We start from the raw sequence: 576,716 nt of genomic DNA, 5'->3' as shown, positions 1-576,716 counted from the left end.
GGGTCTAGAGCCGAGGTGAGGGGGCACATTTTAGCCGGTATCTTGACAAGTTCGGTGTGACTGTTCACTAGTTAGACCAACCTTCTCTATAGTGCCACATGTCAAAGGATAAAGGATTTTTTTCCCGATGCTGGAAGTGAAATTGCAATGCATTGGTTCGTACCTCTATCCTGATCAAAACCTGGCCATATCGGCAGAGTCTCCAATTCTTAAAGCTAAGTAGCTATATGCTTTTTCTAAGAATGAAAAGTTAGATATTAAAAAAACTGGATCAATGACGAATGGGCAACGATTGCTAGAGAAAGTCCATATGCAGTTCGCTAGCCAGGTATCTGAAGATCCAAAAATAATTTAGAAACGGTGACATTTAAAACAAGAATTGCTTTTTACTTCTTGAACTGCTGGGAGAATGTTGTGTATTGATTGAGGGTCTCTGCACATTGATTTAATTTTATTTTATTTATTTGTTGCATTTGTATCCCACATTTTTTGATTACTGTCTTAAGTGGATTAACGTATAAAGGACGGCACTTATGATCTGTTTTGTCAACTCTTGAGATTAATTAAACTTTGGAATTCGTTGCCAGAGAATGTGGTAAAGGCGGTTAGCTTAGCGGGGTTTTAAAAAGGGCTGGACCGCTTCCTAAAGGAAAAGTCCATAGACCATTATTAAATTGACTTGGGGAAAATCCACTGCTTATTTCTGGGATAAGCAGCACAAAATGTATTGAACATTTTCAGGATCTTGCCAGGTATTTGTCTGTTCCAGTGTGGCAATACTTAAGTACTTATGTCCACGCAATAAATATAATCTGCCAGGTGAAAAAATCAAGCCATTGGGATGTAGGGGGGGGGGGGGGGCAGCATTTTTAGTAGACAAGTCTTGGATGTTTTCTTTTGGGGGGGGGGGGGGGGGGTTAAATGGAACAAAACGCCCAAAGAACAAAACCTTGTTAGAAACAGTATTTTTGAAAACAAAGAGAGACGTTTTTCTTTTTGGAAAATGACCTTCTTTCTTATTCAGATTTTGGACGTGTTTTTCAAAACGTCTAAAGTCAGACTTAGACGTGATATCGAAAAATGCCCCTCTATATAAACTAACTAGACATTATATTACTCGTAACTGAAAAATGTAAGATATTAGTTATTCATTACATGCAGTATTACTGATCGGCAACAGCCAAAAATGTAATCAAAAAAGAAACTGAAGTACAATTTTCAGTTTGATATGGCAGTTTCCTCTGTTTTTTGGGGACTTCAGCTCAATTGGATTCAGGGCTTAGATCCTGGTGCTGTGAGCTTTCATTCTCACTTACCTAGGAATTTTTTCACCCATCACAAACATACTCCGCCCGATATTTAAAAAACATTTAACCATCAAGGAGCCATCCCAGGCTGGTTAAATGTTACTTAACTGGCTATCCAGCAAAATTCAGCGGGAGATAGCCACGATATAACAGGTTTTCCACTAATACTCAGTGCAACACTAGCTAAGATTGGCAGGCCAAATTAGACTGTCAAAATAGCAGGCCTATCCTTGGTCAGTTTCAACTTAACCGTCCAACGCTGAATATTGACTTGGCCGTGGGAGGAGCCAGCATTTGTAGTGCACTGGTCCCCCTGACATGCCAGGACACCAACCAGGCACCCTAGGGGGCACTGCAGTGGACTTCACAAATTTCTCCCAGGTGCATGGCTCCCTTACCTTGGGTGCTGAGCCCCCCAACCCCCCCCAGGTCCGCCAGCCTGAAGTACACTGCACCCACTACAACTGCTCCAGGGACCTATATACTGCTGCAATGGACCTGAGTATGGCATTTGAGGCTGGCATAGAGGCTGGCAAAAAAGTATTTGTAACCTGTTTTTTTTTATGGTAGGAGGGGGTTAGTGACCACTGGGAAAGTAAGGGGAGGTCATCCCCGATTCCCTCCGGTGGTCATCTGCTCAGTTCGGGCATCTTTTCACGGCTTGGTCATGAAAAAAAATGGACCAAGTAAAGTCGGCCAAGTGCTCGTCAGGGACGCCCTTCTTTTTTCCATTATCAGCCGAGGACGCCCATCTCCTAATCACGCCCCAGTCCCGCCTTCACTACCCTGCTGACATGCCCCCATGAACTTTGGTTGTCCCCATGACGGAAAGCAGGCGAGGGTGTCAAAAAATCGGCTTTCGATTATGCCGATTTGGCCGCCCTTGAGAGAAGGACGCCCATCTCCCGATTTGTGTCGGAAGATGGACGCCCTTCTCCTTTGAAAATGAGCTGGTTAGGCACCTACAGGTCTTTATGAAATACTAGTGAAAATCCAGAAGCAAAAAAACATGCGTTGAAGGTGTAGACAGATTCAGCTTAATTGCTGGAGAACAAGGCCAGTGCCAGGCAGTCTGTGCCCTTAAAATGGCAAGAACAAATCAAGTATCACATCATACCTCACGCAATGAGTTTTATCATGTTGAGCAGACTGGATGGACTGTACAGGTCTTTATCTGCCGTCACCTACTATGTTACTGTCGTTGCACAAAAGTAATATATCACCGATCCATCTGGTCAAAAGCACTGGTGAAGCCTGTAGCAGTGAGCTAAACAGATTCCTGGCTATTTGAGCCTTGGTGCTTCATTTTGGGTCCAGAGGTGTTTTTAGATTTTGGCCTGTTCCACGGCTCTTTGCTTAGCACTTTACCAATTACAGCTCACCGAGGGCCATAGCCAGAGCAAATGCTTCACTTAGGAGGGTATCGGGTGATGGGAAAGTTGTGAATTGTGCAGTTATTAGTCATCTGGGAGACCAAATACTTTGCAGTGGAAAGAAAAATAATGTAATGTACACACTCACAGCTTGCCATAGCTAATGGGTTTCTCGAAGGAAGTTCTTTCTGCTGTCCTGGGGGAATGACCATTAGAAGTTGCTGATGGCTTATAGCACTCCTGATTGCTTGGGATGCCCCAGTGCCTACAGAAAAGTAATGTCCTAGACCTCTCCTGCCCATTACTAGCAACAGGAAGGGGAAGCAGAGGGCTGGATGCACATGATTTTAAAAGCCGGCCGCCTGGGCTTGGTTCAGCTTTTCTCATTACCACTCTGGTGGACTACGGGCTGGGAAAAGGTAGACGATAGCCAGCCAGGTCCTTTCTTTTCACTGAGACCCAGTGGAGAAGTCTTCTCTGCCGTCCGTTCTGCAGGGTCTGTTGGGACTTTGTCAAGTCTCACCCCTGAGATATCTCCTCTCCCCATTTTCTGTTCTGCAGTGACCTGCTCCCTGCCCTGCCAGGACTCCTCTGTCTGATGGTCCCGCGGCTGCTCTCTGCAGTTCTAGCTCTTCTCGCTGATCCCGTGGTGCGACATCTCGTCAGCCGATGTGCGGTCCTGCTGCCCCTTCTCACCGCCAAGTAAGTGGCCTGAATGTCCTGACCAGACGCTCAGAACGATAATGAAGCAGGGTCCACAGCAGCAGAAATGGACCTGCCTGTATCTGTTCTGGGTCGCCTTCCCTCACGTCTGCCTGATCCTCTCTTTAGTGCTGTATAGCATTTTGGGGGCGCTGATGTTTCACAAGCTCGAGGGCGCCCGGCGTGAGAGGAATAAGGAGCTGGACATGTTTCTGGAAAAAGTATGGAACAGCTCTCAGAACCTCTGCAACTCCACAGGTATGTGAGAATCTCTAAAGCCAGCAGCACGCGAGAAATGGATGTGAGGTAGTAGGATCCGCTTTAATGCATGCTTCTTCTCCTGGTTTCCCTTTCTGCCTCGCTACCTTTCTCAAGCTGTGCATGTCTCCCTTATTTTGACTCACTCGATAGTGCATTCAGGCCCAGGGTTGCTAAGTATTTCCAGATCCACCTGAAAGGGTTGATCCAGTCCAGGTTTTACCCCAGTGCATGCAGAGACTTGTAGTTTTGCTTTCCAAACTGGATTCCCTAAGGCTACAAGTTCCTAACTGGGCCCTGCTTGTGCATTTTGGTTTTGGTTTCCTTATAAACTCAGTATGGCTTCCTCATTCCCCTTGCCTGCCCCTCCCTTGTTCCAGCAGTATGGGGGTTCTCCTTCCCACTGCTGGAAGACATTTGGTATACTGGGTCTGCTGGGATTCGGACCTGAGCTGCACAAATGAATTGTGTGTTGTCCTCATGTCTCCCAAGGAGGAACGACTTTTATTTCCACCTCTAATTTCGATGTCTGCTTTTGCTCTTATTCAGCAAACTACGTTCTGTTCTGACCTAGAATATGTCATTTTTTGGTGGCGGGCGGAGTGGGGGGGATACCACCTGTAATACCTTCATAGTTATTGCCAAGGTTGCTCTTCAGTGGTCCGTGCTGGGTGTCAGTGTGATGTCTGCATGGGGTTTCTGACTGCTCCTTGGCTGCATTTAGTTTTTATATATCTGTGTGACACCTACATGCTGCTCTGATAAATAACGATGCACCTGTCATCTATTTGTAATTTCTTCTTGCTTTACATCTATCAATTATACATTGAATGAGGCTGTGATAGAGATGCACACTTCAGCTGTCTGTGCTGTATTCATGCTTTATCTGTATCAGTGTGATATCAGCATAAGGCTCTAAAAAAATCTGCTGTTCAGCTATCCATGTTGTGTTCATGTTTTACACCTATAAGTGTAATGCATTGGACCCTGCTGAAAGTATTCTTTTCAGCTGTCCGTGCTGTATTCATGCTTTGAGTATCAGTGTGATGAGAGCATAAGGCTCGGAGGAAAATCTGCTGTTCAACTGTCTGTGCTGTATTCAAGCTTTATGTATATCAGCATGAGATTTACATGGGGCTCAGAGGAAGTTCTGCTCTCAGCTGTCCGTGCTGTATATTAGTGTGATGCCTGCACGAATCTCTGATAAAAATCAGTGTAGCAATCTACCTGATTGCTTTTACAGTTATCACGGTGGGACCAGCTTCCAAGTTAGCTTCAGAACTTAGTACAAGAACAATACTGGGCAGACTTCTACGGTCTGTGCCCTGAGAAAGGCAAGGACAAATCAAACTCAGGTATAAAGTATCACATACCATGTAAAATGAGTTTATCTTGTTGGGCAGACTGGATGGACCGTTCAGGTCTTTATCTGCCGTCATTTACTATGAAAGAGCTTTCAAAAGCTTTAAAAGCAAAAACCTCCTTAGCAATAAAAGATTAATCAGAAGAAAAGGGAAAATGAATGATTTTGTGTCCTTGATAACTGAATAATTTAACGTATCATTTTTGTAAATATTAATTCCACTTATAATTCAGTAATGCTACTGATAGATTTTCTTTATGGGTGGCTATGTAGTAATTTAACAGTCTGCATTACTGTACACTTTTACCCCTCCTTGACAACGGCAGCACATCTTTTCTGTGCCCCAGCAGGGTTTAGCGGTACGCTGCTGAGCCAAATCGCTTTCGGTCTTTGGATTCCAGGAGCAAAAAAGCCGGCCCAAGTTTTCATCGCACAGCTGAGCTGACGTAGATCTTCAGCTGAGCCTGGCCTAGCGGCACCAGACTTATTCCTCTTACATAACTACATAAGTATTGCCACACTGGGACAGATCAAAGGTCCATCAAGCCCAGCATCCTGTTTCCAACAGTGGCCAATCCAGGTCACAAATACCTGGCAAGATCCCAAAAAAGTACAATACATTTTATGCTGCTTATGCCAGAAATAAGCAGTGGATTTTCCCCAAGTCAAATTAATAATGGCTTATGGACTTTTCCTTTAGGAAGCCGGCCAGCCCTTTTTTAAACCCCGCTAAGCTAATTGCCTTTACAATATTCTCTGGCAACGAATTCCAGAGTTTAATTACACTTTGAGTGAAGAAAATGTTTCTCCAATTCATATTAAATGTATTACTTAGATCCTTCATTGAGGTCTAGCGTCATCAGATACATTTAGGACTAAATTCTTTAAGTGGCATTGAAAAAAAAAATATCTGTTAGCCCTGTTTATAGAACAGTGCTTAGCGCTGGGAACTGCCACTACATTTAGACATGACCATTTACACCAACGAAACCCGAGTATAAATCCCCTTGCTTAAATTAGGCACAGATCCCCTTTATTCTATAACAAAGCGCATAAATTAAAGGAACGCCCTGATCTGCCCATAGCAACACCCACTGTGGACCCATGCATAAAATTTATGTTTGTAAATTTTAATTAAAACCAATTAGCACCAATAATTGCTCATTAATTGCATTTTCTCTCCTTCCTCCTCCTCCCACCCATCCTTGTAGCCTGACATTTCCCTGTCCCTTCCCCTTCACCCACCAGCATCTTCCTGTCCCATTTCTCTTCCCTCCTGCTGCCTTCCCTCTTCTAGCATCTCTCCTTCTCCCCCCCCCCCCCAGTGATCCAGCATTTCTCCCGCATTCCTAATGTCCTCTCCCAAATGATCCAGCATCTCTCCCTCGCTTTCTTCTACCCCCAGATCCAACATATCTCCCTCTTTCTTCTCTCCTGTTCGGCATCTCTCCCTCCCCTCCATCCCATTTTCCATCATCTTTCTCCCTCCCCTCTGTCCCCAGACCTGTCATCTCTGCTTCCAGTCTCCCCCTCTCCCCCTGTCTGGTACTCATCCCTCTCTCTCAATCTCCCCCTCCACCCCGTCTATCTTATTTTTCTTCACAGGGGTTGCATGTAGCAGCAACAATTCTGATACACTGCCTGCTCTTGGCTCTGGAGCTTTCCCTCTGCCATGTTCTACCCTAGCAAAACCGGAAATTGCTTCAGAGGGGGGCTGGATGTGGCAAAGGGAAAGCTCCAGGGCCAGCCGCAGCCAATATATTAGAATCACTGCCCCTGACCTCTGTGAAGAAAAAAATATGTTTTAAGGTAGACCTGTCAAGGGGGAGGAGAGGGGAAGAGATGCCAGATCATCCAGCTTCCTCTCATGTCTAAAAATAACATGCATAAGAATTCAAAAAAAGGGAGGAAAACGCCTCAAAAAGCTCAAAATCTAAACAGATGCTGACGAAGACTTAGAACATTTGCTATGATTACACCCCGCCGTCTAGGACCCTGAAGCAGTGAATTAAACAGCAGCTAAGCAAAACGCTGGTCATCGTTGGCCCGGGGGCGAGTGGACTGCCTGGCTCTGATCCTGCACATCATATAAGCCCTTTTAAGATAAGTGTATTTTTTTTTTGCTTGTGCATTACCAAAGTTCAATAATTAATTAGTAACATATGGACAATAAATAGCCAGGGAACAATGTATAAAAAGGTTTTTTTTGTTTGAGAAGGTTTTTGGCAATGATGAACTTATAAGATATCGTTTGGATCCTTTTGGCTCTTTAAATCTGTTTAGACTATGAGCTTTTTGAGGCTTTTCCTTCCTTTTTTTGAATTATTCTGCATAAGTTATTTTTCATTGAGTGGATTGTTGAGTGAGGTTATTTTACATTGACTTCCGATATCCAGACTAGTTTTGGAGTCACTAGAACGGGTTTAGGAAGCTCTGGGTTAACAGCTGTGTCCACCGGAACAGCAAGTGACAACGCTATAAATAGAATAATTTGCTCCTGCAAACGTTCCAATGTGTCTCACTGCGTTCGTAACCATCTCCTCACCAGGGGCGTATCTGAACTTCAACGGTAGGGGGGGCCAGAGCCGAGGTAAGGGGGCACATTTTAGCCCCCCCGGCGCCGCTGACCCCCCCCCCCCACTGAAGACAACGCCACCACCACCACCTCCAACTACTTGCGTGCAGGACGTCAGAATCCAAACCCAAACGAAGGAAGGAAGGAGACTTCGGCTGGCGGGGGTTGGGGTTCCCCGCCAGCAAAGGGAGGTGAGGCGCAATGGCGGAGTGATGGCGGGAGGAGGGGGGGTTGAGAGGGTCATCGGTAGGGGGATCCCGGGGGCAAATCTACGGGGGCCAGGCCCCTGTGGCCTCATAGCAGATACACCCCTGATGTCACTCTCCCACAGTAGAAGCCTGCTTGCCTGACGTCAGGAGATGTTACTATTCGAAGCAGGGAGGCGGAAAGCCCCTTCCTCCCTCTCAGTTCCAGGGTCGTCATCCCTCCCTTCCTTCCATTTCCAGGCCCCCTCGCTCCGAATTTTAAGATCCTGACTTACCTTGCGCAGTAAAAAGCGTGCAGGCTCGGCACTTACTTCAGTTTTCCCTTCTCTGTCTCTCAGCTCTGGTCCCGCCCTTGTGGAAACAGGAAATGAGGGCGGGACCAGAGCTGAGAGACAGAGAAGGGAAAACTGAAGTAAGTGCAGAGCCTGCACGCATTTTACCACTGCTGCCGGCCACTGTAACCCCGACAAGGTAAGTCAGGATGATTTTTAAAATTCAGAGGGAGGGGGCCTGGAACTGGAAGGGAGGGACCCTGGAACTGGGAGGGAGGGGACCCTGGAACTGGGAGGGAGGGGGGCCTGGAACTCTGAGGGAGGTGGAGGGGGGACGGGGAGGGGGGAATGCATCACCTGTAAAAAAAAAAAATCAGCACCCCCAATCAGGGGGAAGGAGGGAGGACGGAGGGGAAGGGAGGAGGAGGAGGGGGTGAGGGGGGAGGAGGAGGAGGAGGGGGTGAGAGGGAGGAGGAGGGGTGAGGGGGGGAGGAGGAGGGGGAGAGGGAGAGGGGGAGGGGGCCCTGGAACCTAGCTAGCGCCCATTTCCTTTCTGTTGGAAACGGGCGTTTTTTTTACTAGTAAATATATAAAGAGGTTTAACTGGACAGGAGAAGATCCTGCTTGGTTAAACCCTGCTGAGCTGAATGGCTACACATATTTAGTGACGCTTAACTAGGCAGCATTACTGAACATTGTTGCTAGGTTACGGGAGATCCGAGAGCGGAGTCTGGGTACAGTCCCAAATTAACCAGTTTAACAGTGATATTTGGTCTGCTATCTGCCTAAGTGAGCATATAAAGGGGCCTTTTACAGAAGTGGGCTTGCAGTATGGACATTTGGGGAGCCCGGTGGTAGTTCCTGCCCCCACCACGTACTATTTCCCGCATGGCAGAATTGTTGTTTTCTAAACGGCAGGGGTGCACTGCCCGATTACCGCCAGAGCCCTTGCCGTCTCCTGAGAAGGGCTGTCCCATTAAATGGTCGCACGCCGATGTCTTTGATTCCCTCCCTTTCAGGAAAAAAAGCCTTTTACTGGTGGTGGTAAAAGGTGGTCTTGGCGCGTAGCAAACCCGTGCACTGACGCCACCGCAGGGACATTTTACCACTGCTTGGTAAAAGGAACCCAAAGGACAACAGAAAGGCTCTTCCCTTACTGCACCAAGTTAACCAGGTACCGTTCTTGATATCAGCTAACTTCCGGGTCAGGGCACGTATCCAGATATTCAATGCTGGCATCTCTGTCTGGGGTTTGTTGAACCCGTGGCTGTGAGTGGCTTACAATGGGCTGAACATTCATATTAATTTTAGTATTTATATACTGCTTAGACCTAAGCTATTTACAATTTCATTTTACTGGTACTGGGTCTGTCCCTAGTGGGCTCACAGTCTAAGTAGTACATTGTACTACTGTTGTACCTGGGGCAACAGAGGGTTAAGTGACTTGCCCAGGGTCACAAGGAGCTGCAGAAGGAACTGAACCCGGTTCCCCAGGATCTCTGCCCACTGCACTAATCATTAGGCCACTCCTCCACTCCCCTGGACTGGTAGTCCCAGTAGCTCTGGGCGTGGCATTCCTTTTCCTCGATACCGGTACCTCTGAGCCAGGGAGATAACCCAGCTGGCCACAGGTATTACTACCCTACCATATTTCCAAGCGATGCCCCCAGCAGAGCCTGACAGGTGAAATATGTCTGTTATTGAGATGGATATGGGGGAAGCCACTGCTTGCCGTGGGACTGGTAGCATGGATTGTTTCTACTATTTGGGTTTCTGCCAGGTACTTGTGACCTGAACTGTCCACTGTTGGAAGCAGGATACTGGGCTAGATGGACCATAGGTCTGACCCAGTATGGCTATTATGTTTTTAGGTTCCTTTACCTCAGCTACTTGCAGAAAATCTCCTCCTTGGATCTGTCAACCTTCTCCACATTCCTTCTCCTTAGCTTAGCCTAACCTAAGCTCTTCCTGTTCTGTATGGCCAAGGGGGCCATCAGTTCCAACTACTGCTCCTGAGATATTCCTCCCCCCCCCCCCCCCCCCCCCCCCCCCGACTCAGGCAGCTCTGTTGCCACTAGGGCAACATTTATGCCTATTGTGGCTTCTAAGTTGTAACATTTAAGAGGCCACCATCAATTAAGTAGGAAGTAAATCATAGGTTTCATAGATAACAAATGAAAAAATAATAAATAAAACCAACAATAGTCAATAATAAATTAATTCATACAATTATTTCATATTATAGTTTTCATAATTTACAAATGTGTTGCATTTTTTTAAGTGACTTATGAGGCCCCTTGTAATGTGAGGCCTGAAGCTGTACCTTGCCTAGTTTAAACCTAAATCTGGCCCTGATGGAGTGTTGTCCACTCTCTAGTACAGAAACTATCCCCCCCACACACACACACACACCACCACCACCCCAAAGTCTCTAGAGATAGGGCCTTCAGGATTTCCCTTTAAAATGCAGGAGGAGGAACCTTCTAGCCATTGATCGACAGGCAGAACCAAGCTCCATTACATCAAGCTTCGAATTGGTCACTTTAGGATCAGGGGCTCCAGAACCTTTCTCTCTATAATGATGGAAGGGACATTATGTTGTCCTGTATCAATTAATAGAAATTGTTTCATACCAAAGAACTTTCTCTAGCATATTATGTTTTGCCATATATGCCAATATTCTTCTATCTTGACCAATTTGAAGCTTGATGTAATGGAGCTTGGGTGACTTTATAGAAAACCAAAATATCAAGAATCAGCCCCAAATTATGCACTTGGGGTGTTACCGTGGTCTGATGCTTCCTTGACTGGACAATGTTCAGGCACCCCAAGAGTTGCATCATGGTCCTCTTTAAGTTGATGTCGCCTTCGGCACCTAACCACCATACTTCTATTCAGGAAATCTAGACTGCTCCAACTTGACATTTTGCCCATTAGATTGTAAGCTCTTTTGAGCAGGGACTGTCCTTTTTTGTTAAACTGTACAGCGCTGCTTAACCCTAGTAGCGCTCTAGAAATGTTAAGTAGTAGTAGTAGTAGTTGCATCATGGTCCTCTTTAAGTTGATGGCCAGTCAATTTACATTCATCTATTCTTCGATAGATGTTAGACATTTGGCCATTTGCTTAACAGTGTTATCAACTAGACATGATAGGAACAGAAAACTGTATGTTGGCAAAAATTCTATAATACACCTCAAATTTTGCCAATAATTTACAGATCAGTGCTAGGTTACAAATTATACAAAGCATCTGAAAGTGCAGAACCTTGTACAACCATCGTGTTCTTTACTGTGGTTTTCGGATGAATCACTGTTGTTCTGTTTCCATTCTTCGTTTCAAAGATGCCATTACTGAGCATTGGGTTTGTGCTTGTCTGATTCAATGTGCTGGTTTAGACTTCCCTTTCCATGGCTGCTGACTTTGATATCACAGCAGAACAGGGTACCGAATGCACAATATTTGCGCCTTTTGAGTTGAAAGACATCTTTTGCTTTAACATATTGATTCCGGGGTGGTGTCAGGGTCTGTGAAGTTCATTCTGCAAACCATGCATTATTAGCATAGAGCAGCAGGGAAGCGACAGGTCCTGACGGCCACATAAACCCAAAGGATGGTTAAGAATTTACAGTCATAACCAAGTTCTGCTTTTCCCCATGGATTTATTTATTTTTGTGTTTTAGACTTTATAATTTTTATAAGCTGTTTGATTTGCTTTGTGGTTACACTTTTGAAGAACCCTGAGCTTCTGCCTTCCAGACAAGCATGACAAACAAACTTGTTAGCATGCATGGGTATGACATTACTTGAAGGATAAATATATCAACCAATGAAACTGTGGGTAGAAAGGTTGGATGAAAGAGAAACAGAAAACATCCAGGCACAGAGGACAGGGGTCTCTATAGAAGAGGAGGAATTGGCTACCCTTGTTACAGTAAGGACAGTCGCTGTATGAAATTTACACACCCATGCACACTCATCACGCAGTAGAGACACTTAATTCTGAACGGACACATTCTGGTTGAGTTCTGGAGAGGACCATGGTCAGTACATTTCAATCAGAGGCCTGTCACTGCGTGGAAGACAACAGAAATAAAAGTGGCATGGAACGTAGGTAGAAGTGAATAAGGTCCTTGGCACCTCAGCTTCGATCTTACCCCCTTTTGCCCCCATAATAAATAGCAGAGAATGGGGCTGGGGCAAGTTCTTATTGAGATAGAAGCCAAGAAGCAGGAGAAGACAAGGCCGCCAAGGGGGGGGGGGGGAATTCCCTGGGCCCGGTCTGCAAGGGGGTCCTGGTTCCAGGCTCTCTCTCTCTCTCTTGCTCCTGAGGGGACCTGGGTGATCTCGTCCTGACAGGAGCAGGAGAGAGCAGTGCTGGGTCCCCTTCCAGCACTGCTATTCACTCCGCCTCTACTGCCGTGCCAAGTGGTTGCTTTTCCCCTCAGGTGCATTCTCAGTTTTGAACCCGAGCATGTGCGACGAGAGAAAAAAGCAGCCGCAGGGGCAGGGCAGGCATGGAGTGAAGAGCAGCGCTGGATTCTTCCGCTTGTGGGGCCTCAGCATCACCGCCGGCCCCAAGGTATTTGAGTTGTGGCAGCGATCCTGGGGAGGCAGCAGCGACGATCCTGGGGGGGGGGGGGTGCGGCAGCAACCCTGCCCCGGGCCCGGCTCAGTCTCTCAGCAGCCTGGGAGAAGACAGCCTGGCCCTCCATCAGATATGGAGACAAATTATTTTCTAGATGTGAAATCTCTGTTGGTTACAATATGGAGGACAGACTGGCTCCTCAGCGCTGCCCAGAGGTCAGCTTCTTCTCTGCCAAAATCTGCTCCAGTGATCCTTCTTAACTTTGCCTTCATTTGAACACGACAGGTAACTTGTCCAGTTCTGAAGAGTTCGTGAACACAGCCAGGACACTTTTCTTGGCTGAGGTGAAAAGCGAATGGCTTCAGACCCCACAAACCCAGTGGAACTTCATGGGATCTCTGTTCTTCTGCTGCACCGTGTTCACCACCGTAGGTAAGAAAGAAGCATCTCATACACACAGCAGCAAAGGAAATAATGAGTTATTGTGCAAAAATGTGTACAGATTGGGTTTATGTTGAATCTCCCTTGGTTCAGTCCTTCAGGAATTAGAATCCAATCTGTTAGCATCAGGTTGTGTACAAAGTTGGATTGTGGGGGGATCACACCGTGAAATTTATTTGTAACACTTATACCCCGCGCTTTCCCACTTATTAGCAGGTTCAGTGCGGCTTAAATAATATAACAGGCATACAAGATAACATAGAATGGATAACAGCTGTAATATATATGTGGGTAAGTAAGATGGGTAAGGGAAGAGGGTGATAGAGGTAGGGAATGGGAGGGGGAGTATATTGGGACAGTGTGTTGTTAATTAAGGAAGAATGTATAATGAGGGTTGGACGGGGCATAAATTCAGAAAGGATTAAGTAGGGAAGCATATTTCAAGTTCTGCTTTATAGTCTGATCCGGGTAGCGCAGATGGACTCCTAATTTAAGTCAAGTCGTTTGTATAGGCTTGCTTGAAGAGGTAAGTTTTTAGCAGCTTCCGGAAGGGTAAGTGGTCATTAACTATACGAATAGATCTTGGTAAGGCATTCCCAGTGGCGTTCCTAGGGGGGCTGACACCCGGGGCGGATCGCCGATGCGCCCCACCCCCCAGGTGCAGCACAACCCCCCCCCCGGGTGCACGCCGCTGGGGGGGGGGTGCGCCACACGCCTGTCCGCACCCAGGGTGGACTGCACCCACCCCCCCCCTCTTGGTATGCCACTGGGCATTCCAGAGTTGGCTGCCTATGAAGGAGAAGTTGTAAATTAGAGGACCCAGGAGAGTTTTGTCAGGTAGAAGAGAGATGAGATGAGTAAGGTTAGTGAGAGCGGTGGGATCTAAGCCAGGACAGCCCCTGAGATTTGAGAGTTTTAATCCCCCGTGACTCAGTTCTAGTCCCAGCTCTGCCCTCAACTCTGTATGTACTACTACTACTACTACTTAACATTTCTAGCGCGCTACTAGGGTTACGCAGCGCTGTACTTGGGGAAGTTGGTCATCTGAAGCATAAATAGCTCACGCACACCCAGAATCTATATATGGCGCCTTGAGTTAGGCGTGCATGTAACTGAATTTGATAACGAACCAATCAGCGCTGGTAATTGGATGCTAACAAGCAATTATCAGCACTAATTGGCAATAATTAGAACTCACGCGCACTAGCTAAGCGTATTCTATAATTCTACTGCGCAGATCCTAAAAGAGGGTGTGGCTATGGAAGGAGATGGGCAGTAGGACATTGCCTCCTACCCCATGCCTGATACAAACTCAAGGATCTGATTGTGTTACGATTTAAACTGATTCTTATCACTTTTAGTACTAATGAACACTTGAGCCGGAATTTGACTTACCTGAGTTTTCTCCCACCTTGTGCCTATGTGAAAAATTCTAATTAATTAGATCCCAAATGACTTTAGAGCCAGCGCTTAGCAGAACTAGTCACCCGTCTCTTTCTTTCTGTTTAGTTGGAGTGCGGGGCTCTAAACATTGGTAGACTCTCTTTGGTCACACTGCTTTCTTTCTCCCCTTCCCGTGCACTTCACTCCATGGATAAATCCTTCTCCACTACTGCCAACTCCAGACTTCGCGCCTTCTGTCTCGCTGCACCCTACGCCTGGAATAAACTTCCTGAGCCCCCACGTCTTGCCCCATCCTTGACCACCTTTAAATCTAGACTGAAAGCCCACCTCTTTAACATTGCTTTTGACTCGTAACCACTTGTAACCACTCGCCTCCACCTACCCTCCTCTCCTCCTTCCTGTACACATTAATTGATTTGATTTGCTTACTTTATTTTTTGTCTATTAGATTGTAAGCTCTTTGAGCAGGGACTGTCTTTCTTCTATGTTTGTGCAGTGCTGTGTACGCCTTGCAGCGCTATAGAAATGCTAAATAGTAGTAGTAGTAGACTCCTGTGTGGTCCTTTTGAGGGAGAAGTTGGGAAAGAACCAGCCAAATGCCTTATATAGATCAAAACACCCAAGCCCCCCCCCCCCCCACACACACACGCAACTAGGCAAATCTCCCTTTTATGAGACTCCAAGCATTCTCATGTGCCCTGCAAATACACAGCTATGGCATATATTTATTTATTTATTAGGATTTATTTACCACTTTTTTGAAGGAATTCACTCAAGGCAGTTTACAGTGAGAATAAATCAAACATGAGCAATAGACAATTACAATAGTAAAAATATTCAAATAACAATACAAAGTATGGCGTGGAGTGGCATAATCGAATGGGGCGCCCAAGTTTTCCTGAGGGCGTCCTCGCAGGACGTCCCTGCGAAGAGGCGGGGAAAAACCCATATTATCGAAACAAGATGGGCATCCACCTTTCGTTTCGATAATACGGTCGGGGACGCCAAAATCTCAACATTTAGGTCGGCCTTTGAGATGGTCGTCCCCGGTTTTCGGCGATAATGGAAACCGAGGACGCCCATCTCAAAAATGACCAAATGCAACTCATTTGGTCGTGGGAGGAGTCAGCATTCGTAGTGCACTGGTCCCCCTGACATGCCAGGACACCAACCGGGCACCCTAGGGGGCACTGCAGTGGACTAACTGATGCACTAGCTGAACGGAAAAAGCCCTTCCCCTACCGATCCCTTAGCGATTTGGAAAGGAACGGGCATGCATGAAGGAAATCGCATGCAAATGAGCTGCTCACTGTTAGCTCATTTGCACACGATTTCCTTCCTAAGGAGGGGAAGCCAGTGCAGAGCAGCCACACATTATGCGTGGCTGCTCTGTGCATGCCAAAGACGGCTTCATACATGAAGACAAGCTGCGTGTATAATAGCCGTCTACAACCTTAGAAAAATACAAGTCCAGGTGAAGACATCCAAGTGCTCGTCAGGGACGTCTTTTTTTTTTTTTTTTAGAGTATGGGTGAAGGATGTCCTTCGCTATGCCTCTGTCCCTGCGATGGCAGTTTTGGAGATCCAAAATGTGGATGTTTCTGTGAGAAGGATGTCCATGCCTTTGCTATGCCTCCAACACGCCCCCCAGGAACTTTGGTCATCCTCACGATGGGAAGCAGTTGGGGACGCCCAAAATCGGCTTTCGATTATGCCGGTTTCGGCGACCCTGAGAGAAAGATGCCCATCTCCCGATTTGTGTTGAAAGATGGGCGCCCTTCTCTTTCAAAAATAAGCCTGCTAGTATACCACTTACAATGTCAACATAATACGTAATAGAACAGTTTAATTGACAGTGTAGGGTATAAGCAAAGATGGAACGTGTAGATAGGTAACAGAGTAAGAGGAGTTAGAAAATAAGGTGACTAATTTAAAGAAAGGTGCACTTGAGGTCAGAGAGATAGTTAAATATTATCTCAGCTAGGGTAGGAGCGGATAAACATGTCCTGTTGCAATATGTGCAGCCCGAGTCACTCTTTGTGTGTGTGAGTGAGACTAATAAGTTATTTACTTCTTCCATTAAAGGCTTGGTTGAAGAGCCAAGCTTTCACCTGCTTCCTGAAGTAGAGATAGTCTTGTGTTAAGCGGAGCCTTTCAGGCAGTGCATTCCAGAGCGTCGGGGCTACTCCGGAGATGGCTCGCTTGCAGGTATCACATCACGTAATGTCTTTTGGAGAGGGTGTGGTTAGTGATAGTCCTTGAGAGGACCTTAGTGTCCTTGGAGGGGTGTAGAGGATCATCCTATTCTTCAGGTACTCAGGGCCATTTCCTTTAAGGGCCTTGAAGATCAGACATAGAGTTTTAAATTTAGCCCTGTATTGTACTGGTAGCCTGTGAAGTTTCTGCAAAAATGGTGTGATGTGGTCACGTCGCTTGCAACCTTCTATGAGTCTTGCTGTAGCATTCTGGATCAATTGGAGCTGGTGCAGGCCCTTTGTAGTCAGAACATTCTAGAGTGCATTACAGTAATCCAGTCTTGATGTTATCATGGCATGCACAGCTGGGATAACATGTTGTATCTGTATCTCTGTATTACACTGCAAAGTCCATGAGAACTTCTCTCTTCCTTTTTCAGGATATGGCCACATCTCTCCTGCAACGGATGTTGGGAAATTCGCCTGTATCGTGTACGCAGCAGTGGGCATCCCCTTAATGCTGTTGGTGCTGGCGGATCTGGGAGACATCCTCGCAAGCACCTTAACGTACACGTACAACAGAGCCAGAAAGGCTGGCACCAGGGTCTTCTCCCAACTCTCCTCCACGCTCTCCTGCAGAGACTCTTCCCTCAGGACCAAACCGAAGAATGACGACTCAGCTTCACACGTGCTGACAATTAAGGAGCCGTTGAGCATCTTGGACGTGCTGAAGAGTCAGTCCACTGTGAAGAAGAAATCATTGCAGATGCAGAACACAAAGATCTTCGAAATGATCATTGCCAAAGAGAACCTGAAAAACTACCCGCAGCGCCTGAGCAAATATGAAAGGTCCATATCTTGTCCAGAGTTGAAGGCCCTGACGGGATCCCAACTTGTGTTGTCTAACTTGGACAAAATTGGAGAAGAGCTTGGAAAGTTGAATGTTCCTGTTGTACTCATCGTTTTTATTATGATTGCGTACATACTGTGTGGGGCTTTTATCCTTCCCATTTGGGAAAAGGAATGGAGCTACACTGATGCCTTTTATTTCTGCTTTATTACCTTGACAACTATTGGGTTTGGAGACATCATCCCTCAGCACCCCAATTTCTTTCTGCTCCTGTCACTCTATATCATTATAGGCATGGCGATTATGTGTATGGCTTTTAAACTGGGCCAGAACAGGTTGGTATATTTGTACAAACGCTGCATCTCCTGCATTAGTGGGGGTAAGGTAAAAGCTGAGCAGATTAGCTCAGATTTTCCTGAACTAAAAGACTTTTGATGGTCAAATTCTTTTATTCATGGGGAACTGGTACCATCCTCTGATAAAGCATGTTCAAATGGTGTTCACTTTCTGTCTTGCCTCGGAGACAGAAGTAACCTTCTGGAGATCTCCTGGCCTCAAGTAAATCTTTACTCTCCTTGCTCAAAGCCCACCTAACCACCATACCTCTACTCAGGAAATCTAGACTGCCCCAACTTGACATTTTGTCCTTTAGATTGTAAGCTCCTTTGAGCAGGGACCGTCCTTCTTTGTTAAATTCTACAGCGCTGCGTAACCCTAGTAGCGCTCTAGAAATGTTAAGTAGTAGTAGTAGTATTACATATAGCAGTGATTTAACCAGAGCTGAGATTGTGATGTCATAATGCCTCATTCCACCAATGCCTGAGCCAACCTCATCAGTGATGTCACAATGGCTCGACTGTCCTATACTTGGCCCACTTCCCCCCTTAGTGTGAAGAGTCTCTGGTATCCAGAGCTGAGATTGTGATGTCATAATGCCTCATTCCACCAATGCCTAAGAGCCAACCTCATCAGTGATGTCACAATGGCTTGATTGTCCTATATTTGTCTCACTCTTATCTATTAGATTGTAAGCTCTTTGAGCAGGGACTGTCTCTCTTTGTTAAATTGTACAGCGCTGCGTAACCCTAGTAGCGCTCTAGAAATGTTAAGTAGTAGTAGTAGTACTCCCCGAGGCAGAATTCCAGGCAAGAAAAACTCTGGCTACTAAATAAGTATTAGACATAATAAATGTTTATTCAAATTGTTAAAGAAGCCACTCAGTAATTATTAAAATATTAACAAATAACATCCCAATACAGTATAATATGTAGCAAATTAAAACAGAGTTTTCCCTGGGACCTGTCAATATGTCCACCTGCTAGTGGACACACTGAGGCTCGCCATCCTCAGTTCTTTTTCCTCTTAAATACTTTTTCTTCCTTTCTTCATTATCCTAATTATAATTACCCTTCCTACCTAATGAATATGCATCTTTCCAGAATATTCTATTCCTTTAATGGTAAGATCCCGTTCCAGCACATTCTATCATATTCCAACTTCTATTATTTATTTGACAGTTTAAAACCTGTCATATAAAGCATAAGTTTTCATTTGATATGGGTTGACTTATGTCCTTGGTATGCACAGTCATCATACTAGCCCCCTCCACCCTCTTGCTAAGGCTACAGTTTTACCCTCACCCACTTCTCCTTTTGATTGTTTATCTGGATACTGCACATGTCCTTAGTCACAGGAGCCTCTGAGGAGCATAAGGGCGTCTATCTCCAAGAACGGGTAAGTGAAGGGGCGGGACAAACCGTATTTTCGAAAAAAATGGGCGTCCATCTTTTTTCCGATAATACGGTTTGTGCCATCCAAATGCATCGGATTTGTGCGGATTTGAGCTGGGCGGTATCATTTTTCAGCGATAATAGAAACCAAAGGCGCCCAGCTCAAAAACGACCAAATCCAAGGCATTGGGTCTTGGGAGGGGCCAGGATTCGTAGTGCACTGGTCCCCCTCACATGCCAGGACACCAACCGGGCACCCTAGGGGCACTTGTAACAATTAAAAAAAAAGTTAATTACCTCTGAAGTCCATAGCTCCGTTCCCTTGGGTGCTGAGCCACCCAAATCCCCCCAAAACACACTCCCCACAACTCTACACCATTACCATAGCACTTATGGCTGAAGGGGGGCACCTAGATGTGGGTACAGTGGGTTTTGGGGGCGGTTTGGAGCGCTCCCATTTCCCACCACAAGTGTGACAGGTGGGGGGGGGGGATGGGCATGGGTCCACCTGGCTGAAGTCCACTGCACCCACTAACAACTGCTCCAGGGACCTGCATACTGCTGTGATGGAGCTGGGTATGACATTTGAGGCTGGCATACAGGCTGGGAAAAAAAAGGTTTTAAAGTTGTTTTTTTTTTGGGTGGGAGGGGTTTAGTGACCACTGGGGGAGTCAGGGGTGGTCATCCCCGATTCCCTCCGGTGGTCATCTGGTCATTTAGGGCACTTTTTTGGGACTTGTTTGTGAAAAAAAGGGTCCAAAAAAAGTGACCCAAATTCGCGCTAAAAACGCCTTTCTTTTTTTGATTATCGGCTGAGGACGCCCATCTCTCCTCGACCGATAAACACACCCCAGTCCCGCCTTCACCATGCCTCCGACACGCCCCCGTCAACTTTGGCCGTTTCCGCACAGATTGCAGTTGAAGACGCCCAAAATCGGCTTTCGATTATACCGATTTGGACGCCCACGGGAGAAAGATGCCCATCTCCCGATTTAGGTCGAAATATGGGCATCTTTCTCTTTTGAAAATAAGCTGATCTGGCTCTTAGTTGCTGACCAGCAACTTTTCACAAGTTAGCATAGGTCAAATGTCAAATCACAAATTTCTACAGCCTTAGAAAGGTAGTTACCAGAAACAAACGCTGTCTTGCAATTCCAGACCTGCTCCCAGATCAAGAAAAATCAAAATAGCAATATTAGAATAAAAACTAGAAATATGAATGGGTTGCACCTTTTCACGGCCTCTATGATACACAATGGTCATTATGGAACATTGGTCTGTCTCTTCTGTTGTATCCTTTGGGGAGCCAGAAATGAGTGACATTATGTTTTCTTCTCAATAACTGATCTGTGTCAATCAATCACATTGCTAGATTACTGGCCCTGTTGGACAGGAGCTGCTTTGTCAAAGACAGGTCCAAAGTACAGCAAAGAGCAGCACCAACGGTTTCCTAAAGGACAAGTCCATAAACCGCTACTAAACGGACTTGGAAAAATCCAAAATCCCAGGAATAACATGTATAGAATGTTTGTACGTTTGGGAAGCTCGCCAGGTGCCCTTGGCCTGGATTGGCCGCTGTCATGGACAGGATGCTGGGCTCGATGGACCCTTGGTCTTTTCCCAGTGTGGCATTACTTATGTACTTATGTAACAGCCTTCAGAAATGGGACACAGGTCTTTTAATATAAAAACGATTATCCAATATGGAGCCGACACGGGCTGTGTTTCGGCGCACAACGCCTGCGTCAGGGGTGAAATGTGATCTAATATGAAATGAATACTGTATGTACCAACACAAACTTCTTCCTCAAGAAATAAAGTAGAAAAATTCCGTCCACTCTAAGAAGTTGTTATTTCACGCAGAGAGAGCAAAGAGTCGTATTGGATAATCGTTTTTATATTAAAAGAACTGTGTTCCTTTTCTGAAGGCTCTTGGTACTTTTTGCTGTATTTCGGACTCTGTTCTGTACTTTGGACCTTCTCTGTGTTGTTGCAGTTGTCAAAGACTGGTAACATCCATTGAACCACAATGAGTAGACCAGCTGCTGATATTCATCAGAGCTTAACTGCTGACTGCCTCTGTCGTAGATATGGGACCTGCTGGACATGAACCCAAACGACAGGACTACGATGGTAGCCTGACAGTTATGAGTAAAGCTAGGCCTCACAGTTACAAGACGTATGAGGAGAGACTTGCTGAACTTAACATGTATACTCTGGAGGAAAGGAGAAACAGGGGTGATATGATACAGGCGTTCAAATATTTGAAAGGTATTAATCCGCAAACGAACCTTTTCAGGAGATGCGAAGGCGGTAGAACGAGAGGACATGAAATGAGATTGAAGGGGGGCAGACTCAAGAAAAATGTCAGGAAGTATTTTTTTCACGGAGAGAGTAGTGGATGCTTGGAATGCCTTCCCGCGGGAGGTGGTGGAAACGAAAACGGTAACAGAATTCATACATGTGTGGGATAAGCATAAAGGAATTCTGTGCAGAACGAATGGATCCTCAGGAGCTTAGTCGAGATTGGGAGGCAGGGCTGGTGGTTGGGAGGCGGGGATAGTGCTGGGCAGACTTATACGGTCTGTGCCAGAGCCGGTGGTGGGAGGCGGGACTGGTGGTTGGGAGGCAGGGATAGTGCTGGGCAGACTTATACGGTCTGTGCCAGAGCCGGTGGTGGGAGGCAGGGATAGTGCTGGGCAGACTTATACGGTCTGTGCCAGAGCCGGTGGTTGGGAGGCGGGGCTGGTGGTTGGGAGGCGGGGATAGTGCTGGGCAGACTTATACGGTCTGTGCCAGAGCCAGTGGTTGGGAGACGGGGCTGGTGGTTGGGAGGTGGGGATAGTGCTGGGCAGACTTATACGGTCTGTGCCAGAGCCAGTGGTTGGGAGGCGGGGATAGTGCTGGGCAGACTTATACGGTCTGTGCCCTGAAGAGCACAGGTACAAATCAAAGTAGGGTATACACAAAAAGTAGCACATATGAGTTGTCTTGTTGGGCAGACTGGATGGACCATGCAGGTCTTTTTCTGCCGTCATCTACTATGTTACTATGTTACAGGTCAAGAGGGCAAGTCACTGAGAAGCTAATTAACAAGGGTGACACAGAATCTCATGTCCTTTTTCTGTTTATGAAAGAGCAAAATGAGCTGACATGGAGAAATAATAGAAATATGGTTTATAACTTTGTTAATCTAAGGGGAATTTTCTGGTAACCTCTGGTAACCACGGAAGCAGGTGGGTGGAGAAAAAGAAATATGGTTGCCGGGAAGATGATTTTGCAAATCAGGATGACTTTGCTGATGTTAAGTAAGAATGCTATAATTTGATGAACCTGTAACCCCAATGAAATATGCTATGACATGATGATTTTGCATTTCCAATGATAAGTATATGGGAAATGAAGTTATAAAAGTTAGAGCCATGGACCAAAGTAGCCAGAGAACTAATGTCAGTGGTCAAGTTTGTGTCCCGGTTAGTCTCTCATATGAGAATTGATTGTATTGCTCAGCCTATCTGATTATATCCTGCATCCTTGCTTGGTAAGTGAAATAAATATTTATTCTAATATATCCGTAGCCTTCTGAATCTTTTTGTCTCCTCACTTAGTGGGTGATAAGTACATTATTGTCTGGAGTGGTGGACACTCTAGCCGATGGGTAATTAGTAGTTTATTACTTGGGGAGGGCAAAAAGATAATACAAAATTGTGACCCCGACGTGATTGGAATGTTAAATTTATCAGTGTGAAGGGGGGTTGTAATTATCCATTGTACCCCTTACCTGCTTTTGTACCCTGATCGTGAAGGAGGGGTTTTACTGCCCCATTGCACACCTTACACATTATTTGATGCGTGCAAGGGGGATTCCAGTGACCCATTGCACTCTTTACGTGAAGGTTTATTTGTGAAAAGTGATGTGAGTTTTAAGTTGTCCTGAGAGTCCCCAGGGAAGACGCTGAATTCAGGATGCCAGATTCAGTTACTTGGACTTTGGATTTCCTGGTCAACTGAACCCATTTATAGTGATAGTATTTTTATCCAGAGTTGGCTGCGAAACTCGTGGATAAGCCACTCTTACGCACCCTGATTTCAGGTATTGTGTTCAGAATCGTTTGCAGGATTTCCTGACACACCGACAGGCAGTTTTGCCCGAAGAGTGTTAAGTAATACTACTTTATTTTACTATTAAATAGCGATACCTTTTTGTTTAGGAATGGCTACGCCGCTAGGCCTTGTTTTTCAGTATTTCCCCAATGAGAAGAGAGATATTATTAAGTTTGTGCTAAGTGGTACAATAAATGGAATTTTAAAAAAAACTGTCTGACCTTTGTTGGCCTGTTTCGGGCTCCTTTGATCAGACTACCTTAAAAAAATTAATTGCATATAACCAGACCCACAAGAAGGGTAAGTCTCGTCAAAAATACATACAGGCAAACAATAAATGGATTCCGGTAGGAGCCAGAGAAGCAGATTCAAAGTCCTTGCCTGACTTAAATAAAGACCCCTCTCCACTTATTGCCACAGCCCCACTTGAACCGCACCTTACGAGAATTCTCTACCTTCAGATTCTACTAAATTATTGGCCTGTGGTACTGCTGTGGGATATGCTAAATTGCATCCTGATCCCCCTAAAGAAGTTCCAGTGGTCTCTGAACCAACCAGTCCACAGGTTTTACCTCCTGTGGTAGAAATAGTTGAGCCCACTACTGTACAAATTAGTGGTATGGTAAACTTAGCACCTGTTTCTTCCAATGATCAATACAAGTCCTAATACAGTAGTTAGGAGTTGTTATAAATGTTTCCTGAATACCCCTAAACATGGCAATTTTGTCCCACCAGGCCATTTGCCCGTTGTCCAAGGGCCTGGCCTACACTGGTACTCAGACTTTACTGACATGATTACCCCTGTAAAAGGAAAAAGGTTTCTACTTGTTTTTGTTGATGCTTTTTCTAAATGGATTGAAGCAATTCCCTGTACCTGGGAAACAGGTCAGGTGATGGCACATGTGTTATGTCATGATATTATTCCCCAATTTGGCATCCCTTGCAAAATTACCACCGATAACGGGACACATTTTGTTAATGAATTAATTCACACCTTGACAGCTAAATTGAGCATCACTCACGGGACGGTGAGCATTTACAAACCCACTAGCAATGGTTTAGTTGAACGGGATAATGGTCTTCTAAAGACCAAACTTCGCCAACTGATAGCGAATGGTATTAAATCTTGGTTGAATGCGTTACCTTTAGCGCTGCTCACCTTGCGTGCTACGCCATCTACTTCTTTGAAATTGTCACCTTTTCAGTTATGCACTGGGAGAAAAATGTGTCTCATTGCCAGTAACCCTAACCATCACCTACCTGATAGTTACTCGGTCTACTGGGATATGTTACAATCAGTTATAACTTCTTTGTCTTGCCTTTTTCAGAAAGAGCCAGATATAAAGGGGGGTAAGGACGAGAACACAGTGAATCCCAGATCCCTAAAAATAAGAGACCTAGTCCACAGAAAACATTACACCCACAAGACCTGGAAGGACCTCGTCTATGTTGGCCCTTTCTAGATCGAGGCTTTATCAGCTGCTGCAGTCAAACTGCAAGATCATACTTCATGGGTGCACCTTAAAGACATTCGTGTCTTTCACAACTTACATTCTAATGACAACCACCTCCCTGTGACCCACTCAATCCCTCAACCTGAGTCGGCAGAATCACTGGATACTTGAAATCTGTTAAGATCTGCCAGATTGGTTATTTGCTTGTTGCTGAACATTACTGTTGAACATTACGGTGTTACTGTTTAACCTTGTCCTATATTAATAACACTTCTTTTGGATCTGATCTTCTGTATTTGTATTTGTTTTAATGACTATACCTGACCAACGAACCCTATTGCAAGCTGCTGGTTATCCAGAACATCTGCTTCCACAGCCAGTTGAAATTGATGGTTGTGATATCGATGATTGGGGACTTACTGTTCTAGAACTTTTCCTCACCTTCTTTTTATTTACTTTGACTTTGTGTTTTGCTGTTATCCTTTTTTTGTTTGCAAGGCCTTACTTTTATGGCTTGCCTACTGTCTTTTAAATTATGCAGCCTCCATCCCTTCAACAACAGTGCCGTGACCATGATAATATAAATTTCATTGCTATTTACATACTGTTTATTCTAGTCTGCCTACTAGCTATATTTTTATGGATGCTGGAACAAAAAGAATTTATTTTTAACTGACTTTGTACTGCTTATCTGCCTACAGGAGTGGCCTAGTGGTTAGGGTGGTGGACTTTGGTCCTGGGGAACTGAGTTCAATTCCCGGCACAGGCAGCTCCTTGTGACTCTGGGCAAGTCACTTAACCCTCCATTGCCCCATGTAAGCCACATTGAGCCTGCCATGAGTGGGAAAACGCAGGGTACAAATGTAGCAAAACAAAAAAAAAATACATGCCCCAGACAGGATTACAACTTCAGGAAAATATACTACCTGATCGACAGTATTTAAGGTTTATTAGAATTTTGGGGTGTGTCGAACTTTCAATTTTTTTCTTCATTGTAATTGCGATTTTATCTATTTTAGAAAAATATCATTTAATCTCACAGACACTTAGCTTTGCTCTGATTATAGCTTTGAACTGATTATTGTTACAGATCATTATCAGAGGCCTTGTTTTTCTTTTGTATTTTTCTGTGTGCTATTACTGGTCGTTGCAGCTATTTTTATATTCATTGATTACTCATGCTTTATATTGCTGTTTAGATTGTATATTTACAGAACTTTTTATTAAGTCTTTCACTTTTTCTGTTACCTACTTATTAGCATTACCTTATAGTGTTTTATGCCTCATCTATATGAGATAGTTGTCTTGTTTTCGGACCCAGGCCCTGTTGATGATACTTCTTGGGATCCGATAAGATTTTGGAGGTTGTGTGAACCTTTTGCTTGATGTCTGCACCACTGGTCCAGGAACTGTGATTAATGCAGAAGGGGACGCATTCTATGGATACATAAGAGTCAGAGTTGAGCAAGGAAGTATTTTATTACCCCGGACTCAAATTAGTAGCATTTTGGCTCATTACATACAAGCTCCAAGACGGTCATTGGGAACCCTCATACGTTCTAAGGACAAGAGGGACCAGAACTATTGAACTATTTGAGCTTTTAGAGTACCGGGTAGACCATATTTCTCTGCCGTAGAGGCTAGAGCCATCCCACATTCTCACACCTAAACTTATCTTCTCCTAAGGTATAAACGGAAGAACTATACAAAACAAGAAAAATGACACTAGCTAAAGTTAATCCGCTACTGTGTATTTTTTTATAGGAAGAGAATCCCTCAGAAACCTATCGGACTAGAAGTCCTAGGTTAATGACGGGTATAATTAAAATTCAATGCGAAGAAATGCAAAGTGATGCACTCCAGGATCTCAGCACCACGTTACATACTGCAGTCATTAAACTGAAAAGAAAAGACTTTTCTTACCTTAAATGTGATGGTGTGTTGGACCTCATAGACCTACCAACAAGGAACACAAAAAGATCATCATTCTTGAACCTCCATTACCCCAACTGCAGAGGACTGAAATACAAATCAATATATGCATCCAGCCTCTCCTACACCTGCACACAGCTATGGAATGCATTGCCAAATGTCATAAAAACAAGGCACGATTTAGCAACCTTCCGGAAATTACTAAAGACTAACCTGTTCAGAGAGACTTATCATAAGGATCCTTCATAAATGAATTGACGTCAAAACCTTATTTGTTCACGTCAACCACAATGTCATTATTGAATGTTACACGTCACCACCTCATATGCCTGAAATGATTTGTATCTCTGTTTACTTCTAATTTATTTTATATTTTCTGTACTTTAAATGCAATAATACTCTGTATTTCTCCTTCCGGAAATGGCGATCGCCACTACGGCATACTGTAAGCCACATTGAGCCTGCAAAGAGGTGGGAAAACGTGGGATACAAATGCAGTAAGTAAATAATTAAGTGGTGTGTAGTATGAACATGGGCGAGGCATGCATTTATGCGTGTAAATTAGAGAACACTACGATTTATGTACATTTTTTAAACATTCTAGGCATATACTACTACTACTTATCATTTCTATAGCGCTACTAGACGTACGCAGCGCTGCATTTATACCTGCCCTATGTTTACACCTAAAATATAGGCAAATATATGCTACAAGCAAAAAAAAGTCCGTTTCTCCAAAAATGAAACAGGCCCTAGGAAGGCTGTCGTCTAAGCGAATTCTCGTCTCTCCCCTGCCCTCCCCTCCACGTCCAGCGATTCTCCCCTCCCCTCCATGTCCAGTGACTCGCCCCAGCCCCCACCTGCCCCCCTTTTAAGCACTCGAGTTCCAGTTCAACCCCAGCCCTCACCTGCCCGCCCTCTTCTCCCACAACAGCCCTCCTTTTCCTTCCTGCCGCCCTTCCTTTAAAACTTTTATTTTACCTGAAGTTGCAGCGGCGTCAGTGACAGCAGCAGGCTCGGCTCGCCTCCAGCCTTCCCTTTCCTTCTGTCTTAGTGTCCCGCCCTCCTCTGACATAATTTCCTCTTTCTGCGAGGGCGGGACACTGAGAGTTAAGGGAAAGCTGGAGGCAAGTCGATTACGTATACCTCATTTGCTTATGGTTACAAACCCAGCCATCCAGGGACGCAGATTGACGAATTATTATATAGGAGATGTTAGGGCTGCCATGAAACAGAGCCAGCCCCAGGGCAGGTCCACCGCCACCCTCTGTCCCCCTTACCTTCCTGCGTCTGCTTCTCCTTCGGGCTGTCACTCTCCTATTCCTGTGTGCTGGGACCCGGGCCATCGTGTTAATGCAATCACCCGGGTCCCGACACAGAGGAGCAGGAGACACACCGAGGGAGCAGAACCCCTCCAGCAGTAAAATATTTCAGTGTATTATCTACATTGACACCCAGATCTTTTTCTTGAGTGCTGACCCCGAAGGTGGACCCTAGCATCAGGTAACTATGATTCAGATTATTCTTTCCAATGTGCATCACCTTGCATTTGTCCACATTAAATTTCATTTGAATGCCCAGTCTTCCAATTTCCTAAGGTCTTCCTGCAATATTTCAGAGTCTGCACGTGTTTTAACAACCTTATGTTCTTATGTTCTCTTCTGCCTGGTTAAGTCACCACATATATCATCCCTAAATTATTTAAACACAGCACATTCTCACCCCATGGATTACTGAATTCCTTCATGTGATGACGCACTCAACGAGATTTGATGAAAAGAATGAATAGGATCCCTCTGAAGATAAGATGATGAAATATTTCCATACCCAATCTGACAGGATTTAACAAGGATCTGTTTGGGTTTTTTTTTTTTTAATCAGTTTATAAACCAATAAATTCTATTGCTTTGTCACCTTCTGATCACTGTCCACCTCTCCCTGTTTCTAACTCCTTCTCCCCCATCCCTACCTTTCCATCAAGACTGTCACTGCAGTGGCATAGCTACGTGGGGCCATGGGGGCCTGGGACAACCCAAAATTTTGCTCTGGGCCCCTGGTTTGGCTGGCAGGGGTCCCCAACCCCCGGCAGTTGAAGACTTCGTCCAGTGCTGGTCTCCGGCGTCGTCACATTGCCTGCTCTCTCTCTCTCTTCCCCTCACGGTCTGGCGCAGTGCCGTAGCGAGGGTGCCTGACACCGGTGGCGGGTCACCACTGCGCACCCCCCCCCCCGGGTGCAGGGCACGGTGCCCCCCCCCGAAACGCACCCTACCTTTCAGCGGGGGGCAGGCGGGAAGGCCGATCCGCCCCCAGTGCACGTCACTGGGAGCTGCGTCGGCTCTGCTGCTTCCCTGCTTTCTCTGCCCCGGAACAGGAAGTAACCTGTTCTGGGGCAGAAAGAGCAGGGAACCAATGAGCCGACACCCCCCCCCCAGCGCGTGCACCCGGGGCGGACCGCCCCACCGCCCCCCTTCCTACGCCACTGGTCTGGCGCACTTGTTTTAGTAAACTGAGCATGCATGCATGCTGAATTTCATTAAAACGAGCATGCTGGACGTGAGGGGGAGAGAGAGCAGGGCAGGCAATGGAGCAGTGCTGGAGACGAGTGCTAGATGAAGTCTTCAGCTGCCAGGGGTTGAGGACCCTTGCCAGCCAAGGTATGTGCTGTGGCAATGCTTCAGCTGGCAGGGGTTGGGGACCCTGGTCAGCCAAGATATGCACAGTGGCGGCAGTGGGTGGGGAGCAGCAGAGGAAGGGCCACTGGGAGGCAGTGGGGCGGAGGATCAAAATGTGCCCATCATCCTTGGGCTCTGGCCCCCTCCCACCTCGAGATCTGGCTATGCCTCTGTGGACTAGAATGAGATTCATATTTCATTTGCTCATACCTGACCTGAAAGTTCTGCTTTCGAAAGTTTGTGAAAATATGTATTAAGTTAGTCCTATAAAAAGGCATCACATTGTTTTTTTTTCTTTTGTGTTCACTGCCTTTAAAATGGATTAACATGGCGACCACACAGCGTTATCCACTATTAACATTGCACACGTGCTCACACTTCAATTTTAATCATATAATCTGAAAAACAAAAATCACCAGACACCCCCTCATCAGAAACAAATGGCATGTTTCAATCAGTATGAAGAGAAGATCAAAGACAAATCAGACATTCTGATCTTTTGAGAAAACAGAGTAGTTAAAGATTTAGTAAAGCTGCTGAAACCATAAACAGATGTTATTAATCAATGAGGATCTTTGATTCTTCCCTTTTGTATCCCCAGTGGAAATGTTGCATATACTTTAGGTCTTATTGCAGAATGGCCAGTAGGTGGCGCTGAAGGGACTGTGCACTTGGTAATAAAAGACACCACCAGGTGGCACTATTATACAAACGAAAGATGAGTGATGGCAAATTCGGAGTCAAGTCACAAAAATTGCTCTCTGGAGCACAAAAAAGAGATGCAGAGCAATGGCACTGATTAAAGACCCTCCCTGATAATTCTGTGCAATGAGTGGCCATGGCTACCTCAGAGATCATTTATTGTTTTTGAGATCTGTGCTCCCAGCAACAGTTCAACCAAACCCACAAGGACATGTCTCATTTGTTCCCCGAATTAAAAGCAGTATTAAAGTTCTTTTGGTTGGATCCAGCGGATTTTTCCTGCCCCTTTCAGCTTCTAGCTCAAACGAAGCCAGGGCTGGGATTTAACTTATAAACCACGTTGATGTTTTCCTACAAAAAAATGGTCACCAAAATGAATAAAAGTAAATTAGCCTGGACTCATCAGAGCCCTGGTCACTTCCAAACCTCTCCTGGGTACATCATAGATCCCCCAGCCACTCCTCCACACATCGAGCCTATCACCCCCCCCCCCATCCCATTATAATTGTCCATCTATTTATTCATTTATTTAAATGCATTCGTAGCCTACCAATTCACAAGGCAATATGTGTAATGAAATCCCCACTTAACAAACAGTAACATGAAAGGGCATTTGAAAGAATAAATCACATAGACTGTATTATCTGATGTAAAATTGGTCATGAGCTGCATAAAAAGTCAAAAATGTACACTGGTGTCTTATTGGAAAACTGCAGGAAAAATAGGTGTCAACTTTATTTATTTATTTATTTATTTATTTATTTGTTGCATTTGTATCCCACATTTTCCCACCTATTTGCAGGCTCAATGTGGCTTACAGTTTTTCCGTCATGACTTATGCCATTTCAGAATACAGATACAATTGGTAATACATATAGAACATGGATGATATAACGAACAGTCAGGTAACACATATTTAACATGGATTACATAATGAAATTAGACAATACGATATAGGGAGAAAATCATCCAATAATTAAATAAATGATGGTGAATTACAGTTCCAAATATGAGTCATTATGGTATGTCACGTTAAAGAGATATGTCTTCAGTGCCTTAGGGAAGTTAATTAGGTTGTGAATTATTTTCAGGTCAAGTGGTAGAGTGTTCCACATTTGCGAACTCAAGTATGAAAAGCTGGATGCATGTATTAATCTATATTTTAGACCTTTACAACTGGTGAAGTGAAGATTTTCAGTAGTAGGTCAAGGTGAGTTACATTCAGGTACTCTGGATATTTCTCTGTCCCAGGAGGGCTCACAATCTAAGTTTGTACCTGAGGCAGTGGAGGGTTAAGTGACTTGACCAAGATCACAAGGAGCAGCAGTGGGATTTGAACCAGCCACCTCTGGATGTTGAGACTGGTTCTCTAACCACTGGGCTACTTCTGCACTTGTTATTCTTTGGAGATCTACATGGAATGTTGCTACCCTTTGAGATTCTGCATGGAATCTTGTCACTCTTTAGGATTCCAGAATCTTGATATTCTTTGGGGTTCTGCATGGACTGTTGCTATTCTTTGAGATTCTGAATGGAATCTGTATTTATTTATTTATTTAGATTTTGCTCACACCTTTCAGTAGTAGCTCAAGGTGAGTTACATTCAGGTACTCTGGATGTTTCTCTGTCCCAGGAGGGCTCACAATCTAAGTTTGTACCTGAGGCAATGGAGGGTTAAGTGACTTACCCAAGATCACAAGGAGCAGCAGTGGGATTTGAACTGGCCACCTCTGGATTGCAAGACTGGTGTCCTAACCACTAGGCCACTCCGCCACATACCCATGAGGTCAGCACAGTACAAATGAAACACATTGTTTTACTCTAACCAAAGTTAGAAAAGATCCTGTAAACACAAACTCAGACATGAAATTTCAACAATGAAATCTGCATGCCATTTTGTGACGTTTATATAACATTCCATGATTTGGGAAATTTTTATGAGCCTTTGGTGTCTCTCTAAACATGCTACGATAAAATTACTGCTGCCCTTACTAGTCAGATGCCACTTGGCGTGCGTCCGCTACGCACATCCGAAAATAAAAATTTTCAGACGCTTGTAGCAGATGCGCACCAAAAATGAAGTTACCGTAAGAGCCACATGGTAGTCGGGAATTAAGTTCATTTTGGCCACGCAATGGGCCCGTGTATGTGCCTACGTAGCTTAGTAAAAGGGGCCCAAAGGTTTTTTTAATGACTGTGTAAAACAGTTCATGAAAAGCAGATTATTGGTTCTCTGCTACTGCGATTTCACTCTTCTGCCTCTCTAGCTTTAGGATTAAGCTTCCAACTGAATCCAGATTTGCAGGACTGGGTTGATCCAGTCCTGGGTTTACCCTGTTGCATGCAGGGACAGAATCCCCCTTGTAGTGACATACAATCCAGAGCTGGAAAAACTGAGGAAAATCATAAGAGATCTACAACCTATACTCCAGGAGGATGAATTACTGAAAGAGATATTCCCATCCCCACCAGTACTGGCCTTCCGACAGCCACCCAACTTAAAACACAAGCTAATCAGAAGTAAACTTCCATCACAGACTGAAAAGGAACAGAAGGGCACACGTCCCTGTAATTTATCCAGTTGCAAACTATGCCAAAATATTTCACAGGACCCCACAGTTATCCACACAGGCAAGATATTCAACATAAAGGGCAAGATATTCAACATAAAGGGATCTTTCATTGCTCATCTTCCAGTGTGGTATATATCATTCAGTATAAAAAATGTAATGAAGGATGCTATATTGGAGAAACAGGCCAGATGCTTAAGACAAGATTCAATTTACATAGACATCACATGAACAATACTGGTGCCAGTAGGGCTCCCACCCCTGTTGGTCAGCATTTTACAGGACCAGGACACTGTACCAGTGACTTCACAGTGAGAATCCTGAAAGGTAACTTTAAAACCATACAAGAACGTAAGACCTTTGAAGTCAGAATGATTGAATATTTTAACACCCAACAGAAAGGACTTAACAAGGACCTGGGGTTCCTAACCCATTATAAACCATAAAGCTGTATGTTTCTGTTGATCACCCCACCCCTCACCTATCCACACCCATCCTGTTAGAATATCAATGATATGCTTTGATGTCCCCATGCATACCTCTTACCCACCCCCATCCTCCCACCCTGTCAGACTGTCATAGTAATGCTTGAAGGTTTTCACTTATATACACTGTCAGCTAGCACATTTGCTTATTTCTGATCTGAGGAAGAAGGGCAACCTTCGAAAGCTAATCAAGAAATGTATTAAGTTATGTCCAATAAAAAAAGGTATCATCTTATTTTCTTTTCCATGTTTTATTTTGTTTGATTTCTATTGATAACCTTAAGAGTGGACCTAACATGGCTACCACACTCCTCTACTTATGCAGGGACTTGAAATTCTGAGTTCCCCATTGCATTCCCTAAGAAAAGCAAGACTACAAGTCCCAGCATGCACTGGGAGAAAACCAGAACTGGATCAACCCTGCCCTAAGAATCTGCATCCCATTGACAACCTTAAGTTTGGACAAAAGCAAAAACAATGAATTTTGAATATTTGAATTCCTTTTCAGTGTGACTTCTTGTGAATATAAACATATTACACAGTAAAATATCAGTAGAGTCGGAACGCTGAGAGTGTAGAAGTCCAAACCCCGCCTCCACCAGCAGTACAGCCCAATAGGGAGGAGGGCTTGGACATGGGCGTGGAAATTGGAGGAGGAGGGAGCAGGGAGGGAAGGAGGGGGCGGAACTGAGGGAAACAGACGCTGGGGGGAGGGCAGGGTTGAGGGGGGGGGGAAGAGGCCATAGGAAAACAAAAAACTAGCCCGTTCTTACCAGCTTAACGTCTAGTACATCATAAATGACAAAGACCAAAATGGGCAAAGCCAATCTGCTTTCGGTTGAAACCACCCTGTGCAGGTTAACTCCTTCCTGATTGGACTAGTAACAGGGAATTTTGGTTTTAGTCTGTCTGCTTTATGTGTTTGAAAGCAACAGACATATTACAAAAAGAAATACTATCTGAGATTAGTACTACAGATATGAAATTACATTTTCATGAGCTGAACTGGAATAAGATAGTTATATGGTCCTATGCTTAGGGCATAATTGATGGATTACTTAATTTTGCCCTGATAAATAATTTAAGTGCTCAGATGTGAAAGTTAAAAATAACATTCACATTATCCTTTTTCTTTCTTTATTTTTGAAACACAAACTGGGAACTTTTGTCCATATGAACACATAGATATTCAAAGCCTCTCCCGACCACTTAAATAGCTCCCCGGCGCCTAACCAGGGATATTCGCGGCTCTTAACCAGACAGTGCCTCTGAATATCCCCTGAGACTCCCCGAACAAAAAGCAAGCAGGTCGTGGAGGGGGTCTTAGCACCCTCAATAGTTTTGAAAAGTTGGCTCCTATGGTGCCAACAACATTCAACCCACATAGTTTTTTTTTGTTTCTTAAAAAAAAAAAAAAAAGCCCACAATTCTGAAAATCGGCTGGTGCCCTGTTACTTTCTGAGTAGTGTCTCTGACTACCCCCTTATCCTGATCCCCCTCCCAACTCTGAAATGTAAAATATCAATCCCTGGCCTGATTCCCCTCCCCCTCCGTGAAGATACAGTAAGGTAGGTCTGGGTTATCCACCCCCTTTGGCCCCTTGCTAAGCCTACCTTGAAGATTCCTTGGTGGTGATGCCCAGTTGCTCCTCCCCACATTGGAGGCCACTTCAAAATGACTGCTGGAACCTCTTACGGGCAGCCTTGCGGTACGGCCGGTAGAACCGTGATGCTGCCATGAGAGGTCACAGCAGTCACTTTGATGATGCAGCCACTAGGGACAGGAGCGAGTGGGGTTTGCTCCTACCTCCGTCACCTCCACTGGACCAGCAGGGATGTGAGGTACGCCATGGGGGGGGGGGGTATATTGAGACTAGGGGGTTGGGGGTGGGGTGGAAGGGGGTCTTGATGTGGGCTGGGGGAGGGGGATCACAAGGAGTGGAGCTGTTTCAAGGGGTTTGGGGTGGGATAGTAGGAGGCAGTGGCGTAGCTACTATGGGGCCACGGGGGCCTGGGCCCCCGTAGATTTGGCCCTGGACCCCCCCTGCCAACGACCATCTCAACCTCCCCTCTCACCGCCAACCCGCCATCGCTGTCAGCTACCTTTGCTGGCCGGGGACCCCAACCCCCGCCAGCCGAAGTCTTCTTCCTTCGTTTGGTTACCAAGTCTGACGTCCAAACGAAGGAAGAAGACCGGCTGGCGGGGGTTGGGGTCCCCCGCCAGCAAAGGTAGGCAACAGCGGACGAGGGTCGTTGGCAAGGGGGGGTCAAAGTTGTTCGTGGTGGTGCTGGCGGCGGTGGCAGGGGGTGTTGGCAATGGTGGTCAGGCGGGGGGTGTCGGCAGCGTGGGGGGGGGGCTAAAATGTGCTCCCTCACCTCAGGCTCTGGACCCCCCCTCCCGCCAAAGTCTGGCTACGCCCATGGTAGGAGGTCTTGATGTCATGAGCTGGGGAGGGGGATCAGAAGGAGGGGGTAAGAGGGGACTCGGCGGAGGGGCTAAAGCAACAATATTTAGCTTTTGAGCTGTCTTAAATTCACCCGGTTAACTATGAAGGCACTGAACATTGGCAGCTGCTCCCCAGCTCCAGCCCCTGTACTGTCCTTGACCTGCCCACTTTGAATAGGGGAGATATTCAGTGGCACCTGCCCTGTTAAATGCCAATGAATATTGGCAGCTGGGCAGCCCCAAGCAGTTTAATCAGGCAGGAGCCTCTGCCGACCACTTAAATCTCTTTGAAAATCAAGTGGTTCATGTTTTTCGGGTCATCAATACCAGTGCACGATCTTTTGAAAAAAGTACGCACTATATACAAAGAAGGCACACACTGTCGAAAAAACAACACGCTCTTTTCCTGAAAGTGCACCCACCGAAACCATCGTGCGTGCGAGAATAGTGCGCTACTGGGGGAAGAGTCCACACTTTTTCCAAAAGCGACTTTGCTCCCGTGATGACTAAATAGCCAAATCAAAATGAATAAAATAAACATTCACGGAAACAACACGGCAAACAGTACAAAACAAGCATTTTCTGGCTGCCCATCCCTAGTGCCCATGCGATGGACAGCAGCAGGATTGCAAAGACCTTAAGGTAGGGTAATGGTGTAACAAACACTACGATTCTCGCAGGCTTTGCTGATAATCAGTGCAGGCTGCAACACTCAGCCTCGCTGATTTACAAAGCTATGAGGTCCAGTATTGTGGCATCATGTAGTTCCGCGCAACATGCGTGGGAATTGGATCTAAATGATTCATTGTCTGATGTTCAATGGTCTCGTGTTTGGTCGACTGGCCCAAGGGCCTCCTTGTCGGCTGCAATAACACAATCACTTTCCTTTATGTATCACAGGGCCCTTTGGACGCCTAGAAAGAGTAAATTGTCTAGGTCCTCTGGGTGTGATTTGTGTTGGTCATGTAAAAACAATATTGGAACTCTTGTGCATCTATTGTCGGAATGTCCTCATCTTGTACTATTTTGGTCAGATGTCTGGGATAAATTGAAAGAGAGTTTTGGATTTCAAGAATCTTTTTCGCCTAAGTATGTCATACGGAAATCTGCTTGTATCTCATTTCTCTTTAAAGAAAATGATACATTGTTTGACTTTCTGGTCTCAGTTGCATTGAAATTGATCATCTCACACTGGAAAGACAACTCTCAAGTAAATGTGGTGGTATGGTGGAATTGGATCCATTTTTCAGTGCGCCTGTAAAAAAAGGCTCTATTTTCTTTTTGCCGAAAATGGCCGAGCAGCAAAATAAAAATCGGCGCGTGTCCATTTTGGGTCCGAGACCTTACCACCACCCATTCTCTTAGCGGTAAGGTCTCATGCGTTAAGAGGGCGGTAATCTTTAATGCACATACACTGCGGATTACTGCCCAGTTAGCGCCGCGCGTTCGAAAATAAAAATTATTTTTGGACGCATGTAAAAAAATGGAATTACCGCCTGGGCCATGCGGTAGTCGGGCGGTACTTCCAAATTAATGCAAGTTGTGCACGGGTAGGAACCTACGCAGCTTAGTAAAAGGGACCCTAAATCTGTTCCTTCCTATGACAACCACAGCAGATCTAACTCGCAGCTGAGGAGCCTTCCTTGAGCAGGAACAGGGATCTCGGATTTACTCTCCCATGACGTGAGGGGCATAATCGAACGCGAACGCCCATCTCCATGGGCGCCTATCTCCGAGGACGGATACACAAAGGGGCGGGACAGACAGTATTTTCGAAAAAGATGGGCGTCCATCTTTTGTTTCGATAATACGGTTTGTGCCGGGCAAATGCATCGCATTTGGGTGGATTTGAGCTGGGCAGTATTGGTTTTCAGCGATAATGGAAACCGAAGGCGCCCAGCTCAAAAACGAACAAATCCAAGGCATTTGGTCGTGGGAGGGGCCAGGATTCGTAGTGCACTCGTCCCCCTGACATGCCAGGACACCAACCGGGCACCCTAGGGGGCACTTGTAAAAAGTTTTTAAAAAAATTAAAATACCTCCCAGGTGCATAGCTCCCTTCCCTTGGGTGCTGAGCCCCCCAAATCCCTCCCCCAAAACCCACTGCCCACAACTCTACACCATTACCATAGCACTTATGGCTGAAGGGGGGCACCTACATGTGGGTACAGTGGGTTTTGGGGGCGGTTCGGAGCGCTCCCATTTAGCAGCACAAGTGTAACAGATAGGCGGGGGGATGGGCCTGGGTCCACCTGCCTGAAGTCCACTGCACCCACTAACAACTGCTCCAGAGACCTGCATACTGCTATGATGGAGCTGGGTATGACATTTGAGGCTGGCATAGAGGCTGGAGAAAAAACGTTTTTAAAGTTCTTTTTTTTTGGTGGGAGGGGGTTAGTGACCACTGGGGGAGTCAGGGGAGGTCATCCCCGATTCCCTCTGGTGGTCATCTGGGCAGTTGGGGCACTTTTTGGGGACTTGTTCGTGATAAAAAAGGGTCCAAAAAAGTGATCCAAATTCTCGCTTCTGGCGCCCTTTTTTTCTCCATTATCGGCCAAGCGCGCCCATCTCTCCTCGGCCAATAAACACGCCCCAGTCCCGCCTTCACCACGCCTCCGACATGCCCCCATCAACTTTGTTCGTTCCCGCGACAGACTGCAGTTGGAGGCACCCAAAATCGGCTTTCGATTATACCGATTTGGGCGCCCACGAGAGAAAGGTGCCCATCCCCCGATTTGGGTCGAAATATGGGCGTCTTTCTCTTTCAAAAAGAAGCTGGATAGTCTGCCATGAAACGCCTTGGATAATGGCACTTGAAAGCATCTACGTCTCACACAGGGCCTACGTGCGAGAGCTGGTGTTTCACAAAACATCCTGCCAGCTCTGAGACACTGAGCAGCACAGACACAGGAGACCTGTCACAGCTAATCAGAAAATCATATTTGTGCCTTTGATTTCCAGTCAGCTGGTTGCTGAACTGATGCGGGAAGACAGAGCCAGAAAACCAATCTAAGAAAGGAGTGTCCTAATTTAAAGTAACTAAGAACGCTTACCACTAACAATGTACAAAGGTGCAGCCGTGCGGTGGGGTAACACCTCCAGGAAAACTGCTGCTTCACAAATAATTTTTAAAAAGTCACTCAGCAGTTAAAATCAGGGGGGGGGGGGGGCTCTCTTTCCTCTTAACACCATTCCAGAGTAAGATAGATTTGCAAGTTTCACACCTAGGGATCAATATTCAAAGGGTTTTAACCAGGCGAGAGAGGCTCCTGCTCTGTTAACCCCTGCTGAGCTGGTCAGCCACTGATATTCAGCAGCATTTAACTGGGTAGTGCTAGCGAAAATCGGCTCTAACCGACTATTCCCTCACCAGCTAGGTTTGGGGCGGTCTATGGACAGAGTTTGGGCACCGTCATACTGGGAAAAGACCAAGGGTCCATCAAGCCCAGCATCCTGTCTCTGACAGCGGCCAATCTAGGCTTCAAGAACCCGGCAACCAGGGGCGTATCTGAGGTTCGGCGGTAGGGGGGGCAGGGCCTAGAGTGACGGGGCACATTATAACCCCCCCTACCGCTGCCCCCCCCCGCCGCCACCGCCGTCATCATCCCTCCCCCCCTACCGCCATTAACCCTCCCCCGCCTACCGCCAACCCTTTCCCCGCCTACCGCCGTCACCTACTCCCGAGGTCCGCTCCTGCCGTTTTTTTAAACTATTACTTCAGGTCTTCTTTAACTTCTTCATCCTCGTGCTGTTAAACCTGCATGATGCATCCTTCCAGTTGGACGGAGTTTGACATCGCAGCACGGGAAAGGGTTGGCGGTAGGCGGGGGAGGGTTAATGGCGGTAGGGGGGGTCCAGGGCAAAATCTGCGGGGGCCCAGGCCCCTGTGGCCCCACGCAGATACGCCCCTGCCGGCAACCCCCCCCCCCCCCCCAAAAAAAAAAAATTAATAATGTTCAATGAACGTTTCCCTCAGGAATCTGTCCAAAGCCCCCTTAAACTCCGTAAGGCCAGCCGCTGCCACCACATTCTCCGGCAACGAGTTCCAGAGTCCAACTACACGCTGAGTAAAGAAAAACTTTCTCCTGTTTGTTTTAAATCTACCATATTCTAGCTTCATCTTGTGTCCCCTGGTTCTATTATTGTTTGAAAGTGTAAACAAACGCGTCACATCTGTCCGCTCTACTCCGCTCATTATCTTGTAGACTTCTATCATATCACCCCTCAGCCGCCTTTTCTCCAAGCTGAAGAGCCCTAACCTTCTCAGCCTTTCCTCATAGGCCCTTCTCTGCACCTTTTCTAATTCCTTTATATCTTTTTTGAGATGCGGCGACCAGAATTGGACACAATACTCGAGGTGCGGTCGCACCATGGAGCGATACAACCAGCTAAGTTAGGAGCAGTCTGGAAGCAGAGTTTAAGCAGAGATAACCAGTTAGGTTAGGGGCGCTCTGGGGGTGGAGTTTGGGCAGAGCCGCTCTTAAGTAACCAGCTAAGCAGCATTAGACCACAGGCCTGAACTTAGAGATCCTGCACAGGGTTTACTCTTCTTGAAACTTGGGACCAGTGTGGGGCAGTGCAGCAGTGACAGGCCTGGTAGGGGGAAGGATCTCTCACAGCCGTGCTACTGCCCACCCTAGGCAGACCCCTAGTTAGCTTAGTGGCAGGGCCAGCCCTGGTATTCTTAAACACTACGGGCCCAATATTCAGCCTGTGGTGATAAATGGCTTGGAAGCCACTCATCCGTGGGCTCAGTTAACCCTGGATATTCAATACTAGGGCATGTCAGGCCTCCGGCATTGAGTATTTGGGATAGTGCGGAAACCTGGAAGCTGAGCAGGTACCAAATGATATTCAGTCCACCCTGGAGACAGGGAAGGGGGGATGAGATGCTGGCCAAGTGGGAGTGGGTTAGAGGGAAAGGAGAGATGCTGACAACCTGGGGAGGGTAGAAAGGGGAAGGAGAGATGCTGAACTACTGGGCAAGCATCTAGCGATGGAAAGGTGAAATGATGGCAACTGGGGGAGGGGGCATAGGGAGGGGAAGGAGAGATGCTGAACTACGGGGGGGGGGGGGGGGAGGGGTAATGACTGAAGATGTCTAGTACCCACGGGCCAGCCCTGCACCATTTCAGAGCTATAACTAAATCTTGGTGCCTCTGTGCTGTTTGTCACTGTAAACCTGTAGCAGTATCCTCCTAGCAAGTTGGACATGGGAGCGTGAGAAGCTCAGTAATAGGAAACTTACAGCCCAGACTCTTCCCAAAGACACAGAAATAAAAGGGAAACAAAATATCTGAGGACAAACCAGAGGCCAGTAGTTAGGGCAAGAAAACCAGAAATCGTCTGAAAACCCAGGCACCTGAGTGGACACATGAGTGAGCCCTACTGGAAAGAGCATCCAGGTGACTCCATGTCCAATCAAGCATAGTTAGGTTTTGCCCCACTGCATGCTGGTCTGACCCCTTTTCCACTTCAGGGCCAGGAGCAGCTAGTGCTGGGAGACCATTGGCAGTAATAACCCTCTCACTCCACGCTCCTCTGACACACAAAATCGGAGCCCGGACCAGGACTTTGTGGTCTGAGCTGGAGGATTTACTTAAAGTCTTTATGCAAAAAGGGACAATTTGTTAACAGTAATGATATATACAGGCAGAAGCAAAGTCAAAGTAGTTTCCTTAGCAGGGGTGTAGCCAGACACCCAATTTTGGGTGGGCCTGGGCCCAAGATGGGTGGGCAGAAGAACTCCACCTTGGCTAGGGTTACCATATTTTGTCCCCCCAAAAGGAGGACGCATACCCCGCCCCCACCACACACCCCGCTCCACCCCCCCTTCAGACCCTTGCTCCGTACCCTGTCACATTTTCCCCTCCCCCCTGTCACACACCCCGTCACTCTCCCTCCCCGTCACCCCCCTCCCCTTACCTTACTACTGCCCTGGTGGTCTAGTGACCTCTTCGGGGCAGGAAAAAGGCCCCTCTTTCCTGCCCGGAGCACTGCCCTGCATGCATCCTTCCTGTTCCTGATCTCGGCGCCGATTCAAAATGGGCCAGTGGCGTAGCCAAGGATGGGCCTCGGCGGGCCCAGGCCCACCTACTTTGGGCTCAGGCCCACCCAGTAGCAGCACACCTATGGAGTGTCTGGCAGGGATTCCCAAGCCCCACCAGCCGAAAATTCCTGTCCTTCCTGCATACCAGCCTTCCCTCTGATGTATTCCCGCCTATGCGGAAACAGGAAGTTGCATCAGAAGGAAGGCTGTGGAGCCAACATGAGCAGTGTGTATTATTTGCTGCTTGCTGTCAGTGAAAATCTGCTATTTAAAAGGTATGGGGGGAGGGGGATGTTTGAGAGACCATATGGCATGCAGGCGAGAGAGGGAGAGACCAAATCACTTATGGGACAGGGCGGAGTTCTTCTGCCCACCCATCTTGGGCCCAGGCCCACCCAAAATTGGGTGTCTGGCTACACCCCTGAAATGGCCACTGAGAGTTTGTCATCAAAGTCCCTCTCCAGGGGACCTTAGTTGAGAGAGAAAGCACTGATGAATAAAAAAAAACATTTTAAATTGACCTTCCATTTTTCAATAGATTGCTCCATCCTTAATTTAGTGGGAAGGGCATTCCACAAAGTGGGATTAATAACATTAAAGCGAACAAAATCGGAGCAGAGTTGTCTAAAAGAGAGAATAACCAAATTCTTTGATTGAGAAGACCGCAGGGTTCTGACTGGGCAGTATGGAATTAGTAGTCAGGAAAGGTAGGATGGAAATCTTCTCCCACTATTGGGCTCATTTTCAAAAGAGAAGGACGTCCATCTTTCAACATAATCAAAAGATGGATGTCCTTCTCCCAGGGACGTCCAAATTGGTATAATCGAAACCCGATTTAGGACGTCTCCAACCGCACTCCATTGCAAGCATTGCCAAAGTTCAAGGGGGCGTGTCGGAGGCATAGCAAAGGTGGGACTTGGGCGTACCTAACACTTGGACTTCTTTGACCCATAATCGAAAAAAACAAGGACGTCCCTGACGAACACTTGGACATTTTCACCCGGACCTGTTTTTCTTACGACTAAGGCACAAAAAGGTGCCCAAAATGACCAGATGATCACTGGAAAGAATCGGGGATGACCTCCCGTTACTCCCTCAGTGGTCACTAACCACCCCCCCCCCCACACCCTCAAAAAACATCTTTCAAGATATGTTGTGCCAGCCTCTATGCCAGCCTCAGATGTCATACTCAAGTCCATGACACAGCGCATGCAGGTCCCAGGAGCAGTTTTAGTGGGTACTGCAGTGCACTTCAGACAGGCGGACCCAGGCCCATTCCCCCCCCCCCCCCCCCACCTGTTACATTTTTGGATGGAACAGCGGGCTCTCCAAAACCCACCACAAACCCACTGTACCCATATATAGGTGCCCCTTTCACCCGTAAGGGCTATGGCAGTGGTGTACAGTTGTGGGTAGTGGGTTTTGGGGGGCTAAGCACACAAGTTAAGGGAGCTATGTTCCTGTGAGCAATTTATGAAGTCCACTGCAGTGCCCCCTAGGGTGCCAGGTTGCTGTCCTGGCATGTCAGGGGGACCAGTGCACTACAAATGCTGGCTCGTCCCATGACCAAATGGCTTGCATTTGGTCGTTTTTGACATGGACGTCTTTGGTTTCGAAAATCGCTGAAAGTCAGAAACGTCCATGAGTAGGGACGACCAAATCTAGGGACATCCAAATTTAAGGATTTGGACATCTCTGACGGTATTTTCGAAATGAAAGATGGATGTCTATTTCGCCATTTTGCAAGGACGTCTAAATCTAATTGGTTAACTAGCAATCAGTGCTGTTAATTCGATGTTAGCAAGCAATTATCAGCACTAATTGGCATTAATTGAGATTTACACACACAACTTGCTAACTGTATTCTATAACGGGGTGCTCCTAAATCCTAAATCGCATTGTTGAAAAGGGGGTGTGGCTATGCGCGGGGTGTGGGCATTTCTAAAATCTATGCACATTATTATAGAATACGCCCGCTCTGTGCATAATTTAGGTGTCGGGATAATAGCAGGTGAAATACTCGGAAGCACCACACACGGCCTGGTGTATCTCAAAACATCCCGCCAGCTCCTTTCTGAGCAGCTCTAAGCAGCAGAGTCACAGGGGGCCTGGAAGTAAAAGGGGAGCTCAGACCCCAATGATAAAAGGTAAATGCAGACGCAAGGGGTCACTAGCTCCGGACTAGCACCCGCGTTTCCCAGCACAGAATGATCAGAGAGATCTGGCACGGCAAACAACAAGCGTGCCAGGGAATACCGCAGTGCTCACTTAAATGATGTTTATATGAGCTCTGCCATATTCCACCCGTATGATCAGAGCGTGGAATACCGCCTTAACCCTGCACCAGTTTGCAGCTGGTATTAAGGTTAAGACTCCTTTCTTCCTCACCCCCCCCCCCCCCCCCAAAGCCAGGCAGCCCAGTCTGTCACTGTCAGCCTGGGCTGCCAACTTTGATCCTGGGGGTAGACCCCACACAGTCCAAATAGCTAAGGCTCCCCCAGGCTCCCCAACCAAACCCAGGCCCCCGGACACCAACACAGGGGGGCCAGAGGTTCAGTTGACCTCCAGACCATCTGATATCGGGGGCTGGAGGTCTGGTGGACCACCAGCCTCTCCAATACAAAAAACAAATACCTGGTGATCCAGCAGGACCGTAGCTGTAGCCCCCCAGTCAACCCTCCCCCCCCCCCGTACCTTAAGGCAGGAGGAGAGAGTAGCACTCCTCCTCCCGCGAGTACCACTTTCAAAATGGCGGTGCTCTGTTCTGCCTGTTGCATCCTGGGATATGCTGGGCAGATCTTCACTACCCCTTATACAGTAGATTGCACCGGGCAGGTCAGGTCTCCACCATTTTGAAGGTGGAGCTTGTGAGAGGAGGGAGTGCTACTCCTTCCTCATGCCTTTAGCTGTGGGTGTTGGGGTTTGGGTTGATTGGGGGGAGGGGTATAGCTAGGGTCCCACTGGATCACCACATATTTTTTTTGTATTGAGGGGCCGCAGGTCCACCGGACCTCCAACCCTCCTATGTCAATGTCCAGGGGGGTGTGGGGGCCTAGGGCTAGTTGGGGGGCTTGGGAGGGACTATAGCTAGGGTCCCACTGGATCACCACATATTTTTTTTGTATTGAGGGGCCGGAGGTCCACCGGACCTCCAACCATTGGAGCCGACTCTGTGGGTGCTGTGGGTGCTTGAGCACCCCCAATATTGAGAAAATTCTTTGTATGTGTCCAGGGAGGGGTTATTTTCATTGGGCTTAGCACCCCCAATAATTTTGAAAAGTTGGCTCCTATGCCTCCAACCCTCCTATGTCAGTGTCCAGGGGGGTGTGGGGGCCTAGGGCTAGTTGGGGGGCTTGGGAGGGACTATAGTTAGGGTCCCACTGGACCACCAAGTATTTTTTTGTTATGGGGGGTGCGTTGTAGCACAGGGGTCTGGAGGTCCACCAGACCTCCAGCCACTGTGTCATGTTAAAAGTTTGACAGATTTGGGCTTTTTATTTTTTGACAGCCCTGACTGTCAAACAATTTCTGCAGCCTGGGCACAATCCTTCTGCAGAAGTACCCCGATGATCAAAACTAATAGCGTACAAAAATTTGCACACTATTAGTTTTGATCATTGGGGCATTGTTTCCCCGTGCTGTTCTGGCGCTAATTTTACAGCGCTGTTTGGAACAGCGCGGGGAAACTGATCAACAGGGCTTCATAGAGGCAGAGATATTCTGGACAAAGCGAGAACTGCTCAGGATGGAGGCGAGATTCCAAACCAGACTGAGGGACACCTCCCTAAGATCAGGTCCTGTGAGACTCCAGATCAGTGGTTATTTTTAACCAGTGTTGTATAGTAATTTACTTGAGTTAAAGTTTTGTCACTTTTACTTATAAAGACATACAGGATAACATTTGTTACTCTTACTGAAGTAATAATTTTGCCTATCTTTACTGCTTTTACTCAGTTACCCTTTTATCTTTAACTGATGCTTGCAGTTAAAGATAAAAGCGGAAGTGAGATGTAAATGATGATTCCTGACTAAATCAAATGAAACAGCAAAACCGAGAACAGGATTTTGTTATTGCAAACCTTGTCATGCAAACAGTGGATCGTCTTATCTTAAATTTTGCTGTTCACTGAATATAGCCTATGAGAACAGTGGAGTTGCCTGTATTTGTTGAATTGTGAAGAGTTTAAAGGGATGAAGCTGAAGCTAGTTGCAATTCTTGGTGAACAGAGATACGTCTTTTCCACAACAGACTGCTGTTCATCCCATGGAAAAGCTTACATTGGGATTATATAAGTACATAAGTACATAAGTAATGCCATACTGGGAAAAGACCAAGGGTCCATCGAGCCCAGCATCCTGTCCACGACAGCGGCCAATCCAGGCCAAGGGCACCTGGCAAGCTTCCCAAACGTACAAACATTCTATACAATCAAGCCATTGTGACATCACTAATGAGGTTGGCTCTTATTGGTGGAATGAGCCACTATGACATCACAATAGGTTAAATCACTGCTCTATGTAATAAAAGTGAGCCAAGTAGAGGACATAAGTACATAAGTAATGCCACACTGGGAAAAGACCAAGGGTCCATCGAGCCCAGCATCCTGTCCACGACAGCGGCCAATCCAGGCCAAGGGCACCTGGCGAGCTTCCCAAACGTACAAACATTCTATACATGTTATTCCTGGAATTGTGGATTTTTCCCAAGTCCATTTAGTAGTGGTTTATGGACTTGTCCTTTAGGAAACCGTCCAACCCCTTTTTAAACTCTGCTAAGCTAACCGCCTTCACCACTTTCTCCGGCAACGAATTCCAGAGTCTAATTACACGTTGGGTGAAGAAAAATTTTCTCCGATTTGTTTTAAATTTACTACACTGTAGTTTCATCGCATGCCCCCTAGTCCTAGTATTTTTGGAAAGCGTGAACAGACGCTTCACATCCACCTGTTCCACTCCACTCATTATTTTATATACCTCTATCATGTCTCCCCTCAGCCGTCTCTTCTCCAAGCTGTATAGCCCTAGCCTCCTTAGTCTTTCTTCATAGGGAAGTCGTCCCATCCCCGCTATCATTTTAGTCGCCCTTCGCTGCACCTTTTCCAATTCTACTATATCTTTCTTGAGATGCGGCGACCAGAATTGAACACAATACTCAAGGTGCAGTCGCACCATGGAGCGATACAACGGCATTATAACATCCTCACACCTGTTTTCCATACCTTTCCTAATAATACCCAACATTCTATTCGCTTTCCTAGCCGCAGCAGCACACTGAGCAGAAGGTTTCAGTGTGTTATCGACGACGACACCCAGATCCCTTTCTTGGTCCGTAACTCCTAACGTGGAACCTTGCATGACGTAGCTATAATTCGGGTTCTTTTTTCCCACATGCATAGAGTATTTGGAAAGGAAGTCTGTTTGTCTGGCCTTAAGACTGAAGGATTCCCAACTACATTAACTGCTTTTACCACTTGCTACGGCTGTGAGTTGCAGAGCCTGACTGTATGTTGAGTGAAAAATGATTTTCTCCTATTTGTTTTAAATGCGTTACGATCGGGTATATCTACTAAAGTGCGTTAGTAAAAGCGCATGCTAACCTGGAACGTCTCCCGTGCGCATTTCTAGCAGACTCAGGAAATAGGGCCTCTTTCAGGTCATGCGCTCAGGGGCGGCCCGACCGTTAGGCCACCTGAGGCACTCTACAGGAGCAAGACAAGCAAAAAGGAGGAGCAAACCTCACGTGACCGTAAGAAACAAACAAAAGGGTGAGGCGGAGCCAAAGAGGATGTCAAATGTCTTTATTGGAAACAACTGGAAAACGACCCGACACGGCTGTGTTTCTGCACAAAGGCCTGCCTCAGGGATCAAGCAAATCTCTGTTGTTGTTTTGGAGATGTTTAACAACAAAGAAGGGTGTTGTCGAAATCCTAGTTAGAGCTTTCCGGCGATATCCTCAATGATTGAAAACGCTGGAACGCTGTTGTTTTCAAACTTTGCAAAAGTTTGTAGCGCAAAAAATGCTAAACCTACAGGAGCAGCATCTCGGGGAGTGGCTTCATCGCATTTTACCTCGTCAGAGTGACGTTCCAAATCCGGCAGCAGCAGCGATTCCCATACGCCTCACCGCTGCCGGCACCCACCCCTTTACTGCAGCCACCTGTCTGATGTAACTTCCTGTTTCGTCAAAGGCTCAGGCAGCCGCAGTAAAGGGAAGAGGCGGGTACCGGCAGTGGCAGGGCAGTGTATGGGAATAGCTGCCGCTGCTGGATTTGGAACATCACTGTGACAAGGTAAAATGCCTTGGGGGGGGGGGGGGGGGTGACATCTCAGCCCAGGGGGGAGGGGGCGGTATCTTATCTTGGGCTGGCCCTGCATGAGCTAATATTTGGATTTGCCTGTGTAACCTGAAAAAAATGGATAATCAGCACTGCCTGATTATCGCCGGTTAACTGCCACATAATAAAATTGATCCCTATTTTCCTCAGCAAGGGGAATGGCGTGCGTACAACGTGCAGGACATCAGATTCAGAAACAGAACGAAGGAAGAAGAGGACCTCGGCTGGCGGGGGTTGGGGTCCCCCGCCAGCAAAGGTAGGCGACGGCGTGCACTGGGGCTGGAACTACTGTCAGCGCATGCATGGTACCAGTGGTATCTCCAAACTGTCGCATGCTAAGCCCACGTTGGACTTACTGCCACTTTGTAAAAGGGCCACATAGCGCATATCTGAAAAGGGGGTGTGGCCTGAAAAGTTGCACACGGAATTACAGAATACGGTCTAAGCACGTCTAACTTGGGTGCTGGCATTTGCACCTGGTTTCAGCAGATGTAAGTCCATCGCCCAAAAGTTAGGCGTGAGATCCACACTTAAGCACTATTCTGAATAAACCATAAGTACATAAGTGCATAAGTATTGCCATACTGGGAAAGACCAAAGGTCCATCGAGCCCAGCATCCTGTTTCCAACAGTGGCCAATCCAGGTCACAAATACCTTGCAAGATCCCAAAAAAGTACAAAACATTTTATACTGCTTATCCCAGAAATAGTGGATTTTTCCTAAGTCCATTTAATAACGGTCTATGGACTTTTCCTTTAGGAAGCTGTCCAAACCTTTTTTAAACTCCACTAAGCTAACCGCCTTTACCACATTTGTGCAATAGAGCTTAGCGTCAACTTTTTTTCAGCAGCATTTATAGAATTTCTCAATTAAAGGGTAATCCTGTAAGTAGGTACCCGCATTTAGGTGCCCCAAAGCCATGCGTGCGAGTCTTTTATATAACAGCTTCAAGGTGTCTGGATTCCATTATAGAATGCCGGCATGACCCTTTATCAGCAAAATGATAAAGAGGATTGGACTCCTCCTCTCAAATGAGGAAAGGCTAAAGAGGTTAGGGCTCTTCAGCTTGGAAAAGAGGGGAGAAATGATTGAGGTCTACAAAATCCTGAGTGGTGTAGAGCAAGTAGAAGTAAATCGATTTTTTTACTCGTTCCAAAAGTACAACGACTAGGGGACACTCGAGGAAGTTACATGGAAATACCTTTAAAACAAATAGGAGGAAATATTTTTTCACTCAACGACTGTTAACCTCTGGAACTGTTTGCTGGAGGATGTGGTAACAGCGGTTAGCATACCTGGGTTTTTAAAAGGTTTGGACAAGTTCATAGGCTGCTATTGAGACAGATATGGGGGAAGCCACTGGGATTGGTAGCATGGAATGTTGCTACTCTTTGAGATTCTGGAATGTTGCTACTATTTGGGATTCTGGAATGTTGCTACTATTTGGGATTCCACAATGTTACTCCACTTTGGGATTTTTACCAGGTAATTGTGAACCTGGCTTGGCCACAGCTGGAAACAGGATACTGGAATAGATAGACCATTGGTCTGACCCAGTATGGCTATTCTTATGTTCTTATGGTACGGGCTACGTTTACACAGCCGCAGTTGTCATGTAAATGTGACCAGGGCATTCTTATTTATTTTACTTACTATTTTATTTGTATGGATTTTGCTCACACCTTTTTCAGTAGTAGCTCAAGGTGAGTTTCATTCAGGTACACTAGGACATGTGTAGCTTACAGTATTATAGACTTGCCCTATTGATGACCAAGTTCATTGCCCATCCAAAAGCCCAGAATCATCCCAAACATGAAGGAAACAGGCAGGCTGCTGTGTGAGCTTCTAATTCTGTCTGAACGGCACCTTTCTCTAGAGACTACCACATTCTGGGATTTGGGTGAGAAGTTTATCAATCATATAGCTAGCACTAAACTGGAGATGTTGCCTGATGGTTAATGCAGTGAGCTAAGAACCGGGGGAACTCACTGTGGCTCTTTGTAATCACTTAACCCTCCATGAATTGGAGAAAATTTTTATTCACTCAACATGTAATTAAACTCTGGAATTTGTTGCCAGAGAATGTGGTAAAGGTGGTTAGCTTAACAGGGTTTAAAAAAGGTCTGGCTAGCTTCCTAAAGGAAAAGTCCATAGACCATTATTAAATTGATGGGGGAAATCCACTGCTTATTTCTGGGATAAGCAGCATAAAACGTATTGAACCTTTTCCTGATCTTGCCAGGTATTTGTGACCTGGATTAGCCACTATTGGAAACAGGATGCTGGGCTTGAAGGACCTTTGGTCTGTCCTAGTGTGTCAATACTTATGTACTTATGCACTGCCCCAAGCACACAAAAAAAAGAACTTACATTGTGAGCCCACTAGGGAGAGAGCAAGTACCTCTGTATAATATATTAACCACTGTGGTTGTACCATACTGAACACCCATCTCTCTCCCTGTAATAGTAACAGCTGATAACCTAATAAATGTACATCTTATACAGCCCTGCTCAGATCTGTCCGAACCCTCTCTGATGCGTCTCTTTGACAATTCCAGCAAAAAATGTAAACAGTCAATAGAAACCCAATTTGGAGCAGAGGGACTGGATTCCTCTAACCTCCAGGGAGTCAGAGGCCTTTTAGTTACCGACAAGTTTCTGAACAAAATAATTTGATTTGTAACATGGCAGCTGCCGTTGCCCTGCCATCAATCACTGAGCTTAACAAGGCTGCCGCCCCGGGTGTCTCTATTAAAGGCGAATCATCAGCCACCAGGACATGAGCTGAGGAAGAGCAGCTTGGTAAGAAGCCAATCCACCCACTTATTATCTGCCTTTCACACTCTCTGGCAGCTGTAGCCCGGGCTGTCTTTCTTTGTCTTCCAGTTCTATGTTCTATACATTGGCCCCCATCTCCGCAGTCACCAGTCCTTCCAAGAGGTGACCGTGTCACACGTCTCTCTGGGAGCAGTACCCAGGGAAGGGCTCACACAGGACAGGTCTGATCTGGCCACAAGGGAAGTGCCAGGGAGAGGCTGAAAGGTCAATCAATGATTTCTGGGGGTTTCTGGGGCTGGAGACCCACCGATCCTCCAGCCCCCCCCCCCCCCCCCCCCGTTGGTGGGTGGGGGGGGGGGTGGGAGAGGGTTTGGCCGGCGGCGGCCACGACGTTTTCTGGGGGTTTGGGGGGGGCCTCGTTGTTCGGGCCTCGGGGCAGGCTGTTTGACAGGTTTGGGCTTTTGACAGCCCAGACCTGTCAAACAAGTGCGGGAGGATTGAGCTGAGCGCATGCTCGGCACAATTCTCCCGCACTTTAAACATGATAATCAAAGATAATAGCGCTGCTTAGATTTGCATGCATTATCTTTGATCATCGATGCAGAAAAGCCCTGCGCTGTCCCGGTGATATTTTTAGGGCGCTGTTTGGAACAGCGCAGGGCTTTTGATCATCTGCCCATCAGGGAGTAGAAATCCACGGGAGACGTATGTGTTAGACGGTGAGAGTCTGATAGGTACCGACAGAGAGCGGGATCTTGGGGTAATAGTATCTGAGGATCTGAAGGCGACGAAACAGTGTGACAAGGCGGTGGCCGTAAGTAGAAGGTTGCTAGGCTGTATAGAGAGGGGAGTGACCAGCAGAAGAAAAGAGGTTTTAATGCCCCTGTATAAGTCGTTAGTGAGGCCCCACCTGGAGTATTGTGTTCAGTTCTGGAGGCTGTATCTTGCTAAGGATGTAAAAAGAATTGAAGCGGTGCAAAGAAAAGGTACGAGAATGGTATGGGATTTGCGTTACAAGACGTATGAGAAGAGACTTGCTGACCTGAACATGTAAACCCTGAAGGAAAGGAGAAACAGGGGTGATATGATACAGACGTTCAATTATCTGAAAGGTATTAATCCGCAAACAACCCTTTTCTGGAGATGGGAAGGCGGTAGAACTAGAGGGCATGATATGAGTTTGAAGGGGGGCAGACTCAAGAAAAATGTCAGGAAGTATTTTTTCACGGAGAGAGTGATGGATGCTTGGAATGCTCTCCCACGGGAAGTGGTGGAGAGGAAACGGTAACGGAATTCAAACATGCATGGTATAAACATAAAGGAATCTTGTTCCGAAGGAATGGATCCGCAGAAGCTTAGCTGAGATTGGGTGGCAGAGCCGGTGGTTGGGAGGCGGGGCTGGTGGTTGGGAGGCGGGGATAGTGGTTAGGAGGCGGAGATAGTGCTGGGCAGACTTGTACAGTCTGTGCCCTGAAAATGACAGATACAAATCAAGGTAAGGTATACACAAAAAGTAGCACATATAAGTTTATCTTGTTGGGCAGACTGGATGGACCGTGCAGGTCTTTTTCTGCCGTCATCTACTATGTTACTATGTTACTATTGCACCAATTGTGACCTTCACCCCAATATCCTCCTTTCTCCCCTCTCCTCCTCATTTCTAGGATAGTTAGGGGCCCTTTTACTAAGCCATGTAGGCGCGAGTGTGTGTCTTATGCCTGCCAATTTGGAGTTACTGCCCGGCCCAGGCGGTAATTTCATTTTTTTTACACGTGTCCGCTACGCGTGCTGGAAAAGAACTTTTATTTTCCTGCGCGCGGCAGAAAACCGGGTGGTAATCATCATCCTACGAGTGTAGATTACCGCGTGAGACTTTACCATTGTCAGTGGGTGGTGGTAAGGACTCAGACCCAAAATGGATGAGCGCCAATTTTTATTTTGTCGCATGTCCATTTTTGGCAAAAATTTTTAAAAGAGGTCGTTTTTTACAGGCGCGCTGAAAAATGGATCTGCATGCGCCCAAAGCACGCGCTTACACTAGCACAGTCCATTTTTCAGCATACCTTAGTAAAAGGACCCCTTAATTCCTAAAGCAAGAACCATAATAACATGGGTCCTCTCTGTTCTCGACACGTGGTATCTTTGGGCACTGCAGTACCCTGTACAGCAAGCTCAAGAAAACAGCAGGGCAAACGATCTGCAAACTCTAAGATGGAAGGACAAAAAAGCAGATCAGTCAAAGAAAATAGTTTATTGAATGACAACCAAATAAACATATCAGCCCGAAACTGGCTGTGTTTCACCCAACAGGGCTGCGTCAGGGGCTATAAAACAAATAGCATCAAACATATAAACGGCGAGTGACCGACTCACTCGCAAATGTGCAGTAGAGACTTCCCTCTCTGTCCCGCCCCCGCGTCAATACGTGATGACGAGGGCGGGACAGAGAGGGAAACTGCGCCGCCGAGGTTGATACCGCTCCCCCCCCACCCGCCCACCCGAGGTCACCGCTACCGTTACCCCTCCCCCCCCCACACACACCCGGCCCGGGCCCTCTCTCCGCTACTAAACTTACACATCCATTCGCCGGAACGCAGCACGCACATCAGCTGAGCTGCCGTCGGCCTTCCTTCCCTGCCTGTGTCCCGCCCTCGCTGACGTTACATCACAGGAGGGCGGGACACAGGCAGAGAAGGAAGGGCCGACGGCAGCTCAGCTGATGTGCGTGCTGCGTTCCGGCGAATGGATGTCTAAGTTTAGTAGCGGAGAGAGAGAGGGCCCGGGCCGGGTGGAGGGATGGCGGTGGCGGCGGCGGCGACTCCGGGGGGGGGGGGGCGGTAGCGGTGGCAACCTCACGGGGGGGTGAGGGGGAAGGAAGGAAAACCCCAATACCAGCCCGTTTTTACGGGCTCAACGGCTAGTAACATATAAAAACCACAATTAAAATAATAATAAAGATTTTATATAGACTGACTAAATATGTAAAATAGTTTTTAAATGTTTTGTCAGTCTATATAAAATCTTTATTATTATTTTAATTGTGGTTTTTATATGTTATGCTATTTGTTTTATAGCCCCTGACGCAGCCCTGTTGGGTGAAACACAGCCAGTTTCGGGCTGATATGTTTATTTGGTTGTCATTCAATAAACTATTTTCTTTGATTGATCTGCTTTTTTTGTCCTTCTACCCTGTACAGCAAAGCACCATCATTTTTTTTATATTTTCGGTTTTCTTTATTATGCCGTCTGCTCCATCAGAACAAATTAGAAACTTATAACTTAACTCACTTGTGACAAAAGTCCACTCCAGGCCCATCGAAAAATTGAACTCTGGCTATGCTACTGCTGGCAGCCATTCATTGACCTAGCGGTAAGGTCTCATGCGTTAACTGGGCGGTAGTGGTCAACGCCGATTACCGCCCATGTGCCAAAAAAGACATTTCTGACGTGCGTATCGGATGCACGTGAGAAATGACATTACCGCTCAGGCCACGCTGGGCATGCGTAGGCGCTTACGTGGCTTAGTAAAAAAAAACCCTCAGGCGGCAGGGATAGTGCTGGGCAGACTTATACGGTCTGTGCCAGAGCCGGTGGTGGGAGGCGGGACTGGTAGTTGGGAGGCGAGGATAGTGCTGGGCAGACTTATACAGTCTGTGTCAGAGCTGGTGGTGGGAGGCGGGGTTGATGGTTGGGAGGTGGGGATAGGGCTGGACAGACTTATACAGTCTGTGCCAGAGCCGGTGGTGGAAGGCGGGACTGGTAGTTGGGAGGCGAGGATAGTGCTGGGCAGACTTATACAGTCTGTGTCAGAGCTGGTGGTGGGAGGCGGGGTTGGTGGTTGGGAGGCGGGGATAGGGCTGGCCAGTCTTATACGGTCTGTGCCGGGGCTGGTGGTTGGGCAGCGGGGATAGTGCTGGGCAGACTTATACGGTCTGTGCCAGAGCCAGTGGTGGGAGGCAGGGATAGTGCTGGGCAGACTTCTACGGTCTGTGCCAGAGCTGGTGGTGGGAGGCGGGGTTGATGGTTGGGAGGCGGGGATAGGGCTGGACAGACTTATATGGTCTGTGCTGGGGCTGGTGGTTGGGCAGCGGGGATAGTGCTGGGCAGACTTATACGGTCTGTGCCAGAGCTGGTGGTGGGAGGCGGGGTTGGTGGTTGGGAGGCGGGGATAGGGCTGGCCAGTCTTATATGGTCTGTGCTGGGGCTGGTGGTTGGGCAGCGGGGATAGTGCTGGGCAGACTTATACGGTCTGTGCCAGAGCCAGTGGTGGGAGGCAGGGATAGTGCTGGGCAGACTTATACGGTCTGTACCAGAGCCGGTGGTGGGAGGCAGGGATAGTGCTGGGCAGACTTATACAGTCTGTGTCAGAGCTGGTGGTGGGAGGCGGGGTTGATGGTTGGGAGGCGGGGATAGGGCTGGGCAGACTTATACGGTCTGTGCCCTGAAGAGGACAGTACAAATAAAAAAGTAGTACATATGAATTTATCTTCTTGGGCAGACTGGATGGACCGTGCAGGTCTTTTTTTGCCGTCATCTACTATGTTACTATGTTCTGTGAAAATTCCTAAAATCACGTTGAGACAGTATCAACATATTCTAATTAATAATAAAATCTGAAAGTTGAGAGGTCACTGAAAACTCAATAAGTTCCTAGGGCATCAGGATTAGATGCCTTCGGGATGGGAGTTAATACAATATCTCCCAGCAACGGAAAAAAACCCAGCCACAATTTAAAATCAAATTCACTACATCATTTAACCAAGTAATCAAATACTCAGGAGGTTCAGAGTACAGATATGCAGGACATTCATCTAACGGGCAGTGTGTTGTAGAAAGACGCTTCACTATTAAAACAATATCAGAAATAGAAACACCTGAAAGAGATGACCAGCGTCTATCAGCTAGGAATATCACATAATTCTATTTGGCAATTATTTCCTCCGCAATACTGAACGTTACTTGATATTTGATGAACAGACTGAAATATCGACTCAATTTTGTTAGAAAAATAAGAAGCAAGAGCAGCTGCTGATGGATGAACAAGACTGGAAATATTACAGAATGGACAAGTTTCCTCTTTCGTTGCATTTATGTTTATGCATTTTACTATTGTTATGTTTGATGTTAAACTGGTCGTGGTTGTATACGAGGGTGTTTTGAGAGATTAAAGAAGGCAGCCAGGAAAGAAAGCAAAGCAAAGCACAACCTGAGCTAAGTACTTCATTAAGTCCACAAAGAGCACAGTAGTAGTTAAAGTAGTAAAATACAATGAATTGAGAAATTAAAAAATAAGCTACCTTAGCAGAGGTTTTTGGGTCTATGATGATGAAGCCCAGCCCCCGAAGCTAATGCAGAAAAAAAGCTGAGGGCTTCTCGAGGCCTTTTTCCTCTGAATAAATTTAAAAGGTATGAGTTTGTATGGCTTTAACCCATTGAAGCGTATTCTTGATAAAGCATATTTGTAAAGATTCCCCTTTCATGTTTAGATATTGATGTTTATATACTGTATATATAAAAAAGGGAGATCACCTCTGGATTTATATTTAGTTAAACTGTATCTACTGTACACCACCTTGGGTGAATCTCTTCCTAAAGGCAGCTAATAAATCCAAATAAATAAATAAAACCTTAGGGTAGTGAGGAAGGGTAAATCATTTAGCTACTGCATCCCCATCGGATGCTGGCATGGATTTCTGTGTGAATGTTTTAGAACTTGCTGCGGAGAAACAATGAGCCCAATGTTCAAAATAAGCTGAGTAGCTATATTTAGACTCCTAATCTTGTCCCATTCTGCTGAGGCAGAAGACTTGGGGGGCCCTGTTTACAAAGCCGCATTATAAGCACATTAGCATTTTAACATGCGTTAACCATGTACGCACCTACAATATCCCTATAGGCGCCTACACGGTTAGAATATGCGCTAATTGTAGGCACATTAAAAATGATAACACACCTTAGTAAACAGGGTCCTAGGTCGTTACCAATTCTAGGGGCCCTGTTTACTAATATGTGTTGTTTTTATTTTCTTTCTCAGGTGCCCTTTAAGAATTATACTTAACGGGACCCTAACTGGGAAGTATTTTAGGGAGGAAGATATCAACGTGGGTTACCATTAAGATGTGTTATTTTACCACTAAATCATACTATTGTAGCACAGGTCACATTTTATGCAATGAGACCTGGTTGCTAATAATTGGAGTTAATGGTAAAATAACAGGTCTTAATAGCAGCCCACGTTGATAACTTCCCCCCTTAATTATAGAAAAAAGAAATGTCTCTTCAAATCAAAATCACTGCTATATGTAATAAAAGTGAGCTAAGTACAGGATAATCAAGCCATTGTGACATCACTGATGAGGTTGGCTCAGGCATTGGCGGAATAAGGCATTATGACATCACAATATGAGCTCTGGTTACCAGAGACCGAACCTCTTCTTCACACTAAGGGGGGAATGTGAGCCGAGTATAGTACAATTAAACCATTGTGACATCACTGATGAGGTTGGCTCTTAGGCATTGGTGGAATGAGGCATTATGACACCACAATATCAGTTCTGGTTACCAGAGACTGAAACTCTTCACACTAAGGGAGGAAGTGAGCCAAGTATAGGACAATTAAGCCATTGTGACATCACTGATGAGGTTGGCTCTTCTTATTGGTGGAAGGAGGCATTACGACATCACAATATCAGTTCTGGTTACCAGAGACTGAAACTCTTCACACTAAGGGAGGAAGTGAGCCAAGTATAGGACAATTAAGCCATTGTGACATCACTGATGAGGTTGGCTCTTATTGGTGGAAGGAGGCATTACAACATCACAATATTAGTTCTGGTTACCAGAGGCTGAAACTCTTCACACTAAGGGGGGGAAGTTATCAATGTGGGCTCCCGTTAAGATGGGTTATTTAACACTAATTTGTGCTATTGTAACACAGGTCCCACTTTATGCAGTGACACCTAGTTACTAATAACTGGAGTTAACAGTAAAATAACTCGCCTTAACAGTATCCCCTTAATTAAAGATAAAAGACATGTCTCTAGAAATCAAAATCACTGCCATATGTAATAAAAGCGAGCCAAGTATAGGACAATCAAGCCATTGTGACATCACTGATGAGGTTGGCTCTTATTGGTGGAATGAGGCATTATGACATCACAATATCAGCTTTGGTTACCAGAGACTGAAACTCTTCACACTAAGGGGGGAAACTAAGGTGGTGGAGAGGAAAACGGTAACGGTAACAGAATTCAAACATGCGTGGGATATAAATAAAGGAATCCTGTGCAGAAGGAATGGATCCTCAGAAGCTTAGCCGAAATTGGGTGGCGGAGCCGGTGGGGGGAAGAGGGGTTGGTGGTTGGGAGGCGAAGATAGTGGTGCGCAGACTTATAAGGTCTGTGCCAGATCCAGTGGTGGGAGGCGGGACTAGTGGTTGGGAGGCGGGGAATAGTGCTGGGCAGACTTATACGGTCTGTGCCAGAGCCGGTGGTGGGAGGCGGGGATAGTGCTGGGCAGACTTATACGGTCTGTGCCAGAGCCGGTGGTGGGAGGCGGGGATAGTGCTGGGCAGACTTATACGGTCTGTGCCAGAGCCGGTGGTGGGAGGCGGGGCTGGTGGTTGGGAGGAGGGGATAGTGCTGGGCAGACTTATACAGTCTGTGCCCTGAAAAAGACAGGTACAAATCAAGGTAAGGTATACACATGAGTTCATCTTGTTGGGCAGACTGGATGGACCGTGCAGATCTTTTTCTGCCGTCATCTACTATGTTACTATGTTATGTTACAAGGTAAGCCAAGAATAGGACACGAGCCATTGTGACATCACTGATGAGGTTGGCTCTTAGGCATTGGTGGAATAAGGCATTATGACATCTCAATATCAGCTCTGGTTGCCAGTAACTGAAACTCTTCACACTAAGGGGGGAAGTTATCAGCGTGGGCTACCATTATGAAGTGTTATTTACCACTAACCCATGCAATTTTAGCACAGTTCCCATTTTATATAATGAGACCTACTGGCCTATATTCAGTCTGTAAGAGGCAGGCCGGCTAAATGCCGTGATAGGCACTGAGCCCGGATATTCAATGCCAGCTGTTTCCAGTGACCAGCATTGAATATCTGGGGGGGGGGGGGGGGGGGGGGTTGTGTGTGTGGCTGGCTTAAGCTTAAATGGCCGAGTTAATATTCAGCACTGGCCAGTAAACTTTATAGTGGCCAAAGATAAGACTGCTATTTATGTGGACCAATTTGGCTGCTAAACTTATCTGACAATACGCTGAATATTCGCGGCTAGTCACGTAATATAGCTGGTTAGCCGCTATCCTCCAGATTCTATATAATGCAAATAGAGTTGGGATCTTGCCAGGTATTTGTGACCTGGATTGGCCACTGTTGGAAACAGGATGCTGGGCTCGATGGACGTTTGGTCTTTCCCAGTATGGCAATACTTATGTACTTATGAGTTGCACGTGCAACTCAGTTGGTTAACAAGCCAATCAGCACTGATAATTGGATGTTAACATGCAAATATTGGTAATTATTGGCACCACTTAGAAGTTACACGCACTACTCGCTAAGCATCAATCTATATAAATGAGACGTGACTGACTCACCTGCAAATGCGCAGTAGAGACCTAACGTTGATAGAGTCCAAGCCCCGCTTCCACCAGCAGTACAGCCCAATAGGGAGCACGTCTTGGACATGGGCGTGGAAATCGGAGGAGGAGGGAGGGAAGGAGGGGGTGGAACTGAGAGGGAAACGGACGGAGCGATGGAGGCGAACTGATGACAGGACTCAAGGGAAGTAACACGGCGACGGCGGAAAGAGGGGGGATCGACGCCGGGGGGGGGGTCAAAGGTGGTGGCGCAAGTGCATGCCACATCATGCCCGATGTTACTAGGTGGAGCCACTGCGGCGAGTTGGGCGACGCTAACCAATGGAGAGAAGAAGGCTCCTGGGAGGGAGGGAATTAGATGTGAAAATAGAACAGACCAATACTCGCCCATTTTAACGGGCTTAATGGCTAGTATTCTACAATGTAGTTTGTGTAACTTCTACCACATGGAAACCAAAATGGGGAGTAGCTATGGGATTAGAATGGGTGGGTCTTGGGCGTCCCTAAAATTTGTGCGCAGTGTCATAGAATAACCCGTGAGCAAAAGAGGAGTGGGAACAGAACCAGGCTCTTCAAAAAACAGATCGGAAACGGTCAAAGTTCAAAATACAATTTATTAATTGAAGACTCTACACGGTACCCTGTTTCGGCACTACAGGTGCCCTTCTTCGGGAGTCTATGTACAAAATAAAAGACAGTAAACAGCATATGAAGACACTTGGATAAAAACATATAACTAAGTATTAAACAATAAAAAGCAATTGAATAAAAAATATAATTAAATGATTATAAAACAGTAAAGTGTAAATCAATAATTGATTCAATGATGACGAAGGGCTAATGTAATCAAAACATATGAAATATGGAATGAAGTAGTTAATATGTACTAATGACATTCTAAATATAAACAGTCAAAGTAAAAAGCATATGAGTGGTTCTTCGAACAATGAATTATAGTTAATTGACATAAAGTGGCTAATGTATTTTTTATACCTTAAACATTAAAAAAATAGTCAATCATGATTGATAATGTAAAGCAATTGCGGTGCTTTCAAGTACATTATTTGATTTGTTGAGAAATGTGATGGAATAGCTGTTGTATAATTATAGCATTTAACATATGACCAAAGTTTCAAAATGTAATAGGTAGTTAGGTCTGGGCATTTACACCAGGTTTTCATTAGCATAATTTGCTGCACCTAAATTCTAGTCACTTGGATGGGCTTAGGCGTATTCGGTAAATTGCGTTTATAGAATACGCCTAAGCGTGTTTTCGATCGGCGCTGATTTTTTAGGTGCCATAAATAGAATTAGATTCTGTGTGCTAATGTTCAGCATAAATAACCGGCTATCTCACGCTCAATTCTAGCGCTTAGCCGGCTATGTGCTATTTAAGCAGCCAGGAGCCGTTCCTGGCCAGTTAAATTATATCAGCCGATTAGTTACTAATAACTGGGGTAAACAGTAAAATAACATGTCTTAACAGAAGCCCATATTTTTTTTTATTTGTACCCCGCGCTTTCCCACTCATGGCAGGCTCAATGCGGCTTACATGGGGCAATGGAGGGTTAAGTGACTTGCCCAGAGTCACAAGGAGCTGCCTGTACCTGAAGTGGGAATTGAACTCAGTTCCTCAGGACCAAAGTCCACTACCCTAACCACTAGGCCACTCCTCCACTGTTGCTACTATTGGAGATTCTAAATGGAATGTTGCTATTCCACTAGCAACATTCCATGTAGAAGTCGGCCCTTGCAGATCACCAATGTGGCCATGCAGGCTTCTGCTTCTGTGAGTCTGACGTCTTGCACAGAAACAGAAGCCTGCGCAGCCTTCTGCATGGAATGTTGCTAGTGGAATAGCAACATTCCATGTAGAATCTCCAATAGTAGCAACATTCCATGTAGAATCTCCAATAGTATCTATTTTATTTTTGTTACATTTGTACCCTGCGCTTTCCCACTCATGGCAGACTCAGTGCGGCTTACATGGGGCAATAGAGGGTTAAGTGACTTGCCCAGAGTCACAAGGAGTTGCCTGTGCCTGAAGTGGGAATCAAACTCAGCTCCTCAGGACCAAAGTCCACCACCCTAACCACTAGGCCACTCCTCCACTGTTGCTACTATTTGAGATTCTACATGGAATGTTGCTATTCCACCAATGTGGCCGCGCAGGCTTCTGCTTCTATGAGTCTGACGTCCTTGCAGGACGTCAGCCTCACAGAAACAGAAGCCTGCGCAGCCTTCTGCATGGAATGTTGCTAGTGGAATAGCAACATTCCATTCCATGTAGAATCTCCAATAGTAGCAACATTCCATGTAGAATCTCCAATAGTATCTATTTTATTTTTGTTACATTTGTACCCTGCGCTTTCCCAGTCATGGCAGGCTGAATGCGGCTTACATGGGGCAATGGAGGGTTAAGTGACTTGCCCAGAGTCACAAGGAGCTGCCTGTACCTGAAGTGGGAATGAAACTCAGTTCCCCAGGACCAAAGTCCACCACTCTAACCACTATGTTGATAACTTCCTTCCTTAGTCTACTATCTGAATAAAGTAAGGCCAGCTAAAAGTCTCACTATCAGCACTATCTGGATAGCGGCACAGGTCATGGCTGTATTCTGACTATTCAGAGCTCTCCGTTATCCAGAGAGCCAGTGGCGTAGCCAAGGGTGGGCTCGGATGGGCCCAGGCCCACCCAGTAGCAACACATCTATAATGTGGCTGGCAGGGATTCCCAAGCCCCACCAGCCGAAAACTCCCAACTGTCCCTCCTCCATACCTTTTAAATAGCAGATCTTTGCCTGCAGCGACTGATACATACTGTTCGCACCAGCCCCGCAGCCTTCCCTCTGATGTATTCCCGCCGATGCGGAAACAGGAAGTCGCATCAGAGGAAAGGCTGTGGGGCCAGCATGAGCAGTGTGTATTAGTTGCTGCTCGCTGACGGTGAAGATCTGCTATTTAAAAGGTATGCAGGGGAATGTTTGAGAGACCATATGGCATGCAGGCGAGAGAGGGAGAGACCAAATCACTTGTGGGACAAGGCGGAGTTCTTCTACCCACCCATCTTGGGCCCAGGCCCACCCAAATTTGGGTGTCTGGCTTCGCCCCTGAGCAGCTTTGAATATCTGGATTTAGTTTGGCTGTTGTGGCCAGCGTTTAAGCTGAATATTACAGTGGCTGAATATTGCATTGTAAAAATAAAATCTGTGCCAAAATGTTGAAAATACTGCACAGAATTCTTAAAAGGTCTGCGCTCTTTGTGCAGAATTTCCCTGATTCTAGACATTTAACTCCTGTCTCTTCCGTTCCTTTGCAGTAACTGCTCTTTTATCCTCACTGGGTGTGGGGGGGGGGGGGGGGGGGCTCACTTTTCTCTGTGAGGTAACTGAACGGTTTGCTTCCTATGTGGATCTTGGGTATGGTTTGTGCAGTTGGCATCAGTGTTCCTTTCTTTGGAGGGGTTGTTTTTTTAGTGGTTTACGTTTATTATACGTCCCTAGTGGGTTCACAATCCAAATTTTTGTACCTGGGGGCAGTGGAAGGTTGAGTGACTTGCCCAGGGTCACAAGGAGCCCCAGTTCCCCAGGTTTTCAGCCCACTCTGCTAACCATTAGGCTACTCCTCCATTCCAAGATAGCATGGTTGGTGTGTTAAGCATTTCTGATGCCCTTCTGAGCACAGGCTTCTTCCCCGCAGAGCTCCTCATGCAATATTGCCAGATTTTGGTGCTGGAGTGGATTGACAGCAGTTGTTGGAAAACCATCCCAAGGTCAAGAAAGGAGATTGCTCTCATTGACACCGGGAGGATTGAGAACATCACCTGCACACCTGTCTGCTTTACCCTGTCTCCCACACTTTTGATATGGTCAGCGGGATACTTAACAGTATGGTTTGCGCCAACATGGAGGAGCAGCATAGGGTAATAGTCAGTAGGTCTGAGTCTAAGATCTCAACACCCAACAGACAGCTTTCCTCTAATGATATCATGTCTGGCCAGTCGACGGATGATTTTTAGCACTGGACCACTTCCTCTGGCAACAAATGTATCAGCTTTTGAGATTTTTTTAGATTTGAATTTGGCTCACTCCTTTTCAGGGTATCTCAAGGCGAGTTAGATGGTCCCTTTTAACATGTTCTACCCTTCTCATGATTTTGTAAACCGCTATCATATCACCTCTACATAAGTACATAAGTATATACTGTAAGTATTGCCATACTGGGAAAGACCAAAGGTCCATCAAGCCCAACATCCTGTTTCCAACAGTGGCCAATCCAGGTCACAAATACCTGGCAAGATCTCAAAAAAGTACAAAACATTTTATGCTGCTTATCCCAGAAATAGTGGATTTTCCCCCAAGTCCAATTTAATAATGGTCTATGGACTTTTCCTTTAGGAAGCCGGCCAAACCTTTATTAAACTCTGCTAAGCTAACCGCCTTTAGCACATTCTCTGGCAACAATGTTCCAGAGTTTAATTACACGTTGAGTGAAGAAAAGGTTTCTCCAATTCATTTTAAATTTACTACATTGTAGCTTCATCGCATGCCCCCTAGTCCTAGTATTTTTGGAAAGCGTGAACAGATGCTTCACATCTACCCATTCAACTCCACTCATAATTTTATAGACCTCTATCATATCTCCACTCAGCTGCCTTTTCTCCAAGCTGAAGAGCCCTAGCCGCTTTAGCCTTTCCTCATAGGGAAGTCGTCCCATCCCCTTTATCATTTTTGTCGCCCTTCTCTGCACCTTTTCTAACTCCACTATATCTTTTTTGAGATACGGCGACCTCTCAATTGTCACTTGTCCAAGATGAAGAGCTGTAAATTGTTGAACTTTTCTTGATGAAGGAGTTGTTTCATCTACTCTGTGCTTTTTGATACCCTTTTTTAGAATTGTATCCACCATTCAATCTATTGATTACTGTAGATCTACAGAGGCATTCTGATATTCTCTGTTTTGTTCTCCATTCCTTTCCAAATAATTCCTTATAGTCTCCTACAATGCACTGAGTGAGCATTTCAATGTGTCTCCGAGGTCCTTTTCCTGGGTGGTGACTACTGTGTAGTCCGAAGTTCTAGGGCTGTCTTGATCATGTAACCTGAGACACTCAACGTATGAATACAGAGTGAGCAACTGAAGAGAGACCTCAGAGCAGATATATCACAGCCAGCACTGTGCCTTGGCCTGTCAGCAGGGACCGTGGGTAGGCCATGTGGCCACTCTGGAATGCAGTTGGGCTCTCTATGCCACACATTTCAGCATCAGTGTGCTCACGGGTTCCCCATGCCACGAGGAGCCATCTTTGCAGCTGAGCCTCAAGGCATGCACCTTTCCTAGGGTCCAGCTGCTCCTGGTGCATACTGATGATGTCAGTATTCCTACTATTTAAGGCAGCCAGCCCGTCCCCTTGTTGCTTTCGCAATGTTTGCAAGACTTGTCTAGACGTGTGTTGCTTGGCCTCCATGAGTCTTGTCTTTAGTTCCTGCTCCAGTTCTAGCCGCCTTTTCTCCAGTACATGACTCCTGCCCTGCCTAGTCTGTCTGCTCCACTGTACTGGTCTTCAGCTCAACCTTCCACCCTTCTCCTGTGTGACTCGTCTACCATCGGCGGGCCCCTGGCTTCTGGGTTGGGGACCCGATGATGGCCCAAGGGCTCACCCTCCAGTCCTGTAACAAGATAACATTAGCATTCTGATTCACCCAATGTAAGCACACATCATGAACAGCTAACGTACACCTGACCCTACGGTAGCTATTCATCAGCAAGAACTGAGGCCCCCTTTGAATGATCCTGGGACCTCTCACCTCTAGAGGAATTAGAAGGGTCTGTTTCAAGAGCAACTTCTGAGTCTCCACTTGTTGCTACCAAATGTTATAAATACTTATGAAATATTTAGGGGGTTTTGCTAATCTTGTTCCCATTAGCTAACATTCTAAAAGCCTCTAAATATTTATTCTCAATACCTGTAGACAGGACCAGTTGATCCAGTTCTGGTTTTACCACATTGCACGCATGGAGTTGTAGTTCTCGTATTCCATAGGAAACTCCAAACTGCAAACCCAAGAATGCAGTGGGGTTAAAGCATGACTGGATGAACCTGCCCTAACAATATAGAGCCATTTGGTCACTCTGCCTGCAGGTCAATTAAAAATGAGGTTGCTCAAGAGTATTGACCGAAATCTCACACTCGAAGATCATGCTAAAAATACAGCAAAGAAAATGTTCCACTCAATGTGGAAACTTAAAAGATTCAAACCTTTCTTCCCAAGGGAAGTATTCCGCAGCCTAGTACAATCAATGGTGCTAAGTCATCTAGACTACTGCAATGCCATTAAGCCGGATGCAAAGAACAAATCAATAAGAAGCTTCAAACCGCTCAAAACACAGCAGCCAGACTCATATTTGGGAAAGCGAAATACGAAAGCGCCAAACCCCTAAGAGAAAAACTACACTGGTTCCCACTAAAAGAACGTATTGCATTCAATGTTTGCACCCTGGTCCACAAAATCGTTCACGGAGAAGCTCCAACCTACATGTCAGACCTTATAGACTTGCCTATCAGGAGCGCAAACAGATCATCACGCACATTCATCAATCTCCATTATCCTAACTGTAAAGGGCTAAAATACAAATCCACATACGCGACCAGTTTCTCGTACATCTGCACGCAGCTATGGAATGCACTACTGAAGGCCATAAAAACAATGCAAGACCTAACCATCTTCCGAAGGCTACTGAAAACAGATCTTTTCAAGAAGGCATACCATAAACATCCATCTTAAATTCTAAATAATAGCACTATACACAATCTATACAAAACCAAAATCTTATCACAAGACTGATTAACCTCTCTGCTATTAATGATCAAGCACTACCACTTTAAACCTTATGTCGAATAGGGTCTCTATATAGTCGATGACCTAAAGTATGCTACAATCCAATGTATTACTCAGGAACTTTCATGCAATACCATAATGTTCTCTTCTTTACCATATATGATTTATTCCATATATGTTATGTTCCATGTATGTTACTATGTATGCATGCACCTTAACGCAATACCATTTGTAATTCTGTTTACCCAGAAATGGCAACCGCCATTACGGCAAATGTAAGCCACATTGAGCCTGCAAATTGGTGGGAAAATGTGGGATACAAATGTTACAAATAAATAAATAAATAAAATTATGGACTTCCTGGATTTGTTTTGTGGTGTCACTCGGCACCAGACTATCGTGTTTTGAAAGACTTCTCATGAACACTCATAGTTTACATGTGGTTATTCAGGAGTCCTGTCAGCCTTCTTTTTTTTGCGAGGCTAAATTAATGCCAACAGAACAGACATTTTTATGTCAACTGACTAATTGTCAGCCATCTTATGATGGACATCATGGTCTCTCATGACTCACATTTCTCTGGGCCTCTCACCAGCTGCTCCAGCATCATGCAGTAAGGGGAACACGCTGTACAGAGGTCATCACACACGCATAAATGAGTTACCAGTAATTATCAAGCTTTGTCTTTATCTAGGGTAGGGATGCAGGAAAAGATAATTATGAAATAAATGTGCAAAACTGATCCTGGGCCCTTTCTTTGCAGGTCACAAACGGAAATTAGTCTGTCTCCAAGCAATGGCTCCCGTCAACACAATGAAGACAAAAAGAAACCACAGCCATACAATCACATAAAGATAAGATAGAGAACTGTAGTAATAATTCCAGTGAAGTCAGGACTGGGGGGAGGGAGATTCATGTTTTCCCTTCACAAGTGTTAAGGTCCAGTCCCAAGAGAAGAGGCAGCAGGAGAAAAGTAACTTCCCATCTCCTTCCCTTCCTCTTACGTTGTTCTTGCAGAAAATCTGTACGCACTTGCACTGATAGCACTGGAAAGTGAAATCTTCCATTTCTCTACAGAACAGGTATAGCATAGGTTTAAGGTTCCCAATTTTTCCACAGACTATAACTGGACACACAGCAGAGGTGGACAGGATGTAAGGCATGTGCATAAGTACGTAAGTATTGCCATACTGGGAAAGACCAAAGGTCCATCGAGCCCAGCATCCTGTTTCCAACAGTGGCCAATCCAGGTCACAAATACCTGGCAAGATCCCAAAAAAGTACAAAACATTTTATACTGCTTATCCCAGAAATAGTGGATTTTCCCCAAGTCCATTTAATAACGATCTATGGACTTTTCCTTTAGGAAGCCGTCCAAACCTTTTTTAAACTCCGCTAAGCTAACCGCCTTTATCACATTCTCGGGCAACGAATTCCAGAGTTTAATTACACGTTGAGTGAAGAAACATTTTCTCCGATTCATTTTAAATTTACTACATTGTAACTTCATCGCATGCCCCCTAGTCCTAGTATTTTTGGAAAGCGCGAACAGACGCTTCACATCTACCCGTTCAACTCCACTCATTATTTTATAGACCTCTATCATATCTCCCCTCAGCCGCCTTTTCTCCAAGCTGAAGAGCCCTAGCCGCTTTAGTCTTTCCTCATGTGGGAGGCCTCTGAGCCAAGGATGAGGAAGGGCATATGACACTATTATAAATATCAATATCAGTAGAACCAAAACATTCATCAATGGAGAAGGTAATACATATACATTCAAGTCAACTGCCCAGCTCCCAGAAAGTTCATATATGCATAGAAACCAATATTAGTCTTTTCAAATAGCAGTATAGGATCTGTCAGAAACGCATGACTCCACCCTTATGGCCCAATGTTTCAAGCCAAACACAATTTTTAAGTGGGCATGTATTCGTCATTGATCCAGAGACTTTTTTCTTTTTTTTTTTTACTTTTTTATATATAGTGCTTATTGATCAGATATTACTTTTTATAAAAAAAATCAATAATTTTCAGAAAAAATCCAACTACTTAACTTAAAGAATTTCCTCTTCTTTAGTTATCAGCTTTAAGTCTTCCATAAGACAGCACACAATATAGCAAAGGAGACTTCTCACACCCACTTAAAATTGTGTTTGACTTGAAACATTCTAGCCCCTGCGCCAACAACAGTGATGTCAATCACAGCAGAACAGTGGGAGGTACATTCGGAGACAGTGGTCCAATAGGATTCAACTGGAAGTTCTTGGAGGGAAACATAAAATCTAAGGAGCTATGATTTTCCTCTTCTAAAGGGTGTCCAGCTGAGAAAGGTGTAGAGAAACCCCATCCTTGAGCCCACCAGAGCCTTAGCTCTCTGCTGAAGTCACTTCACTGGCTTCCTATCCGTTTCCGCATACAGTTCAAACTCCTCTTATTGACCTATAAGTGCATTCACTCTGCAGCTCCTCAGTACCTCTCCACTCTCATCTCTCCCTACACTCCTCCCCGGGAACTCTGTTCACTGGGTAAATCTCTCTTTTCTGCACCCTTCTCCTCCGCAGCTAACTCCATTCCTGTTATCTTGCTGCACCATATGCCTGGAATAGACTTCCTGAGCCGGTGCGTCAAGCTCCATCTCTGGCAGTCTTCAAATCTAAGCTAAAAGCCCACCTTTTTGATGCAGCTTTTAACTCCTAACCCTTATTCACTTGTTCATAACCCTTATTTTATCATCCTCACTTTAATATTCCCTTATCTCTTGTTTGTCCTGTTTGTCTGTCCTGATTAGATTGTAAGCTCTGTCGGGCAGGGACTGTCTCTTCATGTTCAAGTGTACAGCGCTGCGTACGTCTAGTAGCACTTTAGAAATGATAAGTAGTAGTAGTACTAAGTAGTAAGAGGCCCTTGTGCAAAGGCGCGTAAGGATGCGCGTGCAGCGTACGTCTAATCAGCATTACCGCTCGGCTAGCACGTGCGCCTGGTGGTAATTCCGAGTTTGATGTGCACCAAAAACATGCGGTAGAAAATCATTTTCTATTTTCTACTGCAGGGGCATTACCGGTGGTAATCGGCAGTTGGCGCATGCTGGACGGTCACCATGTGGGTATCGCCCTTACTGCTAAGTCAATGGGTGGTGTTAAGGGCTCAGGCCATAAGTAAACACGCACTGGTTTTTAATTCCTAACCCTTACTCACTTGTTCAGTACCCGTATTTTATCATTCCCACCTTAGTAATTCCCTTATCTCTATTTGTCCTGTTTGTCTGTCCTAATTAGATTGTAAGCTCTGTTGAGCAGGCACTGTCTCTTCATGTTCAAGTGTACAGCACTGCATACGTCTAGTAGCGCTATAGAAATGATAAGTAGCAATAGTAGTCTTTGGAATTCACGAATCTTGCAACTCTTTGGGATTCCGCACAGAATCTTGCTACTATGGGATTCCGGAATCTTGCTACTCTTTGAGATTCTGCATGGAATCTTGCTACTTTGTCCTTATCCATTATTTGTCCTGTTTGTCTGTCCTGATTAGATTGTGAGCTCTGTCGAGCAGGGACTGTCTCTTTATGTCCAGTGTATGTCTAGTAGTGCTATAGAAATGATAAGTAGTAGTAGTAGTTTTCACTTTGCCACACGGCCATTTCCTGGCCAACCCCCCCCCCCCCCCCCCCACCTTTTTTCCAGCGCACACCCAACACAAGTGCCCACAGTACCGCAGCCCACTTTTTGGTACACCTTAGTAAAAGAGTCCCTAAGGGAGCAGAAGGAGAAGTAAAAATACAGGAGCTGCCTGCTGTTATTCAGCTACACACTGGAGCCTTTAAGAGGCAGAACTGATTATTTCCACCCTGCAGTGAATGGTTCAGAAAAGCTCAGTCGGCCACAACCCACAGGACTCCGTTATCTTCTCAAGCAACAACGGAAGTCACCACCACCCTCTTACAGACTCTACCACTGAAGCATCAATTTGATTTCCAGTTCTTAACCCATACAGGGAGCCAAACATCAATTTATCCCAAAAGTAAAACCCCAAATTCAATTTACAATTCAGCATATCCAAAACAGTCCAGCGGAAATCAGCTTCTCAGAAAACAAACCTTATCAGCAAAATCATGAGCAGGTGGAATAGAAAAATAAGGAATTGTCCAAAAGCAATCCTTCTATCCTGTGTGTCGGGGGGGGGGGGGGGGCACAGCAGCGCCTCCTTCAGTTCCCTAGTTAAGACTCACTTCTGTTTACCTCCTCAGTCTTTATACTGCTGGACCCAGCCCCTTTTGGAAATCACCAGTGTTGTATAGTAACTAAGTAAATGTAATTAGTGCATGCAGTGGCGTAACAAGGGCGGGGCGGTGGGGGCAGTCCACCCCGGGTGTCAACGGGTGGGGGGTGCTCCGTCCACCCCCCCCCTGGCGTGGCACGGCATCCCCCCTGGTGTGGATTCCCCGGCGCAGCGCCTCTCATTCCTCCCCCCCCATCCAACAGTCCCCACCTGCCTATCAGCTGAGCTCCGTGCACCCGGCACCTCGAATCTGCAGCGCTGCTGACTGTAAAAGAAGAAAATTGTCTCGTCGTTGGCCCTTCCCTCGCACTGTGTCCCGCCCTCTGATGTAACTTCCTATTTCCTCGAGGGCGGGGCACAGTGAGGGAAGGGCCAACAACGAGACAATTTTCTTCTTTTACAGTCAGCAGCGCTGCAGATTCGAGGTGCCGGGTGCACGGAGCTCAGCTGGTAGGCAGGTGGGGACTGTCGGGGGGGGGGGACCGAGAGGCGCTGCGCCAGGGGGGTCCACGCCAGGGGGGGGCCGTGCCACACCGGGGGGGGGGCGCCGTGTTGCACTGCACCCGTGGGGGGGGTGCGAGCAGCCGCGATCCGCCCTGGGTGTCAGCCAACCACGGAACACCATTGAGTACATGCGCCAATTCCGAGTTACCGCCTGGCTACTACGTGCCCAATAATGCGTGAGATCTTACCACTAATTCAATGGCTGGCGGTAAGGTCTCAGACCCAAAATGGATGCACGCCAATTTTCATTTTGCCGCATATCCATTTTTTGCCCCCCCCCCCTCTCAAAATGCATTTTTTACCAGTGCTCTCAAAAATGATTCTGCGCATGGCCAAAACACGTGCCTACACTATCGTAGGCCATTTTTCAGTGCACCTTGAGGTTTCGTCACTTTTACTTGTAAAGAAGTATAGGATCACATTTGTTACTTTTCCTGAAGTAGTAACTTTGCACATTTTTAAGACTTTTACTCGGTTACATCTGATGCTACAGTTAAAAGCAAAAGCAGAAGTGAGATGTAAATGACGATTCCTCTGTAAACCAAATGAAACAGCAAAACAGAGGCCAGGATTTTGCTATTCCAAACCTCATCACGCAAACAGAGGATCGTCTCATCTTAAATTTCGCTGTTCACTGAATATAACCTATGAGAACAGTAGAGTTGCCTGTGTTTGAACTGGTTACCGGTCTTCGGTCAAACAGAACAGTGATGAGTTGGGTCACTTTAGGGCTCATTTTCAAAGCATTTAGTCTTACAAACTTCCATAGGTTACTATAATCTTTGTAAGTCTAAATGCTTTGAAAATACGACTCTTTGAAGCACAGATGAAGCTGAAGTTGGTTGCAATTGTTGGTGAACAGACTTGTCTCTATCACAACAGACTGCTGATCTTCCCTTGGAAGATTTTACGTTGTAGTGACTGTCCCCTGGATTGATAGTGTCTTTAGAGAGGATTTCTGCTTGTCTGGCGTTAAGACTGAAGGGATCCCACACATTTGACGTTCTTGCATCAGTTCTCGAAGATATTCAGAGTTTGTCATCAGACAAAAAATTGTTAGAAAAACAGATAATGATTCCAACTTTGTGAACGCTTTCTTTTGTAATCGGACAGCAAGACAATGATGATCAAGATACAAATGATGAATTAGATAGCACCGTTTTTAATACAGGTGATAGTGACAATAATGATGATAAAGTACTCTTTGCTATATAGAAGTCAGATACTACTACTACTACTTAGCATTTCTATAGCAGAGATTCCCTTGATCAATACCTGCAGACCAAGTCAGAAAACATCAGTAACACTGCAGACTAGCCTGATATGAAGGAATTTTTATCAGACTTCTGTTCACCACATCTCAAAAAAGATATAGTGGAATTAGAAAACGTACAGAGAAGGGCGACGAAAATGATAAAGGGGATGGGACGACTTCCCTATGAGGAAAGGCTAAAGCGGTAGGGCTCTTCAGCTTGGAGAAAAGGTGGCTGAGGGGAGATATGATAGAGGTCTATAAAATAATGAGTGGAGTGGAAATGGTAGACATGAATCGCTTGTTTACTCTTTCCAAAAATACTAGGACTAGGGGGCAAGCGATGAAGCTACAAAGTAGTAAATTTAAAACAAATCCTAGAAAATATTTCTTAACTCGTGCAAACAAACTCTAGAATTTGTTGCCAGAGAATATAGTAAAAGCAGTTAGCTTAGCGAGGTTTAAAAAAAGGTTTGCATAGCATCCTAAAGGAAAAGTCCATAGACAATTATTTAGGTGGACTTGAGGAAATTCCACTGCTTATTTCTAGGATAAGCAGCATAAAATGTATTGTACTGTTTCGGGATCTTGCCAGGTACTTGTAACCTGGATTGGCCACTGTTGAAAGCAGGATGCTGGGCTTCATGGACCCTCGGTCTGTCCCAGTATGGCAATACTTAGGTACTTATGAGCACTTCCATCTCTTTGTTGCTCTTCTCTATATGTGTTTGGAGTTAGCTCACACTTTTTTCATTTGTAGTTTGAGGCAAGTTACAGTCAGGTATAATAGGAATAGTCTAGCACACAAGAGATCTTACAATCAACATTTGTACCTGAGGCAACTGAGGGTTATGTGAGTTTTCCAAGGACACAAGGAGTGTCATCCTGGCTTTACTGATTTTCAACCATAGGCTCTAACCAATAGATTAGCTCCTTTGAGCAGGGACTGTCCTTCTTTGTTAAATTGTACAGCGCTGCGTAACCCTGGTAGCGCTTCAGAAATGTTAAGTAGTAGTAGATTACTCCTCCACTCCACTTTTCTGGTTCTGTTACCTTATTTTTGAGATGCAATGACCAGAATTGCACAGAATACACAAGGCGAGTCTCACCAAGGAGCACTACGGATGCATAACAATACTCCATTATTTTACTAATAATTCCTAACATTTGACTTGCTTCCTTGAATGCCATCTAACATTGAATTGAAGATTTCAATGTATGTTCCATAATGATGGGTTCATTTTCAAAAGAGAAAAATGTCCAAAAAATGGCATAAACCTGCTTTTGGACATCTTTCTCACAAAAACGTCCAAATGGGTATTTTCAAAACCAGTTTTTAGACGTTTTTCTATGACGTCCATCAGAAGTGCATCAGGGGCATATTAAGTGCAGGATCTGGCTCCCAATCAAAGAACGCATTGCTTTCAAAATCTGCACTCTGGTTCACAAAAGTATCTACGGTGAAGCCCCGGGATACATGACAGACTTGATCGACCTACCAACTAGAAACACATCCAAATCAACACGAACATATCTGAATTTGCACTACCCAAGCTGCAAAGGACTCAAATACAAATCAACTTACGCGTCCAGTTTCTCCTACATAAGCACACAACTGTGGAACGCATTACCAAAAGCCTTGAAAATGACGTACGACCACCTAAACTTCCGGAAAAAACTAAAAGCTAACCTGTTTAAAAAGGCATACCCTACTGATCCAACATAAATGCCTGATCTCTGCAACACAACAAAACTAAAGAACGTAATGGACATAACACAACTCTTCCGTTCTCCGGTTCCCTAATGTGGCTGTGCCATATGAACTTTATCTTACCACAACATCACCCTGCATTTGTTCGCACTGGAGCCTGCAAAGGCCTCTCCGGTACTATCCAGCTTATAATCGAACGAGAATAACGCCCAAGTTCCGACCTAAATCGGGAGATGGGCGTTCTTCTCACAAAAACAAATAAAGCGGCATAATCGAAAGCCGAACTTTGGACGCTTTCAACTGCACTCCGTCGCGGATGCGGACAAAGTTGACGGGGGAGTGTCGGAGGCGTGGTGAAGGCGGAACTGGGGCGTGGTTATCACCCGAACAGAGATGGGCGCCCTTCGCCGATAATGGATGCGTTTGTAGCTAGAATTTAGGGCACTTTTCCTGGACCCTGTTTTTTGACGAATAAGGCCCCAAAAAGTGCCCTAAATGACCAGATGACCCCCAGAGGGAGTCGGGGATGACCTCCCCTGACTCCCCCAGTGGTCACTAACCCCCTCCCACCACAACAAATGATGTTTCACAACTTTTTACTTTCACCCTCAAATGTCATACCCTCCTCCCAAGCAGCAGTATGCAGGTCCCTGGAACAGTTGTTAGGGGGTGCAGTGGACGTCAGGCAGGTGGACCCAGGCCCATCCCCCCCCTACCTGTTACAATTGTGCTGCTTAATGCTACTAGTCGTCCAACCCCCCCAAACCCCCTGTACCCACATGTAGGTGCCCCCCTTCACCGCTTAGGGCTATAGTACTGGTGTAGACTTGTGGGCAGTGGGTTTTGAGGGGGATTTGGGGGGCTCAACACCCAAGGGAAGGGTGCTATGCACCTGGGAGCTCTTTTACCTTTTTTTTTGTTTTTGTAAAAGTGCCCCCTAGGGTGCCCGGTTGGTGTCCTGGCATGTGAGGGGGACCAGTGCACTACGAATCCTGGCCCCTCCCACGAACAAATGCCTTGGATTTATTCGTTTTTGAGCCAGGCGCTTTCATTTTCCATTATCGCTGAAAAGCAAAAACGCCCAGCTCACACCTTGGCGAATAAAGCATGGGCGTCTATTTTTTTTTTAAAAATACGGTTCACTCCGCCCCTTCACGGACCCGTTCTCGGAGATTAACGCCCATGGAGATAGGCGTTTCTGGTCGATTATGCCCCTCCAAGTAAGCCACATTGAGCCTACAAATAGGTGGGAAAATGTGGGATATAAATGTAACAAATACATAAATAAATAAATATCAGGATATTTTATTGATGGTAAAACTTCAAAGTAGGAACCAAGAGGGAATAGAGGATGACATAATGCCGACCCAACGGGGAGATAAATTTCATAATAAAAGCAGGAAAAGAAGCCTCTTGGTTCCTGCTGGATTCACGTAGAGGCTTCTTTTCTTCGTCAAAACTTCAAAGTAGCCATCTCAGTGGCCAGTGCTGCACAGTGACATACAGAAAATCTGGAGTGGATTTCGGATTATGCATTCGGTTTCCCAGAGATATTTGCAGCACCTTGGCAGGGTTTAGGGTCTCTTTTACTAAGACGTGTAGGGCGCCTACGCGCGTACAACATCCATCAAATTAGAAATACCACCCTGGCGGTAATTCTAATTTCTACGTGCGTCCAATACACGCATCTACATATTTCACTGCACCTTAGTAGAAGGACCCCTTAGTACTGGTCATTACTCAACAGTGACCCCTACAGGATTCAAACATGCAGAGAAAGCCATGATTTTTTTGAGGGGGTAAGCAAACATGTGGACAATGGGGAGCCGGTTGATATTGTATATCTGGATTTTCAGAAGGCGTTTGACAAAGTGCCGCACGAAAGACTCCTGAAGAAATTGCAGAGTCATGGAATCGGAGGTAGGGTATTATTATGGATTAAGAACTGGTTGAAAGATAGGAAGCAGAGAGTAGGATTGCGTGGCCAGTATTCTCAGTGGAGGAGGGTAGTTAGTGGGGTCCCGCAGGGGTCTGTGCTGGGTCCGTTGCTTTTTAATGTATTTATAAATGACCTAGAGATGGGAATAACTAGTGAGGTAATTAAATTCGCCGATGACACAAAATTATTCAGGGTCGTCAAGTCGCAGGAGGAATGTGAACGATTACAGGAGGACCTTGCGAGACTGGGAGAATGGGCGTGCAAGTGGCAGATGAAGTTCAATGTTGACAAGTGCAAAGTGATGCATGTGGGTAAGAGGAACCCGAATTATAGCTACGTCTTGCAAGGTTCCGCGTTAGGAGTTACGGATCAAGAAAGGGATCTGGGTGTCGTCGTCGATGATACGCTGAAACCTTCTGCTCAGTGTGCTGCTGCGGCTAGGAAAGCGAATAGAATGTTGGGTGTTATTAGGAAGGGTATGGAGTCCAGGTGCGCGGATGTTATAATGCCGTTGTATCGCTCCATGGTGCGACCGCACCTGGAATATTGTGTTCAGTACTGGTCTCCGTATCTCAAAAAAGATATAGTAGAATTGGAAAAGGTACAGCGAAGGGCGACGAAAATGATAGTGGGGATGGGACGACTTTCCTATGAAGAGAGGCTGAGAAGGCTAGGGCTTTTCAGCTTGGAGAAGAGACGGCTGAGGGGAGATATGATAGAAGTGTATAAAATAATGAGTGGAATGGATCGGGTGGATGTGAAGCGACTGTTCACGCTATCCAAAAATACTAGGACTAGAGGGCATGAGTTGAAGCTACAGTGTGGTAAATTTAAAACGAATCGGAGAAAATTTTTCTTCACCCAACGTGTAATTAGACTCTGGAATTCGTTGCCGGAGAACGTGGTACGGGCGGTTAGCTTGACGGAGTTTAAAAAGGGGTTAGATAGATTCCTAAAGGACAAGTCCATAGACCGCTATTAAATGGACTTGGAAAAATTCCGCATTTTTAGGTATAACTTGTCTGGAATGTTTTTACGTTTGCGGAGCGTGCCAGGTGCCCTTGACCTGGATTGGCCACTGTCGGTGACAGGATGCTGGGCTAGATGGACCTTTGGTCTTTCCCAGTATGGCACTACTTATGTACTTATGTACTTATGTGACTGCTGGCTGAAGACTGCTACCGTGATGGCTGGGCTCAGGGAATGGAGAAAACTGAACATGATGAAGGAAGACTCATAGATAAAGGCTGAATCTGGAAACCCAAAGGGAGGGAACTGCCAGGCTACAGAAATATCTGAGTAAAACATTTTTTTTTTTTTGGGGGGGGGGGGGGGGGGGGAAGCGCTACCAAATTCCATGTTATTGGTAAGAAACTGCCATAGAAGGAAATGAATATCTGGGTAGAAACAAAAATGTCCTGATCTTTCTATAAATAAAGATTTCGAGAAAACAGATAATGGGCCGTACTGCAGGTTTCAGAAAGGAGGGTTTTAACCCAAAGTGGGACAACACTAGGGCCCCTCACCAGCTCCAGCTGATTCAGAACTCAGCAGCAAGACTCATAGAAGATTGCAAGCAACGTGATCACATTTTTGCAGAAACTTCACTGGCTACCAGTACAATACAGGGTTAAATTTAAGACTCTATGTCTGATCTTCAAGACCCTTAAAGGAAATGGCCCCAAATACCTGAAGAATGGGATGATCCTCTACACCCCTCCAAGGACACTAAGGTCCTCTCAAGGACTATCACTAACCACACCCTCTCCAAAAGACATTACACGATATGATACCCGCAAGCGAGCCTTCGCCGAAGTAGCCCCCACACTCTGGAACGCATTGCCTGAAAGGCTCCGCTTAACACAAGACTATCTCTACTTCAGGAAGCAGGTGAAAGCTTGGCTCTTCAACCAGGTCTTTAATGGAAAAAGTAACTAACTTGTTAGTCTCACTCACACACACAAGGAGTGACACAGGCTGCACATACTGCAGCGGGACATGTTTATCCACTCCTACCCTAGCTGAGATAATATTTTATCATCTCTTTGACCTCATGTGCAACTTTCTTTAAATTAGTCACCTTATTTTCTAACTCCTCTTACTCTCCTACCTATCCATATGTTTCACCTTTACTTTATAAAACAACCAAAAAGGAGGGAAAAAGGACCTCACGGAACCGTGAGACGCAAAAAAAAGGAGTGAGGACAACAATGTATTATCCTTATCAGCTCACAGCACGGCATTTGTTACTCGGCAATTTAACAAGAGAGGAGACAAACGAAGCATTTGATTTACAAGACTTATGTGTTTATTTTCTCCGGTGTAGAATATTACACTGCAACACCAGAGACTGATCAAGACCCCTGAGGCAGGCCTTAGGGCCGAAACACGGCCGTGTTGGGCCGTTTTTTAGTATTTTCAACAAAAAGACTTCTTTGTTATCCTCCTTGGATTGTCCTCACTCCTTTTTTGCATTCCATCTTTACTTTACCCTTCACTATCAATTAAAAGGTTCTATAACGTATTGTGTTGACATTGTAAGTAGTAACTATGCCATACTTTGTGCTGTTATTTGAATATTTTTACTGCTGTAATTGCCTATTGCTCATTTGATCTATTCTTACTGTACACCGCCTTGAGTGAATTCCTTCAAAAAGGTGGAAAATAAATTCTTCATGCATATTTACTAGTGATATCCTGAACACCTGGTGGCTCTCTGTCACGTTTACAAAGCTGGAACCTAGGTTAGTGAGCCCTTGGGCCACTGCTGAGGGGCAGCGGCCAAGACCACCCCACACCAGAAGCAAAGGCAGAACAAACGTACCGGCAAATCCAGGCAAGGTCTCTTAGGCGGGCAGCTAGAATAGTCCAATAACAATCCGGGTCTAGGCAGGCGGCAGGCAGAAGAAAAGTCCAAAAACAATCCGGGTCTAGGCAGGCGGCAGGCAGAAGAATAGTCCAATAGACAAGCAGAGTCAAAGCCAGAATCAGGAAATCAGACTAGGCAGAAGTGCAGCACAGCACCAACAAACCAGGGACCTTAGACGCAATGCCAAGGCAAAGCAGCAAGGTTTCAGAATGGCTAATAAGCCCAGCAGCACCTGGAGCTCAGCTGCAACCATCACCAGGAAACTATGGGTGCTGTGTAGGTTCAATCCAAGCAAGCAAGTCTGGCAGCCCAGAAGATCCGGACCAGACGGGTGACAGTCCATAGCAGCCACCGGTTCTGGCCACCAGAGGGCGAGGTGAGCACTGACGTGACACTCTCAAGATCGGAGAGTAAAGACCAAGGCTGTAGGGTATGAAGGCACACTGATAGAGGTACAGGGGCATGCGGGAGGCAGGGATGCCAGGCCCCTCTGATGGGCTCTCGCACTCATTACACAGTATCAGGGCATTGGGAACAGTCTTAAATGCAGATACTGTACATCCCAGCCTTCAGAAATATGTTGCCAAAGAACCCAAATATGGGTAACCACTAACTCCTCCTTTTCCTAAGGGATCTCACGTCTGTCCCATGCTTCCTTAAATTCTGATACAGTCTTCGTCTCCACGACCTCCACCGGGAGGCCATTCCATGCATCTACCACCCTTTCCGTGAAGAAGTGTTTTCTTAGATCCCTCCTAAGCGTATTTCCTCTCATCTTCTTCCTATGCCCTCTCATTTCAGGGGTTTCCTTCATTTGAAAAAGGCTCCTTTCCTGCACATTGATGCCACTGAGGTATTTAAACGTCTCTATCATATCCCCTGTCTCCCACCTCTCTTCCAGCGTATATGTTGAGGTTTATAAGCCTGTCCCCATATGTTTTATGACGGAGGCCGCTTACCAATTTTGTAGCCACCCTCTGGACCAACTGTTTGGCTACCTTAAGGTAATCAGACACAATCACCCCCAAGTCCCGCTTTTTTTCATCCACAGAAGCGCTTTGGATTCTTGTAACCCAAGAAGTGCCTGACCCTGCATTTCTTAGCATTAAATTTTAGTTGCCAATTATCGCTCCATTCTTCAAGTTTTGCTAGATCTTTCCTCATGTCATCCACACTCTCCAGTGTGTCCACCCTATTGCAGACAAACCTTTCCAGTCAGTCCTTCTGCAATGTCACTCACAAGGATGTTAAAAAGAGCCGTCCGGAGGACCGATCCCTGCGGTGCACCACTGATGACATCCCTTTCCTCAGAGCAAGCTCCATTTACCACTACCCTCTGTCTTCTTCCACTTAACCAGTTTTTAACCCAGTCACTTTAGGTCCCACACTGAGGACACTCAGTTTATTTATCAGTCGCCTGTGCGGAACCGTGTCAAAGGCTTTGCTAAAATCCAAGTACACCACATCTAGAGCCCCTCCCACATCTGGTTTGGTCACCCAGTCCAAGAAATCAATCAGATTCGTCTGACCCAGTATGGCTACTCTTATGTATCTCCCCGAAGGGTAAAACGAAAAGAGAGGTCTCATACCAAAGTGAAAAAAAAACCCGTTTTAGTTCGCGCTCTTCGCCTGATGCACCTTCTGAGTCTCTTTGAATTTAAGAACCGTATGAAACGTGCTAAATAGAGTTAATGTCTGGGCTTGGCTCCTGCTTCTATAACTGACTGGGAATTAAACTTGTATTGGTAATCATTGTGTCTGCCTTTCTTGAAATAACATCAGTTGGGCTGTTTTATTTATTTATTTGTTGCAATTGTATCCCACATTTTCCCACCTATTTGCAGGCTCAATGTGGCTTTCATTTGCCGTAATGGCGGTTGCCATTTCCGGACTACAAATATGCACATGGTTTTGCAATCAAGTGCGTACATACATGGTGGAAGAATGCATTGTGATCTTGCGTACATATTAGCACATGGTTTTGCAAACCAAGTGCGTACATACATGGTAGAAGAATACATTGTGATCTTGTGTAGGTGTCAGCTTTCTGTAGTTGCTCAGGTGATGACATTAGGGTGAGAGTAATAGTGTTTGGCAGTGAAGTTAGTCGGCATTGTGTGGTTGCATAGTAGTCGATTTTAGATTATAAGTGGTATTGTTTGTTCATTAAGGTCATTGAGTTTGCTCGGTCGCATGATTAGGGTCGGTCCAATCTTATTCTTCATTCTTATTGTTTAGTAATTAGGACGGTTGTTTGTTGTATGCCTTCTTGAATAAGTCAGTTTTCAGTAGTCATAAGAACATAAGCACCACCATACTGGGAAAAGACCAAGGGTCCATCAAGCCCAAGTATAGAGAATTCTTTATCGGGATAAGAAATAGAGTGGTGTGGCATTAAAGTTCATTCGTGACAAGTTGATGAGGCAATCAGGTATAGAGAGTTCGGTTATGTTCAGATGCAAGGGCACAGTGAGGAACTGGAGGAGATCTGGCAATAGCTGGAGTAGGTGGGTCTATATTACAGGGCCCAACACTGCTCCTTGGAGTAGGCAGGGGTGCAGGAGTAGCTCACATCTGATCGGGAGGGGCAGTCTACATGTCTTTTGAGGTGACTGGTTGTCCTTTTTTAAGGAATCTCTGGTCCTGGATCTGAACCACTCGGATCCTGCTCTGGCTGAATTCGGATTTGAGGGAAGGGCTGGACATCTGCTTCCCCTTGGCTGCCCTGGGCTTCTTTTCTTCCACAGCCCCAGGAGCAGTTGCTGGGCTACAGTGCAGGACATCAACCTCTTGGGGCTTCCACAGGAAGGTGTAGGGGGAGGAGATGACGCCCGGGGTTTCTCCTCTCCCCCTGCACCCCTTGGCAAAGTGGCCAGCTGAGTTTCCCCAGCTTTATGATTCGTCTGCTATCATCTTGATTGAAACCATAGCAAGTACTCAGTAACCCCTCTGCCTAGTGCCTCCCCCTCCCCTCAGTTTAACATCAGTTCTATTGGCTCAATGGGATGAGTCTTCCTGCTCTTAGTGTATTTCTCCATTTTATATATATGTTTTTGTTACTTTACTTAAAAAAAATTAATAAAAAAGATTTGAACTAAAAAACAAAAAAAATGAAGGGAGTTTGCTCTTGGCTGCCTTGCAGGTCCATGGAGAGCGATTAGGAAGAAGAGGCTGGGCTGGGGGGGGGGGGGGGGGACAGCAGCAGCCCCCCTCCCTTCCCCATTTCCTCTTACTTGCAGGCTGGGCAGAGGAAGATAAAGATCGGGCGTGACGTCAGAGAGCAAGTGGGGAGCGTGGGGGTGGGGCGGGGAGGGTGGCGGCAGAGGCGCAGCAGCAGCCCAGCGGTGCGCATCTGGAGCAGCGGCTGAGCTCCTCTCTTTCCGTCTCCCGGAGTGGGGTCAGTGGCTGGGGGGTGAGGCTTTAGGGCACTGCTTTTCTTGCCAGGATTTGAGATGCTCATGTCCTCCTGCCCTCTCTTTTTCCTCTCTGCAGATTGAGCCTGGACCATGTCCCTGACAGACTTCAGCCTCCTCCGATGGCTCAGGGACGGCAGACAGTCCCGCAAATTCATCCTGCTCATCGTCTTCATCGCTCTGCTGCTGGACAACATGCTTCTCACTGTAGTAGGTGAGTGACCCCCTTGTCTTTTGCCCGCTTCCTTCAGCCACTGACTGACCCAGGGGACCAGCAGCCCCTAAAGGGTTCAGCCCGAGATCCGGTCTGATACTCACTGCTTTAAGTTTTCCTTAAGACTAGGGGAGTAAACCAGAGCCGCAGAAACTCAGTCGGACCAACACCCCATCTGGTTGGAAAAGACGCGCATTTTTATTCATAACTAAAATTCCTCTCTCCGGCGTGGGCTCCTTTCTAGGATTAGCTCAAGAAATATGAGGCACTAGACGGGAAAGCACTGAGCGGTTAAAAATATGGATGGACGTGTATCTGCTGTGTTTGTACTCACTTTACATCAAATATTAGCTAAGGAAGGAGCCTCGCGGTAATATTAGCAACAGACCCGAGTATCCGCATTCAATCTCCGCTTAAAGTTCAGATTTAGACGTATTTACAAAGAGTAAGGTAGCCGTGCTAAAAGTGGCTCGGTATAATGATTCTCCAGCGAAAGATCATCCCTTGGGTCAAGGGCTCCATCCCCCGGTTTCCTTCCATTGCTCAGATTAAATTGAAGCTACCACAGATAAAGGGGGAATCTAATCTCCGAAAACGTGTTCTGTACAATATTTGGTCATAGCCACTGGGTTCAGCTGGACGAATCAAAGCAAATTTGTGGAAAGAGTTGACAAATAATCTGATGCCTAGGCTGATAGGATGCTCCAGAAATCATCATATTTCTGTGCTAGCATCATTTTATGTGACATAGTACTACTGCGTGAGTGGTCCCTATCCTTAAGAGCTTACAATGGAAATGGGAACAGAGAAAGGGGATGGGATTAGATAGACTGATTTTCTGTGGTTACAATCAAAGCACTTTCCATATTCTTTACAGGTACTTGGGGGGAAATAGAGGGTTAAGTGACTTGCCCAGACCTTCAGTGGGCATCAAACTGATTTCAGGGGCAGAATAAAGCCAGCTTCTATACTTCACCCACCTTTTGGATCTTGTCAGACGGTGTGGGGCAGGGATGACCTCCGCCTTGGTTCCCTTCTGGCAAATCTTAATTTATACAGCTGGCCAAACTGTGTTTTCTCGTCCCAGTGAAAGTGCAATGGGAAGCAGCTGCATGTGTACTTCAAGCTGTGTGATCACACAAGGTGTATAAATATTTATTCATGCTGCAGGTTACAAAGCTGCAGTTTCATTGGGATAAACCAACAAGGCTGATGTGTACAGATGGCTAATAAGCATTTGAAGACACTGAATGTATGGGTTAGGACAGGTCCTTCTGCAAGCAGTGTGTTGTGGTGTTATTTCACTAAGAAATAAGTGTGTGGGGGGGGGAGGGGGGGAGGAACCAGCCTTGATTTATTCTAGCACAGATGGAGTAAATAGATCAGTTTGCAGTGTTTACCAGTTTGTCACAGGGATTTTATTGTTATTTATATGTTTGGGGATTACCTGATTTTAAGGAAACTCCAGCTGATTTAACAATAATAAGGGTGGAGATTGCCAGTCACAAATGTTTTTTAAGTTAATAAATATAAGAATAAGGTACAACACAAAACATCTAAGCTTGAAAAAGTGATTTTTGTAAATTTTGCTAGGTGGTCCTTCCTAAAACTCTCTTTACAAAGACTAAAGTGCACGTCCTGGGACATATGGAAGAGTAGCCTAGTGGTTAGTGCAGTAGACTTTGATCCTGGGGAACTGGGTTTGATTCCCGCTGCAGCTCCTTGTGACTCTGGGCAAGTCACTTAACCCTCCATTGCCCCTGGTACAAAATAAGTACCTGAATATATGTAAACCGCTTTCAATGTAGTTGCAAAAACCTCAGAAAGGTGGTATATCAAGTCCCATTTCCCTTCCCTTCCCTATTTTCTGAATAACACAGTTCTAAACCATTCACTGCTTCAAAGGTCAAAGCAACAGTATTAAATTTAGCCAGCACCTCTATGGGAAGTCACTGGAAAGGTTGTAATATGGGTGACACCTGCTCTCTGGCTCCCAAGCCAACCACTAATTTGGCAGCTGTGTTTTGAATAAGTTGCAACCTTTTCAGCTGTTTCTGTGGGAGGCCAGTGGGGACGACCTTCAGCTTAGAAACCGCAAGAACTTGGGTCACTGTTCCAAAATCAGTTTCTAATAGGAACAGTAAGTTATCACTAAATCCTCGGCTGCCCAAAGGTAGACTAGACTACATGTTAATAATCTGCACGATTAGAATCAGTTTTTGAAAATAACATGATGCTATGAACACACTATTTTCCGTCCCATCCTTTTTGAGAGTTTTAAATTTTTCTTTTAATCATTTTTTTTTTTGTGACTGAGGGGTTGTACTTCAATTGAGTTTAGGATCAAGCTAGACTCCTAAATCCCAGATAATCTTGTTTGGAGGTAAATTTTCCCATATGGTATCACTTCAAAACCAGTTGGATGACCCCCTGTTTCCAAGCCAGATAAACCACTGAGAGCTTTAATCTCAGAGCAATTACCAGTCAGATCTTTTGCAAAGAAAGGTTTCTACTTGCTCTCACTTCCAATCAATTTCCTTTGATTGGGCAAAGCAAAGCCTAATGCAAAAAAACCTGCCTCCTGATAAACATTCCATTAAGGATATATAAACTCTCTCTGTATGTATGTATGTATAGATAGAATAGATTTATTTATTTGTGACATTTATATCCCACATTATCCCAAACAAGTTTGAGTTCAATGTGGCTTACAATAAACAGTATAGGATACATAACCAAGATTAATGCATAAGAAAGTAATTTGTTGTAAGAATCCAGTTTTACAATACAGTATCACAAACGTACCAAGAATAGTTATGGATGTTTAACATTTAGGCAATCTATTATGAATTAGAAATTGTACATGAAGCAAAGAGAAGGTTAATGGTAAATACAGTAGTAACCAATTCAGGTAATAATTATTTGAGATATGGTCGTTCTTTGTAAGGGTTTATTTGAATAGGAACGATTTGAGGATTTTGTGGAATCTAGTATATTCCTGTATATTTCTTATTTAGGTGGTAAGGAATTCCACCATTTGGTTCCTAGGTAAGTGAAGTCTGCAGAGTGGACAGTTTTGTAGATCACTTTTTTTGCAATTTGGGGGGGGGGGGATGTAGTCTGAGATAGTTTCTTGCCTCGTTATTTAGTGTTTCTTTGAGGTAAGTTTATTAATGGTATCATATAGTCTGGAGCTCTGCCATTTAGGATTTGAAAGATAAAGGTACAGAATTGAAGGTGATTCTCACTTTGATGGGAAGCCAGTGCAATTTGATTAGTAAAGGGGAGGCACTTTCAGAACGAGAGATTTTGTATATGAACCTGGATGTAGTGTTTTGAGCTGTTTGGAGTTTTAACAACAGGTATTTCTTACAGCCAGAATATATGACATTACAATAATCAAACTGGGATAATTTTTATTTATTTATTTATTGCATTTGTATCCCACATTTTCCCACCTCTTTGCAGGCTCAATGTGGCTTACAATACATCATGAATGGTGGACATATATTAGAAAATAGACATTTAGTGTAACAGAAGGATCTTGGGCAGCATGATGAAGAAAAAAACATGATAATAGTTTAACAAGCAAGTATTATAAGACAATTCAGAATATTTTTTTTATTACATTTGTACCCCGCGCGTTCCCACTCATGGCAGGCTCAATGCGACAGGCAATGGAGGGTTAAGTGACTTGCCCAGAGTCACAAGGAGCTGCCTGTGCCGGGAATCGAACTCAGTTCCTCAGTTCCCTAGGACCAAAGTCCACCACCCTAACCACTATGTGGAGGAGTAGAGTATATTCACATTGGTTGATCTTTGTGATAAGCCTTGTTAAAGAGATGTGTCTTCAGTAGTTTGCTGAAGTTCATTAGTTCGTAAATCGTTTTTAAGTTGCGGGGCAATGCGTTCCATAGCTGTGTGCTCAAGTAGGTAAAATTTGACACGTGCTTTACTTTGTATTTTAGACCTTTGCAGTTAGGGAAGTGTAGATTAAGGAATGTGCGGGATGATCTTTTGGCATTCCTGGGTGGTAAGTCTTCCAGGTCTGACATGTAGGCTGGTGCGTCTCCGTGAATGATTTTATGAACTATTTAATGATTGTACCAATAGTCTGAATGTTTGTGATAAGAAATAGGGTCTGATCCTTTTTAGTTTCTTTTTAATAATATTAATTTATTTACTTTATTTTATTTGTTTATGCATTCTGGTTATCCCATTGTTATCCAAAAACAGGTTTTGGTTCAAAGTGGCTTACAATTTACATTCAAGTTGAAAGTTACAGTAATGATTTACAATTTGGAAGCAGAAAGGAGGTTGATAGCTTATTTTCAGTTCTTTTCTGAACTGAAGATAGTTTGTGTTAATTGATAAAGGTTTATCATTTTTTAAAGATGAAATTAGTCCACACCCGAGGCTGAAATTTTGCAGGATTATGCAGTTGATATCCCGCTATTTTGTGGTATAAATAAGTCACATACCCCACTTTCGGTACCTTTTCGCTCAGTGAGTCACATGTTTTATTTATTGGGATTAATTAACCACATTTCTGAATAGATTCACCCAAGGCGGGGGGGGGGGGGGGGGGGGGAGGGGGTACAGCAGGAATAGTTTGACATGATACAATGCCAGAAATATACACATTTAACAGCACTGCAGAACAATCGTATAACTCAACGTGTAATTAAACTCTGGAATTCGTTGCCAGAGAATGTGGTAAAGGTAGTTAGCTTAGCGGAGTTTTAAAAAGGTTTGGATGGCTTCCTAAAGGAAAAGTCCATAGACCATTATTAAATGGACTTAGGGAAAATCCACTATTTCTGGGATAAGCAGTATAAAATGTTTTGTGCTTTTTTGGGATCTTGCCAGGTATTTGTGACCCGGATTGGCCACTGTTGGAAACAGGATGCTGGGCTTGATGGGCTTTTGGTCTTTCCCAGTATGGCAATACTTATATAAAAATAAACATAAATGTCAGCAGAATACGAATGACACAATAGATAGCATGGAACAATATGGAATTAGAAAAGGTACAGAGAAAGACGACGGAAATGATAAAGGGGATGGGATGACTTCCCTTTGAGGAAAGGCTGAAGTGACTAGGGATCTTCAGCTTGGAGAAAAGAAGGCTAAGGGGAGATATGATAGAAGTCTATAAAATAATGAGTGGAGTGGAATGAGTAGGCGTGAATCGCTTGTTTATCCAAAAATACTAGGACTAGGGGGCATGCGATGAAACTACAAAGTAGTAAATTTAAAATGAATCGGAGAACATTTTTCTTCACTCAGTGTGTAATTAAACTCTGTTGCCAGAGAATGTAGTAAAAGCAGTTAGCTTAGCGGGGTTTTAAAAAGGTTTGGATGACTTCCTAAAAGAAAAGTCCATAGACCATTATTAAAATGGACTTGGGGAAAATCCACTGCTTATTTGTAGGATAAGCAGCATAAAATGTATTGTACTGATTTGGGATCTTGCCAGGTACTTGTGACCTGTATTGGCCACTGTTGGAAACAGGATGCTGGACTTGATGGACCTTTGTTCTGTCCCAGTATGGCAATACTTATGCACTTATAACAGATATGATACTCATGATGTCACCACAATAAAAATGAAAAACCTTAATATACATTTACTCAAATACAATGATCTTACTGTTCGTACCAGGGCTGTGGATTTGGTACACCAAACTTTCGACTCCAACTCCTACACTGATATTAGGCTTTAAATTTGCTTATATTTACTAGTATCTTAGATCTAAGACAAAAAGATAGATATCTAAGTATAAAATTATAAATTTACCATATATTATAATGTAAGTTTTTATTTTGAAGCTGGTGTTGGAACTGGGCACATTTTTACGGACTCTGATTCCAACAAAAATTACTTCTGACTCCAACTCCACAGCCCTGATTCGTACAGTGCAATGAAACAGGAAACAGAGGGGACAAGCGCAATTGAAACCTATAGACAAAACAAGATGGATAGTGTAGTCATTAGGATAAATAGATGTGTAGCTAATTGAAGACCATATAGAATACATAGGGGATCATTTTCAAACCAAAAAAAATCATAACGTGGTAGATGGATGTTTTCCCCTCAAATACATCCAAGTTGTGATTTTTGACGCTCCAATTTTCAATGTTTTTCTCCACAGCTCATCCAGATTTCAAGGGGGCAGGTTTTGGGTGGGACCTGGACAGAACATAAGTAGGCAACAAAAGATAGATGTTTTTCTGTAGTAATGAAACAAAATGAAAATGTCTAGGGCCAAAATTAAGATATTTTTGGCTAGACCTGTTTCAAATCAATCACGAATCATCAACCAAAAGCTGCCCTAAATGACCACTAGAGGGATTAAGGCATAACCTTCGCAGACCCCCTCCCAGTCCCCTAAGATGTGACAGTGATAGTAGATACCAGGCTGTATGACAGCTTCAGATATGCTGGCCATTCTTGTTAGAGCAGCGGCAGATCCCAGGAGTAGCCTGGTGGTCAATACAGTGGACCGTAAAGAAGGGGACCCAGATCCATATTCTACTCTAACTGGCACACTTGTGGTGGAACGAGTGAGCTCTCCAAAAACTACTAAATACATACTGTATTATATATAGGTAACACCTGCAAGCTTGAGGACTATTGTGGTGTACAGTTATAAGTACATAAGTATTGCCATACTGGGAAAGACCAAAGGTCCATCGAGCTCAGCGTCCTGTTTCCAACAGTGGCCAATCCAGGTCACAAATACCTGGCAAGATCCCAGAGAAGCACAATACATTTTATACTGTTTATCCCAGAAACAGTGGATTTTCCCCAAGTCTATTTAATAACGGTCTATGGACTTTTCCTTTAGGAAGCCGTCCAAACCTTTTTTAAACTCCGCTAAGCTAACTGCCTTTACCACATTCTCTGGTACAGTAGGTTTTTCCTCTGCTCCTGGAGGGATCACCATATAATATAAGGGGGTTATTTGAGATGTGTACCTGGGACCTATTATGTGAAGTCTACTGCAGCGTGCACTAGGCTGCCCCACTGCTCTGCTGGGATGTCTGTGTGGCCCAGGGGTGTAGCCAGACCTCGGCGGGAGGGGGCACAGTTTAGTCTGCCGCCGACCCCCTGCCACTTTTGACCCCCCCCCCCCCCCGTCAGCTGTCGACCCTCCCCTGCCACTTTCGACTTCCCCTCCCGCTGCTGCCAGGTACCTTTGCTGGCGGGGGTCCCCAACCCCTGTCAATCAAAGTCTTCTTCAGTGCCGCTCTCTTAGGACGTCAGGAATCAGGACTCACAGAAACAGATCAGCAAATGTGTTGGAGCCCGGCGCTGAAGAAGACTTCGGCTGGCAGGGGTTGGGGACCCCCGCCAGCAAAGGTACCTGGTGGCAGTGGGGGAGGGTCGGCGGTGACAGGGGGTGTCCTAGGACATCAGGAGTCAGGACTCACAGAAACAGATCAGCGAACGCGCCGGAGAGCGGCACTGAAGAAGACTTCGGCTGCGGGGGTTGGGGACCCCTGCCAGGAAAAGTACCTGGCGGGGGAGGGTCAGCAGCGGCAGGGGGAGTCGAAAGTGGTGGGGGAGGGTCAGCAGTGGGGGGGGGGTTCGAAAGTAGAGGGGGCCAGGGCTAAATCTGTGGGGGCCATGCCCCCGTTGTCCCACCTAGCTACGTCCCTGGTGTGGCCAGTCTACTACAAATTCTGGCTCCCAGACCTCCGAACGGCTTATTTTTGTGTATTTTTCCATAGGACTTCTTTTTTTTTTTTTTTTTTTTAAATGGTACCAAGAAATAGATGCACTGAGCACAAAAAGCTAGATGTTTTTCAGCTTTGAAAATGGCTATGTTTTCCACTTGATGTTTGGCCGTTTTTAGCAAACTAGACATTTTATCGAAAATGCCCCTCGTAGTGTCTTTCAAAGTCTTCTATACTACGTTCACATTCTGATGTCTAAATTATAAGGGATGGGATTTGATATACCACCTTTCTGTGATTACGAAAGTGGTTTATATATTATACAGGTCCTTTTTTGTACCTGGGGCAATGGAGGGTTAAGCGAGTTGCCCAGGGTCACAAGGAGCTGCAGTGGGGAATTGAACCCACTTCCCCAGGTCACTGCACTAACCATTAGGTTACTCCTCCACAAACAATTAAAAAATAATTAAGGTAGAAATTTTTAGGTGATTAAAATACTTCCATCCTGCCAAGAATCTTTAATCCAACTCAGGGCTCAATTTAAGCTTTAGATGAAAGTCTTTGCAGCCCTTCCTGCTAGAATGAAGTTCTTTCCTTTTTCACTATTTTTTCTCCTACGGACAATATATGAGGTCCCTCCCCTACCCCCCCCCCCCTAAATTGCACAAACAGACGTGGACTTGTTTTGTGGACATATCTAGAAGTCATTGACAAGATCATCCTTAAAATGAATCCTATATCTTTGGAAGCAGATATCTTATTTGTGACCTGACCCCGGTGGCAAAAGAATTTGCATTTACTACTACTTAACATTTATAAAGCGCTACCTGGGTTATGCAGCGCTGTACGATTTAACATAGAAGGACAGTCTACTACTACTACTACTATTTAGCATTTCTATAGCGCTACAAGGCGTACGCAGCGCTGCACAAATATAGAAGAAAGACAGTCCCTGCTCAAAGAGCTTACAATCTAATAGACAAAAAATAAAGTAAGCAAATCAAGTCAATTAATGTGAACGGGAAGGAAGAGAGAGGGTAGGTGGAGGCGAGTGGTTACAAGTGGTTACGAGTCAAAAGCAATGTTAAAGAGGTGGGCTTTCAGTCTAGATTTAAAGGTGGCCAAGGATGGGGCAAGACGTAGGGGCTCAGGAAGTTTATTCCAGACGTAGGGTGCAGCGAGACAGAAGGCGCGAAGTCTGGAGTTGGCAGTAGTGGAGAAGGGAACAGATAAGAAGGATTTATCCATGGAGCGGAGTGCACGGGAAGGGGTGTAGGGAAGGACGAGTGTGGAGAGATACTGGGGAGCAGCAGAGTGAGTACATTTATAGGTTAGTAGAAGAAGTTTGAACAGGATGCGAAAACGGATAGGGAGCCAGTGAGGGGTCTTGAGGAGAGGGGTAGTATGAGTAAAGTGACCCTGGCGGAAGATGAGACGGGCAGCAGAGTTTTGAACCGACTGGAGAGGGGAGAGGTGACTAAGTGGGAGGCCAGCAAAAAGCAGAAGGAGCTTACAATCTAAAGGACAAAAAAGTGCAGTCAATCAAATTGGGGGCAGTCTAGATTTCCTGGATAGAGGTACAATGGTTAGGTGCCGAAGGCGACATTGAAGAGGTGGGCTTTGAGCAAGGATTTGAAGATGGGCAGGGAGGGGGCTTGGCGTATGGGCTCAGGGAGTTTCTGAAAAGACAAATCAATTTGACAGATAATAAAGGCACAATTGGGCTTTTTCCCCCTCCTTTCCGAGACATGATTTCAACCTAACAATCCCTTAGAAGCAATGAGACGGACCGTTAGCCGTACATCATTGATTTCACAATGAGTTCTGTCAGTTTTTGAAAAGCATTTCAACACTAATTTCAAAACGAATGTTCATTTCAGACAGTTCAGAGGTTTCAGCATGGTTTAGCTCCTGCCAGATTCTTTCCTCCTTGCACTTTTCATTTTGATTTCTTAAACTAATATATTTTGATTATGTTTATATTTAGTGGGTAATAGTCATTTGGGGGTGGGGGGGTGGGAGGAAGAAATACATTTGAGTGCCCTTCAATGTTTAACACCTCCTTTCTTAGGTTTGGGTTTTCTCCATTCTTACCGAAGTGGGGGTGGAGGAAGGGAGGTTCCGAGGATGACGCGGCCAGCAGCACCCCGATTTGCTGAGATAGTCCAACGTGTTCATGTTCACCACTAGCCATCTTTTGGAAATGAAATTAAACTCAGTACAAGAAAAGGAAAAGAAAAGCAAATGTCGGGAGCAGCCTAATGGTTATAGCGGCAGACTGAGAACCAAAGGACCCTTTCGTAAAGGTGCGCTGAAAAATGGCCTGCAGGTAGTGGAGAAGCGTAGAGTCGTTTTTCAGTGCACCTGTAAAAAAATGCCTTTTTAAAATTTTCGACGAAAATGGACGTGCGGCAGAACGAAAATTGCCGCACGTCCATTTTGGGTCTGAAAACCTTAACACCAGCCATTGACCTAGCGGTAAGGTCTCACTCAGTAACCGGGCGGCAATGGTCTACACGCGTAGAATGACGATTACCGCCTGCACACCAGAAAATAAAAATATTTTCCAGCGCGTCTAGCAGACACACGTCAAAAATGAAATTACCGCAAGGGCCACACGGTAGCCAAGTGGTAACTCAAAATTGACCTACGTGGCTTAGCAAAAGGGTCCCCAAGAGAGGAAGGGGCCAATTCCCAAGTCTGTAGCTCCTTACAGAGCTACCAAGCTATGCTGTTCCATGAGGAAGCTTTTGAGCCAGTCCTGGATTTTTAACATCCCCATCCCACACTGCTTTGGGAAGAAAGTTTAGAACCAGGACTAGCCAGAACCAGTGACGATCCTAGGTCAGCTGCCACCCGGGGCAGATCGCTGATGCGCCCCCCCCCCCCCCCCCCGGGTGCAGCACGACCCCCTCCCGGCACAATGACACCCCCCCGGGTGGACGCCGCTGAAGGGGTGCACAGAGCAGCCGCGCGCCTGTCGGCTCCGCTGGCTCCCTCTGCCCCGGAACAGGAAGTAACCTGTTCCAGGACAGAGGTAGCAGGGAACCAGTGAAGCCGACAGGCACGCTGCCACTCTCTGCACCCCTCCAGCGGCATGCACCCGGGGCGGACCACCCCCACCGCCCCACCCTTGGTACGCCACTGGCCAAAACGTCTCCCTCTTGGAACTGAGTAATTTGGCAGCTCTATTCTTGTGACCTTGAGCATGTCACTTAACCCTCTATTGCCTCAGATACAAACAGAGATTGTAAGTCCTCAGGAGACATAAAAACACCTATTGCACATGAACATAACTTCCTTTGAGCTATCACAGCAGTGGCGTAGCCACAGGTGGGCCTGGGTGGGCCGAGGCCCACCCAACAGTAGCACATGTTTAGTGGTAGCTGTTGGGGATCCCAAGCTCTGCCAACTGAAGACTTCCCCCTGAGGGTAACAAAAACGCTGCTCTCCATGATCCTGGCACCTGCGCATGTTCTGTTTTCAGCGCAAGCCTGCTGCAGACTGCCAAGGTGGAGAGAAGCATTTTCCCGCCAGCTTAGATATTTTTTTGGTGGTGGGGGAGAATACTTGGTGCCCACCTACTTCTTGCCTAGGCCCACCCAAAATCTGCTGTCTGGCTACGCCCCTCTATCACAGCAAAAGACGTGAGCTAGATTCAAAATCCCTCCCCCTACAATGTATCAGTTCCATAGGAAAACCACGTGTGCAGCACCATTGATAGAAAAGCAAAGACACATCTTTCTGTAGGTGTTTTTGGAAGTGCTATTTTACCCTGTTGTATCTACATGTACTAGAGTTGCATAGCAGAGATGCCAAGTTACCCAGCTCCAGTCTGGAGAGTTTTGTTGTCCAGGCCTGGTTTTGAACTTCCATTCCAAAGCAGTGTGGGATTTGTAGTGCCTGATCCTGCCTATTGAAATCAGTGCTGCAAGTTCCATAATGTACCAGAATGGGCTGGTTAGAAATCCAGGACTGGCCCAATAAATTTCAACCTGGAACTGAGTAACTTGGCATCTGTGGCATAGATTTTATTTATTTATTTATTGCATTTGTACCCCACATTATCCCAGGCTCAATGTGGCTTACAGGGTGTTAATATGAAAAAGTCATTACATAATCTTAGATACAGTCGGTAATAATCTGGAGTTAGAAGAGGAATAAGTTGGAAGGTGTTTGGTAAGGTCGTGTGAGGGGTGTTTTAAAGCATTTGGGTGGTATAAGGAATGATGTGTTTCATTAAGGATTATTTTTGTAGGCCTTCTTGAAGAGATGTGTCTTCATAGATTTGCAAAAGCTGGTTAAGTTGTCCGTGGTTTTCAGTAGCGTATGTCTGTTTGTATTTAATTCCTTTACAGCTGGGGAAGTTCAAATGGAGGAACTTGCGGGCTGATATTCTGGCATTTCTGGGTGGTAAGTCTATTAGGTTTAACATGTAGATTGGGGCCTCTGCGTGAATGATTTTGTATACGGTCGTGCAGATCTTGAACTCAATTCGTTCCTTGAGCGGGAGCCAGTGCAGTTTCTCTCTTAGTGGCCTTGCGTTTTCGTATTTGGTTTTTCCAAAAATGAGTCGGGCTGCGGTGGTTCTGGGCTGTTTGGAGTTTTTTAATGGTCTGTTCTTCGCATCCTACGTACAGAGCGTTGCAATAGTCCAGGTGACTAATCACTAGTGACTGTACTAGGGTTCATTCACCAAGGTGTTGTTTAAGTACATACTTTGTAGCTTCATCGCATGCCCCCTAGTCCTAGTATTTTGGGAAAGCGTGAACAGACGCTTCACATCTACCCGTTCAACTCCACTCATTATTTTATAGACCTCTATCTTATCTCCCCTCAGCCGCCTTTTCTCCATGCTGAAGAGCCCTAGATGCTTCAGGCTTTCTCCAAATGATTCCTGAGGCAGGCATTTACTCACTGAAAGAAAGATCTGTGTCGAGTCTGGCTACATTTTCACACCTTTTACCATCTATTTCCTGGTGGGACTTGCTGTAATAAACTTTTTTATACATAATTCTAACTTTTCTTGTTTTTGGAACCCATGGGTCCACCCCTACTCCCTCCCCGTCTCCCTGTTTTTGTTTCACCACTGTTGACACACATACGAGACAGTCATCCCATTCATGGCTACGATCCCCACCAGTTAGAGTCTGACCGAATTTCGGTTTTGGTTTCAGCTACTGCACTGAAACTGGCCCCAAATCCTTTCCTGCTCAGTTTCGGTTTCAGCCAAACTGTTATTTTAATTTTCGGACATATTTTCAGTTTGGGGTGAAAATGATCATGTGTTTTCAGTAGAAACTGAAAATTTGTGTTTTGTCCTGTTTTATTTATTTGTTTATTTATTTATTGCATTTGTATACCACAATTTCCCACCTATTTGCAGGCACAATGCGGCTTACATAGTGCAGCAGTGGCAGTCGCCAATACCGGCAAGAACAGATACAAAGTGAGGTTAAGACAGGCTAATGATCAGATTTGATAGACATATTGGGGGTCAAGGGGAAGAGTACATTAGGTTATGTCCAACATGAACATTTATATTGATGTGATTGGCCGCTGTCGGAGACAGGATTCTGAGTTTGATGGACCCTTGGTCTTTTCCCAGTATGGCGGTGCTTATGTACTTATGTATTGCGGAGTTAGGCATTTAGGTTGAGTCGTTGGAGTATGCCTTTTTGAACAAGTAAGTCTTCAGGAGTTTCCGGAAGGATAGGTGGTCATATGTTGTTTTCACAGTAATCGAGAGTGCGTTCCATAGTTGCGTGCTTATATAAGAGAAGCTGGACGCATAGGTTGACTTATATTTAAGTCCTCTGCAGCTTGGGTAGTGGAGATTTAGGTATGATCGAGTTGATTTGGTTGTGTTTCTGGTTGGTAACATAGTAACATAGTAGATGACGGCAGAAAAAGACCTGCACGGTCCATCCAGTCTGCCCAACAAGATAACTCATATTTGCTGCTTTTTGTGTATACCCTACTTTGATTTGTACCTGTGCTCTTCAGGGCACAGACCATATAAGTCTGCTCAGCACTATCCCCGCCTCCCAACCACCAGCCCCGCCTCCCAACCACCAGCTCTGGCACAGACTGTATAAGTCTGCCCAGCACTATCCTCACCTCCCAACCATCAGCCCTGCCTCTCAACCACCGGCTCTGGCACAGACCGTACAAGTCTGTCCAGCACTATCCCTGCCTCCCAACCACCAGCCCTGCCTCCCGGTCTATAAGGTCTATCATGTATCCCGGGGCATTGCTGTAGGTGATCTTGTGAACCAGAGTGCATATTTTGAACGCAATACATTCTTTGATTGGGAGCCAGTGCAGTTTTTCTCGTAAAAACTCGTTGGCGCCTTTTTTTTTGTCTCTCTTCCTCCCTCCCCCACAAACAGGAGTTGGCCCTCCTCCCAGATCCCCTGAATGCCTCTCCCCTCTCACCTGTAGGATCTCCTGAGCCTATTTTGCAATCCGTGACGTAGCTGGGGCAGGAGTAATCCCCAGTTACTCCCGCTCATTCCAGCTCTGGTCTCAAAATGGCTGCCATGACTGGGGCATTGATCTTGCCCTGACTACGCCACTTGACCACCAGGGATTGCAAGGTAGTGCTCGGGGGAGGGGGGTCCTGGTTTTGAAATTACATCCCAAAGCAGTGTGGGATTTATAGTGCCTGATCCTGCCCGCTGAAATCAGTACTACAAGTCCCACTATGCACCAGGATGGGGGTGGTCAGAAATCCAGGACTGTCCCAAGATCTCTAACTTGGAACTGAGTAACTTGGCCTCTTTATTTAAATGGTAATTACAGTGTTCCAAATAAATGCTTTTGTTAGAAAATTTTCGTCTGTAATTTTGGGATGATAAACTCCTTAGGAATTACCCTCTCTGTGGACTTAAGTTGTCAGCTGTCACTCCGAGCGTGGGGCAAAGTCAGCCAAGTACCCTTGCTTTTAGTTTCAGTTTTCGTTAGTTGCGATCCATGTGTATGGAGGTAAAATATAGTCTTTCATTATTTAAATTTTTATATTGTGATGGATACTGGGGGATTAGCAGAGGGATGTAGACTGCAAACTCTGATAATCCCCAGTGGCCCTCAATGGTTCACATTCACACAGCCAAACTTGAGTTTTATTTCTTTATTTGTTACATTTGTACCCCGCGCTTTCCCACTCGAGGCAGATTCAATGCGGCTTACGTAGTAATAGGGGTTACAAGGTATAGCAGAGAGAGTACAAGCTGTGGTATAACAGAATAATGATGACGATATGCAGATAGGTGGGATGCAGTGGCATTCCTAGGGGGGGCTGACACCCGGGGCGGATCGCCGATGCGCCCCACCCCCGGGTGCAGCGTGACCCCCCTGGCGAAAGGACACCCCCCGCGAAAGAACCCCCCGCCCGGGTGCATGCCGCTGGGGGGGGGTGCTGCATGCGCCTGTCCATCGTTCGTTCCATGCTCCCTCTGCCCCGGAACAGGAAGTAACCTGTTCCGGGGCAGAGGGAGCACTGGGGGGGGTGCCACGCGTGCCTGTCCATCGTTCGTTCCATGCTCCCTCTGCCCCGGAACAGGAAGTAACCTGTTCCGGGGGAAAGAGGGAGCACTGGGGGGGGGGGGTGCCGCGCGCGCATGTCCGTCATTCGTTCCATGCTCCCTCTGCCCCGGAACAGGAAGTAACCTGTTCCAGGGCAGAGGGAGCACTGGGGGGGGGGGGGGGTGCCGCGCGCGCCTGTCCATCGTTTGTTCCATGCTCCCTCTGCCCCGGAACAGGAAGTAACCTGTTCCAGGGCAGAGGGAGCATGGAATGAACAACGGACATGCGCGCGCGGCACCCCCCCCCCCCTAGCGGAGTGCACCCGGGGTGGACCGCCCCCACTAGGAACGCCACTGGTGGGATGGGCAAGTAAGAAAGGGGTAGGAGAGGCAGGAGGGGGAAGGTTGAAATGAGCAAGGGATAAGGGGGTGGGAGTGACCGGAGGAGGGAATAGTTTGAGGGATAGCATAAGGGGAGTTGATGGAAGATGTGGTCTAAGTCGTAGTCAAAAAAACTCCCAAAAGAAACTTATACTTTAATTCAACAGCACAACTTAGCTGTATAGTCTCTTTCTCCCAGCAAAACCAGAAACCAGACCGTCAGTACTGAACGGAGTTTAACCTAAATTTTTGACCAACTGACCCTGACGCAGCTTAATGAAATGCTGGCCATCATCGGTCATGGTCTGGTTTCTGGCTTTGCCGGGAGAAAGAAACTATACAGCTAAGTATTTTAAGGGCGCTCACACTGTTTTCGGCTGAAACTGAAAAAACCCCCAGTTTGGGTTAGCCTCTATCACCGACAGGGTCATCATATTGACCCAAGCTGCCATCTCTCCCCCCCCCCCCCCCCCCTCTCTGCATTGCCTCTGCTCTACACTCAAGCCCTGATAGAGTGGAGAACTGAAAGGTGAGGCTTCAGAGCCAAAAATGTTACAAAGCTTTCCTCAGCCTTTCAGGCGGCTCAGCTTTGTCATTCATTTCCCTTTCATCTACCTTTCAAAAAGAATGCCTTGTAAATAAATTTTCTGAATACAGAGGGAATGCTGGAGACCAAAGCAGACCAGCTTTCTAGAGCCCTATTCAAATCACTGCTTGCATTTTCTCTTTTACACTACAAGGTCTTCAATATGCATAACATTAATATAATTAAGCTTTCTTTGGCAAAGCCACTTACCAAAATGTAGTAACATGTATTTATTTAGGTTTTCTCCATGCATTGCGGTAAACCAGAGCTTATAAGTGTAAGAATTCCTGGAATGACCTCCCGGTGGAGATGAAAACAGTATCTGAAGTCAAGAGAGCTTGGGACAAGTCCATTGGATCTCTAAGGGAGTGATAGGGCGAGCAGATGGCATGGATGGGCAGACTGGATAGGCCATATGGTCTTTATCTGCCTACAATTTTTCTCTGTTTCTGTAGTGAAAATTGTTAGTAACCTGCCAGGGGAGGAAAGTCACTCCTTTTGGGTCCAAATTGTTTTGTGTATTATAGTTAACATGCAGTAAGGAAGCTTCATGGCTCTAATTACATCATTTCTAGAATAAGCAGCATAAAATGTTTTGTACTTTTTTGGGATCTTGCTGGGTATTTGTGACCTGGATTGGCCACTGTTGGAAACAGGATGCTGGGCTTGATGGACCTTTGGTCTGTCCCAGTGTGGCAATACTTACGTACTTATGGTTCTCATAGAATGGTACACTATGAACGTAGAGCAGAGGTTTTCTACCCAGTCCTCAGGGCACACCCAGCCAGTTGGATTTTCAGGATATCCCCACTGAATCTAATGGGAACATCCTGAAAACCCCAACTGGCTGGGTATGCCCCGAGGACTGGGTTGAAAACTCCTGAAGTTGAGGTTTCAATTTTTATTATTAAAACTAGTAAAAAAAGGCCCGTTTCTAACACAAATGAAACGGGCGCTAGCAAGGTTTTCCTTGGCTCCCCTGCAGCCACCCATGTCCAGCGACTCTCCTCTCCCCCTGCACCCACTGCAGCCACCCATGTCCAGCGAACCTCCTCTCTCCCCTGCCCCCCCCTCCTGCCACCCATGTCCAGCGACCCTCCTCTCTACCCTGCCCCCCCCTCCAGCCACCCATGTCCAGCAACCCTCCTCTGGACATGGATCAGCTGTGAGGCATGTCCCGTCCCCCCCGGATCTGAAGTTGACATCATAATGGCTACGGTGATGTCAGCCTGATCTACGGAGCCTAGCAGACCAACTCAGAATGAGCCACGGTCCCAGGCAAGTCAGAATGTTGGAGGTGAGAATTATGACGTCACTGATCTACAGCCAGATGCAGACCACGGAGCCATGGTCCCAGGGAGGGACAGAATGTTGGAGGTGAGAATTATTATATAGGATAATCAACACTAAGAAAATACCCTAAAGCAACATAGAAAAAAAAATAACATAAAAGAATATTTGAGGAACTGTGGACTGATGATTTGAAATACTCAGGTGCTAGGATTTATGAACTTTAGATTGTTGTCTTTTGATATTTGAATTTCACTAGCGTCGTATTGGCCACTTGCTTGAACATCACCCTACCATTTGTTTGTGACATTTATATCCCACATTATCCCACACAAGTTTGAGCTGAGTGTGGCTTACAATAAACAGTATAGGATACATAACAAAGAATAATGCATAAGAAAGTAATCTGTTGTAAGAATCCAATTTTACAATACAGTATCATAAACATACTGGGATAACTATGGATGTTCAACATTTAGAAAATCTATTGTGGATGAGAAATTGTACATGAGGCAAAGAGAAAGTTAATGGTAAATAGAGTAATAACCAATTCAGGTAATAATTAGTTGTTTGAGATATGGTTGGTATTTGTGAGGGTTTGTTTGAATAGGAATGATTGAAGTGAGCAATTTGTTTCGGAGACTTCTGGTGATATTTTGTGATTATTGACATGCATTAAAGCTCCTGGACTCATTTTGTTACTTACAGATAAGCATTTTGCTTTACGATAGGCTTGAACTCTTTCATGCTAGGATTTGGTGCAATGATTGAATGTGGCATCTACCAAATTGCCTGGATGATCATGCTATATTATTTCTGAGCATGTGGAGGGGCATAATCGAGAGGGGCGCCCAAGTTTTCCTGAAGGGGCGGGGAAATCTGTATTATCGAAACAAGATGGGTGTCCATCTTTCGTTTCAATAATAAGGTCGGGGACGCCAAAATTGCAAAATTTAGGTTGACCTTAGAGATGGTCGTCCCCAATTTTCGGCAATAATGGAAACCGAGGACGCCCATCTCAGAAACGACTAAATCCAAGCCATTTGGTCATGGGAGGAGCCAGCATTTGTAGTGTACTGGTCCCCCTGACATGCCAAGACACCAACCGGGCACCCTAGGGGGCACTGCAGTGGACTTCAGAAATTGCTCCCAGGTGCATAGCTCCCTTACCTTGTGTGCTGAGCCCCCAAATCCCCCCAAACCCACTCCCCACAACTGTACACCACTACCATAGCCCTAAGGGGTGAAGGGGGGCACCTAGATGTGGGTACAGTGGGTTTCTGGTGGGTTTTGAAGGGCTCACATTTACCACCACAAGTGTAACAGGTAGGGGGGGATGGGCCTGGGTCCGCTTGCCTGAAGTACACTGCAGCCACTAAAACTGCTCCAGGGACGTGCATACTGCTGTCATGGAGCTGGGCATGATATTTGAGGCTGGCATAGAGGCTGGAAAAAATATTTTTTAAAAGGTTTTGAGGGTGGGAGGGGGTTAGTGACCACTGGGGGAGTAAGGGGAAGTCATCCCCATTTCCCTCCGGTGGTCATCTGGTCATTTAGGGCACATTTTTGTGGTTTGGTCATAAGAAAAAAAGGACCAGGTAAAGTCGTCCAAGTGTTCATCAGGGACGCCCTTCTTTTTTCCATTATCTGTCGAGGATGCCCATGTGTTAGGCACGCCCCAGTCCCGCCTTCGCTACGCCTCCGACATGCCTCCATGAACTTTGGTCGTCCTCCTGACGGAAAGCAGTTGAGGACGCCCAAAATCAGCTTTCGATTATGCCGATTTGGGCGACCCTGTGAGAAGGACGCCCATCTTGCGATTTGTGTTGAAAAATGGGCGTCCTTCTCTTTCGAAAATAAGCCTGTAAGTTCACCTTTTAATTTGGTGTATATATTTTTTATGTTATTTTTTTCTGTGTTGCTTTAGGGTATTTTGTTAGTGTTGACTATTTTAATGATAAAAATTGAAACCTCTATTTTCATAGTGTTTGATGAATTTTTGGAGGTTTTTGTTAAGATTTTGTGATTCCCAGTCTTGCCTGCCCGCTGCCAGCGCTGACTCTCCCCCGCTGGCACTGCCTGTTTGTGCTTCAAAATGGCCGCCGAGACTTCAGCAGAAGTCTCACGAGGCCGCCTCTGGAAGTCTCGGCGGCCATTTTTAAAGCACGAACCGGCAGCGCCAGCGGGGGAGAGTCAGCGCTGGCAGCGGGCAGACAAGACTGCCTGCCCCGAAGAATTCGAAGAATCAGGTCGGTGACGTGAGGGACCAGATCCGGAGGGAGGGAGGAGAGCCGGCTCACGCGTTTCAACAACCGGCTTGCAAGAGCCGAGCAAAGTTAACAACTGGCTCTTGCGAGCCGGCGCGAGCTGGCTCCAGCACACCACTGACTTTAATAAAAGACCCCTTAGTAATATCAAAAGTCTGAGACTTTAGACGAGAGCATTCACCTCTTGTTCATCTTCCATGGGCTCCCGATTTTAATTTGGGGAAAAAAAAGTGGTATTGGAAAGTTTGTAAGTTGATCTGCTCTGCTTCCTTCTCCAGTTCCCATCATTCCCAGTTACTTGTACAGCATGAAGCATCAGGAAAACAGAACAGCGCATCAGACTTCCAAGCCGGACACAAGTCCAATGACTGCCAACACTTTCCAAAACATATACTCCTTTTTCGACAACAGCATTCTGCATGCTGGAAACCTCACTGAAGGGTTACGACAAGGAGATCTGTACGAGACCTTTACAGAGCCCATGGCAGTTAATGTAACTAGCAAACCATCTGACTGCCCCAAGGAAGACACGGACCTGCTGAATGAGAACATTCAAGTTGGTTTACTGTTTGCCTCAAAAGCCACAGTCCAGTTAATCACCAATCCCTTCATTGGACCAATGACCAACAGGTATGTTGAATCTCTTTATTTATTTGCATTTATTTACTTTCTTTCAATGGCGTAGCCAAGGGTGGGCCCGGGTGGGCCCAGGCCCACCCATTTTGGGCTCAGGCCCATCCAGTAGCAGCACACTGTGTGGCTGGCAGGGATCCCCAAGCCCCACCAGCTGAAAACTCCCAACGACTGTCCCTCCTGCATACCTTGTAAATAGCCTGCAGCGAGCAGCGACTGATACATACTGCTCGCACCGGCTCCACAGCCTTCCCTCTGACATATTCCTGCCTATGTGGAAATAGGAAGTTGCATCAGTGGGAAGGCTGTGGGGCCAACATGAGCAGTGTGTATTAGTTGCTGCTCGCTGCCAGTGAAAATCTGCTATTTAAAAGATATGCGGGAGAGGGGGGATGTTTGAGGGACCATGTGGCATGCAGGTGAGAGAAGGAGAGACCAAATCTCCTGTAGAATGGGGCGGGATTCTTCTGCCCACCCATCTTGGGCCCAGGCCCACCCAAAATTGGGTGTCTGGCTACGCCCCTGCTTTCTTTTTGAAAGGCGGTGTACAGCAGCAAGAAAAAGTCAAACATAAGCAACAGACAATTGCAGCAGTAAAAATATTCAAATAACAATACAAAGTATGGCATAATACACTACTTACTATGTCAACACAATACACAATAAAACATTTTAATAGACAGTGTTGGGTATAAGCAAAGACGGAAGATATAGAAAGGTACAAGGGTAAGCTTTGCATGACCAGTGTGTAGTATGTCATTTTAATATTTCCCACTTACCGAGATGGGGCCCTGGCCAAACTTTTATGGATAGCCCCCCCCTCCCCCCCCCTGCACTGCAGCTTACTTCTCCACCAGTCAAGCTGCTTCCTGGAAGGGGGGGGGAAGCAAGAAAAAGGCTGATGGCCCTGCAAGTCCAGTCCTTTCTGATTTCCTCTTTCTGAGGTACAGGACCAGCAGAGCCATCGGCAGCAGCATAGACTGGCGGAAGCTCCGAGTCCACACTATTTTGCTGCTGCTTTCCTCCAGGAAGCCTCTGGACTGGGGAGATGAAGGGAGGGAAGGAAGAACCTGGATCGGAGCGGGCCTTGAGCTCTCAGCTGCTTTTACTATAGCCTCCTGTTAAGCTGGGGCTGGGGTAGCTTCGGCTTCTCCTTTGCCCATAGCAGGGGCGTAGCTAGACCTCGGCGGGAGGGGGGTTCCAGAGCCCAAGGTGGGGGGGGCACATTTTAGCCCGCCACCCCGCCACGTTTGACCCCCCACGCCGCCCCCGCCACTTTCGACTCAGTCGCCGCCACCGTCGCAATGTACGAACGTGCAGGATGTGCAGGACATCAGGACTCGTAGGACAGATCAGCCAACGTGCCGGAGACCTGGTGCTGAAGAAGACTAAGGCTGGCAGGGGTTGGGAACCCCCGCCAGAAAAGGTACCTTGTGGCGGTGGCGATGGCGGGGGGGGGGGTCAAAGTAGAGGGGGCCAGGAATAAATCTGTGGGGGCCCATGCCCCCGTGGTCCCACCTAGCTATGCCCCTGGTAAAAGCAGCTGTTCTGTCAGTGTGCTCGAAGAGTGTAGCAGAGACAGCCTTCCCCAAACACCACTCAGTCTGGTTCTGAGCACAGCAAAAGCAAATGGCTTACTGAAGGTCTCTTAGGACCCTTTACCCCTAGTGCGCCATCATAGCCGTCAGATCTGGAGTATACCCAGCAGTAATTGGGCAGTGCCATGTGCTGGCCAGTTACCGCCGGGTTACCCCCTCTGCAATGGCCGCTTGGCAAGTGTTTTGTTTGCCACGCGGCCATATCCTGCAGGACAGAGAGACTTCCCTTTTACCCGCTGAGGTAAAAAGGTGCCTGAGCACGTCTGAAAAAAACGCATTGACACAAGCGCCGGCCCCCTTTTTGCCGCAGCTTGGTAAAGGACTCTGAGTGAGAAATGAAGGTAGGATTGGAACCCGGCTCTTCTGTTACAAACTATAAGTGGCAGCCCAGTAATATTTCCTGTGTTCCTAGCATCCAATGATCAGTGAAAAGATAAATGAATAAACACCGTCGGGTCCATTTTAAATGGCAGCGGATGTTCTGTTTTTACGAACGTTGAACGTGGAGTTTAAAAATTAGGCATATTCAGTGCCATCATGTGGAGGGGCTGATGGTGCTGACTATAAGACAGTTACCATTACCGGTCGTACATATTGCGAAGAAACTCAGCCGCTGACCGTATACCTACTGGTTTTCTGCTTAGAGAAGTGGGATTCCTTGCTCCAGGCTCTTATTGAGGCCACAAAACGCTTCTCTAATTTATTTGTTTTAGGTGACTTTAATGCATATGTCGATGATGTCCTTAACAGAAAAGCCAAACTCTTTTCAGATCTTCTGACTGATCTTTGCTTGAGATAATGGATTCCCTTCCCAACCCATATCGTTGGTCATACTTTACACTTACGAAAGGGGGTGGTACATAAGTACATAAGCATTGCCATACTGGGACAGACCAAAGGTCCATCAAGCCCAGCATCCTGTTTCCAACAGTGGCCAATCCAGGTTACAAGTACCTGGCAAGATCCCAAAACAGTACCATACATTTTATGCTGCTTATCCTAGAAATTCTGGATTTTCCCCAAGTCCATTTTAATAATGGTTTATGGACTTTTCCTTTAGGAAGCCGCCAAAACCTTTTTTAAACTCCGCTAAGCTAACCGCCTTTACCACATTCTCTGGTAATGAATTCCAGAGTTTAATTACACATTGAGTGAAGAAACATTTTCTCCGATTCATTTTAAATTTACTACATTGTAGCTTCATCGCATGCCCCCTAGTCCTAGTATTTTTGGAAAGCGTAAACAGACGCTTCACTTCTACCCGTTCAACTCCACTCATTATTTTATAGACCTCTATCATATCTCCCCTCAGTCGCCTTTTCTCCAAGCTGAAGAGCCCTAGCCGCTTTAGCCTTTCCTCATAGGGAAGTCGTCCCATCCCCTTTATCATTTTTGTCACCCTTCTCTGCACCTTTTCTAATTCCACTATATCTTTTTTGAGATGCGGCGACACAATATTCGAGGTGCAGTTGACCATGGAGTGATACAAAGGAATTGTAACGTCCTCATTTTTGTTTTCCATTCCTTTCCTAATAATACCTGACATTCTATTTGCTTTCTTAGCCGCAGAAGCTCACTGAGCAGAAGGTTTCTAAATATCGTCAACGATTACACCTAGATACTTTTCCTGGTCGGTGACTCCTAATGTGGATCCTTGCATCACGTAGCTATAGTTTGGGTTCCTCTTTCCCACATACATTACTTTGCAGTTGCTCACATTAAACATTATCTGCCATTTGGATGCCCAGTCTCCCAAGGTCATCTTGCAATTTTTCACAAACCTCTTGTGATTTAACAACTTTAACAACTTTGTGTCGTCAGCAAATTTAATTACTTCACTAGTTATTCCCATATCTAGATCATTTATAAATATGTTAAAAAGCAGTGGTCCCAACACAGACCCCTGGGGAACCCCACTAACTACCCTTCTCCATCGAGAATACTGACCATTTAACCCTACTCTCTGTTTTCTATCTTTTAACCAGTTTTTAATCCACAATAGAACACTACCTCCTATCCCATGACTCTCCAATTTCCTCTGGAGTCTTTCACGAGGTACTCTGTCAAACACCTTCTGAAAATCCAGATACACAATATCAACCAGCTCACCTTTATCCACATGTTTGTTCACCCCTTCAAAGAAATGTAGTAGATTGGTGCATAGGCGCTGACTCCGTGGGTGCTGTGGGTGCTCGAGCGCCCCCAATATTTTAACCCATAAACGATACCATAAACAAAATATCAAGTAACAGCAGAGTAGCACAAATAAGATACAAATAAGAACTAAATAATAAACCATTGATGGTCAGTTACAATGTATTGCACTCCATCAATGGGTAGTAACCTCTGAAAGAGGAAAGTTGTGGGCTGATTTAATGATTGTAAGATGTGTGTGGAGACAGTGGTTTCTGTGCCAGCTGGCCTTCTAGTGCAGTGTTTCCCAAGTCGGGCCTGGAGTACCCCCCCCCCCCCCCCCTTTGCTAGGCAGGTTTTCAGGATCTCTGCAAGGGATATGTATGAGATTGATTTGCATACAATGTGCAAATCAATCTCATGCATACTCAATGTGGATATCCTGAAAACCTGACTGGCAAGGGGGTACTCCAGGACTGTCTTGGGAAACACTGTTCTAGATTCACTAGCCCCTGCCTTGACTTTCAACCAGTCCTCGGGGACCACCTGGCCAGTCGGGTTTTCAGGATACTCACAATACTCCCACTGTCCATTATGCATGAGATAGATTTGCATAAAAAGGAGGTAGTGCATGCAAATCTATGTCATGCATATTCATTGTGGATATCCTGAAAACCCAACTGACCAGGTGGTTGCTGAGGACTGGGTTGAAAACCACTGGCTTACATCATCCAATATCTGCTATATGCCACCTTGAGTGAGTCTCTTCATGAAGGCAGTTAATAAATCCCAATTAATCAATACATAATAGATTCTGTGATACATATCCCCGGTCTGCCTCTAATTTACCTCATCCCACCTCCCACTACTCCCGTCTATTCCAGTTAATCCGAACCCTTTACCTTTTTCAATTATCTAGCGTAAATCGCTAAGTATTTAATTACATCTGCTCCTAACTCAAGTTTTACCGGTCTAACATTATAAGATGTATTTTACTTTCTGTTAATATATTTTGAACATGTTCGTGCTTTTCTAATTGTTATGTAAGCCACATTGAACCTGAGTTCTACTCAGGCTAATGTGGGATATAAATGTCATAAATAATAATAATATAAATGCAATGTGTGAATCAGCATGCATAAATCTGAATTGAAGCTGTAGTGACGTACTCTGGATTTGGAGATCTGGAGGGCCATAACCGAACGGGGCCGGCCATCTATAAGGGCGGCCATCTCTAACGCCGGCCCCGTCAAGCGGCATACCCGACTGTATTATCGAAACAAGATGGCCGGCCATCTTTCGTTTCGATAATACGGTCGGGGCCGGCCAAATCTCTTAGAGATCGCCGGCATTAGAGATGGCTGCCATTGGTTTTCGCCGATAATGGAAACTAATGGCAGCTATCTCAAACCCAATCAAATCCAAGGCATTTGGTCATGGGAGGAGCCAGCATTTGTAGTGCACTGGTCCCCCTGACATGCCAAGACACCAAATGGGCACCCTAGGGGGCACTGCAGTGGACTTCACAAAATGATCCCAGGTACATAGCTCCCTTACCTTGTGTGCTGAGCCCCCCAAATCCCCCCCCAAAACCCACTACCCACAACCGTACACCACTACCATAGCCCTTAGGGATGAAGAGGGGCACCTACATGTGGGTACAGTGGTTTTCGGGTTGGTTTTGAGGGCTCCCATTTACCACCACAAGTATAACAGGTGGGGGGGGGGGGGATGGCCCTGGGTCCGCCTGCCTGAAGTGCACTGCACCCACTAAAACTGCTCCATGGACCTGCATACTGCTGTGATGGAGCTGGGTATGACATTTGAGGCTGGCATAGAGGCTGGCAAAAACATGTTTTTTATACTTTCTTTTGCATGGGAGGGGGTTGGTGACCACTGGGGGAGTAAGGGGAGGTGATCCCCCCTTCCCTCCGGTGGTCATCTGGTCAGTTGGGGCACCTTTTTAAGACTTGGTCATGAACAAAAAGGGACCAAGTAAAGTCGGCCAAATGCTCGTCAGGGCCGACTTTCTTTTTTCCATCCCCCTTGAACTTTGGCCGGCCCTGCGACGGAAAGCCGATTTAGCCGGCCATCTCCCGATTTGTGTTGGAAGATGGCTGGCCTTCTCGTTCGAAAATAAGCAGGCTGGTCAGCTAATGCTTGTTTCAAGTTGTAATGGGAGAATTTATTATAGATCAGAAATTCTAAACAGCTCCAACTCCCCACTGCTATCCCTCATCCAACTAATCCCTCCTCATCTATCTACAGACGTGCAGTGCAGAGGAGGTTCACATTCATCTAAACCAGAAATTCTCAAACCAGTCATTGGAACACACCTAGCCAGTCAGATTTTCAGGATACCCAGTATTATTATTATTTGTTGCATTTGTATCCCACATTTTCCCACATCTTTGCAGATTCAATGTGGCTTACATGGTACCGTAATTGGCGCTGACCGATTCCGCTGTGCACAAATACAAGGTGTGAGTAATATCAAGGTGATATTATGGTACAGTGAGATTGTATGGTAAAGACAGTTGGGGAGAACATCGTTAGGGAAAGGAAGTATATGTCCGTTACGTTCTTTGGTTACGTTGTGTTGCAAATGTCCAGGTTTTTTATGTTGGGTCAGTGGGGTATGCCCTTCTGAACAGTTCTGTTTTTAGTACTTTCTGGAAATTCAAGTGGTCGAGTGTGATTTTTACTGCTTTTGGTAGTGCATTCCACAGTTGTGCGCTCAGGTAGGAAAAGCTGGATGCATAAGTGGATTTGTATTTGAGTCCTTTGCTGCTTGGGTAGTGGAGGTTTTAGGTATGATCGTGCTGATTTTATAGTGTTTCTGAGTGGTAGGTCGATGAGGTCTGTCATGTATCCCGGTGCCTCGCCGTAGATGATTTTATGCTCTGTCATGCAGATTTTGAAAACGATGCGTTCCTTAATTGGAAGCCAGTGCAATTTTTCTCGGAGTGGTTTGGCGCTGTCAAAACGTGTTTTTCCAAATATGCCTTGCTGCTGTGTTTTGGGTGGTTTGAAGTTTCTTTATGATTTGTTCTTTGCAACCCGCATAGATTCCGTTACAATAGTCTGCATGGCTTAGTACCATTGACTGTACCAGGTTGCGAAATATTGGGAAGAATGGTTTCACACGTTTTAGTTTCCACATTGACAGAAACATTTTCTTTATGGTGATTTTAGCTTGGGACTCTAGTTGGAGGTTTCGGTCGATTGTTACTCCGAGAATTTTCAGGCTGTCTGAAATAGGGAGGGTGTATCCTGGGGTGTTAATGTTTGTGGGTTTGTATGTGTTGTATTGGGATGAGATGATGAGACAGTGTGTTTTTTCTGTATTGAGTTTTAATTGGAATGCGTTTGCCCATGAGTTCATGATGTCTAAGCTGAGCTTGATTTTATTGGTGATTTCTGTTAAATCATGCTTGTAGGGGATGTATAGTGTGACATCATCAGCGTAAATGAATGGATTAAGGCCTTGTGTGGATAAGGCATTGGCTAGTGGGACCATCATGAGGTTGAAAAGGATCAGTGATAGTGGTGATCTTTGCGGTACTCCGCAGTCTGGTTTCCAGGGTGACGATATGTTATAGCTTGATTTCACTTAGTATGTTCTGGTGGTTAGAAAGCCCTTAATCCAATTGAGAGTGTTACCACCAATTCCAAAATAATCCAGGAGTCTTAACAATATGTTATGGTTAACCATGTCGAACGCACTGGACATTTCAAATTGAAGGAGGAGAATGCTTTTGCCTATGGCTATCTCCTGCTTGAATTTGGATAGGAGAGTGAATAGTACTGTTTCGGTGCTGTGTTGGGGTCGGAATCCTGATTGTGACTCATGTAGTATGTTGAATTTGTTTATGTAGTCATTGAGTTGTTTGGTCACCAGTCCTTCCACGAGTTTGACTACTAATGGGATAGATGCTACTGGGTGGTAGTTGGTGATATCATTTGTTTTTTTCTTGGGCGGGCCGCACGGGATGGGCAGAGAGAGTTCCAGTTCCAGCTTGAGCTTCCAGCCGCAGTCAGTCAGAGACAGAGTGACAGACAGAATCGGAGTCTTCTTGAGTCAGAGAGTTGTGGTATATATTTTAAAACAACTTTAATACCTTTGTGGGCTATATGTTTTTATATTGTACTGAGGCAGCCATGGGCAAAGAAAGTGTTAACTCTGAGAAATAATTATATATATATAAGAAATGATATTAAAAGCTTGAAGTTTGAATTCTTTTCACTCTGCCAGCAAAGTAGTGAAGGAATGCAGGCTGGAATTAATTAGAGTCTAGTTTGGCCGAGCTAAGGTTAGGAAAGGTCAGTGAGAAATGAAACTCTGTCCCTTGTGAATTGCCAATGCTAGCTGGCACATCTGTAAATTATTAGGCTTACTGAATAGTTTTGTAAGCAGGCACGAGCCAGACATATGACATATTGTAGTTTAAGAATAGGCTGAAATACTATTTAGAGAGAGGCAATAGATTAGTATTTAGAAGTTCTGTTTATATTTAGGATATGTCTTATAAGAATGCTTACTTTAGAATATGTTGTATTCTGTGTAAATTAATAATTCTGTGTAGAATGTTTGTTCAACTCTGTGTTACTTTTAAAATGATCCTTTGTCTGCTGTTTAAGGCTGCAGTGAGGAGATCAACATGTGTTTTGAATTAACTATGGTCTTAGCTAGTTCTGTGTATGGAGCTGAGAGGTGAAAAAGGTCAGAACTAGTCAGCTCTCTTCTCTTTGATTAATTATAGGTAAAATGCAGGAATGGTCTTGGAAGTAATAACCTGATATGTATGCTATTAATTAAGATTGGCTTTTGACCTCTTTAATGAATGCCAGAGTTTAGTTAGCAGTTAGTATGAACCAGACTAGGAATATGAGAATAACCAATGTTAGATGGGGCCTCTTAGTCTCTAAGGGAATCCAGTCTAAGCCATAGATGAGACATCAATCATAATGAGAAATGTAAGAGTTCTGGAGACCAAATGTCTGGCTTGAGGGGCCCCAGGTCACAGGTCAGTTTAGGATGTCTGGAACCTATGTAACTGATATTTCAAAAGTAATGATTGGTTGAGGCAAGGTAGCCAATCAGTTTCTTAACCAATTGGGAGTAAAGGGGGCTAGGCTAGGAGGAGGGCTTAGGACCCTATTTAAGTGGGAGCAGAAGCAGTTTACGTCAGAAGGAGCTCAGAAGAAAGAGAAGGACAGAAGGAACAGACAGAAGAAGGAGAAGACAGCATAAGAAGAGAAGCAGCTGAGAGAAAGACACAGAGAGCTGAGAGAAAGACACAAAGAGCTGAGAGAAAGAGAAGAGAGCTAGAACTGATGTCTTGCTTTGTTTGCTGGCAAATAAAGAAGATTTCTCTCTCATACTGGTGTGTGCTGTCTGACTCCTGAAGTATCACAAATTCCTATCTCAATTCCTGCAACAATTCTTGGTGGCAGCGGTGGGATCATGAATCCTGCATTAATCCCAGCACCCAACTGACTGGAGAACATTCGCCGGGTATGTATTTTGTATTCTGTATTTTGTATTGTAATCCTAGCTAGGAAATTGTAAACCAGCCCCTCAAGAAAATTGAGGAAGGAGAATCTGATCAATTCTCAGCAAAGGCCCTAGTACCTTCTAGTCGCGGGGACTAGAAGCGAAAACGCTTGAGCTTATCTGTATTTGAGAAATCTGAAATTGTTGGGTGGGATTTTCTGTATGGAATGTGTGATGAGTGAATGATTAAATGAGTGCGGACTTCTTATAGCTGCATTTCCAATTAACGCGAGTTCAATTGGTCAGCAACGGAAGGAAGCGATTGTTGTCTGTCTACCTAGTGTCTCGAGAGTGCGGACCCCTTACTGCACTTTCAAAAATTCCCTCCCTTTTGTGTGTTGTAACTGTAAGCATTATGGGTGGGACATCATCTAGACAAATTGTTACCCCCCTAGATTGTATGCTTAGAAATTTCAAGAAAGGTTTTTTAATTAATGACTATGGACAGACTTTAAGCTCAGGTACTTTAAGAACCTTGTGTGAAGTTGAGTGGCCATCTATGGGAGTGGGGTGGCCCCCTAGTGGCAGCTTAGATATTGAAGTAATCCGGAAGGTATACAGCATAGTTGTAGGAGAACCAGAATATTCTGAACAACTCCCTTATATAGATTCCTGGGACAGCCTTGTGACTGACCCTCCCTCGTGGTTGAAAACTTATATGGGATCCCCAGTAAAATTCATGTTAGGTCGTGTTCAAAGAAAGATTAGAAAATCTAAACTAGAAGAGGGAAAGAGCCCCAGGAAGCTTACCACCCAATCGGTGGCTTCCGCCCCTACCCTGTCCGAGAAACCCATACTCTCTGATGACCCCTCAGACCTTGAGCCACCACCTTATGGCCCATTGTTGGGGTTCCGTGCCACCCCCAGAGATCCACGCCGCCCAGCCCAAGCCTCTCCAGCACAGGCTTCTCCGGATAGTTCTTCCCCTCCTGTGCCAAACCTGCCACACCCTAGGTTGGACTTTTCACCTGGCCTCTACCCTTCTGTGCCACATCCTCCCCTGTTAACCTCTGTAGACCCACTTTGGGCTCCACTCCCTGACTCCTCAACTCCTGACAGCCCAGCCTCTCCCTCTAGTACCCCTACCCACTCATTAGGGGCCCGGCATCCCTTTCAATGGACTGACTCACCTGTGACCACCTCTCAGTCTATGAGTACCCCTCCCCATCCCTCAGGGGTTCAACACACCTCCACTGAATGGGTTAGACCCGCTGCAATTACCTTTGAGCATGATAGGAGGGTAGCTCCTAGCTCTACCTCAGGTTCCATTCCCACCTCCTCGAGGGTTCTGCCACTCCGACAGGTAACTACCACTCGACCGGATCCTAATAATCAGGGTCAGGTTATACAGGCACAGGCCTATCAGTATGTACCCTTCACAACCACTGATCTCCTGAATTGGAAGACGCATTACCCCTCTTATACTGAAAAGCCTCAGGCAGTGGTGGACCTAGTGACTAGCATTATGGCCACCCATAACCCAACCTGGACTGATTGTCAACAACTTCTCCTGACCCTCTTCACAACTGAGGAGAGGCGGAAGATTTTGCAAAATGCTGAGGCCATCACGCGAGAGCGTGTTCCCGACGGGACACAGGATCCAGAGGGATGGGTTAGAGCTCGGTTTCCTCGCGCAGCTCCAGCTTGGGATCCAAATGATGGGCAGCACTATGAACTGTTGTCTGGCTATTGCCGGGACTTACTGGAAGGTATGAGGAAAGGCATAAAGAGGCCCATTAATCTGGCAAAGGTCTCTGAAATTCTCCAAGGGGCAACTGAATCCCCTGGGGCCTTTTTAGAGCGACTAATTGAAGCCTACAGAACATACACCCCATTTGACCCTGAAGCCCAAGAAAACCAGAGAATGGTGAATAGCGCATTGGTGGCCCAGAGTATGCCAGATATCCGGAAGAAGTTGCAGCGTCAGGAGGGATTCGCAGGGATGAATACCACCCAGCTAATTGAGATCGCAACCAAGGTTTTCATTAATAGAGATCAGGAGGTGCGCCGAGAGGCTGACCGGAAGATGCAGAAGAAGGCCGACCTTTTAGCGGCAGCCATTACTAATTCCACCCTTAACCGAGGTCGACTTCTAGCTAATGGGAAGCCAAAGTGGGACCCCGGACCACCAGCCAGGCCCCGAGATTCCTTCAATCAATCCCGGCCAAGGGGGGAGAATCCCAGACCAAGATTGGAGAGGGATCAGTGTGCCTATTGTAAGGAAAGAGGGCACTGGAAAGATGAATGCCCCCAGAGGCGCCAGGGACTGAGAAGGGGACCAGGAGATCGAGGAAGCCGAGGCCGAGTTCGAGAGGGAAGATATGAGCCTCCTGAATCTGACATCATCGGGATAGCCGAGATGGCAGAATGGGACGAATAGGACAGACCGGGTTCCTACAAACTGGGCTCCCAGGAACCTATGGTCAAGCTAACTATAGGGAGCCGCTCAATTCCATTCATGATTGATACAGGAGCTGAACATTCTGTTGTGACAGAGCGATTAGCGCCTGTGTCTGGAAAAACTGTCCGAGTGGTGGGAGCCACGGGGGTGCAGAACCGGAGGCCCTTTCTGACAACCCGTAGATGCCAATTAGGCTCACACATAGTCACTCATGAATTCTTGTATATGCCAGACTGTCCAATCCCTTTGTTAGGTCGAGACCTGCTGTCCAAGCTTAGGGCCCAAATTTCTTTTGACTCTGATGGCCAGACTTCAGTCTCCTTTCGGCCCCCGACATCCAGCCCTAAGGGTATATTGAGTTTCTGTTGCCCTCTTGAAGAAGAATGGCGGCTGCATCAGTCACATGGCCAAGTTGACCTACCCCTGGCAGACAGCTTTCAGGTCAGTGGGGTATGGGCAGAAGATAATCCCCCAGGGTTGGCCCGAAATATTCCTCCTGTACATGTAGACTTACTTCCAAGTGCCCGGCCAATCCATCTTCGCCAATACCCAATTCCCAGAAAGGCTCTGGAAGGGATTCAAGCACATTTGAATCGTCTGTTATCCCATGGAATTATTCGTCCTTGCCAGTCTCCATGGAATACGCCACTATTGCCAGTTCAGAAGCCAGGGACTGAGGACTACCGGCCAGTCCAAGACTTACGAGTGGTCAACAAATCCACTATCTCATTACATCCTGTAGTGCCTAATCCATATGTCCTGTTAGGATTGATACCTTCTGGAGCTACCCATTTCACAACACTAGATCTAAAAGATGCCTTCTTTTGTATTCGGGTGGCCCCAGCCAGTCAATTGCTTTTTGCCTTTCAATGGGAAAACCCAGTAACAGGAAGGAAGCTTCAGTATACATGGACCCGCCTGCCACAGGGGTTCAAGAATTCCCCCACTATTTTTGGGACTGCCCTAGGACAAGACCTTAAGACTTTTAAATCTGAGCCTTCCAGGCGAGTTTTACTCCAGTATGTAGATGACCTCCTGATTGCAGCAGTGACCCAGGAAGAGTGTTTTGAGGCTACCAGAGAATTGCTGGAGCTACTCTTGGATGCAGGCTATAAGGTCTCACGCTCAAAGGCCCAACTCTGTCAGTCAGAAGTGAAGTATCTGGGTTTTTGCATTTCCCAGGGAAGTCGGAGACTGGATGCTAGTAGGAAGCAAGCGGTAGCTGCAATTCCCCAACCCAAGTCCAGAAGAGAAGTTAGGGAATTTCTGGGAGCAGCTGGATTTTGCAGAATTTGGATTCCAAATTTTGCATTGATGGCGAAACCCCTTTACCAAGCCACAAAGGGGGGTGAAAAGGAACCATTTGAATGGGGACCTACTGCTCAACAATCCTTCATTGCCATAAAGAAAGCCCTACTCCAAGCCCCTGCGTTAGGCCTTCCTGATGTGGAGAAACCTTTCTCACTGTATGTCCATGAGCGACAGGGGGTTGCTCTGGGTGTGCTGACCCAGATGATGGGATCCTGGCAGAGGCCTGTTGCATACCTGTCTAAACAGCTGGATGGAGTGGCTAAAGGATGGCCAGCCTGTATGAGGGCCATTGCAGCAACAGCCTTACTGGTCCAGGAAGCTGATAAGTTGACTTTGGGGCAAGAACTGGTTGTTAAAGTCCCCCATGCAGTTCTTACCCTCATGGAGTATAAGGGCAATCACTGGTTTACAAATAACCGCATGGTTAAGTACCAAGCTAGCTTGTGTGAGAATCCACGGATACACCTGGAAACAGTGGCTACATTCAATCCCGCCACTCTTTTGCCAGCATCTGAGGGACCACCGGATCATGACTGTATCCAAACCATGGATGAAGTGTACTCCAGTCGACCAGATCTTAAAGATGTTCCATGGAGGGACCCAGATGTAATTTATTTCACAGATGGAAGCAGTTATGTGGAGAACTCCAAGCGATTGGCAGGCTATGCTGTGGTGACAGAGGACAAGGTGATAGAAGCAAGAGCCCTGCCCCAAGGAACTTCAGCTCAGAAAGCAGAACTTGTGGCCCTCATACGAGCTCTGGAGCTAGCAGCAGGACTGGTGACTAACATTTATACTGATTCCAAGTATGCCTTCACAACTCTACATGCTCATGGAGCTTTGTATAAGGAAAAGGGACTCATAAATGCTGCAGGCCAACCTGTTAAGTATGGACCTGAAATACTTCAGCTGCTAGAGGCTGTGTGGGCCCCTAAGAAGGTAGCTGTTATTCATTGCAGGGGACACCAAAGAATAGATACTCCAGTGGCCCGAGGGAATCGCCATGCTGATCGGGTGGCCAAGGAAGCTGCTCGAGGACCCCCAGCAAGTACTGTGACCCCCCTGTTCCAAATCCGATTGCAAGAATGGACACCTATGTATACCCAAATGGAAGAGAAATGGGCTCAAGAAGAAGGTGCAGTAAGGAGACCTGATGGCTGGTTACATCTCCCTGATACCAGAGTTCTGGTGCCACGCCACCTAGCTTGGCCTGTAGTGTCTCAAGCTCATGACCTATCACACTTAGGGAAAACAGCACTAGCCCGTCTACTCAGTCGAGTAGTGGTGCTGGAAGGATTGGATAGTCTGGTTGCCACTGCCTCTGCCCGATGTACTCTCTGTGCCCAGAATAATGCTCGTCAGGGACCCCGTATTCCACCAGGAGTTCAGTCTAGAGGACTAACACCCTTTGAGTCCCTAGTTATAGACTTCACAGAAATGCCCAGGAGCGGTAGGTTCCGATACCTCTTAGTCATGGTCTGTACCTTTTCTGGGTGGGTGGAAGCATATCCTACAGTCACTGAGAAAGCCACAGAAGTAGCTCGAGCCCTCCTTAGGGATGTCATCCCCAGGTATGGACTGCCCCTTGCCATAGGTTCAGATAATGGTCCCGCCTTTGTTGAAGCTACACTTCAGGCCCTGTCCCGCGCATTGCGCATTACCTGGAAATTGCATTGTGCCTATCGTCCCCAGAGTTCAGGGCAGGTTGAGCGAGCAAACAGAACCTTGAAAAATAGCCTAGCAAAGATTTGTCAGGAAACCCAATTGAAATGGCCACAGGCATTGCCACTAGCCCTCTTTCGCCTCCGATGCACCCCAACTAAAGGAACAGCCCTTTCTCCCTTTGAAATTGTGTATGGGAAGCCCCCAGCCATTTTACAGGGAATTAAGGGAGACATAGGGATTTTAGGGTCTACCCAGGTGCAGGAGCAGGTAGCCCTCTTGGGAAAGATAATTTCTGAGCTTCAGTCTTATGTGAGAGAAATAAACCCTGTCCCCTTCCAGGCTCAGGTACATTCCTTCCTGCCAGGGGATAGAGTTTGGGTGAAAGACTGGAAGCTTCAGCCTTTGGGGCCCCGGTGGAAAGGACCTTTTACTGTTTTGCTTTCTACCCCTGCAGCTGTGAAGGTCGCAGGGATAACTCCATGGGTCCATTGGTCTCGAATTAAGTCTGCTGACCAGACTGAGCCCAGCACGGATCAGACGGAGCCTAAACAGTGGAGAGCAGAAAGTGATCCAGCGGAGCCATTGAAGTTGCGCCTGACCCGAACCAAAGAATCTACTAGCTGAAAAGAAGGGTCAACTGCATACTGCAGGAGCGGCTGAACTTCGGCTTCACACTGAGACTCTTTCTTGCCCTGATTCTGGCTTTCTTGGAATTTGAGAGCTTGATCCTTGTCAGTTGAGGGTCTATCCCAACTGGTATAAGAACTCAAAGACTGAGAACATTATATGAGAGTAATCTGTGATTAGCACAGACTGTTGAAATATTACTGCTTAATTAGTTTGCTGTATTTGTTTTAGATTAGGAAGAAAGAAAATGTTAGTAGTTTGGATGCTTTTGTTGTTTTCTACTCCTTGCCTCCTTGTTCCTAATACCCCAACTCGCTCCAACCTTTGGTTACACTCAGTCCAGGAACTAATTAGCCAAGCAAAGATTACTTCCCCTTGTATTGTGTGTTCCCGATTTTCTCCTTATACTACAGATGTCCCAGCTGTTCCTGTTCCTGTGCAACTCCCAGCTCTTATACCTCCCTACTTTTCGAGTTCAGGTCCTTGGAGCCAGGATTATACTTGGTGGTCCTTTTATAATGCTACTTCCCCCTCTGACTCTTCTCTAAGGCCAGTTTTTACGTCTCCCTATCCAGCTTCTGGAGTGTTTTGTTTAACAAGAAGCATCTCAACTGTTCTTCCCATTCCCTGTAACTATACTAATGTTCTCCCAGAAAAAGGAGAATCTGTGTGGGTAGTTTCTCCAGGTACTCCTATGTGCCCTGCTACCATACCTGTAGATTATGACCCAGGTGATTATCTGGCTCCTAAGCGTACCACTGAGAAGACTATAGTGTCCAAGCTTATTTTCTACTTTCATAAGTCCCCGGGGTATGAAGAGTTACTAACAAATGAGCAGCCTGTCACAATTGGGGATTGGCGCCTATGGTGTGCAAAGTCTCCATTTCGTCTTCGTTCCCCCTGGGATAGGGGCTCGCATTATGGGCACCCTAAGTACCCTGTCCAGCCTGAGCCAACATTTATTGGGAACTTTCCTCACCCTCTCCTTGGTCATTACTGGCTTTGTGATAATGTCCTCCACATGATTCTTCCCTCCACATATGATTTTTGTGTATTGGTAACCTTGAATTATTTTCCTAAAGTTATTCCTCTTAAGCCGCTATCCCCGCACCGCTCTAAGCGAGAGGCTTTGTCCTTACCTTCCTCCGTTGCCACAGAGGATGAGGCGATTGAATTAGCCCTCCAGTATATTAATTCTACTTATCCTCTGACTAAAAAGAGACTTGTAGCCCTTTCTGCCACGGCCTGGATTCCAATTGGGGGCCCGGTAGCGGGTATTACTGAACTAGGTATGGCTACCCGGAGACTTCAATCTCTACTCCATGTTTTAGTTCATGAGCTGAACGTGGTAGTCAATGCATTGCAGGATCAAATTAATGAATTAAGTATAGTTTCTAGGTATAATCGTATGGGCCTTGACTATCTCTTTGCAGCCCAGGGTGGTCTCTGCACAGTGCTAAATTCTTCAGAGTGCTGTACTATTGTCATAAATAGGACGCATGTAGTTAGGCATGCTATGGATAAAGTCCTACAGTTGGCTAGCCTTAATGTGGAGGATTACCGAGGAGGATTAGATCTTACCTCCTGGTGGTGGTCATTGACCTCCTGGATACGTCCCTTGTTCATTTCCCTAATAGTCTTAGTTTTAGCAGGGTTTTTGTTTTGTTTCTTGGCCTCATGTGCTTCGGCAGTATGCCGTCGGACCTTAACAAGTAGGGTAATGGTGATTCACAAGTCTATTCCTAATTAGGATCACTATAATCTCCAGAGTTTGAGTTGTGAGACTTATCTCTGCATAAGCTGATTTTAGTCTCAAAGGGGGGAATGAGGCAGCCATGGGCAAAGAAAGTGTTAACTCTGAGAAATAATTATATATATATAAGAAATGATATTAAAAGCTTGAAGTTTGAATTCTTTTCACTCTGCCAGCAAAGTAGTGAAGGAATGCAGGCTGGAATTAATTAGAGTCTAGTTTGGCCGAGCTAAGGTTAGGAAAGGTCAGTGAGAAATGAAACTCTGTCCCTTGTGAATTGCCAATGCTAGCTGGCACATCTGTAAATTATTAGGCTTACTGAATAGTTTTGTAAGCAGGCACGAGCCAGACATATGACATATTGTAGTTTAAGAATAGGCTGAAATACTATTTAGAGAGAGGCAATAGATTAGTATTTAGAAGTTCTGTTTATATTTAGGATATGTCTTATAAGAATGCTTACTTTAGAATATGTTGTATTCTGTGTAAATTAATAATTCTGTGTAGGATGTTTGTTCAACTCTGTGTTACTTTTAAAATGATCCTTTGTCTGCTGTTTAAGGCTGCAGTGAGGAGATCAACATGTGTTTTGAATTAACTATGGTCTTAGCTAGTTCTGTGTATGGAGCTGAGAGGTGAAAAAGGTCAGAACTAGTCAGCTCTCTTCTCTTTGATTAATTATAGGTAAAATGCAGGAATGGTCTTGGAAGTAATAACCTGATATGTATGCTATTAATTAAGATTGGCTTTTGACCTCTTTAATGAATGCCAGAGTTTAGTTAGCAGTTAGTATGAACCAGACTAGGAATATGAGAATAACCAATGTTAGATGGGGCCTCTTAGTCTCTAAGGGAATCCAGTCTAAGCCATAGATGAGACATCAATCATAATGAGAAATGTAAGAGTTCTGGAGACCAAATGTCTGGCTTGAGGGGCCCCAGGTCACAGGTCAGTTTAGGATGTCTGGAACCTATGTAACTGATATTTCAAAAGTAATGATTGGTTGAGGCAAGGTAGCCAATCAGTTTCTTAACCAATTGGGAGTAAAGGGGGCTAGGCTAGGAGGAGGGCTTAGGACCCTATTTAAGTGGGAGCAGAAGCAGTTTACGTCAGAAGGAGCTCAGAAGAAAGAGAAGGACAGAAGGAACAGACAGAAGAAGGAGAAGACAGCATAAGAAGAGAAGCAGCTGAGAGAAAGACACAGAGAGCTGAGAGAAAGACACAAAGAGCTGAGAGAAAGAGAAGAGAGCTAGAACTGATGTCTTGCTTTGTTTGCTGGCAAATAAAGAAGATTTCTCTCTCATACTGGTGTGTGCTGTCTGACTCCTGAAGTATCACAAATTCCTATCTCAATTCCTGCAACAGTACATTATATTTTACACATCACTTTATTTTATTGTATATCTTTTCATTTCATTTTTATTTTATTGCTTATATCTATATTATTTTTGCTTATCAATAGGGTGGAGCTAGGGCAGGGGCAGGGCTAAGGCGGGGCGGTGGCTAGGGTGGGGGTGAGGCTAGGATGGGGCCCCACCAAATTGGTCTGCACAGGGCCCCGCACTTGCTAAGACCGGCCCTGACAAGTGTAACCCTGGGTTAGCTATGAGCATCAGATGGGTTAGTGAAACACTTTTATGGACTGGGTTGAAATCTATTGATGTAAACAACTTACACTGTTTAACAGCACAACAACAGAAAAATGACCAAAAGAGGCTAATTTACAGAAAGGCAAATTAAATCTTAATAATAGCAATGACATGATATAGTTTCAGAAATGTATATATTAAAACAGTATAGTAGAACATTTATATAACACCAGTGGCGTACCAAGGGGGGGGGGGGCGGTGTGGGCAGTCCACCCCGGGTGCACGCCGCTGGGGGGGTGCTGCGCACCTGTCGGCTCTTCGTTTTCATGCTCCCTTTGCCCCGGAACAGGAAGTAACCTGTTCCGGGGCAGAGGGAGCATGAAAACGAAGAGCCGGCAGGCACGCGGCACCCCCCCCCCACCCAGCGGCGTGCACCTTAATAGACAGCACATTAGAACAATTAAATTACACAGATATAGTAACATAGTAGATGACGGCAGAAAAAGACCTGCACGGTCCATCCAGTCTGCCCAACAAGATAAACTCATATGTGCTACTTTTTGTGTATACCCTACTTTGATTTGTACCGTATAAGTCTGCCCAGCACTATCCCCACCTCCCAACCACCAGCCCCTCCTCCCACCACCGGCTCTGGCACAGACCGTATAAGTCTGCCCAGCACTATCCCTGCCTCCCAACCACATATAATGGTCATAATGTCATTGCAACACAATGAGACATCTTAACAGGCAGCAGAGGGGGACAAGTACAGTGGGGACATAAAGACTGACAAGATGGGTAAGACAAAGTTAATTGGAATAAGTAAGTGGGTGGCTAAAGTGAAGACAAATTATCCCCCCCCCCCCCCTGTTTACTAAGCCACATGGCAACACCGACACAGCCCCCCACTCAAAGTGAATGGGCTGTGTCGGCATTAGCGAAGCTTAGTAAACAGGAGGGTATATGTACAGTTGAATAAGGTATGAGGAACTGCTCTTAGTTACAAGCAGAGCGAGTAGGTAGTCATTCCTCACATGTACACACTGCTGCTACAAGTGGTGAACAGCACGTACTGCACTGATAACCCCGAAAAGGCATGCGTTTACAAAAAGAGCGAATACTACACTGATAATGTTGAGAGGGGCTGGTTCCCCACAGTAATGCAAACTTCGCAGAAGTATGCAAAAGACAATGGACTAGGAAGAAAAAGCCATTCAGTAGCAGTGATACCTCTTTTCTCTTCTTCCTTTGCAGGATAGGATACCAGCTCCCGTTGTTTGCAGGATTCTGTATCATGTTCATATCCACAATCAGTAAGTAAAAGACTTCCTGCCTTTATTTTGATGTGAACAGACACAGGCTTTGTAGTTCATGGACTGTTAGCATGTGTAGGTGGGATGAGGGAACATGACTTAACATTTCTCTGAAAGGCGTTGGACTGAGTGAAGTACTATGGGTTTAAGTGGAAAGCAGTGATCGCTTTAAATTCAAAAATGTATCTTTCATCCAGATGTAAACAGCAGATGATCATAGGTTGCATTTCATATAAATTATCCTTAATTATTCTATAACAGAATCACAGCAGAACTGCTAATTGCATCTTAATGAGTTTTGAATGAACATACATAAGAATAGTCATTCTGGCTCAGATCGATTCCATCTAATCCAGTATCCTGCTTCAACCAGTGTCCGATCCAGGTCACAAGTACCTGTCTGAATCCCAAAGAGTAGCAAGATTCTGGAATCCCAAACAGTAGCAAAATTCTGGAATCCCAAACAGTAGCAAAATTCTGGAATCCCAAACAGTAGCAAGATTCCGGAATCCCAAACAGTAGCAAGATTCCATGCTACTGATCCCAGGGCAAGCAGTGGCTTTCCTCATGTCTGCTTTAATTGCAGATTATGGACTTGCTTGTGGATCGAAGTTTTGCTTTTTTTTTTTTTTTTAATTATTATTTTATTTTTTTATTACCAGATTTGCCGGGGAACCTCTACCTTGGGGCGTCCCAAACCTATCCAGGCAACTCTACAATCTGTCAGGTTTTCAGGGTACTCACAATGAATATGATTAATTTTTATACAATGGAAGTCTAACATAAACAAAATAATCTTGTGTTCCAGTGACATTTACCTCGGTACCTAAAGATGGTTTTCAGGTTTAAAGATGTGTCAACTTTCTGATCAAACTTAAGCTTATTGTACAAATGAAACAACTGTTACAAATATGTGGAAAAAAAGTTAGAATGTTAAAAGTTCAAATAAAAATAAAGTAAAAAAAAAAAAAAAAAAAGATGTTTCTGGGAAGCAAAATTTTATATTTCTTGAAATTTCTAGGGTTTTGCAGATGTAGCCAGTCCTCCAATTAGTGGGGTTGAGGGTGACCCTTGAAGCAGGTACAAAGCTCTTTGTAGCTTATCTGTGACCAGATGCCCTACAGTCTCTTCTGCCACTCACTTCCCATGAAACACAGGGTCCCAGGCAGTTGGGTTAAAATTCTGTGGGCAGGCCCAAGCCGCCCACACCTGGAAATATGACAATGGAAGATGGCAAAGGTTTATATAAAAATACCTCTTTACTGGACACTCCCCAGAAGAACAAAGTACAGTAATAACCAAAGGTTTCAGACCCATTCTGGTGTCATTTGAAGTCCTTTGTTGTATGTTTTCATTCTTGTTGCCTTGCATCCCTCCTCTTCTTTCTTCCGTCAGATGGATCCTGCACCCTCCTTCATCTCTTTCTTCCTTACAAGTTCTGCCTTCTACTCAATAGGGACCTCCGACATCCCCACTCCTTCTCACTCTCTCAAAATACTCCAGTATACAGGGTCTGGGAGGGACCCTGTCCACCTCTCCTGCTTCTTCTCACTCCTTTCTGTGCAGTCACGTCACACACTGGCAAGTCCTTGGCCTGGATCCAGGTGCCCTTGGCCTGGATTGGCCACTGTCGTGGACAGGATGCTGGGCTCGATGGACCTTTGGTCTTTTCCCGGTGTGGCATTACTTATGTACTTATGTAATTTCATAAAAACAAGCTTGGAGTGGAGGAGCGGCCTAGTGGCTAGAGCACCGGTCTTGCAATCCAGAGGTGGCCAGTTCAAATCCCACTGCTGCTCCTTGTGATCTTGGGCATCACTTAACCCTCCATTGCCTCAGGTACATTGCCTCCATTGCCTCAGCCCTCCTGGGACAGAGAAATATCCAGTGTACCTGAATGTAACTCACCTTGAGCTACTACTGAAAAAGTTGTGAGCAAAATCTAAATAAAGATTCTAGAATTCTAAAGAATAACAAGATTCCATGCAGAATTTCAAAGTGTAGCAACATTCCATGTAGAACCCCAAAGAGTAACAAGATTCTTTGGGGTGGAGGAGTGGCCCAGTGGTTAGAGCACTGGTCTTGATATCCAGCGGTGGCCAGTTCAAATCCCGCTGCTGCTCCTTGTGATCTTGGGCAAGTCACTTAACCCTCCATTGCCTCAGATTGTGAGCCCTCCTGGGACAGAGAAATATCCAGTGTACCTGAATGTAACTCACCTTGAGCTGCTACTGAAGAAGGTGTGAGCAAAATCTAAATAAATAAATATTAATAATAATAATGCCAGACTTGACGTGAGGAGAAGAGAGACCAGTGCTGGAAAATGCGCTTCAGCTGGCGGGGGTTGGGGATCCCCATCAGCCAAGGTGCATGCAGTAGCAGCAGCAGGAACAGCGGCAATGGTGGGTGGGGGCAGCAAGGCAGTGCGGTGGTGGGGAGGGCAACTAAAATGTGTGGCCTCTGGCCCCCTCCCTTCTGAGGTCTGGCTACACCCCCTGGCTGGCCCACCCTCTCTGAGTAACTTCCTGTTTCCGCTGGGGCGGGCTGCAGTAGAGAGAGAGAGGGGGGGTGTTGAGCTGGTAGTAGGGCAGCACCTGTAAATCGCTGCAACCTCTCGACAAGTTTTGAAACAAATTAAAGTTAGACTCAGGGGAAGAATGTTGAGGGAGGAAGAGGGGAGATTCTGGCCTACTGGGTGGGAGTGGAGGAGAATGGGTAGAGAGCGTGTGAGAGATGGGCTTGGTGTACTAGAATGAAGGGAGGGGGAGAAATGTCAGACTTGGGGAGCGAGGGGGAAGGGAGAGAGGAAGAGATGTTGGAATCAGGGATGGAAGGGGGGAGTGGAGAGAAGATGAAAGACGAAGATGGGGAATGGAAGGGAGGGAGGGAGAGATGTCAAATTCATGGGAGGGGGTGGGAGAGGGATGGATGGGGCAGGATAGGGAGAGATGGACTTGGGGGAAGGTAGAGAGGTGGGAAGGGAGGATGGAGGAGCAGGGAGAGATGGGGAGGGAGAGAGAGAGATGGGCTCAGGAGAGGGCAAAGAGGGCTGATATCTCACCTTGCATCCAAACCAAAGTTTCAGCGTGCTTGTCTGACATTGCTGCCTGGATGTCTCAACGCCACCTGAAATTAAATATGACCAAAACCGAGCTTCTTATTTTCCCCCCCAAACCCACCTCCCCGCTCCCCCCGTTTTCTATTTCTGTTGATGGCTCTCTCATTCTCCCTGTCTCCTCAGCTCGAAACCTTGGGGTCATCTTTGACTCTTCTCTCTCCTTCTCTGCTCATATCCAGCAGACCGCCAAGACCTGTCGTTTCTTTCTTTACAACATCCGTAAAATCCGCCCCTTTCTTTCCGAGCACTCTACCAAAACCCTCATCCACACCCTTGTCACCTCTCGTTTAGACTACTGCAATCTGCTTCTTGCTGGCCTCCCACTTAGTCACCTCTCCCCTCTCCAGTCGGTTCAAAACTCTGCTGCCCGTCTCATCTTCCGCCAGGGTCGCTTTACTCATACTACCCCTCTCCTCAAGACCCTTCACTGGCTCCCTATCCGTTTTCGCATCCTGTTCAAACTTCTTCTACTAACCTATAAATGTATTCACTCTGCTGCTCCCCAGTATCTCTCCACACTCGTCCTTCCCTACACCCCTTCCCGTGCACTCTGCTCCATGGATAAATCCTTCTTATCTGTTCCCTTCTCCACTACTGCCAACTCCAGACTTCACGCCTTCTGTCTCGCTGCACCCTACGCCTGGAATAAACTTCCTGAGCCCCTACGTCTTGCCCCATCCTTGGCCACCTTTAAATCTAGACTGAAAGCCCACCTCTTTAACATTGCCTTTGACTCGTAACCACTTGTAACCACTCGCCTCCACCTACCCTCCTCTCTTCCTTCCCGTTCACATTAATTGATTTGATTTGCTTATTTTTTATTTTTTGTCTATTAGATTGTAAGCTCTTTGAGCAGGGACTGTCTTTCTTCTATGTTTGTGCAGCGCTGCGTATGCCTTGTAGCGCTATAGAAATGCTAAATAGTAGTAGTAGTAGTAGTAGGGCTGAAGGGGGAGAGGAAGAAATGGACGATACAGGGTAGAAGGGGGCAAAAGGAGAGATGGACTCAGGGAGGGGGGAGGTGGGAGATGGACTTGTGAAAGGTGGAGGGGGAAATGGGGAGAATAGGAGATGGACTCTGGGAAGGAGGATTGAGAGATGTCTCATGAGGTAGAAGGGAGGGAACGAGAGCTGTCAGGCGGTGGAAAGGTTACAAGCGTGGAGTGAGGGAGAAGGCGGGGGGATGCTAGGAATGGTGGATCCATGTGGGAGAGGCCATAAGTACATAAGTATTGCCATACTGGGAAAGACCAAAGGCCCATCAAGCCCAGCATCCTGTTTCCAACAGTGGCCAATCCAGGTCACAAATACCTGGCAAGATCCCAAAAAAGTACAAAACATTTTATACTGCTTAACCCAGAAATAGTGGATTTTCCACAAGTCCATTTAATAATGGTCTATGGACTTTTCCTTTAGGAAGCCATCCAAACCTTTTTTAAACTCTGCTAAGCTAACCGCCTTTACCACATTCTCTGGCAACGAATTCCAGAGTTTAATTACACATTGAGTGAAGAAACATTTTCTCTGATTCGTTTTAAATTTACTACATTGTAGCTTCATCGCATTCCCCCTAGCCCTAGTATTTTTGGAAAGCGGAAACAGATGCTTCACATCTACCCGTTCAACTCCACTCATTATTTTATAGACCTCTGTCATATCTTCCCTCAGCCGCCTTTTCTCCAAGCTAAAGAGCCCTAGCCACTTTAGACTTTCCTCATAGGGAAGTCATCCCACCCCCCTTATCATTTTCACCGCCCTTCTCTGCACCTTTTCTAATTCCACTATATCTTTTTTTGAGATGCGGCGACCAGAATTGAACACAATATTCGAGGTGCGGTCACACCATGGAGCAACACAAAGGCATTATAGCATCCACATTTTTGTTTGCCATTCCTTTCCTAATAATACCTAACATTCTATTTGCTTTCTTAGCCACCGCAGCACACTGAGCAGAAGGTTTCAACGTATCATCAACGATGACACCTATATCCCTTTCTTGGTCCATGACTCCTAACGTGGAACCTTGCATGACATAGCTATAATTTGGGTTCCTCTTTTCCACATGCATCACTTTGCACTTGCTCAAATTAAAAGTCATCTGTCATTTAGACGCCCAGTCTCCCAGTCTCGTAAGGTCCTCTTGTAATTTTCACAATCCTCCCGCGATTTAACGACTTTGAATAACTTTTTGTCATCAGCAAATTTAATTTCCTCACTAGTTACTCCCATCTTTAGGTCATTTATACATATGTTAAAAAGCAGTGGTCCCAGTACAGACCCCAGGGAACCCCACTAACTACCCTTCATCATCGAGAATACTGACCATTTAACCCTACTCTCTGTTTTCTATCTTTTAATCAGTTTTTAATCCACAATTTTTTATTTTTGTTACATTTGTACCCCGCACTTTCCCACTCATGGCAGGCTCAATGCGGCTTACATGGGGCAATGGAGGGTTAAGTGACTTGCCCAGAGTCACGAGGAGCTGCCTGTGCCTGAAGTGGGAATCAAACTCAGTTCCTCAGGACCAAAGTCCACCACCCTAACCACTAGGCCACTCCACAATAGAACACCACATCCTATCCCATGACTCTCCAATTTCCTCTGGAGTCTTTCATGAGGTACTTTGTTAAACGCCTTCTGAAAATCCAGATACACAATATCAACCGGCTCACATTTATCCACATGTTTGTTCACCCCTTCAAAGAAATGTAGTAGATTGGTGAAGCAAGATTTGCCTTCACTAAATCCATGTTGACTTTGTCTCATTAATCCATGCTTTTGAATATGCTATGTAATTTTGTTCTTTATAATAGTCTCTACCATTTTGCCTGGCACTGATGTCAGACTCACCGGTCTATAATTTCCCAGATCTCCTCTCGAACCTTTTTTAAAAAATTGGCGTTACATTGGCCACCCTCCAATCTTTCGTTACCAAGCTCGATTTTAAGGATAAATTACATATTACTAACAATAGCTCCACAAGTTCATTTTTCAGTACTCTGGGATGAATACCATCCGGTCCAGGAGATTTGCTACTCTTCAGTTTGTAGAACTGCCCCATTACATCCTCCAGGTTTACAGAGAATTCATTAATTTTCTCCAACTCATCAGCTTTGAATACCATTTGTGGTACTGATATCCCAACCAAATCTTCCTCGGTGAAGACTGAAGCAAAGAATTCATTTAATCTCTCCGCTACAGCTTTGTCTTCCCTGATCGCCCCTTTTACTCCTCACTAATCTAGCAGTCCAACCGATTCTTTTGCCGGCTTCCTGCTTTTAATATACCTAAAAAAAAGTTTTACTATGTGTTTTTGCCTCCAACGCAATCTTTATTTCGAAGTCTCTCTTAGCCTTCCTTATCAGCGCTTTGCATTTGACTTGACATTCCTTATGCCGTTTCTTATTATTTTCAGTCGGTTCCTTCTTCCATTTTCTGAAGGATTTTATTTTAGCTCTAATAGCTTCCTTCACCTCACTTTTTAACCACGCCAGCTGTCATTTGGTCTTCCATCCTCCTTTTTTAATACACGGAATATATTTGGCTTGGGCTTCCAGGATGGTGTTTTTGAACAGCATCCACGCCTGATGTAAATTTTTGACCCTCGCAGTCGCTCCTCTGAGTTTTTTTTTCACCATTCTTCTCATTTTATCATAGTCTCCTTTTTTAAAGTTAAACACTAACGTATTTGATTTCCTATGTATACTTACTTCAAAGCTAATATAAAATCCGATCATATTATGATCAGTGTTATCAAGCGGACCCAGCACCATTATCTCCTGCACTAGATCACGTGCTCCACCAAAGACTAGGTTTAGAATTTTTCCTTCTCTCGTCGGCTCCTGTACCAGCTGCTCCATAAAGCTGTCCTTGATTTCATCAAGGAATTTTACCTCCCTAGCGTGCCCCGATGTTACATTTACCCAGTCAATATCAGGGTAATTGAAATCACCCATTATTATTGTGTTGCCCAGTTTGTTTGCGTCCCTAATTTCCTTTAACATGGGAGGGGTGTGAAGGACATGAGTGAGAAGAGGATAGTGAGCACAGAGGGTAGAATGTGGTAACTGAGAGCACATAAAAGGGAATAAGAGGATGGAAAATGTGAGAGCTAGGGAAAGATAGAAGGAGATAGAAGGTTGATAAGTAGATGAAAAGTGAAAAGGAATAGAAGGTGATTTCTGATCTGACGAAGAAGGGCTACCTTTGAAAGCTAATCAAAAAACGTATTGTTAGTCCAATAAAAACGGTAACATCTTATTTTCTTTTCTATGTTTTATTTTATTCTATTTCCATTGATTACCTTTGGAAGTGGACTAACACAGCGACCACATCTCTCTATTTTGAATTTATTAACTGGAATATGTTAAGCTTTGGCAGATGTGCATCGCAGATGACACTGAATTGTTTTCTATGACTCCCAACCCCCTTACTCCCTGATTGTAGTTTTGAGGAGGAGCTGGGGAGGGTGGGCGGTGGGCTCCATCTCAACCTTCACCTCCTGGGGCAGCAGATTGCCAAATACAGAGTGGATGCAGGGACAACCCAAGGAAAAGGTAGCTGTCAGTACAGAGAAAGAGACAGCTGAAGGGGGATATGATTGAGGGCTACAAAATCCTACATGGAATAGAATTTGTAAACATAAATCGATTTTGTACACTGGAAAAGTACAAAGACTAGGGCACGCTTAATGAAGTTACACGATAATACTTTTAAAACAAACAGGAGAAAATATTTTTTTTTTCACTCAACAAAGAGTTAAGCGCTGGAACTCGTTGCTGGAGGATGTGGTAACAGCAGTTAGGGTATCTGGGTTTAAAAAACAGGTTTGGGCAAGTTCCTGGAGGAAAAGTCCATAATTTGTTACTGACATAGACATGGGGAAAGCCACTGCTTATCCCTGGGATCAGTGGCATGGAATGTTGCTACTCTTTGGGATTTCGGATTGTTGCTACTCTTTGGGATTCTTTCAGATACTTGTGACCCAAATTGGCCACAGTTGGAAGCAGGATACTGGGTTAGATGGACCTTCGGTCTGACCCACCATTTTGGCTATTCTTGTGTTCTAAATGCTGCATAAATGAAGTAGACAAAGGTTTAAAAAATATGGTTTTGGTCTCTCTGCAGTGTTCGCATTTGCAGGAAGTTACGCTGTGCTCTTCATCGCAAGGTCCCTGCAAGGAATCGGCTCCTCCTGTTCATCGGTGGCAGGTACAGTATGGGAAAAACATGGCAATCATTTAGTACCACCCCAGCTACAGCAGCTGGCAAGAAGGACTGTGCTATGAAAGTCTTTGGGGGTTTTTTGCAGAAAACCTCAGGGGAACTGACCATCTTTCCTCTCTTTTCACAAACATTTTCACCAAATCAAATTCTGCTGTTTTTCACAAGAAAAAATGTTGCCAGTTTTCATGAAACTGAAATGAAATTGACAGATTTTTGCAATAATTCCATGAAACAGATGTTTAGGTCAGCAACAGGCTCATTTTCGAAAGAGAAGGACGCCCATCTTTCCACACAAATCGGAAGATGGGCGTCCTTCTCACAGGGTCGCCCAAATCGGTATAATCAAAAGCCGATTTTGGGCATCCCCAACTGCTTTCCGTCGCAGGGACGACCAAAGTTCACGGGGCATGTTAGAGGCATAGCGAAGGCGGGACTTGGGCGTGCCTAACACATGGATGTCCTCGACCCATAATGGAAAAAAAAGGGATTCCCTGACGAGCACTTAGACGACTTTACCTGGTCCTGTTTGTCTTATGACCAAGGCACAAAATGATGCCCAAACTGACCAGATGACCACCGGAGAGAATCAGGGATGACTTCCCCTTACTCTCCCAGTGGTCACTAACCCCTCCGACCCTCAAAAAAATCTTTCAAAATATTTTGTGCCAGCCTCAAATGTCATACTAAGGTCCATAACAGCAGTATGCAGGTCCCTGGAGCAGTTTTAGTGGGTGCAGTGCACTTCAGGCAGGCGGACCCAGACCCATCCCCCCTCTACCTGTTACACTTATGGTGGTAAATGTGAGCCCTCCAAAACCCACCAGAAACCCACTGTACCCACATCTAGGTGCCCCCTTCACCCATAAGGGCTATGGTAGTGGTGTACAGTTGTGGGTAGTGGGTTTGGGGGGGATTTGGGGGGCTCAGCACACAAGGTAAGGGAGCTATGTACTTGGGAGCAATGTCTGAAGTCCACTGCAGTGCCCCCTAGGGTGCCCGGTTGATGTCCTGGCATGTCAGGGGGACCAGTGCACTATGAATGCTGGCTCCTTCCACGACCAAAGGGCTTGCATTTGGTCGTTTCTGAGATGGGCATCCGTGGTTTCCATTATCGTCAAAAATCAGAAATGACCAAGTCTAGGGACGACCATCTCTAAGGATGACCTAAATTTCAGGATTTGGGTGTCCCCGACCGTATTATCGAAACGAAAGATGGACGTCCATCTTGTTTTGATAATACGGGTTTCCCCGCCCCTCCACCAGGACATTTTGCAAGGACGTCCTCAGCAAAACTTGGGCGTCCCTTTCGATTATGCCCCTCCATGTCTCTCCATGTACATCTTGCTAGGTAAACTGCCTACTATTTTCGTCACTTTTCTCGGAATCACTTCAAGTCTTTTTACATCCTTAGCAAGATAAGACCTCCAAAACTGAACACAATACTCCAAATGGGGCCTCAGCAACAACTTGTTCAGGGGCATCAACACCTCTTTTCTTCTGCTGGTTATACCCTTCTCTATACAGCCTAGCATCCTTCTGACCACAGCCACTGCCTTGTCACCTTGAAATCTTCGGACACCATCACCCCAAGGTCCCTCTCCTGAAAACCCAGCCATGAAGATCTCGTCTCATGGTTTTCAGTATCATCTTTATGCTGATGACACCCAGCTATACCTCTCCACACCTGACATCACTGCGGAGACTCAGGCCAAGTTATCGGCCTGTTTATCCGACATTGCGGCATGGATGTCCAACCGCCACCTGAAGCTGAACATGTCCAAGACCGAGCTCCTTGTCTTTCCTCCTAAACCCACTTTTCCTCTTCCTCCACTCTCTATCTCTGTTGATAACACCCTCATCCTCCCCGTCCCATCTGCCCGCAACCTCGGAGTCATCTTCGACTCCTCCCTCTCCTTCTCTGCGCATATCCAACAGACTGCCAAGACCTGTGGCTTCTTCCTCCTCAACATCAGCAAAATTCGCCCTTTCCTCTCTGAGCATACCACCAGAACTCTCGTCCATGCTCTCATTACCTCTCGCCTTGATTACTGCAACTTACTCCTCACCGGCCTCCCACTCGGCCATCTATCCCCCCTTCAATCCGTTCAGAACGCTGCTGCACGTCTTATATTCCGCCAAAACCGATATACTCATATCACCCCTCTCCTTAAATCACTTCATTGGCTTCCGATCAGATATCGCATACAATTCAAGCTCCTCCTCCTTACCTACAAATGCACTCAGTCTGCGGCTCCTCACTACCTCTCCACCCTCATCTCCCCCTATGTTCCCGCCCGCAACCTCCGCTCACAGGACAAAGCCCTTCTCTCAGTACCCTTCTCCACCACTACCAACTCCAGGCTCCGCTCATTCTGCCTTGCCTCACCCTATGCCTGGAATAATCTTCCTTTACCCATACGCCATGCCCCCTCCCTACCCATCTTCAAATCTCTGCTTAAAACTCACCTCTTCAATGCTGCCTTCGGCGCCTAACCGCTCAAGAAATATAAAATACCCCAATCTATCCACCCTATCAGATTAACTGTTCACTCGTCCTCTAGATTGTTAATTTGTCTTTAGATTGTTCTCTTATCTTTTAGATTGTAAGCTCTTTGAGCAGGGACTGTCCTTCTATGTTTGAATTGTACAGCGCTGCGTAACCCTAGTAGCGCTTTAGAAATGGTTGTTGTTGTTGTATGAAGAGAGAGAGAGAGAAACTGGAACATTTCTGATGACACTGTAGCTCATTTGGATATTCAAAAACCGATAGGGATACAAAAATCCTATTATGTCAGCAGAAGTGCTGGGACGGTTGTGGACCAGTGTCTGGCGATGCTCTTGATCAGTTATTGTTCATAATTAAATCAGGATTTCACAGTTCTTTAAGGATATACAGGGAAAGTGAATGAAAAACGAAACAACTGTTAGTTTTCTAGCAAACAGAGCCTTTCTTACATTTTTATAGTACAAGTGAATTTGCCACAACCTCCCTTCCTCATAGGTCTTTCTGCTCTTCAGGGGTTCCTTCAAGTTGGTGTTATGAGTTTTAAAGGTCAGCGGTGTGTACAGTCTGAAGTTACCCAGGTCTCTGCTCTTTGCATTCACCACCTGCAATTTCTAGGTTTAGCGAGCTGGCCAGGAAGGATTTCAAAACACAGGATCCTATTCACTAAACGACATATAGATGCAACCTCAAACAAAACAGTGAATACTATGGACCTTGAAAGGTATTTGAATGATGTAAATTTTTACAAAAAAAGGAGGAAAAGACCTCGTAAAACTGCTTACCATGAACCTCTGTTGAAATCGTTCATAACTGGTCAGAAAAACCTCCTTTAACAAAGTGTCCAAAACAATCCAGATACATCTGTCCATGTTTCAAAGTCATTGAATTAAATACTTAAATCAGTCACAAACATCAAAAGCATACTTAACTTTAGAGTAACGTAATCTCTAACTACTGTTAAATGTAAGCCACTCTGAACCAAAACTTGTTTTTGGATAATTGTGGGATACAAACGTAAATAAATAAATGAAATAGTGATTCTTCAACAAAGAGGGTCCCTGTCCTCGAAGACTTTTACGCAGTACTTCGGATCTACAAATAGCGAAGCAAATCCCATTTCATGGCTTTTCAAGCAGCGCCCCTTTATTCAGGGCAGAGGAGCAGAACAGTGTTGATCCCAATTGGGACCCGTTTTGCTAATGGCTTCTACTGGAGACCTCACCATGCTGGTACTCATGCCACGCCAACTGGCTCACAAGAGCACTTCAAATGTACACATACAGCACCCTCTGGAGTGGATGATAAAGCACCTTTCTCAGGGTTACTTCCAGCAGGAGGAATGATGAAAGGCTAAAGCGGCTAGGGCTTTTCAGCTTGGAGAAAAGACGGCTGAGGGGAGATATGATAGAGGTCTATAAAATAATGAGTGGTGTAGAGCGGGTAGACGTGAATCGCTCGTTTACTCTTTCCAAAAATACTAGGACTAGGGGGCATTCAGTGAAGCTATAAAGTAGTAAATTTAAAACGAATCAGACAAAATTTTTCTTCACTCAACGTGTAATTAAACTCTGGAATTCGTTTCCAGAGAATGTGGTAAAGGTAATTAGCTTAGCGGGATTTTAAAAAGGTTTGGACAGCTTCTTAATGGAAAAGTCCACAGACCATTATTAAAATGGACTTCGGGGAAAATCCACTGCTTATTTCTGGGATAAGCAGCATAAAATGTACTGAACTTTTGGGGGATCTTGTTAGGTATTTGTGATCTGGATTGGCCACTGTTGGAAACAGGATGCTGAGCTTGATGGACCTTTGGTCTGTCCCAGTGTGGCAACACTTATGTACTAACAATAGGTAAGAGAAAGGCAAAGTTTTCGCTGTTGCTGCAGCATAAATCGGTGATTCAAGGTTCTATTGATCGGCAATCGGCCCCTTTTATGTCTGCTACTACCAAGAAAGGGAGAAGAAAAGTGTGCGCTTCAGTGAAGCCCCCCCTTCACAATCTACATCCTGATGAGAAGTCCCCAGGTTGGAGGTCAACCAACGAGCTGCGAAAAGGAGGTTCTTTGTAGCCCTGATCTAATCTGAATAATTCTAACCTGTTTGATCCCTTAATATGGTTCAAAGTGCCTTACAAGAACGAGGATGATACATTGATAAAAAAAAAAGAAAAAAATACATTAGTGCAAATATTTTTGAAATAAATGTTTTCAATTCCCTTCTAAATGAGGGATAAGAACTTTGCAGTTTTATTGACAATGGGAGACCATTCCAGACCTGAGTATCTTGAAATATGAAGGAGGTTTCTAATGTCTTTTTTTTTCTATGTACATATTTAAATAAAAGATAATTCAGTAAAAATCAATCTACAGATCTCAATATGCATTTTGTAGGGGGAAAAATAACCATGTTAGAAACAACAAATCCGTACAGAACCTTGAAGACAAGACATGCCAAGTCCACCCAAGCTCAAACAGGCAACCAGTGGAGAGAGATGAAAAGTGGCGTACCATGAGTAAATCTCGTTTTTTAAAAATATCAACCTAGCAGCCACATTCTCTAGTAGTTGCAGCTTCTTCCAGGTTCTAGTGGATAATCCAGAATATAAAACATTGTGTAATAGTCCAGTTGCGATAACACCAACTGTTGAACTAGTCATGCAAAATGATCTTCATAGAAATAAACCCGGATTATTCGAAGATGCTCAAGAGTCAGAAACACTTTTCTGCAAATGTTATTTACTTGAAGATCAAAAGATAAAGACTGATCCAGAGTTACTTCCAAGATTTCACCTGAATCTCGAAAAACCATCTTTGGCAGTCATTCAACAGCTTTGCCAAAGCATTTTATATTGGTTTTTAGTTATACAGTTAGTGTCTTCCGGTGAATACGGTTATAATCCAAAAGGGTTGTTCTAATCAGTAAGAATATGTTTTCGGCATAGGAAAATAGGTGTTTATTTTGTTCCAGGGTAATCGTACTCAAGAAGCACATTAAAAACATTAAGTACTAGTGGTGAAAATGGTGAACCCTGGAGTACTCCACAAAGTTTTTCACTTAGGTGAGAATTCTTCATCTTTGCTTATGCAGTAAGATCTATTAACAAGGAATTGATGAAACCGTTCTGAAATTCCTAATTCATTTAACTTATATAGCAGAATGTCATGGTCAACAGTATGAAATGCTGCGGAAATATCAAATTGTAATAGAACTGTTTGATTACATATATTTGTGGACTTTTTTGCTTTAAAGACCAAAATCAGCCTGTGAAGGCTTCTGAAGCCAGAGATGTGTAATATTTCAAATTTCTCCAGAAATTTAGATAACAGCTGTCCCAATAATTTAGTGAAAAGGGAATATTTGCTAGAGGGGTCTGAAACTATTAGGCTCTGGCATAATCAGTTTAGCTGATTTGGGGATTGGGGTTAACATTATCTCAGTGGCGTTCCGAGGGGCGCTGACACCCAGGGCGGATTGCCGATGCGCCCCGCCCCCCTATGCAGCGCGTCCCCCCCCCTGGCGAAGGGACACCCCCCACCTTGACGAAAGAACCCTCCCCCGGGTGTACGCCGCTGTGGGGTGCCGCACGCCAGTCAGCGTCATTGGTTTCCATGCTCCCTCTGCCCCGGAACAGGTTACTTCTTGTTCCGGGGCAGAAGGAGCATGGAAACCAACGACGCTGACGGGCGCGTGGCACCCCCCCCAGCGGCGTGCACCCGGGACGGACTGCCCCCACCGCCCCCCCTTGGTACGCCACTGCATTATCTCACCCACCAGAGAAGAAAAATATCCAATTGACAAGACGCAGTTCAGAAAATAGATACCCCCAAACTGTGAATAAAATGTGGATGGTTTTCAAAACAAAAGTGGGGCAACAGTCCAGAAGGGAAATTAAGTACAGGTCTTATCTCATTTGTAGTGACTAAAAAACCCCCCAAAAAACAGTTCTATTGACTGGCATAGCCGGCAAGCGGCGAGGGCAACATTCCCTGGGCCTGGGCCTCCAGGGGGGGGCCAGCGCAGGGGTCCCTCTCTCTCTCCTGCTCCTGACGGGACACGGGTGATCGCGTCCCATCTTCCCGACAGGAGCAGGAGAGAGAAATCTCCGTCACTGCATTGCCTGCCTAGCAGCTGCTGGGGCCCTCAGGCCACACATTCTCAGTTTTGAGACTGAGCATGTGTGACCTGAGGAAAGCAGTCGCAGGGGCAGGCAATGCTGAGCAGAGGAAGGAGCTGCACTGCCTGCAGCTGGCAGGGCCAGCCAAGGTACTTCGGGCTGCGGCAGTGGTGATGACGATTTGGGGGGGGGGGGGCAGTGGCGGCGATGAGAATTCTGCCTTGGGCCCAGCGGCGGCAGCCCTGCCCTGGGCCCAGCTCAGTCTCTTGGTAGCCCTGTTGACTGGTAATCCTGCTTCAGAGTAAAAGATAAGTACATAAGCATCTCCATGCTGGGATAGACCAAGGGTCCATCGAGCCCAGCACCCTGTCACTGACAGCGGCCAAAAGAACAAGCAATTTGTCCCGCCCATCCTAGAAATACTGTATTATTCCCTCATCCATTCAATAACATTCTATGGCTTTTTCCTCCAGGAAGCCATCCAACCCTCTTTTGAAGTCTGCTAAGTTAACCGCCTTAACCACCTTTTCCGGCAGTGAATTCCAGAGTTTAACTACGCGTTGAGTGAACAAAAATTTCCTCAGATTCGTTTTAAATTTACCACACTGCAGCTTCATCGCATGCCCCCTTGTCCTAGTATTTTTGGAAAGCGTAAACAGATGTTCCACATCGACCCGTTCCACTCCACTCATTATCTTATAGACCTCTATCATATCTCCCCTCAGCCACCTTTTCTCCAAGCTGAATAACCCCAGCCTCTTCAGCCTTTTCCTGATAGGGAAGTCATCCCATCCTCTGTATCATCTTTGTCGCCCTTCTCTGCACCTTTTCCAATTCCACTGTGTCTTTTTTGAGGTGCGGCGACCAGAATTGAACGCAATACTTGGGTAGTTGTTGAGATTTAAAAGGAAAATACTGTCGTACAGAGGAAATGTTCTCTCCCAAAAAAGTAGCACATCTAGTCATATTAGTCTGTTCCATATGTTGACATGAGTCTCTAATGCTTGTTTTCAAATGTTTTAGGGCCCTGTTTACTAAGCAGCGTTATAGGTGCGTTAACATTTTTAATGCACGCTAACTATGTACATGCCTACAATATCCCTATAGCCTGTATGGTTAGCCCCTCTTTTCTTATCTTTTCTGTATGAGAAATGTTATTTTGAAAACTGTATCAATAAAAAAACAATCAAAAAGAAAATAATTGCTACCAAAGTTTCTGCTCATAGAAGTAGCAAAATATGGATTATGAAATGTATAAATCTGTACAACACTTCCAATGAAGGGAGATCACTTGTTTCCTGGGGAAACACCCAATTTTGGTACTCAGGGTCACTCTTAATATAATCTAGTGGTACTCACAGATCCGTAAGTAGCTGATTCTCATGACACGAGGATTCCAGTTCCACAACTGAAAGTTTTACAAGTGAAGAGAGAGAGAGAGAGAGAAGTTTTAAAGTCAGTGAATCCAAATTCAGATACAGAGAAGTTTTGCGTTTGGCTCAGACATTGACCCAGAAAAGTAAAACCTTAGTAAAATTCATGCAAAGGCACGGACTCCTTCCTACCCTGCAGTCACCTGTCATTCAACTGACGTATTGAGTGGAAATCACATGACTCTCCCCACAAGATCAGGAAGGAACATTCTGGTTACTTGATTTCCAGGCAGTGTTCACAGCTATGTATTTGTCAATGACCAGGGGACTGTCTTTGAAAAGCAAAATATTTGTCCGTCCCTCCCAGGAGGAAGCCTTCCGAGGATCTAATCATGTGTTTTTTCTGCAGGAATGGGACTGCTGGCCAGCGTTTACACCAATGACCAGGAGAGAGGCAACGCCATGGGGATCGCTCTCGGAGGTCTCGCCCTGGGAGTCTTAGGTTAGTGTTGGGGGTCACTCCTACAGCTGTAAAGGACTAATAATCACTCGATGCAGTGGCGTACCAAGGGGGAGCGGTGGGGGCGGTCCGCCCCGGGTGAACGCCGCTGGAGGGGTGCCGCGCGCCGGTCAGCTTCCTTCGTTTCCATGCTCCCTATGCCCTGGAACAGGAAGTAACCTGTTCTGGGGCAGAGGGAGCATGGAAACGAAGGAAGCTGACCAGTGCGCAGCACCCCCCAGCGGCGTGCACCAGGGGGGGTCTTTCGCTGGGTGGGGGTGTCCTTTCACCGGGGGGGGTCGCGCTGCACTGGGGGGGCGCTGCACCCAGGGGGCGGGGCGCATCGGTGATCCGCCCCGGGTGTCAGCCCCCCTAGGAACGCCACTGACTCGATGTGAGAGAAAAAAGAACACAAGAAGTATTTAGAAATCATTCCTTATAATTTCCTTTGGAGCCTTTTATTAAATCTTTGCATGCGTCAAATGCTGTACATCCTATTTTGTAGATGAACTAAAAAAGCAGAATGGTAAAACAATGAAGTTTAATAGAAGACCCAAAAGGTCTAAAAGCAAACAACAATACCCAATCTTTTAGAAGAGGACATATCTTTTTGGACTTAATAATGTTTGCTATGGGTCATTGCAGTTGAGTATTTTGCATTTTATGTGGGTCAATAATTCTTAATTCAATAAGTTTTTATCATTTTTTCATTTTTAGGTTTTTTATCACAAATTTTGCATGGGGTGCATTTTTAACACCACCTTTTTTTTTAGGTATGTGTGTTCTGGAATTCACTGTCCAATGAATTAAGCAAAATCGAGCAAATGCTATACTATCATAGTTTTGTATATCACTAGTTTTCCAAAAGGATTCACAGCAATTTATAGTAAATAACAAAAGCTCCAACAATGAGGAGGAATTCACAATCTAAAGCCAACATAACAATACTTACAAAAACATAATACAACAAAAAAAAAAACCAAAATTAAATTTAAAAACAAAAATTCTTAAAAGTAAGTCAGAGTTGTTGCTCAAACAAGTAAGCTTTTAGTCCTTTCCTAAATCAAAAATAAGAAGGCACGAACTTCAAATTAAGAGGCAATTTATTCCTTACTCTAGCCCCATAAAAAGGAAAGGAAACCTCAAAAATAGATTTAAATCTTTTTTTTTTAGAGAAGAAAATCCTAGTTTCAAAGTTCTCAAGAAACCTACCGTATTTTTCGGACTATAAGACGCACTTTTTTCCCCCAAAATTTGGGAGGAAAATGGGGGGTGCGTCTTATAGTCCGAAGGTAGCGAGTTTTGGATCGCCGTCCCCTACTTACGCGATGCCGTGTTCCCTGGTGGTCTAGTGACGTCGGGGCAGGAAAGAGCCCCCTCTTTCCTGCCCATCGCGCTGCTCTCCGTGCTCCTGACTGCTTCCTGACGGTCTCGGGAACATGGCATCGCGTAAGTAGGGGACGGCGATCCAAAACTCGGACAAGACGCACCGGAGCACCTAGGTTTTAGAGGAGGGAAAAAGGAAAAATTTTTTTTTCCTATTTCCCTCCTCTAAAACCTAGGTGCGTCTTATGGTCCAGTGCGTCTTATAGTCCGAAAAATACGGTAATTTTCTGCCCATAGATGGAAACACCAGCAAATCACTCAAACCCTCGGAATTTAAACCAAATATTGATTTGAATATTAAGCAAAGTATTTTAAAATCAATACATTTACATATTGTCAACCAATTCAAATCTTGAAAAATAGGAGATGAAACATCTAATACCACTTATTAGCCTAATAGCAGTGGTTCTGCATCAGCTGTAAATGATTTAACAACTTAATTGAAATCTGAGAATAAAGAGAATTGCAGTAATCTAATTGTGATAACAAAACCATTTGTGCTATAGTTCAGGAGTGTGGTAGCCGTGTTAGTCCACTCTTAAGGTTATCAATAGAAATCAAACAAAATAAAACATGGAAAAGAAAATAAGATGATACCTTTTTTATTGGACATAACTTAATACATTTCTTGATTAGCTTTCGAAGGTTGCCCTTCTTCGTCAGATCGGAAATAAGCAAATGTGCTAGCTGACAGTGTATATAAGTGAAAACATTCAAGCATTACTATGACAGTCTGACAGGGTGGGAGGATGGGGGTGGGTCGGAGGAATGCATGGGGACATCAAAGCATATCATTGATATTCTAACAGGGTGGGTGTGGATAGGTGAGGGGTGGGGTGATCAACAGAGATATACAGCTTTATGGTTTACTAGTAAAAAAGGCCCGTTTCTGTAGGCAAGGAAACGGGCCTTAGGCAGGCAATTCCCCCCCCCCCCCCCCCCCCCGTGCTACGGCCCCCTCGAACCCCCCCTTCCGCGAACCTGTCGTTCCCACCGCCACCGCCGCCGCCGCTGCCGTTGTTGTGCTACCTTCCCTTCCCGTAGGTTCCTCAATCATCTTCTTAGAAAGTTTAACTCCGTGCGTCTGCACGGAGTTAAACTTTCTAAGAAGATGATTGAGGAACCCACCCGAAGGTAGTGCACAACAGCGGCGGGAGGGGGGGTGCGGTTTTCGGCGTTCCGGGGGGGGGGATCGACAGGTTCGTGGGAGGGGGTGGGTTTCGAGGGGGCCATAGCGTGGGGGGGTGACAGCTGATTCCGAGGCAGTAGGAGGAGTAGGGAAACACGTGCTCTTGCCTTGGAATCAGCTGTGTTGACGTCAATGACGTCCGTGCGTGTCTGCCTCGCAGACCACTTGCAGCCAGGGAGCCACGGTCCCAAGCATAGAACGTTGGAGGTGAGAATTATTATATAGGATAATGGGCCAGGAACCCCAGATCCTTGTTAAGTCCTTTCTGTTGGGTGTTAAAATATTCAATCATTCTGACTTCAAAGGTCTTACGTTCTTGTATGGTTTTAAAGTTACCTTTCAGTATTTTCACTGTGAAATCACTGGTACAGTGTCCTGGTTCTGTGAAGTGCTGTCCCACCGGGGTGGGGGCCCTACCGGCTATAGTTCAAAAATCCCTTTCACAAATGAAGATCTTATTAGTTTATGATTTATTCAATTTTGTATACCACTTAAACTGGCTAGCATGATAAAGCGGTGTACAGGCTAATTAACAAAAAAAAAGGAAACGGAACTACAATAACCATAGGACAGCATACGTTTATACAGAGAGGACAGAAAAGAAGCACAGGGCAAAGAAGAGTAAACAACTAATCAGGAGAGCTTCATTTCGAAGGGCATCAAATGCCATCTCCATATGCCTGACCACACAACCAGGATTTTAATTCACACTTCAACTTTTTGAAGATCGGATTTCTAAGTAGAGTGAGCGGAAGACTATTCCAAACAGAAAGAGCAAGAAAAAAAGAAGGCAGACCGTCATGTAGATTCCAGTTTTGCTAATCTAGGCCCAGGAAGAACCAAGTGGGAGTTGTTAATTGAACAAAGAAGTCTTGGCAGTGCATATGGAATGGGGAGAGATGATAGGTAATGAGGAAAACCGATGTGGTAAGCTTTGAAAGTGAGGGTGATACGTTGCGGGACAGGTAACCAGTGATGAGCTTTCATAGAAGGAGAAACAGGTTCATTAGGTTTGACGACAAAGAAGATGGATAGCTGTGTTTTATAATGATTGAAGTTTTTTCATAGCGGAGCGAAGTCAGCATAAATGACATTACAATAATCAAGGCCTGTAACTGTTGGAGCTTAAAGAAGGGCATTAATCTGTTTGTCAAATGATAATGTGGAGTCTAGAATTACTCCTAACACTCTGGGATGGTCTTCAATTTTTAAATCTTCCCCTGAAGACAGTGTGACTGTTGTACTCGGGATTTTAGCTATATTGCCAAACCAAAGTATTTTTGTTTTCTGCTTGTTTAATTTTTTAAAAAATGGTTTGTAGTCCAATTATCTACTGAAGAGATGTAGTAGTTAGAGTTTAAAGTTCTGTCAAAACTCTGTAAAACTGGACCCAAAAGAAATATATCATCTTCTGAATAAGATATTTAGAGATCTCTTCACCTACAAAACAGTCATCCAGGGAGCTCAAGTACAGATTAAACAAGGAGGGGGAGAGTGGAGAACCCTGTGGAACCCTGTGGAACCCCATAACTAGGATTCCAACTAGAAGAACTACCTCTCCTCCCCTTAACACTGTAAGACCTGTTCTTTAGAAATTGTTCGAACCAACCAAGTACTCTTTCAGTGATGCCAAACTCATTTATCTTGAAAAGAAGAACTGTACGATCAATAGCGTCAAACGCCGCTGATATATCGAACTGTAGCAAAAAGGCTTGTTTGACCTCTACTAAGAATATGTTGACCTTCATAAACAGTTAAAATCATATGTGTTTAAGATGGTCTTCCCTGACGATTTTAACATCTAGGCAAAACATTAACTCCTCTTGAATTAATTGGTATCGACTACCTGGAAATTGAAGTAAGGCACCACTGCAAGGTTAAACGCGTCAATAGTAATAAGATTTGTCTTAGACCAAGGTTTTATTTTGATTGTTTTAGTTTACTTTGTATGTTTTATGTATTTTGGACTAGACATGAGCACTAAGTGCTATTCTATAAATGATGCTGTGAGTTGGGCCAGATAAGCAGATCAGAGGGAAACAACAAAACAATAAAATGTGAAGCAGAAGTATTTAGGGCCACAAGGTGGAGCCCAAGACAAAAGAAGCAACTTTATTGAATGACCCGACACGGCCTGCGTTTCAGCAAATGCCTGCATCATGGGTCAGACAACTGTCAAAGCAAAAATATGGCTTCCTTTGAAAGTCTTCAATTCACAACACATGAGGACACCAGACACAAACAAGCTGCATGTCAGTAGCAAACAGAGCAGAGCTTCCTGCGTCATTCTCCAAGTGGTCATGGTCTATTACTATCGGCTGCGATCTGGAATGATATCCTCCAAGCAATCATGCTTGCTGGGATAAGGTCTGATATCTTCCATGCAGTCATGGTCTACTACTGGCAGCCGGAATATATCTGTACAATGTGGACAGGAATACATGGGCAGACTGAACGAGTCAGTTGGTCTACTTCTGGCCATGATGTCACTACAGTAAGTGAAAACGAGAAGGTGTGCTAGAATCGGTCATGGTCAGTGGCGTTCCTAGGGTGGGGGGTGGTAGGTGCGGTATGCCCCGGGTGCACGCCACTGGGGGGGGGGGGGGTGCCGCGCACGCCTGTCCTCGGTTGTTCCATGTTCCGGGGCAGAGAAGAAGCATGGAACAATGGAGGACAAGCATGCACCTGGGGGGGGGGTTCCTTCGCGGGGGGGGGGGTATCCTTTCGCCGGGGGGGGGGGGGTCCGCGCTCGGTGATCCGCCCCGGGTGTCAGCCCCCCCAGGAACGCCACTGGTCATGGTTGAGTCCCACAGATGGAGAACATGAAAATAAGAAGGAAAGACAAGGACAAATGAGCAGTTGGAGAGTTTAAAAGTGTCCAATAGAGAAAAGGCTACTCAAGACTGACAGTGGAAGCAAAGAGGTTAAGGAGGACATGTTTGCTACATAGAATTTGGAGAAATAAATGCATAACTTGAGTTGTGAGCTTAAATTTCTTTGTTCCATAGTGGGTCCTCCATTTGGAAGTGTGATGTACGAGTTCGTAGGGAAAACTGCACCATTCATAGCACTGGCCGCCTTGACTCTACTAGATGGAGGTGAGTAATCTTACAGCAGTCATGGCTGGTGCTGGATGTCAAGAACATGTGTTACAGCTTCCTGTGGCCTGTCTGAAACGAGCCAATCTCAGCCCAGCATGTCATCCATTTCTTCTCTTTTCAGCCCTTCAACTCTTCGTTCTGCAACCATCGAAGATCCAGCCTGAAGTAAGTGTTGCCATAAACTCCTCTCTGTGCAGTGTGAAGTCCTGTTACCCCTAATGCACAGCTGTCTCTCTCGTCTACAGAGTCAAACTGGGACCTCATTGTTCACGCTCCTGAAAGACCCCTACATCATTATTGCTGCAGGTTTGGGTGCTTCTTAATAACATTTTTGAAGGTGTGCATATAATTTTGTATTAAAGTCCTTAAGCGGAGGTGCAGTCTAGTGGTTAGTGCAGTGGACTTCGATGCTGGGGAACTGGGTGTTGATTCCCACTGTAGCTCCTTACAGCAAGTCACTTAATCCTCCATTGCCCCAGGTACAAATAAGTACCTGTATATATTATGTAAACTGCTTTTGAATGTAGTTGCAAAAACCACAGAAAGGCGGTATATTAAGTCCCATTCCCTTCCCTCCTGAGATGAGCCCTTTAGGGGAAATATATTATTTCTTGCCATTAATCTGCAATCAACAGGTCTCTTCTGTCCTCTGCTTTCTGTAAGCCTAGAGATGTCTTAGTAATTTTCCTCCTGTGTGTGACAGGATATATAGTTCTTTCTAGAAGGCTTGTTTTAAACCTTTCACACAAGTTATTTTGCTGCATGTTTAATTTATAGATAGCTGGGAAAATAACTTTACAATCTATTCCATCTTAAATTGTTCAGAGATTACAACTGTTTATTTACAGGCTACTATTGTGAGTCTATATGTAGAAGGAATCAGTAAATGTGATGAACCCAGAATCCTTCGTCCCAAATAAGAATTGCCACCAGAAGTTTATTGTAAAATTGTCTTTTCTTAATGACTGCACTCCATGATCATTACTACTACTACTTAGCATTTCTATAGCGCTGCCAGGGTTACGCAGCGCTGTACAAGTTTCACATGGGGAAGGACAGTCCCTGCTCAGGAGAGCTTACAATCTAAAGGTTACAAACTATGTAGTCAGTGTAGGTAACATGAATGGGGAAGGTGGTTAGGCGCCAAAGGCAAGGGAGAAGAGATGGGCCTTAAGTAAGGACTTGAAGATAGGCAGGGAGGGCGCTTGGCATATGGGCTCGGGAAGTCTGTTCCAGGCATAAGGTGATGCGAGGCAGAAGGGGTGGAGTCTGGAGTTAGCAGTGGTAGAGAAGGGTACGGATAGGAGTGATTTGTCCTGAGAGCGGAGGTACTGGGGGGCTGCAGATTGAGTGCACTTGAAGGTCAATAGGAGAAGCTTGAACTGTATACGGTAGCAGATTGGGAGCCAGTGAAGCAACTTGAGGAGAGGGGTGATGTGAGAGTATCGGTTCACGCGGTAGATAAGACGTGCGGTGGAATTTTGGACAGATTGAAGGGGGGATAGATGGCTGAGCGGGAGGCCAGCGAGAAGAAGGTTGCAGTAGTCAAGGCGAGAGGTAACGAGCGAGTGGACGAGGGTTCGGGTGGTCTGTTGAGAGAGGAAAGGGCGGATTTTGCTAATATTATAGAGGAAGAAGCGACAGGTCTTAGCTGTCTGCTGGATATGGGCAGAAAAGGAAAGGGAGGAGTCGAAGATGACTCCGAGATTGCGGGCTGAAGAGACAGGGAGGATGAGGGCGTTGTCCACAGAGACAGAAAGTGGGGGAAGAGGAGAAGAGGGTTTGGGTGGAAAGACAAGGAGTTCAGTCTTTGCCATGTTCAGTTTCAGATGCTGGTTGGACATCCAGGCAGCGATGTCTGAGAGGCAGGCCAAAACTTTGGCCTGGGTTTCGACTGTGATGTCGGGAGTGGAGAAATAAAGCTGGGTGTCATCAGCATAGAGGTGGTACTGGAACTGTCTCTATTTTCTGTCCTGCTTGGACAGTTACATTACATTAAATCCCGCTAATACCATGAACAGTTACATGTTCATAGCCGCCAAGGGAGGGGGGCAGGGGGGACAAAATTCCCCGGGCCCGGCGCCGCCCTCCATCGTCGACCATCTGCCCCCTGCATTGAAATCGCAGTCTCACCTCTGTGAAAGCAGCGCTGCAAGCAGCAGAACGCCTTCCCTTGGGGCCTCCTTCCCTCCCTGTGTCCCGCCCTCGTCTGACGTAACTTCTGTGAGGGCGGGACACAAGGAGGGAAGGAGGGCTGAAGGGAGGCGTTCTGCTGCCTGCAGCGCTGCTTTCACGGAGGTGAGACTGCGATTTCAATGCAAGGGGCCCGGCCCGATGGCGGACGGAGGGGGGGAGCGGCAGTGGCGGCAACCTCGGGGGGCGGGGGCGGCAGGGGCGGGGTTGGCCTTGCCCCGGGCCTGGCCCAGTCTCTCGGTGGCCCTGTACATGTTAAGAGTGAATCACATGTTCAGATGTTCCATCTCACTCAGTTAATAAGTGCAGTAAAAATGAAAGAACATCAACTAGGGACCAGTTTCTATACATAGAAATTCTTCTGAAATTAAAAAAAAAAAAAAAGACTTAAGTGTCTTCCTAAAATATAAGCAATTCCCTATCAATCTAAGTTCTAATGCTACTACTACTACTACTATTTAGCATTTCTATAGCGCTACAAGGCGTACGCAGCGCTGCACAAACATAGAAGAAAGACAGTCCCTGCTCAAAGAGCTATGTAATAAAACTGAGCCAAGTATAGGACAATCAAGCCATTGTGACATCACTGATGAGGTTGGCTCTTATTGGTGGCCTGAGGCATTATGACATCACAATATTAGCTCTGGTTACAAGAGACTACTAACCTACTATTTATCACTTCTATAGCACTACAAGGCGTACGCAGCGCTGCACAAACATAGAAGAAAGACAGTCCCTGCTCAAAGAGCTTACAATCTAATAGACAAAAAATAAAGTAAGCAAATCAATTAATGTGGACAGGAAGGAGGAGAGGAGGGTAGGTGGAGGCGAGTGGTTACAAGTTACAAAATGCTAAGGAGTTACAAAATGATATTACCTTATAAGAAATAGAAGTAGAGAATAATACTTTAAATCTAACATTATGGACCAATGGGAAATACAACTGCTACTAATCATTTCTATAGCACTATTAGATGTACACAGCACTGTACACATTATATGCAGGTACTTTCTCTGTCCCTAGAGGGCAGCACTGTACACATTATATGCAGGTACTTTCTTTGTCCCTAGAGGGCTCACAATCTAAGTCTTTGTACCTGGGGCAATGGAGGGTTAAGTGACTTGCCCAAGGTCACAAGGAGCTGCAGTGGGAATTGAATCCAGGTTGCCAGGATCAAAGTCCACTGCACGAACCATTAGGCTACTCCTCCACAACAGACACTTGCCTCTTAAATGATCAAATTTATAACCAGCGGAAATATTAACCATTTTTACAAGATAGGAGCCTCACCAGTGTGACAGTGTTGGCTGACCTTCCACTTCCCTCTCCCCTGAAGCATGTCACCTGACACTTTTCGCTTTGCAAAATTAGACTGCGAGCCCACTAGGGACAGAAAAAGAACCTGCATATAACATGTAAACTGCTTTGATTGTCACACAGAAAGGTGGTATATCAAAATCCTTTCCCTGATTCTCTGTTTAAAACTCTGGGGAAAATTAGTTTTGCTGCGTAATGAAAGCATTTCAGATTAGGCCACCCCAAGTTGAGCCATGACTATTCATTTATTGTTCCTCAGGGCTATCAGGCAAGATATCATTAGTTTTGTCTGTCCTTTTCAGTTCTTAAACATCTGTAACTCAAGGATGAGTTCTGGAGTCCACAGGGGCCTGGGCCCCTAGTTTTGCTGGCAGGGGTCCCCAACCCCCACCATCGCCGCTGTGTTGCCTGCACTGCTCTTTCTCCCCCCTCATGTCCTGCACTAAAAGGAGCATACAGGACGTGAGGGGGAAGAGAGAGCAGGGCAGGCAAGGCGGCGGCGCTAGAGACCAGCGCTGGAGAAGGCTTCAGCTGGCGGTGGTTGGGGACCCACGCCAGCCAAGGTATTTGCTACAGCAGTGGGTGGAGAGTGGCAGGGTGGCGGGGGGCAATGGCAGGGCAGTGAGGTGGAGGGGGGGTGGGGCGGCAGACCAAAATTGCCACCCACCTCGGGCTCTGGCCCTCTCCCACTGTGAGGTCTGGCTACGCCCCTGGTTCACACCAGTGTTCAGACAGTGCCGGTGCTCTTTGGTGTGCAGAGAGAGGCCCCGTTCTCCAGGGCGCAAAATCCTGTTCCAGTTCTATCTTCAGGGCTGCCGAGATGGGGGGGGGGGCAGGGGGGCAAAATTCCCCAGGCCCGGGATTCCAAGGAGGGCCCGGTGCCGGGGTCTCTCGCCCTCTCCTGCATCCAAGCCACCGACGCTGTAGTCCCCAGTCTCCACCTACCTACCCTCAGCTCCCTTCTGTCTGCCATCCGACCACCTTCATTTAAAAAAATAAAAACTCGAAATCGGCAGCACAGCGCCTTCTGTGTGAAAGCAGAAGATCGCCTCGGGTGGGCCTTCCCTCACTGTGTCCCACCCTCCTCTGATGTAACTTCCTATATCCGCGAGGGCTGGGACACAGTGAGGGAAGGTCTGCCCCAGGTGATCTGCCGCTTTCACACAGAAGGCACTGCGCTGCCGAATTCGAGATTTTGTTTTTTAAAATGAAGGTGGTCAGATGGCAGACAGAAGGGAGCTGAGGGTAAGTAGGTGGAGACTGGGGACTGCAGTGCCGGCGGCCTGGGAACAGGAGACAGAGGCGACAGTAGTAGCGGGGGCGGGATGGTGGCGATCCTTGAAGGGGGGGACGGCCTTGCCCCAGGTCCGGCTCAGGCTCTTGGCGGCCCTGTCTGCCTTGATTGGTTTGACAATCTCAGACTTTTGAAATGGCTATTAACTTTTCTAGAATAATTCTAACCAAATATTTGTGCCTGTGTTCTTCTCATTGAATCCTCTGGGTTTCATCTGTGTCTTGTTAACCTCATTTCCTGGTCATAAGATGAATTTATTCCTGCTAAATTTTATGTTTGCACAGCAGCCAAACTCCTTAATGACCAATTGACACATGCAGGGAGACAGACCTGGCTGCTTTACGACCAGAATATCATCTGTATTTAATGTGATTTTCACTTCCACTTTTCCCTCTTTAAAGCTCTTAACAGTCTGGTCTGTTTGTATTTGATCCATTAATGACTTAAGAGCACAGCAAACGGATGGCTGCATCTGGTTATCATATTCTCAGCTGAACTGCATGAATGTGTTACAGTTTAGAAGTATAAAAACTGAAGACATGACAGTAGATAAACATTACAAAGAGCAGACAATCGGGACCTCGTGGTATGTTGCACTGGAATATTACATCATATATTGGTACAACCCAAGTTACAGTTAAATGTACAAAAAATCCTTGTCTACCGCATGTACCTTTTATAGATCAAAGGGATTAATGATAAGAAGCCAAACATTCCTGGAAGTTACAAAATAAATCAATTTCAGAACTAATGCGTGGGATAGGACTAGGGGGCATGCGATGAAGTTACAAAGTAGTAAATTTAATATGAATTTGAGAAAACTTTTCTTTACTCAGCGTGTAATTAAACTCTGGAATTCGTTGCCAGAGAATGTGGTAAAGGTGGTTAGCTTAGTGGGGTTTAAAAAAGGTCTGGACGGCTTCCTAAAGGAAAAGTCCATAAACCATTATTAAACTGACTTGGGGAAAATCCACTGCTATTTCTGGGATAAGCAATATAAAATATTTTGTACTTTTGGGGGATCTTGCCAGGTATTTGTGACCTGGCTTGGCCACTGTTGGAAACAGAATGCTGGGCTTAATGGACCTTTCGTCTGTCTCAGTGTGGCAATACTTATGTACTTATGAAAATTGTCTATAATCTTGTATTGCTCTTAAATCCAGTAGAAGGGAGTTCCAGATCTTTGCTGAAGTCTGTGAGCAATAACTTTTATATCTAGCTCCTTACATTACTAAACAGAAGACCACCTCTGTTGGTTTTTAAAGCACCTGATGCAGCCCTTGAAAGGGCGAAGCATGGCCGTGTCAAGCTTTTACTTCTGCTGTGGTGAATACATTTTGATTTTGGACAGTTTTCATTGAGTTGCTGGTTTGCTGTCTACAGAGATCATGCAGATGGTAATTGCTGTGCTTGAAGCAGTCTAATCAGTGAGATTAATTAATAAGTGAAGGTACTTCCACTCAGCTGAGCTAGACACATCCCATCAGGCAGCTGACATGGGTATTCGTTGTCCTTTTCTACATGTAAGAGAGAATATGGCCTATCGTGACTGCCTGCGTATGCTGATAATTAGGGAGCCGGGAGGAATGAAGCCTAACTGATCTGACCGAATGGGTTCCTCAGTCATTTTTAATAATCACTGACTAATCTGCATGTGGAGCTGGAATACCGTGGTGATTCTGCTGCGGAATGTCACAGTTTGACAGTCTTTTCTTCCAGTTTTAACAACATTAATATCGTCATTTACTGTCTATTAAAAGCTGGCTATGGGAGCAGAATTCTTAAAATTTTAGGTATAAGTTTGCCATAGCTTTCCCTGGGGTCCATCCAGCCCAAGTATTACCCCATTTGGACATTTAAAAACTACAGCTTTGAAAATGAGCCCTTTTGTGTATTAGCCAGGTTAGACAAAACCACCTTTTGCAAAATGTCATATATTCACTCTAAATTGTGTTATTGTCACCCATCTTAACACTATGGGTCAGATGCACTAAACTTAACGAGCCATTAACGTGGTTTTAAACTGGCTTGGAAGGAAATCCCATGCAAATGAGTTGGCAGCGCCCAGCTCATTTGCATGCGATTTCCTTGATGCATTCGCTAAGGAATGGGTAAGGGAAGGGCTTTAACGATTGTTTTAGTGCATCTTCCCCTATTTGTGATCGGTTTTTGGCAGCCATGCCACCCCTTTTCACATGCCCTACTCAGGAGCCTGCATTGCTGCCAAGTACTTGAGTACTATTCTACCAACAGATCTTATAAAATGAGGAGGAGCGGAGGGGGGAGCTTCAAGGTATGCAATAGCAATAACGTGCATTATATTACTGTAATACACAGGATACAGAGTAATGAGATGCAAAGCATGCAAATACAGGCAAACAGCTCATTACTATGTAAATTAAATAATGCAGCTTGCAATGAATTCTGCAAGTCATGTTATTCATGAAAAAATACCTCCAACAAAAAGCTGACACTGTACTTTTTCAACCCGGGAGCTTCAGGCTGCAAAGTTGTGGTCTGATGCTCTCTGGCTGTTTCTTAAAGGGGCCTGACTGAATTATTTCCACCCCACCTGAAGACGCCTGCTTTGCTACAATGGCCTCCCAGATAGGACCTTAGCTCAGGTCCTCCCCCTCCAGATGGATCCCCATGACAGATTCCCCTGAATGTCCCTCTCCCATCTTTTCACCCCCTCACCTATGCGGAAAATCCCTGGGGGGGGGGGGAATCTAGTGGAATCAGGGCTGGAGCAATCACCACTCTGTCCTGCCTGTGGCATTTCCAGATCCAATATAACACTGGTGACCCCTAGTGGTATTCTTACTGAACTACCGCTAACGGTCAGGCTACCTTAAAAAAGCCTTTTAGCCGTCTCAGCAGGGCCGGTCTTAGCAAGTGCGGGGCCCTGTGCAGACCAATTTGGTGGGGCCCCATCCTAGCCCCGCCCTACCCTAGCTCCGCCCCACCCTAGCTCCACCCCATTGATAAGATTATTCCATTTTTAGAAATTTTTTTTATTTATGAAATTTCAACTAAAGACAAATGAAGCTAAACTTGTACAAAAAAATGATTGAAATAATAAGCACAATGAAACCTCCCCTCCCCAGAAATTATTCAGTTCAAGTCCACTACAATTAGTAGTTCCAATTCTCATAACAAAGGAGAAAATAAGGAAAAATATTAAGAAAAGATCCAGCACAGTGCTACAGTGTACAAGGTATGCCAGGAATGCTTTATCTGCCTATGGCTGGAGAGAGGTTGAGTGACTCGATGCGGTCCTGGGTCGGAGTGGAGGCACGAGCCAGAGTTGAGGCACACTGAGCGGGGCCCCATTAGGCACGGGGCCCTATGCGGCCGCCTTGGTCGCCTCTGCCTAAGACCGGCCCTGCGTCTCAGAACAGTAATACTGCAAGACTACTGCTAGGAAACACTGGTGCCATTTTGGACCTAGCACCAGCTAGGGCAGGAACAACTAGGGACTGCTCCTGCCCCAACTCCACTAAATCCTCAGGGGATGGGGGTGATGTGGAGCAGCTTGGGAACATTGGGCCATGGATTTGCAGCCTGATGCTCCTAGAATGGGAAAATAATGCTACCTGTGAGGTTGATCTCACAGAGTGTTATTCTTGTACAGTGGGACTGACTAGTCTGTGGGACTAAGATAACCCAGGCTAGTCCTTCTGTTCCAGGAAATTAAGATGTACTAAAAGCCTGCACCTTAATAATTACCCCTTAATTCTCAAAGGGAAATTTCCCAGGATGTAGAAATATGCTTTGCAGCTGTTATTCCTGCAGGCAGTGGAATGTCAACAAAACGCCACATGTACCTTTCATAAAATGCAAGTCTACATTTACCTCATGCAACCTGAACACGCCTCTAGGAATACCAAGCTTGAATAGCATACATTGCAAAAAGCCATATAAGTACATAAGTAATGCCACACTGGGAAAAGACCAAGGGTCCATCAAGCCCAGCATCCTGTCCATGACAGCGGCCAATCCAGGCCAAGGGCACCTGGCAAGCTTCCCAAACGTACAAACATTCTATACATGTTATTCCTGGGATTTGGTATTTTTCCAAGTCCGTTTAGTAGCGGTTTATGGACTTGTCCTTTAGGAAACCGTCTAACCCCTTTTTAAATTCTGCCAAGCTAACCACCTTCACCATGTTCTCAGGCAATGAATTCCAGAGTTTAATTATGCATTGGGTGAAGAAAACCTTTCTCCTATTTGTTTTAAATTTACTACACTGTAGTTTCATCGCATGCCCCCTAGTCCTAGTATTTTTGGAAAGCGTGAACAGACGCTTCACATCTACCTGTTCCACTCCACTCATTATTTTATATACCTCTATCATGTCTCCCCTTAGCCATCTCTTCTCCAAGCTGAAAAGCCCTAGCCTCCTTAGTCTTTCTTCATAGGGAAGTCATCCCATCACCACTATCATTTTAGTCTCCCTTCGCTGCATCTTTTCCAATTCTACTATATCTTTCTTGAGATGCAGCGACCAGAATTGAACACAATACTCAAGGTGCGGTCAACCCATGGAGCGATACAATGGCATTATTACATCCTCACACCTGTTTTCCATACCTTTCCTAATAATACCCAACATTCTATTCGCTTTCTTAGCCGCAGCAGCACACTGAGCAGAAGGTTTCAGTTTATTATCGACGACGACACCCAGATCCCTTTCTTGGTCCGTAACTCCTAACCTCTCTGAGCTCCCTCAATATCCCGGGGTGGATCCCATCCGGTCCCATGGCTTTATCCACCTTTAGCTTTTCAAGCTGTTCATACACACTCTCTTCCGTGAACGGTGCTCTATCCACTTCAATCTCATTTACACTTTTTGCAGTCCATCGTGGAGAAGGACCGCGATGGACTGCAAAAAGTATAAATGAGATTGAAGTGGATAGAGCACCGTTCACGGAAGAGAGTGTGTATGAACAGCTTGAAAAGCTAAAGGTGGATAAAGCCATGAGACCGGATGGGATCCACCCCAGGATATTGAGGGAGCTCAGAGAGGTTCTGGCGGGTCCTCTTAAAGATTTGTTTAACATATCCTTGCAGACGGGAGAGGTTCTGAAGGATTGGAGAACGGCGGAGGTGGTCCCTCTTCACAAGAGTGGTGATAGGGAAGAAGCTGGAAACTACAGGCCGGTAAGCCTCACTTCGATTATTGGAAAAATAATGGAAGCCATGCTGAAGGAAAGGATAGTGAATTTCCTGGAAGCCAATAAGTTGCAAGATCCGAGACAACATGGTTTTACCAAAGGGAAATCATGCCAAACGAATCTCATTGAGTTCTTTGATTGGGTGACAGGAGAATTGAATCAAGGACGCGCTATGGATATAATCTACTTAGATTTCAGCAAAGCTTTTGACACGGTTCCCCACAGGAGGCTCTTAAATAAAATGGATTGGCTGAAGATAGGACCCGAAGTGGTGAACTGGATTAGGAACTGGTTGACGGACAAAAGCCAGAGGGTGGTGGTGAATGAAATTCACTCAGAGGAGGGAAAGGTGAGTAGTGGTGTGCCTCAGGGATCGGTGCTGGGACCGATTCTGTTCAATATATTTGTGAGTGACATTGCCGAAGGGTTAGAAGGTAAAGTTTGCCTATTTGCGGATGATACTAAGATCTGTAACAGAGTGGACACCCGGGAGGGAGTGGAAAACATGAAAAAGGATCTGAGGAAGCTAGAAGAATGGTCTAAGGTTTGGCAATTAAAATTCAATGCGAAGAAATGCAAAGTGATGCACTTAGGGAATAGAAACCCTCGGGAGATGTATGTGTTAGGCGGGGAGAATCTGATAGGTACGGGCGGAGAGAGGGATCTTGGGGTGATAGTATCTGAGGATCTGAAGGCGACGAAACAGTGTGTCAAGGCGGTGGCCGTAGCTAGAAGGTTGTTAGGCTGTATAGAGAGAGGTGTGACCAGCAGAAGAAAGGAGGTGTTGATGCCCCTGTATAAGTCGTTGGTGAGGCCTGTCTTAATACTCCTTTCTTATAGACCTCTTTCTGACTCTTTCCCACGGGGGACTAAAGGTACTTATTTCATATATCGGGTTCTGTATAGTTTCTCTAACCTCCATTGTCACCCACTCATAAGGGGGTGGCATTAGGAGCTGTAATTGAAAACTAATTCCCATAACTACTGCTTTCTGTCCAAAACTGAGTGTCACTTGTATGTGATCTACCTTGTAGGCTAAATGTTAGGTAAAGAAAAGATAGAATCAATAAAAATAGAGACAGAGATAGGTTTAGATAGATAAGTACATTTTATTCCTTACCCAAACACAAGTCTTCAAGTTGATACAAATACAGACATCAGATTCTGGGTTTATCTGCACAGCGCCCTGCCGTCTGAGAGAAGCGTTGGGGAGGAGTCCAAAACTAAGGCAAAATCTCCCCTCTTTTATACACAAACCTCTCCATAGAAGTGAATGATGAGAAACCTTGCTCCTAATCTTTCTCACTTTCTGAGATCATACTTTCCCACGCGGTCTTATCAGCATGTTTTGGGAAGCGTTGAGATAACAGTTTCACATCTCCCTGTTGCAATACTTTTCACACCATCTTAAGAACTCTGTATGACCTCTGTATCATTTTATACAAAATTAATAAGCCCCATTTTATTCATCTGATCCATCATTCTTTCATTACAGGTGCTGTATTTGAATTAAAAGTTGTACCAGTTTGTGTCAGGACTCATTGTTCAGACCTGCTTTTTGCAGATTCTCAAATATTAAATCATTTACTTGTTGTTTGGCCTAGTCAGTACTTTTTCAGTTGTTTTAGGCTGCATAGCTTTGGCCATCACCATTCCAGTGGTAGCCTTAAAGCCAGGCCATATATTAACAGGCCCCACCTAGAGTATTGTGTTCAGTTTTGGAGGCCGTACCTTGCGAAGGATGTAAAAAGAATTGAAGCGGTGCAAAGAAAAGCTACGAGAATGGTAAGGGATTTGCGTTACAATACGTATGAGGAGAGACTTGATGACCTGAACACGTATACTCTGGAAGAAAGGAGAAACAGGGGTGATATGATACAGACGTTCAAATATTTGAAAGGTATTAATCCGCAAACGAACCTTTTCCGGAGGTGCGAAGGCGGTAAAACGAGAGGACATGAAATGAGATTGAAGGGGGGCAGACTCAAGAAAAATGTCAGGAAGTATTTTTTCACGGAGAGAGTAGTGGATGCTTGGAATGCCCTCCCGCGGGAGGTGGTGGAAATGAAAACGGTAACAGAATTCAAACACGTGTGGGATAAACATAAAGGAATCCTATTCAGAAGGAATGGATCCTAAGGAGCTTAGCCGAGATTGGGTGGCAGAACCAGCCAGTGGTGGGAGGCGAGGATAGTGCTGGGCAGACTTATACGGTCTGTGCCAGTGCCAGTGGTGGGAGGCGGGGCTGGTGGTTAGGAGGCGGGGATAGTGCTGGACAGACTTATATGGTCTGTGCCCTGAAGAGGACAGGTACAAATCAAAGTAGGGTATACACAAAAAGTGGCACATATGAGTTTGTCTTGTTGGGCAGACTGGATGGACCATGCAGGTCTTTTTCTGCCGTCATTTACTAGGTTACTATGTTACTATGCATGATGTAGCTATAATTCGGGTTCTTTTTTCCCACATGCTTCACCTTGCACTTGCTCACATTAAACGTCATCTGCCATTTAGACGCCCAGTCTCCCGGTCTCGGAAGGTCCTTCTGTAATTTTTCACAATCCTGTCGCAAGTTAACAACTTTGAATAACTTTGTGTCATCAGCAAATGTAATTACCTCGCTAGTTACTCCCATCTCTAAATCATTTATAAATATATTAAAAAGCAGCGGTTCTAGCACAGACCCCTGAGGAACCCCACTAGCTAACTACCCTTCTCCATTGTGAATACTGCCCATTTAATCCCACTCTCTGTTTCCTATCCTTCAGCCAGTTTTTAATCCACAATAGGACATTTCCTCCTATCCCATGACCCTCCAATTTCCTCTGTAGCCTTTCATGAGGTACCTTGTCAAACGCCTTTTGAAAATCCAGATACACAATATCAACCGGCTCCCCTTTGTCCACATGTTTGTTTACTCCTTCAAAGAATTGAAGAAACTTGGTCAGGGAAGATTTCCCCACACAAAAGCCATGCTGACTTGGTCTCAGTAATCCATGTCCTTGGATGTGCTCTGTAATTTTGTTTTTAACATAGTAACATAGTAGATGACGGCAGAAAAAGACCTGCACGGTCCATCCACTCTGCCCAACAAGATAAACTCATATGTGCTGCTTTTTGTGTATACCCTACCTTGATTTGTACCTGTCTTTTTCAGGGCACAGACTGTATAAGTCTGCCCAGCACTATCCCCGCCTCCCAACCACCAGCCCCGCCTCCCACCACCAGCTCTGGCACAGACCGTATAAGTCTGCCCAGCATTATCCCCACCTCCCAACCACCAACCCCGGCACAGACCGTATAAGTCTGCCCAGCACTTTCCCCGCCTCCCAACCACTGGCTCTGCCACCCAATCTCAGCTAAGTGCCTCAAAAAAAAAAAAGGTATTCATGCATGTTAAGAACACTTTGGGTTCTTAACATGCATGTTTTTTAATTTAAATATCAAAGAAGTATTTCCATTGCCAATGTGTCCTATCACACGATTCTCACATTTTCTGCCTGTTTATAGCACCCACAGTTTTGAAGGAGGAGTTCTGGCTGGCCTGCAGTGCAGTGGGACTAAGAATTAAATGGTTAACAAGGTCTTTTTGTGTGCAAACTTCACATGCTTCTGGAAAGGGAGCCGGGCTTTGGGAGAGCAGCTTGATAACATTTAGACAAAAAAAAGGCTTTGCACACTCAGAGGCTGATTCTCAAAACTTACTGTGGTAAAAGCAGTTAGCTTAGCGGGGTTTAAAAAAGGTTTGGCTATCTTCCTAAAAGAAAAGTCTATATGCCATTATTAAGATGGACTTGGGGAAAATCCACTGCTTATTTCTATGATAAGCAGCAAAAAATATGTTGTACTGTTTTGGGATCTTGCCAGGTAGTTGTAACCTGGATTGGCCACTGTTGGAAACAGGATGCTGGGCTTGATGGACCTTCGGTCTGACCCAGTATGGCAACACTTATGTATTTATGCACTGCTGGCATTAAGGCCAGTTACCACCGGAATACTGCACATATTAATCTGCGCAGAATGCTCAGAGGGCTTCAACACAGGCAACAATGTGTGTTGCTGGAAACCTACCACCAGCTCTGAGAGGAGTTCTTTTGATTTTCAATTTAAAATTTGCCAGTTTTGGTTTCATTTGGAAGCGCCAGTACTGGAGAAAGAAATGTGTGCGATTCCGAGTAAACACAAAAACAAAAGCACACGTGCCAAGCACGTTCCCCCTTGCACTCGCTTTTACAGCACGCATGTAATTTGAATACCATTTCCATTGAGCACTGGCGACCTATTTTTCTGCGCTGTTGGCTTTAGCGTGGGAATTTATTTATTTGTTACATTTATACCCCACATTTTACCACCTATTTACAGGTTCAATGTGGCTTACAAAGTATCATAATGGCGATTGCCATTACGGTTGATAACAAATACAAGGTTGTGTTAAGGTCCGCATTTTTAGGTATAACTTGTCTGGAATGTTGTTACGTTTGGGGAGCGTGCCAGGTGCCCTTGACCTGGATTGGCCACTGTCGGTGACAGGATGCTGGGCTAGATGGACCTTTGGTCTTTCCCAGTATGGCACTACTTATGTACTTATGTACTTATGTCGCAGGTAGAGGTGTTTCAGGTGTCATGGGGTCGAGGATAATAAATTGCCCAGTACGATCATAGATTATCTTGTGTTGCTGGGTGTGGGGATTTATGTTGGATTGGTGGGATAAGCTTTTTTTGAAGAGGTGGGTTTTTAATAATTTCCTGAAGTTTAGGTGGTCATGTATTGTTTTCACTGCATGCGGGAGTCCATTCCATAGTTATGCGCTCATGTAGTGGAAGCTGGATGCGTGAGTTGTTTTGTATTTTAGCCCTTTACAGTTTGGGTAATGTAGGTTTAGGTAAGATTGTGCTGATCCGAGTCTGTTTCTAGTTGGTAGATCAATGAGGTCTGTCGTGTATCCTGGGACTAGACCGTAGATGATTTTGTGGACTAAAGTGCAGATTTTGAAGATGATCCGTTCTTTGATTGGGAGCCAATGTAACTTTTCTCGAAGGGGTTTAGCGCTGTCGAATCGTGTTTTACACTGCTGTGTTTTGGAGTTGTGAGCATCGACCCCTCAGTGTGGAACACATGCATCTCAGGCGTGGGCCTCACCGGAGGAATTACATTTGTTCTAACTGCAACTTTTTGAAATGCATTTTTTGGGAATCCTTCCACTTTTTGATTGATGGGCTGATGTAATTAATTGGTTGGTTACTTCATTAGTACTGATCCCATTTCTTTTCCTCTGTCCTAATTGTCTCTTATAACAATCAGTGACCTGTTCCTCCCTGAAGCAAGGATGGTGGTTGTCTGACCTGTCAACAGCAGATGCACAGTGTTTAATAAGGGGGGTAATTTTATAAGGGCCTGTGTGGCTTTATAAAATAGATTCCTACAATGATCCACAGTAATACACAAATGTTGTAGCACCACAGAAGGAGCCTCTTCGTGTAAATTATATAAAACTAGTAAAAAAAGCCCCGTTTCTGATGCAAATGAAACGGGGGCTAGCAATGTTTTCTTCTGTGTGCATGTGGGAGTGTGTGTGTCCCTGCCCTCTGGCCTCTCTCCCCTCCCCCCTCTGGGGCTAGCAATGTTTTCTTCTGTGTGCATGTGGGAGTGTGTGTGTCCCTGCCCTCTGGCCTCTCTCCCCTCCCCCCTCTGGGGCTAGCAATGTTTTCTTCTGTGTGCATGTGGGAGTGTGTGTGTCCCTGCCCTCTGGCCTCTCTCCCCTCCCCCCTCTGGGGCTAGCAATGTTTTCTTCTGTGTGCATGTGGGAGTGTGTGTGTCCCTGCCCTCTGGCCTCTCTCCCCTCCCCCCTCTGGGGCTAGCAATGTTTTCTTCTGTGTGCATGTGGGAGTGTGTGTGTCCCTGCCCTCTGGCCTCTCTCCCCTCCCCCCTCTGAGTCCTTCACTGTTACAGAGCCAGCGATTTGATTTCGTGCTCTGCTGTTTTCCTTCACTGACTGTGTTACAGAGAAGGCGGAGCAGACACTCATAGGGAAACCGGATATCTTGCCCCCTTCACACTTCCGGCTGGAGGCTTCATAGAACGTTGGTGTTGCCTTTTATATAGAGAGATATGCACACGTTGCAATTCCAGTGCCTGAAGAACAAGGAAAGATCCAGGGCCGCCAAGAGACTGAACCGGGCTCTGGGTAGGGCCGCCAACGCCCCCCAAATCATTTTCCGCTGCCGCCCCCTCCGATTGCTGCTCCTGCCGCCCCCCCCCCCAATCGCTGCCGCTGCTGAAATACCTTGACTAGCGGGGATCCCAGGCCCCGCCAGCAGATGATGTCTTCTTTCTCCAGCGCTGACTGCCTGCCTCTGCTTTTTCTCTCAGGGCATGCTGGGTTTCAAAACCGAGCATGCGCGCCTGAGAGGAAAAGCAGCCGCTCAGTAAAGGGCAGAAGAGCAGCGCTAGAGGAAGCTCCGGGTCCTCCCCAGCCTCCAAGGAGGGCCCAGTCCCGGACTTTTCTCTCTCCTGCTCCTGTCGGGACGCAATCACTCGGGTTCCATCAGGAGAGAGAGACCCCGGCGCCGGGCCTCCCTTGGAGGCCTGGGCCCGGGGAATTTTGTCTCCCCCCCCCCCCCTCTCGGTGGCCCTGGAAAGATCCCCTATGGAGAAAGGTACAGTCCACGGAACTAGGGAAGGGACGTAAGTCAACCAAAAACAAGTAGGACTCCAGAGGTAGTGTTACCGAAACACGGGACCATGTCTACTACTACTACTTATCACTTCTATAGCGCTACAAGGCATATGCAGCGCTGTACACCATACACAAAAAGACAGTCCCTGCTCAAAGAGCTCACAATCTAAATAAGACAGGTAACAGACAGAACAACTAGAGGTAAGGGAATTAAAGAGGAGGGGGAGAAAAGGTACAGGGCAAGTGAGCAGTGGTTAGGAGTCAAAAGCAGCGTCAAAGAGGTGGGCTTTTAGCTTGGACTTGAAAACGGCCAAAGACGGGGCTAGACGTACATGCTCGGGAAGTCTATTCCAGGCGTGAGGTGCAGCGAGAAAAAAAGGAATGGAGTCTGGAATTAGCAGTAGAGGAGAAGGGGACAGATAAGAGAGAATTGTCAACAGAACGGAGTGCTCGGGGGGGGGGGGGGAGACACAAGAATGGAGAGGTACTGGGGAGCAGTAGAGTGAATACACTCATAGGTCAGTCTACTTGTTTTTTGGCAACAAAGACTTTTTATCTACCTACCTCTTGAGTCCTACTTGTTTTTGGTTGACCTACATCCCTTCCCTACTTCGTTGGACTGCACTTTGCAATTCCACCAACTGTCTTGCGATAGAAGAGGTAAGACGAGAAGCCAGATAGAAAGTAAAGGAGTAAATGACATCAATCATTCCAAAAACAGGCGATGGGTCAAGGAGGACAAGAGTAGAGTACACGCGCTTATGACTTGGCCAAGAGCTGCCTCTAGCATTTATCACTTTAATTTATTCTTTTATGTTGGATTTAGCTCAAGAGTAGTGCTGTGCAGCTTGAAATATTTTTGTGTGTTCTACCATTTATGGGAATATTTGTTTTGTTCAGGGGTTTTGTGGCACTTTTTTGTTATAGAAGCTATGTCCGAAAGAGTGCACACATTTTGAAAAGAGTGTACAAGATTTGTAGAAGGTACACTTTCCCGTAGGGCTCACATAGGTGTATTATTGACACATGCACACATCGTTGGAAAAGAATACACCCTCTTTCGAAAGGCTTCCCACTAATATTGACACGTAAAAAAACGTGAGCTTTTGTGAGGGGTTTTCCCCTGTCGTTTTCCTTAAAGAACAACATGGGGAATATTACTGTTTCCCCATGTTATTTCAAACAAATGTACATCCTTAATAAAGAGAGTGAAAGCCAAGCTGGAGAGGTTGGAGAGTAGCTTAAAAGCCATGGAAGTCAAGGCGGTGGCAGTGAAGAGCACGTGAAGGGACGGGAGGAGATGGGATAACAGGGCAGGTAGGAACTACGAAGGGTTTTTGAAATGTAGGTATGAGCAGAGCATGTTTGAAGGCAACAAGAACAACTGTGGTGGGTCGGATCATCAAACTTTTAAAAAACTGCTAAAAACTTATTTGTTTAACAAAGCCTACCCCGAAGTCAACAGTGCTGTTTAACCCCCTTATTCTTTTCCCGCTTTGTTAGCGTATCCGCTCTTTCCCCTCTGTCAGCTTCTCTTATCTTTGCTACTCTGTACTTAATTTGCAAGCTCTTTTACTGGATTTTTTTTTTTTTTTTGCTGTTGTATTTTGTATTTTCTTGTAACTTTGTTAGCCACATTGAGCCTGCATAAACGGGGAAAATGTGGGATACAAGTGGACCAAAAAGTGATAGAATGAGAATGTGACAGATTTTTGCAGGAGAAAAGGAACAAAGGAACTGAGTGATAAAGATGCAGGAAACAAAAGTGCATTTGGAAGTGAGAAGATGGGCAGTTTCCTGATTTTAGAAAGGAAGTGTGGTGGGGGGGGGGGGGGGGGGTAAAGGAAAAAGTGAAGGAAGTGACAGGGGATCCCTTGCAGTCAGGCATCTGTACAGGAGTTGGTGTTATCTGATACCTGAAAATAGATTTTTTTTTTCTTTTCAGTTCAGCGACTTTTAAAAAAATGTATTTAGTTTTTTGTCATGTGCAAATAAGGCTTCTCCCTCAGTCATTTCTTACATGCAAATACTCCATTTTTTCAGGGGCACAGAGAGAAACCTTAACATTCACTTGTATCTGGATTAATTCATCCTTTGAACTGGAGAGCCAGAAGCCACATTTAGAAACAATTTTTATGCACCAGCAGTTCCTGGTAAATCAATGGTTGATACCTCAGCTACTGAGTAGCAATTCAGAGTTAACGTTGCACAATGAGAAGTTAAAACAATATACAGTATTAAGGGGTCATTTACGTGTGCCCAACACGTGGCAAAATGGAGTTACTGCCCGACTATCGTGTGGCTTTTGCGGTAATTTCATTTTTGGCGCAGCTCCGATACGCCCGTCTGAAAAATATTTTTTATTTTCGGGCGTGTGTATTTGGCGCGCATAGGTCATTACTGCCCGGTTACCGAGTAAGTCTTTACCGTTAGGTCAATGGCTGGTGGTAAGATCTCAGCCCCAAAATGGATGCGCAGCAATTTTCATTTTGCCGCATGTCCGTTTTTGGCTAAAAATTTTTTTAAAAGGCCTTTTTTACAGGTGCGGTAAAAAATGGATTGGCATGCGCCCCAAACCCGCGAGCCATTTTTCAGCGCACCTTTGTAAAAGGACTCAATTGTCTTCTATATTAATACACTGTTTAATCTTCCTGCTTTTGGGAATAGTGATAGTACAGGGATCAGGTAGTAGGGGAGATTATCTAGTCTCTGCAGTGAAAACCAACTTTCTAAGAGAAAGGGTCATAAATTTCATATACCACCTTGCTGTAATACAACCAAAGCGATTTACTTTCCCTTTAAAAATTATTCCAAGGAAAATACCTGCTATTTAGAATGTAGAGAAAGTTAACCCCTGTTCAATCTTGCCCCGAGAATACCCTGTGCTCAGTGAAGGGAAGGTGGGAGGCCATATTTATAAAAGGTTATTTCTGTGCATGAAATGCATTTTACAGTTACTCGCATAATGTAAGGCTGTCCGTCTTCAGCTCATGACTACCATCTTATGTTTGACTTTAGCCAAGAGACCAAGAAGCAATCAGGAGGCACCAAGCCACATTTCAGGTGGTCGGAGCGCTTGCGAGTTTGATCATGTGTCCTCCTAACAACTCTTTCCTCATATGCAGGGGCCATCTGCTTCGCCAACATGGCTATTGCCATGCTCGAGCCAGCCCTGCCAATCTGGATGATGGAGACCATGTGTTCAAGTAAATGGCAGCTAGGTAAAGAGTTTCGTTTGTTTACATTCTGGCTTTATTTACTGTGCTTAATTTCTTAACTTACCTTGATTGCCTCAGACATTTGTTCTCAGTCCTGTATTTTCTAAGTTGCTAACTGGCTACGTACAGATTTTCTCATTCATTTTCTCAAGGTTATGTTTGAATGAATGTGTAATGCTCAGCCTTCAAACAAAAAAGAGCAACACTGGGCCTTCAAGACTGAGACAACGGGAGTATTTTATTGATAAATGACCCGACACAGGCCGTGTTTCGGCATTAAACAACGCCTGCCTCAGGGGTCAAGGTTTGGGTGTAAGTTGTGTGACGTTTGTATGTCTCCAATGTCTCCAAAAAATGGGGATAGAAAAAACTTTTAAAACCAGGCGATGCTGTAATATAGAACAGCCGCGATGTAAAAAAAACTCCTGTATTAGCCTTATCCTTTGCAAAAGCAAATTCTATATTACAGCATCGCCTGGTTTTAAAAGTTTTTTCTATCCCCATTTTTTTGAGACATTGGAGACATACAAACTTCACACAACTTACACCCAAACCTTGACCCCTGAGGCAGGCGTTAACGCCGAAACACGGCCCTTGTCGGGTTATTTATCAATAAAATACTCCCGTTGTCTCAGTCTTGAAGGCCCAGTGTTGCTGTTTTCTGTTTGTGTATTTTCTATGTATACTGGTTACCCTCTCTGTTTGGCTAATGCTCAGCCTTGCCATTAATATGGTTTGTTCTGATCTTGTTTTAATTACCATAACTAATGACATTTTATTAAGTTTTCCATGCAAATTCTCATCTTATTGCATTCCGTTAAGCATGCATCAGGGAGCCATCGTTCATTTAATCCTTCTCTCCTTCCCTGACATTCCATCAGCAGGGATACAGCATGCAGAGCGTCAGTCCTTATTCATTCCCACACTGATCTCATCAGGAACTCATTTTTATCAGTTTTATATACCACCTACAAAGTGGTTTACAATAAATAAAAGTCACCAATAGTTTTAAGGTAATATATTAGATACTAGGGATGGATAGCAAAAAAAAAAAGTGTTTCTGTATTGTTTCCCATGTCATTTAGGGAAACGTTCATTTTGTTTCGGGGGGGGGGGGGGTCCCCATCTGGTCAGAGAAGATGACACAAAATGGAAAATTTCTGGCTGAGATCCCGCCACCCCCCCCCCCCCCCACCAAGAGCAAACAACCCCCCAACCTTCCTCACAGCCTATCCCCCTATGCCCCTCCCCACTACCTGTAGGGTCCCCAGGCCTACCTACATCCCCGGTGGTCCGTCAGGGAAGGGCGATGTCCATTTGTTCCTACTCTGGCTGTGGCCTGCATCCACAGGTATGGCAAGACTAGGGTGAAAGGTCATGGCTGCCACAATGGAGGAGGCCAAAGGATTTAGGTAGGCCCAGAGACCTGAACTGGAGGAGGAGGGGGGGGGGGTGTCAGGGGCATCAGGGAGTGGGAGTCATGGTGCCACAGGGAGGGGGGCCAGAAAGGGAAGGCTGCCATTTGCCAAACTTGTCATTGAGAAATGAAACCCTGTCCGTTTTCATTTGCCAACAACAGGAAACAGCAGAGGGAATGTTTTTGGCGTTAACGACTGCCCCTCCCTATTTGATATACCACTCAGAAATGTAACTTATTTGAGCAGTCTACAAAAAAAATAATATGATGAGTGGAACAATAAACAAAATATAATATTCAGACTGCAGCAAAAACAACCTCGAGTGATAAAATGCGAATCAATCATCAATCAACTTCAGCTTGTATTATCTACAGGAAAGAGCTCTGTAAGTAGCCGACTTCAGTTCTGACGTCTCCTGGGATCTGCAACAAAGCCTTACTAGCAAATTATAAATTTATGTGGGGGTTTACCCAACAACCTGAGTTTTTGAACAATTATAGTCATTGGTATGCTGGCAACCTACTGAACGCCTTAGTGGTTTCATATGTTCATATATTTAATTCTTGGGATTACATGAGGTGCTCTGTTCTGCTGATTTTGGAAACGCTGTAATTGAGTTGTAGGTAAACCAGGGCTTTTTTTGAGGGGGCAGTGGCGTTCCTAGGGGCGCTGACACCCCGGGCGGATCGCCGATGCGCCCCGCCCCCCAGGTGCAGCGACCCCCCCCTAGCGAAATAACCCCCCAGGTGCAGCGCGACTCCCCAGTGAAAGAACCCCCCCGGGTGCACGCCGTTGGGGGGGAGGTGCCGCGCGCCTGTCGGCTGTTCGTTTCCATGCTCCTTCTGGAAGTAACCTGTTCCGGGGCAGAAGGAGCATGAAAACGAAGAGCCGACAGGCGTGCGACACCCCCCCCCCCCCCAGCGGCGTGCACCCGGGGTGGACCGCCCCCACCGGCCCCCCCCCCCTTGGTACGCCACTGTGAGGGGGTACTGAGTACCGGCACCTTTTCCATTGTCTGTTAAAATTGACCCATGATCCCCAAGTTTTAATGAAAGAGCTCAGGCTCTACACACCAATTCTGCCTTGTCATAGATTCTGTGACTGGTTGCATGAGGCCTGGCTATTGTGGGATGGGTCCCTCAGTGATTACCCCACCCCTGAAGGGCGGCCTGGCATTTGAGTACCGACACCTTTTCCATTGTCTGTTAAAATTGACCCATGATCCCCAAGTTTTAATGAAAGAGCTCAGGCTCTACACACCAATTCTCCAATTCTGCCTTGTCATAGATTCTGTGACTGGTTGCATGAGGCCTGGCTATTGTGGGATGGGTCCCTCAGTGATTACCCCACCCCTGAAGGGCGGCCTGGCATTTGAGTACCGACACCTTTTCCATTGTCTGTTAAAATTGACCCATGATCCCCAAGTTTTAATGAAAGAGCTCAGGCTCTACACACCAATTCTCCAATTCTGCCTTGTCATAGATTCTGTGACTGGTTGCATGAGGCCTGGCTATGGTGGGATGGGTCCCTCAGTGATTACCCCACCCCTGAAGGGCGGCCTGGCATTTGAGTACCGACACCTTTTCCATTGTCTGTTAAAATTGACCCATGATCCCCAAGTTTTAAAGAAAGAGCTCAGGCTCTACACACCAATTCTCCAATTCTGCCTTGTCATAGATTCTGTGACTGGTTGCATGAGGCCTGGCTATTGTGGGATGGGTCCCTCAGTGATTACCCCACCCCTGAAGGGTGGCCTGGCATTTGAGTACCGACACCTTTTCCATTGTCTGTTAAAATTGACCCATGATCCCAAGTTTTAATGAAAGAGCTCAGGCTCTACACACCAATTCTCCAATTCTGCCTTGTCATAGATTCTGTGACTGGTTGCATGAGGCCTGGCTATTGTGAGATGGGTCCCTCAGTGATTACCCCACCCCTGAAGGGCGGCCTGGCATTTGAGTACCGACACCTTTTCCATTGTCTGTTAAAATTGACCCATGATCCCCAAGTTTTAATGAAAGAGCTCAGGCTCTACACACCAATTCTCCAATTCTGCCTTGTCATAGATTCTGTGACTGGTTGCATGAGGCCTGGCTATTGTGGGATGGGTCCCTCAGTGATTACCCCACCCCTGAAGGGTGGCCTGGCATTTGAGTACCGACACCTTTTCCATTGTCTGTTAAAATTGACCCATGATCCCCAAGTTTTAATGAAAGAGCTCAGGCTCTACACACCAATTCTGCGTTGTCATAGATTCTGTGACTGGTTGCATGAGGCCTGGCTATTGTGGGATGGGTCCCTCAGTGATTACCCCACCCCTGAAGGGCGGCCTGGCATTTGAGTACCGACACCTTTTCCATTGTCTGTTAAAATTGACCCATGATCCCCAAGTTTTAATGAAAGAGCTCAGGCTCTACACACCAATTCTCCAATTCTGCCTTGTCATAGATTCTGTGACTGGTTGCATGAGGCCTGGCTATTGTGGGATGGGTCCCTCAGTGATTACCCCACCCCTGAAGGGCGGCCTGGCATTTGAGTACCGACACCTTTTCCATTGTCTGTTAAAATTGACCCATGATCCCCAAGTTTTAATGAAAGAGCTCAGGCTCTACACACCAATTCTCCAATTCTGCCTTGTCATAGATTCTGTGACTGGTTGCATGAGGCCTGGCTATGGTGGGATGGGTCCCTCAGTGATTACCCCACCCCTGAAGGGCGGCCTGGCATTTGAGTACCGACACCTTTTCCATTGTCTGTTAAAATTGACCCATGATCCCCAAGTTTTAATGAAAGAGCTCAGGCTCTACACACCAATTCTCCAATTCTGCCTTGTCATAGATTCTGTGACTGGTTGCATGAGGCCTGGCTATTGTGGGATGGGTCCCTCAGTGATTACCCCACCCCTGAAGGGCGGCCTGGCATTTGAGTACCGACACCTTTTCCATTGTCTGTTAAAATTGACCCATGATCCCCAAGTTTTAATGAAAGAGCTCAGGCTCTACACACCAATTCTCCAATTCTGCCTTGTCATAGATTCTGTGACTGGTTGCATGAGGCCTGGCTATTGTGGGATGGGTCCCTCAGTGATTACCCCACCCCTGAAGGGCGGCCTGGCATTTGAGTACCGACACCTTTTCCATTGTCTGTTAAAATTGACCCATGATCCCCAAGTTTTAATGAAAGAGCTCAGGCTCTACACACCAATTCTCCAATTCTGCCTTGTCATAGATTCTGTGACTGGTTGCATGAGGCCTGGCTATGGTGGGATGGGTCCCTCAGTGATTACCCCACCCCTGAAGGGCGGCCTGGCATTTGAGTACCGACACCTTTTCCATTGTCTGTTAAAATTGACCCATGATCCCCAAGTTTTAATGAAAGAGCTCAGGCTCTACACACCAATTCTCCAATTCTGCCTTGTCATAGATTCTGTGACTGGTTGCATGAGGCCTGGCTATTGTGGGATGGGTCCCTCAGTGATTACCCCACCCCTGAAGGGTGGCCTGGCATTTGAGTACCGACACCTTTTCCATTGTCTGTTAAAATTGACCCATGATCCCCAAGTTTTAATGAAAGAGCTCAGGCTCTACACACCAATTCTCCAATTCTGCCTTGTCATAGATTCTGTGACTGGTTGCATGAGGCCTGGCTATTGTGAGATGGGTCCCTCAGTGATTACCCCACCCCTGAAGGGCGGCCTGGCATTTGAGTACCGACTCCTTTTCCATTGTCTGTTAAAATTGACCCATGATCCCCAAGTTTTAATGAAAGAGCTCAGGCTCTACACACCAATTCTCCAATTCTGCCTTGTCATAGATTCTGTGACTGGTTGCATGAGGCCTGGCTATTGTGGGATGGGTCCCTCAGTGATTACCCCACCCCTGAAGGGTGGCCTGGCATTTGAGTACCGACACCTTTTCCATTGTCTGTTAAAATTGACCCATGATCCCCAAGTTTTAATGAAAGAGCTCAGGCTCTACACACCAATTCTGCCTTGTCATAGATTCTGTGACTGGTTGCATGAGGCCTGGCTATTGTGGGATGGGTCCCTCAGTGATTACCCCACCCCTGAAGGGCGGCCTGGCATTTGAGTACCGACACCTTTTCCATTGTCTGTTAAAATTGACCCATGATCCCCAAGTTTTAATGAAAGAGCTCAGGCTCTACACACCAATTCTCCAATTCTGCCTTGTCATAGATTCTGTGACTGGTTGCATGAGGCCTGGCTATTGTGGGATGGGTCCCTCAGTGATTACCCCACCCCTGAAGGGCGGCCTGGCATTTGAGTACCGACACCTTTTCCATTGTCTGTTAAAATTGACCCATGATCCCCAAGTTTTAATGAAAGAGCTCAGGCTCTACACACCAATTCTCCAATTCTGCCTTGTCATAGATTCTGTGACTGGTTGCATGAGGCCTGGCTATGGTGGGATGGGTCCCTCAGTGATTACCCCACCCCTGAAGGGCGGCCTGGCATTTGAGTACCGACACCTTTTCCATTGTCTGTTAAAATTGACCCATGATCCCCAAGTTTTAATGAAAGAGCTCAGGCTCTACACACCAATTCTCCAATTCTGCCTTGTCATAGATTCTGTGACTGGTTGCATGAGGCCTGGCTATTGTGGGATGGGTCCCTCAGTGATTACCCCACCCCTGAAGGGCGGCCTGGCATTTGAGTACCGACACCTTTTCCATTGTCTGTTAAAATTGACCCATGATCCCCAAGTTTTAATGAAAGAGCTCAGGCTCTACACACCAATTCTCCAATTCTGCCTTGTCATAGATTCTGTGACTGGTTGCATGAGGCCTGGCTATTGTGAGATGGGTCCCTCAGTGATTACCCCACCCCTGAAGGGCGGCCTGGCATTTGAGTACCGACACCTTTTCCATTGTCTGTTAAAATTGACCCATGATCCCCAAGTTTTAATGAAAGAGCTCAGGCTCTACACACCAATTCTCCAATTCTGCCTTGTCATAGATTCTGTGACTGGTTGCATGAGGCCTGGCTATGGTGGGATGGGTCCCTCAGTGATTACCCCACCCCTGAAGGGCGGCCTGGCATTTGAGTACCGACACCTTTTCCATTGTCTGTTAAAATTGACCCATGATCCCCAAGTTTTAATGAAAGAGCTCAGGCTCTACACACCAATTCTCCAATTCTGCCTTGTCATAGATTCTGTGACTGGTTGCATGAGGCCTGGCTATTGTGGGATGGGTCCCTCAGTGATTACCCCACCCCTGAAGGGTGGCCTGGCATTTGAGTACCGACACCTTTTCCATTGTCTGTTAAAATTGACCCATGATCCCCAAGTTTTAATGAAAGAGCTCAGGCTCTACACACCAATTCTCCAATTCTGCCTTGTCATAGATTCTGTGACTGGTTGCATGAGGCCTGGCTATTGTGAGATGGGTCCCTCAGTGATTACCCCACCCCTGAAGGGCGGCCTGGCATTTGAGTACCGACACCTTTTCCATTGTCTGTTAAAATTGACCCATGATCCCCAAGTTTTAATGAAAGAGCTCAGGCTCTACACACCAATTCTCCAATTCTGCCTTGTCATAGATTCTGTGACTGGTTGCATGAGGCCTGGCTATTGTGGGATGGGTCCCTCAGTGATTACCCCACCCCTGAAGGGTGGCCTGGCATTTGAGTACCGACACCTTTTCCATTGTCTGTTAAAATTGACCCATGATCCCCAAGTTTTAATGAAAGAGCTCAGGCTCTACACACCAATTCTGCCTTGTCATAGATTCTGTGACTGGTTGCATGAGGCCTGGCTATTGTGGGATGGGTCCCTCAGTGATTACCCCACCCCTGAAGGGCGGCCTGGCATTTGAGTACCGACACCTTTTCCATTGTCTGTTAAAATTGACCCATGATCCCCAAGTTTTAATGAAAGAGCTCAGGCTCTACACACCAATTCTCCAATTCTGCCTTGTCATAGACTCTGTGACTGGTTGCCTGAGGCCTGGCTATGGTGGGATGGGTCCCTCAGTGATTACCCCACCCCTGAAGGGCGGCCTGGCATTTGAGTACCGACACCTTTTCCATTGTCTGTTAAAATTGACCCATGATCCCCAAGTTTTAATGAAAGAGCTCAGGCTCTACACACCAATTCTCCAATTCTGCCTTGTCATAGATTCTGTGACTGGTTGCATGAGGCCTGGCTATGGTGGGATGGGTCCCTCAGTGATTACCCCACCCCTGAAGGGCGGCCTGGCATTTGAGTACCGACACCTTTTCCATTGTCTGTTAAAATTGACCCATGATCCCCAAGTTTTAATGAAAGAGCTCAGGCTCTACACACCAATTCTCCAATTCTGCCTTGTCATAGATTCTGTGACTGGTTGCATGAGGCCTGGCTATTGTGAGATGGGTCCCTCAGTGATTACCCCACCCCTGAAGGGCGGCCTGGCATTTGAGTACCGACACCTTTTCCATTGTCTGTTAAAATTGACCCATGATCCCCAAGTTTTAATGAAAGAGCTCAGGCTCTACACACCAATTCTCCAATTCTGCCTTGTCATAGATTCTGTGACTGGTTGCATGAGGCCTGGCTATTGTGAGATGGGTCCCTCAGTGATTACCCCACCCCTGAAGGGTGGCCTGGCATTTGAGTACCGACACCTTTTCCATTGTCTGTTAAAATTGACCCATGATCCCCAAGTTTTAATGAAAGAGCTCAGGCTCTACACACCAATTCTGCCTTGTCATAGATTCTGTGACTGGTTGCATGAGGCCTGGCTATTGTGGGATGGGTCCCTCAGTGATTACCCCACCCCTGAAGGGCGGCCTGGCATTTGAGTACCGACACCTTTTCCATTGTCTGTTAAAATTGACCCATGATCCCCAAGTTTTAATGAAAGAGCTCAGGCTCTACACACCAATTCTCCAATTCTGCCTTGTCATAGATTCTGTGACTGGTTGCATGAGGCCTGGCTATTGTGGGATGGGTCCCTCAGTGATTACCCCACCCCTGAAGGGCGGCCTGGCATTTGAGTACCGACACCTTTTCCATTGTCTGTTAAAATTGACCCATGATCCCCAAGTTTTAATGAAAGAGCTCAGGCTCTACACACCAATTCTCCAATTCTGCCTTGTCATAGATTCTGTGACTGGTTGCATGAGGCCTGGCTATGGTGGGATGGGTCCCTCAGTGATTACCCCACCCCTGAAGGGCGGCCTGGCATTTGAGTACCGACACCTTTTCCATTGTCTGTTAAAATTGACCCATGATCCCCAAGTTTTAATGAAAGAGCTCAGGCTCTACACACCAATTCTGCCTTGTCATAGATTCTGTGACTGGTTGCATGAGGCCTGGCTATTGTGGGATGGGTCCCTCAGTGATTACCCCACCCCTGAAGGGCGGCCTGGCATTTGAGTACCGACACCTTTTTTGCTAGAAAAAAACGCACTGAGGTAAACCAACATACAGAGTTACAAAAATCCACTTATTTTGTTACTACAATGTGGCTTATGAAAAGCGATTCTTTTCCAGCTAAATATAGATGTAAATTCCTAATATTCCAAAGGTAGAACAGTGGAAGAGATTCATTTCTTCTTGATTAAAAATGAGCCTCACTGAGTTCCTAGTATCCTAACTGGGAACTCATATTTTATCACCAAGACAGATGCTGAAAACACACCTGAGGTCTCCTTACCCACAATATCTGTTTTGCTTGGATTTAAGGTAAACTTCTTTTGACTAGTCTCTCTACCCTTCATCATGGGGCCCTTTTACAAAGGCGCATTGAAAAATGGCCTGCGGTAGTGTAGACGCGTGTTTTGGCCGCGCTCAGAATCATTTTTCAGCATACCTGGAAAAAATGCCATTTTTTATTTTTACCGAAAATGGGCACGTGGCAAAGTGGAAATTGCCGTGCATCCATTTCGGATCTGAGACCTTACCATCAGCCATTGACCTAGCGGTAAGGTCTCAAGCGGTAACCAGGTGGTAATTGGTCTATGCGTGTAAAATGCCGATTACCGCCCACGCACCAGAAAGAAAAATATTTTCTGGGGCGCGTAGCGAGCGTGCTTCAAAAATGAAATTACCGCAAGTACCACGTGGTATCCGGGCGGTAACTGAAAATTGACATACGTTAGGCGCATGTCGGCACCTACGCGCCTTAGTAAAAAGGCGAGAGGAAAATGCCACCAAGAAATATATTTCTCTTTTAAATACGTTTATAAATGTGTTTATACATTTTTAATTTTAAATGACAAAAATTAATTACAACACCAGAATGTGGTAAAGGCGGTTAGCTTAGCGGAGTTTTAAAAAAGTTCAGGCGGCTTCCTAAAGGAAAAACCCATAGACCATTATTAAATTGACTTGGGGAATATTCACTATTTCTGGGATAAGCAGTATAAGATGTTTTGTACTTTTTTGGGATCTTGCCAGGTATTGTGACCTGGATTGGCCACTGTTGGAAACAGGATGCTGGGCTTGATGGACCTTTGGTCTTTCCCAGTATGGCAATACTTATGTACCATTTTATGAAATAGTTTTTATACCTGTTCAATGGTTTATTTATTTTGTATACATTCTTAATAGCTTTGCTTATGTGTCTAAAGTATATATTATTTTAAAGAGTTTATTTGTATACTTTATATTAAGATGCGAAGCATATTTGATGCTTATTTCTCCTTTTTTATATCTGTAATATTTCTTTGTGAAAATTTTTTTTAATAGTAATACTTATTTTGTAGACTCCTGAGGAAGGCGCTTTTTAGTGCCGAAATACAGCTGTGTCAAGTTGAGTTTTTCACTGTGTAACTTGGAATAAAGGTTTGATTTACAATATACATCTTCCCCGGTTTCTTGGAGGAACCTGCCCTTCCTACTCCCTGATGTGCACCTTAGTAAAAAGTCCCCATATGCGTTCTTTTTCCTTACTTTATCTGGCCACATTCTTATCTCGGAGTGCTGCTCTTGATAATCTTTCCCCCATTCTGCTCTCATGAGTGTTGCATCATTGATCACCTCTTTGGTTCTTCCCTCCCTCCCCCCTTGCTCTGTAAAGGGACATACTGCGCTCACGTTTTGTGATGGAAAGCTCTTTCTAGTTCTTCTCATTCACAAACTCAGCACTAGGCTGTCCCTTCCGGACAGGCTGTAAAGGGTTACTTCAGCAACACTCCATCGCCCACTATGCTGCTGTTCCTGTTGACCCATGGTATTTTTACAGGCTGGCTGGCGTTTCACAGTATCCTCAAAGGGGGTTAGAGTCTGAATCTGTAACATTTACATGAGCATCAGCCAGAATTACAGCAACTGCTCCGCAGATCAGCTTCAGTTAGTGTTTTTTTTAAGTCTTTCCCACCATTGCCATTATGTGGTCTCTGCTCCTTTAACTCTTTCCCAGATGCTCATACTAAGAGACCCAGGTCCTCTTGCTGGGCAAAGACATGAAATTGAGAATGATGAAATTTACTGTGAAATATTTATTTATGTATTAGGATTTATTTACTGCCTTTTTGAAAGAATTCATTCAAGGCCGTGTACAATAAGAATAAATCAAACATGAGCAATAGACAATTACAGCAGTAAAAATATTGAAATAACAATACAAAGTATGGCATAGTAGACTACTTACAATGTCAACACAATACGTAATAGAACATTTTAATTGACAGTGTAGGCAAAGATAGAACATGTTTAGATATGTAAGAGAATAAGAGGAGTTAGAAAATAAGGTGACTAATTTAAAGAAAGTTGCACATGAGGTCAGAGAGATGATTAAATGTTATCTCAGCTAGGGTAGGAGTGGATAAACATGTCCTGTTGCAGAAGGTGCAGACTGTGTCACTTCTTGTGTGGGAGTGAGACTAACAAGTTAGTTACTTCTTCCATTAAAAGCCTGGTTGAAGAGTCAAGCTTTCACCTGCTTCCTGAAGTAGAGATAGTCTTGCGTTAAGTGGAGCCTTTCAGGAAGTGCATTCCAGAGTGTGGGGGCTACTCCGGAGAACGTTCGCTGGTGGGTATCACATCATGTGATGTCCTTTGGAGAGAGTATGGTTAGGGATATCCCTTGGGAGGACCTTAGTGTCCTTGGAGGAGTGTAGAGGATGATCCTATTCTTCAGGTACTCAGGGCTGTTCCCTTTCAGGACCTTGAAGATCAGACATAGAGTTTTAAATTTAGCTCTGTATTGTACTGGTAGCCAATGAAGTTTTTGCAAAAATGGTGTGATATGGTTATGTCGCGTGCAACCTTCTGTTAGTCTTGCTGCTGCATTCTGAAACAATTGGAGCTGGTGCAGGTCCTTTGTAGTCAGACCATTGTAGAATGCATTAGAATAATCCAGTCTTGGTGCTAATGCACAACTGGGTTAAGATTTACCTTCTCGATGTAAGGAGAGAGGCAGCGCAGTTGTCGCAAATAGTAGAAGCAGCTCTTGAAGGTTGCTTGGATTTGGGGAATCAGAGTAAGTGTTGAATGTAACTGTATTCCAAGGTTCCTGACTTGTGATTTGAGGGGGAGTTCGTACTTCCCAAAAGAGATTTTGATGTCAGGTAGGTATCCGCTTGTGTAAGGGACCCATAGAAGCTCGGTTTTACTTGGGTTCATGCAAAGTTGGTTGTGCTTATCCCATTCTTGAATTCATGTTAGATAATCAGTTTATTCAGAGCTGTAGGTAAGTCAATAATAGTGAAGGTGGCTCAGTTCCTACTTAACTGAAGAGGCACAACACCTTCCACCCACATGCCCCCTAGGAGACTGCCAGGATTCAGCACCAAACCAAAGGACCATCATAGGCAGATGATCATAGAGAGCGCAAGTGAGAATGCAACTTCAGTATTAATGTCTAATGTAAAATAGCAATTATAAAAACCAGAGTGTAAAATAAAGGAGACTAAGCAGTGGTAGGATTGAAAAGTTCTAAGAAATATGGAGGTAGTTCTTATATATTAATATATGAACATCATAAGGAAGTTCTCAGAGTATAAACTCATCCAAGCGAGGCTACACCAAAGTGAATTACGTCTCTAAGGATGGACAAGCTTCTCGATCATAGAACTTCTCTTTGAGTTTTTTCAATTTTTTTTTAACAAATGCACACCCGTACTCTTGTTGAATTTAAATAATAAAGATTGAAGAACTAATGAGTCATTCCTATCACTTGCTCAAGCAAACCTCGTACACACAAAAGTAAAATAAAAATATGCTATAATCAATCACTCTTAGTCACTTTTGTGTACTATTTCTATAAACAGTAGACCTTAGCTTTCACTATTTTCTATAATAACCAAGTGTGATAAATCTAGGTCAGAAGTACCACCTCCTCTCTGGATTCGGTCTGTGTCCGCGTGTTGTTACCATATCAGTCAGCCCTCCGGTTCAACATTTCTCACAGTGAGACGAGTTCTGTTAATTCCGTCAAACGGCTTTACAAACAGCTCTCCAATTCTCTTGGCTCACTGTGGAACGAATCCTGTTGGAACTGTGGCTTGTCTGTCCGACGTTTCCGCTCTTTTTTAAAATATCAAAATAACCTTCAGGATGAAATCATAACGAGTTCGACTCTGCAGGGTTTCGAAAAACTTCTTCAGGAACTCTGAATATGATACATTTTCACTATCAAAAGGGATAAGAAAGTACCCTCTGTCTGCCCTCTGTAAAACACCAGAAGAGGAAGGGAAATGACCAGAGCTAGCAAGAAATTCAAACTGCAACAACTCAGTGCTCCTGTTCACAAATGTTCCGTAATCCATGTCAATTTTTATTTGTAGACCACTTTGACTATATGTACAGGAATCCAATAGCGAAAATGTGTTAAATAAGTTGTAAAAACCTGAAAAACAACTGCTTTTACAGGCCACTTGAGTCTACAACATAGATGCAGGAGAGGTAGGTTTGTTTGAGATTTATTTGGACCACCCTAGGGCTCTTCACTCTTTACACATTCTTTTTGAAACAGTGCATGCTCCTTTCTTGATAATATAATGCCTGTGTTCACTCACATGGTCAGGGGTGGTGTGTCCTTTTTCCAAATAGTGTGCCCTCTTTCCAAAAAGCACACACAATTATCGTCAAACAAAAAACACAAAATGTTCATGTTTTTTGTACCCAGAATGCCTGTATTTTGTGTGTGTCATATTTTAAAGATTTTGAATTCTGACTAGTTCAGAACAGCTGTTTCCTACCACTACTGCTCATGTGAATTTCTATCACTCCTAGGCTCTGTCAGGCAGTGTTAGAGCTCCATACTCTGATTTCCCATCATTCCTAGGCTTCTATCAGGGTCTGTCAGATCTCCTCCTGTGAATTCCTGTCCCTCCTTGGTTCCATCAGTGTTGGAGCTCAATGCTGTGAATTCCTGTCACTCCTAGGTTTCGTCACTATCAGAACTCCTTCTGCAAATTCCCATCACTCCTAGGCTCCATCAGGCAAGTCAGAGCTCCATGCTGCCAGTTGCCATCACTCCTAGGGTCTGTCAGGCAGTGCCAGAACCCCATGTCTTGAGTTCCCGTCATTCCTAGAATTGCCAGATAGTGCAAGAGCTCAAATAAACTTTCACCCACTGCCTTTGACCTCTCAGGGCATAGGAGCTAACTTTTCAAAATTATTGGGGGTGCTAAGCCCAATGGAAATAATCCCTCCCTGGACACATACAAGGAATTTTTCCAATATTGGGGGTGCTCAAGCACCCACAGCACCCACAGAGTCGGCTCCAATGTCTCAGGGAAATGACTACTGCTAACCTTTAGTGTCTTCTGTAGGAAGAAATTAATTTTGTAGCTGAGATTGTGTCATCATCTTTGTCAACTCATGTCTAGGAGAGTGCCCCAGGGCAGCAACTCTGCATGAACCTTGTTGAATATTCTTTGAACAGTAGGGAAGGGAAGAGAGAAGACAGTGCTAAGTAGAATTCCTTCACCCCTCTAGGGCTTGCAAGGTGTGAGCAACCACAATTAATTTAAATAACTCTTGGCAGCCCATAAAGCCTACGTCCCCATAGAAGTAACTAGGACAGATTTTCTGCTGAGCATCCCTGCCATTATTCCTCATCCTGTTCCTCCTCCAGCTCTTTCCGTGCTTCATAACTCTGTTCATACTGCAGGACATGCCAAGAGACCTTCTGTCTCTCCAGCTCTCTCCTTCCCCAGACCAGACATCTCTTCAAAGTGGTCTCAAGCAAGAAGCAGGCAATCAGGAGAAGGAAGCTCTTAGTGTTAATCATGTGTCTGTGTAATAGAGACAAGTGATGTGTGAAAGGAATGCGTGATCACTCAACATGACATTGAAAACACCTACAGTGCTTCATTTCATGCTATTTCTCAACTGAAACTGGTGGTTGGGAGGCAGGGATAGTGCTGGGCAGACTTATACGGTCTGTGCCAGAGCCGGTAGTGGGAGGCGGGGCTGGAGGTTGGGAGGCGGGGATAGTGCTGGGCAGACTTATACGGTTTGTGCCAGAGCCGGTGGTGGGAGGCGGGACTGGAGGTTGGGAGGCAGGGATAGTGCTGGGCAGACTTATAAGGTCTGTGCCCTGAAGAGCACAGGTACAAATCAAGGTAAGGTATACACAAAAAGTAGCACATGTGAGTTTATCTTGTTGGGCAGACTGGATGGACCGTGCAGGTCTTTTTCTGCCGTCATCTACTATGTTACTATGTTTTTGGTTTTGAATTCCATTATAGCGTTTTGAGTAGAGTGATGTGGTAGCTGTGTTAATCCACTTTTTAAAGGTAATAAATAGAAATAAAACAGAGAAAAGAAAATAAGATGGTACCTTTTTTTTATTGGACTAACACTGCATTTTTGATTAGCTTTCAAAGGTAACCCGTCTTCTTCAGATCAGAAATAAGCAAATGTTGATAAATAACAGCATATACAAGTAAAACACCAAAGCCCCCCTCCCCCCTCACCGAACCTTGAAATGACAGAGGAGGAAGTAGCATTCCCTCCTCCTTCCAGTGCCGCTTCCAAAATGGTGATGCCCTGCCCTACCCAGTGCATCCTGGGACATGCTGGGCAGAGCATGTCCACCACTGCCAACTCCAGGCTCCGCCCTTTCTGCCTCGCCTCACTCCATGCGTGGAACAAACTCTCCGAGCCCATACGCCAGGCCCCCTCCCTGCCCATCTTCAAATCACTGCTTAAAGCCCACCTCTTCAATGTCGCCTTCGGCACCTAACCACTACACCTCTACTCAGGAAATCCAGACTGCCCCAACTTGACATTTCGTCCTTTAGATTGTAAGCTCCTTCGAGCAGGGACTGTCATTCTTTGTTAATTTGTACAGCGCTGCGTAACCTTAGTAGCGCTCTAGAAATGTTAAGTAGTAGTAGTAGAGCTTCCCTACCATATAAAGGAGAAACTCCCTTATATGGTAGGGAAGCCCCACCCAGCGTATCTGAGAATGCACTGGGCAGAGTGCCACCATGTTGGAGGCAGTGCTGGAAGGAGGATGGCATGCTACTCCCTCTTCCATCATTTCAAGTTACTGGTGGGAGGGATTCAGGGGGGGGGGGGTGCTAGAATACTTGGGGGCTGGAGGTCTCTCTTCTGTCGGGGAGGTGTAGTTCTATCAGGGGTCAGGGGTCAGGGGGTGCTAGACCACTAGAGTGGAGGGCTGGGGTTCCAATGGACCTCCAGCCCTCTGTTCGGGGGGAGCAGGTTTAGGGGTCTGGAGGTTCACTGGACCTCCGGCCCCTTACATTGGTAATGTTTGACAGGGGTGGGGGTGTTGACAGCCTGGACCTGTCAAACAACCTCTGTAGGAGGATTGTGCCTTGGGTACATGCTCAAGCACAATCCGCCTGCAGACGTACCCCTATGATTTAAGCTAATAGCAGACATAAATTTGCATGCTATTAGGTTTGATCATAGAGGCGTTATTTCCCTGCGCTAATTTTACAGTGTTGTTTGGAACAGCGCAGGGAAATTGATCATCAGGGCCCTAAGTGCATGCCTCCCAGCATGGGTGTGACATGCACACTGACTGCATCAAAACACATCCAATGAATTGGACAATGGCAAGAAGCTGTCAAAATAATTTAATTATGCTCCTGATCCTAGCTTTGGACTAGATCAGTGGATGTAGTGGAGGCAGTGCATACAAATCTCTCTCATGAATATTCATTGTGGATATCCTGAAAACCTGACTGGCTGGGGTGCCTCCAGGACCAGGATTGGGAACCACTGTAGTGCCTAGATCAAACTTAAAATTATGCAGAAAGGTATCTGGTTACTGCCAGTCTTTCAAGTCTCTTTCTGAAAGGGGGAAGTTGCTTGTCCTGTAATGTCTTTTTTTGCAGAATCTTTCACATTCAGTTCACCAGACTTCAAAATCCAAAGGGTGCAGGAAATAAGGATTCATGCTTATTACCTACCTGCTACACACCACCTTGGTGACTCTCTTAATAAATTTGGCTACTAAATGTACTTAAATAAATACAATTTAGGTAAATTGGGTAATTGGAAGTGAAAGTGACCTGTCAGAGTACAGACAGTTAGAGACAGTCATGGGGAAACAACCAATGGGTCTCGTCCTCTGTTCCCTGGCAAATACAGACTGCAGCAGGACATGTTTATCCACTCCTATCCTAGCTGGGATAATATTTACTCACCTCTCTGACCTCATGCGCAACTTTCTTTAAATTAGTCCCTTTATTTTCTAACTCCTCTTACCTATCTATCTGTTCCATCTTTGTTTATACCCTACACTATTAAAATGTTTTACTACATATTGTGTTGACATCGTAAGTAATATATGCCATTCTTTGTATTGTTATTTGAATATTTTTACCTGCTGTAATTGTCTATTGCTTATGTTTGGTTTATTCCTTCAAAAAGGTGGTAAATAAATCCTAACAAATAAATAAATCTGTAAACCCCATCTCAGTTGCGTTCCGTGGTTGGCTGACACCTGGGGCGGATCGCCGCTGCACGCACCTCCCCCCCCCCCCCCCCCCCCCCCCGGCGTGGCACGGCACTCCCCCTGGCGTGGACCCCCCCGGCGCAGCGCCTCTCACTCCCCCCCCCATCCGACAGTCCCCACCTGCCTATCAGCTGAGCTCCGTGCACCCGGCAGCTCGAATCTGCAGCGCTGCTGACTGTAAAAGAAGAAAATTGTCTCGTCGTTGGCCCTTCCCTCACACTGTGTCCCGCCCTCTGATGTAACTTCCTATTTCCTCGAGGACTTATCTCTATTGCACAAGTTGAATTCAACGTTGAAACCCTTTCTGCATCATGCAGCCAGTAACAAGTGTGTCGATTATTTGTTAACCGTGTGCTTCTGCCCGCCAGGGTAGCTTTCTGCATCAGACCCCACTGTGGGGATGACTGCGATATCAGAGCAGCTTACTGAAATGTGATTGGTGCAAGTATCCTATATAATAATTCTCACCTCCAACGTTCTATGCTTGGGACCGTGGCTCCCTGGCTGCAAATGGTCTGTGAGGCAGACACGCACGGACGTCACTGACGTCAACACAGCTGATTCCAAGGCAAGGGGAGGAGTATTTCCCTACTCCTACTGCCTCGGAATCAGCTGTCACCCCCCCCCCCCGCGCGCTATGGCCCCATCGAAACCCACCCCCTCCCGCGAACTTGTCGATCCCCCCCACCCGGAACGCCAAAAACTGCCACCGCCGTTGTTGTGCTACCTTCCCTTCCCGTAGGTTGTTCAATCATCTTCTTAGAAAGTTTAACTCCGTGCGTAGTTAAACTTTCTAAGAAGATGATTGAACAACCTACGGGAAGGGAAGGTAGCACAACAACGGCAGCGGCGATAGTTTTTGGCATTCCGGGGTGGGGATCGACAGGTTCGCGGGAGGGGGTGGGTTCGATGGGGCCGTAGCGTGGGGGGGGGGGGAATTGCCTGCCTAAGGCCCGTTTCCTTGCCTACAGAAACGGGCCTTTTTTACTAGTATAATTATAATGCAAGAAATGTCCGTGGCTTGAAACTCAGAATTAGAAATTGCCCAAGTATCAACCATTCTCTGAAAATATGATGTGGTTTTGTTCTGACTTGAGGAATGAGATTTAATCAACTTCCTCTTCCTGCTATGATAAATTCAGAAAGATCATTAGCAGCCAGTAACATCTTGCTCTGCACATCACCCAAAGTTCAGCTTGATGCTTTGTGAAGGCAGAAAATCTTCAGCAGAGAGCAGTGGCAAAGCGATCTGACTTCTCAGCGGGGCGGGGGGGGGGGGGGGCACACACATAACAGTGCTATAGAGCTTCCTCCTTTACTTATTCCTGTTGTTTCTTTCTATTTTCCCTACATCTCCTTCTCACCCAGACCTTAGTGGTCTACAATCATGTCTTAGTGCTGTTTCTGGTTGACTTTCCGATAATCCTCTGATTTTGAATTATTCAAAGACTGTTGGATTTTGGATCCTTTTACTCCTCCTTCTTTGGTCTCAGTGCTTTTTAATTCTCCTGTACCTACTACTAATTCATTTAAATACCTTGATGTTTTCTTCAGTGGCGTAGCAAGGGTGGCTGCCACCCGGGGCAGTTCGCCGTTGCACCCCCCCCCCCCCGAGTGCATTTTAACTGTTGGGAGGCTCCACACCCCTTCTGCCATCTGTTCCCCCTTCTCCCATCTGAGTCTCCCGACCCCCGACCCAGTGCCTACCCTCAGCTCCGTCCAAAGTCCTCTTCTTCCTGCATCCTACTACCTTTACAAAAGAAATCTCGGAAGCCGAGGCGCAGCGCCTCGCGTCTGCATGTAAAAGCAGTGTGGATCGTCTCTTCGGGCCTTCCCTCACTCTGTCTGTCCCACCTTTGCGGAAATAGGAAGTTGCGTCAGCGGAGGGCGGGACAGACAGTGAGGGAAGGCTCAAAGAGATGATCCACACTGCTTTTACATGCAGACGCGAGGCGCTGCGCTTCGGCTTCCGAGATTTCTTTTGTAAAGGTAGTAGGGTGCGGGAGCTGGCAGGAAGAAGAGGACTTTGGGAGCACCCCCCTTGAGGTGACACCCGGGGTGGACCGCCCCGCCCTTGCTACACCACTGGTTTTCTTTGATTAAGCTCTGTCCTTTTTCCCTCAGTTTTGCTTTTTCTCTCCGGTCTTGAATATTCTGACACTTACATACCTTGGTTCATGCTTTTGTAATTTCTCATCTTGACTATGCCAATGTGGTTTATGCTGGTTTACCATCACTACACCTTCGTCGACTACAAACGTTGCAGAATGCTGCTGCCCGCCACCTTTGCAAAGCTCACAGGTCTGATTCTCTCACTCCTCTCCTGTCATCCCTTCACTGGCTTCCAATCAGATTTCAGCCCTGGTTCAAAATTCTTTGTCTCATTCATAAAACTCTTCATTGTGGTTCACCAGCCTGTCTTCTCTTATTATTCCTTATCCAACTTCACATGCTCTCTGATTACTTGATTCTCATCGACTGGTTTTGCCGTCACCAAAACACGCTCACTATGAATCTACTCATCACACTGCATTCTAATTTTTGGAACCAAAACTTTGGAATGATCTTTTTCAGGTTCTTTTGGAAACCCACTTTTTTACTCTTGTGTTTGGATTTTCACCCCCAGCATCCTAGTGCTGGGTACTGGCCATCTGCTCGTTTAGCTGGTATATCTGTTTGTCTGCTCTTGTGTGAATGATTCTGATATATCAAATTCTGACATTCCTTTCTGTTTTAACTGTGTTCTTTTTTTAATTGTGAACCACTGCGACCTTCTTATAGATGTGACGGTATATTAAGAATTTTAACAAATAATCCTACTATAAAGCATGTATCAAAATAAATTGAAACTTGAAACATTTATGCACTTGAGTGGTTAGCATATTTCGCTTTAAAAAAGGTTTGGACACATTCCTGGAGGAAAAATCCATAGTCTGTTATTGAGATGGAAATGGGGGAAGCCACTGCTTGTCCTGGGATTGGTAGCATGGAATGTTGCTGCTCTTTGAGATTCTGAATGGAACGTTGCTACTCTTTGGGATTCTGCCAGGTACTTGTGACCTGGATTGGCCACTGTTTGAAGCAGGATACTGGGCTAGATGGACCATTGGTCTGACCCATTATGGCTACTTTTATTGTATTATGTAAATGATAATATCTATGCTCTATTCTACAAATACCTGATTAATTTCCATAGTTCATATTTGCATGGGGGTATTTACAGGGGAAAAAAATGAGAGGGCTCCCATTTCTGCACGTAACATTCAGAATACTGTAAGTTCCTGTCACTCTTAGGATGGCATAAGTGCGAGTGCATAAATTTTAGGCATGTTGATAGAGGGTTACAGGAACCTAACTGGAGGCACCCTTAGGGGGCAAGTTTAGGTATCCTGAGATCACACGGTAGGAGCTTCTATATTGGAACTTGGACACCCAAATTCTGTTATAGAATTCTAGTGCACTCCGGTATCAGCGCCCTTAACATGGCACCCACAAGGCGGCCGTGGTCAGAAGGATGCTAGGCTGCATAGAGAGGGTTATAACCAGTAGAAGAAAGGAGGTATTAATGCCTCTGTACAAGTCGTTGGTGAGGCCCCACCTGGAGTATTGTGTTCAGTTTTGGAGGCCTTATGTTGCTAAGAACATAAAAAGACAAAGAAAAGCAATGAAAATGGTATGGGATTTGCATTACAAGATGTATGAGGAGAGACTTGCTGTCATGAACATGTATACCCTGGAGGAAAGGAGAAACAGGGGCGATATGATAGACGTTCAAATATTTGAAAGATATTAATCCGCAAACAAACATTTTCCAGAGACGGGAAGGCAGTAGAACTAGAGGACATCAATTGAGGTTGATGGGAGGCAGATCAGGAACAGGGCTGCCGAGAGACTGGGCCGGGCGCTGCGCCACAGTCCCCACCCTTGGAGGCCCGGGCCCAGGGAATTTTGTCCCCCCTGCCCCCCCTCTCAGCGGCCCTGCTCAGGAATGATGTCAGGAAGTATTTTTTCATGGCGAAGGTGATAGATACTTGGAATGCCGTCCCGCGGGAGGTGGTAGAGATGAAAACAGTAATGACATTCAAAAATGATTAGGATAAACATAAAGGAATCCTGTTTAGAAGGAATGGATCCAAACAAGCTTAGCATAGATTAGGAGACAACACTGGTAATTGGGAAGCAAAGCCAGTACTGGGAAGACTTCTACGGTCTGTGTCCCAATAGTGGTCAAACTACTAAATGCCTTTTTCCCTGTGGTGGAGAGTGGGAAGGTTCCAATGCTACATAGCACCTGTGAGGGACAGCATGGAATGCACAAAGAGAGGAGGGCAGGGGGGGGGGGGGTTGTCCCCCATGTTATTGCTGACCTGTCATCTGCTAAATGATTCATTAGTCCTCAATATCCCAACCTAAATTTTAATACTGATGAATCTAACTGAAGTTAATATAACCATGACAAGCAAAACTGGAAATCTCTGCTCCTTTTCATACTGTAGGTCCTCTGCAATGTGCAGATACCATGTGTGTTTGGCAAAGGGGAGAAAAAATACAGAGCAAGGCAGAGGCTGAGAGATTCCATGGCTGAAACTCTGTAAATATTAATTTATATAGTGTATCCATTAAATGCAATAATACTGTTAATCTTTCAGATTCAGCTCTAGATTAGATGTCCACCGGATATTAATTGCTCAGTCCGCTTTCCAAGGCTCCTATTATCTGGCCTGTAATCAGAGAACTCATTGTGTGTTATATGAGTTCTCGTGGACCTCACTGCCAGCAGTGCTGATAAAACTGTCTGTTTTATTTTGCAGGCGTTGCCTTCATCCCAGCCAGCGTGTCTTATCTCATAGGAACCAATATTTTTGGGGTGCTGGCGCATAAAATGGGACGGTAAGATGAATCAAAGCAATAAGTGACCGGTCTGCCGATGTACAATTTCCTGCATTGCTGTTATTTTTCCATCCTCTCTCCTATTCACTAATAGTCTTAGGTCTGCCGATAGCCTGGTCTTACATTGCCCTTATTTTCTTGAATTTCCCAGCACAATTCACTCCAAAGGGCATTTGGTCATGTGATGAAATCCTTAACCCTAGCTCTTTCCAGACGCCCATGTTAAAGGCTCTCTGATCTTTGTTTCTTAACAGGTGGTTTTGCTCCCTGCTGGGAATGATAATTGTGGGAATCAGCGTGATATCTGTGAGTATACCCTGATGTTTTAGCACAGGTTTGTCCAAATTCAGTCCTTGAGGGCTGCAACCAGACCAGGTTTTCAGGATACCACTAATGAATATGCATGAGAAACATTTGCATGCCCACTACATCAATTGTATGCAGATCTCTCATATGCATATTCATTATATTAATAAACATAACTATGAACAATTTATCATTACTTTATTACATCAAATGATCCATCAATAATTTTTTAAAACATTTCTTAAAAATGTAACTACATACACTGCAGCACTACCTGAAAAGCACAATGTGGAATTAATTTATATGTCTTGATAGTCATCAAGGCTCTAGAGAAGTCAGTCACAGTCAGTTGCTAAATTCCTAACACCCAACAGAAAGGACTTAACAAGGATCTGGGGTTCCTAACCCATTATAAACCATAAAGCTGTATGTCTCTGTTGATCACCCCACCCCTCACCTATCCACACCCATCGTGTTAGAATATCAATGATATGCTTTGATGTCCCCATGCATACCTCCGACCCACCCCCATCCTCCCACCCTGTCAGACTGTCATAGTAATGCTTGAATGTTTTCACTTATATACCGTATTTTTCAGACTATAAGACGCACCGGACCATAAGACGCACCTAGGTTTTAGAGGAGGGAAATAGGAAAAATTTTTTTTTCCTTTTTCCCTCCTCTAAAACCTAGGTGCTCCGGTGCGTCTTGTCCGAGTTCGGGATCGCCCTCCCCCCGGCCCTGTCACCACTTCTCCCCTACTCACGTCACGCGATGTTCCCTGGTGGTCTAGTGACGTCGGGGCAGGAAAGAGCCCCCTCTTTCCTGCCCAGCGCGCTGCTCTCCGTCCTCCTGTATGCTGCCTGACGGTCTCGGCGAGATTCAAAATGGCCGCCGAGAATTGAAGGCTCTTTCCTGCCCCGACGTCACTAGACCACCAGGGAACATCGCGTGATGTGAGTAGGGGAGAAGTGGTGACAGGGCCGGGGGGAGGGCGATCCCGAACTCGGGGGGAGGGAGGGAACTCGCTACCTTTGGAATATAAGACGCACCCCCCATTTTCCTCCCAAATTTGGGGGGAAAAAGTGCGTCTTAGTCCGAAAAATACGGTACACTGTCAGCTAGCACATTTGCTTATTTCCGATCTGACGAAGAAGGGCAACCTTCGAAAGCTAATCAAGAAATGTATTAAGTTATGTCCAATAAAAAAGGTATCATCTTATTTTCTTTTCCATGTTTTATTTTGTTTGATTTCTATTGATAAGTCATTCAGTGAAACTTGGTGATTCCAATGTCTCAATATTCAAGTAATTCTCTATATTGAAGCTGTTCAGTGAAACTTAAATAAATCCAAATCACCAGCACACGTGGGAGATTGATGCAATCTGTGAAATTTTGATGAATTCTTCCACACCTTGCATCAAAAGAATTCAATGGATCAGTTGAACCTGGAGAGCATATAACATCCACATCTTTAATCCATGTGTCAAAGAAATGACATCTTGTGTAAGAGACTCTGGATATTTGCTTCAAATGTTGAGTGAAGTGAATATTCCCTGATACTCAAATGGTTATGTTAGTAACGTTAGATGGAAGTGCCTTGTACACAAATATAGGAAATGGACAGCTTTGGAGGTGATACGTAGACACTTACAGAACAGAAAACCGTCAGAAAATGTAATTCAATTTTTGGACACCATGGCAGAATTAGTCATCACAAAGAATTATTTTTTGTTCAAGAACATCTTTTCTTTCTTCTTCAGACTAAGGGAGTTGCCATGGGCATCACTGTGGCCCCCATGGTGGCATGTCTTTACACGTCTTGAGTATGAAGAGAACTATGAATATACATCAAATTTTACCGAGCATATATTGTATTGGAAACTCTATATAGACGATATTCTGTTGATTTGTGGAGGTGATCAGAATACATTGCAGTTGTTTTGGGGTTATTTGAATACATGATAGCAATATACAATTTATATCATATATATAAGAGAGTCATTCAGTACATTTTTTGGATGTATTAATACAATTTGTGGATAATAGTTTTATTACTCAGTCAAACAGGAAATATAATGACCGGAATGTTCTCCTACATTATGACAGTCATCATCCAAAATGATTAAAGGACAGCATTCCAGGGGGACAATTTCTGTGCATATGTAAGATGTACATGTAGAAAGGAACATTTGGCTATCAAGCTAAAGATATGAAATCTCGGTTCAGACAGTGAGTATCTCTTTCTAGAATCTATAATATAATAAAACGCACCGTGAACATTCTGAAGACAACGTTCTGAAGTCACTCAAACACTCCCTGGCTGTAGGGTTCGTGGATTCATGGTGTGAAGCCAGCCAGCCAGCCGTCTCTGCCCCGCCCTCGCGTCAAACGTCATGACGTCGAGGGCGGAAAAAAAAAACAAATGGATCGCACCCACGCACGGTGCATTTTATTATATTAGATTTACCTCCGTGGTGGCGGTTGCGGAAGCGCAGCGTCAGGGAAGGAGGCGGCGCTCCTGACGTCTAGCCTTCCCTTCGCTGTGTTCCGCCTTCTTCTGATGTCAAGGATGACGTCAGAAGAAGGCGGAACACACGAAGGGAAGGCTAGACGTCGGGAGCGCCGCCTCCTTCCCTGACGCTGCGCTGCCAGAACCGCCACTGAGGTAAATTTAAAAAGAAAAAAAAAAAAGGGATGTTGGGGGGAGAGAAGAGGGTGGCCAGTAAAGTTGAACAATGGGAGCGGGAGGGGCAGGGGAGAAACGACAGCATGGATGCGAAGGGGGGGGGGGGGGAGAAGAGGGCGGGCCAGGCTGGGACATGGGAGAGAGAGGAGCATGGATGCGAGGGGGGGTCATGGAAGGGAGAGAGGGGACTTGCTGGAAAAGGATGAATGGAGGCGGCAGGGGACAGAGGAGCATGGATGGGCATGGATTGGGAGGGCAGGGCTCAGGGAGAGAGGGGAATTGCTGGAAAGGGATGAATGGAGGGGGCAGGTGACAGAGGAGCATGGATGGGCATGGATTGGAAGGGCAGGACTCAGGGAGAGGGGAATTGCTGGATAGGGATGAATGGAGGGGACAGATGGGCATGGATGGATATGGATTGCAGGGCAGGCCTCAGGTAGAGAGGGGAATTGCTGGATAGGGATGAATGGAGGGGCCAGGTGACAGAGGAGCATGGATGGGCATGGATTGGAAGGGCAGGACTCAGGGAGAGGGGAATTGCTGGATAGGGATGAATGGAGGGGACAGATGGGCATGGATGGATATGGATTGCAGGGCAGGCCTCAGGCAGAGAGGGGAAATGCTGGAAAGGGATGAATGGAGGGGGCAGGGGACAGAGGAGCATGGATGGGCATGGATTGAGAGGGCAGGGCTCAGGGAGAGAGGGGAATTGCTGGATAGGGATGAATGGAGGGGGCAGGTGACAGAGGAGCATGGATGGGCATGGATTGGGAGGGCAGGGCTCAGGGAGAGAGGGGAATTGCTGGAAAAGGATGAATGGAGGGGGCAGGGGACAGATGGGCATGGATTGGGAGGGCAAGGCTCACACTCTCTCTCTCATATACAATGTCTTTCTGACTCTCACTCTAACACACTCTGTCTCACACTGTATCACATTCACTCTCTATGTGCCAAACAGTCACTCACACACTCGCTTGGTCTCATACACTCACTCTCACAGAGAATCTGTGTCTCACAGAGAATCTGTGTCTCGCACACACACACTCTCACACTGTCTCACATACACACTTGCACACACTCTCATTCTCACACACACACTCTCTCACAAACACACTCACACCCAGACTCACTCTCTCTCTCACACACACACACTCACACTTTCACTCTGACTCTCACACAGTCACTCTCACATACACTCTCCCAAACATACACACTCCGAGGAAAACCTTGCTAGCGCCCGTTTCATTTGTGTCAGAAACGGGCCTTTTTTACTAGTCATACATAAAGCATATAAGAGAGTGGTGGATGCTTGGAATGCTCTCCCACAGGAGGTGGTGGAGAGGAAAACGGTAACGGAATTCAAACATGCGTGGGATAAACATAAAGGAATCCTGTTCCGAGGGAATGGATCCTCAGAAGCTTAGCCGAGATTGGGTGGCAGAGCCGGTGGTGGGAGGCGGGGCTGGTTGGGAGGCGGGAATAGTGCTGGGCAGACTTATATGGTCTGTGCCCTGAAAAGGACAGGTACAAATCAAGGTAAGGTATACACAAAAAGTAGCACATATGAGTTTATCTTGTTGGGCAGACTGGATGCACCGTGCAGGTCTTTTTCTGCCGTCATCTACTATGTTACTATCCAGCTTATAATCGAAAGTGATCGCCGGCCATCTTCCGACACAAATCGGGAGATGGCCGGCGATTTCTGAAAAGTGGCAAAATCAGTATAATCAAAAGCGGCATTTTTGACAGCATCGCCGCTTTCCCGTCGCTTCGCCGGTGAAAGTTCAAGGGGGCGTGTCGGTAGATTAGCGAAGGCGGGACATGGGCGGGCATGGGCGTGGCTACCAGAAAGCCGGCTTTCGCCGATAATGAAAAAAAAAAGCGGCGTTAAGCAGTATTTCACTGGCTTTACTTGGTCCTTTTATTTTCACGACCAAGCCTCAAAAAGGTGCCCCAACTGACCAGATGACCACTGGAGGGAATGGGGTATAACCTCCCTATACTCCCCCAGTGGTCACCAATCCCCTGCCAAACTAAAAAAATAAAATTAAAAACCTTTTTTGCCAGCCTGTATGCCAGCCTCAAATGCTGTAACCACCTCCATGACAGCAGAACGTGTTGTATACTCTGACAGCCTTTACCTGGTTGCAATGTGGCTCTCGGGTGAGTGTGACACCTTTTCTGTTAGGTGCCCTGCAGAGTCACATTAGCAATGCATTGTGATGGGTGTAGGGTACTGGGCTCTACTCCCATGGTGCTTTTCCCCCCTGCTAACTGGGTCAGAGTGTGCCCTGTTTTGTTTCCTGTTGTAGTCCATGCGGTAGTGGCCATTTTTGTAAGCCAGTTTTAGTTCCCTTTTCTGTGTTACCCACGTTAGAGAACGTAGTTCTTACCTTGAATGGTGCTGAAAGAGGGCATTGTACACCATTGTGCCAGCTCTGACCTACTGCTAATCTTAGTACCAGGGGACTCTTTGCCAGTGGGGCACAACCTCTGATCTGCAGTTAACTGTGAGTAAACATAGTTATTTCAAGAAAGGACTTTTTCAGAGAGATTAGTCTTCAGGTGTGAACTGGTGTGCCAAAGTTATACAGCAGCAATAAGTCCTAGAGGCTGTGTGCAGGTCCCTGGAGCAATTTTAGTGGGTGCAGTACATTTGTGGGTAGTGGGTTTGGGGGGGGGGGGGTTGGGGTGCTCAGCTCCCAAAGTAAGGGAGCTATGCACGTGGGAGCTTTTCTGAAGTCCACCGCAGTGACCCCTAGAGTGGCTGGTTGGTGTACTAGCATGTCAGGGGGGCCAGTGCACTAAAAATGCTGGCTCCTCCCACAGCCAAATGCCTTGAATTTGGCCGGGGTTTGAGATGGCCAACATAACTTTCCATTATCGCTGAAAAACAAAGCCGGCCATCTCAAACCCGGCGAACTCCACGGCATTTGGCCGGGCTAAACCGTATTATCGAAAAAAAAGATGGCCAGCCATCTTTTTCAATAATACGGTTCCGGCCAGCTGTAGCGCCGCCGCCAACATAGATCGCTGGCGATCTATTTGGCCGGCGACATTCGATTATGACCCTCTATGTTACTAAGTTAAGAGGGCTTATAACACTCAGACAGAATGACTGAATGACCCCACTGGTAAAACAGATGAAAATCATTTGACATGTGAATTCCCTTATACCAATGGTAGTGTTGATGTGCAGAAGATAATTTGTACAGTATACATATGGTCCCAAACAATGATCTTTAAAGTGATATTTTCAACTTCTATATGATAATATTTCAAAACTTCTTCATATCGATATCAATGAGTGCAATCAATACATTCTTTTTAATTAAAAATTGCATAAATAAAAAGAATGTATTGATTGCACTCATTGATATCGATATGAAGAAGTTTGGAAATGTTATCATATAGAAGTTGAAAATATCACTTTAAAGATTAGTTAGGGACCATATATATACTGTATTGATTTTGGGTCCCCACATATTAAATATACGGTCTGATAAATTAAAGATAATTTGTAAGCATTGGCCAATGCTTTTGCTCCATTCAGTGTTTAAACAAGTTCCTGTTTGCCTACACTGGAGGTCAGAACATAGATGAACGATTAGCTGGTTAAAAGATGGATAAGACTAATAAGAATGATCTAGGGCACCATAAATGTAATGGGTGTACTTATTGTAAATATGCATTGGAAGTACAATTCGTGGTGATCCTGAATAGCAGGGGCGTAGCCAGACTTCAGCGGGAGGGGGGTCCAGAGCCCGAGGTGAGGGGGCACATTTTAGCCCCCCCCCCCGGCACCGCCGCCCCCCCCCCCCCCCGCCGCCAACTTTGACGACCCCTGCCAGCAACCCGCTCGACCCCCCTCCTACGCCGTCGCCGTGGGCTACCTTTGCTGGTGGGGGACCCCAATCCCCGCCAGCCGAGGTCCTCTTCTTCCCGCGCAAGGCTTCATTTTGTTTCTGACGTCCTGCACGTACAACGTGCAGGATGTCAGACTCGCAGAAACAGAACGAAGCCTTGGAGATCAGCCAGCAACGGATGTCAGACAGAACGAAGCCTTGCAGATCAGCCAGTAACGCATGTCAGACTCATAGAAACAGAACGAAGCGTTGCTGGCTGATCTGCAAGGCTTCATTCTGTTTCTGTGAGTCTGAAGTCCTGCACGTGGACGTCAGAAACAGAATGAAGCCTTGCGTGGGAAGAAGAGGACCTCGGCTGGTGGGGATTGGGGTCCCCCACCAGCAAAGGTAGCCCACGGCGACTACGGGTGAGGGTTGGCGGCGGGAGGGGGTCGAGAGGGTCGTCAGCAGCAGGGTCCAGGGCCAAATCTACAGGGTCCCAGGCCCCCATGGCCCCACATAGCTATGCCACTGCTGAATAGTACAGGAAACAGTTATTTTAAATTTAAGGGACAGCATGGATTGAGAGTCCCAGCGGTTAATATATGACAGTTGTTGCCCTTGTGCTGTTTGGTAGATTAGGCAAACCATACATAAAATAAAACAATGTATTGCACAACACTTTAGTAACCTGCTGATTAACAGAGTGGAAGCCCCTTTGGTGGACTACTGGGGCTCAGTTGGTCATGATATAAATAATAAACGGTTTGTAGTGTTGTATCACTTTGAGAAAATAAGAGATGGTAACCCCACAGTAATTTTGGAGCATAAAGAACAGTGGTTTATTTATAATTGATAGATGGTCAGTCCACTGGGATTAAATAAAGAAGTGGACTAGAATATTATTTAAATGGCAAGGCATTTTTTTATCCAATCAGTGACGTCCTGCTCGTGTGTTGGCATCCTCTTTAGTTGACTCCATCGTTGATAGTGTGAAAGCGCAGTCTTGGAATTATCCAGCATGCTTGTGGACGCTAATAGGTTTTGAATTTTGTTGCAAGGTAAGATGTAGGATTGTGTACATTAATATATGCGCTGTATGCACATAGTATATTACGTTTGGTATTCAGCTACAACCCCTGACCATGCTGAGTAGTGAAACTTGGTCCCATGTCGGGTCATTGCTACATTTTGGAGTAAATACGCATAGACTCTTAATGTTGTGGATGTTATATGCTATGTGGGTTCAACTGAGCCGTTAAATTCCTTTGATGCAAAGCGTGGAAGAATTCATCAAGATTTCACAGATTACATCAACCTCCCACGTATGCTGGTGATTTCGATTTATGTAAGTTTCAGTGAATAGCTTGAATGAAGAGAATCACTTGACTATTGAGACATTGGAATCACCAAGTTTCACTGAATGATTGGGAGTTTAGCTACTGCCGGTGACCAGGGGCGTAGGTAGGTGGGGCCATGGGGGCATGGGCCCCAGAAGATTTAGCCCTGGCCACCCTGCTTTCACCCTCCTCCTGCCACCACCAGGTACCTTTGCTGGCAGAGGTCTCCAACCCCCGCCAGCTGAAGTCCTCTCCAGCGCGTTGCTGATCTGGATTCTATTTCTGTTGAGTCCTGACATCGCTGAAGGGGACTTCGGCTGGCGGGGGTTGGGGACCCCTGGAGGGGGTGAAAGGGAGGGGGAGGGGTGGCAGCGCTAGAGCTAAAATGTGCCCCCTCACCTCGGGCTCTGGACCCCCCCCCCCCCCCTCCTGCCGAAGTCTGACTACGCCCCTGACTGTGACTGACATCTCCAGAGCCTTGAGGACTTTCATGACATATAAATTAATTCCACATTGTGTTTTTCAGGTAGTACTCCAGTGTATGTACTTACATTTTTAATTAATCTTTAAAAAAAACTGATAGATAATTTGATATAATAAAGATAAATTGTTCATTTTAATAGAAAGCTTCTTTTACGAAGTACACCACCGCTTCCCAGTGCGGCAAATGAGAGGAAGCTCATTCAATTCCTATGGGCTTTGTAAAAGAATCCCATAGTGATACATTGTAACTACAGCACAATATAATTTACCCAAGAGAGTACGTGTGATGCATATTCATTAGGGAGATCCTGAAAAGATGGTCTACTTGCAGCCTCAAGGACTGAACTTGGACCAGCCTGTTTTAGCCGAACAAAAGCAAAGTAGGCACCAGTGGCATTGGCTAGTCGGGAGGGAATAAATCAGTGTGCATTCAGGCTGGAATGGCCTATACCCTAATTAATTAACAAGCCTGATTTGTCTGGTCATCTGCTCAGTTTTCATCGATACAATCTGCATAGAACCGCAATATAAATGGCAGAATATAAGATATATTGTTATGTTATAGTAAACCACTCTCTCTTCTAGCTTGTAATCATTGCACTTTTTTTAATATGATAAATGTTCAAAAAAGTTCTAATCAAAAACATGCGCTGGATTGCATTATTGATCACTGACAGACATTTTTGGTTAAAAACATTTTGGGCATTATATTAAAAAGTGCAGTAATTACAAGCTGCAAGAGATGGTGGTTTGCTGACATAATTTCCTCTGTTATGAGCACTATAAAAATGTTTTCTTCAGTTAATGAGTCAATTATATGTAAAAATGTGTTTGAAGTAATGTCTATGGAGTTATTTGATAATAAGCTAAGTATTCATCTGTTTGGTTTGATTTCTTACTGCCACTTCTCAGGGCAAGCCACAAGAGCAGAGGTATAGCCAAGACGGGGGGGGGGGGGGGGGGGGGGGGCCTGGGCCGCCACCATTATAGGTTCAGGCCCCTTCAAATCTGTAGCACCGTCTGCTGTTTTGGCTAGTGGCCTAGTGGTTAGGGTGGTGGACTTTGGTCCTGAGGAACTGAGTTCGATTCCCACTTCAGGCAGCTCCTTGTGACTCTGGACAAGTCACTTAACCCTCCATTGCCCCATGTAAGCCGCATTGAGGCTGCCATGAGTGGGAAAGCGCAGGGTACAAATGTAACAAAAATAAAATAGATACTATTGGACATTCTACATGGAATGTTGAGATTCTGTTGCTACTATTGGAGATTCTACATGGAACATTGCTATTCCACTAGCAACATTCCATGTAGAAGGCTGCACAGGCTTCTGTTTCTGTGAGTCTGACGTCCTGCACGTACGTGCAGGATGTCAGACTCACAGAAGCAGAAGCCTGCGCGGCCACATTGGTGATCTGCAAGGGCCGACTTCTACATGGAATGTTGGTAGTGGAATAGCAACATTCCATGTAGAATCTCAAATAGTAGCAACAGTGGAGGAGTGGCCTAGTGGTTAGGGTGGTGGACTTTGGTCCTGAGGAACTGAGTTCAATTTCCTCTTCAGGCACAGGCAGCTCCTTGTGACTCTGGGCAAGTCACTTAACCCTCCATTGCCCCATGTAAGCCGCATTGAGCCTGCCATGAGTGGGAAAGCGCGGGGTACAAATGTAACAAAAATAAAATAGATACTATTGGAGATTCTACATGGAATGTTGCTATTCCACTACCAACATTCCATGTAGAAGGCTGCGCAGGCGTCTGACGTCCTGCACGTACATGCAGGACGTCAGACTCTCAGAAGCAGAAGCCTGCACGGCCACATTGGTGATCTGCAAGGGCCGACTTCTACATGGAATGTTGCTAGTGGAATAGGAACATTCCATGTAGAATCTCAAATAGTAGCAACAGTGGAGGAGTGGCCTAGTGGTTAGGATCATGGACCTTGGTCCTGGGGAACTGAGGTCGATTCCTACTTCAAGCACAGTCAGCTCCTTTTGACTCTGGGCAAGTCACTTAACACTCCATTGCCCCATGTAAGCCGCATTGAGCCTGCCATGAGTGGGAAAGCGCGGGGTACAAATGTAACAAAAATAAAAGAGATACTATTGGAGATTCTACATGGAATGTTGCTACTATGGGCGATTCTACATGGAATGTTGCTGCTATTGGAGATTCTACATGGAATGTTGCTATTCCACTAGCAACATTCCATGTAGAAGGCTGCGCAGGCTTCTGTTTCTGTGAGTCTGACGTCCTGCACGTACGTGCAGGACGTCAGACTCACAGAAGCAGAAGCCTGCACGGCCACATTGGTGATCTGCAAGGGCCGACTTCTACATGGAATGTTGCTAGTGGAATAGCAACATTCCATGTAGAATCTCAAATAGTAGCAACAGTGGAGGAGTGGCCTAGTGGTTAGGGTGGTGGACTTTGGTCCTGGGGAACTGAGGAACTGAGCTCGATTCCCACTTCAGGCACAGGCAGCTCCTTGTGACTCTGGGCAAGTCACTTAACCCTCCATTGCCTGCCGCATTGAGCCTGCCATGAGTGGGAAAGCGCGGGGTACAAATGTAACAAAAATAAATTCCAGTGGAAACGCTCCTCCACCGGTGGCCTGTACGTTCCATGTTGTCACCATTACAGCGCTGATCCTCTGCCCCCTGCCGTGCACGTTTCATTTTTGCAAAACTGAACCTGCGCAGGGTGAGCCTCTCTGTGCATACCCAGTTTCACAAAATAAGCATGTGTGTCGTGGGGTAGGGAAGCCTGGTGTAGTGACAGCAGCCCAGGGAAACAGCAGGCCACGGGTAAAGAAACACTTCCACTGGTGGGAACTCAGGTGTGTGTGTAGGGGGGGGGGGGGGCTGGATTTTGAGGCTCCCCTCCCCAGACCTAAAGTCTGGCTATACGGCTGCACACAAGAACCACCACTGTGATATTAAAACTATATTAACCTATGGACATGTTTCATGTGCCCTGCACAGTATGAAAAGGAAAAGTTCAACAACATAATTGCTAGGGTTACCATATGGCACATTGATCCAGTCCGAGTTTTGCTTCCACTGAAAGCAATGGAAGTAAAACCCAGACTGGCTCAATCTATTCTCGTTTTTCTGGAGCCATATGGTAACCCTAATAATTGCACATATATATAAGCAGTGGCGTTCCTAGGGGGGGCGGACACCAGGGTGCAGCACCCCCCCCCCCCCCGATGCAGCGCGGACCCCCCCCCCCCCCGCCAAAGAACACCCCCCCCCCCGGGTGCATGCCGCTGTGGGGGGGGTGCCGCAGCGCGAGCCTGCTCAGAGTTGGCTGAGTTTGTGCGTTCGCTGCAGCCTGCAGCTCCCTCTGACCCGGAACAGGAAGTAACCTGTTCCAGGGCAGAGAGGGAGCTGCAGGCTGCAGCGAACGCGCGAACTCAGCCAACTCTGAGCAGGCGCGTGCTGCAGCACCCCCCCCAGCGGTGTACACCCGGGGCGGACCGCCCCCACTTGGTACGCCACTGTATATAAGCTAAGCATGTAACTCAAATAGGAGAAGGAGGAATCAGAGCGGTACTTCTGGGATTACTCTGCTTTTCAAGTAAGTGCACAGTTGTAGAGGATCATAGAAAACTGAGCAGGCCTCTTGATGTTTATTTAAGCACTTAAATGGGAATTGAAGAAAATAATTCCATATCCAGAGAACGTTCTAGACCATTATCAAACATTATCTCCTTTTGCCCCAAGTTACTCTACAAACAGTTGGGAACAACCAGAGAAGGGAAAGGGAATGGGACTTGAGACAGCTACTTATTTTACACCTGAGGCAATGGAGGGTTAAATGACTTGTCCAGGAGTGAAGCCTGTGAAAACTGGGATTGCTTTAATCAGTGGGATTTGAATTAGAGACTTGGGTATATGTATTGTTGAATGATTTCTGGTTTTTAAAAGAGAGAGAATGTAATCAGATGTATTATTTCTAACTAAAATCTGGACAATAAGTATGTTCTCAATGAAATGAATTGACTATACACCGTATTGGTCTTGAAGAAGCCAACCACATTGAGCCTGCAAATAGGTGGGGAAATGTGGGATACAAATGCAATAAATAAACCAGATGATCAATGTGGAATAATGAATTAGATGACTAATATCTGGGGATTATCAGGTTAATACCATGTTTCCTTTTTTTCTGTTTACTGTTTAATTGATCTCCTTGTCTTATTTCACTCTCCCTATTTTTCTTCACTTTGTGGTCTAAGAAAGAGAAAGATTGTATATAATCCATATATCTAGTTGGGATTGTTTTCTTCTTATCTTGTATTAATGTGCAGTCATCTCTGCATTACTTTTTGCAAGTGACCCTTGTAAAATGAAAAATTATAAATAAATGACTTGCCCAGAATCACAAGGAGCTGCAATGGGAGTCAAACCCAGTTCCTCGGGCCGTTGCACTTACCCCTAGACCACTCCTCCACTTCTAGTGCCTTATCATCTGTTATATTCATGCACTGGCTTTTCTTTCGATCCACTTTTGTTCTGTTTTCCCCCCTATCCTCTCATGGTTTTCTGAGGTCTGCATGCCTCTCAGTACTGTGGATGCTGTTGCCACTGTTTCAGATACCAACAAATTTTAAGTTAAACGTGTTTATAAATGAATGGAAAAATCCACTGTTAAAAGTGAAAAATTGCACTTTTGACCAACTGATCTGCATAATTTTGGTCAAAGAGAGGATTTTAAAAAACTGTCTCCTCGGGGATGGGGTCGTAGAAGTAAAAAGTAAAGTACTGGATTCAAAACTAGGGGTCCTTTTACTAAGGCATGCTGAAAAATGGCCTGCGGTAGTGTAGATGCGTGTTTTGAGCATGCGCAGAATCATTTTTCTGCGCAGCTGTAAAAAAAATGCCTTTTTAAAATGTTTGCCGAAAATGGATGGGCGGCAAAATGAAAATTGCTGCGCATCCATTTTGGGTTTGAGATCTTACCACCAGCCATTGACTTAACGATAAGGTCTCACGCAGTAATCATGTGATGAACATCTACGCGCATAGAATGACTACTACCACCTGGTTTTTGCCATGCGCCAGAAAATAAAACTTATTTTCTGGCATGCATAGCAGACGCACGTCACAAATGAAATTGCCACAAGGGCCATGCAGTAGCCAGGCGGTAACTCAAAATTGATGCGCGGTGGGCGCGTAGGCGCCTACACGGCTTAGTAAAACGGCCTCTTAGTAAACTAAAGTAGAAAATCTTACCCCCCCCCCCCAAAAAAAAATGGAAGTAAAAGTAATGAAGTACAGCTCTTGAAACTACTTTCTTACTACAAAGTAAAAAGTATTCTTAACAAGCAAACTTCCAGGGGGTTACATACGTTCCTTCCCAGAAAAAAACAACACACTGAGCTTTGCAGTGGGCAGAACAACATTAAATAAACCTACTGGGAAAACAAAACAAGCTGGATTAGTACGGATCATTCCTACACAGACATTTGATGCTAACAGAATACTCAGCCCCACATGAAGTACAGAATAAGTAACCACAAACTAATAATAGAAATAAGTAGACAAAAATAAACTGAACCCTCAAGACGACATACTTTCCATAAAGTGTAAAACCAAAGAAACAGAACCAGTGACACGTCCCTTTGTACCATGCAAAATATAAAAAGAGCAGATGTAAATTTCAAAAACTTACGCATTCCAATTGCTACATTAAAAATTAACAAAAATATAACAAAAACCAAAAATGTGATACATTTTTATTGGACTAACTTATTACATCTTTTGATTAGTTTTTGGAGGTGAAAACCTCCTTCCTTAAATCAGGACAAGGATTTTATTACAGCAGTACACTGTCCCAATCTGAATAAATAGGTTTTGGTCAAAAACCATATATAGTCTAATATAAAGTTGTCACCTTATTTTTTGTTTTTTTTTCTTTTATTTATATTTATTAACTTTTAAAGTGGACTAACACAGCTACCGCATTACTTCATCCTACATTTAAAATAAAATTATTTTTTCTACCTTTGCTGTCTGGCCATTTAATTTTTCTAATTGTGAGGGTCCCAGTCTCTGGATACTGCTTTCCTGTTTTCTTTCAACTCTCTTTCCAAGGATTTCCCTGTCCATGTGTCATTTCTTTTTCTCTTCTTCTTCACCTCTTCTACTATAATCAACTCCAACACTGATCTGTTCCAGCTCTGTGGGTGCTTGAGCACCCCCAATATTGAGGAAACTCTTTGACTGTGTCCAGGGAGCGTTTAGCATCAATCATTTTGGCTGCTACATCCCCAGCTATCCAGTCTTGCCCAATTTCTCTCTCCCCCTCTTTTAGTTTTGTAGCTTTCATGTTTATTGCAATTTTAACAAAGAACATCCAGCATCAAGGTTCACTGACAAGTACAAGTATTATAACAAAGGAGAAACAGGGGTGATATGATACAGACGTTCAAATATTTGAAAGGTATTAATCCGCAAATGAACCTTTTCCAGAGATGGGAAGGTGGTAGAACGAGAGGACATGAAATGAGATTAAAGGGGGGCAGACTCAAGAAAAATGTCAGGAAGTATTTTTTCACGGAGAGAGTAGTGGATGCTTGGAATGCCCTCCCGCGGGAGGTGGTGGAAATGAAAACGGTAATGGAATTCAAACATGCGTGGGATAAGCATAAAGGAATCCTGTGCCAAAGGAATGGATCCTCAGGAGCTTAGTCAAGATCGGGAGGCGGGGCTGGTGGTTGGGAGGCGGGGATAGTGCTGGGCAGACTTATACGGTCTGTGCCAGAGCCGGTGGTGGGCAGCGGGGACTGGTGGTTGGGAGGCAGGGATAGTGCTGGGCAGACTTATACGGTCTGTGCCAGAGCCGGTGGTTGGGAGGAGGGGCTGGTGGTTGGGAGGTGAGGATACTGCTGGGCAGACTTATACGGTCTGTGCCCTGAAGAGCACAGGTACAAATCAAAGTAGGGTATACACAAAAAGCAGCAAATATGAGTTATCTTGTTGGGCAGACTGGATGGACCGTGCAGGTCTTTTTCTGCCATCATCTACTATGTTACTATGTTACTATAGATCAACAGTCTAATGCTCGATAATCTCTGATATACCACAATTTTCCGCATCAAACCAAACAGAACTTCACATCTAAGTTGCAGCAATAAAGTCATCCAATCCAGAAAAAAAACACTTACAATGTTATTAGTCTTGGCTCCCATAAAATCATACCCTTTGGAGGGCTTTCCTCTTCTCCTGGGACAGTCAGTAAAGCCCCTCTCAAACTACAAAAGACTTCCAGTTCTTCAGAAGTTGCCTCTTATAACTCTGTTCTATCCATGTCTAGTATATTAATGGTTCAAGCCATTTATCTGGATTGCTTTTCCAGTTGCCAGTAGCACCAGGGAAATGTTTTTTTTTTCTGATATGCTTTGATAATTTCTGTGGATAACACTCTCATCCTTCCTGTCTCATCAGCTCGTAACCTTGGGATCATCTTCGACTCCTCCCTCTCTTTCTCTGCACATATTCAGCAGACTGCGAAAACCTGTCGTTCCTTTCTCTATAATAATATCAAAATTTGCCCTTTCCTTTCTGAGCACACTACCAGAACCCTCATCCACACTCTTATCACCTCTCGCTTAGACTATTGCAACTTGCTTCTCACAGGTCTCCCACTTAGCCATCTCTCTACTCTTCAATCTGTTCGAAATTCTACTGCATGACTTACATTCCGCCAGTGTCGTTATGCTCATATTAGCCCTCTCCTCAAGTCACTTCACTGGCTCCCTATCCATTTTCGCATACAGTTTAAACTACTCTTATTGACATATAAGTGCATTCACTCTGCAGCTCCTCAGTACCTCTCCACTCTCATATCTCCCTACACTCCTCCCCGGGAACTCCATTCACTGGGTAAATCTCTCTCATTTGCACCCTTCTCCTCCACTGCTAACTCCAGACTCTGTTCCTTTTATGTTGCTGCACTATATGCCTGGAATAGACTTCCTGAGCCGGTACATCAAGCTCCATCTCTGGCCGTCTTCAAATCTAAGCTAAAAGCCCGCCTTATTGATGCTGCTTTTAACTCCTAACCCTTATTCACTTGTTCAACTTGAGGGCGCGAAACGGCGGCAAAACACGACCGTCCCGAGCGCGGACAAAAGAAGACTGACGAACACGAGCCGGTTCGGGCGGGAAGATGGCCGTGCATGCGCGGTGCGCGAGGACTAGCAAAGGCCTTTGCTAGTGAAGTTCCGATTGGAGGGGCTGCCGTGGACGTCACCCATCAGTGAGAACAAGCAGCCTGCTTGTCCTCGGAGAACCTTATTTTATCATCCTCACTTTAATATTCCCTTATCTCTTATTTGTCCTGTTTGTCTGTCCTAATTAGATTGTAAGCTCTGTTGAGCAGGGACTGTCTCTTCATGTTCAAGTGTACAACGCTGCGTACATCTACTAGCGCTATAGAAATAAGTAGTAGTAGTAGTAGTGATAATGTTCCTTCTTTTCCTAACACTAATATTGTATTCTATACTCCCACCCAGTATGTGGTGGCACCCAAAAAAGCAAACAAAGTTAAAAATTATTAGGAAAGGGATAGAAAATAAGACAAAGAATATAATAATGCCTCTGTATCACTCCATAGTACGACCATACCTTGAGTATTGTGTGCAAGAGTCTGGTTGCCATATCTTAAAAAAAAAGGATACAGTGGAATTTGAAAAGGTTCAAAGAAGGGCGACCAAAAGGATAAAGGGGATGGAACTCATTTCAAATGAGGAAAGGCTTAAGAGGTTAGGATCCTTCAGCTTGGAAAAGAGACAGCTTGGGGGTGGGGGGGCAATATGATAGTGGTGTAGAACAGGTAAACAAACGTAAATTCATTTTTTACTCTTTCAAAACATACAACACTAGGGGCACACTCAAGGAAGTTACATGATACCTCTTTTAAAATGAACTGAGGAAACATTTTTTCACTCATAATCTTGTACAATCAATGGTGCTCAGTCATCTAGATTACTGCAACGCACTCTATGCCAGCTGTAAAGAGCAAATAATCAAGAAACTTCAGACAGCCCAGAACACTGCAGCTAGACTCATATTCGGCAAAACAAAATATGAAAGTGCCAAGCCCCTTCGATAAAAACTACACTGCCACTCAAAGTACGCATCACGTTCAAAATTTGTTCCCTAGTTCACAAAATCATTCATGGAGATTCACCAGCCTACATGTCAAACCTGATAGACTTACCACCCAGGAATGCCAAAAGATCATCCCGCACATTCCTTGATCTGCACTTCCCTAACTGCAAAGGTCTAAAATACAAAGTAATGCACGCATCAAACTTCACCTACTTAAGCACACAGTTATGGAACGCACTGCCGCGCAACTTAAAAATGACCTACGAACTAATGAACTTCCGCAAACTACTGAAGACCCATCTCTTCAGCAAGGCTTACCACAAAGATCAACCAATGTGAATATACATAAATCCTCCACACATAGTTAGAAATGTCTTACAATATCTGCTTATCATACTACTATCATGTCTTATCATTATCATGTTACCAAAATTTTTCTGTAACACTAAATGCCTATTTTTCTATTATATTTCCACTATCCATGATGTATTGTAAGCCACATTGAGCCTGCAAAGAGGTGGGAAAATGTGGGATACAAATGCATATTTGAGTTAGTAACAGAAGTGAAAAAAAAAACTAAGTAAATCTGCTGTGATAGCATTTAAACACTTGAAAGGGCAACTAAGATAACATTAGTAAAATGTTTTCTAAAAAAAAAAGGCCAAAAGGAGTAGCTTAAAAATGCCATCTTGGAAGTCCAGAACAGATATATTCCATGTATTAGAAAAAGGTGGAAAGAATGGCAGACAACAGCTGGCATGGTCAAAAGGTGAGGTAGAAGAAGCTATTAGAGCTGAAAGAACATATTTCAAAACATTGAAAAAGGATCCAAAGAAGACAGGAAACAGCATAAAAACTGGCAAGTTTGATGCAAAGCGTTGACAGGGAAGGCTAAAAAAGAATTTGAAAAGAAGCTTGCAGTAGAGGCAACAACTCATCATAAAATCTTTTTCAGGTATATTAGAAGCAGAAAGCCTGTGAAGGAGGCCGTGGGACTGTTACATCATTAAGGAGTAAAAGGGGCCAAATGAGTTCTTTGCATTGAGCTTTAATGAGGTCCTGCCCCTGGCCCCCTTCCCCCCCCCCCTTCCTTCTCTGTCCTGTATTATTGTTTGTAATTGTCTATGGTACTTGAAGACAAGGTGGCCAATGTAATGCCATATTTTTATAAAGGGCTATGGGGTGATCTGGGAAACTCCAGACCAGTGACCTGATGTCAGTGCCAGGTAACGCAGTAACATAGAAAGTGATGGCAGATAAAGACCTGATCGGTCCATCCAGGTAAAATTGTTGAAACTATTATTAAGAACTAAATTACTGAACATATATACGAATATGGTTTAATGGGGCAGAGACAACATGCATTCAGCCTTGGGAAGTCTTACCTCACCAATTTGCTACTTCCTTGTCCTTATTGGTACTGTCTGTCTGTCCTGATTTAGATTGTAAGCTCTTTTGAGCAGGGACTGTCTTTTCTTCATGTTCAATTGTGAAGCGTTGCGTACGACTGGTAGCGGTGTAGAAATGATTTATAGTAGTAGTAGTACTTTTTTGAAGGTGGGAATAAGTATCTATCTACTTATCATTTCTATAGTGCTACAAGGCATACGCAGTGCTGTACACCATACACAGAAGACAGTCCCTGCTCAAAGAGCTTACATTCTAGAAGACAGGTAAACAGACAGGACAATTAAGGGTAAGGGAATAAAGAGGTGAGGATAAAGGACAGGGTAAGTGAGTTAGGAGTCAAAAGCAGTGGTAAAGAGGTGGGTTTTGAGTTTGGGCTTGAAAAAGGCTAAAGACGGGGCTAGACATACAGGTTCGGGAAGTCTATTCCAGGCGTGAGGTGCAGCGAGATAAAAGGAACGGAGTCTTGAATTAGCAGTAGAGGAGAAAGGGATGGATCAGAGAGATTTATCAACAGAACGGAGTACTTGAGAGGGAACGTAGGGGGAGACAAGAGTGGAGAGGTACTGGGGACCAGCAGAGTGAATGTATATGGATAAAGGAGAGCCAGTTGATGTAGTATACCTTGATTTCAGAAAGCTTTTGCAAAGTCCCTGAGAGACTCCTGAGAAAATTAAAAAGCCATGGGATAGGAAGCAATATTCTGTTGTGGATTGGGAACTGGATAAAAGATAGAAGACAGTGAGTGGGGTTAAATGGACAAGTCTTTCAGTGGAGGAATGAGAATAGTTGAATGCCACAAGGATATGTACTGGGACCAGTGCTTTTCAGCATATTTATAAATGATCTGGAAATGGGAACGATGAGTGAGATGATTAAATTTGCAGATTACACAAAACTATTCCAAGTGGTTAAGGACCTTAGGAAATTGGATGACTGGGCATCAAAATGACAGATGAAATTTAATGTGGACAAGTACAAAGTCATGCACAATGGGAAGAATAATCCAAATTATAGCTACTTGATACTAGGCTCCTCATTAGGAGTCACCACCCCAAAAAAAAAAAAAAAATAAAGGATCTAGGTGTCATTGTGGATAATAGGTTGAAATCTTCTGCTCAGTGTGTGGCGGCAGCCAAACAAACAAAATGTCAGGAATTACTAGGAAAGAAATAGAAAATAAAGCAAAAACTACTATAATGCCCCCATATCATTCCATGATGTAACTTCACCTTGAGTATTGCGTGCAATTCTGGTCACCACGTCTCAAAAAAGATATAGCTGAATTAGAAAAGATACAAAGAAGGGCAACCATAATGATTAAGGGGATGGAACAACTCTCTCATATGAGGAAAGGATTAAGAGGTTAGGGCTCTACAGCTTGGAGAAGATACAGCTGAGGGGGGTTATGATAGGGTCTACAAAATCCTGAGTGGAACAGAATGGGTAAATATGAATCGATTGTTTACTCTTTCAAAAAGTACAAAGGCTGGAGGACACTCCATGATGGAGTTACATGACAAAGGACATAGGAAAAAATATAGTTAACCACTGAAATTTGTTGCTAGAGGTTGTAGTAAAAGAAATTAGCTTATTTGGGGGTTTAAAAATGGTTTGGACAAGTTCCTGGAGAAAAATCCATAAACTGTTACTAATATAGACAGAGGAAGGCTACTGCTTATCCCTGGGGCAGGTAGCATGGAATCCTACTTTCTGGATTTTGCCAAGTACTTGTATCCTGGACTGGCTTCTATTGGAAGCAGGTTACTGGGATTGATGAACCTTTGGTCTGACCCAGTATGGCAATTCTTATGTCATGTTTTTATAAGAGGCCCAGCTACTAAATATCCAGTCCTTTGCGAATGTTGCACAACTTATATTAAATGGAAAAAATATATAACAAATGCCATCCTGTAACAGACCAGATCACCAATTTTTCAGCCACTATAAACACTGTGTACCTAGCCTCTCCCAGAGCTGCTACTCCACAAACCACCTCGACCATCTCCTCTGTGGACAAAGGAGTCAACTTTTTAACATGATTAGAGGTGTTACAGCTTAGCGGAGATTGGGTGGCAGAGCCGGTGGTGGGAGGCGGGGCTAGTGGTTGGGAGGCAGGACTAGTGCTGGGCAGACTTCTGTGGTCTGTGCCCTGAAAATAGCAGATACAAACCAAGGTCAGGTATACACATAAAGTAGCACATATGAGTGTATCTTGATGGGCAGACTGGATGGACCGTTCAGGTCTTTCTCTGCCGTCATCTATTATGAATACAAAGAAGAATCTATTGAGACACACACTAATTAAGGCCTGCAAAACTTTCCTGTTCTGCCAAATAAAATGGAAGAATGACTAAGGTAGGCCTGCAGCTTCTTGTAAAAGCCAGAATTAAGTAATTTATTACACAATTTCCATGTTCATTCTTCATGCTCAGGTAAAACAATCGTTTGAGTGAAAGAAAAATCTCTTATGATTTGTGAAGTTCATTTAAGATACACATTTGTAGCATTTCCTAATATGATATTCTTTTAATGTCACTGTAGGTACCATTTGCAAGAAATATTTATGGTCTCATAGCACCAAATTTTGGAGTTGGATTTGCCATTGGTAAGTAATGAATTGGATTCAGTAGAAGGTGGCCCAGTTCTACGAGTCTTGTGAAATTTTGGCATTGGAATCTATTGGAGATTTTCATTGTGATTTCTGCCTTAATGACACTATGAGGCATATTTTCAAAGCACTTTGGGAGGCTAAGTTCCATAGGTTTCTATGGAACTTTGGGAGGCTAAGTGCTTTGAAAATATGCCTCTATGTATATGGGTCCTGTACTAAACTGACATCATTGGGTTCTGCTAATGCTAGCTTAGGAACATAACAACCCAAGACACCAATACAAGCTTGCATGACCAGAGCAAGCAGGGTCTTGTTCTTTATGAAATGGAGGCATGCTAAAGAGGCAGCAGAGAGCAGGACCTCAGATTTGATCACTTAGCGGGTCTTTTACTAAGGTGCCTGCGCTGTTGTAGATGCATGTACTGGACTCGTAAAGGTCCATTTTTCAGAGCGCCTGCAAAAAAAGGCATTTTTTTTAGGGGGGGGGGGGGTTGGCTGAAAATGAATGTGTGGCAAAATGAAAATTGGCACACGTCCATTTTGGGCCTGAGACCTTACCGCCACCCATTCACTTAGTGGTAAGGTCTCACGCATTAATCGGGCGGTAACCATCAGCACATGTACAATGCCGATTACTTCCCGGTTAGCCCCGTGCGCCAGAAAATAAAATATTTTCCAGCATGTGTACTGGCCATGCCTAAAAAATGAAATTACTGTCCGGGCGGTAGTTTTGAATTGGCGCACGTATGTCTACGCGGCTTAGTAATTTGGCCCCTTAATTCCCATTTCCTGTCAGTTGTTCTCCAATTCCGTTCCTGCCCCATGAACATCTTGACGTTTCCTCCTCATCACCTTCAAGCATGTTCTATTATTATAGGTTATCTAAGTCCTATATTCCACCATACCCCTTTCCAGTTCAGAGCAGATTATAGTGTAAGAAACCAGTCATATCTAGGATTGACATAATCTCCTACAAAATTTACTAATTATAATATAAAAACTAGTTCAAACAATGAGTTTCACTATATAACAAACCCAGTTATCAACCTTCAATCTGTTCCTACAAATTTCATAAAATGATATGTTTTGAATGCTTTTTGGAAGGAACTATCATTTGACAGACACCTTGGTTCAATAGGCAAATGATTCCTTTCCACCACTGTTGCATAACCAAATGATCCCTTAAAACTTTTTTTTTTAATTGAATGTCTTTGATAGGTGGAAAATAAATACATGCATTGTTCTAGGACCATATTACTCTGTTATTAAAAAAAAACAATAACACAGGATCAACCAACAGACGTGTAAGCTGGAACAAGTCTTAAAGATGAAGCAAAAAAGCTTAAATCTAATTTGAGCCCACATTAGAAATCTGTGAAAAGTACACAGAATTGGAGAAACATAGCAGGACTCAGTTGCACTGTGAACAGAAGTTAGGAAATGCTCATAGGTCTCGCCTCTCAAAGGGAAGCCCAGATGGGGCAAGGCCACAGTGGTGCCTAAGATTACGGGCTGATCAGGCCATTGGAAACCCACGGGCAGGGGAAAAGAAGGAGTAGAATAGAATCAGAGGTCTGGAAGCAAAAACTTTGCCACCCTAGATCTATTCATAAATCCAGGCTTCACCATGACACGGATGGTAGATTAGTGTATTTACTAAATAACACTGGTGGATCATAGCAATCACCAAGGGCAAGTAACAGTAACCACTGGATGGCATGGTAGGATGTTTTCTTTGACCATGCTTTGATGCAGGCAGGTCAGTGTAACCACTGTTAAGTACCAGAAGCTTGAGATTAAAGTGTGTTGACAAAGGAAGGTTGGTATCTGAGAGTGAATTCTCTTTTTCAACAGGTATGGTAGATTCGTCCATGATGCCAATCATGGGTTACCTGGTGGACCTGCGGCACGTTTCGGTCTATGGCAGTGTCTATGCAATCGCAGATGTGGCCTTTTGTTTGGGCTACGCAATAGGTAAAAAACGATTCCTGTCTCATCACTTGTCCTTCATCTAAAGAAATACAGTTACTATTGTTGTGAAATTTCATCAGTGAAGGATATCATTGATATATCTACCAATACATAATTGTAAAATTCTGTAAAATGTTATTTATATATCTCTTCAACAAAGCCTACCACGAAAATCCATAACTAACTACAACTTTTCAACACTCCACCCTTATTCTGTCTTTCTATATAACTGCTGATTATATCGACTTGTAATCCTTAATATCTTTGTAACACCAATTGTATCTTTTGTACCCTGAAATGGCGATGCCATAACAGGTCTTTGTAAGCCACACTGAGCCTGCAAATAGGTGGGAAAATGTGGGATACAAGTGCAATAAATAATAATAAAAATAATAATAATTTAAGTTGAAATTTTAATATGTCACCTTTCCATAGATAAGATCATTTTCTATGCAGTGCACATGCAAAGCAATAAAACTTAATAAAGATAGCACATAAAATCTTAATACAAAGCAAATGGGGCACCTACAAAAATCCTAAAAGAGGACTTAGTTGTGCCTATTTTATAAACACACCAATTAACCCCCCTTTACAAGATTATGGGGTCCTTTCACTAGGCTGCAGTATAGAGTCCTTAGCACACCCTTATGCGGGTTTTCCCCCACTTGCTAAGGCCATCGTTTACTGCTTGCATATTTTCCATTTTTTTTTTTACAGTAATAGCCATGCGCTAATGTCACCATTAGTGAGCAGACATTTAAAGTTACCGCATTAGCAGTTACCAACATCTATTTGGTAGGTGGTAATGGCTCATGCAGTAATCCTACACTAATAAGTTAGTACATAGTAGTGTAGCTGTGCTGATTAGTGCACAAATGACCACTCTGTCCCCAGATACATTCCCTTGGCACACACACAAAATATATATATATTTTTAGCGCGCAGTCAGCTGATTAACATAATAGCAGCTATACTGGATCAGACCAATGGTCCATCTAGCCCAGTATCCTGTTTCCAACAGTGGCCAATCCAGGTCACAAATGCCTGGCAAAACCCAATTAGTAGCATGGTTCCAGAATCCCAATCCCAGGGCAAGCAGTGGCTTCCCCATGCCTGCCTCAATAGCAGACTATGGACTTTTCCTCCAGGAACTTGTCCAAACCTTTTTTAAACCCAGAAACGCTAACCGCTGTTACCAGATTCTCTGGCGAAGAGCTCCGCAGCTTAACTATTCATTGAGAAAGAGTTACCACAAACACCTACAGTGGAAATCAAAATCACAGCTATTATAGGCAGGTATCACAGCCCTAACCCCTACACCAAGCACAGATCTGACAAAGGAGTGATCAAGGAGGACAGTACACTGACCACAGAGGGCCCTCACAGTAGCCCTGGCTCCAAATGAATATTCTCTCATGCCCATTAACCCACACTCATTGGATTGTTTAATTATTTTGCCCTTCCCAACCTAGAGGAATGTTCCACACATTCACATGGTTAGGAAGAGAACAATTGGATACCACACAATGATGAGAAAATACTGATTTTATTCACTTACCAGGTTAGAAAAACAGACTGTGTATAATAGTAGGGTCTATAATGCTTTTCTCATGGGAGATACACAGGATGCATACAGGTTCAATCTCTAAGCACATCTCCGACTAAGACCAGCTGACTCTCTGGTTATATACTTTTCTATCCAGATAAAGTTCTAACAGTTTTGCTAGCATTAGTCCGGCCCCAATATTGCTAAACAATGGTTTCAACATCTGATCAACATTATTAGGGAGGTCCAAAGCAACATCCTACCGATTAGAATTTTCCACTTGCTTCACCAGAGTCCATTTCGCCAGCAAACTTTTATCTTACCAGACATCGAAACAGCAAAACGCTAACCATATAACTTCAGTAAACATCTTCCACGGAAAATTGCCTCATGTTCCTATATCTGCAAAGCTTGTCATAAGAGCTTATGTGCCTCAGGGTCACACAGAGGCTATGCTTTTTAGACTAAACTGTCAGCTTCAGGACTTTGGTTCAGAGAAGGCCCAGACAGATCCATTATTATCAGGATAGATGTCACGTTTCAGGATGAGTGAGCCCTTGAACCGTGGTGGAACAGTCCTGCCTGCCCAGGGGACAGACTGTGGTATGCAGTGGGTGAGTCCCTGCAGAAGAGGAGGATGGGACTTGATAATCTGCCTGTGTTTAAGCGGTTTACATATTATTTATAGGTACTTATTTTGTACCTGGGGAAATGGAGGGTTAATTGAGTTGCCCAGAGTCACAAGGAGCTGCAGTGGGAACTGAACCCAGTTCACCAAGATCAAAGCTCGCTGCACTAACCACCAGGCTACTCCTCCACTTAAATGATACTACCTTATAAGAACTAGAAGTGGACAATAATCCTTTAAATCTAACAATACGTACTGATGAGAAATAGAACTACTACTAATCAATTATACATCTACTAGATGGACACAGCCCTGTACACATTATAGGTACTTTCTCTATCACAATAGGGCACACAATCTAAGTTTTTGTACCTAGGGCAATGGAGGGTTAAGTGATTTGCCCAGTCACAAACAGTTGCAATGGGAATTGAACCCGCTGCACTAACCATTAGGCTACTCCTCCACAACCAACAAAGATTGGGCATTTACTGCAGGCCATCCGAGTGCATCCCAAGATACACCATTTTAAGCAGCAGTAAGTGTGGCCTAGTGCTTACCACAACTTAATAAAAGGACCTCTATTAGACTCATTTTATGATGTTTGAATAAACTTTACTTTAGAATGGACCGCTGTTTGAAAAACTGGAGCTCTCTGTCATAGATTACAGTTGAAACTATCTGGAACCGTTATAACCTTGCCTGTGCACATGCCTAGATTTTGCCCATCTCTAGTAGTTGATCTGGCTGTTGTGTTGCATTTTTAATCACTTACTGAACATCCAGCAATCTGTGTATTCTTTGGTCTGTAGGTCCTTCAATTGGTGGTGCAATAGCAAAAGCCATTGGGTTTCCCTGGCTAATGACAATTATCGGAATCATAAATATCCTTTTTGCTCCTTTGTGCTTGTTCCTTCGGAGTCCCCCAGCCAAAGAAGAAAAAATGGTAAGCAAGTTTTAAATTATTGAAAAACTCAAAAACACTAAGATGGAGTCAGCAGTCCAGCAGCGAGAGGGGTGCTAACAGTCTTTTGCATTGAGTGTCACATGTAGGATTATCTCCCAGTTGGTGAGATGTCATATCGGCAGCATAGTAGATCAGGTGTCCTTAAAAAAAAAATCAGACAAGAGACTACAAATTAATACTGTCAAGTACTGAGCATGATAATGTAAATAGGAACAACATAGTTTGAAATGCCTACATGTGCATGCCAGAAGCCTAAGAAATAAGATGGGAGAGCTGGAATATATTGCACTAAATGAAAATGTTGGGCAGACTAGCTGGACCGTACAGGTCTTTTTCTGCCGTCACCTACTATGTTATGTGTGTGCCTGATACAAAGAACTCCTAGCTCTCAGAGAACGTGTCCGTTCTCTTGAGATCAGAGTAGCAGACTTGGTGGAGCTGATGGAGACAGAGAGGTACATAGAGGAGACCTACAGGAATGTTGTAGAGAAGTCCCACCTCCAGTCTGGTAGCCCCTGTGCTATCTTGGAGGAGGGAGGTCTCCTAGAAGGAGAGCATCACCCTGGTGAAGTAGGAAGTACTCCTGTAGCCAGGACCTGTCCACCAGGGGATGTACTATCCTCTCACACAAAAGGATATGTCTCCAAGTACTGCCCGGGAGGAAAAGGTTAGGGCAGCTGCTGTAGTTGGTAATTTGATCATTAGGCAAATAGATAGCTGGGTGGACCTGAGGATCACCTGATGACATGCCTGCCTGGTGCGAAGGTGGCGGACCTCACACGTCACCTAGATAGGATTTTAGATAGTGCTGGGGAGGAGCTGGCTGTCGTGGTACATAGGAAAGTGTGAGAGAGAGGTTCTGGAAGCCAAATTTAGGCTCTTAGGTAGAAAGCTCAAATCCAGATCCTCTAGGGTAGCATTTTCTGAAATGCTACCCATTCCATGCGCAGGGCCCAAATGACAGGCAGAGCTCCAAAGTCTCAATGCGTGAATGAGACGATGGTGCAGGGAGAGCCTATTCCAAAAGGATGGGCTCCACCTTAACCAGGGTGGGACCAGGCTGCTGGCATCGGCATTTAAAAAGGAGATACAGCAGCTTTTAAACTAGAAACAGGGGGAAGGCTGACAGTCGCTCAAAAGCGCATGGTTCGGGATAAGGTATCTTTCAAAGATATCACCAAAACAGAGAAGATAGGGTATCCTGATAGTGAGGTTGCAAAAGAGACCTTAGTAGATCAGGTGTCCTTAAATAAAAATCAGACAAAAGATTGCAAATTAATACTGTCAAGTACTAAGCATGATGTAAATAGGAACAAAAAACATACTTTGAAATGTCTATATGCGAATGCCAGGAGCCTAAGAAATAAGATGAGAGAGTTAGAATATATTGCACTAAATGAAAAATTAGACATAATAGGCATCTCTGAGAGCTGGTGGAAGGAGGATAACCAGTGGGACACTGTCATACTGGGGTACAAATTACTGTATATTGTAGTGATAGGGTGGATCGAATTGGTGGAGGGGTAGCATTGTATATTAATGAGAGCCTTGAATCAAACAGATTGAAAATGCTGCAGGAAACAAAACACTTCTTGGAATCACTGTTGATTGAAATTCCATGTGTAAAGGGGAAAAGAATAGTGATAGGAGTGTACTGGATGAACAGACAGATGCAGAAATGTTAAAGGAAATTAGGGACGCAAACTGGGCAACACAATAATAATGGGTGATTTCAATTACCCCAATATTGACTGGGTAAATGTAACATCGGGGCACGCTAGGGAGGTAAAATTCCTTGATGAAATCAAGAACAGCTTGATGGAGCAGCTGGTACAGGAGCCGATGAGAGAAGGAAAAATTCTAGACCTAGTCCTTAGTGGAGCACATGATCTGGTGCGTGAGGTAATGGTGCTGGGGCCGCTTGATAACAGTGATCATAATATGATCGGATTTGATATTAGCTTTGAAGTATATACAGGAAATCAAATACATTAGCGTTTAACTTTAAAAAAGGAGACTATGATAAAATGAAAAGAATGGTGAAAAAAAAACTTAGAGGAGCGACTGAGAGGGTCAAAAATTTACATCAGGCATGGATGCTGTTCAAAAACACCATCTTGGAAGCCTAGGCCAAATATATTCCGCATATTAAAAAAGGACGGAAGACCAAACGACAGCCGGCATGGTTAAAAAGTGAGGTGAAGACAGCTATTAGAGCTAAAAGAAATTCCTTCAGAAAATGGAAGGAGGAACCAACTGAAAATAATAAGAAACAGCATAAGGAATGTCAAGTCAAATGCAAAGCGCTGATAAGGAAGGCTAAGAGGGACTTTGAAAAAAAGATTGCGTTGGAGCCAAAAACACAGTAATTTTTTTTTTTTTTAGCTATATTAAAAAGCAGGAAGCCGGCAAAAGAATCGGTTGGACCGCTAGATGACCGAGGAGTAAAAGGGGCAATCAGGGAAGACAAAGCCGTAGCGGAGAGATTAAATTAATTTTTTGCTTCGGTCTTCACCAAGGAAGATTTGGGTGGGATACCAGTGTCAGAAATGGTATTCGAAGCTGACGAGTTGGAGAAGCTTAATGAATTTTCTGTAAACCTGGAGGATGTAATGGGGCAGCTCTACAAACTGAAGAGTAGCAAATCTCCTGGACCGGATGGTATTTATCCCAGAGTACTGATAGAACTGAAAAATGAGCTTGTGGAGCTATTGTTAACAAATATGTAATTTATCCTTAAAATCGAGCTTGGTACCGAAAGATTGGAGGGTGGCCAATGTAACGCCGATTTTTAAAAAAGGTTCCAGAGGAGATCCGGGAAATTATAGACAGGTGAGTCTGACGTTGGTGCCAGGCAAAATGGTAGAGACTATTATTAAGAACAAAATTACAGAGCATATTCAAAAGCATGGATTACTGAGACAAAGTCAACATGGATTTAGTGAAGGGAAATCTTGCCTCACCAATCTACTACATTTCTTTGAAGGGGTGAACAAACATGTGGATAAAGGTGAGCCGGTTGATATTGTTTACCTGGATTTTCAGAAGGCGTTTGACAGAGTACCTCATGAAAGACTCCAGAGGAAATTGGAAAGTCATGGGATAGGAGGTAGTGTTCTATTGTGGATTAAAAACTGGTTAAAAGCTAGAAAACAGAGAGTAGGGTTAAATGGTCAGTATTCTCAATGGAATAGGGTAGTTAGTGGGGTTCCCCAGGGGTCTGTGCTGGGGCCACTGCTTTTTAACATATTTATAAATGACCTAGAGATGGGAGTAACTAGTGAGGTAATTAAATTTGCTGATAACACAAAGTTATTCAAAGTCATTAAATCGTGGGAGGATTGTGAAAAATTACAAGAGGACCTTATGAGACTGGGAAACTGGGCATCTAAACGGCAGATGACGTTTAATGTGAGCAAGTGCAAAGTGATACATGTGGCAAAGAGGAACCCGAATTATAGCTACATCATGCAAGGTTCCACGTTAGGAGACACAGACCAAGAAAGGGATCTAGGTGTCGTCGTTGATGATACGTTGAAACCTTCTGCTCAGTGGGCTGCTGCGGCTAAGAAAGCAAATAGAATGTTAAGTATTATTAGGAAAGGAATGGAAAACAAAAATGAGGATGTTATAATGCCTTTGTATTGCTCCACGGTGTGACCGCACCTCGAATATTGTGTTCAATTCTGGTTGCCGCATCTCAAAAAAAGATATAGTGGAATTAGAAAAGGTGCAGAGAAGGGCGACGAAAATGATAAAGGGGATGGGACGACTTCCCTATGAGGAAATGCTAAAGCGGCTAGGGCTCTTCAGCTTGGAGAAAAGGCAGCTGAGGGGAGATATGATAGAGATCTATAAAATAATGAGTGTAGTTGAACGGGTAGATGTGAAGTGTCTGTTTACACTTTCCAAAAATACTAGGACTAGGGGGCATGCGATGAAGCTACAATGTAGTAAATTTAAAACTAATTGGAGAAAATGCTTCTTCACTCAACGTGTAATTAAACTCTGGAATTTGTTGCTAGAGAATGTGGTAAAGGCGGTTAGCTTAGCGGAGTTTTAAAAAGTGTGGACGGCTTCCTAAAGGAAAAGTCCATAGATCATTATTAAATGGATTTGGAGAAAATCCACTATTTCTGGGATAAGCAGTATAAAATGTTTTGTACTTTTTGGGGATCTTGCCAGGTATTTGTGACCTGGATTGGCCACTGTTGGAAACAGAATGCTGGGCTTGATGGACCTTTGGTCTTTCCCAGTATGGCAATACTTATGTACTTATGTAAGCCAAATTCAAAAGCTAAATTGCTTCATCTTTTCTGTTCTTGAAGGAGGAACCAGCAGAAGCTGGGACATAACCTTCTAGTACTCCAAACATGGAAATAATAGAAAGTAAGTTTCTTTCAGTGGAAAGGAGGCTCTAGTGCAAGGGTTAGCAACAACGGTCCTCGAGGGCCACAACCCAGTCAGGTTTTCAAGACTTCTACAATGACAATGCATGAGATTGATTTTCACTGCATGTACTGCTTCCGTTGTATACAAATAGATCTCATGCATATTCATCTTGGAAATCTTGAAAATCCAATTGGTTTGTGGCCCTCAAGGACAACAGCTGCCCACCTCTGCTCTAGAGCAGTGTTTTCCAAGTCCGGTCCTAGAGTACACCCATTACCAGTCAGGTTTTTCAGAATATCCACAATGAATATGCATGAAAGAGATTTGCATATAATGGAGGCAATGTATGCAAATCAAGTTCATGCATATTCAGTTTGGAGCTCCTGAAAATCTGACTGGCAAGGGGTACTCCAGGACTGGACTTGGGGAAACGCCGCTCTAGAGCAAAGGATCACAGGAGAAGATTCAGAATATCTATATATATAAAAGGCACTTTGAAGTCTCAAGCCGGAAACTTGAGGCGCCCGAGATATCCGGTTTGGCCTGCAGGCTCCAGTCACTGTAGCTCCGCCCTCGCGTCAAAACACGATGATGTTGAGGGCGGGGCGGCCCTCGCGTCAAAACGCGATGACGTTGAGGGCGGGGCGGCCCTCGCAACCATGTCACTGAGGGACGAAGAGGAGAGGTGTGCAACTCAGAACGGAGGCATGGAGGGGGTATCTGCAACTTGGGAGGGAGGGAGGACGGGGGGGGGGGGGGGGGGATTACCCTGCTAGCGCCCGTTTCATTTTTGCCAGAAACGGGCATTTCTTACTAGTTAGAAAATATTTCTCTGCAGATATGGTGGTGAATGTATGGAACAGCCTCCCAGGTGAGGTGAGGGCGACAAAAACAGTGAAGTAATTCAAAGCAGTCTGAGATTAATGTATAACATCTATACATGAGAATAAGAGACTAGTTAAATTTGAAAATCTTCAACCTGCCATTGTTGTGTGTTGCTATTAAAGGACAGGTCACACTACAGGCATTCATAAAGTGGTCAAAGAACTTTTGGGAGGTTTGGTTTTTTTTTTTTTTTGGGGGGGGGGGGGGGGGGGGGGAGAGACAGACAAACTTTCATACTGTATCCTAACCCAGAAACAAATACATACATAACACCTGTACATAATCTGAAAAGTCTAGATTGTTTATTTCAACTTTCCAAAGTAGCTAGCTATTCATGTTGAAGGATGGCTTTTGATTTAAGCACAAGTAGCCAGCCCATGATTCTAGTTTAAGATGAATTCTAAATCCAGTTGCTGGCTTCTCTTTAGGCCATTCTCATGGATCACAGCTGCCCAGTCAAAACGAAAATGTATACACAGAACAGCATGCAGTCTTATCCCATGGAAGACGATGGGCTAGAAAGCTATGAATAGTACCAGAAGACACAGCACCTGCTCCTAACGCCAAACTAAGTCTCTTATTGTATAAACCAGTGTCTCCTGTGAAACATCTCATCAAAAACAGAAAAATAGTTGTGTTGTCCTAATTATATGGTGAAATACATAAGAGAGACCAAAGGTATGTTTTTTTTTGTTTCCCATGTGTTAAAGAAAAACAAAATAAGTCAATACACACCTTGCCAATGGCCTTATTAATAACACAGAAGTGTTGAAAAACTTTATTTTGTTGTATTTAATTTTATTAAATATTATACAATATATTTTTTGATTACATGTGTAATGTAAATGTGTACATAGATCAGCATTTATTACTTTGTTTTAAAAATATATATCCTATTCATAGTTCTTTATATAGTTTTTGTTATAGGTTTTCTGGTGCACTCGTTTGCCATGAGGGGGCTCAATCTTACAAGTGTGAAGATAAAACAGGGCAAAGGTTTTCAACTCAGTCCTTGGGGCACACCCAGACAGTTGGGGGTTTCAGGATATTGAATTCAATCGGGATATCGTGAAAACCCCAACTGACTGGGTGTGCCCTGAGGACTGGTTTGAAAACCTCCCAATCTAGTGGTTAGAACAGTGGGCTGAGAACCAGGAAGCCAGGTTTCAAAATCCCACTGATATTCCCTGTGATCTTGGTCATTGCCTTGAGTACAACAGAGATTGTAAGCCTTCTTGGGCAAGGAAATTACTCCATTACCTGAACTGGAACTCACCTTGAGTTCAAATCTGTAAAGGTGAATATGTCTAAAATTCAAAGCTGTGGAGAACAGAGAAAATTTTCACCCTACTGCACTAGAAGCAAGTTAGGATAAGGGGAGGGCAGAGATGAGGCATTTTGTTTCAGGGATGATAAAACAACAGAACAAGGTCTGAACACGTGTGGAGCCAACATGCGTCTCTTTTTAACACCTCCAAATAGCTGTGCTTGTACCAGAACCAATAAACCCCACATGCAGAAAATTCCTACTGCAATCACACTGTATATCAGAATTAATTTGCCCATATATACTTAACACAATTGGGTTTCCTTTGGCTATACAAAAATTAAAGATCAAACAGATAACTTCCTCATTATGAAACACCAAGCTTATAGTACTTAACAGTTTTCAAATTGCTCAGATTGCTGTAGAAGGCATCTTCCACATTAAAAAAAAAATGAATGTTGCATCTTCTCCTTGTTAGACTTCCTTCCAGTGGCATACCAAGGGGGGGGGGGCGGGGGGGGCGGTCCGCCCCGGGTGCACACCGCTGGGGGGGTGCCACGGCGTGCGCCTGCTCAGCGTTGGCTGAGTTCGCGCGTTCGCTGCAGCCTGCAGCTCCCTCTCTGCCCCGGAACAGAGGGAGCTGCAGGCTGCAGCGAACGTGCCAACTCAGCCAGCGCTGCGGCACCCCCCACAGCGGCGTGCACCCCGGGGGAGGTTTCTTTCGCCAGGGGGGGGGGGTGCTTTGGCGGGGGGGGGGGCGTCCGCGCTGCATCGGGGGGGGGGGGGGGGGGTGCTGCACCCTGGGGGCAGGGCGCCGCCCCGGGTTTCCGCCCCCCTAGGAACGCCACTGCTTCCTTCCATCCTAGATTTTATCCATTGCTCCCAAGATTTGTAAAACACCGGTAGTAAAAAGATCCTTTTACAAGTAAAATCACCCTTTCTGAGATTAGTAATACATGCTTAGAATAATCAAGAAAAATATACTACCAGCCTTAAGTCCATAGCATATGTGATCTGTTGACAAATAATGCGCAGGAAATAGTGTTCTTTAAATATATCAACTTTATTTTGGGATAACTTTTGGAAACCAGTAGATGGCCCTGGGCTGAGTAATAAGTATACCGTTTAGCAGATGCACTTAAGCTCTGCAATGGAGTTCATATCCCTCAGAGGAGAGACAAAATTAGGCTTGATTTAAGTACGAAAGCTTGAGAAAAGGCCTACTGACTGTCAACTAAGCTTCACTTCCCAAAAAGTATATAGACTTAAATTGGGATACAAAAATTCCAAGTAGTAGTACATGACAGGACCTGAGATTCTGATGTGCCCTGAGGAGGAGAGAATCCTCAGGGTGATCTTGAGGCAGCAAAATAATGCAACAAGGTGGTGACAAGATCCAGCGAGGAGAGAAGCATATCTAGCAAAAACAAAAACAAACAAACAAAAAAAATAAACTAGGGAAGAAATTCTGTTTTCTGTAGTTGGTGAGGCCTGATCTGCAGTGCTGTGTCTTATTCTGGAGGCTGTACCTCTAAAAGAATAGAGGCAGAGCAGAGAAGAGCTGATCTGGTCCAGTGATGTCTGTATCATATGATAAGCCCGTTTCATCCCTAAAAACAGGTTCCGAGCAGGTATACAATAAAATAACAAATGTACAGTAACAATAACCAATCAAAAAACCGATTTGAAATCACAACACAAATTTTGAAAATAAATGACTTCAATAATTTCCAAAATTGAAGATACAGTGGGGGAAATAAGTATTTGATCCCTTGCTGATTTTGTAAGTTTGCCCACTGACAAAGACATGAGCAGCCCATAATTGAAGGGTAGGTTATTGGTAACAGTGAGAGATAGCACATCACAAATTAAATCCGGAAAATCACATTGTGGAAAGTATATGAATTTATTTGCATTCTGCAGAGGGAAATAAGTATTTAATCCCTCTGGCAAACAAGACCTAATACTTGGTGGCAAAACCCTTGTTGGCAAGCACAGCGGTCAGACGTCTTCTGTAGTTGATGATGAGGTTTGCACACATGTCAGGAGGAATTTTGGTCCACTCCTCTTTGCAGATCATCTCTAAATCATTAAGAGTTCTGGGCTGTCGCTTGGCAACTCGCAGCTTCAGCTCCCTCCATAAGTTTTCAATGGGATTAAGGTCTGGTGACTGGCTAGGCCACTCCATGACCCTAATGTGCTTCTTCCTGAGCCACTCCTTTGTTGCCTTGGCTGTATGTTTTGGGTCATTGTCGTGCTGGAAGACCCAGCCACGACCCATTTTTAAGGCCCTGGCGGAGGGAAGGAGGTTGTCACTCAGAATTGTACGGTACATGGCCCCATCCATTCTCCCATTGATGCGGTGAAGTAGTCCTGTGCCCTTAGCAGAGAAACACCCCCAAAACATAACATTTCCACCTCCATGCTTGACAGTGGGGACGGTGTTCTTTGGGTCATAGGCAGCATTTCTCTTCCTCCAAACACGGCGAGTTGAGTTCATGCCAAAGAGCTCAATTTTTGTCTCATCTGACCACAGCACCTTCTCCCAATCACTCTCGGCATCATCCAGGTGTTCACTGGCAAACTTCAGACGGGCCGTCACATGTGCCTTCCGGAGCAGGGGGACCTTGCGGGCACTGCAGGATTGCAATCCGTTATGTCGTAATGTGTTACCAATGGTTTTCGTGGTGACAGTGGTCCCAGCTGCCTTGAGATCATTGACAAGTTCCCCCCTTGTAGTTGTAGGCTGATTTCTAACCTTCCTCATGATCAAGGATACCCCACGAGGTGAGATTTTGCGTGGAGCCCCAGATCTTTGTCGATTGACAGTCATTTTGTACTTCTTCCATTTTCTTACTATGGCACCAACAGTTGTCTCCTTCTCGCCCAGCGTCTTACTGATGGTTTTGTAGCCCATTCCAGCCTTGTGCAGGTGTATGATCTTGTCCCTGACATCCTTAGACAGCTCCTTGCTCTTGGCCATTTTGTAGAGGTTAGAGTCTGACTGATTCACTGAGTCTGTGGACAGGTGTCTTTCATACAGGTGACCATTGCTGACAGCTGTCTGTCATGCAGGTAACGAGTTGATTTGGAGCATCTACCTGGTCTGTAGGGGCCAGATCTCTTACTGGTTGGTGGGGGATCAAATACTTATTTCCCTCTGCAGAATGCAAATAAATTCATAAACTTTCCACAATGTGATTTTCCGGATTTAATTTGTGATGTGCTATCTCTCACTGTTACCAATAACCTACCCTTCAATTATGGGCTGCTCATGTCTTTGTCAGTGGGCAAACTTACAAAATCAGCAAGGGATCAAATACTTATTTCCCCCACTGTAGTTTGTGTGAGATGAGGCTTAAGGATTTATCTACATACACAGCTGCGAAAATAGAAGGGACAGAGGAGATACGATAGACATTCCAAAAGGTATAAACAATGCATTAAAAAAGGCTAGAAGGTTGTGTACTCATATTTAGGAAGAAAAAATAGCTTACCTCTTTTCCCAGTGGAGGGTGGGGAGGGAGATGGATGCTTTTCTTTGATGGCAATAGATTTTACGTTTTTTTAAGATTGATAGTTTTATGCTTTTATGATGGATATCTGATTATTAGAAAGCAACCTGATTGCCCAGTTTGGGTCAGAGGAGGTAATATATAAGATTACATGAAATATAAATAGAACAAGAGATCATGAACTGAAGTTCATAAAGTGTAGAGCCAGGAATAATAGAAAATATTTCTCCACAGAAAGAGTGGCAGATATATGGAATGGCCTGTTAGGGGAGATAGTGGAAGTAAACCAGTCACAGAATATAAGAAAGTCTAGAAGTGAAGGAAGGGCAATTTAATTGCAGCCCACCAAACTTGGACAAGTTACACCACTGTTCAAAAAGATTGTAAGCAAATGCTTTCCCATTAAAAAAAAATCACCCCAAGGAAAGTACACACACATTTACCCCTGCTTTTTGGTATGCATAAATGTTTTTTTTTTGTTTTATATTGCATGTGTGTATTTTATCAAGTATGTGCATAAGTTCAAACCCCCAACTGAAGCCTGAGGAAACCCCTCTGCCCAGGCTGGATAAACTTATGAATACACAGGATGCATGTGAATAAGCTTAAGCACACACATGCCAGGCAGTTTTAGAAATTGGCCACTTCTGCATGTTAAAGGGCAATAACTAGGCACCTCCATTTTGGTGCCTCGAGGACAAGTAGTAGGTGCCATAGACCTGATGCAACTGCAGTCATGTAAATGTGGCAAGGATGCCTGTAACTGACAGTTTCCTCTAAGATTTGTTTGTAACTGATAGCCCCCGCCCACATCCCACCCCCTTGCATTTATGCCATTGTAGAATATCCCATAGGTGCCCTCTTGCACTTGCATGCATTAGTGCAAGTATTCTATACATTTATACACAAAAGGGACACAAATGTGGGTACCAAGGTTATAGAATTGTCCTTAAAGGGCTGTTTTCCCCATGGAAATGCCCTTCACAATTACCCTCTAAAATTCCTTAACTGCAAAAAAGCAGAGAAACATTCAGAGACGAATTATTTATGCATGTTATGTCATAATTAGGTTACTGCAATGTTGCTAATGCAGGTCTATCGAGTTATTTCTCTAAAGAGCCTTTAGTCAGTCCAAAAATACTGCTATCCATGTCTATTCACATGCAAAGAGATGTGATCATATTACTTCCCTCATGATTTGTCATCATTGGCTACCAGTTCACTTTACAATTCAGTTTATGTTTCAACTATTTTATTGAAAATCTAAAACTTGAGGAACACAATCTTCAGTTACAGTCATGGAGTTTCCCCCGATATAACCAAATTAGATTGAATATAATCATCGTCCAACAAGATTTTTAATTTTCTCCCTGACCCCCTACCCTCCTCCGCCTCCCCCCAATTCAACTCCCCCCCAACCTTAACTGCCCATCAACAAGAACAGCCCCCAAAAGCAAGGAACCTCCCCCCCCAAGAACCTCAGTTACAAAACTACCTTCCCAAGACCTCCCCAACATCTCTAAGAACTAACCATAGATAACCTAACACTTATAATTCAACATCAATGCACTCATAGTCCAAGGTTCCTAAACCCAATACCTCTTGAATAAGATAAAAACAACAAATATACCGACTTCCGCGTCCTAAATCCCCCCTACCTACCACCCTCCCTCTTCATCTCTATTACTGAATAGAGCATATTGAAAACAGTATCTAAATCCCCCTGTTTAGTTATTGATTACCCTTTAGGGGTCAAAATCTGCAAATAAGGCATCCGTATTTGGGTGAATATTTTTTTCCTCTTAGGTGAAATCCTCGCTTCCCTTGCTTCCCATGCTGCCAAGAGATGCACCTGATATTCTACCAGTACCAGTACGCTGGTGGCTCCAAGGAGATCCAATATTGTAATACACATTTCCAGGCCACCAAACTCAATTTCCGACACAGAAGACTGGGGTATCTAGAGAAGCAAAAGCACCAGGTTGATCTAACAGAAACTGGCCCTCTGTCCCTTGAACCTGTCTCCCCAGTAGCTTAACCAAGAAGATTCTCACCCGCGTCCAAAACTGTTTAATGGCTGGACACGACCAGATCACATGGTAGAATGATTGGGAAGCAAAACCACATTTAACACATGTAGGATCCCTCCCAATGTGTGCCAATTGGGACTTGGTCATATATGTTCGTAACACCACCCTATAACCGCACTCTCTCATCCGTTGTAATTGTGCGTATATGTCTCAATGTAGCTGCCACATCCCAGAGCCCAAGATCCATTCTCAAGTCCTCCTCCCATCTAGCCTTCACAACTGCATAAGTTCTATTAGGAATATGTTTGACCAGCTGCTTATGAATCCCAAAAACCGAGGGCCTCTCTTCCATACATTCATCGAAGAAGGCCCGGATCTGTGCGTCTAAGTGAAATCTCAGAGCCCTTTTATCTAGTGACCCTATACAGTGTTTAACTTGCGCATACTTAAAACGATTTCCCCACATGGGGTCTACCTTATCCTGCAATTCCTCAAACCGAATCAATCTCCTTCCTCATTCAGTAAATGCTCTAACGCAACAAAACCTTTCTTTTCCCAGTTTAGAAAGATCGGATTATCTAAGCCAGCCTCAAAGGCGACATTGCCTCTAATTGAAATTTGATCTGAGATCGCCGGATTGCCCCCCAACTGTCTCACCCACAATTGCCAAGTCTGCCTCAAAGGTCTAAACAGCACACTCCCTCTTAAATGTTGTGGCAACTGGCCTGGTAGAAGGTGTAACAAAGAGAAAAGATTATATGGAGCCAAGTACTCCCGCTCTAAATCAATAGGTATATATTTATGTGTCTGTTGAAACCAATCTGCTAAATAGCGGAGGAGACATGCTTGGTTATGAAGAAAGAAATTAGGAAATCCAACCCCAACCCCCCCCCCCCCCCCCCCCGATTCCAGCTGCCTTCCATGACTCCTTGAGCAATTTTAGGCTTTTTGCATGCCCAGCAGAAACGAGTAAACAATCTGTTCACCATTCTTAAATATTTCCGCAGTAAGCAAAGGGGTAATGTCTGTAGGACATAGAGCCATCTGGGAAAGATAACCATCTTGATCAAGTTTACCCTACCCCCCAGCGTCAAAGGGAGTCCCATCCAGCTATTCAGCTGTGTTTTGGTACTCTCTAGTAATGTTGAAACATTTAGGACAGTGGCTCCTGCATCTCTCTCCTCTTTGGTTGTATCATTGTGAGTCCTCCAGGGACAGAGAACTACCTAATGTACCTGAATACATAGTAACATAGTAGATGACGACAGAAAAAGACCTGCATGGTCCAACCAGTCTGCCCAAGACAAACTCATATGTGTATACCTTACCTTGAATTTGTACCTGTCCTTTTCAGGGCACAGACCGTATAAGTCTGCCCAGCAGTATTTCCCACCTCCCAACCACCAGTCCCGCCTCCCATCATCGGCTCTGGTACAGACCGTACAAGTCTGCCCTCCCAACCACCCAACCACCAACCCCTCTTCCCCCCACCTGCTCCACCACCCAATCTCAGCTAAGCTTCTGAGGATCCATTCCTTATGCACATGATTCCTTTATGCATATCCCACGCATGTTTGAACTCCGTTACCGTTTTCATCTCCACCACCTCCCGCGGGAGGGCATTCCAAGCGTCCACCACCCTCTCCATGAAAAAAATACTTCCTGACATCTTTCCTGAGTCTGCCCCCCTTCAATCTCATTTCATGTCCTCTCGTTCTACCGCCTTCCCATCTCCGGAAAAGATTTGTCTGCGGATTATATACTATCAGTTTTAATCACTGCATTAAAAACATATAAAGCAACTTAAGACTATAACGTGAGCAATACCAGTTCACTAATGTAACTCACCTTGAGCTACTACTGCAAAAGGTGTGAGCAAAATCTAAATAATACTACTAATATGTTCCTGCCCGATCCCTTCATTCTGCTTATTAATCTCATCTCTCTATTCCCAGTGTTCTTTTCATAATTCTTTCAGCTTTCTTTTATACTGCTCCAGCCCTACAGGATTTAGTGCATGCTAAATGATGACGCCCATTATATTCCCATGGGCATCATCATTTAGCACATGCTAGTCATTAGCGTACCTTAGTAAAAGGAACCTTAGACTGTAAAGGTGCTTCAAAAACTGTGAGCAATACCAGTTCCCCAATATTATTTTTTGGAATACTTATCTTGTCTGGTGGTGGTGAATAAAGAAACAGTTTCAATGTCTGTAGTGGTGTGAGAGTTTCCAATAGTCTTTCGTTGGTCTCCCTGAAGCAGACAAAGCGAAACATAGTCCATGTTGGGGACCAGTTACTTTCTTGACTACATACACGGGGGGGGGGGGGGGGGGGGGGGGGGGGGAACCAGACAAAAAAAACAAAAAACAAAAGAAAACATTCTTCTGGGAACTGTTTATTCACCACCACCACACCAAGATAAGCATTACAAAAAATAATATTAGTGAACTGGTATTGCTCACGTTATAGTCTTAAGTTGCTTTATATGTTTTTAATGCAGTGATTAAAACTGATAGTATATAATCCTCTACTAGAACCAGGATCGCTGCTACTTAAAGACTCATAATAATACAATCCAATATACCACTATTATTGCCATTCAATATATATATATATATATATATATATATATATATATATATATATATATACGTGTGTGTGTTTTTTTGAGTACCCTCTGATTTTCCCACCATCTTTCGGCTCTCAGGTGTACTGATGCCTAGTGGTATAGCACTTCTTTCATTGGGTTACTCTTTTTATGTATTATAAAGAAACCACATAAGGCATCTCGCAGTTTACTTTACAATGGAAGATGGTGCAGAGGATGGTCTTAACCCTAGTCCCTGAAGAAAGAAATCTGAAACCCGCGGAGTCGGGCGTGTCCAGGGGAAGGCAGTCAGATGTTTTCATATAACCATAACCCTGCCTTTTGATGTAGTGAGGTAGCACGGATGAAGATAAGTGCCGGTTGATTAATCGATATTATTATTGCCATTTTGAAGTAGTAATGAATGCAGTGAATTGTGGTGCTGGTTTAAAATATCACTTAGAAAGTATTGTGTAAAATACCAGCTTGATAGCACTTACATGGTCTCTTCTCTTTATAATACATAAAAAGAGTAACCCAATGAAAGAAGTGCTATACCACTAGGCAGCAGTACACCTCAAAAACATATATATATATATAATGGCAATAATAGTGGAATATTGGATTGTATTATTATGAGTCATTAATTAGGTAGCAGTGATCTTGGCTCTAGTAGAGGATTATATACTATTAATTTACCAGAGATTATTGGATATTCATTGTTTCATTCTGTCATTAAAACTGAAGCAGTATACTACCTTAACCTGAATGTTTGGGCTGGTGCCAATGCATGATATGAGCACAATATAATTTGAGTAACATTGTTTTGATGATTTTACATTTAATATTTTCATTGGAGATTTTTCTTAAGTCATTCTATTGGCAAATCAAATGTATTAAGTATGTACAATTTTCTCATAACAGTTTTCCTTCATTCTGATTATTATGGGTAAAAATGTTAGCATCGTTCTTGGCTAATGGGCACTGCAGGGAAAGGAGGCTAATTCCTTAATCCTGATTTGGTTCGTGCTTTAAGTTCAACTGGGAAATGAATAGCTTTAACCTTGTTCGGCGCTGGGTTCTGGCGAGTGCTAAGACGTGCAGTGTGGGATATTGTGAATACAACTTGGTTTGAACCTCAGGGCTGAAATTTTGACTGTGATGCTTATCAGCTATACACTCCAACACAAAACCATTTCAAATTCAGAAATGCCATTGTCAAACATGTTGCTCTGATCTCTACCAAAACTTCTCTTTTCCCTCCCTCTCAGCAAGTCTTGCTTAGGGAAGAGTCAAGGTCCCTTAATTTTATAGCCTTCCTAGATGGATGCAGCACTATAAAGTGGTGACATGTAATCACATTTTTTCCCCCTGCCCCAAAGACGTTATCATCTAAGTGACTATCTCAGGCAATGAAAGACTAAACAATTTGGCCAAGATCACAAAGAATATCTATGGCAGAAATAGAATTGAAAACTGATTTCCCTCCTTCTTAGCTCATTGTTCTAACCACTAAGCCACCACATCTAGCACTCCTCCCATATTCAACTATTTGGTCACTCAGTCAAAGAAATCAATCAGATCTGTCTGACAAGACCTGCCTCCAGTAAAACCATGCTGCCTTGGTTCCTACAGTCCATTCGATTCTAGAAACCTCACAATCCTCTGCTTTAGAAGTGTTTCCATTAATTTACTCAATACTGAGATCAGGCTAACAGGCCTGTAATTCCCAGTCTCATCCTTATTTCAACTCTTATGCAGAGAGACCACCCCTGTCCTCCAGGACCACTCCAGACTCTAAAGAAGCATTAAAAAGGTTAGACAGAACTTATCAGAGTTCCTTGAGTACCCCTCAGATGTATCCCATCAGGCCCCAATCACTTTGACTATTTTTCAGTTTAGCTAGCTCCTCAAGAACAAAGACTGCTAAGAATTGGTCCCGGTCTACCATATATCCAATCTCATTAGCATGTTTCCTACAATCCTACACCTTAGCCCTTCATCAGTGAAAACAGAACAGACATAATTTTTAAGTTCAGCTTTATCCTTATCAGCTTCTAGATATTCATCTCCTTCATCCTTGAGCCTCACAATGCCATTTTGACACTTCCTCCTATCACTTACATATCTAAAAAAATGTCTTGTTCTCCAATTTTACTGTATTGGCTATGTTTTGTTCCATTTGTATTTTTGCTTTCCTGTCAGCTTTTCCAGCTTCTCTCAGCTTTCGTAGGTATTTTTGCTTGTCTTCCTCTTTCTGTGATGTCTTGTAATTTATGGAGACTAACCTTTTTTCCCTTATCTTTTCAGCCACTACATTTGAGAACCAAAGCAGCCTTCTTTTCCATTTACTTTTATGTGTTTTTGTAACATAAAGGGTTGTCGCCTTTAAAATAGCTCCTCTCAGTTTTGTCCATTGCTTTTCTACTTCCTTCAGCGGTTCCTATCCAACTCACTCCTTGAAGTAATCCCTCATCTTGACATTAGTTCTTCTGAAGACTAGAACCTTCAATCTTGAATCAAGCCCTCTCTCATCCTGTCTCTTAATATTGAACCACACCATTCTGTGATCATAAAATGCCAAATGATCACCTAGTGAAACACCAGAAACATTCTTCCCATTTTTAAGCATCAGGTCCAGAATATCATCCCACGTGGGTTCCATTACCAACTTCTGAAACAGTTTTCTGTAGCGAATCCAAGATCCTCTTGCTTCTAGGTAACCCTACAGCAGGGACGCTGCAATCGTCTGGCATATTAAAATCCCAGAGCTTTGTCTCAGACACAGAAAGGGAGAAAAATCTTAATGAATCAGGCTATTAAAGAAATGTCAAGCTGCTATATGAAATGATATATGAACTGCTCAGATTGAATTTAGAATTTTCCTTTGTCTTTCTACTGCTGCCAATTTCTTAGTTTATAAAAATGAAACAGATCATACATCATTATCAGTCCAGTTATTGGCAATGGGGCATTTTATAAAGAGCAGTGAAACTGATATACCTCATCCAGAGGTCATCCATTCAGTACCACAGGAAATGTCAACGTTTTAAGGCAGCAGAGCTGCCAGTGTGTTAACACATTGCTGTGCATTCAGCTGCTGGAAAGGTGGTTTCTCCTGCTTTTTGAAAGTAATTTCAGTAATTTCTTTTGTTTAAATGCTGAGTCTTTATCTTTATATCATCTTTGGGTTTTTAATAGCTGATCTGCAGTATATAGGTGGTGATTATTTTTTGGCTTTTTTTTCTTTTAAGATTTTAAAGTAGATATGTATTATTGATCCCTGAACTATAGGTACTTCTCTAGATCATTGTAGTAACAGGTTGGTAATCAAAGATTTTGGAATTTTGTTTCTTTTATTATATTGGAAGTTTGAGTATTATCAGTAGGAGCCTGAAATGGTATTAGCTTTACTTTCAAGGATTTTTTTTTCACACTTTGGTTTTTATAGTGCTTATATTGGGTTGTTTCAAGATGAGCACTGTTCGCCCCTTTATTTAGAATTAAAAAAAATGTTAGCCATTCTTTTGTTTTTTTTCAGTCTTACCTGACTGCCCTGTCCTACTTTACCTTTTATCCTTGATTGGTTTGAAGCCTTGGGTAAATCTTTTATGTAATGTCTTTTCCTCTGCCTTCCTACCTTTCCCCCTAGGTTCTAGCATGTTTTCCATGCATCCCTTTGATGGGTTTGTTGGGCACCACCTTTATTTGCAAGTTTACAGTCCCCTGATGCAAGCCTGCATTTGAGTAATTCACACTTATTTTATGCTTATGGTAATGCTGTTCTGATTTATGTTGTGGATTCTTTGGTATTGTAATTGCATAATGTGATGTGCTGCCAAAGAGTTTTATGCAATAAGTGTAGTGCCTAGCTAGGTTTTGTTATTACTATCTTTTACTGAATGTTTAATGGTTTATTGATTTGTTATTAATCTCTCCTCCCACTGAACTTTTGGGCTTACAGCAGTATTGAAGAACTGGTCCAGGCAGTAATGTGAAGGTGTGGCCTGAGGACCATGTAGCTGCTTTGTATATGGCCTTATACCAGATCAAGGTTTAAGAGAGCTACGGTAGCAACAGTGGCTCTTACTTGATGAGGCCTGATTGTACTCAGAATCTTGGTCTTCATGTCCAATCCTTGAAGGTCACCAACAGGTCGGGTTTTCAGGTCCAATGCTTTTAGACTACCAACAGGTCGGGTTTTCAGGCTACCTCTAATAGGGATGAGAGATTTGCAAGCCCTATACTGCCATGTATGCAAAGCTCTCATACATATTTATTATTAAATAATCCAAGTAACTACCAAAAAGTTTTCCATGTGTTATTTATTCTACAAACCTTTATTCATTACAATTTAAATGACAAATGTGAAATACAATTTTTTAAACATTATCTCTCATCCCTCATTCTTCTTCACTCTTACCATACAATCTCAATCAAACCGTGCTCCCATAAACCACACCTTTCAATTTAAAACACTTATCTAGTTCCTAAATACAAATCTCCTTCGCTTATTACTGGTTTTCCTTCAATCCAGGCAATAGGATTATTGTTCATCATATTTGTAACAATTTTCTTCACACACAGCGAAAACATTGTCCCAAATTCTAATGTATATTCAGATAGTCCATAACTTTTCTGTAAACCGGGACTCCACCCACTATATAGGCTACAACAAAATGTTCCAATGTGTATCGTGATGTTTCTTCTCAGTCATTCCTCTATCGTACAAGCAACTGAAGTGCCATACTCTTTAACCATCACGATATCTTCTTTTATATATCCTTTTCAATGTTTGATTTCTTTTGCAAACTTGTCAAAGCCCAGTCATTCCTCTATCGTACAAGCAACTGAGGCGCCAATCTCTTTAACCACCACTAGCGCCAAAACTTTAATGATGTCTTTTAATATAATGAATGATTTCTTTTGCGAACTTGTCAAAGTCCACTGTAAACAAAACATACAATGAAGGAGAAGAAATTATCCTACTTACTACCACAACCATCATCCCTCTTAAAATCTTCTATAAACAAATCCACATACCTCACAAACAGCTATTTTAACAAATCTTTTGACTCAGCCATGTTAGAGATATCGCCAGCCCTTCAAAAAAATGGTGTTGCTCCCAATGTCCAACAAATGGAAAAATGTTTAGTAGTTACTTGGAGTATTTAATAACAGATATTTGTAACTAGATAAAAAAGTAATTCTCAATTTATACGTAATAATAAATGAGATAATGGCAATGTCAGGATGGGTTTCTAACACCCGCATGTCAACTGAGGAAATTTCAGAGTTATTAGGAAGGCAACGGCTGTTCGGGTCGACAGTAGATGGCCCTTAGCTGGATTGGTCAGACATACAAAAATAAATACATTTTTGATACTGAGTTTCACTCTAGAACCTTAGTGGAGTATTGTTATGTGAAACAGATCCCAAGGGGCCTTAGACTCTATAAGGAACCAAGGTTCTTGGATGATGTGGAATATGTCAAACAATGGAATGAACTTATTTCCCAATGTTCATTGGATTTAATGCTAATTACCATAGCTAAATTGAATAAAATTACACAATCTACTCAAGAAGAGTTGAGCCAAAAGATTTCCATTATAAAATCTAGGACTTTGGAAAGTCAATTTAATCAGCAGCTGGCGGAACATACACAGTCAATGGAAAAACATAAAGTAGAAATGAGAAACCAAAAAATCTCAAAGTTTAAAAGAGACGAGCAGGATTATACGCGGGTTATATATTCCCTTGGATGGATAAGAATCAAAAAACCAGAAGAGTTAGGAGAATGAAAAAAGTGAATTTTATAAACTCGTCCAACGATTCATCTGAGGGTGAAATGGAGTATACAAGGGTAGGTGTAGAAAAGAACACCGATAGAAGGAAGGGCAAACTTTTTTAGAATTGCAAGCACAGTCAGCAGAGTAGGACATGGGGCATCTACAGGGAGCACGCCCCAAAAGACAAAAGCGGAGACAACATTGAATGTTATAAATATTTCCTCTAAGGAACTAACTAAAGAACAATATGAGTTATTGTCAAGTGGTCTTTCTTTTGTTCCTACCCAATTCTATGATTTTTGTTCTATGCGTCAACATTTATACAGGTTGTTTTAGACTATTACGTCTTGGGCTGCACTTTGAAATTAGTGATACACAGATGGAAGAAGACAGTAATACTGTAACAACATTTTCCTCGAAGTATCATTTACCATCCACATGGGTCCCCCCGGGTCAAGTAGATAGTGTTCTGAATATTTTCCAACAATGGGTCTTTAAGGACTTGGCCAAGATGGAAGAAACACAGATGAACAGATTTAGTAATCTTTCAAAAAATTTAGATAGAACACAGAAATAATTACAAGCTGAGGCGTCATGTAATATCTAGAGCAAATAAGGGGGGGGGGCAGTAGTGATACAAAATAAAGATGAATATATAAAAGAGGCTAGGAGACAGTTGGAGGATGGGCTGTTCTATCAAATGTTACTAGAAGATCCAACTCAAAATTATCAACAACATATACGGAAATTATTAATAGAAGCCTATGAAAAAGGCACTATTACTAATAAAGAATTTAAATATCTGTTTAGACAGGTTCCCACCATTCCTAGGTTATATTTCATTCCAAAGATTCATAAGCGTATCACTGCCCCCCCCTGGTCGCCCTATTGTAAATGGGAAAGGTTTGTTAATGGAACCCCTTTCACAATATCTAGACTTTCACTTGTCCACGGAGATCCCAAAAATTAGGTCGTATGTCCGAGATTCTACTCATCTAATGTAAATGATGGAACAACTGGAACCTAAAACTGGGATGATAATGGTAAATATACCCCAGGGTGCTGCCTTGGACTTAATAGCTAAAAAGTTGAATGAGTTGAATGTTTCCATGTCTGAGTTTTTGAATCAAATAGCAAGTTTGGTCATTACCAAGAATTATTTTGTGTTTGACAACTCCTATTTTTTTTACAAACTAAGGGAGTGGACATGGAGGTCACAGTAGCTCCTACTGTGGCCTGCCTTTATATGCCCATGTTTGAGGACAAATACATTTACAAGAGCAGGTTTGTTCCTCATATTCATCAATGGAAAAGATACCTTGATGATGTGTTCCTTCTCTGGTAGGGAGATTTTCAGAAGTTAGGTGAATTTTTAGAATATTTGAATAAATGCGATCAAAATATTACTTTTTCCTCCCAGATTGGAGGGCACCAGAGTGAGTTTTTGGACATGAACATATGCTATGAGCAAGGGAAATTTATTACTAATGTATTCCGAAAATCTACGGATAGAAACACTTTATTACATTATATGAGTCACCACCCCACTCCTCTGAAGAATGGTATTCCAGTGGGGCAGTTTCTGTGGATTTGCAGAATCTGCTCATGTAAGGAAGATTTTTTAGAACAGGCAGAGCAGATGAGACAGCATTTTAGACAACGGGGATACCCTAACAAGGCTATCCATAAAGCGTTCAAAAGAGCTTATATAATGTGCAGCGGAATTGGTTGTTCCATAAAGGGAAAGAAGAAGAAGACAACAGACTTAAATTTATATTACTGTATGCCCCAAATACAGAGAAAGTAAAACAGATTATTCAGAAACATTGGCTGCTTTTGGAAATCCATAAAATATTTCAGCTTTCACCCTGATTTACATACTGTAGAGGTTTAAATTTGGAAGAAAAATTGAAGGGAAATATTCTTAAACAACTGGACATTTTAGATGCAAGGGATGCAGGTATTGTATTCATGCGTTAGAAACTCAGTGGATATTGGTCCCTAACCAAAATAAAATAAATTTTTTTTTTCTGAAATCATACACTGACTGCGATTCCTCCTTTGTTATATATGCCATAGTATGTCCGTGTGGGTTGTTCTACATAGGGCAAACAGTAAAAAAAAAAAAAAAAAAGTTAAACACAGAATCGCTCAACATTTGAGAAATTTAAAATTGAAAATAATAGATACCCTCCTTGTAGAACATTGGATTGCAGCAGACCATAAAATGGAGGATGTGCAGGGGAGGTAATTTGTTGCAGACTATGTTGCGGGTTGAACAATGCCTAACATTTGAATGGAGAACAGTGAACCCTAAAGGCCTGAAGAAGTGGAATTGGCGGGTTTATAAAGAGAGACTGCTCCAGGGCAAGATGGCCGCTGAGCAAAACTGCTAGGAGGCAGCATTTTCTCTTACAGCTCTCTGAAAGATTTGACTTACTGAGATGCCGAAGAGAGGGGGCAAATCAGCCTCCAATGCCCCCTCCTGTCAGGCTCCTTCTTCACAGGATATTCGCACATTGTTGCAGACTGCTGTAAATCCATCTACTCCAGGGTTAGCAATGTCGGAAGGTGGCTCGTTGACACGCTCTGGTGCAAATGGAGGCACTGAAGCGTCTCTAGGGCTAGAGCTGACGCTCAGCCCTGACACAAGGGAACCGCCCCCTCAACCTGTGAGCAGCAGTACACCAGCAGAGGTGACTCCGAGCGTCCCTCCTAAGTGTGGTGTGAACGAACGGAGCCAGGAGTAGTTAAATCAGCCTGCTGGTAATCTGGAAGCCTTGATGGGAACGACAACACCAGATACAACAAAGGTGGGAGACGCTGCTATCACGAGCCAGGGGACAACGATTGAGAAAGAGGTACCACCTTTGCATTTTTCTTTTGAAACAAAAAAACCAGCTGAAGTTACCCTAGATTCCTTATGGACTCTAATAGTGGACCTAGGGAAATCTCTATCACCTCAAATTCAGAAATTAAATCAAGAAATGATAACACAAGTACAAAATATAAAATCTTTGGATTTAAAAATCGAAAAACTGGAGCAACTAGAACTTAAAAAGGATTTGGAAATGAAAAAAATGCAGACCCAACAGGAGATTATGGTAAAAGATTTGACTTCTTTAAGAAGAAAAACTGAATTTCTTGAGAACTCTGGCCCAGATGCACAAAACTTTAACAACCCTTTAACCACCCTTTATCGATGAAATTGCCAACTGTTTCATGCACTAAAGCCCATTTTTCGAGGACCGTAGCAGCTAACGAAAATGGAATGCAGATGAGCAATTAGTGTAGAAACCCTTTTGAAATGACATGCACTAATGTTTTCCGATTGGTTTAACGAAGGAAAACGCCGAGAAATCTAACGAGAGGTCTGTACCTCTCGTTAGGGCTCTCCGGCTAAAAACTCTAATGTAGAACTAAAAAAAAAAAAAGAACAAGGGGGGTGAAAACACGCGCCAGGAGTGTCCTTTATTGACGCCCCAGGTCGCCGCTGCTCCCCACTCCCTCTGCAAGCAATCCAGAAGTTAAAAAATAAAGGACCGGGAGGGGGCAAAGGCGCTCGTCAGGAGCATCCTGTTTGAACGGCCTTGCCCCCCCACCCCGTCCGAGGTCGTCGCTGCTCCCCGCATTATAAATTTAAAAAGCAAAACGAAGAAATCTTTACTTTAGAAGCCCCGGCCGGCCCCCCTCCATTCCTCTGTACTCTTCTGTCAACAGCTCCGCCTCCTGACTGACACCCTCCGCCCTGTGCCCCGCCTCCTCCGCAGGTCCTTGCCGCCATTCCCCCCCTCCCTCTTACCGGGCCCGTGCAGCACCTCTCACCTCTATGTGAAGGCGCTGCACGGGCAAGAAGATCAGCTGACGCCTCTGTCTTCCATTCTTCCTTCGCGTCTCTCTCCTTTTGGGACCGCCCCCGTCTGACGGTTACTTACGTCAGACGGGGGCGGGCCCAAAAGGAGAGAGTCGCGAAGGAAGAATGGAAGACAGAGGCGTCAGCTGATCTTCTTGCCCGTGCAGCGCCTTCACATAGAGGTGAGAGGCGCTGCACGGGCCCGGTAAGAGGGAGGGGGGCCCGATGGAGGGGGGGAATGGCGGCGAGGACCCGCGGAGGAGGCGGGGCACAGGGCGGAGGGTGTAAGTCAGGAGGCAGAGCTGTGGGGTTGACAGAGTACAGAGGAATGGAGGGGGGCCGGCCGGGGCTTCTAAAGTAAGGATTTCTTCGTTTTCCTTTTTAAATTTATAATGCGGGGAGCAGCGGCGACCTCGGACGGGGTGGGGGGGGGCAAGGCCGTTCAAACAGGACGCTCCTGATGAGCGCCTTTGCCCCCTCCCGGTCCTTTTTTGTTTTGTTTTTATTTTGGGAGCCACGTGCTTGTTTGTTTTTTTGTTTTGACAGTGGCATGCGCAGAGCAGCCAGCATAACGCTTGGCTGCTCTGCGCATGCTTTAGGGGCCTTTTACCGATGGGGATTACGGACGTATGATACCTTGTACTTTTCAATACCGCACCGAACATTTCTGAGCTGTTTTTTTAATGCATTCTTTGTTTTTTAAAATTCGCTAAGTACTTTTACGATTTTGATTTTTTTACGTTTGGTTGATGCATCTGGGCCTCTGTTAGAAGTAATAATCTTCGCTTCCTAAATTTTCCAAAGCAACTTACTAAATCTCCTAGGGAAATGTTAAAAAAGTACTTAATTGAGATCTTTGATGTTAAGGAAGAAATTATTCCTCCTTTCACCCTGGTTTATTACCTACCATTAAGAGAGCAGGCGGATCAGAAGAAACCAAAACAAGAACAAGAAGTTTTGAATGTCACAGATTTACTTGAAAATTCAGATCTTGAACCTGTTACCTCAACTACCCTAATTGCAACAGTTGCATTAACACCGGATAAGTCCTGGTTAATGACTATGTACTTTAAAAACAAAGACAAATTGTTTCTTGGTCAAAAGATACAATTATTCCCTGATATCTCTAGAGAAATGCAAAAGCGTTGAAAACAATTTCTTCTAATGAAACCAGGGGTCATACAGCTGGGTGCTACATTTTACGAGATATCCATGTAAATGCATAGTGAGATACCAATCGAATAAATATGTTTTCTTTGACCCAGCTCAGTTAACAGTGTTTCTAGCATCAAGGCAAAATAGGGGTGCTTAAAATGTTATTCCCCCTTTAATTGAGAAATTTAACACTGAGTAGTGTTACCTGTTAGCTTTTTGCTTGCTTTAATCTTGAAATTTTTGCCTAATATATATTCCATTTCTTAATATCTTGCTCCAAATATGTGGACTTGAGTGAGAAATTTCAAAACCGTTGCTTTAATAATATTGTATTGAAATGTATTGCTTTTCAAATCAAGCTTTGCTTGACTATAATTGTAAAAGATATAAATTAAAAAAAAAAAAAAAGAGACTGCTCCACTGTTGGTTCTAGAGAGGAAACTGAGATGTGCATGTGTGGCATCCGACATTGGGAGCGACGCCATTTCTTGAAGGGCCACTGATATCTCTAACCTGGCTGAGTCGAAAGATATGTTAAAAAAGCTGTTTGTGAGGTATGTGGATTTGCTTATAGAAGATTTTAAGAGGGATGAGGGTTGTGGTTAGTAAGTAGGATAATCTCTTCTCCTTCATTGTATGTCTTGTTTACAGTGGGCTTTGACAAGTTCGCAAAAGAAATCAAACATTGAAAAGGATATAGTTCATTATATAAGAAGACATCGTTAAAGTTTTGGTGCTAGTGGTGGTTAAAAAGTATGGAGCTTCAGTTGCTTGTACGATAGAGGAACAACTGAGAAGAAACATCACGATACACATTGGAACATTTTGTTGTAGCTTATATAGTGGGCAGAATCCTGGTTTAGAGAAAAGGTATGGACTATCTGAATATACATTAGATTTTGGGACAATGTTTTCGCTGTGTGTGAAGAAAATTGCTACAAATACGATGAACAATAACCCTATTGCTTGGATTGAAGGAAAACTAGTAATAAGAGGAGATTTGTATTTAGGAACTAGATAAGTGTTTTAAATTGAAAGGTGTGGTTTATGGGAGCACGGTTTGATTGAGAATGTATGGCACGAGTGAAGAAGAATGAGGGATGAGAGATAATGTTTTTAAAAAGTGTATTGCACATTTGTCATTTAAATTGTAATGAATAAAGGTTTGTAGAATAAACAACAAATGGAAAAAATTTTAGTAGCTACTTTAATAAGATGTTTGTAAGTAGATAAAAAAAGTGATTCTCAATTTATACGTGATACATATTTATTAGGGATATCCTGAACACCTGGCCCATTGGTGGTCCTCAAACATTGGGAGTGAAAACCATCCGGTTAGAAATATATCAGACTATTCATAAAGAAGTAAATACAGGATGCCAGCCAATTTGCTAGTGCATGCTTTGCCACTGGAATACCAAGTCTGTTGGGGTTGAAGTAAACAAGCAGTTGTGTAGATTTTCTGATAAATTATATCCTTTAGGAATACTAAAATCCTGTTTGCAGTCCAGCGTGTGAAGAGACGTTTCACATTGATGCATGTACAGTTAAGGATAAAACAGAGATATATTTCTTCACTCACATGTAAACTTATGAATACTTTTAGCAGAAATTTAGGATGTGTGTGTAGGACTACCTTATTATAATGGAACCAAATAGAAGACTTGAATTTTATCGATTCTTCTAGCTGAAGTAACCATTACCAAAGAGTATTTTTCAGGTTAGATTTTTGAGAAATGAAGATTCATTTGTCTCAAATGATGGTTTCATCACACACATCAATATTCAGGTCTCATGGAACAGGAGCTTTGGTATTGGTGGTTTAACACGAGGAAGCTCTTTCATGAATCTTAGAATGATGGAACACTTAGAAACCAGAACTATATTAGGATATGACAGGCTGAGAATGTGCTGAGATGTAATAATAGAGAATATCTACATCCTCAGTCAATCAAGATGGAAGTACCAATAACTGGGTGCTAATTGGCATCAATTTGGAATTGGGTGCACATTTTGCTATATAGTATAATAATGTGTGCCTAAACCTTATAGGGATCCTTTTACTAAGGTGCACTGAAAATGGCCTACGCTGGTGTAGATGTGTGTATTGGATGCGCACAGTCCATTTTTCAGCGCGCCAGCAAAAAACTCTCTTTGTTTTGGATGAAAATGGACATGCAGCAAAATGAAAATAGGCACACATCCATTTTGGGCCTGAGACCTTACCGCCACCCATTGACCTAGCAGTAAATTCTCATGAGTTAACCAGGCGGTAATAGTCTACGCGCTTACCGCCCAGTTAGCGTCACACACTGGAAAATTCTGGCATGCTTAGTGGACGCATAAAAAATGAAATTGCCGCCCAGGTCACGCGGTAGCCGGGCAGTTCAAAATTGATGCGCATAGGGCGCGTGTAGTCGCCTACACAGCTTAGTAAAAGGGCCCCATAGTGTGCATTCCAAGTGGGGGTGTGGCCATGGGAGGTCAGGGGCATTCCTAAAATGTGCAGTGTTATAGAATACTGGGGATGTAGCACCCAAATCGGCACTCTTCAGCACCAATTTTTGAGCGCTATTTACTAAATCAAGCTCTATGTTACTATGACGACTTAAAAGATATATATATGAGGAATCAATCCTCCTTTACAGGATAATTTATAACAGCCCTTCAAATGCCCATTTGATCTCTATACCTTAATTTCCTTTTATTGCTTTATGATTATACAATGAACCTAAATGCATGTGAGCAACAGGTTCTCATTACCTGCTACACAGTAAAATCGTAAGCTGAAATTGTAAATTTTGTTTGCTAATAGTGTGACTTTTAGAGATGTTGCTAATTGTTTTGGATGTTGTATATTATTGTACGTTGCAATGGAGGGATTAAAGAACTGAAAATGGTAATTTAAAATTCATTAAATGATTGGCAGAGTAGACATATACTGAATGTAAGCTAACTCTAAACTACTGCCACTACACACAAATTAAAGTCATGATTATGCACTGTACAAATCCTGTCCAAACCAGGATGTGGCACTCAAGGACAGGCCGTCGGTATCTGTCAGTATCCATCACTGTCTTGCTCAGTGGCCACAACCCATTTTAGCGACTACAGATACAGATGTGACCCCGAGCTCTACTTTGGATTTGTGCCACTGCTCTAGCTCGATGTCATCATCATATCACCATCCACAGAGCATGCACAGGCTTGGTTATATTGTGGGTTCCACAGGAGTGGGTTGACTCCCTCCCCCCGCCAGTATCCTAGTTATGATCCCAAATACAAAGTCTGAAACCCTCATTTGGGAACACAACCCAGTTTATTTTCTCTCTCTCCACATCCACTAATGCTGCATCCCTTGGATCATACAGCTAATTTTATATCCACAGCCCAATACCATAATGCCACATAGTAGAAACCTCGCTGGAATTCAACATAGAGAGAATTTTCTCTACAGTCTAAAGACTGCACCATGATCCCACCTCAGAACTTAATGGGCAAGAAGAAGGCCTTACCCCCATAGCTTTTTAGCATTCCATGAAACTCAGACTTTTTTTTCTGAATAGACATCTAAAAATTACCTGCAACAGTTTTGCCCATAGATTTTTGGCTTTGAAATGCAAAGGAATTTATTTTTCTCTCCCCCTCCTCTCAAAAAAAAAAAAAAAGATGTCTCCTCCAATCATTTTAGACTACGCTTGCAGAATAGTGTAAGAAAAAAACAAAACTATCTTGATTTAAAGTGAAGTGGTGTGAGCAGCCCTGGATAGGAGAATGTCAAGAGATTGTCAGGAAGGAGTAAGCTTTAATAAATTAAATGTATGACTGGGCATTATTGATCCTGTCTGCACTGAAACAGAGCTATTTCTTACAGTAACATTTAACAAATGGAAAGTATGTTGTGACTTTTTGATGCACCTTTTGTCTGTGAATTTAACTCTTACTGTGCCTTTTTATGTCTGCAGAGATGTTCCTTGTACAGGCTACTGCCACTTCTCATTTACAGTGTTCTGTAATATGTATTCTTGGTCTGGAAGTGCTGTGACTCATCTAGTCATGTCTGGTTGAAAATCATGCATTAAAAATACTGGAAGTAAATGGGGAAAAAAAAGGCACTGGTCCTTCTTTTCATTCTAACCTAATGTGACCTAGGTAGACTTGGTGTATCCCACACAATATTATTCTCCGAGTTGACTTTCCAATCAAATGTGGCAGTCAGTCATTCCATCAGTTTGACTAGAGTAGCCTAATGGTTACTGCAGTGAGCTGAAAACTTGGGGAACCGGGACTGAGTCCCACTGTGTCTTCTCATGACCCTGGGCAAGTCTATCAACCCTCCATTGCTCCAGGCACAAAACGTAAGATTGTGAGCCCAGAAGGGACAGAGAAATTACCTGCATATAATGAAATGTAAACCACATTGTGGTTGTCCCACAGAAAGTGGTATGTCAAATTCATGACCCTTTGCCCTTTCTCTTTATGACATATATAGCTGCAGCATGCACATCTGTATGCATTACAGTTTTAGGCATATAGAGGCAAGCATTTGTGTCAGAAAGTGGCTCAGCCTGAAATTAGTGGAACATTTCAGAGTCTTTGAGCCATGGTTCTTTCCTTAACGAGGTCTTCAACTGGTGACTATTGACTGCTACAGAGCAATAAAAGCCTGTCAGTAAAGAGTGTGCAGGTATTTACTCATGGTCACTGAGAGGACCAGAAGAGCAAAAACTGGCAGATTCTTACTATGAAGCTGTTATATTCAGCCACAGACCTCAGCCTTTTCTGGCCTGTGAGCTACAGTAGTGGACTCACAATGATATACTATTTACTCTTAAAAATATTCATAAATATCTGCATGGGAGGCTCACATTAGTAATCTAGTTTTCAGGACAGCTACAATGAATAGTGATACAAAGGCATTATAGTATTTTCAGTTTTGTTTACCATCCCTTTCTTAATAATTCTTAGCATCCTGTTTGCTTTTTTGGCCGCAATCACACACTGAGCAGATTTCAGCGTATTAGCTACAACACCCAGAGGAATTATTAGGAAAGGGACAGTGAATAAGACCGAAAATACTATAATACCTCTGTATTGCTCCATGGTGTGTCCACACCTTGAGTATTGCATTCAGTTCTGGTCGGCATATCTCAAAAAAGGATATACCAGAAATAGAAAAGGTTCAAAGAAAAGCGACCAAAATGATAAAGGGGAGGGAACTCCTCTTGTATGAGGAAAGGCTAAAAAGGTTAGTGCTCTTCAGCTCGGAAAAGAGACGGATGAAGGGAGATATGATTGGGGTCTACAAAATCCTGAGTGGTGTAGAATGAGTAGATCGATTTTTCACTCATTCCAAAAGCACAAAGACTAGGGGACACTCAAGGAAGCTACATGGAAATACTTTTAAAACAGGAGGAAATATTTTTCCACTCAACAAATAGTTAAGCTCTGGAACTCTTTGCTGGAGGATGTGGTAACAGAGGTTAGCATATCTGGGTTTAAAAAAGGTTTGCACAAATTCCTGGAGGAAAAGTCCATAGTCTACTACTGAGACAAAAATGGGAAGCAACTACTTGCCCTAGGATTTGTAGTATGGAGTGCTGCCACAATTTGGGTTTCTGCCAGGATACTGGGCTCGATGGACCACTGGTCTGACCCAGTATGGCTACTCATGTTCTTGTGAACATGCATATACTACATCAGCAATGTACACAAATCTCATGCATATTTATCACTATTATACAAGAAAGCCAATGGATTAGGAGTGGTACCAGGATAGAGTTATAATACCTTAAGCTGAAAGAGAATTTTCTGACCCATGGTATTTTAATTAAGAGCTCAGGGCCCTGTTCCTTCAGAGACTAACAATCTATTTGCAGCTCACACAAATAACTTAAATCACCACCCAAGACTCTGCTCTGCCAATCTGCCTCTACATCAAGCTGCCTTCAACTATTAAAAAAACAAACAAACAAACAAACAAACAAACAAACAAACAAACCCTAATTCATGTTCTTCAAAGAACTCCATTGGTGAACAAAGTAGCCAGGATACTATACAGTGCAGAGCATGGTCAGGCTGATAAAGTGAGCAGTATCTTACACCCTGCCAGATGAAATGGAGGTACTTGGTTTAGATAAATGAAAGAAATGATTGGTAAAGCCACCACCTTGTAAGACAACTTGCAGTTAGAGAACTATGCAATCAAACAGTTATCGAAAATTAAACAAACATCTCTAACAGATAATAGCAATACTATCAACAGGATACCAGCACGCTTCACACCCTAGTCACAGGATTTAGCCAAGTTCCTGGAAGAAAAGTCCATAGTCTGCTATTGAGAAAGACATAGGGGAAGTCACTGCTGTCCCTAGGATCAGTAGCATGAATCTTGCTATTGGGGATTCTGTCAGGTACTTGTGACCTGGATTGGCCACTGTTGGAAATAGGATACTGGGCTTGATGGACCACTGGTCTGATGCAGTATGGCTGTTCTTATTGGAGGCCCTTCCTCATAGGCTTCCTGCTTGTGTCTTCCCTACATACTTTCATTTAAGTTCAGACCAGTGGCAGAAGAGAGTTAGAGATTTGCTACCTAATGAGGAAGGCTCTCCATGTTGCAAATGCTTCCCTGGAGCTTTTTCCTCATGTTAGATAAATTTGTTGTATTGTCACACCAGTTTCTACAAATTAGTTATGTTGCATGTAGTAGCAGCTGCTTTGCAACATCCAATTCATATCTGCTCCATTTACAGTTTATCATAATCTGATCAGTTTCTTTACTGTGTGACCAGAGTTTTGGAAAAATAAGTCTTTGACAGAATTCCACATAGGTGACAAACTAGGTGCCCTTGGTATGGGCCTTAAAGTGACTGGGCCACAAAGTGGTTGAGTAGGTGGTGGAGTTCACTCTGAGAATAGGAGTATTACCAGTAATGTACAGCAGAGATCTGTCCTTAGTCTGGTACTCTTCAACTGCTTTGTATGCAACATAGTGGAAGTTCTACTGGGAAAGGTTTGCCTCTGAGGAAACCAAAATTTGCAACAGGGTAGACACCCTAGAAGGTGTGGATAATGAGCAGTACTGTTCAATCCAGAGCACACCCAGCCAGTCAGGGTTTCAGGATGCCCAAAATGAATATGCATGAAACAGAGTTGCATACGATGGAGGTAGTGCATGCAAATTTATCTCATGCAAACTCATTATGGATATCTTGAAAACCCGATTGTGCACCCCAAGGACTTGGTTGAGAAGCACTGATCTACTGAAGCTTAAAGAACGGTCTAGAATTTGACAGCCAAGATCTCATCTCAAAAAAGGCAGGGTCATGCATCTGGACTGCACTTTTGCATCTAGAAGAGCAGGACCTGGGAGTGACTGTCATCTATCTCAAGGTAGCCGAATAGGTAGAAAAGGTGATGGCAAATGATGCTCGCGTTCATAGGGAGGAGAATGGTGAGCAGGAAAAAGATGACAGTGTTTTTTTTATAAATGTCTGGTGAGCACTGTACATAATTATGGAGACTACATCTTCAAAAAGAGATAAACAGGATGGAGTTGGTCCAGAGGGCTGCTACTAAAATGCTTTTAAATGTGGTACTTTGGAAGAAGGGAGGTATAATAGCCACATTTAAATACCTCCATGATATAAATACAAAGGAAGCAGGCCTCTTTCAGTCAAAAGGAAGCTCTGGAACATGGGGTCCTAGAATAAAAGTGAAAGGATAGACTCAGGAATAATTTAAGGAAATATTTCCTTAAAAGGTGCAAGAAAGTCTCCTAGAGGAGATGATAGAGATAAGGATAGTATAAGCAGAGAGCATCTCTGAGGGAGAGGGAGGATAGAACTTAGTGGTTGGCATGAATGGGCAGATTGGATGGGCTGCATGGTGTTTATCTGCCATCATTTTCTATATATTTCTATGCATTTATATTTAACACCTCTCATAGAGTTAACTGGTTTAATTCCACAGGAGGTAATTTTCAGAGCTTACAGGACCACAGAGTTTCAAAAAAGCTATACCACCAGTGAAATTTATTTTCTAATTTGAATTTTTACCAGGTACAAAATGCATTGACTGATATTTCAATACTCGTACATATCTAGCAGGTCCCATCTTTGCTTCTTTCCACCATAAGGGGGAGAGAGGGAAAAGGCTGTTTTCCAAGGAGATCTTTCTATGGGGAAATACTTAACTATAGAAATCCCTTTAAAATCTGCCTCACAAGGACTATCCTATTATCTAAAGAACAGATCCTGAGCTGTGGCTCATGTTTCCTGTGCAGAATGTTAAAGCTGATTTTGAGCTGGAAGTTCGAAGAGCTACAGCAGAAAGCAGAGCCCAAATGGTCTCATTTATGATTGAGTGGCTTTTAGTATAGAGCACCATAGGAAAAGATCCAAAACAGGCCTCAGTCGGGAGAGCTTAAGGGTTTTTATCTGTCATGTGCTAATGTTTATTACAGTTCTGTCTCTGACAGGGAGCAGTAGTGGCCTAAGGGGAAGACTGAATAGTGTAAGTAAATATGCATCTTGCTTATCCCACACACAGAAACCTCTTTCTTGGACATGCAAAAGCAAAACAGTAGGGGAATCAGATATTTCATCAACATGTGCAAACAATGCAAAACGTGTTTAAACTTGAGGCAATAATGCTTTTGTCAAAGGCCTCTTCACATGAGGGAATCAAGCTCCAGTATAACATTTAATTTTTGCTGTATGTGCCTCTCACTAACAATCTATACAAGGAGTCATTTCCTGCTCCTGTAACATGGAAGTGTGTTGCACATTAAAGCCCTTTCAGAAGCATATGCAAGCCAGCAGAACTGTATTTTCGTAAGTATGATTTAAAATTTGCACTCTGAAAAAAATTCATCTACATTTGGCACTTACAAACTGCACTATCCTCAAGAGTTCAGTGAGATTTACATCACAGAAACCAGTCAATAACTGGGAAAATTAAAACAAAAAGCTAAAAATTTAACAATTAAAACATTTATAAAACAAGTGATTTTCTGCCAGTTTTCCTTCAGATTTGTTTTGGGGTCAGGCGAGTGCACATAACTTTTGAAAGTGAGGGGAAAGGCTTGCTTGTACTTCCCCACTCTATGAGCCGTTTCTATTGTATTGCCAGAACCAGGGACTCAAAGTTCCATGTCTCTTTTGAAACTGGTCCAAAATTCAGGTTTGGCTTGAGGGCAACAATGAAACTCTACCCACCCTCCTTGTTATCATGCTCGGCCCCCCAGGAGCAGACAGGCCTGCAGGAGGGTGCTCTCTTATGCCATCACCTAGTTTTTTCTTTGTTCAAGTCTTCTGTCCCTCCATTGCCTCATTTCTTATTCTTAGCCCTTGCTTTCATCAACCCTTTAGATGCCTTTTCAGCAAATCGCCTGGACCAGATGGTATGGCATTCATCCCAGAGTACTGATAGAATTGAAAAATAAATTTGCAGAACTATTGTTAGTAATATGTAATTTATCTTTAAAATCAAGCATGGTAATGGAGGATTGGAGGGTGTCCAATGTAATGCCAATTTTTAAAAAAGGTTACAGAGGTGATCCAGGAAATTATATACCGGTGAGCTTGACATCGGTGCCCTGCAAAATGGTAGAAACTATTATAAAGAACAAAATTACTGAGCATATTCAAAAGCATGGATTAATGAGACAAAACCAACATGGATTCTGTGGATAACAATCTCATCCTTCCTGTCTCTTCAGCTCGTAACCTTGGGGTCATCTTCGACTCCTCCCTCTCTTTCTCTGCACATATTCAGCAGACTGCTAAAACCTGTCGTTTCTTTCTCTATAATATCAGCAAAATTCGCCCTTTCCTTTCTGAGCACACTAGCAGAACCCTCATCCACACTCTCATCACCTCTCACTTAGACTATTGCAACTTGCTTCTCACAGGTCTCCCACTTAGCCATCTCTCTCCTCTTCAATCTGTTTAAAATTCTGCTGCACGACTAATATTCCGCCAGTGTAGTTATGCTCATATTAGCCCTCTCCTCAAGTCATTTCACTGGCTTCCTATCCGTTTCCGCATACAGTTCAAACTCCTGCTATTGACCTACAAGTGCATTCACTCTTCAGCTCCTCAGTATCTATCCACTCTCATCTCTCCCTACATTCCTAAATCTCTCCATGTGAGGTGTTCAGCGCTGCGCGCAGCTGGTAATGCTATATAAATGCTATTAGTAGTAGTAGTATCTGCACCCTTCTCCTCCACTGCTAACTCCAGACTCCGTTCCTTTTATCTTGCTGCACCATATGCCTGGAATAGACTTCCTGAGCCGGTACGTCAAGCTCCATCTCTGGCCGTCTTCAAATCTAAGCTAAAAGCCCACCTTTTTGATGCAGCTTTTAACTCCTAACCCTTATTCACTTGTTCAGAACCCTTATTTTATCATCCTCACTTTAATATTCCCTTATCTCTTGTTTGTTCTGTCTGTCCTAATTAGATTGTAAGCTCTGTCGAGCAGGGGCTGTCTCTTCATGTTCAAGTGTACAGCGCTGCGTACGTCTAGAAGTGCTTTAGAAATGATAAGTAGTAAGTAGTAGGATTTAGTGAAAAGAAATCTTGACAATCTATTACATTTCTTTGAAGGGGTGAACGAACACATGGATAAAGGCGAGCCAGTTGATACTGTGTATCTGGATTTTCAAAAGGCATTTGACAAAGTACCTCATGAAAGACTCCAGAAGAAATTGGACAGCCATGGGATAGGAGGTAGTGTTCTATTGTGGATTAAAATCTGGTTCAAAGACAGAAACAGAGTAGGGTTAAATTGTCAGTATTCTCAATGGAGAAGGGTAGATAGTGGGGTTCCCCAGGGGTCTGTGCTGGGACCGCTGCTTTTTAACATATTTATAACTGACCTAGAGAGAGGAGTAACTAGAGAGGAAATTAAATTTGATGACGACACAAAGTTATTCAAAGTTGTTAAATTACAAGAGGACCTTATGAGACTGGCCATCCAAATAACAGATTACATTTAATGTGAGCAAGTGCAAAGTGATGAATGTGGGAAAGACGAATCCGAACTATAGCTACGTAATGCAAGGTTCCACATTAGGAGTCACCGACCAGGAAAGGAATCTAGGCATCATCGTTGAAGATATGTTGAAACCCTCTGCTCAGTGTGCGGCGGTGGCTAAAAAAAGCAAATAGAATGTTAGGTATTATTAGAAAAGGAATGGAAAACAAAAATGAGGAAGTTATAATGCCTTTGTATCGCTCCATAGTGCAACCGCACCTCGACTATTGTGTGCAATTCTGGTCACCGCATCTCAAAAAGGATATAGTGGAATTAGAAAAAGTACAGAGAAGGGCGACGAAAATGATAAAGGGATGGCTTCTCTATAAGGAAAGGTTAAGTGGCTAGGGCTCTTCAGCTTGGAGAAAACACGGCTGAGGGGAGATATAATAGGTCTATAAATTAATGAGTGGAGTGGAATGGGTAGACATGAAATGCTTGTTTACTGTTTCCAAAAATATTAGGACTAGGGGGAATGCAATGAAGCTACAAAGCAGTAAATTTAAAATGAACCGGAGAAAAAACGAAGATACTTACATGTAGCAGGTATTCTCCGAGGACAGCAGGCTGATTGTTCTCACAATTGGGTCGACGTCCGCGGTGGCCCAGGAATCGGCAAAAATTTTGCAAGCAAAATAGAACAGTTTTTCTGGAGAGTTCTCGCGCGAGCAACGCGAACCGTGCATGCGCAAACGTCTTCACACCTGCCGCGCGAGCGTGCCTCTCTCGTTTAATCAAAAAGTATAAACACAAGAACTCCTCCTCCTCCAAAGGGGAGGAGGGTGGGTTTGTGAGATCAGCCTGCTGTCCTCCGAGAATACCTGCTACAGGCAAGTATCTTCGCTTTCTCAGAGGACAAGCAGGCTGCTTGTTCTCACAATTGGGGTATCCCTAGCAACCAGGCTCACTCAAAACAATGAACATTGGCCAATTGGGCCTCGCAACGGCGAGGACATAACATAGATTGACCTGAAACCAAAATCAACTAACTGAGAGTGTAGCATGGAACAGAATCAAAATGGGTCTAGGGGGGTGGAGTTGGATTCTAAACCCCAAACAGATTCTGCAGTACCGCCTGCCCAAACCGACTGTCGCGTCGGGTATCTTGCTGAAGGCAGTAGTGAGATGTGAATGTGTGGAGTGATGACCACGTTGCAGCTTTGCAAATCTCTTCAATAAAGGCCAACTTTAAGTGGGCCACTAACGCAGCCATGGCTCTAACATTATGAGCCGTGACATGACCCTGTAGATCCAGCCCAGCTTGGGCATAAGTGAAGGACATGCAGTCTGCTAGCCAATTAGAAATTGTGCGTTTTCCGATGGCGACTCCCCTCCTGTTGGGGTTGAAAGAAACAAGCAACTGGGCGGACTGTCTGAAGGGCTTTGTCCGCTCCACATAAAAGGCCAATGCTCTCTTTAAGTCCAAGGTATGTAATCTGCTTTCGCCAGGGCGGGTATGAGGACGGGGAAAGAATGTTGGCAAGACAATTGACTGGTTCAGATGGAACTCCGTCACCACTTTTGGCAGGAACCTAGGGTGTAGGGTGTGTGTGCAGAGGACTACTCTGTTGTGATGAAATTTGATATAAGGTGCATGTACTACCAAGGCCTGAAACTCACTGACCCTATGAGCTGAAGTAACAGCCACCAAGAAAATGACCTTCCAGGTCAAGTACTTCAGATGGCAGGAATTCAGTGGCTCAAAAGGCGCTTTCATCAGCTGGGTGAGAACGACGTTGAGATCCCATGACACCAGTGGAGGTTTGACTTGGGGCTTTGACAAAAAGCAAACCTCTCATGAAACGAACAACTAAAGGCTGTCCAGAGATAGGTTTCCCTTGTACATGGCGATGATAAGCACTAATCGCACTAAGGTGAACCCTTACGGAGCTGGTCAAGACCAGACTCTGACAAGTGTAGAAGGTATTCAAGCAGGGTCTGTGTAGGACAAGAAAGAGGATCTAGGGCCTTGCTGTCACACCAGACGGCAAACCTCCTCCATTTGAAAGAGTAACACCTCTTGGTGGAATCTTTCCTGGAAGCAAGCAAGACTCGAGAGACACCCTCCGAGAGACACAAGGAGGCAAATTCTAAGCTCTCAACATCCAGGCTGTAAAAGCCAGAGACTGGAGGTTGGGGGATGTAGAAGCGACTCCTTGTTCTGAGTGATAAGGGCTGGAAAACATTCCAATCTCCACGGCTCCTCGGAGGACAACTCCAGAAGAAGAGGGAACCAAATCTGACGCGGCCAGAAAGGAGCTATCAGAATCATAGTTCCGCAGTCTTGTTTGAATTTCACTAGTTTTCCCTATTAGAGGTATGGGAGGATACGCATACAGAAGACCTGTTCCCCAATGCAGGAGAAAGGCATCTGACGCTAGTCTGTCATGGGCCTGAAGCCTGGAACAGAACTGAGGGACCTTGTGATTGATCTGAGTGGCAAAAAGGTCCACCAAGGGGGTGCCCCACGCTCGGAAGATCTTGTGGACTATGCCCATCTTCAGTGACCACTCGTGAGGTTGCATTATCCTGCTCAATCTGTCGGCCAGACTGTTGTTTACGCCTGCCAGATAAGTGACTTGGAGAAACATGCCATGGCGGTGTGCCCAAAACCACATCTGGACGGCTTCCTGACACAGGGGGTGAGATCCGGTGCCCTCCTGCTTGTTGGTATAATACATGGCAACCTGATTGTCTGTCTGAATCAATATGATTTGGTTGGACAGCCAGTCTCTGAAAGCCTTTAGACCGTTCCAGATCGCTCGCAATTCCAGAAGGTTATCTGAAGACCTTTCTCCTGAAAGGAATCCCAGCCCTTCTTCCCCTGGTGGAACGGGTTCGACCGCACTGGCCTTCAGAAAGGCGGAGAGTTCCTCTGCAAGTACCTGCCTGTGCTGGGAGCTGTAAGAATGAGCTCCTGGTGGGCAAATTGGAGGTTTGTATTCCAGATTGAGGGTGTATCCTAACCAGACTATTTGAAGAACCCACCGGTCGGAGGTTTTGAGAGGCCACCTTTGGTGAAAAAACATCAACCTCCCCCCTAGTGGCAAGTCGTCCGGTACAGACACTTTTACAGAGGCTATGCTGAACTGGAGCCAGTCAAAAGCCTGTCCATTGCTTTTGCTGGGGAGCAGAGTGGGCTTTAGACGCACGCTGTTGATGAGAACAAGTGCGCTGCAGCTGAGCCTGGGCAGACTGCCGAGAAGTAGGAGTGTACCTACGCCTAGAGTAGGAATAGGGAGCACTTCTCTTCCCTCCAAAAAACCTCCTAGATGGAGTCTGTAGCAGAAGGCGTCCCATGGGAGAGAGAATCCATAGCATCATTATGCTTCTTAATCTGATTAACAAGATCCTCTACTTTTTCTCCAAAAAGATTGTCTCCCCAGCAAGGAACATCCGTTATCCGCTGCTGGACCGAATGATCCAGGTCAGAGACACGCAGCCATGAGACTCTGCGCATCACTATACCCTGAGCAGCGATCCTGGGTGTCACGTCAAAAGTATCAAAAGTACCCTTGGCCAGGAACTTGCGACATGCCTTCTGCTGCCTGACCACCTGGCGAAAAGGCTTGGCCAACTCCGCAGGGAGTGCATCAACCAAGCTGGACAGTTGACGTATCGAGTCTCGCAAGTGTACTCTCGTGAAGAGCTGTGGTCTGACTGGATCTTGGCAGCGAGCATAGCGGCCTGATACGTCTTTCTCCCAAAAGAGTCAAGAGTCCTAACTTCTCTACCTGGGGGCACCGAAGCATAGTCACTAGTACTCCTAGCTCTCTTAAGAGCGGAATGCACCACCATGGAATTGTGGGGTAATTGAGACCTCATCAATCCAGGTTCACTGTGGATCCGGTATTGGGACTCAGCTTTCTTGGGAATCACAGGGCCAGAAAGAGGGGTGGACTAGTTTCTCATAAGGACTTCCTTCAGTACCTTATGGAGAGGGACTGTCACAGCCTCTTTAGTAACATAGTAGATGACGGCAGAAAAAGACCTGCATGGTCCATCCAGTCTGCCCAACAAGACAAACTCATATATGCTACTTTTTGTGTATATCTTACCTTGATTTGTAACTGTCATTTTAGGTGGAGAAGAATAATCCAGGACTTCCAGCATGTCAGACTTGGGCTCATGCTCAACCTCCATAGGGAAAGGAATAGCCATAGCCATTTCCCGGTCAAAAGTGGAAAAAGACAAACTCTCCGGTGGAGATAGTCTTCTTTCCAGCGGAGAAGGGTCAGAGGGAATCCCAAAAGACTAATCAGAAGAGAAGTACCTGGGATCTTCCTCTGATTCCCATGAGCGCTCCTGCTCAGTGTCAGACACTACCTGTATCAAGGTACTCTGACACTGGACCTGTCTCGACACCGAGGAATGATGTCAAGAGGTCGATGCCCTATCCGACTGCGGCGAAGCTCCCTCCACCGATGTAGAAGGGGAGACGACCTGGGTGGCAGCCGACGCAGATGCCATAGGTGGCATCGCAGTCGGAGACCTCACCACAGGTGAAGGGCCAGGCACCGCTAAAAGCAGATGGCAGAGGGCGCAAGCACCCCCAACACCGAAGCTGATCGACGCAGTAAGCCTTCCAGAAGTTCTGAAAACAAGGCCCGGATACACTCGTCAAGAGCTGCCATCGGAGAAGGCTGTGGGGCCGGTGGAGCAGTCGGTGTCAAAATCCTTACAGGCTCGGGAGTAGGTACCGGACTGCCAAGAGACCGACGCATCAGCATCTCCTGCACCGAGGGGGAGCGGTCCTCTCAGCGCCGACACTTCTCGGGTGCCGACTCTCTTGATGCCCCGGAGCTCCCAGTACCGTGCGTAGAACGATGATGGCGCTTCTTAGCCTTCGCTCAACGCCCGTCATCGAGACTCCTCGGTACCGAAAAGGAAGACGTGGAATCCTCATGTCTCCTCGGGGCGGAGGCCTGCATAACAGGAGGCCTCGAGGCAGGTGGAGACCCACTTGACGCCTCATTGCTCCCAGCGCGAGTTGGTCTCTCAGCAGTTATTACCTTGCTCTCCGACATCGATGCTCCTGTCGATGTCGACGCCGCCGACCTCGGTAGTGATGTCGCAGGTCTGGACTGAGCCTGAAAAAGCTTTTCCCGTTGGGCTTTTCGAGAAGCTGGGGTCCGTTTCTTCATACGAAGACAGACTACAAGCGACTGGGCTATGGTCAGGCCCAAGGCACTGGATACACCAAGCATGGGTTTCGGTACCTGAGATGGTCCGGTTGCACCAAGTACAACGTTTGAAGCCGCTGGGTGTCTTTGATGACATGGAAGAAAACACGGCCTCGGTGAAATCAAACGATGCGATTGTGCCAAAAAAGAAAAGCACAAAAAAGGGGAAAAACCCGACTACATCGAAAAAGAAAGGGAACTTTTACAGGGAAAAAATGTAGAAGTATGGGAACTAAATCTACTTAAAAAAAAAAAAATAAAAAAAAAAATATATATATATATATGAAAGAAAAAACAAAAAGAACAAAACAGGTCTCACAGAACTTTTTCCTGGGTCTAAGAGAGGCGCGACATGAAAAATGAACCGCATCTCACCACAGAGAAAAAGAAACTACAGGCACGCTTGCGCAGCGGGCGGGAAGACGTTCGTGCATGCACGGTTCACGTTGCTTGCGCGAGGGAACTCTCCACAAAGACTTTGTTTTATTTTGCTTGCAAAATTTTTGCCGATTCCTGGGCTGCCGTGGACGTCGACCCAATTGTGAGAACAAGCAGCCTGCTTGTCCTCGGAGAATATTTCTTCACTTAACGTGTAATTGAACTCTGGAATTCATTGCCAGATAATGTAGTAAAAGCAGTTACCTTAGCGGATTATAAAAGGTTTGGCTAGCTTCCTAAAATCCATAAGCCATTATGAAAAAGGACTTGGGGAAAATCCACTACTTATTTCTAGGATAAGCAGCATAGTACTGTTTTGGGATCTTGCCAGGTACTTGTACCCTGGATTGGCCACTGTTGGAAACGAGATGCTGGACTTGATGGACCTTCGGTCTGTCCCAGTATGGCAATATTTATGTACTTATTCTCACACTTCAATGATAGCAAAAATGTTTTAGACTGTTCTTGAATTTCTGAAATTAGCCAATCAGTTTTGTAATGTATGATGCAACCTCAGATATAATGGCAGATTATTCCATAGGGATGGGCCAGTGACACTGAAAACCGAGTTCCACATGTTTTGTGGTACAAACACCATACCATTTTTGTCACTTTCTCTGAACTGGTTGAAGTCTTTTTATGTTTGTAGCAAGATGTGCCCTCTGAAACTAATATTCCTAGTGGGGTCTCAACAATGACTTGTACAGGGGCATCAATACTTCCTTTCTTTTGATGGTTATACCCTTCTCTGTACAGCTTAGCATCCTTCTGGCTGTGCTGATCACCTTGTTGCATTGTTTTGTCACCTTGAGATCCTCAGACACCATTCACCCAAAGGTTCCTCTCCTGAGCTGTGCTTGTTTCATTAAGTCCATATTACCCGCATTGATAGATTTCTCAAAAATCCCTCAAACTAGCTCAAGTCTCTGCCTGCTATCCCCATTGAACTCAATGTAGCCAACAAATACATCATGGTTAACCAAATCAAATGCAGCGGTCAAATCCAACTGCATGCTTTGTTGGTGCTTATTAAGATGCATTAAAAAATAAAATAAAATAAAAAGAGACATGACTCGAGTATCTGTGCTGAAATGGCTTCTAAAACCATATTATTCAATATGTAGTAATCTATTTACAATTGCTGCCTCTGAAACTTTAGATATTATAGGGACTTGGGTAGTTTGAGCAACTTCCAAGATCATTATCTTGTAACTTTTGCAAAGGTGTCACCAAGATATTTCCAAATTCTAATGGATATTGACCTTCTTGAAATAAGTCATTGATCAGTTTAGTCACCCATATACGTACTTGTAAACAGATATCCTTACACAGGATTCCTGGACAAAGATCTAAGATACATTTGCCCTTCACAAATTGAACTTCATAATTTCTTACCTAGAAATTTTGCCAAATGTATCTCAATCTGTCACAGTACCACACAATACAAAGTTTTCTATTATATTATTTGAAGATATCCTATTTTCTAGAAGTCTGATTTCTGAAGACATCTGTGTGTTTGGTGCTGTAATTACCTTTTCTCCCCCCACCAAAAAATAAAAAGGCAAGGCCATTAGCTTTTGGCTTCATGTTGTTTTTATCAGTGACGTAGGCATAGCACTCACTTCTTTCACCTGCAAGAGTTACTCTTGGATATGTTGCCCATTATTCAAAATTTTTCTTGTATGCTAGTTTAACTGCTTTCTTAAACAAGTTAATTTGTTGGTACCATGATTGTCTTCCTTTATATTGAAGACTTATATGCTCCAGCTTTCTGTATTTGTTTTAAAATCTTTAGTTCTTAGTCTATTCTTTTTTTTTCTCTCCTTTCAAGGTGCTCTCATTACTTGTCTCTTTCAAAGTTTGTTCCCAGTCATGCTCTAATTGCAATTTGGAAACCTCGTCTTTTGTTCAACGTGTGATTAACTACTTTCCCAAAACTCTTCAGTCTCAACTTTACTTCTTTACCTGTTCTCATTTCCCACCTTTTATTTTTATTTATTTTACAGTACTTATACCCCACAATTTCCCACCGCTGGCAGGCTCAATGTGGCTTACAACACTTAAATAACAAATAGGCAAGTACAATAAATGGAAATGGATAAGTGGGGTGGAGAGGTAAAGATAAAAAATGGGTTAGTCCATAAGAGCACTAGAGGGGTCAGTGTCCTGGGGTCAGTGAGGTAGGACAGGATCTTTAGGGTACACTTGCCCAAATAAGCAGGTCTTGAGCGACTTCCTGAAAGTCAGATGATCTTGAACCGTTTTCACTGATTTAGGTAGTGCATTCCACAAGTGAGTATTGACATAGGAAAAGGTGGAAGCATATGTGGTTTTATACTTGAGTCTAGAACACGCAGGGTAATGGAGGTTTAAGTAAGAACGGGCAGATCTGAGTGAATTTCTTTTACCTGCAAGCCTCCCTCTTTCATAACCCAATACCACTATAAAGGCCAAATGAAAAGTGGTCAGACCAGACCACTAGATGAGCGGACCAGAAATGCTTTGATCTTTATTCCAAATTGCTAACAAATCTAATGATGACTTAGTTGATGAGACTGACCTTTATTCAGAACATTAAAACCTCGGTGTAAAAAAGTCAAGAAATTTTATTGTATCACACAAAGATCTTCTAAATGCAAGTTAATATCTCCCAATATTATTTAGTTACATTTTAACAAATTGTGAATTAGTGTGAAGTTCTTGTTCTTTGGTCTGCCTTTGGAGAGCAATATACCAAACAAAATTCTCACTTTGGCCTTTATCATCCATTCTCAATTGCAAAAACAAGCATTCCATATTAAAGTTATAGATCATTCCTTCCAAGGATGCATCTAATGTTAAATTATAAACAACCATAACATCCCCCATCCTTTCCTCTTTGTCTTAGATTATGATAAACACCATAGCCTATAGGGCACAGTGTTTTAAGCAACAGTGTTCAATTCAGCCAGCCAAGTTCCAGCCCATAATGACTATCATCTATTAAGTCTCAGAGCATGTCAACTGCTGACCCAATAGATCTGGCATTTATATAACAAGTATTGAAAGATAATTCTCATTATTTATATTCTGCTTCACCAAGATAACTTTATATAACAGACACTCACTCTGATTCCTTTTTTTCACTATACACCAGGGTAGACTGAGGGTTATACTTACCATTATCCATAACTACATACATTGCTTTCTAAAAAGGAAGGCTGAGGACTGAATGGTGAGAAGTGAAATCTGAGTAGATACAAAAGCAGAAAAGAAATTGAAATATATGGAAGGGATAGATCAACGTCAACAACATATATGGGAGGAGGTGAAGACAGAAAATGGACAGCAGACACTGGGAAGAGAAGTAAACAGAAGAGAGATTGGAACCAACAGGAGTGGAAGAATAAAATGTCCAGTCAATAAAGGTAGAAAATGCATTTTATTTTCAATGTATTAACTGGAGTATATTATCTCTGGGAAATGTGCACCTCTAATGTTTTACTTGCATTTCCTCTAAACTGAGCAAAGTGTTTATGTAGTACCAAGACTGCATGCTGAATCTGACTTTTCCAGTTGTTCTGTATCTGGTGGGTGTATTGTGTGATAGAGGTCAGTTATTCTGCTAGCATGTGGTAAGAATCTGTGATACTGCTAGCTAGGTTTCCCTGTAATAGGTCTATTGGTGTCCTAAAACTTTGACTGCTCCCTTTTCACAGGTAGGGTAAGGGTGGTGCTGTTATGGGATTTGTGAGTTGTCTTTTTGCAGAGTTTTGTACTATTTCCAGATGTACCTGGCAGTTGACATTAGAGGAAGTTGTGTTGTTGTTACTGAGAAGATACAAAAACTGAATATTAAGGTTTAAATGAAAAATTAAGACTATGGTGCTAGATTATATGCTTTACAGGACCATTCTTGGAGGCAGGGGTCATAATTATTGTTCTAATAATCACAATTTTGGGGGATCTATGAGCATGGGCTCTGATTCTTTTAAATACCTATTCATGACTGCACACTGCTCATGAACATCATCCATCACCTCTTCTCTCCCACTTTGCCTTCTAATCCCAGCAGACAGAAGGAAGGAGAAGTCAGTAGCAAGGCAAGACAGGCACTTATCTAACTCCTTGTTCCTGTTGCCAGTATCTCTGCCAGTGTGCAGCAGAAATTTGGCAGGTCAAAGAGTTGATATAAGCTGTGGTCAGGAAAGACACAGTCAACATAAGAGCAAGTTAATCCAAATCAAAACAAAAATAGTCTTTCCCCTACAGTTCTTACCAGTTCTGCTTCCATTCTTTCAGGGAAACCTGTAACAAGAATATCAGAACCTAGCACCCAATAAGCTCATGGAGAAGTGAAGTGTACAGATTTAAAAGTTGGGGGGGGGGGGGGGGGGGGGTATAGGGAAAGAAATTCAGACTTATATGAATTGTGGATAAACAGCAAATTTATCTTTGCATTCATACTACTGTTATTTTACACTTTCAAATTGTTATGCAGCTTTACTTTGCAATCCAGTCAATACAGTAATATAATAAACTCTAATTGAAAAGTAACTTGTATGCATTATGTACTCTGGACTGAGGGTTAATGCACACAGCTGTTCAAAGACAGCAGGATGCCAGTCCACATCAGCAGCTGATGTCTGATGGAGCCTTGGACATGACCACTACTTAACTGGAGAAACTAATTTCTTAAATATCTGGTTAGTTCTTCTGATCTTCTCAACTAGCCCCTTCCCAAAAGGGGCTTTTAGCAACACCTAAAGCTCTCCGCATATACCATCTGGTCCTGCTCAATATACATGAATTATGTAAAGAGTCATCTTTTAGAGATTATTATCTATAGTGGATACTCACCTTTGGATTAAGTTATCAAAAGTTGAAATGGCTGAAGAAATACATTTTAGGAAGTTAAAGACTTTTTCCATTGGCATGTTGGTGGGTACTGTATGATATTTTTATTAGATATTTGTAATGGTATTGTATTTTAAAGACATTTTAACACAGTTTTTAAAATTTATGTAAATAAGAGTCATTTAATATATGCAATTCATAAATGGAAATAAATGAACTACCTATTGTACCTGAAATGTAACTCATTGTGAGCTTGGGTTTCAAAAGTTAATTAAATGCAAAATCCATAAAGATTCTAAAAGGCCAAACACTGGTGGCCTTGGGCTCTCCCACCTCCAACTCAAACAGTAGAACATGAAAAGGAGAGATCATCGGGGAAGGAGAGGGATCTGAAAGGAGGCCTGTGGACATCTCTTGATCAAAGTATTCATGAGAACCTTATAAATAATCCTCCTCAAGCTCTTTAGAAATTACAACTGGTAGAAGAGTGTGAGAATGCACCATCCTGCCCAGTCATGCCCAACATAGGGTTTTCAGATGACTGGTATGGCCTTGGGTCAGAGACCAATCGGCTATCCAGGATGCTTCCCTATCTGATGCATCACTTGATGCACTCCATGTTGCAGCTGGTGCTCTGTCTTGACACAATGCAAATGATTCAATGCTGCTCAATTTTATGAAGTCTTCAAGGCTCAGCTCTACCACCATCTAAACAACTACCAATTAATTTCAGAGAGAGTTGGCAAAGAAGTGCCTTGCAAATCCTCCTGTCCAGTTCCCCCCTCAAGGACTGCCAATGATAAAAAACTAAACAGGCCTCAGTAAGAAGTGGCAGACTTTCTTGGGTTAACAAAAGAGAAGTATCAGTGGCTGAGACAGAGATCCCTGGAGACTGACAAAGCCTGGTCCATCCCTACAGGAGAACATCTCTCCTGAGGAAGCCTTCTTGAGATGATGTATAGCAGGTGCTGGTATCTCCTGCTTTTAAGCATCCTGGTTTTTGCTTACATAGTAACATAGTAGATGATGGCAGATAATGACCTGTACGGTTCCAGACCATAGACGTCTGCCAGGCACTGGCTTTGTTCTCCAGCTACTGAAAGCTGAATCTGTCCAGCCATGATCAGGGCACAGACCGTAGACTGCCCAGCAGTGGATCTGCTTCCCAATTGTTGGTGTTGTCATCTAATCACTACTAAGCTTGTTTGGTTCTATGCCTTCCATACAGGATTCCTTTGGGTTAATCCCACGCATTCTTGAATTCCATTAGCATTTTTATCTCTACCAGCTCCCGCGGGATGGCATTCCAGGTATTTATCGCCCTCTCCATGAAAAAGTACTTCCTAACTTTATTCCTACTAATAATAATCATTTCTGTAGTGCTACTAGATGTATGCAGCGCTGTGCACTTGAACATGAAGACACAGCCCTGCTCGAAAGATCTTACAATCTAATCAGGACAAGCACGACAAATAAGGGATAAGAGAATTACTAAGGTGGGAATAATAAAACAGACATGGGTACTGTATAAATGAATAGGGGTTAGGAATTAAAAGCAGCATAAAAAAGGTGGGATTTCAGCCTAGATTTGAAGACGGCCAGAGATGGAGCTTGACGTACCAGCTCAGGAAGTCTATTCCAGGCACATGGTGCAGTTTCAACTGTATGCGGAAATGGACAGGGAGCCAATGAAGCAACTTGAGGAGAGGGCTAATATGAGCATAGTATCCCTTTCGGAATATAAGTTGTACAGCAGAATTTTGAACAGATTGAAGGGGAGAAAGATGGCTTAGTGGGAGACCTGTGAGAAGCAACTGTGGCCAATCCAGGTCACAAGTACCTGACAAGAACCCAAAACAATACAATACATTTTATGCTGCTTTTCCCAGGAATAAGCAGTGGATTTTCCCAAGTCCATTTTAATAATGGCTTATGGACTTTTCTATTAGGAAGCTAGCAAAACCTTTTTTAAACCCCGCTACGTTAACTGCTTTTACCACATTCTATGGCAACAAATTGCAGAGTTTAATTACATGTTGAGTGAAGAAATATTTTCTCCGATTTGTTTTAAATTTACTACTTTGTAGCTTCACTGTGTGCCCCTAGATGAAAAAGATCCTTCCTTCCTATGTCTCCGATTGTACTTCCCTCTACCTCTAGAATTATCCTATATCTCATCTGGGGCCAAATTAAAGTTCCCTCCCAGAATAACATGTCCCCTTACAAAAGTCTGCAATGGTGTCAATAGGGACCTAAAAATAGAGCCTTGATTTTTATTAGGGGCATATAAATTAAAAAGTGTAATGGAGATCCCTCCAATTTTCCCAAGCAATGCTCAACATTGCCCCATCGAGTCTTTATAACTCTCTTCCACCACTAATGGACAGTTAGATTTACACAGGATCACCAACCCCCCTTTTCTTACCACCCCCTTCAGGAAAATGTGTCCCACACACTACAAAAGATCTTTGTTGAAGAAGGTGTTGATCCCTAGCCCGAAGACGAGGCTCCTGTAAAAGTATAACATCACACAGTAAATGTTTTAACACATTAAAAACTATGCTCCGCTTCCCCACATCATGTAATCCATTGACATTCCAAGAACCCACTTTAAGCCCATAAGAATTCTTCCCAAAATCCACCCCCGAGTCAATCTCCCTCCCTCCCCCCATCTTCTCCTCCCAAACCCAAAACATCATGCTGGTCTTGACCCTCTCCTGCCAGCCCACTCCCTGAAGTAAGATCCCTCCCACCCTACTGCATGACCCATCCCCCTCTTCCAGAATACAATCAACACATCATATTCATAAACACTCCTCTGCAAACAAACCACCTGAAAGGTCAACATCAATACATTTTTATAATGTAAAGCGTTTCCAGCTATATCTAGAAGTGTTCAGGTCTCCTGTTGCGCCATCTGTAGTGGTGATTTAAATAGTCTCCCAGTAACCTTATGCCAACCATCCAAAGGCACCACACGCTGCGGACAGGAACCTCCTGGGCACTCCTCTGCTGAGAGTAAATCCTTGCATCCCAATTCTGTCAGCATCCAGCAAGCTTCTACACAAGTTGTTGCCTTTCTGGACCGTCCATTTACTGTAAACATGAGTACAAACGGAAAAAGCCACCTGTATTTAAAGTTAGCAGATTGTAAATAGCAGGTCACAGGCCTCCATTCCTGGCGATGCTGTAATGTCACCCGTGCCAAGTCCTGATAGATAGTAACCCTGCAGTTAATTCAAATAAGCTCCTTCCAGGCTTGAGCTCTCCACAACATGTCTTTTAGAGTTTAACCATGAAAGCATACAAGAATGTCTTGCGGTGGCAAATCTTTGCGTGGGCCCGCACTCCAATGTACCTGATCAAGCTTAATCTGCAGGGGCTCCATGGAACCTGCTCCCCGGTCCTTGGATTGCATCAAAAACTTGATATTGCTACCACAGTACAATCTTAGTACTGTTCTACTTCTGGAATACCTCAGAACCATAAATTATGTCTTCGAGATCTATTTTCCAGATCTCCTATAAGATCCATCTGCTCTCCATGCTCCTGATGATCCCGGGGACCCAACTTCTGCAGAGCCCCAATTATCAGCCCTGATTGGCTTTTTAACTATGTTGCATATACAAATCCAGAATACGACCAGATTTGCGCACGCAACTTAAGTCGCACTATATAGAAACCAGGGGTATATGTGACCTTAACCTGATAAAGCAAAAATTTCAGTTGCTACAAAATGCGGCAGCCAGAGTGGTGTTTGGTAGCAGGCTCAGTTCAAAACTTAATTCTTGCTTTCAACTTATTATACCATTTATTATGGTACGTGCCAGCTTAAGTATGGAGTTCAGGTCAGGAAATATTTAATATACCCTCTGTCTGCAAGGTGATCAGCAAGGGCAAGGGAAAGAGCCTTCTCACGTATTGCTTCTCAGTTAAAGAATATCCTCTCTAGGGAGAGCCACAATATTTAAATGTTCATTTTACTTAATACGTGATCATCTGCCTCTTTGTAAGTACGTTAAGACAGGGTACAATAAAAAGTTTAATAAAACAATGTTTCCAAAGATGTGGCTTTTCAAATTATTTTTTATGATTTAAGTAGTAGGCTTCTAGATTGTCTAGCTTTATAGCTGGTTATATATTTGCTCCTTTTTTTTTTTTTTTGGACAGTCACCACTAAAAGCTCAAAGGTCCAAAAAGTCCAATTTCCAACAGTGACCAATCCAGATCTCAAATATCTGGTCGGGTCCCAAAAGAAGATTCCATGTTACCTGTGAGATAAATAGTGGCTTTCTTTAAACCTATATTGTTAATAATGGTTTACAGAACTTGTCAGACCCTTTTTTAAATCTAGTTATGTTGTTTTACCACATCCTCTGGCAACGAATTCCAGAGCTTAATTGTGCACTGAATGAAAAAAGTAATTTTCTCTAATTTTACATGTGTTATTAGTTCCATTCCGCTCAAGATTTTATAGACTTCGGTCTTCTCTTTTCCATTTTCATCACCCATCTCTGTACCTTTTCTAATTCTGCTATATCTTTGATGCAATGTACTAAAATCTGTTTGCTTGCCTTTACAGACGTTTTATTTTGTCTTATGTGTGTTTGTCTGGTTGTGATATTATTGCAATGTGTCTGTCTTGAGTACTATTTAGGTTGAAGGGCCTTATTAATTTAAGAATTTGCTGCTATCTAAATATTAAATCTTTCACTTTTTTGTATTTAAACATATACTATGGTAGAATTTTGGGCTCTGTTTTCAGAGTTTATTGTGGTTTATGATTTGTTTTGTAACAACAAATTCTGATTTTGTTGTTAAATTTACTATCCTTACTATTTTTATATTTTGGACTTCCTTCTTGGTGATTTTTTGGAAAGAGCATTTATAAATTTGAGAAATAAAGTGCTTCCACAGCAGCTAGAAGCTTACATTCAAGAAGGGTTGCTCCCCAGTATCTCTCCACACTCGTCCTTCCCTACACCCCTTCCCGTGCACTCCGCTCCATGGATAAATCCTTCTTATCTGTTCCCTTCTCCACTACTGCCAACTCCAGACTTCGTGCCTTCTGTCTCGCTGCACCCTACGCCTGGAATAAACTTCCTGAGCCCCTACGTCTTGCCCCATCCTTGGCCACCTTTAAATCTAGATTGAAAGCCCACCTCTTTAACATTGCTTTTGACTCGTAACCACTCGCCTCCACCTACCCTCCTCTCTTCCTTCCCGTTCACATTAATTGATTTGATTAGCTTACTTTATTTTTTGTGTATTAGATTGTAAGCTCTTTGAGCAGGGACTGTCTTTCTTCTATGTTTGTGCAGCGCTGCGTATGCCTTGTAGCGCTATAGAAATGCTAAATAGTAGTAGTAGTAGTAGTAAGTGAATTATCTAGGTCTGAACTATTTTTCAATCATCATCAGGGATTGTCCTTCTGAAGAGGTGAAAAGGGTAATCAAGAATTCAGAATGCCACATTTACAGAAGATGGAACTGCTGCTCAGTACTACACCTTGTTACTCATATTGCACCATTGAGTTTTCACAGTGCTGGACAGGATGGTTTGCACAGCTACTGGAGTCCTTCTCCAAACAAGAATTCAGAATGTCAACGTGAGGCAGTGAGGGACTTAGTGCAGATGTCCCTAGAGATAGTCTCTGTGGAGAGTTGCAGTTCAATCATCCGACAGCAGGGGGAGTTGGATCTGCTGTGTCCGTGGCTGAAATGCAGAACTACTATGGCAGGGGTCCAGTGCACTGTGGGGAAGTGAGGCTGGCTGGTCCAAATGGAGTGGCTTTAGAATACAGAAAGTTAAAAAGCCTCAGGAGAGCAAGAGGAGGGAGGCCCCGATACAGAGATTTCAGGAGCACAGGTCCCGACATAGAGTCCTTGGCAAGAGAGGCCTCGTGAGTGTGATCTGCCTGCCAGTATTGTGAGCTATGGTGATATGATTGAGAATTACTGTAAGAGTGAGTACAAGTTGTGTGGCTGGGAGTAAGCCATGAGGGCATGTGAATGCTGTAAAGCTGGGATAAGCCAGTGGGCATGTGGAAATGGAGGAACTGTACTGTATAAGAGTATGGGGACATTAATACTGCTTTGCTTCGCTAAGCTGTGCAAGAGTACTGAACTGCTGGTGTTGCTTAACTGACGATTAGAGTGTTTGAGGTCAGGCTGGAGTTAAGCTGACCTCTGGACTAAGCATTAAAGAATAAGCCTGAGGGTACATGAATAAACCTTGTGATAACCTGGCCCTGTGAGATAACAGGACCAAGACTATTTGTTCTATAAACAAACACCTCTTATGTTGCAGTTATACCTCTTGTCTGGCAGTATTATTACTCCAGTCACGCACAAAACCCGCTCAGTGTCTTACAGTCACATTTACAGAAGATGGACTGCAGCTCAGTATTACAACTTGTTACTCATACAGCACCACTGAGTTTTCACAGTGCTAAACACGATGGTTTGCACAGCTACAGGGAGTCCTTCCCCAAACAGGTTAAAATTGTGTGCAACTCACATTTAAGGCAGGGACATGTCAAGGAAATAAAAAAAACCTTTATGGACTCACTGCTCTTTTCCGATTGCCTGCTACGCTGCCAACTCCAACATAACCTAATGCAGTTTAATTGCAGTCAATTTCTGACTGTGATGATTACTGATTATTTACTTTGGTTTTGATTAAACAATTATATTGTTTGGTTTTACTTGTTAGAACATTCACTGTACTTGTTCCTGTTTTATTATAAAGCACTTTCAACTGTATTAAGTGGCATATTAAGTAATTAAATCAAATTGGACTTTACTATAAAACAGTAGTTCACTTTAGCTAAATAATTTTCTGCTAACCAAGACTGTTTGCTATAAAACACATTATGTACTTTAAATATATTATATATTTTTTTTGTTACATTTGAACCCCGCGCTTTCCCACTCATGGCAGGCTCAATGCGGCTTACATGGGGCAATGGAGGGTTAAGTGACTTGCCCAGAATCACAAGGAGCTGCCTGTGCCTGAAGTGGGAATCTAACTCAGTTCCTCAGGACCAAAGTCCACCACCCTAACCACTAGGCCACTCCTAGCCCTTAATGAAAACATACTAAAAATCAAAAACAAAGATGAGAACTCCCTCTGTCCTCTTTTATTGGTCCCAGCCACATCGTTTTCCTTGCGTTTTCATGGTTTACATCGAGTTTAATGGAGAAAGGCCTAGGAGGAACAGTCCACATCAACCAAGCATTCTCAGCTAACTTGGACGGCAGCAGTAGACAAAGCTTCTGCTCTCCAACTGAATCTATAGTGCTATTTGGTAGTGTTACACTTAGTCAAAACTGACCACCAGCTCCAACTGTAGCTTTAAAAAGACAAACTTATTTTATCCTTCTTATAAAAAAATATATAAAGCAAGTAACATGGTGTATAATGTCAAAAGTTTTTACTAAATCACTGACAAAACAAAAGCCAAAGCTCGTTTCCATAATGCATATTTGGCAAAAGAAAAACTCAATATTAAAAAAAGGACATAAATTAGCTAAATAAAAATTCCTACCCCTTGTCCCTCAGTGATTGTGTTTTTATCAGTTTAGGCATGCAGCACTATTATAGCATTTTCTCCCATATGATGGGTATGAGACAGATCAAGAATCCCAACAGTATTCTAATCAAGAACCAATCTCCCAGAGAACAAGAAAACAACACATAGAAGCATTTCATACATACAGGAACAGGACATTTTAAGTTTACACAATCAGAGGGGAAAAAATTAGTAAAACAAATTCATCCCCAACCCCCCCCCCCTAACAAAAATGCAGTACCTTTGGGTCAACTTTCCACTTTCCCTATATTAAACGTGCTTCTGCAGAGAAATCTTGGTTTATTACCAATGATCTGTTAAACGAGGATCTGTTTTTTTTTTTTTTTTTTTTAATAAGTGCAAAATTATTTTCTTTCCTTTCCTATTACTTAGAAGGTCAGAAAACCAAGCTACTGTTATATGGTTTTATGCAGATTCAAGAATCTGGGTGTCTGATATACAGGTGAATGCATCTATTTCCACCTGGCTGACATCATCATTAGTATCCACTTCAGAAGCTGTACTGCTTTCCTCTGCAGATTTTATGAGTTTTCTGGATTGCTGGTCTAAAGATATATTTTCCAGAGACTCGAGATCCTCAATGCCTGCTCTATAGTGGATCATAAGCAGTGTCAGGGCTTGTAGTCTTTCTCCTGATTTTGATAATGCAGCAGAAAGAAGAGTTTTTTTCCTTGCATCTGTTGTTTCTCTCTCTTCCCTGACCAGGTTGTTGTTATGTTCCAGCTCCTGGTCTATCTCACTCTGAAGTTTGTCCAGCATTAATTCTAGCTTTTGGAATCTCTCGTCTGTAGGTAAATCTCGATATAAATCGCGGCCAATTTCTTTAACAGCAATGAAGACGCTATCGTCTAAGCCTCCTTCCTTTCTTACCAATTTGGTTCCACCGCCTGCTGCTCGTTTAGAAGGACTACTTGAACCTGACATCTCGGTGTCGCTGCTCTCATTATCTGAAGTGTTAGGGGTGTGCTTTGGTGAAGGCTCCACAAGGTCCACTCCCAGCTCAGCCTGGCGAGCTTTGGGCACCTGACGCAAATTTAGTAAGCGAGAACTGGTATTGATGATATGCCTGGTTATTCCTGTGGCTTTATTCACAGAAGCCTTTGATTCAGCATCAAGCCTCCGTTCAGCTACTACACAAAATGGGTTTTCAGACAGACACTTGTCTTGGCATTTTTTATGGCAAACGTAGGCACAGAGCATACACTGTGAAGCTGCTTTTGTCCAGACTTTCTTTTTGCAGTGGTCACACCACGTTGGGTTCTGGAACTGAGTGTCCTGGAAATTATGCTTGCTTTCTGTAAAAACCATCTGAGCTACACTAGTTTCTTCTTTTGGAAACATGGGATCATCTTCTGGAAGATTAGATTCCTTTTCTTTTTCCATCAAGACACTAGAGTTTTCAGACTCACCTTCGATTAGATATCTGAAGTTCAAAGTGATATCCCCATAACAGAATTTTTCATTGAATCCTTTATGAGTACTTAAGCTTCTCAATGCAGTTCTATTGGCTGTAGCTTTGGGCTCAGGTGCATTTAACCTGAAGGTTGTAAAATATTCCATGGACGATGTTGCCAAGCACTCTAGAGCAATTTCTTCCAATTTGATACTGACATGTCCTAAGCAAATAAGACCCCCCATTTTGAAAGGATCTCTGCACCAAAGTGCAACATTTAAATATCTATGGTAACTTTCCACCTCAAATATGCTGCTAGCTTTTGTCCATCGCCCTTGTCTGTTCCGATAAGATGCTTCAGGTGATTCCCATGCAGAATGGTCATCTATGCTATCTTTAGTGCTAGAAGAGCTTTCGGAGACCTTGTCTTTCATTATTTCTTGTTTGAGAGCACTAAGCTTTGAGGCAGTCAGGTCTTCCGCTGGTTCTGTATGCTTCACTGGCTTTTCTAGTGGTTTATCTCCATTACTGGTAGGCAGAGGTGGTCTCTCTGGTTTTTCAACTGATGTATCTTCTGTTTCTAATAAGGTCTGAGTTTCGCAAGATGTTAAAGTTAGTTTTATTTGTGGTCGAGGTGGTACAGGTGGTTTATTGGTGGATCCTTGGGGTAGCCTGTTGGATTGTTGAGCCACATCCAAAACATCAGAACTTTTAACTGCTGTTGATTTTGTTCCTTCTTTTTGCTGTGTCTTCAAGGATGGTTGAAAATTTGTTAAGTTTAATTTACGGTTTAGAATTGGAGATATAGATCCAAGAGGTTTGGAAGCTAGAGTCACCATGGAACGCTTAGGGCTTAGATTAGCTGCTGGGGTTACTTCCTCTTTAACTTCATTAACTGGTTTGATATCAAATGCCAGTTCAACTTCTGGATCCAATTCTTTGCTATCAATATCCAGTGGGACACAAGGAATGTCGTCCTCATAATTCTGCGGACATGGAGCTACAAACGAAGAATCTTCCAGTAGTCCAAAAGTTTCTGGCACCATGCCACCATGCAGATTCTGACCAACTGGCCTTTCATAATATACCAACACTCTGTCACCAGCTTGCTTGATGAGTTTCAGAATTTGAACTGATGATGTAACCTTTATTCCTATTTAAAAAAAAAAAAAAAAGACTATTAAAAACTAGTTGAAACTGGTCATGACTGTTTCTAATATTAGCACACAAGATATTAGCATTTCAGTTTGCATTCTATAGGGACAACTCATATATAATCAGTCACAGCTCTTTAAGTACCACCTTGACCTCAGCTGTGACTCAGTTTTAAAGAAGTTGGCGTTAAGTCTAGCTGTTAGATGACCTGAGATGGCATTAAGTGATCTGCACTAATTACTGCAATTAACACATTTAAGCTATCTTGCACTCACTACAAGGTGACTTACGCATTCATTGCCCATTTCATTCCACACTATGTAATTAGAGGACCTTTTGCTAAAATGCGCTAAATGCGCTGTTTAGTTTGTGGTAACAGCTAATGCACAAGCGTGCTAACCACTTCTGTGGTATTCTTAAGGTTATCGCACGATAATTTGTCCACTAAGGGGATTTTGTGTTAGTGGTGGCACTAGGCAGGGCAAGTGTGGAGAGTGTACGGCAATTAACATGCAGTTAGCACAGGACCACTTACCGCCTCCTCACCAACCTAATTATCACAAGCAAATGCATCTGTTAACGCACAACCTGCAGTGGAAAATGCTGGGCAGGCCTCCAATAGTTGCCGTGCTAGATTTGAAGCTAACGTGCGTTAATTTTCTTCGTTAAGCTGCGGTTAACTGCAAAATCTAGTAAAATGGGTCCTTAATACGTGAATTAGTATGCACTAAGTGTCAAGACAGCATGGCAGCTGCTAGTGTGTCCACACACATTAGTAAAAGCACTCGTTACTCCCAATTTATTTATTAACTGGAATATCACACACCCTACATAATTTCTAACTTTTACTTTTGTTCCTTGGTACATGTAGTATACCTTCGAGAATTTGACAACTAGCTTTGCATTCACACAGTGATATATTAACAGGTAGGAGATGAGACAGTCACCAGGGGCCTAAGCCTGAGAAAAAGGCTCATGCAGAGTTGGTATAAGGGTAATATGAGTAGGGGGACCCATGGTTGGGATATCCATGGCTTAGGTATCAAATGGGACCATTTCTATTTGGCAGCTTTGTATCTACCTTCCCTTTCTTGCAGCCCCCCACCCCCCACCTGCCTTGTATCACAGGACTTGGCCACAATTTGCTTTCTTATTTATCTAATTAAGCTCTTGCAAATAACTTTTTCCTTTGTTGTTTATAGATCCATCTTTTACAAACCACTTTACAGTATTTAAAAAAAAGAATACACAAATATACTATTATAATGAAGAAACGATAGAAAGTGACAATAACTAATTCTTCACACTGGTTTGCAATAGCATTAATATTAGAAGCAATCCCTCCAGTTCTATAAAGGGGATCATTTACGCATGTAACTAAATTAGTAACTGGCTCTAAAATTAGCATAAGTACCAATAACTGGCATCACCAGGCACTACCTGACTCTTAATTTGTGGTTAGATGGAAAAAAAAGAGGAGGAAGACAAAAACCTCATGAAATCGTGAGTACAAAACAAAAGAAAGTGAGGCAGATACCAGGAGGATGTCAGAACATGCAAGGATCTTTACTGTAGCAGTCAAATAAAGGGAGCTGACACAGTCGTGTTTCGGCATATGGGCCTGACTCAGGGGTCAAACAAGCCTGTTGGATTGATGTGAATAAAAAGAAAACTTGAATCCAAAAGATGTCGAAGTCTTTAGCTGTGTAAATCGCTGTGTTTTCCAAATGAGAAACAATAACCACTCTTAAAAGAAAAACTCTCTGCGGAACCGGTGACGTAAAGCGAATGCTTCATACCTGTAGAAGGTATTCTCCGAGGACAGCAGGCTGATTGTTCTCACTGATGGGTGACGTCCACGGCAGCCCCTCCAATCGGAAACTTCACTAGCAAAGGCCTTTGCTAGTCCTCGTGTGCCGTCTTCCCGCCCGAACCGGCTCGTGTTCGTCAGTCCCATACGTAGCAAGACAAAACAAGGGAAGACACAACTCCAAAGGGGAGGCGAGCGGGTTTGTGAGAACAATCAGCCTGCTGTCCTCAGAGAATACCTTCTACAGGTATGTAGCATTCGCTTTCTCCGAGGACAAGCAGGCTGCTTATTCTCACTGATGGGGTATCCCTAGCCCCCAGGCTCACTCAAAACAACAAACATGGTCAATTGGGCCTCGCAACGGCGAGGACATAACTGAGATTGACCTAACACCTTATCCAACTAACAGAGAGTGTAGCCTGGAACAGAATAAAACATGGGCCTAGGGGGGTGGAGTTGGATTCTAAACCCCGAACAGATTCTGAAGCACTGACTGCCCGAACCGACTGTCGCGTCGGGTATCCTGCTGCAGGCAGTAATGAGATGTGAATGTGTGGACAGATGACCACGTCGCAGCTTTGCAGATCTCTTCAATAGTGGCTTACTTCAAGTGGGCCACTGACGCAGCCATGGCTCTGACATTATGAGCCGTGACATGACCCTCAAGAGCCAGCCCAGCCTGGGCGTAAGTGAAGGAAATGCAATCTGCTAGCCAATTGGATATGGTGCGTTTCCCCACAGCCACTCCCCTCCTGTTGGGATCAAAAGAAACAAACAATTGGGCGGACTGTCTGTTGGGCTGTGTCCGCTCCAGATAGAAGGCCAATGCTCTTTTGCAGTCCAATGTGTGCAGCTGACGTTCAGCAGGGCAGGAATGAGGACGGGGAAAGAATGTTGGCAAGACAATTGACTGGTTCAGATGGAACTCCGACACAACCTTTGGCAAGAACTTAGGGTGAGTGCGGAGGACTACTCTGTTGTGATGAAATTTGGTGTAAGGGGCCTGGGCTACCAGGGCCTGAAGCTCACTGACTCTACGAGCTGAAGTAACTGCCACCAAGAAAATGACCTTCCAGGTCAAGTACTTCAGATGGCAGGAGTTCAGTGGCTCAAAAGGAGGTTTCATCAGCTGGGTGAGAACGACATTGAGATCCCATGACACTGTAGGAGGTTTGACGGGGGGCTTTGACAAAAGCAAACCTCTCATGAAGCGAACAACTAAAGGCTGTCCTGAGATCGGCTTACCTTCCACACGGTAATGGTACGCACTGATTGCGCTAAGGTGAACTCTTACAGAGTTGGTCTTGAGACCAGACTCAGACAAGTGCAGAAGGTATTCAAGCAGGGTCTGTGTAGGACAAGAGCGAGAATCTAGGGCCTTGCTGTCACACCAGACGGCAAACCTTCTCCATAGAAAGAAGTAACTCCTCTTAGTGGAATCTTTCCTGGAAGCAAGCAAGATGCGGGAGACACCCTCCGACAGACCCAAAGAGGCAAAGTCTACGCTCTCAACATTCAGGCCGTGAGAGCCAAAGACCGGAGGTTGGGATGCAGAAGCGCCCCTTCGTCCTGTGTGATGAGGGTCGGAAAACACTCCAATCTCCACGGTTCTTCGGAGGACAACTCCAGAAGAAGAGGGAACCAGATCTGACGCGGCCAAAACGGAGCAATCAGAATCATGGTGCCTCAGTCTTGCTTGAGTTTCAACAAAGTCTTCCCCACCAGAGGTATGGGAGGATAAGCATACAGCAGACCTTCCCCCCAGTCCAGGAGGAAGGCATCCAATGCCAGTCTGCCGGGGGCCTGAAGTCTGGAACAGAACTGAGGGACCTTGTGGTTGGCTCGAGATGCAAAGAGATCTACCAAGGGGGTGCCCCACACCTGGAAGATCTGGCACACTACTCGGGAGTTGAGCGACCACTCGTGAGGTTGCATAATCCTGCTCAACCTGTCGGCCAGACTGTTGTTTACGCCTGCCAGATATGTGGCTTGGAGCACCATGCCGTGACGGCGAGCCCAGAGCCACATGCTGATGGCTTCCTGACACGGGGCAAGATCCGGTGCCCCCCTGCTTGTTGATGTAATACATGGCAACCTGGTCGTCTATCTGAATTTGGATAATTTGGTGGGACAGCCGATCTCTGAAAGCCTTCAGAGCGTTCCAGACCGCTCGTAACTCCAGGAGATTGATCTGCAGATCGCGTTCCTGGAGGGACCAGCTTCCCTGGGTGTGAAGCCCATCGACATGAGCCCCCCCACCCCAGGAGAGACGCATCCGTAGTCAGCACTTTTTGTGGCTGAGGAATTTGGAAAGGGCGTCCCAGAGTCAAATTGGACCAAATCGTCCACCAATACAGGGATTTGAGAAAACTCGTGGACAGGTGGATCACGTCTTCTAGATCCCCAGCAGCCTGAAACCACTGGGAAGCTAGGGTCCATTGAGCAGATCGCATTTGAAGGCGGGCCATGGGAGTCACATGAACTGTGGAGGCCGTGTGGCCCAACAATCTCAACATCTGCCGAGCTGTGATCTGCTGGGACGCTCGCACCCGCGAGACGAGGGACAACAAGTTGTTGGCTCTCGCCTCTGGGAGATAGGCAGGAGCCGTCCGAGAATCCAGCAGAGCTCCTATGAATTAGAGTCTCTGCACTGGGAGAAGATGGGACTTTGGATAATTTATCACAAACCCCAGTAGCTCCAGGAGGCGAATAGTCATCTGCATGGACTGTAGAGCTCCCGCCTCGGATGTGTTCTTCACCAGCCAATCGTCGAGATAGGGGAACACGTGCACTCCCAGCCTGCGAAGCGCCGCTGCTACTACAGCCAAGCACTTCGTGAACACTCTGGCCGCAGAGGCGAGTCCAAAGGGTAGCACACAGTACTGGAAGTGACGTGTGCCCAGCTGAAATCGCAGATACTGTCTGTGAGCTGGCAGTATCGGGATGTGCGTGTAGGCGTCCTTCAAGTCCAGAGAGCATAGCCAATCGTTTTCCTGAATCATGGGAAGAAGGGTGCCCAGGGAAAGCATCCTGAACTTTTCCTTGACCAGATATTTGTTCAGGGCCCTTAGGTCTAGGATGGGACGCATCCCCCCTGTTTTCTTTTCCACAAGGAAGTACCTGGAAGAGAATCCAGCCCTTCTTGCCCGGATGGCACGGGCTCGACCGCATTGGCGCTGAGAAGGGCGGAGAGTTCCTCTGCAAGTACCTGCTTGTGCTGGAAGCTGTAGGATTGAGCTCCCGGTGGGCAATTTGGAGGTTTGGAAGCCAAATTGAAGGTGTATTCTTGCCGGACTATTTGGAGAACCCACTGGTCGGAGGTTATTAGAGGCCACCTTTGGTGAAAAGCTTTCAACCTCCCTCCGACCGGCAGATCGCCCGGCACTGACACGTTGATGTCGGCTATGCTCTGCTGGAGCCAGTCAAAAGCTCGCCCCTTGCTTTTGCTGGGGAGCCGAGGGGCCTTGCTGAGGCGGACGCTGCTGACGAGAGCGAGTGCGCTGGGGCTTAGCCTGGGCCGCAGGCTGTCGAGAAGGAGGACTGTACCTACGCTTACCAGAAGAGTAGGGAACAGTCTTCCTTCCCCCATAAAAACGTCTACCTGAGGAGGTAGATGCTGAAGGCTGCCGGAGGGAGAACTTGTCGAAAGCGGTATCCCGCTGGTGGAGCTGCTCTACCACCTGTTCGACTTTTTCTCCAAAAATATTGTCCGCTCGGCAAAGGGAGTCCGCAATCCGCTGCTGGATCCTATTCTCCAGGTCGGAGGCATGCAGCCATGAGAGTCTGCGCATCACCACACCTTGAGCAGCGGCCCTGGACGCGACATCAAAGGTATCATATACCCCTCTGGCCAGGAATTTTCTGCACGCCTTCAGCTGCCTGACCACCTCCTGAAATGGCTTGGAGGGAGCTTGTCCACCAAGCCCACCAACTGCCGCACATTGTTCCGCATGTGTATGCTCGTGTAGAGCTGGTAAGACTGGATTTTGGCCACGAGCATAGAAGAATGGTAGGCCTTCCTCCCAAAGGAGTCTAAGGTTCTAGAGTCCTTGCCCGGGGGCGCCGAAGCATGCTCCCTAGAACCCTTAGCCTTCTTTAGGGCCAGATCCACCACACCAGAGTCGTGAGGCAACTGAGTGCGCATCAGCTCTGGGTCCCCATGGATCCGGTACTGGGACTCGATCTTCTTGGGAATGTGGGGATTACTTAGAGGCTTGGTCCAGTTCACCAGCAATGTCTTTTTTAGGACATGATGCATGGGTATTGTGGACGCTTCCTTAGGTGGAGAAGGATAGTCCAGGAGCTCAAACATTTCAGCCCTGGGCTCGTCCTCCACAACCACCGGGAAGGGGATGGCCGTAGACATCTCCCGGACAAAGGCCGCAAAAGACAGACTCTCAGGAGGAGAAAGCTGCCTTTCAGGGGAGGGAGTGGGATCGGAAGGAAGGCCATCAGACTCCTCGTCAGAGAAATATCTGATGTCCTCTTCCTCTTCCCACGAGGCCTGACCATCAGTATCAGACACAAGTTCATGAACCTGTGTCTGAAGCCGTGCCCGACTCGACTCCGTGAAAACACGGCCACGGTGGGAGCGTCGAGAGGTAGACTCCCTCGCCCGCACCGGCGAAGCTCCCTCCGCCGACGTCGTCGGGGAGCCTTCCTGGGAGGAGACCGCAGTCGGTACCGCAAGCAGCACCGATGTCGGAGACCTCACCCCGGGCAAGGGGCCAGCCGGCGCCTCACTCGACGGTACCGGTGGCACAAGCACCCTTGGTACCGGAGGGGAAGGGCGCAACAGCTCTCCCAGGATCTCTGGGAGAACGGCCCGGAGACTCTCGTGCAGAGCGGCTGTGGAGAAAGACATGGAAGCCGATGCAGGCGTCGAAGTCAGAGTCTGTTCCGGGCGTGGAGGCTGTTCTGGGCTGTCCAAGGTGGAGCGCATTGACACCTCCTGAACAGAGGGTGAGCGGTCCTCCCGGTGCCGATGCCTACTGGGTGCCGACTCCCTCGGCGACCCAGAGCTCTCGGTACCGATGCGGGAAGGAGACCGGTGTCGATGCTTCTTTGACTTTTTCAAACGAAACATGTCACCGGAACTTCCCGGTACCGACGAGGAGGACGTAGAATCCAACCGTCGCTTCCTCGGGGCCGAGGCCGAAGAAGGTCGGTCTTGCGGGGCTGTACCGCAGGAGCCCTCAGGGTAGGGGGAGACCCACCCGAAGGCTCACCGCCACCAGCAGGGGAATGGACAGCCCTCACCTGCACTCCAGTCGAAGCACCACCGTCCGACGACATCAGCACTAGTGGAGGTCTCGGTACCACCGACGCCGACGCAGCCTTTCGATGTCTCGGTACCGACGATACAGAGGGTCGATGCCTCGATGCAGTCGATGCCGAGGTCAAAGGTCTTGAAGCTGTCGACGTCGATGCACTCGATGCCCCCGGTGCTGTTGCCGACGAAGAGCCCGAGAACAACACGTTCCACTGGGCCAATCTCGCTACCTGAGTCCTTTTCTGTAAAAGGGCGCAAAGACTACAGGCCTGCGGGCGGTGCCCATCCCCCAGACACTGAAGACACGACGCGTACCTATCAGTGAGCGAGATTACCCGGGCGCACTGGGTGCACTTCTTGAAGCCGCTGGAAGACTTCGATGACATGGGCGGAAAAATCACGCCGGCGAAATCAAAACTCGTAATGGCGGTAAAGGCACCAAAAATAGGGAGAGAAAAAACCCGAACCGAGGCCTCAAAAGGACCTACCCCGAAAACGAAAGGAAACTTAGCGGGGCAAAAACTGGAAACACGGGAAAAGGGGAAAAGACCGTAAAGGTCTTCATCCAAGTTCTTTTTTTTTTTTTTTTAAGCAAAAGCTCAAAGACGCGCGAGGGTCAACTTGAGGGGCGTGAAACGGCACAAACACGACCGTCCCAAGCGCGGACAAAAGAAGACTGACGAACACGAGCCGGTTCGGGCGGGAAGACGGCCGCGCATGCGCGGTGCGCACGAGGACTAGCAAAGGCCTTTGCTAGTGAAGTTTCCGATTGGAGGGGCTGCCGTGGACGTCACCCATCAGTGAGAACAAGCAGCCTGCTTGTTCTCGGAGAATCTGTGCTTTCCCCAGAGAGTATTTCTTTTGCATTGCAGAGTGGTTATTGTTTCTCATTTGGAAGACACAGCGATTTACATAGCTAAGGACTTTGACAACTTTTGGATTCAAGGTTTCTTTTCATTCACATCAATCCAACAGGCTTATTTGACCCCTGAGGCAGGCCCATATGCCGAAACACGGCCGTGTCTGGTCCCTTTATATAACTGCTATAATCAAGATCCTTGCGTATTCTGACACCCTCTGGTATCTGCCTCACATTTTTTGTTACTAATTTCTGGTTACCCATGTAAATAACTTTTGTGCTCATTCCTATAACCATAGCCCTTACTTTCCATGGTGCAGAGGCATGTGCGGGTCAGAGGCGTAACTGCCAGTATTTGGGCAGGAACATTTATACCAGCCACTGACATGGTGCAAGTGCTCATGCCTAGAGTCAGGTTCCAAAATGCGGACTGTATCAACCATGAGTAATACTGCCACTATACAATTGGCACTTAGTACCCAAATTTCTGGCATCTTAACTTTTAGTGCCCCATATGCATAAGCCCCTGGATTCTATATAGTACAACTTAAGCTGCATGCACAAATCCGGTCATTTTCTGAATTTGCGCATGCAACTTAGTTAACAAGCCAATCAGCACCGATAACTGCCAATTGACAAGCAATTATTGACACTAATTGGCATTAGAAGTTATGCACACAACTGTCAAAATTATTCTGCAATGTGATGAGCATAAATTCTAAGTCGCATAGTTGAAAAGGGGTGTGGCCATGGTTGTTTCTCAAACCGTGTGTTGTTATAGAATACACCCGGTCTGTGCCTAATTTATGCGTTGGGACACACAAAGTTTTACTTGGCATGGAAATTTAAGCTTACTTTATAAGAATACGCGTATTTTTTTTTCTCGGTGCGGATTTTTCAGGTGCCAGGTATAGAATGTAGCCCAAAGTGAACAGTGACAGGCTTTTAAATCACTACCAATCATTCTTCCCCTCTCCTCATCGCTTTGCCTCAGTGATGACTTACTACCATTTTGGTTTAATGCTCCCTTTGTAGGGCGTTTCTAGGGGAAGCCTACCAATCGGTTGAAGATAGCCATCTTATGGAGAGTGAAGCGACTTTTTTTTATTTATTTTGTATGGGAGCACTATTGAGATAAGTAATAGCACATACAGAAAATTAAGAGTAGCCCGATGAAAGAGGTGCTATACCACTTGGCAAAGAAATGAATTGCCTTAAAAAAGTGGTTTTTTGCTAAGGGCTCTCTTTAAAATAAAAAAAGCATAGGAAAAGAAGAAAAAATTAGTAAATAATTGTTAAGATCTATTTTCATGTACATTATAGAAACATTTGGGCCTGTATTGCTGTTAGTTAATCTCATGTAGCAGCAACTAGTCTTGGTTCTAGTTTTCTATCCTTTCTACCTTTGTCATGCACCAAGTCCCACAACAAACCCAAGATCACATTTAGGAGCTTTTCTACTCAAGCTGCAAAAAGGCAGCTCAGTTCAGTCTTTAGTCTCCTAGGTCTTGATGCACCATGACAACCCCTACAACCTGTCTAAAAAAGTATTTGAAAATAGAGATGTCCCTTCATAGAGATGTGCTGCTTGTGACATGTATTCAATTTGGTGTATGCCCCAGGGAAAAACTATTGCCCATTGGTATGGTAATTACTTATACTGAAGACAGTCAAACTATAATCTTATAAAAATGGTTACAAGAGCTGAAACTACAAGTTTTCACAACTTGTATTTTAAAAAATGCACATTTAAAATTTTTTGTTAATTTTGGTAGTAAAACTATTATTTTCATCAGTTCTTACCATACAGACTTCCAAACTCTAGTTTTTCCCAAAGAGGAGGATCATGGAAAAGAGCACAGCTGTGCATGTTTGGACATTTCATATTCAGTGTCTTTCAGCAAGTATAAATAAAACTGCAGCACAGGAAACTTACCTCCAATAGCAATAATTCGGTCACCTTTTTGCAGATCAGCTATTGCGGCTGGCGAGTTGGGTGTTACTGTTTCAATGCTAACATGTCCTGCGTCTCCATCACTGGCCTGCACCTGACGAAAAGTCAGCCCAACGCTTTGTGAATTGCCTTTAATCAGCTCAGCCTACAAAACAAAGTGAAAACTCAATTGGTAAGAGTATTAAAATGATATCAAGTTAAACACATACAATAAGCTTAATGTACCACAAGAGATATACAAATGTAATAAATAAATAAATAAATAAATACTGTGCTGATCAACCAAATGGATTTTTTAGTCATCAGATTTACTAGCAAGTGTCTGCCAGTCAGCTGACTTCACAGGAATTACAAGACACTGGAAGACTGCCAATTCTTTTTTTATGCTTTAGAATGTCATTTACTAACAGCTTTAACTACCTGCCCTCAAATATTCAATGAATGGCCCAAGCTGAAGGCGAGGGTCCAGTGTATGTCACTATGGGCAATTATCTAAAGATAATGCCTCTCTGCTATTATGCATTTTTCCTAGTAAATATACCAAGGGGAAGATAGTATTCTACTGACTGGTCTCTATGTAAATCTCCCCAAACAGTGAAGTGAGGGCAAGGTGTCGGGAGACACATAGAGAACTAACCCAAGGATGAGATTTAAACTTATTTCAAACTACAATCTGTGATGTTAGAGTTCACACAAATACATCCCCCCCCCCCACCCCTTTAGCATGGATCTCAGGAACATGTTATTCAGAATGGTGTTCATGATATATTTGTACTCATGAAGCTCAACAAAGTATTGCATATCAAGTAAAATGAGTTTATCTTGTTGGGCAGACTGGATGTACATGTCTTTATCTGCTGTCACTTACTATGTTACTATATTAGATTTTTATCTTTTGGTTAACCTAAAAACCCTGTGCTGTCTCTGTCTATGACTTGGAAGACAAAGATTTTTTCTTTCCAAACCAACAGAAAGTGTAATATTTTATCTAACCATTAAATGCCACCAACAACAGATTTCAAAGGAACAGATTTTACAGGTTAACCCCAAAGTGCCACTGTCCCAAGGCAACAAGTATTGCTAGGCTTCTCCACTACTAGGGGGCCGAACACACAACCAACAGTAACTACATAGTTCAATTCAGTCACTAGGCGCTACTGTACATAGCAGCATTTAAGAAGGCTAAACAGTACAGTCACTAGGTTTCAGAAAAGAACTTACAACACAGAAAATGAAACACACCTCTGATTCACTAACAGCCAGCCTGTCGGGGACAGGAGCGTGGCAGCACTGCCGGATGCTCAATGGGGGAAGGGTACGGAACAAGCCTAGTGGAATTATGTCCAGTGTGTGCGTGCCCGCCTGCCTATCTGTGCGTGCTTGTGACCAGAAGAGGATAGCGGCAGTTTGAAAGCAGCAATCCCTTAAATGCTATATTTCAGTGCATCTAAGTTTCTAGGCTGCAGAAGCTGGAACTGCTTCCTCCACAGAAATGCTTTGGGCCGTTTTTCTTTTTCTTTGGGGGGGGGGGGGGGGGGGGGGGGGGAGAGAGAGGGGTGTTTATTTTTCTGAAACATGAAGTCTGGTCTGGCTCATTTTTGAACTTGTGTCTTTTGTCTCATGCCTTCAATGTTATTTTACAGCCAAACATTCTCAACCTCTTATGTATAATTTCTTACCAACATCTCACTAGATAGGAAAGATGAAAAAAATGGCAAAAGCTGACAACAGTGTCTCAGGAACCAAACCACTCTGTTCCTACAATCACACTGCTTTTCATTCTGATCAGCTTAAAAAACAAAACAAAACACTCAAATAGTAGAAAAGTTAAAGATTGATGTAATGCATCCTATAAACAAAATCATTCTGGAGAAAATAGACAATCACAAATGCACAAAGACCAGCTGCTGCTACTCTCCCCCCCCCCCAAGAGTTTTCACATTACAAAAGGCATGGAAGGTGGGAGAGGTGTCAGAAAAAGAATGGGAACACCAGACGGGTAAGTCATAGGATTATCTACTAATAACCCAAAGTAACTATAAAAGTGTTAAAATGTTCCACAGAATGAAAGAAACATGGGTGAACGACTAAATTCCAAGAAGCAGTCCGCACAAGAAAGTCTGAACTGTGTGTTTCTTCTGCCTCTTAAATAGGGCTTTGGAGTTGGAAGTAATTTTGGGTGGAGTTTTTTGTTTTGGATCTAATATCAATAGGAGTTAGAAAAATAGAGGAATGAAGTCGAACATTTGGTGTAGAACTCCACAGCCCTGCTCTTAAACTCTTTCCTTGCCATGTAGCAACTGTAATGATATTCTGAGCTGTGCAATTCTTATTTAATATTCTGCTCTGAATGGACTCAACAACTGTGATGACGATTATTTGCTTCCTCCTAGGCTGAATGCCAATAAACTTGAGTTATCTGAATGGACCTGATTGAGAATTTTTTTTTTCAGATGGAAACAAAATAATGGTTTTTTTTCTTTCCTTATATATAGCAAATCTTACTCTGCCACAAACAGGAGATGAGACAGGGCATAAACCAAAGTGCTAGACTGGATTTATTACTTATAATCCACCCTTGTCCAGGGTGGCGAACAGAAGTACATACATAAAATCACATAAAAAACAATTTACAAAATAAATTCTTCAAAATACACAAAGTGAGCAAATGTCCAGGCTCCCTAGATGGACAAAGACGCAGAACCAGCAGGCACATGATACGCTAAGCATAACAAGTGTGTTTCAGTTGTCACTTAAATGTTTGTGTATGTCGCTCATTTTTAAGTCCACTTGGCAGCTTATTCCACTTCAATGGTCCAATTATTGAAAAAGTTCCTCTTTGAATTATGTCCAAACGCACTCAATTTAAGGCAGGCATTACAAGATCACAGAACATCATTTTTAGATCACTTGCAGCATTAAAAACGTTGAGACTAGAAGGGAAATACATGCACAAAGTATGACTCTAAATACTGAAATGTCACAGCTGTAGACAGATGGACACTAGTTTGCCCAGCTGCCCGGTTTCCTGTTATCTTATACTCCATCTCTTCTTATACCCTTTCCTACACTGGCCTCTAGTACAAAGATAAGCAACTCCGATCCTCAAATGCCACAGAGGTAGGTCAGGATATCCACAATAAATAAGCATGCAAATCTGTCTCGTGCATATCTGTTGTGGATATCCTGAAAACCTGACCTACATGTGGCACTTGAGGACAGGTCACCGGAGTTGTTTATCCCTGCAGTAGTATCCATCCCGTACAAGCTTGATTACTGCCATTGCTTGAGTTGGTATCAATTCTGCTCCTGAACAGAAAATATCTGATTTTAAATTCAGTACATAGCAACCTCATTATTATACCACAGAAACATCAATGTGCAATTATACGGAAGGATGCACATTAAAAAATATTTCTAAGAGTTGACCCCACCATGGGGCAAAGAATCAATGATGACCAGGCATCCAAATGTTCTTGTTGAATCCTTCATCTTCTGCTTGTAGCAGTTACCAAAAATTTAAGGTCAGTTTTCTGTAATATAGAAATAAGTCTATCTTTGCAGTCATGGCCATCCCAAATCCCATAATTTGCTATTTTTAAAGGGGATTTTTTTTTTGTCAAGGAGATCATGAAGACTCTCTCTACCTATTTACCTACAGCTGTGCTTAGATTCAGCAACTCCAGGCAACCAGTAAATTAACAGAGCTGCTATAGAGCAAAACTCACCAAAAATCAATCTTGTAATCCATTGCAAAGAGGTGGGAAAATGTGGGATACAAATGCAATATATAAAAAATAAATTGCTTTCCAACCCTTTCCTGAAAACCTGAGTGGCTGGGTTGGGAAACATTTTAAGTCTGAAAACCTGTGAGGGAATACCTTCAAAGAAAGGAATGGTATAGACAGATGGTGGAAAGAGTGGCTGGAAGAAGGAAGACTGGAAATGGAGTAGAAGAAATGAAAGGGAAATGGGACTTGATATACCACCTTTCTGAGGTTTTTGCAACTCCATTCAAAGCGGTTTACATATATTCAGGTACTTATTTTGTACCAGGGGCAATAGAGGGGTTAAGTGACTTGCTCACAAGGGTGAGAATCAAGAAATGAGATGGATAGATGAAGACAAATGGTTGGAAAGGCTACATATGGGAAGGGAGTGGATGGAAGGACTGGATGAAGAGGGAGAAGATAATGAAAGGAAGAAGTCAGGTGCAGGAGGATGGCAAGAGGAACAGAGCACGTTAGAGAGAAAGACACAAGAAAAGAAAGCTGCGGAGGGGGAAGGAAACTATGAAAGTAAAAAAGCATAGCGAGCAAAACTGAAGTAGGGAAAGGAAATTCATTCTAAAACGAAAAAATCAGGCACACAAAAGTTGTTGCTAAAATAAAAGTATAGTTACTAGGTCACTTCAGTAGGATACTTCCAATACCCAATTCTCCAACCTTTCACTTTTACACTTCAAAGGAGTTTCATGGTATGCTTAAGGGTTGTCAACATAGTCACTGTGTTCTGATCATAAACTAAAACACCACATCTAATTTTTGCGCTTGAAATCCAAAATTAATCACAACTGAGTGTTCCCAAGAAATCTAAAATCAATTCATGTCACCAGAAAACAACTGTCTCAGAGGATGCTTACAAAATTGAACAGCAGTCCATACACCTCAGTCTTGAATTACAAATATACTGTGCAAATGAGTACCCAAAATTAGTTATTGTATGAGCAAGACAAATGAATGTAGTAGGAAGTGATCATTAAATTATGAATATGACTTGAACTGCCCTGAAGGAGGAACTAACATGCCACAACTTCACCCATCAGTACTGACTTAGTTGAGTTTAAATTTCATGGCTCACTGACACTGAAATTTGAGGTTGTTCTGGTTAACAGGACTGCTGAATGGCAGAGCTTAGGAACAACATTTTTAACTTCTTTTGCATGGCACATTATAATTGCAGCAAATATGAGGCAGAATTAACCATGAGATGCAACAGGAAATGGAGGGAGGGAGAAGCTTTAAGCACTACTCAGCTTGCTGCCAGAGTAGCAATGCAAAAAATGATTATATCTTGATACAAAATCACACTTCTGTTAAAGGCCAATTGTTCTGATCTTTTGAATCCAAAACAGGATTTTGAACTATTTTAAAGGATAAAACTTCAGTGTCATTTGAAATATTTTCCTCTAGAAAAAAAAAGAAATTGCTTACAATATATAGAGATAACCCACTGAAAGAAACAAGTGGGATAGAAATTGAAAATTGTTTGACTTTTATATAAATAAAATTCAAAGGCAAAACACTACTGGAGACGTACTAACAAAGAAATGCTGCTATTTTAAAGGAAAACGAGTGTTTTGAAGCTTTGGGTTTCAGAAATATCAAGGCATTTTGGAGTCCTAATTCTTCAAAGGGCACAAGAGTAAGAGCGAGCACTATATTCAATTACAAAATTGCACCAACGTAAAAGAAACTAACATCAAGCCTCAATTTTCTTTTCTGCTCTCCTGGGCACTCACAAGCTACCACTGGGAACAAAAGCTCTCAAAGTGGTAGACCAACTTTAGGCCTTGATTTAGACAATACTGGAATCAGAATACTGGGCTTGATGAACCTTTACAATAATTCTTATGTTCTTAAAGCCTTCATGGGGAGTAAAACCCAGAGACCTAGGTTCCATTCCACCACCAACTCGCCATATGACACAAGAACACGTCATAAGTATTGCCATACTGGGAAAGACCAAAGGCCCATCAAGCCCAGCATCCTGTTTCCAACAGTGGCCAATCCAGGTCACAAATACCTGGCAAGAACACAAAAAAGTACAAAACATTTTATACTGCTTTTCCCAGAAATAGTGGATTTTCCCCAAGTCCATTTAATAATGGTCTATGGACTTTTCCTAAAGGAAGCCGTCCAAACCTTTTTTTTTAACTCCGCGAAGCTAACCGCCTTTACCACATTTTCTGGCAATGAATTCCAGAGCTTAATTACATGTTGAGTGAAGAAACATTTTCTCTGATTCATTTTAAATTTACTATGTTGTAGCTTCATCGCATGCCCTCTAGTCCTAGTATTTTGGTATTTTTGGAAAGCATAAACAGACGCTTCACATCTACCCATTCAACTCTACTCATTATTTTATAGACCTCTATCATATCTGCCCTCAGCCGCCTTTTCTCCAAGCTGAAGAGCCCTAGCCAGTTTAGCCTTTCCTCATAGGGAAGTTATCCCATCCCCTTTATCATTTTCGTCGCCCTTCTCTGCACCTTTCCTAATTCCACTATATCTTTTTTGAGATGCGGCGACCAGAATTGAACACAATATTTGAGGTGCGGTCGCACCATGGAGCAATACAAAGGCATTATAACATCCTTATTTTTGTTTTCCATTCCTTTCCTAATAATACCTAACATTCTATTTGCTTTCTTAGCCGCAGCAGCACACTGAGCAGAAGGTTTCAACGTATCATCGACGACGACACTTAGATCCCTTTCTTGGTCCGTGACTCCTAATATGGAACCTTGCACGACGTAGCTATAATTCAGGTTTCTCTTTCCCACATACATCACTTTGCACTTGCTCATATTAAATGTCATCTGCCATTTAGACGCCCAGTCTCCCAGTCTCATAAGGTCCTCCTGTAATGTTTCACAACCTTCCCGCGATTTAACGACTTTGAATAACTTTGTGTCATCAGCAAATTTAATTACCTCACTAGTTACTCCCATCTCTAGGTCATTTATAAATATGTTAAAAAGCAGTGGTCCCAACACAGACCCCTGGGGAACCCCACTAACTACCCTTCTCCATCGAGAATACTGACCATTTAACCCTACTCTCTGTTTTCTATCTTTTAACCAGTTTTTAATCCACAATAGAACACTACCTCCTATCCCATGACTCTCCAATTTCCTCTGGAGTCTTTCACAAGGTACTCTGTCAAGCACCTTCTGAAAATCCAGATACACAATATCAACCGGCTCACCTTTATCCACATGTTTGTTCACCCCTTCAAAGAAATGTAGTAGATTGGTGAGGCAAGATTTCCCTTCACTAAATCCATGTTGACTTTGTCTCATTAATTCATGCTTTTGAATATGCTCTGTAATATTGTTCTTAATAATAGTCTCTACCATTTTGCCCGGCACCAACGTCAGACTCACCGGTCTATAATTTCCCGGATCTCCTCTGGAACGTTTTTTTAAAAATCGGCATTACATTGGCCACCCTCCAATCTTCCGGTACCACGCTCGATTTTAAGGATAAATTACATATTACTAACAATAGCTCCGCAAGCTCATTTTTCAGTTCTATCAGTACTCTGGGATGAATACCATCCGGTCCAGGAGATTTGCTACTCTTCAATTTGTATAACTGCCCCATTACATCCTCCAAGTTTACAGATAATTCAATAAGTTTCTCCGACTCGTCAGCTTCGAATACCATTTCCGGCACCGGTATCCCACCCAAATCTTCCTTGGTGAAGACCGAAGCAAAGAATTCATTTAATCTCTCCGCTACAGCTTTGTCTTCCCTGATCGCCCCTTTTACTCCTCAGTCATCTAGTGGTCCAACCGATTCTTTTGCCGGCTTCCTGCTTTTAACATACCTAAAAATTTTTTTACTATGTGTTTTTGCCTCCAACGCAATCTTTATTTCGAAGGCCCTCTTAGCCTTATCAGCGCTTTGCATTTGACTTGACATTCCTTATGCTGTTTCTCATTATTTTCAGTTGGTTCCTTCTTCCATTTTCTGAAGGATTTTCTTTTAAGATCTAATAGCTTCCGTCACCTCACTTTTTAACCATGCCGGCTGTCGTTTGGTCTTCCGTCCTCCTTTTTTAATACGCGGAATATATTTGGCCTGGGCTTTCAGGATGGTGTTTTTAAACAGCATCCATGCCTGATGTAAATTTTTGACCCTCGCAGTCGCTCCTCTTAGTTTTCTTTTTCACCATTCTTCTCATTTTATCATAGTCTCCTTTTTTAAAGTTAAACGCTAACGTACTTGATTTCCTATGTATATCAAATCCGATCATATTATGATCACTGTTATCAGCGGCCCCCGCACCATTACCTCCCGCACCAGATCATGCGCTCCACTAAGGACTAGGTCTAGAATTTTTCCTTCTCTCGTCAGCTCCTGTTCCAGCTGCTCCATCAAGCTGTCCTTGATTTCATCAAGGGAATTTTACCTCCCTAGCGTGTCCCGATGTTACATTTACCCAGTCAATATCGGGGTAATTAAAATCACCCATTATTATTGTGTTGCCCAGTTTGTTCGCGTCCCTAATTTCCTTTATCATTTCTGAATCTGTCTGTTCATCCTGGCCAGAAGGACAGTAGTACACTCCTATCACTATCCTTTTCCCCTTTACACATGGAAGTTCAATCCACAGTGATTCCAAGAAGTGTTTTGTTTCCTGCAGAATTTTCAATCTATTTGATTCAAGGCTCTCGTTAATATATAATGCTACCCCTCCACCAATTTGATCCACCCTATCACTACGATATAATTTGTACCCCGGTATGACAGTGTCCCACTGGTTATCCTCCTTCCACCAGGTCTCAGAGATGCCTATTATATCTAATTTTTCATTTAGTGCAATATATTCTAACTCTCCCATCTTATTTCTTAGGCTCCTGGCATTCGCATATAGACATTTCAAACTATGCTTGTTGGTCCTATTTACATCATGCTCAGTACTTGACAGTATTAATTTGCAATCTTTTGTCTGATTTTTATTTAAGGACACCTGATCTACTAAGGTATCTTTTGCAACCTCACTATCAGGATACACTATCTTCCCTGTTTTGGTGACATCTTTGTTTTTTTTTTTATTTATAAACATTTTAATATACATAGTATTCAATCAAGAAGAATAATACACAATGCGTGAAATATCATAATTATATAAAAAAAAAAGAAAGATGAGGGAAATAACAAAAAAACTTCTATCAACCACAAATTGAAGGAAAGTGATCCAAGAATTAGGAAAAAAATAATCAAACTATAAGTATCAAACTTATAAACATTCTATTAGATCAAATCAAAGACTGCGCCATGCCTTGCTGACTTATTCCAAGCTGCTATACAGTGTTACATTCGGGTCTAAATTTTCACAATAATACTCTCTTTGCCTTTTAAGAAAACATCCAACTGTTTAGGTTCAAAAAACTGATATTGCTTAGTGTGGAATAAAATCCTACACACACAAGGAAATTTCAAAAGGAAGTTTGCTCCCAGGGCTATTACCCTAGGTCGCATAACAAGAAATGACTTACGTCGCTTTTGAGTTTCCCTAGATAAGTCTGGGAAAACCCTTACTTTTGAACCCAAAAACAAAGAATTTAAGTGCCTTAAGGAAAGTCTGAGTACTGCATCTCTATCTAGTTCTAGAGCGAAAGTCACCAGCAAAGTAGTTCTTTGCGTGACCACCTCCAAAGAAGATTCCAGAAAAGCAGTCAAATTCATTGCACTTTGAGAATTTAATTTTTCTGGAGCTTGCCCAGCTATCTGAATATAATATGCCCTCGTAATTGGTGGCAATGAATTCTCGGGCATTCCCAAGATATCAACTAGATATTTCTTAACCATTCGCACAGTGGAAAGAATTGGTGATTTTGGAAAGTTTATAATACGCAGGTTAAGTCTCTTAGATTGGTTTTCCAGATATTCCATGCGTCTAGAAGCAAAGTTCCTTTCTTTAACCAATGTTTGTTCCAAAAGATTCATTTTTTCAATTTTTTCAGAGAGGTTTTTTACTTCATCAGCATGAGCCTCATTGATATGCAATTGTTTAAGTGCTGACTCAGCCAAAACTTTGATAGTTTCAGTATTCTTTGTAGATTGTAAGGTTAAGAGGGTTGTGGAATTCAGATCCCAAGGTGACTCTAAGGTCACTACAGCAGGTTTTTTAAACTTCCCTTCATCAAAAACCAGGGGAGGCGCTTGAACTACTTGTTCCAGGGTACTCACAATTGTAGAATCCACAACAGGAGTAGTTTTCTTCTCTGGGACAATCCTTCGTTCAGCGGTTGTTCCTTCTACTGCCAGCAAGTTCCCTCCCTGCTCGCTCCCCTCACCAACTTGGGTTGAAGCTGCAGGACTCGCCTGGAGGCTCTCTCTTCCTGGTTGAGGGGGCGCTGCACGAAAAACAGGGCTAAGGGAAGCCCCGTCGCCACTGTCGGTCAGTGCCGAAGCATTGACACCAGCTGCAGGAGTTGAAGTCAGCGCAGCTCCAGACGCTATTCCAAAGTGTTCGAGCGTCCGCTGTGAGAGCAGAGGTTTACCGCCAGGGTCAGAGGGAATATCCCTGACTTTCCCTCGTCGCTTCCCCATCTCAGCGACGGGTAGTGTAGCTCTTTCCAGCTCTGCTAATCCACAACCTCGGAGCGCGTCGGTTGGCGCGAATCAAACCGTCGCCATCTTGGATCTTGGTGACATCTTTGAAAGATACCTTATCCCGAACCATGCGCTTTTCAGCGACTGTCGGCCTTCACCCCGTTTCTAGTTTAAAAGCTGCTCTATCTCCTTTTGAAATGCTGATGCCAGCAGCCTGGTCCCACCCTGGTTAAGGTGGAGCCCTTCCTTTCGGAATAGGCTCCCCCTTCCCCAGAACGTTGCCCACTTCCTAACAAATCTAAAACCCTCCTCCTTGCACCATCGTCTCATCCACGCATTGAGACTCTGGAGCTCTGCCTGTCTCTTGGGCCCTGCGTGTAAAACTGGTAGTATTTCAGAAAATGCTACCCTAGAGGATCTGGATTTGAGCTTTCTAACCTAAGAGCCTAAATTTGGCTTCCAGAACCTCTCTCCCACATTTTCCTATGTCACTGGTACCCACATGTACCAAGACAGCCAGCTCCTCCCCAGCACTATCAAAATCCTATCTAGGTGACGCGTGAGGTCTGCCACCTTCGCACCAGGAAGGCAAGTCACCAGGCGATCCTCATGTCCACCAGCCACCCAGCTATCTATATGCCTAATGATTGAATTGCCAACTACAACAGCTGTCCTAACCTTTCCCTCCCGGGCAGCACTTGGAGATGTATCCTTGGTGCAAGAGGATAGTACACCCCCTGGTGGGCAGGTCCTGGCTACAGGAGTACTTCCTACTTCACCAGGGTGATGCTCTCTTTCTAGGAGACCTCCCTCCTGCAAGGTAGCACAGGGGCTACCAGACTGGAGGTGGGACTTCTCTAAAACATCCCAGTAGGTCTCCTCTATGTACCTCTATCTCCCTCAGCTCCAACAAGTCTGCTACTCTCCCCTCAAGAGGACAGACACGTTCTCTGAGAGCTAGGAGCTCCTTGCATCGGGCACACACATATGACACCTCACCAACTGGGAGATAATCATACATGTGACACTCAATGCAAAAGACTGGATAGCACCCCTCACTGGACTGCTGACTCCATTTTAGTGTTTTTGAGATTTTGAATAATTTAAAACTTGCTACAGCATTAAGGATATTAGCCTAATATAAAAGTGTCTTTTAGTTTAAATAGTATATTGTACAATTTATTTAGTGTTTCCTTCTTAGATTGTAATGAAATGTATGTAAGAGCACTCCTTGCTTGTTACCCTGATTATAATAACTGACTATAAATGAAGAGTTGTCCTAGGGGTGGGTGGGAAGACTATACTAAATCCTGCAGTGCCTGCTAGATTCTGTTAATGCTGTGGTACAAAGTTTTTAAAACTAAGTGGAAAGACTATGCAGATTAGTTGATAAAATTTGCTTTTTATATTTTTATGCTTAACATTAACCTACAATTCCTCCTTCAAACCCCAATCTTTAAGTTCCAAAGCACAAAGCAAAATAGCGTTCACTTACCAGAGAAATGTCCTTTTCTCTCGGAACGTCTCAGAAAGAAAGTTCAGTGGGACCTTTCCTTTTTATATATTTTTGAATCTAAGGGGCCTTTTTTAAACAGGCTCTTTGAAGCTGACTCAGCAACCTATGCAAGTATTCTACTTCCCCACACCTTAACACTTAATTGAGGTCGCTGGATGAGCTACTTCTCCAGCAGCCAAGGAATAGAAAATAACTGCCTTTTAGAACAAGAGTTTTTGGCTGTTTAGTTTCTACCTCTAGAAAAGGTTTCGGTTTAAAACTATGGGAAAAATGCCTATTTCTAGAGAAAATTTCAGTTTAAAACTATGGGAAAAGGGTTTGTACACTATGGCAACTAGTTAATGGTGTTTGCTTTTCTCTCTCTCTCTTTTTATTCCCCCCTTAATACTAAACTATGTCCTGCTTGCTTTTCCCTCTCTCTCTTTTTATTCCCCCTTAATACTAAACTGGATCCTGCAGTGCCTGCTAGATTCTGTTAATACTGTGGTACAAATTTTTTAAACTAAGTGGAAAAGACTATGGAGATTGGTTGATAAAATCTGCTTTTTATATTTTTATTTTGCTTAACACTAACCTACAATTCCTCCTTTAAACCCCAATCTTTAAGTTCCCAAAGCACAAAGCAAAATAGCGTTCACTTACCAGAGAAATGTCCTCTACTCTCGGAACTTCTCAGAAAGTCAATTTCCTTGTGCTCATTCTGAACTCTTCAGAAAGGACATTACACCACTGTTTAACTAGTTAAGGGGTGGGAGACTACTTTGACTTCCCCAGCTATTCTCATCGCCTTGCAGAGTTTTCTGCACGCTTGGCCTTATTGCTTTCATTTGCCCCCATAAGGTGTTTTATCATATTTAAGCTGATAACCTTGTTATATGCTCCATTTTTTAGAACAGAGGGTGTGTTTTCCTCTGGTATAAGTTGTTCAGTACTTGGCTCATGATGTCCTATCAGTAAACTCCTGTAAAATGGATATTTTGTCCTTCTCACAGGATGCTACATTTGTGCATCTGCCTTGCTGGGCATACGGAGGATGTAGCAGTCTGTTAAGTCAGAAGCATGCTAATTTGGGGTGTTATTAGATCACTCGTTGTTCCTATGATCCCATATGAATAAAGTGATTGAAAGAGCATTTTATAAAATGAAAGTGATGCCCTGCTTGTGCCCTATTTGGAGTGTCAGATCTTAGCCATTCCAGGCCTTGATAATCACAATTTTATTCAGTAAGGATTATCTATATACCTATATAAAGGGAGGCCACCTCCCTCCTCCAACTGAAGGTAGAGGGGTGGGGAAGGGCTGCTAGACCACTAGGTGGGGGGGAGGGGATTGACCTGCAGCACACTGGGCCACCAGGGACATATGAAGGGATGCTGGGGGGGGGGGGGGGGGGTTAGGGGGGCTGGAGACCCACCGGATCTCTAGCCCCCCCTAAACATGTGTTGGGGGGGAGGGGGTCTGGGTTCCTATGTGGGAGCTGCTGCATTGGGGGGAATGGGAGCCTGCTAGCATGCAAATGCATGCTGGACAGGGCTCACCATTCCTCCTCAGCGGTCTGCAAATCCTAATGCCAGATCCAAGCTGGCGTAAGGTTTGCCGCAGCCAGCGGGCCAATCTTTGTTGTGCTGATTGCTGATCATTGGGGACGAATAGGTTTAGCATGCATTTCTATGCTAAGAGCCCTGTTTTGCATATATCTGCATACTAGCTAGCTGTGTTTAGAGCCCGCGAGTGCATTGTTTCACGCACTCGGGGGCTCTGATCATGGGGCGGTAGCAAAAGCAGGCCCTAGTATGGTGCTAACAGCCTCTAGCGCCTGCGTTTACTTCTGATCATCGGCCTATGAAAGAAAGAAAGCAGGGAGCAAGGGAAGAGCAGGGAATCTTTCACGCCATGGGATACTCTAATCTCCTTACTCTCTTGCTTCCTCCCATCTCTGCGCCTTCCCTCTAATCGCTTCACTTTTGCACCCACCCAGTTTGCTGGGACATATATCAAGTTTGAAATAAACAAACTACGAGAGCATTAATGCAGCAACTCTGCTGCTTGGGGAATGTCATCTTTTAACTGTGCAGTCCAAAGTGGACTGTGGTTGTCCTCTTCCTCAGAACAAGCTGGGACTGGTATGGGATGGTGAGAACTGGAGGAAGAGAAAGGCCAATCGCTGCTGCTGTTGCTTCTACCACTGCAAAAGGTCCAGCTCTCAGTTTTTTGTGGCAATTTTACAGGGCTTAAGAATTCTATGGAAAAGGATGGATTCTGTAGCCTATCATATGACACAAAACATCATCAGGAGCCCCGCTGATTATATATATCTCCTGCATGATACCACAGAAAGTATATTTAACACTACGGATAGTGTCTTTTATAAACATGACAGAAATGAATCTTGTTCATACGTCTGGATTTCTGCAATGCTTGTATTCTTCACACCATCTCCAAAGAAGGAGAGACTAACATTTACCTGAACTGCAATACAGACGGGATCCCCGTAATACACTCATACCCTGATTGGTACACTCTTTCAATTAAATTTTGAGGCAAAATGAAAAAGTGTCAGAGCAAAAGATGAAGGACCATTCGAGATTTTTACAGGATGAGTTACAACATGTAAAAGTGATTAAACAAGATTGTGCCATGGTTTAAAACAAACAAAAAAATTGCTGTGGGGAAGTGGTGATGGGGAGGGAGGGAGGGAGGGGGGGGGGGGGAGTGTGTGTGTGTATGCGTGCAAGTATGAAGCATAAAAATCAGAGAAAATGTTTCTTCACTCAACGTGTAATTAAACTCTGGAATTCTTTGCCAGAGAATGTGGTAAAGGCGGTTAGCTTAGCAGGGTTTTAAAAGGGTCTGGACGACTTCCTAAAGGAAAAGTCCATAGACCATTATTAATTTGACTTGGAGAAAATCCACTGCTTATTTCTGGGATAAGCAGCATAACATGTATTGAACTTTTTTAGGATCTTGCCAGGTATTTGTGACCTGGATTGGCCACTGTTGGAAACAGGATGCTGGGCCTTTGGTCTGTCCCAGTGTGGCAATACTTATGTATTTGACATCTTACAAACAAGTTTGAGGAGAAAGGTGATATTACTAAAAGCCACTGCACTTTATACCTATATTTTTATACCTACATCAGTGTTTCCCCAACTCAGTCCTGGAGCACCCCACTGCCAGTCAGGTTTTCAGGATATCCACAATGAATATGCATGGAAGATGCAGTTGATGCAAATGAATCTCATTCATTGTGAATATCCTGAAAACCTGATGGGAAAGGGGGTACTCCAGGACTGAGTTGGGAAATACTATTCTACATCATTTGAAATGGCAGACTAAACTCACAAAATATTTTTTTTTAATGATTTAAAAATGAGGAGATGTCTGACCATTTCATGCTGCTAACAAATGAGAGATGGCAACTTTCAAAATGCTCATGACATCACAAGGCATCTTGCTTTCCCCGAGATTACAATTCAGCTTGCCACTGAAAGCCAAAGAACGATTCAAAGTGTAGAGAGGAGTTAGGGACATATGAAAAGTGAGAGCCTGGGGTCGATGAGTGTGTTCTGTGTGGCAAAAATAGGAAACTGGATCAACCTTTCAAATTATTTGGGGTCAGGAACAGCCAAAGAGACATGATTATCTTATAAATGCAGTTCTCCAAGGAGAATTAGGCCAAAAAGACTACTGTCTAAAGACACAGTCAAAACAGATACAATGAAAAAAATGTAAAAAAAAAAAAAAAAAGGACAATTACAAAGAATATACAACTTTTAGCAAGGAACCTGTGGAAAATCACAACAGTGTCAAGCACAGGTAGCTCTATGTACATAAAAAAAACGTCAATTAAAATGTCAATGACAAAAAGCAGGTGCAATTATAGGAAGCAATAATAGTACCCCCTGAAGGGCATTCACAGCAGGTTATATGATCACAGCTTTTATTCAAAATGAAGGTCCAAGACACTAAAGGACAGGGCTCCTAGTCCAGGCAATTCACTCTACACTAGCCCAGGGTGAGAATGTGCATGCCAGTACACACAAGGAATTGAAAATTACCTCTTATTTGTTCATGCAGAGGCCTTTGACTGATGGGCCACATACGTCTTTCAGAAGTAGAAGGGCAGAACAAGACGTGTGAACGAGTAATACACACAGTGTGTGTTTTACAGAAAGCTAGGAGTTAACCAGTTAATTCAGTCAAGTGTTCCTGGAGTCCATGCAGCACAGTAGTAAAGGCTATGGAAGGTATAAGGAGAGGGAGAAACACCAAGACGATGCACAAAAGAGAAAGAACAAGGAGCTGGCCACAGCACAAAAGATAAACCACAGATTTTATTGGGTGAACTGACATGTTTCGGATTTTGCATGCCTAAAAGGAAGGTATTACACTAGTCCCTTAAACAAGATTATGGGAATAATTTCATGTTATTTACCGTTTACTTCCTGTATTTACACTGAAACACAAGATGTGCACTTTTTACCACCAACAGAAACCAATTTAAAAATAAAACCTTCTCCTGCAGTGTTACTTATCATTTCACAGCAGAAGAATGATTCCAACCTAAGTGTATAGCAAATTGAAGTCTTTAATACAAAGCTGGAGGTGACCAGGCAGATCATAGGGCCTTTTTCCGTGATCATCTCTCTATATAAAACGCACCTCCAACGTTCTATTGAAGCCTCCACAAGTCCCAACATTCTGCATGGTAGTGTAGATCGAATTTGGTCCGTGTTTGCTCCGCCCTCACGTCAAACGTGACGTCGTCGAGGGCGGAGCAAATACACTCAACGAATACACAACAAATACACTCAACGAATCGCATCGCCACCCAGAATGTGACGTCAAACACGTGAACGCGGAACACCTGCAAATGCTTCACGTGAACTGCACTACTTTAACTACGGGCGCAAAACTATCAGGTTCACTAAAGCCCAGCCTACGCGAGTCCTTCGAGGAGCAAAACACATGACCGAACATCCTGGTACCAGTGCAGGAGCGACCATGCGCCAAAATCATCCTGAGCTCCGGTGCGAACTGCTTCTTCTCCATTCCGCAGCGTTACTCGCGCGCTGCCATCTCCACCGACGCAAACGCATCGAATCGCCACCTCAGCTTGGAGAGAGGGAACAAGGGGAGAAACGCTTGAGGAGAGAGGGGACAGGAGAAGAAATGCTGGATGGAGAGAGAAGGAGCAAGGGGAGAAATGCTGGATAGGGAGAGGGGACAAATGGGAGAAATGCAGGATGGGGAGACAGGGAATAAGGGGAGAAACACTGGATGGGGAGACAGGGAATAAGGGGAGAAACACTGGATGGGGAGACAGGGAACAAGGGAAGAACTGCTGGATGAGGAGAGAGGGGAAAGGTGGAGAAATACTGGATGTGGAGAGAGGGAACAAGGGGAGAAATGCTGGATAAGGAGAGAGCTAAGTGAAAAACGCTACATGGGGAGACAGGGGATAAGGGTAGAAATGATGGATGTGAAGAGACGAGACAAGGGGAGAAATGCTGGATGGGGTGAGAGGGGGAAGGGGATAAATACTGGATGAGGAGAGAGGAGACAAAAGGAGAAATGCTAGATGGGGAGAGAGGGGAAAAACGGGAGATGCTGGATGGGGAGAGAGGGGGAAGGGGATAAATACTGGATGAGGAGAGAGGAGACAAAAGGAGAAATGCTAGATGGGGAGAGAGGGGAAAAACGGGAGATGCTGGATGGGGAGAGAGGGAGCCAGGGGAGATACACTAAATGGGGACAGAGGATGCTGAATGTGGGAAGAGGGGACAAGGGGAGAAATGCTGGATGGAGAGAGGATAAGAGGAGAAATGCTAGATGGGTTGAAGGGACAAGGGAACAAAGCCTGAATGGAGACAGACAGGACAAGGGAAGTGACACTGGATGGGGAGTAAGGTGGCAAGGGGAGAAACACTGGATGGGGAGAGAGGGAAGAAGGGGAGAAACACAGACAGCCTCACTCTATGTCACACACACAAACACATATTCACTCTGTCTCTCTCACACACACTCTCAAACATACACACTAAGGAAAAAACCTTGCTAGCGCCCATTTCATTGCTTTCAGAAACGGGCCTTCTTTACTAGTGTTCTATATTTCATAAGCTAGTGAGAAATATTAATGGACTCGAGGAAGGGGTTTCCTGTCCAAATGCAGTCCTATGACGGTTCACGCTGAGCAGATGTGGAAACCTAGAAAGAAAAGATAAGAATTGTGGGATACAACATTATACATTTGGGTGTACTCATCACAAGGAAAAAGACCTGCTAGTGAAGCAGTCAGTGGGCTTCACACACATTCTGCCTTTTTTGCGTTATACAAAACGAGAATGATAGTTTTTGAGGCCTTGAGACTAATAAATTAGTCCACGGTTACTTCGGGTCTGAGCCTTGTGTGAGGAGAGTATACTGGTTTTGTTCTATTTCAAATGCTATTCACAGCATGTTCAGAAACCAGGTTTCCTTTCCTGAAAGCTGGGATTAACAGGAAGCAGATACTCACATTGCTTTCTCAACAGATCACAATCTGAAAAGCTATGTTTATGCCACCAACCACAACAAAATTAAATAAAATCCATACCAAAACATTTGAAATGCAATCTTCTCTGCACTAGGAGCAATGTTCCACAGGTTTTAAAGCCCAACACCTCTAGAGGTTCCCTCTGAAAAATCCTACCAGCACACAACACCAGATTTATTTATTTTAGTTGTATCCTGCCTTTACCCAAAGTGGGTAACAGAGAAACATACATACAAAGTACCTGCATTGTTTGTGCTGCAGTGAAGCAGTTGCACAGCAGACAGTACAAAATATGCAGGGTGATTTGAAACTGAGAAGCCAGTAGGTAGAAGTGTCGATCCACGACTTCTGGACATACTTGTGATGCTGGCACAGGCAAGGTAAAGAACAATGCAGAAGTAGGGTGTGCTCTCTGCCTGATAAAGACAGGCAGGGCAGAGTCACAGGATGATGATGATAGGGGAAAGGTAGGCGAAGAGGTTGAGGAAGAGAAAGAGAAGGAAGGGTGTGAGGCAGCAGATAGGTTTCCTAGGCTATGGCCAATGGCTGGGAATTACTATTAAATTACACTACCTACCTACAACGCCAAGAACTAGAGAATGACACTGGGGGGGGGGGGGGGGGGGGGGGGGGGGGGGGGGGGGGGGGGGTGGGGTGGGGGGGGGGGGAGGGGGCTAGATGCACTAATCAATCGTTAGAGCCCTTCCCTTACCGATTCCCTTAGCGAATCGGTAAGGAACGGGCATGCATCAAGGAATAGGAATGCAAATGAGCTGCTCGTTGTAGCTCACTTGCATTTTCTATTCCGTCGTTAAACAGTCGGATAGTCAGCCGGTCGAGCATGCGCAGAGCAGCCAAGCGTTATGCTGGCTGCTCTGCGCATGCCAAGGACGTCCTTTATGGACGTCCTTCACTATAAAAAAAAAACTCCCTCTAAAAAGACATTCTTTTTACAGCTACAAGCTAATGTACAGTTCAGAGGCAAGAGAATAAAAACTAAGCTGACGATACGGAGGAGCCTTTCAGCCCAGAAAATCGGGACGTGAGAGGACACAAATCAAAACTTTTTGGACTCCCTCCCTCCAGGTCTCTCTCAGCCAATCACAGCGCGTTTAGCTGATAGTTTTGTAAAAAAAAAAAAAAAAGTATTAGTGGGATTTGAACCCACCACCTCTGGATTACAAGACTGCTGGCTCTAACCACTCGGCCACAACTGTACTTACTTGGGTGTCCCTCCCTTACTTCCAGGTCTCTCAGCTGAGTGAAGCACAGCCAAAAAGGACGTTTTTATTATTGTGTGTGTGTGTGTGTGTGGGGGGGGGGGGGGGGGGGGAGGCCTCCCAAAATGGACTTTTTTTTCTTTAAGCGAAGCTTTATTAAAAAAAAAATCAAACAGACTCCGATGCTGCAGGCTCTTTTTTGGACATCATTCAACCTCGGAATAATAAAAACGTCCTTTTTGGCCGTGCTTCACTCAGCTGAGAGACCTGGAAGTCTCTGAGCCAATCACATCGTGTTTAGCTGAGCTAAACGCGCTGTGATTGGCTCAGAGACTTCCAGGTCTCTCAGCTGATTGAAGCACGGCCAAAAAGGATGTTTTTATTATTCTGGGGTTGAATGATGTCCAAAATAGAGCTTGCAGCATCAGAGCCTGTTCGATTTTTTAAAATAAAGCTTCACTTTAAAAAAAAAAAAAAAGTCCATTTTGGGCGGCCTCCTCCCCCCCCCCCCCCCCCCCCCCCCATAATAATAAGAATGTCCTTTTGGCTGTGCTTCACTCAGCTGAGAGACCTGGAAGTAAGGGAGGGACATCCAAGCAAGTAGAATTGTAGCCGAGTGGTTAGAGCACCGGTCTTGTAATCCAGAGGTGGCGGGTTCAAATCCCACTAATAGTTTTGTTTAAAAAAAAAAAAAAAAAAAAGGATCACTTGGATTTTTTTCCCACTTTTTTAAGTTGTATGAAGTCTTTATTGAACATTTATCAAAACAGCATCGGAGCCTGTTTGATTTTTTTTTTTAATATAGTGAAGAACGTCCATAAAGGACGCTCCTGACGAGCATTTGGCCGTTTTTGCCCCCCGATTTTTTTAAACATTTTAATACTTTTTCCAATCCCGCGCAGCCCCAGCAAGAGGTACAGACCTCTCGTTAGATTTTCCAGCGTTAAGGCCGTCAGAAAAAAGTGTTTAGTGCATGCCAGGGTTTACCACTTGCTCATTAATGGCTCCTTAAGTTTAGTGAATCTGGCCCGGGGTCAGGGTGGGGATGAGACAGAGCCTGTCGGGACGGGGACAAACTTTGTCCTCGGGTCATTTTCTACTTTGAAGCCTGTTAATGAACTGGACTGTTATTTATGATTGAGTGATGCAGACAATGATATTTTGATTTTTTGGGAAAAACAAGCAAACATGCTGGCCACAACTAGCAAAATTTGTATGGGGGATCCTGTACATCCTGCTACCAGCACATCTTCTAAGACATCTTCTTATTGCAGGAAGGACTGTGGAAGACAGGAGAGCTAGACTGAATCCTGAGATTGTTGAGTTCTTATTCATCCACAGATTATAAAAATCATAACGGTGCTTCATAGGGCATATTTCTCTCCCTCTAGGGAATACAGAACGGGTTGTATTTTGTACCCCTGGATATCTTAACAGGGTGGATCAGGATTCCTTGGGATAGTAGAAGTCAGCTATCATTGGGGTTAGAAGAGTAGAGGGTGGTGGGGTTATTATAGTTGCTTGTTATTATTGCTTTTGTGATTTACAAACAGCTGCATAGAATATTGTTCCTTTCTATATTTTAATAAAAAGATTAGAATATAAAATCATCAGTGTTCGAGGCTTCCGTAGATGAGGACAGAGCCCATGGGGATGGGGTGGGGACGGGACAGGGAAGGAGACAGAGACAGAAACCTCAGGGACTGGGCGGGGACAAACTCTGTCCCCATGTTATTCTCTAGCAAGAACCCTCTCTTCTCCTTCTGCAGGATCTGCCTGTTGCCTCTCTTAGCACTGCCCTAATTACACCTGTGAAGTCTCAAACGATTTCAAAAGGTCCATGTGAAAAACTTGGGACCTTTGCTTTAGTCTCATCTGCTCTCTATTGTCCAAACACTATGAACTACACGAGTGAAAATCAGGCTAAGGGGCTGGCTCATGTCCTGTGTAGTACGCAAATTTAATTCTGAATAATGAGACTTTCTGGATATTGAATGTTCAGGTCTGCCTACTGAAGCAACAATCCTTTTGTATCCCCTTACCCACAGCAAGACACAGTGTACATTAAATATAGGACCCACTGCAACAGTATCTGCACCAAAAGTAGTACACGTACGTCTGTGTAATGCAGATTGAGATGCCATCTCTTAATTTTCCTCCTTTCTATACTCTTATACATATTGGGTAATTCTATAAAGTGAGCATTAACATTTACACACCAATTACATGCGAGAGTATTCATGTGGGTGGAGGGAGGCTATAAAAAGAGAGGGGAAAGAGAGGGAATCTGGTTTCTTGGGGGGGGGGGGGGGGTCAAGGTGACAGGGGGCGGGGTGTGACAGGGCAGGACGGAGTGATATTTTGTGTCATCTTTTTCTCTCTTGGCAAATATGGTAACCCTAATTTTGCAGGTTTCTGCAAGTAATTTTATTTCACTATTTTAAGTTACGCATGCTCCCATTTTACTTTAAGTAGTAGTTTGATAACACAAATGAGCACTTTTTCAAAACTCATTTAGTCCATCAGTAGCAGTTTTTGGACCGAGTTTTGCATAGAGTGAATTCAACAGTCATTAAAATATCATAGTGAGTTTAGGCACAGGAATAAGGAACAGTACATGAAGTCTTTGACCAACTGAACTGTCAGCAGCCATTTTGAAGTGGCGCTGGGAGCGAGAGGTCTACGATAGTGCTGGGCAGGAAAGAAGGGGTTCTTTCCTGCCCCAAAGAGGCCACTAGACCATCAGGGCACAACAACAAGGTACAGAAGGGGAGGGGGTGTGAATGGAGTCATGTGGGTGGAGGGAGGGAGCTGTAAAAAAAAAAAAAGAAGTGGGTGGATGAAGGCTGAAAAAAATATTGGGGAGGGGACATATATGGGGGAGAGGGAGGGAGTTTGGCTTTATTAGGCGGATCAAGGTGACACTGTGGTGCAGGGGTGACAGGGGGTGTGGCTGAATTATATTTTGTTTCCTCTATTTTGTCACAGCAAATATGGAAACAATAAGTGCTCCTCATATACAAAGTTGCCTAAATCACAGATTAAAATGACAAAAGGAGGTCCCCTTCTACCCTCACCCCTTCCTAACTGGAACTGAAAATGCAAAATAAGCAGTGGATAACTGCATGGATCCCAGCAAGGTCAGAAATGTATTTTCTTCACCCCCCCCCCCCCCCCCCCCCCCCCCCCGTCAAAAAGCTGCACTAACTTCAGTAAACATCAAACCAGAGCACATGGACTTTTATTCATATTCCAACCTGTAAAAAAAAAAAATTTGTTTTCCTCACTCAAAGCACAATATACATATATGACATTTAATTTTCAATCAACAAGGGAGGTAGTTTGCCTGTGACATTCACAAAGCAAATTGTTGTGCAATTATCAAGAATTGCTGAGACATTCTAACTAAACACCAATTACAGGCGTGAAATGGGAAGGGAGAGCCAGAGATGGCAGCAGGCGGCCAGCATTTAACTTTCCTAATAACGTCAGAGACAGGTAAAATGCAGACATTCTCCGATCCGTGCAGCTCGCCCATGGGGAGCAATTTAGAATGAACACTGCTGTCATTTTTATTTAAGTGCTCTTAAACACTGACAGCCTTTAAGTCTTTATTAGAGTCAATTGTGATATTTTGCCACCACTCTGAAAATGAAAAAAAAAAAAGTCAATACTTTGCAATTTTTAAGTAGGAAACTATTTGTGTGTTTGCTGGAAAGAAGATTCCCTCAGATTTCACTTGAGCATGACTCCATTAGTATTCTCATATCTTCCGATTCTTCCAGCAAATAGGACCAATTGCCTGCTACCGGTGCACATCATTTCGAGAAATGAGACCCTTTCTTCCATGGAGCCTCCTTGAGCTGTTCCTTCTTGCTATCAATTAGCTCAACTAACCCTCCCCCTCCCCCACTCAGCTGTACATTCTAAAAGGAGCAGCTCATTTATTCTGGCTCAATTGTCAATATTTTCATCAATCAGAAGAGCATGTGGATGAACACAGTGTAGCCTACAGCACCCTGGCAGGAAACCTCCCAGGATGAGTTTGGAAATAACACTTGAAGAGGTTATTCAAAATTACACAAGTAAAAAACAGTGATTTAGACCTGGGAACAGCTTTGCAACTTGTCCTCTGTAAATAATGGGAAAGGGGGATGGAATTTAATATACTGCCTTTCTATGGTTACAATCAAAGAGTTTGTACCTTCGGCAATGGAGGGTTAAGTGACTTGCCCAGAGTCACAAGAAGCTGCAGTGGGAACTGAATCTAGTTCCCCTGATTCTCAGGCCACTGCACTAGCCATTAGGCTCCTCCTCCAAAGTACACATAATGAGATCTTTAAATCTGTCCTCATATGCTTTATGCTTCATTTTAGTAGCCACCCTTTGGGTTGACCGCCCTGTTCATATCTTTTTGAAGATGTGGTCACACATGAAATGAGATTGAAGGGGGGCAGACTCAAGAAAAATGTCAGGAAGTATTTTTTCACAGAGTAGTGGATGCTTGGAATGCCCTCCCGCGGGATGTGGTGGAAAAGAAAACAGTAACGGAATTCAAACATGCGTGGGATAAACATAAAGGAATCCTGCTCAGAAGGAATGGATCCTCAGGAGCTTAGCCGAGATTGGGTGGCAGAGCCGGAGGGGGGGAGGCGGGGCTAGTGTTTGGGAGGTGGGGATAGTGCTGGGCAGACTTATACGGTCTGTGCTGGTGGTTGGGAGATGGGGATAGTGCTGGGCAGACTTATACGGTCTGTGCCCTGAAGAGGACAGGTACAAATCAAGGTAGGGTATACACAAAAAGTAGCACATATGAGTTTATCCTGTTGGGCAGACTGGAAGGACCATGCAGGTCTTTTTCTGCCGTCATCTACTATGTTACTACGTTAGAAAACTAAGATATACGAAGCAGCTCTCTGATTCTTAAACCTCTGCAGTTTTTCTAAAATACTATGTAGTTTAGTGGCTCTGCTTGTACATCACTGAAATAGCAGCCTGAAGGACAATACGTGATGGAACACCTGAAGTAATCAGCTCTATATGCTTTTCCTTCTAAACTGGTTTAGCCTTGCATTATGGATCCCATAAAATAATTTTATCACTAAAAAAACAAACAAACTGGACCAATACTACTAAGCCTGGTCCCAGGGAAGTTTTCCACTGTCTTTTTCATGTGTACCTTCCAAAATCCAAGGACACCACATAATGTGATACCCACCAACAAGCCTTCTCCAGAGTAGCCTCCACAATCTGGAATGTACTCCCTGAAAGGCTTTGCTTAACACAAGACTATTTGTACTTCAGGTAACAGGTAAAACCGGCTTGGTCCTTGCCTGGTTTATTTCCTTTCTTTTGAACTGTTCCTATGTGGTTGCTACTCTTACATCGACTGCCCCCCTGCCCCCCTCCCCCCCCCCCGTGGGATTTCCTCAGAGGTTAGTTCTGTTGCTGCCTTTGTTTGATCTATTTTTCAGCCCCCCCTTACTACACTTATACAATCATCTGGTATCTCCTTCCATTTCTATGCCAATATCCTCCTTTTTTTCTTAATAACCCATACAATCCATCTACCAGCCCCCTTCAAGATTGATATTTAGACTTGGTTTCAGAGTGGCTTTCTGAGCATAAATTAGACTTGAACAAAAGACAGCTGCTTGTTGGTTTACAGAACTCCCCTCCCCTACTATTACCTTGAACCTTTTCAGAACCCCTATATTGCCTGTAGACTCTTTACACTACTTAGGAAATCACTCTCAACTCTCTCTCCTAAGCAAGACTGGTTTCTTTGTTCTTCAACAACTGAAGGTAGTTCAGTGATATTTCGATCATGATACATTTCACTCTTTCATGCCCTCACCACTAGTCACCATATTAGATTACTGTAATATTGTGCATCTAGGCTGTACTCGTATCAATTTAAAGAAACTGTAATCAATACAGAATATGGCTATTAGATTATGTCATGGGCAAAAATATGATCACCTTTCCCTGTTACTTCACCACCACCACTGGCTCCCTATCTAGCAGCAAGTCATTTTTAAACTCCTCATGCTCACCTTTAAAGCTCATTGGGCCAGACTCCCGCACTATTTGGCTACTCTTACCATTTCATATTCCCCTACTCGTATCCTCTATTTCATAAATGATCATCGTCTGGTCCTCCCTCACGCCTGGAATACATTTCCCGAGCCTGTACGTCTAGCCCCGTCTCTTGCCGTTTTCAAATCCAGGCTAAAAACCCACCTCTAACTCTGTTTTTGACTCCTACCCACTACTCACTTGCCTGTACCCTTCTATCCCCTCCTCTTTAATTCCCCTACCTCTTACTTGTTCTGTCTGTAGAAGTGATAAATAGTAGTAGTAGTAGTAGTAGTAAAGCTCTTTGAGCAGGGACTGTCTTTTAGTGTATGGTGTACAGCACTGCATATGCCTTGTAGCGCTATAAGTATATAAGTAATGCCACACTGGGAAAAGACCAAGGGTCCATCGAGCCCAGCATCCTGTCCACGACAGCGGCCAATCCAGGCCAAGGGCACCTGGCAAGCTTCCCAAACATTCTATACATGTTATTCCCGGAATTGTGGATTTTTCCCAAGTCCATTTAGTAGTGGTTTATGGACTTGTCCTTTAGGAAACCGTGTAACCCCTTTTTAAACTCTGCCAAGCTAACCGCCTTCACCATATTCTCTGGCAACAAATTCCAGAGTTTAATGATGCGTTGGGTGAAGAAACTTTTTCTCCAATTTGTTTTAAATTTACTACACTGTAGTTTCATCGCATGCCCCCTAGTCCTAGTATTTTGGAAAGCGTGAACAGACGCTTCACATCCACCTGTTCCACTCCACTCATTATTTTATATGCCTCTATCATGTCTCCCCTCAGCCGTCTCTTCTCCAAGCTGAAAAGCCCTAGCCTCCTTAGTCTTTCTTCATAGGGAAGTCGTCCCATCCCTATCATTTTTGTTGCCCTTCGCTGCACCTTTTCCAGTTCTACTATATCTTTCTTGAGATGCGGCGACCAGAATTAAACAGTTAGATGAAAACACCTTTTCACTCAACAAATAGTCAAACTCTTTGCCAGAAGACGTAGTAGCAGCTAGCATATAGTGTTTTAAAAAAGGTTTGAAGAAGTTCCTGGAGGAAAAGTCCATAGTCTGCTATTGAGACAGACATGGGAAGCAACTGCTTGCCGTGGGATTTGTAGCATGGAATGTTGGCACGATTTGGGCTTCTGCCAGGTACTTCTAACCTGGCTTGGCCACTGTTGGAAACAGGATACTGGGCTAGATGGACCATTGGTCCGACTCAGTATGGCTACTCATGTCAACTTTCCCTCTTGTTTTATAGGTGGTTCACCGGAGGGTGGTAATTTCCTGTACTGCCGACTGCAAGCTCTGACAATCCTTGGTGGGCCTTACTGGTTCATTCACATAACCAAAGTTTAGTTTTTGGTTTCAGATGGAACCAGGCGATAAGTTTCTGTTTCATCAGAAACTGGGGGGAGGGGGGGGGGCTCTAATGTGGGGGTCAGCCTCTAATGTGGGATTCTAGACCAGATTAGTCGAACTAGGTTCCAGAATGGTGCGACCTAGTAGTTACAGTAATGGACCTGAATGAGTGAAGCCAGAGTTAAAAATTCAATTTCCTTCCACTGACACTGCTTATCATCTTGGCCAAGTCACTATCTCCCATTATCTCAGGTACCTAAATTGAAATCTCTTCATTACATCAGTGTTTAACTCATGCTTTTATCAGTAGTTGAAAGTGAGTTACATTCAGGTACATTATTTCCCTGACCCCAAGAGGGCTTACAGTCTAATCTAATGGGTATTACATGTACTGTTTCGGCTCTGTGGCTCAACATCCTCCGCATGTTCTATGTTGATATCTGCTGACTCTATGACTTTTACTACTATGGACATTAGATTGGTAATTCTTTGTTGCGGTAAAAAGGCTTTTGCCTGGAGTCATGTCTAGCAGAGATCTTATGAATGTCAATTGAGCCGATAGGCTTAGCCAAAACTTAGGGTAGTTTATAATGAACCCCAGTAACTCCAGCACCTGGCTAAGTAGGGACATATTTACACCCCTAATCTGAATAGATATGCTGCTATGACCACAAGGCATTTTGCGAATACCCATGGATATGACAAGAGGCTAAAAGACAGTATGCAGTAAAAGTGATAGCATTTTCCTATAATGGATCTGAGATACATCCGAGTCACAGAAAGTATTTCTTTGTACATGTAAGAATCCTTGAAGTCCAGAGAACACAAGCACTCTCTTTTTGGAGAAAGGGAATTAGGGTGCTAGGGAAATCATCCTGAACTACTCTCTTGCTAGAAACTTTGGTCTTTGATAGAGCCCTTTTGGATTTACTACTACTACTACTAATCATTTGTAAAGTGCTACTAGATGTATGCAGCTTTGTACACTTGAAAATTAAGAGACAACCTCTGCTGGAAACAGCTTACAATCTAATCAGGCCAAACAGGACAAATAAGGGATAAGGGAATTAATAAGGTAGGAAAGATAAAACATAGAAGGGTACTGAACAAGTGAATAAGGGTTAGGAGTTAAAAGTAACATCAAAAAGGTGGGCTTTTAGCCTAGATTTGAAGATGGACAGAGATGGAGCTTGAAGTACTGGCTCAGGAAGTCTATTCTAGGTATATGATGCAACAAGATAAAAGGAACAGAGTCTGGAGTTAGCAATGGAAGAGAAGGGTACAGATAAAGATTTACCCAGTGAATGGAGTTCCCAGGGAGGAGTGTAGGGAGAGATAAGAGTGGAGAGGTACTGAGGAGCTGCAGAGTGAATGCACTTGTAAGTCAGTAAGAGGAGTTTCAGCTGTATGCGGAAATGGATAGGGAGCCAGTGAAGTGACTTGAGGAGAGGGTTAATATGAGCATAGCAACACTGGCGGAATATAAGTCTTGGATAGGATACAATAGCAAACCTCCTCCCCCATCAATATTTGTGATCAGGAAATCTTTGGAATAAAACCTCTGCCCTATTTCACCCGGGGACTCATTTTCAAAGCACTTAGACTTACAAAGTTCCATAGGTTATTATGGAACTTTGTAAGTCTAAGTGTTTGAAAATACGCCTCCTGGAGGAATAGGTTTGACTGCCTTGGAAGTCCTAGTTAAGAATGATGTTAAAAGTGTGATGAAAATGCTCTATAGCAACAAAGCATGTGAACATACAAAAATCCAGATGTGTGTAAGAGGAAAATTACTGCAAACTTTATACAAATAAAAACCTAGAATTGTGTGCTGAAAGCCATGATTTTATATGCATAAACGTTTGGGAAAAATTACTAAAGTGCACCAAGTTTTTGCAGTTAGGCACAACTTGCCCTAATGAAACTTAGTCAGAGGGCTCCTTCCTGCAATAGCAATTGTTTTGCACAGTGCAGGTAACTGTATATATGTAATACCACACCTTCTTGCCCCCAATTCTTCTTGTGCATACACTTTAACACTGTTTTAATTTACATGCCCTTACTTTCCTATAATCAGGAGTAAATTATTTTAAGTGTGCACTCAGCTGTGCACCTTAACACATTACATCAGCCCCTCAGAGAAGCTGCTAGGAAAATCTCAGAATTGGACACTGCAGTCCACGTCTTCATTTTCATTTATTAAATTTTTAACCCACTCGTGTACAATAAAAGCCCCAAATGGTTACTTCTGGTTATTTCACTGAATACTCTGTCAAATCAATTTGCTTATGCTTATAGGGCACAAGTAGCCAGCAGGCAATGAAGCAGCAGGATGCTGTCTCTCTCACTTAGAGGCTGAAGTCAGAGTTTCAGGCTTTACCACCCACCACCTGGAAGCACTGGAACAGTCTGATTGAAATTTAAGACCATTAAACTAATTAGGTTCAATGTTAGAAATTTCATTGTGAGTATAAGACGTCTATACTAATATCACTTTGAAGATTTCAATGACTGTCTCCTTTTATTTTATTCTGTAGTTAACCTTCTCGGGCATCTACTGCTTCAAAAATATTTTTCAATAGAAAGGCAGCAGAAGCATGCTTGCTTGTGCCAACATGACTAGTTTACTGCACATCATGATCACCAGAGAGCCAAGTAATACTAGTTTCAAATTTCCTCTTATGCCCATCAAAATTACAAAGTGGGGAGAACAGAGAAGGACTATGTGTGCTGCAGTGTGAACAGATGATTACTGCCTTCTCTACTCCCAGTTGCCACTTTGCAAGAGATCCATGGAACACTGTGAGCCCAGTGCCATCATCATTGCTGGCCTCATGTATATTTGAGCTGCACCTGTCTGGGGCAAGTGGCCAAAGGGGCACCCAAAGGGATATTCCTTGCCCCTTAGGAGCCTTGGGGGACCTTTTACTAAGCCATGGCAGCATTTTTAGCTCACAGTAGAAATCAGCTGGTGGTAAGTGCCGAGACACCCATAGAAATATAATGGGCGCCTCGGCGTTTACTGCCAGCTGACTTCTACTGTGACCTAAAAATGTTACTGCTGCTTAGTAAAGAACCCCTTGGTATGCTGAAGATAACTTGGAAGACCTGTATAGAAACTGGTATTTCAATACTGGAACAGGGACTCTTATTAGGCTTGGAAGAATAAGAAAATGAAAGAATAAAGGAAAAGGAATTCCTTCAATGGTTTCAGTAATATTGGGCCCAATAGAAAAGCATGCTCAAGCAATGACTGGTGGTGCAACAGGGGCATCTAATTTGCCACTAGGTTGGGTGCTCTGATTTCTGGGTGTTGCCCTGATCTACCCCCTCAAATTATTTTCTTTATCTCAGCTGAAGGGTTTTTCTTCAAGTTGGTGGCTTCCCCTTCGGGTTATTTGGGTGGTCTGAGTGTTCTGGCTTTAGCTAGTTCTCCTTTACTCATCACTCCTGTTGTTCCAATTCCTAAGCAGTTGTCTGCCAGCTAAGTTGGTAAGTTTAACAAGCAAGAACCTAAACAAGATATTATCATATTAGGTGGTTAGAGGTTAGTGACTAGGACTGAATATGCTGCAGTGACCTCTGTAATCCAATTATGCCAATGTATAACCCATGTCTCTGGAAAATTTCAGGATGCTGAAACAAGATTGTCAAGGGAGATGACAACAGTGGGGACCCTTGTGCCTCAGATGATCACTCTTCAGGCTACAGGGTCTCTGAGATGAAAGAGTGCAATTCATGAGGTCAATGAAAGCCATTTTGTCTGGAAATTTACGTTTATTGAATTTTCCTTCCATTTATTTTGTCTCCTAAAATTTTATTAAATATATGAAAGAACTGTTGAAGTTAATAATATATATTAGAAAACAACATATGATCAGCATTTATTTACCTCTGAAAATTGTTAAAGAAGGTGAAAGGATATGGCATTGGATGTGTTACAATTTAAATCTGATTTTGATTTAAAAATTTTTTGGAAACATTGCAAGATGACATTATTGCAACAAGGGCTACACTTGTTGTCACCTTCATGTCTGAATTGGATTAAATTACTGTTGTGCAGACATACTTGAAAAATAAGGATGTTTTTTGTGGACAAAAATTTGCAAAATATTACGGATGTGGCTCATGCCACACATTATAAGACTTCTACAACTGAAATCCCCAGATACTTGCACTAAAAGCTTATCTGAGATTTCTGTGCAAGTTGCCTTTTAATTTTAGGATAATTACATTTTTGTAGATCCACCACCAATTGGAAAGAGTTTTGCTTGAAAAGAATGTTCAGTGGTTGCTATATTTTGTATTTTAGCTGAAGATAATTAGTTTAGGATTTTGAATTTTTCAGCAGATTTTTATATACAGGGTTTTTTTGTTTTTACTCTTTTTTTCCTTTATTTCCCTACTATTTTTCTTACTCTTTCCCCTTAATATGGGCTTCAGCAGTGGTAACAATGGTATACTATAAATATGTAAATTTTAATTATTTAGATTGTGAGCCCATTAGGGACAGAAATTGTCTATATATAATATGTAAACCACACTGGTTCTAACATACCCTTTTTACTTTTTCTAAATATATATATATATATATATATATCAATGCATTACTTTTATATTTGTAAGAAACTTAAAATTAACAAAATTAGTAAGCAGTTTAGAGTACTATTAAACGCTTTTACAGTGCTACAAGCTGTACATAGTATTGTTGTACAGATGGATTAAACAGTTTCTATTCTGTGGAACTTAGTCTTCTCAAAAGACTGACACTAAATCAGCAAATTCCTCACGTTTTGCCTTCTCCAGAAGAAAAGCATGAACACAGGATTTTTAAAAAATTCTATGTACTGTACTACTGAACAAGATGTCCTTCCACAGACAATACCAAATATATGAAAATGAGAGATTAGCAACCATAAAGGTCTCAAGAGGATGGCTAGGATGGTAATAGCTTAAATTCCCCAGGAATAAACCAGGTTGAAGTCAACAAGTGGATCTGTATAGCCCAGTAAGGCCACTGAAGCCTACAGAGCTGCATAGAGTTGGATTGTGTGAAACTGTCTTAAAATGTAATGGGCCTAATGCGACCTTGATGCTCTTATTTTGGACATGTGTTGCTATTCATAAATTCGGGGAGTCTGTTGATGCCTTTTTGACATGCTTGCTGAAAGCTTTTTTAACATTATATCTACAGCTATTTTTCTTTTGGAAGATATAGTAATGGGAAAATTTCAGAACAGCGACATTGCATTACTTGGAACCTGTTTTTTTTTTTCTGGCAGGAAAATCTATTTTGTCTATGTGGAGATCTCCAGATGCTCCGTTACACAATGGAAAATTAATGTTTTTGACCTATTAGTAATGGAAAGAATACATGCCCGATGGAGAAGACCAACAAGATGGAAAAGATATCAAAGAGTTTGGTCCCCTATCTGGAACTCAGCGCATAGTTTATTTTTCCAATGTATATTCCGCTTTAAACCAAAGTGGGTTACAGTCAAACATACAATGAAGCCATAGGAGCCAATTTTTCAAAATAATTGGGGGTGCTTATTATTATTATTTTTTTTTTTTTACAGGTGGTGCATTTCTCCCCCCCCCCTCTCCTCACCCCCTCTCCCCTCCCCCTCAGAGTTAAAGCCCCCCATCTCCTCAGTTCCAGGCCCCCACCCTCTCCTCAGAGTTCCAGACCCCAATCCCTCCCTTCCTCAGAGTTCTAGACCCTCCCTCTCCTCAGAGTTCCAGACACCAATTCCTCCCTCCCTCAGAGTTCTAGACCCCTCTCCCTGAGTTTAACTCCCCTCCAAGTTCCAGACCCCCTCCCTCCCTCCGAGTTTGACTCACCTCCGAGTTCCAGACTCCCCTCCCTCCCTCCGACTCGAGTTCCAGCCCGACCTCTTCTCCCACAACAGTCCTTCGCTGCCCCTCGCCTTCCTGCATGCCGCCTCATCTTACGGGGTCCCGTTGGCCAGCAGTAGTGAAAGTCAAGCACGAACAGGCTCGGCGCTTCAGCCTGCCTTCCCTTCTCGTTGCTCTCAGCTTTGCCTCTGGTCACGCCCTTATTTCCTGTTCCGCCAGGGCGGGACCAGAGGAAGAGCTGAGCGCAACGAGAAGAGAAGGCAGGCTGAAGCGCCGAGTCTGCTCATGCTCGCCTTTCACTACTGCTGGCGCCGGGACCCCGGTAAGATGAGGCGGCCTGCAGGAAGGCGAGGGGCAGGCAAAGGACTGTTGTGGGAGTGGGTGAAGAGGTCGGGCAGCGGGCTGGCTCCTGGGGAACTTCGGTTCCGGCGGGGACTATTGGTGGTGCTCGAGCACCCCACAGCACCCACGGAGTCGGTGCCAATGAATGAAGGTACCAAATTAGTAAATTTAAAACGAATCAGTAGAAAATATTTCTTCAATGTGCAATTAACTCTTGAATTCGTTGCCAGAGAATGTAGTAAAAGCAGTTAGCTTAGCTGGGTTAAAAAAAAGGGGTTTGGATAGCTTCCTAAAAGATCCTTCTGTTATACTAAATGTATATTTTCTTATATATTTCCACTATTCATGATGTATGGTAAGCCACATTGAGCCTGAAAAGAGGTGGGACAATGTGGGATGATACAATGCTAAATAAATAAATGTCCATAAGCCAATATATAATGGACTTGGGGAAAATCCACTGCTTATTTTTAGATAAGCAGCATAAAATGTATTGTACTGCTTTGGATCTTGCCAGGTGCTTGTAACCTGGATTTGCCACTGTTGGAAACAGGATGCTGAGCTTGATGGCCTTCAGTCTGTCCCAGTATTGCAGTCCCTTATGTACTTACTAGTAAACAAAGGCCCGTTTCTGAGAGCAATGAAACGAGCGATAGCAAGGGTTTCATGGTAGTGTGTATGTTTGGGAGAGTGTGTGTGTGAGTGACTGTTTGAGAGAGAGACAGGACAGGTGAATGCAGGTAGTGTGTTGTGAGAATGAGAGTGTGTGGCAGGGTTCCCCACTCTTTCCTTTCCCCCCCCGTGTTCCCTCCCCAACCCCCGTTCATTCCCCCCTCCCCTGCCTGAGGGTGGTGAGTCCCCATTCCTGAGCCTTTCAGGGTCATCGGTCGCCTTGTGTTGTTCAATCGGCTCACTCCCTGCTGCCACTGCCAGCATGATGCATCTGGCTCCCTCCCTTCTTCCCTGCACCACGTTGAGGCTGGCTGGCTGGCTCCCTGAGAAGTTGAGGCTGGCTGCCTGCTCGCCTGCCTCCCTCTGACCTTTTGGATGTCTCCATTTGAGGGGAAGATGTGTTTGTTTTTTGCCGGAGCGGGGGTGATGTTGTTGTGTAGTGTCGTGTGTGGCGGGTGGGAGGGGCAGGACCATCATCCGCGCCGCTGTTGTTCCTTGGGGGGGGGGGGGGGGGGCAACGTGGTTCTGGCGGCAGGTGGGTCATTTGTGGTGAGGGGCAGGAGCGAGACGGTTTGTTAGCCTGCATGGCTCGTAAACGGTTTTACCTGGTTCGTGGCATGCACCGCTGTTGTTTCCGTTGTAGCTCTGTTTGGGGTGGCGTGTTTTCGTTGCCCCGCCCTCGACGTCATCGCGTTTTGACGTGAGGGCGGAGCCGAGCTACAGTGTGGAAATCCGGAGTTTGTGGCCTGAGTAGAACGTTGGACGGTGAGAATGTGCTCCGCCCCTCAACGTCATAACGTTTGACACGAGGGCGGGGCCCAGAGACTGTGATTTTCTGTGGCTTCAGAGCTTCGAACCTGGCTTCAGTGACGTCAGTGGAAATAGAACGTTGAGGGTGAGTTTTATATATATACGATAATACTGCAAATCGTGCTCTCTGCTATGCCAGGGAACTTTGATCAATATCACCGGTTATCCGTAAATCTTGGTGTACAATTTAAGCCTCTGGTTCTTGCTCATAGGATACTGGATACATGAAAACTCCCATTCTTGCTTCTCAATAGCAACCTATACTCCCTCATGAACTCTCCATTAAACACTTGGCTTTAGGCTGACTATCCCTCTGTCTCTTGCTTGACAGGAGTTTACAAGGCAGAACGCATTTTTTCTTAGCAGCTCCATTACTATGACCTCCTTTCCCTTGCCTCTTCAATTAGAGCACTCCTATTTTAAATTTATGACAGCACTAAAAGCATTACCTTTTAACCAGGCATTCTTCGGGCTTTGGTCCACAGTAAATGGGGACAGAGCTATCTGCTTTTTCTCCTTTATCTTTTCCTGTCCCCCTCTTATTTTAGTCCCCTTTTCACCTCTCTTACCTGATGGCATTTTTTCCTTTTCTAGTATATTATGATTATTTGTATGCTTTGCTTGAAGGTGATACATTAAAATTACAATAACCATTAGAAAAATATTCTTGTGCAGATTGTTTATGGAATTTTCTGTCTGTCTTTGGGTGGTTTTATATTTCTCTCAGGCTGCAGTGAACTTTATTAGTGCAAGTTAATTTAATAAAGCAAAATATGAATAGTGCAACAATTTCAGTGTTCGCATATCTAGAGAAAACAAAGATACCTGTTAATTGGAAAAATTGGGCCCTATAAAGTTAACACTGAAAATTCATTGCATGATAGTGCTAAGATTTCTAAGATCCTTTTTCATTTATGAATTAACTCATTTTTTTATTGTATTTTATAATTGACAATTGATACTGAACTGTTGTGGTGTTCTGTTTGATGTTCATGTATCTGGGACATTTTTTGTTGTGGAATAATTTCAAGAGCATAATAAAGTAGGTATTTTGCTATTATGATATTATCTGAGGTCTTTCCTTCTGATTATGTGTCATATTTTACAGCTTCCTCAGAAAGAATACTAATTGGCTGTATTGTAGAAAAGCATTAGTACCATAGCAACATTATGACTGTTCTAATTGTATGTTTATTAGATATTCAATCACTATTATGCTTACATCGTATTCTCTCTCTGTTATTTGAATTTCAGTGCTGTTAAATGTGTATATTTTGATCCTGTTTCATGGTAGTCCTATTAGATTTCAATTTGCTGTTTTCCTCTTTCATTGTATTTATGCTTATACTTGTTCATTTTACTATTGTTATGCCGTTAACAAAATTGTAAGTTTGATGTTAAACTGTACATCACCTTGGGTGAATCTCTTCATAAAGGCGGTTAATAAATTCCAATAATTATTAGTGGAGAATAAGATTTGATAGCAGCATATTCCTCAATTAGTGCTACAACTGTACATACACTCCATTGTACTGTGGTTCTTTGAACAGACAACAGCTGGAACTACAACTGAGCTTGTTATATATGAATAGGGTGTACAGACAGGCATAACTGAAGCAAACATTTCAAGTGTACTACTGACAAATCATGTAGGATGCTATTACTAATGGTGTGCATTTGCAATGTTAAATATGCATTAAATTTCTGGTTTCTTTAATTTAACTGCTTAAGGGTAGCCTTCAAAGCGGTACAAAAATAATGAAAATCTAACATTACAAACAGGAAAACAATGCCAACTGTTAATAGAAAAGAACAGAAGAAAAAGGAAAGGAAAAGACAAAACAGTCTTCTGTTAGTGCATTAGTGTGCACTGTTAGTAAATGGCTCCCATAATGCCTTAAATACAATCAGAAGCAACTTAAATTTCACTGGAAAGACAATATGTAACTAATGCAACTATCAATCTATGTGATCCACGAATGAGACACCAGTAAATGATTGCATATGTTCCTTATCTTAATCTGCCTCCCTGCCTCCCCAAATGTCTTTAAACAGTGATTCCCAAACCTGGTCCTGGAGGAACCCAGCCAATCAGGTTTTCCGGATATTCACAATGAATATTCATGAGAGAGATGTGCATGCAGTGGAGGCAGTGCATGCAAATCTCTCTCATGAATAGTCATTGTACATATCCTGAAAAACCTGACTGGCTGGAGTGCCTTCAGGAACAAGTTTGTGAACAACTGTCTTAAGCGGAAGAGTAGTGTAATGCTTCTTAGTGCAGTGGCCTGACAACCAGGGGAACTGGGTTCAATTGCCACTGCAGCTCCTTGTGACTCTGTGCAAGTCACTTATCCCTCCACTGCCCCAAGCACAAAATAAGTACCTGTATATAACATGTAAACAACTTTGACTGTAACCAAAAAGAGCAATAGCAAATCCCATCCCCCATGTAACACCAAGGTTTGTCTAGCAATCTACTATAATAAAACTCACCCTCAACGTTCTGAAGTCACTCAGTCACTCCCTGAAGGGTTCATGGATTCATGGTGGTGAAGCCACGACACTGACCATGTCTCTCTGCCCCACCCTCGCATGACGGACCAATCAGAAAAACACCCTCAACATCTGAAACACAAAGGACCATCACAACACCGTTCCCAGGCAACACTAGGCAACGTAAGACGGGACCAATCAGAGGAAACTACGTGACAATAAGGGAGGAGCATTCCCCAGTAGAATGGCTCATTATCTGTGCAGCATGGAGAGCACAGAACCACCGCTGGAACGAGAGAAGAATATTCCTGCTGTGGGTATGTGCAAAATAGACCGGGGGAGGGGGGGGGAGAAATTTTTAAATGCCTAATGCCAGTACTGAAGAGTGCCAGAGGGCCCATAGCAAAGACTATATTTGGGATCGCTTGACATGGAGTCAGAGGAGCCAGAAAACAACGTGCCCGTCACCATCTGGGACGTGGGCGAACAGGACAAGCTGCGGCCCAGCTGGAAGGATTACCCACGACCCAGCCAGCAGCAAACAGTGACCAAGGAAGGGTCCCTGCCTAGGAATCGCTGGAGACTGGCTGCCAAACTAACGAAACAACCGCACACCGACGCACCACCTCCATCATTCAAAAGGCATCCACTCTTTCTTCAACAGAAATGCAAATAATACAAAACAAAGAATACCCGTTTTCTCACGCAGCTACAGGTAACTCCCCACCCCCTTCCTCTTCTCCTTTTGCCAAAGCGGCCGTGCCCAACCACCCCAGCCTTAGGCAAGCTGTCTCCCATCTCGGGGATTCCCCGAGCACCCGGAAAAAGACGGCACAGCTTCCCGCAGCGCATGTTCCAACATTCCCCTGCCAGCCGGCCTGAAATGGACCGAACATACCGGATCACCACCCGATGGCCCGAGACCGTGCTCCCTCTCCCTTCCGCCCAACTTAAAACAAACCATCCCCCGTCCTCAGGCAAGCCGTCTCCCACCTCCAGGATGCCCAGAACCCCAAGCCCAACGGAAAAAGACGGCGCTGCTTCCAACAGCACATTTCTCTTTCAGTGTTCCCCTACAGCAGCCCTGAAACGGCCAAAAAATACCGACAGACCAAGAACGTGCTCCCTCTATACCTTCCGCCCCATCTAAAAAAACACTGCTGCCTCAGCACAACACAAAAAAAAAAAAACCCGGAAAAAACAATCCACCATCAGCAAAGGCTGACCCCCCCTACAACCACATTTACATTTCACCAACAGAAAGACCCCCCTCCACAAACCTCCTTGACAGACAAAACCACACACACACACACAACACACAATAAAATAGACACACACCCTCAAAAGCCACACACCAATCCATCCCACTTTGCCAGCATAGCCACAGCACATCCCCCAACCCCCCAAGCAAAAAAACAAAACAAAAAAAAAGACACACAATCACAACCTGCATACACACCCCACCCTCACACACCACACACACAAAATAAACTCTGTGACACATACAGACCACACACACACAGAAAAAAAACACATGCTAGCGCCCGTTTCATTGGTTTCGGAAACGGGCCTTTTTTACTAGTATTACAGAAATGGAATAGTGATGGTAAATTAAAATAGTACTCTGGAAAAAAATGTGAAACATACATGGACAGTCCATTCTATATCATGTTCACTTTGGTTGATTCTTTCTATTCTATCTGGTTCTTTTATACCAACTGTGTTCCTGGTGGGGATTCACGGTGGTTTACAGAGAAGGCCTCATCATATGAGGGAAAGATAACAGTTTGATTTTTGGAGTGCTCTGAGTTGGGATCATTTATCTAAAAAGATAGGTATTGAGCATCTTCCTGAAACCCATAAAGTCGGTTGAGTTTCAGAGACTGGGGTAGGGCATTCCACTGACGTGCTCCCTGGAACAGGAATGATCTTTTGAAAACGGATTTTAATCTAATATTTTTGAGGAGGGGTAAATTCAATGTATGAGTCCAGAGATAACAGAGGTTATTAGTGGCATGAGGAAATTCTAACAAGTTAATTCAGTCCTTGGCATTAGAACCAGAGAGGGACTTGAAAATCATGCATATCATTTGAAACTAATTTTTTTTTTTTTTGTGACAGGTAACCAATGTAGTTCTCTCAGAGTGGGGTGATGCTATCGAACTGACCCAAGACGGAGATCAGTCTGGCGGCTGTGTTCTGCAAAAGCTGCAGTCTGGTTTTTAGCTCTTGACCGATTTGAGAATATAAGGAGTTACAGTAATCCACTTGGAATAGTGTAGCCTGTACCACGGTTCTGAAGTCTTCCTTCTGCAGGGAAGACCTGATTGTGCATGCTGAGTTTCAGAAAGAATCACTTACTCAGAGCGGTGACTTGTTCAAATGCGAGGTTGAAAATCTAGGGTCACTCCTAATACTCTTGAAGATTTCTCGAAATGTAGGCTTTCTCCGGATGCTAGGACTGCTGGGGTATTCGGGATATTATCACCAAGCCAGAGCATTTTGGTTTTTTGTTTTAGGCACAGATGGTGCCCAGTAGTCCAACTGTCAATATAGGAGATGCATTAAGCTGTCAGATCCTGTCACCAGCGGGCAGAGAAGCAAAAATATCATCTTAATGATAGTAGGTTGTTTCTCCCTCGGAAAAGAGATTGCCCAAGGAGCTGAGGTAAATGTTGGACAGTGTTGGTGAAAGGGAGGATCCTTGAGGCACGCCGCAGCTGGGTGTTCTGAGTGTCTCTTGACACTGTATAATCTGTTCCTTAGGAATTTATCGAACCATGTCAGTACAGTACATGACAATCCTATTTCAAATAGTTTAGATAAGAGTATAGGGTGGTTTAGGGCATCAAAGGGCTGCTATGTCAACTGTGGCAGCACTGCCTTTAGACCCTGGCTTAGTAATTGTCTGATTTGGCTCTCAGTGTAAGATTTAGAGTTTCTGTGCTATGATTTGGTCTGAATCCATGTTGAGTTTTGTGAAGGACATTGAAGGTTTCTGTGTATTTTTGAAGTTGTTCATTTACTGTAAATTCTAGCAATTTTGTCATCCATGGACTGCTTTAGCCAGTCGGTATTTCTCTGCCTTGGTCAGGTTGGTGCTTGTTGATTTTGGCAAGGGGGTTAAGAACGCTTTCTGCCAGAGAATCTGGGTAGCAGCCTAGTTGGAGGTTGAGGTTGGTGAATTTAGTGACCCAATTCAGGATTTCTGGTGGTGCTCTGGACAGCAAGTTTGAGGGACAAATGTCTAAGCAACACAATTTTTTTTTTTGATAGCCTAGTCAAGGTTCTTTTGACAGGTGTTGGGCTGACCTTCTTGAAAGCAGACCAGGTTCTATCCACTGGGGCTTCCAAAATCTCTTACTAATAGATACAAAATGGACAGCTATACCATGGTCCGATCACTACAAAGCAAACCTCTCCCTTCACTGGCGAACAAAAGATTCACCACACAAACAAGAACAACTTACCTACACCACGAGAGGAAAAATAGACCCGCTAATATTCTGGCAACAATTTTATAACAACGAATGGTCAGCACCTACAGACTCACCTCAGTTTCCTCATAATTGGGACAACAGATGCAGAACCATACTAGACAAAATAGCACCACAGAAAACCAGAACCTCACACAGAAAAAAACTCAATAACATGGTTTAATGAAGAATTGAAAGAATTAAAAACACAAGTCAGAAGATTAGAACGAGAATGGAATAAGAAAAAAAGATGACTCCACACTCAACGACTGGAAACAACTACAAAGAAAATACAATACACCATCAGACATACTAAAAGATTATATTATAAAACTAAAATTGGACCAGACTACAAAGACACACATAAACTCTTCCAACTCGTGAACAAATTACTAATACCGCTCCGGTTACCTCTAAAAACACAGACACTCCATCAGCAAACAGCCTTGCAAAGTACTTTAAAGAGAAAATTATAAAACTACGACTCATGATACCCATCAACTCAAATGAGTATGAAAACCTCCTGAATGTCTAGACCCCAATACCAGGGGAATATCCAGCAGACCGATCATGGACCAACTTTGACATACTATCGATCGATAGCATCACCCAATTGCTTAAAAGTTACGCCAAATCGCAATGCAAATTAGACATCTGCCCTAGCAATCTTATAAGGTCGGCCCCTCAACAATTCATAACAGATCCCACAAGGCACCTGAACCACATGCTACAAAATGGTCGCTTCCCAAAAGATAAAGGAAATATCGTACTCCTTTACCTAAAGACGTAAAGAAACTGCAAGTGACCTAACCAACTATCGACCAGTAGCATCGATCCCGCTGATAACCAAACTCGTGAAAGGCACAGTGACGAAACAGCTCACTAACCACCTAAACAAACACTCAATTCTGCAGGAATCTCAATCAGGATTTCGATCGAACTACAGCACCAAAACAGTATTAGTAACTTTAACGAATAAATTTAAACAAACAATTGCAACAGGCAACAACATACTTCTTTTGCAATTTGATATGTCCAGTGCCTTCGACATGGTCAATCATGGAATACTACTACACATCCTGGAATACTTTGGAATTGGAGGCAACGTTCTTAACTGGTTTAGAGGATTCCTGACAACAAGATCATACCAAGTAACAACCAAACCAGCAACATCATACCCATGGTCACCTGAATGTGGAGTGCCCCAAGGATCCCCCCTTTCACCAACCCTCTTTAACCTAATGATGATACCTCTAGCCAAGCTTCTAGACAATCAAAACCTCAATCCATACATATATGCAGATGACGTCATGATCTACATCCCGTTCAAATGTGATCTAAAGGAAATCACCAACGAGATTAACCTAAGCTTCCAAATCTTGCACTCCTGGGCGGACGCATTTCAGTTAAAACTCAATGCAGAAAAAACACAATGCCTTATACTCACCTCACAACATAACACAAGTAAATTCTCCACCATAACCACCCCAAACTTTTCCCTTCCCGTCTCAAACACTCTGAATATTCTTGGAGTTACCATTGATCGAAATCTAACACTGAAAACCACATGAAGAATAGAACTAAGAAAATGTTCCACTCCATGTGGAAACTCAAGAGTAAAACCTTTCTTCCAAGGGCTATTTTCAAAATTTGGTACAGTCAATGGTACTAAGTCACCTGGACTACTGCAATGCACTTTTCGCTGGCTGTAAAGAACAGATCATCAAGAAACTTCAAACTGCCCAAAATACCGCAGCCAGACTTATATTTGGAAAAACAAAATACGAAAGTGCAAAACCCCTAAGACAGAAATTACACTGGCTCCCACTTAAAGAACGTATCGCGTTCAAGATATGCACGATAGTTCATAAAATTACTTACGGAGACGCCCCGTCATACATGCTTGACCTCGTGGACCTTCCACCCAGAAATGCTAAAAAGATCTTCTGCACTTTTCTTAATCTACATTTCCCCAATTGCAAAGGGTTAAAATACAGACTAGTACATGCGTCCATCTTTTCCTACATGAGCACGCAGTTGTGGAATGCACTACCAACTCACTTGAAAATGATCAACGTAATAACTAACTTTCGCAAATCATTGAAAACTTCTCTCTTCAACAAAGCCTACCACGAGAATCCATAACTAATCCACAACACATCACCACATCCTCTCTTATTCTGATTGTCTCATCTCCATAATTGCTTGATTAGATCGACTTGTTAGCCTCGATATCTTTGTAACACCAATTGTATCTTTTGTACCCTGAAATGGTGATGCCATAACAGGTCTTTGTAAGCCACACTGAGCCTGCAAATAGGTGGGAAAATGTGGGATACAAGTGCAATAAATACAATTTGTATGTTATGGTAGGAGATCATTGCTGATTTGAGATTGTTTGGAGTAGAGGTCTATCTAATTTTCTTTACCTTGTCTTGAAAGAACTGTGCTAGTTTTCTTGCCTGGGTTGTAGAGATCTTGGAATCATCAGACCACTGTTAGTGTCGGTCAAGTTCCCGTAGACTTTAAGTTTTGGATGAGTTGACTGAGTTGGTAATTTCTCGGCCATAGAATTCTTTTTTTGGTCTGTGCTATTTGATATTTGTACTCTTTTATTTCTTTTATTTCTTTCTCCAGTTCACATAGGCTGAACTGTCCTTTGTCCTCTCCAGGTATGTCTAAGCGCCTGCAGTTTCTTTTTTCATTGCGAGTTACAAACCAAGGGTTTGGTATCTGCCTAACTTTTTTTTTCTCTGGCTAGAGCTTCCTCCTTGAGGGTATCTTTTATGGTGTTGTCCCAAATGTGTGTGCCATAGTGTTGGGGTTCAGCCTTTAGTTTAGAGAAATACTAGAAATGTAAGGAGGGGTGACAAAAATTTCTTCAGGTATATTAGTGAAAGGAGAATGACTAAAAAGGGAATTGTGAGACTAAAAGATACTGCAAACCGCTATGTAGATGGTGATGAAGAAAAAGCAAATTTGCTAAATAGATACTTTTGTTCTGTTTTCACAGAAGAAAATCCTGGAGAAGGACCCGCGATGGACTGGAAAAAGTACAAATGAGAATGGAGTGGATAGAGCACTGTTCATGGAAGTGAGTGTGTATGAACAACTTGAAAAGCTAAAGGTGGACAAAGCCATAGGACCAGACGGGATCCACCCCAGGATATTGAGGGAACTCAGAGAGGTTCTGGCGGGTCCGCTTAAAGATTTGTTTAATAAATCCTTACAGACAGGAGAGGTTCCGAGGGATTGTAGAACGGCGGATGTGGTCCCTCGTCACAAAAGTGGTGATAGGGAAGAAGCTGGAAACTACAGGCCGGTAAGCCTCACTTCGGTTATTGGAAAAGTAATGGAAGCGATGCTGAAGGAAAGGATAGTGAATTTCCTGGAAGCCAATAAGTTGCAAGATCCGAGACAACATGGTTTTACCAAAGGGAAATCGTGCCAAACGAATCTCATTGAATTCTTTGATTGGGTGACAGGAGAATTGAATCAGGGACGAGCTATAGACGTAATCTACTTAGATTTCAGCAAAGCTTTTGACACGGTTCCCCACAGGAGGCTTTTAAATAATCTGGATGGGCTGAAGATAGGACCCGAAGTGGTGAACTGGATTAGGAACTGGTTGACGGACAGGTGCCAGAAGGTGGTGGTGATGGAATTCGCTCGGAGGGAAAGGTGAGTAGTGGAGTGGGGAGTGCCTCAAGGATCGGTGCTGGGGCTGATTCTGTTCAATATATTTGTAACTGACATTGCCGAAGGTTTAGAAGGTAAAGTTTGCCTATTTCCGGATGATACTAAGATCTGTAACAGAGTGGACACCCCGGAGGGAGTGGAAAACATGAAAAAGGATCTGAGGAAGCTGGAAGAATGGTCTAAGTTTGCAATTAAAATTCAATGCGAATAAATGCAAAGTGATGCACTTAGGGAATAGAAATCCATGAGAGACGTATGTGTTAGGCGGGGAGAGTCTGATAGGTAAGGACGGTGAGAAGGATCTTGGGGTGATAGTATCTGAGGATTTGAAGGCGATGAAACAGGGTGGCAAGGCGGTGGCCGTAGCTAGAAGGTTGTTAGGCTGTATAGAGAGGAGGTGTGACCAGCAGAAGAAAGGGGGTGTTGATGCCCCTGTATAAGTCGTTGGTGAGGCCCCACCTGGAGTATTGTGTTCAGTTTTGGAGGCCGTATCTTGCTAAGGATGTAAAAAGAATTGAAGCGGTGCAAAGAAAAGCTACAAGAATTGGTATGGGATTTGCGTTACAAGACGTATGAGGAGAGACTTGCTGACCTGAACACGTATACTCTGGAGGAAAGAAGAAACAGGGGTGATATGATACAGACGTTCAAATATTTGAAAGGTATAATCCGCAAACGAACCTTTTCCACAGATGCGAAGGCGGGTAGAACAAGAGGACATGAAATGAGATTGAAGGGGGACAGACTCAAGAAAAATGTCAGGAAGTATTTTTTCACAGAGAGAGTAGTGGATGCTTGGAATGCCCTCCCGCGGGAGGTGGTGGAGATGAAAAAGGTAACGGAATTCAAACATGCGTGGGATAAACATAAAGGACTCCTGTTCAGAAGGAATGGATCCGCAGGAGCTCAGCAGAAATTGGGTGGCAAGAGCCAGTAGTGGGAGGCGGGGATAGTGCTCGGCAGACTTATACGGTCTGTGCCAGAGCCGGTGGTGGGAGACGGGACTGGTGGTTGGGAGGCGGGGATAGTGCTGGGCAGACTTATACGGTCTGTTGCCAGAGCCGGTGGTGGGAGGCAGGGCTGGTGGTTGGGGGGGGGGGGGGGGGCGGAGATAGTGCTGGGCAGACTTATACGGTCAGTGCCCTGAAAAAGACAGGTACAAATCAAGGTAAGGTATACACAAAATGTGGATGTGTAAAAAGTGGGAGTATGACCAAGGATACCAGAAACTGGAGGATGTTCTTAAATAAAAAACTTTATGAAGGTTTGAAGACTCGACACAACGTCGTGTTTTGGCCGTCAGGCCTGCATCAGGAGTCTGCTGTGCGTGCAGCGCTTCTGACGGACTTTTTTAAATAGTCTTTCTAAAGACTACCACGTCATTTTTGAAGAACCAACCTCATTGCTATTTAGTAATTCTCCGTGCAAGAGACTGCTGTAAGATCTTCAGAGGATTTCCATCATCATGCTCTGCAGCATTCTGCACAGCAGACTCCTGATGCAGGCCTGTGTGGTTTTCTAGGTGTACACTGAGGTCTCCTAGGATCAGCAGCTCTGGGCAATTCATGGCGAAGCAAGCAATCTGTTCAAATAATTTATCTTGGGCTTTCTGCCATGGCTTGGGTGGTCTGTAGATTAGCAGTAGGCCTAGGAGGGCCCATCTTTGACCAGGATGACAGTTTGCAGGCCATGATTTCCAAGTAGTCGTCATAATATTGTTTCAATTGGATGTATAAGAAGTGTCTGTACAGCAAGCCAACCCTCTACCCTTTCTTGTTTTGTCTTGGACAATTTACGGCTTTAAAGCTGGACAGGCAAATAGCAAGGATATGTGGCAAACTGTAGTCTGGGATCCATGTTTCATTATAAAAATGAGGGCTGGTAAGGATTCTGTGATGTAGCCTGCAATAATAGTGGCTTTTCGGCAGACTGACCGTGCATTGAAGTATAGCATTCCATCACGGTATAGTCTGTATCTGTCATCTGTCTGGGGGGACCTGACATAGTTGATCCTAACTAGGTTTTTGCTGAGGTTTACCTCTATATTGTTTTCTAGTTGGTCTACGTATTATGCTAGTGGGACTGAGATCTGATTGGGGCATTTAGACATGCAGTTGATGAGGTTATCTGGTTTATTTGGGTAATATATGCTATTTTTGGTTGCTAGATTTTGGTGGTGAGTGTGAGATACGTTTCTTTGATTAATTTCTTCTTTAACAAAATTCCCGACTGAGCTTAACTCAGACAGGCAGCCAGGAGAAAAGTTAACTCAGACATTTCTACTTCTCAATCTAAGTAAGTCAGAACTTACAGTTCATTCATTGGCCACAGACGGAGGGCCACTGCCCAAAGACTCCACGCAAAGGCATGCACCTTTGGCTTGCTCCTCAGGTAGCATGCTGAGCAGTGGTACGGCGCTAGGCACCTTAATTTAAAAAGGTGCAGCAGGATGATGTTGGGGAGATGAGCAGAGTGAGTTCCAATGCTCCACTTCCTGTCGGACAGCAGTGGCCTGAGCATGCAAGAAGGGGCTCCAGTGGTGGTGGTAGTTAGTTGTTTCTGGTGATGCTGGGGGCCTTAATTAAAAAAGGCACAGCGAGATGTCGTCGGGGAGGTGGGCGAGAGTGAGCTCCCACAACCCACTTCCTGTTGGAGAGTGACGGCCCGAGTGTGCAGGAATGGGATCCGGTGGCGGTTGATGAGCAGCTTTAAACTATCTCCTGCGTCAACCAGTTTTCATGTAATATGTAAAACTCCACTAGAAAGAGCTTCAGCAGAGGAAGAGATACAGCAACACTAGACATGGAAGACAACGGAGAGAGGAATGCAGAGGTAGGCACTGTCTGAGGGTAGCTAAGACTAAGGCTGTGATAGGGAGCAAAACAGGAGGATTAAATATAACCTACATATTGTAATATATGGACATAAAGATTAAGCCATTGACTTAAATCAAGACTAATGTCCATAAAATGGCCTCAAAGCATCCATTCTGTGCCCGGTAGTTAGAATGCCCTATTTTTGTCTGGAATGATGCTCTATCAGAAATCATTTTCCTTAAGATGGTGTAAAAAGTTGACTAACAGGAAGTCTGACAAAGATGGATACTTTAGCAGCAGCTAAGGTGGCAGTAACAAAATAAACACAGCAAGCAATTTGGAGATGTTACTACACCACCTTTAAGACATCATGATTTGTATCTGAGTTGTGTTGTCAATGCATCCATAAAAAGGAAATTAAACAAAACATTAAAAATTACATAATAAAAACAGGACCACAGAGACAAATGTGGGCTCAGGGCATACAGTCTTAAGGGCCCTGCCGCCGCCGCCACCCCCCCCCCTTCCCCTGCTCATCAGTCAAAAGTAATGTGGCCGGCAGGCAGCAGCAGCAGTCAAGAGAGACTGCTCTGCCGGCCAAAGGTCCTTCATCCTGTTTGCATCATGCCTCCTGTGAAGTAACCTCTTTCTGCATTGGCAGGACACAGCAGGAAGGACCCATGGCCGGCACAGCAGTCTCTCTCGATCGCTGCTGCCATCCAGTCAACGACTCGAGACAAGTAGAGGAGTACGGGGGGGAGGTTGGAAGGGAGGAAAAGACACTGGATCAGACTGAAGAAGGCTGCCAGATTGACTACAGCATCACTGAAAGGAAAAAAAATAGTGGCTTTTCTAAGGTCCGGTGCAGAGGAATCTTGCTGCCCCCTCCCCCCCTCCAGCGGCCCTGAAAAATCCTGCTAGTTTGCAAAATAAAGCAATTTTAACAGTTTTGTGCTGCTTTCAGGCCCCTGTGACAAGCATGCTATAGTAGTTGTCCTTAACAGGGAACAAAATTAATTCCCACTGATTGTGGCTGCATGCGTGCCCTGGGCACATCATCTTCTAATTCTATTGAACTTCAATTGTGTGCCTTTGGTTTCAAAGATAATTTTAATTTTCTGCAAGCCTGCTGGCAAAAGACCAACACAGAGACTGGATGCAAAGGCTGGGGTTGTTATGGAGACACTAGGGAGAGGGATAAAAAGGGGGCACACTTTTGCTCTTTTAGTTCCCACTCAAATGGGGAGGAGGGGAAGCTCTGATTCTTTGCACTGTCAAATGATACTGCATCAGCGCTGGATACTTTAAAGCCCTGCTTAGACAGTCTGGTACAGGTTGCCCTTTTTCAAGGCTTAAAAGGTGTACCAGGAGACCTACTGACTTTCGTTATTGTAGGTATTAAACAAGTGGGTTTAAAAACCAATATTTTTAGATTGCATTTTCAATATGGATTTGCTTTTGCTTTGATGGGTCTCCATTTGTAACAAAACAAAAAAGAAAAAAAAAAAACCACCTAACAAAACAAAACCACCTGGTCACCATTCTGCACGGCATATATTACTTGCACAGTCTATGCAAAAAAGCCAATTACCGATCCAGCAATCTCAGCACCATACATTTAAGTGGCTGTAAGTGCTGCCTGAAACACAGCTTTAAATTATTATTTTATTTATTGGGATTTATTAACTGCCTTTATGAAGAGTCCCCAAGAAAATGAACAGCAGGTGCCCTTGGCCTGGATTGGCCGCTGTTGTGGACAGGATTCTGGGCTCGATGGACCCTTGGTCTTTTCCCAGTGTGGTGTTACTTATGTACTTATGAACAGTTTAACATAAACCTTATAAATTTTGTTAACAGCATAATAATAATAATAAAATGACCAAATATAAGCATAAATACAATCAATGAGTGGAGGAGTGGCCTAGTGGACTTTGGTCCTGGGAAACTGAGGAACTGAGTTCGATTCCCACTTCAGGCAGCTCCTTGTGACTCTGGGCAAGTCACTTAACCCTCCATTGCCCCATGTAAGCCGCATTGAGCTGCCATGAGTGGGAAAGCGCGGGGTACAAATGTAACAAAAAAAAAACTTGGAAACAGCCAATTCAAACCTAATAATAGGACTAATATGAAAGAGTAATGAATTTAAATAGAGATACACCACAATGTCAGCATAATACTAATGAACACCTAATAAACATGCATTAGAACATTCAAAACAGATATGATTCTAATGCTTTCTTTGCAGATATATAGATGGGCTAAGATAAGTACAGAGTCAGTTGGGATAAATGGATGGGTGGCTAAAAAGTTATAAGGAACTGGTCTACGTTACAGTGTCTGTAGCAAGCTAGTCCAGGTGTGGAATGAGTGTACAGTCAGTCACCCTATGTGTTAAAAAGGGTCTGACAACAAGATTAGTTACAAATTTTGGGACAGTTGGTAGGTCCCTTCCCAAGAGGGTGTACAGTCTAAGTTTTGTACCTGAGGGAATAGGATGATGTGACTTACTCAAACCATAAGCAACCATCAGTGGGATTTGAACCCTGGCTTCCCTGATTCTCAGCCCACTGCCCTAAAGTAAGACTGTGCCTCCACAGTAGATAGTGACCTGTTGTAACATTATACACTGCTGGTAGAAGGGGGGGGGGGGGGGGGAAGACCTTTTATTGTGTTGAGCAGCTGTTTTAAAAAGCAAGTACATATCTTGCTGCATGTCTTCCTCTGTCTTATCTGCTCCGTTTCAAGATTAACATTTTACCCTCTCATAGCTCCTCTACGAAGACAGAATATGCTCTGCTTATGATCTACCCATCCCATGGTCAATACCATAAAAAACTGCAAGACATAAAGTGAATCCAGTCAGAAAATGGAATGGCATGACCTGGAAATTATATGTAACAAACCCCAGTTTTCATGGGCATTCTGCTTACTAGATTATGCCGTTCTCAGCCTGTGCCATTCCAGGACCCTCTATGAAGCTCTTGTACCACAAAATCATTAGGGCAGCACAACTCGCTCCCTGTTAACAGTTCAGAAGATAAGAGTTGGCTACCACCAAATTAAATGTACAACTTATGAAAACTTGGAAAAATATTTTAACTTTTATAAGGCGAGATGAAAAAAAATGTAGGTATTTTTAAAATACATTTACACACAAATGTAATATTAATTTTGAATACTTGTGATTTTAGATGTCAGCATCAACTGAAGATTATACCCATATTTCTTAAACATATACATGGCCTATGTATATACATCACTAATATATACTGTAGCTTGGAAATTAACATACCACTGCACCTAACAAGCACCAGCTGTTAGTGGATGATAAACAGGGTAGAAAAGCTATTTTAAGAAAACACATTTTCCTTGGTCAATTAGACATTGCTATTCAAGTCCACATGAATATCCAGGGAAACAATCTTTCCCAAATTAAATTGTGAGAAAACCATCCTGGCAATGTAGAGAAGTGAGATTTGACCCCAAGACTAGTGACTGACAGTCACAAGTCCAGTTATTAGACTTTACCAGGTTGTGGTAAATAACCTCCTCTCTGCGGACACTTACATGGCACTTTCAGCAACTGAAATCTGCACTGCACAGAGAAGGAATATTTACGAACGTGCAAAGAAAACAGAAGAGCAGCAAGCTGATGAGTTGAAAAGAACAGAATGGAGAGTTTTTTGTTTAAATACAGAATAAGGAAATTTCACAAACAGAGCAAGTTGGGTCACACCAGAAGTAAGCAACAGAGATGGAGACTTGATTGGGGGAGGGGGGGTATGTAGCAGTGCAGCCACAGGAGCAAGGAGGAATATAAGTACTCATGAAAGACTGCAAACAGCACAGCGGACATTTTTTTTTTTAAATATGCATGTAAAATATGGGGGTGGAGGACAGATTGAGAGAAGAGCAACACTGTCATAGTACAGTACATAAAGACAATGATTGAACAAGGCACTCAGATTTGAGGGTTAAGGCAAGAAAATCAGAGAAATAAATTTGAGGACATAAATGAGTGTGCGAATAAGTGTGTTTGCTGCTTAGTCACACCTGAACATAGGCCTGCCTGGTTCCCAGGTGTAATACTTGACAAGGCTATCAGGACTGAAGGTCTACAGAAGGATAGGCCCATCACGTTGCTTTTGCTTTCACTATAAGGGGTAGACAAGAAAGCTGTTGCTGTTTCTGACCAAAGTTATACAGGGAAAGATCAACAGAGGATTGAATAGCATGCCCTCTCCAGCAGCCCCTCTAATGACTGAGCTAATGTTTGCACAGACTGGCAATGGTTCTGAGGACACATCCACCTCTGCTTCATTTATTTTCAAGATAAGCTTTCAGCTAGTTCGTCACGTTACAGGAAACGGCTATTGTACAGCATACTGGACAATGAGAAACTGACCTGAAGGGAGTTTTATTCCCTCACACCTAAAAATAGTATTTTGAATTCATAGCCAAGCCTGATGTTTCACTAATGTAACATAGTAACATAGTAAATGACGGCAGATAAAGACCTAAACATCCAGTCTGCCCAAGTCACATTCATTCTCAATTCTAGATTGAACAAACAATGAACATGGTAGTATATACTTGATCATAGTCTGTCTTCGTTGTTTCTGGGGACGTAGACCGGAGAAGTCCACCCGGCTCTATCCTGATGTTCCAACTACAGGAGTTGCTGTCAAAGTCTATTTGACTCCATCTTGTCATTTGCGGGACACAGACTGTAAAAGTCTGCCCGGCACTGTCCTCACATTCCAAATTACTGGAGTTTGTTGAAGCTCTCTAGGCCGGATTTGTTGTATGTGGAACTCAGACCGTACTTAGCTGATATAGCCAGAGTTGCCATCTAAGCATCACTTGACTTGCAAAAACGTATGCAAACCTTTAAGCTCTGTTTTCATACCATTCATTTTCTAATTAGAGATATTTGGGCTCATTTTCGAAAGAGAAGGACGCCCATCTTTCGACACAAATCGGAAGATGGGCGTCCTTCTCACAGGGTCGTCCAAATCGGTATAATCGAAAACCAATTTTGGACGTCCCCAACTGCTTTCCGTCGCAGGGACGGCCAAAGTTCAAGGGGGCGTATCAGAGGTGTAGAGAAGGCAGGACTTGGGTGTGCCTAGCACATGGATGTCCTCGACCCATAATGGAAAAAAAAAGGGCGTCCCTGACGAGCACTTGGAAGACTTTACCTGGTCCTGTTTTTCTTACGACCAAGGCACAAAAAGGTGCCCTAAATGACCAGATGACCACCGGAGGGAATCGGGGATGACCTCCCCTTACTCCCCCAGTGGTCACTAACCCCCTTCCCACCCTCAAAAAATCTTTCAAAATATTTTTTGCCAGCCTCAGATGTCATACTCAGCTCAATCACAGCAGTATGCAGGTACCTGGAGCAGTTTTAGTGGGTGCAGTGCATTTCAGGCAGGCAGACCCAAGCCCATCTCCATCCCTACCTGTTACTTTTGTGGAGGAAACAGTGAGCCCTCCAAAACCCACATCTAGGTGCACCCTTCACCCGTAAGGGCTATGGTAGTGGTGTACAGTCCTTGGTAGTGGGTTTTGGGGGGGGGGGGGGGTTGGGGGGGCTCAGCAGACACGGTAAGGGAGCTATGTTCCTGGAAGCATTTTATGAAGTCCACTGCAGTGCCCCCTAGGGTGCCCGGTTGGTGTCCTGGCATGTCAGGGGGACCAGTGCACTACAAATGCTGGCTCCTCCCACATCCAAAGGGCTTGCATCCAGTCGTTTCTGAGATGGGCATCCTTGGTTTCCATTATCGCCGAAAATCAGAAACGACCAAGTCTAGAGACGACCAAAATTTCAAGATTTGGGTGTCCCCGACCTTATTATCGAAACGAAAGATGGACGTCCATCTTGTTTCAATAATACGGGTTTCCCCGCCCCTCCATCGGGACATTTTGCGAGAACGTCCTCAACAAAACTTGGGCGTCCCTTTCGATTATACCCTCTCTGTGTTCATCCCATGCCACCTTGAATTCCGCCACAGTTTTCCACCACCTTCCTCGAGAGGGCATTCCAGGCATCAACCACCCTCTCTCCGTGAAAAAGAATTTTCTGACATTACTCCTAAGTCTACCAACCCACAACCTCAAATCATGTCCTCTAGTTATACCATTTTCCCTTTGGAAAATATTTGCTTCTATATTAATACCTTTCAAGCATTTAAACGTCTGTATCACATCTCCCCTGTCCCTCCTGTCCTCTAGGGTATACATCCAGTCTCTTCTCATACGTCTTCTGGCGCAATCCCCATATCATTTTTGTCACCTTCTCTGGACCGCTTCAAGTCTTCTTATGTCTTTACCAAGATATGGCCTCCAAAACTGTACACAATATTCCAGGTGGGGCCTCACCAACGACTTGTACAGGGGCATCAACACCTCCTTTCTTCTCCTGGTTACACCTCTCTATAAAGTCTAGCATCCTTCTGGCTACAGCCACCGCCTTGTCACACTGATTTCACTTTCAGATCCTCAGATACTATCACCCCAAGATCCTTCTCCCTGTCTGTACATATCAGACTCTCACCGCCTAACACATACGTCTCCAGTGGATTTCTACTCCCTAAGTGCATCACTTTGCATTGAATTTTAATTGCCAAACATTAGACAATTCTTCTAACTTCTGCAGATCCTTTTTCATGTTGTCCACTCCCTCCAGGGTTTCCAATCTATTACAAATCTTGGTATGTAGAACTGGAGATTTGTTTTCACAAAGAAAAAAAATTTAAGTGAGCATGAATTTTTCATTGAAGTCTGTATACTAAATCGTCATTATCAAAACCAACAGCAACTCCTCAATTCAGTACAGGCTTGATATCATTGATTTATAGTTTACAATGGACACAAGCACATCTGGTGATGGCACAGGAGGGCCCCAATGACTACCAGTTTGGTCTAGCCCATTTAACAGCTCAAGCTGGCTAGGACTGTGATATCAGTGACCTTCCTGTTTACATTATTTTGTTAGTTTTATAGTTTGAGTTACATATATTTTTGATTTTGATACCTGCTAATTTGAGCACTGGGTTTAGTCTCAACAGGATCATTCAGTAAATTATCATTGCTAATATCACCATAGGCTATCAAGTTCAGAATTCTGCATCACACTGATTCAGAACAGCGAGCAAGGATTAATCACACCACTCTGAAGAGTGATTCTGCTTAGGTGCAAAGTTGACATTTTTCAGCTTGTATGCCTTAAACGTAAAAAATGGCTTACTTTCAAAACTACCCTGAACTGCAGAATCTAAAGAGAACTGTTAAATCAAAAGTGAGCAAGGGAAGCAATGAAGCCGTTTTACAGTTGGTTTGAGTGAGATACCCTTGTAGTGGGATATACTACTCATTCCTGTTTGTATGCATAAGGCCTGCATTGCCTGAGGCCTATGAACCAAACTCTGACTAGGCCAGGAACCATCTTTTTAGGATAAGACTGTCATGGCTGCTACAAGACTCCTGCAGCACTGGACACTGACATTCCTAGGCACATCTGCGTTGCCCTTTCTATTGTGAAACCTACATAGTGAGATTTGCACCGACACTGGTATGTGGTAATCTCGCTGATCATCTTGTAAGGCACCAGCAATACCAGCTCTGATAAGGAGGGCCATCTGCAAGGCCAGGGGCCTCATATCATCTACAGGACAAACATTCCTGTGCCAAGCTAATTACAATTACCATCTGGTTAGCTCAGTGATCCTAGTAAACCAAAGCTTTACCATCTACTGTCCACGTATATACTTCATGCCAGCAGTCTTTGCCCAGATCAACCAATCAGAGAACTGGTCTACATTTGATATGATGTCCTTTATATCATGAAGTCGAACAGAAGTGTGTTTCTGGATTTCATTTACGCTACAGCAGTTTACCCCACTACTTTTCCAATATATTGTTGATTTTATCTAAATTCTCATTTTACTTTAATTCTTGCTTTTACTACTACTACTTAACATTTCTAGAGCGCTACTAGGGTTACGCAGCGCTGTACAATTTAACAAAGAGAAACAGTCCCTGCTCAAAGAGCTTACAATCTAATAGACAAGTGAACGGTCGGTCCGATAGGGGCAGTCAGATTGGGGCAGTCTGGATTCAATTTTCTCGTCAACAGTCTTCCAGTCTTATTTGCTAGAGTAAGTAACCTTACAGAGAACATTTTGCAAGGGTCTTCCTGCTAGGAAGGAAGAAAAACTGATATATTGTTCAGTTACCCTTCAATCAAAAAACACTAGCCAATTAAAGAGAAAAATTGAAAAGGCAGACTAAGTACAGTGTGGATCATCAAAGCAGTGTTATTTATTTAGATTTTGCTCACACCTTTTTCAGTAGTAGCTCAAGGTGAGTTACATTCAGGTACACTGGATATTTCTCTGTCCCAGGAGGGCTCACAATCTAGGCTTGTACCTGAGGCAATGGAGGGTTAAGTGGCTTGCCCAAGATCACAAGGAGCAGCAGTGGGATTTGAACCGGCCACCTCTGGATTGCAAGACCGGTGCTCTAACCACTAGGCCACTCCCCCACTGACATTGCTGTAGAAGTACAGCTACATAAAGTTAACTCAGCTGCTGCTAGTCTTGAATAGGTGCCAAGAGAGGATCTGCTGAAGGGAGGAAAACTTCTCTGGTGTATCTCAGCTTCTGGAAATTGCATTCTAATGGGGTTCAATAGGTAATTTCATTGTCTTGTTTTGTTAAATTACTCTACTTATATTTAACAAAGTCAGTTTAGAGATTAGTGTAGCCTTTAAGTCTCTGTTAGGGTTTTATATAGTCATAGGCGGTCGGTGGCCCAACTGTTTGGGGAGGCTAAAGGGGTCGTTATGGGTGGAGCCAGGGGCGGAGTTTATATCCACAATTGACAACACACAAAAAAATAAAAATAAAAAGTCACCATTAATACCTTTTATTCAATTTAGATATTAGATATGTATCATATGTCAAAGAATAAAGTGGTTGCTCAAAGCATATTCTAACCACAATCACTCAACTGTAAAACACTATACACAAACTTGTGCAAAAACACACTCATAACCTCACCAAACTATAACAGCACTAATTCCAAGGACAGGACGAGCTACAACCTTATGTGTGAAAAGGCAACACTGTAATTACACCGGGCTCTAAAACACCAGTACACAACCTAGTGAAACAAAAAAAACAAAACAAAAAGGGCTGAAAATACTACACGCTAGCAGAATACTGCACCTTTTTCACACATGAAAAACACATGACACAACAGATATGAAGGCAAAATACTGAACTGGAAAGTTACCTCAAGAAGTCAGACTCAGCATGCAGCAATACTAGAAAAATTGAAACTTACATGCAAAATATCACAGATGCACATTTCCAAAAGCTGACATATTCCAGTTAATAAATTCTGAATAAAATACTTTTTTCTACCTTTGTTGTCTGATCATTTTTTTCTATTCGCTTTGGTCCCAGTGTCTTCTTTCCATTTGGTATTTTTTTCTCTCAACATGACCATCATCCTCTTGTGTCCTTATGCGTCCTGTCTACCATCTGTATGTAGCCCTGTCCCTATCCTTCTTCCAGTTTCAGCATCTGCCCTCAAAGTGTTCCGATCCAGCCCTTAAATTCAACAATTTTCCCTCCATCCATATCCAGCATTTCTCCCCTCCCCTCCATCCATGTACTTCCTCTGTCTTCCCCCCCTCCATCCCTGTCCAACATTTCTCCTCTTTTCCCTGCCCTCCACTCCATCCATGTCCAGATTTCTCCTCTCTTCCCTCCCCTCCATCCATGTCCAGCACCTTCCCTCTTTCTCTTCTACCCTTCCATCCAGTGTCATCCCTCTTTCTCTCTCCTTCTCTACCCATTACCCTCTCCCAATCCTTCCGTCCATTGTCTCCATCTCCTTCCATCCATTGTCTCCCTTTAACTCCCCTTCCTTCTAAACAATTCTCTCTCGACCCCTTTCAATTCAGCATGTCCTCTCTCTCCCCATCCTTCCAGTGTCTTTCCTCTTTCCCTCCTTACCCTTCTGTCCAGTGTCTTCCCTCTTTCTGCCCCCTCCTTCCAGCATTTTCCCTCTTTCTCCCTCCTTTCATTCAGCATTTCTCCATCGGACAGCTAGGGTCTCCCCCAGATTCTCCCCAGCAGCTTCTCTCTCTCTCCTGCCCATGTCCCCTCTTTCTCTCCCCATTTTTTCACTCATCTCTCTATCTCTTCCATCCAGCATCTTCTCTCTGGCTCTCCCCTGCTCTTTTCCATGTCCCTGGCTCTCTCCTGCTCTTTTCCATGTCCCTGGCTCTCCCCTGCTCACTTCCATGTCCCTGGCTCTCCCCTGCACTTTTCCACTTTCTCTCCCTCCCCTCCAGCTCCCCCCTCCAGTGTTTTCCCCTCCTCTTCTTCTCCTCCAGTCAATTTCAGACTGTCTCTCTCTCTCTCTCTCTCTCCGACCCCCACATCCCTCTCTCTTTCTTTCCTCCAGTCCAGACACTCTCAGTCTCTCCCTCTTACTTCTCCTTCTCTCCTCCAGTCCAGCCAGTCTCTCCCCCCCCCCCCCAATGCAGCGTGTGTCCCTCTCCCTCCCTGCGGTCCCGTTAATTTGATTACATCGCCATCCCCGTCCCAGCACTAACTAAACTGCTTCCTTCGGGGCTTCAACCCCGCCACAGCCTTCCTCAATGCGTCGTGAACTCGTCCCGCCCGGAAGTTGTGTCAGAGGCGGCGGAAGAAGAATGCAGCCTTATACACGCAAATCGCGTGACACGATGTTTAGCCTGGAAGCAACTGTTTTAGGTAGTAGGAGACGGTGCCGACGTCCAACGATCTAATTACTGCTCTCCGCTTAATTATCCCCTCCCCCCGCCTAATCAGCAAATTAACAAAAGTAATTTAAAAGCAAACGAACTCCAAAACAACACACAATTTCTTCCGCTATCTAGAGCAATTGCAAACATGCAGTTTTCCATCGGTAGCAGAACTCTTCCAAGAATCTCATTCTATTTCGGGTTGGGGAGGCTTAGCCTCCCCAAGCCTCTTATACGGGGCACCTATGTATATAGTGTTTTAGAGTCTAGTTTACTATTTTATGTTGCATTTTAGAGCATGACAAATATGATCTGCTCCAGATACTCACCTGCCTCTGCAAGAATAGTTGCAAGTTCAAACACACTCTGGAGGTAGGCTGCACAAAAAGCCCTGGACCTACTGATCTATGCAATGTGTGCAATTTAACAGCACAGATACTAGTTGAGGGAAGTCTCTTTAGCGCCTACATATATCTCATTTTGAAGAGCAATGTATTTACCCGTCTGACTACTGGACTCCTATTTCTCTTTAGATTTAGTATATAGATGATATTTTGCTCATATGTACAAGCTCAGATGACATGTTGACTTTTTTTTTGCAATGGATTAAAGGGAAAAGGAACAGGGACATGATATACCGCCTTTCGGTGCTACAAAGGTAATCAATAGAAAAAAAACAAAAAAAAAAAAACATGGAAAAAGAAGGAAAAATTAGGTTCTTACCTGATAATTTTCTTTCCTTTAGTCATAGCAGATGCAGCCATTACAGATGGGTTGTGTCCATCAACCAGCAGAGGGAGATAGAGAGCACACTTTTTTCAGTGCCTCATACCAGCTTGCTCCACTGCCTCTCTTCAGTATATGAAGCTTCCAAAGCAGTATGGCAAACCGCAATGGGAATAACATAAGCTTTCCTCACAGCGAACGATGGCCCTACAACAAAGGGCATAAACTCATCCTCCACTGAGACATAACTGGAGGGAATAAACTCATCCTCCCAGAGGGAATAAACTCATCCTCCAAAACATGAAACTGGAGGGAATTAAGTCATCCTCCTTTAATTGAACAAGAATCCTGAAGACTGTTTTCCGACTTTCTCCCAAGGACGGAATCTCCAGGAAACACGAACAGAACCTGAAATAGATTTACAGCAGATAGCATCAGACAGGGAGGGATCATGGCTGCATCTGCTATGACTAAAGGAAAGAAAATTATCACGGTAAGAACCTAATTTTCCCTTCCTTGTCATAAAGCAGATGCAGCCATTACAGATAGGATGTATCAAAGCAATCCCTAGATAGGGTGGGAACAAGCCACACCACACGCCAGCACTTGCGCTCCAAAATGCGCGTCCCTCCTGGCAGCCACATCCAGCCTATAATGTCGGGCAAAAGAGAGCTTAGAAGCCCATGTTGCTGCACTACAAATCTCTTGAAGAGAGAGTGCTCCAGTCTAAGCCCAAGAAGAGGAAATTCCTCTAGTGGAATGCGCCTTAAAGGCATCAGACAGAGGCTGGCCGGCAAGCAAATAAGCTGAAAAGATAGATTCTTTAAGCCAGCGGGCAATAGTGGCTTTAGACGCTGGAGACCCTCTGCGAGGACCTGATAGCAAAACAGATGATCAGAGGTCCTGAAAGAGTTAGTAACTCGCAGATACTGCAGCAGAGTCCTGCGCACGTTCAACAGGTGCAATGGCCCAAAAATTCTGGAAACTCCTCCTCGACAAAGGAGGGCAAGAAAATAGGTTGGTTTAGGTGAAACGCTAAAACCACCTTAGGCAAGAAGGAAGGCACAGTCCAAACCGTGACCCTGGACTCTGAAAACTGCAGAAAAGGGTCTCTACAGGACAGCGCCTGGAGCTCTGACACCCGTCTCGCCGAAGTAATGGCCACTAACAAGACGGCCTTGAGTGTCAAATCTTTCTCTGAAGCACGCCGAAGCGGTTCAAAGGGCGCACCCTGAAGGGCCTTCAGCACTAGCCCCAAGTTCCAAGCTGGACAAGGTGCACGCACGGGAGGACGGAGCCAAAGCACCCCTCTAAGAAACCGTGCCACAACCGGATGAGCAGCTAAAGACACGCCTTCAACCTTGCCACGCAGGGAGGCCAACGCTGCCACTTGCACCCGCAGGGAATTATAGGCCAAGCCTTTTTGTACACCATCCTGCAAAAAGTCCAGAATCGGCGAGACAGGAGCCCGCAGGGCTGTGACCTCTCTGGAAGCACACCAGACTTCAAACTGGCGCCAAATCCTGGCATAAGCCACGGAAGTGGACCGCTTGCGGGCTTGCAGGAGAGTGGTAATTACTTTATTGGAATAGCCTCTGCCTCTCAATTGCGCCCTCTCAATCGCCAGGCCATAAGACCAAATCGGCCGGCGTCCTCCATGGTCACCGGACCCTGTGATTACAGGTTGGGAACCAGAGGTAACTGAAGGGGATCCTCTATGAGCATCTGTCGGAGGTCCGCATACCAAGGCCTCCTGGGCCAATCCGGGGCAACGAGAACCACTTCTCCTGGATGCAGCCGAATCCGCAGGAGCACTCGCCCTATCAAGGGCCACGGAGGGAACACATACAGTAGGCCTGGAGGCCAGGGTTGAGCCAAGGCATCCAACCCCGCCGCGCGAGGATCTCTCCGTCTGCTGAAGAAGCACGGGACTTTGGCATTGATGCTTGTAGCCATTAGATCCATCACGGGCTTGCCCCACTTGGCACATATCTGCAGGAACACTTCGTCTGCAAGTTCCCACTCCGCTGGATCGATCTGATGCCTGCTTAGATAATCGGCTTGCACGTTGCTCTGACCTGCAATGTGAGCTGCCGACAGAAACTGTAGATGCAGCTCAGCCCAGTGGCAAATTTGTTCGGCCTGCGCGGCTAGAGCTCTGCACTGAGTGCCGCCTTGTCAATTGATGTAGGCCACTGCTGTTGTGTTGTCCGACATCACTCTGACAGCCAATCCTTCCAGGGTCACTTGAAAGGCCAGAAGCGCCTGAAACACAGCTTTCAACTCTAGGTGGCTGATGGACCACTCTGACTCCTCGGGTGTCCATTGACCCTGGGCATGCTTCCCCTTGCAATGTGCGCCCCAGCCTCTCAGACTGGCATCTGTCACCACTAGGCACCAATCGGGGAGCGCCAGCGGCATTCCTCGCCGCAGCATGCTGTCTGAGAGCCACCACTCCATGCTGAGTCGGGCCGCAGGGAGCCAAGAGAGTCTGCATTGGTAATCCTGAGATACTGGAGACCATCTTTGGAGTAGAGCATACTGTAGAGGTCTCAGGTGCGCTCTCGCCCAGGGCACCAGTTCCATGGTGGCCGTCATCGATCCAAGCAGCTGGAGAATGTCCCAAGCTCGCGGGCGGGGTATCCTCAGGAGCAGACGGACCTGATTCTGAAGCTTGCACCACCTTTGCTCGGGTAGGTACACATACCCCGAGGCTGTGTCGAACCTGGCCCCCAAATATTCTAGAGACTGCGAGGGGGTCCGGTGACTTTTGGCCAAATTGACGACCCAGCCCAGAGATTGAAGTACTGAGACCACTCTGGCTGTTACATGCTGACTCTCTGCAGCAGAGTTTGCTTGTCGTCCAGGTACGGGTGAACCCGAATACCCTCTCGCCTTAGAAAGGCAGCTACTACCACCATAACCTTCGAAATGGTGCGGGGAGCTGTGGTGAGGCCAAAAGGCAAGGCCCGGAACTGGAAATGCTTTCCCATCACCGCAAACCTCAGAAACTTCTGGTGCGGGGGCCAAATTGGAATGTGCAAGTAAGCTTCTTTCAGGTCCAGAGACGTGAGAAACTCTCCTGGCTGTACCGCCGCAATGACGGAGCACAGGGTTTCCATGTGAAAATGCCGCACTCTGAAGAGTTATGCTAGCCCTTGCTCTCAGTAAAATACAGGCCAATGGCTCATAATAAGAGCTAGGCTTCTTAAAATCAGAATCATCTCTGATACAAAAGAGAGCTAGCTTGTAAAAATCAGAGATCACCTTTGACACAGTTACATTTCACTTTGGCAAGTTCTGAACTGGCAAGGGTGGGGGCAATCTACTCTATAAACAATCCTGAGATTGGCACCTGCAAGACGTCATAAGCAAGGGTTGCTATGGTTACGTAGAGATAGTGCTGGGTCAGCTGCACCCCAGGTGGGAACATCCAAAGGGGGGGGCTACAGGAAGGTTTGGGAACATGTGAAGTCATTCTGATCAACTGATAAGGACTAGGAGCCCTGTTGAGACAGTTGGGGTCCATTGAAATGAATAGGGCCAAAATTGTATATAAGCAGCAGTTTGAGGAGTATTAGTTCAGACGAGACGAGAAGAAGAAGGAGATGAGAGGAGAAGACGAACAGAGAAGGGAGACTCCAGAAGGCTAGAGAGAGAGGACGTGCCATGATATGCGGTTCCATTATGTGAATGCTTAACCTACCTGTATTACCATTGGTAAGATTGTAATAAACTATCTTATTATATCTACTACATACTGGGTTCCTTTCTAATTACAAGAGTCCATACTGCCTGACGGTGTAAGCCTGTCATGAGCAGATTCAAGGTTGGGAAAGCTAGATATTTGGAGGGCATATGTAACTTTGCCCAGAGAGATGAGACGGGCCACTGCTTCCGCTGCTTGATTAGCAAAGGCAGATTCAGAGAAAATAAACAACTCAGGGACTTGTTTAATTCTTTTAAGTCCAGAATAAGGCGAAAAGACCCTCCTTTTCGCGGCACCACAAAGTAGATGGAGTAGTGGCCGCAGCCGTGTTCGGCGGGAGGTACCGGGGACACAGCCCCTATCTGAGTCAGACCTTGTAAAGTCTCCTCTACCGCCGCCCGTTTGGCGGCAGAACCGCATCGGGACTCCACAAACATGTCTCTTACAGGGGCGTCGAATTCTATTCTGTAACCGACTCTGATCAGGTCCAAGAACCACTGATCTGAGGAAATGTTGGCCCACTCCTCGGCAAAGAGGGAAAGACAACCTCCGATGACAGGACTCGAGGAAAGGGCCGGCGCACTATCATTGAGAGGGTCGCCCCTGAACTCCAGGCCTTGAGCCAGTGGCTGTGGAACGTTTGTCCGAGCGAAAGGAGTTCCTCTGCTGAAAACGGGCACGAGAAATGAACCCAGCATAACGCCCTGGGCGGTACCTTCGAGCTTCATGGAAGCGAGGTCTGTAAGAGGAGTGGACCGCCGCACCCTTAGAGGAAGGCCGAGGCCTATCTTCAGGCAAGCGCTGGGGTTTAGCCTCACCCAGGCCCTTCACAATTTTCTCCAACTCACCAAACAGGAGAAGGCCTTGAAAGGGCAACGTCACCAACCTTTGCTTAGAGGCCATGTCCGCCGTCCAATGCCGTAGCCAAAGAAGATGGCGAGCCGCCACTGCTACTGCCATCTGTTTAGCCGAAGCTCTGACAATATCATAAAGGGCGTCAGCAAGAAAGGACAAGGCCAACTCCATCCGCGGAGCCACATCTGAAAAGGGCTCCACTCCATCACCGGGCTGTTCCACTGCCTGTTGCAACCAAGCCAAGGCAGGCTCTAGCAGCATAACAACTGCATGCAGACGCCCGAATAGTGAGACCTGCAATTTCAAATGACCGTTTAAGTGCGGATTCCAGTCTACGGTCTTGAATATCCTTCAAGGAAACACCTCCTTCAACAGGGAGAGTAGTTCTCTTTGTCACAGCTGTGACTAGGGCATCCACTTTAGGCACAGCAAAGCGAGCCATATGCTCCTCACTCAGAGGGTATAATTGCCCCATAGCCCTGGAAACTTTCAAAGGTCCCTCGGGGTCAGCCCATTGAGCCGAAATAAGCTCTTGGATGGAGTCATGCAAAGGAAAGGCTCGAGCAGGCTTTTTGGTACTAGCCATCCTAGGATTCACAGAGGAGGCTGTGCCACTGGCACGTTCCTCAATAGAGAGAGCCTGCAGGGCATCAGAAATAAGCGCTGGCAGCTCATCACGGTGGAAAATCCTCACCGCGGAGGGATTGTCCAGATCCTGAGTTACTTCTGCACCAGACTCTGGCTCCTCTGACCATGAAGGCCTGCCAGAGTCCTCCGAATCCTCGCAGCCCAACCACGGGGGGGGGGGGGGGGGGGGGGGGGGGGGGAATGGAGGTGCAGCACTCTCTGAAGGGGAATGAGCCCTTCTGCGCTTCATAATCTGCCAATTATCAGGGAATAACGCCTCAGAGGGCATACTCAGGCTAGAATCCACCGGGGGGGGGGGGGGGGGGGGGCATTAGAAGCGGCCCATGCCGGGCTTTGTGGGAGAGCTCTTTTAGGCATGTATGCTTTATGCATTAATAAGACAAAATCAGGGGAGAAAAACTCACCCTGGGCACCCGGATCTCTGCCGGGGCTAGTAGCTCTCATATCAGCCTCACTCCGAGGCCTACCCCCGGGCTCAGGACTCTCCGTCTCAGCGGAGGTCGCGCCATGTGGTAAGTTCAAAATGGCAGTTCGCGCCAAAATCGCCCCGATCGCGGGCCCATCCTGGAAGAGTCAGAAAACACTCTTACCTCACTGGACCGAGTATCACAGCTCCGGTCCCACAGGAAAAGGCAAGGAAAAACCTCTGTTCCAGCGTCTAAGCGCTTTTTTTTTTTTTAACGCTGTGAGGAAAGCAGAGGTAAATAGAACTCTGGAGGCTCAGGTGAGTGGGAAAGGCAGGGAAAGGGCAAACCTAAGTGCCTGCATCCACTGTTGGTGGGGAAGGACAGGGAAAGCTAAGCAATGTGTCCACATCCACGGAGGTATGGGTAAGGCAGGGAAAGGGCGAACCTATGTGCCTTTAAAGTGAAGCTGCTATAGCCTCCAACACCCCTGCTAACAACTGGCAAAAGCACAGGAGCAACCTCCAGGCAGATTTTAGATGGAGCTCGAAGAAGCTGCAGCCACTCTGCTAGGGGAGATAGACAATACTGAAGAGAGGCAGTGGAGCAAGCTGGTATGAGGCACTGAAAAAAGTGTGCTCTCTATCTCCCTCTGCTGGTTGATGGACACAACCCATCTGTAATGGCTGCATCTGCTTGATGACAAGGAAAATAAGATGACACCTTTTTTATTGGACATAACAATACATTTCTTGATTAGCTTTCGAAGGTTGCCCTTCTTCATCAGATCGGAAATAAGCAAATGTTGGTAGATGACAGTATATATAAGTGAAACATCAAAGCATTTGTGGCTACAAACAAAGCGGTTTACATATTATATACAAATACTTATTTTGTACCTGGGGCAATGGAGGGTGAAGTGACTTGCCCAGAGTCACAAGGAGCTGCAGTGTGAATCAAACACAGTTCCCCAGGATCAAAGTCCGCTGAACTAACCACTAGGCTACTCCTCTACTCATTAATGCACAAAATCCACAAATGAAATATACACCTGTAGATACATGTAGATATTTAAGGAAGATAATATATTTCATACAACTATCTTTCATAAATCCACAGATCACAATAGTTTGCTGGACTATTTTCATCCAAGGTTTTGCTGGAATAACATTCCTATGGATCAAATTTCATAATCAGGAAGGGTGTGTACTACTCAGCAAAACTTTGTTAATTGAGGTGTCCAAGTTTATTAATTATTCACTATACTGAGCAGTTCACGAATCAGCGGGTTCTTGAAGAATACGTATTCCCTGGCAGTGATCAACCGGGCATAGGAGAGCCAAGTATGCAAATAGGAAATTACTGACACATGCCAAACTAAAATGCAAGCACTGGTGCATGTCCTACCTTATCTCCAGAAGCTTTTAAGATTAAGATTATTATTTGTAAACACTGGAATGTATTACACATTCATACAGCATTTTTGCAAATGTCAAGATTTGCCTTTCAAATGATGAAGAAATCTTTGGGACCTTTTGCTACATTTTAAATTAGGAGAGTAACAATGCATGCACCTATTACAAATGGCCATTATAAATGTAGGCATGCAGTATCTGTGAGCAAGTTTTGGAAAAACATTTTCACCCCTCTCTCTGTATATCGTATAAGGTAAGAGGTTATACCGCCTGTAATTCTGAGGAGGTGCTCTAAGCTACTATCTGCCCCTGTTCATTAATTTATATAAGGGCCCTTTTACTAGGCTGCAGTAACTGCTAGAACATGTTTACCGCGGGATGCGATCAGGCGTCCTGTGATACCTTCCAGAACTGCATACGCTAATCTAGCCACTAATATTTTTTTGTTGGAGGGTGCAAGTCAGGGGGCGGAAAGTGGGCATTCCCGTGCTACTCAGTTAGCTGAAGTTTATCCCAGGAGCCCATACTGCCTACAAATTAAGTGTTGGTAAGTGCTCACGCAGTAATATTTTTTTTTAATGGCCATGAGCTAAATGCAACATTACAAATGGTCATTAATAGAAAAAAAATAGAAAACTGGCCATTTTCCAGCTACGGTAAAAATGGCTTTAAGAAAGTGGGACAAAACCCAGCCACTTTTTATCAAGCAGCTTAGTAAAAGGGCCCCATAGAGAAGAATGACTGTGTGGAAAATAAAATCACACTGATCTTCCATCTGTTGAGAAGGTTATAGCAGCAGCTTGAAACGAAAGACTCAAGTCCATCAACATCTCGGAATCCTTCACAATCCACGCTTTCAGAAAGTGTCCAGGCCGGGCCCCTCCAAACGAATGAAGACTTTTATGGAACAATATCTCCTCGGAAGGCTGTTCACGAATTTGACAGTTATTTATGTTCGATTGATGGTGCTGACAATGAAGTTTTATAACTTTGGAAAAATAAGAAAAAGTGCTTCACAAGGAGATTCATTACAAGCAAAGGATGGGTCAAAGGGCTTTGCAAATATTCCCATTCCTCCAAAGACTCTAGTAGGTTGAAGTTAGAATCTGGCTATTCTTCCAGTCAATACTAAGGCACTTCCAAACACAATGAAGGAGGTACTGTGCATCCCCCCTAGACACTTCTGGATTTCAGTCAAATGAGTATTTCCCTCTACAAGGATAACTCCCCTAGACTGTGCCACCCCCCACCCTCACCCTCGGACAGATGGAAGATATTTATTATAGTCATCCTTGACAAATTGTTAAACATTTTTATAGAAATAAATGTGACTGCTTAAGAAGACTGTACTTTCGAGCTCAAATATTTTTCAGTGCTTACAATCAGCCTGGTTATTGTCTGCATGGAGTCAGTGAGGAATCTGGCGTGTGCGTCTATAAGTTCATCATCTGCTACCTCAATGAGGGCAAGGTCAGAACCTCAACTTAGTCTAATATTTTTCAGAAGGAAGAAAAAAAATATCCAACATACAAAAGATTAATTTCATGACAAAAAAATTGGAAGGCAAACTAAAGAACCTCCTCCATTCAGCACAGTGGGGGTTGGGGGAACCCAAAGATTGAGGGAACCACTTAACATGGGAAGAGCTGTGGGAGAGAGATTTCTCCTGATACTGCGCGAGGTCATTACCCCACTTGTGTGCTCAATTCAATCCTGCTTGTCAAAAGGGGGAAAAAAAAGGTGGTTTCAGCACAACAAAAACAAAGCAAATAGAGTATGAAAGAGTGGAATAAGTCTTACTGGTTCTGTGGAGGGGGTGGAGAACTGAGGACCCCCCCATGTGACAGCACAACATGGGAAGTCATAAGCTTACAGTTGTGTTCTCTCTAATGCTTCCAGAAGAAATACTAAGCTATAGAGGCTTTCCCCATGTTGGATAATATCACTCATATTTGTGAGGATTTGTGAACCTGATATTCCTCTGAGAAAAAAAATGAAGCATCTATTGAAATCTTCTTGCAAAAGATTTTACTGGTTAGAATGAAAATGTAGCTCCCTGCCAATCACATGATAGATTATATTCAAGTTATTTAAGAACAAGATGGGAAACAGAATAGAAAATATCCTCAACAGGCAGGAAAAAAAATAAACAAACACATACTTATTCATGTGACCAGTCTGCATATTACAAAATAGTTTGAAAACAATTTTACTTCAAAGCTATCACATAATATCAGATCAGTTCTTCTTCCCATTAGTTGACTCCCCCAAAACTGGATTTTTAACACGGCCAAATGCGCATCCATGTTAATAACTGGTTTACTCCTGGCTATTGCCCTTTAACCAGCTGGCAGCAAGGATAATTTTGGCTTACAGACCTTTTATTAACTTTGCAATTTGTGGGCATTCATTGCAATTGTGCACACTCTTGTGTTCCGAGTTATTTAAAGGAGCACTTAATATGGAGAAGTTCAGTCAAGCGCCAAGCCCAATATCAGTATCACCATGTACCCAGGCATCATCTCCAGTTTGACTTTTACATATAAGTTTCAGCTGCATTTAATTCAGACAAGCACTACAATTCTCAGATGCAAATGGCCACTCCGGGCGACCCTGATGTGGATATTACACAATGCATGTCTATTTATCCTTCTGTCTTTAAGCCTGTGGTACAATTCAAATAAATAGCTGGAGAAGAAAATCTGAAAGAGGCCTAATTTATCAGTGGCACATGTGGCACTACCTCCAAGTTTCACAGATCAGCACACCTAATATGAGTTAATCAATGACTCCTGGTATATTCCCTAAGATGATATAGTACATCTAGATTAGTTTCAGTCAGCCAGAGTCATCAGAACAAGTATAGAAAAAATCCACTATCATCTTTATGTCTGTTAGATAACTATCATGTTATTTGTGGATTATAATTAGTGTGAGAAGCCAACTCACTACAATTTAACACCACAACGGAATGGTGGGGGAAAAGAACTCAGATGACTGTGGTATCCATAGAATGTTTGTATAGTCAAATATCATAACATTCAAACCACAGTTCACAGCTTCAATCTTCAGTCAGAAACATTCTATGAAAACCAGTCATCTGAGTTCTTTTCCCCCACCATTCCGTTGTGGTGTTAAATTGTAGTGAGTTGGCTTCTCACTGTATACCTTGGATTGAGTTTGGGCATTTGAGTGAGTTTTCCATTTCATATTTTGTTACTTTGGATTATAATTAGACCATTCTACTTTTGCCTCTTCTAGGCCAGTGCTTCTCAACCCAGCACTGGAGATGCATCTAGCCAGTTGAGTTTTTCGAGTTCACCCCAGGCCTCTGTACCATCCTTGAGGCAAATTCTTAAACACTTTAGGCCCCCTGATCTTCATTCCCAGTAACTGAGGGCCACCAAGTGGTCAGGTTTTCAGGATGGGAAAATTAGGTTCTTACCTTGGTAATTTTCTTTCCTTTAGTCATAGCAGATGAAGCCATTACGTATGGGTTATGTCCATCAACCAGCAGGGGAGATAGAGAGCACTCAAACTTTCACAGTGCCCTCTTGGCCAGCTAGCTCCACTGCCTCTTCAGTATTTGAAGCTTCCAAAGCAGTATGGCAAACCGCAATGGGAATCACAAGAGCTTTCCTCACAGCGAACGATGGCCCATCACAAGGGCATGAACTCATAAAGGAGGGAATGCACATCCTCCTGGAGGGAATAAACTCATCCTCCTTATTGTATAAGTGGAGGGGAACACACGCGCCTCCTGGAGGGAATCACACATCCTCCCAACACACTGGAGGGAATGAACTCATCCTCCTATTTATAGAACTGGAGGGGAGCACACGCGCCTCCTGGAGAGAATCAACACATTCTCCAAAAAAAACATGCTGGAGGGAATGAACACATCCTCCTAAATTTAAACTGAACATGAATCCTGAAGATTGTTTTCCAACTTTCTCCCAAGGAAGGAACTTCAGGAAATTAGAACAGAACCTGAAAAACAGATTCACAGCATACAGACAATCATACAGGGAGGGCTCATGGCTTCATCTGCTATGACTAAAGGAAAGAAAATTACCAAGGTAAGAACCTAATTTTCCCTTCCTTGTCATCAAGCAGATGAAGCCATTACGTATGGGATGTAACAAAGCAATCCCTAGATAGGGTGGGAACAAGCCACACCACGCACTAGCACTTGTGCACCAAAACGCGCATCCCTCCTGGCAGCCACATCCAGCCTGTAATGTCGGGCAAAGGAGAGCTTAGAAGCCCATGTTGCTGCACTGCATATCTCTTGAAGAGAGAGTGCTCCAGTTTCAGCCCAAGAGGAAGAAATCGCTCTAGTAGAATGTGCCTTAAAGGCTACAGGCGGAACCCTGCCGGCCAGCAGATAAGCTGAAAAGATAGTTTCTTTGAGCCAGCGGGCAATAGTGGCTTTAGACGCTGGAGACCCTCTGCGAGAACCGGATAGCAAAACAAACAGATGATCAGAAGTCCTGAAAGAGTTAGTAACTCGCAGATACTGCAGCAGAATCCTCGCACATCCAAAAGGTGCAGCTGCCCAAAAGATTCTGGAAACTCTTCCTCTGAAAAAGAGGGCAAGAAAATAGGCTGGTTTAAGTGAAAGGCTAAAACCACCTTAGGCATAAAGGAAGGCACGGTCCGAACCGTGACTCCGGACTCTGAAAATTGCAGAAATGGGTCTCTACAGGACAGCGCCTGGAGCTCTGACACTCGTCTCGCCGAAGTAATGGCCACCAGAAAAACGGCCTTCAGTGTCAAGTCTTTCTCCGATGCTCGCCGAAGCGGCTCAAAAGGAGATGCCTGCAGGGTTTTCAAAACTAGCCCCAGGTTCCAAGCCGGACAGGGTGCTCGCACTGGAGGTCGGAGCCGAAGCACCCCTCTAAGAAACCGTGCCACATCTGGGTGAGCAGCCAAAGACACGCCTTCCACCTTACCACGAAGGGAGGCCAACGCTGCCACCTGCACCCGCAGGGAATTATAGGCCAAGCCTTTTTGTACACCTTCCTGCAAAAAGTCCAGAATCGGCGAGACAGGAGCCCGCATTGGAACAATGGCTCTGGAAGCACACCAAGACTCAAACAGGCACCAAATCCTGGCATGAGCCACGGAAGTGGACCGCTTGCGGGCTTGCAGGAGAGTGGAAATAACTTTATTGGAATAACCTTTATCCCTCAATTGCGCCCTCTCAATAGCCATGCCGTAAGACCAAAGCGGCCGGCGTCCTCCATGGCTACCGGTCCCTAACAGGTTCGGTACCAGAGGTAACGGCAGAGGAGCCTCCAGGAGCATCTGTCGGAGGTCTGCATACCAAGGTCTCCTTGGCCAATCCGGGGCGATGAGGACCACTTCTCCTGGGTGCAGCCGAATCCTCAAGAGCAGGCGCCCTATCAAGGGCCATGGGGGAAACACATAAAGTAGACCCGGAGGCCAGGATTGAGCCAAGGCATCCAACCCCGCCGAGCGAGGATCTCTCCGTCTGCTGAAGAAGCACGGGACTTTGGTATTGGCACTTGTCGCCATTAGATCCATCACGGGCTTGCCCCATTTGGCACAGATCTGCAGGAATACTTCGTCTGCCAGATTCCATTCTGCTGGATCGATCTGATGCCTGCTCAGATAATCGGCCTGCACATTGCTCTGACCTGCAATATGAGCTGCCGACAGACACTGAAGATGCAGCTCGGCCCAGTGGCAAATCAGTTCGGCCTGCGCGGCTAGTGCTCTGCACCTTGTTCCGCCTTGTCGATTTATATAGGCCACCGTTGTCGTGTTGTCCGACATCACTCTGACAGCCAATCCTTCCAGGGTCACTTGAAAGGCCAGAAGCGCCTGAAACACCGCTTTCATCTCTAGGCGGTTGATGGACCACTCCGACTCCTCGGGTGTCCATAGACCCTGGGCATGCTTCCCCTTGCAGTGTGCGCCCCAGCCCTTCAGGCTGGCATCTGTTACCACTAGGCACCAAACGGGGAGCGTCAGCGGCATTCCTCGCCGCAGCATGCTGTCCGAGAGCCACCACTCCATGCTGAGATGGGCCGCAGCGAGCCAAGTAAGTCTGCATTGGTAATCCTGAGAAATAGGAGACCATCTCCGGAGTAGGGAATACTGTAGAGGTCTCAGGTGCGCTCTCGCCCAGGGTACCACTTCCATCGTGGCTGTCATCGATCCCAGCAGCTGGACAATGTCCAAAGCTCGCGGGCGGGGCATCCTCAGGAGCAGACGGACCTGATTCTGAAGCTTGCACCGCCTTAGCTCGGGTAGGAACACATAGCCCGAGACTGTGTCGAACCTGGCCCCCAAAAACTCTAGAGATTGTGAAGGGGACAGGTGACTTTTGACTTTTGACGACCCAGCCTAGAGATTGCAGTACTGAGACCACTCTGGCTGTAGCTTGTAAGCTCTCTGTTGCAGAGTCTGCTCTGATGAGCCAGTCGTCTAGGTACAGGTGAACCCTGATACCTTCTCGCCTGAGAAAAGCAGCTACTACCACCATTACCTTCGAAAAGGTTCGGGGAGCTGTGGCGAGGCCAAAAGGCAAGGCCCTGAACTGGAAATGTTTTCCCAACACCGCAAACCTCAGAAACTTCTGGTGCGGGGGCCAAATTGGTATGTGCAAGTAAGCTTCTTTCAGGTCTAGAGACGTGAGAAACTCTCCTGGCTGAACCGCCGCAATGACGGAGCGCAGGGATTCCATGTGGAAATGACGCACTCTCAGGGACTTGTTCACTTCTTTTAAGTCCAGAATAGGGCGAAAGGACCCACCTTTTCGCGGCACCACAAAGTAGATGGAGTATCGGCCGCAGCCTTGCTCGGTGGGAGGCACCGGGGTCACTGCCCCTAACTGAATCAGACCTTGTAAAGTCTCCTCCACCGCAGCCCCTTTGACGGCAGAACCGCATCGGGACTCCACAAACACGTCTCTTACTGGGGCGTTGAATTCTATTCTGTATCCATCTCTGATCAGGTCCAGAACCCACTGATCTGAGGAAATCTTGGCCCACTCCTCGACAAAGAGGGAAAGCCATCCTCCGATGACAGGCATCGAGGAGTGGGCCGGCGCACCATCATTGAGAGGGTCGCCCCTGAACTCCTGGTCTTGAGCCACCGGCTGCGGAACGCTTGTCCGAGCGAAAGGAGTTCCTCTGCTGACCATGGGCACATGAAGTGAACCCAGCAGAACGCCCCGGGCGGTACCTTCTAGCTTCACGGAAGCGAGGTCTGTACGAGGAGTGGACCGCCTGGCCCTTAGAGGAAGGCCTCTGCCTATCTTCGGGCAAGCGCTGGGGTTTTGGATCACCCAGGCCTTTCACAATTTTCTCTAACTCCTCACCAAATAGAAGTCCTTGAAAAGGCAACTTCACCAACCTTTACTTAGAGGCCATGTCCGCTGCCCAGTGTCGTAGCCACAGACGACGGCGAGCCGCCACTGCTACTGCCATTTGTTTAGCCGAAGCTCTGACAAGGTCATAAAGGGCATCAGCCAGAAAGGACAAGGCCACCTCCATCCGCGGAGCCACATCCAAGAAGGGCTCAGCTCCATCTCCGGGCTGAGCCACTGCCTGTTGCAGCCAAGCTAGGCAGACTCTCACAGCATAACAGCTGCATGCAGACGCCCGAACAGTGAGACCTGCAATTTCAAAGGACCGTTTCAACGCTGTTTCCAGCCTACGGTCTTGAACGTCCTTCAGGGCAACACCTCCTTCAACAGGGAGGGTAGTTCTCTTTGTCACCGCAGTGACTAGGGCATCCACTGTAGGCATTTGAAAACGAGCCATATGTCCCTCACGCAGAGGGTATAACTGCCCCATAGCCCTGGAAACTCTCAAAGGTCCCTCGGGGTCAGCCCACTGAGCCGAAACAAGCTCTAGGATGGAGTCATGCAAAGGGAAGGCCCGAGCAGCTTTCTTGGTACTAGCCATCCTGGGATTACCCGAGGAGGCCATGCCACTGTCAGGATCTTCAATCGAGAGGGCCTGCAGGGTATCTGAAATAAGCGCTGGCAGCTCATCACAGTGGAAAATCCTCACCGCGGAGGGATCATCCAGATCCTGTGGTAAATCCGCACCTGACTCTGGTTCCTCAGACCAAGAACGTCTGTCAGAGTTCTCCGAATCCTCACACCCCGACCACGGGGGGGAAAAGTGCACCACAATCTGAAGGGGAATTAACCCTTCTGCGCTTATCTTTAGGCCAAGCATCCGGGAAAAAAGCCTCACTGGGCAGTCCCAGGTCAGAATCCATCAGGGGGGCAATCAGAGGAGCCTCAGGCGACCCTTGAGGAAGGGCTCTTTTCATCATGTATGCTTTATGCAGCAAAAGCACAAAATCCGGGGAGAAAATCTCACCCTGGGCACCCAAATCCTGTCCGGTGCTAGCCACTCCTGAAAATAACCTCATCTCGAGGTGCCCCACCCGGCTCAGGTCTCTCCGTGTCCACGGAGGCCGCGCCATGCGGTGTAAGCAAAATGGCGCCCGCTGCCAGCTCAGAGCGGGAAGAAACATCGCTCGCCATGCTCGGGCCGGCTCCTACGCCAATACAGCACGATTTACAGAGCCCTGCTGCTGATTTGCGCTTGCCACAAGTGGAACAGCGCTTTACATTGTCCGCAGCCATCGCCGAAAAACGGCGGTAAAATCCAAAATGGCGGTTCGCACCCAAATCGCCCCGATCGCGGGCCCACCCCGGAGGAGTTGGAAAACACTCTTACCTCAAAGGATCTAGTGTACAACTACCATCCTGCTGAAAATCAGGTCAAAAACCTCTGTTCCAGCGTCTCTGCGTTTAAAAACGCGACACGATTTTTTTTTTTTTTTTTTTTTAAGCTGTGAGGAAAGCAGAGGTATTGAAGACTCCGGAGGCTCAGATGAGTGGGAAAGGCAGGGAAAGGGCGAACCTATATGCCTGCATCCACTGTTGGTGGGTAAGGACAGGGAAAGCAAGGCAATATGTCCACATCCACAGAGGTATGGGTAAGGCAGGAAAAGGGCTAACCTATGTGCCTTTAAAGTGAAGCTGCTATAGCCTCCAACACCCCGGTTAACAACTGGCAAGCCAGGAACCACCTCCCGGCAGATTTTTCTGGAGCTCGAACAAGCTGCAGCCACCCTGCTAAGGGAGATAGAGAATACTGGAGAGGCAGTGGAGCTAGCTGGCCAAGAGGGCACTGTGAAAGTTTGAGTGCTCTCTATCTCCCCTGCTGGTTGATGGACATAACCCATACGTAATGGCTTCATCTGCTTGATGACAAGGAAATCCCTAATGAATACGCATGCAAATCTGTCATGCATATTCATCAGGATATCCTGAAAACTTGACCTGTTCGTGGCCGTCAAGGACTGGGAGTGGAGTCCAAGGCCTTAGGCTGAAGGATCAGTGGCAAGTCTTTTTTCAAAATTACTACAAGGTTTACACCTAGTGTTTTTAAGGTGTTTATAAATTGTACAGTTGGGTGTTTATTTTTATTAAGGGTTCTTCAATGGTTCAAAAAAAATCAGCGCCTGTTTTAATGTCACAGGTACTAAAGCTGGGTACTTTTTCTATTGTATTCAAACACATGCATTTGGTTTATCTAAGAGGACTCAGTGTAGAAAAGACACAAAAACAGAGTGGAGGACACAAAATGAGCCACCAGAGTTGTGCGACTATAAACGAAGAAGTGGTGTTTTTTCCACTGTTTATCCAATGATATCTATAGAGACAAGAGAGAAAGGCATCAGGGATGTTCTATATAATAGTAATAAGTACCTGTATATAATAAGTAAACTGCTTTGATTGTAACTACAGAAAGGCAATATATCAAATCCTATCCCCTTTCCTAAGAAGTTGGTCACATGCAAAGATCTGATTTATCTCCCAACTGATCATCATCAGATCTTCTAGGATCAGACTGGGCTCTCCCAACAGGCAATATATCTTTAGCCATTTTTAATACTTTAAGGTATTTTTAACCAAATCCACTGGAGAAACCCTGAGATTATTTCTCCTTAGCGAATTCTCCAAATACTCTAATTTACAATGTAAAACTTTTGTCTTTAACCAGTGCCATATTTACACACTGAAAATCCATAATCTTAGATTCAAGTGTATTAATTCTAGCGGAATGATGACCAAACTCCTTAGAATGGTAAATAACAATTTTATTTACCACTGCTGTAAGTGAAGAGCTTATATCCCAAAGCTCTTCTAGCATTAACAGCAGCAGTTCATCATTTATTGTGGACAAATAATTGAAAGTATTATTTCCTTATGTTTATTTTGTATGTACAAAGTTTAGTAATATTTGCCTAATTTCCATATATTTATGTTATTGCATAAATGTAAAATGAAAAATTATAAATAAAGCATTTAAAAAAAAAAACAAAAAAAAAAAAACAGCAGCAGTTCTCTGCACTCCCTGTGGCAACTGATCACTGTCTTGTCCTTCCACATCTTAAGTCAACTCAACTTGAAAGTACTCGTCATCATGCATTCTTTAGCAGCTCCTAGAATTCTATCCCGCTACCTTTAAGGTCTAAACTTTCTTTTAAGAAATTAAAAAAAAAGCCATCTGCTTTGCCAGAAACTGAAACTCACATTCCTTATTGTATAAGTCAATCGTTGTGCTCACATTTGATTTAGCCCACAATAAATAAATGCTGGTCAGATGGTCCTTATCAGATAACTTAGGGGTCCTTTTACCAAGCTGCAGGAAAAAAGGCCCTGTGCTAGCGGCGGAGGCTGTTTATCCCGCACAGCAAGGCCCTTTTTACCGCCGAAGGCAAAAAAGCCCCCAGCACACATGGCCATGCAGTCAGAGAACTCTTACTGCATGGCCACGTGGTGATGCCCGATTACCGCTGGGTTATCACCATGCAAGCCATTTCCAGGGGGGTTTCTTTTTACCCCAGAAATGGTGCGCACTCAGGGCGGGACTAGTGAGCAGTAAGCCTGCGTTGGGCTTTCCGCCGCTGCGTGAAAGGACCCCTTAGAAACCAGAAGGTTCATATTTGGAGACCTGACAATGTTCTGCACCCCTTTGAGCTTAATTCAGGAGGGATGAAGGATAATAAATTAACTGGGAGACAGACTGAATTTACAGAGGAAAAGAAAAAGTGAAAAGAATAAGTAAAGAGAAATGCAGAAATAGTTATCTAAAATCTAAGTGAATCAGCATGAATATCATCCCAAACAGCTTAAGATAAATGAGAGTAATATATCTAAGACTCAAACAAACAGGAATAATAAAAATCCTATCATATTTAATAAAATGATAAAATGTTTTTATGTGAATGTCAGAAGCATGACAAACAAGACTGCCAAATTAGAATAGAGGCACAGATTGATGAATTATTGGAACTGGAAACTTGGTGGAAGCAGTCTTCTTGGTTGCAGTTACATCAGCTACATCAACTACTTAACAGGCTCATTATGACATAAATTGTGCTATCTTCTAGCATGTGGTTTAATCAGGATTCTTCTACACTAATATTACTACCCAATATAGTAAGAGTTTTAGAATTTGAGGTGGTCAACCAACCTGCTGAAAAGTCTAGCTGACACAGAACAAGGTTACTTAAACAGCTGCACGGAGAGCTACCAGAAGGAAACTTTTCCTATAACCTCATCATAAAAGTTATCACATAAAAAGGAGTTGGATGCAATAAAGTGTGCTAACCTTTGCATACCAGTTATTTCAGCTTTAGCACACAACTCTGCAGGCGCCCTATGCAAAAACAGGTTTTATGCTTGAGCTAACCATGCCCACAGCCTCATGTACACACCAGCAGACAGCATATTTAAATTGGGAATTAGCTATTCAGCACAGATGCAGTGAAGTGCACAGAAAACGAAAACACTGAGCACAATGCCAGGGCTTTAAAGCCAAGTCTGCTGACGTATAGAAGCTTACTCCCTTGGTCTGCTATCAGCTTTAATAGGGATTTCATGCCAGTTTCTTTAAGTTTCAAGTTTCTGTTTATTTGATATACCTCTTCAAGGGCAAACCATCCAAGCGATTTACAACATAAGGCAAACATAACAGAGAAGAGAGGGGGGGGGGGGGGGGAGAGTAGCCAAGATGCCAGCATGACTCCAGGCTGGTGAACTATGTTAGTGTTATGCTGAGCTGTTTTCTATTCTTTATCTTTTACCGATGCCCTACACTAAGAGAAATGGGGTAGTGAGGGCGGTTCCCGGGCCTTTTCCCCTCTGCAGCTTCAGATGGATCAGTTTGTCACTAGAATCCACAAACTTTGCTGGAGTTGTAGGTCTGGCTGTGGGGCAGCATGAAGGAGCGGCTGCCTCTTTGGGACATAATGTTTCACTCCTCCGCAGCCAAATACTCCACCATGTCCAGCGACATCAATAGCTTCTTTAGTGCAGCTAGACAGTCCAGAAGTTGCAGTTGTCTCAGCTGAAGGCACAGGTGAGACACCAAAGAATACTGCGAGGAAGTTGAACAACGAAGGAGCACTGACTGCATTGCCGGTACACCCTGTGATGGTTACAATGGAAAGCTTAGGGAAGCTCTTGCAAGCCTTGAGACAGACATCTAAAACTTCATAAGAGGCAACAATTCTTGTGGCAAAAGTTGATTCTTTAACTTGTACTGTTGAAGGAATTCATAAAGACCATTCCAGCAAGATTCAACAAATGCAGGAGAATGTGAAGGTCCTCCAGGATTTTCAAATTATGACAAAAGATAGACTTAGTCCAAAGGAAAACCAAACAAATTGAGAATTATAACAGAAGACTTAACCTCAGTTTGATAAATTTTCCTGTTTATCCAGCTATGCCCACCCAGAATGTGTTTAAAAAACACCTTTTGGAAATTTTGAAAATTCCTCAATCTTCTATTCCACCTCTAAATAAAATTCATTATTTGCCTGTTGCCTCAAAAGATTCCTAGGATGTAGTATCAGTTCAAGGGGTTCAAAATTCTCAAGTGGATTTAAACAATATTTCTGCAATTTTAAAAGACTTGATTGAAATATGACAGCAGGTCACGTTTTTTGGTTAGCTTTGTTTTTAAGCAAGATTTAAATTTGGTGATAAAACTTTACTTTTGAAACTTAAGCATGATTTTGTGGTCAAAAAATCTGGATTTACCCTGATGTTACAAAGACTACACAAGAGAGAAGGAAGGAAGGTATTCTTGGGCATTACAACAAAACATGAAGAACCTGAGAGCCACATTCCTTCTTGCATATCCTTGCAAATGTTTAGACAAGCTAGGTGGGCCTAAATACCTTTTCTTTGACCCAGAGCAACTTAAAGCTTTCATTGATATGATTGTGTAAACTTGGGTTTAAATATATTTTTGTGGATATATTCATGTTATGCTTTTTCCTTTATTGTTACTTTTTTTTTTAAATCTCCTTATGCTTAATCGTGCACTCATAAGTACATAAGTAAATAAGTACATAAGTAGTGCCATACTGGGAAAGACCAAAGGTCCATCTAGCCCAGCATCCTGTCACCGACAGTGGCCAATCCAGGTCAAGGGCACCTGGCACGCTCCCCAAACGTAAAAACATTCCAGACAAGTTATACCTAAAAATGCGGAATTTTTCCAAGTCCATTTAATAGCGGTCTATGGACTTGTCCTTTAGGAATCTATCTAACCCCTTTTTAAACTCCGTCAAGCTAACCGCCCGTACCACGTTCTCCGGCAACGAATTCCAGAGTCTAATTACACGTTGGGTGAAGAAAACTTTTCTCCGATTCGTTTTAAATTTACCACACTGTAGCTTCAACTCATGCCCTCTAGTCCTAGTATTTTTGGATAGCGTGAACAGTCGCTTCACATCCACCCGATCCATTCCACTCATTATTTTATACACTTCTATCATATCTCCCCTCAGCCGTCTCTTCTCCAAGCTGAAAAGCCCTAGCCTTCTCAGCCTCTCTTCATAGGAAAGTCGTCCCATCCCCACTATCATTTTCGTCGCCCTTCGCTGTACCTTTTCCAATTCTACTATATGTTTTTTGAGATACGGAGACCAGTACTGAACACAATACTCCAGGTGCGGTCGCACCATGGAGCGATACAACGGCATTATAACATCCGCACACCTGGACTCCATACCCTTCCTAATAACACCCAACATTCTATTCGCTTTCCTAGCCGCAGCAGCACACTGAGCAGAAGGTTTCAGCGTATCATCGACGACGACACCCAGATCCCTTTCTTGATCCGTAACTCCTAACGCGGAACCTTGCAAGACGTAGCTATAATTCGGGTTCCTCTTACCCACATGCATCACTTTGCACTTGTCAACATTGAACTTCATCTGCCACTTGCACGCCCATTCTCCCAGTCTCGCAAGGTCCTCCTGTAATCGTTCACATTCCTCCTGCGACTTGACGACTTGACTCCCCCTACATTTGTGGTCTAAGGATGCCCAAATCTTTTTTCTTGATTATTTAATTGGTTCAATTGATGCATGGTACTATGTTATGTGGTCTGTATTTCTAGAGCAAGTTGATACGTGTGTGATGTATTGTATCAATTGCATAAAAAACAACAGAAGAGGGTCAGAAAGTAGAAATACAAACAACATAGGATAGAAAAACAGGAGTTAGTCATGATTCTGCTGCATCCACAGCACACCATGCTCCTATATCAACATGCCCCATGGGCTGTAAAAACAGACAAAATTAACATTCATAAGCCTCATGGAAAAGGTGAGTCTTCAGCAATGACAAAACCTCTGAACGAAGGCTCTAAATGGAGGACCAGGGGGAGCTTATTCCAAAGGGTAGAACAAACTACTGAAAACATGCAGTCTACATTTTTTAAGGAAAATGTGTCAGAAGGAAGGGCTGTGGAGTAAATTCTGTTGTGAGGATCAAAGAGAACAACTAGTTGTATAAGGCACCAGAAGAAATTGTGACAGAGGGCATTGCTCCACAAGATTTAATATTGCGATTCAACATGAGACTTTTGAACTGTATGCAAAACTGAATGAGTAACCCTCAAAAGTGGAATGATTTGACATGATCAAATTTTGCAGCACCCAAGCTGAATTTAATAGCTACATTCCGCATCAGCTGAACACGTCTAATTTCCCTAGTTGGAAGTCTTGTGAGCAAAGCGTTGCAGTAGTCAACACGTGTCAGGACCAATGAGTGGATCAGGCTCAAAGTGCCTTATGAAAGAACTGGTGCATTTTGAAAAAAACATTTCCTTATAACATTTGAGATATGGGGATAAAATGTTAAACCAGCATTGAAAATTACTCCCAAATGTTTCAGATTCACTGATGGGGATGGTACCGTTGAGAATAACAGAATCTATGACATGTATGGCCCAACGTGGTGTAAACAACTGAGCCTTCATTTTATCTAAATTCAAATGCATACAGTTGAAAGTTAATCCTTCAAATTAGCAAGATCTTGGGGGGTCCCTTGGGTTTAGGACTACCTAGAATCTGAATATCATAAGTGTATATGTAAGAGGTCAAATCCAATGACTGGACCAAGCCAATGAGTGGAGCCAGGAAGAGATTAAAGAGGACTGGAGACAGGAGTGGTCCCTGCACACCACAGCCTGGGGAAAATGAAGAAGTCTAATCCTGCCAGACAACACAGTAGTTATATGAAAGAAACCACCTCCAAGCATTATCAATTATGCAAACATCTTGTAGTCTGGTAAACAAAATGGCATGGGTAAAAACAGAATTGAGGGGAAGGCATGCTGGAACAAAGAGCAAAGTGCTAAACTGTTGAGAATTGTATGTGCACACATTTAAGCACAAAAATTAATTGTATCGGCACCTGGAGTTACATGTGATACATCTGCATGTGTGTTGGAATGCTATTCTACAAATGTGCTCTCATTGCCTGTTAAAACATATATACACAATTCACAATACAAATTCACTACAATGAGTTGTCATAAACATGTTCAAACTGATGCACTATGCTTGCTTTCCTAAGGATTTGATTTACATATACTTTTATTCTTTTATTGTAGTTATGTTATTATACTTGTATGCTTTTGATACTATTATATTTATGTCACTAATTATTGTGTAAATAACATTCCATAATTTTTATGGCTAAGCATTCTATGATTTTAATTATATATGTTCATGTTTTAAGTGTTGTAACTGTTCCTTTATGACTTATGTTTAACTTAAACTATGTCTAACTGACAATCACTGCCCCTAAAGCAACCTGCAATAGGAGAAACGTGGCCATGTTGGGCTATTTTTAATAAAAGTGTTCTACTTCATCTACCATGATCCATTCTCTTCTTTTGCAAACTACGAGGATGTAATACAGTTAATAATTTTTTAAAAACAGGCTATTTCCCCCAGAGGCACTGAACTGATGAAGTAGCATGAACTATAAGGCATGAATGGTAACCACAACCACAGTGTCTCCATCAACAGCAGAGCAACTGGCTACTTTTTCCAAACAAAAAATAGTTAAAATCAGAAAGAGTCTTCAAATTAAAAATCAACCATCAAAATATTTACGAAAAACAGTCAGACACACATACAGGAAAAGCCACCAACAGAATCTGGTCTTCCTTCCAACTACCAACCCATGACACAGTAAAACAGTACCCTCCTAAAATATTCAACCTCACGATGCAAAATAGATCCTTGTCCTAGTTACCTTATGAAGGAAGCTTCTAATATATTCATTAATCTGCTTCAGCAGCATACCTCCTTCCTACTATTCCACAGCACTTTCCCTGATAAAGGTTCCATTATCCTAACACCAATACAATCACCATAACTGATATAACAAACTACAGACCAGTAGCCTCCGTTCCTTTGATGATAAAGGTGATGGAAGGCACAGTAGCAGCACAAACTATGGACTACCTTTCACATTTCTCCCTACTACACAAATCACAATCAGGTTTCAGACCATGCTGTAGCACCGAGACTGTCCTTACTACCCTAGTATCAAATCTCAGAAAAGAAGTTAGCATAGGGTCTAAGATCTTAATAATGAAATTCGATATGTCTAGCACATTCGATGTAGAAGATCATAATATCCTACTAAACATACTAGACAACTTTGGTATATGTGGCACAGTCCACAAATGGTTTCAAGGATTCCTGAAATCAAGATCTTACAAAGTGAAAACGAAAGGAACCTTATCCTATCCTTGGTCACCGGACTTTGCATCCTTCAGGGCTTCCCATTATCGATCATTCTGTTTAATGTAATGATGTTACCACTAGGTGACAGACTAGAAACAGTAGGATTCAAAACATTCACATATGCTGATGTTACCATATGCATAACCGGAACATTCAAAACATTTTACAAAAGGCAAAACTTGGCTTAAATTTGATGGAAACTTGGGCCTCAGAATCCAAACTAAAGCTAAATAAAGAAAAAAAACTAAATTCATGGTCATTACCAACCTATTTGACAAAAAACAACTACAACAGTTTCACAATTGACAACACTTCATTCCCCATCTATATATATAAAAGGCACCACTGAAGCCTCCAGCCGGAAGTGTGAAGCGCCAGAGATATCCGGTTTCCCCATGAGTGAAGGAAAACAGCACAGCAGGAAATCCCACGAAACAGTGAAGGACTCAGAGTGGGGAGGGGAGAGAGATGCCCTCACTCTCTCTGTAACAAAAACACAGAACAGCAGGAAACAACACTGAAGGACTGGACTCGGAGGGGGGAGGGAGAGAGGGCAGAGGGCAGGGACACACACACTCCCACATGCACACAGAAGAAAACCTTGCTAGCCCCCGTTTCATTTGCATCAGAAACGGGGTTTTTTTTTACTAGTTGACAATAATCTGAAAATTCTAGGTAAAATTATAGACAAACATTTAACATTTGATACTCAAGTTTCCTCAGTAATCACAAAATCTTTCAGGTCTCTTTGGAAACTAAAAAGGATCAGACCCTATTTCTTTTCATATACAATCTCTCGTTTTGAAAATGCCTCCCCAATCAAATTACACTGGCTTCCCATCAACATGAGAATCACCTTCAAATGATGTACCTTTATCTTTCAAATACTAATGGCACAGCTCCAGATTATATGGTACAATTAATAAATTTACCTGAAAGAAACAATAAATATGAGGCAAGAAACTATTTCAGACTACATCCCCCCAAATTGCAAAAAAGTGATCTACAAAACTGTCCACTCTGCAGACTTCACTTACCTAGGAACCAAATGGTGGAATTCCTTACCACTCAAATAAGAAATATATAGGAACTAGTAAAAAAGCCCCGTTTCTGATGCAAATGAAACGGGGGCTAGCAATGTTTTCTTCTGTGTGCATGTGGGAGTGTGTGTGTCCCTGCCCTCTGGCCTCTCTTCCCTCCCCCCTCTGAGTCCTTCACTGTTACAGAGCCAGCGATTTGATTTCGTGCTCTGCTGTTTTCCTTCACTGACTGTGTTACAGAGAAGGCGGGGCAGACACTCATAGGGAAACCGGATATCTCGCCCCCTTCACACTTCCGGCTGGAGGCTTCATAGAACGTTGGTGTTGCCTTTTATATAGAGAGATATACTAGATTCTGCAAAATCCTCAAATAGTTCCTATTCAAACAAACCTTCACAAAACAACCATATCTCAAACAATTATTACCTGAATTGGTTATTACTCTACTTACCATTAACTTTTTCTTTGCTTCACGTACAATTTCTCATTCATAATAGATTTTCTAAATGTTAAACATCCATAGTTATCCCAGTACGTTTATGATACTGTATTGTAAAGTTGCATTCTTACAACAAATTACTTTCTTATGCATCATTATTCTTTGTTATGTATCCTATATTGTTTATTGTAAGCCACACTGAACTCAAACTTGTTTGGGATAAAGTGGGATATAAATGTCACAAATAAATAAATCTAGAGAACACACTACAATCAGAAGTGAGACACTAAGCCCAACTAACATTCTGTTTCTGCAAGATCCCTTAGGCACAATATTTCTGGCACCTCTATCGCATGATAACTATAAACAGAGTGCCCTAGGACACTGTTAATTTAAAACCTTGTATCATGGAATTATAAGTACTGTGTGTACAAGTTAGAGAAAGGCAACGACCACATACAGCATCTCAGAAAATACCAAAGATGCCACATGCGTCACTTGTTAAACTTAAAAACTGAACATGAACTGCTTTAATTTTCAAGCTATTCTTGTAGGAGTTTTTGACCTGCCAGCAAAAGCTGTTGCTAAGCAAATCCTTATGTTCTTGAAGTAAAATGAAAGTTCATCATTCTGTGGTTTGAAAACTTTAAAAGAATGCCCAGCGTGCCTAGGACAAAACAAGAAAACCTCCCCTGTCTTTTAAATTCACCTGAATGCTGGATTACATAACACTGTGCAAGAAAGCTGAACCTCCTTCCTAAAGTATTTGCCCTTGTTATCAAATTTTACACATCATGCATTTTCATAAAAAGTGACATTTTCAAAAAAAAAGCTTTATTTGCTTTAATCCTCCTCCATTCCTTTTCACGGGATTACATTTTTAAATGGCAAACTTAAATCAGTACCTCAAGGGCTAACTGTGAGCCATTTAACTTTACGTAGTCAAATAAGCATTCCAAAATGCCAACTGTGAGCCATTTGGCTTAATGTATCTGCAAATTAGTCTTTCAGAGTCCCTTCAAACTTGACATTAGCACAGTGCATCTTTGGGCACCTCATTTCAATAGGATGGCATTTTGTTTTATATCTGTTTGCTCAGTTTTGAATTTGTGACATTGTGCCAGCTGTTTTTCACGCCTAGGTCAAAAGCTGGAGCCTGCTGCAGCACTCTGTCAAATCGCTATCATGTAGGGAAGATGGACAAACTTACCACTATGCAAATCTACCTACCAGAAAAAGTCATTTGCATCACAACAGCAGTTACCGATCAATAATAAAAGAAAGCTTAGCTAACAGGAAAGTAGCCAGAACAGTTCCGTACCCACTATCTTTCACAGAAGAAATCTTGTACACAAATGTATCTTAGTCATGCATGTGAAACATAAGCTAGAATATAAATGGCAGCATAAAGCTTTGTATAACCTATTATCATTTTCCCACCAAACTAAAAGTATTTCGCCTCCAGCTTCTTGTTTCCTCCTCAGATGATTAAAGAGATCTCTTATTACGTTCAAACTGCTCTGGATTCACACAAGACGCTACCCATTGGCTCTGCAATCATTATCTTGGTCTATACTCAGGCTTCCTTAGCTTATCTCCAGGACTGCACATGCTGCAAACTGCCACTATGCCATCTGAAAATTCAAACAATTTGAGTGCCCCCCCCCCCCCCCATTCTTCTCAAACTAAGCTCTTTCACAAACAACAAAAGCAAAAGAAGCATCCAGTGCTGCAGAATGAAAGAATTGCATCTGAATGGTCCAGAAGAGCTGGACAGAACTTCACTTGTAAGTTATTTGTTGGGAAATTGATTTAAACTTGGGGAAAGGTATACAGAGTTAAATAGGTAATCTCAATGTCTATTTTTAAATTACTCTGCTTATTTAGCAAAGGCAGTTTAAAGGAATAGGATTTTTGTTATTCGTTTCACTTTTAAAATCTCTATTACAGTTCCATAGGTTAGCAGTTAATGGACTATTCTAGAGTTTATCATTGCATCAGCGTAGAGCCGAGTAGAGCAGGAGAGAATGGTTTGGAGTAAGGTATCCTTGAAGGATACTATTATGACAGAACATTTAGGGAATCCCAATAGAGAGGTTTCAACAAAGGTGACAGAAAGCCAGGAGTGTTTAAAGGTAGAACAGAGCAAAGGTTGCAAATTATCCCGTCACCTTCTAAGCAGCTTGTAGACACAAGGAAAAAGCACACCTTGAAGTGTCTTTATACAAGTGCTAGAAGCCTAAAGAATAAGATAGGAAAGTATATAGAACTAAATGAAGAGGTAGATATAATAGGCATCTCACAGGCTTGGTGGAAGGAGGACAATCAATAGGACACTGTTACCAGGGTATAAATTACACTGAAATGATAGGGTGCATCAAATTGGTGGGGGGGTGTTGCACTGTATATTTGAGAGGGAATTGTCAAACAAAAATTCTGCATGAAACAGACAGCAACAGATAGAAATTCCATGTGTGAGGGGAAAGAATATACATGTAGGGCTATACCACCCGTCCACCAGGCCAGAATGATCAGACAGATGAAGATGTGTTAACAGAAATTAGAAAAGCTAGCAAATTTGGCAACAGTAAAATAATAGGCAATTTCAATTACTCCAATATTGATTGGATAAATGTTACACCAGGAAGGGAATGGAAGGTAAAATGTCTAGACTTAATAAAACACTGCTTATTGGAGCAACTGGTCCAGGAACTGACAAGAGGGGAAGCTATTTTAGATCTAGTCCTTAGTGGCATGCAGGACCTACTACAAGAGGTAACAGTGTCCGCTGGGAAACAGTGATCATAACATGATCAAATTTAATTTAATAACTGAAGTACAATCACTGTAGTAGCATTTAATCTTCAAAAGGATACACTTCCGGAGACATCAGGGTGATGGCGGCTTTCCTCTGAAGCTCCGATCAAGTCCCCTGGGATATTTTGTGAAATTAGCAAATCCCGCTCTTGCTTGCAGTCGATTTTGCCCCCTCTTTAGTACCAACTGTCACCGAGTGCAGGCAGCTTGAAGACACTGCCTAAGTGAGACAAAAACAGTATTTTGCCTCCCAACCACGCGAAAAGCCAGGAGGCTCAGCCAGGTTGCAGGGCATAACGGGTTTGCACCGCTGGGGGAAGAAGGTGACAGCGTCGGTGTCAGGGGAGGCAGAGGCACCGCTCACCAAATGTGATCATCAGAAGACCCAGGAGCTGCGGGTGACCCTCCAGGGAGACATTGCAGCATGTGCTGAGGAGTTGAAGGCCCTGATCCAAGACCTCCTCGGTGGCTTGGAGGATCTCAACAACCAAGTGCACGAGGTGAAGCAGAGTCTAGAGCAACACGAGACCCAGTTAGTAACCATGAATCATAAAATAGATGAGACTGTCATGCAAATGCAGACACTGACTGCGAAGTTGGATGACTTACAGAACAGAGCCTGACATTCTAATACCCGGTTTTGTAGATTCCCCAAACCAGTTGGTGAGCAACATTGTATAGAACTGGTGCAGGCCATATGTTTTCAAATTTTGATGACTATGCCAGATTTTGACTCCATTTCTGGGCCCGAGGACACTGTGGTGGACCAGGCTCTGGGCCCGCCACAATGTTGTGGCTTGCTTTCAGTATTATCCTTTAAAGATAAGATCTTTCGGGAGACACAGAGAAAAGGACCAGTTTCATATCACGGCGTGAATGTTATTCTTTTCCAAGATCTCTCTAGCCTCACCTTGCAGAAATGTCAGGACTTTCACCTGCTCGCTCAGCTTTTGCAACGTGAGCACTTCAACTATAGATGGCTATTTCTTTTTGGGTTATTTTTCATTATTAGTGGAAAAACCTATAGAGTTAAAACGCTTGAGGAGACGTGGGACTCAGGAGAGAGTCTGGAGCAGCTTCACCTTCTAGTCCTGTCATCAAGCATATATCAACAGCGAGACCTAGGATGTAGTCTTTTGACTGTGTTCTTTTGCTCCTTCTACTATATCGGTTTTGTTAGTTGGTGCAGTAGATGGTATGGTTCCGCTGGAGTATTAGGGTCCTGGGGTACATATATAAGTACATAAGTACATAAGTAGTGCCATACTGGGAAAGACCAAAGGTCCATCTAGCCCAGCATCCTGTCACCGACAGTGGCCAATCCAGGTCAAGGGCACCTGGCACGCTCCCCAAACGTAAAAACATTCCAGACAAGTTATACCTAAAAATGCGGAATTTTTCCAAGTCCATTTAATAGCGGTCTATGGACTTGTCCTTTAGGAATCTATCTAACCCCTTTTTAAACTCCGTCAAGCTAACCGCCCGTACCACGTTCTCCGGCAACGAATTCCAGAGTCTAATTACACGTTGGGTGAAGAAAAATTTTCTCCGATTTGTTTTAAATTTACCACACTGTAGCTTCAACTCATGCCCTCTAGTCCTAGTATTTTTGGATAGCGTGAACAGTCGCTTCACATCCACCCGATCCATTCCACTCATTATTTTATACACTTCTATCATATCTCCCCTCAGCCGTCTCTTCTCCAAGCTGAAAAGCCCTAGCCTTCTCAGCCTCTCTTCATAGGAAAGTTGTCCCATCCCCACTATCATTTTCGTTGCCCTTCGCTGTACCTTTTCCAATTCTACTATATCTTTTTTGAGATACGGAGACCAGTACTGAACACAATACTCCAGGTGCGGTCGCACCATGGAGCGATACAACGGCATTATAACATCCGCACACCTGGACTCCATACCCTTCCTAATAACACCCAACATTCTATTCGCTTTCCTAGCCGCAGCAGCACACTGAGCAGAAGGTTTCAGCGTATCATCGACGACGACACCCAGATCCCTTTCTTGATCCGTAACTCCTAACGCGGAACCTTGCAAGACGTAGCTATAATTCGGGTTCCTCTTACCCACATGCATCACTTTGCACTTGTCAACATTGAACTTCATCTGCCACTTGCACGCCCATTCTCCCAGTCTCGCAAGGTCCTCCTGTAATCGTTCACATTCCTCCTGCGACTTGACGACCCTGAATAATTTTGTGTCATCGGCGAATTTAATTACCTCACTAGTTATTCCCATCTCTAGGTCATTTATAAATACATTAAAAAGCAACGGACCCAGCACAGACCCCTGCGGGACCCCACTAACTACCCTCCTCCACTGAGAATACTGGCCACGCAATCCTACTCTCTGCTTCCTATCTTTCAACCAGTTCTTAATCCATAATAATACCCTACCTCCGATTCCATGACTCTGCAATTTCTTCAGGAGTCTTTCGTGCGGCACTTTGTCAAACGCCTTCTGAAAATCCAGATATACAATATCAACCGGCTCCCCATTGTCCACATGTTTGCTTACCCCCTCAAAAAAATGCATTAGATTGTTTATTGTTTATGTTCAGACTTTTGTTCTTGTTGGGGGTTGGGGGAAGTAAAATATGTAGAGTTTCACTGGGCCGCTTGTTGTTGGACATCTTGATGTATTTTCATGGCAGGTTTTGTTGTCCGATGTGGCATTTTGCGCCCCGGCCCACCCGACAGTGATGGATCTTACTTGGAATGTGTGTGGGGTTAATTCCTCAATTAAACAGAAAAAGATTTTAACTGCTTTGTGGCATTGGGGGGGCTGGTGTGGCATTATTGTAGGAGACACATTTGAGCTCCTCTGAACATCACACTTAGATGGAAGTGGGTGGGCAATTGCTTCTATTCTATCGTCCCTGATCATCACTGTGCTGGAGTAGCGATCTTGATTAACAAGTTGATCCCCCTTTAAGGAGCATAAGTGTTATAGAGATGAGCAGGGGAGTTGGGTTATTCTGCATTGCTCCATGTATGGCACTCCTTACTTCTTAGTGTCTCTATACGCCCCCCCCCCCCCCCCCCCCCATGATAGATTTTTCTTCTCAGCATTGCTTAAACTGCTGATGACTCTTCCAGTACTGTGGTGCTGGGTGGAGACTTCAGTGCAGTGGTCTATCCAATCTATGACAAAACGACTGCCTGTGAGCAATATAGAATGCTCTGATTTGGTTTTGGGGGGGGGGGGGGGGGGGGGGGGCTTGCTGTGTCCGAGTCTGGACCTGATTGACGCTTGGAGGACCACTCCAGCCTGGGCAGCGTGCATTAACACATCTCATGTGAACACCTCTGAGAGCCAGATACACTACATTACATTATTCACTGTGGCTTTTCTCACGATGAATGGTATTGGTATTATTCAGATGGTGAAACAGACCGTGCTATTATTCAGTTGGCTCTGAAACTGCTTAAGGAGCCCCATCTGTTATGACGTGTGCCTCATTATTTGAAAACCAACACCTCCTTCCTTAAATTCTTAACACAAAAGTAGGAGGCATATGCTCTGACTAATGCCATACACACACTTCTACCCCGGGACTGCTCTAGGAGGTTGGTAAGTTTCTTTTTTTTTTTTTATTTTATTTATCATTTTACTTAATTACATTCACATTTATCACATAAATGTAAGGAAATACAGAAATTAATATAAAAAGGAAAACATTTTCTCTCAACAATATATATTTACATAATTGTCCACAATTGGAAAATCCAAGATCAGGAAAACAATCTTAAAGAAAATAAGAAAAACTCAAAATGGTTAATCTTACACTTCACATTTTCTGAGGGAGGAAGGTTAATCGGTTATTGCAGCCGGTACAGTGGTAACTGAAGGAAGTTGCTGCAGAGCATTCTTCATCTGTTTCCACAAACTCTTTTAATTTCTTAGGTTCAAACAAATAAGTAATAAGGAAATAAAACACTTACAAGGTCCCACCTAGGGCAATGATTCCTGGCTTAAAAGCCAAGACTTCACACCTCCCAGTCTGCGATTCCCTTGATGTGTCAGGAAATATATGCATCTTTGAACCCAAAAAACTATCAACCATGTATCGGAAATACAATTTCAAAACATTGCTCCTATCTAAATCAAAGACGAAAGTCACTAATAATATAACTATCTATAACTTCTGAATTTTCCAAAATGTCGGTTAAACTTACATCTCTTTTCTCTGATAAGGAAGATTTATAAAGGAAACAATTTTAGTCACCAATAGGTGGCTATCAGAAGGTATTAGCAAAGTATCAGAGAAATATTTCTTCAAGAATTCAGTAGCTGACATATAGGATATTATAGGTAAATTTATCATTCTCAAGTTTTTTTCCCTTAATTGGTTCTCCAGAAATTCCAATTTTTACAAGAAAGATAACTATTCTTCATTATCAAATTGTCTGATTTTCATAGAGAAGCCATTTCCGTAATCAAAGTCTCTATTTTTATATCTTGGACTTCCACTTTGTTAGATAGGTATTAATATAAATTCTTTAACTCACATAGTAAAAAATTGTAAACATCTGAAGAAGAGAGTTATTCACATTCTGCTGCAGTTCCTATAATACGTCCATTATGACATTATTGGCTTCACCAAGTCCAATTTCTCCACAGAAACCACTCCAGATATCTTTGGGGGGAAGAGCTCACTCTCCAATCCCCCAGTTGGTTTATTATCCGAGTCGATGCTGCGCCAGGACCTCCTCGGGTCACGTGAAAATCCTAACCCACTTCGGGCGTTTCCATTATTGACCTCCATAGCGACGCAATACTGTTTCCGGGTCTTGGAGGGGTCGTGCCAACAGGGGGACTCAAAGTCACTCCCTCTCCACTGAGATTCGGCAATAAAGCCTTGCTGTTCCCCGAAGCAGGAACCGATATTCCCGACGTTATGACCCCGAATCTCTCCAAAATAGACTGAGAAGTGGTGGGAACCCCAGCCATGTTCGAGGAGGACAACACCGTGGCTTTGCCTTTTCTCTTCCCCATTCTCTGGGGAGCGCGCCTTCTTCTTCAGGCATTCTGGTGTAAAACGGGAACTCAACTAGCGAACGTCCTCCCTCAACGCCATCTTGGATCCTCCAGGTTGGGACACTCTTTGTCTGGTTTCTCCTCAGAGGCCTGTCTGATATGGGTAACCCTACAGCATAGCCCTCTGAGTCATTGAAACACAAAAGCCCCTCCACCACTTACAAGGTGGTGTCCCTTCGGAGGGGTGTCCCTTCGGAGGGGCTGGTTGGTAAGTTTCTTATGAGGGGAAAAATAATTTCCTACCGTAGAAAACACCTAAATCGCCAAATGTTACTATGTTATAAGTCTAGCATCCTGTTTCTAACAGTGGCCAATTTAGGTCACAAGTACCTGGCAAGATCCCAAAACAGTATTACACATTTTATGCTGCTTATCCTAGAAATAAGCAGTGGATTTTCCCCAAGTGTATTTTATTAATAGCTTATAGACTTTTCCTTTAGGAAGCCACCCAACCTTTCTTAAATCCCGCTAAGCTAACTGCTTTTACTACATTCTCTCGCAACGAATTCTAGAGTTTAATTACACGTTGAGTGAAGAAAAATTTTCTCTGGTTTGTTTTAAATTTACTACTTTGTAGCTTGATTGCATGCCCCCTAGTATTTTTGGAAAGAGTAAACAAGCGGTTCATGCCTACCCATTCCACTCCACTCATTTTATAGACCTCTATCATATCTCCCCTCAGACGTCTTTTCTCCAAGCTGAAGAGCCCTAGCCGCTTTAGCCGTTCCTCATAGGGGAGTCGTCCCATCCCCTTTATCATTTTCGTCGCTCTTCTCTGTACCTTTTCTAATTCCACTATATCTTTTTTGAGATGTGGTGACCACAACTGAGAAAACATTCGTGGTGCAGTCGCATCATGGAGCGATACAAAAGCATTATAACATCCTCATTTTTGTTTTTCATTCTTTTCCTAATAATACCTAACATTCTATTTGCTTTCTTAGCCACCGCCACACACTGAGCAGAGGGTTTCAACATATCATCAATGACGCCGCCGAGGTTCCTTTCTTGGTCAGTGACTCCTAACGTGGAACCGTGCATTAACGTAGCTATAATTCCCACATGCAACACTTTGCACTTGCTCACATTAAACATCATCTGCCATTTAGATGCCCAGTCTAGTAAGGTATTCTTGTAATTTTTCACAATCCTCTTGCGATTTAACAACTTTGAATAATTTTGCTTCGTTAGCAAATTTAATTACCTCATTAGTTACTCCCATCTGTAGATCATTTATAAAATATGTTAAAAAGCAGCGGTCCCAGCACAGACCCCTGGGGAACCCTACTATCTACCTTTCTCCACTGAGAATACTGAACATTTAATCTTACTCTGTTTTTTATCTTTTAACCAGTTTTTTTAATCCACAATAGGACACTACCTCCTATCCCATGACTCTCCAATTTCCTCGGGCATCTTTCATGAGGTACTTTGTCAAACGCCTTATGAAAATCCAGATACACAACATCAACCGGCTCACCTTTATCCACATGCTTGTTCACCCTCTTCAAAGAAATGTATAAGGAAAATCTTTCCTTACCAATCACTAAATCCATGTTGGCTTTGTCTCATTAATCCATGCTTTTGAATATGCTCTGTAATTTTGTTATTTCTAATAGTCTCCACCATTTTGCTAGATACCGACATCAAGCTCACCGGTCTATAATTTCCCTGATCTCCTCTGGAACCTTTTTAAAAAATTGGTGTTACATTGGCTACGCTCCAATCTTCCGGTACTGTGCTCGATTTTAAAGGTAAATTACATATTACTAACAATTGTAAAATAATGAGTGGAGTTGAACGGGTAGACGTGAATTGTTTGTTTACTCTTTCCAAAAGTACTAGCACTAGGGGGCATGCGATAAGGCTACAAAGTAGTAAATTTAAAACGAATCGGAGAAACTTTTTCTTCACTCAATGTGTACTTAAACTCTGGAATTTGTTGGCAGAGAATGTGGTAAAGGCGGTTAGCTTAGCGGGGTTTAAAGAAGGTTTGGACGGTTTCCTAAAGGAAAAGTCCATAGACCATTATTAAAATGACTTGGGGAAAATCCACTGCTTATTTCTGGGATAAGCAGCATAAACTGTATTAAAATGTTTTGGGATCTTGCCAGGTATTTATGATCTGGATTGGCCACCAAACAGGATGCTGGGCTTGATGGACCTTTGGTCTGTCCCAGTGTGGCAATACTTATGTACTTATGACTTCCAGATATCTAATCAGGACTGTACGCATATCAAGAAGCTTCAAGGAAGAATACAGAGCCTCTTATCTCTGCGAAAGGACGGATGCTCCACAGATTGGTTCACGTGAAATGCTGACACCAGTTTCGCAATACAGGAAGGAATCGTTCACAGGGAGACGACTCCTGCCTCCAAAAAGTGTAAAAAAGGATCCTGACAAGAGAGCCTAAAGCTCCAAACCCCTGAATGTCAACGCAACAGCCACCAGGAGACCTGTCTTTAGTATAAGATCTTTCAAGGAGACCTTCCAGACTGGCTCAAAAGGAGGCTTCCTAAGAGCAAGGAGGACTAAAAAGGTTTCATTCTGGACGTGGCTTATGAAAGGGAGGCCACAGGCAGCCTGCTCCCTGCAATGATCAAATGATATTTGAGTGAGCTGCAAGAGACACCTTCTGTAGTCGCCCATTAAACAGGCCAAAGCCACAACCTGAACTTTTAAAGAATCCTTTCTAAAGAACAGCCTGGAGATGTCTGTGATCTGAGTAGAGAAGGGAGATAGTTCGAGCTCAGAACGTCCTCCACACCCACGCATACACAGTGGATGTAGTGTGTTTCCAAATAGCAATGACCGAATCAGAATAACCTTTTTGTCTCAACTGAGCCCTTTTGATAGTCCAAAGGAACACAGATCCTCCATGAGCACCAGACCTTGTTTTAGTAGGCCGCTTAACTGTGGAAGGAGAGGACCCTTGTCCAGCCATCGAATCAGGTCCGTATACCACAGCCTCAACAGCCAATCCAGGCTACGAGAATTATTCAACCCCAGTGCATTGCGATCCTTTTCACTACATGGCCTTCCATAGGCCAAGGAGGGAAGATATTGATATCTAATACAATCAATGATCCTAAGCCATGCAGATTATTGCAACGGAATCTACGCGGGTTGCAAAGAACAACTCATAAAAAAACTCCAGACCGCCCAAAACACAGCAGCCAGGCTGATATTCAACAGAACACGCTTCGAAAATGCCAAACCTCTTCGAGAAAATTTGCACTGGCTCCCAATCAAAGAACGGATCACCTTCAAAATCTGCACCTTAGTCCACAAAATCATATACGGCGTAGTCCTAGGATACATGACAGACCTCATAGATCTGCCAATAAGAAATAAAGTCAAATCGTCAAGATCCTACCTAAACCTACATTACCCAAATTGCAAAGGACTAAAATACAAAACAACTTACACATTCGGATTCTCCTACATAAGCGCAGAACTATGGAATGGCCTCCCAAAAGCTGTGAAATCAATGCACCACCACTTGAACTTCAGGAAATCACTAAAAACCAACCTCTTCAAAATGGCCTACCCCAACGACCCCACGTAAACCTCTTCACCCAGCAACACAGCATAACTATAATCGTACTGGACAACACGCAATCTTTATCCCTTGCGAACCTCCACTTATAACTCATACGATCACTATACAACCTTGTATCTGTTATCAACCGACTGGGCAAACGCCTTGACGGTACTATGTAAGCCACATTGAACCTGCAAACAGGTGGGAAAATGTGGGGTACAAATACAATAAATAAATAAATAAATAAATAAATAAATAAATAAATAAATAAATAAGATATACTGTAGATGTGTTTCCGACCAGGGCTGCAGTAGTAGAGCATCGATTCCCTTTGAGCCCAGTTCTTTTCAACAGCTGAAGAACTTGGGCACTTTGGCATTCCTTTTCATTGCCATCAAGTTCAGAAGTGGAGAACCCCATTGGTCCACTATCAGCTGAAACCCCTGGCTAGATAGTTCCCATTTTCCCGGGTCCAAGGAGAGTCTGCTGAGAAAGTCCATCTCCACATTCAAGGACCCAAAGATGTGAGCTGCCAACAAGCAGAGATGATTTTTCTCCATCCAACTCATGAGGGAGGCCACCTCCACCGCCAGTGGATGACTGCATGTCCTGCCTTGCTTGTTGATATAAGCCAATGCCGTTGCATTGCCAGAGAAAACTCATACTGGGGCCCCCGCCAGAAAGGGAGCAAAGTCACATAAGGCATTCCGCACTGCCCTGAGCTCTGAGTAATTTATCAACCACCAAAACCTCCTGTTCTGTCCAGGCACCCTGTGACAGATGGAACTTATAATGAGCTCCCCAACCCGACTTGTTGGTGTCTACTGTCACCACTTCCTTTTGTGTTACTGTAAAGAGAGCTACGACGGTCAAACTCCTGGGCGACAACCACCACTGAATACTCCATCTTGCAACCAGAGACTGAGGAAGATGACTGTCATACTTCTGTGACACCAGAGACCAGCGGCTGAGAAGAGATTCCTGTAATGGCCATATATGAGCTCTTGCCCATGGCACCACTTCCACTGCCGCCGTAACTTATCCCATAACCTGGCTGTAGTCCCCTTGGCCTGCCTTGACTGAGAAGACAAATCTGTTGAACCAGCTTCAACCTCCTGCATTCTGTGAGGAAGATTCTCTCCTGTGCTATATCAAATAGAACACCCAGACACTCCAGTGTCTGTGATGGAGTTAGTCTGCTCTTCTCAAAATTAATCACCCAACCCAAAGACTGAAGAAGACAGACATCTTTGTCAGTCACCACTATGCTGTCTGAATAGGACAACACACGAATGTGGTGCTGAAGGAAGGAAATCACCAACACCATAAACTTGGTAAAAGTGTTTTGGAGCCATGGCGAGACCAAAGGGCAATGCAAGGTAAAAGGAACGGAGAGTTTGCAATGGAGGAGAAGGCTATATTTAAGAGAGATTTACCCAATGAACTGAGTTCCCATGGAGGAGTGTAGGGAGAGATAACAGTTCCTTCAATGATGGCTCCTCTGAATAGACCGAGGCCACATCAGATAAGGGGGAGAAACAGATTGCCTCATCTGCCCACTTCTAGAGGTCTAAACAAGATCTGTTAGGAGTCAGAGGGGCAGTAGGGTGAGAAACTGAAGCAACTTGCAGCAATTCTATCGTCCTCTTCAATAAATAGGTCTAGTGTAAGAGCAATGTACACTTTAGAGAAAACAAAGATCCTAAGGGGGGGGGGGGGGACCCGGGGACACACAAGTTTGACACCCCAGAGGCTAGAGAGGAAATAATTCCTATCTGCCTAGCCTCTAAACCAGACTCCCTAGGTACAGAAGGATTTTTTTTTTAATGAGAGAGGGGCTCACCTCCTACCTGCTGGAGACTGAGAAAATACTGAGGCTAGGGTCACATGGCCAGGGCTCTTATTGGCTCTCTAGAGTCAGAAGTTTCTCAGTCTCCACCTGCTGGAAGGTATGCACAACCCATCCGTCCAATCCTGGGCCGGTCCGCAGGGACACTAAGGAAATGGCAGAGGCTGCTGCTCACTGGTAGACGGCCTCGTGAAACAGCACCCATTCCCGCGCTCTCCTGCATTAAACTGTGCACTGGCCCTGCTGGAAAACCCAAACATTCCAGCATATTTAAATGCATGTGTCCCAAGCATTAAGTCAGGATCCCTCCCCTGTACCAAGTAGAACTTGCAGTCCTGCAAGTGGTTCCGAGTCAAGCATTTGTTAAACTTACCACTGCCAGCTGCTCCCCCCAAGCTCACAGTCTCCATAATTTTACCACAAATGAGAAAGGTTCAGGACTTATACTCTATCCCACGTTCTCCTGCAAACCTCTTTCCTGTGCTGGAAAGAGAGAGCTCCACAGGAAACAGGGGAGAAGTGAATTGAGGGAATAAGTAAATTCACGGGCACCAGACGCTGAAAAGTGTGCCTGTCCACCTGCTGGAGACAGAAAATACTGAGAAATTGGCCTGGATACCAACAGAGATATCTCGGCTCAGTTTTCAGTTCTGTATCTCCACCAGTTGGTTTATGTTTATTTAAAATTTAATAGACCGCTTAACTTAAGCAGACCAAGGTGGTTTACAATTCAATACAATAAACATATCAAAAACAAAATAAAAAGAACTCCATAATACAACAGGAAAGACCTATACAGATTCACACAGACAACTGTCACTCCAATTATAAAGTACTGAGTTTTATCTTTTTGCAGAAATACTAATATACATGTTCATTAAAATCATCACAATCCATAAAGCTATTCCACAACTATCCCCACAGGTTCTGGAATAGTGGGAAGCTACGTAATAGATACATATTTTGGTGCCATTCTGTGAAAAAACCTTAAATGCTAAAGTCGACGTATTAAAAGCACGCTTCTCAACTGGAAGCCAATGAAAAGAAGAAATAAATAATGTAATATGACTACGCAACCTGGAATTCATCAAAAGCTGAGCAGCCACATTCTGAATGGATCCTCAGGAGCTTAGCCTAGAATGGGTGGCAGAGCTGGTGGTTGGGAGGCGGGGCTAGTGCTGAGCAGACTTATATGGTCTGTGCTGGGGCTGGTGGTTGGGAAGCGGGACTAGTGCTGGGCAGACTTATAGGGTCTGTGCCAGAGCTAGTGGTGGGAGGTGGGACTGGTAGTTGGGAGGCGAGGATAGTGCTGGGCAGACTTATACAGTCTGTGCCAGAGCCGGTGGTGGGAGGCAGGGATAGTGCTGGGCAGACTTATACGGTCTGTGCCAGAGCTGGTGGTGGGAGGCGGGACTGGTAGTTGGGAGGCGGGGATAGTGCTGGGCAGACTTATAGGGTCTGTGCCAGAGCTAGTGGTGGGAGGTGGGACTGGTACTACTACTATTTAGCATTTCTATAGCGCTACAAGGCATACGCAGCGCTGCACAAGCATAGAAGAAAGACAGTCCCTGCTCAAAGAGCTTACAATCTAATAGACAAAAAATAAATAAAGTAAGCAAATCAAATCAATTAATGTGGACGGGAAGGAAGAGAGGAGGGTAGGTGGAGGCGAGTGGTTACAAGTGGTTACGAGTCAAAAGCAATGTTAAAGAGGTGGGCTTTCAGTCTAGATTTAAAGGTGGCCAAGGATGGGGCAAGACGTAGGGGCTCAGGAAGTTTATTCCAAGCGTAGGGTGCAGCGAGACAGAAGGCGCGAAGTCTGGAGTTGGCAGTAGTGGAGAAGGGAACAGATAAGAAGGATTTATCCATGGAGCGGAGTGCACGGGAAGGGGTGTAGGGAAGGACGAGTGTGGAGAGATACTGGGGAGCAGCAGAGTGAATACATTTATAGGTTAGTAGAAGAAGTTTGAACAGGATGCGAAAACGGATAGGGAGCCAGTGAAGGGTCTTGAGGAGAGGGGTAGTATGAGTAAAGCGACCCTGGCGGAAGATGAGACGGGCAGCAGAGTTTTGAACCGACTGGAGAGGGGAGAGGTGACTAAGTGGGAGGCCAGCAAGAAGCAGATTGCAGTAGTCTAAACGAGAGGTGACAAGGGTGTGGATGAGGGTTTTGGTAGAGTGCTCGGAAAGAAAGGGGCGGATTTTACGGATGTTGTAAAGAAAGAAACGACAGGTCTTGGCAATCTGCTGGATATGAGCAGAGAAGGAGAGAGAAGAGTCAAAGATGACCCCAAGGTTTCGAGCTGAGGAGACAGGGAGAATGAGAGAGCCATCAACAGAAATAGAAAACGGGGGGAGCGGGGAGGTGGGTTTGGGGGGGAAAATGAGAAGCTCGGTTTTGGTCATATTTAATTTCAGGTGGCATTGAGACATCCAGACAGCGATGTCAGACAAGCACGCTGAAACTTTGGTTTGGATGTAAGGTGAGATATCAGGGGTAGAAAGGTAGATTTGGGAGTCATCAGCATAGAGATGGTAGGAAAAGCCATGGGATGAGAGGCGAGGATAGTGCTGGGCAGACTAATATGGTCTGTGCCAGAGCTGGTGGTTGGGAGGCGGGGTTGGTGGTTGGGAGGCGGGGATAGGGCTGGCCAGACTTATACGGTCTGTGCACTGAAGAGGACAGTACAAATAAAAAAGTAGCACATATGAATTTATCTTCTTGGGCAGACTGGATGGACCGTGCAGGTCTTTTTCTGCCGTCATCTACTATGTTTACTATGTTTGACGGTCTTTAAACTCTTAAGTGGTAGTCCAGTAAATAATCAATACACAAAATGTGTTCTTCAATGCCTACTGCAGACAATTATGATGGCGCTCTTTGTCAAACGTCATTGCTTCCATCAGACCTTCAAAGATTCACCTTCTTGCTACTGGTTCTTCTGATAAATATTGCAAGGCGATTGTAAATTATTTTCTCTCTGCACAGCATCCATCTCTGTCACCTCTACACTATAAGTGACATACTGGATAATATTTAATAACCCCATATCATTTCTCAAAGCTAATTATGACAAAAAACTAATATCCTATAAATGAGATCAGATGAAATACTCTACAACATTTGATATAATGTGACAAAGCAGGCTCCACATTTATTACTAAAAGGGATTAAAAATAGAAAATGCTAGCAATTCTCTACCCCCCCCCCCCCCCCAATAAATAAAATCTAAGCATTTCTGTAGGGGGAAAGAAAAGAGGGAGCGGTGCTCCAGGCCAGGCGTTTCTTTGGGTTTCACTGAACACGACACACACAAGCGAAGAATAGTGAGCAATTGTTTTTCCTTTGACCACTGTCTTGCTGACATTTCTGTGGGTGCTTCTGTCAATGCATCTTTTCAGCTAGAAATGTCTGGTCTCAGTAACTGCTCAATATAGTCACTTCATTTGACAATATGAAACACTTCCTGAGTACTGGAGAAAAGTTGGAACATTTGTGTCAAACCCTATAACCCCAATTAGTTTCAACTATTGCATTTTATACAATTTTGGAAGTTTTGCTTCCAGATTTGAATGTGCTGCTATTTCAACATAGGGGTAACTTCACACTAGCTTTCCTACTTCCACAAGACTCATTTACCACCATTAAATCTATATAAATTATTTTACATTTTTTCAATGGTCACCTCTACACAAATAAGTTTTTAATGAAAAAGCTGTAAGGAATATAGCTATGTTAGATATTTGTAGCGCAGGTGGTTGGAAGGCGGGGCTAGTGTTGGGAAGACTTCTACTGTCTGTGCCCTGAAAATGACAGAATCAAATCAAGGTCAGGTATACACATAAAGCAGCACATATGAGTTTATCTTGTTGGGCAGACTGAATGGACCGTACAGGTCTCTCTGCCGTCATCTACTATGTTACTATGTAATGTCAAGTAGTTGGAAAAACTGCTACAAATCTTAGTGAACCTGGAAGATGTAATAAGACAAATACTGACAAACTGATTAGAAGCAAATCACCTGGCCCAGGTAGTGACCACCCCAGAGTGCTGAAAATTTAAAATTGAAACTGTAGACCTATTATTATTATGCCTCTGTATCGCTCCATGGTACAACTTCACCTTATGCTATGAGTTTATCTTGTTGAGCAGACTGGATGTACCGTATAGGTCTTTACCTGCCGTTGTCTACTGTGTTACTGTGTGTGCAATTCTGGGTCACCATATCTCCAAAAAGATATAGCAGAATTAGGAAAGGTACAGGAAGAGAGACCAAAATGATTAAAGGGATACAACTCCTCTCATATGAGGAAAGGCTTAAGAGGTTAGATCCCTTCAGTTTGGAGAAGAGATGGCTGAGGTGGCCTACAAAATCTTGAGTGGGGTGGAACAGGTAAGTGGTCATGGATTTGATATACCACCTTGCTGAGGTACAATCAAAGTGCTTTACATTTTATTATATGCAGGTACTTTCACTGTCCCTAGTGGACTCACAATCTAAATATTGTACCTGGGGCAATAGAGGGTTAAGTGAGTGGCCCAGGAACACAGTGCGCTACAGTGGGAATTGAACCTAGTTCCCCAGGTTCTCAGCCCACTTCATAACCATTATGCTACTCCTCCATTCTTTCAAAACGTACAAAGACTAGGCGACACTTCATAAAGATACATGGTAATACTTTTAAAACAAATGGAGAAATTATGTCTTAACTGATAATTTTCTTTCCTTTAGTCAGCTACACTGTTCTGAAAAGTGGGTGTTATCCCCTCCTACCAGCAGATGGAGGTAAAGAAAAAGTTAAGCTTTACCAGTGACCTCAATGGTATTAGCTGGTGGTGCTCCCTGAAATGATCCAGTATTTTCTCTTCCTCAGTTGATGGTAAAACATGCTGTTTGATGCTCCAGGTCCCTGGCCTAACTTCCCTGCTCTGCTAGATTCCTAAATGTATGTGGGGGGGGGGGGGGGGGGGGGAGTTAAGTGACATGGTTCTCAGATGATGATCAGAGAAGGGAAGAGCTGAGGTACAGAAACTGGAGAGTGAGCAGCTAGCAAAGAAGCCAAGATCAAGACAGTGGTCATTCTCTGGAATTTGCTACCAGAGAATGTGGTAAAAAGCAGTTAGCTTAGCAGGGTAAATAAAAAGGTTTGGCTATCCATAAGCCATTAGTAAGATGGACTTTGAGGAAAATGCACTGCTTATTTCTAGGATAAGTAGTATAAAATATATTGTACAGTTTGGGATCTTGCCAGGTACTTGTAACCTGTTGGAAACAGGATGTTGGGCTTGATGGACCTTTGGTCTGTCCCAGAATGGCAACGCTTATGTTCTTATTCTGGTGAGTAGGAGTAGTGGAGCACAGCTGAACAATGAAGGAGGATGTTAAAGCAAGAAACAGAGGCATAAGAGTCAGATTGATCATTAGCATGAATGCTAAAATCCCCAAGAATGAGGGAAGGTGATGAGGGTTCGAGAAAGAAGGAAAGTCAGAAGTGAGAAAGGAAGAAAGAGACTTATCAGGGGGTCGATAAATGACTGCTACTCAGAGAGGCAGAGGAGTGAATAGACAGATCGCGTGAACTTTGAAGGAAGAAAAGCGGTGAGATTCAGGCGGAAATCTACAACAGGGCAAGAGTAGTAGCCCAACACCACCTCTGTGGCCAACCTGGCTAGGTGTATGGGAGAAAAGGTAGTCTCCATGACAAAGGGAAGCAGCTGAAGCAGCGTCTTCAGGGCAAAGCCAAGTCTCAGTTAGTGCAAGCAGATGGAGAGTACAAGAGATAAAGAGGTCATGGATGTAGGAAAGCTTGATGGAGACAGTGGGGCATTCCACAGGACACATGAAAAAGGCAGAGAGGAGAGGAGAGGCGCAGAACTTAGACTGGAGACATTGTGGTGTGACCTGCACGAGCTGGGCGACAGCTGATTTGGAGGACCAGGACAGGGATTGATATCTGCAGCAAAGAGCAAGAGAAGGAGCAAGAGAATACGGAGAACTGTAGGAGAGGCACGACGACAGTGATGAAAATGAGATGCACTCAGACAAAGTGGAGATGGTTGAGTAAAGGGAAGAAAATGTTGAAACTTGAGAGCTGGGAAGAAGGGAGAAGACAAAGAGGATGGTGAGGTGACAGAAGATGGACAATGTGGTCCTGAGATATACAGTGGTATCAGATGGAGAAAGACTGGGAAAGGGACAGTACCAAGAAAAGAAACTGTCCTGGAGCCACTCGGAATAGCAGATACTATTTTCGTCTTCACCACTTCCACTGGGAGGCTGTTTCACTAATTCACTACACTTTCCTTGAAAAAGTATTTCATCAGGTTACTTCCGAGTCTACCCCTTTCACATTCGTACTATGCTCCCTTGTTCCAGAGCTTCCTTTCAACTGGAAGAGACTCACCTCTTGTGCATTTAAGCCATATAGGTATTTAAATGTCCCGCTCCTCTTTCGTGCACAGAAGTTCTTCATCCCCAAAAATGACAAAAAATTTTTCAAATCAGACAAGGAGTGGCATTGCAAGACTGGGCATCCAATTGACAAATGAAATTCAAGGAAGATATGATGCATGTAAGGGAGATCAACCCTAACTATAGCTACAAGATGCAAGGTTCCACATTCTGAGTCACCACCCAGGCAAAGGACAAGACGTGATCACAGACATGTTGAAATTCTCCACTCAATGTATGGTTGTGGCCAAAAAGGCAAACAATGCTAACCATTATTAGGAAAGTAATGGAAAATAAAATAAATTATAATGCCTTTGTATCACTCCATGGAGCAATTGCACATTAAGTATTCTGAGCAATTCTGGTCACCACATCTCAAAACATATATAGCAGGATTAGAATAGGTACAGAGAAGGGTGACCAAAATGATAAAGGGGTGGAGTGGCTCTTGTATTAGAAAAAACTGAAGAGATTGGGGGATCTTCAGCTAGGACAAGATGAAAGGAGACATAATAGAGATCTACAAAATTATTAGTGAAGATGTACATTTAAAAAAAGAAATCAGTTGTTTACTCTTTTAATAAGTTAAAAAACAAACTAGAGAACATGCCATAAAGTTACTAAATAGTACATTTAGAATAATTGGAGGAAATGACTTTTTCACCACATGCATAATTAAGCTGTGGATTTCAATGATAGATGTCACAAAAGCAGGTATTGAAGCCAGGTTTGGACAAGCTCCTGTAAGAAAAGTCCATAAACCATTATTAAAGTGGGCTTGGGGAAGCACATGCTCATTTTGGAAAACCCATCAAGCACTTGTGACGGGATTGGCCACTGCTGGAAGCAGGGCACTGGCCTGATGGACCTGTGGTCAGATCATAAGAACATAAGTGTTGTCATACTGGGACAGATTGAAGGTCCATCAAGCCCAGTATCCTCTTTCCAACAGTTGCCAATCCTGGTTACAAGTACCTAGCAAGATCCCAAAACAACACATTTTATGCTGCTTATCCTAGAAATAGGTTGAAGAAACCTGAGGTGTTACGATCAAACATGAGGTGAAACGCTCCCCCTTGACAAAGCAAGAATTGCGAAACAGGCTACCTGTCGGGGTCTGTGAGCACACCCATTTGAGATAAAGTCAAGATAAGTAACACATTGCCTAATTTTTTATACAATACTAAGAATAAAAGAGTGAAAGTGAAAAATTAAGGTATTGGTAGGTTGGGGGTAAAAGTCGATGATTACAATATCGATACGGCAAGAGGTTCACCAAGGGAGTGAAGTGATACCAGCCGTTAAGCATATATGAGACTTTCCCGCTATAATTATTGCAACATATTGTACTTTTTTGGTCCTCTACTACACACATTGTTTTTGAGTCTATATCTGAGTAGAGAAGTGCCCTTAAATTGTTGACAGTATCCTAGAAATAAGCAGTGTATTTTCCCCAAGTCCATCTTAATAATGGCTTATAGACTTTTCTTTTAGAAGTTATCCAAACTTTTTTTTTTATAACATTCGCTGGAAAAGAATTCCAGAGTTTAATTACATGTTGAGTGAAGAAATATTTTCTACTATTTGTTCTAAATTAACTACTTAAAAGCTTCATTGCGTGTCCCCTACTCCTAATATTTTGGAATGGGTAAACAAGGGATTCACTTCCACCCGTTCCATTCCACTCATTATTTTATAAACCTCTATCATATCCCCCCCCCCCCCCCCTCAGCTGTCTCTTCTCCTAGCTGTATGGTAATTATTATGTTCTTATGGTAACACACAAAGGTCAAGCCAAGTTCAAGGGTCATGTCTGAGGAAGAAATCAATATGCCAGTTCATGGCCATCCTCTCCAAATGACTAACAAAGGCAATGAATCTTGTTTCAAACCTACAAACATGCCTTGATGTAACATTGGCTACATTTCTAGTTTTCCATGCCCAGCTAGCCTGTGATTCCTAAGCAGCACTGGAATTGCTTACTGAATAAGCCTGGGTATTTTATACAGCTCCCTACTTAGCTAAAGCTTTTATCTGTTTATTGACTGCATACAATTACTGCTTGCAAATATGAAAGGTTCAACCCAGTGAACTATTGCTTTTATCTGAATATATTTGTTTGGACTTGTTGGATTTAATGGTAATGGAAGTGAAGAAGTGCTTGATAATCATACATTGCAAAGGACCAGCTCTGCCAGTATACTGTGGTTCTCAACCACATCATTCCCAATTACTGAATTAGGTGTCCACAAAAGGCCAATCTACCTCAACCCCTGCTCTCCCTATACTGACAGCACCTCTACTAGTCTTTAAAAAATCTTCCATAGTATACAAAAGGGGTGGAATGCAGACCATTTGTTTTCTCTCCTCCCCCTCCCCATATCTCTAATTAGGATCCACACATAACTTGGCCAATGCACCTCAGTCTGGTTCTACTACACCCCTGTCACCTTATCTCAGTTCCAAGATGACTCCCACCTCCACCACATACACACAACTCTGCCAACATACATCTAACTCTGCTCAACTACCTCAGTCCTGCCTTGCAGTACCCTACTGTGCAGAACCATATTTGTTATGACTGGGTAGATGATAACAGTCCTTACAACCTTTATATTCTACGGTTTATTATTTTTTCCAATCTTAGTAGTCACAAACCTGTTCACATCTATACTGCTCAGTATATTCATGAGCTTCCTATGCAGGAAAGTATCAAAAGTTGTATCAAGAGTTTTAAAATTTAAGTACACCACCCCCTACAGGTTAAAAAAAAATGCTTTCTAATACACTTTAGCACTGTTCCATTTCTAGATCCCCAGGTTTCCTGTGGCAGAATTCAGATTCAGTGGTGAAGTTCACATGTGCCTAAAGATTACATTTATTCATACCTGTTAATTTCCTATTTGTCAGTCTTGCTATACCAGTCCAAACCAAATAATTGTGCTCCCCTCCCACAAGATGGAGGTAGAGGAACTATTCCAGTGACATCACCAGTATAAGGGCTGATGCAGCCTGGAACACTTCAGCATGCCACTGCCAAAACAGAAGAAGGTTAAAATTGTCACGCACCATCACCATCTGAAATATTGCAGCATAAACTTCAAACTGTAACGCTAATTAATTATATGCACACCACCAGGAAAGAACAATTTAGTATCTAAGGGGACCTCACTGGCTGCTGTCTTCCGGGGCGAGACTTGAATTGGTATAGCTGAACTAAGGGAAATGAAATTAACAGGTATAATAAATTTTACCTTCCTTATTGCTCTGCTAGATCAGTCCAAACCAATGGGGTGTACAAAAACAATACTTTACTGGGTGAGGGAAGACGAGGCTCCCTGAATCACTGTTCTGTCAGAGGCCACACAGAACATCCATCTTGTAATGCTTCATAAAGGAATGTAGGGATGACCAAGTTGGTAACTTGCAGATATCCTCAGGAACTACTGCTCACGCCTCTCCCTAGGATATAACCTGGGCTCAAGCAGAATGGCTTTGAGATTCATTAGAACCACCTTCCCCCGAATAATGTAAGCCATTTCAATACCACCCTTTATGCACACAACTGAAGGACTTAGATGCCACATTGTTTGATTTTTGTGTTCAAATTTTTAACATCCTGTTTTGTAGACACGGTCTGCAGCTTGACACTGCCTTTTTGGCGAAACTTTGGCCACAGTCGATGTGTGTTGCAAGTGGAATCAGAGTCGAATGAGTGCCTAAGCTAAGTTTGATTTTTATATTAATGCCACGTTTTATGTGGGACCCATGAAAGCTGATTTCACTAGAGCTTTAACAAATTATTTCTCAAGGGGTTTTTTATGCCTATGAAGTTAACCTACCCTTGTTAATCCTACTACATTTTTTCTGACATACAGACGTGAGGCTTTTTCACCTTTAAGTTGTTTGTACTCCAGTGACAGTTTGATATTTGAAAGTACTGCGAGCTATGTTTTAGAAAGAGTTGAGTTAGGATTGTGTACAGTGTCTCTTTGACCTCTATTATTATTGAAGAATATGTCTGTCAAAACAGACTGCTGGACATCCCATGTACATTGGAATGACTGTACACCTGGATTGACAGCCTGCTTGTCTGGTCTCAAGACTAAAGAGTTTCCATATATTTGACATTCTTGCATCAGTTCAAACACAGTTTGCCATCAGAAGAAAAATTGTTAGGACAACAATGATGTCAACTTTGTGAAAGCCTTCTCTGTAACCGGACAGCATGACAATGATAAAGATGAAGATGCAAATCCTAATGCAGATGGATAACGACAACGATGATGATAAAGCATACTGTGCTATAAAGAAGTCAAGTGCTTCAGACAGAGATTCCCCTGATCAATACCTGCAGACCCAGTTAAAAGGCATCAGTAATATTGCGGCCTGGCCTGATTTGAAGGAACTTTAATCAGACTGAAGAAACCACTTTCTGATAGTGCAGTAGTTGAACCTTTTTAGCTGTGGTTGATTAAAGACTTACAGGAACACTCACATCACTGACTGTCATTTTCAAAATTTAGTTTTACTAAAAGCAAAGTAGATTGAACTGTAGAACAATAAAATTGTTGGGATAAAAATGTTAATAGTTGCATTCACTGCAGTTCAGATACTTTTACTCTTTACTCAAAGAGCTATTATACTAAGCAGTAACTTTTTTTTTACTTTCACTTAAGTACATTTTTTAATGTGTTCTTCATTGTACTTTTACTTAAGTACTTTGAACAACACTGACTTTGTGTGTTTGTTGGTATGTGTGTCCTATCTGTGTTGGCTTTGTGTATGGAGAGGTGATGATAGGAGAGGGAAGTTTAAAGATACAATTTCTTAACCACTACGCCAGGGGGAAGGGGGTTGAGATTGGGAACAGTGAGGTGGGTGTGGCAGTTGTGTGAGAGAGGTAGCTTTTCGGGGTGGGGCAGTTTGTGGAGCAGTGAGGCAGCAGCAGTAGGATAGATTTCAGAGTGGAGCAATTGTGGAGATAGTTTATATGGGTAAAGCAATTTGTGTGGGGTGGGGCTAGTTTTGAGGGGTAGGGGGCAATTTTGGGGTTGTCGAAGCAGTGTGAAGGACGGTGGGGCAGTGTGAGGGGTTTAGGACAGTAAAGAACCAGAAAAGGCAAAGGCGGAATTTCCTGACTGCTGTGTTTCACTGAATATAATTTTTTATGGTTCAGAAGAGAGAATGCCTTCTCCCATAGATACGCACTGGGACGGGGCAGTTTATTTCTCTGGTGCGCTAGTCTGACCTGGACCATTTTCCAACGTGATGTGTATTTTTACCGTTTATTCCACATAACTAGTTTCATCTCACTCCTCTATATGTTCAAGAGTAATTTTATCCTCAGACAGAGAGAGAGAGACTGTATTTTTTAAAGATTGCGCAATTACCCAATCAGGTTTTATGTTGATTACACGATAAGAGATCCAGCAATATCTGGAGAACAACAAAAGTCAGCTTGTAAATTCACTTATAAATATCAAGGTCTAACAACCAGTTAAAAATCGCTTAAAAAGGTAGGTTTTCAAAGCTTCCCTAAAAAGAAAATAATCATGTAGTGATTTAATTCCGAACGAAAGCTCATTCCAAATACGAGCAGCCTGATATATAAAAGAAGCATTGGGACTATTCCTGCACTTCAGGCCTTTCAGACTCGGAACATAGAGGAGCACAGCATCACAAATACGATTATCTAGAAGAGTGTATGCAGATTACGTCTGACCTGTAAGCTGGAGCCAGGTAATAAAACTGTCACACAAACTTTAAAGTGGGAGTCACACTGTCAAATGTACGGGTTGAAAAAAAAAAATCACACAGGCTGCCATGTTCTGAATAACTTGTAGCTTTCTATGCTGTAATGTAAATAGTGTTACAATAGTCTAATAGAGAAAGGAGAAGACTCTGAACCACTGTATGGTAAAGCCAGATCCTCCAGAAGACTGCGGATTTCGCCTGAGTTTCCTCAAAGTTAAAAACGATTTCCTAACAACTAAATTAACCTGTGAATTCAATTTCAATGTACTTGACAATGTGATACCTAGTATTTTAATATCTTCAAAAATAAAATTAGGATTACTTATTTTGAGAATGGTATCATTCCAAATATTATCAGATTGACCTATGAGTAAAAATTTGGTTTTCTTTGTGTTTAATTTTAGTCTACGATTAGAAATCCAGTTTTCTATTTGGGAAAGACAAGCTCTAAATAAGAGAGAAACATCTTCCCTTTTCTGATAAGGAAAAAATTGTAGTATCATCAGCACAGCTTAGAATTTTAAAACCTGATTTATAGTACACTTTTTGTACAATTCTTTTCAATTTTTGTTAAGTTGGCAGGAATAAAATGTTCTTCACTCTGTTTCGACCTTCAGTGGTTTAACTATGCCGCCACCAAGTGGTCAAAACATATGTTACAAAAAAACTTAAGGCATGCAGCTGGAATTACTGTACAGACTACAGCAGAAAGCAAATGTACATCTACAGAATGCATATAAGCCAAGGTATGGTGACCTATGACAATACAGCAGAAAAGCTGTGATTTAAAAAAAGAAAATTAGAAATACTGCACACTCACAATACTGGCCACTTAAAGCACTGATAAAACTCGTAGCAATAATGCCAAGATAATTGTCACAAAAGATGCTATACTGGAGTTCAGACCAAAAGTCCATTGAATTTAGTATCCCAGCAGGATCCTAAAAAGCAGATCCAGTCCTTACTGCTGCCAAGATTTGCAATATAGTGGATAATATGAAAAGTGATCTGGATAAATCCGTTCTGTGGATAAATCTCTCATCTGTCCCCTTCACCTCAACTGCTAACACCAGACTCCGTTCCTTTTACCTCGCCGCACTACACACCTGGAATACACTTCCCGAGCCTGTACGTCTAGCCCCGTCTCTTGCCATTTTCAAATCCAGGCTAAAAACCCACCTCTTTAACTCTGTTTTTGACTCCTAACCACTACTCACTTGCCTGTACCCTTCTATCCCCTCCTCTTTAATTCTCCTACCTCTTACTTGTTCTGTCTGTAGAAGTGATAAGTAGTAGTAGTAGTAAAGCTCTTTGAGCAGGGACTGTCTTTTCGTGTATGATGTACAGCAGCACACTGAGCAGAAGGTTTCAGTGTATTATCGACGACGACACCCAGATCCCTTTCTTGGTCCGTAACTCCTAACGTGGAACCTTGCATGACGTAGCTATAATTCGGGTTCTTTTTCCCCACATGCATCACCTTGCACTTGCTCACATTAAACGTCATCTGCCATTTAGCCGCCCAGTCGCGAGTTAACGACTTTGAATAACTTTGTGTCATCAGCAAATTTAATTACCTCGCTAGTTACTCCCATCTCTAAATCATTTATAAATATATTAAAAAGCAGCGGTCCTAGCACAGACCCCTGAGGAACCCCACTAACTACCCTTCTCCATTGTGAATACTGCCCATTTAACCCCACTCTCTGTTTCCTATCCTTCAACCAGTTTTTAATCCACAATAGGACATTTCCTCCTATCCCATGAACCTCCAATTTCCTCTGTAGCCTTTCATGAGATACCTTGTCAAACGCCTTTCGAAAATCCAGATACACAATATCAACCGGCTCCCCTTTGTCCACGTTTACTCCTTCAAAGAATTGAAGTAAATTGGTCAGGCAAGATTTCCCCACACAAAAGCCGTGCTGACTTGGTCTCAGTAATCCATGTCCTTGGATAGTAACATAGTAGATGACGGCAGAAAAAGACCTGCACGGTCCATCCAGTCTGCCCAAGAAGATAAATTCCTATGTGCTACTTTTTTATTTGTATTGTCCTCTTCAGGGCACAGACCGTATAAGTCTGGCCAGCCCTATCCCCGCCTCCCAACCACCAACCCCGCCTCCCACCACCAGCTCTTGCACAGACTGTGTAAGTCTGCCCAGCACTATCCTCGCCTCCCAACTACCAGTCCCGCCTCCCACCACCAGCTCTGGCACAGACCGTATAAGTCTGCCCAGCACTATCCCCGCCTCCCACCACCGGCTCTGGCACAGACCGTATAAGTCTGCCCAGCACTATCCCCGCCGCCCAACCACCAGGCCCGGCACAGACCGTATAAGTCTGCCCAGCCCTACCCCGCCTCCCAACCACCAGCTCTGCCACCCATTCTAGGCTAAGCTCCTGAGGATCCCTTCCTTCTGCACAAGATTCCTTTATGTTTATCCCACGCATGTTTGAATTCCGTTACCGTTTTCATCTCCACCACCTCCCGCAGGAGGGCATTCCAAGCATCCACCACTCTCTCCGTGAAAAAATACTTCCTGACATTCTTCTTGAGTCTGTCCCCCTTCAAACTCATTTCATGTCCTCTCGTTCTACCGCCTTCCCATCTCCGGAAAAGGTTTGTTTGCGGATTAATACCTTTCAAATATTTGAACATCTGTATCATATCACCCGTTTCTCCTTTCCTCCAGGGTATACATGTTCAGGTCCGCAAGTCTCTCCTCATACGTCTTGTAACGCAAATCCCATACCATCCTCGTAGCTTTTCTTTGCACCGCTTCAATTCTTTTTACATCCTTAGCAAGATACGGCCTCCAAAACTGAATACAATACTCCAGGTGGGGCCTCACCAACGACTTGTACAGGGGCATCAACACCCCCTTTCTTCTGCTGGTCACACCTCTCTCTATACAGCCTACTAACCTTCTAGCTACGGCCACCGCCTTGTCACACTGTTTCATCGCCTTCAGATCCTCAGATACTATCACCCCAAGATCCCTCTCCCCATCCGTACCTAGCAGACTCTCACCGCCTAACACATACGCCTCTCTTGGATTTCTACTCCCTGAGTGCATCACTTTGCATTTCTTCGCATTGAATTTTAATTGCCAAACCTTAGACCATTCTTCTAGCTTTTTCAGATCCTTTTTCATGTTTTCCACTCCCTCCGGGGTGTCCACTGTGTTTCAAATCTTAGTATCATCCGCAAATAGGCAAACTTTACCTTCTAACCCTTCGGCAATGTCACTCACAAATATATTGAACAGAATCGGCCCCAGCACCAATCCCTGAGGCACTCCACTACTCACCTTTCCCTCCTCCGAGGATGTGCTCTGTAATTTTGCTTTTAATAATAGCCTCTACCATTTTCCCCGGCACCGACGTCAGACTCACCGGTCTATAATTTCCCGGATCTCCCCTGGAACCTTTTTTTAAAAATCGGCATTACACTGGACACCCTCCACTCTCCCTCCCTCCCCCTGCCCCCCCAGAACATGGTAGCCTACAGAGAACAGGAGCAATCCCCAATCGCTCCTGCCCATGCAGGCTCCACTGACAAAATGGTTGCAGGGACCTCTTGTGGCAGGCTCATAAGACTGCTGCCGGAGGTCTCAGCAGCCACTTTGAGATTGGAGCTGGCATGGGCAGGAGCAATCTACAGTACTCCTACCCATGTCAGCTCCAATCTCAAATTGGCTGCCAGGACCTCCAGCAGCAGTATCACGAGACTGCTGCAGGTAGTCTTGGCAGCCAGCAGAGCCAGTATGGGCAGGAATGACTGAACCTCTGGACAGCGTTTGTGGAATCAAGAGTTCCATGGATCACAGTTTCAGAATCACTGGTCTAGGATATGGCAGAGTAATCTCTACATCTCCTATATCCCAACAACCAGAATTCAAATACAAAGTACAACCAGCACTGGGCATGAGAAAACCCAACTCATGCACTCGGCAGTAGAAGAGACAGCACACAGCCAGCTTTTTACATGTGAAAATAGTGCCTAACCCTCTAAAAGGATTTACGAGGGTTTTAATACTGCATGTTTGTTGTTTTACTTGTAATATTTGTAAGTTAAAAAAAAGACTTATGACAATACTAGTAAAAAAGGCCCGTTTCTCACACAAATGAAACGGGCGCTAGCAAGGTTATCATGTAATGGCAATCATGTTTTTAAGGAAACCGTTAGGAGAAATGTTCTGTCATAAGTAATAATTGGGAAGGGTGTATAATGAGTAATATGCTCCAGGGGTATGAGATACGGATTGTTTTATCTATGTTTTTTTTTTTATTTTAAACTTTCTTTTTTTGTGATTTATAGTATTTTTTAAAAGATAAAGAGTATGCAGACTCCATCCATGCCCAGCATTTCTCCTCTCTTCCCTCCCCTCAATCCATGTGAATCTCCTTCCTGACTTCCCGCCCCTCCATCCATCCATGTCCAGCAACTCTCCATTCTCCCCTGCCCTCTCCTCCATCCACCCATATCCAGCAAATTTCCTCTCTCCCCTGCCCCCATTCATCCATCCATGTCCAACAATTCTCCTCTCTCCCCTGCCCTCCCCCTCCATCCATCCATATCCAGTAAATTTGCTCTCTCCCCTGCCCCCCTCCATCCATCCATGTCCAGCAATTCTCCTCTCTCCCCTGCCCTCCCCACCTGTCCAGCGATCTCTTCTCTCCCCCTGCCCACCCCCTCCTGTCCAGCGATCTCTTCTCCCCCCCTGCCCTCCTCTCCAATTCCAGCCATCTCTTCTCTCCCCCTGCCCTCCCATCCATGTCCAGCGATTCTCCCTGCCCTCCCTCAGCTCCCTGACAACCCTCCTCTCTGTTCCTCCCCCCCCCCCCGCCCCGCGTTTAACCCTTTTACTTTCAGGCGCAGTGACGGCAGTAAAGAGGACAACACAGCTTCTCCCTTCCCTCACACAGTGTCCAGCCCTTGCAGAAACAGGAAATGCATCATCTCAGAAGGTGGGACACTGTGTGAGGGAAGGGAGAAGCTGGAGGCGAGCCCGCTGTGTTGTCCTCTTCACTGCCGTCACTGCTCCTGAAAGTAAAAGGGTTAAACACTCGTAAGGGGGGAGGAACGGAGAGGAGGACTGTCGATCGGGGAGCTGAGGGCGGGAAGGAGCGGAGGGACCATCCAAGAGCTGCCTGGCTGCAGCGCTGCTGCGCCAGGCAGCCCTGCGTTTTTGGGGGGGGGGGCCAGCAGCTAGGGGAAGGTCACGGTTGGCTGGGTAGGCTTAGCCTCCCCAAGCCTCTTATACGGGGCGCCTATGACTGTCCTCCCATCCAATCTATGTCCATCAATTCTCCTCTGCCCTGCCCTCCTGTCGATGTCCCACGATTCTCTCCTCCTGACATCATCTCGCCTCATTGTTTCCCTTCCCCCTCATTGTTCCGCCCTCTGACATCATTACGTTTTGACATGAGGGTGGGGCAATGAGTGGGAATGATGTTACGAACCCAGGCATCCAGACGTAGAATGTTGGAGGTGCAAATTATTATATAGGATTATTTAGCTCTCTAATCTTATTTGCCAGACTTCAGTCATTTGCATCCACAGAATATTTTTTTTTAATTTGCATTCAAGCCAGTACAGTAGTTGGAATTAGTGTGCTCTGTACTGAAATGCACCTATGCTACCTTTACCACAACTTATTGAAATGTGTGCATATGCGTTTGTGTGTGTGTTCAGTCTGCCTTTACCAGCTTGATGGAAGTTCTTGTTTTTTCTTTCCACAGACTGCTGCCCAACTCCAGGGTGCAATGGACACTGGTTTCTCTCTCGTAAGAGCCGAAGATCAGGAGCCTGCAATGAAGAACAAGCATCATCAGCACTGGGGATGACCATGCTAATGAGGAAAGAACTTTTAATGAACATTTAAACTTTTCTTTTCTTTTTTTTAAGGCAGTAAATTCTGAAACATTTGATCTCTGTGGAGACTGCTATATGAAGTTCAGTCTTACATGGATCAAAATATATACAACTTTGGTACTTCCATTTTCTTCTATAACAGCACAAAAATTATTTCCACAATCCAGTTAATATCACAGTATACAGTTGATAGAATAGGAAAATATTCCATTACACAAAGGTTTTTGCCAGGACTTGTGACCTGGTTGGCCACTGTTGCATGCAGAATACTGGGGGCTAGATTGACCACTGGTCTGACACAGAATAGTTATTCTTACACAATCTTAATAATCAGATCAACAGGACTTTTATTTTCACTTCACTTAACCAAGCCCAAGCCAAAATAGGCTTCAAATAGAAAATTGTAGTAAATACCACAGCCACCCAACGTAAATGAACAGCAATCCAAAAAGAAGGAAGACTACACAAAACAGTGGAGTACAATAAGTGGCTTGAGTCTTGGTGCAAAGAAGGTTTTAGTTACATAGGGGCATGGGGAAATACATAGAAAAATAACAGGCTGTATTGTAATGATGGGCTATATCTTTCGGTGATTGGAAAAAGGATCTTTGGGAAGAAATTCAGACAGTATGTTTCTAGACATTTAAACTAGAAGGCGGGGTGACAAAAGGAAACAAGGGAATTCGGAAAGTCACCCCCAGAATAAACTTGTTGGCAGAAGGAAAGGTCGTCTAAATATAGAAAACCACCTAAACTCACTATGCAGATGGAAAGAAATGAGCACAAATGCTCTTAGTCTAGGCAAAAAGGTTCAAGACTTGCAAACTTGATGTTTGAAGAAAACTTGGGTATTGTTGCTATTACAGAGATGTGGTTCAATGATTCCCATGAATGGGATGTGACTATACCGGGCTATAATCTTTTTAGAAAGGATAGAGAGGGCCAAAGAGGTGGAGGAGTGGCGCTGTATGTAAGAGACAATATCAGAGCGGCTGAAATGTGGGGCACCTGGGGAAAGGAAGCAGCATTATGGATCGTCCTGGAAAGAGAGGATGGAACCTGTATCCACACAGGGGTTATCTACAGACCTCCGGCACAAATGGAGAAGCTAGACAAGGATCTGATAGAGGATATTCAAAAGATTGGTATGAAAGGGAAGGTGCTACTGTTGGGAGATTTCAACTTGTCTGATGTAGATTGGAACGTCCTGTCTGTGGAATCGGAAAGAAGTAGGGAGATTGTGGATGCCTGTCAAAATGCCTTGCTCAAATGATAACGGAACCCACGAGGGAAGGGTCGATGATGGATCTAGTGCTCACGAATGGAGGAAGTGTTTCTAATATCTGGGTGGGTGCCCACCTATGTAATCGTAATGATCATACGATATGGTTTGATAAAAGGGTGAAGGCGAAGTGTGGATGCACAAAACTAAAAGTACTGGATTTCAGACATACTGATTTTGAAAAAATGGGGGAATACCTGAAAAAGGAGCTATTGGAGTGGTAAGGCGTAGGAGAAGTAGAACATCAGTGGTCAAAGCTGAAGGCTGCTGTAAATATGGCGACTGATCTTTATGCGAGGAAAGTAAACAAAACCAAGCGAAAAAGGAAGCCTATATGGTTCTCCAAAACAAGTAGCTGAAAAAATAAGAGCAAAAGAGGCTTTGTTCAAGAAATACAAAAGAACGCAACGAGAGGATCACAGAAAATATTATTGGATTAAACTCAAAGAGGCGAAGAGGGAAATACACCTAGCGAAAGCACAAACGGAAGAAAAATGGCTAAAGATGTAAAGAGAGGTGACAAGACCTTTTTCAGATATATTGGAGAAAGGAGAAAAGATAGGAATGGAATTGCGCGACTGAAAGATAATGAAAATGGTTATGTGGAAAGTGAGGAGGATAAAGCGAATGTGCTAAATAATTACTTCTCTTCACCAGGATTTTCCTCTATGAACATTGAAGGACCACGGTTGGCTGCCGAAGGAATATCTGGGAATGGAGTGGATACTGCGTCGTTTACGGAAGAACATTTATAAAAAGCTTCAGAATCTGAAGGTGGACAAAACTATGGGGCCGGATGGGATACATCCCAGGATACTGCGGGAGCTCAGGGAGGTCCTGGAGGGACCTCTTTTAAAGATTTATTTAATAGATCTTTAGAGACGGGAGAGGTTCTGCGAGATTGGAGATGAGCGGGTGTGGTCCCTCTTCACAAAAGTGGAGACAGGGAAGAAGTGGGAAACTACAGACCGGTTAAGTCTCACGTCGGTGGTAGGAAAAATAATGGAGTCGCTGCTGAAAAAAGGATAGTTAACTTTCTAGAAGCCAACGGGATACAGGACCCGAGGCAACATGGTTTTACCAAAGGAAAATCACTGCCAAACGAATCTTATTGACTTTTTTGACTGGGTGACCAAAGAACTGGATGAGGGACAAGCGCTAGATGTAATCTACTTGGATTTCAGCAAAGTCTTTGATACGGTCTCCCACAGAAGACTCGTGAATAAGCTGAAAGGGTTGAACTTAGGACAGAAAATGGTGAACTGGATAAGAAACTGGTTGACCGACAGATGGCAGAAGGTAGTGGTAATTGGAATCCGCTGAAAGGAAAGGAAGGTGAGCAGTGGAGTTCCTCAGGGGTCGGTGCTGGGGCCTAATTCTGTTTAATATATTTGTGGGAGATATTGCTGAAATGTTGGAAGGAAAAGCGTGCCTTTTTGCGGATGACACGAAAATAGCCAATAAAGTGGATGCCCTGGAGGGAGTAGAAACAATGAGAAGGGATCTCCGACCGTTAGAATGGTCGAAGGTCTGGCAGTTAAAATTTAATCTATAAACACAGGGGAATAACACTTTACCTCAGAGTACTAAGTTATTCAAACCTTATACAATAAATGTACTCCAATTATGAATATACAAAACTTTTAATACTCAGTACATACACATACATATATTAATACTAGTAAAACAGGCCCGTTTCTCACAGAAATAAAACGGGTGCTAACAAGGTTATCCTCTGAGTTCCAGCTTGGCCCCCTCCCTCCCCCCTTGTCATCCGAGTTCCAGGCTCCGCTCCCTGTCCTCTGAGAGAGTGAGTGTGTGTGTGTGTGTGAGAATTAGTGTGTGTGCGAGTGTGTTTGAGAGAGAGAGAGAGAGAGAGAGAGAAGTAAATCCCAGCTGTTTCTAGAAAGCTTTCTTGGACAAAATCTATTTACTTGTACTTTAAAACAATAGCCAAATATTTCCCGTGGAATCCCACTGCCCACTACCACTCCTCTAACAACCATTGCTGTTCAATCACACATTAGTTCCTGAGAACTCCTGAAATGTAAAAGACAAGCCAGATCTGACCGTGTGCTGTGGACCAAATTGTGGGAGAGCGGTGCTTACAGCAGGCCTCTCCTCACCCCCACCTCCCAAAAAGAAAGCAAGCTCTACAGGTGCATAAAGATAGTCTGAGCACTGGCCCCCGCCCCCAGTGGCTCTCATGGACCAGTAACGGGGCTGAGCCCAAAATAAGAATGAAATAAGTGTATACAGGGAGAAAGGGGAGAAAGAGAAAATGTCACCCCCACCCCTGCGTGCCTCACCCCTCCTTCAATTAACATAGTAACATAGTAGATGACAGCAGAAAAAGACCTGCACGGTCCATCCAGTCTGCCCAACAAGATAAACTCATGTGTATACCTTACCTTGATTTGTACCTGTCTTTTTCAGGGCACAGACTGTATAAGTCTGCCCAGCACTATCCCCTCCTCCCAACCACCAGCCCCGCTTCCCACCACCGGCTCTGGCACAGACTGTATAAGTCTGCCCAGCACTATTCCCCGCCTCCCAACCACCAGTTCCGCCTCCCACCACTGGATCTGGCACAGACCGTATAAGTCTGCCCTCCACTATCTTCGCCTCCCAACCACCAACCCCTCTTCCCCCCACCGGCTCCACCACCCAATTTCGGCTAAGCTTCTGAGGATCCATTCCTTCTGCACAGGATTCTTTTATGTATATCCCACGCATGTTTGAATTCCGTTACCGTTTCTTCTCCACCACCTCCCGCGGGAGGGCATTCCAAGCATCCACCACTCTCTCTGTGAAAAAATACTTCCTGACACCTTTTTTGAGTCTGCCCCCCCTTCAATCTCATTTCATGTCCTCTCGTTCTACCGTCTTCCCATCTCTGGAAAAGATTTGTTTGCGGATTAATACCTTTCAAATATTTGAACGTCTGTATCATATCACCCCTGTTCCTCCTTTCCTCCAGGGTATACATGTTCAGGTCAGCAAGTCTCTCCTCATATGTCTTGGAACGCAAATCCCATACCATTCTCATAGCTTTTCTTTGCACCGCTTCAATTTTTTTTTACATCCTTAGCAAGGTACGGCCTCCAAAACTGAACACAATACTCCAGGTGGGGCCTCACCAACGACTTGTACAGGGGCATCAACACTTCCTTTCTTCTGCTGGTCACACCTCTCTCTATACAGTCTAACAACCTTCTCGCTACGGCCACCGCCTTGTCACACTGTTTTGTCGCCTTCAGATCCTCGGATACTATCACCCCAAGATCCCTCTCCCCCTCAGTACATATCAGACTCTCACCGCCTAACACATATGTCTCTCGTGGGTTTCTACTCCCTAGGTGCATCACTTTGCATTGAATTTTAATTGCCAAACCTTAGACCATTCTTCTAGCTTCCGCAGATCTTTTTTCATGTTTTCCACTCCCTCCTGGGTGTCCACCGGAAAGGGAGGACAAAGTCCCCAGGGCACCGGCCTTGTCACTCACCCACCTTTCCGCTTGGCTTTAGACACATGCCCATAAGTGCCCCGTCCAACTTTGCAGCCCTCGTATTCGAACAGGTCTTCCACCCTCTCCCACTCGCTCGTCAGCTTCACTTTGAAGTCATAACCCCCTCCCCCCCCCCCCGAAGACCCTCTCGAACACTCCTCCTGCCGCCAACCCGCTGTCGCCTACCTTTGATGGTGGGGGACCCCAACCCCCGCCAGTCGAGGTCGTCCTCTTCTTCGTTCAAAAGGCTTCCTCATTCTGATTTAGACGTTGGACGTCTGCATGTCAGAATCAGAAGGAGGAAGCCTTTTGAAGGAAGAAGACAACCTCGGCTGGAGGGGGTTGGGGTCCCCCACCAGCAAAGGTAGGCGACGGAGTGTTGGCGGCAGGAGGGGGGTCGAGAGGGTCTTCGCGGGGGAGGGGTAAAGTTAGTGGTGGTGGCGGCGTGGGTTAGCAATGACGGGGGGGGGGGGGGGCTAAAACGTGCCCCCTCACCTCGTGGTGTGGACCCCCCTCCCGGCGAAGTACGGCTTTTGTTGACTGCTGTTGGTTTGGCTGGAGCGGGAGTGAGAGGGGTGCTGTGAGTGGCTGAGTGACGTAATTTGTGGGGGGCTAGGCTAAGGGTGGCTGTATGAATGTTGGTGAGAGCAGTTACGAACACTACAGGGCTTCAGTGGCACGGAGAAAGCTTCAGAACGTTGGAGTTGTGAATTATGTGTGGGTGGGGCAGGGCTGAGAGCGGGACTATGACTGGTGCTGAGAGCCTACGAACACTACAGGGCTTCAGGGCTTCACTGCCATGTAGTGAGCTTCAGAACATTGGAGGTGGGAATTATTTATATAGATGAACCACCATAAGTATTGCAAAGTCCACCTCTATCCAATTGCCAACCCTCTTGAGTCCCCTCAGTAATTAATAGTCATTCCATCTCAACAGTGTTGCCAGTTTTTCAGCTGCAACCGAGCTACAACCGGGTCACAGGATTATCCAATGTAATCAACAAAGATGTAGCCTGGAACCACTGTTTTTGTCCTTGAGATCAGTAGGACATCCTTATGGAAATTTCCACATGTAAAGTTTATCCACGCTTCCAAAACAGCTAGCTAACAACTGTTGTATGAACCAGATGTTACTCTTCAATTATGCTTGCATTTAATCGCATACATAGAAGGTCTCCTCGGCAGGGACAGGAACTCAGCAAAACCATCAAACCATACTGGTCAACTGAGATATATTAAGTGTCGTTCCTCAATGCGAGACCACATTTCGGATTTCCTTCGTCAGGAGGAACATTTCTCTAAACCTGAAAGTGAAAACATACCCATATCCAATCTTATCATTATTACAATTTTAACTACAATCATACTTTACTTATAAAGCGAATGATACATGCCTGTAGCAGGTATTCTCCGAGGACAGCAAGCTGATTGTTCTCACTGATGGGTGACGCCCACGGCAGCTATGAAGTCCGGAAATCTTCCTAGCAACAAAGTTTGCTAGAGCCTTCGGTCACGCGCGTGCACCTTGCATGTGCGGCCATCTTCCCGCCCAATGCGCGGGGACATCAGTTAGATCAAAAAGCAAAGATGAAAAGAAGGAACAACTCCAAAGGGGAGGTGGGCGGGTTTGTGAGAACAATCAGCCTGCTGTCCTCGAAGAATACTTGCTACAGGTATGTATCATTCGCTTTCTCCGAGGACAAGCAGGCTGCTTGCTCTCACTGATGGGGTATCCCTAGCCCCAGGCTCACTCAAAACAACAAAGAAAGGTCAACTGGGCCTCGCAACGGCGAGGACATAACAAGGATTGACATACGAAGAAACATCTAACTGAGAATGCAGCCTGGAACAGAATAAAAATGGGCCTAGGGGGGTGGAGTTGGATCCTAAGTCCCAAACAGATTCTGCAGCACCGACTGCTCAAACCGACTGTTGCGTCGGCTATCCTGCTGAAGGCAGTAATGAGATGTGAATGTGTGGACTGAAGACCACGTCGCAGCCTTGCAAATCTATTCAATAGTGGCTGACTTCAAGTGGGCCACTGACGCTGCCATGGCTCGAACACTATGAGCCGTGACATGACCCTCTAGAGTCAGCCCAGCCTGGGCATAAGTGAAGGAAATGCAATCTGCTAGCCAATTGGAAATTGTGCGTTTCCCGACAGAGACTCCCCTCCTATTGGGATCAAATGAGACAAACATTTGGGCGGACTGTCTGAATGGGCTTGTCCGCTCCATATAGAAGGCCAATGCTCTTTTGCAGTCTAATGTGAGCAACTGATGTTCAGCAGGGTGGGTATGAGGACGGGGAAAGAATGTTGGCAAGACAATTGACTGGTTCAGATGGAACTCCGATACCACCTTTGGCAAGAACTTAGGGTGAGTGCGGAGGACTACTCGACTGTGATGAAATTTAGTATAGGGAGCATGTGCTACCAAGGCTTGAAGCTCACTGACTCTACGAGCTGAAGTAACAGCCACCAAGAAAATGACCTTCCAGGTCAAGTACTTCAGATGGCAGGAATCCAGTGGCTCAAAAGGAGGTTTCATCAGCTGGGTGAGGACGACGTTGAGATCCCATGACACTGGTGGAGGTTTGACAGGGGGCTTTGACAAAAGCAAACCTCTCATGAAGCAAACAACTAAAGGCTGTGCAGAGATAGGCTGACCTTCTACACATTGATGGTTAAGCACTGATTGCACTAAGATGAACCCTTACGGAGCTGGTCTTGAGACCAGACTCTGACAAGTGTAGAAGGTATTCAAGCAGGGTCTGTGTAGGACATGAGCGAGGATCTAAGGCCTTGCTATCATACCAGACGGCAAATCTCCTCCTCTTGAAAGAATAACACTTTTTCGTGGAATCTTTCCTGGAAGCAAGACTTGAGAGACACCCTCGGAGAGACCCAAAGAGGCAAATTCTACACTCTCAACATCCAGGCTGTGAGAGCCAGAGACCGGAGGTTGAGATGCAGTAGCGCCCCCTCGTTCTGAGTTATGAGGGTCGGAAAACACTCCAATCTCCACAGTTCTTCTGAAGATAATTCCAGAAGAAGAGGGAACCAAACCTGACGCGACCAGAAGGGAGCAATCAGAACCATGGTTCCTCGGTCTTGCTTGAGTTTCAGCAGAGTCTTCCCCACCAGAGGAGAAAGGCATCTGACGCTAGTCTGTCGTGGGCCTGAAGTCTGGAACAGAACTGAGGGACCTTGTGATTGAGCTGAGTGACAAAAAGATCCACCAAGAGGGTGCCCCACACTTGGAAGATCTTGCACACCACACGCGAGCTGAGCAACCACTCATGAGGTTGCATTATCCTACTCAATCTGTCGGCCAGACTGTTGTTTACGCCTGCCAGATACATGGCTTGGAGAAACATGCCTCGACAACGGGCCCAAAGCCACATCTGAACGGCTTCCTGACACAAAGGGCAAGATCTGGTGCCCCCCTGCTTGTTGACGTAGTGCATGGCAACCTGGTTGGCTGTCTGAATTTGGATAATGTGGCTGGACAGCCGATCTCTGAAAGCCTTCAGAGCGTTCCAGATCGCTCGCAACTCCAGGAGATTGATCTGGAGAGACCAAAGTCCTTGAGTGTGGAGCCCATCTACATGAGCTCCCCACCCCAGGAGAGATGCCTCTGTCGTCAGCACTTTTTGTGGCTGAGGAATTTGGAATGGGCGTCCCAAGGTCAAATTGGATCGAATGGTCCACCACCGAAGAGAGCTGCGAAACCCAATGGACAATTGTATCACATCCTCTAGATTTCCGATAGCTTGGTACCACTGGGAAGCTAGGGTCCAGTGAGCTGATCTCATATGAAGATGTGCCATGGGAGTCACATGGACTGTGGAGGCCATGTGACCGAGAAGTCTCAACATCTGCCGAGCTGTGATCTGCTGTGACGCTCTGACCATGGAGACGAGAGACAGAAGACTATCCGCCCTGGTCTTGGGAAGATAGGCATGAGCTGTCGTTGAGTCCAGCAGAGCTCCTATGAATTCTAGTTTTTGAACTGGAAGGAGATGGGACTTTGGGTAATTTAAAACAAACCCGAGTAGCTCCAGGAGTTGAATAGTCATCTGCATGGACTGTAGAGCTCCTGCCTCAGAGGTGCTCTTCACCAGCCAATCTTCGAGATAGGGGAACACTTGCACTCCCAGTCTGCGTAGCGACGCTGCGACCACCGCCAGGCATTTTGTAAAGACCCGGGTGCCGAGGCCAGACCAAAAGGCAGCATACAAACTGGAAGTGTTGGGTTCTGAGACAAAATCGAAGATACTTCCTGTGGGCTGAAAGTATCAGAATGTGGGTGTAAGCATCCTTTAAGTCCACAGAGCATAGCCAATCGTTTTCCTGAATCATGGGAAGTAGGGTGCCCAGGGAAAGCATCCTGAACTTTTCTCGGACAAGGAATTTGTTCAGGGCCCTTAGGTCTAGGATGGGATGCACCCCCCCCCCCCCCCCGTCTTCTTTTGCACAAGGAAGTACCCGGAATAGAATCCCAGCCCTTCTTGCCCGGGTGGAACGGGCTCGACCGCATTGGCGCTGAGAAGAGTGGAGAGTTCCTCTGCAAGTACCTGCTTGTGATGGGAGCTGAAAAACTGAGCTACCGGTGGGCAATTTGGAGGTGTAGAAGCCAAATTGAGAGTGTACCCCAACCAGACTATTTGGAAAACCCACCGATCGGAGGTTACGAGAGGCCACCTTTGGTGAAAAAATTTTAACCTCCCTTCGACTGGTAAGTCGTCCAGCACGGACACGTTTACTGCGGCTATGCTCATCTGGAGCCAGTCAAAAGCCCGTCCATTGCTTTTGCTGGGGAGCTGCAGGGGCCCGTTTAGGTGCACGCTGTTGACGAGAACAAGCGCACTGGGGCTGAGCCTGAGAAGGCTGTCGAGCAGGTGGAGTGTACCTACGCTTATTATAAGAATAGGGAGCACTCCTCCTGCCCCGGAAAAAACGTCTACCAGTTTAGGTAGATGCTGAAGGCGCCCGGTGGGAGAGATTGTCGAGGGCGGTTACCCGCTGGTTGATCGGCTCTACAACCCGCTCGACCTTCTCGCCAAAAATGTTATCCCCCTGGCAAGGGACATCCGCAAGCCGCTGCTGAGTCCTACTCTCCAGGTAAGACACGCAGCCGTGAGAGTCTGTGCAACACTATACCTTGAGCAGCGGACCTGGGTGCAACATCAAAAGTGTCATAAGCACCCCTGGACAGGAATTTACGACACGCCTTCAGCTGCCTGATCCCCTCCTGAAAAGGCCTGGCTTGCTCCACAGGGAGCTTATCCACCAGATCCGCCAGTTGCTTCACATTATTCCGCATATGGATGCTTGTGTAGAGCTGGTACGATTGGATCTTGGACATCAGCATAGAGGACTGGCAGGCCTTCCTCCCAAAGGAGTTGAGAGTTCTAGATTCCCGCCCATGGGGTGCCGAGGCAAAATCTCTAGAACTTCCAGCTCTCTTCAGGGCAGAGTCCACAACCATAGAGTCGTGAGGTAACTGGGTCCTCATCAACTCAGGTTCTCCATGGACCCTATACTGAGACTCTGGGATGGTGGGATTTGATAAAGGTTTCGTCCAGTTCCTAAGCAAAGTCTCTTTGAGAACCTTATGTAAAGGAGCGGTGGACGTCTCCTTAGGTGGTGAAGGATAGTCGAGGACCTCGAGCATCTCAGTCCTGGGCTCATCCTCAGTAACCACCAGGAAAGGAATGCCCACAGACATTTCCCGGATGAAAGAGGAGAAAGAAAGACTCTCTGGTGGAGAAAGCTTTCTTTCAGGAGAGGGAGTGGGGTCAGAAAGAAGACCACAAGACTCCTCAGAAGAGAAATATCTGGGATCCTCTTCCTCCCCACACGAGGCCTCCTCCTCGGTGTCGGACAAAAGCTCCCGAACAGCAGTCGGAAACCGGGCCCATCTCGACTCCGAGGAACGATGTCCTTGATGGTGTCGTCGAGAAATCGACTCCCTTGGCGGCGGCGATAAAGCTCCCTCCAACGATGGAGAGTCGACCCGGGTGGCCGCCGAAGCCGCAAGCGGTACCGGTGTTGGGGACCCCACCACAGGCAAGGAGCCAGCTGGCGCTTCTGCCAACGGTATCGAGGGCTCAAGCACGGTTAGTACCAGAACAGATTGGCGCATCAGCCCTTCCAGGAGACCCGGAAGCACGGCTCGGAGGCGCTCATCCAGAGTCTCTACCGGGAAAGGCAGGGAAGCCGGTACAGGAGTCGGAGCCAGAACCTGTAAAGGACGAGAAGGCGGTACCGGGCTGTCCGTCGACCAACGCATCGACACCTCCTGTATAGAGGGGGAGCGGTCCTCCCGGCGTCGACGCTTCTCGGGTGCAGATTCCCTCGACGGCCTCGGTACCCTTCGGTACCGACAAGGAGGACGTCGAATCCAAACGTCTCCTCGGGGTCGGGTCCGTAGATGGTCGGTCCCGATGGGCCTGCGAAGCAGGAGCCTCCAAGACAGGTGGAGACCCACTCGACGGCTCACTACTCCCAGCTTGCAGAGGTCTGCATACAGCCATTACCTACACTCCTGAGGCCGATGCTTTCTCCGGTGCCGACATCGACACCGCCGATCTCGGTACCTTTGTCGACGTCGAATTACCGGGCAAGGCTCCAAACAGACGTTCCCGCTGAGCCTGTCTCGACGCCTGTGTCCGCTTTTTAAGGCTAAGACACAACCTACACACGTCTGGGCGATGATCGGGCCCAAGGCACTGGATACACCACGAATGGGGATCGGTACCTGAGATTGCCTGGTTGCAGCGACTGCACTTCTTGAAGCCGCTGGGAATCCTCAATGTCATGGACGGAAAAATAGCGGCGGCGAGGTCAAAATCGTCAATGATGCCAAAAAGAAAGGCACAAAAAAAGGAGAACCCCCGAACGGCAGTCTAAGACGGCCGCAACAGCAGCGAAACGAAACTTAGGCGGCCAAATCTAAAACTATAAGGATTTTTTTTTTTTTTTTTAAAGAAAAGGAAACAGCTCAACAGAGCAAAACAGAAAGATAAAGTAGAGAAAAAAACGCGAAAACGCGACGAAAAAAGCCGAAGGCTCCTCAGGACTTGGTGAGAGGGACAAAATACAGTCTCTCTCCACCGCGGACAAAAAAGAACTGATGTCCCCGCGCGTTGGGCGGGAAGATGGCCGCGCATGCGCGGTGCGAACGCATGACCGAAGGCTCTAGCAAACTTTGTTGCTAGGAAGATTTCCAGACCTCAGGGCTGCCGTGGGCGTCACCCATCAGTGAGAACAAGCAGCCTGCTTGTCCTCGGAGAATGCTCTCTATTTAGGTAACCTTATTCTCTATGATCTCTCAAGTCAGACCACCATGACATGGTACACTGAATTTATGTTTTTTCTTTTTATTAGTGGTATAAGACTGCATTTCTTTAATACAAATGTTAATTTTCCTTTGTAAGCTTTTTGGAAATCTGAATAAAAATAAAGTAAAAAAATAAATAAATAAAGTTCTGCAGGAAACAAAAAGTGAAATTTAAGAACATAAGCTATATCATACAGGGACAGACCGAAGTTCCATCATGCCCAGTACACTCTTTCCAACAATGGCCGATCTAGGTCACAAGTACCTGGCAATATGCCAAAAGAATAAAACACAGAAACCAAGACTGGGGATTTGCCTTGATGTTAGTACAACTAGCACAACTGGCAGAAACAGTTATCAATGGAATAGCACTTGCTTGGTTCAGATCCTATCAGACAGGCAACAGTCCCTATTGTTTGGCAGCACCTCATCACCATCATGGGCACTGAACCTGTGGGAAAAAACAAGGATCAATACTGTTACCTATTCTGTTCGGTATCTACCTCAAGTCACTAGCCAAGCTGATTTGGTCAATGGACACTCAGTTCTACATCTATGAGGATGACATGCACTCATACACACTGAACCTGACTTACCCACAGTGCTGAATAAATTGGCTACTTGTCTAACATTAATTCAAGAATGGGCTAAAAACAAAAAACTCTAACTGAACCCAAGTAAAACTGAGCTTCTATGGATCTCCAACACATATGGACATATACCTGGCATTAACATCTCTTTTGGGAAATATAAACTCCCCCTCAAATCCCAAGTCAGAAACTTTGGAATACAGCTAGATTCAACATTTGCTCTGATCCCCCAAATCCAAACAACGTTCAAAAGCTGCTTCCATCATTTGTGACTGACAACTTTGCTGCCTCTCTCCTTACATTGAGAAGGCAAACCTTGTCTCAGTTGTGCATGCCATAACAACATCAAGACTGGATTAACACTCTACAATGGTTTGACTACAAAGGGTCTATACCAGCTCCATTGATTCAGAATGCTGCAGCAAGACTAATAGAAGGTTCTAAGCAATGTGATCACATCACACCATTTTTGCAAAAAACTTCACTGGCTACCAGTACAATACAGGGCTAAATTTAAAACTCTATGTTATTTCATTGAGTGTCCCCTAATCTTTGTACTTTTTGAAAGTGAAAAAAAAAACGATCCACTTTTACCCATTCTGCTCCACTCATATCCCCCCCTCAGCTGTCTCTTTTTCCAACCTGAAAAGATCTAACCTCTTTAGCCTTTCCTCATATGGGAAGAGTTCCATCTCCTTTATCATTTTAGTTACTCTTCTATGAACCTTTTCTAATTCCACTATATCTTTTTTTAAGATACAGTGACCAAAACTGAATGTAGTAGTCATGGAGCGATACAGAGGCATTATAATATTCTTGGTCTTATTTTATATCCCTTTCCTAATAATTCCTAGCATCCAGTTTGCTTTTTTGGCCGCTGCCACAAACTGGGCAGAAAATGTTGGCGGCCAAAAAAGCAAACAGGATGCTAGGAATTCACCAAATAACTCTAATGGATAAGCCTGCCTGAACCTCTTGTGACCTTTGTCCCTTTCAGAATAAAGCCCTTCCCTGCTCCATGGGCACCATGAAAAACAGATCTGAAACTGCCAAGGCAGGCTGATGAAGGGGTTTGAAGGAGTGCCATCTGCAACCTATGGCTCCAAGAATTCCTGGCCCTTCTTGTCACCCAGAAAAGACACTTCAGGGAGACTTTTAGGTCCTGCTTCCACTGGAACAACCACCAACACTGAAATATCCTTGAGGGAAGACTGTCCTGTAAGGGAAAATTAGGTTCTTACCTTGGTAATTTTCTTTCCTTTAGTCATAGCAGATGAAGCCATTACGTATGGGTTGTGTCCATCAACCAGCAGGAGGAGATAGAAAGCACTCAAATTTCACAGTGCCACGTGGTCAGCTAACTCCACTGCCTCTTCAGTATTTGAAGCTTCTAAAGCAGTATAACAAACCGCAATGGGAATAACATGAACTTTCCTCACAGCGAACGATGGCCCCATAACAAGGGCATGAACTCAAAAGGAGGGAATAAACTCGTCCTCCTCTTTGTATTTATGAAGGGAATACACACATCCTCCTGGAGGGAATGAACTCAACCTCCTACACATGAACTGGAGGGAATGAACTCATCCTCCTGTAAGTGAACAAGAATCCTGAAGACTGTTTTCCAACTTTCTCCCAAGAAAGGAACTTCAGGAAATTAGAACAGAACCTGAAAAACAGATTCACAGCATACAGACAATCATACAGGGAGGGCTCATGGCTTCATCTGCTATGACTAAAGGAAAGAAAATTACCAAGGTAAGAACCTAATTTTCCCTTCCTTGTCATCAAGCAGATGAAGCCATTACGTATGGGATGTAACAAAGCAATCCCTAGATAGGGTGGGAACAAGCCACACCACGCGCTAGCACTTGTGCACCAAAACGCGCATCCCTCCTGGCAGCCACATCCAGCCTGTAATGTTGCTGCACTGCAAATCTCATGAAGAGAGAGTGCTCCAGTTTCAGCCCAAGAGGAAGAAATCGCTCTTGTAGAATGTGCCTTAAAGGCTACAGGTGGAGGCCGGCTGGCAAGCAGATAAGCTGAAAAGATAGCTTCTTTGAGCCAGCGGGCAATAGTGGCTTTAGATGCTGGAGACCCTCTGCGAGGACCTGATAGTAAAACAAACAAATGATCAGAGGTCCTGAAAGAATTAGTAACTCGCAGATACTGCAACAGAGTCCTGCGCACATCCAACAGGTGCAACTGCCCAAAGGATTCTGGAAACTCCTCCTTAACAAAAGAGGGTAGAAAAATAGGCTGCTTTAGGCGAAACGCTGAAACCACCTTAGGCATGAAGGAAGGCACGGTATGACCCCGGAATCTGAAAATTGCAGAAATGGATCTCAACAGGACAGCGCCTGGAGTTCTGACACCCGTCTCGCCGAAGTAATGGCCACCAGAAAAACGGCCTTTAGTGTCAAATCTTTCTCTGAAGTTCGCCATAGCGGCTCAAAAGGAGAACCCTGCAGAGCCTTCAAAACTAGCCCCAGGTTCCAAGCTGGACAAGGTCCCCGCACGGGAGGACGGAGCCGAAGCACCCCTCTAAGAAACCTCTGGATGAGCAGCTAAAGACACGCCTGCAACCTTACCATGAAGGGAGGCCAATGCTGCCACTTGCACCCGCAGGGAATTATAGGCCAAGCCTTTTTGTACACCATACTGCAAAAAGTCCAGAATCGGCGAGGCAGGAGCCCGCATGGGTGTGATCGCTTTTGAAACAAACCAAGCCTCAAACTGGCGCCAGATCCTGGCATAAGCCACGGAAGTGGACTGCTTGCGGGCCTGCAGGAGAGTGGAAATAACATTATTGGAATAGCCTTTGCCTCTCAATTGCACCTTCTCAATAGCCATGCCGTAAGACCAAAACAGCAGGCGTCTTCCATGGCCACCGGTCCCTGCGACAACAGGTTCGGTACCAGAGGTAAAGGAAGGGGAGCCTCCACTAGCATCTGTCGGAGGTCCAAAAATCAAGGCCCCCTGGGCCAATCCGGGGCGATGAGAACCACTTCTCCTGGGTGAAGCCGAATCCGCAGGAGCACACGCCCTATCAAGGGCCACGGAAGGAACACATACCAGAGGCCAGGGTTGAGCCAAGGCATCCAACCCGGCTGAGCAAGGATCTCTCCGTCTGCTGAAAAGCATGGGACTTTGGCAGTTGAGCTTGTTGCCATAAGATCCACTACGGGCTTGCCCCATTTGGCACATATCTGCAGGAATACTTCGTCTGCCAGTTCCCATTCCGCTGGATCAATTTGATGCCTGCTTAGATAATCGGCTTGCACGTTGCTCTGACCTGCAATGTGAGCTGCCGACAGAAACTGTAGATGCAGCTCGGCCCAGTGGCAGATCTGTTCGGCCTACGCGGCCAGCGCTCTGTACTGAGTGCCGCCTTGTCGGTTTATGTAGGCCACTGTTGTCGTGTTGTCCGACATTGCTCTGACAGCCAATCCTTCCAGGGTCACTTGAAAGGCCAGAAGCGCCTGAAACACCGCTTTCAACTCTAGGCGATTGATGGACCACTCCGACTCGTCGGGTGTCCAAAGACCCTGGGTATGCTTCCCCTTGCAATGTGCGCCCCAGCCCTTCAGGCTGGCATCTGTCACCACTAGGCACCAATCGGGGAGTGCCAGCGGCATTCCTCGCCGCAGCATGTTGTCTGAGAGCCACCACTCCATGTTGAGTCGGGCCGCAGGGAGCCAAGGGAGTCTGCATTGATAATCCTGAGATACTGGAGATCATCGTTGAAGCAGGGAATACTGCAGAGGTCACCAAATCCAAGGTGGCCGTCATCGATCCCAACAGCTGGACAATGTCCCAAGCTCGCGGGCGGGGCATCCTCAGGAGCAGACGGACCTGATTTTGAAGCTTGCACCGCCTAGAAATACATATCCCGAGTCTGTCGAACCGTGCCCCCAAATATTCTAGAGATTGCGAGGGGGTCAGGTGACTTTTGGCTACATTGACGACCCAGCCCAGAGATTGCAGTACTGAGACCACTCTGGCTGTAGCTTGATGGCTCTCTGTTGCGGAGTCCGCTCTGATGAGCTAGTCGTCTAGGTACGGGTGAACCTGGATACCTTCTCGCCTGAGAAAAGCAGCTACTACCACCATTACCTTGGAAAAGGTTCGGGGAGCTGTGGCGAGGCCAAAAGGCAAGGTCCGAAACTGGAAATGTTTTCCCATTACCGCAAACCGCAGAAACTTCTGGTGTGGAGGCCAAATTGGAATGTGCAAGTAAGCTTCTTTCAGGTGCAGAGACGTGAGAAACTCTCCTGGCTGTACCGCCGCACTGACGGAGCGCAGGGTTTCCATGTGAAAATGTCGCACTCTTAGGGACTTGTTTAATTCTTTTAAGTCCAGAATAGGGCGAAAAGACCCACCTTTTCGCGGCACCACAAAGTAAATGGAGTAGCGGCCACAGCCGAAATCGGTGGGAGGCACCGGGGGAAACCGCCCCAATGTGAATCAAGCCTTGTAAGGTCTCCTCTACCGCCGCCCGTTTGGCAGCAGAACCGCATCGGGACTCCACAAACACGTCTCTTATTGGGGCATCGAATTCTATTCGGTATCCTTCCCTGATCAGGTCCAAGACCCACTGATCTGAGGTAATCTTGGCCCACTCCTCGAGAAAGAGGTCCTCCAATAACAGGAATCGAGAAGGGGGCCGGTGCACCCTCATTGAGAGGGTCACCCTTGAACTCCAGGTCTTGAGCCTGCTGCTGCGGAACATTTGTCCGAGCGAAAGGAGTTCCTCTGCTGAAAACCGGCCACGAGAAGTGGACCCAGCAGAATGCCCCGGGCGGTACCTTCTAGCTTCACGGAAACAAGGTCTATAAGAGGAGTGAACCACCTGACCCTTGGAAGGAGGCCGCGGCCTATCCTCGGGTAAGCGCTGGGGTTTAGCATCTCCCAGGCCTTTCACAATTTTCTCCAACTCCTCACCCAACAGGAGAAGGCCTTGAAAGGGCAACTTCACCAACCTTTGCTTAGAGGCCATGTCCGCCGCCCAATGCCGTAGCCACAGAAAATGGTGAGCCGCCGCTGCTACAGCCATCTGTTTAGCCGAAGCTCTGACAATATCATAAAGGGCGTCAGCCAAAAAGGACATGGCCGACTCCATTCACGGAGCCACTTCAGACAAGGGCTCCGCTCCATCACCGGGCTGTTCCACTGCCTGTTGCAACCATGCCAGGCAGGCTCCAGCAGCATAACAACTGCATGCAGACGCCCGAATAGTAAGACCAGCAATTTCAAAGGACCGTTTAAGTGCTGATTCCAGTCTACGGTCTTGCATGTCCTTCAGGGCAACACCTCCTTCAACCGGGAGGGTAGTTCTCTGTCACAGCTGTGACTAGGGCATCCACCTTAGGCATTGCAAAGCGAGCCAAATGCTCCTCACTCAGAGGGAATAATTGTCCCATAGCCCTGGAAACTTTCAAAGGTCCTTCAGGGTCAGCCCATTGAGCTGAAATAAGTTCTTGGATGGAGTCATGCAAAGGAAAGGCTCGAGCAGGCTTTTTGGTAAATGCCATCCTCGGATTTCCAGAGGAGGCCACGCCACTCCCAGGATCTTCAATAGAGAGGACCTGTAAGACAATCTGAAATAAGCGCTGGCAGCTCCTCGCGGTGGAAAATCCTCACCGCGAACGGATCATCTGGATCCAGTGGCCCTTCTGCACCTTCCTCTGTTTCCTCTGGCCACGAGGGCCTGCCAGACTCCTTAGAGTCACCACATCCCGACCACGGGGGGGGGGGGGGGGGGGGGGGGAAGGGGGGTGCGCCACTCTCTGAAGGGGAATTTACCCTTCTGTGCTTCTCTTGCGGCCAGCTATCAGGGAAAAACGCCTCAGAGAGCAATCCCAGGCCTGCATCCGCCGGAGGGGCAGTAAGGGATGCCATAGAAAACCCCTGTGGCTGAGCTCTTTTAAGCATATATGCATTATGAAGCAATAATACAAAGTCAGGGGAGAAAAACTCGCCCTGGGCACCCGGTTCCAGTCCGGGGCTAGTAGCTCTTTGTCCAGCCTCAATTCGAGGGCCCCCTCCGGTCTCCAGACCCTCCGCCTCAGCGGGGGTCGCGCCATGTGGTGCTTTCAAAATGGTGCCTGCTGCCAGCTCCACCGAGCGGGAAGAATCATTGCTCGCTATGCTCGGGCCGGCTCTTACGCCTGAACAGCACGTTTTACAGAGCCCTGCTACTGATCTGCGCTTGCCACACTTGGAACAGCGCTTAACACTCTCTGCAGCCATCGCCGAAAAACGGCGGAAAATACAAAATGGCGGCTTCGCGCCAAAAACGTCCCGATCGCGGGCCCTCCCCGGAGGAGTCAGAAAACACTCTTACCTCACTGGACCGAGTATACAAGCTTCGGTCACGCTGTAGAAACTGAAGAAAACCTCTTGCCTTTTTTTTTTTTTTTTTTTTTTTTTTTAACGCTGTGAGGAAAGTAGAGAAAACAGCAAAAGAGGCAATCAAATCAACTCCGGAGGTACAGAACAGTGGGAAAGGCAGGGAAAGGCGAACCAATGTGCCTGCATCCACCAAGTATAGAGTGGGAAAGAGCAGGGAAAAGTGAAACTAATGTGCTCACATCCACTGGGGGGATGGGTAAGGCAGGGAAAGGGCTAACCTATGTGCCTTTAAAGTGAAGCTGCTATAGCCTCTAACACCCTGGCTAACAACTGGCAAGCCAGGAGCCACCCCCAGGCAGATTTTTTAAGGAGCTTGATCAAGCTGCAACCACCCTGCTTGGGGAGATAGAAAATACTGAAGAGGCAGTGGAGCTAGCTGACCATGTGGCACTGTGAAATTTGAGTGCTATCTCCCCCTGCTGGTTGATGGACACAACCCATACGTAATGGCTTCATCTGCTTGATGACAAGGAAATGGGAATTATTGAGACATGCCTGTCAGGTTCAAAACACGCAGGCACGGACTCTGGAGTAATCGTGAGCCCTTGGGCTGCTGACGAGGAGAGGCAGCAGCAGGCAAAACCCACCAACCAACACTGGGCTAGAACGCAACGGACTGGTACGCACTGAACTGGAACACACTGAACTGGAACACACTGGGCTAGAACACACTGGACAGGAACCCACGGGACTAGAACCAGGCTTCACCTACACTTAGCCGCCGTTCCCCAGGGGTTGAGCCCCTGGGTGCAGGCAGCCGGCAGGACTTGGAGGGAAACCGGTACTGGAACTAGCAGGCTGGAACACCAGGAATCAGGATTCAGAAGTGCCCACAGGCACCTAGACAAAAGCAAGGCAGACAAGGGTTCAGGGTACTCAGACAGGAGGGAAAGGAAGCCAAAAGCAGACAGGATTCAGAAGTGCCACCAGGCACCCAGACAAGAGCAAGGCAGAAGTGCTAACTGCACCAGGAATACAAGTTTTCTCAGACAGGAGAGAAAGGGAGCCAAAAGCAGACAGGATTCAGAAGTGCCACTGACACCCAGACAAGAGCAAGGCAGAAGTGCTAACTGCACCAGGAATACAAGTTTTCTCAGACAGGAGAGAAAGGGAGCCAAAAGCAGACAGGATTCAGAAGTGCCACTGACACCCAGACAAGAGCAAGGCAGAAGTGCTAACTGCACCAGGAATACAAGTTTTCTCAGACAGGAGAGAAAGGGAGCCAAAAGCAGACAGGATTCAGAAGTGCCACTGACACCCAGACAAGAGCAAGGCAGAAGTGCTAACTGCACCAGGAATACAGGGTTCTCAGACAGGAGGGAAAGGGAGCCAACAGGACTGGAATCAGGATAGGATTCAAGGCAAGTAAGACAAGGCAGAAGTGCTAACAGCACCAAACACTAACCTGGACCTTTGGCGTTTGCAAAGGCCCTGGATGGAAGAACACCACTTCCTTATCAAGGCCCTGACTGATGATGTCACAACTACTGGACACAGGCAGGAAGCATACTGAAACACCGAGAGGATCAACACACACAGGTGCAGTATAGTGGAGTAATTAGAGCCACGCTGGAAGCAGCCAGCACACAGAGACAGAGCTGACTCAGGAAGAACAGACAGAAGCCAGCTAAGAAGCTGACCACCAGAAATAAGGTAAGATTGAGAGGGGTCACGACCACAATCGTAACAATGCCTAAGGACAGCACCAGTCAATTCTGCATCAGGACCCCTGAGAACAGGGACTTAGACTGAGTTACACGAGGACATGCCGAGAACCTGGCTTCCCCCTGTGGCTGCAATTTCTAAGGCCCACAACATAACACTTGTTCCAAAAAGCAAGCTGGTTAAGATAAGACCATGTTTGTCATTTAGAATTCAGGAGACAGCCACAAGCCCAGATCAAGGCGAATAGAAAGCAAAAGGAAGAGCAAGTTCCCTGTTCTGTGCTCTCTAAACAATATCTACAATGCTTTCCTAGAGGATGGGAGAATGATACCAGAACTTTCACCATCTTAAAGGAGGATTAGATTTAAAGTGATATTTGGATTCAGCTCATGCCTTTAGTAGTCCAAAATGAGCCACATCCAGGCACCTTTCTTGCCCTCGGAGAATCCACAATCCAAGACTGTACCTGAAATAATGGAGTTCTCAGCCCAATCCTCCAGCCACTGAGCTGCTCCTCCACTCCAACTGCACTGTGGAGAGACAGCCTAGATTCACTAATCTCCCAGATAAAGCTCAAGCTTGTCTCTGATGCTGCACTGCTGTGTGAAACAAAGATGCACTTCCACTCTGCCAAGACTCTCCTCCCAAGGACCACGATGTGCAGTAACACTTGTACAGGGCTCTTGAGAAACACTCCCCAAAGAAGGACCCAAACAATGAACTCCTGCTGGCTAACCTCAGCACTGTTTTGAATAAGGGTGAAGCTAAAACAGAGGACACCTCCCTGGAAGGCTCACCTGCCATTCAGGCTGCCACTCCCTCAGTTAATGTTGTGAATGAGAAAAACTGGGGCCCTGTTCAAAACCATTAGTGGCCTTGAGCCCCAAAAGAGACCAGAGCCCTACCCACATGTGAGTGGGAAGGAATCCCTGAGCCTCCTTTAACTCTCAAATACCCTGAAGGGATTACAACCAAGCAATGCCCCGGGAAGGCAACAAAACATTCTCTGACAATTTGGAACAATACAGATATAAAAAAACAAACAAACAAACACACACTGCTAGGTACATAGAACATGGATGGAGACCCCCAAAAAGGCTTCTACTGATCTCCCCCAGCAGGGATACCACTGTATAGTCCATCCAGCCTAACACCCTCAAATTGGAACAATGGGAGAACAGCCACACGCTCTATCAGGGGAAAGGACCACAGATTGATGCCTAAGAAGTACGGTAAAGCCACTGGACTCAATCTGTATCCCAGGGTATTAGGCTAAGGAGAAAGGGCAAGCCTCTTACATCGGTCTATGCTGACAGGTTCCAGTGCAGCACTGTCCTTACATTGGTGATGGCGTCCTGAATGTCCGTGTTCTCTGCCTCCATCTGCTGGTTGGGAAACATAACCCACCTGTCTGGACTGATCAAGCAGGATAAAAAGTTCTTCTGCTATGGTGGTTCCCTCCTCAACTACCTTTCCTATTCCTTTAGCATACAATCGGCTAACCAACTACCTTACCAGCTTCATACTACAAATGTCCTATAAAATAAACCCAGCTCCAAACAGCAGACACTCCTGCATGAGTGTTCAAGGAAAGACACTGGCTACTCCATGAATTCCAGCAAGACTGCTATCGCAGGCCATTCTAGCATCTTACCACAACTTCCTCCTTAGATAAAAGCAAACAGTCTGAGGTAATAACATTTCCAGAGTAAATACACTAACTGCTTTCACTTCCCATATGTAAGAGACACCTTCTGAACTTGGTACCTTTCTGTGGTTACAATCAAAGCGGTTTAAACAGAACAGTAGTTTTCAATCCAGTCTTCAGGGACCATCTGTTTTATTGTAAATTCCTTCCCTTATGAGACACTATTATTGAATGTAATCCGCTTTGCAGCCTTGGATTAAAAGCAGAAAATGGCTCCAGCAAAATCAAAAGTTGTGACTGTGCCTGAAAAAGAGGAAACGGCACAAAATAGTAAACCCGTCCGAGCAGGCCTAAATGGGGGCCCATGACGAAAAAACAAAGAAAACTTGAACGAGGGCCAAAAACTAGAAAAATAAGAGGAAGATTTTTTTTTTTTTTTTATAATGAAAGAAAGAAAAAGAAAAACAAGCTGTTTCTTCTTGCGGAAAGAAAAAAAACTGAAAAGAAGCGGATGTGCTGTGGGTGGGAAGGCCCTCCGCGCATGAGCGGAGGGACGCAGCACATGCCCCAGAAGGCTCTCAAACTTTTTCTATGCTGGTTAATTTGCTGAATCCCGGGCGACGCAGATAGTCTACCCACTTGTGAGAATAGTAAGCCTGCTTGTCCTTAGAGAATCTGCTTTGTAGCCTTGGGTTAAGAGCGGAACAGAAATCCATTAATACAATACAATGAAATATATTAGCATGCACTTCCTCTATTCCATGCAAATCTATCTCATGCATATTCATTGAGGCTATCCTGAAAACCTGGAAAAAAAAAAAAAAAAAAAAAAGAGGTCCATGCCGTCCACAAAAATACAAACAAGTCGAACCAGGGGTGGAAGAAGTCCAAAATGACCAGCCCAAAAGCTGAGTAGGAGCTTCAAAACAAGTTTATTAGGACCCGACAAAAAGGGGGTGGGGGTGGGGGTAGGGAAATAGAGTGAAAATGCTGTACCAGGCAATCATATATACTATTGGCATTGAAAGATTCAAGCTATTCATAAGAGAAAGTGCTTGAGCAAAATAACAGGCTTTACACATGGCTCTAAAACTCATCTGAGACGACGCTGAGCAAATTTCTATAGGGATAGAATTCCACAGTGTTGAAGCTACAACACTGAAGTGTGAAAACAACTCCCAAATGGGAAGGAATAAGTAAATGTTGATGAGCAAAGGAGAGGATAAAGGAAGAGAATGAGAAGGCTGAGGAAGGGAGAAGTGCTTCTCAGCAATGCTCAAGAAGGGAGGAGGTAGAGCAGCGGGTGAGTGCCAGAGAAGAATATGAATTGCCCCTCCTGACAATGGTTCCTTCCTGTTATGCCCAATCTCTTATAAACCAGTCTACATTCAAAGAATCCTCAGCTTTCAGCATGTCATACATTTACAGGTATGGCGTACAATGGCTCAAAATATGGGAGAATTTATTGGATACAAAGAGGAACAGGCAAGGTTACTGATACATTTACAGGTGTCATCACTTGGAAAACTAATATAGATAGTTATCTTAAAGCGAGCAAATCAACTTCCATATATTTAAAAATTGAAAAACTGGTTTGCTTTATGGTTCTCATCTGCCAGATTCTAAGTTTCTATGTTTTTCTACTTCAGACACACTGAACATACCTGCTACATTCTAGCAGTGTAACCTTCAGTCGGCCCTCTGCCAGCCCCAGGTTCTGAATACATAAGTCCCGATCCTCCATCTCCACATCAGGTTGTGGTAAAACTTGAAATGGAAAAAATGGTTTGTACCTGGTGGAAAAGAAATGAACATCACTACTTTAGCAGAGGATGTTTGCTCAGGGTATCAGAGAACAGGCCCAGCAGAGTAACAACTAAAAAGCGAAGATACTTACCTGTAGCAGGTATTCTCAGAGGACAGCAGGCTGATTGTTCTCACACCTGGGTCGACATCCACGTCGGCCCAGGATCAGAAGTTTTGCTAGCAAAAATCTCAAAAAACTTCCAGAGTCTTCTGGAGTGCAAGCGGCGCGCACCATGCATGCACGGACCAGTTTCCCACCCGTCGTGTGAGCAAGGACCTCAGTGTAGTCCAAAAGCAAGAGGAGAACAATGAACAACTCCAAAGGGGAGGAGGGCGGGTTTGTGAGAACAATCAGCCTGCTGTCCTCGGAGAATACCTGCTACAGGTAAGTATCTTCGCTTTCTCCAAGGACAAGCAGGCTGCTTGTTCTCACACTTGGGGTATCCCTAGTTGCCAGGCTCACTCAAAACAATGAACATTGGTCAATTGGGCCTCGCAATGGTGAGGACATAACAGAGATTGACCTTAAACCAAGTGAGAGTGCAGCCTGGAACAGAACAGAAATGGGCCTAGGAGGGTGGAGTTGGATTCTAAACCCCGAACAGATTCTGCAGCACCGACTGCCCAAACTGACTGGCAGTAGTGAGATGTGAATGTGTGATGAGCACGTTGCAACCTTGTAAATCTCTTCAATAGAAGCTGACTTCAAGTGAGCCACTGACGCAGCCATGGCTCTGACATTATGAGCTGTGACATGGCCCTCTAGGGTCAGCCCTGCTTGGGCATAAATAAAGGATATGCAATCCGCTAGCCAATTGGAGACTGTGCATTTTCCGATAGCGACTCCCCTCCTGTTGGGATCAAAAGAAACAAACAACTGGGCGGACTGTCTATAGGGCTTTGTCCGCTCCACGTAAAAGGCCAATGCTCTCTTATAGTCCAAGGTGTGCAACTCGTCTTTACCAGGGCGGGTATGTGGACAGGGAAAAAAATGTTGGCAAGACAATTGACTGGTTCAGATGGAACTCCGACACCACCTTCAGCAAGAACTTAGGGTGAGTGCGGAGGACTACTCTGGTATGATGAAACTTGATATAAGGTGCATGCACTACCAGGGCTTGGAGCTCACTGACTCTACGAGCTGAAGTAACAGCCACCAAGAAAATGACCTTCCAGGTCAAGTACGTCAGATGGCAGGAATTCAGTGGCTCAAAAGGAGCTTTCATCAGCTGGGTGACGTTGAGATCCCATGACACTGGTGGAGGTTTGACAGGGGGCTTTGACAAAAGCAAACCTCTCATGAAGCGAACAACTAAAGGCTATCCAGAGATAGGCTTACCCTCTACACGTTGATAAGCACTAACTGCACTAAGGTGAACCCTTACGGAGTTGGTCTTGAGACCAGACTCTGATAAGTGTAGAAGGTATTCAAGCAGGGTCCGTGTAGGACAAGAAAAAGGATCTAGGGCCTTGTTGTCACACCAGACGGCAAACCTCCTCCATTTGAAAGAATAACACTTTTTCGTGGAATCTTTCCTGGAAGCAAGCAAGACTCTGGTGACACCCTCTGAAAGACCTAAAGAGGCAATTTCTAAGCTCTCAACATCAAGGCCTTGAGAGCCAGAGACTGGACGTTGGGATGTAAAAGTGACCCTTCGTTCTGGGTGATGAGGGTCAGGAAAACACTCCAATCACTACGGTTCTTCGGAGGACAACTCCAGAAGAAGAGGGAACCAGATCTGACGAGGCCAGAAGGAAGCAACCAGAATCATTGTTACGTGGTCTTGCTTGAGTTTCAGCACAGTCTTCCCTACTGGAGGTATGGGAGGATACGTATACAGAAAGCCTGTCCCCCAATGCAGGAGAAAGGCATCTGACGCTAATCTGTCGTGGGCCTGAAGTCTGGAATAGAATTGAGGGACTTTGTGATTGATCTGAATGGCAAAAAGATCCACCGAGGGGGTGGCAGATCTTGTGGACAACACCCATGTTTAGCGACCACTCGTGAGGTTGCATGATCCTGCTCAACCTGTCGGCCAGACTGTTGTTTATGCCTGCCAGATACATGGCTTGAAGAAACATGCGGTGACGGCGCGCCCAAAGACACAACCGGACGGCTTCCTGACACAGAGGGAGAGATCCGGTGCCCCCCTGCTTGTTGGTGTAATACATAGCAACCTGATTGTCTGTCTGAATCAGAATGATTTGATTGGACAGCTGATCTCTGAAAGCCTTGAGAGCGTTCCAGATCGCTCGTAATTCCAGGAGGTTGATCTGAAGACCCTTTTCCAGAAAAGACCAAGCTCCTTGAGTGTGAAGTCTATCTACATGAGCTCCCTACCCTAGGAGGGATGCATTTGTCATCAACACTTTTTGTGGTTGAGGAATTTGGAAAGGACGTCCCAAGGTCAAATTGGATTGAATGGTTCACCACTGAAGGGAACTGCAAAAGTCGGTGGAGAGATGGATCACATCCTCTAGATCCCCTGTGGCCTGGAACCCCTGGGAAGCTAGGGTCCATTGAGCTGATCTCATATGTAGGCGTGTCATGGGAGTTACATGAACTGCGGAGGAAATGTGTCCTAAGAGTCTCAACATCTGCCGAGCTTTGATCTGTTTAGACGCTCGAGCCATGGACACGAGGGCCAGGAGATTGTCTGCCCTTGCCTGGGGAAGATAAGCTCAAGACGTCTGTGTGTCCAACAGAGCTCCAATGAACTCCAATTTTTGAAGTGGGACGAGATGGGACTTGGGATAATTGATCACGAACCCCAGTAGTTCTAGCACTCGAATAGTCATCCGCACGGACTTTAGAGCGCCTGCCTCCGAGGTGCTCTTCACCAGCCAATCGTTGAGATAAGGGAACACATGCAGTCCCAGTCTGAATAGCAATGCTGCGACAACAGCCAGGCACTTTGCGAAAACCCTGGGCTCAGATGCGAGACCAAAGGGCAATACACGGTACTGAAAGTGCCGAGTTCCCAACCGAAATCGAAGATACTTCCTGTGAGCTGGGAGTATCGAGATGTGGGTATAGGCATCCTTTAAGTCCAGAGAGCATAGCCAATCGTTTTCCTGAATCATGGGAAGAAGGGTGCCCAGGGAAACCATCCTGAACTTTTCTTGGACTAGGAATTTGTTCAGGGCCCTTAGGTCTAGGATGGGACACATCCCCCCTGCTTTCTTTTGCACAAGGAAGTACCTGGAATAGAATCCCAGCCCTTCTTCCCCTGGTGGAACGGGTTTGACCGCACTGGCCTTTAGAAGGGCGGAGAGTTCCTCTGCAAGTACCTGCTTGTGCTGGGAGCTGTAAGAATGAACTCCCGGTGGACAATTTGGAGGCTTGGATTCCAGATTGAGAGTGTATCCTAACCGGACTATTTGAAGAACCCACCTGCCGGAGGTTATAAGAGGCTGCCTTTGGTGAAAAAATATTAACCATCCCCCAACCGGTAAGTCGGCCGGAATGGACACTTGCACTGTGGCTATGCTGCACTGGAGCCAGTCAAAAGCCCGTCCCTTGCTTTTGCTGGGGAGCCATAGGGGCCTTAGGCGCACACTGTTGACGAGAACGAGCGCCCTGGGACTGAGCCTCGGTAGGCTGCCGAGAAGCAGGAGTGTACCTACGCCTATTATAGGAATAGGGAGCACTCCTCTTCCCTCCAAAAAACCTCCTAGGTGAGGAGGTGGTAGTAGAAGACGCCCGGCGGGAGAGAGAATCCATAGCATCATTGTGCTTTTTGATCTGATCGACCACATCCTCTACTTTTTCACCAAAAAGGTTATGCCCCCGGCAAGGAACATCCGCCATTCGCTGCTGGATCTTATGATCAAGGTCAGAGATACGCAGCCATGGGAGTCTGCGCATCACTATACCTTGAGCAGCTATTCTGGATGTCACATCAAAAAAGTGTCGTAAGTACCCCTGGCCAGGAATTTTGACAACCTTCTGCTGCCTGACCACCTGGTGAAAAGGTTCGGGCAGCTCCGGAGGAAGCACTTCGACCAAACTAGACAGTTGCCTCACCAAGTTCCGCAAGTGGATGCTCGTGTAGAGCTGGTATGTCTGAATCTTGGCTGCAAGCATAGCGGCCTGATACGTCTTCCTCCCAAAAGAATCCAAGGTCCTAGATTCTCTGCCTGGGGGGCGCCGAGGCATAGTCCCTAGTACTCTTGGCTCTCTTGAGAGCAGAATCCACCACCATGGAATCGTGAGGTGCTGAGACTTCACCATTACCGGCTCTCCGTGGACTCTGTACTGGGACTCAGCTTTTTTGGGGACCACTGGATTAGAGAGAGGGAACGACCAGTTTCGCATAAGAACTTCCCTGAGTGTGTTATGCAAAGGAGCCGTTGCAACCTCTGTAGGTGGAGAAGGATAATCCAAGACCTCAAGCATCTCGGCCCTGGGCTCATCCACAACCTCCATAGGGAAGGGAATATCCTTAGACATTTCCCGGACAAAGGAGGAAAAAGAAAGACTCTGAGGTGGAGACATCCTTCTCTCAATGGGCGGAGTAGGATCAGAGGGGACCCCATCTTCAGAAAAGTATCTGGGATCTTCCTCTACCTCCCACGAATGCTCATCCTCTGTATCGGACAAAAGCTCTCTAAGAGCAGCCTGAACCCGAGCCTGTCTCGACGTCGAAGGAGAGTCGACCCAGGTGACAGCCGATGCCCTCACCACAGGCGAAGGACCAGATGCCGCTTCAACAGATGGTGCCAGAAGGCGCAAGCACCCCTGGCACCGAAGTAGACTGGCGCAGCAATCCCTCCAGAAGCTCTGGAAGAAGGACCCCGATGCGCTCGTCGAGAGCTGCCATCGGAAAAGGCTGCGGGGCCGGTGGCAGAATCTGTGGGGGCTCGAGAGCCGGTACCAGGCTGCCAGAAGACAGACGCACCGGCACCTCCTGTATAGAGGGTGAGCGGTCCTCTCGATGCTGACGCTTCTCGGGTGCCGAATTCCTCGGCTCCCCGGAGCTCTCAGTACCGCGCATGGAAGGAGATCGACGACGGTGCTTCTTAGCCTTCGCTCGGCGCCTGTCATCGAAACTCCTCGGTACCGAAGAGGACGACGTGGAATCCTCAATCCTCCTTGGGGCCGGGTCCGACGAAGGGCGGTCCCAGGGAGCCTGCATAGCAGTAGGCCTCAAGACAGGTGGAGACCCACTCGATGCCTCGCTGCTCCCAGCGTGATGTGGTCATTCGGAAGCCATTACCTGTGCTCTCGAAGTCGATGCTTTCCTCGACGACACCGACCTCGGTACCAATGCCGAAGGACCGGACCGATCAGCAAAATATTTTTCTCATTGCGCCTCCTGAGACACTTGGGTCCGTTTTTTCATCAAAGGACACAGCTTACAAGGAGCTGGTAGATGATCTGGCCCAAGGCACTGGAGACACCACGCGTGGGGGGACGGTACCCGAGATGGTCCAGTTGCGCCAAAGTACAACGCTTAAAGCCGGGTGTCCTCGATGACATGGATGGAAAAACGGCATCTGCGAAATTAAAGGGAAACAAAACCCGGCCGCAGCGAAAAGAAACAAACCTAGTGACTAAAAGTAAGAAAATAAAGGGAACTACTCTACTTTTTTTTTTTTTTTTTAAATTTTGTATAAAGACGAACAAAAAAAGAAGACAAAAAGAAGAAAACGGAAGCAATCATGCACAGACTCTTTCCTGGGCCGAGAGGAACACAGCGGGAAAAAAAATGTGTCACCTCAGACACGGAGAGAAAAATACTGAGGTCCTTGCTCACGCGACGGGTGGGAAACTGGTCCGCGCATGCACAGTGCGCGCCGCTCGCGCTCCAGAAGACTCAAAGATTTTTGAGATTTTTGCTAGCAAAACTTCCGATCCTGGGCCGACGTGGATGTCGACCCAAGTGTGAGAACAAGCAGCCTGTTTGTCCTCGGAGAATAAAGACTACGGTACTCTATGGAGACAGGTTATACTGCAATTGCCTACCCTTTGCACATGCTTATTATTTCTGGAGGGAATTCCATGCAACTGAGCAAATTTGGCAGTGCACGGAATTCCCCGTCCACGCAGAATTCTGGACAGGTAGCAAGAGCCGGCTGTGCTGGGTTACTGCAGCCGATGCTGTCTCACTCAGTTACTTCCTTCCTACACAGGGCCTTACACTGTATTGCAAGGAAAAAGCAACAGAGCTGATGTCAGGCTCTGCACAGACATTTTTTTCAACTTAATTTAAATCAAGCATTTACATTCCATTTAAATAAAGCTTAAAGTGGATTACAACAAAATTACAAAAAAAACGGCCCATCCTCATCCATCCAACCAATCTCAGTAAGTTACATACAAAAATTATAAGAAAAGCATAGAATGTAACAAAACCTAACCCAGACCACCCATTAACTTAAATGTTCCGAGACTGTGGGCCACCAGTAACAGCCAGATTTTAAATAGCTTCAAAATCTCATATAGAATCTCTCCGAAAAGAAGCTCCAGCAGCAAGCTATTCCAAATCCTAGTATCACACCCTGTATTGATCTGTACATTGTCACAGACGTCTGAAGCTGCAAGAATTTTCAATGTATTAAAGTGCCTAGCATGTGATGACTTAAGCATGATGCACAGACATAGCTGAAAGGACAGATAAGAGGCATAAAAATCATAATCCTGAAAGACAAGCAAAATAAACTCTACCCTGGTCATCGTGGGCAACCAGTGCAAAGGACATACTCTCAAAGTGAGGCAGTGTTGGCCATGTGGCTAGTGAAATAAGAACACTACAATTGTTGCGCTGGCTAGCATGATCTAAGGAGGAAGCCTGAGAATGCGCTGGGGGGAGGGGGGTCTTTCCTGAGACACAAGAGAGGGAATGGGGTTATGGGGGTATGAGAGTGGCCAGACAGTAAAAGGGAATGGTGAGTGCAATTTAAGCCTAGAGGGAACAGAGAGGTAAAGCTGGGAGATGTCTGCCCTGATGGAGAGAAATATCAAAACCAAAAATTGGTGGGGAGAAAGCTATAGACAGAGGCAAGAGAGCACGACTGGGTGCTCAAGCAAGAGGAAGCTTAGCCAGGATGTATGAAAGGGAAATTCTGCACTTTTGAATAATTAAAGCTGCAAATCCAGAAAAAGCTGTGTTATATGGACAATAAGTATGCAGAATTTGTATTTTTTTATGCAGAATTCCTCCAGAAGTATCCTATGTACAATTATGGGTTGATATTCAAATGCCTGGGTTAGCATTCTTTTGAAATGCTGGGTGTCATGTTTACATGTATTATGTATATCCAGTGACATTGCATATACCTAGACAGTGTTGGAAGTGATATTCAGCTGCTCTCTATATAGCTAAGCTTTTAGGTTAGGATAACCTTTACTTTCCTATATTAAAATATTTTAGCAACTAAATATAACTGACTACCTTTAGAGTCAGGTGGAACACCCACATGTCACACTGGCACTATCCAGTGAGGGCTGAAACTGTCTAAGAATTTGCAAAGGCACTATTTATATAATGCCTCTGAAAACTGACAGACAGGACACTGGACCGTGGGGGGAATGGGAGAGAAGGAAAAGAGAGACAAAGGACCTGGGTGGATGAGATGCTGGACAATGGGAGGGAGTTATTGGTCCTTTAATCATGTGATTAACTGTGATTAAAAATTTTAATCAAAATGCAGTCCTAATTAAGTGGAGTGGAGGAGTAGCCTAGTGGTTAGTGCAGTGGACTTTGATCCTGGGGAACTGAGTTCAATTCCCACTGCAGCTCCTTGTGACTCTGGGCAAGTCACTTAACCCTCCATTGCCCCTGGTACAAAATAAGTACTTGAATATATGTAAACTGCTTTGAATGTAGTTGCAAAAATCTCAGAAAGGCAGTACATCAAGTCCCATTTTCCTTTCCCCTTATATAGCGGCTGCAGTGATACAGATTTGAATAAGCAGACTGGGAATATGCAACAAGCAGCAACAAGATTGGATAAAATCTACTGATGTGTTTTACTGATTTTAATTAGGACTGCATTTTGATTAAAAATTTTAATCAGTTAATCACATGATTAAAGGACCAATAACCATTGTCCAGCATCTCCCCCACCCAGGTCCGTTGTCTCTCTTTTCCTTCTCTCCCATTCCCCATACAGTCCAATGTCTCACTCTCCCCTCTTTCCTACCACCTCCAAGTCCAATATCTTTCTTTCTTCCCTCCACTCACCCCTCCAAGTCCAACATCTCTCCCTCTAGCTGTGCATCTTTCTCCCTCCCTTCCACTCTAGGTCAATTATTTCTCCACCGTCCTCCTCTCCCTCCCATTGACCAGCACCCCCCCCCCCCCATGCGCAGTATTTCTCTCCCTCACAGTGGCCAGAATCTCCCCATCTTTCCCTTCCAATTCACGGTGTGGCATTTCTCTCTCCCCACTTTGCCTGCAGTTCAATAGCTCCCTCTCTCTCAATTCCCTTCCCCTCCCCAGATGCAACTTCAATCAGGCCTTCTGGATCCCAGCTGCGGGTCAGAGGAAGAGCTCTGGAATAGACTGCACAGAGTGAGTGACTATCACTGCCAGGATTAAGAAGACCTGAATTAAGGTACACCCAGGGGGGAGGGAAGTCAGAGAAAGGGAGCTATTGAACTGATAGAAAAGAGGGGAGGGAGGAGGAAGTGACGTCACCGATGGGACCGGTAGCTTAAATTTGTAGCTCCGCGGGGACGCGAAGTAAATTGCTAATAAATCCTCACATCGGGCGAATATTATTTCCACAGACGAATGGTTGAACTTACCAGATTTGATGGCAGCCAGAAGGAAACTTTCCAAATTTAAATACGCGGCGGAATCGGCGAAAGCGGGAGGCAGAGAGCAGACTGGGTTACCCCCGCGAGTAAACAAAATGGCGCCGGAGGAACCCGAGACGGAGGACGAACTCGAGGAACGAAGCGGCAGAGAGGGAGAAATTGAGAGAAGTGAATTTATAAAGTGGTTCCAAGACTTGAAAGCAGAAATGATAAATACTAGAAATAGTATTCAAGCTGCTGTTAAAGAGCTGCGGGAAGAAGTAAAGGACATTGGCAAGCGCATGGGAGAAACAGAGGAACGCATGGAGGAAATGGAAAAGGAGGTGCAGAGTATGACGAAAAAAATTAAAGAAGAGAAACGACAGCGTGACGAGTTGGAGATCAGGGTGGAAGACCTTGAGAATCGTTCTCGCAGGGGGAATCTGAGATTTAAAGGAGTCCCTGAGGAGGCTCAATATTTGGAAGCTACGAAAGTGGTGCAAGAAATTTGTAACTTTATAATGAGCCATGGAAGAGACTCCCAGGAGTCTGCAGACAAGACTGAAATTAAAATAGATCGTGCACACCGGAGTCTGGGACCGCAGCGGGGAGAAAACCCTAGAGATATCATTGCATGTTTTCACGATTTTCAGGTGAAGGAGACTGTATGGCGGAAAGCCCGAGCTATGGGTGATATACATTGGAAAAGTTGTAAACTACAGATCTTCCAAGACCTGGCGAAAACCACTCTACAAAAAAGGCGGGAATTCCGCGAGGTAACGAGATACCTGCAAAAAGCTGGCCTGCGCTACAGATGGATCTTCCCCAGCGGCCTAATGGTCACGGTGGGGAATCAGACAAGGAAAATACAACACCCGGCAGCAGCGAGGAAGATATTAGAGAACATGGGATGTGCAGATATGCCGGAGGAGTTACAAAATCCCACTGTGGAAGGCAATGGAAAGAACAATCCCGGCAAAGGGAGAGGGCATCTTCAGGGGAAACAGGGCAGCAATACAAACGGAACGCGGAAGGAGCGTGGCCTGGAGCAGCATGGGGACACTTGAACGGACAAATGTCAAGGGGCTTAGGCCCAGGCATAGTGTTTGACCATTTGAGTATTGGTAGTAAGTAAGACAAGACTGGTAACGTTTAACTGTTTATATATGTATGACCTGTACAGAGTGTATTGGAAAGAATGAACAGGAATGAAGGTTTTACTGTGTGGGGGATATAAGAGGGGTAAAGATCCCGGGGGGACGACACTTCCTTAGGGATAATCTGGCAGCTGGTAGTAGCAGCCATCGGGGGAGAGGGGAGGGGGGGAGGGGGGAGGGGGGGAGGGGAGGGGGAGGAGAGGGCATGATCACAGTTGGTTCATGGAATGTAAATGGGCTGAATACACCTGAAAAAAGGAGAATTGTATTTAGAGAAATATCAAAAATGCATTGGGACATTATCATGATGCAGGAAACGCATATCCAGAGGAAAGATGCTAGGCTTATTCAATATAAAAACTTGGGCCAGAATTTTATTCTGGCAGACCCTAGAGGTGGGAAAAAGGGAGGATTGGCAATCTACATTAAAGAAAAGGTACCTTTTGTTCATGAGCAAACATACCTGGAGAGCCAGGGAAGATGTATAGCAGTTAAGGGAAAGGTCAATGAACAAATGATCACGTTAGTTAATATATACGCACCTAACGAGGGACAGGGTGCGTTTTTTGAAAAATTAAGACTGGAATTGATAGAATTTGTACAGGGAGAAGTGATTGTGGGAGGGGACTTCAACTGGGCAATAGCTGACCTAGATCACTCAAAGGGTAAGAAAAAGGGTGGAGTCTCAGCAAACACGACAAAGTTACTGAGTCTGTTCAGGGATTTGGATCTGATAGATGTTTGGAGATTGCAGCACCCGGGGCAGAGGACTTATACTTTCTATTCACACGCCCAACAAACGTATACAAGGATAGATGCAATATGGGGCTCCCGTAATCTATGGGGGGAAGTAGGGGATTCTAATATAGGAAGTATTCATGTATCAGACCATGCCCCCATATGGGTCTCCTGGAAGGGTATGGGGAGAGAAAAGGGACATACCTTTTGGAGATTGAATGAATCCCTGCTCGACTCAGTTGAGGATTGTGAAGCTGTTAGCAGGGCGATACAGGAATACTTAGTTTACAATGATAATGGGGATGTAACAGAAGGGACGCTATGGGACGCTCTTAAAGCAGTGGTGAGAGGACACCTGATCAAAAAGGGGAGTCAAAGAAAGAGGGAGGGGCGACGGCGGGAATTAGAAGTAAGACAAAGACTGGTGTCCTTAGAAGTCCAGCATCAAGGAGGACAATGCCCTGAGGTTCTGCCAGAATTGAGGGAATGTAGGTCCGCGCTGCAACAAATCCAAATAAAGCAGATGGAGTTTCAAAGGAAGTTAGCACAGCAAAAGTTTTTTGAATACAGTAATAAAGCAGGACGAATGCTGGCGCGACATCTCCGCATGCGCAGAGTGGGCAATACTATAGTGAAACTTAAAGGGGAGGGGGACTCACTATTGTACCAAGACAAGGAGATGCGAGATAGGTTTGCCCAATTTTATAAAGCGTTGTATACTAAAGAGAGTACGGATTCGGGGGAAAAGATTAAAGAATATCTGAGCAGATTAGGATTGCGTACACTATCCGAAACACAAAAAGACTTCTTAGATAAACCGATAGTATTAGATGAGATAGAAAGAGTCATTAAAGGATTAAAAGGTGGGAAAGCGCCGGGATTGGATGGGTACACAGCTAAGTTCTACAAGGTAATGAATAAGGAGGTGGGGCCATTACTGTTAAGGGTGGGGAATGAGTGCTTTACATCGGGAAAGCTGCCGAGTAGTATGTATGAAGCAGGAATCTCGGTGATTCCTAAACCGGGGAGAGATCCCACGTTATGTGCTTCCTATAGACCAATATCCCTCATTAATATAGATATTAAGATACTTGCTAAGGTCATGGCGGAGCGAATTAACAAATTTTTGCCCCAATTAATCCATGAGGACCAATCCGGCTTTGTCCCACAAAGGCAAGTCGCTGATAATATAAGGAGAACGCTGAATATAATATGGGAGGCACAACGTAGAGGGGGAGATTTTGTACTCTTAACAACAGATGCAGAAAAGGCCTTTGACCGGGTTGAATGGCAGTACCTGTGGGAGGTGTTGGAATGTATGGGATTTGGCCCAAAGGTATTGACATGGATGAAGGGGCTATATGCAACACCAAAAGCTCGTATAAAAGTTAATGGGGGATATTCGGACCAGTTTCAGGTACAGCGGGGTACAAGGCAGGGTTGCCCCCTGTCACCTCTGCTGTTTGCATTGGCAATTGAGCCGCTTGCGCAGCGGATTAGGGGAACGGTTAGCATTCAGGGGATCAAGGTGGGAGACCGAGAGCACAAATTGGCATTATTTGCCGACGACATTCTCTTTTATGTGAGTAGCCCAGAGGAGTCCTTGCAAAATATCTGTCGGGAGCTTAAGGCGTTTGGAGCTTTTTCCGGTTTTAAAGTTAACTATGATAAGTCTGAAGTGCTGGGAATAAAATGCACCACCTTAGATCTGAGAAGCACATTAACCAGATTTTCTTTTAAGCATGCCAAGGAGAATTTTCGATATTTAGGGGTTAGGCTCCCCCGGAACCTAGAATCCTTATACGGGCTTAACTATATTCCCTTGATCAGAGAACTAAGAAATGACCTAAGCAGATGGAAAAATGGGATGCTTTCATGGTGGGGCAGGATTGCGGTCATTAAGATGAACGTACTTCCTAGGTTGTTATTCCTATTCCAAACGTTACCATTGGAAGTCCCCTCGGGAACCCTGAGCAGATTACAGTCTGAAATGTCAAATTTTGCTTGGGGAGAAAGAAGGGCGAGACTATCTAAGCGAATCATGTGGAGGGGAGTGGAAGAAGGAGGGAGAGGGATGCCCAACATCACCTGGTATTATCAGGCAGCACAAATGAAACAGGTGGCGGAATGGAGTAAGGGGGAGGGGGCGCCAGTGGCTGTATTAGAGCAGCAACTGGTGCCTGGGTGTAATTTGGAAAGGGGCTTGTGGGGATCTGGAAGGATGCATGGCCCGCGTGGGGGAACTGATAATCCATTTATAGGACATTTGCTACATACTTGGGAGGTATTGAAACGAAAATTTAAAAAAGGAGTTAAAACATCTACACTGGCGCATATAATCCATGAAGTAGAGTTCCCAGCGGGCGAAGAGGGGGGAACTTTTCATGAATGGTATAAGAAAGGTCTGAGGAGATTTCGAGATCTGATGTCGGATGGTTCATTAAAAACATTTGAGACACTAAAAAGGAAGTTTGCCCTACGAGCGTCGGATAACTATGCTTATCTACAGGTTAAACACTATATGAGTAGACAGGGGTGGCTACAGGGGGACCAGAGGGGAAGGGAGCCATTAGAGAACATATGGATTACTCTTGAGGTAGGGAAGAGGGGCATTTCCAAATTGTACAATTATATTAGAGGTAGTACATTGACTAAATTATCCTATATGAAAGCATGGGAGAAAGATTTGAACTGTGAAATGAGTGTGAAAGAATGGGAAAGGGTTTGTATAGAGGTAAAAAAGGCATCCACGTGTGTACTAATAAAAGAAAATGCCTACAAAGTTTTAAGCAGGTGGTACTATACACCAGACAGGGTAAAATTGATGTATGCTAGTGCCTCAGACAGATGTTGGCGTTGTGATAAGGACCTGGGCAATTTTATGCATGTGTGGTGGTCATGCCCACTTATTCGTTCTTTCTGGGACGATATAACTATGTGCCTGACCTCTATTCTGGGGACCCAGTTTGTAGGGGAACCAAAATGGTGCCTATTAGGGTGGGGGAATAAAAGAGGCAAGAAGTGGCAGAAGCGGATTAAAAGACTATGTTTATCAGCTGCGAAGCTGGAAATTGCAGCCCACTGGAAAAAGAAAGTGGGTCCTACAGTCGTGGAGTGGAAAACAAGACTCCGCACCATAATGGGACTTGAACAACTGACGGACAGACGAAAGGGCAGATTTGAACCAAAGGCGGAGGAATGGAATCATCTAGAGTGTTTATGGACTAATGCCACTATTACACAGTGTATTCAGCCATTACGTGAAGATGGGGGGGAGGGAGGGGAGTAAAATTCATTAAGTTTCAATAGTTGATATTATTGTACAGTTCACTAAGGCTTGTTGCATAGTGGGTAATTGATTTTGTGATTGTACTTATGAATAATGAGATTAAATAAAAAAATTTTCTTTCAAATAAAAAAAAAAAGAAAAGAGGGGAGGGAAAGAAACCACACCGTGAATGGGAGGGCAGGAAGGAGAAAAGAGGGAGAAAAAGGTGGATGCTAGGGAGAGACTCTGCAGTACAATTAATTTTATTAGCCACGATTGCATTTTTTATCATTTATAATTTTTATTAGTTTTATAAACTTAATACAGACATAAACTGTTCAAGTGAAATACAGCCAGGCATAGCAATAAAGTTATTGCAGAAGAATTATCTTTTCATAACATAGTTTAAACATTGGCTTCATTAGACCTCAATTATTAAGGAGAAACGAAGGGGGGCAGGAATTAAGTGAAGATTATTTAATGCAAACAGTGATAAAGAAACTATGGCGTCGTTTTCTCATATTTATGTCTCTAATGTTGTCTAGCTTCTAGGAAGGTCTTAAGCTGATCAGGTGTATAGTAAACATATTTTATCTGATTTAACCTTATGACACATTTACACGGATATGCAAGAAGGAACGAACCTCCTAAATCCAAAATTTTAGACCTCATAGAAAGAAACTTTTTCCTCTTTTCTTGAGTAGTCTTGGTCACATCAGGGTATAGCCAAATTTTTTGGCCCCCAAACATATGGTTAGCTGATCTAAAATAAAGTCTCATTATTGAATTCAAGTCTTGTTGGAAAACAAAAGAAACTATCAGCGTCCCCCTTTCTGACACATCTTCAAGTGATTGTTCCAATATGGCTGTAACATTTTGCAAATCAATGGATTTTTCTCCCTCTGTTTTTTTCATGGTAGTTGAAACATAATAAATTTTGTTCAATGGGGGAATAACTTCTTGAGGAAAATTAAGATTTTCTTTCAAAAATCTGGTAAACATGTCCTGTGGAGAAACTCCTGTCTGGGAAAATTAAGCACCCGAAGGTTCAATCTCCTATTAAAGTTTTCCATTTGTTCAATTTTCCTTCTTATTTCTGAGTTTTCTTTTATTACAGCCACCTTAAATTCATCTGTTTGTTTAGTCTCTCTCTGCAAGGCCTCTATTTCCAAAGAAACATCTTGTTTAACCATAGCTATAGAGCTCTTTACTTCCTGCATGTTCAAGTTCAAAGTTTTTACCTCTTCAGATGACTGCCATAAGGTTTTCTCCATTTCAAGCAATTTCAGCCAGATCTTACCCAGATTCACCTCCGTTTCATCCGCAACTGATGTTATTGCTGCAAATTCAGGTTCCCTACGGGGCTCACCAGATTCACCCCTTCCGGGTTCCACTGGAAACCCCGCCCGACTCGCTGCACTTGCTGGGTTAGGAGGGATCTTGGAGCTCGGCGGAGAAGAAAGAGATGTTTCAACTTCCAGCGTGGAAACCGCTTCACCGGGATCACACGCTAAGGAATCCAACCCGCTTGTGCGAGAAATTGCGGGGAAGAAGTGTTCTAAGCCTCGTTTCGCCGGAGTGGACGTCTCGGTAGGTAGGGGAACCCCCCGAATCGTCGCTTTGTATGAGGCATATTTTAGAATTTGCGTTTGTATTCGGCAAAACGAAGCTGGAGCTCACTTACTACACCACCGCTCACGGCGCCATCTTCACGATTGCATTTTTTAAAAATTGCAACATGAAGCCCTAATTTTATTTTATTTTCAGCTTTGTGGACAGGTCTCACGCTGGGACACATATTAACAGGAGCCAAGATGCAAAGCCTTATGGTTAAGGCACAGAACCTTAAACCAACATCTAAAACAAATGAGCAATCAATGCAACTGGACAAGGAGAGGGGTAACGTGATCCCAACGCTTCACATTACATAAAAATTGGGCAGCAGCGTTATGGAGTGTTTGAAACTGGCAGAACAGATAAGAAGAAATACCACAATAGATAGTGTTACAATAGTCAATAAGAAATAACAAAAGCATGAACAGGAGTAGGAAAATCCAGAAATTGCTTAATGGAATGGATTCATTGAATCCAATAGAAACCTTTTATGATAACCTGTGAAACCAAATTGGAATCGAAGAAAACCCCAAGATAACCAAATGAGCTGACTGGGTAGTTTGAATATTAAAAAGATTAAGAAGTACAGACAGGATAGGAAGTGCACCAGAAACCCAATGGGCTGTTTTTGAGGGATCAAGAACCATCGAGTGATGTACAAGCCAATTTGAAAGGGATGGGAGATAAAACTGTAGAAGTGACAAATCAGGGGTAAAAGGTAAAACAGGATAGATCAAGAGAACATCATGAGCATATCTGAAAAATGTTATGCTCCATTCCCGAATAAGAAGAGCCAGAGGACTAAAAAATATATTAGACACTAATGGGGATAAGATAGCCCCTGGGGAACACTGGGTTTTGATACTTTAAAAACTGGACTATTGTAACTACTGCACAAAGTAGCTGAAGTCTAAATTACGAGTACAGAATGCAGCTGCAAGAGTTATTTTTGCACCAAATATGATCATATTACTCCTTTGTTATTCTGTTTGCATTGGTTACCATTGGAGGCACGATTTCAATTTAAGGTATCAGCTTTGACCTATCAAGCATTGTAGGTACTGACTCCTGCTTATTTAGGTGTTCATCTTGTTTTTCTAAATGATTTAATTTCTAGATCTACGAGAATTTTTACTAAAATTTCCTTCATTTTACCATGTAAAGGCAAAGAGGATTTTTCAATCTACTTTTTCCTATCAGGCTGCGGGAATTCTCTTCCTTCTTTTCTTGTAAGAATTTGTGGTTATCTTCAGTTTAGGAAAGCTCTTAAGACATTTCTTTTTAAGAAATTTTACTAAATTTGTGGTAATGGTGTATCATTTTTTTAAATTATTGCATAATTTGGTTTAAAATATTGTAATTCCTGATGTTTGTTCAGCTTTTGTCTGTTACTCGCCGTGAACGTTTGGTATTTTGCTGGTTATAAGACTGCAATTGCATTTTCAGTGTTTCTTCTCTATTCTAAACCTTTTCAGTGGGAGTTTGGTCAATTTAAAAATAAAATAGCATGTGGTATTCTTCCCCATGTAATAAGATCTCCTTCAAAATCCTTCTGTACAAACTTGGATTGCTACTATATTTTCATAGCCAGATCTTTGTGACCGGACTGCATCATACTGGTATGCAGAGTGCAAAATGTGTAAAATTTCCAGTAAGCATCAATCGAGGGGGGGGGGGGGGGGGTGTGGATATACAATCTTCTATGTCACATGGCTACTTAGTATCTACTAATAAAGATGCCAGCAAATGCAGGATAAATGCTTACCACATTCACATTTTGTAAGATGAAAATAAATGTGTTATATTGAGGAATCATATATGCAGAATTCTAACAAATACACTTGCTGTGCAATCTGAAAATAAGACCAATGTGATGGTCTTAAAAGCTCATGTACAGCAAATTAATATTAAATGTTGCAAACCAGAACAATGAGCTATTGTCTTAAAAAAAAATCAGCTTAATGTATTCAGTGGGCAACGGTAGAGTACATTACTCATAGTAAGAATCCTGAAAGGTAACTTTAAAACAATACAGGAAAGTAAGACCTTTGAAGTCAGAATGATTAAATATTCTGACACCCACCAGACAGGACTTAAAGATCTGGGTTTTCTAGCCCATTATAAAATTGTATTGCTCTATTTGTCACCCTCCTCCCACCCCCATCCTGTTAGACTGTCACTGAAATGCTTTGATGTCTCACTTATATATACTGTCATATACCAATACTTGCTTATTTCCGATCTGACGAAGAAGGGCAAACTTCGAGAGCTAATCAAGAAATGTATTAAGTTATGTCCAATAAAAAAGGTATCATCTTATTTTCTTTTCCATGTTTTATTTCTATTGATTACTCATGGAGAAATTGTGCGCTACAGCGCAGTGCAGAATTTGCACAGAATTCTGTCTTTCCTGTGCAAATATTCTGTGCAGTCTGATGAAATGTCCTCTGTTTCCAGTTGACTCCGTCCCTCTCTGTCTACCGTGTTTCCCCGAAAATAAGACACTGTGTTATATTAATTTTTGCCCCCAAAAATGCACTAGGTCTTATTTTCAGGGGCTGTCTTATTTTTCGGGGAAACATCGGGGTTGGCCCACTCGCCCTCCGTCGCTCCCGGAAGTAACCTTAAACACCTCCTTTCACCTTCGCAGCAAGGAGCAGCAGGGCAGGCCACTCCTTCCTTCTGTGTCCCGCCCTCGCCTGACGTAACATCCGCGAGGGCGTGGCATGGAAAGAAGGAGAGGTCTGCCCTGCTGCTGCTTGCTGCGAAGGTGAAAGGAGGCGTTTAAGGTTAGTTCCGGGAGCGACGGAGGGTGGGCCCGGCAACCTCGGGTTGGGGGGGGGGGGGGCGGCCCGGGGGTGGCCTTGTCCGGCTCTCGGCAGCCCTGCTTTCAAACAAAAATTTGCTAGGTCTTACTTTCGGGGGAGGCCTTATATCTACCAATTCAGGAAAACCTCTACTAGGTCTTATTTTCGGGGGATGTCTTACTTTCGGGGAAACAGGGTATCTACATAGGCACTACAGCACAGCAAGACAGAGGAGTTGCACAGCTGCACAATGGACTGCTCTGCCCCTTTCCACAGCCTTCACTCATGGGCCAATGATCAGAAGCAAACGCAGGCATTAAGAGGCCATTAGATGGACTAGCGCCCACATTTGCCTGTGCCCCAGGATCAGAGTCAGCGAGTGCATGAAACATGTTCGCCAGCTCTCAACGCTAATTGCATGCAAATGCATTCAAGTGAGGACTTCCCGCATTCCTCCCTTATGATCAGTGGGGCAGCGCACCAAACAAGGGCGCTGCTCCCCCTGCAAACCCTATGCCTAAGCTGGCATTAGGGTTTGCCAGCAAGGGAGGAATAAAGGAGACCAACAGAAGAGGTTTGACAAGTCCAGGATTTTCTCCTGGAACCGTCAAACCTAAGTCCTCCCCCAATACGAGGCCTGGAGGACCAGTGGCCCTCCATCCCCCAATACTAAAAAGACCAGGATGCACTGGGCAGGGAGCCGCCATTTTGAAGAGACACCTGAAGAGGACGGAGGAAATGCTAGTCCCATCCACCTCCAACTATGAGGTAGGGTAGGCCATGGGGAGTGGGCGTGCTTTTGCGGAGTGCTAGCAGTCCCACTGGAGCACCAGAGCCTTTTTAGTGTTGGAGATGGGGGCTAGCAGTCATTTTAGTGTTTGGTGGGAGGGAGTCAGGCTTAGGTTTGATGGTTCCGGGAGAAAATCCCGGACCTGTTAAACTTCTTCTACTGTTTTACAGGTCCGGGGTTGTTTTTTTTTTTTTACAGCCAGGACCTGTCATACAACTTCTGCGGGAGGATTGGGTGCATGCCCAGGCACAATTCTCCCACAGAAGTACCCCTATGATCAGAGCTAATAGTGCACCTAAATTTGCATGGTATTAAGCTCTGATCATAGGGGTGTTAATGCCCCACACTGCTGGAACAGCACAGGGCTTCTGATCATCTGCACCTCAGTCAGTCTCTCATAAACCCCCTTTCCCTAGCCTGTCTTTCATGCCCCCACCCCCACAGGCCATCCTTCACCTATTTCTCTCTGGCTCTTGTCTCCTTATTCACAGTACTGCCTCAAACTGATTCTCTTGGCCTTGCATGGCAATCGGGCTCTCATATATTTGATATTCACAGTGCAGGAAGTTGAGGAAGTCTCGTGAGACTCCACGAACTCCTTGCACCATGCGGCTCGAATATATGGAGAGCCCGATCATTATGTAGAGCCGAGAGAAGCATTTTCAGGCAGCACCGTGGAAGGGTAAAAGAAAATCTTTTGGGGGGTATGAAATGGCGCCAGGATGGCAATTTCTAGGTGCTATGGTGACCTTGGCACTCGGGATTTGAAGAGCCCTGGGCTAGGGTATTCTGGAGGACTGGGTTGAGAATCATCATAGTATACTGAAGTTTAGCAGTCTGCACCAGCCCTTATGGCAATGATGTCACTTGTTTGACTCTCTACCTCTATCTGCTGATCAGGAATGGACATAGCCGCTTGTCTGGAGTGGTGTGGCGAATGGAAAGGAACATCCATTTAATCAGGCAATATTAACTAGCAATATACTATCAAGTTATTCTTTCTGCTATTTCCTCTGCGTTTATCCCTGCCTTCAAACTCCAGTACCCATTGAACTGCCATTACTCACACCCAAAAGAGCATACCACGGTTCTACCATTTCAGCGAAATAAGCACTTCCTGACACTGTCCCTCAGTCCAGCTCCACAGAACATGAAGAACAAGGCTTGAAAAGATAAACATATTGAAAACAATCTAATGAAAACAGATCAGCGCCCACAACATCTCTTACAATATTGATGACTGGCTTTCAAATGCTTCATCACCTTTATCATACCAATGAAAAATGAGCTAGAAATTCCCCATATATGCACACATATCCTTGGAATTTTCTATGCAGCCAAGACAGCTAATAAGGCAATCACATGACTAACAAAAGAAGGCACAATATAACTAGCAGCGTAATACAAACAGGCTTAATTTTATTTACGTTTGTTAATTAGAAAAATGTTTCCTTTCTGCAAAACAGTATAATTTCTTATTAGCAGGTACATAAGAGTTTTTCCATAGCATTTGTTTCTACTATGAAGATTCCTAATTACAGCAGTCAGGCTCCAGTGTTCTTTCACAGGTTCCTGCTGTCTTCGATCAAATGCTTGCATTCCCCGAAGGACAACTTTCTTTCTAGGCCCAAGTGTTACCACACTAGTACATTTTTAAATGAAGTAATGATTGAGGCCTTCCCACTTCCATATGATTAAATGATTAGAGTTATTACACTACTGACTGCAACAGTGATTATGCAAAATAAGGAAACGACACCAACACAGCCCATTAGCTATCACAAAAAAGAAAAAAAAAAAAAAGGTCAGCTGCAAACTTTAAAGGAAACGAAATCCAAATCCAACAAAAAAAATGTAGGTAATTAAGCTCACAATTAGATCGGTCCTCAAGGGACTAGTAAAAGATTAAAGAGCCTTTCATCTGCAGGTCACTGGTTCATCTCCATGTCATTAATACTGAATACAAGTCATAACAGACAAAAGCTTTATGGTGGCTTACTGTAAAGGGCAACTGGCCTCAGTCCAGCTCCCAGCAGACAGGTGTCAATATCAAGGTTACCAAAACCCAATAGCATTTTAACTTTTTCAGGTTTTTTTTTACATTTGTAATAAATTCAACTTTTTTTTTTAACTTGTCACTAGTACATTTTATTTAAAACTAGTAAAAAAGGACCTTTTCTGACACAAATGAAACGGGCGCTAGCAAGGTTTTCCTCGGAGTGTGTATGTTTGAGAGAGTGTGTGTGAGAGTGACTGTGTGAGAGAGAGTGAATGTGCAAGTGTGTGTGTGAGCATGAGAGTGTGTGTATGAGAACGAGAGTGTGTGCGAGTGCATATGTGAGACACAGTGAGTGTGAGAGACAGAGAGTGAGACTGGGTGTGAGTGTGTCTGTGAGAGAGAGAGTGTGTGCCAAGGGCCCCCCCTTCCTCCCTCCGAGTTCCAGGGTCGTCCCCTCCCTCCGAGTTCCAGGGGACCGAGTTTCAGGTTCCCCCCTCCCTCCGCCCCTCCCTCCCAGTTCCAGGGTCATCGTCCCTCCCTTCCAGTTCCAGCACCCCTCCCTCCGAAGTTTAGAAATCACCTTCACTTACCAAGTCGGGGTTACGGCGGCTGTCAGCAGCGGTAAAAGGCGTGCAGGCTCTGCCCTTCTCTCTCTCTCAGCTCTGGTCCCGCCCTCATTTCCTGTTTCCGCAAGGGTGGGACCAGAGCTGAGAGAGAGAGAAGGGCCGAGCCTGCACGTCTTTTACCGCTATTGCAGGCCGCCGTAAACCCGACTTGGTAAGTGAAGATGACTTTTAAAATTCAGAGGGAGGGGGCCTGGAACTGGAAGGGAGGGAGGGAGGGAGGGACGACGACACCCTCATGCGTGTGACGTCGCGTTTCTTTGCCTGGCAACTCTGCAGCGTTCTGTATAATTATAGTACAGCAAGAGGCCCTCACTGGATGCCCACCGGAAGGGTGGAAGGCCAGATTTTAGGACTCAGGCAGTAAAAATACCAGCTAGGTTTAAAATCTGTGACTGGCTGAGCAAGGACGTGCTTTTCCTGCAGGTTAATATGTGTTCTACTTTGAGACCTATCCACTGGAATAGTGGTGGGCCAAGCTACATAGCTTTAAACAGCTGAAAAGCACTGACTAGGCCTGATAACAAGATGATGGCCTTATAGCAGAGAGCCTGCAAGAGCAAGGACTGCTTGGTGAGTTCTAATGAAACCTGGTGCAACTTCCAAATTGAGTGTAACACACATGATGTAGAAATTAAAGACAGAAATGATAAGAAGTTTGGTTCATAACACGGAGTCTGTCTTTAATAAGTTGGCACCCAGATCACAAAATGTTATGAAATTGATATATCCATATTTAGATATCTTCATAAGAACAAGATGTTGACAGAAAAGGAAATTACACAATAGCTTGCAATAGCTAATGTTTGGATGTTTGGATGTCCGTATCTAGGGAAGTGTTTACAAAAAAGGAAATTGCACAATAACTTGCAATAGCTAAAACGGAAAGAAGGGCACCTGACCGGGTATGATTCAGAGAGATTGAGCAAGATTAGAAAAAAAGTCCCTTCTCATAGACTTGTATTAGGACCAGATACTATATAAGAGAAGGGCATCAGATAGATCGTTGGAGGATCTCCCCAACGCATCTAGGACGCAGAGCTCCGGTCAGCTGAATCCAGAATTTGTCTGATGAATGTATCAGATTAAAGTCTGATTTGGTAAGAATAAAAAGACTATTTCTTTAACTACACTGTTTCTGTCCTTGCTTCAATTTATTCTCTATCTTCTATCTGTTTTGCAAACTAACACACACACACACAAGTAAGATTTCTCACTGAACATAAATAGCCAAAGATTCATTTAGATCCAAAGAGACAGAAAGCTGTGGTCATGGGAATAAGATTTGAACTGAGCCTTCCGATGCCTCCCCAACAGCGATACCCATGGGAAGGGGTCTCACAGGAATTCAGGGAGGCAGATAAAAAGATCTTAGAAGAACAAACCCTCTGTACACCTCCGTGTGGAAGGATCCCACGGGGGTCTATAGAGGGGTAAATAAACAGTTCCCTTCCAGTGATTGGTCACTGCTGCTTGTGAACCAGGAAGCACGCAAACGTCAGGACAGGAGATGGATACAGCAGGCAGCATGAACCCTTCACTGCCACAGAGTCAGCTTCAGAACGTTGGAGGTGCTTTTTATTACAGTAGATGTTTGATCGGCATTGCTAGACTGGAGGGCAGGGGAGCATATTCCCTTAGAAAATGTTGGGGATGGAAGGGGGAGGAAAGGAAAAGGAATTGCACTAAAAAGATCATGTTTATGCATCATTAAATTTCCATACAATTCTACAATATCATAAAATTCACAAAAACGGAATATAAATAGTAACATAGTAGATGACGGCAGAAAAAGACCTGCATGATCCATCTAGTCTGCCCAAGATAAACTCATATCTTGAATTTGTACCTGTCTTTTTCAGGGCACAGAACGTATAAATCTGCCCAGCAGTATTTCCCACCTCCCAACCACCAGTCCCGTCTCCCATCACCGGCTCTGGTACAGACCGTATAAGTCTGCCCTCCCCTATCCTAGCCTCCCAACCATCAACCCCTCTTCCCCCCACCTACTCCGCCACCCAATTTCAGCTAAGCTTCTAAGGATCCATTCCTGCTGCAGAGGATTCCTTTATGCCTATCCCACGCATGTTTGAATTCTGTTACCGTTTTCATCTCCACCACCTCCCGCGGGAGGGCATTCCAAGCATCCACCACCCTCTCCGTGAAAAAATACTTCCTGACATCTTTTTTGAGTCTGCCCCCCTTCAATCTCATTTCATGTCCTCTCGTTCTACCGCCTTCCCATCTCCGGAAAAGATTTTTTTGCGGATTAATACCTTTCAAGTATTTGAACGTCTGTATCATATCACCCCTGTTCCTCCTTTCCTCCAGGGTATACATGTTCAGGTCAGCAAGTCTTTGGTCATACGTCTTGGAACGCAAATCCCATACCATTCTCGTAGCTTTTCTTTGCACCGCTTCCATTTTTTTAACATCCTTCGCAAGGTACGGCCTCCAAAACTGAACACAGTACTCCAGGTGGGGCCTCACCAACGACTTGTACAGGGGCATCAACACTTCCTTTCTTCTGCTGATCACACCTCTCTCTATACAGCCTAGCAACCTTCTCGCTACGGCCACCGCCTTGTCACACTGTTTCGTCGCCTTCAGATCCTCAGATACTATCACCCCAAGATCCCTCTCCCCCTCAGTACCTATCAGACTCTCCCCGCCTAACACATACGTCTCTCGTGGGTTTCTACTCCCTAAATGCATCACTTTGCATTTCTTCGCATTGAATTTTAATTGCCAAACTTCAGACCATTCTTCTAGCTTCCTCAGATCCCTTTTCATGCTTTCCACTCCCTCCCGGGCGTCCACTCTGTTGCAAATCTTAGTATCATCCACAAATAGGCAAACTTTACCTTCTAACCCTTCGGCAATGTCACTCACAAATATATTGAACAGAATCAGCCCCAGCACCGATCCCTGAGGCACTCCGCTACTCACCTTTCCCTCCTCCGAGCGAACTCCATTTACCACCACCCTCTGTCGTCTGTCCGTCAACCAGTTCCTAATCCAGTTCACCACTTCGGGACCTATCTTCAGCCCATCTAGTTTATTTAAGAGCCTCCTGTGAGGAACCGTGTCAAAAGCTTTGCTAAAATCTAAGTAGATTACGTCTATAGCACGTCGATGATTCAATTTGGAACAGTGACTAAATCAGTGTGAAATTTGAATAACCAGCAGCATATAGCTATTTGGTAAATGCAAACATAGTTCAGCTAATCCGAAAATCCTAAGGGGCCCAAACAAAAATTATTAATATAAGAATCTGGCATGTAATAAGATTCGGGGGTTTTTTAAGGTGGGAGGGGGGGGTGCCCTGCTGTCTTAAGGCAGCAAAAGATCATCTGATGAAGTACACTCTGGTCCTCAAAAACTCATTCCTCAATAGTAACATAGTATAGTAGATAACGGCAGAAAAAGACCTGGTCCATCCAGTCTGCCCAACAAGATAAACTCATATGAGCTACTTTTTGTGTATACCTTACCTTGATTTGTACCTGTCCTTTTCAGGGCACAGACCATATAAGTCTGCCCAGCACTATCCCCGCCTCCCAACCACCAGCCCCGCCTCCCACCACCGGCTCTGGCACAGACCGTATAAGTCTGCCCAGCACCATCCCTGCCTCCCGCCACCGGCTCTGCCACCCAATCTCGGCTAAGCTCCTTAGGATCCATTCCTTCTGAACAGGATTCCTTTATGTTTATCCCACGCATGTTTGAATTCCGTTACCGTTTTCATTTCCACCACCTCCCACGGGAGGGCATTCCAAGCATCCACTACTCTCTCTGTGAAAAAATACTTCCTGACATTTTTCTTGATTCTGCCCCCCCTTCAATCTCATTTCATGTCCTCTCGTTCTACCGCCTCCGCATCTCCGGAAAAGGTTCGTTTGCGGATTAATACCTTTCAAATATTTGAACGTCTGTATCATATCACCCCTGTTTCTCCTTTCCTCCAGAGTATACATGTTCAGGTCAGCAAGTCTCTCCTCATACGTCTTGTAACGCAAATCCCATACCATTCTCGTAGCTTTACTTTGCACCACTTCAATTCTTTTTACATTCTTAGCAAGATAGGGCCTCCAAAACTGAACACAATACTCTAGCTGGGGCCTCACCAAAGATTTATACAGGGGCATCAACACCCCCTTTCTTCTGCTGGTTACACCTCTCACTGTTATGGTATAAGCCAATCATCAGAATTAAATGTGTAGCATGATGTTGTGTTGGATCAGATACATATATATACACCAATATATTTGTGTAGCTTTTAAAAATATATATATTTGACACTGCAGCAGAACTGGCTTTCATTCGAAAAGCCCTCTTCCCTCTCCCTTTGGGGAATATTTAAAAGACATAGGTACTACTGACCTCACCTCCCCCTTTAAAAGTCTCCTCAAGTAAGAGACTGCCTCAAGGCTAAATTGACTCTCTTCCTCTGATCAAAAAAGCCTGGCTGATCAACACAACAAATATAAAAGGTATCCAGTAGAGGCAAGGAGACAAGCAGGTGGGAAAGGTATGAAATACAGCTACTAAAAACAAAGGACACCTGCTGGCCGCCCCAGACAAATCTTATCAGAATATCTATCACAGATATTCAAACAGGGGGAAACCCTGCACTACATCAAAAGACCATTTGTCAGCAAAATCCAGACAGCAAGTCTCGTGATGTCATAAGACATGAGACCAAGACTCAGGGGTCGTGTGCAAACATGAGACCAGGACTCAGGGGTCGTGTGCAAAAAACCAGGAAGCCAGCAACCAGATGCACATGGCCTGCTTCCCTGCAAAATAAGAGTATAAAAGGACAAGCTGTTTCCCCAAGAAGCAGACTCTCTTCTCTCTTCAAGACTCTCCCTCCAGGAGATTCTCTCTTCAGCACCAATCCAGATGCCTTGCTCCTGATCTGCAGTCCACCTGCCTCATGGCTCTTCAATGGACCACAAAATGCTTTGCAACAGACTGCTTTGTAAGTTATAACTTTTGATCTAGACCTGCTACTCTACTTTACCTTACTTAAGCACAGATTATCTGTAAAGATCTTTTAAAACCTACCTCTCGTGTGCAATTGTATATTAAATCAACCTTTTTGAAGCTAAAAATACGGTCTCTTTGTGTTCTGAGTATATGGTATCTTTTATATATACTTAATTTAATTTATTGCAATTATCACCTTTGGTGATTGGTGGAGAAATTAATATCCTAAAACTTATAAATACAGCGCCTGCTCTTAAATTATAAACAGTAGTGAGTGCTCTAGAGCTCTTTCCCCCAAGATAAATCACTTCTTGTAACATCTCTTTACAGCCTAACAACCTTCTAGATATGGCCACCGCCTTGTCACACTGTTTCATCGCCTTCAGATCCTCAGATACTATCACCCCAAGATCCCTCTCCCCGTCCATACTTATCAGACTCTCCCCACCTAACACATACGTCTCTCGTGGATTTCTATTCCCTAAGTGCATCACTCTGCATTTCTTCGCATTGAAGTTTAATTGCCAAACCTTAGACCATTCTTCTAGCTTCCGTAGGTCCTTTTTCATGTTTTCCACACCCTCCCGGGTGTCCACTCTGTTACAGATCTTAGTATCATCCGCAAATAGGCAAACTTTACCTTCTAACCCTTCGGCAATGTCACTCACAAATATATTGAACAGAATCGGCCCCAGCACCGATCCCTGAGGCACTCCACTACTCACCTTTCCCTCCGAGCGAATTCCATTCACCACCACCCTCTGGCGTCTGTCCGTCAACCAGTTCCTAATCCAGTTCACCACTTCGGGTCCTATCTTCAGCCCATCCAGTTTATTTAAGAGCCTCCTGTGGGGAACTGTGTCAAAAGCTTTGCTGAAATCTAAGTAGATTACGTCTACTTAGCTCAGCCCTGATTCAATTCTCCTGTCACCCGATCACCCAAAGGGAGTGGGGGGGGGGGGGGGGGGGAGAAAAGAAGAATGCAGAAGGTTGAAAAATCAACAAAGCTATACACACAGCAAAAAACTGATCAGCAGAAAAGGATTCGAATATCCGAACCACCAGGCTACCAAAATGGATCAGAGTTAGACACTAGAAAAGGAACTGAAGCCGTAGGATGTAAAACAAACATCCTGAGCAAAAGAAAAATTACATACCCCTGTCCCAAGAGTTAGTAAAAGAAGCAGCAAAAGATACTCATGCCAAAGGACCCCCCCCCCCCCTCCCTTGGAAGGAAGGCAACAGTCGTATCCGAGCAACAAGGAGAAGAACTGCCTCTCCTAGATCAGGATCCACTTCTCCAAACCCTGGCAGGACAAAGACTAACTCCCAAATCTGCCGGTCTGCCTTGAGTCCAAGATGGTCGGATAAAGCGACCTTAACAAGTACTAGGAGTATGCAACCCCAAACAGTGCGCCACACTTCATAGAAGAAAGGAAGCAAGGCCCAGCAACCACCCAGACCCGTGCCTAGTGAAAGAACCAAACTCCACAGAACAAGAAGAGACTCCAGAGTCGAGAGAACCAACTAACTGGAGCGCTAGCCTGTCCAGAACCATGAAGAAAAAGGGCAGCAGCATACCAGGGTACAACTGTAGAAAGAGTACTCCTCAACCAGCTCGCTCTGGACTTAGGGATGAAAGAAGAGCCAAGAGAACAAAAGGAGACAAAAAGAAGGAGAGTCAAGAGCCACACTGTGGAGAAAAGACCCCCAAGGTGCAGAGGCCACAAAAGGAGCAGAGATGAACTCAAACTCCAGCAATGAAGAAGCTTCTCGCCAGCAAGCCAGCAAGAGGCTACAGCAAGAAAAGGTGCCACAGGAATGGTAGCTAACAGGAGACAAGCCAGCCTTATCTAGCAGTCTAAACTGCGGTATGCCACAGCTGCTGAGAAGTTACTTTATCCAACCCGCACAAAAAAGCTGGGGTTAACCGACAAGGTGAAACAGTGCCCAACAGGCAAAGGTGAAAATATGCTCCACAGTCAGAGACTGAACTGTGCTCAAGGGAACAGAAAAGAAGCTGCGCTCATCAGGCAGAGTAGGGTCCGTGCTCAACAAGAACAAACAGATTTCACTCAAAGCACACAAACTGAGCCACGCACCACGGGCAGAGAAAGAGTTGACAACCTCTGGCAAAGATAGAAATGCACTGAACAAGCAGACAGAGGTTAAGCAGTGCCCCACTGAAAGAGCTGGATGTTAGAGGTACCTGTAGAACTGAAGCTGCGGTAGTGATGGAACTGTATATAAAACGCAGACAAGGAGCTGCTCATGCAAATAAGGAGCAGCGCTCCACACGCCGACAAGAAACTATGCTTCCTATGCAGACATGAAGCTGTATAGCACCTGCAGTCACAGAGCTGTGCTCCACTTCATCCAATTTGCAGAGAAGAGTTGTGCTAAACATACAGAGATGGAGCTACACTCAACAGGCTGTGGAGCTGTGCTCTGCACGCAGACAGGGCAGGGGCGTAGCCAGACAACAGATTTTGGGTGGGCCTAAGGAAGAACTGGGTGGGCACCAATTGTTCTCCACCCACCACCCAAAAAATATCTCAGCAGGTGGGAAAACGCTTCTTTCCACCTTGGCAGTCTGCAGCAGGCATGCTCTGAAAAATGAGCATGCTCAGGTGCCGGTATCCTGAAGAAAGTAGCATTTTCGTTACCATCTGGAGGAAGTCTTCAGCTGGCCGAGCTTGGGATCCCACCAGCTACAACTAAACATGTGCTACTGTTGGGTGGGCTACGCCACTGAGACAGGGAGCTGCATTCCATATGTAAAGAGAGAGCTGCATGCCACACACAGACAAGGAGCTGCGTTCCACAGGCAGACACAGAGCTGTGTTCTACATGCAGACTACACTCAACATGTGACAATGGAGCTGCGTTCAACATGCAGAGATGAAAGGTTGCAGAATAAGCAGCGAAGGAACTTCACTCAACATGCCATGATAGAGCTGTCCTCAATACAGCGCTGGAGCTAAAGCCAACCTGGAACTGTGGAACTGTGCCCAGAATGCAGCATGGAACGGTGAAACTGCATGGAAAAATGGAGCAGCGCTCAACATGCAGCGACGGAGCTGCGATCAACTTGCAGTGACGGAGCCGCGCTCAACATGCAGATATGGAGCCGTGCTCAACATACAGCGATGGAGCTGTGCTGAACAAGCAAAATGCATAGATGGAGTCCAGGGGAACAGCCAGAAAAGGGAAAATTAGGTTCTTACCTTGATAATTTTCTTTCCTTTAGTCACAGCAGATGAATCCATTAACTGATGGGTTGTATCCGCCTACCAGCAAGTGGAGATAGAGAAAACTGAAAGCACATGGTGTTCCTGAATGCCCAGCCCCTCTGCCTTCAGTATATGAAATTTCCAAAGCAGCGTGAATAAGAAAGGCAAAATAACATAAACTTTCCTCACAGACAACAAACGCCCCTGAACCAGAGCAATAATCAAACAAAGGAGGGACGTTATCAACCTCCTGCAATAAAAACAGCATGTAGTAACTCTGATAGCTTGTCTTCAAGTACTCCTGATGAGACACAATGTTTGTATGCAACACCTGTACAAAAACTAAAGTCAGACAGGGAGGGATCATGGATTCATCTGCTGTGACTAAAGGAAAGAAAATTATCAAGGTAAGAACATAATTTTCCCTTCCTTGTCATCAACAGCAGATGAATCCATTAACTGATGGGATGTGCCAAAGCACTCCCTAACTAGCAAGCATTTGCGCTCCAAAATGTGCATCCTGCCATGCTGCCACATCCAGCCTCTAATGCCGCACGACAGATCTCTTGAAGAGAAAAGACACCTGTTTCAGCCCACAAAGAGGATATTGCCCTCGTCGAGTGCACTTTAAACGCTTCAGGCAGCGACTGCCCTGAAAGCAGATAAGCAGAAAAAATTAGTTCCTTAAGCCAGCGGGCTATAGTGGCCTTCGACGCTGGAAACCCCCGTCGGGGACCTGCCAACAGAACAAATAAATGATCAGAATTCCTAAACTCATTTGACATCTGCCACAGAGCCCTGCGGAGATCCAAAAGGCGCAATTGCCCAAAGGAGTCCGGAAACTCCGCCTTACAAAATGAAGGAAGAAAAATGGGCTGGTTCAGGTGAAAAGCTGAAACCACCTTAGACAGAAAGGAAGGCACCGTACGAACAGTTATCCCAGATTCCGAGAACTGTAGAAAAGGATCCCAACAGGAAGAACCTGAAGCTCAGACACTCTTCTGCCGACGTCAATGCCAGTAAAAAAAAAACTGTCTTGAGAGTCACATCCTTCTCAGAAGCCCATTTTAAAAGGCTCAAACGGAGATCGCTGAAGCGCCTTCAACACAAGCCCCAGGTTCCAAGCCGGACAGGGCGATCACAAAGGAGGACGGAGACGAAGCGCCCCTCAGAGAAATCGGACAATATCAGGATGCGCAGCAAGGGAAAAGCCGGAGACTTTCCCCCGGAAGCAGGTCAACGCTGCCACTTGAACTCGAAGAGAATTGTAGGCCAGGCCCTTTTGTAGCCCGTCCTGCAAAAAGTCCAGCAAAAGCGAGACTGTCGCCAGAGACGGCGAGATAAACTTTAGAGTACACCACGCCTCAAAAGTGCGCCAGTTCCAAGAATAAGTCGCAGAGGTAGACCGCGTGCGAGCCTGCAAGAGTGTGGCAATAACCTTATTAGAATAGCCCTTGTCCCTCAATTGCATCCTCTGAAGAGCCAGGCTGTAAGACCAAAGCGGCAAGGATCTTCCATAGTCACCAGACCCTGAACTAACAAGTTCGGATCCCGAGGCAAAGGAAGAGCCGTGCCCACCAGCATCCGCCGGAGATCCGCGTACCACAGACGCCTTGGCCAATCTGGAGTGATGAGAATCACCAATCCTCTGTGCAGGCGAATCCGAAGTAGTACTTGCCCTATCAAGGGCCAAGGAGGGAACACAAACAGGAGGCCCGAGGGCCAAGGTTGAGCCAGGGCATCCAACCCCGCCGAGTGAGGTTCTCTCCTTCTGCTGAAAAAGTGAGCGACTTTGGCGTCTACATTTGACGCCATGAGGTCCAAGCCTGGAGTCCCCCATTTGGCACAAATCTGAAGAAAAACTTCTTCCGCCAGTTCCCATTCCGCTGGGTCAATTTGATATCTGCTGAGGAAATCGGCTTGTACGTTGCTCTGACCGGCTATGTGAGCCGCGGACAGCAGCTCTAGGTGGTGCTCGGCCCAGTCGCAGATCTGAGATGCTTCGGACAGGAAGACCCTTCAGCGTCCTGTGGAAGGCCAGAAAAGCCTGTAATATCGTTCTCAGTTCCAAGCGATCGATGGACCATCCTGCTTCCGCAGTGGATCACAGACCCTGAGCATAGCGTCCCCGGCAATGAGCTCCCCAGCCCGAAAGGCTGGCATCCGTTATCACCAGACACCAAAAAGGAAGAGCCAGTGGCATCCCCTGCCGCAGCATGCTGTCAGAAAGCCACCAATCCATACTGCGCTGGGCCGCAGGAAGCCACCTTAGTCTGCGTTGGTATTCCTGGGATAGCAGAGACCATTGCTGAAGCAGAGCAAGCTGCAGCTGCCTCATGTGAGCTCTCGCCCAGGGAACCACGTCTATGGTGACCATCATCGATCCCAGGAGCTGAACAAAGTCCCAAGGGCGAGGCATCCACAGCAGCAGGCGGACCTGATTCTGAAGCTTGAGACGCCTGTCGTCAGGAAGAAAAACGAACCCCGAAGCCGTGTCGAACTGGACCCTCAAATACTCGAGAGACAGAGGGGGCCAGGTGATTTTGGGCATATTGACTACTCAGCCCTGAGTCAGAAGAACTGTAACAACTCTGGATGTGGCAAGTCGGCTTTCGTCTGCCGAATCCGCTCTGATGAGCCAGTTGTCGAGATAAGGGTGAACTCCGATACCCTCTCGCCTGAGAAAGGCAGCCACCACTACCATCACCTTGGAAAAAATCCGAGGAGCAGTTGCCAGGCCGAAAGGCAAGGCACGAAATTGGAAATATTGGCTCAATACTGCAAACCGGAGAAACCGCTGATGCGGCGGCCAGATGGGAATATGCAAATCCGCTTCCTTGAGGTCCAGAGACGTGAGAAACTCTCCTGGCTGTACCACCGCAATGACGGAGTGCAGGGTTTCCATATGGAAGTGTCGCACTCCTAAGGCCTCGTTGACTCTGCGCAAGTCGAGGACAGGTCTGAACGACCCGCCTTTTCGAGGCACCACAAAATAGATAGAGAAGCGACCGCAGCCGCATTCGGCGGGAGGAACCGGAACCACCGCTACGAGCTTCAGCAACACCTGCAAGTTCTCGTTTACCGCCGCCCGCTTGAGGGCAGTGCCACATCAGGACTCCAAAAACGCGTCTCGCACCGGGGCAGCGAATTCTAGTCGGTAACCTTCTCTGATCAAGTCCAGGACCCACTGATCCGAAGTAATCTTGGTCCACTCCTCGAGAAAGAGGGAGAGACGACCCCCTACTGCGGAAACCGACGAGTGAACTGGCGCCCCATCATTGTGGAGGACGTCCCTGAACTCCTAGACGTTGCCCGGACGCCGCAGCGAATTTGTCTGAACGAAAGGAGTTGCTCTGCTGGAAACGGGTACGTTGACCAAACCCCGCAGTGCGCCCCGGGTGATACCTGCGAACTTCGCGAAAACGTGGCCTGGAAGAGGAGGGAAAAGAAGGACTTTTGGAAGAAGGCCTCGGCCTATCCTCAGGCAACCATTGGGACTTAGAGTCCCTTAGGTCCTTAAAGTGAATGATACATACCTGTAGCAGGTGTTCTCCGAGGACAGCAGGCTGATTGTTCTCACGACTGGGTGACGTCCGCGGCAGCCCCCACCAACCGGAAGAAGCTTCGCGGGCGGTCCGCACGCAGGGCACGCCCACCGCGCATGCGCGGCCGTCTTCCCACCCGTGCGTGACCGTTCCCGCCAGTTGAATGACAAGCAAAAATGATGAAACGCAACTCCAAAGGGGAGGAGGGAGGGTAGGTGAGAACAATCAGCCTGCTGTCCTCGGAGAACACCTGCTACAGGTATGTATCATTCACTTTCTCCGAGGACAAGCAGGCTGCTTGTTCTCACGACTGGGGTATCCCTAGCTCTCAGGCTCACTCAAAACAAGAACCCAGGTCAATTGAACCTCGCAACGGCGAGGATACAACAGAAAATTGACCTACGAAGAACAACTAACTGAGAGTGCAGCCTGACCAGAATAAATTCGGGTCCTGGAGGGTGGAGTTGGATTTACACACCAAACAGATTCTGCAGCACCGACTGCCCGAACCGACTGTCGCGTCGGGTATCCTGCTGGAGGCAGTAATGTGATGTGAATGTGTGGACAGATGACCACGTCGCAGCCTTGCAAATCTCTTCAATAGTGGCTGACTTCGAGTGGGCCACTTACGCTGCCATGGCTCTAACACTATGAGCCGTGACATGACCCTCAAGAGCCAGCCCAGCCTGGGCGTAAGTGAAGGAAATGCAATCTGCTAGCCAATTGGAGATGGTGCGTTTCCCGACAGCGACCCCTAGCCTGTTAGTGTCGAAAGAAACAAACAATTGGGCGGACTGTCTGTGGGGCTGTGTCCGCTCCAAATAGAAGGCCAATGCTCTCTTGCAGTCCAATGTGTGCAACTGACGTTCAGCAGGGCGGGTATGCGGTCTGGGAAAGAATGTTGGCAAGACAATTGACTGGTTAAGATGGAACTCCGACACCACCTTCAGCAGGAACTTTGGGTGGGTGCGGAGCACTACTCTGTTGTGATGAAATTTGGTATATGGAGGATGAGCTACCAGGGCTTGAAGCTCACTGACCCTACGAGCTGAAGTAACTGCCACCAAGAAAATGACCTTCCAGGTCAAGTACTTCAGATGGCAGGTATTCAGTGGCTCAAAAGGAGGTTTCATCAGCTGGGTGAGGACGACGTTGAGATCCCATGACACTGCAGGAGGCTTGATAGGGGGCTTTGACAAAAGCAGGCCTCTCATGAATCGAACGACTAAAGGCTCTCCAGAGATGGCTTTACCTTCCACACGATAATGGTAAGCACTAATCGCACTAAGGTGATTCCTTACTGAGTTGGTCTTGAGGCCAGACTCTGATAAGTGCAGAAGGTATTCAAGCAGGTTCTGTGCAGGGCAAGAACGAGGTTCTAGGGCCTTGCTCTCACACCAAACGACAAACCTCCTCCACTTGAAAAAGTAACTCTTTTTAGTGGAATCCTTCCTAGAGGCAAGCAAGACCCGGGAGACACCCTCAGACAGGCCCAACGCAGTGAAGTCTACGCCCTCAACATCCAGGCCGTGAGAGCCAGAGACTGAAGGTTGGGGTGAAGCAACGCTCCGTCGTTCTGCGAAATGAGAGTTGGAAAACACTCCAATCTCCACGGTTCTTCTGAGGACAACTCCAGAAGAAGAGGGAACCAGATCTGACGGGGCCAAAAGGGCGCTATCAGAATCATGGTGCCGCGGTCTTGCTTGAGCTTCAGTAAGGTCTTCCCCACCAAAGGTATGGGAGGATAAGCATACAGGAGGCCGGTCCCCCAATGAAGGAGAAAGGCATCCGACGCTAGTCTGCCGTGTGCCTGAAGTCTGGAACAGAACAGAGGCAGCTTGTGGTTGGTCTGAGAGGCAAAAGGTCCACCGAGGGGGTGCCCCACTCTCGGAAGATCTTGCGTACCACTCTGGAATGAAGCGACCACTCGTGCGGTTGCATGACTCTGCTCAGTCTGTCGGCCAGACTGTTGTTTACACCTGCCAGGTATGTGGCTTGGAGAAGCATGCCGAACTGGCAAGCCCAACGCCATATCCCGACGGCTTCCTGACACAGGGGGCGAGATCCGGTGCCCCCCTGCTTGTTGGTGTAATACATTGCAACCTGATTGTCTGTCCGAATTTGGATAATTTGGCAGGACAGCCGATCTCTGAAAGCCTTCAGTGCGTTCCAGATCGCTCGGAGCTCCAGGAGGTTGATCTGCAGATCCTTTTCCTGGAGGAACCACAGACCCTGGGTGTGAAGCCCATCGACATGAGCTCCCCACCCCAGGCGAGATGCATCCATCGTCAGCACTTTCGTGGGCTGTGGAATTTGGAATGGACGTCCCAGGGTCAAATTGGTCCGAATGGTCCACCAGAGCAGTGAAGTGCGGCAACTGGTGGAGAGGCGGATGACATCTTCTAGATTCCCGGTGGCTTGAAGCCACTGGGAAGCTAGGGTCCATTGAGCAGATCTCATGTGAAGACGAGCCATGGGAGTCACATGAACTGTGGAGGCCATATGACCCAGAAGTCTCAACATCTGCCGAGCTATGACCTGCTGAGACGCTCTGGTCTGCGAAGCCAGGGACAGGAGGTTGTTGGCCCTCGCTTCGGGAAGGAAGGCCTGAGCCGTCTGGGTATTCAGCAGAGCTCCTATGAATTCCAGAGACTGGGCTGGCTGGAGATGGGACTTTGGGTAATTTATCACAAACCCCAGCAGCTCCAGGAGTTGAATAGTGCACTGCATGGACCGGAGGGCTCCTGCCTCCGAGGTGTTCTTGACCAGCCAATCGTCGAGATATGGGAACACGTGTACTCCCAGCTTGCGTAGATACGCCGCTACCACCACGAGGCACTTTGTAAACACCCGTGGGGCAGAGGCGAGCCCAAAGGGCAGCACACAATACTGAAAGTGCCGTGCGCCCAGGCGGAATCTGAGATACTGTCTGTGAGCTGGCAGTATCGGGATGTGACTGTATGCGTCCTTTAAATCCAGGGAACATAGCCAATCGTTTTTCTGAATCATTGGCAGAAGGGTGCCCAAGGAAAGCATCCTGAACTTTTCTTTAACCAGGAATTTGTTCAGGCCTCTCAGGTCTAGGATGGGACGCATCCCCCCTGTTTTCTTTTCCACAAGGAAGTACCTGGAATAGAATCCCTGCCCTTCCTGCCCGGGTGGTACGGGCTCGACCGCATTGGCGCTGAGAAGGGCGGAGAGTTCCTCTGCAAGTACCTGCTTGTGATGGGAGCTGAAGGACTGAGCTCCCGGAGGACAATTTGGTGGCAGGGAGGCCAAATTCAGGGCGTATCCGCATCGCACTATTAGGAGAACCCACTGGTCGGAGGTTATGAGACGCCACCTTTGGTGAAAAAATTTCAACCTCCCTCCGACCGGCAGATCGTCCGGTACGGACACTTTGAGAGCGGCTATGTTCCCATGGATCCAGTCAAAAGCCCGTCCCCGGCTTTTGCTGGGGAGGCGCAGGGGGCTGCTTAGGCGCACGCTGTTGACGAGAATGAGCGCGCTGGGGCTGTCCCTGTGCCTGACGAGGCCTTCGGGCCGGCTGGGTGTACCTACGCTTGGTAAAAGCATAGGGTGCAGCCTGCCGGGCCCGGGAAAAATGTCCACCTGCTGAGGTGGATGCTGAAGGCGCCCGGTGGGAGAGCTTGTCGAGGGCAGTCTCCCGCTGATGCAGTTGGTCCACCAGCTGCTCGACCTTCTCACCAAAAATATTATCCCCCCGGCAAGAGACGTCGGCCAGTCTCTGCTGGGTGCGGTTGTCCAGGTCAGAGGCACGAAGCATGAGAGCCTGCGCATCACTATACCTTGGGCCGCAGCACGAGATGCCACGTCACAGGTGTCATATATACCCCTGGACAGGAACTTTCTGCACGCCTTCAGCTGCCTGACCACCTCCTGAAAAGGCCTGGACTGCTCCGGTGGGAGCTTGTCAACCAGGTCCGCCAGTTGCTTCACATTATTCCGCATGTGGATGCTCGTGTAGAGCTGGTAAGACTGGATGCGGGTCACGAGCATGGAAGATTGGTAGGCCTTCCTCCCAAACGAGTCCAGAGTGCGAGACTCCCACCCGGGGGCGCCGAGGCAGTATCCCTCAAACTCCGTGCCCTCTTGAGAGCAGAGTCCACGACCGCCGAGTCATGAGGCAATTGGGGCCGCATTAACTCTGGGTCCGAGTGGATTCTGTATTGGGACTCTGCTTTGTTGGGGATGGTGGGATTAGATAATGGTCTCATCCAGTTCCGAAGCAGTGTCTCTTTGAGGACATTGTGCAACGGTACCGTGGAGGACTCACTAGGTGGTGATGGATAATCGAGGACCTCGAGCATCTCAGCCCTCGGCTCATCCACAGAGACCACGGGGAAGGGAATGCATATAGACATATCCCTGACAAAGGAGGCAAAGGAGAGGCTCTCAGGAGGCGAGAGCTTTCTCTCTGGTGAAGGCGTAGGGTCGGAGGGAAGGCCCACAGACTCCTCTGAGGAGAAATATCTGGGGTCCTCCTCCTCCCCCCACGAGGCCTCTTCCTCGGTGTCGGACATAAGCTCATGCAGCTGAGTCCTCAACCGGGCCCGGCTCGACGTCGAGGCACCGAGACCTCGGTGTCGTCGAGCGGTGGACTCCCGCGCCGGCGGGGACGAAGCTCCCTCCATCGACGTCGACTCCACCTGCGTGGCGGTCGAGACCGGCGCCGCAAGCGGCGTCGGCGGCCTCGGCACCGGGCTAGAGCTCGCCGGCGCCACAATCAACGGCGGCGAGGGCGCAAGCACCCCCGGCGCCGGCACAGTCTGGCGCATCAGCCCTTCCAGGATCCCCGGAAGGATGGCTCGGAGGCACTCGTCCAGGCCCGCTGCCGGAAAGACGTGGGGGGCCGGTAGAGGCGTCGGTGCCGGAAGCTGCTCGGGTCCATGAGACTGCACCGAAGTGCTGGGACCCTGACGCGTCGGTACCTCTACTACAGAGGGGGACCTCTCCTCTCGACGCTGACGCTTACTCGGCGTCGACTCCTCTCCGGCGCCGGGGGCCAGATGCATCGATGGCGACCGATGACGGTGCTTCTTTGTTTTCTTGCGATGCCCGTCATCGGCGCTAGGTGGAATGGAGGAGGAGGAGGTCGATCCCCCTCGGTCTTGAGGGGCCGGGTCAGACAGGGTTCGGTCCCGAGGGCCATGGGCAGAGGGAATGACCGGGGCCGATTGCCCACGCGGCCTCTCACCCCTACCGTCACCGGAGGACCGGCGGGCCGACGGGACCTGTGCTCCTGGAGTCGATGCCATCGGTGCCGATTTCGCGGACATCGATACCGGTACCGAAGAACCGGCCATCGATACCGATGCCGTCGAGGTCAACGTCGAGGGGCCGGCGCAAGTTCCAAAAAGACGGTCCCGAAGAACTTGCCTCGCTACTTGAGTCCGTTTCCGGAGACCAAGACACAAAGTACACGACTTGGTATCGTGCTCCGGCCCGAGGCACTGGAGGCACCAAGCGTGAGTGTCGGTCTGCGATATAGGCCGGCCGCACCAACCACACTTCTTAAATCCACTCGGGACCTTCGAGGACATCGACAGAAAAATCGCGTCGGTGAAATCAAAGTCGTCGATGGTGGCGGTAAATCACACCTCGAAAAACAACTCGACCGCGCGGCCACAAGGCCGCAACGCCCCCCGCTAGAAAACGAGGGAAAAGTACAGCGCGTTCTCTTTTTTTTTTTTTACAGAAAAAAAATTTTTTTAGAGGAACGCGCAACGAAAATAAACGAAAAAAAGAAGGTTCGCGAACAACGCGATGGTTTTCCGAGGCTGAGGAAGAGAGAGAGGTGAACACGTCTCTCTCCAGGCGCGGAAAAGAAAAGACTGGCGGGAACGGTCACGCACGGGCGGGAAGACGGCCGCGCGAATGCGCGGTGGGCGTGCCCTGCGTGCGGACCGCCCGCGAAGCTTCTTCCGGTTGGTGGGGGCTGCCGCGGACGTCACCCAGTCGTGAGAACAAGCAGCCTGCTTGTCCTCGGAGAACAATCTTCTCCAAATCCTACCCAAATAAAAGAAGGCCCCGAAAGGGCAACCTCAACAGCCTTTGTTTAAAGGCCATGTCAGCCGCCCAATGCCGGAGCCAAAGAAGGCGGCGAACAGCAACCACCACCGACATCTGCTTAGCCGAAGCTCTGACCAGATCATAAAGGGCATCAGCCAAAAAAGACAGGGCAGATTCCATACGCGGGCCGACCTCAGCAAGGGAACCCCGCTCCATCGGCGGGCTGCTCAACCGCCTGCTGCAACCAGGAAAGGCAGGCCCAGGCTGCATAGGAACTGCAAATAGCCGCCTGCAAGGAAAGGCCCGAGATTTCCAAGGACCACTTCAGCGCGGATTCCACCCATCGGTCCTGCATATCTTTCAAATTGACCCCTCCCTCCACCGGGATAGATGTCTTTTTACTCACAGCCGTGACTAACGCATCCACTTTAGGCATCCCAAAGAGGGCCAACTGACTTTCACTCAAAGGGTAAAGGTGACACATAGCCCTGGCCACCTTCAAGGGACCATCAGGGTCAGACCATTGAGCTGAAATAAGCTCTTGGATGGAAGCATGCACGGGAAAAGCCTGAGAAGGCTTCTTAGTACTAGCCATCCTAGGATTAATAGAAGCGGCAGTGCCCTCGTCAGGCTCTTCAATACAAAGGGCCTGTAAGGAATCAGAAATGAGAGCTGGCAGCTCGTCACGGTGGAAAATCTGAACCGCTTTAGGGTCATCAAACTCCTGTGGCAAGCAGCCACTCTCGTCTGGATCATCAGTCCGTGAGGGCCTGCCAGAACCCTCAGACTCCCCGAAACTAGACCATGGGGGAGAACAGAGTGAAGAGTCCCCCTCAGACGGGGTATTCACTCATCTACGCTCAGCATCAGCCAAAAGCTCGGGGGAAGAAATAAAGTCTCCAACAGATGTTAAATGTTTAGTAGTAGTAGATGCTGGGCTATCAAGAACTGGAGGCAACCCAGTCCGAAAGGAATTGTCAGGAGCCTCAACATAAAAGCTTTATGCATCAGTAGCACAAATTCAGGGGAGAAAAACTCACCCTGTACATCCGCCCCCACATTGGGAGAAGTGGAGGCAATAGCTCCTCTAGAAACCTCGAAACGAGGCATCCCTCTGCACTCAGACCCCTCCGCAACCGCGAGGGTTGAGTCACGCTGCGTCTCCAAGGTGGCGCCCGCTGCCAACTCCGTCGGGCGGGAAGAATCGCCGCCGGCCATGCTCGTGCCAGCATTAGCATCTAGGCAGCATGTGCTGCAAAGCCCCACTGCTGATCTGCGTTTCCCACAGTGAGAACAGCGCTTAACCCCTTCAGCAGCCATCAAATAGAGAAAACAAAATACAGAAAACAAAATAGCGTCTTCGCACCAAAACTTACCCCACACAGAGTGCTGTCAGCAGGAACCTCCCTGGAGGAGCTGGGCACCACTCTCACCTTAGGAAACCGAGCCAAACGAGCTTTTTTTTTTTACTGTGAGGAAAGTTAGAGGCAGGCAGCCACAGAGGAACTCTGGGAGGAGGGGGAATGGGGTAAGGCAGGGACAGGGAAAATCAAGTATGCCTTTAAAGTGGGCACCACCAGCCACAACACCCCCCGCTCTACTGGCAAAGCACAGGAGCCACCCCAGGCAGAAATCCAGGAGCTGAGAAAGCGACGTCCACACCTGCTGGGAGATAGAGATATACTGAAGGCAGAGGGGGCTGGGCATCCAGGAACACCATGTGCTTTCAGTGTTCTCTATCTCCACCTGCTGGTAGGCAGATACAACCCATCAGTTAATGGATTCATCTGCTGTTGATGACAAGGAATGACAAGGTGCAGTGTAATGTGGGCAAGAACTACAGTGAAATAAGTATTACAAGGACAAGAGGGCACGACACCGACATACAATCTTCTTTACAACACTGAAGACCTTTGTTTTCACAGAACTTAATCCTACTCTCTGTAATAGCATGATACCCATTCATGTAAAGGGAAAGAAACACTCAATCTATTACTAATACATCAATATGTACTTCTTAATATAGAAGCTTTTAAGTCACACTGGATCATCTCTTCTTACACCATATAAGAGGAGCCTTATAAATACATAAGTATTGCCACACTGGGACAGACCAATGGTCCATCAAGACCAGCATCCTGTTTCCAAAGGTGGCCAATCCAGGGCACAAATACCTGGCAAGATTCCGAAAACGTTCAATACACGTTATGCTGCTTGTTCCAGAAATAAGCTGTGGATTTTTTTCCCCAAGTCAATTTAATAATGGTCTATGGACTTTTCTTTAAGGAACCCGTCCCGACCTTTTTAAAACTCCGCTAAGCTAACCGCCTTTACCACATTCTCTGGCAACAAATTCCAGAGTTTAATTACACTGAGTGAAGAAACATTTTCTCCAATTCTTAGATGAAATCAGTTACAGCTTTTTCCTGCCAGCTATATCAAATAAGAATGTTACTGGTTTAAACATACATATTCAAGGTGGTTTCCAAATATTACACTAAAAAAAATAAAAAGCATCAATACCAAAGAAAGAAATCAGAACTTCATATTAAAACACCAAGAAAAACAATACTATCCCCCAGTCAAACTGAAACTTAGATTCTTCCACCCACCTATCACTTGATAACTCTAAAATCAGCCAAAAGCTTTTCTGAACACATACATTTTCAGCCCTCTCTGAAACTGAAATAATTCTCCTCAAAATGCAAACCCTCTGGCAACAAATTTCCACAAAACTGGAATAGCAATAAAAAAAAATGTGGTGGTTCACCCACCACTCAAGTTATCCAGAACCCAGGTACCACCAGTCCAAGTAGCACCAACTGGTCTCAAAATCTGACCAGGAGCATATGAAATATACTGGTTCTCCCAGATGCAAAACATTAAAAATAAAAGTTAACTGTTGTTACATAAGTAGTTCATGTTATGTCAAGCTTTAAGCTACAGTGAAGTCCTAGTCAGAAGTAAAGCCACAGCATTCTGCACTTTGGAGGGATATTTCATATCCAGTAGGTCAATGAGGTAGTTGAGATCACCTACAACCAGAGCTTCACAAGTTACCAGAAGGCAAAGTATCTTACAACAGCTGCCTACAAAAGGCAGCACTCACCAGGGTCTTAACACTGGCTTTATCTAATGGACGAAAATCTCTACAAAATCCTAGATCACATGCTGACTGAATCTATGACAATGACCTTTCAGCCTCCACTTTCTAACATCTGAGGCATCTCATTTCTACAAACCCTAAGAGCTGTGTGTTAGAGACGCTCAAATCATTTTATTTGGAGTGGAGGAGCAGCCTAGTGGTTAGTGCAGTGGACTTTGATCCTGGGGACTGAGTTCGATTCCCACTGCAGCTCCTTGTGACTCTGGGCAAGTCACTTAACCCTCCATTGCCCCTGGTACAAAATAAGAACCTGAATATATGTAAACCGCTTTGAATGTAGCTGCAAAAATCTCAGAAAGGCGGTATATCAAGTCCCATTTCCCTTTCCCCTTTATTTTTCTCCATCCACAAGCAAACCATTATGGTGACACCAATTCCTCCCACACCTCACCGACCAAAACGATAATTAGTACAATGTCCATACACATATGAAACATATAAAACAATCCTTCCAAATAGCTGAAAGTTCACAACTGCTAAAAAACGATGAACCCTGCGGGGCACCTTTGAGTTCCATACCCACTCCATAAAAAGACTAGAACCAAGCCAAAAAAAAAAAAACTTTCCCTACCATACTAAACTTACGAAGGTGAACCAGCAGGTCAGGTGGTATCAAAACCAAATGCAACATCTACCACCACTAACATTAAATCCTGCTGCTTCTCTGCACATGGAGTATATCAAATATAAGGCGGATATTTGTACGTCAGATAAGAACGCATGCACTGCTTCAAACTGTGAAATCCCCATCGGTCACATATTTTGATATCTGTTGATACACACATCTCACAAATACCTCAGTTGATTAATTACTCCACAGGAGATACTATGGGTCCTTCCTTTTTAAAAAGAAGCTAGACCACTGCCCTGATGGGACAACTGCAGTAAGCAAAGTATTCACTATGGAAAAATTATGTTCTTACCTGATAATTTTCTTTCCTTTAATCATACCAGACCAGTCTAGACCAATGGGTTATGTTCATCTACAAGCGGAAGGAGACAGAGAAAATAGTTCCAAGTACTTCGCCGTTTAAGAGTATCGTGCAGCCTGGAAAGTTCAGTATTTCGAACAGCCAAGCAATGGTGCTCATAACATCTACAATAAAACACAAGAAAGGTAAACATGAAAGGCACTTGTGCCCAAAAGCTGGGCCTCCTGCACCTCCTGCACAATCAAAGGCGAATCAAAAGTGTGGTCAAGAAGATGCACCATACAGCTCTCATGCTGTTAAAAAATACCATCCTGGAAGCCCAGGGAAGATATAGTCCATGTAATCAAAAAGGAGGAAGGCATGCCAAGCAACAGCCAGCATGGTTAAAAAGCTAAAAGAAAATCCTTCAGAAAATGGAAGAAATATCCAACTGAAAATAATAAGAAACAGCATAAGGAATGGCAAGTCAAATGCAAAGGCAAAGAGGGATTTTGAAAAAAAGATTGTGCTGGAGGCAAAAACATAGTAAAAAATGTTTTTAGGTATATTAAAAGCAAAAAGCCAGCAAAAGAATCGGTTGGACCAAAAGATGACCGAGGGGTAAAAGGGGCAAAAGGAAGCCAAAGCTATAGTGGAGAGATTAAATGAATTCTTTGCTTCGGTCTTCACCGAGGAAGATTTGGGAGTGATACCGATGCCAGAAATGGTATTCAAAGCTGATGATTCAGAGAAACTGAATGAAATCTCTGTAAACCTGGAAGATGTAATGGCACAATCTGACAAACTGAAGAGTAGCAAATCGCCTGGACCGGATGATATTCATCTCAGAGTACCGACAGAACTGAAAAATGAACTTGCAGTACAATTATTAGTAATATGTAATTTATCTTTAAAATCAAGCATGGTTCCAGAAGATTGGGGAGTGGCCAATGTAACTATGATTTTTAAAAAGGTTCTAGAGGTGATTCAGAAAATTAGACAGCTGAGCCAGATGTCGGTCCCAGGCAAAATGGTACAGACTATTATAAAGAACAAAATTACAGAACATATTCAAAAGCATGGATTAATGAGACAAAGACAACATGGAATTAGTGGAGGGAAATCTTGCTTCAAAAATCTACTGCATTTCACTGAAGGGCTGAACAAACATGTGGATAAAGGTGAGCCTATTGAAAATCGAGATAACACAATATCAAAAGGAATTTGACAAAGTATCTCATGAAAGATTCCAGTTAATTTACTAACTATTGCGTGAACTTAATTTATTAATTGTTATATAATAATAACCAGTATCTCCAATAACAGTACACAAACGTTTATTTTCATATATTGATTTATTTATTCAATTCACCTGAATATATTATCTACTACTTATTAGTATTGCATACCTAATGCTATATCATTCATACTACCATTCACTCTTTAATACTCATATCTAATTCCTTTGCTGCTTATCCCACTACCACAGTATTCAGCTTCAACCTCTGAACTATTAAATACACTCTATTCCAATGGATTGGCACACTCATGGAAGAAATATCTGGGCTCATAGAGGGAATTCTGAAACCTCTCGTGCACAAAACAAACAGCTTCATACAAGACAGCACAGACTTTCTGAATAAATTGAAAGATATCAAGCAATTACCACCAAACACCCTTCTGGTCACGATGGATGTAGAATCACTATACAGCAACATTCCCCATGCGGATGACATAGCCGCATGTGGGAGGCTCCTAAATACATCCACACTGGACCATCAATACTCACCAGAAACTATTACAAAATTAATCAAATTTATTTTAACTCACAACTACTTCCGCTTTAACAATGATATCTATCTACAAATAATAGGCACTGCGATGGGCACCAGGACAGCACCCCAATATGCCAACCTTTTCATGGCTGAGCTGGAAGAGACATTTCTGAATACATACCAGACCAAACCCCTAAAATACTACCGGTACATCGATGACATTTTTATGATTTGGACTGAGGGGGAAGAAACTCTGAAACAATTTTACTGTTCCTTCAATACATACCATCCTACAATCAGATTCAAAATTGACTACTCCCCAGAAAAAGTCAAGTTTTTTGGACACCACGGTCTCAATCAGCGATGGCTATATACAAGCATCTATATACAAGAAACCCATAGACAGATGCAGCTACCTCCACAACTCCAGCTTCCACCCTTCACATACATTTACAGCCAAGCCACAAGATACCACTTTATCTGCTCCGACCCAAGGGACAGAGACAGACACCTTGAAATCTTGACTGCATCCTTCGAACGGAAAGGCCTCCTCCTTCAAAACACCCAGGGAAAATCTGCTACAGTACAAAGAAAAAAAGGCACAGACAGAAATCCCCCTTATAGTGACATACAACCCAGAGCTGGAAAAATTAAGAAAAATCATAAAAGATCTTCAGCCTCTACTCCAGGAGGATGAATTACTGAAAAAGATATTCCCATCCCCACCAGTGCTTGCTTTCCGACAGCCACCCAACTTAAAACACAAGCTAATCAGAAGTAAACTCCCAACACAGACTAAAAAAAGAAGAGAATGGCACACATCCTTGCAATATATCCAGCTGCAAGCTATGCCAAAACATTTCACAGGACCCCACAGTCATTCACAAAGGAAAAATATTCAACATAAAGGAATCCTTTACATGCTCATCTTCCAATGTGGTATATATCATTCAATGTAAAAAATGTAACGAAGGATACTATATTGGAGAAACAAGCCAGATGCTAAAGACAAGGTTTAATTTACATAGAAATCACATGAAAAATGCCATTGCCAGACAGGATTCCACCTCTGTGGGGTAGCACTTTACAAAACCAGAACACTGTACCAGTGATTTCATAGTAAGAATCCTGAAGGTAACTTTAAAACAATACAGGAACGTAAGACCTTGAAGTCAAATGACTGAATATTTTGACACCCACCAGACAGGACTTAAAGATCTGGGCTTTCTAGCCCATTATAAATCATAACGTTGTATTGCTCTGTTTGTCACCCTCCTCTCACCTATCCACCCCATCCTGTTAGACTATCACTGAAATGCTTTAATGTTGCCATGCATATCTCCTGGTCTCTCACTATCCACCCCCTCCCTGTTAGATTGTCACTGAAATGCTTTGATGTTTCACCTATATATACTGTCATCTACCAACACTTGCTTATTTCCGATCTGACAAAGAAGTGCAACCTTCGAAAGCTAATCAAGAAATGTATTAAGTTATGTCCAATAAAAAAGGTATCTTATTTTCTTTTCCATGTTTTATTTTGTTTTATGTCTATTGATTTTAAAGATAAATTACATATTACTAATAGTTCTTGAAGTTCATTTTTCAATTCTATCAGTACTCTGGGATGAATACCATCCGGTCAAGATGATTTGCCACTCTTCCCTGATGTTACATTTACCAGTCAATATCGGGATAATTGAAATCACCCATTGTTTTCCCAGTTTGTTAGCCTCCCTAATTTCTGATAACATGTCTACATCTGCTGTTCATCCTGGCCAGGACTGTGAAAAACTACAAGAGGACCTAACAAAACTGAGCATCTAAATTACAGATGACATTTAACACGCATGTGGAAAAGAGGAATCCGACTATAATTACGAGATGCAAGGTTCCAGGTAAAAAGCAAAGGGAATTAAGAAAATACAAACCAATGCTGTCGCTTTTAGTTTTGTCCTTTTTTATTTCCTTTGATATTGAGTTGTGCAAGCAAAAAATCTCCCCTAAGAGACCTCTCAGGAAAGAAAATACAAATTAACAGCATACCTCACAGGCAGATGAAACCAAGCTATACCTGCTCACAAACTAAAGAAAGAGAGTTCCATAGAGCAAGTAAACTTGCTCCATGCCACAGACCACCATTTCCTTGCCTCATAGGCTGACAGAGGCAGTAAGGGAGGGAAGGGAACCAGGACCACTAGATGTCACCCTAGCTGGCAGATGAGGGACACAGTACCACTAAGTGTGATCTTAAAATACCCAAACCCGGGCTACGAGCACACCCCTGGCTCCACTGTCATCCAGAACAAGCTGGAACAGGAGCTAAATGCCAGTCACCAAGAGAAGCTGCATGATCAGTCCATCATCCACTAGGAAACAGAGAAAAATATTGAATACTCCAGGCTTCACGATACTCTTAAGGAGAAAAATACATGGAACTATTTTCTGTCTCCTTCTGCAGATAGATGCATACAACCCATTGGTCTGGACTTGTCTGGTATAGATGACAAGGAAAGATCTAATAAGTGCAACCTCAGTCTTACAGTCAAATCACAAAATGATAACAATATATAAAACTACATGCCTTCAATCCTTCCAGGCAACTAAGGCTCATGTGACATACTAGCATCTCACAAGGCCTGAAGAGACCCATAATGCCCCTCTGTATCCACAACGCTATGCCGATATTCAACCTTATCACAAAGCAATTTGAAAGGGTCACAGCAGATCCTACAGGTATTTCCCTCCACCATCTCAAGATACCTGTATCAGTGTTTTAACCAGGCCAAACAATTTAGCAATATTCTGAAAAATCAATTTATCAGTTTCACTCCAGCTAAGCCAAGAAACTCAGAGCCAGATGAGGCTTTCAACAGTGTTATTTCACTTTGGTATAAATCACATATGGACAGAGTACATCCTATGCAAAGATTTCTTACACTTTTTCTTATTTTTCATTACGATTTGATCCTGCTGCTTGCCCTCTATTTCTGCTGTATTTTGGAAAGAATTGGTCAGAAACTATAATCCCCAAAGCAGATGGGTTTTGAGGTACAACAAACCCTATTCTCATACCAGTATTCTAACCCTTTGTTCCTTTCTGCTACGGTGAAACCAACATACTACATTACCATGGGCTGTCTTTTACAGCTTCAATTAGGTAAAAGAATACTATACCTGAAAAAAAAAAGTTAGCAAAATTATTTTATTTATTGCATTTGTATACCACATTTTCCCATCATAAGGCAGGTTCAATGTGGCTTACATATTGCTAAAAAGAACTTACAAAAGAAATTTAGATTTGATGTTTGACGTATAATACAGATGTACAATGATCGCTTGGGTTAGATTAGTATAGTAAGATTGGCATGCTCTGCAAGAGAGGGTTAGTGTCATTGTTTTCCATTTCTTGGCGTTTTGTGATGTTTGGAGGTGTATGACTTGGGATTCTGGGGAAAGGACTTCTTGAAAAGATGTTTTTAGGTTTTTCCTGACTTGTAAGTAGTTTTCGGTGAGTTTTATGTCTTTCGATAGTGGGCATATAAATAAAATCCCAAGATACCTGTTTTCATTGCAAAGTCTTCCAATTCCAGAGACATTAGGTTTTTCAAGACCTGCAAATTTCATGAAAAACCAACTGTCACACTTACTCTCTAGAAAACACAGCAACCACACTGCTTTATCCAATTCTATTTGGAAGAGAAGCAGACTGCCCATCTCTGCCTGGCTACCCAGTACACACATGCTGGTGGAGAAAGGACAGCCAAGGTCTTTGAGAATGCCACTCTTATCTTGCAAACTTGTGAACCGTATTCTTGAGGGTTCCCAGGTTCTACATTTTTAGATGTACTTTTTATCCATCAACGTACATTGCAAGAACCCCATGCAGACATGGATACAGCGTCGATACCCTCCCTGCACCTCAAAAAATGAGGGGGGAGATAAATATATTAGAAGGAAAACACGCTTAGGAACAGCACATATGAAAGTTAAAGAGATCAGAATATTAAATCTGATTCCACAAACTAGCATATTTTTAGCTGCTCTATCCAGTATTTTTGTTATTTTTGTCAACATTGACTGGGATATATCCTATCTGGTGAAGTTTGATCACTTAGTCAAATCAGTTCTATTCACCAGTCTTAACAGATGTTGAATGAAGTGTGGTGTCACACCCCATACTTTCCCCTCCAAGCTCTAGATCTAAGCAATTATCACAACTGATGGGGCAATTCCCTGAATATTCAATCACCATCTCCCCTCCCCCAGCCACTATCAACTTGCTTGCATCTATCATAAGCACTTCAGCTACCCCTTGTTTTCTTCTGACCACATAAAAACCTGCAGCTTTGTCATTTATCATATGAATTCACCAATGAAATCATAAGCAAAGAGCATAAAACTGTACTTCTAACACACTTCTTTCAAATTCTTTTTGCTCTGTTAGTAAGCTTGGGAACTTTGGGCACAGGTAAAGTATGCAGTGATGTAATTTAAAATAAAATTAAAAAAAAAAGTCCTGTCTCAAAGTTTCCCTCAAGAAGTGGTGAGCCCCAATTTTCAAATAGTCCAGCATTAGTTCAATGGCATTTCAAGGCTTTGCAACACATTTAGTAACAGAGGACTACAAAATCCTAGTCAATCAGATCTCATTGTGGTTCACATCTGCTGTGGACCACAGTACCTAAGTCTTTGGTTTAAATTAAGTCTGTCAACTTATGCAAGTGACAGCACTGCAAATCCTTCCAATTTAAAAAAAAGCTCCAATATCTTTAAATTTGATAGTTAGAGAAAGAAATCAGTATCTCAGGTCTGAACTGAAACTTTGCTTTGTATGAAGCAACTCAAAAGAAATGTATAGTGTGATCTTCCTCAAACTGCTTGAGGATAGAAAGGTAGAAAACTATACAAATGGAAAATAAATCATTTCTTTGGACATCAGACATTTCTCAGAGCACAAGGTCAACCTGTTTGGAAAAAAAAAGTTTTCCATCATATAAGTATGCAAGTGCCAGACATGACTTTTCTTTAAAAGTTGAAAAGAACCTGAAATAGCCAAGGTTTCATGTTTACAGTTTTTTGTTTCATACAACAAAGGAAAGAAAGGTGACCTGGCAAGGTTATACACTAGCAATTGTCATCTTTGTACTTATACATCACCGCCTGTCATATTTAGATAAATTAAATATAGGTAAAACTTACAGCAGTAAGACTCTATACTGCTTATTATGGTTCACAAAGTACAAAGCAATAAAGCTCATTAGGCCAAGAGTTGTCAAATGCATGTCACGATGAACACAGTGATGCTTTGACTCAGAACAACAGTTGGCAGACTACCAATAATGGAAGATGAACTGCAATGAACGTGTGGGGGCTTTACTATCATTTCCTATGTTGTTTCAAAGGACTGCACACATCTCTTCTACTACTACCAATAATTTATACAGCACTATCAGAAGTTCATAGCACTGTACAGACACACCGAAGCCACAGGCCCTGCATCCTACAGCAGAGTAAGGGGCACTTCTATGTTGGCTACTCTTTCATTTTCAGAGATGGGAAGGTGGTAGAACAAGAGGACATGAAATGAGATTGAAGGGGTGCAGACTCAAGAAAAATGTCAGGAAGTATTTTTTCACGGAGAGAGTAGTGGATGCTTGGAATGCCCTCCCCCGGGAGGTGGTGGAGATGAAAACGGTAACGGAATTCAAACATGCGTGGGATAAGCATAAAGGAATCCTGTGCCGAAGGAATGGATCCTCAGGAGCTTAGTCAAGATCGGGAGGCGGGGCTGGTGGTAGGGAGGCGGGGATAGTGCTGGGAAGACTTATACGGTCTGTGCCAGAGCTGGTGGTGGGAAGCGGGGCTGGTGGTTGGGAGGTGGGGATAGTGCTGGGCAGACTTGTACGGTCTGTGCCCTGAAGAGCACAGGTACAAATCAAAGTAGGGCATACACAAAAAGCAGCAAATATGAGTTATCTTGTTGGGCAGACTAGATGGACCGTGCAGGTCTTTTTCTGCCGTCATCTACTATGTTACTATTAGGGACATGCATTTTTGTAATATGTTGCTTTAGTAGACAATTATTACACCAAACGACACAAGTGAAAATCCAAATAGAATAGAAAAAAAAAACCCACACAGCCAACATGGAAAGTGTTCTGCCTGCACACTCCTCAGATCGATCCTGCTTCTCTGAATCCCCCCTGAACTTGGAGTTCCCTGCTGACTCACAAGTTACCATCTTGCAAAGGCACTTATAAAGTTACCACAAAGTTAATGACACTTTTTAAACTAAATGAGCTACAATAGAGCTTTCACTTGAAATCTACAAGAATTACAAAAATACAGTGTCACATATGAGCTTTCAAGCCCAGATAAATGCTCACTTCAAAAAGTGATCCATCTAAAGGCTACATCCACAATACTTTTACACCATCACACTTTGGGCCAATAAAACATAACCTGCCAAGGATGAGGTCATACCAGATCCAATGCTTATTAATGCAGGACAGTAGAAGCCAACAGAAACTGTTTTTCAAATGTTGACCAAAACCGAAACATATCACCTGGTTTCAGCTGAAGCCAAAATCAAAACCAAAAACTCAAGTTTGGTCGTGTGAATGTCTGGGGATTGTCAGAGCTTGCAGTCTGCATCCCTCTGTTAAATCCACAGTATCCAATTCAAACATATAATAATTTAAGTAATAAAAGACCATATTTTACCTCCAAGCAAAATAGCCTCCACAGACACTGACTCGAGCTAATGGAAAACAAAGCCACAGTGTTTTTAATGTAGTGACTCTGTGTCACACTTGGAGTGGCAGCTAATGTCATAACCCCACAGTAAGGTTAATTCCTAAGGAGCTTATCATTCCAAATTTATAGGCTTAAAATCCTGCTAAAAGTTAGTATCAAAAGCCCATAACTGTAACTGCAGTACAAAAAAAAAAAAAAAAAAAAAGAATAGAAAGAGTAGGCCCCCTCCCCAGGACTTCCTTACAATCCCTGGTGATCTAGTGGTTTAGTCATGGCAGGAATGATGCCCCAGTAACGGGAGCCATTTTAAGAGTAGAGCCGGAATAAGCAGGACAAACTGGAAATTGCTCCTGCCCCAACTACACCCCTAGACCACCAGGGGGGGCATCGAGGGAGAGAGACAATCAATGGGGCAAGAACACATTTTCAGCTTCCACTGAACACACGGTCATTTTTGGCCAAAACCGTAACCCAGACAACAATTAAAATAACCTTTTGGCTGAAGCCAAAACCAAGCAGAAAAGATTCTGGGCCGATTTTGGCACCATAACCAAAACTGACATTTAATCAGCCTCTTGGCGGGGGGGGGGGGGGGGGGGGGGGGGTTCTGATGCTACAGTGAAGGATCATCTAAAATCCAGTGATCACCAGATAGTATGGCTCAACATTAAGATGTGTGGAGAGGGTTTAAGTCAAGTTTTTAGTCAAGAACAACAACAACAACAAAACTGTCAAGATGGGGGAATACATCAAAGAGTTGTAAACTGGATGGGAACATCTGAGGGAAGTAGAAACGCAGAGGGCAAAACTGAAAGGAGCTATTTTAAGGACAAAAAAAAAGAAGCAGCAGCAGCAGCTGAAGAGTTAAAGTTTCTATGTGTTGGAGCTAATCACAGAATAATCACAGATTTAACTATTGAGATAGATGACATTAAATATAATGTGAAAAAGTCATTTTAGGTATTATTTTGGACTAACTATGGAAATGTAGACTAACCACTCAGTAAAAAGTTAGAAGTGTTCATATATTCAGCTAGATACTTTTAGATTAGTAGTCCAATTTCTAATTTTGAGTAAGATAGATCATTGTAATATTGTCTATATAGACACGGCACTTCTAAGATTATACAGAAAAAAATGCAAACAGTTCACAATGTAGCTGTTCAACTAATCTTTGGTTTGAAAAACTCCGATAAGATAACTCCATTCATGGTAATATTGCACTGGCTTCCGGTGGAGGCAAAAATACTCCACAAGTTGTACTCCTGGATATTTACAATCCTGTATGGTGTAATCCCTCAGTATATGCTACCAATTAGTAATAGACCAAGGATTAACTTGTTTTCTCTTGCGATGATCCAATGTCTATATCATTTCCTCAACCCAAAGGTATTCATCCATAGAAATTATTCTCAGCTTAATAATTCTGTTCTGTGTTCACAGCTGAAGGGCCGGGAGCAGGACTGCACAAGACAAACACAAATAGGCAAGGAAGGGTGGTAGTCCCTGAACGATTTTCAGTAGATTGTGTTTGTGAGGTGGACAACGTGATGGGATCGGATCACATATATCTAAGGGTACCGAAGGAAATTGGGGAAGGCGTTTGACAAAGTACCTCATGAAAGACTCCAGAGGAAATTGGAGAGTCATGGGATAGGAGGTAGTGTCCTATTGTGGATTAAAAACTGGTTAAAAGATAGAAAACAGAGAGTAGGGTTAAATGGTCAGTATTCTCAATGGAGAAGGGTAGTAAGTGGGGTTCCCCAGGGGTCTGTGCTGGGACCGCTGCTTTTTAACATATTTATAAATGACCTAGAGATGGGAGTAACAAGTGAGGTAATTAAATTTGCTGATGACAGAAATGTATTCAAAGTCGTTAAATCGCGGGAGGATTGTGAAAAATTACAAGAGGACCTTACGAGACTGGGCGTCTAAATGGCAGAGCTACATCATGCAAGGTTCCACGTTAGGAGTCATGGACCAAGAAAGGGAGGTGTCGTCGTTGATGATACGTTGAAACCTTCTGCTCAGTGTGCTGCTTCAGCGGCTAAGAAAGCAAATAGAATGTTAGGTATTATTAGGAAAGGAATGGAAAACAAAAATGTGGATGTTATAATGCTTTTGTATCGCTCCATGGTGCGACCGCACCTCAAATATTGTGTTCAATTCTGGTCGCCGCATCTCAAAAAAGATATAGTGGAATTAGAAAAGGTACAGAGAAGGGCGACGAAATGATAAAGGGGATGGGACAACTTCCCTATGAGGAAAGGCTAAAGCGGCTACGGCTCTTCAGCTTGGAGAAAAGGCAGCTGAGGGGAGATATGATAGAGGTCTATAAAATAATGAGTGGAGTTGAATGGGTAGATGTGAAGAGTTTGTTCATCCTTTCCAAAAATACTAGGACTAGGGGGCATGCGATGAAACTACAATGTAGTAAATTTAAAACGAATCGGAAAAAAGTTTTCTTCACTCAACGTGTAATTAAACTCTGGAATTCGTTGCCAGAGAATGTGGTAAAGGCGGTTAGCTTAGCGGAGTTTAAAAAAAGGTTTGGACGGCTTCCTAAAGGAGAAGTCCATAGACTGTTATTAAATGGACTTAGGGAAAAGCCACTATTTCTGGGATAAGCAAAATAAAATGTTTTGTACATTTTTGGGATCTTGCCGGGTATTTGTGACCTGGATTGGCCACTGTTGGAAACAGGATGCTGGCCTCAATGGACCTTTGGTCTTTCCCAGTATGGCAATACTTATGTACTTATTCTAGTGGCTTCTCTAGCTGACCTATTCAGTGCTTCTCTAGAGTCAAGAGTGGTCCATGACGACTGGATTAGAGATGTGGTCCCTCTCCACAAAAGCGGAAGAAAGAAGCTGGGAACTACAGGCTGGAAGTCTGACTGTGGTAAATAAATTAATGGAAATGCTTTAAAACAGAGAATAGTAAAGTTTGTGGAATCCAATGGATTACAGGACCCACTGCAACATGGTTTTACTAGAGGCAGGTCTTGTCAGGAAAATCTGATTAATTTTTCTGACTGGGTGACCAGAGTTAGATCGAGGGAGAGCTCTAAATGTGATTTTTTTTTTTTAAGCTTCTCTGCCATGCCAGCAGGGTAGCAGCAGCGCACATCGATCTCCCTGCTTCCCCCAGCGCTTTTTTTTTTTACCGCTGAACTTGCTGACAGCACCAGCCAAGGAGAGAGCTTAGAGGCAATGAAAAGCCGAAAAGATTTGACTGATCACAGACTGGTATGGATTTTTTTTTTTAATAAGTAGTGGCTGCCTCTCCCTGGCTCAGAGTCTCTTCTCCTGAAGTGACTGAGCTCTAAGGACCCATACACAGGATCAGAAAGCAGGGAGGAATTGGGAGGAGGGACCCAGCCTTCCGAGTGTAACACCCCCGAGGCCAGAAGCCCCCGCGGACCTCTGCCTCTCAACTAGGTTCCCCAGAGTAGGTACACAGACAAGTCCCCTCTATTTTTAATTTTTAAACAAAAGACAGAAAGAAGAGAGACTGGTAGGGCTGGAGACTGAGAATACTGGATTCTTCTCTCACTAGCAAGGGCTCTTACTGGCTCACTGGGATGTCAGATTTCTCAGTCTCCACCTGCTGGAAGGCGTGCACAACCCAACAGTCAAGCTCTGGGCAAGTCCGTTTTTTTTTTTTTTACAAAAGCTTTTGACATGGTTCCACATAGACGACTAATAAACTGAGTGCCCTCGGTATGGTCCTAAAGTTACTGACTGGGTTGGGAGCTGGTCAAATGGAAAGTGAGAGGGTAGAAAGTGGAGCTTATTCTGAGGAAAAGGATGTTACCAGTGATGTGCTGCGAGATTCAGTTACTGGGCAGTTCTTTTTAACATTTTTGTAAACAATATTGTTGAAAGTCAGTCTAGTATGGTTTGCCTATTTGAAAATGACACCAAAATCTGCAATAGGGTAGACACCCTGGATGGTGTGAATAACATGAGGAAGGTCATAGAGAAGCTAAAGGAATGGTCTGGAATTTGGCAACCTAGATTTAATTTCAAAAACATGAAGAGTTATGCAAAAAAATGCAAACCCTGAGGGAACAGTACAGTTTAGGGAGTGAAGAACTTTTGTGCACACACAGGAGTGGGACATGGGTGTGAAAGTATGCGATGACCTTAAGGTGGCCAAACAAGTAGAAAAAGCTAAAGCTAGAAGGATGCTTGGGTGCATGGGGAGAGGAATGGCCAGCAGAAAAAAGGAGGTGATGATGCCCCTGTATAAGACTCTGGTGAGACTTCATTTAGAATATTGTGCACAATTCTGGAAACCACACCTTCATCTCATCCTGTTAAGATTCTGGAAAGCTATTTTGCTTCCAGACATATGGGCAGACATTCTTAACCCCTTTTGTATAATTCTTTCCAGCTTTTGTTGAGTTGGAAAGAATAAAAAGCACCAGCTTCAGTACAGATCCCTGGGGTATTCCACTATTCAACCTTCTGGATATTTAAGCCTATTCTGTTTCATATCCAATCTTTTAACCAATTCATAGACCCCACACAGGACATCTTATGCCATGCCTTTTTTAAATTTATTCAGGAGGTAGTTTACTGGATGCTTTCTGAAAATCCAGATACATTATATCAACTGAGTCTACATGTTTATTCCAAACCACCACCATTAAATACAAGGTACTAACTTAAAGGGCAGTTCAATACTGTGTGCTAGAAAATAGCACATATATGCATTAGCATAACTACAAAGGGAGCATACACATGGGCATGTCTCCCTTACAGAAAGGGAGTTATGCAATGATATAACTGTGAGTTATGCAAATGATATGTAGTGCCCATTTACACTTGCAACTGGCATGGTGCAAGTACACCTTTGTGTGCAGAACTGCAAGCTTACCCTGTATTCTGTAACAAAATCTGTGTGCACCATCGGAACACTAACATGTGGTGCCCAGTTACAGAATTGACCCCTAGATTGTAAACTCTGCGAGGACAAGAAAAATACCTATTGTCTCATCTAGATCTACTGAGAAACACATGATCTAGATCCAAATCCCATTACTGGTATGGGTAGATTCCTTATACCTTCCTTCATTTATTCCCTGCTCTGTGTGACCTTGACCTCCCTGAATGCTCTTTTTACTCCTCCATCATCTAACAATCCAACTGACTCCCTCAGTGTTTCCTGCTTTTAATGTACCTGAAAAAGTATTAAGAAGTTTTTGCTTCCTTATGAATGCTTTGCATCTAATTTGCCAGTACTTATGCTGTTTCTTGTTTTTTCATTTGGATTATATATATATATTTTTTTTTTAAGATGGTCCTTTGGCTCACCTTTTAACCATGTCAGCTGTTTGGCTTGCTTTTTCTAATAAATTGAATCCATTTGGTTGGGGCTTCCAAATTGGTATTTTTTAAAAAATGATGTAAACTCTGTCTTTGCAACTGTGCCTTTTAGGGTTTTTTTTTGTTTTTACATTTTCCTCAATTTATTAGTCTCCCTTTTGAAAGTTAAATATTAGTGCAGTAGATTTCTTTAGTGCCCTCCCTCCAGTTAAATCTAATTTGATCATGTTTTGATCACTGTTGCCAAGTGGCCCAACATAGGAGAAATTAGATCTTACCTGCTAATTTGCTTTCCTTTAGTCCCTCCGGACCGGACCAGGATTGGACTGATGGGTTGTGCTCGCCTACCAGCAGGTGGAGACTGAGAAAAAACTCTGACTCTAGAGAGCCAATAGGAGCCCTGGCCATGTGACCTTAGCCTCAGTATTTGAATAACAAAGCAGGAAAGAAAGAAAGACCTTCTGTGCCGTATGGAATCCTAGCAGCCACAAAGCACTCGGCAATGCCAAGTATCAGAGCTCACCAGCAACTCTCACCAGAGAAGTGGTATGGCCCAATATGTATTACAGCTCACCAGCAACTCTCACTAGAGAAGTGGTATGGCTCACTTGTACTATAGCTCACCAGCAACTCTCACCAGAGAAGCGATATGGCTCACATGTAATATAGCTCACCAGCAACTCTCCCCAGAGAAGTGGTATGGCTCACGTATAATATAGCTCACCCGCAACTCTCACCAGAGAAGTGGTATGGCTCACTTGTCTTATAGCTCACCAGCAACTCTCACCAGAGAAGTGGTATGGCCCACTTAAGATTTTATATATATTCCATCAACTGAGCTTACCAGCAACTCTCACCAGAAAAGTGGTAAATCATATTTAAGGTTTTATAGATTTTCCAGCAACTGAGCTCAGCCACAACTCTCACCAGAGAAGTGGTATGGCGTATTTAAGGTTTTATAGATAGATTCCAGCAATTGAGCTCACCAGCAACCACCAGAGAAGTGGTATAGACCACGTAAAGTTCTGTATATATATATAGTATTGTTCCACGAATCGTAAAGGAATGAATACACTTCCTACTGAATACACTTCCTACTTAATAAAAGAAGCTAAAGAGTAGAGAGAACATGGGAGGGGCCTGGTCCGGTCCGGAGGGACTAAAGGAAAGCAAATTTCTCCTTCCTTAGCATCCCTCCGGACCGGACCAGGATTGGACTGATGGGAAGTACCAAAGCAGTAATCTGAAGGGAGGGACCCTATGAAAACTGCAGAGAAATGTTCATGCTGCATAGGCCACCTGGCGACAACTAACATGTAGTGTGTCCCAATGAGCAAAATAAAATGAAACTAGGACTAAGTTGCCAACTTACCAATGTGCACCGAGAGCACCAAAAATCGCCATAGTAAGAATAGAGCCCGCTTCTGAAGTTGTGGAATATGTTGTAATACGCTGTGGAACTGCCCTCTCAGCGAGAAGAGAAATAGACATTCTCATTTCCTTGATCCTTCGCGATATAGCGGGTTAGAAACAATGAAAAACTTTTACGCCTACTGGCTAGAAGGACAAAACCAATAAGAAAAAACCGATTGGGAAAGGTGAAAACTTTAAACTACAGCAGACCGAAAAGAAGTTACCAACCGTAGAAGTATTCCACACATAGATCTACTTGCTGCAATGGCTACTGGGAAACACTGCTTGAAGAGGAAAACTTTATAGAAAAAGTTATGGCTACTAGAAAACAGAACTTTAAGAGTCTGTTCACCTAGTTCACCTAGCTGGTGGACGAAGCGGGAGGTACAGGTGCAGGACTCCTTTAAGAAACCGCTTTGACAGTGGATGCTGCATAAGCGTGCGGTTGTCAACAGTATCATGCATCACTGATAGAGCTGCCAAATGAACTCTAATGGATGAGTAAGACAGACAAGATTTCGCAAGATGCAGAAGATATTCCAAAACATGCAAAATGGATACTGTTTGTGGAATGAAGTGGCGAGAGGAGTACCACAGAGTGAACCGTCGCCACTTTGATTCATAGGACTTTAATGTAGATTTCTGTCTGGAAGCAATTAAAACTTGAAGTACTTCCTGCGAAAATATCAAAGATGTTGCAGACCCAGTAACCACGCCATAAGTTTGAGTGACTGGGGGTCCGGATGTAGAAGGGTGCCTTGGTTCTGCGTAAACACCTAGTGAGATGATGGAAGAAACGCATAAAGAAGGCTGAAAAACCCCTGCTGGACGTTGGCATCTGTCCCTGTCTCCGTCAAGACTGTTGCTGAACAGAAGAAGCAAGAAATGTTCGTGAGCCTGAAGGCAAAAAGAGATAGCCCTGAAGTGTCGCAGTGAGGAAGTAAGGCTGAAAAAATGAGAGTCCATTCACCTAAATGCAGGGTGACACAACTAAGAAAAAATGAGTACAAACTCAAGAGTATACTCTTAACTCCTCCTTGGCGTATGACATAACCCATTGCCATGGCAAGGACCAACATAGCTCTCTCCGCCTTGTTTGTCAGTAGGGAAAACAAATGCACCCGAAGGTAAAACGAATTGCTGAGGTCCCCCAGAAAAAAATATATACAAACAAGCTTCTGCCAAAAAGTGTACTGCACGAAGCATCCCAATGACAGAACTAAGGTTCTTGAGATAACTAGATGACACTTAAATAGTGCGATTGATGACCCTGAGATTCGCAATAGGATGAAGGAAAATTCCTTCTTGGGCATTAGAAAGTAAAATTGCATTCTGCAGAATAGAGCGAGGAAATGGCCGAAGGCCCAAGGTCACCAAGAAAAATATAAACTGGGATGTTTGCAGAGGAGACAAAAGACTGTGCGCCAACCTGACTAAACAAAGAGAAAATCAGAGATATCTGATGAGAGATCAAATGAGAGGCCTGGCTACAATCACCACCCAACCTAGAGACTGTAAGAAATGCAACACCCGGTGCGTGACCTGAGAACTCTGCTGATAAGACTTTCTCCAATTAGGCAGTCGTCTAGGTAAGAATGAAATGACCCTAAGAGCGCAATGAACATCCTCTTAGATCTATAAAAGAACGGAAGAGAGAGTACTGCTGAAAATGACCGGTTAATGCATAAGCAAAAAACTAGCCATTCTCTGGATCCTGAGGAGAAGAGGAAGGGTGACCAAGGACACCAGTTAAATAGGGCTACAAACTCCAACCCTATCTCTATGGCGTTCCATAGTTGGGTAAGTTCTGAATATAGAAAGTTCTGAATATAGGAGTCCACCAGCTATGGTAGTACGCTCCGGACAGAAAAAAATTGTCCCAGTATGAACGTCTGATTCACTGGCCTGTAATTTCTTGGATCTCCCTAATCCACATACCACTAATCCACGTACCACGGTCATGCGTCCTCCCTCACTGAGAGGTAGATTGTAAGCTCCTTTGAGCAGGGAACGTCCTTCTTTGTTAATTTGTACAGCACTGCGTAACCCTAGTAGCGCTCTAGAAATGTTAAGTAGTAGTAGTAGTACCAGACTCACACCCAATAGATATGAATGTTGAGCTTGTTTCAGGTTAAAACACCGAACCTAGGCCCAGGGTCCCCGGTGTTTCTAGTGGTGAACAGCCATGGCAAATATTGTATGCGTTAGTTTGCAGAATTACTGCAAAGCCTTGCTTTTGGAGCAGAGATTTCTGTTCGATACTCTCGTGAGAGGTTTTTTTTTTCTTTTTTTTTTTTTTTCTTTTCTTTAATGCTGTTCTGGCTGTAGAAAGGTGGACATTTGAGCTTCCCCAGAATGGCAAAACTTATGTACCTATGCCCATTAGATATGAATGCTGGACTTGATGGACTTTAGGCCTTACCCAGCATAACCATACTTATGTACCTATGGTATAAATACACAGGAAGTGAGTGAATCCCCTTCCAATTGAAAGAACACTCTGGAGTGAAGGCGCATAGAATGAAAATGAAAAAGGACAAACTTGGAAATTACCTGTAACGAAAAAAGTGAAGTTGTGCCACAGCCACTTGGTGAAGGCAGTGTAGACAAGACTGTATCTGAATTCAAGAAAGCTTGATATAACATCAGGTCTCTAAGGAAGAGGAAGACATAGCAGATGGTATGTATAGGCATACTGGACCAAACCAGGATGTTTATAATCTGCCAATGCTGAACTGATAGAGTAGTGACAAACACGAGTAGATGGTTTGAGGACCGTCCACTATCTTTAAGTGAAAGGATGACTTTATTCTCTAAGTGACCATATGTCCTGTAAAAACCAGAAGAAAGCTAAAATGAAAAATGAGAGGCTTCAAGGCAGTTGGAAAAGAAGGGAAGACATGAATAAAGCATGCCTGCTAAGGCAGCTGAGTGACTGGGAGCTTGGTAGACAGGACTGTCCCTCAGAGAATATGAAAGAGCTGATATATCCCCATGGCATCTGAACAATATACTGTATGCCTCTAGAGAAGGCTTCTTAAAGTCGGAAAAAGAAAACACTGTGTAACACTACAGCCATTGAGAGTGTCTGTTAAGTTCTTAAAACACTATATAACATCATACGCATGGAGTAAAATGCTTGAAAGGAACTAAGATATTATGGTCAGAATTGCAAAGTACCAATCAATTGACTCTTAGACAATGTAGTCCTATTCACCAGGGAATGAGAAAGACAGAAATTTACTCTATGCCTATAGAGAAAGTTTCTAAAGTTCTTAAAACACTGTATAATACTACAGCTATTGAGGAAAATGCTTGAAATGAATTATGATATTATGATAAGATGCAGATTTTCCACCAGGCAATGAAAAATGACTGAGCACCAGAAAAAACTAGTGTTAACAGCCCCATGATACATAGAAATTTAAAAGAAGAAAAGCTTGTTATATATCCATATATGAAAGGAGCCCCCTTTCAACCAAATATTGCCTGCTGATGTGAAGAGCATTTTAGAATACGCCGTTCAGCACATACAAAAGTGTACACATCTTGGAGCCGAACTGCTCTATGAACTGCAGCCTTACCTTCAGCAGAGAGATCCCCGACTGATAAGATGGAGGGAGAAACAAAATGGCCGCCGTTCGCTCCACTGGCCCTGTGGCGATTGTCGACAGCGCGCCCGACACCTCCGAACAAGCGGAGCCCAGTGGAACGGCGAAGAAACAACAGCCGGCGAAAAAGGCCCCGAAAAAACTGGAGGCAGCACCGGACCCGAAGAAACCTTGAAGGGAGAGCAAAATTTACATGTTCTGGCTGCGTGAACTGCGCGACGCTGACCGACAGCAGCTGTTTGAACTTTTAAGCCATATCGGAAAAAACAGGTGGCCGCGCTTACGCGGTTCGCACCTTTCTTTTTTTTTTTTTTTTTTTTTCATTTGTTTAAACTGCCGCCGCCAAAACGCAAGAAAATGGAGGAAATTAAATCTGACGAGAAAAATCGCAGTTTAAAGTCACAGATACTGAATTATTTTCTTTTGTTTGTTTTTTTTTTGTTTGTTTTTTTTTTTATAACCCCTCAATCATAATAAAACACTGGAGCTGCCTGCTCGTTAGAAGTCTGGGGAAAGAAAGGCTGCTTCTTTGAATTTACTTTTATTTGATTTAATTCTTTTAAAGCAGCTACCTGTTAAAAGTGGCTGCCTCTCCCAAAGACGGTACACCTTTCCAGAGAAAGGGACGGCCCTTCCCTGCTAAGCCAGGGAGATGGGGAGGAAGGGGGGTGGACTCGAGACACCCGAGTTTAACACCCCCGAGGCTGTCAAAGAAAGAAGAGAAAGGAAACCCTGTCAAGCCTCTAAATAAGATTCCAGGCACAGAAGAATTATCACAAATATCTGTAATATCTAAAGAGAAAAGGAGAGAGACTAATGGGCTCACTTCCTACCTGCTGGGAGACTGAGAAAATACTGAGGCTAAGGTCACATGGCCAGGGCTCCTATTGGCTCTCTAGAGTCAGAGTTTTTTCTCAGTCTCCACCTGCTGGTAGGCGAGCACAACCCATCAGTCCAATCCTGGTCCGGTCCGGAGGGATGCTAAGGAAATTACCTTTTTTGCATCAAATTCTGCATGCTAGGTCTGAACCAGTAACTCTGTGAAGCAGTTATTTATTTCATCTAAGAACTTTACTCGCTAGCACTGGAGTGACCAACCAGAGTCCTCAAAGGTAACAACCCAGTTGGGTCAAGGTTTCCACAATGACTATATAAAAGATCTATTTGCATAGCATACAATGAAAGCAGTACACACAAATCAATCTCATGAATATTCATTATGGAAATCTTGAAAACCTGACGGTTGTGGCCCTTGCTGCAGGAATGGGCAACCACAGTCTTGTTCTGCTTTGATCTTTCCCCAATCAATACTGGGGTAACTGAAATCACTTTGCTATTGTGCTGTGAAACCTGTTAGGTAAATTAGAAGTGCCCAGGTCCAGCTAATCTACAGAACTACTGACCCATTTGATATTTCATGGAACAACATTCCCAAACAATCTCATCTGTGCTTACTATCCTCTATATGGCCCCACCATGTTTCTTCATGTGGTCCCTACCCTTCCTTCCCCAACTTAACCATTATCTGTATTTGCTTTACTCCGGAGTCTATTAACACCCTCCGGTATCATGTAAGCCACATTGAGCCTGCAAATAGGTGGGGAAATGTGGGTTACAAATGTAACAAATAAATATCAGAGTATCTTATCTGAGAAGTGAATACCATGCCGTACACAGCACTGCAATTGAACAAAGTTAAGTTTAGCCTTACACCATGCATCATCATACATGTCTGATTACATGTGACTTGAGTGAAAAGGTACCAAACATGGGGTATGTGACTTATCCTGAGCCTGTACCTCTACCTGTTTTCAAATCTATGCTGAAAACCCACCTTTTCACCACTGCTTTTGGCCCCTAGCCACTACTCATTTGCCCACCCCCCTTGTTCCTTCTCACCCAGTACTTCCCTTGCCCCTTTTTTGTCTTGTCTGTCTGTATTTTTAGATTGTAAGCTCTATTGAGCTGAGACTCTCTCTCTCTGTCAGGTGTTCAGTGCTGCGTGCGTCTGGTAGCGCTATACAAATGCTAATTATAATAATAATATCTATACCACAAGATAGAGTGACGTGAACTGCATAATCCAACAAAATTTCCGCCTCTGGTATGGACTAATTGTGTTTTTAAAAAATGAGAAATGTTTATCAATAAAAAATCATTTAGCCCAGAAACCACATACCTGTGGTTCTTAGATTTTAGGAAAAAAATTTAAGTTGTGAAACTAATGCACTCCATTCAGCAAACTTTTTCAAAGAAAATTAGCCCTCCAAACTTTTCTCTGTCTTATTTGTAAAGCCACATTTTCTATCTTTCCACTAGATACCAGGTACCCAAAAGAGGAGCTCCCACGGCCCCTACCGATTTGTGCAAATGAGGCCCCCTCCCTGCCCATCTTCAAATCCCTACTCAAAGCCCACCTCTTCAATGTCGCCTTCGGCACCTAACCACTATGGAGAAATTAGATCTTACCTGCTAATTTGCTTTCCTTTAGTCCCTCCGGACCGGACCAGGATTGGACTGATGGGTTGTGCTCGCCTACCAGCAGGTGGAGACTGAGAAAAAACTCTGACTCTAGAGAGCCAATAGGAGCCCTGGCCATGTGACCTTAGCCTCAGTATTTGAATAACAAAGCAGGAAAGAAAGAAAGACCTTCTGTGCCGTATGGAATCCTAGCAGCCACAAAGCACTCGGCAATGCCAAGTATCAGAGCTCACCAGCAACTCTCACCAGAGAAGCGGTATGGCCCGATATGTATTACAGCTCACCAGCAACTCTCACTAGAGAAGTGGTATGGCTCACTTGTACTATAGCTCACCAGCAACTCTCACCAGAGAAGCGATATGGCTCACATGTAATATAGCTCACCAGCAACTCTCCCCAGAGAAGTGGTATGGCTCACGTATAATATAGCTCACCAGCAACTCTCCCCAGAGAAGTGGTATGGCTCACGTATAATATAGCTCACCAGCAACTCTCACCAGAGAAGTGGTATGGCCCACTTAAGATTTTATATATATTCCATCAACTGAGCTTACCAGCAACTCTCACCAGAAAAGTGGTAAATCATATTTAAGGTTTTATAGATATTCCAGCAACTGAGCTCAGCCACAACTCTCACCAGAGAAGTGGTATGGCGTATTTAAGGTTTTATAGATAGATTCCAGCAATTGAGCTCACCAGCAACCACCAGAGAAGTGGTATAGACCACGTAAAGTTCTGTATATATATAGTATTGTTCCACAAATCGTAAAGGAATGAATACACTTCCTACTGAATACACTTCCTACTTAATAAAAGAAGCTAAAGAGTAGAGAGAACATGGGAGGGGCCTGGTCCGGTCCGGAGGGACTAAAGGAAAGCAAATTAGCAGGTAAGATCTAATTTCTCCTTCCTTAGCGTCCCTCCGGACCAGACCAGGATTGGACTGATGGGAAGTACCAAAGCAGTAATCTGAAGGGAGGGACCCTATGAAAAATGCAGAGAAATGTTCATGCTGCATAGGCCACCTGGCGACAACTAACATGTAGTGTGTCCCAATGAGCAAAATAAAATGAAACTAGGACTAAGTTGCCAACTTACCAATGTGCACCGAGAGCACCAAAAATCGCCGTAGTAAGAATAGAGCCCGCTTCTGAAGTTGTGGAATATGTTGTAATACGCTGTGGAACTGCCCTCTCAGCGAGAAGAGAAATAGACATTCTCATTTCCTTGATCCTTCGCGATATAGCGGGTTAGAAACAATGAAAAACTTTTACGCCTACTGGCTAGAAGGACAAAACCAATAAGAAAAAACCGATTGGGAAAGGTGAAAACTTTAAACTACAGCAGACCGAAAAGAAGTTACCAACCGTAGAAGTATTCCACACATAGATCCACTTGCTGCAATGGCTACTGGGAAACACTGCTTGAAGAGGAAAACTTTATAGAAAAAGTTATGGCTACTAGAAAACAGAACTTTAAGAGTCTGTTCACCTAGTTCACCTAGCTGGAGGTACAGGTGCAGGACTCCTTTAAGAAACCGCTTTGACAGTGGATGCTGCATAAGCGTGCGGTTGTCAACAGTATCATGCATCACTGATAGAGCTGCCAAATGAACTCTAATGGATGAGTAAGACAGACAAGATTTCGCAAGATGCAGAAGATATTCCAAAACATGCAAAATGGATACTGTTTGTGGAATGAAGTGGCGAGAGGAGTACCGCAGAGTGAACCGTCGCCACTTTGATTCATAGGACTTTAATGTAGATTTCTGTCTGGAAGCAATTAAAACTTGAAGTACTTCCTGCGAAAATATCAAAGATGTTGCAGACCCAGTAACCACGCCATAAGTTTGAGTGACTGGGGGTCCGGATGTAGAAGGGTGCCTTGGTTCTGCGTAAACACCTAGTGAGATGATGGAAGAAACGCATAAAGAAGGCTGAAAAACCCCTGCTGGACGTTGGCATCTGTCCCTGTCAAGACTGTTGCTGAACGGAAGAAGCAAGAAATGTTCGTGAGCCTGAAGGCAAAAAGAGATAGCCCTGAAGTGTCGCAGTGAGGAAGTAAGGCTGAAAAAATGAGAGTCCATTCACCTAAATGCAGGGTGACACAGCTAAGAAAAAATGAGTACAAACTCAAGAGTATACTCTTAACTCCTCCTTGGCGGATGACATAACCCATTGCCATGGCAAGGACCAACATAGCTCTCTCCGCCTTGTTTGTCAGTAGGGAAAACAAAATTCACCCGAAGGTAAAACGAATTGCTGAGGTCCCCCAGAAAAAAAATATATACAAACAAGCTTCTGCCAAAAAGTGTACTGCACGAAGCATCCCAATGACAGAACTAAGGTTCTTGAGATAACTAGATGACACTTAAATAGTGCGATTGATGACCCTGAGATTCGCAATAGGATGAAGGAAAATTCCTTCTTGGGCATTAGAAAGTAAAATTGCATTCTGCAGAATAGAGCGAGGAAATGGCCGAAGGCCCAAGGTCACCAAGAAAAATATAAACTGGGATGTTTGCAGAGGAGACAAAAGACTGTGCGCCAACCTAACTAAACAAAGAGAAAATCAGAGATATCTGATGAGAGATCAAATGAGAGATCAAATGAGAGGCCTGGCTACAATCACCACCCAACCTAGAGACTGTAAGAAATGCAACACCCGGTGCGTGACCTGAGAACTCTGCTGATAAGACTTTCTCCAATTAGGCAGTCGTCTAGGTAAGAATGAAATGACCCTAAGAGCGCCATGAACATCCTCTTAGATCTATAAAAGAACGGAAGAGAGAGTACTGCTGAAAATGACCGGTTAATGCATAAGCAAAAAACTAGCCATTCTCTGGATCCTGAGAAGAGGAAGGGTGACCAAGGACACCAGTTAAATAGGGCTACAAACTCCAACCCTATCTCTATGGCGTTCCATAGTTGGGTAAGTTCTGAATATAGAAAGTTCTGAATATAGGAGTCCACCAGCTATGGTAGTACGCTCCGGACAGAAAAAAATTGTCCCAGTATGAACGTCTGATTCACCGGCCTGTAATTTCTTGGATCTCCCTAATCCACATACCACTAATCCACGTACCACGGTCATGCGTCCTCCCTCACTGAGATGTAGATTGTAAGCTCCTTTGAGCAGGGAACGTCCTTCTTTGTTAATTTGTACAGCGCTGCGTAACCCTAGTAGCGCTCTAGAAATGTTAAGTAGTAGTAGTAGTACCAGACTCACACCCAATAGATATGAATGTTGAGCTTGTTTCAGGTTAAAACACCGAACCTAGGCCCAGGGTCCACGGTGTTCCTAGTGGTGAACAGCCATGGCAAATATTGTATGCGTTAGTTTGCAGAATTACTGCAAAGCCTTGCTTTTGGAACAGAGATTTCTGTTCGATACTCTCGTGAGAGGTTTTTTTTTTTTTTTTTCTTTTCTTTAATGCTGTTTTGGCTGTAGAAAGGTGGACATTTGAGCTTCCCCAGAATGGCAAAACTTATGTACCTATGCCCATTAGATATGAATGCTGGACTTGATGGACTTTAGGCCTTACCCAACATAACCATACTTATGTACCTATGGTATAAATACACAGGAAGTGAGTGAATCCCCTTCCAATTGAAAGAACACTCTGGAGTGAAGGCGCATAGAATGAAAATGAAAAAGGACAAACTTGGAAATTACCTGTAACGAAAAAAGTGAAGTTGTGCCACAGCCACTTGGTGAAGGCAGTGTAGACAAGACTGTATCTGAATTCAAGAAAGCTTGATATAACATCAGGTCTCTAAGGAAGAGGAAGAGATAGCAGATGGTATGTATAGGCATACTGGACCAAACCAGGATGTTTATAATCTGCCAATGCTGAACTGATAGAGTAGAGACAAACACGAGTAGATGGTTTGAGGACCGTCCACTATCTTTAAGTGAAAAGATGACTTTATTCTCTAAGTGACCATATGTCCTGTAAAAACCAGAAGAAAGCTAAAATGAAATATGAGAGGCTTCAAGGCAGTTGGAAAAGAAGGGAAGACATGAATAAAGCATGCCTGCTAAGGCAGCTGAGTGACTGGGAGCTTGGTAGACAGGACTGTCCCTCAGAGAATATGAAAGAGCTGATATATCCCCATGGCATCTGAACAATATACTGTATGCCTCTAGAGAAGGCTTCTTAAAGTCGGAAAAAGAAAACACTGTATAACACTACAGCCATTGAGAGTGTCTGTTAAGTTCTTAAAACACTATATAACATCATAGGCATGGAGTAAAATGCTTGAAAGGAACTAAGATATTATGGTCAGAATTGCAAAGTACCAATCAATTGACTCTTAGACAATGTAGTCCTATTCACCAGGGAATGAGAAAGACAGAAATTTACTCTATGCCTATAGAGAAAGTTTCTAAAGTTCTTAAAACACTGTATAATACTACAGCTATTGAGGAAAATGCTTGAAATGAATTATGATATTATGATAAGATGTAGATTTTCCACCAGGCAATGAAAAATGACTGAGCACCAGAAAAAACTAGTGTTAACAGCCCCGTGATACATAGAAATTTAAAAGAAGAAAAGCTTGTTATATATTCATATATGAAAGGAGCCCCCTTTCAACCAAATATTGCCTGCTGATGTGAAGAGCATTTTAGAATACGCCGTTCAGCACATACAAAAGTGTACACATCTTGGAGCCGAACTGCTCTATGAACTGCAGCCTTACCTTCAGCAGAGAGATCCCTGACTGATAAGATGGAGGGAGAAACAAAATGGCCGCCGTTCGCTCCACTGGCCCTGTGGCGATCGTCGACAGCGCGCCCGACACCTCCGAACAAGCGGAGCCCAGTGGAACGGCGAAGAAACAACAGCCGGCGAAAAAGGCCCCGAAAAAACTGGAGGCAGCACCGGACCCGAAGAAACCTTGAAGGGAGAGCAAAATTTACACGTTCCGGCTGCGTGAACTGCGCGACGCTGTCCGACAGCAGCTGTTTGAACTTTTAAGCCATATCGGAAAAAACAGGTGGCCGCGCTTACGCGGTTCGCACCTTTCTTTTTTTTTTTTTTTTTTCATTTGTTTAAACTGCCGCCGCCAAAACGCAAGAAAATGGAGGAAATTAAATCTGACAAGAAAAATCGCTGTTTAAAGTCACAGATACTGAATTATTTTCTTCTGTTTGTTTTTTTTTTTTGTTTTTTTTTTTATAACCCCTCAATCATAATAAAACACTGGAGCTGCCTGCTCGTTAGAAGTCTGGGGAAAGAAAGGCTGCTTCTTTGAATTTCCTTTTATTTGATTTAATTCTTTTAAAGCAGCTGCCTGTTAAAAGTGGCTGCCTCTCCCAAAGACGGTACACCTTTCCAGAGAAAGGGACGGCCCTTCCCTGCTAAGCCAGGGAGATGGGGAGGAAGGGGGGTGGACTCGAGACACCCGAGTTTAACACCCCCGAGGCTGTCAAAGAAAGAAGAGAAAGGAAACCCTGTCAAGCCTCTAAATAAGATTCCAGGCACAGAAGAATTATCACAAATATCTGTAATATCTAAAGAGAAAAGGAGAGAGACTAATGGGCTCACTTCCTACCTGCTGGGAGACTGAGAAAATACTGGGGCTAAGGTCACATGGCCAGGGCTCCTATTGGCTCTCTAGAGTCAGAGTTTTTTCTCAGTCTCCACCTGCTGGTAGGCGAGCACAACCCATCAGTCCAATCCTGGTCCGGTCCGGAGGGACGCTAAGGAAACCTCTATTCAAGATATCTAGACTGCCCCAACTTGACATTTCGTTCTTTAGATTGTAAGCTCTTCGAGCAGGGACTGTCCTTCTTTGTTAAACTGTACAGCGCTGCGTAACCCTAGTAGCGCTTTAGAAATGTTAAGTAGTAGTAGTTTCTGCACTTTTTCAGTCTCACCTGATCTTGTAGTTGGGCAGAGTGTGCTTCCTCTTGATGACCTTCTTCAGCTGGTTGACGATGATGGAGGTGAGCTGGGGCATGGGCCGGCCCTCGAACTGCGACTTGACCTCGAAGTCGATCAGCGGGTCGTCCAGGAAGGCGAAGGACCAGTGCGTGAAGGGCAGGCGGGCGAAGAGCAGGCGCAGGCGGCCCAGCACCCGCGACAGGCGCACGAACAGGTAGGCCGACTTGCCGAACACCAGCTCCACGTCGATGGCCAGGTGGAAGCCCCCGTTGTACTCCACCTCCAGCTCGAAGGCCAGCTCCTCGGGGGCGGGGCCGGCCAGGGGGCGGACCGAGCGGAAGACGGGCAGCGCCTCGCCCAGGGACACGTCGCGCAGGCTCAGTCCCTCCAGCAGGCGGCCGGCCGTGCGCGTCTGCAGCAGCTCCTCCAGCTCCACCTTGATCTTCTTGGTCACCCAGCGGCGGACCAGCGCCGTGTCCCGCAGCTCGCGGAACAGGAACAGGAAGATGGCGTTGAGGAACAGGCAGGTCTCGCTCTCGGGCCCCGCCGGCTCCTGCCTCAGGTAGTCCCGCAGGGCGGGCTCGGGCTGCACGGGGCGGGGCGGAAGGGAGGTGCGCGGCGGCCGCGGCTCGGGACTCCGCCGGTACAACAGAAGGCACTGAAGGAGGAGGGTGAAAAGCGAGCCGGCCAGCGCGCACAGCACGAGCAGCGCGTACGCCATGACCTCCCTCACACGCTCTCCGCCCGTCACCCGCGCACTTTCTCCTCAGAGTCCGCGACTACTCCGGCCCGCCGCGGCGCCAGTCCCTACTTCCGGGACGCAGCCGGCGGGGAGCAGCCTGATTGGACGAGCTGACGTCGCGCGGCGCTATCGGCGTCTCCTGCGTGCTGCTGACGTCGGAGCCTCGCGGCGACAGACTGACGGTTTGAAGAAGACGGTTGTTGTGGCCTTTTGGCGGCACGTGCGGTTGTTGTCATGTCAATCTCCGAGAGCGGGAAACTGGGACGCGCGTGGCTTCCTTACACTGGTAGTTAAGGCAACGTTCACAAAGATGCCAAAGTTGCCCAGTTCCGAATTAGAGACTTTTTAGCCAGTCCAGGTTTTGTGAACTTACATCCCAAAGCAGTGCAGTGTGGGATTTGTATTGTATTGCCTGATTGTGGCCGTTGATGCCAGCAAGTCCCATAATGCACCAAGATGGGGGTAGTCAGAAATCCAGGACTGGCCCAAAACTGGGTAACTTACTTTCTGCCTTCATTATAAGAGTCAGAGACTATTTGAATGTTTTTATACATTAGTTTAAGACATTCCAGTTTGAAATGGCAGCACATTTTGGTAGCTTTTTTTCTTTGTTTAATCAAACCTGCTAGATGAAAGTTTTATGTCTGTTTTGAACTCTTTGTTTCATATAGCTATTGGTTCTACTTGTTGCCACATTTGCCAGTTGTTTAACTTGCTCTACAAATTACTAACTACTCTATAACTTACTTTATCAGATATTAACTTTGTATTTCTCATTCCAGAAATGGCGATCACCACTACGGAATAATGTAAGCCACATTGAGCCTGCAAATAGGTGGGAAAATGTGGGATACAAATGCAACAAATAAATAACTACTACTATTAATAGCATTTATATAGCGCTTCCAGACGCACGCAGTGCTGAACACCTGACATAGAGAGACAGTCCCTGCTCAAAGAGCTTACAATCTAGATAAAACAGACAGACAAGGCTTTACGGGCAAGGGAATTACAGGGTAAAGAGGAACAGGGGAGGAGGAGGACAAATGAGTAGCAGGAGCCAAAGGCAGTAGTGAAAAGGTGAGCGTTCAGCATAGATTTAAAAACAGGTAGAGATGGAGCTAGACATATGGGTTCGGGAAGACGGTTCCAGGCATAAAGTGCCGCAAGATAAAAGGAACGAAGTCTGGAGTTAGCGGTGGAGGAGAAGGGGGACGACAAGAGAGATTTGTTCAGAGAGCGGAGTTCACAGGGAGGAGTGTAGGGAGAGATGAAAGAGGAGAGTTAATGAGGGGTCATAGAGTGGATGCATTTAAAGGTCAGTAAGAGGAGTTTGAACTGTATACGGAAGCGGACAGGGAGCCAGTGAAGTGAGCTGAGGAGTGGGCTAGTGTGGGCATAACGATTCTGGTGGAAAATAAGTCGAACTGCAGAATTCTGGACAGATTGGAGAGGAGAAAGATGATTGAGCGGAAGACCAGTGAGAAGTAAATTGCAATAGTCCAAGCGAGAAGTAACAAGGGTGTGAATAAGGGTTTTGGTGGCATGTTCAGAAAAGAAGGGGCAAATTTTGCTAATGTTGAAGATAAAAAAGCGACAGGTTTTGGCGATTTGTTGAATATGAGCAGAGAAGGAGAGAGAGGAGTCGAAGATGACTCCAAGGTTACGAGCACAGGAGACAGGGAGGATATGAGAGCCATTAACAGAGATAGAGAATGGGGGAGGAGGGTTTAGGGGGAAAAATGAGAAGTTCAATTTTAGCCATGTTTAATTTGAGATGGCGTTGAGACATCCAGGCAGCAATGTCAGACAAGCAGGCAGAGATTTTGTCCTGGATTAAGGTTGAGATTTCAGGGGTGGAGATGTAGATCTGAGAGTCATCAGCGTAAAGATGGTAATGAAAACCATGGGATGAGATCAGGGCACCAAGAGAGGAGGTATAGATGGAGAAAAGGAGTGGTCCAAGGACAGAACCCTGAGGCACACCTACTGAAAGCGGGAGGGAAGTTGAAGAGGATCCACCAGAGTGAACACTGAAAGTACAGAGTGAGAGGTAAGAAGAGAACCAGGAAAGAACAGGACCCTGGAATCCAAGCAAGGACAGCGTATCGAGGAGTAAGGCGTGGTCAACAGTGTCGAAAGCAGCAGATAGGTCAAGAAGGATGAGGATGGAATAGAGACCTCTGGATTTAGCCAGAAGCAGATCATTAGAGACTTTAGTAAGTGCAGTTTCAGTAGAGTGAAGAGGGCGAAATCCGGATTGAAGTGGGTCAAGAATAGGTTGAGAAGAGAGAAAGTCAAGACAACGGCGGTGAACGACGACGCGTTCAAGTAATTTGGAGAGGAAAGGGAGATGGGGCGATAGTTGGAAGGACAGGTAGGGTCAAGTGAATTATGTCTTTACCATACATGTACCTCAATATCACCTTGTTCATACCGGAATCAGCTAACGCTGTTTACGGTACTATGTAAGCCACATTGAGCCTGCAAAAAGGTGGGAAAACGTGGGATACAAATGTAACAAATAAATAATAAATTATATCTGGTCCTACTTTCTTTGTGGTTTCCTGTGTGGGGATTGTGTTATCATATGGCTCTAGATCTCATGCATTTTCATTGGGGAAATCCTGAAAACCCGACCTGGCGAAGGCTGAGGTTGGACACCCCTGGCTTTGGACAACACGCCTTTCAGATGGATAGAGGGTACTGCGGGAGTGAGGGATAAAGGCAGGGTTGTCCACCCTCAGTCCTTGAGGACCACAATACAGCTGGGTTTTCAGAATTTCCCCAATGAATATGCATATATTTACTAATTCCAATACAGTTACACTTATTAAATACTATTAACAAACCATCACAATCCTTTATTAATCAAACATATATCTAATCCAATTTTTCTCCTAAAATAAATACAATTCCTTATTGTCCACACATTCTCTTTCTCAATCAAACCTCAGTCGTACATAAACTGTCAATAAACCACTGCTGTTAACATTACACAAATAATACAAATGGGCTGAAGTACTTTTTCTATCAACACACTATCAATGTAGATAGAAACGGCAAAATGGTATATCAGGACTGATTCTTCTTCCATCTTAAATGTATAAGTGCTTTATAAGTACTCAGTCTAATGTTAGAGCTTATGGGACTGGTATACTGCCTTTCTGTGTTTTTTTGAAACTACATTCAAAGCGGTTTACATCATATATACAGTTAATTATTTGTACGTGGGGCAATGGGGGGTTAAGTGACTTGCCCACAGTCACAAGAAGCTGTAGTGGGAATTGAACCCAGTACCCCAGGATCAAAGTCCGCTGTACTAACCACTAGGCTACTCCTCCACTCAATGTCTATACATCTAAATTAACATATTATACATTGTCCATAATTCCTATTATTGTTCCGTTGCAATCACTCTTCTTATCCCTCAAGCATTTGTCTTCTGCTTGTTCGTTAATTTCCACAAGTACCAGTCCACTGTATATCTCCAATGAGTAATTATATAAAATTTCTCCACATTCCTTCCAGTTGTTTCATCAATTCCTGTTTTATTTTATTATGTATTAATATACATAATAAAATAAAACAAACTTCACATACTAATACGTAAAATAAATATCTAAAACAAAATAGCAGCATATAAATATAAAAATTAAATCATGTGTAAAAAAAAATAAATTAATAAAGGCCAAAACAACAGTAGCTACACATTCACAAAAGCCAAAGCTCCAGGCTGGAGTCTTTTTCCCAGTCCTACTTTTGAACTTATATCCCAAAGCAGCATGGGATTTGTAGTGCGTGATGCTGCCCGTTGAAATCAATGCTGCAAGCACCAGGATGGGGTGGTCAGAAATTCACACTGTCCCAAAATCTCCAGCCTAGAACTAGGTAATTTGGCATTTCTGAACAAGTTTTTTGGTCCAGGCTTATTCATTCTGGAGTTCTTTCCCCATCCCCTTACCAAGTAGGTTGCAAACTGATGGGAGACATTGAGGGGAGCATGCAATGAGCCGAGAATGGGTGGTGACTGCACTTAACAATTAATGCAGAGCAGGCCGGCCAAAACATTAACCAGGACTAGGGAGGAGCCGCAGCTGCTGTCAACTACATAAAGTCAAAAAAACAACAGGAGGTATTTTTACTAGTAGGGAGAGTGGATTTACTTAGATTATTCTGGGATCATGAGATGGCATGACCATGTTTGTTGGTGGGATTAAGGAGGCCAAATGTTAATTAGGGGCCATAAGGCTGAAGGTTTGCTTAGGATAACTAATATCCTTGCACTAGCCCTGATGTGGTTATAGTTGTCAGGAGTTGACTGTTAATGTGGCAGATAACATGGTGCAGTTCATACCGGCAGAATTGACTTAGCTGTCTACTTCACATTATCTGCAGTGTAGTTTACACAGGTGTTTGTTCAGCGTGTTTTCCCTCCAAGATGAAGAGCCCTGACCTGTTTAACCTCTTCATACATGAGGCGTTCCACCCTGTTGACGTTTCTGGGACTTGCAGCACTGATTTCAGGCACTACAAATCCCACGCTGCTTTGAGATGTAAGTTCAAAACCAGGACTGGCGAAAAGACTAAACTTTTATTGGTCCCTTTATTTCCTTTCTGAGATGGGGCAACCAGAGCTGCACACAGTACTCAAAGGACTTACATGCTACTCTTGGTTTTGATCTCCAACTCTTTTTGGATAATGGTTTATTCTTGCCCTTTATCTCACTGTTTGGGAGTACAGTACATGGTTTCTGATAGTAAGAGGGCATGCAGGGACCCCTGCAGGAAAGTTCTGGGTTTGGCTTAATCTTTCAGGCTGGAGTTTGATCTTTCCCCAATCAGAGGAGAGAAGCAGAAAAGCTCTGACCTCGTTCAGTGGTGGAGAAGAGAACTGAAGAAATCAAAAGAGTAGTGTAGATAGATGACACTTTCAAAAACACAGGGGTCGAAGAATGTCATACACACGAAGAGCATTGCTATGTGACAACCGGTGTTAGTGGGCACTGGAGAGTATTCTAGACGTAGCGCTGCGTACGTCTAGTAGTGCTATAACAATGATGATAAGTAGTAGTAGTAGTATTCTCCCCCCTCCCCCTCCTCAATAGGTAAGAACCCCTGCATCTATCTCAAGATAAATAGCAAACTTCATAGAAATATTTCTACGTGTTTCAACTTATGTAGTTAAGAGGGCATTTTCAATATGACGTCTGAACCCAATTAAAAATCCAGTAGGGAACATGGCCATTTTAAAACCAGAAAACCATCCAACTTTGTTTCAAAAATGGCCATTTTCTAGATGCTTGTGTGCTCAGTGCGTCTATCTTTTTGGACCATTTTTGAAAAAAAATATGTCCAAGGGAAAAATGCCTAAAAATAAACCATTGTGCCATATGGGAGGGCCAGCATTTTAGTAGATTGGCCACATAGACATCCCAGCAGAGCAGTGAGGCACCCTAGGGAACATTGCAGTAGGCTTCACATAAAAGGTCTCTGGTACTCATCTCACTGTTACCCCCTTATATTGTATGAAGAGCCCTCCAAAACACACCAAAAACCTACTGTACACCACTTCAATATCCCTTTTGTTTGCAGGTGTCACCTGTATGTGGGTTCAGTAGGTTTTAGGTGGGTATGGAGGGCTCACACTTTCCACCACAAGTGTAACAGTTAAGAGTGGGATATGGACCTGGGTTCCCTTCTCCACAGTGCACTGCACCGACCACTAGGCTATTCCAGGAACCTGCTTGCTGCTTTAATAGGACTGGCCATAACATCTGAAGCTGTCCTAGAAGCTGGTATGTACTGTTTCTTTCTTTCCCATCTTTGGGGAGGTGGGACGGGGTCAGTGACCACTAGGGGAGTAAGGGGGGGTCGTGCCTTAATCCTTCCAGTGGTCATTTAGGCCACCTTTTTGTGCCTTAGCTGTGATTGAAACAGGTCGAGACCCAAACATCTAAGTTTTAGCCCCAGATGTTTTTGTTTTGTTCCATTATGGCAGAAAAATGTCCAAGTTTTGGGAATGCCCAAATGCCACCCCCCCCCCCCCCCAACACACCCCCTTGTGATATGGACACACTGCATACAAACTGCATAGAAAACCATCTTAAAAATGGGTTTCAAAAACAGAGATTTGTATGTGTTGGCAAAAAGTCCTTCTGCTGCTTTTAGGATGTTTTTCTGTTTTGAAAATGAGCCCCTAAAGGTGCCTACACTTCTAAATTCACTCACACAGCTTAGTAAAATATCCTTTTAATCATTGAACAGGAATGTTTGCTGTGCATACTGCCTCTTAGTGGTGTAGGAGCATGGCAATACCTGTTGTTCTGGTACAGTGGCCCCCAGTGGTTAAACTTAAAATCTACAGATAGTGATATCTAGCAGGTAACTGTATTTATTTATTTATTTATTTATTTATTTATTTATTTATTTATTACATTTATATCCCACATTTTCCCACCTATTGCAGGCTCAATGTGGCTTACATAGTACCGTAAAGGCGTTTGCCAAGTCCGGTAGGGGAACAAGTACAAGGTGATGTTGTGGTCAAATAAGGTATGTGTGTTTCAGGAACAATAGGGGTCGAAGAGAGGGAAGGTTATATAGTGTTCAGTACAATCTTTGATTTTGCTGTGTTGCAGAGTGTAGGCATTTATGTTGGGTCGGTAGGGTATGCCTTTTTGAACAGGTTGGTTTTGTCATGTATCCTGGAACTTTGCCGTAGATAATCTTGTGGACCAGGGTGTAGGTTTTGAAGGTAATACGTTCTTTGATTGGGAGCCTTTTTTTACGCATAAAGTCCTGGATTCTATGGGACCCTTTTACTAAGCCACATAAGTGTCTACGTGCGCCAAAATGGAGATACCGCGTGGCTCTTGCAGTAATTTCCTTTTTGCCATGCGTCTGATATGCACGGCTGAAGGGACAATCAGGAGAGATGCTGAACATGGAAGAGGCAGATCAGAGGACATATGGGGGAGGTGGAAAGGAGGAAAGTGCGATCGGGTACCTACTAGACGTAGATGAGATGGAAGGGGTGATTGGGTGACATGCTGGATATGGGGAAGGTGGAAAGTGAGATGGTGGACCTGCTGAATATGGGGGAGGTTGAAGAAAATAGTAGAAGGAGAGAACAGGGTACATGCTAGGATGGGGCCACGAAAGGATGAGAGGGGAGTTGTTGGACACAGGGGAAGGAAAGAGGAGAGATTCCTGACATGAATGGAAACCACCACCATGGTGCCCAGTATTTCTTTCCTTTCATCCCCCTGTAGTCTCCAGTACTTCTCTCCTTCCTTAACCCCCCTGCCCCCCCCCCCCCCAATTGTTTCCAGCATTATAGGAGCCCATCTTAATTTTTCCATCCAGGGTCCATTCAATCTTAGCTACTCTATTGGTCTATTTATAAAATGTTTGCAGCCATGGTGGTTCATTGGAACAAAATTAAAAAAAAAATCAACTGGATAATATCATTTTGGCTGCATAAAGGTGTCACATGTTTTTGTACCTAGAGTGGGCAAATGTCAGGGTTTTTTTTCCTCAACGTCATTCATTATCTTACTATATCCTAGGTTTTGAGGAAGAAGGGCAACCTTCGAAAGCTAATCAAGAAATGTATTAAGTTATGTCCAATAAAAAAGGTATCATCTTATTTTCTTTTCCATGTTTTATTTTGTTTGATTTCTATTGATAACCTTAAGAGTGGACTAACACGGCTACCACACTCCTCTACTAGGTTTTGCAGAAAGTGCTGCAGTAAGTCAGATTGTGACCAGCAGGTGGTGCCAAAAGCTCATGAACTGAGAGTCTCTACACTTTTTTTTTTTTTCTGTAAGGACGGAAGTTGCTATTGGCTCACAATGAAGCCATCAGAAAACAAACTACTGTGGGTTAGGATTACAAAATGAGTCTAACCAGCTAACCGTGGGAGTTAACTTGCTAATTCACACCTTTAAAAAGTCTTCCCTTTGTGCTAGCCCTGGCTAGAATTAATATCTCCCTGCACCTGCCTTTCTTCACCTGGCCCCCTGTTAGTCTGCTCAGCCTCTTACTATAACTCTGCCTACATAGTCGTCCCAAAGTAGAAACCCCTGCCCATCGTCAAATCCTTGCTCAAAGCCCACCTCTTCAATGTCGCCTTCGGCACCTAACCATTATACCTCTATTCAAGAAATCTAGACTGCCCCAACTTGACATTTCGTCCTTTAGATTGTAAGCTCCTTTGAGCAGGGACTGTCCTTCTTTGTTAAACTGTACAGCGCTGCATAATCCTAGTAGCGCTTTAGAAATGTTAAGTAGTACTACTATCTGTACTGCTACAGAAAGGTAATGACATTTTGACATGTTAGCAGAAGATGATAACTTCCCTCTGGGAGCACTGGCCCACTAATGCATGAGTCAGTGGTTCCTAAAGTGCTTTCCCCCATTCCTTCACCCCAGCCCCTTCTCAAAACATCAGATTAGTGCTGGCTTCCCTAATTCTTCCACCCCTCCGTCATTTACCAGATCATCCTGTAGGATAAGAAGAACCCTGGTTGCTCCTGCCCCAGCAGTTTTCATATTGAAAATGGCAGTTTTCTGCACCCTAGTGGCAGTCTTGCAGTACTACCGTGAGAGGTCAGGCTGCCAAATGTGCAAGCATTCCCTTATTTGGCAACATGACCCCCCCTCCCCAGCAGTACTACCATAAGGCATCATTTTGAATAAAGTAATCACCAGAGTATAAAGAACCATGAATTGTTCCAATCCCCCAAGATTGGCCCAGTAAGTGCTAGGAGAGGTCAGAGGGATTAGGGTGGCTAGCACCAGTTTGAATTTATTTAAAAATGTATAGGGTGGGTAGAGAGGTACAGGAGGGAGCAGTGAAGGTTTTGTGAGGGTACTGAGGGGTACCAGAAGAGTAGTGACGATTTTATAAAGATATCAGGGGTGAAGGGCTATGGGGGCAGTGATAATTATACAAAGAGATTGGGGTGGGAGCAATATTTTTACTGCCTGGCTCTTTAAACAGTGGTAGGCTTGACCTGGGAGTCTCTAGCGTAGCGTTGCTACAGCTGGGAATGGGCAATATTCCCTTCTGCAACAGTGTAAAAATAAATTCTCTGTGGGTTCATCAACCTGCAGTTCTGAGGTGTGTAGAGTCCACGGTGAATCCAAAGCATCGTTTTCTTGTGGGTTAGGAAATAGGGCCTTGGGTTTGTAGGCGAGACAAGAAAAGGTGAAATGGCTTTTCCAAAGTCAGTCATTTACATTTTGCTGACTTTATCAATATCATAAATCTATGCTACATGAATGCTCTAATACGTTGCCTGTGAAGGTGTTTCATTTATATTGTGCTGATCTTGTATCATATCTGTGTTATTTGACTGTTCTTCCATGCTGCCTGTTATGATATCATTCATATTCTTGTGACTTATATTATAATTTTTTTGTTACATTTGTGCCCCGCGCTTTCCCACTCATGGCAGGCTCCATGCGGCTTACATGGGGCAATGGAGGGTTAAGTGACTTGCCCAGAGTCACAAGGAGCTGCCTGTGCCTGAAGTGGGAATCCAACTCTGTTCCTCAGGACCAAAGTCCACCACCCTAACCACTAGGCCACTCCACCACTGTTGCTACTATTTGAGATTCTACATGGAATGTTGCTATTCCACTAGCAACATTCCATGTAGAAGTCGGCCCTTTCAGATCACCAATGTGGCCGCGCAGGCTTCTGCTTCTGTGAGTCTGACGTCCTGCACGTACGTCAGACTCACAGAAACAGAAGCCTGCGCAGCCTTCTACATGGAATGTTGCTAGTGGAATAGCAACATTCCATGTAGAATCTCCAATAGTAGCAACATTCCATGTAGAATCTCCAATAGTATCTATTTTATTTTTGTTACATTTGTACCCTGCGCTTTCCCACTCATGGCAGGCTCAATGCGGCTTACATGGGGCAATGGAGGGTTAAGTGACTTGCCCAGAGTCACAAGGAGCTGCCTGTGCCAGGAATCAAACTCAGTTCCTCAGTTCCCCAGGGCCAAAGTCCACCACCCTAACCACTAGGCCACTCCTCCACTGTTGCTACTATTTGAGATTCTACATGGAATGTTGCTATTCCACTAGCAACATTCCATGTAGAAGTCGGCCCTTGCAGATCACCAATGTGGCCGCGCAGGCTTCTGCTTCTGTGAGTCTGACGTCCTGCACGTACGTCAGACTCACAGAAACAGAAGCCTGCCCAGCCTTCTACATGGAATGTTGCTAGTGGAATAGCAACATTCCATGTAGAATCTCCAATAGTAGCAACATTCCATGTAGAACCTCCAATAGTAGCAACATTCCATGTAGAATCTCCAATAGTATCTATTTTATTTTTGTTACATTTGTAGCCTGCGCTTTCCCACTCATGGCAGGCTCAATGCGGCTTACATGGGGCAATGGAGGGTTAAGTGACTTGCCCAGAGTCACAAGGAGCTGCCTGTGCCTGAAGTGGGAATCCAACTCAGTTCCCCAGGACCAAAGTACAAAATTAGATTGTGAGCCCTCCAGGGACAGGGAAATACCTGAATGTAACTCACCTCGATCTACTACTGAAAAAGATGTGAGCAAATCCCAATAAATAATTTCTGTTATATGATTGCTTTGCATTGCAGTTAAATGTTTATATTTCTGATACTGTATCATGTTGTTCCTATTTCTGAGATTTACCTCCTTGATTGGATTTATGCCTCTGTTTTGTCATTTTACTATTGTTATGCTGTTCACAAAATTGTACGTTTGATGTTCAACTGTGCCTGCAGTATGCTGCCTTGGGTGAATCACTTGTATTGCTAATTCTTTGCACTGTTTTGATAAAGAGTTTTCTGGATGTACCATCCTTTTGACAGGTCAGACTTGATAAGTATTCAGGGGCCCATTTCATGGTGAAAGGCCCAATTATGTGGAATACTTTGTCTCAATAATGTGTAAAAAGTGGGAGTACGACCAAGGATACCAGAAACTGGAGGATGTTCTTAAATAAAAAACTTTATTGAAGGTTTGAAGACTCGACACAAACGTCGTGTTCGGCCGTCAGGCCTGCATCAGGAGTCTATAAAAAGTACATTTATATATGATATGTATGATAAAAGAACAGAAAAAATTAATATCTACAGAAAAAGTTAAAACAATGAATATTATAAATTATATAAACTTATAAACTTTAAAGGTATATGTGTGGCAATTTTATAAGATGATATAAAAATAATAATAATAATAATTAAAAATAAAACACATGCATATGATAAACTTATTGCGAAAAAATACTATGTATAGATTTATGAAATAATAATGCAGTGCAAAAAGCCCATACATGTCCTGTATGAATAAAAACAGTAAACAGAGTTTTCCGCTTGCTGGCGGATCTTCTCTCATGAATACTTTGTCTCAGCATTTACGATCAGCATCATATCTAATTTCTTTTCAGAAACTATTTATTTAAAATATTTCTAGCCCGCCTATTAACTAGGCAGGTTACAAGAAAAACAAACACAGTAATGCGACAAAATCACATACAAAAAACATAATCTGCATATAACTGATAATCTGCATTTCCATATCATCAAGCTGATCAATCCATAGACTGGTGGGTTGTGTCCATCTACCAGCAGGTGGAGATAGAGAGCAAACTTTTGCCTCCCTATATGTGGTCATGTGCTGCCGGAAACTCCTCAGTATGTTCTCTATCTCAGCAGGTGGTGGTCACACACAGCAGCAGCTCTGGCTAGGCCTCCAAGCCTAATTTTTAGGTTTTGTTGAGTGCCTGGGGTTGAGGGCTCTTGAGCAAGTGCAAACCTGGTGGTGCCAGGTCCCTCCTTTTCTCCCCCCTCCCGCTGGCTCCGTTAAAAAAAAAAAAAAACAATTTTTTTTGAATGTCCTTAAAGGCGTTTATTTCGACGTTTATTGCAGCTACTCACTGGGACACCAGGTCGTTACAGCTCGGAGCGGAAAGCAGGTAATTTTTACCTTTTTATAGCGGGCAGGGGGTTCCCCGATTGATCTCCACGTGGCATATGGCGTCGGAGGGCGAGGGCGCACAGAGTCGCTCCCCGGATCGCTTGGGCGCTTCTAGAGGGGATGCGGGGGTCTTAAAGTCTGATTCGCCCTTGTTGAGTGACAGTTTCGTGACCGATGAGTGTCCCGGTCCTTCCTCCGGCGTGGCGTTTTTTTCCCGCCATAAACGCCCATCCCCCGCTGCTCGCCTCCGCCATCTTGGCCGGCCACGCGGCTCGGACGGCTTCTTCTTGGGCCGCCCTTGAGGTAGGAGACATTAATGCCATGAACGCCCTTAATTTGGGCGACGGCACAAAAGTGGCTAAAGTTAAGCGCCGTTCTTCCCGCGCGGCTCCTTCGCGGAGTGTCGTGCCGGACGCCATCTTGGATGCGCAGCATGTCTCTCCCCCGCTCTTGCGAGCGCCGGTTGAGGGTGCGTCTAGGGCTGTAGCCCAGGCTGCGGAAGTGCACAGTCTGGGGGGTTTCTCCCCCGAGTTTGTTTTGCTGCTGCATCAGGCCTTCCTTATGCAAAACGCTGCCCCTGCTCCCTCGTCTGGTAAAGAGGTTGAGGTCCCCGGAGGTAAACGCCCTCGGGTTGATTCCCAGGCCTTGGAGGACTTTGTCTCCTCCGATGTAGATGAGGGCAGTGTATCTGAGTTCTCCCAACGGTCCTTTGCGGATTCCTTGGTGGAGACGGATCCCCGCTCGGTTGGAGCGGATGACCCCTCTGCAGCGCGGCTTTTTAGCTCAGAGGATTTGCCCAACCTGTTAGTGCAGGCCATGGGCATTTTGACGATTTCCTCTCCGGAGGACGTCTCTCCCTCAGCCCCTATTGGCTCTGCCATTATGCTGGGGACGAAGCGCCCGCCTAGAACCTTCCACGTGCATGATGCCATGCACACCTGAATTTCGGCTCAATGGGATGTCCCGGAAGCGAGCCTTAAAGTGGCTAGGGCTATGTCCCGCCTCTATCCTTTGCCTGAAAGTGAACGTGAGGCCTATCTGTGGCCTACCGTGGATTCTTTAATCACTGCGGTGACTAAGAAAACGGCGTTACCGGTGGAAGGTGGCACGGCCCTAAAGGACACCCAAGACAGAAGATTGGAGGCGGCCTTAAGGTCGTCCTTTGAGGCGGCTGCTTTAAGTTTGCAGGCCTCAGTTTGCGGCTCCTATGTGGCCAGGGCGTGCCTGACTATGGTGCAGCGGGCTTCCCCCTCGGATCCTTCCTTGAGGGCTGATTGGCCGGCCCTGGAATCGGGCTTAGCCTATTTGGCAGACTTGCTGTATGATGTCTTGAGGGCCTCAGCTAAAGGCATGGCTCAGACAATCTCTGCGCGGGGGTGGCTTTGGCTGAAGCATTGGTCTGCTGACCACGCCTCTAAATCCCGCCTGGCTAGATTGCCTTTTAAAGGCAAGCTGCTCTTTGGGGTCGAGCTGGACAAAATCGTGACCGATCTCGGCACGTCTAAGGGCAAGAAGTTACCAAAGGTCAGGGCTCGGGCTAGTACTCGCCCCGGTACCTCCAGAGGACGGTTTCAGGAAGCCCGTCGGTACCGCCCGGGCAGGTCGGGCTCCTCTGCCCCCTCTTCCTTCAAGAGGAATTTCTCCCCCAAGCAGCATTCCTTTCGCAGAGACCGCCGTCCCGGAGGTGCTCCCTCCGGTCCTCCCCCAGGGTCTCGTACCCAATGACGGGGCCTTGGTCCACGCCCCAGTGCAGATTGGAGGACGGCTGTCCTCGTTTCTGGGCGAGTGGACCACAATAACTTCAGACGCTTGGGTGCTGGAAGTCATCAGAGACGGCTACAAGCTAGAGTTCTGCCGACCCTTAAGAGACGGGTTTGTACTCTCTCCCTGCAAGTCTCCGGTCAAAGCTGTGGCAGTGCAGCAGACCTTGGACAACCTGATCCGCCTGGGTGCAGTCGTTCCGGTGCCAGAAAATCAGATTGGCAAGGGACGTTACTCCATTTACTTTGTGGTACCAAAGAAAGGAGGTTCTGTCCGGCCTATCCTCGACCTCAAAGGGGTCAATCGGGCCTTGAAAGTGCGGCACTTTCGCATGGAGACTCTCCGCTCTGTTATAGCGGCAGTGAAGGCAGGAGAGTTCTTGGCTTCCTTGGACATCAAGGAAGCGTACCTGCATATTCCCATCTGGCCTCCTCATCAACGCTTTCTGCGTTTTGCAGTCCTGGGACGACACTTCCAGTTCAGAGCCCTCCCTTTCGGGTTGGCTACTGCTCCGCGGACCTTTTCCAAAGTAATGGTGGTCATAGCGGCCTTCCTGCGAAAGGAATGAGTACAAGTCCATCCTTATCTGGACGACTGGTTGATCCGAGCCCCCTCTTATGCAGAGTGCGGCAAAGCTGTGGACCGGGTAGTTGCTCTTTTGAGCTCCCTAGGATGGATCATCAACTGGGAGAAGAGCCAGCTGCGCCCGACTCAGTCCCTGGAGTATCTGGGAGTTCGATTCGACACCCAAGTGGGCAGTGTGTTCCTGCCAGACAACCGGATTGTCAAACTTCAGGCTCAGGTGGACCAGTTCCTAGTAGCCTCTCCTCTTCGGGCTTGGGACTATGTGCAGCTGTTGGGCTCTATGACGGCCACGATGGAAGTAGTGCCCTGGGCCAGGGCTCATATGAGACCACTACAACACTCTCTGCTGCAGCGCTGGACTCCGATGTCGGAGGATTATGCTGTGCGCCTTCCCTTGGACCCAGCAGTGCGCAAGGCGCTGAGCTGGTGGATGCAGACAGACAAGTTGTCTGCGGGAATGCCTCTGGTGACCCCGGAGTGGATTGTCGTCACGACGGACGCCTCTTTGTCGGGCTGGGGAGCCCACTGCTTGGGAAGGACGGCGCAGGGGCTCTGGTCTCCTGCGGAGGCAAAGTGGTCTATCAACCTCCTGGACTCAGAGCCATTCGGTTGGCGCTTTTGGAGTTCATCCCGGTACTGGCGTTGAAGCCAGTACGGGTCCTGTCGGACAATGCCACGGCTGTGGCCTATGTCAACCGCCAGGGAGGTACCAAGAGCGCCCCTCTAGCCAAGGAAGCCATGAATCTATGCCAGTGGGCGGAAGCGAACCTGGAACAGCTGTCAGCGGCCCACATTGCCGGAGTCATGAATGTCAAGGCGGACTTTCTCAGTCGCCATACCTTGGAGCCCGGAGAGTGGCAGCTATCTGCTCAGGCGTTCTTGGACATCATGAAGCGCTGGGGCCAGCCGAGCCTAGATCTGATGGCGTCATCGGCCAATTGCCAAGTGCCACGCTTTTTCAGCAGAGGACGGGACCCTCGATCCCTGGGAGTAGATGCTCTTCTCCAACAGTGGCCGACACAAGAGCTTCTCTGTGTTCCCGCCCTGGCCCATGCTGGGCAGGGTACTAGACCGGGTGGCAAAGCATCCGGGCCGGATAATCCTGGTGGGTCCGGATTGGCCCAGACATCCCTGGTATGCGGACTTGATCAGGCTCTCAGTCGACGATCCTCTGCGGCTGCCAGTGGAGCAGGGCCTGTTACATCAGGGTCCCGTGGTGATGGAGGATCCCTCCCCCTTTGGTCTTACGGCCTGGCTATTTAGCGGCAGCGTCTGAGGAAGAAGGGCTTCTCAGACAAGGTCATCGCCACTATGCTGAGAGCGAGGAAACGCTCTACTTCTACTGCTTACGCCAGGGTTTGGCGTATCTTTGCAGCGTGGTGTGAAGCAGGCTCTCTTTCTCCCTTCACTGCTCCAATTTCTTCAGTGTTGGCGTTCCTGCAAGAAGGTCTGGAGAAAGGCCTGTCGCTCAGTTCCCTTAAAGTCCAGGTAGCGGCTCTGGCTTGCTTCAGGGGTCGCCTGAAGGGTGCTTCCCTGGCTTCGCAGCCAGATGTGGTGCGCTTTCTCAAGGGAGTTAATCACCTGCGCCCTCCTCTGCACTCAGTGGTGCCTGCGTGGAATCTCAACCTGGTGCTAAGAGCATTGCAGAAGCCGCCTTTTGAACCCTTGTCGAGGGCATCTCTGAAAGACCTGACGTTGAAAGCAGTCTTTTTGGTGGCTATCACTTCAGCCAGAAGAGTTTCCGAGCTCCAGGCACTCTCATGTAGAGAGCCTTTTCTGCAGTTCACTGAGGCAGGAGTGACTATTCGCACAGTGCCTTCCTTCCTGCCCAAGATTGTTTCTCGCTTCCATGTGAATCAGCAGCTCTGTCTCCCTTCCTTTCGTAGGGAGGACTACCCAGAGGAATACTCTGCTCTCAAATATCTGGATGTGAGACGTGTCATCATCAGATACTTGGAAGTGACCAATGATTTCCGGAAATCGGATCATCTGTTTGTCCTGTTTGCAGGTCCTCGTAAGGGTCTGCAGGCTGCTAAGCCTACAGTGGCAAGATGGGTCAAGGAAGCCATTGCAGCGGCTTATGTGGCCGCGGGGAAGGTGCCGCCTATCCAGCCGAAGGCTCACTCCACAAGAGCTCAGGCGGCCTCGATGGCAGAGGCCAGGTCCGTCTCCTTGGAAGAGATATGCAAGGCGGCAACTTGGGCATCGGCCCATACATTCTCCAAGCATTACCGCTTGACTGTGGCTGCTCGGGCAGAGGCCCGGTTTGGAGCTTCAGTGTTGCGGTCAGGGATTTCAATGTCCCGCCCTGGGTGAGTACTGCTTCGGTACATCCCACCAGTCTATGGATTGATCAGCTTGATGATATGGAAGGTAAAATTATGTATCATACCTGATAATTTTCTTTCCATTAATCATAGCTGATCAATCCATAGCCCCTCCCAGATATCTGTACTGTTTATATTCTGGTTGAATTTTAGGTTCAAGTTTAGTCTTCAGTTCCTGTTCAGGAAGACTTCGTGTTCAAGTTATTTTTTCACTTGGATTCTTCAAGAGTTGAGACGAGTTTGTGTTACAGTGAGCTGCTGCATTCCTCTCCCCTCCGTTTTACGGGGCTGGATTGAGGCTTAAATTCTGCCGGCACTCCCTCCCGCTTCGTGCGGCTGTAGGGCAGCTTTGTACCCCTCCCGCTTCGGCGGTGTTGGGGTCAGTCAGCTCCTCCCGCGGTTGCGGTTGCAGGATAAGCCAGATCCCCCCGCATCGGCGGGGTGGTGTCCCTCCCCCGCTCCGCGGGGATGAGCTGGACGGATTCCCCTCCCCCACTTGTGTGGGGATGAGCTGGGTTAATTCCCCTCCCCCGTTTCGGCGGTGGTGAGCTGGGCAGAGTGTCCCTTTGTGGGTGTAATTCTCTAAGTGCTGAGTCCTGCGGATGGAGCTTTGATATCGACATACTGAGGAGTTTCCGGCAGCACATGACCACATATAGGGAGGCAAAAGTTTGCTCTCTATCTCCACCTGCTGGTAGATGGACACAACCCACCAGTCTATGGATTGATCAGCTATGATTAATGGAAAGAAAATTATCAGGTATGATACATAATTTTACCATAATCAGCAATTGAAAGCACATCTCTTTCCGCAAGCTTTTCCTGCAGGTTAACCTCTATTACTTTTGTTGTTATTTATGCAGCAGTTGGTTTTCTTTTTAAGAGTTTTTGAGTTTTTGTTTTTGTTGTAACATCTGTTTACTTTATGTATTTTTTTAGACTGCGTATGTTAATATGTTAGCTGCTCAGGTTTGTAGATTAGCCGTGACAAGATTTTATAAATAAATACAAAATAAAAAGAGTTGATAAAGCATAATAAATAAATAAAAGGGGCCTGCAAGCTCATTTTCATAGGGAAAAACTGCCTGCGGAAATTCCCTTTTGGGCCAATCTCCCGACACTTCACATACAACATCCGACCCAACATACATTGACTAACTACTAACATTTCTAACTACTAACATTTCTAAAGCGCTACTAGGGTTACACAGCGCTGTACAATTTAAACATAGAAGGACAGTCCCTGCTCAAAGAGGTTACAATCTAAAAGACAAGAGAACAATCTAAAGACAAGTGTACAATCTAGAGGACGAGTGAACAGTTAATCTGATAGGGTGGATAGATTGGGGCATTCTATATTTCTCGAGCGGTTAGGCGCCGAAGGCAGCATTGAAGAGGTGAGTTTTAAGCAGAGATTTGAAGATGGGTAGAGAGGGGGCATGGCGTATGGGTAAAGGAAGATTGTTCCAGGCATAGGGTGAGGCAAGGCAGAATGAGCGGAGCCTGGAGTTGGCAGTGGTGGAGAAGGGTTCTGAGAGAAGGGCTTTGTCCTGTGAGCGGAGGTTACGGGCGGGAACATAGGGGGAGATGAGGGTGGAGAGGTAGTGAGGAGCCACAGACTGAGTGCATTTGTAGGTAAGGAGGAGGAGCTTGAATTGTATGCGATATCTGATCGGAAGCCAATGAAGTGATTTGAGGAGAGGGGTGATATGAGTATATCGGTTCTGGCGGAATATAAGACGTGCGGCAGCATTCTGAACGGATTGAAGGGGGGATAGATGGCTGAGTGGGAGGCCGGTGAGGAATAAGTTGCAGTAATCAAGGCAAGAGGTAATGAGAGCGTGGACGAGAGTTCTGGTGGTGTGCTCAGAGAGGAAAGGGCGAATTTTGCTGATGTTGAAGAGGAAGAAGCAACAGGTCTTGGATATGCGCAGAGAAGGAGAGGGAGGAGTCGAAGATGACTCCGAGGTTGCGGGCAGATGGGACGGGGAGGATGAGGGTGTTATCAACTGAGATAGAGAGTGGAGGAAGAGGAGAAGTGGGTTTAGGAGGAAAGACGAGGAGCTCGGTCTTGGACATGTTCAGTTTAAGGTGACGGTTGGACATCCATGCCGCAATGTCGGATAAACAGGCCGATACCTTGGCCTGGGTCTCCGCGGTGATGTCAGGTGTGGAGAGGTATAGCTGGGTGTCATCAGCATAAAGATGATACTGAAAACCATGAGACGAGATCAGCGAGCCCAGGGAAGAGGTGTAGATTGAGAAGAGAAGGGGTCCAAGGACAGATCCCTGGGGAACTCCAACAGATAGTGGGATGGGAGTGGAGGAAGATCCATGGGAGTGTACCCTGAAGGTGCAGTGGGAGAGATAAGAGGAGAACCAGGAGAGGACAGAGCCTTGGAACCCAAAAGAGGACAGCGTGGCAAGAAGTAAATCATGATTGACAGTGTCAAACGCGGCGGAAAGATCGAGGAGGATGAGGATGGAGTAGTGACCTCTGGATTTGGCCAGGAGCAGGTCATTGCAAACTTTAGAGAGTGCCGTTTCTGTCGAGTGCAGAGGGCGCCTGTATAATTTGTCAATATTGTCCCCATTGGCATGGGCAGTGCTGTTGCAAAAGTAGACATCCAGGGTGATTGCCCAAGGTGCCAAGACAGGAGAAGGAAATTAGTGCCACACTGCTCATTTGAGTCAGTCTGTGAGCACAAAAAAAGAAGGGTGTGTGTGCTGTGAGCAACCACTGCTGTTGTATCCAGCAGCTGCCTAGTGTGTAGGGTGCATGGTCCCTCTCCCCTCCTTCTCACGCACTTCACAGCAGGCAATGGCTGCTGAGCTTTGCTGGATTCTTAGAAGTTGTCTTACATCTGCTACCCAAAGGGTAAGTCCGGCTGGAACATACGGCGCTGGTTTATCCTCTGGCATCTCACATCTCCCTCTCCCCAGTCTCTGGCCAGAGAACTAAATCAGGAATGCGGCAAATAACTTGAATGGCTCTGAAGCATGAGGTAAAACCAGTTTCCAGCTGCTCTTCACTGGAGGAATGCAGTAAAGGGAGATGTTGATGACTAGGCTGGCTAGCTCCTGCTTTTGTCTGGCTAGATCTGACCTCTGGTCAGCTAAGAATCACAAAACACAAATGGCATAAGCCACACTCTCTGTAATTTGTATCTACTGGAAAAGATGGAGCATGTGCAAAGGCACCTCTGGGTGGGCCAAACTCAACACAGTAAAGGGGTTTGCTTAATCCTGGGGGTGTTTAAGCATTGATTAGCATGCACAGAGTCCTGCCAGGACAAGAAGGGTCTTGCCCTGATCAGTGTTGTTGGGGGGAGGGCAGGGGCTGCAGCTGTAGACTGACCCCTGCAGACCTGACAACTGACTGCAAGCTATCTCTGATCCTGGCCTTCTGTTGGTAAGCACTCTGTGTAGATATGTTGTGTGACTACTTTGATTCAGGTTTTTCATCACTAAATATTCTGGGGTCTGGGATATGCAAACATTCTGGGGAGAAAAGGAAAAAGCAGAGGCAAGATTCTACACAAAGATATGCAAGAAAGGAGCGGAATCCTCACAAGTTTAAGATCCAAATTATTACAAAGCAGTGTTGTAATCACTGGAGGGCCTGGCCTCCCACTTTGAGTTCAAGCCCCCCAAAATTGTGGTACCATCTGCAGTTATGGCTGGCAGGGGTTCTCAAGCCCCATCTGTGGAAGAGATCCTCCACCAATGGCCTGGCTGTTGGTGACACTGGGCCACCACTGTGTGTGCCCCCCCCCCCCCCCCCCGCAACTGTGTGCTGCTGGCTTGCCTGTGTCTTAACAAATGTGCTTGGTGGTGTGGAGATAGGATCAAATTCTAAATGCAAGTACTTCCACTCAATACAAAACTACAATAGTAATGGGGAAATGCCTCAAAGAGCTCCCAGATCAAATATCCATCTGTCGGAGCTAGAACAGAACAACTAGTCTTCTCTTCATCATAGGCAAAAACCCCTTATGTGCGGCCTAAAAAATTCTTAATGGACCGCAATTGTCTTGTAAATTCTGTTGATAATAAATTTTTTGAAATAAAGAATTTTTATGAAAATAACGTATTAATTTCTAGAACATTCTCAATATCTAATGCAATACACTTAGCTTATTGCTTGGCCTTCAATATTACTGCTGCTTCATGCTGCGCTGTTCCCTGCTTTGTTGCCCTGAGCTGACGTTGGCCAGCGTTTCGCTGCTTCTTCAGGGTCTCAGGTAATTACTAGAGAATACAAATAAAAAAGTTAGTATGATGCAGCAAAAACAATTTCAAGACAAATTCTCTATAAAAAACCAACAGCAAAGTACTTGGAACACGTTGCACAGCGTTTCAACTGCAGCAGTCTAACCTGAAAAGACGTTACTGCGCTTGTATATAGAAGAAATCTGACGTCAGACGCTGACAGATGAATCTCCAATCAGGAGTTCTAAAAGAAATAGCACCAATCCAGTCGTGAATTTAGACCTTGCGGTTCTAAAGAGTGCAGTTTAAAAATCCATCGTTCTGCCTGTAATAGTTGTCTCTGATGATCTCCCCCTCGCATAGATCTTGAAATTTCTTGTAGGACAAAACATTTCAGGTCGTCAAAAACATGCCATTGATTCGTACAATGTTTGACCAAAGGTAGTCCTATCTTGTGAGAACTTATAGCGCTTTTGTGTTCTATTATGTGCACATGTAAAGGTCTAGAGGTTTGTCCTACATACAATTTCTTGCACGGGCAAAGTAGACAATATATTACTGAACTGGATCTGCATGTGGTGTTTATCCTGAGTTCATATGGCTTCTGATCCAATGGGTTGACGAAAGTGGAGATCTCCAACATAATGAAACATACTGAACAATTGTTACATTTAGTATGGCCAGTCCAACTCCTCCTAGGCAAAGGGACTCTGCTTGGTAATACAGCGGGGCTGAGGAGTTCCTTTAAATTCCTATTTCTGCTGTAGGATAAACGGAGCTGAGCATTTGAAAACAATGGATGAGTTTGAATGAGTTTCCAGTGTTTTCTCAATATTGCAGTGATTCGTGATGATGTAGAATTAAATTGTGTAACATAAGTAAAAATATTTTGTTCATCCTCATCTCTAACAGCTGGAGTATTCGATTTCAGGAGATGTACTCTATGATTGTAACAAGCTCTTCTATATGCATTTTTGATCACAGATTTAGGATATCCTCGAACTTTCAATTTATTAAACAACGCTCTAGATTGATTTTTGAAATCTAAATCATCAGAGCAAATCCGACGATACCTCAAAAATTGGGATAGAGGTAAACTGTTCTTTAAAGCGATCGGATGACTGCTCTCATAGTCTAGAAACGTGTTTTTGTCTGTGATCTTGTGAAACACAGTGGTGACAAAGCTGTTACCTTCATTCCTGATTAATACATCCAAAAACGTTATTTCTGCTGTATGTATATGTGAGGTGAATTTAATACATGGATGATAGGTGTTCAGTTCCGTTATAAAAAGATTCAACTCAGAAACACTCCCAGTCCACAACATGAAAATATCATCTATAAACCTGGTCCACATGCCAATGTTCTTATGGTATCTAGATGGGTGTACAAATCTCTCTTCAAAGGCTCACATAAAAAGATTTGCAATAGAGGGAGCCATCGTTGCACCCATCGCAACTCCCGAAATCTGTTGATAAATCTTATCTTCAAAAAGAAAAAAATTATTTTTCATTGCAACTTTCACTAAAGACACAATGAAAGAGGTAGATACTCGATCATCGGTCCTTGATTGTAGATAATATTGAATCACCTCTAGGGCTTCTTCTTGTGGTATTACAGTGTATAAGGATACCACATCTAGTGTGACCATTATCGAAGTGCTTGCTATGTTGTCATTAGCTGCTAGTAAACACAAAAAATGAGTAGTATCTTTGAGATAAGATTTGCCTTGAACCACTAAAGGTTGCAAAAAGCAATCAGCAAAAATAGATAGTGGTTCTAAAATAGAACCTCTACTGGAGATAATCGGTCTTCCGGGAGGGTCTACGGTAGATTTGTGGATTTTTGGAAGTGTATACAGGACCGGTATCTTGGGTGACTGTACATTCAGAAAATGAAACTCTTTCTGAGTGATCATCCCATTGGCATAGGCTCCACTGGTCAATCCAAAAATGAATTCTTTCAGCCTTGGAGTTGGATCTGCTGCTAATAGTCTGTAGTCAGTTGCCTTCTGTAATTGTCTATTCACTTCCGTAACATATTGTGCTCTATCTTGAATTATGATGGCACCCCCTTTATCTGCTCTCCTTATTACAATATTATTGTTTGCTTTTAAGGATCCAATTGCTTTAAATTCCTCTCTTGTTAAATTTTTATTATTGATGGATCTTGCTTTTTCTAATTTTTCAAAATCTGTAAGTGACATACAATCCAGAGCTGGAAAAACTGAGGAAAATCATAAGAGATCTACAACCTATACCCCAGGAGGATGAATTACTGAAAGAGATATTCCCATCCCCACCAGTACTGGCCTTCCGACAGCCACCCAACTTAAAACACAAGCTAATCAGAAGTAAACTTCCATCACAGACTGAAAAGGAACAGAAGGGCACACTTCCCTGTAATTTATCCAGTTGCAAACTATGCCAAAACATTTCACAGGGCCCCACAGTCATCCACAAAGGAAAAATATTCAACATAAAGTAATCTTTCACTTGCTCATCTTCCAATGTGGTATATATCATTCAGTGTAAAAAAATGTAACGAAGGATGTTATATTGGAGAAACAGGCCAGATGCTTAAGACAAGATTCAATTTACATAGACATCACATGAACAATACAGCCAGTAGGGCCCCCACCCCGGTGGGACAGCACTTCACAGAACCAGGACACTGTACCAGTGATTTCACAGTGAGAATACTGAAAGGTAACTTTAAAACCATACAAGAACGTAAGACCTTTGAAGTCAGAATGATTGAATATTTTAACACCCAACAGAAAGGACTTAACAAGGATCTGGGGTTCCTAGCCCATTATAAACCATAAAGCTGTATGTCTCTGTTGATCACCCTCCCCTCACCTATCCACACCCATCCTGTTAGAATATCAATGATATGCTTTGATGTCCCCATGCATACCTCCGACCCACCCCCCTCCTCCCACCCTGTCAGACTGTCATAGTAATGCTTGAATGTTTTCACTTATATACACTGTCAGCTAGCACATTTGCTTATTTCCGATCTGAGGAAGAAGGGCAACCTTCGAAAGCTAATCAAGAAATGTATTAAGTTATGTCCAATAAAAAAGGTATCATCTTATTTTCTTTTCCATGTTTTATTTTGTTTGATTTCTATTGATAGCCTCAAAATCTGTAAGAACTAGGAGACGAAAAGAGGCCACTATTGGATCTAAAGGGCCTGGGGGGAGGGGACCATCGGGATTTAAGTTTAACCATTGATATATCAGTGGACGTTTCTTCCGTATCAGCCTGTGTCTTATTCTGGTTCTGACGAGGAGCAGCAAAACAGGAGTAGTATGATCATGTTCTTTAATAAAGACTTTTATTGTATATACGTCCTCCTTGGTCATTGAAAGGGCCAGATCATCTTAATTTGGTTCTGTCCATGTGCTCTTCCAGGGTGAGGCGGGGGCGTGGGCTTGGATAGAACAGATTTTCGGCCCTTCCCATGCAGCCATAGTGCCAAACCCCTCAAAAAGCTAGTGTCATCACATTGCCTGACTGTTTCTGAAGCAGCCTGCTCAGAGCTGTCTCTTGCAACCTAAATAGACAATGCCTATCAAATAACTTTGTGAAATATAGATTATGGAAGTTATTTTACAAGACCTATTTGTGGTTTGGACATGCATAATCGGCATTAAACATGTACATTGCATTCATGTTTAAATCTTAATTATAGAAAGTCAGACTATATGCATCCAAATTGGAAATATGTGAATACAGCAAGGGGGGCATGTTTTGGGTAGAATTAAAATGTACATGTGCCTGCCCCATTTCAGAAGAGTTGTGCATATTTATGTCCTCTTGAGATCAATTCTGGGATTTACAGCTGCTCCCGAGAATGTCTAGATTATTTAAAGGGACTTATTTTGAGCAGTGCTGTACTGGAGGGATTAGAGGAGGTTGACCTCTTAATCTACTCCAGTGTTTTTTGTCTCCATCAAAAGCGATACAAGCAAATGATTTTGGGCATGGTGACAACTTGGGGAAACGTAGATGTGTATGTTTCTAAAATGAGAGACAGACATGTCTATGTGATGGCGCGTAATCATGTATGTTCTGAAATACCGACAGATGCCGCTAAAGTTAGTAGTAGCTGAAAAAGTAATGAAAAAGAGGTTAGCCTTCATAAATTACGAGAGATTGCAGAAAGAGAAAGACAGGCAACTAGATCTGGAAAAGTAAAGAGAAGCTAGTTGAGCAGTCAGGAAAGCACTGTAGCAAATGGCATCTTTTTGTATGTTTTATTATGTATGTTTGAGTTGTTCACCGCTGTGGATAAGGGCAGTATAGAAATGGTAAGAAATGAAATGGTAGAAAAAATAGCTAATAAGGGGAGGGGGGACGACAAGACATTTTTTTAGATATGTTAGTGACAGAAGAAAGTGTAGAAGTGGTATTGTGAGGCTCAAAGGTAAAGGGGGGGAATATGTAGAAGCTGATAAAGAGAAGGTGGAACTGTTAGAATTAGAAAAGATTCAAAGAAGGGTGACCAAAATGATTAAGGGGATGGAATTATTACTACTACTATTAAACATTTCTATAGTGCTACTAGATTTACGCAGCGCTGTACAAATGAACATGAAAAGACAGTCCCTGCTCAACAGAGCTTACAATCTAAATTGGACAGACGAACAGACAGCTAGGGGTGGGGAAATTGCAGTGGTGGGAGTGATAAGTGAGGGTACTGAGTAAGAGAGTCATGATTAGGAGTTGAAAGCAGTAGCAAAGAGGTGGGCTTTAAGCCTAGACTTGAAGACAGCCAGAGACTGAGCCTGACGTACCGGCTCAGGGAGTCTATTCCAGGTATAGGGAGCAGCGAGATAGAAGGAACGGAGCCGGGAGTTAGCAGTGGGGGAGAAGGGGGACGACAGGAGACATTTACCCAGCGAACGGAGTTCACGGGGAAGGGTGTAGGGAGAGATGAGAGCTGAGAAATACTGAGGAGCTGCGGAGTGGATGCACTTGTAGGTCAAAAGGAGAAGTTTGAACCGTATGCGGAAGCGGTTAGGGAGCCAGTGAAGTGACTTGAGGAGAGGGCTAACGTGAGTATAGCGACTCTGGCGGAATATAAGATGCGCAGCAGAGTTTTGGACAGATTGAAGGGGAGATAGATGGCTGAGCGGGAGACCAGCAAGAAGCTAATTGCAGTAGTCTAGGCGAGAGGTGATAAGGGTGTGGGTAAGGGTTTTGGTAGCGTCCTCGGAAAGGAAAGGGTGAATTTTGTTAATATTATAGAGAAAGAAACGACAGGTTTTGGCAATCTGCTGAATATGAGCAGAAAAGGAGAGAGCGGAGTCGAAGATGACTCCAAGGTTGTGCGCAGACGGAACAGGGAGGATGAGAGTGTTAACTAACAAAATAGAGAACGGGGGGAGAGGAGAGGCAGGTTTAGGGGGAAAGAGGAGAAGCTCGGTTTTGGTCATGTTTAGTTTCAGGTGGCGGCGAGACATCCAGGCAGCGATGTCAGACAGGCAGGCCGATACTTTGGTCTGGATTTCAGCTGAGATCCGGTGCGAAGAGGTAGATCTGGGTATCATCAGCGTAAAGGTGGTATTAAAAGCCATGGGATGAGATCAGAGCACCAAGGGAAGAGGTATAGATGGAGAAGAGGAGAGGTCCTAGGACAGATCCTTGGGGTACACCGACTGTTAGCGGGATAGATGTGGAGGAGGAACCACCAGAGTATACGCTAAGAGTACGTTGGGAGAGATAGGAAGAGAACCAGGAAAGAACAGGGCCCTGGAATCCAAGAGAGGATAATATATCAAGGAGTAAAGTGTGATCAACAGTATCAAAAGCAGCAGATAAGTCGAGGAGGATGAGAATAGAGTAGAGACCTTTAGATTTGGCCAGTAACAGGTCATTGGAGACTTTGGCAAGCGCCGTTTCAGTCGAGTGAAGAGACAAAAGCCAGATTGGAGCGGGTCAAGAATAGCTCGAGATGAAAGGAAGTCAAGGCAGCGGCGGTGAACAGCACGTTCAAGTATCTTGGAGAGGAAAGGGAGGAGGGAGATGGACCAATAGCTAGAGGGACAGGTAGGTTCCAGTGAAGGTTTTTTAAGGAGCGGTGTGACTGCGGCATGTTTGAAGGCATCAGGAACAATCGCAGTGGAAAGCGAAAGATTGAGGATATGACGGATAAAAGGGATGACAGTGGGGGAGATAGTGTTAAGTAGGTGAGTGGGAATGGGATCAGAGGGGCAGGTGGTACGTTTGGATGAGGAAAGAAGATGTGCAGTTTCCTCATCAGTGACATCAGAGAAGGTGGAAAAGGAGGGAGGGGTTGGAGGGTTGGTGGAATGGACTAGGGGAGGGTGGAGGTGGTTTGATTGAGAATTCAAGGTTAATCTTTTGAACCTTGTCATGAAAGTACTCGGCTAGAGTCTGAGGAGAAAGCGAAGGGGTTGTAGGGGGCGAAGGCACTTTAAGGAGGGAGTTCAGCGTGGCAAAGAGAAGGCGAGGGTTAGAGCCAAGAGAGTTGGTCAGCTGGATGTAGTAGTTCTGTTTGGCAAGTGAAAGGGCAGATCGGAAGGAGGTCAGCATGAATTTGAAATGAACGAAGTCAGCAAGGGTACGGGATTTCAGCCAGAGGCGTTCGGCAGCACGGGTACAGGAACGTAAATAGCGGATGCCAGCGGTCAGCCACGGCTGGGGTTTGGCACGCCTGATAGGACGGGACACGGGAGGCGCAAGGGTGTTCAGAGCAGAAGAGAGAATAGCATTGTAGGAAGAGACAGCCTCATTGACAGACTCAGATGACATAGCGGCAGAAAAGAGATTTGAGACATTGAAGGACAGAGTAGAAGGGTTAACAGCTTGAAAATTTCTAAATGTATTGGTCAGAATCGGACGAGACTGGGGAGGAGGGTGTTTAAGAGTGAAAGTTATAAGATAGTGATCAGAGAGGGGAAGAGGTGAGGCACAGAAACTAGAGGGAGAGCAGTTGGATGAGAGGACAAGATCAAGATAGTGGCCTTCCTGGTGAGTGGAGGTAGTGGAGCACAGTTGAAGATTGTAGGAGGATATTAAAGCGAGAAATTGAGAGGCATAAGAGTCAGAGGGGTCATCGGCATGAATGTTGAAGGTCACCAAGAATGAGGGAAGGAGATGAAGGCTCATGGAAGAATGAAAGCCAGGCATCAAAATCAGTGAGAAAGGAAGAAAGAGACTTACTTATTTATTTTATTTATTTATTGCATTTGTATCCCACATTTTCCCACCTATTTGCGGGCTCAGTGTGGCTTACAATAAGACTTGAATAATAGAAATACATTTGTTACGACTAGGTTATGGATTACATTGAACAGAGTTGTGCGAGACATTTGAATATCATTGGGAGTATAACAATGGGACATCAACATAGAAACATTAGAAGGAGACAATGGGAAAAAAGGGCATTATTAGACACCTAGACATATAGTGTACATAGTTCCGTGAATAAATGTATGATTGACTGGATAAAGGGATAATGGATCAGAAGTGGATGTGTATTGCATTGGTGAACAGTGAGTGTGATCTCTATGTGTTTTGGCTCTTTCCGTAAGTTTGTTCAAACAGGTGAGTCTTCAGTAGTTTACGGAAGGAGGCTTGTTCGTTAATCATTCTTAGGTTGCGCGGTAATGTATTCCAAGACTTCGTGCTCTTGTAGGAAAAGGTTGATGCGTGTATCGTCTTGTACTTCAAGCCCTTGCAAGTTGGGTAGTGAAGGTTGAGGTGAGTTCGGGATGATCTTTTGGCGTTTCTGGGTGGTAGCTCTATTAAATCAGACATGTATGCTGGGGCTTATCAGGGGGTTGATAGATGACAGCTACTCGGAGAGGCAGAGGAGCGAATAGGCGGATGGAGTGGACTTCAAAGGAGGAAAACAGTGAGATTGAGGCAGGAGAAGAGGTTGAAATTTGCAGGAGGGTGAAAGTAGGAATCCGACGCCATCACCACGGCCAGCTGAGCGAGGAGTGTGAGAGAAGAGATGACCTCCGTGGCATAGGGCAGCGACTGAGGCACAGTCGTCAGGGGGGAGCCAGGTTTCAGTTAGGGCGAGCAGATGGAGGGAGCGGGAGATGAAGAGGTCGTGGGTAAATGAGAGTTTGTTGCAGACAGAGCGGGTATTCCAGAGGGCACATGAGAAAGGAAGGGAAGAGGGGGAGAGGAGGGGAATGGAAATAAGATTTGAGAGATTCCGGAATGGTCTGCGAGGATAGGGTGAGGACAAGTGAGGGGGACCTGGATTCCTCTCATATGAGGAAAGGCTAAAGAGGTTAGGATTCTTCAGCGTGGAAAAGAGACATCTGAGGGGGGTTATGATCGAGGTCTTCAAAATACTGAGGGCCCGATGCACAAAACTTACCTTGCTTTGAATGTTTGCTTTAGACTGGTGGTAGCCAGTCTAAAGCAAACATTATTTAGCGAGTAATGCACAAAGGAGTTTTCCGTGGCTCTAACGTGTGCCTTTAGCAGCTACTGAAAACCCTATGCAAATGCATTGCAAGGAGCTCATTAGTATTAAAATGAGCATTCCAAGCAATGCACACACCTGAGCACCTACCTTTGCTGTGCAAAACTTTATAGCAGGTCTGGACTTGTCATTATGGAGAGCAGTCTAGTTCAAGCAGACTGCTCCTCATGGTTGGCACGCGAGACCCCCCAACCCCGCTCCCCCAAGACCTAAAAACTTCCCTGATGGTCTGATGGTTTGGTGTACCCTGACCCCCCTCTTCATCCCTTCCCAGTCCCAAGCCCTCCCCCCGCACCCCCAAGCACCAGATCCCTAGTAGTCCGGTAGACCCCAAAACCCCCTGCACCCCTCCCGGCTTCCTAGTGAAAAATCCCCAGTCCAGGGCAGGAGCAACATCTCCTCCCTCCTGCTTCTGCGCCCACCCTGTGCAAAATGATGGTGCCAGACCCCTGCCCAGTGCATACCACCAGGGATTTGTTGCTTGGGTGTGTGAGGGGGTGGGGGCTTTGGGGTCCACTGGACTACCAGGGATTTGTTGCTTGAGGGTGCAGGAAGACCAGGGCTGGGAGGAGTTGTAGAAGGGGGTAGGACTCAGAGTCTACCAGACCACCAGGGAAATATTTAGGTCATGGGGAGGGGTGGGGTTGGGTCAGCGGTGGTGATGGTGGTGGGGGGGTCGGGTCTGGCATCATTGCTGTCAAATGCATGTGACAGCGACCACAAAGGGGTATCTGTGCATCTCATTTGCATATGATTCCCTTTATGCATCAGTAAGATTTACCGAGGGAGCCATATTTAGCAGCTGCCTTTGTTCATCAGGCCTTGAGTGGTGTAGAACAAGTAAACGTAAATTGATTTTTTTACTCTTTCAAAAAATACAAAGACTAGGAGACACAAGGAAGTAACATGGTACTACTTTTAAAACAAACAGGAGGAAATATTTTTTCACTCAATGTTAAGCCCTGGAACTTGCTGCCAGAGGATATGATATCCGTGGTTAGTGTAACTGGATTTTTAAAAAAGGAGAAAAAATACATAGTCTGCTATTGAATTAGACATGGGGAAAGCCACTGCTTGTCCCTGGGGTCAGTGGCATGAATCTTGCTATGATTTGGGATTCTGTCAGGTACTTGTGACCTGAATTGGCTACTGTTAGAAACAGGATTCTGGGCTAGATGGACCATTGGTCTGACCTGTATGATGTTTAACAAATATTTCTGTTCTGTTTTCTCAGCTGAAGGGCCAGGAGCAGGACTACAGCAGACAAAAACAAATAGGAATGGAGGTGTGATAGTCCATGGACAATTTTTAGAGCACTGTGTTTGAGAAGAGCTGGGAGAGCATTCCAGGTTTCAGGGCCCTTCATTGAGAATATTGCTGCCCTGGTGCGCACGTGAGAAATTTCCTTAAACGAGGGGACCAGCAAATGATGGTGAGTCGCTGACCTCAATGAGCGAGAAGGAATATAGGGAGTCAGGAGGCAGGTGAGATATTGGGACGCACCAAGCATGAGAGTTTTGTGCACTATGAGTAAAGTTTTATAAGTGATTCTGTGTGCTAAAGGAAGCCGATGAGCTTCCTTTAGGAGGAGAGTGACGTGATCAAATTTCCATGAGCCAGTAATCAATTTAATGGTGGTATTTTGCACGAGTTGGAGGCAATAGATATCCTTTTGATTAAGACCATTGTAAAGAACATTGCAATAATCGAGTTGGGTTATGACAAAGGAGTTGGCTCAAGATAATCAAAGCCTCTGGGTATAGCAGTGATTTGATGGATCTAATTTGCCAAAGGCAAAAATAGCATCTACGGACTACTGTTGAGACTTTCAGTTGAAAGGAAAGTTGCTCATCTAAGAGTACCTCTAGCACCCTTTCTGTAGAGTGTTGGGGAATTGGAACTGAGGAGAGGATGAGAGGTTGTGGTCGAATAGTGTTGAGGGTGAGTGTGAAAATAAGATGCAGCGAGACTTGTCTGGGTTGAGTGGTAGCCTGTTAGTATGAAACCACATCACCAGTTGTCCTAGTTTTGTGTTAATATCTGAAGTTACGGCAGGCTCCTGATGGTCTAGAGGGTGTAGCAATTAAATATCATCCGTATATACATAGGTTGTGAAGCCCAGGTCGTGAGCCAAAGTAAAAAAAGGTGCCAGAAAAATATTGAACAGCACAGTGGACAAGAGAGAGCCCTGTGGTACTCCTGAGGGTAACAGAAAGGGTGTCGATGTGTCATTCCGAAAGTGTACAATGTAAGACTGATCTGAAAGGTATGAGTTAAACCAGTCGTAGACTGTTTCCCGAAATCCAAGTTGGAATAATCTGTCAAGAAGAATGACGTGATCTAGTAGATCACATAAGTACATAAGTACATGCAGCAGATAGGTCCAGGGTTAGCATGACTACAGAGTTACTGATATCAAGGTGGCGGTGAATGTAGGTGGTTACCCCTAAAAGAGCGATTTCAGTGCTATGATGTTTGCGGAACCCTGTTTGGTGTGGATGGAGGGCGTCTGTGTTTTTCAGATGGTCTTGAAACTGATTTTAAATAATTTTCTCAATAATTTTTATGAGGAAAGGAAGGTTAACTATTGGGCAGTACTTAGTAATCTCCTTTGGTTTGAAAGTATCCGGGACTATCCCAGATGAAAAAAGTCTTTTCAATCATTTGTAAGAGATAAGGACTAAGATGGGTATAGAAACATTTAAGGAAATGAGAAGGTATAGGGTCGTGTGGTGCCGTGGTGAGGTTCATACTTGAGATTACAGTACTTAAGTAAGAAGCTGTTGGAATATTGAACGCTAAAATAGTGTTTGAAGACAACAAAGATTGCGTGGCCGGCTGAGGTTATACTATATTAGTGATGGATGGAAGATTAGCCAATGGGGAAGAGACTTTATGAAGGAAGTGATCCTCAAGATCTTGACTAGATGGTAGATCAATAGCATCATCTTCGGTTGTACGTTTGTTGGTCAGAGTCCTGACAGCATGATAGAGGACTGCGGTATTAGGTGCCTTGGCGATTTGGGTAGAATAATATGTTTTTAAGTAGTTTGTAAAGCAGGCCTTATAAGAGTGTGCAGTGTGTTTGTAATTTGCTAGTGTGGTAGGAGATGGTCTGTGTCTCCAATGGCATTCAGCTTGTTAGAGCTGACGTTTTATATTGTGGTGTGCCTGTGTACGTTTAGGGAGGGGGGGGAATGGAAATTGAAATCACCTAAGATAAAAGGAGTGTCTGAAGTAATACAATGGTGCATCAGCAGAGTCTGAAGTTGAGAAAACAAATTTGTCAGAGGGGAGGGGGATGGTAAAGAAGGAGGAAAGTTAGCTAAACTAAAGATGGACAAAACAATGGGGCTGGACGGCATACATCCAAGGTTACTGGAGGAACTTAGAGAGGTTCTGGAGGCTCCATTGGCTGACCTTTTCAATGCTTCTCTAGAGTTGGGAGTGGTCTCAGGGACTGGACAAGGGCTTGCCACAAAAGTGGAAGTAAGGAAAAGGTTGAGAACTACAGGCCTGCAAATCTGATTGCTGTGGCAAGTAAATTAATGAAAACACTTTTAAAACAGAGAATACTGAAGTTTCTGAAATCCAATGGATTACAGGACCCACTGCAACATGGTTTCACTAGATGCAGGTCTTGTCCGACCAATCTAATTAATTTCTTTGACTGGGTGACCAGAGAGTTAGGTTGAGGGAGAACGCTACATGTGTTATATTTAGATTTTAGCAAAGCCGACTAATAAATAAACTGAGTGCCCTCAGAATGGGCCCTAAAGTGACTGACTGGGTTAGGAACTAGTTAAGTGCAAAGTTGAAGAGAGTAGTGGTAAATGGAGCTCACTCTGAGGAAAGGGATGTTACCATTGGTGTACCGCAAGATTCAATTCTTGGGTTGGTTCTTTTTATCATTTTTGTAAGTGATATTGCTGAAAGGCTGTGTTGGGTCATTTTCATTAAAGATTGTACCATTGCTCCAGCCTTGAAGACCCTATTGTGCTTCTTTTTGCTGTAGGGGATTAGTGGGACCATTAGATCATGAGGGAGCAAAAGGGGCACTCAGGGAGAACAAGGCCATAGTGGAGAGATTTGCTTTGTTCTTTATGGAAGAAGATTTAAGAGATTTTCCTGTACCATTTTCAAGGGTGGCAATGCAGAGGAACTGAAAGAAATCTCGGTGAACCTGGAAGACGTACTGAGCCAAACTGACAAGTTAAAGTGATATATCACCTGAACTGGATGGCATTTACCCTAGGGTACTGAAAGAACTCAAACATGAAATTGCTGATCTGTTGTTAGTGATCTGTAACCTGTCGTTAAAATAATCCGTAGTACCTGAAGATTGGAGGCTGGCCAATGTAACGCCGATTTTTTAAAAGGGTTCTAGGGCTGATCTGGGAAATTACAGACCAGTAAGCCTGACTTCAGTACCATGGAAAATAGTGGAAACTATTATAAAGAATAAAATTATGGAACACAGAGACAAACGTGGTTTAATGGGGCAGAGTCAGCATGGGTTCAGCCAAGGGGAGTTTTGCCTCACCAATTTGCTTCATTTCTTTGAAGGCGTGAATAAACATGCGGATAAAGTTGAGCCAGTTGATGTAGTGTATCTAGATTTTCAGAAAGCTTTCGATAAAGTTCCTCAAGAGAGACTCCCAAGAGAATTAAAAAGTCATGGGATAGGAGGCAATGTCCTCCTGTGGATTAGGAATTGGTTATTGGACAGAAAACAGAGGGTGGGGTTCAATGGCTATTTTTCTCAATGATAGAGGGTGAATAGTGAAGTGCCGCAGCGATCTGTACTGGGACTGCTGCTATTTAACATATTTATAAATGATCTGGAAAACGGAATGGCCAATGAGGTGATTAAATTTGCAGATGACAGAAAACACATGTGGATTGTGAAAAATTGCAGAAAGACCTTAGGAAACTGGAAGACCTGGGCATCCAAATGGCAGATGAAATTTATCTTGGACAAATGAAAAAGTGATGCACAGTGTGAAGAATAATCCCAATCATAGTTTCCTGATGCTAGGGTCCATCTTAGGAGTCAGCACTCAAGAAAAAGATCTAGGTATCATTGTTAACAATACGCTGAAATCTTCTGCCCAGTATGCGGAAGCGACCAAAAAAGCAAACAGGATGCTAGGAATTATTAGGAAAGGGATGCAAAATAAGACCAAGAATATTATAATGCCTCTATTGCTCCATGGTGTGACCTCACCTTGCGTATTGCGTTCAGTTCTGGTCACCGTATCTCAAAAACATATAGTGTAATAAGAAAAGATTCAAAGAAGAGTGACCAAAATGGTAAAGGGGATGGAACTCCTCTCATATGAGGAATGGCTAAAGAGGTTAAGGCTCTTCAGTTTGGAACAGAGACATCTGAGGGGGGATATGATTGAGGTCTATAAAATTCTGAGTGGTGTAGAATGGGTAGAAATGAATTGATTTTTCGTTCTTTCCAAAGTACAAGGACTAGGGGACATTCAATGAAATGACATGGAAATACTTTTAATACAAATAGGAGGAAATATTTTTTCAGTCAAAGAATAGTTAAGCTTTGGAACTCTTTGCCGGAGGATGTAGTAACAGCGGTTAGCATAACTGGATTTAAAAAAAGGTTTGCACAAGTTCCTGCAGAAAAATTCTATAGTATGTTATTGAGGGACATGGGGGAAGCCATGTGCAGGACGTCAGACTCACAGAAACAGAACAAAGCCTTGCAGATCAGCCAGTGAGGTCCTCTTCTTCCGGCGCAAGGCTTCGTTTTGTTTCTGTGAGTCTGACGTCCTACACGTACAATGTGCAGGACGTCAGACTCAGAAACAGAACGAAGAAAGAAGAGGGCGGCGGTTGGGGTCCCCCTCCAGAAAGGTAGGCGACGGCGGGGGAGTGTTGGCGGCGGGAGGGGGGTCGAGAGGGTCGTCGGCATGGGGGGGGTCAAAGTTGGTGGTGGTGGCGGCGGTGGGGGGGTTGCTGGCACCGGGGGGGGGGGGCTAAAATGTGCCCCATCACCTCGGGCTCTGGACTCCCCTCCCGCCGAAGTCTGGCTACGCCCCTGATCTGGAATGAAGGGGCATAGGATGAAGGTGAAAGGAGAGAGACTCAGAAGTAACCTGAGGAAATACTTCTTAATGGAAAGGGTTGTGAATTTGTGGAACAGCCTCCTGGTGGAAGTGGTGGAAAGGAAACCAGTATCTGAATTCAAGAAATCTTGGGACATGTCCATAGGATCTCTAAGGGAGTGATAGGAAGAGCAGATGGCATGGATGGGCAGACTGGATAGGTCATGTGGTCTTTTTCTGCCTACATTTTTCTCTGTTTCTGTCTATCTCCATACTTATTGTGGATATCCTGAAAACCTGTCTGAATGTGTCCCGAGGACAGGTTTGAGAAGCACGGCCTTAGATAAATTATAACCTGTGTAACTAAATATTGAAGAGTTGGCATGTTGGTTCCATAGTCACTGTAATGGAAAGCCCTAGCAAACTCGTGTCTCAAAGCCCTGACTACCAATAAAAGTGAAAATATTAAATAAGTCATGGCTTTCAAATAATTTTAGTGAAATCTTTATTTATATAGCTCCAAAAGATACAGGAAGGATCATCAGTCAGGACGAGAAGTTAATCTAACAATGAGAAGCCTTCAGACTGCTGGGACATGAAAACGAGCAGCCAGGGTCATCACAAGGAGCAAGTACATCATCTGGGTGGGGGTGGGGGGCAGGGAGTAGTGCTCCGTGACCAGTTGGTGGGTCTGCTCATATAAGGGATAATAGTATCTAATTTTTGAGTTGATGAGCAGTGGTTTTGTGGATGTTTGACCAGCTTTTGGGGGATGTAGGGATGCTGGTATTGTGGGGGTTGGATTTTGCTTGTGTACCTACTTTGATCTTCTTTGGTGAAGCAAGTAATCACATATCATAATAATAAAAAAAACCACTGCTGCTGCTCCTGCATCCCCATCCCCCAGGCTCATAAGTGACACACATCAAAATGTTAAGGGTGCCCCACCTGAGCTGATTTACTCTGGGCTCTGCATCATAAGAACATAAGAATAGCCATACTGGGTCAGACCAGTGGTCCATCTAGCCCTGTATCCTGTTTCAAACAGGGGCCAATCCAGTGGCTTCCCCATGCCTGTCTCAACAGCAGACTATGGACTTTTCCTCCAGGAACTTGTCCAAACCTTTATTAAACCCACATAACGCTAACCGCTGTTACCACATCCTCCGGCAAAGAGTTCCGGAGCTTAAGTATTTGTTGAGTGAAAAAATATTTCCTCCTATTTGTTTTAAATGTATTTCCATGTAACTTCCTTGAATGTCCCCTAGTCTTTGTACTTTTAGAATGAGTAAAAAATCAATTTGCTTCTATTCGTTCTACACCACTCAGGATTTTGTAGGCCTCAATCATATTTCCCCTCATCCATCTCTTTCCTAAGATGAAGAGCCCTAACCCTCTTTAGCCTTTCCACATATGAGATGAGTCCCAACCCCTTTATCATTTTGGTCCTTCTTCTTTGAACCTTTTCTAACTTCACTATATCTTTTTTGAGATACGGCAACTAGAATTGAACACAATACTCAAAGGTGAAGTCACACCATGGAGCAATACAAAGGCATTCTAGTATTCTCGGTCTTATTTACCATCCAGTAGCGATCCTAGGTTGGCTGCCACCCGGGGCGGATCGCCACTGCGCACCCCCCCCCCCGGGTGCAGCGGCGTCCGTCCCCCCAGTGTGCAGCATGACACCCCCCCCCCCGGCGCAATGACACCCCCTCCCCGGCACATCAAGCCCCCCCCCCAGGCGCAATGACACCCCCTCCCCGGCACATCAAGCCCCCCCCCCCCCCCCCGGTGCATTCTTGGCTGCTGGAAGGTGCAGAGAGCAGCCGTGCGCCTGTCGGCTCCACTGGCTCTCTGCTCCCTCTGCCCCGGAACAGGAAGTAACCTGTTCCGGGGCAGAGGGAGCAAGGAACCAGCGGAACCGACAAGCGCACGGCTGCTCTCTGCACCCTCCAACAGTGTGTACCCGGGGCAGACCGCCCCCACCGCCCCGCCTTGCTACGCCGCTGTTACCATCCCTTTCCTAATAATTCCTAGCATCTTGTTTGCTTTTTTGGTCAATGCCACACACTGGGCAGAAGATTTCAGCGTATCGTCTATAATGCCTAGATCTTTTTTCTTGGGTGCATCCCCTTAGATCAGGCAGCCATGGTCTCAAGGGCCACATCCAGTTGGGTTTTCAATGAAGACGTACAGGATCTATTTGTATACAAGTCAATGAATGTCGTGCATATTCATTCTGGAAATCCTGAAAGCTCAACTGGATTATGGCCCTTGAAGACTGTGGTTGCCCATCTCTGCCTAAGGATCAGTCCCATATCGTGGAGGACGCTAGTAAGAAAGGGACTAAATCCAGGAAAAAAGGTATGAGGGGTATGGAAGGAACCGGTGTTGGATTACATCTGGGAAGAACTGAATGGGACAGCCTGGCCTTTTTCTGCTGTCATTTGATGTATGTACTGTTATTATTTTTAGCAAAAAAAGAAAAAAATGACTCCATAAAGCTATAGTATCACCTGCACTACATAGAAGCTACCACTAGATGTCGCTCTGAATCCACAGCAGAGTTACAATTTTTATTGTAGCAGAAAGTCTGACTCAAAGCAGGACTGTGGGGGCTTTCAGAGTTATACTGGAGAATTTCAGGGATATTTCTAGTGACTTAGAAGTATTAGATGGATTTTCAGGTGCCGAATTGCCAGAGTCTGAATCAGCCTGATGGCATCTCTGTCTCTCACACTCCCCTCCCCTCCACCTCCATTGGTCCAGCATCTCTCACTCATTCTGTCTCTTTTTCCTTCACTCCTCACTTCCCCCACCATTCCAGCATCTCTCCCCCTTTCTTCCCCCCTTACCATCAATCTTTTTTATTGTACATAATACATTTCTTGATTAGCTTTCGAAGGTTGCCCTTCTTCGTCAGATTGGAAATAAGCAAATGTTGATAGATGACAGTATATATAAGTGAAACATCAAAGAATTCCAGTGACAGTCTAACAGGATGTGGATAGGTGAGAGACAGGAAGAGTCGGGTGGATGAGGGACAGGGAGATATGCATGGAGACAGGAGGGTGACAAAGCAGTACAATTTTATGGTTTATAATGGTCTAGAAAACCCAGATCTTTGTTAAGTCCTGTCTGGTGGGTGTCAAAATATTTAATCATTCTGACTTCAAACTTCAAAATATTTTGACACCCACAAATTCCTGGAGGAAAAGTCTATTGAGACAGACATGGGAAGCAACTGCTTGCTCTGGGATTTGTAGTATGGAATGTTGCCACGACTTGGGTTTCTGCCAAGAGCTGGTGACCTGGCTTGGCCACTGCTTGGAAAACAGGATACTGGGCTAGATGGACAATTGGTCTGACCCAGTATGACTACTCTTATGTTCCTTTGTAAATAGATGAGTGGCTAAACCCAGATCTTTGTTAAGTCCTCTCTGGTGGGTGTCAAAATATTTAATCATTCTGACTTCAAACTTCAAAATATTTTGACTCCCACCAGAAAGGACTTAACAAAGATCTGGGTTTTCTAGCCCATTATAAACCATAAAATTGTACTGCTTTGTCACTCTCCTGTCTCCATGGATATCTCCCTGTCTCTCATCCACCCGACTCTTCCTGTCTCTCACCTATCCATCCCCATCCTGTTAGACTGTCACTGAAATGCTTTGATGTTTCACTTATATATACTGTCATCTACCAACATTTGCTTATTTCCGATCTGACGAAGAAGGGCAACCTTCGAAAGCTAATCAAGAAATGTATCAAGTTATGTCCAATAAAAAAGGTATCATCTTATTTTCTATGTTCAATAGTAGCAACATTCCATATATTTATTTATTTGGATTTTGCTCACACCTTTTTCAGTAGTAGCTGAAGGTGAGTTACATTCAGGTACTCTGGATATTTCTCTGTCCCAGGCCGGCTCATGATCTAAGTTTGTACCTGAGGCAATGGAGGGTTAAGTGACTTGTCCAAGATCACAAAGAGCAGCACTGGGATTTGAACCAGCCACCTCTGGATGTCAAGACTGGTGCTCTAACCGCTAGGCCACTCCTCCACCTTTATCAGAAAAAAGCCTGCACAAAAAAAGTGGGGCATTAACCATTGTTTAAACTGAGTCCTATTTGCACATAGACACAATTGACCTGGCAACTTAGGGGTTATTTTACTAAGCCGTGTAAGCGTCTACGCGCACCCAACACACGCCAATTTGGAATTACCACATGGCTCTTACGGTAATTTCATTTCTGGCGTGCGTCCAATACACGCGTCCGAAAAATTATTTTTATTTTCTGGCACGTGTCCGCTAAGCGCGCCAAGTGGCATTTGACACACGTAGGTCATTACCACCCGGTTAACGCGTGAGACCTTCCCGCTAAGTCAGTGGCTGGCGGTAAGGTCTCAGACCCAAAATGAGCAATAAGAGTTCATGCACTTGTGTATGTTTCTGTGTCATATAAGTAGAGCCTCCCTTTGAAAATAAGGGCTGAGCTTCCCTTTGAAAATCTTCCAGTGCTACAAAAGTACCTGTACACATTCTAAATGACAGGAAGTTTTCAGCCCAGGGAATTTACGCAGCTAGCTATAAGTAGAGGAGTGTGGTAGCCCAACTTAAAACACAAGCTAATCAGAAGTAAACTTCCATCACAGACTGAAAAGGAACAGAAGGGCACACTTCCCTGTAATTTATCCAGTTGCAAACTATGCCAAAATATTTCACAGGACCCCACAGTTATCCACAAAGGAAAGATAAAGGGATCTTTCACTTGCTCATCTTCCAATGTGGTATATATCATTCAGTGTAAAAAATGTAACAAAGGATGCTATATTGGAGAAACAGGCCAGATGCTTAAGACAAGATTCAATTTACATAGACATCACATGAACAATACTGGTGCCAGTAGGGTTCCCACCCCTGTTGGTCAGCATTTTACAGGACCAGGACACTGTACCAGTGACTTCACAGTGAGAATCCTGAAAGGTAACTTTAAAACCATACAAGAACGTAAGACCTTTGAAGTCAGAATGATTGAATATTTTAACACCCAACAGAAAGGACTTAACAAGGATCTGGGGTTCCTAGCCCATTATAAACCATAAAGCTGTATGTCTCTGTTGATCACCCTCCCCTCACCTATCCACACCCATCCTGTTAGAATATCAATGATATGCTTTGATGTCCCCATGCATACCTCCTACCCACCTCCATCCTCCCACCCTGTCAGACTGTCATAGCAATGCTTGAATGTTTTCACTTATATACACCCCTCACCTATCCACACCCATCCTGTTAGAATATCAATGATATGCTTTGATGTCCCCATGCATACCTCCTACCCACTCCCATCCTCCCACCCTGTCAGACTGTCATAGTAATGCTTGAATGTTTTCACTTATATCCACTGTCAGCTAGCACATTTGCTTATTTCCGATCTGAGGAAGAAGGGCAACCTTCGAAAGCTAATCAAGAAATGTATTAAGTTATGTCCAATAAAAAAAGGTATCCTCTTATTTTCTTTTCCATGTTTTATTTTGTTTGATTTCTATTGATAACCGCAGCTAGCTATTAAATTTCCTGGGCAAAATCCTTGGAACATTGTCCTAATATTGCCTTTTCTCTGTCTATATCATGAACACCAAAGAAAGTGACTTTTTTTTTTATTTTGCTGCTTCCATTTGTAAAACTTTGTAAATATATAGCTCAGACTCATTGTTCCTTGGCACCCTCTGGTTTGTACCAGAAGCAGTAGAGGGTGAAAATGATTTGTTCAACTTCTTTGATTCTTGCCTCACTGCTGCAGAGCTGCCACGTTACCCAGCTCCAGGAGGCCAATCTGGTGGTTGAACTTACATGCCAATTCAGTGTTTATTTGTAGGTCCCTGATGCTACCAAGTTAAATCAGTGCTTCGTGTCCCATAATGTACCAGGATAGGGTTGCAGAAATCCAGGACTAGTTCAGAATTTTCTTCCTGGAACTGGGTAGCTCTAAACATTAAGCCTCTCCATTTGAGGCATGTGCTCATTCTGCCTTGACCATTCCGCTATGATGTCCCACCTTAGTGGAAACAGGAAATTGTGTTGGGAGGTGCGACATCATAGAGGAACAGGTCAAAGCGGAGTACCATAATCCTGCCACTGATGCATGCACGTTTGAAGGACTGGAGGGAGGGGTGGTGGAGATGAGGGAGAAATGCTGCAGTCAAGAGCTTAGGGGTAGAGAGGAGACAGATGCTGCCTGGACCTGGGGGGGAGAGACAAGTGAAGGAAAGAAAGGTGAGCCAAATTCCATGGCAGGAGCTAGAATGCATGTGAAGAACATACTTGTGCAGGAGGGGGGAACAGAGAGGAGGCAGACACTGGATTGGGGGGAACAGAGTGTGGACCGAGATTGGATGAAAAAAATGAGGGAGAGAGGGGCAGATGCTGGATGGAAAGGGGCAGAGAAGGAGGGCAAATGTTGGATGGAGGGGGGAAGAGAAAGAGGACACACCCTGGATGGAAGGGGGGAGAGAAATAGAGCAGACCCTGGATGTAAGGGGGAGAAAGAAAGAGGGAAGATGCTGGATGAAAGGTAGGGAGAGAAAGAGGGTAGATGTTGGATGGAAGGTGGGGAGAGAAAGAAGGCAAACATTAGAAGGGGCAGATGCTGGATGGAAAGGGGGAGAAATAGGGCAGATGCTGGATGGAAGGGGAATGGGAGGAGAGGACAAGAGAGAAGAAAGGAAGATGCTGGTCCTGGGGGAGTGAGGACAAGAGGGGAGGTGGGACAGGAGGGAAGGAGGAATATGGGGAGAAGCTGAACATGAGGGGGAATAGGGAATGGGTCAGAGATACGACCCTGGACATGGGGAAGGAGGATAGTGACACAGAGGGGTGCTGCTGGACAGGGCAAGAATAAAGATACAGAGAGGGGAGATGCTGAACATGGCAGGAAGATAAGGGCAGGGACACAGAGGGAAGTTGAATGATAGATGTTGTGATGGGAAAGGCATGGTCCCCGTGCCCCTTGGCACTTTTCCCATTTGGTTTGCACATAAGGAGTACAGGAGAGTTCCTAAGAAACTCATCTCTAGGGAAAGGACTCTGAGACATAGGTACAAGGGAGAGAAGGAAGACCTGGGGTGTCCTTAGAACGGAACAGGATAACCCCTTCAGGAGTAGAGTTGAACCTACCCTGGGTTGTCACTAGGGTGATCCCCGGGGATGAAGCCCAGTTCCTTAGGCAAAGAAACAAGATATGATGTCTCTTCTCAGAGGAAGTGGAGGGAAGGAGGTTTCTGAAGTCCAGCTGAAAAACAGACAGAGCTGAACAAGGAGGGCGAGGTGCTCCTGACACCAAAGCCATGGACGGCCTGGAAGCAGGGACTCCTCAGCCCTGCAGCTGAAGGGGTTAAAATTGAAAGGGAAACCTCATGAAACCCAATTGAAGGTACTGAAAAGGCAGCTGTGGGAGGCCGTAGTGGGATTAGTTCTGTGGAGTGGGAGGGGGGCTGCTAACCTGTCTAAGGTGGAAGGGCAGACTGCTGAGAGCTGAGTGAATCTTGGAATGTTTGAACTGGATACCCCTTGGGGGCTCATCAGAGGGCCCCACAGACTCTGAGTAATGATTTTGAGTTATTGGACTGTGCATTTTTGCTTTCTTGTGTTTGCTGAATCTACTGGAATATTTTGCAGGCTGAAATAAAGGGGGAAAATCTGGACCAGATCACTTTACAGCCTTGACCTGGATTTGGGGAAAATAGAGCATGGAGCACGTATGGAGCAACCACCTGGAGGTCTGGAAGAGTCCAGGACCCAGGGTTTTCACAACACGGGCAGAGAAAAAATGCCAGATGGACCAGGAGACCCTGGCAAAAGAGTTGAGAGGAGACAGAGGAAAGCGGAAACCAGAGACTGGGACCAACATGATTAGAAAAATAAAATGACCAGACGACACAGGCAGAAAAATGAATTGTTTTCTATTTATAGATTAGACTATGTTAGTTTTTGTAATGTACATATGCAGAAACTGGTGTTAGACCTGCCTGAGGCCCGTGTGAAAAACCTCATTGGCCTTCAATCTCCATCATGCCAGTGGTAAATCTCCAGATTTAGGAGGGGCCACCCTTGGTATCTCTGCTGTATTCATCCCCTGAGCCCTCCAGTCCTAGAGGTGACAAGTTCTGCATCCTTGTGCTTTATCCTGTGAACCCTGCAGGCATGGAAATGTCCAGTGGTGTGCTGGAGCAGGCTCTCACAGGCTCGCAAGAGCCGGTTGTTAAGTTTTTAAGAATTTTGGGAGCCGGTTGTTAAAGTAGGGCCCTCCATGGCTACTTTAACAACTGGCTCCCAAAATGTGGGCTTGGGCCCCCTGCTGAATTCTCTTTTACTTGCTGGTGGGGATGCTGAGCCCTGCCAGCCAAGTAAATAGACTACTGCTGCTTCCCGCTCCTTGTTTCCAGCTCTGGGCAGCAGGCTAGGACTTCTCGAGCATGTGAGAGAAGTTCCAGCATGCTGCTCAGCGCAAGACGTTGGGAGTGGTGGCAGTCCATTTATTGGCTGCCAGCAAAGGTATGCCTAGCGTGCCCGCACGAAGGGAAGGAGGAGAGAGAGGCAAGTGTTGCTTCCCCCCCCCCCCCCCCCCCGGCCCTTCCAACTGCAGAGCTGGCTATGTCCGGAGAAAGAGCCTGTTGTTAAAAATTTACCAGCACACTCCTGGAAATGTCGGTCTTTTTATGTTAATTTGCTGAGCAAATAGCTTCGTAAATTGAACATCTTTCTCTTTGTCTATCTGGAAGAGGCACTGGGGATGCAGAGTGTGTCATCTCAAGGATTGGATAGATAGGGTGATACTCATTTGGATTTTCCTGCAACTCCTCTGCCGGCTCTTCAACCACTTGACCACTGGTTTTTCTTCCTCTTTTTTGCATTAGTGTACTTCTTACCCAGATGATACTGGCTCTTTGCATATGTACATAATATTTTCAATTATTTTCAATTGTGCTCAGTCCAACACTGTTTCCAGTAAGACACAAAAAAAAAGCAGAAGACTGGTAAGGGAACAAGAAGTTCTTGTAGATTCTTTCTATTTTTTGCTTTCACTGGTTCGTCTCTCTGTGTCTTTCTACCCGTCTTTTACATGTCCCTTTCAGGTACCCCCGTTCGTGTTCATTAACAAGTACAGTTTCTTTTCTTGTGCATTCAAATCCTAGATGCACAGTCTTTTAAAGGTATGTTATGCTTTCTTTTTTTGGCACATCACATTGTTCATCCCCCTTACCTTGCATCATTTTTTTTTTTCACAGACATTCCTTTTTTAAGTATTCTTTTTTGATACTTTCCCATAATGTTAGTACTTTCATTCTTTCCAGTGTTTTGACACCTATTGTAAGGGGTTACTGAGAAGACGGCCCCAAGGAAAGCGAGAGCAGTCCCGGGGAGAGATTAAAAGACATTTGCAAATCCCTTATAGACCAGGAACGCACCCTCTGGTGGTCAAGAGACCAATTAGAATAAGGGATAAGCCTAGGAACCACAATTCCCACAATGCACCTGACCCAATACAGGACTCACAGGAAGTGGAGGAGCAGGATTGGGAGAGGGGGATGAAGAGCAGCTGAGGGAGCCCTGTGAGGAGGTAGAAGAGATGGAATGGGATAAAAGGGAGGAGAATGAGGAGGAGCTTAATCGAGGTGGCTGCATTTACACAAACTGCTGGTACTAAGGTGAGAGGTTTCCTGGCCACAAGGAGCTGCTGAAGTGGGAAATCAAACTCAGTTCCCCAGGACCAAAGTCCACCACCCTAGCCACTAGGCCACTCCTCCACTGTTGCTACTATTTGAGATTCTACATGGAATGTTGCTATTCCACTAGCAACATTCCATGTAGAAGTTGGCCCTTGCAGATCACCAATGTGGCCGTGCAGGCTTCTGCTTCTGTGAGTCTGACGTCCTGCACGTACATGCAGGACGTCAGACTCACAGAAGCAGAAGCCTGCGCAGCCACATTGGTGATCTGCAAGGGCTTATCTACATGGACTTATCTCTTCGAAAAAATCTATTGAAAGGATTAAAACACATGAAGTCCACGCACACTGTTAGTACTGCATCAATACATACTCATTTATACTCTCATCCCCCGATATTCTAACACACTCAAGCCTTAATCTACAGGTAAAAATGTTATAACCAAACGTCTTTAGCTATTGTTCTGTAATCCTATTAGTATCCGTTGTTTCTTCACTATTCCATTGTTCTGTTCCATTGTTCTATTCCCCTTGCAATACGTAGACTTTGGTTTTACTTTACTCCTCACAGTGTAACCATAATCGAGTTGTAACAAACTGTACTTCCATCAATACAATGTATTGTAAGTCACACTGAGCCCGCAAATAGGTGGGGAAATGTGGGATACAAATGCAATAAATAAAAAATAATAAAAAAAAATAATCATTTGCACCTCCTACATTCTACGTCTGGATGCCTGGGTTTGTAACATCCATAACCACTCATTGCCCCGCCCTCGTGTCAAAATGTAATGATGTCAGAGGGCGGAACAGTGAGAGGGAAGGGAAGCCAGCGCCAGCCAGCCAGAGAACATTCAGGTACAAATCAAGGGAAGGAGAGAATCGCGAGGGGAGGGAGAGAGGGAGGAAGGGAAGGGGAGGGCAGGGCAGAGGAGAATGGATGGACATGGATGGGATGGGAGGACAGTAGAGGAGAGAATCGCGGGACATTGAGGGGAGGGAGGGCAGGGCAGGGCAGAGGAGAATTGATGGACATGGATGGGATGGGAGGACAGTAGAGGAGAGAGTCGCGGGACATCGAGGGGAGGGAGGAAGGGGAGGGCAGGGCAGAGGAGAATTGATGGACATGGATGGGATGGGAGGACAGTAGAGGAGAGAATCGCGGGACATGGGAGGGAGGAAGGGGAGGGGAGGGCAGAGGAGAATTGATGGACATGGATGGGATGGGAGGACAGTAGAGGAGAGAATCGCGAGACATCGAGGGGAGGGAGGAAGGGGAGGGGAGGGCAGAGGAGAATTGATGGACATGGATGGGATGGGAGGACAGTAGAGGAGAGAATCACGGGACATCGAGGGCAGGGCAGGGCAGAGGAGAATTGATGGACATGGATGGGATGGGAGGACAGTAGAGGAGAGAATCGCAGGACATCGAGGGGAGAGAGGAAGGGGAGGGCAGGGCAGAGGAGAATTGATGGACATGGATGGGATGGGAGGACAGTAGAGGAGAGAATCGCGGGACATCGAGGGGAGGGAGGAAGGGGAGGGGAGGGCAGAGGAGAATTGATGGACATGGATGGGATGGGAGGACAGTAGAGGAGAGAATCGCGGGACATCGAGGGGAGGGAGGAAGGGGAGGGCAGAGGAGAATTGATGGACATGGATGGGATGGAAGGACAGTAGAGGAGAGAATCGCTGGACATGGATGGGAGGGCAGGGAAGAGGAGAATCGCTGGACATTGAGGTGAGGGCAGGGGAGAGAGAAAAAAGAAGCTTACATGACAGCCTTCCTAGGGCCCGTTTCATTGTTGAGGAAATGGGCATGGTTCCACTAGTTTATTTAGCATTTCTATAGCGCTACAAGCCGTACGCAGCGCTGCACAAACATAGAAGAAAGTTACTGTGGTGAATTCTCTATTTCCACCAGATGCTCCTACATACGCACGTTTTATTATTGTTTTGTATTTTGTTTTACTTTCTATAACAGACTCCTGAAGCAGGCTCGTCAGATGCCGCAACATGGACCCGTGTTGAGTCTTCAGCTTTAACATCAATTATAACGTAAACTGTTGGACTGTCAGTAGATTTACTTTAATGCGCACATATCTCCTTTCTTTTGAATGTTTATCTCATATTGGTTTTATACAAATTTTAAGTAATACATTTTAATAATTTTAATTGTTTTGTTCCTGGGGTTTGTCAAGCCTCCTTCTGTCCCCACTTCTTTTGTGTATCTTTGCTTGTCCTGTGGGACCTCGTTCATCCAGTTACCTTCTGGTTTCTGGCATTTGTACTGATTTTGAAGTCATTAATAGTGAAAAATTGTACGGTAAATGATGATTTGAACTTGTAGTCTCTGAACCTTGTTGGTAGAAATTTTACTGGGACGGGACTCCAGAAGGAACCATTAAATTCTGTCAATCAAAATTCTGCCAACTCATAGCTAAATTATTGCTAAAGTATATATTTTTTTTGTTTTCTTTCAAAAGGTCGGACATAAGAATGTCCCTCTAACAGGGATGGAATCTATCATCACTGAGGAAAAAAGGGGTTTGCTGCTGTTAATATCTTTCCATCAGAAATGTTAATGGGTACCAGGCCCTGGAGATAGGATCTGTGACTTAGAGAAAAGGAATTTTTAGTTCCTCACGTTAAAAGGAGTGAAGTAAAGAAAGAACAGTTAGGGTTTCCATCTGTGGGTCTTTTTTTGATTTGAGACTGTAAGAAAAAAGTACCAGAACAGAAGCAGCCTCAGAAGAGACGGGAGCAGAGCTGGAGGATTTGGGCTAGAAGTACTCATTGCCTTGGCCAGGAACACAACAGCGAAAGTGGTGCAATGCAGCGAAGAGGGAAAAAACCTAGAGAAAGAGAGAGAGAACAAGATGGGAAGGTCAAAAAATGACATGGGCAGAGGAAACAGAAAAAGAGAACACATTTATCTGCATCTGAAAGGGAACAAAAGTTCTTTTTTTTTTTTTATATTTATTAAATTTCAAAATAATACATTCACAATAATAAATGTACAGAAATCATCCTGAGTCCATAAACACAGAAATTCATAAAATCATGTGAAAGGGAGAGAAAGCAAGAAATTGGACAGCTGGAACAGGAGAGATGAGTATATGGAGGGACTCGGAAGATTTATATCGGGCACTCTTCTATATCCGTTCGACGGGGACCACCGTTTCACCTAGAAACATGGCTTCATCAGGAACGGAGTGCTCTCTTGTAGTGTTGAGAATTTGAGCTGGAGGCATAAATTTAAAAATGGCGCCCGTTGAACGGATATAGAAGAGTGCCCGATATAAATCATAAGCTAAGTGCTACTCACTATTCTGTGTGTTGTTGAATATAAAGCACATAAATAATATCTCTGCTAAAATTGTGTGCAGAACCTTGAGACTTAAAAAGTAGCCTGGGTTAGTGGAGTTTTTTTGCCCAATGATAGAACCGCTGCGTGAGTTATCTCATAAAACTTTGTATAACCACGCACTAAACCACCAGTATTATACCAGTGGTTTCTGAGGGCTTTTCTCCATCTTACCCAATGAGTATTGCGACCAACAGTTAATTCTGGCTGGAGCTGTTTATTTGGTATTAGGTTACATATTTTGCCCCAGCCACGCTGCATTTGTTCTGTGCAGATATCAACCTACACCTGGAAGATCTCAACACAACAAACACCCAAGACTGTAAAGAGTTCTTACAATTATGGGATCTACAAGGATCAAATACGCAACCAACACACAAAAAAGGACACACGTTAGACCTTATAGTACACAAATTCGACCACAACGCAAACTTCACACTAACAAACACCAACTGGTCACCTACACTATGGTCAGACCATTACAAAGCACATATCATCCTCTAATGGAGAATGAAAGACCTACCTGACAAACAAACACGGAAAACATACACCACAAGAGGAAAAATAGACCCGGTTAAATTTTGGCAACAGATCTACTTCGACGGATGGACAATAAACACAGACACAATCCAATTCCTCTCAGAATGGGATAATAGATGCAAATTAATACTAGACAATATTGCCCCAATCCAAACCAGAACCTCGCACAGAAGAAACTCAATACCATGGTTCAATGAAGAACTGAAAAACCTCAAAACACAAGTCAGGAAACTAGAACGTGCGTGGAACAAAAAGAAAGATGATCCCACTCTTGACACTTGGAAACAACTCAGAAGGAAATATAAATATTCCATAAGACAAACCAAAAGACAATACTACAAAACTGAAATTGGACCAAACTACAAAGACATGCACAAACTCTTCCAACTCGTGAACAAACTATTGGATACAACTCCAGTTACCAACAACAGTAAAGACACACCAGGAGTTGACGACTTGGCGAAATACTTCAAGGAGAAAATCATACAATTACAACTCAAAATACCTACCAGCCCTATCGAATACACCACACTCCTAGACTGCCTAGACCCAGACTCTGGAGTTTACCCAGCAGACAGAATTTGGACAGAATTCACCATACTACCAGAAGATCTTATCTCACAAACACTTAAAAAATTCGCTAAATCTCACTGCAAATTAGATATTTGCCCAAACAGCCTCATGAAGTTGGCCCCACAACAATTCATAAAGGACCTAACAAACCACGTGAACTTCATGCTACAAAATGGACTCTTCCCAAGGGAGAAAGGTAACATCTTACTCACCCCATACCCAAGGATGTAAAGAAAAATGCCAATGAATTAACGAACTACAGACCAGTAGCTTCTATTCCCTTAATCACTAAAATAACAGAAGGTATGGTGACCAAACAACTCACTGAATATCTAAACAAATTCTCGATATTACACGACTCCCAGTCAGGATTTCGCTCTAAACACAGTACTGAAACCGTACTAGTTATGCTCACGACCAAATTCAAACAATCGATAGCAAACGGAAATAACATACTACTGTTACAATTCGACATGTCGAACGCATTCGACATGGTTGACCATGGAATTTTATTACACATCCTTGAATACTTCGGAATCAGAGGTAAAGTCCTCAAATGGTTTAAGGGATTCCTAACCACACGCTCATACCAAGTGACTTCAAATTCGACCACTTCAGCTACATGGACGCCTGTATGCGGAGTTCCACAGGGATCCCCCCTCTCACCGACCATTTTCAACCTAATGATGATACCCTTGGCCAAACTACTATCGAATCAGAACTTAAATCCATTCATATACGCTGACGACGTAACGATCTGCATCCTATTCAAACAAGATCTAAGAGAAATTTCCAACGAAATCAAACAAAGCCTACATATCATGAATCCCTGGGCAGATGCATTTCAGTTGAAACTCAATGCAGAAAAAACCCAATGCCTAGTACTCACCTCACAATACAATAAGAACAAATTTACCACCATCAACACACCTAATCTAAATCTACCAGTCGCGGACACCCTAAAAATTCTTGGAGTCACTATTGATCGACACCTGACACTTGAGAACCATGCGAAAAACATAACTAAAAAGATGTTCCACTCAATGTGGAAACTAAAAAGAATCAAACCATACTTTCCAAGGACTGTCTTCCGCAATCTGGTACAATCACTAGTACTCAGTCATCTGGACTACTGTAACTCACTTTACGCTGGTTGCAAAGAACAAATACTTAAAAAACTCCAGACTGCCCAGAACACGGCAGCCAGACTAATATTCGGCAAACCAAAATACGAAAGCACGAAACCTTTACGTGAAAAACTACACTGGCTCCCACTTAAAGAACGGATCACATTCAAGCTTTGCACCCTAGTCCATAAAATCATCCATGGCGACGCCCCAGCTTACATGTCGGACCTAATAGACCTACCACCCAGGAACGCAAAGAAATCTTCTCATACATTCCTCAATCTTCATCCCCCTAAGTGCAAAGGCCTGAAATACAAACTAATGCACTCATCTACCTTCTCCTACATGAGTACGCAGTTCTGGAACGCGTTGCCACACCACCTGAAAACGGTCTATGAATTGACCAACTTCCGTAAAGCATTAAAAACGTATCTCTTTGACAAGATATATCACAATGAGCAACACATGTAACTGTACAACCCTTAATACATCCAGCATTATCTTATAATGCCTTTTGCTCTTACACTACCATGTATTTCGTCTTCATGTAACATAGTAACATAGTAACATAGTAGATGACGGCAGAAAAAGACCTGCACGGTCCATCCAGTCTGCCCAACAAGACAACTCATGTGTACTACTTTTGTGTATACCCTACTTTGATTTGTACCTGTGCTCTTCAGGGCACAGACCGTATAAGTCTGCCCAGCGCTATCCCTGCCTCCCAACCTCCAGTCCCGCCTCCCACCACTGGCTCTGGCACAGACCGTATAAGTCTGCCCCGCACTATCCCCGCCTCCCAACCTCCAGCCCCGCCTCCCACTACCGGCTCTGCTATCCAATCTCGGTTAAGCTCCTGAGGATCCTTTCCTTCTGAACAGGATTCCTTTATGTTTATCTCACGCATGTTTGAATTCCGTTACCGTTTTCCTCTCCACCACCTCCCGCGGGAGGGCATTCCAAGCATCCACCACTCTCTCCGTGAAGAAATACTTCCTGACATTTTTCTTGAGTCTGCCCCCCTTCAATCTCATTTCATGTCCTCTCATTCTACTGCCTTCGTATCTCCGGAAAAGGTTCGTTTACGGATTAATACCTTTCAAATATTTGAACGTCTGTATCATATCACCCCTGTTTCTCCTTTCCTCCAGGGTATACATGTTCAGGTCAGCAAGTCTCTCCTCATATGTCTTGTTACGCAAATCCCATACCATTCTCATAGCTTTTCTTTGCACCGCTTCGATTCTTTTTACATCCTTAGCAAGATACGGCCTCCAAAACTGAACACAATACTCTAGATGGGGCCTCACCAACGACTTATGCAGAGGCATCAACACCCCCTTTCTTCTGCTGGTCACACCTCTCTCTATACAGCCCAACAACCTTCTAGATACAGCCACCGCCTTGTCACACTGTTTCGTCACCTTCAAATCCTCAGATACTATCACCCCAAGGTCCCTCTCCCCGTCTGAACCTATCAGACTCTCGCCACCTAACACATACGTCTCCCGTGGATTTCTATTCCCTAAGTGCATCACTTTGCATTTCTTCGCATTGAATTTTAATTGCCAGACCTTAGACCATTGTTCTAGCTTCTTCAAATCCTTTTTCATGTTTTCCACTCCCTCCGGGGTGTCCACTCTGTTACAGATCTTAGTATCATCTGAAAATAGGCAAACTTTACCTTCTAACCCTTCGGCAAGGTCACTCACAAATATATTGAACAGAATCGGCCCCTGCACCGATCCTTGAGGCACTCCACTACTCACCTTTCCCTCCTCCGAGCTAACTCCATTCACCACCACCCTCTGGTGTCTGTCCGTCAACCAGTTCCTAATCCAGTTCACCACTTTAGGTCCTATCTTCAGCCCATCCAGTTTATTTAAAAGCCTCCTGTGGGGAACCGTGTCAAAAGCTTTGCTGAAATCTAAGTAGATTACGTCCATAGCTCGTCCCTGATTCAATTCTCCTGTCACCCAATCAAAAAACTCAATGAGATTCGTTTGGCACGATTTCCCTTTGGTAAAACCATAACACTCTGTAAAATCAAATGTATACTCTCTTCTATTTCAATATCCATGACGAATTGTAAGCCACATTGAGCCTGCAAAGAGGTGGGATAATGTGGGATACAAATGTAACAAATACATAAATAAATAAATAAATAAATAAGTACATAAGCATTGCCATACTGGGAAAGACCAAAGGTCCATGAAGCCCAGCATCCTGTTTCCAACATTGGCCAATCCAGGTCACAACTACCTGGCAGAAACCCAAATAGTAGCAACATTCCATGTGGAACCCCAAAGAGTAGCAAGATTCTAGAATTCTAAAGAATACCAAGATTCCAAGCAGAATTTCAAAGTGTAGCAACATTCCATTCAGAATCCCAAGTACATAAGTACATAAGCATTGCCATACTGGGAAAGACCAAAGGTCCATGAAGCCCAGCATCCTGTTTCCAACATTGGCCAATCCAGGTCACAAGTACCTGGCAAGATCCCAAATCAGTACAATACATTTTATGCTGCTTATTCTAGAAATAAGCAGTGGATTTTACCCAAGTCAATTTAATAATGGTCTATGGACGTATAGAATAGCATGCAACCAGATGTGTGCCAACCCTAATTGGTGCCAATTAATGTCAATAATTGATAGTGTCCAATTATTGGTGTTAATTGGCTCATTATTCAATTAGGTTGTGCGGTCAGAATCAGGAGGTTAGTAGATGCCACATGCTGTTAGAAATGGGTTGCCATAACTTTAACTGGGGTCTGCCCCATGGTGTATAAATGATGGTAATTGGTGGACGCTTGCAGATAGCCTGGTGTATTAAGTGATCTCCTCTCCTCCCCCTCCCCCCCCCACCCCACCCCACCAAACAGTCCCCAATCTCTAAACTCTCCCTTCTGCTTTCCTGAGACTTTCATGCAGAGTCTCAGCCCAGTACTGAAGTCTTACTTCTCACCAATTGCAAACCATTGCTCAAGAAAACATCTTTAGCCAGGTGTCCTGCAGGCTTAGTCAGGGTTTAAAAGAAAGATTGTAATACATGCCATTAGAGCATCCTTAGTAATGGTACAGAGAATTTCTCCATCAGCCCCAGCCCTTCCTCCCACCCTCTACCAGCTTTCCCGGAAAAATACATTTAGCCTCTGCTGCTTCCCTCCCTGTGTAAGATCCTTGTTGATCGCTTAATCTCAAGAGGCTAAAATCCTCTTAGTTATTTTGCTAAAGAGTTTGGCTGAATAGGTTTGAAACAGGGCTCCCAGGAAGCCGGGAGGCTGTTCGCTCCCTTTGGAGGTTCCCACGCTGGTGCTTTCCAGACTGGATTAACCCAACTCCCCCCCACTTCTCTTTTCAGAGCAAAAGGTGGATGATCACCTCCACCCCCTTCACTTCATCATTCCTGAAGTTTTTCTTCTCTTTCAGGAGCCACAAAAGGGAAAGCCGATCATCACTGGTTTCATTTTTATTTTAAAGAGGTTTTGTTGTTCTGTCTGGCCAAAAGGATGAAAGAGGTGGGGGGAGGGGGGTCAGTGCTGCCTGCAGTCTGATTAGCCCGGGCACGCTTAGAGTGGAAGATTGGGTCTCACAACAAGCTTAGCCCAATTGTCTGCTTTCACTGAAAACACAGATCAGCAGCCAGAAGGGGCCCTGCAGGAAAGGTGGAAACCCCCTCCTTAGTGCTTTCTCTTAGCTCACATTCTGCCCTGGAATTAAGTGAGCCAGAGGTTGGTCTGGGTTCACAGACGGTGTTGAAATGTATTACACAACCATTTGGACCCTACAGAAATTGAAAATTAACCCTATCCCTGTAGTCGCAGCATGCCCTGCCCTTAAAGTAGAGGAGTAACCTAGTGGTTAGTGCAGTGAACCTTGATCCTGAGAACTGGGTTCAATTCCCTTGTGACTCTGGGCAAGTCACTTAACCCTCCATTGCCCCAGGTACACATAAGTACCTGTAAATACTATGTAAACCACTTTGAATATAGTTGCAAAAGCCACAGAAAGGCACTATATCAAGTCCCAGTTCCCTTTCCCTATTTGAGATTCTACATGGAATGTTAATGTTGCTATTCCACTAGCAACATTCCATGTAGAACCCTAAAGAATAGCAAGATTCCGGAATCCCAAGGAGTGGAAGAGTAGCCTAGTGGTTACTACTATTTCAGATTCTACATGGAATGTTGCTAGTGGAGGAGTAGCTTAGTGGTTAGTGCAGCGGACTCTGATTTTGGGGAACTGGGTTCGATTCCCACTGCAGCTCCTTGTGACTCTGGGCAAGTCACTTAACCCTCCATTGCCCCAGGTACAAAATAAGTACCTGAATAGACTATGTAAACCGCTTTGAATGTAGTTGCAAAAAACCACAGAAAGGCAGTACGTTGTCCCATTCCCTTAGAAAGATCACACTTGCTACACCTAATATTACACCTGCTCTTCTGTGGTAAGCAGCAGGGTCACCCTTAACAATACAGGTCCCTGAAGACCAGTTTGGTCCCCCCCCCCTTGCCCAAAACTTAAGATTTCAAATGAGGTGTCAGGGAGCACAATTACCGAGGGAGATGGAAAAGGAAAATAAGCTTTTACTTTTGGTCAGCTACCAGTTGCAAAGTTGACTCACTTAAGCATGAGGCCCCTAGGAGTGCAGGGCCCTGTGGAACTGCCCCTGTTACCCTTGCTTAAGGCTGGCCCTGGTGAGTTTTCTCTACATCTGGGGTCTGGGTTTCCTTTGCCAAGCTGGAGCAGAGCTACCCACTGTTCTGTACTCTGATGTAATTCCACGAGAAACTCAATTGAAGGGTACTAGTTGTATAGACCCTGATGGTGGCTGTAATTTAGTGAACTGCACTGCAAAATGTTTTTTTTTTTTTTAACCAATTACCTAGATACTACTGGTATGCAGTCTTCCAGCATTACAAGGTATACACAACGTAGTACAGATACATAATCCAGCTCATTGGTACTTACAACCTAGTGGACAGATGAACTGTATGGAGCAAACATGGATCCTGAAATGTACAGTTGTGTGCAAATGTTTAGCCCCCCCCCCCCCCCCCCGGTCAAACTATATATTTGAATGAATATATAAGTAAACAGAAGCGGACACCGGCTGTGTATGATGCAACGTTAAACGCGATGGTTTAATGACTAATTAAGCTTCCCAATAATCAAGTGAAGACGATTCCGTGACTGAACAAATATTCTGACCCTTCTAATCTCTCAGCATGTGATTTTTGTTCTGTCTACTTTTTGTTTCTTGGTTTATTTTATTTTTATTACAGCATTTCAAATTATGTCAGACATCCACTTAATAATGAAATGGGTGTAGAAGCATACAATATAACAACAAAAAGACAATGAAATACTAAAAAAATAAAAAACCTAATACACTTTGAGGAGCATAATCGAAAGGGGTGCCCAAGTTTTCCTGAGGATGTCCTCGCAGGACGTCCCAGTGAAGGGGCAGGGAAACCCATATTATCAAAACAAGATGGACGTGTCAATAATAAGGTCGGGGACGCCCAAATCGCGAAATTTAGATCGACCTTAGAGATGGTCGTCCTTACAGATGGTTGTCCCTGATTTTCAGCGATAATGGAAACCAAGGACGCCCATCTCAGAAACGACCAAATCCAAGTCATTTGGTCGTGGGAGGAGCCAGCATTCGTAGTGCACTGGTACCCCTGACATGCCAAGACACCAACCGGGCACCCTAGGGGGCACTGCAGTGGATTTCTGAAATTGCTCCCAGGTGCATAGCTCCCTTACCTTGTGTGCAGAGTCCCCCCCCCCCCAAAAAAAAACCCCACTCCCCACAACTGTACACCACTACCATAGCCCTAAGGGGTGAAGGGGGCACCTACATGTGGGTACAGTGGGTTTTGGAGGGCTCACATTTACCACCACAAGTGTAACAGGTAGGGGGGGATGGGCATGGGTCTGTCTGCCTGAAGTGCACTGCACCCACTAAAACTGCTCCAGGGACCTGCATACTGCTGTCATGGACCTGGGTATGATATTTGAGGCTGGCATAGAGGCTGGAAAAAATATTTAAAAAATTTTTTTTTTTAGGGTGGGAGGGAATTAGTGACCACTGGGGGAGTAAGGAGAAGTCATTCCCGATTCCCTCTGGTGGTCATCTGGTCATTTAGGGCACATATTTGTGGCTTGGTCTTAAAAAAAAAAGGACCAAGTAAAGTCATCCAAGTGTTTGTCAGGGACGCCCTTCTTTTTTTCATTATCGGTTGAGGACGCCCATGTGTTAAGCATGCCCTAGTCCTGACTTTGCTATGCTTCCAACACACCCCCGTGAACTTTGGTCATCCCCGTGATGGAAGGCAGTTGAGGACGCCCAAAATCGGCTTTCGATTATGCTGATTTGGGCAACTCTGTGAGAAGGACGCCAATCTTGCGATTTGTGTCGAAAGATGGGTGTCCTTCTCTTTCAAAAATAAGCCTGAAAGTCATTTCAACTCCCCTCTCCCCCCATCAAATAAACTGACCCATCTACAACTACTAACAAGGGATGTGGGACTTGTCCCGCTCCCCCAACAATAAGACACCAAAAACAACCTTTTTAAAAAAAAGTCAAAACATTTATTTGGATTTAACATGGCCGCAGCTTCGTTTATTGGTGGTCTAAGCCAGTTACCCAAGCTAAACATTCTGCCAATGAAAGGAAACTGGGCTACCTGCCATCTGAATCAAGGTGTCCACAGTAAGCCTTAGCAAATACCTCATCCCCTTGCCCAGCCATACAGCAAGGGCAAGTTAACCAAACCCCCAAGCCTAGACCTCTAGGCTTAACTTGATGCCAAAGACCTACCATTCACCGCCGAGTGAAAGGTAGAGGCCTGCTTCAAGGACCTCCTTGAAGGGCATAAGCTCGGGTATCCACCCCCCTCCCTACTGCAACAAACTGCTGACTAACCCCCTTTTTGAGAGAGGGCAGGGTGGGATTTTCCTTCCCTACACCTAGGAATACTTCTTTCACCTCCACAGCTCCCGATTCTCCTTCTTTCACACCTCCCTTCTTTAGGCATGAGCTGCCTCTGATTGGTGAGTGCCTAAACCCATTTGAAAAATGCCAGCCAATTCGGCATATCCTTGCTTGGGTGAGATTATACTCTGAGCCAATTTGGCCCAGCACCAGAGACGCACATCATTGCTCCCCCCTCCCCTGCCCCCCCCCCCCCCCCAATGCTGATGTGAGCAGCAGAGCCCAGTGCCCACCACTCCACGTGGGCGCGTTCAGGGGATGCTCACCTGCTCGTTAACCTCAGGTTCCGGAAGGACCCGGTTGCCCTGGTTAACTTAGCTTAGGAAAACCCTTAATTGGAGGGGTTCAAAACAGAGATTGGAGCACCAACTGCGCCAAGGCCTCAAAGCACATGTCTAGAAACTTGTTTCTCCTGCTCGAAAGGTCACAGTCGATTTCCTAAAGTACAGTCTTAGAACAGAATCTTTACCTTCCAAGAAAATAAAAGAAACAAAGTAACTCTCTCAACACTCTCTTCCTCTGATGTATTCAATATAACTGATACATCAAGGCTATCAGTACTGAGGTCCCTTTTCCCCCTATCCCCTTGTCCATTAGAACCAGACCTAAGAACATAAGTATTGCCATACTGGGACAGACTAAAGGTCCATCAAGCCCAGCATCCTGTTTCCAACAGTGGCCAATCCAGGTCACTACTACTACTACTACTATTTAGCATTTCTATAGCGCTACAAGGCGTACGCAGCGCTGCACAAACATAGAAGAAAGACAGTCCCTGCTCAAAGAGCTTACAATCTAATAGACAAAAAATAAAGTAAGCAAATCAAATCAATTAATGTGTACAGGAAATACCTGGCAAGATCCTGGAAAAGTTCAATACATTTTATGCTGCTTATCCCAGAAATAAGCAGTGGATTTTCTCCAAGTCAAATTAATAACGGTCTATGGACTTTTCCTTTAGGAAACAGTCCAAACCTTTTTTGAACTCCGCTAAGCTAACCGTCTTTGCCACATTCTCTGACAATGAATTCCAGAGTTTAATTACACATTGAGTGAAGAAACATTTTCTCCGATTCGTGTTAAATTTTCTACTTTCCAGCTTCATCGCATGCCCCCTAGTCCTAGTATTTTTGGAAAGCGTAAACAGACGCTTCACATCTACCCGTTCCACACCACTCATTATTTTATAGACCTCTATCATATCTCCTCTCAGCTGCCTTTTCTCCAAGCTGAAGAGCCCTAGCCGCTTTAGCCTTTCCTCATAGGGAAGTCGTCCCATCCCCTTTATCATTTTTGTCACCCTTCTCTGTTCCTTTTCTAATTCCACTATATCTTTTTTGAGATGCGGCGACTAGAATTGAACATAGTATTTGAATTTCAATACTGCTACATTCTGTAGCAGTATTAAACATTTGCAGCACTATACTCAAATGCATAGGAGAAAGTCCCTGCTAAAAAAGAGCTTCAAGTTTATTGGTATTTTTTAACCCGTCTTACCAGCATACCTTATAGATGACGTCAGTGCCGGGCAAAATGGTAGAGACTATTAAAAAGAACAAAATTACAGAGCATATTCAAAAGCATGGATTAATGAGAGAAAGTCAACATGGATTTAGTGAAGGGAAATCTTGCCTCACCAATCTACTACATTTTTTGAAGGGGTGAACAAACGTGGATAAAGGTGAGCCAGTTGATATTGTGTATCTGGATTTTCAGAAGGCGTTTGACAAAGTACCTCATGAAAGACTCCAGAGGAAATTGGAGAGTCATGGGATAGGAGGTAGTGTTCTATTGTGGATTAAAAACTGGTTAAAAGATAGAAAAGAGAGAGTAGGGTTAAATGGTCAGTATTCTCAATGGAGAAGGGTAGTTAGTGGGGTTCCCCAGGGGTCCGTGCTGGGACCACTGCTTTTTAACATATTTATAAATGACCTAGAGATGGGAGTAACTAGTGAGGTAATTAAATTAGCTGATGACACAAAGTTATTCAAAGTTGTTAAATCACAAGAGGATTGTGAAAAATTACAAGAGGACCTTACGAGACTGGGAGACTGGGCGTCTAAATGGCAGATGATGTTTAATTTGAGCAAGTGCAAAGTGATGCATGTGGGAAAGAGGAACCTGAATTATAGCTATGTCATGCAAGGTTCCACCTTATGAGTCACGGACCAAGAAAGGGATTTAGGTGTCATCGTTGATGAGACGTTAAAACCTTCTGCTCAGTGTGCTGGTGCGGCTAAGAAAGCAAATAGAATGTTAGGTATTATTAGCAAAAGAATGGAAAACAAAAATGAGGATGCTATAATGCCTTTGTATCGCTCCATGGTGTGACCGCACCTCGAATATTGTGTTCAATTCTGGTCACCGCATCTCAAAAAAGATATAGTGGAATTAGAAAAGGTACAGAGAAGGGTGACAAAAATGATAAAGGGGATGGGACGACTTCCCTATGAGGAAAGGCTAAAGCAGCTAGGGCTCTTCAGCTTGGAGGAAAGGCGGCTGAGGGGAGATATGATAGAGGTCTATAAAATAATGAGTGGAGTTGAACGGGTAGATGTGAAGCGTCTGTTTACGCCATCCAAAAATACTAGGACTAGGGGGCATGTGATGAAGCTACAATGTAGTAAATTTAAAATGGAATTCGTTGCCAGAGAATGTGGTAAAGGCAGTTAGCTTAGCGGAGTTCAAAAAAGATTTGGACGGCTTCCTAAAGGAAAAGTCCATAGACCATTATTAATTTGACTTGGGGAAAATCCACTATTTCTGCGATAAGCAGTATAGAATGTTTTGTACTTTTTGGGAGATCTTGCCAGGTATTTGTGACCTGGATTGGCCACTGTTGGAAACAGGATGCTGGGCTTGATGGACCTTTGGTCTGTCCCAGTGTGGCAATACTTATGTACTTATGGCTTACAATATAATTAAAAAAAAAAAGAGTAGAGTAGAGATACTGATCTTCATAAGACAGACAGAGTTGGAAGGGGGCAGAACTACATTAAAGATAGGAAAGTTGGGTGTGGGGGAGGGGGGGTTACTCATGAAAGGTAAACTCCAGTGTCTTCCATGGATTTCTCAAAAAAGGACCTGTAAAATATATTAGAAGGTTAGCAGAAGGCGTCATTTAAAAGGAATGTGTTAAGGTGACTTTTAAATTGGGTAAGGGATGTTTGCAATAGCAAGTGTGAGAGAAGTAGATTCCATAATGGTGGACCGTGCACTGAAAATATAGAGGCTTTGGTATGCTTGTGGATTATCTTTTTGTTAGCTGAGCATGGTTAACCAGTTTTGATTTATTTATTTATTGCATTTGTATCCCACATTTTCCCACCTATTTGCAGGCTCAATATGGCTTACAGAGTTTGGTTATGACATAATCATTCCATGATATCAGATACAATTAGTAATGTACAAAGATTAAGTAAGGGAAGAGAGAAGGAAGGTAATAGGTAGTATAGAGGTGGACTTTAATAACTGGGTGGATTGGTGAGGTATTTTTGTGAGGTAGTTTGTAAGGCTAAGGGTTCTCTTTGTAGGCTTTGTTGAAGAGATGTGTCCTCAAAGATTAAGAGACTTAAGAGTGAGAGAGGAGGGTATTGAATTCAGTGACAAGAGAAATAAGCAGGTTTCCCTGAAGTTGTTTTTTTAAAAACAAAAAGGAACAGTTTATAGGTGATTCTATGTGTAATGGGTAGCTAGTAGCCAGTGAGTTGTTTTCAAATGTGGAGTAATATGTTCATATTTGGCAACTTTGGTAATGAGTCGAATTGCTGTATTCTGTACTAGTTGTAATTGTCAAAGATCATTAATCCTGATGCCTTTAGACAGCGAATTACAGTAATCTAACTGGCTGATCCCTAAAGAATGAATGAGAATATTTAATGATGATGGCTGCAATAATGATTAAATTGATCTGATAAGACAAAGTTTGTAGAAGGAATGATGAATTACCTGTTCGAATTTGTAGTTGAAATGTGAGATCAGTGTCCAGTATAACTCCAACAATTTGAGTAGTGCTAACTTGTGGAATTGGGCTGTTACAGAGACAGATAGACTTACAATCTATTCAAGACAGACAAACAGGACAAATAAAGGATTAGGGCGTTTTATTTCTTAAGGGAATGACTAAAACAACATGGGTATTAAACAGGGGGAATAAGGGGTTAAGAGAGAAAACTGCCTCAAACAGGTGGGATTTTAGCCTGGATTTGAATAGGGTCCCAGACGCAGTTTGATGTACCGGCTCAAGAAGTCTATTCCAAGCATATCAATGCTAAAAATTATATTGTCTTAAGAAATTCAAGTGAGAGACTGGACTGTGTAAACAACTGAGAATTATAAATTCTTTAAAAAAATTTCACAAACAGGAAAGTTGTATCTCTCACCTGCTGCTCCAGACTTTTAGGAGCCAATGTACTATGTACAGAGAGCTCAAAGCTGCAGATATGATTAACCAAAACAGGCACTGTGTAGTAGCAGAGGAAGGAGCTAATGCACATCCCCCATCTTGCTGTAGCAGAAAAGCAAAAATTCTGGCACAAAGCCAAGGTTCACAGTCACTGCAGAGGGTGTTCTAAGAAAGCAAAGAAAGAAAAAACAAAGGTGAAAAGGGAGTTTATTTTTAACAGTGCAAAGCAAAGGCAGATTATATTGTGTCAGAGAGTGAAGTAACTGAGCAGACAAAATGTTCAAGCCAACTAGACGAGGCTGGGAACACAGATGAGAATAGACAGTCCACTAGTTCAAAAAACAAGTTTCAGAAAAGGCCAGAGAAAATTATGAAGCAGAAGTACACAGGTACTTCCTTCTCCTGGAAAGACTCTGGCTCAGTGTAGGGCAGAAAATGAGTGAGGGTTCAAAAAAAAAAAGGCAAAGCTAATAGCCTCCACATAGAACAATTACAGTCAATCTATATGCAGTACCATCACAAGTCAGAAGAATATTGCCAGTTTCTTAAAAAAAAAAAAAACAGCAGGTAGCTTAGCCCAGAAAGACAGACAGCAAGCTACAGATCTCACATGCCAGGCCATGGTGATAAGCAATTAAAGGTACAAAACCTCACACAGATCCTGAAGGGGAGAATGGATCCCAATATTCTGGCACTTCTAGGAATAGATCTAGAAGTTCTAGAACTTCGAAATCACACAGGACCAGCCATTCCAGTCAATCTGCAACTAGTTCAGCAGCCATCTGGATCTGAGTTAAGGATGAGGCTGCTAAGTCACATATTCTTTATAGTCAGCAAGAAGCAGACTTTAAGAAACTTAGACTAGGAGAAGAGGCAAAGAAAGCAACTGCTTCCACTGCCACTGAACATAGGAAGGTGGAGTTAGACATTGCCTTGGAGGTGCTCCAGCAAGATAAATAAGCAGCCACCATTGAGGCTGAAGCCATGGCCCTTGAAACAGGCATAAGGTAGGATGGCAGGGAGAGCCAGACAAATTGCTGCAAACAGCCAGCCACAGGTACCTACGTCTATCGCTCTAGAAGCTTCAGAGAGAGAAGGTCTAGAAGTATATATGGCTCGCAAAAAGATGGTGAACATGAGGCTTACCCAGTTTGACAGCCCCCAAAAGTATAGAATGTGGAAATCTTTTAAGGATACCATAGCCATTATGAAGCCCACCCAAAGCAAAAAATGAACCTGATAATAACATGGCTGAGAACTGAGTCAGCTAATTGTGTAAAGAGATTAAAAGATACCGGGCAAAATGGTAGAGACTATTATAAAGAACAAAACTACAGAGCATATTCAAAAGCATGGATTAATGAGACAAAGCCAACATGGATTTAGTGAAGGGAAATCTTGCCTCACCAATCTATTACATTTCTTTGAAGCCAAGTTAGCACCACAACCCAATCATACCATTCCATGCTTAGAATTGTGTGCAGCAGTGCTGGCAGTATAGATAGCAGAATTGATACTAAGTGAAATGGATATGCAAGTAGATAAAGTCCATTTTTACACTGACAATAAAGTTGTCCTGGACTACATCTACAGCCAAACCAGGAGATTTTATGTGTATGTCAGCAACAGAGTTGAGCATATACAGAAGTCAACATGACCAGAACAGTGGCATTATATGCCAACTAACCAAAATCCAGCAGACTGTGCCACCTGAACTGTTCCAGCATCCCATTTAATGAAAATCACTTGGTTATCAGGACCAGATTTCCTTCTAAAACCTGGCCACACATCTGCAGCTATGGAGAACTCCTTCGAGCTTATAGACCCTGACTCTGACACAGAGATCTGTCCAGAGAGGCCCATTCTCGACAAAAACATTGTGTCTTCAGTTCACCAATCAGCTGATGAAAGATCAGACACCTTTCACCAAAGTGCCATCAGAGACGCGGAACTGCAGATCATCAATGGCAACTTGGCACCATCTGGGGAACTTCGACACCAGACTCCCATGGAAGACAGCAAACTTCAAAGAAGAAAGAACCAGTCCACTACTGCAAGTAAACCAAGAAAAACACAAAGGGGTGGGAATGGCCACAAGAAATGAACCAGGATGTAAACCAGAGCCTATATTCAAAATGGTTCTCAGCAGAAGCAGATATGCTGGAGCCAAAACAGGCCAGGTTTCGGTGGTTAGGCCTTCTTCAGGGGTCCTCTGTGGCATAATACAAATACAGACACAAAATGTTGTCTAAGTCCAATAAACAATGGCTCTGGGAAGCCGTAAACTTTGTGGAGTCCAGTGCAGGCAACACAGGCTGTGTTTCGGCAGTTAGGCCTTCCTCAGGGGTCCTCGAAAAGAGAAAAAAAAAAGAAACCATTGTACAAAGAATTATTATACAAAAATTATGAAACATACATACATCATGCATTTGAAATAAAAGGAAACCTATTAGTAACATAAACGTTCACAAGAAGAACACATCAGGTGTGGTGGAAACATGCAGTAGACATGTGTATGATAAAACACAAGGAAGTTAAAAGAACACCATATGGTAAGTGAATGTAGGAACGACCAAGGTGATAAGGGCAAATGACACAGCTGTGGGTAAGAAATGTAGTATTTTTGATGATGCACAAAAATCCTGGTGAAGAACTGCTATAGTGATATATGTGAAACAGTGCAAAGTGCTCACTAGTGAGTGGATACATATTTAAAAATAAGTGACACAGACAAAGCTAATAAAACCATTTCTCTGTAGTACAATACAAACAAAATGCTGTCGTTGTCCATTAAACAACGGCTCTGGGAAGCCGAGTGCAGAAAATAAAACGTGAAAATAACTGTCTCAATTACCAAATTAAATAAGCCCTGAAAAGCCTGAAAAAGAATTCAAATTGGAGATAAAAATTTTTGAATAAAAAATGTAATGAAACCATGGGATGAGGTAAAAGCCACTCGATTATATAAAAGACATATGTAAACACCAAAATCATAATGCAAGAGCAGTGGTAAAACAAGTGCATCAGAGGTCTGTTATAATTTACCACCCAAATCACATGAGGACTAGTGCCGCATGGTTCTACCAATCGGCCCACTGTGTAGGCACATATAACATATAAGACCGTTTAAAAAGCTTTTAAAAACCGCAAGGATCACAAGGCATAACATATATGTAGGCGTTTAAAAAGCCTTCCATCGATCGACACCTAACACTCGAAAGCCACGCGAAAAACACAACCAAGAAGATGTTCCACTCCATGTGGAAATTAAAAAGAGTAAGACCTTTCTTCCCAAGGACTGTTTTCTGTAACCTGGTACAATCAATGGTGGTCAGCCATCTAGACTACTGCAATGCACTCTACGCCGGTTGTAAAGAGCAAATAATCAAGAAACTTCAAACAGTCCAGAACACTGCAGCTAGACTCATATTCGGTAAAACAAAATATGAAAGTACTAAGCCCCTACGAGAAATACTACACTGGCTCCCAATTAAAGAACGCATCACATTCAAAATATGCTCCCTAGTTCACAAAATCATTCACGGAGATGCACCAGCCTACATATCAGACCTGATAGACTTACCACCCAGGAATGCCAAAAGATCATCCCGCACATTCCTCAATCTACACTTCCCTAACTGCAAAGGTCTAAAATACAAACTAATGCACGCATCAAACTTTACCTACTTGAGCACACAGTTATGGAACGCATTGCCATGCAACTTAAAAACGATCCACGAACTAACGAGCTTCCACAAACTACTGAAGACCCATCTCTTTAATAAGGCATACCACAAAGATCAACCAATGTGAATACACACAACTCCTCCACATATATTCAGGACTTCTTACAATATCTGCTTGTAACATTATGATTTCCACTTCAGGCACAGGCAGCTCCTTGTGACTCTGGGCAAGTCACTTAACCCTCCATTGCCACATTGAGCCTGCCATGAGTGGGAAAGCACGGGGTACAAATGTAACTATCGTGTTTTATCATTATCATGTTGACCAAGATCCTTCTGTAACACTAAATGTTTATTTTCTAATTTAATTCCACCATTCATGATGTATTGTAAGCCACATTGAGCCTGCAAAGAAGTGGGAAAATGTGGGATATAAATGCAATAAATAAATAAACATAACAAAAGTGCCTATATAGCAGTGGTTCCCAAACCTGATCCTGGAGGCACCCCAGCCGGTCAGGTTTTTGGGATATCTACAATGAATATTCATGAGCGATATTTGCATGCACTGCCTCCACTGCATGCAAATCTCTCTCATGAATATTCATTGTGGATATCTTGAAAACCTGACTGGCTGGGGTGCCTCCAGGATCAGGTTTGGGAACCACTGCTCTATCGGGATAATGAAGGCAGATGAAAACAGGAATATCGGGCCAGAAGAACAGTGTCAAAAGGGTTCATAGACAATGAATTATTAACATATACTGTGTTGTAAATCTTATAAAAAATATGTTTAGTGAATCTGCTGATAACCTTTATATGAAATATGAACAAAAGACCTACCACAAAGATCGCGGAGTCCACTGCAGGCATCTCAGTCCAGAGTGCATCAGTGAAAAAACAAACTTTGTCAGCAGAGCCGTCACTGAGCTAATGATCCGCATACACCACGAAGAAATGTGAACTCTGTGGCCCATTGTGCACTCCATTTATGTTGTTTGTTGTTTGCATCGTCGCTCCTGCAAGACTGCAAGAGAGAAGTCATCTGAATGACAGAGAACTTGAGACAAGCATGGAGTTGTCAACCTACAAGATCCAGCTTTATTAATGGACTTTGCTTGCTTATAATGTTGATAGTCTGGTAAATTAAACAGTGGTATTACCGATACCAGAAAGAGAATGGTCTGCTCCCCATTTGCATAGAGAAAGGGAATTGGGTCATGCCCTTGAACTACAAATCCCTGTAATCCTGTAGTTTCCTGTGATAGTCTCTTTCAAAGCACATGTCCAGCTCCGTGTGTCTCTTGAGACCCTTTCTATTGGCTTGCCTTGTTCTCTCTGCATGCTGGGCTAGTAGCCCCACCTTTTCTCGCTCCATTAGGTCTGTAAGAGTTAGTCTGCAGCATATCTCCCCTGTGAACTAAAACTGCCTTTGCTATATTCTACCGTATAATTTTTTTAAAGCTACTATAAGTCTATCAAGATTTTACCAGTGTAAAAGTATAAACAGCATTATTTTTCAGCATTTTGCTGCAATTTCCCAGCCTCTTTCGCATGAGAGAGAGAGAACTGGTAGAGAAAACACTCCCAGTCTGCAAGGCAAAAACTCTTGTCCAGCACATCTGAACTGTAAGTTACTTTTCCTTGTTTGATTATTGCATTAAAGAAGATTTCGGTTCCAGATTTCTGAGTCTTCTCATAGTGATGTTCTATACTCTGGTTTAAACTGCAGGCCATACGTACATAGTAACATAGTAAATGACGGCAGATAAAGACCTGAATGGTCCACCCAGTCTGCCCAACAAGATAAACTCATTTTACATGGTATGCGATACTTTATACGTATACCTGAGTTTGATTGGTCCTTGCCATTCTCAGGGCACAGACCGTAGAAGTCTGCCCAGCACTGTTCCTGTACTAAAAGTTCTGAAGATTCTGGAATCCTAAAGAGCTACAAGATTCCGGAATCCCAATTAGTAGCAACATTCCATGTAGAACCCCAACGAGTAACATAGTAAATGACGACAGATAAAGACCTGTATGGTCCATCCAGTCTGCCCAACAAGATAAACTCATTTTACATGGTATGTGATACTTTATACGTATACCTGAGTTTGATTGGTCCTTGCCATTCTCAGGGCACAGACCGTAGAAGTCTGCCCAGCACTGTTCTTGTACTAAAAGTTCTGAAGATTCTGGAATCCTAAAGAGCTACAAGATTCCGGAATCCCAATTAGTAGCAACATTCCATGTAGAACCCCAAAGAGTAACGTAGTAACATAGCAAATGACGGCAGATAAAGATCTATACGGTCCATCCAGTCTACTGTCTACCCAACAAGATAAACTCATTTTACATGGTATGTGATACTATATACCTGAGTTTGATTTGTCCTTGTCATTCTGAGGGCACAGACTGTAGAAGTCTGTCCAGCACTGTTCTTGTACTAAAAGTTCTGAAGATTCTGGAATCCTAAAGAGCTACAAGATTCCGGAATCCCAATTAGTAGCAACATTCCATGTAGAACCCCAACGAGTAACATAGTAACATAGCAAATGACGGCAGATAAAGATCTATACGGTCCATCCAGTCTACTGTCTACCCAACAAGATAAACTCATTTTACATGGTATGTGATACTATATACAGTACCTGAGTTTGATTGGTCCTTGCCATTCTCAGGGCACAGACCGTAGAAGTCTGCCCAGCACTGTTCCTGTACTAAAAGTTCTGAAGATTCTGGAATCCTAAAGAGCTACAAGATTCCGGAATCCCAATTAGTAGCAACATTCCATGTAGAACCCCAACGAGTAACATAGTAAATGACGACAGATAAAGACCTGTATGGTCCATCCAGTCTGCCCAACAAGATAAACTCATTTTACATGGTATGCGATACTTTATACGTATACCTGAGTTTGATTGGTCCTTGCCATTCTCAGGGCACAGACCGTAGAAGTCTGCCCAGCACTGTTCCTGTACTAAAAGTTCTGAAGATTCTGGAATCCTAAAGAGCTACAAGATTCCGGAATCCCAATTAGTAGCAACATTCCATGTAGAACCCCAACGAGTAACATAGTAAATGATGGCAGATAAAGACCTGTATGGTCCATCCAGTCTGCCCAACAAGATAAACTCATTTTACATGGTATGCGATACTTTATACGTATACCTGAGTTTGATTGGTCCTTGCCATTCTCAGGGCACAGACCGTAGAAGTCTGCCCAGCACTGTTCTTGTACTAAAAGTTCTGAAGATTCTGGAATCCTAAAGAGCTACAAGATTCCGGAATCCCAATTAGTAGCAACATTCCATGTAGAACCCCAAAGAGTAACGTAGTAACATAGCAAATGACGGCAGATAAAGATCTATACGGTCCATCCAGTCTACTGTCTACCCAACAAGATAAACTCATTTTACATGGTATGTGATACTATATACCTGAGTTTGATTTGTCCTTGTCATTCTGAGGGCACAGACTGTAGAAGTCTGTCCAGCACTGTTCTTGTACTAAAAGTTCTGAAGATTCTGGAATCCTAAAGAGCTACAAGATTCCGGAATCCCAATTAGTAGCAACATTCCATGTAGAACCCCAACGAGTAACATAGTAACATAGCAAATGACGGCAGATAAAGATCTATACGGTCCATCCAGTCTACTGTCTACCCAACAAGATAAACTCATTTTACATGGTATGTGATACTATATACAGTACCTGAGTTTGATTTGTCCTTGTCATTCTGAGGGCACAGACTGTAGAAGTCTGCCCAGCACTGTTCTTGTACTAAAAGTTCTGAAGATTCTGGAATCCTAAAGAGCTACAAGATTCCGGAATCCCAATTAGTAGCAACATTCCATGTAGAACCCCAAAGAGTAACGTAGTAACATAGCAAATGACGGCAGATAAAGATCTATACGGTCCATCCAGTCTACTGTCTGCCCAACAAGATAAACTCATTTTACATGGTATGCGATACTTTATATGTATACCTGAGTTTGATTGGTCCTTGCCATTCTCAGGGCACAGACCGTAGAAGTCTGCCCAGCACTGTTCCTGTACTAAAAGTTCTGAAGATTCTGGAATCCTAAAGAGCTACAAGATTCCGGAATCCCAATTAGTAGCAACATTCCATGTAGAACCCCAAAGAGTAACGTAGTAACATAGCAAATGACGGCAGATAAAGATCTATACGGTCCATCCAGTCTACTGTCTACCCAACAAGATAAACTCATTTTACATGGTATGTGATACTATATACCTGAGTTTGATTTGTCCTTGTCATTCTGAGGGCACAGACTGTAGAAGTCTGTCCAGCACTGTTCTTGTACTAAAAGTTCTGAAGATTCTGGAATCCTAAAGAGCTACAAGATTCCGGAATCCCAATTAGTAGCAACATTCCATGTAGAACCCCAAAGAGTAACATAGTAACATAGCAAATGACGGCAGATAAAGATCTATACGGTCCATCCAGTCTACTGTCTACCCAACAAGATAAACTCATTTTACATGGTATGTGATACTATATACCTGAGTTTGATTTGTCCTTGTCATTCTCAGGGCACAGACTGTAGAAGTCTGTCCAGCACTGTTCTTGTACTAAAAGTTCTGAAGATTCTGGAATCCTAAAGAGCTACAAGATTCCGGAATCCCAATTAGTAGCAACATTCCATGTAGAACCCCAAAGAGTAACATAGTAAATGACAGCAGATAAAGACCTGAACGGTCCATCCAGTCTGCCCAACAAGATAAACTCATTTTACATGGTATGCGATACTTTATACGTATACCTGAGTTTGATTGGTCCTTGCCATTCTCAGGGCACAGACCGTAGAAGTCTGCCCAGCACTGTTCCTGTACTAAAAGTTCTGAAGATTCTGGAATCCTAAAGAGCTACAAGATTCCGGAATCCCAATTAGTAGCAACATTCCATGTAGAACCCCAAAGAGTAACGTAGTAACATAGCAAATGACGGCAGATAAAGATCTATACGGTCCATCCAGTCTACTGTCTACCCAACAAGATAAACTCATTTTACATGGTATGTGATACTATATACCTGAGTTTGATTTGTCCTTGTCATTCTCAGGGCACAGACTGTAGAAGTCTGTCCAGCACTGTTCTTGTACTAAAAGTTCTGAAGATTCTGGAATCCTAAAGAGCTACAAGATTCCGGAATCCCAATTAGTAGCAACATTCCATGTAGAACCCCAAAGAGTAACATAGTAACATAGCAAATGACGGCAGATAAAGATCTGTATGGTCCATCCAGTCTACTGTCTGCCCAACAAGATAAACTCATTTTACATGGTATGCGATACTTTATATGTATACCTGAGTTTGATTGGTCCTTGCCATTCTCAGGGCACAGACCGTAGAAGTCTGCCCAGCACTGTTCCTGTACTAAAATTCTGAAGATTCTGGAATCCTAAAGAGCTACAAGATTCCGGAATCCCAATTAGTAGCAACATTCCATGTAGAACCCCAAAGAGTAACGTAGTAACATAGCAAATGACGGCAGATAAAGATCTATACGGTCCATCCAGTCTACTGTCTACCCAACAAGATAAACTCATTTTACATGGTATGTGATACTATATACCTGAGTTTGATTTGTCCTTGTCATTCTGAGGGCACAGACTGTAGAAGTCTGTCCAGCACTGTTCTTGTACTAAAAGTTCTGAAGATTCTGGAATCCTAAAGAGCTACAAGATTCCGGAATCCCAATTAGTAGCAACATTCCATGTAGAACCCCAAAGAGTAACATAGTAAATGACAGCAGATAAAGACCTGAACGGTCCATCCAGTCTGCCCAACAAGATAAACTCATTTTACAATCATCTCAGTGAAGGGGCAGGAGTAATTACAACCTCCATCCCCTCAGCTCTGATTAGCTATTCCTGCCTCTGCTTCAAGAACACTATTCCCGGCTCAAGTGAAATCTCCGACTAATGAGCCAAGGGCTTATCCAAGCCAGGGTCCAGACACTTTACAATTAATTCTTTAAAAGTGGTTAGTGGGACGACTGGGAAGAAGAAAAGGGAGCCGGTCACAAGAGGAGCTGGGGGACTAATGGCAAATATTTCCTTCAGAGCGTATTCGTTAACTGAAGCCAGGTCTTAAAATCTACAGAATAGGGCTCACTTCTTGAAGATGAGACATAGAAAGGCTTAACGCTTCATCTTCATTCCTCAGAGTCTGGAGAGGTCTGTAGCCAGGGCCCCAACGGGTGTTTCCAGGCTTACGGTTGAAGTTCACTGCCACAGAGTACAGAAAAAAAAAAGACTAGATTAGCATAAATTGAGCCCTTCCTCAGTGTGTGTTACCATCATTTGTAAGCACATATGTTTTTCACCACTATGGAGAAGAGATGGGCAGAAACGGTCTAGTGAAGGTTGTCGACTCCTAAAAACATGTTCCCTGATAGTCTCACCCAGGGCTTTTTTTGAGGGGATACTGAGTACTGGCACCTTTTCCATTGTCTGCTAAAATTGACCCATGGACCCCAAGTTTTAATGGAAGAGGTCAGGGTCTACACACCAATTCTGCTTTGTCATTGATTCTGCGACTGGTTGCAGGGGGCCTGGCTATTGTGGGGTGGGTCCCTCAGTGATCACCTCACCCTGAAGGGTGGCCTAGCATTTGAGTACCGGCACCTTTTTTGCTAGAAAAAACGCACTGGTCTTGCCGCTTTTTACTGACTAGCCAAGTCTTAAGGACACACCTTTCATTGAACATCAAAAGGGCACAAAATACATCACCCCCAGACTACCATCACCCTGCTCCTTGTTGCACTTGAGATTAGTGGGAGCTGAAGAGCAGGACCAGCTGTAGGAGTGCTGTTATGACAGATCACAGAAGCTGATACGGTGAGTTCCAGGGGAGGACCTTGGAGCACCTCTTGAGAACTGGTCTTTAGGTAGGGTTGGCTTGAAAGCACCGAGAGGAGGGGTTTGCTGAATTTAAAAAAAGGAAATGAGTTCAAAGATAGGCTAGACCAGAGTCTGAGCCAGGGCTGGGAAACGAGCTGTGAACTTGAAGACAGTGGTGTGAGGGGAGGGGGGAAGAGAATTTCAGATTACTGCTGCCTGATCGGGTAATGAATTGCCTAACAATTTATGAGATTTTACGGATTTCAGAGATGGAGATCCCAGCAGTTGTTTCTCTTTCATATTCCTTGAGGATAAACCTGACAACAGCTGGAAATGATCTGCCGTATAAAACTTATAAACAAAAACACAAACTTTAAAATGGAACCTAGCTTCGACCGGGAGCCAATGTAATCTTATCAGCAGGGGGGGAAACGCATCAGGAGGGAAGCTGTGTAGTTAAGACCTGTGTCCAATGCATCCAAAAAAAGAGGTCAAAAAGCAAAGCTAATGAAAAGCATTGGCCAAAAAAAAAAAAAATGTTTTAAGGTTTGCCTTAAACTGCTAAATGGAAGACCGTAGTCGAGTAACATGTTCCAGAGCTCTGAGCTTTTTGAACCTTTAAAGCCTGATGTTCTATTTTAGAAGGGCCTGATTTAATGGGAATCGGGGACTCTGTCTTGGTCTTACTGGCTGTAAGAAATGCAGCATTTTGGAAGATGGACGTCATGAACTCGGGTCAGGGAAAAGAGAAGTTGTGTTTCTGTCTGAGTGAAGTGACTTGGTATTTGCAACTATGAAAAAAACAGAGTTCTCGGGATGCACCCAGCCAGTCAGCTTTCCAGGATATCCTCAGTGAATATACACGGCAAAGAATGAACACAAGGGGGAGAATTCTATAAATCATGTTTGAAAAAGGGGCGCTGGAAAAAATCAGCGCCAAGTGCTATTCTAGAAAGGATGTTGCACTTCAGCGCTGATTCCCATGCCCAAACTGTGGGTGCCAGACTTACGCCTGCTGAAACCAGGAGCCTAAGGGGCCCTTTTGCTAAGCCGCGTAGGCGCCTATGCGCACCCAATACACGTCAATTCGGAGTTACCGCCCGGCTATCGTGTGGCCCTTGCGTTAATTTCATTTTTGACGCGCGTCCACTACGCCCACCGGAAAATAATTTTTATTTTCTGGCGCGGTGCACAAACCGGGCGGTAATCGTCATTCTACGCACGTAGGTGACTATCGCACGGTTACCGCGTGAGAACTTACTGCTAAGTCAATGGCTGGTGATAAGGTCTCAGACCCAAAATGGACATTCGCCAAATTTTTTAAAAGACCTGTGGTAGTGTAGGTGCGTGTTTATGGATGTGCGCAGATCCATTTTTCAGCACAACTTAGTAAAAGGGCTCCTAAGTTGGATGCAGCGAACCATTATTCTGTAACACTGTGTGCAACTTATTGGAACACCCCTGACCTTCCCATGGCCACGCCCCCTTTTGAGTTGTGCACTATGGGATTTAGGCGCCCAGCATTATAGAATAGCGAGCAGCTAGAAGCACGAGCAAATCCTAACTGGTGCCAATCAACATCAATAATTAATTATAAGCATCCAATTAGATAGTTAACAGCTCATTAGCTAATTAACTTGCGTATGCATCTCAGAATCGTGCCCAAATTTGGATGCTATATATAGAATCTGGGAGAATGTATGCAAAGTTAATTCATGCATATTTATTGTGGATGTCAACAAACAAGCAGACCAGCGGTTCTGAGGTGCTGTATTATTGATTCAAACAGTAACCCGACATGGCCACATTTCGCCCTTAGGCTGCGTCAGGGGTAATAACTAATAAAAACAAACAACTCAATTAAAATCATATAAAAAACAAAATCACAAAGCATAGTAAATAATAACTAATGTGTTTTCTTAAGTTGTTTTAGTTATTTATTATGCTTCGTGATTTTGTTTTTTATATGATTTTAATTGAGTTGTTTGTTTTTTATTAGTTATTACCCCTGACGCAGCCTGAGGGCGAAATCTGGCCACGTCGGGTTACTGTTTGAATCAATAATACAGCACCTCGGAACCGTTGGTCTGCTTGTTGGTTGACGTCTATTTCTGCTTGTTGGTCATCGCCTCCTTTTCTGTCTGTATTTATTGCTGGGTGGGTGTGTCCTGAGGACTAGGGTTGAGAACCCCTACTCTAGATCTAGGGCAAAGCTCCAAGATTTGGGGAGGTAGGAGTGTGCCAGGATTTTGGGTCCGCTCACCCCCGATCAGGAGCTATATTCCCAGGCTTGCTCCCATGCTATCTCATTCTGTCAGTGTGTGACGGAAGTTTGAGTCTGTGCAAGGCCAGGCCAGGCGAAAGCACTGGTTCCCCACCTGAAAACCAGCTCGGTGTGCTACAGTGGGACCCAACTGGCTTTTAAACGTAACAACTTCCCTATTAGCTGGCTCCTTCATAAAATGAAGAGGAATGCTGCCAAGGAGTGGAGGAGTGGCTTAGTGGTTAGGTTGGTGGACTTTGGTCCTGGGGAACTGAGCTCGATTCCCACTTCAGGCACAGGCAGCTCCTTGTGACTCTGGGCAAGTCACTTAACCCTCCATTGCCCCATGTAAGCCTCATTGAGCCTGCCATGAGTGGGAAAGCGCAGGGTACAAATGTAACAAAAATAAAATAGATACTATTGGAGATTCTACATGGAATGTTGCTACTATTGGAGATTCTACATGGAATGTTGCTACTATTGGACATTCTACATGGAATGTTGCTATTCCACTAGCAACATTCCATGTAGAAGGCTGCGCAGGCTTCTGTTTCTGTGAGTCTGACAGAAGCAGAAGCCTGCGCGGCCACATTGGTGATCTGCAAGGGCCGACTTCTACATGGAATGTTGCTAGTGGAATAGCGTAGAATCTCAAATAGTAGCAACAGTGGAGGAGTGGCCTAGTGGTTAGGGTGGTGGACTTTGGTCCTGAGGAACTGAGTTTGATTCCCACTTCAGGCACAGGCAGCTCCTTGTGACTCTGAGCAAGTCACTTAACCCTCCATTGCCCCATGTAAGCCACATTGAGCCTGCCATGAGTGGGAAAGCGCGGGGTACAAATGCAACAACAACAAAAAATACCCAAAATCTTGGTAGTGGGAATCGTAAGGTACCAGCTCTGTGGGTGCTTCCACTCCCCTGATATGGAGGAAAATCCTTTGCTGTATCCAGGGAGGTATAATTTGTGTTGCACTTAGCAGGCCATCCCCCAATTGTTTTGAAAAATTGGCCCCTCCGGCTGGGAATAACTTGCCGCTGGAAACCTTTGCCCTGCCAAATCTCTCCTCCATCTCCACCTGAAACTGTGTATTTTCTTTCAAGTTAAACTAACAAACTCTGCCTGGCCTGCAATTTCCCTGTCCGAACCCCTGCCCAGCACTGGAAGCCTGACAGTAACAATTAGTAACTTTAGCTAAATAAACTTCCAGGGGCAAAAAACAGGAAAAGAGCAGCAGCAAAACCGAGGAAAGGAGAAAGAAAAGCTCAGCGCAGCTGCGTTTCCCTAACTCACCATCGCTCCTGGGCTGACTGTGGCCTTTATTTTAGATTGAGTGACTGTAGGATGTAATATCCAGCTTCCTATAAGGACGAGGAGCCTGTGACTAGCACAATTCACTCTTCAATCCTATTCTGCTGTAATTAAATCTAGTTTTACTCTTTGCTAGAAAATGACTTCTCTCAAATTAATAAGCCAGTCAAATTTCCTTTCTGTGAGTTATTTATTTATTTGTTACATTTGTATCCCACATTTTCCCACCTATTTGTAGGCTCAATGTGGCTTACATAGTACCGGAGAGGCATTCGCCAGGTCCGGTAAAGAACAAGGTTATGTTGTGGTCGAATAAGGTTCTTGGGTTTCAGGCATATTGGGATCAAGGGGAGGAAAGGTAATGTAATGATTTTACGAGCTTTGGTTTTGCTGTGTTGCAGAGTGTAGGCACTTATGTTGGGTCGGTAGGCTATGCCTTTTTGAACAGGTTGGTTTTTAGTGATTTCCTAAAGTTTAGATGGTCGTAGTAAAAGTCCCCCTAAGTGAGTTAGGTGACTTGCCCAAGGTCACAAGGAGCAGCAGTGGGATTAGAACCGGCCACTTCGGGATGGCAAGACTGGTGCTCTAACCACTAGGTCACTCCACAACTAACAGTAAACTGATTTTCAATATTTAGGAGCTCATTGGTTAACCTCTCTTCTTTGCTTTAGACCCTTTAATTAATAAATTAATTAATTAATTTATTTGTAGCATTTCTATCCCACATTTTCCCACCTATGTGCAGGCTCAATGTGGCTTACATTTGCTGTAATGTCGGTTGCCATTTCCAGGTAACAGAATTATAATGTTATTGCATTAAGGTGCATACGTACATGGTAATATAAATGGAACATAGTACATATGATAGAGATCATGGTATATATATATATGCCCTGTGCATACATACGTGGTAAAGAATACATTATGGTAGTGCAAGAAGGTTCCTGAGTAATAAATTAGATTGTGACAGGCATTAGATCCTCGACAAGAAAAATCCTATTCGACATATGGTTTGAAGTGGTGGTGTTTGATCATTAATAACAATTGATTTATTTGGATTTAACTTACACCTTATTTTCTGTTGAATTCAAGGTGACTTCCATTCAGGTAGAGTAAGTATTTCCCTGTCCCCAGATGGCTCGCAGTCTGAGTTTGTACCTGAGGCGGTGGAAGCTGAAATGACCTGTTCGAGGTGTCAAGGGGCTGTGGTGAGATTTGAACCCTGGTTTCCCCAGTTCTAGACCTGCTGCTCTAAACATTAGGCCAACCCCTGAAGCTTAAAGCATAAAATCTTCTCTCCAAAAACTCTATTTTGGTTGTCATTTCTTGGAAGCCTTCAAAGAATTGCCAGGGGTGCTGATGATAAAAGCCTAAATCAGGAGTGGGGGGAAAGTTTATGGACAGCTCTGGCTGCTTAGTGACCATCTGAAGGCTACGATGATGGAGCTGATCTGAGCTGTGAAAGAAGCCCTGACACCTAGGAAAAACACTGGAAGGAGCTGAAGGTTGTGTGGGAGCAGATGCAGGATCAAAGCCTGCCGAACGATGCGGAACGAAAAAAAAAAAAAGAGAGGCGAGAAAAGTGACCAACCACAACTGAAACAGGTGGCACTAGGTTCCCAGAGCGAAAACGTCCTTGACCAGGTGGCCAGTGAAAGAAGCCTAATTAGGAAGCCTATCCATTTACAGCTAACAAGATACAGCTAGCCATGAAAACTACTACTACTATTACTTATCATTTCTATAGCGCTACTAAACGTACGCAGCGCTATACAGTTGAACATGAAGAGACAGTCCCTGCTCCACAGAGCTTACAATCTAATTAGGACAGACAAACAGGACAAACAAGAGATAAGGGAATATTAAAGTGAGGATGATAAAATAAGGGTTCTGAACAAGTGAATAAGGGTTAGGAGTTAAAAGCAGCATCAAAAAGGTGGGCTTTTAGCTTAGATTTGAAGACGGCCAGAGATGGAGCTTGACTTATACGGTCTGTGCCCTGAAAATTACAGATACAAATCAAGGTCAGGTATACACAAAAAGTAGCACATATGAGTTTATCTTGTTGGGCAGACTGGATGGACCATGCAGGTCTTTTTCTGCCGTCATCTACTATGTTACTTATGACGTAAAACATCAAATATTCAAATTATAGTTAATGTGCTATTCATCGAACTAAAAAAAAAGCTAGGGATTTATTAAAAGGCACAGTCATGTAACGATGTGCTAAGATGGGGTAACATATCTGATTTCCTATAAGTCCCACTTTATGCAATGGGTCTGATTTATAACATTGGGGCCAAATTCTAAATAGCGAGCCATAGTTCTGGCGCCCAAAACGCAAGCGCTAAGCTAGTCTATAATGACCAAATACACATCAAAGCCGTCACTAAGTCGGCAAAGATGTACCGAAACGTAGGCATAACTGCTCATGTCTAAATGCAGTAGTTTCTCTTGTATTTGCCAGGTACTTTGACCCATCCATACCTACCCACGTTTACACCCCCTTTGCAGTTTCCGCTAACAGATCTAGGAATCAACTTTATAGAATAGGGACATCCCTCCATAACAGGCGTAAATGCTAACTGGTGCCAGAGACAATTATTGACGGCTAATGCTAATGAAGTACCAATTTAGTGTCGATCAAACAATTAAGTAAAGTGTGTGAGGTATTCTGTAAAAGTGTGAGCACATTTTCACATTCAACTGTGTACACCATTTATGGAATGTACGTTAATGAAGTTTAATGAAGGTGCTCGCCAACACGCTAACACATTTCTGTAAAGAAAGCCCTAAAACATTAAGGGGACAATTCTGTAAGCAGGTGCCTCTAATTTTGTGCTTCGATGCTGTGTGGTTAGAGGCTGACTGAATCCGAATCCGTGGCAGAAATTCGCTGCTCGGTTTCGGCCAGAAACGGACCGTGGCAGTCTCGGCAGCCATTTGGGCTGAGGAACCTGTGGGGGGCAACAGTGACTTGGGATTGCTCTTCCCAGAAGAAGGTAGGCCCGGGGAGGGCCTTTGGGTGGTGGGAGGGCAGAGGGTTTGGGGTGTGATGGCCAGCCAGTCTGGGACAACCCACCCTTCAATGGTGGTGGGGGGGGGGGGGGGGGGGGGGGAGGGGCAACGGCAGACAGTGATTGTGGTAGAGGGAAAGGAGGAGAGTTTTGTTTTCAGCCGAAAATGGACAAAATCTGAATCCAGATTTCGAGTCGATTTCGGTGCTGAATTCAAAACCGAAATTCAGTCAGTCTCTAGAGAGCCTAAGATTATATTACAGAATAGTAGCATAATCTGGTATCGGCCATAGCAGGGGCGTATCTGAAAGTTGGCGGTAGCGGGGGCCGAAGCCAGAGTGAGGGGGCACATTATAGCCCCCCCCAGCCGCAGCCGCCGCCGCCATTTCCGACCCCCCCCTGCCGCCGTGGGTACCTTTGCTGGTGGGAGACCCCAACCCCCACCAGCCGAGGTCCGCTTCCTCCTGCCGCTGCGAGGTTTTTTAAGTTCTTCATCGGGATTCGTCCTCCGTCACTCTGTGCTGCTGTTCAAAGAAGCTGCTAGCTGAATGTAGTTTCGGACTGAGTCTGACGTCGCTGCTGCACGTTGTACATGAGTCTGACGTCCTGCACGTACAACGTGCAGCAGCGACGTCAGACTCAGTCCGAAACTGCATTCAGCTAGCAGCTTCTTTGAACAGCAGTACAGAGTGACGGAGGACGAATCCCGATGAAGAACTTAAAAAACCTCGCAGCGGCAGGAGGAAGCGGACCTCGGCTGGTGGGGGTTGGGGTCCCCCACCAGCAAAGGTACCCACGGCGGCAGTAGGGGGGTCCAGGGCGAAATCTGCGGGGGCCCAGGCCCCTGTGGCCCCACGCAGATACGCCCCTGGGCCATAGGCTTAGTGTAAGTGCAGGAAAGGAACATGTACCTTACAACAGTCTGTAAGCTGCATGTGTAAGTGGAACTCTTGCCCATGCCTCTCCCATGCGAATGTCCCTTGCATTTACACGTGCTCTTACAGATAATGCTTAGGTGCCTAAGTATACATATATCCATGAAAGTAACAGTATTCTGTACATTTACGTACTGAAGTGGCACAGAAATGTGGTCGCCCTGTTCTAGAATTACCCTTCAAGCTTATATTTATGATTCCATTCTTATAACTAAATATCTATTAAGAAAAAACAGTTACAAATATTTACAAGCATTATTACTGTAACGTTATGAGGCTAGGCCGGACTTTGAAAACACAGATCTCTTTCCAATTAACCCTTCTAATTATTTGACATGGCTCCTGCTGGATCTTACCCTATACTCTCACTGCTGGGAAGCCATCTGGAACAGGCAGGCGGAAGTTTGAATCACTTTGTGCTCTCGCCTACCGTTTCTGCAAATTTTCTAGATCTAACCAAGAAGCTTTACTGCTGAGACAGTGCTGGGATATTTGACATTGTTATTGATTACCCCCACTTTATAAATCTACCAGACATATTTAATTGTGATTTTCAAGGCAGTTCGGCTGGCATTATTTAGATATGACCCAACCAGATATGGAGCAGTTTAGTTACACAGTGGATTAAGAAACAGCTATTTTACAACGACCAGCAGTGAAACATCTTGGTGAGATCTAGAAAATTTGCAGAAACGGTTGGCGAGAGCGGAGTTTCATGCGAATACTATGGCCCCATATATCAGGGGCCATATGATTCCCAGGGGTTTATGTTGCTACAGGGAACTGAAGCTCTTTACTTATGATACCACCTTTCTAAATAAATGGAATGTGAGTCAATAACTGCAGCAAAGATTTGATGCTATTTATTATTGAATCAACACCAAAGGTTGAAACTGAATCAAGAACTGAAATTGATCGGGTACAGTCAACTTTGTGACAAAAGGTACCTAAGGAAGAATTTGATAAACAATTAACAGAATTCACTGTGAAGTTGACATCTTGTAAGGAAGAAATTCAAGTGATGAAGATCAAGAAATACAAACGGGATGAGAAAGGTTTGACCAACAATGTTTACCTTTTGGATGAATAAAGATAGGGAAAATTAAGCGGAACGCAGTACAGTTTTCTATAGATTGTTGGGGGACTCAGGTTTGGGGGGGCGATGAAGACTTCAGCGCAGACAGGGACCATCAATCAAGGTTACAAACAGCTCTTATCAGAACCCATATCAAGGTCCCTATCAGAAACAACAGAGAAGTCGAGGCCCATATCAAGACCCGTCAATACGGGGCCCTTACCAAGAACAACAGATGGGACAGAGTCCACACACCAGATTCCAAACTATGCAGAATCGACAGTGATTTTAATTGGGAATGCAGGCATTACAACCCCCCAGCGGGAAGTATTGAAACTTGGATTGAGTTTTGTGCCTACTGAAAAATTTGATGCTTTTAAGATCCGTATAGCATTACCTAAGTACATAAGTATTGCGACACTGGGACAGACCAGAGGTCCATCAAGCCCAGCATCCTGTTTCCAACAGTGGCCAATCCAGGTCTCGCCTCTCACATCACTGTCCCTGGAGCAGTACCCCGGAGAAGCGCAGTGACGTGAGAGGCGAGAGGAGCGGCTGCAGAGCCGACAGCCAATGGCTGCCTGCGGTGCCGCGCTTGCTTTTTAAAAACATTTTTGATTGTTTAATTAGCTTTTTGTTTTTGTAGCGGCCGCTGCTGCTCAACAGGAGAAGCAGCAGTGGCCGGAAATGGGAGCAGGCGCCGCGTGTTTCGCGGGAGACTTGGCAGGTCTGTGTTGGGTGGGCGGGCCTGGAGGGAAAGTGGCTGGGCCTGGGCCCGTCCAGGCCCACCCGTGGCTACGCCCCTGCATTTCCTGCTCCTGTGTGCTGGGACCCGGGTTATTGCATTAACGATCTTAAAAGCACACAGGAGCAGGAGAGAGACAGACCCGGTAGCAGGCAGGCAGGAAGAAGCTTCTGTTCCTTCGAAACAGTGCTGGTGCCAGAACCCCCCCCCCCCCCCTTGGAGGCTGGGCCCTGGGGATCTTGCCCACACCCCACCACCCCCTCTTGGCAGCCCTGATGGTAACAAAACTTACAGTGAAAGCATATATTGGTACGTGTCGTTCTGCTCCTAAATACGAGCCTCTCAAAAATTTCAAGTGGAAACAATTTGTGCACTCATATAAGTACATAATTACATAAGTAATGCCACACTGGGAAAAGACCAAGGGTCCATCGAGCCCAGCATCCTGTCCACGTCAGCGGCCAATCCAGGCCAAGGGCGCCTGGCGAGCTTCCCAAACGTACAAACATTTTATACATGTTATTCCAGGAATTGTGGATTTTTCCCAAGTCCATTTAGTAGTGGTTTATGGACTTGTCCTTTAGGAAACCGTCTAACCCCTTTTTAAACTCTGTCAAGCTAACCGCCTTCACCACGTTCTCCGGCAACGAATTCCAGAGTTTTATTATGCGTTGGGTGAAGAAAGCTTTTCTCCGATTTGTTTTAAATTTACTACACTGTAGTTTCATCGCATGCCCCCTAGTCCTAGTATTTTTGGAAAGCGTGAACAGACGCTTCACATCCACCTGTTCCACTCCACTCATTATTTTATATACCTCTATCATGTCTCCCCTCAGCCGTCTCTTCTCCAACCTGAAGAGCCCCAGCCGCTTTAGCCTTTCCTCATAGGGATCCCCTTCATCATTTTCATTGCCCTTCTCTGCACCTTTTCTAATTCCACTATATCTTTTTTGAAATAGTGGAATTAGAAAAGGTGCAAAGAAGGGCATGTGTGCCGACACTTTCATTTTGGGTTTGGATATGCGCACAAGAAGCCACGTAGTCAGACATTGTATCGCTCCATGGTGCGACCGCACCTTGAGAATTGTGTTCAATTCTGGTCGCTGCATCTCAAGAAAGATATAGTAGAATTGGAAAAGGTGCAGCGAAGGGCGACTAAAATGATAGCGGGGATGGGACGACTTCCCTATGAAGAAAGACTAAGGAGGCTAGGGCTATACAGCTTGGAGAAGAGACGGCTGAGGGGAGACATGATAGAGGTATATAAAATAATGAGTGGAGTGGAACAGGTGGATGTGAATTGCTTGTTTACTGTTTCCAAAAATACTAGGACTAGGGGGCATGCGATTAAACTACAGTGTAGTAAATTTAAAACAAATCAGAGAAAATATTTCTTCACCCAACGCGTAATTAAACTCTGGAATTCGTTGCTGGAGAACGTGGTAAAGGCGGTTAGCTTAGCAGAGTTTAAAAAGGGGTTGGACGGTTTCCTAAAGAACAAGTCCATAAACCACTACTAAATGGACTTGGGAAAAATCCACAATTCCTGGAATAACATGTATAGAATGTTTGTACATTTGGGAAGCTCACCAGGTGCCCTTGGCCTGGATTGGCCGCTGTCGTGGACAGGATGCTGGGCTCGATGGACCCTTGGTCTTTTCCCAGTATGGCATTACTTATGTACTTATGTAAATGAACTTGGGAAAAATCCACAATTCCTGGAATAACATGTATAGAATGTTTGTACATTTGGGA

The 576,716-nt window shown here is 44.7% G+C and overlaps 3 protein-coding genes across 4 annotated transcripts; 2 read left to right on the top strand and 1 right to left on the bottom strand.

Annotated features, from left to right (window-relative positions):
• Positions 1-3,423: 3,423 nt before the first annotated feature.
• On the top strand, positions 3,424-17,967 carry KCNK18 (potassium two pore domain channel subfamily K member 18). Its single transcript, XM_030204706.1, has 3 exons — positions 3,424-3,640; positions 12,928-13,074; positions 17,123-17,967. The coding sequence occupies exons 1-3, from the start codon at positions 3,424-3,426 to the stop codon at positions 17,965-17,967; spliced, it is 1,209 nt and encodes a 402-aa protein (XP_030060566.1).
• A 64,149-nt stretch (positions 17,968-82,116) lies between these two features.
• On the top strand, positions 82,117-220,281 carry SLC18A2 (solute carrier family 18 member A2). The gene is made up of 16 exons (XM_030204747.1): positions 82,117-82,193; positions 82,289-82,423; positions 102,435-102,786; positions 122,678-122,736; positions 130,985-131,068; positions 139,486-139,578; positions 145,159-145,248; positions 145,373-145,416; positions 145,497-145,557; positions 165,036-165,131; positions 187,246-187,324; positions 187,579-187,630; positions 209,058-209,121; positions 210,982-211,101; positions 214,082-214,215; positions 219,942-220,281. The coding sequence occupies exons 2-16, from the start codon at positions 82,303-82,305 to the stop codon at positions 220,044-220,046; spliced, it is 1,554 nt and encodes a 517-aa protein (XP_030060607.1). The 5' UTR covers positions 82,117-82,193; positions 82,289-82,302; the 3' UTR covers positions 220,047-220,281.
• Positions 220,282-269,104: 48,823 nt separating this feature from the next.
• PDZD8 (PDZ domain containing 8) lies at positions 269,105-492,978 on the bottom strand. Of its 2 annotated transcripts, XM_030202637.1 has the most exons (5): positions 492,149-492,978; positions 421,127-421,255; positions 396,840-396,942; positions 281,234-281,396; positions 269,105-271,354 (listed from the first exon to the last, which is right to left on the bottom strand). In XM_030202637.1, the coding sequence occupies exons 1-5, from the start codon at positions 492,874-492,876 to the stop codon at positions 269,214-269,216; spliced, it is 3,264 nt and encodes a 1,087-aa protein (XP_030058497.1). In that variant the 5' UTR covers positions 492,877-492,978; the 3' UTR covers positions 269,105-269,213. The 2 variants fall into 2 exon arrangements, with proteins under 2 accessions (XP_030058497.1, XP_030058498.1); XM_030202638.1 differs by lacking the exon at positions 421,127-421,255.
• Positions 492,979-576,716: the final 83,738 nt, after the last annotated feature.

This window comes from Microcaecilia unicolor, chromosome 5 (genome assembly GCF_901765095.1).
Source record: "Microcaecilia unicolor chromosome 5, aMicUni1.1, whole genome shotgun sequence".
Taxonomy (NCBI): Eukaryota; Metazoa; Chordata; class Amphibia; order Gymnophiona; family Siphonopidae; genus Microcaecilia; species Microcaecilia unicolor.
This window is presented reverse-complemented; position numbering and strand designations above follow the sequence as displayed.

Bases quoted from the DNA above. Each gene is read 5' to 3' on its own strand.
- KCNK18 (XM_030204706.1), top strand. From the start codon at position 3,424: ATGAAGCAGGGTCCACAGCAGCAGAAATGGACCTGCCTGTATCTGTTC. The intron at 3,641-12,927 runs GTATGTGAGAAT...TGAACACGACAG, and splicing joins GAACCTCTGCAACTCCACAG to GTAACTTGTCCAGTTCTGAA. The intron at 13,075-17,122 runs GTAAGAAAGAAG...TTCCTTTTTCAG, and splicing joins CACCGTGTTCACCACCGTAG to GATATGGCCACATCTCTCCT.
- SLC18A2 (XM_030204747.1), top strand. From the start codon at position 82,303: ATGTCCCTGACAGACTTCAGCCTCCTCCGATGGCTCAGGGACGGCAGA. The intron at 82,424-102,434 runs GTGAGTGACCCC...TTCCTTCTCCAG, and splicing joins CATGCTTCTCACTGTAGTAG to TTCCCATCATTCCCAGTTAC. The intron at 209,122-210,981 runs GTAAGTAATGAA...CTTTTTCAACAG, and splicing joins TGGAGTTGGATTTGCCATTG to GTATGGTAGATTCGTCCATG.
- PDZD8 (XM_030202637.1), bottom strand. From the start codon at position 492,876: ATGGCGTACGCGCTGCTCGTGCTGTGCGCGCTGGCCGGCTCGCTTTTC. The intron at 281,397-396,839 runs GTAAAGGCAGAC...TTTGTTTTGTAG, and splicing joins CAAGAACTTCCATCAAGCTG to GCTGAGCTGATTAAAGGCAA. The intron at 271,355-281,233 runs GTAAGTTTCCTG...TTTTTTAAATAG, and splicing joins CCGAATTATTGCTATTGGAG to GAATAAAGGTTACATCATCA.